Raw genomic sequence first — 576,716 nt, 5'->3', positions numbered from 1 at the left:
GAATCAGGTGTTTTTGTCCAGGGCTGCAAGAAAAATGTGTGCTGTTGGGGGAACGGGAAGACTGAAGTGGGTAAACATTGCTCTAGAGGTTCTATCCTGTTTTAGTAAGCTAGGAGGTGTGTGTAGGTGTCTCTGTCTGTGTGTTTTTGTGTGTGTCTTAGTCACTTATTTGACAAATCTATTTCCTGCCTGATACTCATGGGCTAATTTGAGCTAACCTGCTGACTGTAAGCACTTTAAAGGCCAAAGGAAATTACTCCTTTTTCTGTTGACAGTTATGTTATCACACCCCTAACCTAAACAGATGCACATCCGATATGTCATTACAACACCTTTGACACCATCTTGTAGTAATTAGTCATTCAAAAAGCACACCAGGACAGCACCACAGCAGCCATCAGCACAACCACCTGTAAATGGCAAGTAAGAAACCACTCACTCAGATAATCATTGGCTGCACCTGAAATGACACCCTATTCACTATATAGTGCCCATATGGCTTTGGTAAACAATAATGCACTATATAGGCAAGCGGGTTCCATTTCAGAAGCAGCCATTGTGTTAACCTGTCTAGGATGAGGGTGCCGCTAGCGGCACTCCCCCCCCACCCCCACTGAAAAACCAGTGCCGCGAAATTCAAAAAAAATATTTTTTTTAAATATTTAACTTTCACACATTAAAGTCCAATACAGCTAATGAAAGACACAGATCTTGTGAATCCAGCCAACATGTCCGATTTTTAAAATGTTTTACAGGGAAGACACAATATGTAAAGATCTATTACATCTATTACCTAAAAACACATTAGCATAATCCACCATCTTTTATTTGTCCACCAACACCAGTAGCTATCACCAATTCGGCTAAACTAAGATATTTATAGCCCCTAACCAAGAAAAAAACTCATCAGATGACAGTCTGATAACATATTTATGGTATGGGATAGGTTTTGTTAGAAAAAAGTGCATATTTCAGGTAGATGGCATAGGTTACAATTGCACCCACCGTCACAAATGGACTAGAATAACTACATAGAGCAACGTGTTTACCTACTTACTAATCATCAAACATTTCGTAAAAATACACAGCATACACTAATCGAAAGACACAGATCCTGTGAATACAGACAATATTTCAGATTTTCTAAGTGTCTTACAGCGAAAACACAATAAATCGTTATATTAGCATAGCACATAGCACATAGCACATAGCAGCCCAGCATTGATTCTAGCCAAAGTGAGCGATAACGTCAACATCGCCAAAGTATATTAATTTTTTCACTAACCTTCTCAGAATTCTTCAGATGACACTCCTGTAACATCATATTACACAATCCATATAGAGTTTGATCGAAAATGTTTATATTTAGCCACCAAAATCATGGTTAGACAATGTGAAATGTAGCCCAGCTGGTGAGAAAATGTCCGTGCGCCATATTAGACAGTGATCTACTCTTATACATAAATACTCATAAACGTGACTAAAAAATATAGGGTGGACAGGGATTGATAGACAATTTAATTCTTAATACAATCGCGGAATTACATTTTTTAAATTATCCTTACTTTTCAATACAGTTTGCGCCAAGCGAAGCTACGTCAAAAAACATGGCGTCCTAAGCCACTAACATTTTTCGACAGAAACACGATTTATCATAATAAAAATGTCCTACTTTGAGCTGTTCTTCCATCAGTATCTTGGGCAAAGGATCCTTTCTTGGGTCTAATCGTCTTTTGGTGGAAAGCTGTCCTCTTGCCATGTGGAAATGCCAACTGCGTTCGGGATGAACTGGAAGCGTGCCCAGCAATTCACAGCGTTTCAGGAATAAATGTCCCAAAATCGCACTAAACGGATATAAATTGCTATAAAACGCTTTAAGTTAACTACCTTATGATGTTTTTAACTCCCATAACGAGTAGAAACATGACCAGAGTAATATTACTCCCTCCACTAATGCTTGGAACAAGTGCGGGTCGATGTCCTCCAGGCGCATTACGCAGCAAGAAAAGACTTGCTAGCTACAGGGTTTTTTAATTTATAGTGCCTGTGAACGCGCAATCGACCCCATTCAAATCGTCATCACGTAAAGGCATCCAGGGGAAGACGTAAGCAGTGTCCGTATACTCATAGCAATAACAGTGCCCTTTTAACTGACTCCAGATCAGGGGCCAACATTTCTGAAATCTGACTCCATGTCAGGGAAATTGCTGTAGAATGGGTTCTGTTCCACTTAGAGACAAAATTTCAACTCCTATAGAAACTATAGACTGTTTTCTATCCAATAATAATAATAATATGCATATTGTACGATCAAGAATTTTGTGGGAAGCCGTTTCAAAAATTACACGATTAGCATAAATAGTGACAACAGCGCCCCAATCCTCAACAGGTTTTTAAGGGCATTTCCATCCAAAATAACCCATGAGCACCAACATGTAAAGATCATAGGAGCATGCCAAATTAGGTGTCAAATTAAAGAGTCTAGATTTTTTTGAAATTAAGTCATATCTACATTTTCCATTAAAAAAATTAGGAATAAGCAAAGGCGTTGATTTCTGGGCAAACAGATGGAAAGGAGTCTTAGGCAACATTGGAAAAAAAAACTGTCAATATCAACACTAGTTTTGGATAAATTATTTTCCTTCTGTAACATTGCCTTGTAATTCCTTTACCAAATACCAACATGCTGTATCTTTAACCTCCCTGGTACAAGTGGGACGCTAGCTTCAGAAATAGCATTGAAATTAATCACTTACCTTTGATGATCTTCATCTGGTGGCACTCCCATGTATGTTAGACAATAAATGTTTGTTTTGTTCGATAATGTCTCTCTTTATGACCAAAAACCTCCTTTTTGTTTGCGTGTTTTGTCCAGTAATCCGAATGCTTAAGGCAAGTGCACTAAGTCCAGACAAAGTTTTTAAAAAGTACAATAAAAGTTAGTTAAAACATGCCAAACGATGTTTAAAATCAATCCTCCGGTTGCTTTTGTCATAAATAATCAATATTTCAACCGGACAAAAGCTTCGTCAATAGGAATTGAGAAACAAGAAAGGCGTGTTCCCGATCATGCACATGGCTGATGAATGGAAATTTCCACTGGCCACTGATTGAAAGTGCTGTATGTCCCTCATTTTTCAGAGTAAAAGCCTGAAACAATGCCTAAAGACTGGCCACATGTAGAGGAAGCCATAGAGCTCGTGAACTGGGTCCTAAGTCTTTGTATGGTGGATAGGCTTTCAATGGATAAACAGCCTTTCAAAATAATAGTACTTCCTGGTTGGATTTTCCTCGGGTTTTCGCCTGCCATATCAGTTATGTTATACTCACAGACATTATTTGAACAGTTTTGGAAACTTTAGAGTGTTTTCTATCCAAATCTACTAATTATATGCATATCCTATCATCTGGGCCTGAGTACCAGGCAGTTTAATTTGGGCACGCTTTTCATCCATAATTCCGAATGCTGCCCCCTACCCTAGTGAAGTTTAAGATGTTTTTTAATTTCTCTCGCTCAAGAAAAGGGAGGATAATAAATGTTCACAGAAGTAACAAGTAAAGGTAGACCTACCAATTAGTTATAGTGCTTTTACTGATATCAAGTTACGAATTATTAAGTCATTAAAACTCAAAATTCTGTTACCAAATTGGTGACGAAATTACTGTAATTGAATTGGCTACAAATGGAAATCATAGTAGTCACAAACAGCTTTCGGGTAATCTGCTACTTTCCTCCCTTCCACTAACATACTGTTATGTTCAGCTCAGTTTTTTAAAAATTCTGTCATCTGGTGGTCAAGGCAAGAGTGTAAGAACAATGGACAACCCCTAACTCTCTCTGCCTCTCAATTCATTTCAATTCAAGGCGCTTTATCGGCATGGGAAACATATGTTTACATTGCCCAAGCAAGTGAAATGGATAAACAAAAGTGAAATCAACAATAAAAAGTGAACAGTAAACATTACACACAATTTCCAAAATAATAAAGACATTTGAAATGTGATATTATGTCTTTATACCGTGTTGTAACAATGTGCAAATAGTTAATGTAAAATATAGAAAATTAATAAACATAAATATGGGTGGTATTTACAAATTGTGTTGGTTCATCACTGGTTGCCTTTTTCTTGTGGCAACAGGTCACAAATATTGCTGCTGTGATTGCACACTGTGGTATTTCACCCAATAGATGTGGCAGTTTATCAAAATTGGATTTGTTTTCTAATGCTTTGTGGGTCTGTGTAATCTGAGGGGAAATATGGGTCTCCAATATGGTCATAGATTTAGCAGGAGGTTAGGAAGTGCAGCTCAGTTACCACCTCATTTTATGGCCAGTGTGCACATAGCCTGTTTACTCTTGAGAGCCAGGTCTGCCTATGGCGACTTTCTCAATAGCAAGGCTATGATCACTGAGTCTGTACACAGTCAAAGCGTTCCTTCATTTTGGTTCAGTCACAGTGGTCAGGTATTCTGCCACTGTGTACTCTCTTTATGGGCCAAATAGCATTCTAGTTTACTCTTTTTTTAAAATTATTTCCAATGTGTCAAGTTATTATATTTTTGTTATCTCATGATTTCATTGGGTCTAATTGTGCTGCTGTCCTGGGTCTGTGGGGTCTGTTTGTGTTTGTGAAGCACCAGGACCAGCTTGCTTAGGGGACTCTTCTCCAGGTTAATTTCTCTGTAGGTGATGGCTTTGTTATGGAAGGTTTGGGAATCGCTTCCTTTTAGGTGGTTGTAGAATTTAACAGCTATTTTCTGGATTTTGATAATAAGCGGGTAAAGGACTAATTCTGCATGCATTATTTGGTATTTTACATTGCACAAGGAAGATATTTTTGCAGAATATTTTTTCAGTCTCAATTTGCTGTTGGTACCATTTTGTGAATTCTTGGTTGACCCCTGACCTCACAACCATAAAGGGCAATGGGTTCTATAACTGATTCAAGTGTTTTAGCCAGATCCTACATTTTATGTTCCTTTTGATGGCATAGAAGGCCCTTCTTGCCTTGTGTCTCAGATTGTTCAAAGCTTTGTGGAAGTTACTAGTGGCGCTGATGTGTAGGATGAGGTATGTATAGTTGTGTGTGCTCTAGGGCAACAGCGTCTAGATGGAATTTGTATTTGTGGTCCAGGCAACTGGACCTTTTTTGGAACACCATTATTTTTGTCTTACTGAGATTTACTGTCAGGGCCCAGGTCTGACAGAATCTGTGCAGAAGATCTAGGTGCTGCTGTAGGCCCTCCTTCGTTAGGGACAGAAGCACCAGATCATCAGCAAACAGTAGACATGTGACTTCAGATTCTAGTAGGGTAAGGCCGGGTGATGCAGACTGTTCTAATGCCCTCGCCAATTTGATGATAGATTCAGTACAAGTTAAAGTTTGGACACAACTACTGATTCAAGGGTTTTTCTTTATTTTTACTATAATATAACAGTAGTGAAGATGTCAAAACTATGAAATAACACATGTTGAATCATGTAGTAACCAAAAGAGTGTTAAATCAAGAGATTCTTCAAAGTAGCCATCCTTTGCCTTGATGACAGCTTTGCACACTCTTGGCATTCTCTCAACCAGTTTCATGAAGTAGTCACCTGGAATGCATTTCAATTAACAGGTGTGCCTTGTTCAAAGTTAATTTGCGGAATTTCATTCCTTCTTTATGCGATTGAGCCAATCAGTTGTGTTGTGACAAGGTAGGGGTGGTAAACAGAAGATATCTCTATTTGGTAAAAGACCAAGTCCATATTATGACAAGAACAGCTCTAATAAGCAAAGAACAATGACAGTCCATCATTGCTTTAAGACATGAAAGTCAGTCAATCTGGAAAATGTCAAGAACTTTGAACATTTCTTGAAGTGCAGTCGCAAAAGTCATCAAGCACTTTGATGAAACTGGTTCTCATGAGGACCGCCACAGGAAAAGAAGACCCAGAGTTACCTCTGCTGCAGAGGATAAGTTTCTGATAATTGCCAGCCTCAGATTGCAGCCCAAATATATGGTTCACAGAGTTCAAGTAATAGGCACATCTCAACATCAACTCTTCAGAGGAGACTGTGTGAATCAGGCCTTCGGATTGCGGCAAAGATACCACTAATAAACGACACCAATAAGAAGAAGATACTTGCTTGGGCCAAGAAACATGAGCAATGGACATTAGACCAGTGGAAATCGGTCCTTTGGTCTGATGAGTCCTAATTTGAGATTTTTTGTTCCAACCGCTGTTTCTTTATGAGACGTAGAGTAAGTGAACAGATGAACGCTGCATGTGTAGTTCCCACCGTGAAGCATGGAGGAGGAGGTGTGATGGTGTGGGGGTGCTTTAGATGTGATGGTGTGGGGGTGCTTTTTTTTCCACTTCTGTCTGAATGACGTGCCCAAAGTAAACTGCTTTTAGCTCAGGCCCTGAAGCCAGGATATGCATATAATTGGTACCATTGGAAAGAAAACACTTTGAAGTTTGTAGAAATGTTGAAATAATGTAGGAGAATATAACACAATAGAGGAGAAAATCCAAAGAAAAACCAACCAGAATTTTGGGGGGAGAGACCATCCTCTTAGAAATTCAAGAGAAAGGTCATATTGAAAATTAGCTCAGGCTTCTAACTTCAAAAACGAATGAGAAATATCCGTTTTTGCAAAAGGACACAGTCTTGGAAACTTGTGTTTGCGTCCGCTATGAAGACATTACGCTAAAATCGGTTCCCTATTGAACATACTACTTTCCGTAAGAAATATTATAGTTTGATTACATGTTAGGGTATCTGATGAGTAAATAGAAACATATTTTGACTTGTTGAAAGAAAGTTTAGGGGTAGATTTTTGGATTCCATTCTCTGCCTGTTGAACTCTAACCAGAATAGGAAGAGGAGTGGGAGGCACCGGTGCACAACTTAGCAAGAGGACAAGTACATTAGAGTGTCTAGTTTGAGAAACAGAAGCCTCACAAGTCCTCAACTGGCAGCTTCATTAAATAGTACCCGCAAAACACCAGTCTCAACGTCAACAGTGAAGAGGCGACTCCGGGATGCTGGCCTTCTAGGTAGAGTTGCAAAGAAAAAGCCATATCTCAGACTGGCAAATAAAAAGAAAAGATTAAGATGGGCAAAAGAACACAGACACTGGACAGAGAAACTCTTCCTAGAAGGCCAGCATCCCAGAGTCACCTCTTCACTTTAGGTGGCTGGTTGTAACGTTGTAGCTTGCTGTTTAATAGCTACCAATATCTACAGCTAAAAAGAGAACAGGTTTTTACAGTCGAGGTACAACAGATCTCCAATTGTAAAACCTCTTCGCTATATTCCGGTTGAAACATATATGGTTGAATGTCACCGTGTAGCTAGTAAATGCTGCATCGTCAAATTCGTGCTGATGAGAGGAATCAATTGAAGCCATTGTGTCTGGTCAGTTCTTTCAGTTTGCCCAAAGGATTGTAGTCAGTGTCTGCCTCCTATTAAAAAAAAGCCCACTTTGGGGGAGGGACGTGGGCCAGAGCACGAAGCACACTTTCAGAGATTGGAAATGTGTCTGCTTGTGTATTTAGCAATAGGTGTACTGTAATATGAAATACAGAATTATTTTTGTTACCGAGCTGCCTTTAAACTACTGTCAAATTAACAGTAACCCTTTTACATTTTAACTGACACCCCATTCTTTCTGCAGAAATCTTTGAATCTTAATTTGTGTTTGGAAAACGTGGTCACACAAAAAACTGGGACATTTTACTGTAAATCTGCTACCAAACTTTGCATGTTCACAGTTCTTCCAGTAAATTTATTTTTGTCAAATGTTGTTTAAATTGTTCGAAGGAGTCTTTGTCGATAGAGTTAGTTATATGCTTTGTTAAACTTTGAAATAATTGTTTTTTTTTGGCATACATTTGAAAGTGGAAAATCTGAGTTACCATGGAATTGCCCTTATTATGATTTACATTTTTCATGCTGCTGCTTTATGCTACCTCAACCTCCAACAGGGAAATGTGAGGAATATCTATATATTTTTTTAAACATTAAAAGACAAGCCTACTGTATGCTGTGTGTTTTTGTATCAAGGGAGAAATGGATATGATATTTATGGTGTTCCTTGACTCATGAAGGTGGTAGGCCCCAGGCTGTGGATATGATATCTAAACATAGAATACATCCGTACCATAGGGTGTAGAAAGAAAACGTAGCGTCGTCTCCATTGGCAATTATTTCTAACTCTTTATTGTGCGATGTTAATCTCAAAGATGTCTGTTTGTCTACCATGTCCATCACCAACAATGCAATACTTTTACCCAGGTGGCGCTATTCTATCAAAATAATGTTGTGGTTAACAAGCTAGTTGACCTTGCTTGCTTCAGTTCATTTTACCTGTTTACCCCCTCCTATCAGCTTGTCAAATCTGCGGAGGATGCAGCGATCACAGCGTCTCCACATTCAACCTATTTCAGTCAGACAGCCAGGCCCTCCTTTAAGGTCTCTAAAGGACAGTCTGCATGCATACAGTGAAGTGCGTGGGCCGCATCCCAAATTGAACCCTATGTTCTATATAGTGCACTACCTTTGAACAGTTTGTATGACCAAAGTGAAGGTTACCATGGACAGCCGACAGTTCTCTTTCTCTGAAAATTGGCCGCAGATTAAATCCATTCACCACCACTTAGGCCTCAAGCACTTTGTAACCAGCAGCCCCAAAAGTAGTGCACTATATAGGGTGCCATGTTACTACAATAAAATACTCATACATGCTAATGAATGCAGAAGAATTAAGCAAAAGCTTAAGAAAATAGGCCTCATTAATAATTCATATACAACTTAATTGATAAATTATTATGGCAGACAATCTTAATCGGATTTAATCACCCTCTGTGTGTGGGGCTGGTATGTACTGTAACAATGGTATTTAGTGAAGTAGCACGTATCTGTAATGCAATGGTTTTTGTCGGGGTTTCGTCTCTTGATATTTTTCAATAATTCTGGCACATATATTTCACTGCTCATTTAATGATTTATTTTCATAATTTTGTGTCCTGGGTACAAATCTTTTTTTTCTTTACAATAATGTAATTTTTCAAGTACTTGAGCCTGCTTTTCGGGATAGTCCCAAAAGTGCAAACCTTGCCCATGTGGCAATTGGAAAGGCTCAATCAAACAGGGTTCAAAATAGGGATGATTGAGTGTCAACAGTCATAGCCACTGATTACCAGAGGTGGGACCAAGTCATTGTTTTACAAGTCACAAGTAAGTCTCAAGTGTTAGCACTCAAGTCCCAAGTCAAGACAGCCAAGTCCGAGTCAAGTCTCAAGTCAAGACCGTCAAGTATCAAGTCAAGTTTCAAGTCCTAAACTTTGAGTTTCGAGTCCTAAACAAGTCATAATGTGCTCTTCACCAAATGTAATACCATTTCATATTTTTAACAAGAGTAAGTTAGTATATTACATTTATGCAAATCATGAATGCTTTTAAAAATATCTATATATTTATTACTTTCCAAATAAATGTTATATTTCCATGGAAATACATGGGTAGCCATGAGAAAGACACCCCCCCCAATAATGATCGACTATAGAGGATCGCTATGGGGCGCAATCGGGCGATGTAGGCTTGTACACAATCGCCCACCCTTACACACACAGACACACAACACACACACACACTCTCTCTGTGTGGTTACAGTAGGCTAACGTATGTCAATGGTTTTAGGAACAGCAGTAACATCAGGCAGGATTTATGCTACCATCTGCCTAGCCAGTTGTAGCTCAATCTGGGTGCAATGATCACGTTCCCGCACTGACTGACTGTGTGGAGGCTCATTGATTTAACGTTACGTTAGCCTACACTAGTAAAGTAATAAAATATATAGCTGTCGGCTATATTAGCCACGACTTACCGTTCTTTGTGCAGCTTCAAATATCTTCCTGCATGTTTTGCAAGTTGCAATCTGTTTTTTGTTGATACAGCGTTGTCTTTACATCCGAAAATAAACATTTGGTGTATCATCTTTCCAAAGGCTCCATCTGAATTCACCCGCCAATGTTCCTCTGCACTGCCATGCACAATTTTTTCTCAGCTGGCACAATTTGATTGGCTGCTGTCCGGTTCAAACTGTAATCCGTTAAATGAAGAGTTGACGCGCTGCACACTTTTTTTAATAACATAATTTTTATATTTGGGCTTGGGGAGGGTATCAAGTCAGGTCGAGTTATAAGGCTCAAGTCCAAGTCAAGTCACGAGTCATTGGTGTTACGAGTCAAAGTCGAGTTGCAAGTCATCATATTTGTGACTCGAGTCTGACTGGAGTCCAAGTCATGTGACTCGAGTCCACACCTCTGCTTGGTACCCCCTTCAAGAGTGTTCCACCTGCACACACCATCCCCTCTCAACAAGCACTCAAAAAAAGAATGAGCTAAAAACAACCCAATTTGGATTATTTGGTTTCCCAGTGCTGGTTAAATAATGAACAGAACCCATGTTGGGTTATTTTGACCCAGACAGTTGGGTTGTGTGAATGACTTGGTTGTTGAGATTACCCAAACATGGGTCAATTTAACCATCAGTTAGGTATTTTTTACTCCCATGCTGGGTTGACCTACTGTAGCAGGTGGGTCTTTTTGAAAACAGCCCTTAGGTTAGGCGTGTCTTTCAGCTCGATCGAATTGGCCACCCAATGGAGTAAATGTCATTCCTGTTCATCAAGTTACATTTACATACTGTTAACAACATACTGTTTATATTTTTTAGTAGTAGTTATACAGTTTTTTTTTTTTTTACAATCACTAACATCTTTTTGTCCAATCTGTAGTCACATTTCCAAAACTCTAAACACAATTAGCACAACAGCTGTCTGTTGTGGACCATACCTTTAACACAATTCATGTTGTTTTCACAGAATATTCAGGCAATTAACACGTTTCTAAAATGCTTCAATTTTCTTTACATACAAGCCTACCCAATACCAAAATGATGGCTCTTTCTTGTCTTATTTACAATTGCTTGCACACAGCTTGCCAGAAATGACCTAATGTTCAAAACTTTAAATATAGCACAAAGCCTCTACTTCTGCATCAACAGCAGCTCAGAAGCTATATTGAAATAGCTGAGAAGCATTTTGGAATGAATAGATCATTGAGAAATAGCTGATTTACTGTAAGTTGCGTAAAATAGACCAACCACAGCTGATTCCTATCTCAATATCGACAGGTGTTGACAGGTGTTGAAGTTATTTCAATTACATGGACATACACAGTAAAAATGCTCTTTGGATTGATTTTGTTCAATGTGGATACAGAACAACACAGAGGAGCAGAGAGAAAAAATGTTTGGACAAAGGAAAGGAATAGTTGGACAAGGCAGAGGAGTAGCTGGACCAGAGAGAGGAATAGCTGGACCAGGCAGAGGAGTAGCGGTACCAGTTAGAGGAGTAGCGGTACCAGTTAGAGGAGTACTTGGACCAGGGAGAGGAGTAGCTGGACCAGGCAGAGGAGTAGTTGGACCAGGACAAGGGAGAAGGAGAGGTAGGGGGAGAGGAGTAAGAATGCATGGTGGTGTTCAAAGGAGAGTAAGAGCTGTTGTCACTGATTAAATAAGAGCCACCACCATAGACCATGTGATAAAACATGGTCTATCACTGAGAGAGGGTGGTGAAAGAGTCCAGCCTAATCCCAGAAGGTCAATAGTGGCTTCCATTGTCCGGAATTTTCAACAAACCAACTGGTAAGTAATGCATTTCACAAGGGCTTCTTCTATCATTACTGTTGCTATGTCCCAAAGCCACCAGTCCCAAAGCAAATACATATGTTGTATTTTTGTTCCTCTAAAGGACGCAATGTCTTCCTCCCGCTGGGGGAAGGGGAAAGCTCCTCATTGAAGACCAAGAGCATGCAATTGTAGGATTGGTCATTGCTGACAATGCAATAAAACCGAGAGAAATTCAGACCAGAATTGTAGAGGACAACCTGGTATTTCACAATGTGGAAAGCATCAGCCTGACTACCATTGGCTCGGACTCTGACCAAACACAGAGTTGGAATGAAAGAGTTGTACACAGTTCCTTTTGAAAGGAACAGTGAGCGGGTAAAGGAACTCCGGCACCAATACGTCCTGGTATGGTGACTATCCAATATATCTTGTTCTATAGTGAGTTTTACACTATGCTACTCTACATGTAAACATGGGTTACAGTACATACAGTAGGACATACTGAAAAGCAATGACACATACTGTGTTTGATTTCTTTCAGGGAGTCATGGAGTTGGAGGCTAATCAGACCACACATGGAATCATTTATGTAGATGAGGCAGGGTTTAACCTGGCAAAAACACGTTGGCGGGGAAGAAACATCATCGGAAAAAGGGACACCATTGATGTGCCGAGTCAGAGGGGAGAAAATATCACAATGTGTGCTGCAGTCTGGAGTGCTGCTTTGGTCCTGCAGAAATGCCAGATTGGTCCCTACAACAGTGAGCGCCTTCTTTTGTTTTGAGATGACCTCCACCAACAACTTGTGCCAGAAGCAGAAAGGGAACAGGTGGGAGGAAACAGGAGGACATTTGTGATTGCATGGGACAATTTAGCATTCCACCATTCACATACAATCACAAACTGGTTTGCAGCCCATCCTAGAATGGTTTCCCTTTTCCTCCCCCCCTCCGCACCTTTCCTCAACCCCATTGAGGATTTTTGAGGTGGTAAGTGTACGATCATCGGCCACATGACCAAATGTCTCTCCTGGATGCAATGGATGCAGAGACCTCTCAGCTGAAGACTGCCAGGGGTGGATAAGGCATGCCAAGCGTTTCTATCCAAGGTACATAGCGAGAGACGACATAAGATGTGATGTGGATGAGATTATGTGGCCAAATGCTGAAGATCGTATAGATTAGAACAGGACTGTGCATTTTTGTGTTTTTGCTCTTCTGTGCCTTTTTTTTACTGTAATTGTGTTTTATTTTTACACATTTGGAACCAAAGGCCATGTACAGTATGTTGGATTTTTTGTTGATTACTAGCAGCAATTTCATGTTTCTAATAAAGCCTTCACTGCAGCAAATCTGTCACTTACAATTTTTTTTCTACTACACATTCTATAAAGTAAAGATGACTCATTCACTTTTAGATAGTATGTTGCCAAAAATGCACACATTTGACACTCAACCAAAACATGTAGAGTGGATTACAGTAAAGGGAAACTGAATTAAGAAAAACAATGGATTTGCTATTGTTTATTGTCCGCAGGTAGAACTGAAACATGAAATGTAATGCAGTTTTTGTAATGTGTTACAGGTGTTACAATTTTTTAAATCATTGTGCTATGATTGACTATATGTTCCTCTTTGATAGAAAACATGTGCAATGTTTTGACAGAATGATTAGATATTGAGTCGGTTTTGCCTGGTTTTTACAGAGTTAGTATATGTAGAGAATTATTTTTGCATTTTGAAATGTAGAGTTTGTAATTTACTTCTTCGGGATCGGTCTCCCTTCCCTTCCAACGTAGGCTAATGCGATTAGCATGAGGTTGTAAGTAACAACAACATTTCTGAGGACTACATATTCCTAGGTGTCTGGTTAGACTGTAAACTCTTCTTCCAAACTCACATTCCAGACTCACGCAACAAAGCCTCCTTCACTCATGCTGCCAAACATACCCTCGTAAAACTGACTATCTTACCGATCCTTGACTTCGGCGATGTCATTTACAAAATAGCCTCCAACACTCTACTCAGCAAATTGGATGTAGACTATCACAGTGCCATCCGTTTTGTCACCAAAGCCCCATATACTACCCACCGCTGCGACCTGTATGCTATCGTTGGCTGGCCAAAACTTCATATTCGTTGCCAAACCCACTGGCTCCAGGTCATCTATAAGTCTATGCTAGGTAAAGCCTCTCCTTATCTCAGCTCACTGGTCACCATAGCAACACCCACCTGTAGCACGTGCTCCAGCAGGTATATTTCACTGGTCAACTCCCCAAAGCCAACTTCCTACCTTTTCTCTGCTGCCAATGACTGGAATGAATTGCAAAAATCACTGAGGCTGGAGACTTACATCTCTCTCACTAACTTTAAGCATCAGCTGTTAGAGCAGCTTACCGATCACTGCACCTGTACACAGCCCATGTTTAAATACCACACCCAACTACCTCATCCCCATATTGTTATTTATTTTTGCTTTTTTGCACCCCAGTATCTCTACTTGCACATCATCATCTGCACATCTATCACTCCAGTGTTAATGCTAAATTGTAATAATTTCACCACTATGGCCTATTTATTGCCTTACCTCCCTAATCTTACTACATTTGTACACACTGTACATAGATTTTTAGATTTTTCTATTGTGTTATTGACTGTACGTGTGTTTATCCCATGTGTAACTCTGTGTTGTTGTTTTTGTCGCACTGCTATGTTTTATCTTGGCCAGGTCGCAGTTGTAAATGAGAACTTGTTCTCAACTGGCCTACCTGGTTAAATAAAGGTGAAATAAAAATAAAATATATAAATAGACATATCTGATATTGTCAGAAAGCTTACATTCTTGTTAATCAAACTGCACTGTTCAATTTACAGTAGCTTTGCAGTTAAACAATGCCATGCTATTGTTTGAGGAGAGTGCACAATTTTTAAACATGACAAATTAGGCACATTTGGGCAGTCTTGATATACCATTTTGAACAGACATGCAATGGTTCATTGGATCAGTCTAAAACGTTGCACATACACTGCTGCCATCTAGTGGTCAAAATCTAAATTGCACCTGGGCTGGAAAAATACATTATGGCCTTTCTCTTACATTTCAAAGATGATGGTACAAATAAAAAAAACAAAAGAACGGTTGTTTTTTCTTTATTATCTTTTACTAGATCTATTGGGTTATATTCTCCTACATTCCTTTCACATTTCCACAAACGTCAAGATGTTTCCTTTTAAATGGTACCAATAATGTGCATATCCTTGCTTCAGGGCCTGAGCTACAGGCAGTTAGATTTGGGTATGTCATTTTAGGCGAAATTTTAAAAAAAGGGGTGGATCCTTAAGAGGTTTTAAGTATAGGTACACACTTGTTAGCAATTGTAAAAAAAAAAATACATTTTTTGATATTATTTTTTAGAATGGTTGTTGGTCAAATATCGTACACTATATAGGGAAAAGGGTGCCTTTTGGGCCACACACATTATTAGAGGTGACTATAGGGAGACAAGTGTGGCCTCAATAACTTAGCTGCTGTCTCTAGGTTAAATTTGTGTAATGTAATATGACCTAAGAAGATGCCATATTATGCTCCTTGAAGCATAGCTTTTCCCTTAAATTCATTATAAACACATAATAGCATACCGTAGGAAATTCATATTCTTGATGTTGTTCAGAGCTGGCAGATCTGAGGGTAGATAACAGGACAGAACCGATGTAAATTCTTCGGATTAGGATTCTTCTATGTATCTGTGTACACTTCTAAGAGGGTTCTCTAGTTAAAACGTAATAACTTTTTTCATTCTTAAATTAAATCAGAAAAGATTCAACACAATCTTATAAGGTGGAATAATACACTTCAAGCTGGGCTTAGTCTAATTAGAATTGTGAACATAAAATCAAAGACTTTGTTTCAAGATGTGACGCAATGGAATCCTCTGAAAAAACTTCCAATATGGTTTCTAAATTACAAGCTGTTAGTTCATGATAAAACCTTTATATTCATCATTATTTCACAGCTGGCATTTGGCTATTGTTCCTGATTGACCATGGAGCTCTTTCGCAGAGACCCTAACATGAAGATTGTGCTTGTATTTATGCACTGACACTTAAACCAATATCACTGAGTCAGTGTTCATTTTTATTAGTATTGGATGATCTGTAAAGCTTGATTAACTGTACGAACAGGAAATGCAGGTGAAACATGTCAACAATTTTGTACTAAATTGATTATTATCATAATGCCGTTGCTCATCTTTCAATTTACCAAACCATTTCTACAGTTAAAAGAAAGAGAGTGAATACATTACATATTGTCTTCTCAGGCTACTTAGTAGTCTGACACAATGGAAACAAGCAGATTAGAACCATCAAAGAGAGTAATGAGTTGCCATGCTGGTTTTAATAGTCCTCCCTTGTTTTGAGAAGATGATTGGATTTAAATATGTTTTAGTAGATGTGACTTCAAATGTCTCCATCTTTGTTTACTTGCAAGTGTATAATGAAGACTTGTATTGCAGATGTAAATGTGGGGATTCATGGTTCAATCAAATTATATTTGTACTATTATAGTAATATGACAGAACAGTATAACAAATGAAAGACATTCATATCTCTAAACTGCAATCAAATGTTGTAATAAATTGTTTTATGAATAAAGCATGCCAGTTAGTGTTTTTCCCAGAAGAAAGTACTTTACTTCTGAAATTGATCTTGTCTTATTTTGGAAGTGTTCATTAGAAAGCAGCTGATCGGGCTCTGTAGAGATGTTGACACTTTATATACACTGAGTGTACAAAACATTATGAACATTATGCTCTTTTCATAGACTGACCGGGTGAATCCAGGGGAAAGCTATGATCCCTTATTGATGTTACTTGTTGAGTCCACTTCCATCAGTGTAGATGAAGGGGAGGAGACAGGTTAAAGAATGATTTTTAAGCATGAAGACATGGATTGTGTATGTGTGCCATTCAGAGGGTAAATGGGCAAGACAAAATAATGAAGTGCCTTTGAACGTTGTATAGGGTTAGTTGCCAGGCACACCGGTTTGTGTCAAGAACTGAAACGCTGCTGGGTTTTTCACACTCAACAGTTTCCCGTGTGTATCAAGAGTGGCAACTCAATATTAGGAAGGTCTTTTTTTAGGTTTTGTACACTTTGTGTACGTCTATATCAATTACCAAGGTAATAGAGTAAGAACTGGTTAAATCCAAGTCTGACATGGTCAGTCAGTCAGTCACATTTTATACATAACGGTATGCTCCACAATTGCAATTTGGAGATCGGCTGCAGGACATTTTCAAAGAGGTTAGTTGTGCATTTCCACTAAATCAGCCTCCTTCCTGGCTATTTCCTGGATACACTGTAGTGACTGGAAGGTAAAAGTATAGTGTGTTTGATTTAACATTCATGTTGTTTCTTCTCCCTCAGAGCCATGCTGTTCAAGTACAGAGAAAAATATATTATTAATAGACCTAGAGGAACGCTACAAGTAGAAAACAACATGGGTTTTCATCTATCTTTACACCTGTGTTGTACAGTAGATGGGTCCTCTGAGGTAAGAATTATGGAATTTAATTTAGTACCCCGCTGAAAAGAAAACGGCATACACCAGCCTTCGTTGTGTTTTCGCTGGTGACCAGCCATCACTGTGTTTGGACACCAGTGACCACCATAAATTGATCACCAGCGTACCGGTCACTCGCAAAACCAGCATCTAGTCACATTATGCTCACTTGCAAAGTGATGTCTAATTCCTATTGGAATATCTGACAATTTGAACTTTTATTCACCTACAATCTGCATTCAGAATGACTGCCAGGGTTAGAAAAATGAGAGAACGAGATTACCTAAACCATCTAAACTCAAACAACTATTTTAGTAAAGGTGTAAGTCCAAGGCCGTGTCTACACTTGACAGTTCATGCAGCTTTAGTATTCTGATCACATAGTTTGCGTCATGCATCTCCATCTACATTTAAATGTGTTTACCGTGTCCACAGTGTGTCCGGATACCCTTTTCCCACACTATATTCAAGTGCCGGTATGCATTCTACAAACGTCGGAATAGGCAAAATATGATAATAACACAACAACAACTGCTGGCTGTAGCTAATTACTGTAGCGCCAAGTCTAGGTCCAAAAGGCTCCTTAACAGCTTCTACACCCAAGTTATAAGACTGCTGAACAATGAATCAAATGGCCACCCGGACTATCTACATTGACCCCCCCTTATTTTTACCCTGCTGCTACTCGCTGTTTATCATCTCTGCATTGTCACTTTACCCCTACCCACTTGTACAAATTACTGCAACTAACCTGTACCCCCGCACATTTACTCGATACCGGACCCCCTGTATATAGCCTCGTTAATGTTATGTAATTCTGCTGTGTTACTTTTAATGTTACTTTATTTTATTTAGTCCATTTTTTTTTCACTATTTATTGAACTGCACTGTTTCACGGTAAGGTCTACCTGTTGTATCCGGTGCACGTGACAAATAAACTTTATTTTATTTGAACTAGCCAGCTAATCTCTGTAGCCAGCAAGCTAGCAAGCAACGCTAAAGGGATTGCAAATGGGATAGCATAACTGTAGCCCCCCCCCAATGATTTATTATTCTAAATATTACCTAGCTGGCTAGCATTTATGAGCCCAGCAAATACAGGGGGGGGGGGGGCCAGGACCGAGTTTGGGAAACCCTGAACTAGACCACATGTGTCAACGGTCCGAGTGTTAACTTCTTTGGGCTGCAAGCCCGACGTCGGTACACTTATGACAACAGCCAGCTCAAGTGCAGGGCGCGAAATTCAAAATATATTTTTTAGAAATATTTAACTTTCACACATTAACAAGTCCAATACAGCCAATGAAAGATAAACATCTTGTGAATCCAGCCAACATGTCCGATTTTTAAAATGTTTTACAGCGAAAACACCACGTATATTTATGTTAGCTCACCACCAAATACAAAAAAGGACCGACATTTTTCACAGCACAGGTAGCATGCACAAAACCAACCTAACTAACCAAGAACCAACCAAACTAACCAATAAAGAACTTCATCAGATGACAGTCTTATAACATGTTATACAATAAATGTCACGCCCTGGCCTTAGTATTCTTTGTTTTCTTTATTATTTTAGTTAGGTCAGGGTGTGACATGGGTATTTATGTGGGGTTTGTAGTGTCCAGGGTGATTGTAAGGTTTAGGGGGTTTATTTAGAGTAGTTGGGTTTATGTTTAGTATAGTTGTCTAGCTGTGTCTATGTTGTGTGTAGTTGTCTAGGAAAGTCTATGGTTGCCTGAATGGGTTCCCAATTAGAGACAGCTGGTTTCTGTTGTCTCTGATTGGGAGCCATATTTAAGGTAGCCATAGGCTTTAGTTTGTTGTGAGGAATTGTCTATGGTGAACGTTTGTAGCCTGTATGTGTGCACTACGTTTATAGCTTCACGGTCGTTTGTTGTTTTGTTAGGTTGTAAGTGTTTTGTTTCGTTTTGCCTTCTTCTATAATAAAAGAAGATGGCTTATTTTCCACATGCTGCGTTTTGGTCCGTCTCTCCTCCACACGATCGTGACAATAAATCTATGTTTTGTTGGAAAAATGTGCATATTTGAGGTATAAATCAGTTTTACATTGCAGCTACCATCACAACTACCGTCAGAAATAGCACCCGAAGCCAGAGTAATTACAGACACCAACGTGAAATACCTAAATACTCATCATAAAACATTTCTGAAAAATACATGATGTACAGCAAATGAAAGACAAGCATTGTTACGAGTCCCGCCGAGGATGGTGCCTCTTCCCGTTTGGGCGGCGCTCGGCGGTCGTCGTCTCCGGTCTACTAGCTGCCACCGATCCCCTTTTCTGTTTTCCTTTTAGTTGGTCTAATTTGTTTCACCTGTTGTGTGTTTAGATTAGGGGTTATTTAAACCCAGTTTGCCCGCTCCCTTTTGTGCGGGCTTGTTTTTCTGTTTCGTGTTTGTGGTGTGTATTAGTGGATTTTTGTAATTCAATTTACTTTGGACATTTCTCTTTACGTGCCCAGTGTTTAGTGTGGCGTCACCGGTTTGTTTGGTGATTACTGTAAGGAAATAAATTCCACTCGTTGAAGAGATTCCTGCTCTCTGCACCTGACTCTTATTTCCACCACTGGAATTGATACAGAAGCCCGCACCCCATAATGGAGTCAGCAGAAGCAGCAACCACCCCTCTCCCATCGATGGAGGAGCGTGTCCATCATCACACCGCCGTTCTCCATCGGATAGGGACGGCAATGGACATGATGATGGAGAGGATGGAACGATGGGAGAGGAGTGGTATCCCGACTACAACCCCAGCTCCTTCCCAGACGGCGCAACCTTCTCCATCAACGTCAGCATCAGGTTCGGGTGCATTGCGTCTTGCGCTCCCAAGAGAGTACGATGGAGCGGTGGCTGGGTGCCAGGGGTTTTTGCTCCAGTTGGAGCTCTACTTGGCCACTGTTCGTCCGACTCCCTCTGGAGAGGAGAGTGTTAGCCTCCTCATCTCCTGTCTGACGGGTAGAGCCCTGGAATGGGCTAATGCGGTCTGGAACGGCCCAGACTCGGTTCGAGACAACTACCCAGAGTTCACTCGCCGCTTTCGGGCCCTTTCTGACCACCCTCAGGAGGGCCGAGCGGTGGGTGAGAGACTGTTCCACCTCAGACAGGAGACGAGGAGTTCGCAAGACTTCGCTTTGGAGTTCCGGACCTTGGCTGCTAGCGCGGGGTGGAATGACAGGGCCCTGATGGACCATTATCGATGTAGCCTTCGGGAGGACGTCCGTCGGGAGCTAGCTTGTCGAGACACTACGCTCTCTCTCTCGATGAGTTAATTGACATGTCTATACGACTGGACAACCTGCTAGCTGCCCGCGGGCGTTCAGAGGGGGTCCTGTCAGTTCCACCTCCCAGTCCTCCCGCTTCAACCCCGATGGAGTTGGGAGGGGCTGCATCTAGGGGGGCCAGAGGAGGTGGTTTCTCTTGCACCTATTGTGGCAGGAGAGGACACACTTCAGACCGGTGTTGGAGGAGCGCCTCTGGGAGTGGAGATGGCAGGCGGAATACTCCTCGATCACCCCAGGTGAGTAGGCACAAGACTCACCCAGAGCTTCCTGTCGGTCACATGTTTTTGGTTATTTTTTTCCCTGCGTTTTTCCCTTCTCTCCAGCATAAGGCGCTCGTAGACTCAGGCGCAGCTGGGAGTTTTATGGATCGCGGTCTAGCCCGTAAGTTGGGTATTCCGTTGGTGCAGATAGACCCTCCTTTCCCTGTGCACTCCTTAGATAGCCGACCGCTAGGGTCAGGGCTGATCAGGGAGGCCACGATTCTGCTGGACATGGTAACACAGGGGGATCATAGGGAGCAGATTAGTTTCTACCTTATTGATTCACCTGGGTTTCCAGTGGTGTTGGGGGTTCCTTGGCTAGCCATTCACAATCCCCTCATTTCCTGGAGACAGGGAGCTCTTCAGGGGTGGTCAGAGGAGTGTTCAGGTAGGTGTGTGGGAGTTTCCATCGGTGCCACCTCGGTGGAGAGTCCAGACCAGGTTTCCACTGTGCGCATTCCCCCAGAATATGCCGATTTGGCTATCGCTTTTAGTAAAAAGAAAGCGACTAAATTACCACCTCATCGACGGTGGGATTGCGTGATAAACCTCCAGGTGAACGCTGCACTTCCCAGGAGTCATGTGTACCCCTTGTCACAGGAGGAGACGTTGGCTATGGAGACATATGTCACGGAAGCTCTGAGACAGGGGTTCATTCGGCCCTCCATGTCACCCGTCTCCTCGAGTTTCTTTTTTGTGAGAAAGAAGGAGGGAGGTCTGCGTCCGTGCATTGATTATCGAGGTCTAAATTCAATCACAGTGGGATTTAGTTATCCGCTACCTCTCATCGCTACGGCGGTGGAATCATTCCACGGAGCATGTTTTTTCACAAAACTGGATCTTAGGAGCGCGTATAATCTGGTGCGTATTCGGGAGGGAGACGAGTGGAAAACAGCGTTTAGTACCACATCAGGCCACTATGAGTACCTCGTCATGCCGTATGGGTTAAAGAATGCTCCAGCCGTTTTCCAATCCTTTGTAGATGAGATTCTCAGGGACATGCACGGGCAGGGTGTGGTAGTGTATATTGATGACATCCTGATCTATTCTGCTACACGCGCCGCGCATGTTTCCCTTGTGCGCAGGGTCCTTGGGAGGCTGCTGGAGCATGACCTATACGTCAAGGCTGAGAAATGTGTGTTCTCCAAACAAGCCGTTTCCTTCCTGGGTTATCGCATTTCCACCTCAGGGGTGGTGATGGAGAGTGATCGCGTTAACGCCGTGCGTAATTGGCCGACTCCAACCACGGTAAAGGAGGTGCAGCGGTTTTTAGGGTTTGCCAATTACTACCGGAGGTTTATCCGGGGTTTTGGCCAAGTGGCGGCACCCATTACCTCACTGCTAAAGGGAGGGCCGGTGCGTCTACAGTGGTCGGCCGAGGCTGAGGGAGCTTTTAACCAGTTGAAGGCACGTTTCACTGAGGCTCCCGTGTTGGCGCATCCGGACCCTTCATTAGCGTTCATAGTGGAGGTGGATGCGTCCGAGGCTGGTGTTGGAGCCGTGCTATCACAGCGCTCGGGCACGCCACCGAAGCTCCGTCCCTGTGCTTTCTTTTCTAAGAAGTTGGGTCCGGCGGAGCGGAACTATGATGTGGGGGACAGGGAGTTACTAGCTATGGTAAAAGCCCTGAAGGTGTGGAGACACTGGCTTGAGGGGGCTAAGTACCCTTTTCTCATCTGGACTGACCATCGCAATCTGGAGTATATCCGAGAGGCGAGGAGATTGAATCCGCGTCAGGCGAGGTGGGCCATGTTCCTTACTCGTTTTAGATTTACGATCTCTTACCGAACAGGTTCCCTCAACACAAAGGCCGACGCGCTGTCTCGTCTCTATGACACGGATGACCGGCCCATCGATCCGACTCCCATCCTTCCCGCCTCTTGTCTGGTGGCTCCGGTGGTATGGGAGGTGGACGCGGACATCGAGCGGGCGTTGAGGGTAGAACCTGCGCCGTCCCAGTGTCCGACTGGCCGTAGGTACGTACAGCTTGGTGTTCGTGATCGATTGATTCGGTGGGCTCACTCAATACCTGCTTCGGGTCATCCGGGGGTGGAGAGGACAGTGCGTGGTCTTAGAGGGAAATACTGGTGGCCCACCTTGGCTAAGGACGTGAGACTCTATGTCTCCTCCTGCTCGGTATGCGCTCAGAGTAAGGCTCCTAGGCACCTACCGAGGGGGAAGTTACAACCCCTTCCGGTTCCACAACGGCCATGGTCTCATCTATCGGTAGATTTTTTGACGGATCTTCCTCCATCTCAGGGGAACACTACCATTTTGGTCGTTGTGGATCGGTTCTCTAAGTCCTGTCGTCTCCTCCCATTGCCTGGTCTCCCTACGGCCCTACAGACTGCGGAGGCTCTATTTACCCACGTCTTCCGGCATTATGGGGTGCCGGAGGATATCGTATCTGATCGAGGTCCCCAGTTCACGTCCCGGGTATGGAGGGCGTTTATGGAGCGTCTGGGGGTCTCGGTCAGCCTCACCTCTGGGTATCACCCCGAAAGTAATGGGCAGGTGGAGAGAGTGAACCAGGAGGTGGGTAGGTTTCTGAGGTCGTATTGCCAGGACCGGCCAGGAGAATGGGCGAGGTACGTCCCGTGGGCGGAGTTGGCCCAGAACTCACTCCGCCACTCATCTACGAACATGTCGCCCTTCGAGTGTGTACTGGGGTACCAGCCGGTCCTGGCTCCGTGGCACCAGAGCCAGACTGAAGCTCCTGCGGTGGAGGAATGGGTACAGCGCTCTAGAGAGACCTGGCGAGCGGTCCAGGACTCTCTCAAGCAGGCCAGTGAACGGCAGAAGAGGAGCGCTGACCGCCACCGCAGTGAGGCCCCTGTGTTTGCACCAGGGGACAGGGTCTGGCTCTCGGCCCGAAACCTGCCCCTCCGCCTGCCCTGCCGGAAGCTGGGGCCGCAGTGTGTGGGGCCATTTAAAGTCCTGAGGAGGATAAACGAGGTGTGTTATAGGTTACAACTTCCCTCTTACTATCGTATTAACCCCTCGTTTCATGTGTCTCTCCTCAGGCCGGTGGTAGCTGGTCCCCTGCAGGAAGGTGAGGTACCGGAGGTCCCTCCTCCCCCTCTCGACATCGAGGGGTCCCCGGCGTATAGGATAAGAGCCATTCTGGACTCAAGACGCCGGGTGAGGGGCCTGCAGTACCTCGTGGACTGGGAGGGGTACGGTCCGGAGGAGAGATGCTGGGTACCGGTGGGGGACATCTTAGATCCGTCCCTTTTGAGGGACTTTCACCGCCTCCATCCGGAGCGCCCTGCTCGTCGCCCTCTGGGTCGTCCTCGAGGCCGGAGTCGGCGCGCTGCGGGAGCCGCGCGTCGGGAGGGGGGTACTGTTACGAGTCCCGCCGAGGATGGTGCCTCTTCCCGTTCGGGCGGCGCTCGGCGGTCGTCGTCTCCGGTCTACTAGCTGCCACCGATCCCCTTTTCTGTTTTCCTTTTAGTTGGTCTAATTTGTTTCACCTGTTGTGTGTTTAGATTAGGGGTTATTTAAACCCAGTTTGCCCGCTCCCTTTTGTGCGGGCTTGTTTTTCTGTTTCGTGTTTGTGGTGTGTATTAGTGGATTTTTGTAATTCAATTTACTTTGGACATTTCTCTTTACGTGCCCAGTGTTTAGTGTGGCGTCACCGGTTTGTTTGGTGATTACTGTAAGGAAATAAATTCCACTCGTTGAAGAGATTCCTGCTCTCTGCACCTGACTCTTATTTCCACCACTGGAATTGTTACAAGCATCTTGTGAATCCAGACACTATTTCCGATTTCTTAAGTGTTTTACAGCGAAAACACAATACAGCATTATATTAGCTTACCACAATAGCCAGAAACACAAGCCATTTACCTGCAGCAAAAGTTAGCGATCGTAACAAACCAGCAAAATATATATAATGTTTGACTAACCTTGATAAGCTTCATCAGATGACAGTCCTATAACATCAGGTTATACATACACTTATGTTTTGTTCGAAAATGTGCATATTTAGAGCTGAAATCAGTGGTTATACATTGTGCTAACGTAGCATCTTTTTCCCAGAATGTGCGGATATTTTTATGGCACTCAACTATTCTGACCAAATAACTATACATAAACGTTACTAAAAAATACATGTTGTATAGGAAATGATAGATACACTAGTTCTTAATGCAATCGCCGTGTTAGAATTCTAAAAATAACTTCATTACGACATCCAGCTTGGTATAGCGAGAGAGTACCCAAAATCTGGGCACAAACGACTATTTCACATGTTCGACAGATATATGAAATACCATCATAAAATGGGTCCTACTTTTGATGATCTTTCATCAGAATGTTGTACAAGGGGTCCTTTGTCGGGAACAATCGTTGTTTGGATTTAGAATGTCCTCTTCTCCAGTCAATTAGCACGGAAAGCTAGCAAAGTAACCCAAAGCTCTCCTTCCTGAAAAAAGGCACACAACGCAACACGCCTAACGTCCCGAATAAATTTCAATAATCTAATAAAACTATATTGAAAAAACATACTTTACGATGATATTGTCACATGTATCAAATAAAATCAAAGCCGGAGATATTAGTCGTCTATAACGACAACTTTACAGAAGGCAATACCAGGTCACTTCTCGCGCGTTCCAGAAAACAGGAAATTGGGGTCACGTCATGCCAAGAGCTTTTATTCGACCTCAGATCATGTTATACATTCCATTTCTTCTCTCACTGCCTGTTGACATCTAGTGGAAGGCGTATGAAGTGCATGTATTCTAATAAATATCAAGCACATTTATAGGCAGGCCCTAGAACAGAGCATCGATTTCAGATTTTCCACTTCCTGTCAGGAAGTTTGCTGCAAAATTAGTTCTGTTTTACTCACAGATATAATTCAAACGGTTTTAGAAACTAGAGAGTGTTTTCTATCCAATAGTAATAATAATATGCATATTGTACGAGCAAGAATTGAGTACGAGGCCATTTGAAATTGGCACCTTTTATCCAGGCTACTCAATACTGCCCCTGCAGCCCAAACAGGTTAAATAATTTAAAAAAAATCTAAGTATCAGATTGGAATACTTTAGAAAATGTATATTATTTATATTTGAGTAGGTTCATATTAATTAATCAATCAAAGTACATGGGCCTGGTGTTGGATCATCTCTGGTTATTAGTGATGTTATGTTTGATACCAGAGCTCCGAGGCATGCGTCTAAATCGCTAAGCAACTTACCTTAAGCAGTGTGCCGATGCCTGTATCACTTTATCAGAAGCATGTGATCAATGACGTCTGAAACTTAGTTTCATCGATCAACAACCTGATTGGTTTGGCTTTGGTTTTGGAAGAGTGCGACGTAAGCTATAATAATGTATTTTTTTAATTATTTTGACGAGCAAGTCCCACTAGTTTACACTGTGTGGATGAAAGCCTTAAGTAACTAATCTATTTATTCGACACAATTGGCTGGAAAGCCTCAACACTTCAGGAAGCTTCGTTTCCACATCACTAATGGTTATTGACACTGGAGTCATTTTACATCGCTGAGTGTTAATTTAGCTCTTTAGAGTGTGCCTTTAACTAGAATCAACACTAGAAATGTCACATAAAAAAATCAAGACTAGACAACACTAATCAATTTGCTGTGTGCTATGAAAGGGACACATCTGCAGGCTTCCATAAATTTCCGGAACATTTGAAACTCTGAAGAACCGTAGATGCCACGTCAAGAACCCCACACTTAAATTCTAGGTTCTTTATCGGACAAGAGTTCTCCAAGGAATCTTTAGAAAGGGAGTCTTTCTATGAACAATAAACACCTCAACTTTTATTATTATTAGTAACTCCTCAACCCCACAAGGTCTTCCTGAAGTGGTAAAATGTTATTTTCAGGGTCCGTGAAAAATTGTAGTATATTGTCTACATCCCACACGGCACCTTATTACCTAGAGTGCACTACTTCTGACCAGAGGCCCATTTGGGTATCAGGCAAAATCCTACAGTATATCCAGGACAGGGGTGGGGTTGCTAAAGAATTCAGAAAATCATTAACAATAATAAACACGTTTGTCTTAATCTGGTTGTAATCTAAAATGTGCTAATACACAGCAGTTGTCTTAATCCGTAGCTTCAGGGCAATGCAACATCACATCATGCTGTTTTGAATGATATGGAAGTCTATCTAGTGCAATGGCTGGTCCTTAATCCTATTTTGCAATTAATTACACACCACTTCAGAAACCTGGCCCTGTTAGACCCAGACTGCGGGATGTTTGGAAAACCTGCACCTAAAATCCCACTACATTGTGTGATATCCCCAGAGGGAGTGCTTGGCAGTGTGATTGTTCGTATTTATACTCCTCATATTCATAGCGGAAAGTACATTAGCATATCTGTCTGGCTGTGCAGACATTAAACGCAGGTGAAGCACAACCAGGGTATTATCACATTTTGTTTATCACACAAAGGGAGGCACACGCGCACACTCTTCACGCACACTGTCTCTTCATTCGTCTGTCTCACATAGACACAAAACATCAAGTGGGTGCATGCCTAGCATACCCTTCTGAATCCCAAATGGCACCCTATTCCCTATATAGTGCACTACTTTTGACCAGAGCACCTTCTCCAGTGATAACAATGGTTCCAGTGTGTATATGGTCCCTCTCTTTTAGTCTTGATTTAACACTCTCAGTGTTGATTAAGTTTAACACTGGTTCCAGTATGGTCACACTCTTTTAGTGTTGATTTAACACTCTTAGTGTTGATTAAGTTTAACACTGGTTCCAGTATGGTCACACTCTTTCAGTGTTGATTTAACACTCTGTATTGATTTAACACTGGAGAATTTGCTGTGATATGGGCCCTGATCAAAAGTAGTGCACTGTATAGGGAACAGGGGGCCATTTGGGATTCATACACTCTTGTTGTAATTGCCTGGCTGCTTATATTGATTCCGACCCATACTTCATGTTTGTAGCGTCTCGTTAGCTCTTCTGTTGTATCATGTATTTCTCTTTATTTAGGTACTGTTGTTACTTTTGTTCCATTGTTGAATATGCATTCACTACTGAAAATGCTATTCTGTTGTCTTAAATCATTTGCATTTATGTGCACTGTCTTTCAAGAACTGTTGATAGATTCAATGGTTATGTAAGGATGTGAAAGATTATCATTGATTAGTGAAGCCTGACCTGTGTCTATAAATTCCTGTCTTTCATGTGATTAAGATTTTGGTTGCTTCTAGAGAATGAAGAAGTCTTAAGGATCTGCCCCTTTTTTTTTTAAATTTTCACCTAAAATGACATACCCACATCTAAGTGCTTGTAGCTCAGGCCCTGAAGCAAGGATATGCATATTCTTGGTACATTTTGAAAGGAAACACTTTGAAGATTGCGGAAATGTGAAAGGAATGTTGGAGAATATAACACAATAGATCTGATAAAAGATAATACAAAGAAAAAAACAACCGTTGTTTGTATTTTTTGTGTACTATCATCTTTGAAATGCAAGAGAAAGGCCATAATGTATTATTCCAGCCCAGGTGCAATTTAGATTTTGGCCACTAGATGGCATCAGTGTATGTGAAACGTTTAAACTGATCCAATGAACCATTGCATATCTGTTCAAAGTTTTGTCTCAAGACTGCCCAAATGTGCCTAATTTGTTTATTAATAACTTTTCATGTTCAAAATTGTGCACTCTCCTCAAACAATAGCATGGTATTCTTTCACTGTAATAGCTACTGTAAATTGGACGGTGCAGTTAGATGAACAAGAATTTAAGCTTTCTGACAAAATCAGATATGTCTATGTCCTGGGAAATGTTCTTGTTACTTACAACCTCATGCTAATCGCATTAGCCTATGTTAGCTCAACCGTCCCGTGAATGGGACATCAATCCCAAATAAGTTTTTAACATAGCGCCTGTGTGCTGCCCCTGTGTAGACTTAAGGTTAAGGGTGGTGGAATATTTTTTACTTTTAAACTCGGGCAAAACAGAGATGCTAGTTCTAGGTCCCAAGCAACAAAGAGATCTACTGTTGGATCTGACAATTAATCAGTGTGCATGTCCACTGCTTTTTCATGTCATCTGACCATAGCACTGGTTCCAATCGAAGTTCCAATGCTGTTTATCTCCAGGCGGTGCTATGGTCAATTGACATGAAAATAGACCTCTTTGGCTATGCACACCAGTGGTGGGTTTGGTGTCAAAAAACGAAAGCATACAATATACCTCAGCATTATTTATTCTATACTGTATCTTTATTAACGGTGCAAATAATTCTGGACCCCACTGTATATTTTGCTTTTGCTTTTTCAAAATGGATGCAACGTAGCTGCATGGGTGCGCACTCGTGCGAGAAGATTTCTGCTGTCCGACCAGCTGGGTACTCGTTAGGGATTGATGGAGCTGCCTACCTGTGTGCCGGGTGGGAAAACTTACTGTAGCTTAGCTGCTTTTGTCACTTTTCGATTGCGTGTGTGAAACCAAGATAGGTCTCGAGGAGGCCGGTGCACCAGTGGCCTGTTGTGTGCATGTGGGCCACTTATGGGACTTCAAGTCGACCACTCTCGTGGACTTCGGTGGTTTCAAGGAAATGTTAATTCAACTTTGTTAACAAAGAAGACTGTAAAGATGTAATGAAATTTTAATTTACACTGTTGGTATATTAGCTATTGAAATTTTCTGTCAGTGGTACATTTATAAAACATTTTTGTGCATATTCTATGATAGTCTGGGGTAATGTTAGCTGTATCAGGATTATTTGTATAAAATGTATCTAGGCAATATGCATATTCTGTTCAAGTATATTGCTTTTAAAAAGTACAGCGTTCCTTTTATGTTTGAGAAACAATCATGTTTTTTGTAAGAGGGGGACTTATGTAAGGATGTGAATTTGATGTTCATCTCATTGATAGTAATGCCTGTCTTGTGTCTATAAATTATTGTCTGTCACGTAAATGGATTGAGATGGTTCTTGCTTCTAGAGAATAAAGACACGTTTTACATAGCTCCTGTGTGCTGCCTCTGTGTCGTCTTAAGGTTTGGACACACCAATAGCGTTTTCCGGCCGAGAGTACTGAACTTAGCACCTCTGAACAGAGTGCCAGCCATAAACAGAGTGCAATAGAATTGCACAATAATGTCGGCAGTCAGACGCCCACCAGGGGTGGTCCCTATAACACAGCACGCCAAACAATTGGCAGACAAATGTCAGATCAACATTCAGTGTGGCGTGTGTGGTCCTTTAACTTCCCTATAGTTGACGTTCCACCCTCTGAACCCTCTAAACAGCCTACTACCACTCCACTTTGACATCCATGCACCAAAAGATAATTGCAGTAATATCATTATATAAAAAGGAATGACATTGTTTGAAAATAAACATTTGGAAACATCTCAAACATATTACCTTTAGCGATTTCTAAGGATGTAAGGGCTCTAACAACACGAGTTCTCTGAAGTCACAGCAGGAGCCAAATAACAGCTGACTGACTTGTCCTCTCCAACACGCCTCAAGGAAGAAAGGAGCAATTGCGTATTTCACTGAGTAAAGAAAATGATCTATTTTCACAACCAAACCACCTAAGGAGAGGATTATTAGACACTAGTATTCTAATTTAAAGTCGTGTAAAGCTGTACTTTCATAATTGAGAACAGTTCATATCTATCTGACAACAGACACTTCTTGTTCAACATAGTTAGGTGCTGTTTTATTTTGAACAACTTTAAGCTATTAGGTCAGCTAACAATAAATGCAATTGGTACACATGAAGCACTTGCTACAGATTTGACGTCAAAACATTCAACATTCACACATTTCAAATCTAATAATCTTTCTCTAACCAAATATTTAACAAAAACCCACACTCAGACTTATAGTAAATAGACACAAGGAAAAAACACAGTATTATACAGTATTATGCAATTCGTTGCAGTAGCACAGCTAGATTATTTATGGCGACAATAAAAGTTGGGGCGCAGCTAGCTAGCTAATTAACAGCAACATGTCTAAATACACAGGATGTGTGATCACATGCTGATTACCACATGGACAGCATAGCGAGATAGGATTTATCTTCTCCCACCTGCCGGCTCCTCACAGCATGATAGTTGTATGATGACGAGGACTCTCATTCAAAACAGCACACGAGCAGGTTTTAATCACACTATCACATCATTACATGTAACCAGCTCTAACGGTGTTTCTCTTTCATTTCGATCATAGTGCTCTTAGACCCGTGACATGTTACTTAGCAATCACCAGGCAAATATGGTGCATTAGGTTATGATGACAAGCCTCATGTTATTTAGCAGTTATCAGGGAATTTAAGGGGATTAATTGTACTGCATATGTGCAGGTGTTGTCTTTCCAATCTCTACTGATTCAGAACATGCCACACAACACCTTGGCATATTTACTTAGATTACAATGGATAATGTCATGAACCTCACATCATAGGGACCTAACAGGAAATATGAGGCAACATGTTTAATTCTTTCTCTCTCTCTCTCTCTACCTAAGTATGGTTCTCAATCAGAGACAACGATAGACAGCAGCCTCTGATTGAGAACCACTCCCGGCCAAACACACAGAAATAGAAAACATAGAACACCAAACATAGAATGCCCACCCCAACTCACGCCCTGACCAAACCAAAATAGAGACATAAAAAGGATCTCTAAGGTCAGGGCACGACACCTAACTCCCCCACTCTCTCTCTCTCCCCTTTTTCTCTCTTTACTCCCATTCCTCTCTCTGTTTGCCAGAGCTGAATGACCTCCTTGATCACGTGTCCCGCTCGTCCGCTCATTTCGATAGTGTCTCTCACCTGGCAGGTCACCGGCAGCACTAAGCAACATTTCCATTCCAGAGTTGTTGTAAACGTTGAAGTGTGATACGTTTATCAATTAGGCCTAGGTATGTGTCTAGTCGGGCTGGCGGGGGCCCTGCACCGGTGCAGGGCATTAGCGATGTAATTATGTTTTAGATGGATAATGGCTTATTTACAAAACCCAATGGTTCTCAGGGTCATGTTCTCTCCAGATAAAGCAATTTGCTTTGATAGACCCTCAGAAACCGCTTGTGCATGCAAATAGCGGCATTAATTAATATGTGACCGCTCTCCCTATCTCTCAGCATAGCATGGAGAGGCTATGAGAGGAGAGAGGAAATGTGATGGAGCAGCAGCCATACTCTCTCTTCAGACTGCTAGCTCTGCTGTTGTTTAATTTAGGTACTTGTCTGAGGGAATGGTAGTTGGTATACCTTTCAGAACCCCCCCGAACCCCCCCACCCCCAGTTGGCCTGTGGTTTTTAAATGGGCAGATTACATTGCAGATTGGAAATGGACCCATCGTGCTCACCGTCGGATGTTGTGTGTGTGCTAGCGGTGAATGTGTACAGAGTGAATGACATTGTCATGAATGTAGATGGTCCTCATCTTAATGACTCCCTGTTCCAAATGGCTTCCTGTTCCATATTTAGTGCACTACTTTTGACCAGGGTTCATAGGCCTCTGGTCAAAAGTAGTGCACTACTGTATATATGGAATAGGGTGGTGTACCCTCATTAATCCCACACAGCACAAAGAGTAGTATGACAGACAGATAACAGTTGCACACACCGAACCAGCAGTTTTATGACATTAAGTCCACACTAAGCTATTCTGCCAGTGTGAAATGAGTTGATAATATACTCAAATGCAAACAAGCCTTAATAAATTGTTTATGGTGTAGTAGTACTAAGCGGTTGTGCCACAGGTGTGAAAAAGAGCATTTAATGTTTACTTCTCTTAACTTTGGGAACATTGACAAAGGACTAACAAAAAAATGGACCATGCAACTTCATTCATTGTTTCTTTTTTGTCACAGTCTGCTGCTACAGTATTGACGTCAACATTATCTACAAACAAGAATTTAAATGTTTAAAACCTTACCCTTACTAAAGCCTGGGCGTCACATATGACATCATAGCATACACCCGTTTGTCTAGTAGTCTAGTGCAAATAGCTGGTTAACAAACACGCGGGCATGGACTCCATGGAGTAATCCAAATAATGATGCATTGCCGTCTGGCATTTCAGGAGATGTTGCATAAGCTCAATGTTTGACAAGCAGCATATGTCTAACGCTGTTCCTGCCCTTCTCCACTCCAATATAAAGTGCTCCTCCCAGCCCAGCCGGCATGCCGCTACCAGAAAATAAGTCAGCACTCTCCAAGGACTGTGTGCAGGTGGGCCAGACAGGAGTAGCTTTGCAGGAGGAAGAGATGGGGGGAGATATGGAGGGAGGGACTCAAAGAAAAATAGGAGTGTCAGGAGGTGCTTAGAGAGGACGAGAAAAACATTTAGGATACAGAGGAGGAGAGTAGTAGAGAAAAGAAGTAAGACAGATGTAGCTGGATGGGACAAAGAGCAGACCAGGAGGGGAAAGAACAGAGAAAGACAGATAGGTGTTAAGACAATGCACCGGGGAGGGAAGATGAGTGAATGAGGGATGGAGGGAGAAAGAAAGAAAGAAAACACAAAGACTGTGTTAAAGAAAAAAAGACTTGGCGAGAAACGGAGAGTAATTGTGAAGAGAGGGACAGATAAAAGGAAGGAGAAATAAAGCAGGGTCCCTAGCCAATGTACTGCATGGTGGAGAGGCATAGACTAGAAATAACTGGCCACTTTAAGGAATGGAACACAAGTCACTTTAATAATGTTTACATTTCTGGCATTATTCATCTCATATGTATATACTGTATTCCATACTATTCTACAGCATCTTAGTCACTTATTTTTTTTTTTACATATCTTGCATTACACATCTCATATGTATATACTGTTTTCTGTCCTATTCTACGGTATCTCATTCACTTAATAATGTTTACATATCTTGCATTACTCATCTCATATGTATATACTGTATTCTATACTATTCTACTGTATCTTAGTCATTCTGCTCTGACATCGCTCGTCCATATGTACAGTTGAAGTCGGAAGTTTACATAAACCTTAGCCAAATACATTTAAACTCAGTTTTTCACAATTCCTGACATTTAATCCAAGTAAAAATTCCCTGTCTTAGGTCAGTTAGGATCACCACTTTATTTTAAGACTGTGAAATGTCAGAATAAAGTAGAGAAAACTATTTATTTCAGCTTTTATTTCTTTCATCATATTCCCAGTGGGTCAGAAGTTTACATAACCTCAATTTGGTAGCATTGCCTTTAAATTGTTTAACTTGGGTCAAACGTTTCCGGTAGCCTTCCACAAGCTTCCCACAATAAGTTGGGTGAATTTTGGCCCATTCCTCCTGACAGAGCTGGTGTAACTGAGTCAGGTTTGTTGTGGGCCTCCTTGCTCGCACACAGTTTTTCAGTTCTGCCCACACATTTTCTATGGGATTGAGGTCAGGGCTTTGAGATGGCTACTCCAATACTTTGACTTTGATGTCCTTAAGTCATTTTGAAACAACTTTGAAAGTATGCTAGGAGTCATTGTCCATTTGGAAGACCCATTTGCGACCAAGCTTTAACTTCCTGACTTATGTCTTGAGATGTTGCTTCAATGTATCCATATAATTTACCTTTTTCTCATGAGGCCATCTCTTTTGTGAAGTGCACCATTCCCTCCTGCAGCAAAGCACCCCCACAACATGATCCTGCCACCCCCGTGCTTCATGGTTGGAATGGTGTTCTTCGGCTTGCAAGCTTCCCCCTTTTTCCTCCAAACATAACGATGGTCATTATGGCCAAATAGTTATATTTTTGTTTCATCAGACCAGAGGACATTTCTCCACAAAGTAAAATTTTTGTCCCCATGTGCAGTTGGAAACCGTAGTCTGGCTTTTTTTATGGCGGTTTTGGAGCAGTGGCTTCTTCCTTGCCGAGCGGCCTTTCAGGTTATGTCGATATAGGACTCGTTTGACTGTGGATATAGATACTTTTGTACCTGTTTAATCCAGCATCTTCAAAAGGTCGATTGCTGATGTTCTGGGATTGATTTGCACTTTTTGCACCAGAGTACGTTCATCTCGAGGAGACTGAAGTTGTTTATACTTGCGTACTATGGTTTGCACAGATGAACGTGGTACCTTCAGGCGTTTGGAAATTGCTCTCAAGGATGAACCAGACTTGTGGAGGTCTACAATTCTTGGCTGATTTCTTTTGATTTTCCCATGGTGTCAAGCAAAGAGGCACTGAGTTTGAAGGTAGACCTTGAAGTACATCCACAGGTACACCTCCAATCAGAAGCTTCTAAAGCCATGACATCATTTTCTGGAATGTTCTAAGCTGTTTAAAGGCACAGTCAAGTTAGTGTATGTAAACTTCTGACTCACTGGAATTGTGATACAGTGAATTATAAGTGAAATAATCTGTCTGTAAACAATTGTTGGAAAAGTTTCTTGCGTCATGCACAAAGTAGATGTCCTAACCGACTTGCCAAAACCATAGTTTGTTAAAACCTCTTGGCGCACAGATCCCTTTAGCGGGATCATTTTTGATAAACATCTGCTGAATTGCAGAGCGCCAAATTCAAAAATATTACTACAAATATTTAATTTCATGAAATCACAAGTGCAAATTACCAAAACACAGTTTAGCTTGTTGTTAATCCGCCTGTCGTGTCAGATTTTGAAAATATAGTTTACAGCGAAAGCAATCCAAGCGTTTGTGTGAGTTTATCGATCAGTAGACAAAACATTACAAACAGCTAGCAGCAATGTAGCTTGGTCACGAAAGTCAGAAAAGCAATAAAATGAATCGCTTACCTTTGATGATCTTCGGATGTTTGCACTCACGAGACTCCCAGTTACACAATAAATGTTCCTTTTGTTCGATAAAGATTATTTTTATATCCAAAAACCTCCCTTTGGTTGGCGTGTTATGTTCAGTAATCCACAGGCTCATTCAGGTCATGAAGGGCAGACGAAAATTCCAAATAGTATCCGTAAAGTTCGTAGAAACATGTCAAACGTTTTTTAGAATCAATCCTCAGGTTGTTTTTAACATAAATAATCGATTTCAACCGGACGGTAAACTATTCAATACAAGAGATGAAGAAAATGTCGAGCTACCACTTTCGCGCGCATGAACTAATCGAAGGACATCTGACAGTCCACTGACGCGATTTGATAAATCTCGCTCATTTTTCAGAATAAAAGCTTGAAACTATGTCTAAAGACTGTTCACACGCTGTGGAAGCCATTGGAAATCTGGTTGATATCACTTCATATGGAGGAAAGGCAGGCAATGGAACAGGGATTTTTCAAAATAAGAGGCACTTCCTGGTTTGATTTCCTCAGGTTTTTGCCTGCAAAATCAGTTCTGTTATACTTAATGACAATATTTTGACAGTTTTGGAAACTTTAGAGTGTTTTCTATCCTAATCTGCCAATTATATGCATATTCTAGCAACTGGGCCTGAGAAATAGTCCGTTTACTTTGGGAACGTTATTTTTCCAAACATAAAAATACTGCCCCCTAGCTTCATATTTGTGGAGTGGTTGACAAACAAGTTTTAATGACTCCAACCTAAGTGTATGTAAACTTCCGACTTCAACTGTATATAGTCTTAATTCATTCCTACTTAGATTTGTGTGTATTGGGTATCTGTTGTGTAATTTGTTAGATATTACTGCACTGTCAGAGCTAGAAGAACAAGCATTTCACTACACCCGCGACAAGATCTGCTAATCACGTGTATGTGACCAATAACATTGGATTTAAGAGGGATAGAGACAGATGCCAAGAGAGCGAGAAAGAGAGACCACAAATACTAATTTCATCTAGACAACGTTGCCCTAGAGCACCAAAAAAACTAAACATACCTCGGAATAAGCATCAACGCAACAGAACTTCCACAAAGCTGTGAACGATCTGAGAGACAGGGCTAGAAGGGCCTTCTAGGCCATCAAAAGGAAAATAAAATTCAACATACTAATTAGGATCTGGCTAGAAGTACTTGAATCAGTTATAGAACCCTTTGCCCTTTTTGGCTGTGAGGTCTGGGGTCCGCTCACCAACCAAGAATTCACAAAATGGGACAAACACAAAATAAAGTCTCTGCATGCTGATTTCTGCTAAAAATATCCTCTCTGTCAATGTAAAACACCAAATAATGCATACAGAGCAGAATTAGGTTGATACCCGCTAATTATCAAAATCCAGAAAAGAGGGGATATATTCTGCAACCACCTAAAAGGAAGTGATTCCCAATCAAATGCATCACCTACTGAGAGATGAACCTGGAGAAGAGTCCCAAGCAAGCTGGTCATGGGGCTCTGTTCACAAACAAAAACAGACCCCATAGAGCCCCAGGACAGCAACACAATTAGACACAAACAAATCAGTAGAAAACCAAAAGATAATTAATTGACACATTGGAAAGAATTGACAAAATAAATTAGAAAACTAGAATGCTATTTGGCCCTAAACAGAGACTACACAGTGGCAGAATATCTGACCACTGTGACTGACCCAAAATGAAGGAAAGCTTTGATTATGTACAGACTCAGTGAGCAAAGCCTTGCTATTAAGAAAGGCCGACGTAGGCAGACTTGGCTCTCAAGAGAAGGCAGGCTATGTGCACACGGCCCACAAAATGAGGTGGAAACAGAAATACGCTTCCTAACCTCCTGCCAAATGTATGACCATATTAGAGACACATATTTCCCTCAGATTACACAGACCCACAAAGAATTCGAAAACAAATACAATTTTGATAAACTCCCACACAGTGTGCCATCACAGCAGCACATTTGTGACCTATTGCCACAAGAAAAGGCAACCCGTGATGAAGAAACACCATTGTAAATACAACCCATATTTAGGTTTATTTATTTTCCCTTTTGTACTTTAACTTTTTGCACATCGTTACAACACTGTATATAGCCACAATAACACAATTGAAATGTCTTTATTCTTTTTGAACTTTTGTGAGTGTAATGTTTACTGTTCATTTTTTATTCTTTATTTCAATTTTGTTTATTATCTATTTCCCTTGCTTTGGCAATGTAAGCATGTATTTCCCATACCAATATAGCCCTTTAAATTGAACATGAAATTGAGAGAGACCGAATAAAACCTTGTCACTGAGAGCTTATGGTCCAGATGTCAGGGCACAAAAAGGTCTGTGCAGCCCATGATCACCAGCAGCTTGAGTATGGCTATTCAGGCCTCTCAGTGCCTCTCAGCCAGGCAGCCAGGTGGGCAGGGGACAGATATAATAAGATGGTCTATTGTGTTTGAGGGTACTGCAGAGAAACCGAGGAGGCTAGCGTCTAATAAAGCACCATGTTCACACAATCACCCCGTAAAAACATTGCAGCATGGCCCTCCGCCCGTTAGCCTCTACCACATGATAACTGTCTGCTCCGCTTTATACCATTTCATGTTCGACAGGAAATTGAACAGTCGTCTGAGATAATGGAGTGTGTGAACCTTTTGTCCTTTGATATAAATAACGATAACAGAGAAGGATAACACCTTGGATGATGGAATGTGTGGGTGTGTGTGTGTGTGAGTGCATGTCTCTGATACATTGATGAGGGTTTAGTAGTTTTGGATGTGAAATGGAACCTGATGTTAGCTCCTTTGTGAGCAAATTAAAAAGGCACTAAGGGGATTATGTGGAAAGCATAATGGCAGCATATTTGGTCCCTCCGCAAACCCTAATTCTAGTCTCAACCCTAACTCTAGTCTTAACCCTAACCCTAATCTCAACCCTAACCCTAACCCTGTGATGGCAGCCTGCCCAGTCTACATGTTAGCACCCTTCCGTTTGAAAGAGTTTCAAGAAAATAACCACCCAACACCCAGGCACGTCAACAACAAGTTGTGAAGAGGCGACTCCGGGATGCTGGCCGCCTAGGCAGAGTTGCAAAGAAAAATACACATCTCTGACTGGCCAATAAAAATAAAATATTAAGATGGGCAAAAAGAAACACAGACAATGGACATAGGAACTCTGCCTAGAAGGCCAGCATCCCGAAGTCGCCGCTTGTCACGTTCCTGACCTATTTTTGTTAGTTTGTTATGTGTTAGTTGGTCAGGACGTGAGTTTGGGTGGGCATTCTATGTTTTTTGTTTCTGTGTTGGTTTATTGGGTTGCCTGGTATGGCTCTTAATTAGAGGCAGGTGTTTGGCGTTCCTCTAATTAAGAGTCATATTTAGGTAGGCGTTGTCACAGTGTTCGTTGTGGGTGATTGTCTTCCGTGTCTGTGTCTGTACACCACGCGGGACTGTTTACGGTTTGTTCGGTTTGTGTGGCCTATGTTTCCTATTCGTGCGTTCTTCTTGTTTTATGTGAGTTCGTCGTCTAGGTCTGTCTACACCGTTTGTTGTTTTTGTTAGTTTAGTCAAGTTCGTGTTTTCGTTAATAAAATTATGTCATTTCACTACGCTGCGCCTTGGTTCCCTCAATACTCCTCCTCTTCAGATGAAGAGGAGGAGGACTGCCGTTACAGAATCACCCACCAATCCAGAACCAAGCAGCGGAATTTCGAGCAACGGGAGAGTATACAGGACTTGTGGAGTTGGGAGCAAGTATTTAACGGAGAAGGACCATGGGCTAAAGTGAATCACCGTCCATGGGAACAGCTGGAGGCAGTTCGGAGAGCGGAGGAAAAGAGAGAGAGGAATCGGAGTTATGAGGGGACGCGTCTTGCACGGAAGCCCAAAAAGCCCTTGAGTAACACCCAAAAATTTCTTGGGGCGGGGGATAGGAGGCAGTGGGCCAAGGGCAGGTAGGAGACCTGCGCCCACTTCCCAGGCTTACCGTGGAGCGCGGGAGTACGGGCAGGCGCCGTGTTACGCAGTAGAGCGCACGGTGTCTCCTGTACGAGTGCATAGCCCAGTGCGGGTTATTCCACCTCCCCGCACTGGTAGGGCTAGATTGGGCATTGAGCCAGGTGTCATGAGGCCGGCTCAACACGTCTGGTCTCCAGTGCGTCTCCTCGGGCCGGCATACATGGCACCTGCCTTACGCATGGTTTCCCCGGTTCGCCTACATAGGCCGGTGCGGGTTATTCCACCTCCCCGCACTGGTGGGGCGACCGGGAGCATTCAACCAGGTAAGGTTGGGCAGGCTCAATGCTCAAGAGAGCCAGTACGCCTGCACGGTCCGGTATTTCCGGCGCCACCTCCCCGCCCCAGCCTAGTACCTACAGTGCCTACACTACGCACTAGGCTACCAGTGCGTTTCCAGAGCCCTGTTCCTCCTCCACGCACTCTCCCTGTAGTGCGTGTATCCAGTTCGGTGCCTCCAGTTCCGGCACCACGCACTAAGCCTCCTGTGCGTCTTCAGAGCCCTGTACACACTGTTTCTTCTCCCAAGCACTCAGCCCGGTGCCACCAGTGCCGGTACCACGCACCAGGTATAGAGTAGGCTTTGAGAGTCCAGTGTGCCCTGTCCCTGCTCCCCGCACTAGCATGAAGGTGCGTGTCCTTAGCCCGGTGCCTCCAGTTCTGGCACCACGCACCAGGTCTACAGTGCGCCTTATCCGGCCAGAGCCATCCGTCTCCCCAGCGCCATCTGAGCCATCCGTCTCCCCAGCGCCATCTGAGCCATCCGTCTCCCCAGCGCCATCTGAGCCATCCGTCTCCCCAGCGCCATCTGAGCCATCCGTCTCCCCAGCGCCGTCTGAGCCATCCGTCTGCAATGAGCCTGCAAAGCCGCCCGTCTGCCATGAGCCTGCCAAGCCGCCCGTCTGCCATGAGCCTACAGAGCCGTCCGCCAGACAGGAGCCGCTAGAGCCGCCCGCCAGACAGGAGCCGCTAGAGCCGTCCGTCAGACAGGATCTGCCAGAGCCGCCAACCAGACAGGATCTGCCAGAGCCGCCAACCAGACAGGATCTGCCAGAGCCGCCAACCAGACAGGATCTGCCAGAGCCGCCAACCAGACAGGATCTGCCAGAGCCGCCAACCAGACAGGATCTGCCAGAGCCGCCAACCAGACAGGATCTGCCAGAGCCGCCAGCGAGCCATGAGCAGCCAGAGCCGTCAGAGAGCCATGAGCGTCGAGAGCCGTCAGCCTGCCATGAGCGTCGAGAGCCGTCAGCCTGCCATGAGCGTCGAGAGCCGTCAGCCTGCCATGAGCGTCGAGAGCCGTCAGCCTGCCATGAGCGTCGAGAGCCGTCAGCCAGCCATGAGCGCCGAGAGCCGTCAGCCAGCCATGAGCTTCGAGAGCCGTCAGCCTGCCATGAGCGTCCAGATTCGTCAGTCAGCCATGAGCTGCCCTTCAGCCAGAAACGGCTATATACCCAGAACTGCCCCTCAGTCCAGAGCTGTCTCTCTGTCCGGAGCTGCCCTTCAGTCCGGAGTTGCCCCTCTATCCTGATCTCCCTCTCTATCTTGAGCTACCTCTATATTCTGATCTATCCCTCTGTCTTGTGCTATCCCTCTGTCTTGATCTATCTCTCTGTCCCGGTGTTGTCCCTGTCAGTGATGTTACCAAGAGGATTTTGTGGGGGTAGAATGAGGGTGGACATTTTTAGGGGGAGATGGAGGCTAGGATTGATTATTGTGGGGTGGGGACCTCGCCCGGAGCCTGAGCCACCACCGTGGTCAGATGCCCACCCAGACCCTCCCCTAGACTTTGTGCTGGTGCGCCCAGAGTTCGCACCTTATGGGGGGGGGTTATGTCACGTTCCTGACCTATTTTTGTTAGTTTGTTATGTGTTAGTTGGTCAGGACGTGAGTTTGGGTGGGCATTCTATGTTTTCTGTTTCTGTGTTGGTTTATTGGGTTGCCTGGTATGGCTCTTAATTAGAGGCAGGTGTTTGGCGTTCCTCTAATTAAGAGTCATATTTAGGTAGGCGTTGTCACAGTGTTCGTTGTGGGTGATTGTCTTCCGTGTCTGTGTCTGTACACCACGCGGGACTGTTTACGGTTTGTTCGGTTTGTGTGGCCTATGTTTCCTATTCGTGCGTTCTTCTTGTTTTATGTGAGTTCGTCGTCTAGGTCTGTCTACACCGTTTGTTGTTTTTGTTAGTTTAGTCAAGTTCGTGTTTTCGTTAATAAAATTATGTCATTTCACTACGCTGCGCCTTGGTTCCCTCAATACTCCTCCTCTTCAGATGAAGAGGAGGAGGACTGCCGTTACACCGCTTCACTGTTGACGTTGAGACTGGTGTTTTGCGGGTACTATTTAATGAAGTTGCCAGTGTAGGACTTGTGAGGTGTCTGTTTCTCAAACTAGACACTAATGTACTTGTCGTCTTGCTCAGGTGTACACTGGGGCCTCCCACTCCTCTTTCTATTCTGGTTAGAGACAGTTTGCGCTGTTCTGTGAAGGGAGTAGTACGCCACGTTGTACGAGATCTTCAGTTTCTTGACAATTTCTCACATGGAATAACCTTCATTTCTCAGAACAGGAATAGACTGACGAGTTTCAGAAGAAAGTTATTTGTTTCTGGCCATTTTGAGTCTGTAATCGAGCTCACAAATGCTGATGCTCCAGATACTGAACTAGTCTAAAGAAGGCCAGTTTTATTGCTTCTTCAATCAGGACAACAGTTTTCAGCTGTGCTAAAATAATTTCAGAAGGGTTTTCTAATGGGCAATTAGCCTTTTAAAATGATAAACTTGGATTAGCTAACACGACATGCCATTGGAACACAGGAGTGATGGTTGCTGATAGTGGGCACCTGTCCGTGTATGTAGATATTCCATTAAAAATCAGCCGTTTCCAGCTACAATAGTCATTTACGTCATCAACAATGTATACACTGTATTTCTGATCAATTTTATGTAATTGAATGGACAAAAAAAACGTTTTTCTTTCAAAAACAAGGACATTTCTAAGTGACCCCAAAGTTTTGAACGGTAGTGTACATTTTACGGACACAGTATGTTTTACATTAGTTATCTTTTGTTTGTTTTTAGTCCCATCCTTCAGCTCCACTCAACGCCTCCCATCTATCTCTAAACACCATTCAGTTTTGATTTCTATTTGCCATATATTTTTCAACTGTGCTGTGATGTTTCACAAAAGTTCTCAACCTTTCAATTCTCCTAGTTTCTACAGATTGTAAATTAAAGGTACACAGCAGATGCCAGGGAGGAATAAGAGATAGAGATGTGGAGTGAGGCGTGGGGGAGTGGAGCGAGAGGAGAGTGGAGGGAAAGAGGAAGAGAGTGAAGGAGAGGAGATAGAAGAGGAAAGTGAAGCGGAGGGAGAGGAAGAAGCGGAGGGAGAGGAGGAGGAATAGATAGGGGAAGAAGGAGAGCACACCCTAGAGGAGGGCCTACTTGTCCATGGCATGTCAGCCCGAAGTCCCACCATTCACCCTTGTACCACAAAGCCTGGGCCTAAAGTGACAGTGGCAGGGGTTTTGGAGTTGGTTTTAAAAGCGGTAGGAACTGATATCTGTTCCAGTGCTTGTAATGGATTACAACAAGAATATGGGCGGGGTTGACCCTCTTGACCAACTGAGGAGCTATTACAGTGTTGGACGCACAGGCAGACCATGGTGGAAGTATGTGTTTTGGGGAAGCTCAACATTGCCATCATAAATGCATTCATTGTGTAGTTGATCCTGCAAAGCCTCTTCCCAAATACCACAGGCATTCGTCCCTAAAGGTGTTCAAAATGTAGCTTGCGCATTCACTTTGTGGTATGGCTACAGTGGCAGGAAGGAAACAAGAGTGTGGCACCAGCAAATGTGGAGTGAGTTGTAACTCCTGTCATGAACCGGCTCAAAGTGCGTAACAAAAAGGGAGATAACGTGGAGATAAAGAATAACAAAACATATTTATGAACTAAAGTAAAATAAATATAATTAACAATGGTGTGTGTGTAGTCAGTAATCAGTAGTGTAAGTGAGTGTAAGTGCAGAAATGTGATAATGAGGGGTGTTGAAAGGTGCCAACGCAAACAACCAAAAACAGGCACAAAAATGCCACAACCACAATCTGTGTCTGCATGGAGAGAGTCTCCCCAATGAATGGGGAAGAGGTGCATTTATCCTGGGACATTGAGAGGATATCTACATTTTGAAATAGTCTCTGAATAGTTAGCATTTTTACCCATGTTACAGAAGTAAGAATTGTTGTCACTAAAATAGCCTACTTTGTGTGGGTTTTGAAAAATGTTCTGAATATTGTCCTCTGGTCACATTTTTGCATTTCTTTAATATGTATATGTAATTAATATTTATAAGTATAATATATTATACTTGGTACATTTTGAGTGAGTAATTGTACTACAATTTAAATACTCTATTTGTTGTTGTTGTTGAGCGTTAATCATTTTTTTATGCTGAGTGTCTTTACACATGTCACGGTAGCCTTCCCTCTCTTCACTAAAAGAGGGGGTGAAACAGGGATCGGACCAACACGCAGCGTAGCCAGTGCTCAACATGTTTAATTAAACAAAAAACAGTGAACACTTACAACGAACAAAAAATAACAAAGTGTGGCAAACTGAAACAGTCCTATCTGGTGCAGACCACAAACACAGAGACAGGAAACAACCACCCACAATCTCCAACACAAAACAAGCCACCTACATATGATTCTCAATCAGGGACAACGATTGACAGCTGTCTCTGATTGAGAACCATATTAGGCTGGACACAGAAACAGACAAACTAGACACACAACATAGAATTCCCACCCAGCTCACGTCCTGACCAACACTAAACAAGCAAAACACATAAGAACAATGGTCAGGAAGTGACAACACAATGGAAGACAACATTTGTGTTATTCCTATTTACATGAATGTGCTGTCATATTAAAGAAGAGGTTGTGCTCTTTAAAACAAAGTTAACTTGTAATTGTCATTTGTTCGGTGTTTTTGAGCTACTGCATATCTGTTTGTTAGAATTGTGTGAGAAAATTAGCTAAGTACAACATCATTCTAGAATTCAATTGGTGTCTAAAGGGTTAAACCAGAATAAAAAACCCTGTATGTTTCTATATAACAGTTCTATAAATAAGCATAAAAAGGGTTCTAAATAGCCCCAAAAGGGTTGTAACTAGGGTTGAATGGCGGGAACCCGGTTACCAAGATTTACCGCCCAAAACCACTCCCTTTTCCCGGGCTAAATAACTGCGAGAAACTGGTAAATTATAGTAAATTATTATATGAATAGCATGGTGTGAAATGGAACTATTAAATTATATTGTATGTGATGTCTAAATCTGGCTTCAGCCTCTGGATGATGAATCAACACTCAGGGTGGGGACAAATAGCCCATGTCAGTACAGAGTGCACTTCACAATGCATGTACACTAGACCTATCATTTCATCATGGTAACTTTTTTTTCTTGTCACAGGTAGGCCTACATTTGCAGCCGCAAAGCCTATGCTACAGTAATAAAGACCGAATGCACGTCTAATTTACTCATCTCCATCTGGCTTTTGGGGTCACCTTGTTTTTTAATTGTAAAGATGGTAATTTTTTTTTACATTTCAGCTGCAGATTATTAAAACAGCCTATCACTTGAATATTGTTGATTTAAATCAAAGCATGCGCAAGCACTCTCTCACAGTCTTTATCTCCTGTTCGAGATTGATATAATTTAACTAGAATTACAGGTTCCATTTAGAACCTTATGAGCATGGTTTTTATAGAACCAAAAAGGGTTCCGCTATGGTTACAAGCCAAATAACACTTATTTGCACTATATAGAATTATTTGTTTTTAGTGTGTACTGTAACAATTTAATTTGACACGGTTGGTCGGGGTGAAAAACACAACACTAGATTGAATGATGCACTCAGTCCCCTGATTATTCTGTATCTGTGAATAGGGCACTGAATAGCTGTGAGTGGTAGCTTTCAGCCAGCCAGCTACTGAATGCAATTAGCAGTAATTGCAAGATGAATGATGAATGATGAAAATAACCATAAGAAGGACTTGGAAAATTTCTGATGTTTATTTTCTAAGTAATAGTCCCCTCAAGTGGTTTCTAGATAATGACTGAAAATACTGAGAAAACGTGTGGTCTCTCACAGCACAAACTGTGTAGATGTCTTAATTGAATGGTAATGCAGTACATACAGCATAACTATCTTAAAGTTTGTATGTTTGCAAGTTGCCTTTAGTGGTAAAATGGTCTCTCACAGATCAAAATGTATATATAGCATCTTTATTGTAATGCCAATACACAGTACATAAAATTTCAGAGTATCCTAAATATTCTATTTTAAAGATGCACTATGCAGAAATCTCTCCACCATTTCCTGGTTACTAATATTGTAATAGTTCACCTAATTTCAGTTTATGTGACAAAACAAGGAAGTATAGTGTAGAGAATTATTTTACCATCTAAATTGCTGTGAATGTTGTTTTCCATAACCAGATATATTGTATTTTCAGCTGTTTGAAGCTGGTGTACAAAACCAAGAGTAAAAGACGTAAAAACTAAACTTAAGAAAGGGAAGCATAGAAATAGCACACATAAAACAGATCAACAGCTTCTTAGACTTGTTTTCATTGAGCATGACAGATTTATAACACACATATATATGTGAATTTGGTTGGGTCGCCCAAAAAGAGTACATATTGCAGCTTTAAGGTTCACCCTGGCTACATGTCTACCATCTTGTTTGTTCAACAAATTATCTGTATAAGAAAGGGATGATAAGGTGGGGAAATGAAGGACAACGGATAGATAGTTCTCTCCTCCATGTAATTATCGCGGTACCATTAGGATATCTCTCAAAGCACAACCATAGGGCCTTTCTTCCCATGTGAAAATGCCAAGCGTGAAGTCTCAGAATTTTAAATGTTCCTCCTTCATAAGAAAGAGTGAGCCCTGAGGTATTTAAGTAGATAACTAATCTTTGAGGTTAGGGTCTATACCATCATGTTTAAATTCAGTAGAGAACAAGAGATATTTCTCTCTCTGAAGTCTACACTCTCCAAAAAAAAAGTTATTGATGGGTTCTTTGTCAGGGGTGAGGGTGATTTCAGGCAGAGTTCTTTACTGCTCAGGAAGTGTTTTTTTTACTGCTGTGATGGTTGTGAAGAACTATCCTGTTCTTTCCTTCTCCTCCACCATGTTTTCCTTTATGCCATGAAATGCTATACTGTAAAAAGTTCCTGTAATTTTACAGTACACTACAGGCTACTGGTTGCAAGTTACTGAATGTTGTGTATTTGTGCCAACTGTCGCTAGAAGTGTTGTACCAGTGGTTATGTTGTCGAAAGTTGAGCACCTATTGGAACACAATTCTGCAATCTTAGCAACAACAGAAAACATAAATTTCCCGATGATAATATGCCAGTAAATGACCAGAAAAAGCAGTAACCGCTCAACAGTGCAGCTTTTTTTTATTTTTTTATTTAACCTTTATTTAACCAGGTAGGCAAATTGAGAACACGTTCTCATTTACAATTGCGACCTGGCCAAGATAAAGCAAAGCAGTTCGACACATACAACAACACATAGTTACACATGGAGTAAAAACAAACATATAGTCAATAATACAGTGAAAAAGATAAAAAAATAAGTCTATATACAATGTGAGCAAGTGAGGTGAGATAAGGGAGGTGAAGGCAAACAGATATATGTATAAATAAATAAAAATATAAAAAGGCCATGGAGGCGAAGTGAGTACAACACAGCAAGTAAAATAAAAACTAAAAAAAACACTGGAATGGTTGGTTTGCATTGGAAGAAAGTGCAAAGTAGAGACAGAAATAATGGGGTGCAAAGGAGCAAAATAAATTAATAAATAAATACAGTAGGTAAAGAGGTAGTTGTTTGGGCTAAATTGTAGATGGGTTATGTACAGGTGCAGTAATCTATGAGCTGCTCTGACAGCTGGTGCTTAAAGCTAGTGAGGGAGATAGGTGTTTCCAGTTTCAGAGATTTTTGTAGTTCGTTCCAGTCATTGGCAGCAGAGAACTGGAAGAAGAGGCGTCCAAAGGAAGAATTGGTTTTGGGGGTGACTAGAGAGATATACCTGCTGGAGCGCGTGCTACGGGTAGGTGCTGCTATGGTGACCAGCGAGCTGAGATAAGGGGGGACTTTACCTAGCAGGGTCTTGTAGATGACCTGGAACCAATGGGTTTGGCGACGAGTATGAAGCGAGGGCCAGCCAACGAGAGTGTACAGGTCGCAGTGGTGGGTAGTATATGGGGCTTTGGTGACAAAACGGATGGCACTGTGATAGACTGCATCCAGAGTTTACAGTCTAACCAGACACCTAGGTATTTGTAGTTGTCCACATATTCTAAGTCAGAGCCGTCCAAAGTAGTGATGTTGGACAGGCGGGCAGGAGCAGGCAGCGATCGGTTGAAGAGCATGCATTTGGTTTTACTTGTATTTAAGAGCAGTTGGAGGCCACGGAAGGAGAGTTGTATGGCATTGAAGCTCGCCTGGAGGGTTGTTAACACAGTGTCAAAAGAAGGGCCAGAAGTATACAGAATAGTGTCGTCTGCGTAGAGGTGGATCAGAGAATCACCAGCAGCAAGAGCGACATCATTGATGTAAACAGAGAAGAGAGTCGGTCCAAGAATTGAACCCTGTGGCACCCCCATAGAGACTGCCAGAGGCCCGGACAACAGACCCTCCGATTTGACACACTGAACTCTATCAGAGAAGTAGTTGGTGAACCAGGCGAGGCAATCATTAGAGAAACCAAGGCTGTCGAGTCTGCCAATGAGGATGTGGTGATTGACAGAGTCAAAAGCCTTGGCCAGGTCAATGAATACGGCTGCACAGTATTGTTTCCTATCGATGGCGGTTACGATATCGTTTATGACCTTGAGCGTGGCTGAGGTGCACCCATAACCAGCTCTGAAACCAGATTGCATAGCGGAGAAGGTGTGGTGTGATTCGAAATGGTCGGTAATCTGTTTGTTGACTTGGCTTTCGAAGACCTTAGAAAGGCAGGGTAGGATAGATATAGGTCTGTAGCAGTTAGGGTCAAGGGTGTCCCCCCCTTTGAAGAGGGGGATAACCGCAGCTGCTTTCCAATCTTTGGGGATCTCAGACGACACGAAAGAGAGGTTGAAGAGGCTAGTAATAGGGGTGGCAACAATTTCAGCAGATAGTTTTAGAAAGAAAGGGTCCAGATTATCTAGCCCGGCTGATTTGTAAGGGTCCAGATTTTGCAGCTCATTAAGAACATCAGCTGACTGTATTTGGGAGAAAGAGAAATGGGGAAGGCTTGGGCGAGTAGCAGAGGGGAGGGCAGTGCTGTTGTCCCGGGTAGGGGTAGCCAGGTGGAAAGCATGGCCAGCCGTAGAAAAATGCTTATTGAAATTCTCAATTATAGTGGATTTGTCGGTGGTGACAGTGTTTCCTATCTTCAGGGCGGTTGGAAGCTGGGAGGAGGTGTTCTTATTCTCCATGGACTTTACGGTGTCCCAGAACTTTTTTGAATTTGTGTTGCAGGAAGCAAATTTCTGCTTGAAAACGCTAGCCTTGGCTGTTCTAACTGCCTGTGTATATTGGTTTCTGGCTTCCCTGAAAAGTTGCATATCACGGGGGCTGTTCGATGCTAATGCAGAACGCCATAGGATGTTTTTCTGTTGGTTAAGGGCAGTCAGGTCAGGAGAGAACCAAGGGCTATATCTGTTCCTGGTTCTAAATTTCTTGAATGGGGCATGCTTATTCAAGATGGTGAGGAAGGCATTTAAAAAAAATGACCAGGCATCCTCTACTGACGGGATGAGATCAATATCCTTCCAGGATACCCCGGCCAGGTCAATTAGGAAGGCCTGCTCGCTGAAGTGTTTCAGGGAGCGTTTGACAGTGATGAGTGGAGGTCGTTTGACCGCTGACCCATTACGGATGCAGGCAATGAGGCAGTGATCGCTGAGATCTTGGTTAAAAACAGCAGAGGTGTATTTGGAGGGCAAGTTTGTTAGGATGATATCTATGAGGGTACCCGTGTTTACGGAATTGGGGTGGTACCTGGTAGATTCATTAATAATTTGTGTGAGATTGAGGGCATCAAGCTTAGATTGTAGGGTGGCTGGGGTGTTGAGCATGTTCAAATTTAGGTCGCCTAGCAGCACGAGCTCTGAAGATAGATGGGGGGCAATCAGTTCACATATAGTGTCCAGAGCACAGCTGGGGGCAGAGGGTGGTCTATAGCAGGCGGCAACGGTGAGAGACTTGTTTTTAGAGAGGTGGATTTTTAAAAGTAGAAGTTCAAATTGTTTGGGAACAGACCTGGATAGTATAACAGAACTCTGCAGGCAGTCTTTGCAGTAGATTGCAACACCGCCCCCTTTGGCCGTTCTATCTTGTCTGAAAATATTGTAATTGGGGATAAAAATGTCTGAATTTTTGGTGGTCTTTCTAAGCCAGGATTCAGACACGGCTAAAACATCCGGGTTGGTAGAGTGTGCTAAAGCAGTGAACAAAACAAACTTAGGGAGGAGGCTCCTAATGTTAACATGCATGAAGCCAAGGCTATTACGGTTACAGAAGTCATCAAAAGAGAGCGCCTGGGGAATAGGAGTGGAGCCAGGTACTGCAGGGCCTGGATTCACCTCTACATCACCAGAGGAACAGAGGAGAAGTAGGATAATGGTACGGCTAAAAGCTATGAGAATTGGTCGCCTAGAGCTACCAGAGCAGAGAGTAAAAGGAAGTTTCTGGGGGCGATAAAATAGTTTAAAGGAATAATGTACAGACAAAGGTATGGTAGGATGTGAATACAGTGGAGGTAAACCTAGGTATTGAGTGATGATGAGAGAGATCTTGTCTCTAGAAACATCATTGAAACCAGGTGATGTCATCGCATATGTGGGTGGTGGAACTGCAGGGTTGGATATGGTATAGAGAGCAGGGCTAGAATCTCTACAGTGAAATAAGCCAATAAACACTAACCAGAACAGCAATGGACAAGGCATATTTACATTAAGGAGAGGCAAGCTTAATCGAGTGATAAATAAGGGTCCAGTGAGTAGAGGTTGGTTGGGGTCGTGGCGATCCAGACAGCTGGCCGGGTATATGGCTATCGGTAGCAGCATAGGATGGAGGTCTGTTTGTAGATACCTCGTGCGTTTCCGTCGGTAGGTTCCGTGTAGTGGGGTTTTGTTCAGATAGCAGCCGATAAGACAGCTAACGATTAGCGGGCCTCAGATGAGCATTCAGGTAACGCCGGGACGGAGGTGCCGGTTGGATAAATCCCTCGGGCAGATAACGTCGGCAGTCAGTCGTGAAGGCCCGGTGGGGTTCCGTATCTGCAGCAGCAACAAAGAAGCGGGTCCGGATGGTGATGGAACTCCTCAGCTGGCTAGCTCCAGCATGATTTGAGTTAGCTCCGGGGTCGACGTAAGCCAATAGTCACACGGTATGCAGCTAGCTAGCTGCGAAATCAAGGTGCAAGTGTCCAGAGGCTGCGGTTGGAATCCGGGGAAACTGAGAGAAAAAAAGTCCCGGAATGCTCCGGTCCGAGTCGCGTTGCACAAAAGTGCGGGTAGATTATCGAGCTAGAGGAATAGCTGATGACCGCAAAACGTGGGCAGCTGAAACACCAACGCTAGCCAGCAAACCGGCTAATTTCGGGGCAGCTACAGATTAGCTTCTGGCTAGCTATCGGAGTAGCTTCTGGATTAGCTTTCAGGCTAGCTTCTGAATTAGCCCCTGGCTATCTTCTACGATGGATTTTCAGATTGAGGTAAATAGTACTTATTGTAATTGGTGAAGCGGGTTGCAGGAAAGCTTTTGCAGGAAAGCTTTTGTAGTTGAGTTCTTGGATAATAAAATAAATAAAAGATATGTGAAGAAAAGGTGTAAATATATATATATACAGGACACGACACGACAACACGGAAAAATACGTCTGAACTGCTAAGCCACCTTGGTATTAGATTTTGATTGTCCCACGCTCTAAAAAAAGAGTATAGAGCTGAGCATAGACAAATGAGATGTTCAACTAATATCAACATAATAATAATAATAAAATCACTTAAACTTGTACAACACTTCCATTAACGGTTGGCACAAAGACAACATATTTTAGACCATGCCTCCAAATATGCTAATGAGCCCCTGCCAACACATTGATCCCACCTACATTTCAAAGTGTAGTAATGATGGTACCTTATATTTAATATATTGGTTCGAAAAAACAGTGTTCCTTGTTAGAGGGTTCTAAAAAATCGAAGGGTTCTACTTGGCACCCAAAAGGGTTCCCCCTATAGGGACAAATGACGGAATGTCTATTGGTTTTAACTTTTTAACAATTTCTATCATACCCACAGACCCGGTGGTGTAGAAAACCTGATATATCTAGCCATGATGGAGCTCTCATTTTGTGTGTCACAAGTGGCACCCTATTCCCTATATAGTACACTTCTTTTGATCAAGGCCCTTGTCAAAAAGTAGTGCACTATTAGGGAATAGGGTTCCATTTGGGCAGCAACTTCATCTGTCCAGAGGGGAATTCTTAGTTGCGTTTTTATCATTATCACATTATATCAAAATATAAAAAATATTCCAATGTTTAAAAACTCTCATGGAAGGAAGAAAAATATAAATTCACAATGATCCTTAAAGCATATTCTAATTTCCTCTCTCTCAGATATTAGAGGGATGAAAATCCAATTGAGCTGAGACTGTCTTTTAATATGGAGGTAAGGCTGACTTCGTCCCAAATGGCACTCTATTCCCTATTTTAGAGCACTACTTTTGACCAGGGCCCATAGTGCACTCGTCAAAAGCTGTGTACTATTAGTAGGGAATAGGGTGCCATTTGGGACGCAACCAGCCTTAGCTCCATATTAAAAGACTGTCGTTAATATACCTCAATTTGGAATAAGGGAAGGATCCAGTCAGCAGAACAGAAATATATTAGCTAGCTTCATATCCAGTCAAACTAAGAGAGAAAGAGCAGATTGCCAATTGGAGGCTGACAACTTACAGCGATATCACTGTTTTTTTGTTTATAATGCCCATAAATATAAATCTGTGGTGGAGGCATCTATAGTCAGCAGATTTAGACTACAGTAACTTGCATCATGTTTTGCAGCTCTTGAAAATTTGTATTTTTATAGTAGATGCAAGTTGAATGTTGTGGAACAGCTGTTCTGTTCATTAAAACATGGCCATGTAACATATTATGCCCTCTCAACATACCCGCCCTCTCAATTGAATGTTCAAGGTATGATGTTACATAATTCTTTCAGAGGTGCAGTAGGGGGTAAATGTAAAAGGTTAATGTAAAGGTACATTTATCTTTCTTCTTGTCCTTGACAGTTCCTATAATATTAGGGCCTAGATTCAATCAGATCAAGCGTTAACTGGCAATAGCAGACACCCCCAGAGCGGATGTTTGGAGGTGCCAGGGGATCATTGTCATGAAGCCACACCCGCCCTACTCGCATAAGTTCAGAATGAGAAAGTGTAGACCATATAGAAATATTTACGGTCAAATTGAAAAATCATTTGACTAAATCATGAGCATTTCTATCATCCTAATCATTCCAGTGTTTGAACTTGTAAACAAGGTTGCGTGGGATTTCTGTTAATGCGACTGTCATGGCAATATCTGCTTTAGGTGTAATGCTGGGAGCAATTTGTGGATTTGACAGCGCTAACGCAGTTCCACCTCCGACACCGCCAAAACAACCGCTATATGCGGATGTTGGCTCAAACGGATCTGATTGAATAGAGCCCTAAGTAACATTCCCATAAAAGTCATGATCCACCCCCACGATCAAAACATTCTATACACATTCAACAACCTCACTCTCAAAATGTTGATGCAACAGAAAGGATCATTGGATTTGACAAAAGTGGATTAAGGATGTGATTGTAGAAGAAGAAAAAGAAAGAGTGGAAAAAGCTGTAATTGGATATCTAGTGTGTGGATAAAACCGGGTCTCATTTGAGGTGTTTATTTATTTATGCTCTCCTTACTGATTAAGGGGGTTATCTACGGGACACACAGGTGCATCCAAAGTGGTGCTCTAATAATGTGGAAAATAACTTTTTTTGCAGAAAAAGCTTCTTTGTCGATTTGAATGCGTCACAGAACGATTTGAATAGCTCTGATTGGTGGGGGCTCTGATTGTGATTATCACTCTATCTTGTTCTGCATGCGGCATGAAACAGTCTATGTCCATCCCAAATGGATCCCTATTCCCTGTATAATGCACTACATTTGACCAGAGCCTGTCAAAAGTAGTGCACTATAAAGGGAATAGGGTGTCATTTAGGATACAGGCACTGTCTGAGGATGTAATAAGGTAATCAAAATGGGAAGATCATTATCTGCCAAGGTAATCAGAGAAACTTTGAAATTCAGAGAAAATAACTCAGCAGCCAGATAAATTACTTGAACAGCAGCGAACTGACAAGGGTATCAACATCTAGACCCATTTTAGAATTACGGTATTACTCATAGAAAACTAAACTTGTTCCACTATCTGCTGTCTAAACAAGAAGTGGTTTTCACACTAGAGTATGTGTGGAAGCATTACATGACCATAGCATTTTTATTGTTGATATTGATTGGACACCAGATGGAACATTTGTTGGATGCTTATCAGTATCATTGATAGATTGGTGAAATACAACAAAATTAGGCCTACATAAATGAATTATCCCAGAATATTAATGAATTATCCCAGAATATGAGGTGTTACCAAACTAATTTACACAGCTCAGGTGTATGCTATACTCAGCATGGGGGAAAAAATGATTGGGTTGGTTTTACGTTGGCAGAAAGTTACTTATTATTCAAGTGAATGATGTTAGAGTGGATATGTGGACGGGTTTGTCTTAAAACTGTTTGGCTCCTTATTGATTTGGTTTCTGACTAATTGTCTCTATCACATTTCCTTACACCTATTTAACCTTTATTCATATAGATCAACTTTTGCATCCCAAATGGCACCCTATTCCCTAAAGAGTACACTACATTTGAGCACAGCCCTACCCCCCGTAGTGCTGTGCTCAAATGTAGTGTACTCTTTAATAGGGTGCCATTTGGGAGGCATACAATATTTTCCAGTATTCTTCCAAACAAACCTACTCTTCTCTACCAATCTTATATAGTCATTCTAGTGGCCATCCTCACACAACTAGTGTTTTTACTGTGAGAAATCGTAGTTTTCTTTCCATAAAGAATTGGAGTCCAGGGTGAATCTGACTGGACATAAGGGTCAACACATTCTGAACAGAATTTAGATCCTTTGGTGTTTCCAATAAACACACAATGGTCGCAGGGGAACTCCAGAGCAAGTGTTAATAAAGTGCTCGGTAGCTGGGGTTTCATTTATTTCCTCTAAAGAATCATATTAAATAAACTCTCCTCTGAGATTTGGATACCCGGGCCTTGGTTTTTGCTAGCAGGCAATAGCAGTACAGGCAGAATAAAATGTTTCCCTTCTCAGTAAGAGGGAGCATGCAGAGATTCAAGAATCAAGAGTAGCTATATTATTTTAGTATTTGGTTCACATTCCAGTAATATTTTCCCAAAGACAAGGGAATGGAGGGAACGAGCAGTTAGAGCAGCATATACAGTTTATGCAGTACATGCATGATAATTAAAGTGATTCCACTCTAACGTTCTCTGGGGAGTCATCTAAGAGGAAGATACTCAAGGCCTGATATACTATTAGTGAGGATCCAACATCTAAGCTACTTATCAAACACTTTATAAAGCCACCTAGATGTTTCAGAAATCTTTCATACGCAATTCTAAAGGATCACAGAAGGGTTACGGAGTGTCTATGAAGTGTTTTTGAAGACTTTATGAATGCTCTATAAAGTTATTGTTGCTTCTTTAAAATGGGATGGAAATGTTGGTTATATTATGTAAATGAGCTAAAAAGCAAACTCAGGTCCTTTGCAGTGACATTTCCCATTAAAATTCCTCAAGACAAAACATCTCAGTTTCTGAGGTATTTTATGTAGACTAAAGACTTTACTAAAGCAGTTGAGGAGAATACTTTAGTTACCCACTTCGTGAATCTTTGAGGTTGTTCTATATGTAGCTATTCCAAGAACATCATTGTCCGTTGTTCCTTCATAATCTCTGCATATGTTTGCCTTTCATCTCTAGGGCTTCATTCATTCTGATTTAGAATGCAGCAAGGTGGTGTTTCTGTGTGGATATGTCGTCTACGTGCTTCTCCTAAATACATAAACGGCACAGGAAATGTGGACAGCATCGGCAAGAAACCTCCCTAAAGGCCAACACAAGCTTTTTATCTCCGCTTCGGTAAGAATAATAAGTCCCCATGTGCCATGAAAATGGTCACACATAATCACGAAACTTCAAACATTAATGATCACTGACAATTCTTACTATCACCTATAGGGCTTTAGTGTTCGTTGTCTCTCACTACAGGTATTCCCGAATCCTTTTGCTTGTCTTCAGCATGCTTAATGACACTACAGAGGCATAGCGGAATGCAAACTGGATTCAGTTGGATGATCTATAACACCAACAAAACAACCAATGGAATGGCCTCTCCCCAATGGAACACTTTACACTGTAAAGTGTGTACTCCTATATGCACTCCACTACAGAAAATGACTGAATATGAAGTTGCAATAATCGTAAAAACAAAAGACTGCAGTGCTACACTTTCCCCTACACTCCAAATCAGAAACTGTGATTGTTTGTTCTTATGCATATCATGGATGATGGATGAACAAATATCTTATATTCTTCTTCTCATAAAGTGTAGGCCCTAATTTAGTTGTTTTTTTTGCCACTCGACTTTGTCTCCCCAAAGAGCTCATTATCTCTTTAATTTCCAATTATTCTGAAAACAAATGACTACACCTGGTGTCCCATGGCCCCGCTCTCAATGGCATACCTGAGATAGTGTATTGTAGCATCCGCACTCCTGTCTGTCTGTCAGATGATCAAAGAATCCCGTAGACGCCTGTATACCATCTATGCAAAGTAAGCCTATATTGCATAGAATCTGAGGTAGAGTTCTTTTCCATCCCAAAAATTATTTAGAAGGTGGAATGTGAAATGCTTCCTCGTGGGATTTCATGCACAACTGCTAGTCATCAAGATGAGTTGTTGAGAATGATGCATTATGGGAAAATTTGTCGGATGGGGAACGGGGAGGATCATTTACTCTTGTTTAGGCGTTTACTCATGTTTAGATTGCTCCTCTCAGGAGACTTCGATTTAGAACTTGACTTTAACAAATCAAAACAAAGGGTAAACTGTTACAGATTACAGTTAGATAACTCGGGAAAAAAATACAGGATAGATTATACAGATAACAACTGAACAAAAATATGAGATGGTCAACAGGGTATGCATACAGTAAAGGTAAACGGGGTATGCATACAATAAAGTCAGGCCCAACAAAAAACATGGGTATTGGTATATATACTATATATATATGCGCAATATCGGAGTGCCAAGTCTGGGTCAAAAAGGTTCCTTAACAGCTTCTACCCTGAAGCCATAAGACTGCTGAACAATTACTCAAAATGCCACCCGGACTTTTTGTATTGAACCCCACTTTGTTTTTACACTGCTGCTACTAACTGTTTATGATCTATTTATTCATAATCACTTTACCCCTACTTACAGTACATGTCATTTTGTACTTTTTTTGTAAATATTTTCTTAACTCTATTTTTTTTAAACTGTATTGTTGGTTAAGGGCTTGTAAGTAAGCATTTCACGGTAAGGCTTGTATAAGACGCATGTAACAAATAACATTTGATTTGATTTGATACAAAAGTATGTGGACACCCCTTCAAATGAGTGGATTTGGCTATTTCAGCCACACCGGTTGCTGACAGGTGTATAAAATTGAGCACACAGATATGAAATCGCCATTGACAAACTTTGGCAGTGGAATGGCCTTAAGAAGAGCTCAGTGACCATCATAGGATGCCACCTTTCCAACAAATCAGTTCATCAAATTTCTGCCCTGCTAGAGTTGCTCCGGTCAACTGTAAGTGCTGTAATTGTGAAGTGTAAATGTCTAAGAGCAGAAACGACTCAGCCGTGAAGTGGTAGGTTGCACAAGCTCACAGAATGGTTTGTCCTTGGTTGCAACACTCACTACCAAGTTCCAAACTGCCTCTGGAAGGAATGTCAGCACAATAACTGTTTGTTGAGAGCTTCATGAAATGGGTTTCCATGGCTGAGCAGCTGCACACAAGCCTAAAATCACCATGTGCAATGCCAAGCGTCGGCTGGAGTGGTGTAAAGCTTGCCACTATTTGACTCTGGAGCAATGCAAATGCGTTCTCTGGATTGATGAATCATACTTCACCATCTGGCAGTCCGACAGGCAAATCTGGGTTTAGCGGATGCCAGGAGAACGCTACCTCCCCCAATGCATAGTTCCAACTGTAAAGTTTGGTGGAGGAGGAATAATGGTCTGGGGCTGTGTAAAGGAAATGTTACTTGTCTTTGGTGTCATAAACAATCCTTGGTTCCTGCCTGTGCCTGGTAGAGATAGGTCTTCCTATTGGGAATAATTGAGTCCTTGTTGAAGGAAATAGTCTTAGTAATTTGTAGAAGTACATTTTTCAATATAAGGACGAACAGAGGGATTGAGCATTGGGACTGATAATAAATTGCAGGCCGCTCACTCTTCAAGGCCTGCTCCACTGCTCCTGTGTAATCTGTTGTTTGGGTTAGAGATAAGATTCCTGTAGAACAATAGATACCTGCCAGTACACACTGAACTCAAAGAGGCTGTAAGAGAGACAGTGGGGAAATGAATAACTGAGGAATGAGTAATTGAATAAGACACGTTTTTGACAATTGTGACCTACCGGCTCAAATCAGTCTTGTGTAGCAAAATTTGAAATTTAGTTTTTTACATTGGACAAAAGTAGAGACTAGGAGCTACACAATGGTATATCATACACTACAGTTCAGGAACAATAGGAAAGTAATTATGCTTTGAAAGTTAAAAAACTTCTAAAACTCACTTTTGAGAAAATGGCCTTTGAATGTTTTGGCGCCTACTGAAGAGTTCTTCTTTGTCTACATCCATTCAGCATCGTCCACCACCTCTTAAGCTTTAGCCCCACCAATCTCTTTATGGGTTGATCTGAGTGTTCTGTACTAACAACAGCAGTCAAGCACCCAAGCTAACTTGCTAGCTACTTCCAGACAGAAATGAGAGAACAGCTCACTTAACATTTTATGCCCTAGCATGGCTGGTTAGGCTGTTATATTATCCAGAGCGTTAGTGACTGCAACTGTGCTGTCAGATTGTCTGTTCGTAAATTCTGAGTGTTTCACTCTTGGAGCATTCAATGCGCACACTGTAGGGTGGATCCGAACATCCTGACCTAATGGCAGTCAAGCACCCAAGCTAACTGGCTAACATTGGCTAGCTTGATAGCTACTTCCAAACACAAATGAGAGAACACCCAATTCTGACCATTTTACTCGCACTAGCAGACCTGATTAGGTTGTTTTCATGTATCCAGAGCGTTGGTGCCTATAACTGTGCTGCTGACATCAATTTATTTACGCTTTTTTGCTGACGTTTACTGACATTGGTCATATTCAACGGGTGTTGAGTGTTGGTAAATTCATCAGTTATTCTGCGCTCTGGCACAATCAGATGAGAGTAGATGGCCAGACTGAATTTACGAACGCACACTAAATGGTTACTTGCAAAGTGGAGTCTTTTAAGACATGTAGCTAGCTATGTAAACAATGAACCATAATCCCAACTCATGATGTTACTACACTGCATGAATATGCAGGTAGCTAACCAACCAGGTTCAATGTTAGCTAGCTAACATTAGGCTATACCTAGCCAAGCAAATTACTCTGAGATATGAATAATAAGATCATACACGTAACGTTAGCTAGCGAGCCAGCCACCTAACTTTAGCTAGCTAGTTAATAGTACACTTTAACGTGAAATGAAACCACTTTCAGTCAAAATTAGAAACGTGTAATGTCTGAAACTGTAGGTAGCCAGACTATTTTACCCATATACATCATTCACGTGTCTTGTCGGATGCCATAGTGGCCCTGAGTTTGAAGATGTAATCCAGAGACAGATGTTTTCTACATGATCTTAGCTATTATACTCGAATCTCACTGATTTCGTAACTCTGTCCTGCAGAAAGTGGACAGCTACACTTACTCTATGCAGTTTTACTACACGATACATTTAAATAAAAGCTGTGTTAGACAGGATTACCTAGACATAATGACCAGCTCAAATAGACATAAGCGTGCTATATCGCAGACCAATCCAAACTCATCTCTCGGCATATCCAGCCCACTCATTATCTCAGTCAATCATGGCTAGCGGGAAGATTGATTACTTTTTCTGTAGCTAAACTAACTAGGCTTGTAATTTAACAATTGTATTCATATTTATTAAAGATGCATACATGTTTGTTATTAAGGCACATGAAAGTTCACATGTTCGAGAAGGCATTTCTGGCAAAAAAACACATTTTGCTAAAAATAATTTACGACATATGCCTAGTTTACTGAAATGGGTCACAATTTATTTCTAAATTCTATAGTTTGGGTAGAACCAGTGATTTAAGTAAGAAGGTAATGTCATCTAAAACAATAATATTTTTCCATTATGTTGCACTGTGTACAGAATTGAAGTAGATCCAAGTAAACATTTTTAGTACTGAATATTGAGCTGATAAGCCAGTACCAACCTTTTGAAGGTTCTAGCAGATTTGTTAAGCAACAGGTTTTATATTTTGACTAAGTTTATGTCCCAGGGACAGTTTGTACAGAATTGTGTGTCAATGCAAGAGGTGAAAATGAAAATGATTACAAGATAGGCTCTTTGGGATTGTTTACTTTAGAATGTGCCTATTCAGCTTGAAGGGACACTGTATCATCTGATGTGTCTGAAGTATAATTTTGTATACCACTGATGGAATGTCCACTTCCAAGGTTTACATGTTTATCAATGATTCTGTATCTCTCCATTTGAAAGGCTTCCTAAGGCAAGTGCCTTGGGAGAGCAGATAAGGGTACCCCGGATCCAGCTGTTAAGGGAGCCTGGCAATTTTGTTTGTTTTTAACTTCTTATGGCTGGTGGGCAGTATTGAGTAGCTTGGCTGAATAAGGTGCCCATAGTAAACTGCCTGCTACTCAGGCCCAGAAGCTAGCAGATTTGGATAGAAAACACTCTGAAGTTTCTAAAACTGTTTGAATGATGTCTGTGAGTACAACTTAACTCACTTGAGGTAGTCACCTCATACAAGTACTTGAGAGTAGGGCTAGACGGTACACTGTCCTTCTCTCAGCACATATCAAAGCTGCAGGCTAATGTTACATCTAGACTTGGTTTCCTCTATCATAATTGCTCCTCTTTCACCACAGCTACCAAACTAACTCTGATTCAGATGACCATGCTAGATTATGAAGAAATAATTTATAGATCGGCAGGTAAGGTTGCTCTTGAGCGGCTAGCTGGGGATATTTCCCTCACTAACTTTAAACATCAGCTATCTGAGCAGCGAACCGATCGCTGCAGCAGCTGTACATAGTCCATCTGTAAATAGCCCACCCAATCTACCTACCTCATCCCCATATTGTTTTTATTTACTTTTCTGCTCTTTTGCACATCAGTATTTCTACTTGCACATCATCATCTGCTCATCTATCACTCCAGTGTTAATTTGCTAAACTGTAATTACTTCGCTACTATGGCCTATTTATTGCCTTACCTCCTCACGCCATTTGTACACACTGTATATAGACTTTCTTTTTTTTCTATTGTGTTATTGACTTTATACTTGTTCATTCCATGTGTAACTCTGTGCTGTTGTTTGTGTCGCACTGCTTTGCTTTATCTTGGCCAGGTCGCAGTTGTAAATGAGAACTTGTTCTCAACTAGCTTACCTGGTTAAATAAAGGTGAAATAAAAATAAATAAATACATTATTTACCATTCGGCCATCAGATTTGCCACCAATTGTCCTGATAGGACACATCAGTGCACGCTATACTCTTCTCTAAACTGGTAATCTCTGTATACCCGTTGCAAGACCCACTGGTTGATGCTTATTTATAAAACCCTCTTAGGCCTCACTCCCCCCTATCTGAGATAACTCCTGAAGCCCTCCTCCTCCACATACATCACCCGTTCTGCCAGTCACATTCTGTTAAAGGTCCCCAAAGCACACACATCCCTGGGTCGCTCGTCTTTTCAGTTCGCTGCAGCTAGCGACTGGAATGAGCTGCAAAAAACACTCAAACTGGACAGTTATCTCAATCTCTTCATTCAAAGACTCAATCATGGACACTCTTACTGACAGTTGTGGCTGCTTTGCGTGATGTATTGTTGTCTTTACCTTCTTGCCCTTTGTGCTGTTGTCTATGCCCAATAATGTTTGAACCCTGTTTTGTGCTGCTACCATGTTGTGCTGCTGCCATGTTGCGTTGCTACCATGTTGTGTTGCTACCATGCTGTGTTGTCATGAGTTGCTGCCATGCTATGTTGTTGTCTTAGGTATCTCTTTATGTAGTGTTGTGTTGTGTCTCTTGTCGTGATGTGTGTTTTGTCCTATTTTTTATTTTTTTAATCCCTCATCCCCGCAGGAGGCCTTTTGCCTTTTGGTAGGCCGTCATTGTAAGTAACAATTTGTTATTAACTGACTTGCCTCATTAAATAAAGGTTAAATAAATAAAAATACATTTGTAGGCCTGATGTGGCCTGTAAAACGGGTGTTATAACTAGACCCTCAACGAAAGGCTTAGTGATATACTGTACATTGAGTATACCAAACATTACGAACACCTACAAGGTGTCGAAGGTGCTCCACAGGGATGCTGGCCCATGTTGACTCCAATACTTCCCACAGATGTGTCAAGTTGGCTGGATATCCTTTGGGTGGTGGACCATTCTTGATACACACAGGAAACTTTTGAGTGTGAAAACCCCAGAAGCGTAGCAATTCTTGACACAAACCAGTGACTTGGCACCTACCCCGTTCAAAGGCACTTCTCTTGCCCATTCACCTTCTGAATGGTACACACACACAATCCAAGTCTCAATTGTCTCAAGGCTTAAAAATCCTTGTTTCACCTGTCTCCTCCCCTTCATCTACACTGATTGAAGTGTATTTAACAAGTGACATCAATAAGGTATCATAGCTTTCACCTGGATTCAATTGTCTATGTCATGGAAAGAGCACGGTTTCTTAATGTTTGGTATACTCTGTGTTTATAATGTATTGTCATAAATCATTTAATTGTAAAGCTAATAAGGCTGATGGAACCGCTCATAGAGGGTTCCCAGAAAAACCTGTAGATGATAAAATGGTTCTTGTTAGAACTCTTCATAGAGAGTTATAGGCAGTACCCTTCATAGAGGGTTCTAGGTCGAACCATTTACAGGGAGTTCTACGAAGAACCCTACAGTACATAGAGGGTTTTAGGTAGAACCCTCTGCAAAAGATTCAACCTATGTCCAAAAAAGGGTACCCCTATGGGGCCACATTTTCTACATAGCACTTTTGTGTAGGGTTCTTGTAGTGTAGGCATAGCCTTTTATTTTGGAAATAGAAGTCTCTGGTAGGAAGTGGTGAATGACAGTTGTAGTTGTAATTACATTGCTTTTACATTTTCATTACTGCATCCCTAATATGGTAATGATCAACAACGTCCTGGTAGAAATTAATAAACTGGTTGCTATTTATTCAACTGACTCAACCACATGACTCCCATCAGGGGGTGTGTTTCACAGGAAAATTATATTTACCATCCCTTCATTGGGTTTTTCATTTTGAGTCCCGGTTATGAGGTCTCAGATGAATAATTTACTCTTTAAAATATGTCTGCTTCTCAAATGGCATCCTATGGGACCTCGTCAAAGGTAGTGCACTAAATAGGGAACAGGGTGCATTTTGGGATCCTTCCTGGGAATGGTGCAGTGGCTGAAACCAAAATGAGTCACTCGGGCTTCGTCGCAAATGGCACCCTTAACACAGAATAGGTATTGGTTGAAGCTCAATGTTGAATACAAATCTCTCTACCATCATATCTAAGCCAATTTGACACCAATCTCAATGAAAATGTGCAAATCAACTCGATTGGAAGTACACAACACACTCCTCGCCTTTGCCATGAGCTGTCCCGTCGTTACCGAGAACCACATACCGTTAGTAATTGATTTTTAAGAGTATTTCCATACCGTTAGTAATTGATTTTTAAGAGTATTTCTTGCGTTGACCTATCTCAAATTCTAGTCGTCAGATTAAAACGAGACTATGGTGTCCATAAAATGACCGTCAAATAAGGCTGAAGTCATCATGTGTAAACTGCTGATCTAGACACGTGTGTGCAATCGGAGCACAAACGCATATGCGCAAATAAACTAGCAAATGTCTTGGCAGCAATGATAGCCAATTAACTTTAGCTAGCTAAGTAATGTTAACCTTAGCCAACATAAGATTGTAACATTGGCTAACGTGTATGGCAAGTTCATGTACCACAATAGACCATACTTTCTAACACAAAACATAACTAGTTAGTTACGTTTAAAGTTTAAAACCACTAAACTTTGGGAAACTGCCACTCTACTAAGTTAATTTGCATTACACAGACCAATCTATGGTAAAAATGAAGTAGCCAGATTTCAGACAGGAGAAAAGCTGCAGTTAGCTACGCCACATTTACTCAAAGAACAACCAAGACCACACAAACCATAGCCGAGAAAACAAATCATTTTTTTTAAGAAACAGTAAGCTAGTTATGAAGCACATATAGTAAATGTATTCAAAAATGCACATGTGAACCAAACCTCTGTTTATCAGACTTGACTGACAGCATCACGGTTTCAAACATCACGGTTTCAAACGGTTTCAACTCTTTCTCCTGCTGTCTTGTCATTCTTATAAGTCCAATTCGTACTGACGGATCAATAGTGTCACGTTACTTTTCAGTATCTTCACAGAAAAAAATGTCAGGGCAGGTGCTTTTTGTGATTTGCCTTGTTTCTGAGAAACTTATCCCAGCTGTGATTCACTTTCTTATTGCTCATTGTGCAGTATCAGGCCATGACCTACATCACTATACTGAGGGCGTGTCTGTTTCTTTAGGTGTTTTTGGAGCTTAATAATGTCTTTAACGTGCCCTGATACTGTACAACGAGCATTGAGGAAGTGAATCGTGGCTGGGATAAGTTTCAAAAAAATGTGTTTGGACCCTTCCATAACATGCAATTTCCATCAAAAATAGAGATTTACTTCAGAAATAGGAAAATTGTCCTTTAAGACAAAAAAAGTAAGTGGTTGGTCGGGGTGGAAGGATGGGCGTATAACGAGAATGTCTAGCAACCCAAAAGTTGAGTGTACGATGGACAACTGTATCATGGACAACTTTAGAATTTTAGCTACTTATGACTTTTTAGCTACTTTGCAAATACTTAGCATGTTACTTAAACATTCCCCTAACTCTAACTTTAATAACATTTAACATAACTCCTAACCCTAATCCTAATCTCTAGCCTAAGTAACGTTAGCCTCCTAGCTAACTTCAGTGTTAGACACCTAACTAATGTTAGTTACAACAAATTGGAATTGGTAACATATCATACGTATTGTAAATTCCTAACATAGTTTACAAATTGAAATTTGGAACATATCATACGAAATGCAAATCGTAACTCATTTATAACATATCATGTGAAATGGATGATGACATCCACAAATGAATACATACCATACGAATTGCAATTTGTAACATATCATACGAATTGTAATTCATAATATATCATTCTAAATGGAGTATTTCAGTTTTACATACAGAATAATACGAATTGCTATGAGAACAGGTTGCCGCCTGCAGCAGCGCCCAGTCAAAAGAAAAGGAAATGCTTTTTAATTACTTAATTCAATTTGTCAGTTTTAAACGAATTGACTGTTTTAGACTATTGTATTTTAACCAAGCAAGAGAAAAAAACATGACGTCATTCCTGAGTGAATGAACAAAATGTGACCCGTTTCAGGAAACTAGGCGTATGTCCCGGTCACTACTTCACACGAGAGCCATTTGAACTTATTCTTTTTTTACAGCATTCTTCACGCTAGCCATGATTAGCTAAGATAAGGAGTGGACTGGACATGCCGAGAGATGAGTTCAGATTGGTCTGCCATATAACACGCTTCTGTCTATTTGATCTAGTTAGAATGTGTAGGTAATCCTCTCTAACGCCTTTAAAAAAAAATCTATCTCGTAGTAAAATGTCAAGTTAAAGTGTACTGTTAGCTAGCTAATGTTACGTGTATGCTCTCCACTTTCTGGAGGACAAAGATTTGAAATCAGTGGAATTCGAGATGGAGAAAACACCCGTCTCCGGATTACATCTTCAAACTAAGGGCAACCATGGCATCCTACAGGAGATGCATCCATTCATGAATGATGTATATGGGTAAGATAGTCTAGCGAGCTACATTTTCAGATATTACATGTTTCTAATTTTGAGAAAGTAGATTCATTTCAAATTAAATAGTACTGTTAGCTAGCTAGCTAACGTTAGCTGACTGGCTCGCTAGCTAATGTTACGTGTATGATCTTATTATTTGTATCTCAGACCCATTTGCTTAATTAGTTATAGACTAATATTAGCTAGTTAACATTGAACCTGGTTGGGGATTCATGCAGGGTAGTAACGTCATGAGTTGGGATTATGTTCATTGTAACTAATTCACTTTTGTACATCACGCTGGTCGGTACAATTGACCTCATTTTAGCGCCCAAAAAATGTAATACTTCCAGATCAACTGTAATATCAATACCATTGTAAAGCACACTTTCTCCCCTTCCAACTAAATTAATGACGAGACCTTCATGATACCCATCTCTGCATGATTCAAGAAGGCAATGAGCTCTGTCGGCTCTTTTTAAAAATGGCGGGTGGGGAAGCGTAACCTATTGCGTGATAGTGAAAGGGAGAGATATGTTGCGTGGGGAAACTGCTTTTTTCACCCGATCTGTCCAACTTATCATCTTATCACCTCTAAAATGTAAATAAAACACTATAAAGAGTTTATATAATGTGTCATTACATACCTATTTGAAAGTTTGTGTCAAATTTGAATCAGGTTTTTAGGGCGGTGCTAACATTATCTTCAAGAGTAAACAGCGGCTGTCGCGGCTTTTGAGAGTCATGATGGCTTGCAGTGATGATGGAAAAAATGACTAGGTATCCATCCCCCTTACCCTGTCCCTGTCCCTTTCTTATTTTTAAACGGTGAGAGAAGCGCTACACCTGGTGGAGAGAGGCTGTAAGACACAGAATGAGTCTTGTAAGACACAGAATGAGTTATGCGTGCTGTACGTTACGTCATAACACGTCACAATTTAACATACAGCGTCAGAGGGGACAGTTTTTTCAACTTTTCTCCAATACTATTGCCATGTCAATTAACTCTTGAATAGAAACGTAGTTCACACCCCAGATTTTGATGTCAACACGGTCGCTACAGTTCCATTAGTTTTCATTGCAGCCTCGTTTGAATGTCGCGGTTGTGCAAATCTGTACGGAATGGGGTTAGTCACCGTTACCTAGCTAGCTAGCTACATGTCTTAACAAAAGACTCTCGTCTGAGTGTGCCAGAGAGCAGAATAACTGATGAATTTACGAAGAATATGGTCGCTGTCAGTAATTGGCGGCAAAAAAGCGTAATTAAATTGTTGCCAGCAGCACAATTATTATTATTTGACCCTGCTGGTCATCTATGATGTTCTAAATGAATGTAACACAATACAATAGCCTTTTAGACAGTTTTGTGATGTATTGGTGTACTTTTCACAGAGATTTCTTTTTAGTAACATGCAGTGTCCATCGTACACTTGGCCATGTTCTGTTATAATCTCCATCCGGCACAGCCAGAAGAGGACTGGCCACCCTTCATAGCCTGGTTCCTCTCTAGGTTTCTTCCTAGGTTCTGGCCTTTCTAGGGAGTTTTTCCTAGCCACCTTGCTTCTACACCTGCATTGCTTGCTGTTTGGAGTTTTAGGCTGGGTTTCTGTACAGCACTTTGAGATATTAGCTGATGTAAAAATGGCTTTATAAATCAATTTGATTACAGTCACAAACACACTGGATAACATGAAAACAGCCTAACAAGCTCTGCTAGGGTGAGTAAAATGGTCAGAGTGTTGTGTACCTGGAAGTAGCTATCAAGCTAGCCAATGTTAGCCAGTTAGCTTGACTGCTTGACTGCCGTTGTGAGGTCAGAATGCTCGGTTCAACTCTACTCCTTGGCCAAAGCGTTCAGTGTGCACTTGAACGCGCCTAGAGCAAAACATGCTGAATTGATGAACGGACAATCTGACAGCACAGTTGCAGTCACTAACTCTCTGGATAACATAAAAAAAGCCTAACCAGCTATGCTAGGGCGAGTAATGTTCAGTGAGCGGTTCTCTCATTTGTGTCTGGAAATAGCTAGCAAGAAATATACAAACAGGAGTACATAAACCTAACAGACAGGGCTATTACATATTCAGATACATTTTCATTTGTCAAAAAGTTTTATGGTACGTAAATATTGTGAAGAGGGGTTTGTTCTCCATCCACTTCATTTCATTGATAAAGAATCTGCCATGAAAAATAAACAAATTAACACTGAAAGTTAAATCAGTGTCCATATAATTTGGATCAAAATAAAACATAATATTAGAGAATTTCAAATTAACATTAATAGCAGTTTATTTTAATATAAAATCTATCCTACTCCAAAATCTTCTGACATAAGAACAGTCCCAATATAAACGGTCAAGAGTCTCTTGGTCACAACCACAAAATACACATTTGTTATCATTAGTTATTTTGAATCTGTGTATAATAAAGGTCTTTACACGGGTGCTTGACTGCTGTTGTTTGTACAGAAGGCTCGGATCAACCCTTAAAGAGATGGGTGGGGCAAAGGCTTAGGAGTGTGTAAACGAGGCTGAATACAAAGAAGACAAAGAAGGGCTCTCCAGAAGTAGTACCAAAACATTCAATGTCCATTTTCTCAAAAGAAAGTTTTTAAGTTGATCAACTTTCAAAGCAAAATCTATTTCCCATTGTTCCTCAACTGTAGTGTATGATATACCATTTTGTAGCTCTGAGACTCTACTTTTATCCAATGTAAAAAAACAATTTGAAAGTTTGCTACTTAAAACTTCTTAGAGATAAGGGACAGTATTCGGAAGTTTGGATGACTGAGGTGCCCAAAGTAAACTGTCTGTTACTCAGGCCCAGAAGCTAGGATATGCATATGCATGGTGGTATTGGAAAAAAACACTCTAAAGTTTCTAAAACTGTTAGAATAATGTCTGTGAGTATAACAGAACTGATTTGGCAGGCAAAACTCAGAGAACAATCCATCCAGGATTTTTTGTTGTTGTTGAGGTCATTGGATTTCCAATGCTTTTCTATGGGGAAGCCGAATTATTAGGACCCAGATTAGGACCCAGTTCCTATGGTTTCCACTAGATGTCAACAGTCTTTAGAAATTGTTCTATGTTTTTTTGTTGTTGAAAAATGAAGAAGTAGTTGTATTCTTTCTAAATGTCACTCAGGTGGACTCTTGTGGAGTCTTTCGGTGAATGAGAGCGCGCTCCGTGTTGTTTTTCTCCGGTATTAAAAACAGTTTATTCCGTCTGAAATTGTATCGATTATTTACATTTTAGGGTACCTGAGGTTGGATTAGAAACGTTTGAAATGTTTGGACCAAGTCTACAGGTAACTTATTAGATCCTTTGTAGGCATGTTGGGCGAGTTGGAACCAGTGTATTTCTGAATGAAACGCGCCAAATAAACATACATTTCTGGGATATAAAGAAGGACTCTTTCAAACAAAACGACCATTCATTGTGTAACGGAGACCTTTGGGATTGCAAAAAGATGAAGATCTTCAAAGATAAGCGATTTATTTTAACGGCATTTCTGACTTTCGTGATGCATCTGTTTGGTTGGAAAATGTTTTTCATGCTTTTGTATTCGTGGTGCTGTCCTCAGATAATTGCATGGTATGCTTTTGCCGTAGAGCCTTTTTGAAATCTGACAAAGCGGCTGGATTAACAAGAAGTTAATCTTTAAGCCAATGTATAAGACTTGTATTTTTTATGAACGTTTCTTATGACTATTTCTGTATTTTGAAATTGGCGCTCTGCAATTTCACCGGATGTTGTCGAGGTGGGTCGCTAGCGGAACGCCTGCGCCAGAAAGGATAAGACCGATATGAGCCAGTCGGTCACATATGTGACTCACCACCTGGATTTGGTCTTATGTAGAAACATTTGAACTTGTTTTTTTACATTGGATAAAAGTAGAGACTCTGAGCTACAAAATGGTATATAATACACTGCATTTTGGAGAAACAATTTGGAAAGTATTTATACTTTGAAAGTTGATACACTTGTAAACTCACTTTTGAGAAAAGGCCTTTGAATGTTTTGGTACCTACTAGAGAGCTCTCCTTTGTCTACACCCCTTCAGCATTGTCCACACCCTCTTAAACCAGCCCCACCCATCTCTTTAACTTCTTTTGGCTGCAGCCCGACACCGGTACACTTATGACAACATCCAGCTCAAGTGCAGGGTGCGAAATTCAAAATTATATATTTTTTTAATATTTAACTTTCACACATTAACAAGTCCAAGACACCAGATGAAAGGTGCACATCTTGTGAATCAAGCCAACATGTCCGATTTTTAAAATGTTTTACAGGGAAGACACAATATGTAAATCTATTAGCTAATCACGTTAGCAAAAGACACCAATATTCTTACTCCATCAGTTTATGACTCCATCAGTTGCTATCACAAATTCGGCCAAATAAAGATAAAAATAGCCACTAACCAAGAAACAACCTCATCAGATGACAGTCTGATAACATATTTATTGTATAGAATATGTTTTTTTATTTTATTTGCATATTTCAGGTATAATTCATAGTTTACATTTCAGCTACAATCAGAAATTGCACCGAAAGCAGCCATAATATTTACAGACACCAACGTCAAATACCTAATTACTCATCATAAAACATTTCTGAAAAATACATAGTGTACAGCAATTGAAAGACAGGCATCTTGTGATTCTAGACAATATTTCCGATATATTAAATGTTTTACAGCGCAAACAAAATGTAGCGTGATATTAGCATAGCCACAATAGCCAGAAACACTTGGGCGCCCACGACCAGTCAACATGCACGACATATTAGAAATAGCATCATAAAATGTTTCTTACTTTTGGTGGTCTTCCGTCAGAATGTTGGATAAGGTGTCCTTTGTCCAGAATAGTCGTTGTTTTGATCTGGAACGGCAAATATCCCTCTTCATATAGCATGGGCACTTGCCAAGTGACACGGATTACTCCAACGTCAACAAAGTTAGAAAACGGAACACGGCAAAACTCCCGAAAAAGTTTCAATAATCTGATTAAACTATATTGAAAAAACATACGTTACGATGATATGGTGACATGTATCAAATCAAATCTAAGACGGAGATGTTCGTCTTTCATAACGACAGCTAAACAGAAGCCATATCCGTGTCCTCTTTCGCACGCTCCAGAAACATGAAATGGACGGTCACGTCAAACAAAGACCTTTTATTCCACCTCTGACCAAGATAGACACAAAAATTTCTTCTCTCACCGCATCTTGACAACCAGGGGAAGGCGTAGGAAGTGTTTGTAGACTCCTACGCAACACGCCCATGTATAGGCATGAGGTTGAACAGAGCATAGATTTCTGACATTTCACTTCCTGGTCAGGAAAAGTGCTGCAGAAGGATTTCTGTTTCACTCAGAGAAATAATTCAAACGTTTTTAGAAACTAGAGAGTGTTTTCTATCCAATTGTAATAATAATATGCATATTGTACAAGCAAGAATTGAGTACGACGCCGTTTGAAATGGGCACATATTATCTGGCTATTCAATACCTCTGCAGCCATAACAGGTTGCACATGCACATTTGTAGCCTGCTGGAGGTCATTTTGCAGGGTGCTGGCAGTGCACCTCCTTGCACAAAGGCGGAGGTAGCGGTCCTGCTGCTGGGTTGTTGCCCTCCTACGGCCTCCTCCACGTCTCCTGATGTACTGGCCTGTCTCCTGGTAGCGCCTCCATGCTCTGGACACTACGCTGACAGACACAGCAACCCTTTTTTCCACAGCTCGCATTGATGTGCCATCCTGGATGAACTGCACTACCTGACCCACTTGTGTGGGTTGTAGACTCCGTCTCATGCTACCACTAGAGTGAGAGCACCGCCAGCATTCAAAAGTGACCAAAACATCAGCCAGGAAGCATAGGAACTGAGAAGTGGTCTGTGGTCACCACCTGCAGAATCACTCCTTTTTTGGGGGTGTCTTGCTAATTGCCTATAATTTCCACCTTTTGTCTATTCCATTTGCACAACAGCATGTGAAATTTATTGTCAATCAGTGTTGCTTCCTAAGTGGACAGTTTGATTTCACAGAATTGTGATTGACTTGGAGTTACATTGTGTTGTTTAAGTGTTCCCTTTATTTTTTTGAGCAGTGTAGTTTAATCAGATCATTGACTTTTTTTCGGGAGTTTTGCCTTGTTCCGTTCTCTTCCGTTTGTTGACATGGAGAGATTTGCGCCACTTGGCAAGTGTGCTTGCTAAATCGAGAGGGAAAAAGGCCGTTCTAAATCCAAACAACGATTGTTCTGGACAAAGGACCCCTTGTACAACATTCTGATGAAAGATCAGCAAAAGTAGGACCCATTTTATGATGCTATTTCATATATCTGTCGAACATGTTGTGCTAGTCGTTTGCGCCTAGCTTTTGGGTACTCTCTCGCTATACCTAAGCTGGATGTCGTAATGAAGTTATTTTTAGAATTCTAACACGGCGATTGCATTAAGAACTAGTGTATCTATCATTTCCTATACAACATGTATTTTTTAGTTATGTTTATGAATAGCTATTTGGTCAGAATATGTATGTCAGAAAAAGTGTCCGAAAAATATCCGGACGTTGTGGGAAAAATATGCTACATTAGCCCAATGTATAACCACTGATTTCAGCTCTAAATATGCACATTTTTGAACAAAACATAAGTGTATGTATAACCTGATGTTATAGGACTGTCATCTGATGAAGCTTATCAAGGTTAGTCAAAAATTATATATCTTTTGCTGGTTTGTTACGATCGCTAACCTTTGCTACTGGGGAATGGCTTGTGTTTCTGGCTATTGTGGTAAGCTAATATAGCGCTATATTGTGTTTTCGCTGTAAAACACTTAAGAAATCGGAAATATTGGCTGGAATCACAAGATGCCTGTCTTTCATTTGCTGTACACTATGTATTTTTCATAAATGTTTTATGATGAGTATTTAGGTATTTGACGTTGGTGTCTGTAATTATTATGGCTGCTTTCGGTGCAATTTCTGATTGTAGCTGCAATGTAAACTATAATTTATACCTGAAATATGCACATTTTTCGAACAAAACATAGATTTATTGAATAACATGTTATAAGACTGTCATCTGATGAAGTTGTTTGTTGGTTAGTTTGGTTGGTTCTTGGTTAGTTAGGTTGGCTTTGTGCATGCTACCTGTGCTGTGAAAAATGTCTGTCCTTTTTTGTATTTGGTGGTGAGCTAACATAAATATACGTGCTGTTTTCACTGTAAAACATTTAAAGAATCGGACATGTTGGCTGGATTCACAAGATGTGTACCTTTCATTTGCTGTAATGGACTTGTTAATGTGTGAAAGTTAAATATTTCTAAAAAATATATTTTGAATTTCGCGCCCTGCACTTGAAGTGGCTGTTGTCATATTGTGGCCGGCCTCGGGCTTGCAGTCAGAAGAAGTTAATCAAACTGGAACTGTGAGCACTGCCAAGAGTACAGTTAATGTACTGCCACGAGTAAATGTACCGTTCGAACTACAACTGATGAACACTTGCCAAATAGAAAAAAGGAAGTAAATAGATGTGTTATACTGTTAACCACCGCTACCTCAGCTGAGCGTAGTTTTCCGTCGGAGTAATCCTCTCAAGGTTCAATGTTTGTTTTATTGTTCACATTACTACTTCTGTTATCTAATTTGTGTTCTTTATTTTTTTAATGCAGGAGTTCATTTTCAACTCACTCAATATTGTTAATCTGAATGCTAGGGGTTTGAGAGATCTTACAAAAAGGAACGCCTTATTTCTATATTGTAAATGCAGTAACGCGAATGTTGTCCTTCTTCAGAAAACTTATTTGGGTGAAAGTGATTTGAAATTTTGGAAATCACAATGGGGAGACATGGCCTTTTTCAATAATGTATCAAATCATTCTGCTGGTGTTTTGACACTTATTCACAAGTTTAAAGGTGACATTCTAGAATCCACATCTTCACCGGATGGGAGATGGATCATAGGAACTGTTAAACTTGACAATGCTATTTTCATCATTTGTAATGTATATGGACATAACTCACATACCTCCAAATAAGACCCTTTTTACCCAATTTACCAGAAAAGTACAGGATTTAAGCAACAAATACTCAGAGGCTTTTCTAATTATTTCAGGGGATTTAAATGAAACACCTAATGCATTGGTTGATCGTTTTCCTCCTAGAATGATTCAAAGCCTTCAAAATAGCAATACAATCACTACATTATGCAAGGATCTCTGTGTTGATGATGCCTGGCGTTATTTCTATCCGGATTCAAAGGGTTATACCTGGACCAACAAAACTATGGCACGTAAATCTAGATTAGATTTATTCCTAATTTTCCCCATTTTGTTACAATTTGTTATAGATGTATAGATGTAGATCATCAGTCGGCTCCCTTTTCTGATCATCACTTGATTTCCCTGAATACAAAAAAATCTAAAGGTACTAGAGGATATTGGAAATTAAACAACACTCTTCTTAAAGATCCTACTCTCATCGGAAACATCAAATCGTTAGCCAAAGATATTTTTGCAAGAAAAGACTTCGGTCATGGAAGTAGATGGGAGTTTTTCAAATATAAAGTCAGAGTGGTAGCCATTAACCGTGCCAAAGAGCTGATGCACTTAAAGAACCTTAGAGAAAAAGAGTTGATGAGCAAGCTTGACAGTTTTCTAAAGAAAGATAATCTATCTGAAGAAGAAGAGTCTGTATTTAAGTCTTTACAACTAGAATTAGCTTTACACGGATCTGGCAAAGGGTGCCTTTGTAAGGTCAAGAGCAAAATGGATTAAAGAGGGGGAAAGAAACACTAGTTACTTTTTTGCACTTGAAAAGAGATACTACAAAAGAAAATCTAACTGCACTCAAAATGAATGATGCTTTATGCAAAGATCCCATTACAATATCATAATTTGTCAATTCCTTTTATGAAAACATTTACAGCTCTCAATTTCACGAAGATGGTTGTGAAAGCCACATCTGCCACATTCGGAATTATGTCCCTGTAGTTGAAGGATGATTTCCACTCAATTTGCGATTCACTTGTGTCAATTGAAGAAATTAGAGAGGCTCTGAATTCAATGAAAAAAGGGAAATCACCTTTCCCTGATTGCCTCTCAGTTGAATTCTATAGACAGTTTTGGGAGTTACTAAAAGATCACATTTTTTTATGTGTTTCAAGATTGCATTAAAAGTGGGGAAATGGTCTCCACTATGAAACAGGACCTTATTTCATTGATTCTGAAGCCCGATAAAGACCATTCTCTCATTGACCATTGGAGACCAATTACTTTATTAAATATTGATTACAAATTGATTGCTTTGGTTTATGCCAAAAGATTAAAGAAAGAAATAGATACCATTATAAATGAAACTCAAACAGGATTTATGAAGGGCTGTCACATAAGCTCTAATATTATTTTAGTCTTATAGATGATTCAGATGCAATTGACTCAGATGTGGTTGTCTTATTTTTGTACTTCTGTGAAGCCTTTGACACAATTGAACATGAATTTATTTTTAGGTCACTTAAACTTTTTGGATTCTGTGAAAATGTTATCAAAGTCATTCGTATGTTTTACAAAGATATAAATAGTTGTGTGTTACTAAACCTGAATACTTCCAAAAGATTCAGTATCAACAGAAGTGTACGACAAGGATGCCCAATTTTGCCATTTTTATTCATTGTGGTTGTGGAACTTCTATCTCTAGATATTCTGAATAATGCAAATTTATATGGCTTAACCATTTTTAACAAAGAAATCAAAATTTCCCAACTGGCTGATGATACTACTATTTTCTTAAGAGACAAAGACCAGGTCGCCCATGCACTTAATGCTATAACTGCCTTTTCTATTGCATCAGGATTAAAACTGAATGTTTCTAAATGTGAAATCTTATGTTTATTTGACTTAGAGGATAAAGAAATAGAAAATCTTCCTGTAAAGGACTGTGTTAAATATTAAGGAATACATCTGTCAAAAAAACACTTAGTCAGACAACATATGAATTTCTCTCCTAAAATTAAGAAAACCCAAAATGTATTTAATAATTGGCTACAAAGAGATCTTTCTATACTCGGAAGAGTACTTCTGTCCAAGGCAGAGGATTTTGTGTACTCCTCATTATCTTTATTTGTAAATCCTTCTATTTCATCAATAAGATCAATAAGATATTTCTTGACTTCATCTGGAAAAATAAGTCTCACAAACTAAAAAGTCAGTCCTTTCTAATAAAAGAGCTGAAGGCGGTCTGGAAGTGTTGGATTTTGTTGACATAAATAACACTTGCAAGATCAACTGGTTGAAAATATGTTTGATCAATACTGATTCAATATGGTATTTCATTCCAAATAATGTGTTCAATAAATTGGGAGGTCTTCAATTTTTACTGAAATGTAATTGTATTCCTGAAAAATTACCTGCTAAATTGGCTAGGTTTCACTAACTACTTTTAATGGCCTGGAAAATATTTTTCCTGCACAATTTTTCCCCACATTAAGCTCTTTTGTGGAATAATTCAGACATAACTGTAAGGAATAAGTCATTGTTCTACCTCAGCTGACATGAGAGAAATATTGACTTTGTTCTTGATGTTTTTGACAATAGGGGTACATATGAACAATTTTTAACATTGAAAGAGTTTCCAATACCTTTCAGAGAGTTTATTTCTGTGATCAAAGCCGTTCCCAGTGGTCTAACTACACTAATGAAAACTCATCTTTGCTTTGGTAATGATCACAAAACTTATCCAGACTTCGGATTGAAAGGCGTGGGCTTACTTGAGAAATCCTGTAATAAATATATAAGACAAATTCTCCATTCACAAAACCAACTTACACTGAGAGGAACATTTTTCTGGAACATGCTTATTCCTGACATTGTCTGGAAAAAGGCATGGTTAAAGGCTTACACCTATTGTATATCAAACAATGTTAATGAAGTGCACTTTAAAATTGTACATACGATATATCCATGTAATTCTATGTTATCCACATTTTTGACTATTGATGATATCTGTGTTTTCTGTGAAAAACAAGGTGAGAATCTGTCTCACTTGTTCTTTGAATGTAAATTTGTGTCAGAATTTTGGGAGACCCTTGCAAAATACTTATTTACCATTATGAACACTACCCATGTTTTTGACATGAAGGGTATAATATGTTACTATTGCAATGATAACAAGACCATTGACATGATTGTGCATTTTTTATTTTTGTTGCCAAATACTTTATACATAAACAACATTTTTAAAATTCTATAACAAATTTACACATATTTTTGATTGAATTTAGCGATCTTATTTAAACATTAACCCTAGTGAATAACAACAAAACAGCAAAAACCATCAAGCGCTATGATAAAACTGGCTCTCATGAGGACCGCCACAGGAATGGAAGACCCAGAGTTATCTATGCTGCAGAGGATAATTTCATTAGAGTTACCAGACTCAGAAATTGCAGCCCAAATAAATGCTTCACAGAGTTCAAGTAACAGACACATCTCAACATCAACTGTTCAGAGGAGACTGTGTGAATCAGGCCTTCGTGGTCGAATTGCTGCAAAGAAACCACAACTAAAGACAACTATAAGAAGAAGAGACTTGCTTGGGCCAAGAAACATGAGTAATGTACATTAGACTGGTGCAATTTTATCCTTTTCGTTCCAACCACTTTGTCTTTGTGAGACGCGGTGTGGGTGAACGGATGATCTCCACAAATGTATTTCCCACCGTAAAGCATGGAGGAGGAGATGTTATGGTGTGGGGCTTCTTTACTGGTGACACTGTCTGTGATTTACATTTACATTTACATTTAAGTCATTTAGCAGACGCTCTTATCCAGAGCGATTTATTTAGAATTCAAGGCATACTTAACTAGCATGGCTACCACAGCATTCTGCAGCGATTCGCCATCCCATCTGGTTTGGGCTTAGTGGGACTATCATTTGTTTTTCAACAGGACAATGACCCAACACACCTACAGGCTGTGTTAGGGCTATTTTACCAAGAAGGAGAGTGATGGAGTGCTGCATCAGATGACCTGGCCTCCATAATCTCCCGACCTCAACCAAACTGAGATGGTTTGGGATGAGTCGGACCGCAGGGTGAAGGAAAAGTAACCAACAAGTGCTCAGCATATGTGGGAACTCCTTCAAGACTGTTGGAAAAGCATTCCAGGTAAAGCTGGTTGAGAAAATGCCAAGAGTGTGCAAAGCTGTCATCAAGGCAAAGACATAAAAAAGGCTCTCTAAGGTCAGGGCGTGACAACCAGATCTTATTTAGGGGCTTCATAGCAAAGGGGGTGAACACATATGCACACACCACTTTTCTGTAAAAAATGTTTTTTAATTCTTTTAACACATACACATACGTATACACTGTAGGTCAAAAGTTTTAGAACACCAACTCATTCTAGGGTTTTTCTTTATTTTTACTTTTTTATACATTGTAGAATAATAGTGAAGGCATCACAACTATGAAATGACACATATGGAATCATGTGGAATCACGAATCACATTGGAAGAATCTCAAATAGAAAATATATTTTGATTTGTTTAACACTTGTTTGGTTACCACATGATTCCATATGTGTCATTTCATAGTTTTGATGCCTTCACTACCGAGAACATCATCCCCACAGCATGGTGGTGGCAGCATAATTCTGTGGGGATGTTTTTCATCGGCAGGGACTGGGAAACTGGTCAGAATTGAAGGAATGATGGATGGCGCTAAATACAGGGAAATTCTTGAGGGAAACATGTGTCAGTCTTCCAGAGATTTGAGACTGGTACGGAGGTTCACCTTCCAGCAGGACAATGACCCTAAGCATAGTGTTAAAGCAACACTCAAGTGGTTTAAGGGGAAACATTTTAATGTCTTGGAATGGCCTAGTCAAACCCAGACCTCAATCCAATTGAGAATCTGTGGTATGGCCTAAAGATTGCTGTACACCATCGGAACCCATCCAACTTGAAGGACCTGGAGCAGTTTTGCCTTGAAGAATGGGCAAAAATCCCAGTGGCTAGATGTACCAAGCTTATAGAGACATATGCCAAGAGCCTTGCAGCTGTAATTGCTGCAAAAGGTGGCTCTACAAAGTATTGACTTTGGGGGGGGGGGGGGGGGGGGGTATTAATGCACGCTTAAGTTGTCTGTCTTTTTGTCTTATTTCTTGTTTGTTTCACAATAAAAAAATATTTAGCATCTTCAAAGTAGTAGACGTGTTGTGTAAATCAAATTATACAACCCCCCCAAAAAATCTATTTTAATTCCAGGTTGTAAGGCAACAAAATAGGAACAAGGTGGTGAATACCTTTGCAAGCCATTGTGTATATATATGTATATATATCACCAGTGAAAAGTTTGGCTTGATATAGAGTACCAGTCAAAAGTGTGGACACACTTATTTATTTACACCCTCCTATTTGGCGCAGTCTCCTCCTTGCACATCTCGACAGCAAACACGTCTCTGTTGTTAGGCAGGAACTTAGGTGGTTTGTGTGTATTATAACTGTTCCTTGTCACTTCATCTGACCTGCCCTCAGCTCTAGTTCCTTAGTCTTCACTCCTACCTACTCCACGGCTGTCCTACCTTATCAGTGACTGAAACCAGACTGTTGTCCTTTGCCCTCATCCATAGAATACATGAAATTTAACACTAACATGTTCTGCAGAATGTAAACTTTTTGCACACCCCTTTCTCACTCAGTAACTTTCAATATACACTGCTCAAAAAAATAAAGGGAACACTTAAAACTTCTTCTCAATAGGGGGTGCTATTTGCACTTTGTAATAATTTCGTTTCCAAATTAAACTGCCTCGTACTCAATTCTTGCTTGTACAATATGCATATTATTATTACTATTGGATAGAAAACACTCTCTAGTTTCTAAAAACGTTTGAATTATATCTGTGAGTGAAACAGAACTCGAGTTAGAGCATTTTTCCTATGAGGATGTGAGAATGCAGAAATCTGCTTGCTGTTCTGAGATCGGTTTATAAATCTGCCTGTCTTCTATTGGTTGAGATGCACTGCATACGTCTTCCCCTGGGTGTCAGTGAATAGTGAGAGATGAAATGGGGTTGCTAGGCAGAACTGAGAGCTTATAAAAGACCTCGGAACAAAGTGTCCGGCCTTTTTTCACTTCGCTCTGACGCAGGGAGGACATCTGGCTGTGGCTCTAGAACGCTCCGGTTATAGGCCTTAGATATATCCGGTCATGTTTTTATTCGTTATAGGTGTTAAAGACATCATAAGGTAGTTAATTTAAACCGACTTATAGCAGTTTATAGCAGTTTATTGCGATTTTCTGGAATTTCTTTGTCACACGCTATCACGAGTTGGACACCTCTCCTGCACATAGCTAGCGTTAGCTGCTATTTCTACAGGAGAAGAGGACATCTTTCAACCAAAAGACGATTGTTCTGTAGAAAGGACACCTTGCCCAAGATTCTGATGGAAGCTCATCAAATAGTAAAAAGTCTTTATGCTGTTAATTCGTATTTATGTTGACAAATGTTAAACAATAATTCCGCCATGAATTTCGGTGCGGTCTCGCTTTAGCGCACGCTGTATGCGCAGTAACGTTAATTTAAAAAATCTAACACAGCGGTTGTCAGGACCCGGTGCGAGAAAGTCACTAATAATCGTCAGAACCCAGAAGATGAGGCAGACACAGCAGTACTAGAGATGGTGGTTTAATTAAAGAACAAAATCTTCAGGCAAAGAATCTAAATCCACAATGTGTCACACCCTGGCCTTAGTTATCTTTGTTTCTTTTATTATGTTTGTTAGGTCAGGGTGTGACATGGGGAAGGTTTGTGTTTGGGTGGTTATATGGTTAAGGGGTTGTTGGGTTTTGTGTGTGTGGTTTTGTGTTGAGTGAGTATGTCTAGGTATGTCTATGGTTTAGTGAGGGTTTCTAGGTATGTCTATGGTTGCCTGAGTGGTTTCTCAATCAGAGACAGGTGTCTTTCATTTGTCTCTGATTGGGAGCCATATTTTAGGCGGCCATAGGCATCATGTGTTTGTTGGGTCATTGATTTTGTCATTGTCTTAGTCTGTGTCTTGGTCTGTTTCAAGTTTGCATGTTTTGCATTTAGTCGGTTTTGGTTTCACGGTCTTCGATTTGTTGTTTTGCTTCGTTCGGTCATCTCCTTAATAAAGAGAAGATGCATTATTTACACGCTGCGCCTTGGTCCTATCTCTCTCCCATGGACGATCGTGACAGAATGACCCAACCAATTTGGACCAAGCAGCGTGAAAGGAGGGAACCAGAGCCAGTGGTTCAGAGATTGGAGGTGAGCAATGGGATTAATACAGAGACTGTTAAGGACTTAATGAGGAGTTTGGAGGAGAGTGAAAAGAGGGACCTGCTGTGTTGGTGCGTGAGGCACGACATCCACCCGACAGAGCGTGTGCGGGAGGTGATGTTACCTGAGTCAGTTCTTCATGCTCGTCCTGAGTTGCGTGCTAACCGTCTGGGAATGACAGTCCCACGAACCAGGCCTCCTGTGTGCATTCCTAGTCCTAAACCTTCTGTAACACCTTCCTGCCCCAGCCCGGTACCACCAGTTCCGGCACCACGCCCCAGGATTCCAGGGTGTCTCCAGAGCCCTGTTCGCATTGTTGCTTCTCCCCGCACTCGCCCTGAGGTGCGTGTCCTCATTCCGGTACCACCTGTGCCGGTACCACGCACTAGGCCTATAGTGCGCTTTGAGAGCCCAGTGTGTCCTGTTGCTGCTCCCCGCACTAGCCCTGAGATGTGTGGCCCCAGCCCGGTACCACCAGTTCCGGCACCACGCACTAGGCCTAATGTGCGTATCCAGGGTCCAGTATGCCCTGTTCCTTCTCCCCGCACTAGCCTTCAGGTGCGTGTCCCTAGCCCGGTACCACCAGTTCCGGCACCACGCACCAGACCTATAGTGCGTCTCAGCCGGCCAGAGCTGCCAGTCTGCCCCGAGCCGTCAGAGCTGCCAGTCTGCCCCGAGCCGTCAGAGCTGCCAGTCTGCCCCGAGGCGTCAGAGCTGGCAGTCTGCCCCGAGCCGTCAGAGCTGCCAGTCTGCCCCGAGCCGTCAGAGCTGCCAGTCTGCCCCGAGCCGTCAGAGCTGCCAGTCTGCCCCGAGCCGTCAGAGCTGCCAGTCTGCCCCGAGCCGTCAGAGCTGCCAGTCTGCCCCGAGTCGTCAGAGCTGCCAGTCTACCCAGCGCCATCTGAGCCATCCGTCTGCCACGAGCCATTAGAGTCGCCCGCCAGCCATGATCAGCCAGAGTCGCCCGCCAGCCATGATCAGCCAGAGTCGCCCGCCAGCCATGATCGGCTGAATCCGCCATTCAGCCAGGATCTACCAGAGACACCGAAGCGGAGATCGACTATGGTGGAGTGGGGGCCACGTCCTGCACCCGAGCCGCCGCCATATTAAGGCCTACCCCGGATCCTTCCCTAGACTTTGTGTTGGTGCGCCCGGTGTTCGCACCTTAAGGGGGGGGTTATGTCACACCCTGGCCTTAGTTATCTTTGTTTCTTTTATTATGTTTGTTAGGTCAGGGTGTGACATGGGGAAGGTTTGTGTTTGGGTGGTTATATGGTTAAGGGGTTGTTGGGTTTTGTGTGTGTGGTTTTGTGTTGAGTGAGTGTCTAGGTATGTCTATGGTTTAGTGAGGGTTTCTAGGTATGTCTATGGTTGCCTGAGTGGTTTCTCAATCAGAGACAGGTGTCTTTCATTTGTCTCTGATTGGGAGCCATATTTTAGGCGGCCATAGGCATCATGTGTTTGTTGGGTCATTGATTTTGTCATTGTCTTAGTCTGTGTCTTGGTCTGTTTCAAGTTTGCATGTTTTGCATTTAGTCGGTTTTGGTTTCACGGTCTTCGATTTGTTGTTTTGCTTCGTTCGGTCATCTCCTTAATAAAGAGAAGATGCATTATTTACACGCTGCGCCTTGGTCCTATCTCTCTCCCATGGACGATCGTGACACAATGTCCAAACATAAAGCCAAGAAGCACAAAATGGATATCCATAGGAGGGAAAAAACAAACCTCAAAAGACTACTCAAAAATACACAAGAACTAAACCAGAGAACCTCTGGAAAATCCAATAAGAGAATCATATGTTCAGAACAAGACTTGGGCTGGAGCTGGGTGCTAACATACAAACACTGAGCAAGGAACTGAGGAACACACAGGGTTTAAATACTAACAAGGGAACGACACACAGGTGCAAACAATAATTAGAGCAAGGAAAAACAAAAGGTACAAAAAAGGTGCAATGGGGACATCTAGTGACCAAAACCTGAACAGTCCTGGCCAAAACCTGACAGCGGTTGCATTAAGAACTAATGTATCTTTCATTTGCTGTCCAACCTGTAATTTTTAGTCAACTTTATGAATAGTTAATCGATTAGATCAGGTGCCTCTCCAAAATGGCGCCGGACAGATTGCTTGAAGTTTGGCCACTACTCACATTGTATAACCACGATTTGTGCCGCTACATATGCACATTTTTCGAACAAACCCTATATGCATTGTGTAATATGATTTTACAGGACTGTCATCTGAAGAAGTTTATGAAGGTTAGTCAAAAATTATATATCTTTTTCTTGCTTGTTACGATCGCTAACCTTTGCTGCTGGTAAATGGTGTTGTGTTTCTGGCTATTGTGGTAAGCTAATATAATGCTATATTGTGTTTTCGCTGTAAAACACTTAACCTGTCTAGGATCAGCGTGGCGCTAGCGGCACACCCCCCCCCCCCCCACTGAAAAACCAGTGCCGCGAAATTCAAAAAAAATATTTTTTTAAAATATTTAACTTTCACACATTAAAGTCCAATACAGCTAATGAAAGACACAGATCTTGTGAATCCAGTCAACATTTCCGATTTTTAAAATGTTTTACAGGGAAGACACAATATGTAAAGATGTACATCTATTACCTAAAAACACATTAGCATAATCCACCATCTTTTATTTGTCCACCAACACCAGTAGCCATCACCAATTCGGCTAAACTAAGATATTTATAGCCCCTAACCAACAAAAAAACTCATTAGATGACAGTCTGATAACATATTTATGGTATGGCATAGGTTTTGTTAGAAAAAAGTGCATATTTCAGGTAGATGGCATAGTTTACAATTGCACCCACCATCACAAATGGACTAGAATAATTACAATGAGCAACGTGTTTACCTAACTACTAATCATCAAACATTTCGTAAAAATACACAGCATACACGAATCGAAAGACACAGATCCTGTGAATACAGACAATATTTCAGATTTTCTAAGTGTCTTACAGCGAAAACACAATAAATCGTTATATTAGCTTAGCACATAGCAATTAGCAGCCCAGCATTGATTCTAGCCAAAGTGAGCGATAAAAGTCAACATCGCCAAAAGATATTAATTTTTTCACTAACCTTCTCAGAATTCTTCCGATGACACTCCTGTAACATCACATTACAACATGCATATACAGTTTGATCGAAAAATTTTATATTTAGCCACCAAAATCATGGTTAGACAATGTGAAATGTAGACAAGCTGGTAAAGAAAAAGTCCTTGGGCCACTTAGACAGTGATCTACTCTTATACATAAATACTCATAAACGTGACTAAAAAATATAGGGTGGACAGGGATTGATAGACAATTTAATTCTTAATACAATTGCGTTATTACATTTTTTAATTTATCCTTACTTTTCAATACAGTTTGCGCCAAGCGAAGCTACGTCAAAAAACATGGCGTCCTAAGCCACTAAAATGTTTCGACAGAAACACGATTTATCATAATAAAAATGTCCTACCTTGAGCTGTTCTTCCATCAGTATCTTGGGCAAAGGATCCTTTCTTGGGAGAAATCGTCTTTTGGTGGAAAGCTGTCCTCTTGCCATGTGGAAATGTCAACTGCGTTCGGGATGAACTGAAAAGCGTGCCCAACTTTTCACATCGTTGCAAAAATAAATGTCCCAAAATTGCACTAAACGGATATAAATTGCTATAAAACGCTTTAAATTAACTACCTTATGATGTTTTTAACTCCTATAACGAGTGAAAAGATGACCGGAGAAATATAACAGGCTAAACTAACGCTTGGAACAGGTGCGCGCCGGTGTCCTCTAGGCTCATGACGCAGCTCCCAAAGAATGACTAGCTTCAGGGTTTTTTCATTTGTAGGGCCTGTGAACGCGCAATCGACCCCGTTGGAATCGTCATCACGTAAAGGCATCCAGGGGAAGACGTAAGAAGTGTCCGTATAGTCATAGCAACGACAGTGCCCTTTTAACTGACTTCAGAAGAGTGGCCAACATTTCTCAAATCTGACTCCATGTCAGGGAAATTGCTGTAGAATGGGCTCTGTTCCACTTAGAGACAAAATTTCAACTCCTATAGAAACTATAGACTGTTTTCTATCCAATAATAATAATAATATGCATATTGTACGATCAAGGATTTTGTGGGAAGCCGTTTAAAAAATTAGCCAAATTAGCATAAATAGTCTAAACAGCGCCCCCATCCCCAACAGGTTAAAAAATCTGAAATATTGGCTGGATTCACAAGATGTTTGTCTTTCATTTGCTGTACGCTGTGTATTTTTCAGAAATGTTTTATGATGAGTATTTAGGTAATTCACGTTGCTCTCTGTAGTTATTCTAGTCGCTTTGGTGAGAGTTGTGATGGTGGCTGCAATGGTAAACTATGATTTATACCTGAAATATGCACATTTTTCTAACAAAACATATGCTATACAATAAATATGTTATCAGACTGTCATCTGATGAAGTTGTTTCTTGGTTAGTGGCTATTTATATCTTTATTTGGTCGAATTTGTGATAGCTACTGATGCAGTAAAAAAATGGTGGAGTAAAAAAAGTGGTGTCTTTTGCTAACGTGGTTAGCTAATAGATTTACATATTGTGTCTTCCCTGTAAAACATTTTAAAGATCAGAAATGATGGCTGGATTCACAAGATGTGTATCTTTCATCTGGTGTCTTGGACTTGTGATTTAATGATATTTAGATGCTAGTATTTACTTGTGACGCTATGCTAGGCTATGCTAGTCAGCTTTTTTACTGATGGGGGTGCTCCCGGATCCGGGTTTGGGAAGAAAATAGAGGTTAAACAACACAATGTAACTCCAAGTCAACCACACTTCTGTGAAATCAAACTGTCCACTTAGGAAGCAACACTGATTGACAATAAATTTCACATGCTGTTGTGCAAATGGAATAGACAAAAGGTGGAAATTATAGGCAATTAGCAAGACACCCCCAATAAAAGGAGTGATTCTGCAGGTGGGGACCACAGACCACTTCTCAGTTCCTATGCTTCCTAGCTGATGTTTTGGTCACTTTTGAATGCTGGCGGTGCTCTCACTCTAGTGGTAGCATGAGACGGAGTCTACAACCCACACAAGTTGCTCAGGTAGTGCAGTTCATCCAGGATGGCACATCAATGCGAGCTGTGGCAAGAAGGTTTGCTGTGTCTGTCAGCGTAGTGTCCAGAGCATGGAGGCGCTACCAGGAGACAGGCCAGTACATCAGGAGACATGGAGGAGGCCGTAGGAGGGCAACAACCCAGCAGCAGGACCGCTACCTCCGCCTTTGTGCAAGGAGGTGCACTGCCAGCGCCCTGCAAAATGACCTCCAGCAGGCCATAAATGTGCATGTGTCTGCTCAAGCGGTCAGAAACAGACTCCATGAGGGTGGTATGAGGGCCCGACGTCCACAGGTGGGGGTTGTGCTTACAGCCATACACCATGCAGGACGTTTGGCATTTGCCAGAGAACACCAAGATTGTCAAATTCGCCAATGGCGCCCTGTGCTCTTCACAGATGAAAGCAGGTTCACACTGAGCACATGAGCACATGTGACAGACGTGACAGAGTCTGGAGATGCCGTGGAGAACGTTCTGCTGCCTGCAACATCCTCCAGCATGACCGGTTTGGCGAAGAGTCAGTCATGGTGTGGGGTGGCATTTCTTTGTGGGGCCGCACAGCCCTCCATGTGCTCGCCAGAGGTAGCCTGACTGCCAATAGGTACCGAGATGAGATCCTCAGACCCCTTGTGAGACCATATGCTGACACATGCACATTTGTGGCCTGCTGGAGGTAATTTTGCATGGCTCTGGCAGTGCACCTCCTTGCACAAAGGCGGAGGTAGCGGTCCTGCTGCTGGGTTGTTGCCCTCCTACGGCCTCCTCCACGTCTCCTGATGTACTGGCCTGTCTCCTGGTAGCGCCTCCATGCTTTGGACACTACGCTGACAGACACAGCAAACCTTTTTGCCACAGCTCGCATTGATGTGCCATCCTGGATGAACTGCACTACCTGAGCCACTTGTGTGGGTTGTAGACTCCGTCTCATGCTACCACTAGAGTGAGAGCACCGCCAGCATTCTAAAGTGACCAAAACATCAGCTAGGAAGCATAGGAACTGAGAAGTGGTCTGTGGTCACCACCTGCAGAATCACTCCTTTTTTGGGGGTGTCTTGCTAATTGCCTATAATTTCCACCTTTTGTCTATTCCATTTGCACAACAGCATGTGAAATTTATTGTCAATCAGTGTTGCTTCCTAAGTGGACAGTTTGATTTCACAGAAGTGTGATTGACTTGGAGTTACATTGTGTTGTTTAAGTGTTCCCTTTATTTTTTTGAGCAGTATACCTGGTTCTCATCCACCCACCATTGACCCCAACATGTATATACATTATACATGTAAAGCAATCAATTTCTAGTATAGCAAAAATTTCAAGCTAGAATCCAAAAGAGGCAGGCAAGTGACATTGAGTGTGGTGGTGTGTACTACTGTGTGTGTCTTGAACCCTAAGCAACCTGCCTACACATAGTTTGAAGTACAATAGCAACATAGATACTGTAGTTGATCAAAGCTTTGTGCTGGAAAACCTTGGTAGAGCATTGGTGGAATAGGCATTATGGTGCTTATGTGAATTTCCTTTCTTTTTCCTCTTCAGACCAATGCTTATTCTCAATTAAAACTTTGTTTTTTGTTTAATAGGGCTCTGGTCAAAAGTATAGCACTATGTAGGGAATAGGGTGCGATTTGGAATGCACCCTTAAAGCAGCATACAGTCAGTAATGTCGGTGAGAGTTCAGAGCTGTGAGAGCCCAAATTTACAGCAAGGGGTATTTCTAGTTTATCCATCTAGCTGACAGAGGCATTCTGAGCCTCTCCTCTCTCACAGTCATTTATTTTTTGGGGCGTTTCTTTGGAGATTATTGTCATAGTGGATGCGCTCTAGTCAAAGGGTGTACATGCTGATTTTCTTGTTGTATAGAAACCAATTCCATTTGTAGATGGATATAAATATTTCATGAAGAGTAGACGTATATGAACGGTGTGTGTGTGCGTGCTTGTGCATGCATCCGTGCATATTCTTGTCTATAGTTCCAAGGCCTTTGACTAAGCCAAGATGTCTGTATGGTTCTTTAACATTGAATGGCAACACATGATGTAGAATTAGAATCAAGGAATGTGTCATTCTATTTCAATGTGACACAACCCCTGGTCAATAAGAGACTTTCCCACTTTCTTCTTGAAGTGAAATGTCAGCATAAAAAACTGTTCATAACTCAGGACTTTTCCCACTGCAAAAACACAACGTCTACTTCTTTGCGTTTCAACACAACAACTCCCCTCTAATGATAGTGGATTGACTTTTGAAGAGGGGCTTAGTTCTTTGATGTTTTTAATTCCATTTCACCTTCAGACACTTTGAAGACTCATGAAAAATTCAGAGTATGCAAAGATAGGCCCTCCTTCAATCATATTTACAGTATACCCTCCGTCCGTGATGCCTGGCAGGCTGTGTGCAGTCCTCTGGGGAGCCTCTGACCTCAAATGCCATGAAAGGCCTCTCAGTACTGACTCTTAAGGCCAAGTGTTACGCAACCACCGTACTCCGTGAGGACATGCACACACGTGTACACTCGAAGGCAGGTAGGTGCCCCCACACACACAGTACATAAAAACACACACTCACACACACACACACACACACACACACACACACACACACACACACACACACACACACACACACACACACACACACACACACACACACACACACACACACACACACACACACACACACACACACACACAACAACTTTAATCAAATATACAGACAATGCTCTGGAATGTGTGAAATGGCCCTCTTTTCCCTATATAGTACACTACTTTTGACCATGGCCCTATATAGTGAACAGACCTTTTGAACAACGTAGCAACGCCCACTTCCACTCAACTTCCTACCCGATACATAGCTTCCTGTCCCAATTGCGTCCTGTCAGCCTGATTTTAGCCATACTAGCCTCGAAGTCGCTCGTTTTATCATTATCTCAGTATAGTAATATAATCATATTTCAATTTTTTTTATTATTCTTGTTGAAAATTCTGTTTATCCATTCAGTTCGGGATTTTTGTAATTCGATTATTGTGTTCTGTGTCTTTTTGTGTCTCTTAGCTAGCGAGCTATTAACGCACTAACTAGTAAGGTGGCTATCAATTAGCCAACGCCCCCTCCCTTACCAACACTTTTACACAAGGTGCTTGCAAGAGCTGCCAAAGATAGCAGTGACGGATGTACATTGTCTGGCCAAGACAAGTAGCAAAGCACCGACCCCCAAGTTGGAAAAAGTATTCAAACTTTGTCTCCAGTTACCTTTGAACTATGAAGGTAAGTATAGCCAAGTTGTTTGGTAGGCCGTAGGCCATCATTGTAAATAAGAATTTGTTCTTAATGAATTGCCTAGTTAAATAAAATAAAAAAGTTGCCTATCAGACCAGACGTTTACTCAAAGCAATAACGTAGTTTAAAGCATGCCTTTTACAGTAGCTAGCTAACATTATGATTGCTCATTCTTTTTATTCCAAATAGTTTCGAACAGGGACAAAGTGACAGTGTCACGCTCGTCGTTAGGTGGAAGAGAGGAGGACCAAGGCGCAGCGTGGTAAATGTTCACGATGCTGAATTTTAATGATGATCCAACAAACAGAACACTGACAAAATACAAAACAATAAACGACGTGAACAAACGAACGAAAACAGTACCGTGTGGCGAACAAACACAGACACGGCAACAATCACCCACAAACAAACAGTAAAAACAGGCAACCTTAATATGGTTCCCAATCAGAGACAATGACAAACACCTGCCTCTGATTGAGAACCATATTAGGCCAAACAATAAACCCAACATAGAAACACATAACATAGAATGCCCACCCAGCTCACGTCCTGACCAACTAAACAAAGACTGAACAAAGGAAATAAGGTCAGGAACGTGACAGACAGGAGAGGTCAGCATAAGGGCTTGCTGCTACAGGTCCATGAGGAAAAATTTGAAACCACAACGTTTGAGTGTAAGGTGTAATTTCAGCTGTTTGTGACACACTACATGCCGTTTACACAGTCAGAGATGAAGCCTAGTCTTAGACTAAGAAGTTCCTTTCAATGGAGGTCCGCATTAAGAGGCATTGCTTAGTCTAGGACTAGGCTTAACCCATGTCTATGAAACCGTTCTTAGTGTAGGAATTGTTCAATCGTCTTCCTTGCTGTTTATGTAAACTCTGTTATGTTGGACGCATTAGATTACATTTCAACAAGGGCATATACTCTTAATAGAAAAGTTTAAACCCGTATTGCTCTAATGAATTTAGTGGCTATTTCATGTTGCGCCAGTCACTTCTGTTTGCTGGTCATGACACATGTTGAGTGATTTTATAGTCTAATCATTTTCTTTTTATATCCCTACGTAGGTTGTACTGAAGCTCTCTGAGCCAGTAACAATGATACATCATCACTGTTCATGTGTTGCTGCCACTGCATTATGCAACCACACAGTTGCATTACTATTAAAGTCTGCACACTATTCACAGATGGGAACACCAGTCGTCCCACCTGTGCACAGCTGCACAGAGGCCAAGCAGCAGTGGCATAAGCCAAGGACAGTGCTATGTTTTAATAGCTATACCACATATCAACATCAAATGATTATAATCACATCAGAATGCTAATAAATGATTTAATGAAAACTTAAATTGTCTCATGATTAGATTTAGAATAGTGCCCTTATCTTTTTACAGGGACTGCAACCTGGGCCCATAGGCAAAATGACCATCACCAAGCCCACCAAAAAGCGCATGGCAGGAGGGATTAGGTGAGTATTCCCTAATAGCCAGAATAGTAGGTAGTAGCTGGTCATGTGCTATTACACTTTGACTGTATAAAATGATTTAATTTCAGGTGGTTTCAAGTACATTGTTTCTGACCACAGCGGCTGCTTTGCAGAAGTACACTCTACAGCGCCCTTGGACCGCTCCCTGACCTCTCAGTTCTCCAGATAGAAGAGACATACAAGAACTTTGACCCTCTATCCAAGCCATTGATCTGCAGCATGGGGATGTCTGCTGAAAAGCTTTTAGTCGACTCCCACTTTGGAAAGGAACAGGTGGGGAGCCTCCTGTCTTACCAGCAGCCTCCAATCACAACGCGACACATAGTTCACCATAAGGAGACACCACCATTCCCTTCACTGCTCCCGGATGACTACAGACTGGAGAGCAACTTTCAAGGCTGCACATTTGTGCTCAGTGACGAAGACCAGCTTCACGTAGTCTCTTCAGGTGAGAGAATTCATAGAGACCCAGTGGTGTTCTCACTAATTAGAGACAAGGGTGACTGGTACTATTTATGTGTACATGCAAAAGTTCTTAGGCAGGAAAGACTAAATAACTAAATAAAGGGACAGGCTCCTTTATCTTTCAATTAATGAAAGAGAAACAAACCAACAAATCTGTCTGTGCAATTAGTTACTAAATCATTTAAATGAATTCAGTAACATTTTACTGTTCTCTTGTGACTAAATAAAAACCCTATCACATTTAGTTTGGAGTATAAGCAGAGGTGTTTATTATCTATGAATGGATTACAGGGTGTTAGACAATGTGGATGGTCACAGCAAAAAAAGGAAAGATGCATTGCAGTAGTAGCTCATTGCTCCTTGGCCCATGCCTTCACAAGAGGCCCACACTGGTCGTTTTGTGAGAAGGCAAGACAGGACGCAATCGAGACAGGAAGCTATGTATCGGGTAGGATGTTGAGCGGAAGTGGGCTTTGATATGTTGTGCAAAAGGTCTACAGGGTACAATTTGGGACACAGCCTCAACCTTCTCCTTGTCATAGAAATCTGGTGTAACATAAATCTATGATGTGCAGAGATTTACTCACTACTGACACTAAAATGTTATAAAGTGCCATTGTCCATGTTATGTTACCTCTGCAGACAAACACAATTCAAAGCACAATGGCTCTACAAACCTTGTCGTATAACAATCGATTAAATATGATATTAAGATTGTTTCTCAACTGCAAGCTGTAATTGATGGGAGATGAGTTATGCCAGTCATGTTTGAAAGATGTCCCCTCATATAAACTACAAGACTGTTCTTTTCTTTACTAGATTTATCCTCTGCACTGTATTTTAGGCTTGAGTGTAAAGATCCCACACACGCACACACACAGACGGTGGTGGCTGGAGGAAATTAGACGTTTCGAAATGTGTTGATTGCACAACTATATCAATTAGAGCTGGCAAGTGATTTCCTGGCAAGTGACACTTGAAACCATTGACATGGACATTATCTGGGGCACAGGGAAGCACACACATAAACACATACACAAAGACACACATCATTTACAAGCAGACGCAAACACACACACGCACGCACACACTCCTACATATGTTAATGGGAGATTGTGATACTCTCTGCTCCAAACTAACGTCCAGTAACTCAAAGCTTTCTAATCTAACCATGTCCCAATGTTTTAACACCAACTTGACTCACATCGGGGGATTATTGTTTTCTCCTGTTGGGGGAACTGTGGGGGAGGGTCTCGGATGGTTGAGGGTCAGCTCTAAGGGAACTGTGGGGAGGATCTTGTAGGGCTGGTGACCTGTCAGTTGGGAGCTTTGGCCGGTGGCTGATCGGTCGCTTGTTCGGGTCCCCGTTTTTGACCTTGTGGTAGATCTGTCGACGTGCCCTTGAGAAGGGCGTTGACCCTGGTTTCTTCTGTGGGTCGCTCTGGGTGGGAGTCTGCTAGAGGAAAATGTAATATAAATGTTGAGGGGCTTCACTGCAAGTAGATTGTATGTTTTAATATTCAATAAAAACGTGACTCACGTGTCTTTAATACTGTATCTGTGAATTTAAGGAGAAAAGACAGATAATTGAGAGGAGAAGGAGAGATACAGTAGCAAGTGAAAGAGAGAGAGAGAGCAAGTGAGAGAGATAGCTTCAGAAAGGGAGTGAGAATGCAAGATAGAGAGAGAGAGAAGAGACTGTAGAGAGATAGCAATGGAGAGAAAGTAAGGGAGGGATCAAAAGACAGAGAAAGAGAGCATGAGAGAGAGGGAGAGAGAGGGGATATGAAGAGATAAAGAGTGAATCTGTAATATTCATCAGTCTCCCATCCCTTCATCCAGTCCCTGTCAGTTGTCTTAGTAGCAGCCATCCCTTATGGAAAAAAACAAGTTATGCACAAGTTATGCACATTTATTACACATGGAGTTTTACATGTGGATTTTCACGTGATCACATAACGTTTCACAAGCAAAATCATGTGTTTAAAAAAAAAAATCTCTTCATATCTCCTCTCTCCTCTTTTCAAGAGATTTCACCTGCAAACAGAAATGAGTCGTTAGCAGTTTTGTAGTACATAAATCCGGTCTCTAGACCACATATTGAGTGTCTCTGTCTTATCTCAGTGTCAGATACATTTGTACTGGGTCTTGACTCAGTCTCGGACAGTGAAGACCAGCCAAGACCAGCCAAGATCAGCGGAGTAAAAAACAATTAATTATCAGCTTCCATTCAGTCAACGCATAAAACCGCTTCGCCAGGCTAAATACACAGTATATACTCCTTTCTTGAAGCACTAATACACTATCTTAACAGCCTTTATATCTATTATAAACATGTTTGGCTAACCTATAGGTCTTAAGTGACAGGTTTGTAATTCTATTTAACTAGGCAAGTCGGTTAAAACCTGTTAAGGCTAGGGGGTGCTGTTGTCACTATTTATGGAAATTTTTGGGAAATTTTTTATTTTTGAAACGGCTTCCTACAAAATTCTTGATCTTCCAATATGCATATTACTATTATTATTGGATAGAAAACAGTCTATAGTTTCTATAGGCGTTGAAATTTTGTCTCTAAGTGGAACAGAACTCATTCTACAGCAATTTCCCTGACATGGAGTCAGATTTCAGAAATTTTGGCCCCTGTTCTGGAGTCAGTTTTAAGGCCACTGTTATTCCTATGAGTATACGGACACTGCTTACGTCTTCCCCTGGATGCCTTTACGTGATGTCGATTTGAATGGTGTCGATTGCGCAATCACAGGCACTATAAATGCAAAAACCCTGTAGGTAGGAACTCTTTTCTTGGTGCGTCATGCGCGCGGTAGCCACCGACCCGCACTTGTTCCAAGCATTAGTGTAGGGAGTAATATTTCTCCGGTCATGTTTCTACTCGTTATAGGAGTTAAAAACATCATAAGGTATTTAATTTAAAGCGTTTTATAGCAATTTATATCCGTTTAGTGCGATTTTGGGACATTTATTTCTGAGACATTGTGAATCTCTGGGCACGCTTCCAATTCATGCCGAACGCAGTTGGCATTTCCACATGGCAAGAGGACAGCTTTCCACCAAAAGACGATTAGACCCAAGAAAGGATGCTTTGCCCAAGATTCTGATGGAAGAACAGCTCAAAGTAGGAACAATTTATTATGATAAATCGTGTTTCTGTCGAAAAATGTTAGTGGCTTAGGACGCCATTTTTTTTGACTTAGCTTCGCTTTGCGCAAACTGTATTGAAAAGTAAGGATAATTTAAAAAATGTCATTCCGCGATTGTATTAAGAATTAAATTGTCTATCAATCGTTGTCCACCCTATATTTTTTAGTCACGTTTATGAGTATTTATGTATACAACTAGATCACTGTCTAATATGGCGCACGAACATTTTCTGACCAGCTGGGCTACTTTTCTCATTGTCTAACCATGATTTTGGTGGCTAAATATGCACATTTTCGAACAAACTGTATATGTATGTTGTAATGTGATGTTACAGGAGTGTCATCTGAAGAATTGTGAGAAGGTTAGTGAAAAAATTAATATATTTTGGCGATGTTTACGTTATCGCTCTCTTTGGCTAGAATCAATGCTGGGGTAATGTTTGCACATGTGCTATGCTAATATAACGATTTATTGTGTTTTCGCTGTAAGACACTTAGAAAATCTGGAATATTGTCTGTATTCACAGGATCTGTGTCTTTCGATTAGTGTATGCTGTGTATTTTTACAAAATGTTTGATGATTAGTAGTTAGGTAAACACGTTGCTCATTGTAATTATTCTAGTCCATTTGTGACGGTGGGTGCAATTGTAAACTATGCCATCTACCTGAAATATGCAAATTTTTCTAACAAAACCTATCCTGTACCATAAATATGTTATCAGACTGTCATCTGATGAGTTTCTGTCTTGGTTAGGGGCTATCAATATCTTAGTTTAGCCGAATTGGTGATAGCTACTGTTGTTGGTGGACAAAGTAAAGATGGTGGATTATGCTAATGTGTTTTTAGCTAATAGATTTACATCTTTACATATTGTGTATTCCCTGTAAAACATTTTAAAAATCGGACATGTTGGCTGGATTCACAAGATCTGTGTCTTTCATTAGCTGTATTGGACTTTAATGTGTGAAAGTTAAATATTTAAAAAAAATATTTTTTTTGAATTTCGCGGCTCTGCCTTTTCAGTGGGGGTGGGGGGGGTGTGCCGCTAGCGGAATGTGTGTCCTTGAAAGGTTAACTTCACTAGGGTAGGGGGCAGCATTGGGAATATTGGATGAAAAGCGTGCCAAAATTAAACTGCCTGCTACTGCCTGCTCAGGCAAAAACCTGAGAAAAAATCCAACCAGGAAGTGGGAAATCTGAGGTTTGTAGTTTTTTAGCTCTTTGCCTATCAAATACACAGTGTCTATGGGGTCATATTGCACTTCCTAAGGCTTCCAGTAGATGTCAACAGTCGTTAGAACCTTGTTTGAGGCTTCTACTGTGAAGTGGGGGCGAATGAGAGGGGATTGAATCAGAGGTCTGTCAGAGATGCATGAGCTGACCACGCGCATTCACGTGATAGTTGCAATCCATTGCAATTCTACAGACAAAGGAAATCTCCGGTTACAACATTATTGAAGATTTATGTTAAAAACATCCTGAAGATTGATTCTATACATCGTTTGACATGTTTCTACGGACTGTAAACGAACTTTTCGACTTTATTTGCACCTAGTGATCGCGCCTCATGATTTTTGATTACTGGGCTGAACGCGTTAAAACAAAAAGGAGGTATTTGGACATAAATGATAGACATTATCGAACAAAACAAACATTTATTGTGGAACTGAGATTCCTGGGAGTGCATTCTGATGAAGATCATCAAAGGTAAGTGAATATTTATAATGCTATTTCTGACTTCTGTTGACTACACAACATGGCGGATATCTGTTTGGGTTGTTTTGGTTTCTGAGCGCTGTACTCAGATTATTGCATGATGTGCTTTTTCCGTAATTTTTTGATTTAAATCTGACACAGCGGTTGCATTAAGGAGAAGTGGATCTAAAATGCCATGCATAACAGTTGTATCTTTTAGCAATGTTTATTATGAGTATTTCTGTAAATTGATGTGGCTCTGCAAAATCACAGGATGTTTTGGAACTACTGAACATAATGCGCCAATGTAAACTGAGATTTTTGGATATAAATATGAACTTTATCGAACAAAACATACATGTATTGTGTAACATGAAGTCCTATGAGTGCCATCTGATGAAGATCATCAAAGGTTAGTGATTAAGTTTATCTCTATTTCTGCTTTTTGTGACTCCTCTCTTTGGCTGGAAATGGCTGTATGTGTTTTTGTGACTAGGCTCTGACCTAACATAATCATATGGTGTGCTTTCGCTGTAAAGCCTTTTTGAAATCGGACACGATTGATAGATTTACAAGAAGTTATTAAGATTTAATTTGGTTTATTGCACTTGTGAATGTATGAAAGTTACATATTTCCCAAAAATAGTTTTGAATTTCGCGCTCTGCCTTTTCAGCGGATGTTGGCTAGGGGTTCCACTAACGGAACCCCTAGCCCTAACAGGATGTTTACTCTGTTTTAGCTATACAGCGTACCACTAACTTTAAAACCCCCATACCATTTCATTACTTCCCTTATAAAAAAAACACGTGAAATAGCTGAAATTTTCACACGTGAAAACAAAAGAGACGTGAGGTCAGTTGTTCACATCTGAAACCATATATTCACATGTATTACATTTAGAGTTCACATGTTAACACCACCTTTTTACATGTGAGGAAAATAACACATTTCACCTTACATGGGAAATTTGAAGTTTTACATGTGAAATTTGTGTCCCGCTTTAAATTACTTTCAGCTTCTAAAGGCTTCATAAAGCCTTCATAATGCCTTCATAAGTACTACATAAGTGTTACAAAACAACTATAACTGTATGTCATGCTTTATTAAGGGTTCATAAATATGGCATAGCTGTGTGACATAACACACTGTGTCAAGTAGGTTATAAACATGTGCTTTATGAAGGGTGACATGTTGTGCTGAAGTATGGCATATGCTCTAAAGTGATGTCAAATTAGTCACATTACACCCAATCTCGTTCCCAGACACTTCTGCCCAAATGCACAAAAGATCTGATGGACCAATGCATCATACTTGGCCTTCAGCAGTTAGGTGTCGTGACTTTACTTTCGCATTAATATGATGACTGTTATTTATCTAATCAACTAACTATGTTTAATTGTTACCTGATTCAATGAATCATGTAACAATTAACTCATTAGGAATTGGGGCACCACGAGAGTGGTTCTTTAAAGAGTTACCATCTCCCAAATCAAACTCTAAAGGTCTTTATTAATTACATCTGTAAACAGTCAACTTATTAATCATAACCTCGTATCATATCATCATTCTAAAAAGTCGTAACCTCCTTGTATCTGCAAAAACCCGAGCCTTACTGTAACGGGTGACGCTCTCCTCATCCTCGGACGAGGTGAGGAGAGAGGGATCTGAAGACCAAAACGCAGCTTGTGGGAAATAAGCCATCTTTATTATAACAACGATAAAGATGGCAACACGAAACGAAACAAACACTTTCAAAACTACAAAATAACAAAACGACGTTGACGAGACCTGAACATAAACTTACATACCTAAACATAAACTTACGTACAGGAAACAGACAACATCGAAACGAAAACGAAACAAACAAACGCTACAGTCCCATGTGGTACGAACATAACATACGGACACAGGAGACAATCACCCACAAACAAACAGTGAGAATGCCCTACCTAAATATGACTCTTGATTAGAGGAAAACGCAAACCACCTGCCTCTAATCAAGAGCCATACCAGGCAAACCAAAACCAACATAGAAACAGAAAACATAGAATGCCCACCCAACCTCACGTCCTGACCAACTAACACACATAACAACTAACATAAATAGGTCAGGAACGTGACAGTACCCCCCCCACAAGGTGCGAACTCCGGACGCACCAGCACAAAGTCTAGGGGAGGGTCTGGGTGGGCATCTAACCACGGTGGTGGCTCAGGCTCCGGGCGCGGTTCCCACCCCACCATAATCCATCCTAACTTCCTCCCTCCAAGAATGTCCACCCTCTTTTTTCCCCCACACAATTCTCTTAATAATATACCTAATAAGGATAACACCGGGACAGAGAGATAAATCAAGATAGAGGGATAGATAAGAATATAGAGGTAGATGAAGATAGAGAGGGAGATCAGGATAGAGGGGCAACTCCGGACTGAAAGGCAGCTCCGGACAGAGAGACAGCTCTGGACTGATGGGCAGTTCTGGGTATTTAGCCTTTTCAGGCTGAAGGGCAGCTCATGGCTGACTGACGAATCTCGACGCTCATGGCTGGCTGACGGCTCTCGACGCTCATGGCAGGCTGACGGCTCTCGACGCTCATGGCAGGCTGACGGCTCTCGACGCTCATGGCAGGCTGACGGCTCTCTACGCTCATGGCAGGCTGACGGCTCTCGACGCTCATGGCAGGCTGACGGCTCTCGACGCTCATGGCGCTCTGACGGCTCTGGCTGCTCATGGCGCTCTGACGGCTCTGGCTGCTCATGGCTCTCTGACGGCTCTGGCTGCTCATGGCTCTCTGACGGCTCTGGCTGCTCATGGCTCGCTGGCGGCTCTGGCAGATCCTGTCTGGTTGGCGGCTCTGGCAGATCCTGTCTGGTTGGCGGCTCTGGCAGATCCTGTCTGGTTGGCGGCTCTGGCAGATCCTGTCTGGTTGGCGGCTCTGGCAGATCCTGTCTGGTTGGCGGCTCTGGCAGATCCTGTCTGGCTGACGGCTCTAGCGGCTCCTGTCTGGCTGATGGCTCTAGCGGCTCCTGTCTGGCTGACGGCTCTGTAGGCTCCTGTCTGGCTGACGGCTCTGTAGGCTCATGGCAGACGGGCGGCTTTGCAGGCTCATGGCAGACGGGCGGCTTTGCAGGCTCCTGGCAGACGGATGGCTCAGACGGCGCTGGGGAGACGGATGGCTCAGATGGCGCTGGGGAGACGGATGGCTCAGATGGCGCTGGGGAGACGGATGGCTCAGATGGCGCTGGTGAGACGGATGGCTCTGGCCGGATATGGCGCACTGTAGACCTGGTGCGTGGTGCCGGAACTGGAGGCACCGTGCTAATGATAAGCACCTTCCTACTAGTGCGGGGAGCAGGGACAGGGCACACTGTATTCTCAAAGCCTACTCTATCCCTGATGCGTGGTACCGGCACTGTTGACACCGGGCTGAGGACAAGCACATCAGGATTAGTAGGGGGAGAAGATACAGTATGTTCAGGGCTCTGGAGACGCACAGGTGGCTTAGTGCGTGGTGCCCGAACTGGAGGCACCGGGCTAGATACACGCACTACAGGGAGAGTGCGTGGAGGAGGAACAGGGCTCAGGATACGCACTGGTAGCCTAGTGCGTAGTGTATACACTGTAGGTACTAGGCTGGGGCGGGGAGGTGGTGCCGGAAATACCGGACCGTGGAGGCGTACTGGCACTCTTGAGCATTGAGCTTGCCCAACCTTACCTGGTTGAATACCCCCGGTTGCCCGACCAGTGCGGGGAGGTGGAATAACCCGCACCGGGCTATGTAGGCGAACCGGGGAAACCATGCGTAAGGCAGGTGCCATGTATGCCGGCCTGAGGAGACGCACTGGAGACCAGACGCGTTGAGCCGGCCTCATGACACCTGGCTCAATACCCAATCTAGCCCTCCCAGTGCGGGGAGGTGGAATAACCCGCACTGGGCTATGCACTCGTACAGGAGACACCGTGCGCTCTACTGCGTAACACGGCGCCTGCCCGTACTCCCGCTCTCCACGGTAAGCCTGGGAAGTGGGCGCAGGTCTCCTACCTGCCCTTGGCCCACTATCTCCTAGCCCCCCCCCAAGAAATTTTTGGGAATTACTCACGGGCTTTTTTGGCTTCCGTGCCAGACGCGTTCCCTCATAGCTCCGGTTCCTCTCCCCGGTAGCCTCTGCTCTCCTCCGTGCCTCCAGCTCAGCTTTGGGACGGCGATTTTCTCCTGCCTTAGCCCAGGGACCTTCTCCATTCATTATTTGCTCCCATGTCCAGAAATCCTTTCTCTCCTGTCCCTTACTCCGTTTAGTTTCCCTTTGCCGCTTGGTCTTAGCGTGGTGGGTGATTCTGTAACGGGTGACGCTCTCCTCATCCTCGGACGAGGTGAGGAGAGAGGGATCTGAAGACCAAAACGCAGCTTGTGGGAAATAAGCCATCTTTATTATAACAACGATAAAGATGGCAACACGAAACGAAACAAACACTTTCAAAACTACAAAATAACCAAACGACGTTGACGAGACCTGAACATAAACTTACATAACTAAACATAAACTTACGTACAGGAAACAGACGACATCGAAACGAAAACGAAACAAACAAACGCTACAGTCCCATGTGGTACGAACATAACATACGGACACAGGAGACAATCACCCACAAACAAACAGTGAGAATGCCCTACCTAAATATGACTCTTGATTAGAGGAAAACGCAAACCACCTGCCTCTAATCAAGAGCCATACCAGGCAAACCAAAACCAACATAGAAACAGAAAACATAGAATGCCCACCCAACCTCACGTCCTGACCAACTAACACACATAACAACTAACATAAATAGGTCAGGAACGTGACACTTACTTATGATTCAGTACTACACAAATTGGTTTAATTATTTATTTACTAGCTAACTAAATGGTAACACAGGATAAACATACACACTTAATACATTAAAAACAGTTCCCTAGTGGACTGACAACAACATGGCTGCTTCTTACAAAAGACATGGAGACGGCGAGAGAGAGGGACAGAGACACTTAAAGTTGGTATATTTTAGAAACTACTTTCACTTATAGTACACCTATACTTTTCATATGTACTGTCTCCCGCTTGGAGTAAGAAATGATGAATGTATTTACGTGAAAATGCTTTGGTTCACCGTGTCTCTTCCCCGGAACCTTGCCTTGGAAAGGGGGGGTTGGGCCTTTTCACGGCACGCTTGTAAGGCTCTGATAGTCCAAAAGGTGTTTCTCTGTTCTCCTCTGCAGTATCCGGTATCCGGTGACTTGAACAGAACTACAAGTTTGTTCTCCTTCCATTCGCTCTGGAAGATGCTTCTTTGAAGACCGGCTTGCCAGCCGTGTCAATGGTTCCCAGTGGGGTGATGAGAGTTGCGGAATACCATGGTTTGAAAAGAGTAGTAGAATGGTTCCACTTAAATTCGCTTTTCTAGATACTATAATTAGGACAGCTAATCAGCCCTACCAGCGATTGTCCGGGAGTTGACTTTATCGTCTCTACCTTGCGTTGAGATTCAGAGTTCAAACCACTTTAAACGTGAGCTGCAGCTCTAAGTCTCTCTGGTCTGATATGTTAAATCTTAACCCATCATTTTATACAGTTAATTCAAAATGGGCAGTTAGATCAGGCTGACACGCTCTCTGATCTGACCTCACTCAAGGGGGCAGTGACTACTTACTATGCACAGTTGAAGAAACAATGTCCTCTTATAGTTTCGAAAATCACATCCCTCTCTTAACAAAAACACTTTAAACATTTTTCATATAGCATGCACAACGCAGAGGATGGAAACTTTGTACATGTATTATGTATACTTTCCAAGTTACAGTATTTCCTTTATAACATTTTGAATGAAATCACAAAATAACAACCAAAACTACATTAGTGTTATTTTAGGTCGCCTCAGACTATTCCCCACGTTCTGTGTCAGTAATGCTGTTCCAGTAGTTGCTTTTGAACATGTTAGAGTTTAGGCGGAAAAAGTCTTCTTAAAACAAAGGACATTCCTTGGGTGAATTTGGAGAGGGATGTCTGAATGTTCTGGCCTTGATTTACAACAGGGCATGAGGTGTTAACCCCCACCAGTTCCCTCCACGCCCCTCTGCGGGTGAGATGGGGTCTGGTTGAAGTTATTTATTGCGAAGCTGATCTGATATATTTGGATCGTCACAGGACAGTCAAATTTGAAGAAGATGCATTGTGGAAATGGTCAGGGTTTAGCCATAATTATGACATTTTGACTGTGTTAAGTAATGACAATGACAAATACATTACTCAGTAAGCTCACTCCTACAGAATTCTATGTTCACTCCCACTAAGGCCAAATTTGAATGGTTGATATCCCAGGCTTCTATGTGCAGTGTTTGCAATAGCCTGGGGACATCACACCAAGAAACACTTACCTTGATGAAAGCCTCCAACCTAAAGAAATTGAAAGTGTCTTTCTTCTGAAACCAAGTTACATGTTGCTCAGTCAGTACACAAACACGGACACAACAAAAATGTGCCATACCGTGAGATGCTGGACCCATACAGGTCTTTGACACAATTACCCACTCAAAATGTTGGCACCGTTGTAACAGGTTGTTATCAAGCCCTAGTTTCCAACGGTAGTATCCTGTTGGACAATTTAAAATCATGTTGATTCTGACTCACACACACAAACGCAAGCTTTGCAGGTCCATCAAGCAATTTAAATACCTCTAACACCCTACATTTACCTGTGGATCCATGTAGTGTCCTGTAATTCATGTAGCGTCCTTTAATACTTTGAAGTGAGACACCTTTGGTCATTCATAATACATCCATATAGACTGTATCGCATGGCGTTGTACTTAATATAAAGTGAGACCCCTTTGGTCATTTATAACACATACATAAATGCCTTATATCATATGACGCTGTTCTTACAAGGTCAGCCACCTTTGGTCATTCATAACACATACACTACATGACGAAAAGTATGTGGACACCTGCTCATCGATCGTCTCATTCTAAAATCATGGGCATTAATGTGAAGTTGATCCCCCTTTGCTGCTATAACAGCCTCCCTTGTTCTGGGTAGGCTTTCCGCTAGATGTTGGAACATTGCTGCAGGGACTTGCTTCCATTCAGACACTAGAGCATTAATGAGGTTGAGCACTGATGCGGGGCGATTAGGCCTGGCTCACAGTCTGCGTTCCAGTTCATCCCAAAGGTGTTCAATGGGGTTGATGTCAGGGCTCTGTGCAGGCCAGTCAAGTTCTTCCACACCAAAAAGTAGTTAAGATTAAAAATAGTTAAGATTTTAGATTTACCTTCACTGGAACTAAGGGACCTAGCCCAAACCATGAAAAACAGCCCCAGACCATTATTCCTCCTCCACCAACATTTACCTTTGGCACTATGTATTGGGGCAGGTAGCGTTATCCTGGCATCTCCCAAGCCCAGATTCATCTGTCGGACTACCAGATGGTGAAGCGCGATTCATCACTCCAGAGAACCCAGTGTTTCCACTGCTTCGGAGTCCAATGGCGGCAAGCTTTACATCGCTCCATCCGATGTTTGGCATGGCACATGGTGATCTTAGGCTTGTGTGCGGCTGCTCGGCCATGGAAACCCATTTCATGAAGCTCCCGACGAACAGTTCTTGTGCTAACGTTGCTTCTAGAGGCAGTTTGGAACTCGGTATTGAGTGCTGCAACTGAGGACGGTCGATTTTTACACGCATTCGGAAAGTATTCAGACCACTTGACTTTTTCCACATTTTGTTACAGTACAGCCTTCTAAAATTGATTAAATAGTTTTTTCCCCCCTCATCAATCTACACACGATACCCAAGCTCTGTCAGGTTGGATGGGAAGCGTCGCTGCACAGCTATTTTCAGGTTCAAGTCCGGGCTCTAGCTGGCCACTCAAGGACATTCAGAGACTTGTCCAGAAGCCACTCCTGTGTTATCTTGGCTGTGAGCTGAGGGTAATCGTCCTGTTGGAAGGTGATTCTTCGCCACAGTCTGTGGTCCTGAGTGATCCGGAGCAGGTTTTCATCAAGGATCTCTGTACGTTGCTCCATTCGTCTTTCCCTTGACCCTGACTAGTCTCCCAATCTCTAGCACTGAAAAATATCCACATAGCATGATGCTCCCACCACCATGCTTCACCGTAGTGATGGTGCCAGGTTTCTTACAGACATTACACTGGCATTCAGGCCAAAGAGTTCAATCTTGGATTGGATCAGACTGGAGAATCTTGTTTCTCATGGTCTGAGAGTCCTTTAGTTGCCTTTTGGTTAACTCCAAGCAGGCTGTCATGTGCCTTTCACTAAGGAGTGGCTTTTGTCTGGCCACCATAAAGGCATGATTGGTGGAGTGCTGCAGAGATGGTTGTCCTTCTGGAAGGTTCTCTAGAGCTTTGTCAGAGTGACTATCGGGTTCATGATCACCTCCCTGACCAAGGCACCTTCTCCCCGATTGCTCCATTTGGCCAGGCGGCTAGCTGTAGAAAAGGTCTTGGTGTTTCCAAACCATTTAAGAATGATGCAGGCCACGGTGTTCTTAGGGACCTTTAATGCTGCAGACATTTTTTTGGTACACTTCCCCAGATCTGTGCCTCAACACAATCCTGCCTCGGAGCTCTACATACAATTCCTTCGACCTCATGGCTTAGTTTTTGCTCCGACATGCATTGTCAACTGTGGGACCTTTTATAGACAGTTGTGTGCCTTTCCAAACCATGTCCAATCAATTGAATTTACCACTGGTGGACTCCAATCAAGTTGTAGGAACATCTCAAGGATGATCAATGGAAACAGGATGCACCTGAGCTCAATTTCGAGTCTCATAGCAAAGGGTCTGAATACTTATGTAAATAAGGTGTTTCAGTTTGCAACAAATGGGTATTGTGTGTAGATTGACAAGGAAAATGTTTTATTTATGCCATTTTAGAATAAGGCTGTAATGTAACAAAATGTGGAAAATTTAAGGGGTCTGAATACTTTACGAATTTACTGTCTAAGAAAGATCACATGTATTTACATGTATTTATCAATTTTTGTCACTAAACAGTCTCCATATACATTCCCTTCGGAAAGTAATCAGACCCATTAACTTGTTCCACATTTTGTTACGTTACAGCCTTATTCTAAAATGGATTAAATAACAAAACATTTTTTTACACACAATATCCCATAATGACTAAGCGAAAACAGGTTGTTTGAATTTGACATTTTTTCAAAATAAAAAGCAGAAATACCTTATTTTCATGATAGTCTCATCTTTCCATAGAGGGTTCATAATATACTGAACAAAAATATAAACGCAACATTTTCATGAGCTGAAATAAAAGATCACAGAAATGTTCCATACCGAAAGTTGATTTCTCTCAAATGTTGTGCACAAATGTGTTTACATCACTGTTAGTGACCATTTCTACTTTGTCAAGAAACTCCATTCACCTGACAGGTGTGGCATATCATAAAGCTGATTAAACAGTATTACACAGGTGCACCTTGTGCTGGGGACAATAAAAAAAACTCTAAATATGCTGTTTTGTCACACAACACAATCCCACAGATGTCTCAAGTTTTGAGGGAGCGTACAATATGCATGCTGACTGCAGGAATGTCCACCAGAGCTGTTGCCAGATAATTGAATGTTAATTTCTCTATCATAAGCTGCTTCCAATGTCATTTTAAAGAATTTGTCAGTACGTCCAATCTGCCTCACAACTGCGGACCAGTTTGGAACCAAGCCAGCCCAGGACCACCTCATCCGGCTTCTTCACCTGCAGAATTATCTGACACCAGCCACCCGGACAGCTGATGAAACTGAGGAGTATTTCTGTCTATAATAAAACCCCTTTGTTGGGAAAAAACATTTCTGATTGGCTGAGCCTGGCTCCCAAGTGGGTGGGCCTTTGTCCTCCCCCGCCCTGACCAGTCATGTAAAATCTATAGATTTGGCCCTAATTAATTAATTTAATTTGACTGATTTCTATATGGTTGGTTCAATATAACTTTTTGTGCATTAAATATGTAAAGCTTTGCGTAAACTCGGTTCTACACAAAAAATGAAAGGTTCTTAAATGGTTCATCCTCATCTCATAAGGTTCCTTGTAGAACTCTTGCCAGATAAATAAACTTTTGTTATACTGTATGTGGGGTTCTTAAGGTGGTATTTACGGATCTTCAGAATTCTAAAAGGTTCTTGAAATATATGGAAGGCTGCAGATGTATCTCTTTCATAGCACACAGCAAATTTGCCAGTGTTCAATAGTGTTTATTATTCAGTGTAACATTTGAAGTGTTGATTCAAGTAGGACTGTCCCCAACAAAAAAAAATCTTGGTCAAACGAAAGTTGTCTGTTCTTATTTTAAACGTGTATTTTTCCATATATACTGATAAAAATAAATATGCTATCAATAACATTGGCTACGCATGGCCTGTCTGCAACGAACTTGAAACATTGTATCAACTATTAACTTGGGCCCTCATTATTCTTGACGCTCCGAGTTTCCCAAACCAGTGAGCTCAGGACAGACATAGCTGAGTGGACATTTTTCCCTTTCACGCTGAGTGGTTATCGCAAAGGTTAGAGCTGGAAAGATTTTTCAAATACATCAAGGAACTATTGTAACAACATACTTTGTTTGCTTGCAGTTTGAAGTGAAAAAAACTTACTTTGAGAAGCTTCACAAGACATTAGTAGTGTTGCATCAAGCCAATCAAAAATACTATCAGATCTCCAAATGTGCAGGCCAGGTAGCCTACATGCCTACTTCTACAGTAGACACACCCTACGTGTTTTAATAAAATCAACTATATGCATTGAGCATGTCTGATGCTTTAAGCTTACTGTTAGATTAAATAAGACACAAATGAGTCAAGAGGGAGCCAGAGATTTTGATAACAAGAAGAAAAAACCTTAGCCTGACACAACCATTCTCCTCCCGCTCCTGCTGGCTTTCACAGATTCTGCCATTACTCTACTGAAGTTGCGGGTAAAAAGCTACACAAGGAGTCAGCAACCTTTCTCATGTGGAATGCCAATTTATCTTACAATTTCTACCGATCTGCGTGCCAGTTATGGTTTTCATATGCGTATTTTCATTTAATGTATTAGAACGTCTTCGTATCTCAAAATCTTTGTCTTCATATCTCAAAATCACTGTCAAGTGGTTAATCAAAATTCTATCAAAATCAAAATCAAGGCCTCCCGGGTGGCGCAGTGGTCTAGGGCACTGCATCGCAGTGCTAACTGCGCCACCAGAGTCTCTGGCTGCGACCGAGAGGTCCGTGGGGCGACGCACAATTGGGCTAGCGTCGTCCGGCTTAGGGAGGGTTTGGCCGGTAGGGATATCCTTGTCTCATCGCGCTCCAGCGACTCCTGTGGCGGGCCGGGCGTAGTGCGCGCTAACCAAGGGGGCCAGGTGCACGGTGTTTCCTCCGACACATTGGTGCGGCTGGCTTCCGGGTTGGAGGCGCGCTGTGTTAAAGAAGCAGTGCGGCTTGGTTGGGTTGTGCTTCGGAGGACGCATGGCTTTCGACCTTCGTCTCTCCCGAGCCCGTATGGGAGTTGTAGCGATGAGACAAGATAGTAATTACTAGCGATTGGATACCACGAAAATTGGGGAGAAAAGGGGAGAGAAAAAAAAAAATAAAAAATTATAAAATAATCAAAATCATACAAACCTAAAAAGTCACCCCCTTGCCATTGCCGAATATGTAAAAATAGCTTTCATAAAGCAAACAAATAAAAATATTGCAGCCTGCAGGTAGAAAATATCCTGATAAAAATAAATAAGCCATACATCACATTGACTAAGCATGGCCTGTCTGAAACGAACTTGAAACATTGTATCAACTATTAACTTGGGCCCTCATTATTCTGGGCGCTCAGAGTTTCCCACGCCAGTGAGCTCAGGCCAGACATAGCTGTAGGCTATTTGCTCAAGAGAGCTCACCAGAGCTGTGTACCGGCACCTCAAATTTTCTACTGCTTGAGCTCCTGTTCCTTTTATAGAATATTAGCTCAAAAGTATTGTGGAGCACCTGCACTTAAATATACATACTACCAGCACCCAAAATGAGTACCGGAACCTACAGTTGAAGTCATAAGTTTACAAACACTTAGGTTGGAGTCATTAAAACTCGTTTTTCAAACCACTCCACAAATGTATTGTTAAACAAACTATAGTTTTGGCAAGTCAGTTAGGACAACTACTTTGTGCATGACACAAGTCATTTTTCCAACAATTGTTTGCAGGTAGATGGTTTCACTTATACTTCACTGTATCACAATTCCAGTGGGTCAGAAGTTTACATACACTAAGTTGACTTTACCTTTAAACAGCATGGACAATTCCAGAAAATTATGTCATGGCTTTAGAAGCTTCTGATAGGCTAATTGACATCATTTGAGTCAATTGGAGGTGTACCTGTGGATGTATTTTAAGGCCTACCTTCAAACTCAGTGCCTCTGCTTGACATCATGGGTAAATCAAAAGAAATCAGCCGAGACCTCAGAAAATAAATTGTAGACCTCCACAAGTCTGGTTCATCCTTGGGAGCAATTTCCAAATGCTTGAAGGTACCACGTTCATGTGTACAAACAATAGTACGCAAGTATAAACACCATGGGACCACGCAGCCGTCATACTGCTCAGGACGGAGACGCATTCTGTCTCCTAGCAATAAACGTACTTTGGTGCGAAAAGTGCAAATCAATCCCAAAACAACAGCAAAGGACCTTGTGAAGATGCTTGAGGAAACAGGTACAATAGTATCTATATCCACAGTAAAACGAGTCCTGCCGCTCAGCAAGGAAGGAGCCAGACTGCTCCAAAACTACCATAATAAAGCCAGACTACGGTTTGCAACTGCACATGGGGACAAGATCGTACTTTTTGGAGAAATATCCTCTGGTCTGGTGAAACAAAAATAAAACTCTTTGGCCATAATGACCAATTTAAAGGCAATGCTACCAAATACAAATTGAGGGTATGTAAACTTCTGACCCACTGGGAATGTGATGAAAGAAATAAAAGCTCAAATAAATCATTCTCTATACTATTATTCTGACATTTAATTTTCTTAAAATAAAGTGGTGAACCTCCTTTTTACTAGGACTAAATGTCATGAATTGTGAAAAGCTGAGTTTAAATGTATTTGGCTAAGGTGTATGTAGACTTCCGACTTCAACTGCATGTGTAATCAGGTACGCGTCCTTACTCAACATTGACAGGAGCGCTCCAAACAAAAGACAATGACAAACATTGTAGATGATAAATGATAGGATTTAAGGGTAAATGTACTATTGGTGATATATATAATGGGGAATTGATATACACTAACAATAAAATGCAAACAATTCACACAATGAAGTTATGAAACAATGAATGTGCACAAATTGGTGGAAGAGAGCGCATTCTGGAGAGACAAGTGTATTGTACATGTGGACGCTGCATGGTCAATCCAACGTCTGCATTGGCCATGCAGCATTTATGGTGGTACGGCCTCTGCAGAAGTCAGGACATTCATACTTCTTGCGCTTCGCAGAGCAGTGCAGAGCTGTTGTCAAAGAAGTTGTCAAGGAAGTGAGTTTGTGTTTACACAGGATGTACCACCCCCAACTACCATTCATGTCAATATGGAGCTGTACAGAGCCCTCTGCATTGTTACAACATTTAGGAGGCCATGGTGATGCGCTACTGGGCTCGATTTGGTCTCTGCATGCCTCTAGAGGCTGAGCAATTGCATCACAGCCTACATATGGAGCCTCTGACCACATGTTCGTATCAAGCATAAATTGGCTTTTAGTCTAGGCCTGCGCAATGGATTAGTTCACTGAGATGGGGGCATATGTGACTGACTGGCTCAAATCGGTCTTATGCAGCAACATTTTAAATTGTGTTTTTTCCATTGGATAAAAGTAGAGACTCAGAGCTACAAAATGGTATATCATACACTACAGTTGAGAAACAATGGGAAAGTAATTTTGCTTTGAAATTTGATCAACTTGTAAACTCACTTTTGAGAAAATGGCCTTGGAATGTTTTGGCTTTGTTTGCACCCATTCAACATTGTTCTCACCCTCTAAAGCTTTAGCCCCACCCATCTCTTTAAGGGTTGGTTCGAGTGTTCTGTACTAACAACAGCAGTAATGCACCTCAACTAACTTTCTAACTACTTCCAGACACAAACGAGAGAAGAGCTCACTTAACATTACTCACCCTAGCAGAGCTGGTTAGGCTGTTATGTTATCCAGAGCGTTGGTGACTGCAACTGTGATGTCAGATTGTCCATTTGTAAATTCAGAGCGTTTCGCTCTCTGGGTGTTCAGAGCGCACACTGGGGTTGATCCGAACGTTCTGACCTCACAACGGCAGTCATCCGTTCATACGTTGTGCAGACCACACCACCCTCTGGAGAGCCTTGCGGTTGAGGGCAGCGCAGTTGTCGTACCAGGCTGTGATACAGCCCGACAGGATGCTCTCGATTTTGCATCTGTAAAAGTTTGTCAGGGTTTTGGGTGACAAGCTAAATTTCTTCAGTCTCCTGAGGTTGAAGAGGAGCTGTTGCGACTTTTTCACTACACTGTCTGTGTGGGTGAACCATTTGTGATGTGTACACCCAGGAACTTAAAAACTTTCCACCTTCTCCACTGCTGTCCCTTCGATGTGGATAGGGGGTGCTCCCTCTGCTGTCACCTGAAGTCCACAATCATCTCCTTTGTTTTGTTGACGTTGAGTGAGAGGTTGATTTCCTGACACCACACTCTGAGTGCCCTTACCACCTCCCTGTAGGCTGTCTCGTCATTGTTGGTGATAAAGGCCCACTACTGTTGTGTTGTCTGCAAACTTGATGATAGAATTGGAGGCGTTCATGCCAATGCAGTCGTGGGTGAGCAGGGAGTACAGGAGAGGGCTGAGCACACACCCTTGAGGAGCGCCAGTGTTGAAGGTCAGCGAAGTGGAGGTGTTGTTTCCTACCTTCACCACCTGGGGGTGTCACGTCAAAGTCCAGGACCCAGTTGCGCAGGGGCGGGGTTGAAACCCAGGGCCTCCAGCTTAATGATGAGCTTGGAGGGTACTATGGCGTTAAATGCGGAGCTATAGTCAATGAACAGAATTCTTACAAAGGTATTATTTTTGCCCAGATGGGATAGGGCAGTGTGCAGTGTGATGGCAATTGCATCTGTGGACCTGTTGGGGTGGTATGCAAACTTAAGTGGGTATGCTGACAAAAGTAAGTGCTACGGGGCAGTAGTCATTTAGTTTAGTTATCTTTGCCTTCTTGGGTACAGGAACAATGGTAGTTGAAGCATGTGGGGACAACAAATTGGGATAGGGAGCGATTGAATATGTCCATTAACACACCAGTCAGCTGGTCTGCACATGCTCTGAGGACACGGCTAGGGATGCCGTCTGAGCCAGCAGCCTTAAAAGTTTTACTCACGTCAGCCACGGAGAACGAGAGGGGGGGAGCGCAGTCTTTGTTAGCGAGCAGCGACGGTGGCACTGTATTATCCTCAAAGCGGGCAAAGAAGGTTTTTAGTTTGTCTGGAAGCGTGACATCGGTGTCAGTGATGTGGCTGTTTTCGTTTTTGTAGTCCGTGATTTCCTGTAGACCCTGCCACACATTTTGTGTCTGAGCCGTTGAATTGTGACTGCACCTTGTCCCTGTACCAGCATTTCGCTTGTTTGATTGCCTTGAGGAGGAAATAACTACACTGTTTAAATTCAGCCATATTTCCAGACCTTTTTTCATGGTTAAATGTGGTGGATCGCGATTTCAGTTTTGCACGAATGCCGCCATCCATCCACGGTTTCTGGTTAGGGTAGGTTTTAATAGTCACAGTTGGTTACAGCATCTCCAATTCACTTCTTAATAAACACACTCACAGAGTCAGCGTATAGGTCAATGTTGTTCTCTGAGGCTGACTGGAACATATTCCAGTCCGCGTGATCAGAACAATCTTGAAGCGTGGCTTCCGATTGGTCAGACCAGTGTTGAATAGTTCTCCTCACCAACACATCCTGTTTGAATTTCCGCCTATAAGACGGAAAGAGCAATATGGCGTCGTGGTTGGATTTGCCGAAAGGAGGGCGGGGGAGGGCTTTGTATGCATCGCGGAAGTTAGAGTAGCAGTGATCGAGAGTATTAGCCCTGCGAGTCATACAATTAATATGCTGACAGAATTTAGGTTGCCTTGTTCTCAAATTTTCTTTGCTAAAATCCCCAGCTACAATAAACGCAGCCTCCGGAGATATGGTTTCTGGTTTACACAGAGTCCAGTGAAGTTCCTTGAGGGTCGTCTTGGTGTTCGCTTGAGGGGGAATGTACACAGCTGTGACTATAAATGATGAGAACTCTCTTGGTAGGTAAAATGGCCAGAATTTGATTCTAAAGAATTCTAGGTCATTTGAGCAGAAGGACTTGAGTTCCTGTATGTTGTTATGATTGCACAATGAATCGTTGTTCATAAAGCATACACCCCCGCCCTTCCTCTTCCCAGAGAGATGTTTATCTTTGTTGGCACGATGCATGAAGAAGCCTGGTGGCTGAACCAATTCCAACAACATATCCCGAGAGAGCCATGTTTCCGTGAAACAGAGACTGTTACAATCTCTGATGTCTCTATGGAAGGAAACACTTGCTCAAATTTTGTCTACCTTGTTGTCAAGAGACTGGACATTGGCGAGTGTATACTCAGGAGTGGTCAGCGGTGTGCACATCTACGGAGCCTGACCAGAAGGCTGCTCTGTCTGCCCCTTCTGCGGCGCCATTGTTTTGGGTCGGCTTCTGGGATCAGATCCATTGTCCTGGGTGGTGGTCCGAACAGAGGATCCACTTCTGGAAAGTCGTATTCCTGGTCGTAATGTTGGTAAGTTGACGTTGCTCTTATGTCCAATAGTTCTTCCCGGCTGCACGTAGTAAGACTTAAGATTTCCTGGGGTAACAATGTAAGAAATAATACATAAAAAAATCTAAATACTGCATAGTTTCCTAAGAACGTGAAGCAATCATCTCTGTTGGAGCCATTTTTGTACCTAGACATATTGATTAACTCAAATAGACAGAAGTGTGCCATATGGCAGACCAATCCAAACTCATCTCTCGTCATGTCCAGCCCATTCATTATCTCAGACAATTACGGCTAGAGGGAAGGTTGCTTCCTTATTCTGTGGCTAAACCAACTGGACTCGTAATTTAACAATTTTCTTCGTATTTACAGATAGCATTCAAGTTTGTTATGAAGGCACATGAAAGGTTACATGTTCGAGAGGACTTTTCTGCCAAAAAAACTGATTTTGATTTAAAAAAAAGTTTACGATAAAACTGCTCTCCTGTGAAGTAGTGACCCGTGACATACACCTAGTTTCCTGAAATGGGTCACACATATACATATATACAGTATATCACAAAAGTGAATACACCCCTCACATTTTTGTAAATACTTGAGTATATCTTTTCATGTGACACCACTGAAGAAAATGCACTTTGCTACAATGTAAAGTAGTGAGTCTACAGCTTGTATAACAGTGTACATTTGCTGTCCCCTCAAAATAACTCAACACACAGCCATTCATGTCTAAACCGCTGGCAACAAAAGTGAGTACACCCCTAAGTGAAAATGTCAATTTTCCTCCCCGGTGTCATGTGACTCGTTAGTGTTACAAGGTCTCAGGTGTGAATGGGGAGAAGGTGTGTTAAATTTGGTGTCATCACTCTCACACTCCCTCATACTGACTGGTCACTGGAAGTTCAACATGGCACCTCATGGCAAAGAACTCTCTGAGGATCTGAAAAAAAGAATTGTTGCTCTACATAAAGATGGCCTGGGATATAAGAAGATTGCCAAGACCCTGAAACTGAGCTGCAGCACGGTGGCTAAGACCATACAGCGGTTTAACTGGACAGGTTCCACTCAGAACAGGCCTCGCCTTGGTCGACTAAAGAAGTTGAGTGCACGTTCTCAGCGTCATATCCAGAAGTTGTCTTTGGGATATAGACGTATGAGTGCTGCCAGCATTGCTGCAGAGGTTGAAGAGGTGCGAGGTCAGCCTGTCAGTGCTCAGACCATACGCCGTAAACTGCATCAAATTGGTCTGCATGGCTGTCGTCCCAGAAGGAAGCCTCTTCTAAAGATGATGCACAAGAAAGCCCGCAAACAGTTTGCTGAAGACAAGCAGACTAAGGACATGGATTACTGGAACCATGTCCTGTGGTCTGATGAGACCAAGATAAACTTATTTGGTTCAGATGGTGTCAAGCGTGTGTGGCGGCAACCAGGTGAGGAGTAAAAAGACAAGTGTGTCTTGCATACAGTCAAGCATGGTGGTGGGAGTGTCATGGTCTGGGGCTGCATGAGTGCTGCCGGCACTGGGGAGCTACAGTTCATTGAGGGAACCATGAATGCCAACATGTACTGTGACATACTGAAGCAGAGCATGATCCCCTCCCTTCGGAGACTTGGTCGCAGGGCAGTATTCCAACATGATAACAACCCCAAACACACCTCCAAGACGACCACTACCTTGCTAAAGAAGCTGAGGGTAAAGGTGATGGACTGGCCAAGCATGTCTCCAGACCTAAACCCTATTGAGCATCTGTGGGGCATCCTCAAATGGAAGGTGGAGGAGTGCAAGGTCTCTAACATCCACCAGCTCCGTGATGTCGTCATGGGGGAGTGGAAGAGGACTCCAGTGGCAACCTGTGAAGCTCTGGTGAACTCCATGCCCAAGAGGGTTAAGGCAGTGCTGGAAAATGATGGTGGCCACACAAAATATTGACACTTTGGACATTTTCACTTAGGGGTGTACTCACTTTTGTTGCCAGCGGTTTAGACATTAATGGCTGTGTGAGTTATTTTGAGGAGACAGCAAATTTACACTGTTATACAAGTGTATGTTGTACACTCACTACTTTACATTGTAGCAAAGTTTCATTTCTTCAGTGTTGTCACATGAAAAGATATACTCAAATATTTACAAAAATGTGAGGGGTGTACTCACTTTTGTGATATAATGTTTATATATAAAAAGAGAGAGAGATGTTACTGGTCAATTAAAACAATTTTGGTCAACCAAACAATTGAGCAGTCGAGTAATTGGGGTCAGCCCTCGATTCAAGAGTTAAATTAACATTCAATGGTGTAAAAGAACCGCAGTACTCGTGTTAATAACCAGAGTTAAACCAAAACTACGCCCATCATTACCATATATCACAGCATGCTCTACTGCAGGTTGATATTTAGAACTGTTTGTTTCAATATCTAGGTTTTTACATGTATATTGATTGATTAATTAATCTTATACTACTCAAATATAAATAACATACTTTTTTAATTTTATTATTCCAATGTGTTACTGGGACTTATTGAACCCCTTACTGAAATGATTGTTCCAGTTTAGTTGTTTAGGGTAGTCTCATATCCTGGTCTTCCCAACCCTGGCAGTCATTGTGAATGCAGGTTACGGCTATATTACATTTCCAAATGTTGACCATCCCCTTTCCAATAGGAATTACTTACCACTTTACAATTCAGCATAATGTGACTTACTGGCCTGATGTGGCCTGTCAACCATGAGTTTTAGGCCACTATATTAGGGTAAAAACAGGCCCTTTAAAAGCAGGCCTTATGAAATATGAATTGGCTTCATGAATACAATTAAATGTCAATATATCCATTTAGAACTTCACTTGTTAAAGGCAACAGGAAAGAATATTGATTAGTCAACAAGCATTTCTCTGGCACTAGCAAACAGATTTATGGGTGGTACTGGTAACTTTAAAATGCACTCGAAAGGCACCCTGGGAAATATGCAAAATAGGCTTAAAACCCTACAGCAGGGCTATTAAATTCTGGTTCTGGAAACATTTCTGTTTTTTGATTTTTGTATGATACTTCAAAGAACTATCCATAAAATGGTTCCCCTATGGCGTCGCTCTCAATAACCTTATTTGGTTCCAACTTGCACCTTTAAATTTAAGAGTGTAAGATAACCGTTACTCTGTGGATCTTCAGAAAAAAAGTTGACACTCCGTTTCACATATATCCACTCATATGGAATTCAGGACTTTATTGAGCAATAAAAAATATACACCAGGGAAAATATTTTCCTTTTTCCGTTAATCCTTAATATTTTTCCATCCACGAAATCTTATTAAGTTCTTCTGCATATTAGACCCATGATCCAAAAGGAAAACTGAAAAAAGGGGCAGTCAGTTATTCAACAGTAAAAGTAGATCAGCTGGAATGAGTTCAAAAGCATTTCTGTTTCATTGTTTTAAAATTATTTGAGGAGGAGGATTGAGAGAGAGGTTTAGTTTAACAGACGTTGTGACAGACGTTGAGAGTCTAGGTCGCCACTGTCACTGCAACCGCTACATCCAATTCTGCCACATCCATATCCTCCCCGTAGAGTTCTGCCAGTTTCTGAAATTCGGGCCCCCAGTCATCCAGGTAGTTATAATCCTGTTCTGAGTGTGTTCCTGGGGAGTCCAGAGAGCTGATGGAGCCTGTGGGCGACCCTTGACCCTCGTAGGCATAGGTCTGGAGGGAGTCATAGGGAGGCCCACCAGTGTCCATGTCTGCCTCCACCAGTCTCTGTTTAATAAACTTCTGCACATTCACCTGGTCCAGCTCTGGGGAACTGTGGCAGCCCTGCGCCGGCCCGCCATATCGTCGGGCCACCTCCGGCCGGACGTCCCGTCGGAACTTGAGCTCTTCAGCGGCGGCGGGGTTCCGCAGGGCAATAATGTCGAAAGCCTCAGTGTCCTCTTCGCCGCCGCCCTCGTCGTCGTAGGTTACCACGTTCTCACGCACGTCCTCCTCTGAGATGATGAGGGGCTCCTTCTTGCTCCGCCGCAGGGTGATGAACAGAACCACGATCACTGGAGGAAGACAAGGACAGATGCTGTGTCAACAACAACAACAATTAAATAAACAATGCCATCAAAAAAACAGTGAACAGAATCACAATCGCTGTAAGAAGAGAGAAATTAACAGAGATATCATGTCAATAACAACAACAAAATGGTGATGAACAGAGCCACGATCGCTGCAGAAGAGAGTGACAAAGCAGAGACATCATGTCAACAGCAACAACAATAATGGAAACAACATCCACAAAATGGTGGTTTTACAATGCCATTCCAGAGAGTGATGAACAGAACGCTGATTGATAAAATTAGAAAATGAGACACGTAGAGAAGCCATGTCAACAACAACAATAATGGCTGTAATGGAACATCAACAAAATGGTTGGTTTAACAATACCCCGTCATTATTGTAGCAGTTGCATTTCAGTATGATGTCCAAGCCTGGTCGCATGCTAATTCCATGCTCTGCATGTGGTGTTGGTATGTAAACAGCTGACAAAATGAAAGCTCTGGCTGTGTCCCAAATGGCATTCTACTCCCTATACAGGTATATAGAGTACCATTTGGAATATAGGCCCTGAAACATTCCTTCTTTTTATTATAATACATATTCATTCCTGATGATACACAGAAGCTAGCAGAGCTGTAAATCAGTGTTTCACATTAGCCGTCATCAGTATTAGCTGTGAGGATGCTCTGAATGCAAGCTGCTAGGATGCTGATGAGAATCTCCTCATTATAGGCTGAGTTCCAAATGGCACCCTATTCTCTAATAGTTTACCACTTTTGTTTAGGACCCATTCCTTATTTTTTGCACATTACATATTTTAATGTATTATGAAATTGGCATCGTGAAATCATTGTCAAAACCACAAGAGATACTGTTGTATGTAGGTCTAGAGTATTTATGTATTGATCATAGCAAAGCTTGGCTCTCTCACTCCTCCCAGGCTTTTGGGAAGGTGGAGAATGAGCTTGTTGTAGCAGATATAAGCAATGTCCCCACCCTCTCTGGCAGCTTTCATAGTTGGGATAAGTTCTTTGCACCTCTGGCGCACAGCTGCAGAGAAGTCCTCGTTGAGGAAGATGTTGGTTCCTCTCAACTTCTTGGCTCTCTCCAGAACAGCCATAAATTGTCCTTGAACCTTATGAATTTGACTACTATCAGCCTGGGTCTGTCACCTGGGCTGGTTACAGGTTTTCCAAATCTGTGGGCGCACTCCACCTCAATCTTCCTATGATCCATCTGCAGCTTTTCGGTGCTAATTTTTCTCACCTTCTCTTCAGACTCCTTCCAGGTCTCATGAGGAGACTCTGGTATGCCATCCACAACAATGTTATTCCTCCTGGATTGCCACTTTACATTGTCTGTTTCCTCAGTTTTCTAATAATGATTCATAGACAGTGGTGGGAAAAGTACCCAATTGCCGTACATGAGTAAAAGTAAAGATAAATTAATAGAAAATGACTCAAGTAAAAGTCACCCGGTAAAATACTACTTGAGTAAAAGTCTAAAAGTATTTGGTTTTAAATATACTTAAATATCAAAAGTAAATGTAAAACATTCCTTATATTAAGCAAACCAGACGACACCATTTTCACGTTTATCTTAATTTACAGATAGCCAGTGGCACATTCCAACACACAGATATAATTTACAAACAAAACATTTGTGTTTAGTGTGTCCAAAGGATCAGAGGCAACAGAGATGACCAGGGATGTTCTCTTGATAACTGTGTGATTTGGACCACTTTCCTGTCTTGCTAAGCATTCAAAATGTAATTGTCACAACTTCCACCAAAGGTAGTTCCTCTCCCTGTTCGGGCGGCGCTCGGCGGTCGGCATCGCCGGCCTACTAGCCATTACCGATCCTTTTTTCCTTTTCTGTTAGTTTTGTCTTTTGGTTCTTTCACACCTGGTTTTATTTGCCTTAATTTCTGTGTGTATAATTACCTCTGTTACCTGCCTAGGTTTGTGCGGGATTATTGGTATGACGTTGCTCGTTAAGGTTGTGCCTGTTTTGTTTTCACGGATTTATACTGAGTGTTTATACATTTAGGAGCGTTGTTTTTTTTCCTCCTTTCGAGAGTAACGGGTTTCTCTGTTGTCGAGGGCGTTTATTTTAGGTATTGTACCTTACCTGTATGTTTATGGACTTGCCCATTAAAATACGCATCTCGGACATCTCTGCTCTCCTGCACCTGACTCCTTCACCTACCTCTAAACGCAATCTTGTCACAGTAATGAGTACTTTTGGTGTCAGGGAAAATGTATAGAGTAAATAGTACATTCTTTTCTTAAGAAATTTAGTCAAGTAAAAATAAAAGTTGCCAAAATTATAAATAGTAAAGTACAGATACCTCAAATAACTACTTAAGTAGATACTTTAAAGTATTTTTACTTAAGTACTTTACACCACTGTTCACAGACAGTGCTGATGACATCTCGCGTGGACTTAGTTTGTTGTCATCTTGCTGCAAGTCTCTTTCGGGACATCCACCTCTCCCTGGGAGAACTGCAAACTGTTCTTAAGGTCTCTTAAGGTCTACTCTTTTGTTAGTTGATTTCCCCATTATTTGGAAAAAGCTCTTGAAGCCATTTTCCTGTTTCTGTAACAGATGCTTGTAGGCATATTTTTATCGATTTAAAAGATCCTGCACCTGTGATAGCAAAACACTGTCATCTCTATTACTCCAAACTTTCTTAACTTTGGGCGGCATGATGGTGGCAACGTAGGCTAACACTGATACTCGACGGAATTCTATCCAGCACAGCTCGCAGGGCCGATGGAAACAGCAACAAATAGCAGTGATTTAAACAGCCACAAGCCCGGGACTATCCCATCCACAAGGGCGAACGGTATTGCGGGATGTGTTCAAACTGTCAAGGAAACCTGTCTAGCTTGATAACTAGCAGCTAGGCTAGCTGTTTTGCCAAATAGCAGCTCTTCAGACTTTACGGTTTGGCAGTGTGCGGGGACAGACAGTGGCGGTCCCAGCAACTGAGGATAACCACGTTGCAGGATCCACATTAAACAGGTAAGCTATTAAACAACATTTTCTTTTCCGCGTTCAGCATCCACAAAGTGTCATCAGACTAGATAATTTGTTGTAAGTGCTGAGAATATTGACATTACACTCCTATTCTTATGGGTAAAAATAAAAGCATGCATGAATCCTCTTTAGTCACACCAAGTCAACAGATATTTTAGAGACCTCATGAGCTGTCCTAACCAGTTTAGAGTTACCAGAAGGTATTTTGATAATTGCAGCAAATAAGGGGTTCCTGCGCTACATGCAATTGCTTTGGAGTTGGTAAAATGATCAATCTATAGGATCAATGCATAAATAATCTAAACCTGCAACAGCATCTCTTGCGCAGTATCTCTGAAGCGACACATGCTAAAGTGTTCACAACTTGCAGTGCCTCGTCATGATTGGTTATTCCCCAGTTTGCAACAATGTCAATGAGAGTCATCACCATCTTTCCTTTGCGGTACCTCACTGTCATGATTACCAGCTGAGAAGCTTTTATGAATTGATTTTACTCTGAGCTCAGAGTTTGTCTGGGCAGTGTCTTAACATCATACTCTAAACTGGGATTTATTTTGCCTTAAATCAGGTTAACAGGATTCCTAAAACCCTTTCTGAGATGCTTTGTGGAAACTGGCACAGGTCTCTCATCCGTTCTAGCAAGACGCATGCAGTAGTACACACCACCACAATCAGTCACTTGCCTGCACTCCACGAACCCAAAGGCTCTTTTTAGAGCCACCTAATAAATGTAAATAACTGTGTGTGTGTGTGTGCCTGTCAAACTATAAATGAGAAAATGTAGAGCCCTAGGTGGTAACGCTAACCATTACGCTACAAACCCAGTCGTAAACATGTTAACTTGACAGTCTATTTAAATGGACAGTCTGGTGATGATAGGAAGCATTTGTTCCAAAACGTTTTTGTTCATTCACTCAGTGCTGATTGTATGCTTGTTTATCTTGCTTGGTTAAAAGACAAGCATCTTAAACAGTTGATTTGTTGAAAACAGACAAATTTGATCATGTAGCTCAGTGGTTCCCACCCTTTTTCGGTTAGTGTAACACTAACTGAATTTAAGACTGCCCGGAGTACCCCTGAAGTACCCCCTCATGTGCATTTTACCAGTAAGTCTATGGTCTCATGAGTCTTCTCAAGTACCCCCTTGTGGTTAGGCCAAGTACACCCCCCCTTGTGGTTAGGTCCTAGTACCCCTGGTTGGGAACCACTGACGCAGCTAAACAAGTTAGCAAGCATTGCATTTTATTTTGACTACGCACAGTTCATACAAGCAAGCAATAATGGTGTTGTTGTTTTAACACCTATGTAACCTTTTTTTGTAAAACAACCACACAGCTTACACAACCTATGGTGGCCCGATGCCATCACTACCACACCAGCAGTGACAACAGTGACACATCAAGGGATAAGATTGTGAAAGGCTTGTGATGCTGAGTTGTTGAGCAACCGAGTTGCTGTGCCCGGTTTTAGAACTCTTGACATTCAGATGAAAAAGATATTAGCATTGTCAGAAATGCTATAAAAAAAGTTGCACATAGTTGTTTTTTATTGGGCACATGAGAGCAATAAACTATTAATTTAATAAAAACTGTTACACCTACCAACTTGTAACTTCTGAAACATGACAAATCCAACGGTCACTTTATGGGGGCTGTAGTCATGTTGCTATCCGATGCCTAGATTTTGAGCTAGGTCGAGGCAGAATTTTTTTCCTAATGCTCACGACCCTGTTAAAAATCGGGTTCTTAAATGTTTTTTTCCTAACCTCTTAAGTTGACAGCCCACGAAATCGGGCACTAGAATAACTTACAAAAATATTTGTAGATGTTTACATCACAAATTTACTTGATATCTCACCGTTTTATAAATCTGAAGACAGCCATCTAGACCTTCCTAGGACCATGTCAACGTCCTCTGTCGAATAAACGTGTCTTGCCTCCAGCTGCTGGTCGGCTACATCATTATATCCATTTATATCACTTCACTGCAATGTTACGTCAAAGGGGCAGAAAAACATGTATCCAGGTCGTCTGCTTCACGGCACAGACATGGCAAAGCAATCGCTGAACGTGTCTTGAGCAGGCAGATCGAAATACATAACTTTCATAGCTCTAAGATAAAGTATGCAACCTACACACTTCCTTAAACCTAAAATAATTAAATAAGTCATTTTGTGTGGAAGTCAAACATTTGTTTTACGTCAGACACATTGCATATGCTCAGAACAACAAAATCAAGCCCTTTACATAGCCATTCTCCCTTGTCTGTTTGACTATCAATAATGTCCTGGTATGTTTGGTAAAGAAGGTGAAATATTTTGAGTAGATGTTCTCAAAACAGATTTTAATGATCTGTGGACATATTACAAAGTATGAAAAGGGTTATTCATTCACAACGTTTTTTTATTATTATACCATCATATTTGTAAATGTTTTGTGTACTAGATCATATGGGTTGGAAAATGTATTTTTTGTTCTTGACATAAATAAACAGAACTTTACGCCAATCATTATCATATTTCCCAGCATGCTCATTGCAGGTAGACTTTTGGAATGGTTTGTTTCAATATCTGTTTTTGTGTGTACATTGATTAAAGGTCGACTGCACTTACTCATTTGGCCTTGTTTTGAATTTTGCTCACTAAGAAATGCTAGCGGCCAAGACTTTACCCAAACGAGTTGTCTGGGGGCTTTGGTTTGATGTGGGTGTGTTATGTTTGTGTATCGTACCCCGGCAGGTACTGTTGTTAGTACCTCTTCAGTTACCATGGCAACAACATAGCCCTTTCCTCCAAACAGTAATTTCCTTAAAATAGTCAGAATCAATCTAAGATCAATCAAGAAATCTGTAAATCATTTATACATTTTTGCTAAGGAGGTCTTAGTTGTTCAATTTTACATCTAGCTAAGGTGTTTGATGCAGTATTTCTCAAATAAATCATGAAAGAAACGAGTCGAGAAAGTCTTGCTGCGCACTAATGACATGATTTTGTCACCAAATCTATATTATATTTTTGGGAGGTAAATTCATATAAATTAATAGTTAGCGCATATCCAGCCGTGGGCTCCCAATTTTTTATAAAGGTACACAAATACAAAGCATTAACCACCATAATCATAACACAGAGACAAACATTCTGTGGGCCGGAAAGCAAAGAAAGTAAAACATATATACATATGCCGCCACCACCATGCGTCACCGTAGTGATGGTGTCAGGTTTCCTCAAGATGTGACGCTTGGCATTCAGGCCAAATAGTTCAATCTTGGTTTCATCAGACCAGAGAATCTTGTTTCTCATGGTCTGAAAGTCTTTTGGCAAGTCTTTTGAAAGTCTTTTGGCAAACTCCAAGCAGGCTGTCGTGCCTTTTACTGAGGAGTGGCTTGCGTCTGGCCACTCCACCATAAAGTCCTGATTGGTGGAGTGCTGCAGAGATGGTTGCCCTTCTGGAAGGTTCTCCCATCTCCACAGAGGAACTCTGGAGCTCTGTCAGAGCGACCATCGGGTTCTTGGTCACCTCCTTGACCAAGGCCCTTCTCCCCGATTGCTCAGTTTGGCTGGGTGTCCAGCTATAGGAAGAGTCTTGGAGGTTCCAAACTTCTTCCATTTAAGAATGATGGAGGCCACTGTGTTCTTAAGGACCTTCAATGCTGCGGAAATGTTTTGGTGCACTTTCCCAGATCTGTGCCTCGACACAATCCTGTCTCTGAGCTCTGATGGCTTTGACCTGATGACTTTTTTTTGCTCTGACATGCACTGTCAACTGTGGGACCTTATATAGACAGGTTTATACCTTTCCAAATAATGTCCAATCAATTGAATTTACCACAGCTGGACTACAATCAAGTTGTAGAAACATCTCAAGGATGAACAATGGAAACAGGATGCACCTGAGCTCAATTTCGAGTCTTATATTAAAGGGTCTGAATACTTACAGTGGGGAGAACAAGTATTTGATACTCTGCCGATTTTGCAGGTTTTCCTACTTACAAAGCATGTAGAGGTCTGTCATTTTTATCATAGGTACACTTCAACTGTGAGAGACGGAATCTAAAAAAATCAAAAATCACAGAAAATCACATTGTATGATTTTTAAGCAAATTAATTTGCATGTTATTGCATGACATAAGTATTTGATACATCAGAAAAGCAGAACTTAATATTTGGTACAGAAACCTTTGTTTGCAATTACAGAGATCATACGTTTCCTGTAGTTCTTGACCAGGTTTGCACAAACTGCAGCAGGGATTTTGGCCCACTCCTCCATACAGACCTTCTTCAGGTTTCGGGGCTGTCGCTGGGCAATACGGACTTTCAGCTCCCTCCAAAGATTCTCTATTAGGTTCAGGTCTGGAGACTGGCTAGGCCACTCTAGGACCTTGAGATGCTTCTTACGGAGCCACTCCGTAGTTGCCCTGGCTGTTTGTTTCGGGTCATTGTCATGCTGGAAGACCCAGCCACGACCCATCTTCAATGCTCTTACTGAGGGAAGGAGGTTCTTGGCAAAGATCTTGCAATACATGGCCCCATCCATCCTCCCCTCAATACGGTGCAGTCGTCCTGTCCCCTTTGCAGAAAAGCATCCCCAAAGAATGATGTTTCCACCTCCATGCTTCACGGTTGGGATGGTGTTCTTGGGGTTGTACTCATCCTTCTTCTTCCTCCAAACACGGCGAGTGGAGTTTAGACCAAAAAGCTCTATTTTTGTCTCATCAGACCACATGACCTTCTCCCATTCCTCCTCTGGATCATCCAGATGGTCATTGGCAAACTTCAGATGGGCCTGGACATGCGCTGGCTTGAGCAGGGGGACCGTGCGTGCGCTGCAGGATTTTAAACCGTAGTGTGTTACTAATGGTTTTCTTTGAGACTGTGGTCCCAGCTCTCTTCAGGTCATTGACCAGGTCCTGCTGTGTAGTTCTGGGCTGATCCCTCACCTTCCTCATGATCATTGATGCCCCACGAGGTGAGATCTTGCATGGAGCCCCAGACCGAGGGTGATTGACTGTCATCTTGAACTTCTACCATTTTCTAATAATTGCGCCAACAGTTGTTGCCTTCTCACCAAGCTGCTTGCCTATTGTCCTGTAGACCATCACAGCCTTGTGCAGGTCTACAATTTTATCCCTGATGTCCTTACACAGCTCTCTGGTCTTGGTCATTGTGGAGAGGTTGGAGTCTGTTTGATTGAGTGTGTGAACAGGTCTTTTATTCAGGTAACGAGTTCAAACCGGTGCAGTTAATACAGGTAATGAGTGGAGAACAGGAGGGTTTCTTAAAGAAAAACGAACAGGTCTGTGAGAGCCGGAGTTTTCACTGGTTGGTAGGTGATCAAATACTTATGTCATGCAATAAATTCAAATGAATTACTTAAAAATCATACAATGTGATTTTCTTGATTTTTGTTTCCGATTCCGTCTCTCACAGTTGAAGTGTACCTATGATAAAAATTACAGACCTCTACATGCTTTGTAAGTAGGAAAACCTGCAAAATCAGCAGTGTATCAAATACTTGTTCTCCCCACTGTATATAAATAAGGTCTTTCTGTATTTTTTGTTGTTGTTGCAAGACTGTCTAAAAACCTTTTTCTGTTTTGTCATTATGGGGTGTATTATAGATTGATGAGGGAATGTTTTAATTTAATACATTTTAGAATAAGGATGTAACGTAACAAAATGTGTAAAAGGTCAAGGGGTCTGAATACACTCCGAATGCACTGTATTTTATATGCCGACCATCGCTAAGGGAATCGCTGGCATCCTAAATAGTTTTGTAAATCTTTTTTAATTAATTGAATGTATTTTCACCTGGAAAAATTAGGCTACAGCAGTGACAACATTTTATCATCATGTCAATGTATTATTACCACTGGACATGTAGCCTACAGATGCCTGCCTCATTCCCAAGCAAGAAAGATTTTTCGCAATCATCAAACGCAGTGAGTATTATGGCTTGGATAGGTTTAAGCCCGGTCGAGCGGAGGAGAGTGAGAACAGGGTAGTGGACAAAGTCATGTAAGCAACAAAGTGGGGTAGTTTGTGTGGATGATCAGAATGAATGGTGTGTGCATATGATCAGCTACATGTGCAGAGACCGTGGCATGAGTGAGGAGAGGTTGTAGATATAATGGGTTATCGTAAACTATGGAGCTAGACAGGATTATCTAGGTTTATGCTTTGGCGTCATCTACAGGCTGAATGTTACATTGGATGGACCAATTAATAATCTCTTTCAAAAACGTTTTGATACTCACACGTTTCAGTCCACAATACGTCTGTTTTGAAGGCGGTGACAAATTGAAAAGCTAGTAATGGCGCGAGATTAACAATATTTATTCACATTACCCGCGTATTTGGCACCAACATGGCACGAGCCAATCTGTCTCGAGCAAAGTGATAGCTACCAATTTAGTTACATCGTGTGGTTTTAGTCTAACCGGGTGACATGCGTGAGGTTTAAACGTTTATATGCTACAGTTTTGATTGTAACCATACATTTTTTTTATCTCTGAAATAGCTACAGTAAAACTTGTCAACTTGAACAGATCATGTTTCGTTATTGTGGCCTGCTGGAGGTCATTTTGCAGGGCTCTGGCAGTGCTCCTCCTGCTCAAAGGCGGAGGTAGCGGTCCTGCTGCTGGGTTGTTGCCCTCCTACGGCCTCCTCCACGTCTCCTGATGTACTGGCCTGTCTCCTGGTAGTGCCTCCATGCTCTGGACACTACGCTGACAGACACAGCAAACCTTCTTGCCACAGCTCGCATTGATGTGCCATCCTGGATGAGCTGCACTACCTGAGCCACTTGTGTGGGTTGTAGACTCCGTCTCATGCTACCACTAGAGTGAAAGCACCGCCAGCATTAAAAAGTGACCAAAACATCAGCCAGGAAGCAAAGGAACTGAGAAGTGGACTGTGGTCACCACCTGCAGAACCACTCCTTTATTGGGGGTATCTTGCTAATTGCCTATAATTTCCACCTTTTGTCTATTCCATTTGCGTAACAGCATGTGCAATTTATTGTCAATCAGTGTTGCTTCCTAAGTGGACAGTTTGATTTCACAGACGTGTGATTGACTTGGAGTTACATTGTGTTGTTTAAGTGTTCCCTTTATTTTTTGAGCAGTGTATATTCAATGTGTTGTCTTGTTTGGTTGTGGGGACAATTTTCTGGCCTGGGTTAAAGTGTTGTATGCTGGGGCTTCATGTATGGTCAAGGTCGGGTGAGTGCTCAGTAGGCCAGTCCGGGCAGGGCAGGGCATTCACCAGGGATGCCCTGTGTCAGGGCCGCTATACACTCTTGTTATTCAGTCCTTTCTGTGCCTGTTACACAGGAGACTACAGGGAGTGTGTGAGCCAGACACAGGGTTGGCGACAGGCATAGCAGTGTCAGCATATACTGATGATGTCTCAGTGTTGGTTAAGGATGAGCAGGAAATAGTTTGAGGGTGTACGAGGGGGCAAGAGTGAGGCTCTGTTATGTGGGGCATGGAGGGACAGGGCACCTCCACAGCTTCGAAGGGGGTTGCAGTGGGCTGTGAGGGTCTCAAGATGCTTGGGGTGTCTGGGCTCAGGGGGGTGGGTTAGGAAGAACTGGGAAGGAGTGTCACAAGCAGTGCTGTCAAGGTTGACGAAGTGGAGGTGGCTCCTATCCAAGTGTCATACAGAGGGAGGGTGCTGATCATCAACAACTTGGCAGCATCCTCCCTATGGCATAAATTGTCCGTTCTCAATGCCCCCGATGGTCTGCTTGCGGAGCTGCAGCGCAAGTTAGTGGAATTTTGTCTAGTCGGGGCATCACTGGCTGAGGGCGATGGTTCTGTACCTGGAGGGGGGACAAGGCCTGGTGGACCTGGAGAGCAGGGTGGAAGGGATCCGACTCAAAGCTGCAGAGATACTGTGCTCTGTTGAGAAGGTACTCTACCAGCATGTGCTCTATTGAGGAGGGCTGGCGGTTTGGGGCTAGATCTGCAGCTTTTCCTCATGCGGCCGGAGACACATAGCAGTGGTCTCTGATTTTTGTGCTGCAGTACTGAGGGCCTGGCAACTGCTGAGACCCACACGAGAGGGGGGGTGTGGTGCCTAGGCTATGGGTGTGGGAGGAGCCCATGTTCCACAACCCACTTATCCCTTTGAGGTCCACCCTTTCAGCCAACCTGCACAGATGTATAATGGCAGCAAGCATCAAGAGACTAGCAGACCTACGGCTGCGGAAACCCCCCCAAGAGTTGGCACAGCAGGCGGAACTGACGGGGGCATCAGATCCCGTGTTATTATTCAAATGTATGGTCTCTGCGTGTCTTAGGTTTAAGTTCGAGATTTACAAAATGATCAACAGTGTGGAGATGTCTCCAGAGGTATGGGGGCTCAGGGGGGGCTGTCTGTATAGCTGGAGAGGAGGGGCTGGATGTACGGTTGTAATGTGGTGCTGAAGGGTGTATTGTAATGTTGTGTACTGTGTAATGTGATTGTGTGGAGGTTATGGTGTCACACGATGCGTTTTTTGGGGGGGGTGTTTGTTTGTGGTGTTTTTAGTATAATGAGGATGGCTCATTAAAGTAAGACCTTCATTCAGTCATTCAGTATCTCTCTTGGCATAAAACAGCTTTGTATCACACTAACACTCCCTTCCCCACCTTATCTCAATATTCCTGCACCAGACGATAAGTCCTGTGTTTAGGTATCTAGAACTCACTCACTCACTCACTCACTCACTCACTCACTCACTCACTCACTCACTCACTCACTCACTCACTCACTCACTCACTCACTCACTCACCCACTGACCCCCTTACCCACTCACCCACTCACTCACCCACTCACTCATTCACTCACTCATTCACTCACTCACTCACTCACTCACTCACTCACTCACTCACTCACTCACTCACTCACTCACTCACTCACTCACTCTGCAGTCTCTCACTTATGTGTTTGCTTCAAACCGTAATGATGGCATTTAGTTGCTGGGTGCCTCAGTCTCTGACAGAGCCGTGGTGAGACTGATATGAATATTCATCACCTTCACGCACCGATGTCCACAGACAATCAAGGGAGATGGGGTGAGTGGGTGATGGCGGATTCTGTTCATTATACACAGTCTCTTCATTGTCCTACCGCTGTTCTGTTTGCTCTGGAGAGGCACTTTGTTGGTATTTGGCAGTGGGGGCAGTGCCGTTTCCCCTTTGCTGAAATTCATATGAATTCTGTGGCACATGAATTCTCTGTGATCTCTGGTTATAAAGCATTTATTATACAACACATTAATTTAACCTAAATAGTGTGTTTATCCTGACTCTATGGAAATAGAAAGCATCAGAAAATCTCTGGACAGGTCTAACACAGCTCTATCCCCCTTCTGTGCCATGCTCTCTAAAGTCTCGTATCCCTTCCTTTACCTCCTACTATTCTCCTCTTAGTCCATTTTTCTTCTTTCATCCATCTCCCCATCTGGCCCAATCTCACTAACTCTCTGTTATCCACTTCTACATTATCCTGACCTTGTCCCTATCCTCCCTCTTTCTAAAACCCACTTGTGTCCTTCCTTACCCTTCCATTCATCTCTCTCCCTATCTCCTCCTCTACCCTTGGTCTGTCATCCCTCCTTCTGTGAGGTCTCCACTTCTCCTCCTGCTGCTCTCCTCCTTACACTTCACCATGTCTCCAGGCGTTTTTAACGCCCATACCCTTCAACCACCTTGCCCCTCAGACAATATGCCCCCGGGGTGTTCCACAAACGTGCCCTAAAGTGTGATGCCATCCAGGCCTGCACCCATACCCTCCATCATCCCCACCAATATGCGCCTAAGGTGTGAGGCCCGCCATGTGGCCCATAACCTCCTCCATACCCTTAGGCTTGATGTTACCCAGACCCAGGCAACACCTACCCAGCAAGATGACGATGCACAGCAGGATGGCGATCAGGGCCCCCGTGCTGAGGCCTGCCGAGGAGAGGAGGCCCCTCTCATCCTGGCACGTCTGCACCCTCCCGTTCCACTGACATGGGCACACCTGCAGGGTCAGTGTGCTGGTGCCGCTCAGTGCCGGCTCCCCACCATCCCACACCACGATGGGCAGCTCATACAACTCCTGGACCAGTCGGCTGAACCGCCTCCGGCGTGCAATGATACTGGCCGTGTTGTCTGGAACGAGAGAGAGACAGAGAGAGAGAGAGAGAGACAGAGACAGAGACAGAGAGAGAGAGAGCAGAGAGAGAGAGAGAGAGAGAGAGAGAGAGAGAGAGAGAGAAAATACACTCATTAGGACAAATTAGAGGGGAGGACTCATTCAGGACGACTAGCTACCCAGGCGCACGTCCCATTAGGTGGGATTCTGTCCAGAGTGCTCCATTCAAACCCACTTCCACAGATGGATTTTTAATGGAGATAGCGAGCAAATGTACTTTCACTTTGAAATAGAACATTCTTCTATTCCACAAGTCTAACGATATACACACACATACTTCTTGTCTCTCTCACGCTGGAAAATGTCTCTTTCTCTGTGTCTGTTAACTCTGTTTGTTGTTTTACTTTTTTGTTCCTGTTATAGTTCATATCCGAGTCATTACAATAAACCACGAAATAAGAAGTTCACCTTGAAAATCCACGAGGCCACTCTACTAATAAAGTTGAGACAGGAAGGAAAGAGAAATGAAAGAAAGATGGAAACAGGGAAATGAAAGGAGATATTCCAGTGAAGGTTGTGAGAGGCACTGGCTCCTCTCTCTTCACTGTGAAAACACTTCCTCCATAAAGACGTCACTGTAGTATAAAGTAGTAGCTACCAAACTAGTGTTCCTAGACCTCCACCACCTCACACTCTAATCTCTACTCCATCTATGGAATAATTATAATGATTGACAGTCGGAATGACAACACGTACTTCAAGCTTTATTAACTCAGACTCGCCGTATCACATTATCAGCAAGACAGGAGGGGGCGGAAGAGAGAGAGACAGAGAGAGAGAGAGAGAGAGACAAAGACAGAGTGAGAGCTGTAAGATAAAGAAAAGAAAGAGAGAGTGAGTGATGTTTGGTATTCACGATCATAGCTTGCATTTCTGAAGCCCAGATCCATGATAATATAGACTACATGAGAGCCTCCTGGTGTGCAGGGACAAATAAAAGGGTTCTATGTGGCACATGACATAATGTCTATTGGTTCTAATCTTTTAACAATCTGTATCATACAGTGGTGTAGGAGGAAATTCAGGCAGCTGGCAAAAGAGAATATGAGATTTTTTAAATTGTTTATTGCAATATAAGTGTTTTGCATGTACACTGATTGATTATTTAATCAATTAATTGATCTTATGCGACACAAAGATAAATAACATATCTAAAGTAATCCAATCTGTTAGGTGGGTTTATTGCACCTATTACTGAAAGGGTTGTTCCAGTTTAGATGCTTTAGGTAGTCTCATTAAATAATCCTTTTCACCCTGGTAGTCATTCTGAATGCAGATTTTGTGGATTGACTCTGGCTGGATTCCAATGGGAATGAAAATCCTTTTGTCAACATAATGTCACTTGATGCTATTTTTGCTTTAGCTTACGCTGGTCACAAGTGACCGAAACACAGCGAAGGCTGGTCACCAGTGAAAACATAACGATCTGCCAGCATAACCAGCTAGACCAGGCCTGGGAAGAGGCCGGCCCGGGGGCCGTATGCGGCCTGCGACCTGATTCAATACGGCCTGCAGAATCAAGTTTTGCAAATTAAAAGAAAAAATGTTGATTTCCCTCAACTGCAAGATAAAGAATGGTTGGCTAATTTTGCCTTCACTGTGGACATCAATGGCCCTCAAGAATGAAGTGAATTCCAAACTACAAGGCAAGGGTCTTTTTTCACATCAGATGTACAGCCTTGTCAAAGCCTTCAATGGAAAATGTATCCTCCTGACCCTTCAAGTAGAAGCCAACAATCTCACCTACCTTCTGACACTACTAGTCTGTTCCCTATCAGATGACCAGCGGGAGAAATATACATCGCTGCTGCGTGCTTTGACCGGTGAGTTTTCTCGTCGTTTTGAGGATTTCAAAGTGTTGGAAAATGACATGCTGTTGGTTTCCTCAACCTTCAATATGGATAATGCTCCCACTGACCTGCAACTTGAGCTTATCGATCTTCAGTCTGATGCAGTGATTGGAGAACCATTCAAAACAATGTCACTGACGAGGTTCTATGCATCTCTTGATGAACAAAACTTTCCAAAGATTAGGAGTCATGCTCAGAAGATGTTTGTACTGTTTGGGTCAACATATGTATGTGAACAGACATGTTCAGTGATGAAATATAACAAGTCAAGGCACAGATCATCTCTTACTGACTCTCACATCTCAGCAATCCTGTGGATAGCGACGTCAGAAACTATACCTGACTTTACTGCTCTAGTCAATACCCATCAGAGACTTCACTCCTCACACTGATTGAGTAGTTTAAATGTAATGTTGAGCTCTCTCTCTCTTTCTTGTGTTTTTGTGCATACCTGTTAACAAGAGTTCTGTCCGTGGTGCTGAATGCACAATGTACTTTTCCCTCCGTGTCGTTCATTGAATGTTTAATAATGAAAATACCTACCAAAAGGAAAACATGGATGGGGTGTATTTCTGTGCATGTTAAAACAGTAAATTAAGTAGTATATCTGGACGTGATTTACAGTAGATATATCGGTCAACACAGTAATACCGATGATGTATATTCCTGTAATATGATTCTGGCCCGCGATGGCAAATATATAATCGAATGTGGCCCTCCATGGAAAATAATTGACCAGGCCTGAGCTAGACCATGCTGTTCAGACCAGTTTGACCAGCTAGACCATACTGGTCTGCACCATAACCAGATAGATCATGCTGGTCAGACCAGCTTGGTTGTCTTACCAGAGGCGACTGTTCTATCCTACTGATACAGTGTATAACCTGCCAGCTGTATGTTATTCATGTCATCGTTCAGCCACGACTCGTGAAACACAGTCGTGGCTGAACAGTTTTTAATGTCCCTGTAATAAAAACACAGTCGTGGCTGTATTACAGTTTTTAATGTCCCGTTGGTAGGATATACGTGCTTGTAGTTCGTCCACTTTATTATCCAGCGATTGTACATTGGCCAATAGTACGCTTGGCAAAGGCAGATTAGCCACTCGTCGCCGGATCCTCACAAGGCACCCCGATCTCCTTCCGCGAAACCTCTGTCTCTTTCTGCTGCAAATGACGGGGATGAGGGCCTTTTCGGGTGTCTGGAGTAAATCCCTCTCGTCCGACTCATTAAAGAAAAAGCATTCGTCCAGTTCAAGGTGAGTAATCGCTGTTCTGATATCCAGAAGCTCTTTTCGATCATAAGAGACGGTAGCAGCAACATTATGTGCAAAATAAATGACAAACAATGCGAAAAAACTATCAAAATAGCACGGTTGGTTAAGAGCCCATTAAACATCAGCCATCCCCACTGGCGTAATTTTGACTAAAGGCAATATTCCCGCATTAGTGGAGACCGCATTCATGGTGAAAGCTGCAGATGTCCGCTCAATAGGAAATTACCCTTCTTCAAAGATACAGATTGAATAGAGCCCTAAGTATTTCAATGTCTAGCTGGCTCAGATAATATGTTATGCCATGTTACGTCACTGGTTGTCTTGTAATGCATGTTATAACACATTTCATCAAATGCCTGCCTCATGCAAATAGATGCTTTTTAAATGTCGGCTTTTTCATATCAATATCTTAGTGTCTTACTCAAGTTAGCAAAGCAAGCACATTTTGGAGTTAAGAATTATCGTGAACACTGGATTCTTATAGTACTCTTTGGCACAAATACTCCAAAAGCTAAACCAGACGATCGTGTCTCAAATGTTGGATAGAAATAGAGCACCAACGGTAAAATGTTGTATGAATGATGCATAAGCTAATTAAAATTCCCAAATATGAATGGCTTGACAGGGCTGTTTTCTACCGAGCTGGTTAGCTTGGAATAACAAAAGGTCCTGTGTATGAAAGGCCTTCACAAATCTATTGATCTATTCAAATTACTGGGTCGTTTAGAAAACATAGCCTTCTAGATAATTCACAGCAAAGAAAAGCAAATGTCACCGCAGTGATGTGGCACAGAAAACTCAGATCATAGAGGGATGTAATGTTGAGTAATTGTAAATCTCCATCGGGAAAGGCAATGTCTGTTCATCTGTTTTTTATGTAGATAATGTACCAAAATGTGGGATACGCTGCACTTAACCAGCATTATTTGAGACGAGCCCCAGATTCCACAACTCACGATTGCATTGTGTGCATCAGCTGTTGTCGTACATACCTCTTTCCCATAGACATTGTTAATGAAACACTGCAGCATAAATTACGCCATGGCTTTTTGATTTGAAAGAATGAAATAATAACTACTCATTCTGAGAAGAACAGAGAATAGCACACGATGGAATTCAGGTTTTATAATAGCTTTAGAGATTCAGCAAAGATGGGGTTGCAAGCAGACAGGAGAAAAGGGCCTCTGAAGTATCCATAATGCTTTAAGGGCTGTTTTAAAACACAGAAATGGGCAGTCAGCTGAAACCAGAGACGACATAACCCCCTTAACAATAGCACCATTCAGAACATATCACTTAGCCAGTGTGTTTTCTTTAACCTAGCTTTTATGGCTAAAAGTGTAAAAGTGTTTGCAGCAGCAATAACTCAATGATAGGGCATAGGATTTGTCCGAAATGGCACTCTATTCCTTCCCTAAATGGCACTCTAATCCTTATATAGTGCCCAATGGGCCCTGGTTAAAAGTAGTGCACTATAAAGTGAACCGGGTGCCATTTGGGATGCAAACCCAAGATGTTGTGTCTATGAGGACCATTTTGAACATAACAGGGCGAATGGGGGTGGAGAGAGGGATGAGGTGTTGAGGGAGGGGGGAGAAGGGGTTGTCTGTCTGAGGGTGTGTGTGAGGGATTCTCTTAAATTTCACGACAACAGATAGGAAGTATTAGGCGCTGGCAGACAGACATCCACTCCCAACCTCTGTAGTAGTGCAAGAGCCTGCTGTAAGAGGCAAGAGCTTACTCTACACGGGGGGAAAAAGGATCCTTAAAAGGGTTCTTCCTCAGCTCTTAAGGTTCCTTGGAGAACTCTTGCCCGATAAAGAACCTTTGAGTTAATTGTGGGTTTCTTGACGTGGCATCTACGGTTATTCTGAACTCTGAAAGGTTCTTGAAATATATGGAAGCCTGCAGATACTATATGTCCCTTTCATAGCACACAGCAAATTAGCCCGTGTTAACTAGTGTATATTTTTGTGTAACTTTTCTTGTGTTGACTCAAGAGTAAAATTAAAACCATAAAGAGTTAAATTAACACTCAGTGGCGTAACATACCCCGTGTTGGTGTTAATAACCAGCATTGAACCAAACCATATTTCCCAGCATGATCTATTGCAGGTCGATTTTTTTGAATTGTTTGTTTCAATATCTGTGTTTTTGCATGTACATTGATTGGTTCATTAATATTGTTCTACTCAAATATAAATAACATACATTTTTCGAAACTATTCTAATATGTTACCTGAATTTATTGCACCCGTTACCAAAATGGTTGTTCCAGTTAAACATTTTAATATAGTCTTTAATATAGTCTCATTTTAATATAGACTTTCTGAAATAATTCTGAATGCAGTTTGCAGGTGAATATTTCCAAATGTTGGATATCCCCACTCAGGCTAGATTCTATAAGGAGTTAATCATCACTTTTAGATCAAGCAAAATGTGACTTTTAGGCCTGATGTGGCATGTACTGAGTTTCAGGCCACTATATTAGCATAAAACTAGGACGTCAAAAGAAGGCCTTACGAAATATGTATTGTCTTAAATCATACATTTGAATGATATTTTACTTAGGAACTGACTCAGTGAAAACCACAGGAAAGGTACGAATGCAACAACAATGTCTCTGTCACTAGCAAATACAGTCATGGCTGGTACTGGAAACTCACATGCACATAACCCTGGAAAATATGCAACTAAACCCTACAGCAGGGCTATTCAATTCCGATCCTGGAGAGCCAAAACATTCCTTGTCTGGGATTTTTCTATGGTTCTTCAAAGAACCATCACATTTATGGTTCGCCAGAGACCCTAACATGGTTCCCATATGGCATCGCTCTCAAGAACCTTATTTGGTTCCAACTTGCACCTTTATTTTTAAGAGTGTATCAAATACAGTACAGAGTCAACAGTACGTGCACGGTGGGTTCTATGACTCACACACTGACTAGCTGCTAACACTGGGAGTACAGTACAGACTAAAAATAACCTTGGTAATAGATTGTGACATGAGACCCCTTTTGAAACCCGAAGAAAATATATCTTAATTAAAATAAAGTAAAATGCTATTTGCCACATGCTATGTAAACTATAGGTGTAAACGAACAGTGAAATGCTTACTTTAGGCTATTTTTACAGCAATGCAGTTCAATATAAAAACACAAAAAAATGAAATAGTGACATTTCAGTACGACTAAACAAGAAACATGCTTTGTTAATGGATAAAAAGAAGTAAAAGGGTAAAATGGCCACGTGAAGAGACCGAGAGTGGGAGTCTCTATTGCAGACGAATGGGAATAGGAACTATTGATGAGTTTTTGAGGAAGGAACTCACACTAACAGAAAGTGAATCCAAGACAGTACTCCTAATTACGTTGGAACCGTTCATCAAGGGTTATAGGAAGAACCCTTCAACGATAAAAGGGTTATCGTTAGAACTGTTCATAGAGTGATCAGGTTAATCAAATGGCTACCAGGACTATTTGCATTGTCCCGCCCCCCAAACCCCTCTTTTACGCTGCTGCTACTCTCTGTTTATCATATATGCATAGTCACTTTAACTATACAGGCATGTACATACTACCTCAATTAGCCCGACTAACCGGTTTCCCCGCACATTGGCTACCCGAACAATCTGAATTGTGTCCCGCCACCCACCAACCCCCCCTTTTACGCTACTGCTACTCTCTGTTTATCATATATGCATAGTCACTTTAACCATACCTACATGTACATACTACCTCAATTAACCTGACTTACCAGTGCCTGTACAGTGCCTTGCAAAAGTACTCACCCCCTTGGCGTTTTTCCTATTTTGTTGCATACAACCTGTAATTTAAATTGATTTTTATTTGGACATCATGTAATGGACATACACAAAATATTCCAAATTGGTGAAGTGAAAAAAAAAAAAATGACTTGTTTCAAAAATGTAAAAAAATTATTTACGGAAAAGTGGTGCGTGCATATGTATTCACCCCTTTGCTATGAAGCCCCTAAATAAGATCTGGTGCAACGAATTACCTTCAGAAGTCACATAATTCATTAAATAAAGTCGACGTAGATTGTGTGCAATCTTAACCTGTTCTGAAAGGCCCCAGAGTCTGCAACACCACTATGCAAGGGGCACCACCAAGCAAAAGGCACCATGAAAACCAAGGAGCTCTCCAAAAATGTCAGGGAGAAAGTTGTGGAGAAGTACAGATCAGGGTTGGGTTATAAAAAAATATCCGAAACTTTGAACATCCCACAGAGTACCATTAAATCCATTATTAAAAACTGGAAAGAATATGGCACCACAGCAAACCTGCCAAGAGAGGGCCGCCCACCAAAACTCACAAACCAGGCAAGGAGGGCATTAATCAGAGAGGCAACAAAGAGACCAAAGATAACCCTGAAGGAGCTGCAATGCTTCATATCAGAGATTGGAGTATCTCTCCATAGGACCACTTTAAGCCGTACACTCCACAGAGCTGGGTTTTACGGAAGAGTGGCCATAAAAAACCCATTGCTTAAAATAAAAAATAAGCAAACACGTTTGGTGTTCGCCAAAAGGCATGTGGGAGACTCCCCAAACATATGGAAGAAAGTACTCTGGTCAGATGAAACTAAAATTTAGCCTTTGGCAATCAAGGGAAACCCTATCTCTGGCACAAAAACAACACCTCCCATCACACCGAGAACCCCATCCCCACAGTGAAGCATGGTGGTGGCAGCATCATGCTTTGGGGATGTTTTTCATCGGCAGGGACTGGGAAGCTGGTCAGAATTGAAGGAATGATGGAGGTGCTAAATACAGGGAAATTCTTGTGGGAAACCCGTTTCAGTCTTCCAGAGATTTGAGACTGGGACGGAGATTCAACTTCCAGCAGGACAATGACCCTAAGCATAGTGTTAAAGCAACACTCAAGTGGTTTAAGGGGAAACATTTAAATGTCTTGGAATGACCTAGTCAAAGCCTAGACCTCCATCCAATTGGGAATATGTGGTATGACTTAAAGATTGCTGTACACCAGCAGGAACCCATCAAACTTGAAGGAGCTGGAGCAGTTTTGCCTTGAAGAATGGGCAAAAATCCCAGTGGCTAGATGTGCCAAGCTTATGCAGAAATACCCCAAGAGACTTGCTGTTAGGGCTGTCGCTCTCCTCATCCTCAGACGAGGAGAGGAGAGAAGGATCATCAGACCAAAATGCAGCTTCAGGGAAATAAGCCATCTTTATTATGAATACGACGATGGCAACACGAAACACAAAACACTTTCAAATTTACAAAACAAGAAAACGACGTTGACGAAACCTGAACATAAACTTACATAACTACACGTAAACTCACGGACAGGAAACAGACGACATCGAAACGAAAACGAACAGCCAAACAGTCCCGTATGGTACATACATCGACACGACACAGGAGACAATCACCCACAAACAAACAGTGAGAACGCCCTACCTAAATATGACTCTTAATTAGAGGAAAACGCAAACTACCTGCCTCTAATCAAGAGCCATACCAGGCAACCCAAAACCAACATAGAAACAGATAACATAGACTGCCCACCCAAAACTAACGCCCTGACCAATTACACATACAAAAACAACATAAAACTGGTCAGGACCGTTACACTTGCAGCTGTAATTGCTGCAAAAGGTGGCTCTACAAAGTATTGACTTTGGGGGGGTGAAAAGTTATGCACGCTCATGTTTAGTTAAATATTTTGCATCTTCAAAGTGGTAGGCATGTTGCGTAAATCAAATAATACAAACCCCCAATAAATCTATTTTAATTCCAGGTTGTAAGGCAACAAAATAGGAAAAATGCCAAAGGGCGTGAATACTTTTGCAAGGCACTGTATATAGCCTCGCTACTGTTATAGCCTTGCTACTGTATATGGCCTCACTACTGTTATTTTTCAATGTCTTTTTCTGTTGTTTTTTATTTCTTTACTAATCTATTGTTCACCTAATACCTATTCTTTTCTTAAGAATTGCATTGTTGGGTAGAACCCTAATTTTTATAAGAGTGTATTAGTATAATTTAATCAAATCAAGCCACAATCGACAAAGGTAAGATATAGGCACATTTGATAAATCCTGAGAAATTCTTCAGAGATAGGTACACACAAGTCACAGACTATCTAAAATTGGATGAAGCATGATGTCAAGTTGGACAGACAATTCAAGGGCAAACCCAGTTGCATGCACACTATTGTGCATCATTTTTAAGTTCACACATAAACACATTTCGACCACTGTTTTCAATTATGTGCAACTGCAGCCTGCAATTTGGAGCATTCCTGCATATAGTATATAGAAATGAGATGAGTAATTTAGGATATGTAGACATCATTAAAGTGGCATTGTTTAAAGTGATTAGTGATACCTATATTAAATCCATTTGTTAAATGTATTAAAGTGGCCAGAGATTTGAGTCTGTACGTTGGCAGCAGCCACTCTATGTTAGTGATGGCTGTTTAACAGTCTGATGGCCTTGAGATAGAAGCTGTTTTTCAGTCTCTCGGTCCCAGCTTTGATGCACCTGTACTGACCTCGCCTTATGGATAATAACGGGGTGAACAGGCAGTGGCTCGGGTGGTTGTTGTCCTTGATGATCTTTTCGGCCTTCCTGTGACATTGGGTGGTGTAGGTGTCCTGGAGGGCAGGTAGTTTGCCCCCGGTGATGCGTTGTGCAGATCGCACTACCCTCTGGAGAGCCTTACGGTTGTGGGTGGAGCAGTTGCCGTACCAGGCGGTGATACAGCCCAACAGGATGCTCTTGATTGTGCATCTGTAAAAGTTTGTGAGTGTTTTAGGTGACAAGCCAACTGTCTTCAGCCTCCTGAGGTTGAAGAGGTGCTGTTGCGCCTTCTTCACCACGCTGTCTGTGTGGGTGGAACATTTCAGTTTGTCCGTGATTTGTACTTCGAGGAACTTAAAACTTTCCATCTTCTCCACTACTGTCCTGTCGATGTGGATGGGGGGATGCTCCCTCTGCTGTTCCCCGAAGTCCACGATCATCTCCTTTGTTTCGTTGACGTTGAGTGAGTGGTTCCTTTCCTGACACCACACTCTGAGGGCCCTCACCTCCTCCCTGTAGGCAAACTCGTCGTTGTTGGTAATCAAGCCTACCACTGTAGTGTCGTCTGCAAACTTGATGATTGAGTTGAAAGCGTGCTTGGCCACGCAGTCATGGGTGAACAGGGAGTACAGGAGAGGGCTGAGAACGCAATCTGGTGGGGCCCTAGTGTTGAGGGTCAGCAGGATGGAGATGTTTTTTCCTACTCTCACCACCTGGGGGCGGCCCGTCAGAAAGTCCAGGACCCGGTTGCACAGGGCGGGGTCAAGACCAAGGGTCTCGAGCTTAATGACACATTTGGAGGGTACTATGGTGTTAAATGCAGTGCTGTATTCAATGGACAGCATTCTTACATAGGTATTCCTCTTGTTCAGATGGGATAGGACAGTGTGCAGTGTGATGGCAATTGCGTGGGTCAAATTGCAAATTGGAGTGGGTCTAGGGTATCAGGTAGGATGGAGAGGATATGATTCTTGACTAGTCTCTCAAAGTACTTCATGGTGACAGAAGTGAGTGCTACGGAGCGATAGTCATTTAGTTCAGTTACCTTAGCTTTCTTGGGAACAGGAACAATGGTGGCTATCTTGAAGCATGTGGGCACAGCAGACTGGGATAGGGATTGATTGAATATGTCCGTAAACACACCAGCCAGCTGGTCTGCGCATGCTCCGTCTGGGCCGGCAGCCTTGCGAGGGTTAACACTTTTAAACATTTTACTCACGTTGGCCACGGTGAAGGAGAACCCACAGGCTTTGGTAGCGGGCTGTGTCAATGACACTGTATTGTCCTCAAAACGAGCAAAGTTGTTTAATTTGTCTGGGAGCAACACGTCGATGTCCGCTCAGGGGCTGGTTTTCTTTTTGTAATCCGTAATTGACTGTAGACCCTGTCACATACGTCTCGTGTTTGAGCCGTTGAATTGCGACTCTACTTTGTCTCTATACTGACGTTTTGCTTGTTTGACTGCCCTGCGGAGGGAGTAGCTACACTGTTTGTATTCTGTCATGTTTCCAGTCGCCTTGCCATGATTAAAAGCGATGGTTGGCGCTTTCAGTTTTGCACGAATGCTGCCATCAATCCATGGTTTCTGGTTAGGGAAGGTTTTAATAGTCACCGTGGGTACAACATCAACGATGCACTTTTAAATAAACTCACTCACCGAATTAGCGTATACGTCAATGTTATCGTCTGAGGCTTCCCAGAACACATTCCAGTCCACGTGATCGAAAAAATCTTGAAGCGTGGAATCCGATTTGTCAGACCAGCGCTGGATAGACCTGAGCATGGGCGTTTGATGTTATAGTTTCTGTCTATAGGCTGGGAGCAACAACATTGGGTCATGGTCAGATTTGCCAAAGGGGGGAGGGCTTTGTATGCATCAAGGAAGTTGAGCAGCAATGGTCCAGAATGCTACCAGCTCGTGTCGCGCCTTCGATATGCTGATCGAATTTAGGAAGCCTTGTTCTCAGAATAGCTTTGTCCAGTTTACAGAGTCCAGTGAAGTTCTTTCAGGGCCGTCGAGGTATCTACTTGGGGGTGGATATACACGGCTGTGACTATAATCGAAGATAACTCTCTTGGTAGATAATGCTTTCGGCATTTGAGTGTAAGGAATTCTAGGTCATGTGAACAGGTGAACAAAAGGGCTAGAGTTCCTAGTGTTAGCAAACTGGCTATCTTACAAGTTAGGGACACAATGTGCTAGCTAGAGCTAGCACACGGTGTTGCTCCCACCTGCTGTGTACCAGCCTAGCTAAGCTAGCACATTTGCTACCGCCTGACAAACACCTGCCCTCGCCGTCGGGAAACAGTGCACAACAGGCGGGGATGAAGGACACTGTCTAACTGTGTACAGCTAGCTAGCGACAGTTGTTGATGCCACCCCCTTCTTCTGTGGGGTTTATCGCCGGCTGGCATCCAACTTTATTGTGCATTAACGCCACCTACTGTACTGGAGCGCCCCGCCTTCTGCTTGTCCTAGCTTAAAAATTGACCAATAGAAAATGAATAGGGGTTCCTGCAGATGCAGGAATGCCCACATAAAGGAACGCCCTGAATTGCAGGCCGTAATTGCACCCGTGTCACTTTTTTTTTACCTCAACACTAAACACTCCAGACCAGTCAGTACTTTTGGTTGTTGACCTAACCACCTCCATGGAAGGTATAGGTTGAGAGGAAGTGAAGAGGGTCTGCAAGTGCCACTTGGATAAACACGGTAAATCCAGTCTCTGGGCTGGGTTTATAAAGGGAAGGTGGACAGAGGAGGCTGATTGTACAGAGCTAAGGTAAGGTCTACATCCTAAATGGCACCCTATTCCCTTTATGGCGAACTACTCTGACCCAGACCCATGGGGCTTTGGTTAACAGTAGTGCACTTTATAGTAGAATAGGGTGCCATCTGGGACACATTCCTCGTCTCTGGTCTGTATTGGTGGTGTGGACCTAAGGTACTATAAAGGCTCAACAGCCTTATCTCCTATTATCGCATTGATTTTCTTTAGCTTTTTTCCCCGTCCTCTTTCTTCCTCGGGGATCCATCCAGAGATCTGTGAACTCTCATCTCCCAGGGCTACCTACCTATGGGGTCTATCGTCCGCAGAAGAGAGTGTAAAAGCCTCATGATTGCAACACAGAAACCAACCTGTGGGTCTTAGCTAGCCTAAGATAAGTAGCCTATCTATCCCCCTGACACTCACCCCTGACTGCCAGTTGCCATGGTAACTATTCACTGCTCACTCGGCCTCTGCCTTGGTACACAATACAATAAGGCAAGTGGTAGAGCAGTACCGCGAGAGAGGCACGGACTAAAGCAATGAGAGAGAGAGGCACGGACTAAAGCAAGTAATCTGTCTGACAACAGGTCCCAAACATTCTATTCCAACCCCTTTATGCACTCTAATGTTTTGAGGAAATCACATAATATGAGCCCTCATTGAAATGTCGTTTCCTGAAATGTCAACAGTGCCTAACTGTGATGTGTTTGACAATCAAGCTATGTATATTTACAAGTAGCAGGTATCTAAAGAGATCTGGTATTGAGTGGTTGAATGTGAAACCTTGGGTGGAGGTTTAGCCAAAGGGCAGAGCTAGAGAAAACTCATAAGAAATGCACACAGACTATATTGAACGCAATAAATACCTTCATTGTCCTTGAGGGTGAAGTTGGGGTTGACAGGGATTCCGCTCAGCAAAGAGAAGGAGAATCGCTGGCCGTTTGCAAAGTCATCCTTATCCACTGCAGCGATAGTCTGAATCACCTGTTGTTTATCAGGAAAGAACAACATCAATAGCTAACTAATAATGAGTCATGACCGGTCTTCATATTAAAAACAGTGCAAACCAAAATGTATGCACATTTTATGGTCGGCTGCTTACAAGATGTTGGATCTTAATTTGACCTTTATTGTCACATCAAAAATAATCCTGCAGTAACAGGATTTGAACGTTTGTTCCATAATTTTGCTTGATCAGTGGTTAAGCTGGCCAAAAGTAGGCTACATGAAAAGTGCAATACTGTTAATATAACTGTGTTGGTGTGGGTTTTCAGTGAATTTATGTAAATCACAAAGCAGTAAAGTGCAGTAAACTTCTCAGTAACAAAAGAGTGATCAAATGAAGATCCTACATCTGTATGTTCATGCTTAGCTAACAAGTGAACACCCAGAAGTCAGTCCTCGATACTCAAAATGATGTGAACCACAGTTTAAAACATTTGCAGCAGATTTATAATTCATAATTTTGTTTAGTTATTCTGATCACATGCATCAGACATATCAATCTGACCTATACATCATGCATAATCATCTACTTAACAAATACCCGTACTATGTCTGAAATGCCACCTTTTGCATTACATTTGACCAGAGTCAATAGAGAGCTGGTCAAAAGTAGTGTACTGTATAGGGTGGCATTTCAGATGCCGCCCCTGTCTTATCAAAACACTTCTCTTTGGCAACCATCTGTTGTCCTCACGTACATTTCTTTTTGTGATGGAAGCCGAATTGTTGAGGGCCTATAAATTCTCGAACGTCCTGCTCCAGCCTCCCAGCCAGTGGGAGTTAGCATCAAAGGCCTGACGAATGCTCTCATAAATGACAACTTCTGCACTGTTGTCAGCTTGTTACCCTTAATTGGTAAGAGACTGAGAACCAGGCCAAGGAAAGGCACCCCAGGAGAAGGCTGACCTGACAGACCCTGCCACTGTGGGTAATGTTTTGATGTATACACATGTTTTGAGGTGCACAAAACTGCTACCGCTTTGACTGCCAACCTATTTAACTGCCGACATGTAAGGCATACAGAAACTTACATTGGAATTCGAGGACAAGTGCTTCTCAGCTGTTTAAGAGCACGTATTAAAGGGCAATCAGCAGTTGCTACATCCATTTTTAGGACTAAAATGAATTAATGATATGTACCCATTGATTCTTAAAGAATGTATTAATACCTCATGAGCTTAGTTCAACTGTCGTACCTCATCAGAATGTTTGTAAACAAAGTAAATGTCAACAAACACTATATAGCCTCAAAACTATATTTTTGATATCAAGGATGGTCAGTCCTTGCATCCATAGCTCTGTCTATGAATTTGAGTGTAGTTGGGTTGTTCCACGAAAAGAGTGTATTTTGTGTCCCTTTGATATTTTAAGTAGAAATTGAGCCCCAATATAGAATTTGTAAAAGCCTATTATGTATAGAAATGAAAGTGGCCTTTAATATAGACCACATAGAGAATTCAATAAATCGGATTTGTATATGAATAAAGACTAGCTAGTGCCAAAATTCAGCATTTTGAAATGTCCATCGCTGCACCTTCTGTGACTTTTAGGAAGATTTAACACACTCAACCACAAAATATCTCCAAGTTTTCCCCATTATTGTAAAGTCCTACACTGTAAACATTTTCCTGTGAAACGTGTTTAGTGATTCCTTTACGTCTGTCCATCATTTTAAATGTCCCAAACTGTCATTCTGATTCCCATGCAAAATAGCTTTTTTTAATGCAACTGTTTGGTTATTGTATTAGCGTCAATATAGACAAAACGTTGGCTGAATAATTTAGCTAGCTAGCCCAAATTAAGTTGACAGCACTGCTTATCAAGCTAGCCAGTTCACCTTGGAGAATTTCAGTTACAACTTTACAGGGTGTAGTCAGGGTACTTGTCATGAAATATGTATACTGACAATCAGATGATTTTGATATACTGTAGCGGGACTATCGATGATGTCAAGAAGATTGTATAACTTTTCCGTTTGGCATGTCTCTTGATGTAATGACTGCTTCAGAGTTTTGGACAACTCTTCCCTAGCTAGCCAGTTACTAGCTAACACCAGACACAAATGAAGCAGAAATCTAGAAGTATATTTGCCTTGAATGCCTCTAATTATATTTTAGCACTAGTAGACTAGCTACCTAGCTATGTAAACCACACCCCTCTGCGAACACGCCTGCTGCGATGTTTGTTACAAGGCGGTACTGTCACGTTCCTGACCTTATTTCCTCTGTTTAGTCTTTGTTTAGTTGGTCAGGACGTGAGCTGGGTGGGCATTCGATGTTTTGTGTTTCTATGTTGGGTTTGTTGTTTGGCCTAATATGGTTCTCAATCAGAGGCAGGTGTTTGTCATTGTCTCTGATTGGGAACCATATTAAGGTAGCCTGTTTTCACTGTTTGTTTGTGGGTGATTGTTCATGCGTTTTATGTTCTCTAGTTCAGGACTGTAGCTTCGTTGGTTTTCGTCTGTTTATTGTTTTGTTCATTATAGAAAAGGTATTCTAATAAATATGGATACATACCACGCTGCGCTTTGGTCCGATCCCTGCTACACTCAGCCGTTACAGGTATTTATTTAAATTAGGTAGACAATACCATTGGTGCATTAACATAAGGCTTTTTGTGATGTCAAAAAAAAATACCTTAATAATCCTGCCTCTATCCTGAATCCAATTGTTTGATATGGGGGAGAAGACCAGTAACTTCATGATCAAACTTTATCAATGTGAGAAGCAACAATAATTTTTCATACTTTGGCAGTTCTACTTACATTTTAATCTTAATTGTATCCAATGATTTTGACTGTTCGGGACCTTTAAGGTCAATTCTGTTACATGAACTGAAGTCTTGTTTTAAAATGGTGAAACTAAATATTAACACTTTATTTGGATAGTCTACAGACTATCAGCAACATTTCAACTAACTATCTACTAACCATAACCCTAGCCCTAACTCTAACCTTAATTGTAGCCGTAACCAATACATATTGAACATCTAGTAGTCAAATCATAGTGTAAAAGCAGGTGAACTGGTTCTACTCCTTTGACCATTTTCTGGTGTTTGTGTTGGAAAACTGAGCGGGTCGAGCATAACACGGCAACCCTGTTTTTTTTAAGCTTGCATTCAATTTCCCCTCCCTGTTGCACACAACACGCTTTCATTCCCCGTCACAAGGAGATTTATGGCTGATTTAAGATGTTACGGACAACCCTGGTACTTTATTTGGCACTTAATAGGCAATTACTATAGTCTTTTTTATTTAACATCTTGAGATGGATTTTTTTTTAATGAAGTTGAATATCTGCTCTTTATGACAGAATGTTAAAATTAGGTGAAATACATTTAAAAACATTTTGTATAACAAGTTACACTTCTCAAAAGGCACTGAATGATAAAATGAGCCCAGTTACATTTCTCCAGCCCCATCCCACGGCTTTTTACAGAAAGTGATTTGTCATTGAGTACGGTTACATGCACACAATAATGCGATTATTCTGGATAGATATAATAGAATAGTCTGATTAAAACGTTTACATGCTTTGCAAGAAGAACAATTTCCCTAATAATACTGTTTACATGGACACATCTGAAATCAGGCTACCTGATGGCACTCTGATATGTAGAAATTTTCAAAATCTCAATAAACAATCTACCACATCAACCATGTTATTTTTGGGAAGTATATTTGATTCTGAGTTCTGACCTATAAAGTGTGTATGTGAAAACTATGCCTAAAATGCATACATTCAATTGTTCTGAACTCACTTCACTCGCGTTAACGAGGGAGGCTTGCGGTACTGGCGCTGGCACATACGCAGATCAAATACACAGCTGGAACGCCGATTTAAGGTGTTTACATGTTCTAATAATTAGAAAGATTTCTCAGAAAACCAGATGTTTAATCAGCGTATGCTTACTCCCGATTTTGACCTTATGCCAATTAAGATAAACAGAGTACTGTAAGATGTTTACATGACTGTTGCATAATCTGCCTACTGCCATAATTGGTTTAATATTGAGGTTTTACTCTGCATCTACAGTAAACATACTCATTGTTTCTACTGCTGATTGCCGCTTTAAGTGTATTTTTTTTAAAATCCGCTGCTACTTAAATATGGACAACTTAAACTTTGTGAACCACACCTATCCACCTTGACAAGGTTTTGCCAATTTGGCAGTTAATTTTCCGTTAAATCTCTTTTTTAGATAATAATCTTTAAGTTATAAACAGCTTTAAAAGCCGTGTTTTATATTTTGTTATTCAGTGTTCCTTTAATGAGTAGCACTATCATTCAAACTCAAACTTTCTGAACCCCACCCAATTTAAAAAAAATAAAAGATACTTATTTTCTTTAACTTAACTTTTTGTTGCCATGGTGACACGATTAAACGCACTATTAAAAATGTATTAGCTGCACCTTATCACCGCCCCCTCCACTCATGTGTACGTGCATGATGCTCACCTGTCCTGGCCTCGAGCTCTCACAAACAACGACCTCCTCGTCTGTTTTAATTTCAGGAGGGTTGTCGTTCACATCCAACACCTGCACCGTGACTGGGACGTGGCTGAGGAGGCTGGGGTTGTCTGGATAAAACATCAACACAAACACTCATAAATAATATTAAAACACACAAGTGAGAATAGGTAGAGAAGTTAGGCAGGTCTGAATCATTTTCCTGCACCACAGTAATGAAAATGAGCTTTGTGATTTCCATAAATTCACCAAAAAATGCACCAACACAGTTATATTAACAATATTCCACTTTTCATGTAGCCTAAATTTGACCAGCTAATAGCCTAACTACGATCAAGCAACAATAATGAGAAAAACTTTAAAGTCCTGTTGCTGCAGGATTATTTTGCTGCGACAACACAGGCCAAATTAAGATCCTACATCTATATGACAGAGGTGGGCAAATTTTGGGGCTCAAGGGCCACCTCAGGATTTTGAAATTTAAGCAAGGGCTGTACAGATATTTTTTTTAACGATTTATTTGTTGAAATCAATATGTGGGCCAGAAAAAGGGTAGTTATTTGAAAATATATAGGTCTGTTGCAATTTATAAATACTTTCTATCTAGTTTTAGAAGTTCAGGAGTGGGTTCAAGTTTTTATTAAAACATTAAATAAACTCCCCTCAAAAAATATAGAACTTTCCGTCCTTAGTTTTCCCACCTCAGATATATAGCATACATCTTTGAACAAATACATTCATAAGGATGTAGAAGAATCACAAGGATATCATATTTTTTAAGCATCTTGGAGTAGGAGTGTTGGACAGCAAATTCTCCAGTGTTAAATAAAATACAATGAACACGGTGTTAAATCAAAAACGCTGTCTCCCATGTTGGTTACGAGGCGGTACTTACTTAAATTAGGTAAGACAATAACGTTACCATTGGTCTATTCAAATTAGAGTTGAGGTGATGTCACCTTGTCCCCTTAATAATGAATCCAAGTGTTTGACATGGGGTAGGGGACCAGTAACTTTATGATCAAACTTTATCAATATCGAAGCAACAGTATTTTTTTTAATACTTTGATCTTGATAGTTTGATATTGTTCAATCCAGTTACCACCCAAAAACATATTTAACACAATACAATACATATTTCAGAAGGCCTTATTTTGCGGGGCCTAGTTTGAACCTAAAACATGGGCCTGAAACTCATTAACATTGTTTTGAAAAATAAACAGCATTATCATATTTATCCACCATGCTCTATTGCAGTGGAGCAATGCAGAGATGCTTCTCCTTCTGGAAGGTTCTCCCATCTCACAGAAGATCTCTTGAGCTCTGTCAGAGAGACAATCGGGTTTTTGGTTATCTCCCTGACCAAGGCCCTTCTCCTATTGCTTAGTTTTGTCAGGCGACCAACTCTAGGAATCTTGGTGGTTCCAAACTTATTCCATTTAAGAAGGATAGAGGTCACTGTGTTCTTGGGGACCATCAATGCTGCAGAAATGTTTGGTACCCTTCCCCAGATCTGTGCCTCGACACAATGCTGTATCGTCGCTCTATAGACAATTCCTTCGACCTCATGGCTTGGTTTTTGCTCTGACATGCACTGTCAACTGTGGGACCTTATATAGACAGGTGTGTGCCTTTACAAATCATTTCCAAATCAATTGAATTTACCACAGGTGGACTCCAATCAAGTTGTAGAAACATCTCAAGGAAGATGGAAACAGGATGCACCTGAGCTCAATTTCGAGTCTCATAGCAAAGGGTCTGAATACTTCTGTATAATAATAATGTATTTCAAAAAAAAAAATTATACATTTGCAAAATTTGTAAAAACCTGTTTTCGTTTTGTCATTTGGGGATATTGTGTGTAGATTGATGAGATAAATCATTTTTTAATACATTTTAGATTAAGGCTGTAACTTAACAAAATATGGAAAAAGTCAAAGGATCAAAATAATTTCTGAATGCACTGTAGATATCTAAACAAACAAGTCTAAACTTGCAATACGATAGTGATGTTCGTGGTTTTGGTTCAAAGTGATGTGTATGAGTTGCAGGCCACTGTATTAGGGTAAAACTAGGCCCTCAAAATAAGGCCTTATGAAATACATATGGTATTGTGTTATACAGTGCCTTCAAAAAGTATTCAGACCCCTTGACTTATTCCACATTTTGCTGTGTTACAGCCTGAATTCAAACTGGATTAATTTGATGTTTTCTCTCTCACCCATCTACACACAATACCCCATAATGACAAAGTCAAAACATGTTTCTAGATATTTTAGCAAATGTATTGAAAATGAAACACAGAAATATCTCACTTACATAAGTATTCACACCCCTTTGCTATGTCACTCGAAACAGAGCTCAGGTGCATACAATTTATTTTGAGCATCCTTGATCTGTAAACACAACTTGATTAAAATCCACTTGTGGCCAAATAAATTGTTTGGATATGATTTAGAAAAAAACACACCTTTCTATATAATATTCAACAGTTGACAGTGCATGTCCGAGAAGAAACTATACCATGAAGTCAAGGATATGGCTGTAGCTCTCCGATATATAATTGTGATGAGGCATATATCTTGGGAAGGATATAAAACTATTTCTAGTGTTGGAAGTTACCAAGAGCATAGTGGTCTCCATCATTTGGAAATTGAAAAAGTATGGAACTACCTCAACTCTGCCTAGAGCTAGCCGTCCGATCAAAATGAGCAAATGGGAAAGAAAGGTGTTGGTCAGGGAGGTGACCAAGAAGCCAATGGCCACTCTGACAGAACTACAGCATTCTTTGGCTGAGATGGGAGAACCTGCCAGAAGGACAACAGTCTCTATACCAATCTGGGTTTTATGGGAGAGTGGCCAGATGGAAGCCACATCTGATAAAAAGGCACAAGACCATACTCCTGGAGTTTACAAAAAGGTATGTGAAAGACTTTGAGAGGCAAAATAATGTGTGCTCTGATGAGCCAAAAATGTAACTCTTTGGCCTGAATGCAAAGTGCTATGTCTGAAGAAAACCCGGCACATCTCATCACCCGTCTAACACCATCCCTACCGCAAATCATGGTAGTGGCAGCATCATGCTATGAGGACACTTTTCAGCGGCAGGGACTGGAAGACTGCTAAGGATAGATGGAAGAATGAATGAAGCCAAATACAGAAAAATCCTTGATAAAAACCTGCTTCAGAGTGCTAACAACCTTAGATTGGGGGTAAAGATGTAGGTTCCAACAGGACAATGACCCAAAGCATACAGCAAAACAATGCTGGAATGGCTTCAGAACAAGAATGTGAAAGTCCATGAAAGCCCAGACTTGAATCCCATTGATAATCTGTGGAAAGACTTGAAGATTTCTTCACTGACACCCCTCTAATTTAACAGAGCTTGAGAAAATCTGCAAGGATGAATGGGAGAAAATGGCCAAATCCGGATTTCTAATCTGACACAGACATACCCAAATGACTCAAAGCCTAAGGTGCTTCTACAAAGTATTGATTAGGGAGTGTGAATACTTATGTAAAGGAAATATTTCTGTGTTTAATTTTCAATAAATGTGAAAAAATTCTTAAAGCATGTTTTTACATTGTGATTATGCGTTATTGTGTGTAGATGGGTGAGGAAAAAGGTCACTAATTAGTAAGGAACTCCCCACACCTGGTTGTCTAAGGCTTAATTGAAAGGAAAAAACAAAAACCTGCAAACACTAGGCTGTCCATGGAATGAGTTTGTCACCCCCTGCACTTAGCAGTGTGTTAATTTAACGCTTCCGATGTGAATATGGGTCCACAGACTCCACACTTCCAGTGTTGATTTAAGACTCAGTGTTATTTATTTATCTGTATGATCTAAGATCAGGTTACCCCCCTGTTCACATTGGCTAATCGTATTCATTAAGATCTTAACTGTAAAACTGATCCAATATCAGCACTCATACTCTGAGGCGCTTTATGAATACAGGTCCTTAAGTAAAGATAACACAAACTGATAAATTGGTTTCCAATACATCTTACTTTGCACACCAAGGACATATTGTTTCCTTAAAATTGACTTGTATCACACTGTTTCTACATTAGATTTTCTAATAAAACAAAAAACTAAACTATTCAGCATGAATTATTCTAGAAGTAGGAGAAGATGATAAGTCATGAAGCAATATGTTTCTTAACTTGGAAGCCAAAGAAACATAAAAAACAATATATTTTAGTATGTTTTAGTTCATTTAGCATGTTGTGGGTGATGGATCATTTGGTCCCCACACTTGCACAGACGATTATTCAGCATATCAGAGTAAGGGCCCAGTCTACTAAACCATGTGCAGGTGTCCATTCATATGTATATGGACCATTCTCTCTGGCTGATGAATAACAGCTCTGATTTCGCTGATGCATTCAAGGGAAAATTCATGCATTTATGCAAGTACTGTATACTGAACAAAAACATAAACTAAAAATGTAATGTGTCGGTCCCATGTTTCATGAGCTGAAATAAAAAATTGCAGACATTTTTCAAACGCACAAAAAGCTTATTTATAATTTCTTTACACCCCTGTTAGTGAGCTCTTCCCCTTTGCCAAGATAATCCATCCACTTGACAGGTGTGGTATCAAGAAACTGATTAAAAAGCATGATCAATACACAGGTGCACCTTGTGCTGGGGACAATAAAAGGCCAATCTAAAATGTACAGTTTTGTCACACAACACAATAGCAAACCTGACTCAGTTACACCAGCTCTGTCAGGAGGAATGGGCCAAAATTCACCTTATTTTTTTCCTTATGTTTCATTTTTTTCATTTCACCTTTATTTAACCAGGTAGGCTAGTTGAGAACAAGTTCTCATTTACAACTGCGACCTGGCCAAGATAAAGCAAAGCACTGCGTCACAAACAACAACACAGAGTTACACATGGGATAAACAAACGTACAGTCAATAATACAATAGAAAAAGTCTTATGGTGGGAAGCTTGTGGAAGGCTACCTGAAACATTTGACCCAAGTTAAACAATTTAAAGGCAAATGCTACCAAATACTAATTGAGTGTAAGTAAACTTCTGACCCACTGGGAATGTGAAGAAATAAATAAAAGCTGAAATAAATCATTCTCTCTACTATTATTCTGACATTTCACATTCTTAAAATAAAGTGGTGATGCTAACTGACCTAAGACAGGGAATTTTTACTAGGATTAAATGTCAGGAGTTTTGTAATCTTGTATGTAATCTTCCGACTTCAACTTTACACATATTTAGCAGGTGTTATTGTGGGTGTAGTGAAAAGCTTGTGTTCCTAGCTCCAACAGCACAGTAATATCTAACAATTCACAACAATACACACAAATCTAAAAGTAAAATAATGGAATTAAGAAATATATAAATATTAAATATTAGGACGACTAATGTCGGAGTGGCATTGACTAAAATACAGGAGAATAGAATATATAATATACAAATAAAATGAGTAAAGCAGTATGTTAACAGCAGTACGTAAAGTGATTAGCGTTCCATTATTAAAGTGACCAGTGATTCCATGATGATGTATATAGGGCAGCAGCCTCTAAGGTGAAGGGTTGAGTAACCGGGTGGTAGACGGTTAGTGATGGCTATTTAACAATCTGATGGCCTTGAGATAGAAGCTCTTTTTCAGTCCCAGCTTTGATGCACCTGTACTGACCTCGTCTTCTGGATGATAGTGTGGTGAACAGGCTGTGGCTCGGGTGGTTGGTGTCCTTGATTATCTTTTTAGCCTTTCTGTGACATCGGGTGCTATAGGTGTCCTGGAAGGTAGGCAGTGTGCCCCCGGTGATGCGTTGGTCAGACCTCACCACCCTCTGAAGAGCCTTGCGGTTGCAGGCGGTGCAGTTACCATACCGCCAGGATGCTCTCATCTGTAAAAGTTTGTGAGGGTTTTTGGGTCCAAGCCAAATGTCTTCAGCCTCCTGAGGTTGCTGTTGCACCTTCTTCACCACACTGTCTGTGAGGGTCGACCATTTCAGATCGTCAGTGATGTGTACGCCGAGGAACTTGAAGCGTTTCACCTTCTCCACTGCGGTCCCGTCAATGTGGATAGGGGTGGGATCCATCTGCCTTTTCCTGAAGTCCACAATCAGCTCCTTTGTTTTGTTAATGTTGAGGGAGAGGTTATTTTCCTAGTGCCACTCCTCCAGGGCCCTCAACTCCTCCCTGTAGGCTGTCTCGTCATTGTTGGTATTCAAGCCTACTACAGTTGTGTCGTCTGCAAACTTGATAATTGAGTTGGAGGCGTGTGTGACCACACAGTCATGGATGAACAGAGAGTACAGGAGGGAGCTGAGTACGCACTCTCGTGGAGCCCCTGTGTTGAGGATCAGTGAAGTGGAGGTGTTGTTTCCTACCTTAACCACCTGTCGTCGGCTCGCCAGGACCCAGTGGCGCAGGGCGAGGTTCAGACCCATAGCCCCGAGCTTGATGATGAGCTTGGAGGGTAATATGGTGTTGAAGGCTGAGCTATAGTCAATGAACAGCATTCTTACCTAGGTATTCCTCTTGTCCAGGTGGGATAGGGCAGTGTTCAGTGCAATTGTATTGTCTGTGAATCTATTTATCTATTGCCAGGTAAGGTGGAGGTGATACAACCCTTAACTAGCCTATCAAAGCACTTCATGAGGACAGAAGTGAGTGCTGCGAGGCGAAGGTAATTTAATTCAGTTACCTTTGCTGTCCTGGGTACAGGAACAATGGTGGACATCTTGAAGCAAGTGGGGACAGCAGACTGGGATAGGGAGAGATTGAATATGTCCTTAAGCACTCCAGCCAGCTGGTCTGCGCATGCTCTGAGGATACGGCTAGGGACACCGTCTGGCCAGCCAGCCTTGCGAGGGTTAACACACTTGAACGTCTTACTCACATCGGCCATGTAGAAGGAGAGCCCACAGGACTTGGGAGCGGGCCGCATTAATGGCACTGTGTTATCCTTAAAGCAGGCGAAGAAGGTGTTTAGCTTGTCTGGGAGCAAGACGTCGGTGTCCACGACGTGACTGGTTTTCCCTCTGTTATCCGTGATTGTCTGTAGACCCTGCCACATATGTCGCGATTCTGAGCCTTTGAATTGCGACTCTCTGTACTGAGGTTTTGCCTGTTTGATCGCCTTAAAACATTCCATGTTGTGTTCATATTTTTATTCAGTATACATGTAATGTATATTAGATCATCAATTTACTGAAACAGCATATTGAAATCATTCGAGGTGATACAAGGGAACACTTGTGTGTATTTTGTTATTGCTCTGCGTCATGTTGAGATGATAATTTTCCATCTGCAATAGTGACACATTATCTCTTAAATATATGATACTACAGTATATCGTATGACAATACACATACTATGAGCTTACAATCTGGAGAAAAAGCTGTAAAGCATGGTATATTCTCCACTTTATGCCAGTTTCCCAGACAGAGATTAGGCCTAGCCCAAGACTAAAAAGCACTTTCAATGCACGGAAATAAACGATTGAGAGTACATAAGGGAAACAGACCAATGGAACGCAGACGTGGGGTATAGAACGAGGACACCATCATTGACACCCATTCAAAAAAATCTGCTCTAACAAAGTGGATATTTGTCAAATCCATCATGATTTACAATATGTGTTCTAACAGGCCCACAATGTGGATACAAAAATCAGATTTGGATATATTTGGCTATTTTCACTGCAGAATGTAGAAGTTGTCATTTTTGGCGTTAGAAAAAATATCTGGTGATTGCTAACTACCGTTTGAATAAGCTGGTAGCATAACACTAACAAATGGCTTTAAATTTACTGTAAAACTTTTACATTTAGCTGCTGTAATCTATACTACAGTACAGTCCTGTAAAGAGCAGTGCATTATGGGGCCTCAATGGCATTCCGCTACACTGCTGCAAAATTACAGCAAATACAGTAAAGTACAATGTTGTTGGAAGCAAAATAATCTCTGGCTCATTAACACATTTTCAGCACCCATTAGTGAGAATGCTGTACCCCACAGACTATATTTAGTGGATTTCAGCACCATCCTACTTAATCCAGTACCATAATGTATTTTTGGACTCAAGAAATCTTTTCTTTCCAATCTACAGGAATTTACTGATTTGGTACCACACAACAGCCTTTTGTGGATGCATGGTACTGTTGTTAAAGTTCTCTAATTAACACATTTTGGAGATGTGCCTTATAAGACGCAATACTTATTGCACCTGTTAGAGTACTGCACCAATATAATTGATTTGTGGTAGTAGTTCCCTAGAAATTAAATGTGTATAGGGAACAGATCAGAGTGCTAGCATGTCGCAAACCCTTAATTGGGGAGTTTTTAGCCTTGTACATTTGACCTGTTTGCCCTGTAGTCACTGTAGTCACTGCCTTTGTTTGTTTAGGCCTAGGGGAGTGCAAGTGATATAAAGTGATATAAAAAGTAATATAAAAACATCAACTATTTTGGAGTACGCTGTAAGATATAATTCCATATTCACTTTTAGCAATTGCTGTAGATTAATTAAAATGTAATTTAACAATAAAGTGCTGTTATGCTATATATTTACTGCAGCACCCTTGAGTCAATCTAAGTAACATAATTAAAAAATCCCCATCAAAATCCGTCAGTTTAAGCTAGAGATATTTTTTGCAAGTGCTGCGTCTCAATCCACTGCATCTGCTTATGTCGGCCTTCCATCTCTGCGGTAGTTGGCCTTCCATCTCTGCGGTAGTTGGCCGAGCTACAGCAGTGTTTGTCAGACCATGAGACACCCCGAAAATCAGTCTTCTCACGACGTCTGTAGTGTCCGAATGGTTTGGCATGCAAACTATTATGACAGACGTTTTTTTCTCTACGACCCCCACAAGGATCACGGGACTCGTCTGAAATCAGTAATGCTGATGTGCCAATTTCTGTCTGTAGCGTCCAAACTGTTTGAGCAACAGACTAACATATATTATGGGACTCGTGACTTGTCTGAAGGTAATACATACAAACTAATGGAAGTATGTAGGTAGTTAAATATGTGGGTTAAATATGTATCCAAAAACACAGTTACATCTTCAGCTTTTATGTATCTTAGATATAGGACAGACACATCAAAACCTTATTCCTTATGATTTATTTTTTGACTGTGTTCTTTTGCTATTTATGAATGTGTTATTCAATGCATTTCTATGGGTGATAGTAGTAAAGATCAAATTCTATATTTTTTCAAATAGGCGACATGAATTGTAGTTCAGGCCGGTGAAATAAAGTAATGATGGACTGTCTTTTCTATTTGCTTATTTGAGCTGTTCTTGCCATAATATGGACTTGGTCTTTTACCAAATAGGGCTATCTTCTGTATACCACCCTTATCTTGTCACAACACAACTGATTGGCTCAAATGCCAATTAAGAATTCGGAAGCATTATGAAGGAAAGAAATATCACAAATTCCCTTTTAACAAGGCACACTTTTTAATTGAAATACATTCCAGGTGACAACCTCATCCTTCATAATGCTTCCATCATTCCAGGTGACAACCTCAACCTTTTTGCCACAGTTCGCATTGATGTGCCATCCTGGATGAACTGCACTACCTGAGCCACTTGTGTGGGTTGTAGACTCCGTCTCATGCTACCACTAGAGTGAGAGCACCGCCAGCATTCAAAAGTGACCAAAACATCAGCCAGGAAGCATAGGAACTGAGAAGTGGTCTGTGGTCACCACCTGCAGAATCACTCCTGTTTTGGGGGGTGTCTTACTAATTGCCTATAATTTCCACCTTTTGTCTATTCCATTTGCACAACAGCATGTGAAATTTATTGTCAATCAGTGTTGCTTCCTAAGTGGACAGTTTGATTTCACAGAAGTGTGATTGACTTGGAGTTACATTGTGTTGTTTAAGTGTTCCCTTTATTTTTTTGAGCAGTGTACAATATAGAAAATAGTAAAAAATAAAGTAAAAGTAGGTGTGTCCAAACTTTTAACTGGTACTATATTTAAACAATATCCTAAATGAAGGCTAATTTTGGTGGCTGGCAATTAGGAGCTTCTGTATGTATTCTGCATGGGGGGGGGGGTTGTGTGTGGCTTTTCCATTGTATTGGTCAAACTCTTACCTGCTCTATGCTTTTAAATTCAGGACTAGGCTCAATCTGTGTCTGGGAAAAAGGCCCATTTTAGAGAAATCAGTCTTGATATAGAAACATATTATTCACAATTTTGATGGGAAAAGTTTAAACATGCCCATTGTACCTTTTGCATACGAAAGGGAGGCAAAGAGATAAAGACAAATTTGTATGCAGCCTCCGCATCAGTTGGTGAGGGATTGCCTAGTTGTGATTACAAATTAGCCTCATAGGAATTCCTGAAGTCGTCGGGGCCCGAATTGATTTAATTAATTTACAACATAATATTAAGAATACAAAGAACAGTGGAACATTGACTAATTTGATAATTGATTATTTAATAGGAAACATAGCTAAGGACACAAATGTCTGACTGTCCCATTTAAACCAATGCTTTAAATATGCAAATATTTGATTGATTGTATGTATGACTTAGTTTTTTTGCATTTTCTTACCAAACGTTTTTACATTTCTAAATCATAATATCAGTCTATACTGTATATGATGTGCACATTTACTGTATAAGTTCCACAATGTCCTAGCAATAGAAAGACAAAATAACCTAAACTTGAAGCATTTAGATGTGGGTGTGAGAATATTTTTTGGGGTTAGTTATTGGTTAGATTTGGCATGTGCTAGTTGAGGTCATTAGCTAGGTTTCTATCCAATTGGTGACAGATTTTCAAGTGAATATTCAAAAATGTGCATAAAACAATATGCACATTTTCCCACTAGAGATGTGCTTCCATCACATTGACTTAAGAGGATAATAATAAGCTGTGGGTGATGAGGTAGTGCACATAAAATGTTAAAATCAAATTGAACTCTACTGATGGTTTTGGCACGTGCGCTCCAGCCAACAGTGGGCAGATACAGTACTAAAGCTGCGAGCTGTTGGCGAAAGTGCATTTATAAACTGATGAGATTATTATGGATAAATGGCAGCCAAACATCAATGTTCATGTCACCAGAAAAAGTCATTTGATATTTATTGGAAAGGAGCATCAAGTGCATCACCGTGCACTTTCATTACCCTGTGAAGTTCATCATAACTTTCAGGGCCTTCAGAAAGTATTTATAGCCCTGGACTTATTCCAAATGTTGTTGTCTTACAGTCAACGTACAAAATGGCTTACAAACTGTAGATTCTCAACCACCTACACACAATACACCATCATGACAAATTGAAAACAAGTTTTTAGAAATGTTTGCACATTTATTGAGACTGAAATAAAGAATTATCTCATTTACGTAACTATTTACACCCCTGTATCAATACTTTGTAGAAGCACCTTTGGCAGTGATTGCAGCTTTGAGTCTTTCTGGGTAAGCCTGTAAGAGCTTTACTTACCTGGATTGTGCAACATTTACCCATTAGTCTTTTCAAAATGCTTCAAGCTCTGTCAAATTGGTTGTTGGCCATTGCTAGACAACCATTTTCAGATCTTGCCATAGATTTTCAACTGGATTTAAAGTCAAATCTGTAATTTGCCCACTCACTGTCTTGTTGGTAAGCAACTCCAGTGTAAATTTGGCCTTGTGTTTTATGTTATTGTCCTGCTGAAAGGTGAATTTATCTCCCAGTGTCTGTTGGAAAGCAGATTGTTTTCTTCTATCACAGCCATTAAACTTTGTAACTGTTTTATAGTCTCAATTAGCCTCTTGGTGAAATCCCTGAGACATTTCCTTCCTATCCAACAACTGAGTCAGGAAGGACACCTGTATTTCTATAGTGACTGGATGTATTGATGCACCATCCAAAGTGTAATAAATAACTTCACCATGCTCAAAAGATTTTTAAATGTCTGCTTTTTTCTACCGATAGGTACCCTTCCATGCAAGGCATTGGAAAACCTCTCTGGTTTTTGTGGTTGAATCTGTGTTTAAACCCATTGAGGCTGGTACGAAGGCGGGCAGGATTTTTTTTAAGAGAGTGGAATATAATAAGAGTACATATGGATTGCTGCAGAAGAATATTGAACATGACGAGAGTGAGGATGAATTAACTGCGTTGGCAAAGTTTCTGCCTCGTCCTGATGGTGATGAATGTGTTTTTTTGCCCAGTCGGAGTGACATTTTTGGAGAGAATGGATCCTTGCCTTCTGGCTGATCCATATGTGGTGTCAGGTTGAGTGGAAAAGAGGTCCGGGAATGTTTGGTCGATGAAAGGGACTCAAAGTGGAATCATGTAGATGTTTTGCATTTCTGCCATCCAGAGGGAGTGTGTGCTCCACACCACGTGACTGGGGACAAGAACTGTGACTTGCTTTCCTCTCCAGAGCAGGGCACAGTTGAAAGGAATGATAACTGGAGAGGTGTTAAATGTTGAGGAGGGTCAACCGAAGTTGAAGATTCCTGGTGTCTGTGATGCCCTCTGTTTGGTGCAACGCAGACACAGTGGAGAGTGTGGTTAAACAGAGGAGACACTGTATGTACTACTGAGTTTTGATGCAGAGTTTTAACCAGATAAAGTCAAGAAAGGATGTCAAATCAAATCAAAATTCTAATGTTATTTGGTGTTCTGAATGATAGTGTCCCCTCCTCCCAGCCTGCTGGCCTGGTGCAGGATCAGATAGGACCAAAGTAGTGGAATAGTGATGAGTTTTTAATGGGTGTAGGGTTAGTTGGTAGGGCAATGTTTTCACAAAGTGTAATGAATTCATACTACAGAATAGTAGGCTGATAGACTGCCAATACAGTAGGTGGCGGCATTCACCTAAACTCAGCAAAAAAAGAAACGTCCTCTCACTGTCAACAGCGTTTATTTTCAGCAAATGTAACATGTGTAAATATTTGTATGAACATAACAAGATTCAACAACTGAGACATAAACTGAACAAGTTCCACACTCATGTGACTAACAGAAATTGAATAATGTGTCCCTGAACAAAGGGGGATCAAAATCAAAAGTAACATTCACTATCTGGTGAGGCCACCAGCTGTATTAAGTACTGCAATGCTTCTCCTCTTCATGGACTGTACCAGATATGCCAGTTCTTGCAGTGAGATGTTACCCCACTCTTCCACCAAGACACCTGCAAGTTGCCAGACATTTCTGGAGGGAATGGCCCTAGCCTTCACCCTCCGATCCAACAGGTCCCAGACGTGCTCAATGGGATTGAGATCCGGGCTCTTCGCTGGCCATGGCAGGACACTGACATTCCTGTCTTGCAGGAAATCACGCAGAGAACGAGCAGTATGGCTGGTAGCATTGTCATGCTGGAGTGTCATGTCAGGATGAGGATGCAGGAAAGATACCACATGAGGGAGGAGGATGTCTTCCCTGTCACGCACAGCATTGAGATTGTCTGCAATGACAACAAGCTCAGTCCGATGATTCTGTGACACACTGCCCCAGACCATGACGGACCCTCCACCACCAAATCGATCCCCGCTCCAGAGTACAGGCCTTGGTGTAACGCTCTTTCCTTCGACAATTAACGCAAATCCGACCATCACCCCTGGTGAGACAAAACCACGACTCGTAAGTGAAGGGCACTATTTGCCAGTCCTGTCTGGTCCAGCGATGGTGGGTTTGTGCCCATAGGTGACGTTGTTGCCGGTGATGTCTGGTGAGGACCTGCCTTACAACAGGCCACAAAGCCCTCAGTCCAGCCTCTCAGCCTATTGCGGACAGTCTGAGCACTGATGGAGGGATTGTGAGATCCTGGTGTAACTCGGACAGTTGTTGTTGCCATCCTGTACTTGTCCCGCAGGTGTGATGTTCGGATGTACCGATCCTGTGCAGGTGTTGTTACACGTGGTCTGCCACTACGAGGACGATCAGCTGTCCGTCCTGTCTCCCTGTAGCGCTGTCTTAGACGTATCACAGTACGGACATTGCAATTTATTGCCCTGGCCACATCTGCAGTCCTCATTCCTGATGAGCAGGGACCCTGGGCATTTTTCTTTTGGTGTTTTTCAGAGTCAGTAGAAAGGCCTCTTTCGTGTCCTACGTTTTCATAACTGTTTTCATAATCTCAAGTATGCACGATTATTTGTTGCGGCAAACTTCCCGCAAGTTTGGCAAATTTACTATAAACTATATAGTGTGCCACAAAATGTTGCCAGAAGATTGAAAATGTTTGCCACTATTGGTGAATTTGCAGCAAAACATTGACAAAAATAATAGTTATTGCCACTAGAGGCAAACAGAGTGCCAGAGGTTTTTGTCTGGCAAACAATTCTCTCAAGATTCTATTTGAATCTGTGGCAAACTTGTGACAACAATACTTCTTGCCAGTAATGGCAAACAGTTTACCAGAAGCCATTTCTGGTGAACACATGAGTTCCAAGAACAGTAACCGTTGACAATCAGTCAGGGGGAGAAGAAAAATCTGTTGGAAAATGTAAACCAAGCTAGCTAAAATACCCACCAGAGTTGTCCGGTGAGTGTAACGTATTAAACTTCCTAATAAACTTGCAAATTGTGTATGCCAATTAAGGCCTGGTTAGCAATGTCATATTTTGTGGGATAGTTTGAAACACATCAGTTTCAATCTGTCAGCACCAATGACTGTCTACCCTAGTTTCTCTGGAAACACAAATGATTTAAAAAAAATCCCAGTAATCATTTTCTGTACACTAATGTTTTTGTTTTGTGGTTTGTTAATGTTTCAGTGCATGCGTTACAATGCAAGTGGAACTAACTATATTTCTGAGAATAGTGAAGGGCATTGATGGCCAAAATGTCATGATTTTAATTATAATTTGACAAATAAAGCATCAATATTTTAATTATGAGCGAGCTTTCCCCTATTCCTTCTAATTGACCAATAACTTAAATAATAATGGTTTAATTGTTCAATCTGAGACGGAGTACAGTACATTGCCTTTGTCAATCATCTGCTTTACCAGCAGTGAGCCTGAAGTTTTTAATTATGTGGATGGGATATAAACAAATTGAAAGCTGTTTAAAACTTCTCTAGGGTAGGGGGCAGCATTCGGGAATTTTGGATGAAATGCATGCCCAAATTAAACTGCCTGATTCTCGGGCCCAGAAGATATGTTATGCATATATCTGGTAGATTTGGATAGAAAACACTCTAACGTTTCCAAAACTGTTCAAATAGTGTCTGTGAGTATAACAGAACTGATTTGGCAGGCGAAAAGCTGAGAAAAATCCATTCAGGAAGAATTTTTTATTTTTTTTAGTTTTCTATTCAATGCCATTTGTAAGGGCTGTCGCTCTCCTCATCCTCGGACGAGGTGAGGAGAGAAGGATCATCAGACCAAAATGCAGCTTCAGGGAAATAAGCCATCTTTATTATAAATACGACGATGGCAACACGAAACACAAAACACTTTCAAATTTACAAAACAAGAAAACGACGTTGACGAAACCTGAACATAAACTTACATAACTACACGTAAACTCACGGACAGGAAACAGACGACATCGAAACGAAAACGAACAGCCAAACAGTCCCGAATGGTACATACATCGACACGACACAGGAGACAATCACCCACAAACAAACAGTGAGAACGCCCTACCTAAATATGACTCTTAATTAGAGGAAAACGCAAACCACCTGCCTCTAATTAAGAGCCATACCAGGCAACCCAAAACCAACATAGAAACAGATAACATAGACTGCCCACCCAAAACTAACGCCCTGACCAATTACACATACAAAACCAACATAAAACTGGTCAGGACCGTTACACCATTACAGTATCCATTGACTTAGGACTCAAGTTGCAGTTTCTATGCCTTCCACTAGATGTCAACAGTCTTTAGAAATTGTTTCAGGCTTGTATTCTGAAAATGAGGAAGTAAGAGCAGTCGGAATGAGTGGACCCTAAAGTGTCACAAAGCTTTTTCATGCGCGAGACCGAGAGAGTGCCTTTCTTGTTTACCTTTTAAATTGACGACGTTATTGTCCGCTTGAAATATTATCGAATATTTAGGCTAAAACCAACCTGAGGATTGAATATAAACATCGTTTGACATGCTTCTATGAACTTAACGGATACAATTAGGATTTTTTTGTCTTCCTGTTTTGACTGCGTTTGAGCCTGTGGATTACTGAAAAAAACATGCAAAGAAAACTGAGGTTTTTGGATATAAAGAGACTTTATCGAACAAAAGGAACATTTATTGAGTAAATTAATGTCTGCTGAGTGCAACCATATGAAGATCATCAAAGGTAAGGGATTAATTGTATCTCTATTTCTGACTTGTGTAACTGTTCTACTTGGCTGGTTACGGTTTGTAATGATTTGTCTAGTGGGCTATGTTCTCAAATAATCGTAAGGTATGCTTTCGCCGTAAAGCATTTTTAAAAATCTGACACCGTGGTTGGATTCACAAGAAGTTCATCTTTAAACCTATGTAAAATATGTTTTGTTTTCTGAATTTTTATAATGAGTATTTCTGTATTTGAATTTGGCGCCCAGCAGTTTCACTGGCTGTTGAAGAGGTGGGACGCTGACGTCTCACGTACCCAAGAGAGGTTAAAGTAATTTTTTCAACACTTGAGGAGAAATCTTGCAACTCTTCATGACTCATGCATAATAATATACTTTTAAAAGCCAAAATGGTATGTGAATGGTAATTTCTTTTCATTAAATGCGCTATGAATAGACTGTTAAAAGCTTTTCCAAAACAACATCTCTATAGTTGTGCTTTTCATAAAAGAACAGCATTTTGGAAACGGTAACATAAATGACACATTAGACAACCAGAATGTAATTGCTTTATAATAGGTTATAAAACACAATCATTAATGGATCATGTAGGGCAGCGTCCCAAATGGCAGCCTATTCCTTATTTAGTGGACTACTTTTGACCATAGCCCTATGGAATAGTGTGCCATTTGGGTCACACCCTGTGACTCATCAGCCCCACAGCAGTGATGTCAACAACTTCATAAGTCATTTATCACTCAATCACCTCCTTAAAACCACAACTAATCCCCTCATTTCAAATTCAACAGTGACATACACACCAATTCATATTGAATCATCTCCAAATCTGATGCAACCATCTAGGCATATACCTCAATACCATTAGTACATCATTATGTTTGTGTGAAGGCTAAAGGAAAGTTTAATAGCTTTGATGAGGTCAGAACAAGAAAATATGAATTGATTGACCCTTCAAACCTCACCTCCCAAACCTCTATACGGTAGATTTTATATTTAAAGTTTGAGGCTTCCCCTACCCTTTAGACACACGCACAGACACACACATACAGACACACACCCTGCTGCAGTAGGAATGGAAACCCTGGGTACCTACCAACCTCCGAGGCCGTCACAGTAATGTTGTGCCACGGCATGTCTTCCCGGTCCAGACTCTGGGTAGTCTTTATAACGCCGCTGTCCATGTCAATGTTAAAATACTTATCTCCGTGTTCACTGAGGTTGATGAAATACCTATTTTGAGAAAGGAGGAGGTAGAGGATAGTTTAAAAACACATTAATACCGTTTCTGCACAGTCTCATAAAAATGTCATGCAGACCTGTGGAAATGGGAAATGCATCACGATGCAAAAACAAATTACCCTTGAAGGGTTGATGTCAAATGTAGCCCTGTGTGCTGTGGAGTCTACGGTCCACAGTTTACAGTACAGTGGGGTGCATCCCAAATTGCACCCTATTCCCTATTTAGTGCGCTACTTTTGACTAGGGCCCATAGGACTAGGGCTCACTACAAGATCAGGACCCATAGGACTGCGTCAATCTAAGTATCATAATAAAAAACATCCCCATCAAAATATGTCAGTTTAAGCTACAGATTTCAGTTTTTATTTGCATGGGCTGTGTCTCAATCTGCTTATGTCCGCCTTCCGCATCTGCGGTTGAAGATGGCCGAGCTACATCAGTGCAGTGATGTAAAGTACTTAACCCTTGTGTAGTCTTAACATTCTGTATACTCCCCACGTCCTAAGGGTAAAAAATGACCCGCCTTCACTAAACCTCTAAAATAAAGCAGCTTAATTGAATTTTAAACCCCAAATCTATTTTGCATGAAGAAACAACCTGTCATTCAACACAAACTTTGTGAATATCTGAGTTTTCCCTCTTCACATTGCAGAAAGACTGCATTTAATCAGTGGACACCACTCGTTTTTATTACAACACACCTGTAATAATTGTTTTATTTACTAAAGTAGAGGTTTATTATTATTATTGCTAAAGATACTGCATAGGTGTAAACATACATTTTTTTTAGCAAGAGATAGCTCTTGTATAGCCTAAGAAAGTTGAAGAAATGTGAAGAAAGTAGTTTTGAATGCATTTTATTGGAAGAAAGCAATAACAGTCTTGAACTTTTTTGGCAACATAGTGATATATTCTTATATTCTGTACAATGAAGAATTCAACTACAAAATACTAGTCTTCTTCCATTTTTTTGAACCATTGCCACCACCCACAAGGTGTATAAACAAGGTGTATAAACAACAACGGTTTGTTCCAATGGTGGAACAAACTCCCTCACGACGCCAGGTCAGCGGAGTCAATCACCACCTTCTGGAGACACCTGAAACCCCACCTCTTTAAGGAATACCTAGGATAGGATAAAGTAATCCTTCTAACCCCCCCCCCCCTTAAAAGATTTGATGCACTATTGTAAAGTGGTTGTCCCACTGGATTTCATAAGGTGAATGCACCAATTTGTAAGTCGCTCTGGATAAGAGCGTCTGCTAAATGACTTAAATGTTAAATGTAAATGTAAAGAACAATAAATAAGAATAAATAAGATAATAGACCAAAACAAAAATGTGAAGAACATAAATCAATCAACTTTAATTAGCACATGTAGGACAGTATGCAAGTGTGTGTTCATGGACTTTGCAGATGTATTTCTCACATGTGCAGGACATAGTATTTGTTTTACAGTCCTTCTTTGGGGGAAAATTGGCATATCCTCCTCTTGCCTGCCACAACTGCAGCCTCAGGTGGATCAGGACAAGATTCAACAGCTTTCACAAGTGCTGCAGAGGCTGCTGTGCGGGGGCTGCACTCCCTTCTTTGAATGTGTGGGGTGTGCCTTTTCCAGCTGCCCCAGGAACACCCTCCTCTTGTACAGGTTATCAGGCATCCAGGTAGGGTAGATCTTGTTCCATATTACGAAGGCATTGTATGAGGACAAATTAATGATGTTATGGAAGATGACCAGGGACCAGCGGGCAGTCATTCTCCTGCAGCTGTAAGTTCCAGTCACCTTGTCCAGGTTGTCCACACCTCCTTTGTTGTGGTTGTAGTCGAGGATGACGGCTGGCTTCCTGTCCTCATGATCACTGATCTCAGCCATTTTGTGCGGTGTGCTCAGGAGCGCCACATTCTTGTTCCTCTTCGGGAGGTAAGAAACTAGAGTGGTAATGGGGGTGAAGGCAAACTTTGTTGAGAAGGAGTCTCTCCCCCTTGTTGCGAGGAGTGCAGAGGGAGTTGATGCTTGTTCTTTCTAACTCTGCCAACCGTGGTGATCTTCCTCTTCAGGAGCTGCTGGCTGAGTTTGATCAGTAGCGCACATAATCTAAAATTCTCATTGTATGTGTGTGTGTCTTTGTGGTTTTTGTGGTGTATAAATGATTTTATAACTGCCGGGTCAAAAATGACCCTAAGACAATCTTTGTACCCTGGTGGTGTACAGCTTTTATGGAAATATGAACAAAGGCAATGTTTCACTTTTTCTAATGTTGTGGTCACTCAAATTTCAAGTTGAAAAATGATCATGTAGGGGGTTTTCTCTGTGTAAGGTTCTGTATTTATTTTCTTCGTCAACCTTGTGTTCTGTTTCATTGTGTTCTTGAACGTAGCCCTGTTTCATTGTGTTATTGAACGTAGCCCTGTCTTTCAGTTGTGTTCATTGATTTCACCAGTGTTAGTTACTCATCTGGTCTCATCAGCTCCTTATTTAGTTCAGTTCATTCTGTTTGTGCCTTTGTGAGGTATTGCCAATTTTTACTCTACTAAGCCTTTTCCTAGCTCGTTTGTGAGAACCAGTTATAGCCTTCAGTCCTAGTTTGATTCACCTGCCTGTTTGCCTACCTGTGTATGACCATTGCCTGCCCTTGACCACGATTCCTGCGTTTTGCGAAGGCAAAATAAACACCTGCCGCACGCTGTGCGTGGATATACACCTTTTTCTCCCTGAGTATTCCCTACAGAATACCTCACACAAAACCGGAATGGATTTAGAGGAGCTACAGCGGCGCATAACACAGCAAGAGAAGCGCATGGAGGAAATCTGCCATCTTCTCCGCCAGCCTATCCCTATTCCTCCGGTGCCAGGTATCGTAACCCATAGCCCTCCTTCATTCATACCCATGCATGGAAAATATGAGGTATCACCTGGGAAATGTCAGGGTTTTCTGATGCAATGCAGCAAATACATTGAGCACAACCCCACTAACTTCGCCACCGACAAGAGCAGAGTGGATGTTGTTGTGTCTCTACTCACAGGCAAAGCCCTGGATTGGGCCACTGCCACATAGACTGCCAACAGCACAGAACTCGGATCCAAGACCCATTTCCACACCCTCTTCAAAGAGGTATTCGATCACTATCCTTCCGGTCGTCCTATAGGACACCTCCTCATAGAACTTCAACAAGGACGCAATTCAGCTGCCGAGTATGCCCTCGAGTTCGGCACCATGGCTGGAGGGAGTGGATGGAGTGAGGCTGCTTCACTTACCGTCTACCGAAGAGTGCTCAATAGGGAACTTCAGGCGGAGCTGGTCTGTAGAGGTGACCTTCAGGATTTAAATCAATACATTCATATGTCCATCTCCATCGACCACCTCATCGCCGACCGCCGAAGAAGTCTGCCACCCAGGAACCTGAAACCTTCTCTTTCCATGATTCTGTCATCCCGTCCGAGTCTTCCGGAGCCCATGCAGTTGGGCCATGCTCCTCTCCCGTGTATCGAATGTCAAAGGCGGATCCAAGAAGGGCTTGGATCCGATAATTTACTCATTCATTGCCCTGTTCGCCCCCAGCGGAGAGATGAGAAGGGTCCCTCCGCTGCCATGCAGGTAGGCGTGTCCTTATTTCTAAATATCTCCCAGAAGCAATTCGCCATCCCAGTATTGATAACCGTGAAGAAGGTTACTAAGTACGTAGAGGGCTTGATAGATTCGGGAGCAGCAGGTAATTTTATCACCAGCTAGTACAAGAGCTTGACAATGATCTAACACCTGTCACCCCTCCCTTAAGGATTAACACCCTGGACGGGCAACCATTGGGCACGGGCTTCATTACGCAACTGACACAGAGCGTCACCCTCCAGATTGGAGTCTTCCACACCGAAACTCTTCAACTCATGGAACTCTCCTCTCCCAAACAGCCACTCATACGCAGACACCCCTGGTTTTGTCGTCACGACCCTGCCATCTCGTGGCAACAAGGTGAACTACTGTCCTGGTCTTCTACCTGCGTCACCAGTTGTCTCAGCCCTACCCTGCAGAGCCACTACCATTGAGGACTCTGCCTCTGCAGTGCCACCCACCATACCATCTGAATACGACCAGTACAGCAATGTCGTCAGCCAAATCAAGGCCTCCACTCTGCCACCACATCGCCCAGGGGACTGTGCTATTGACTTACGCCCTGGAGTGTCCCCACCGAAGGACCGTGTTTACCACCTATCTATCCCGGAAGATGAGGCAATGGAGAAATACATTGATGAATCACTAAAACAGTTTAATTTGTCTTTCTTCTTCCCCAGGTTCTTCTTTGTTGGTAAAAAGGACAGTGGTCTCCGTCCATGTATTGATTACCGTTCCCTGAATGACATCACGGTAAAGAACCATTTCCCTCTTCCTCTGATCCCAGCGACCCTTGAACAAGTGGGCCGCCCCAACATCTATACAAAAGTCGACCTGTGAAGTGCATATAACCTTATCCGTAAAGGTGACAAATGGAAGATGGCCTTTATTACACCACACAGGGGCACTACGAATACCTGGTCATGCCCTACGGCCTTCCTAATGCCCCCGCCGTCTTCCAATCCTTCATGAACAAGGTTTTCCAGGATATAATCAACTGCTTTCTCATTGTCTACATTGATGACATCCTGATTTACTCCCACTCCCTGAAGGAACACATACAGCATTTGCAAAAGGTTCTTCAACGGTTCCTTGACCATAACCTTTACGTGAAGACTGAAAAGAGCACCTTCCATGTAACCTCGGTAAACTTCCTCGGTTTTGTACTGACACCTGGAGGGGTCAGCATGGATGAGAACAAAGTCACCGAGAACAAAGTCACCAAACCCACCACCGTTTAGGAACGCCAACATTTCATTGGGTTCTCCAACTACTATCGCCGGTTCATTCGGAACTTCAATTCTACTGCCGCTCCCCTCACCAGCCAAAAGACCCGGACCCTTCAATGGACTGATAGCACCCTGACTGCTTTCAACAACTTGAAACGCCTCTTCACCTCAGCTCCTGTCCTTCGTCAACCTGATCCGACCCTTCCTTTCACCCTGGAGGTGGATGCCTTCGAAGTGGGAGTAGAAGCCATACTCTCTCTGAATATATCAGAGGGGCCAAGAAGATAAACTCCAGACAAGCCCGCTGGGCTCTCTTCACACGTTTCCATTTTTATGTTACTTACATACCTGGAAAGAAAAATATAAAAGCTGATGCTCTCTCCCGCCAGTTTGACCTTCTGTCCAGTAACTCAGACCCTACACCCATTCTTCCATCCTCATGCATTATGGGACCGGTACAGTGGGAGGTTCACTCTTCCATACAAGAAGCCCTAAACTCAGACCCGGCTCCTCCTGAGACACCAGCTGGGAAGAATTACATACCAGCAGCTGTTAGCCCCAACTGATGCAATGGTGACACACGTCCTTGGGGTCAGGACATCCGGGCATTACATGAACCACCAAACTTCTAGCCCGTAAGTTGTGGTGGTACTGTAATGTTCTGTATTTATTTTCTTAGTCAATATTGTGTTCTGTTTCGTTGTGTTCTTGTACGTAGCCCTGTTTCATTGTGTTCTTGAACGTAGCCCTGTATCTTTGTGTTCTTGAACGTAGCCCTGTCTTTCAGTTGTGTTCATTGATTTCACCTGTGTTAGTTACTCACCTGGTCTCATCAGCTCCTTATTTACTTCAGTTCATTCTGTTTGTGCCTTTGTGAGGTATTGTTCATTTTAACTACTAAGCCTTTTCCTAGCTCGTTTGTGAGAACCAGTTAGAGCCTTCAGTCCTTGTTTTGATTCACCTGCCTGTTTTCCTACCTGTGTATGACCATTGCCTGCCTGTGACCACGATTCCTGCCTTCTGTGAAGGCGAAATAAACACCTGCCATGGTCTGCGCGTGAATCTACACTTTTCTTCTCCCAGAGTATTCATTGCACTCGGTTTTGACCCTTAAGACATCACAAGGGTTAAGTATACTTTAAAGTACTATTACATTTTTGGGGGGGTATCTGTACTGTACTATTTATTTTATTTTATTTTTGCTCCACTACAATCCTAAAATTAATTGTAGTTTTTCCTCCATACATTCTCCCTGACTGCCAAAAGTAGTCATTAGATTTTGAACGCATAGAAGGACAGGAAAATGGTCCAATTCACCCACTTATCAAGAGAAAATCCCTGGTCATCTCTACTGACTCTGATCTGGCAGACTCACTAAACACAAATGCTTTGTTATAAATTATTTCTGAGTGTTGGAGTGTGCCCCTGACTATCCATATTGAAAAAATAATAATTAAATCATGCCATCTGGTTTGTTAATATAAGAAATTTGAAATTATGTATACTTTTACTTTTGATACTTAGTAAGTATATTTAAAACGAAATACTTTTACTCAAGTATTATTTTACTGGGTGCCTTCCACTTTTTTACTTGAGTCATGTTATATTAAGGTATTTTTACTCAATATGACAATTGGCAACTTTTTCAACCACTACGGTGGTGTTTGTTAGACCTTGAGACATCCCGGAATATTGTTTTTTTCATGAAAACGTCTGTCGCGTCCGAATGGTTTGGCCTACAAACTAATATGGCCACTCTAAGCTCTCTGTTTTGCTCTACAACCCCCATGGATCTCCTTCGAAGGTAACACATACAAATGTATGGAGGTAGTTTTGTTGCAACACAAATCAGGGGTTAAATGTGTATCCAAAAAACAAACATTTCCTGAGCTTTCTTACATCTCCTCGATACAGGACAGACACTTCAAAACCATATTCATTATGATTTTTTTTTACTGTATTTTACTGCCATTTATGAATGTTATTCAAACCATTTCTATCGGGCAAAAGTAGTTTTACATTTGACATTTTATTAATTTAGCAGACACTCTTATCCAGAGCGACTTACAGTAGTGAGTGCATACATTTTCATACCTTTTTCGTAGTAAAGGCCAAATTCAATATTTTATCAAATTATATATATATTTGTATATTTATAATTAAAGGGGTCCTAAAATGTAAAATCAGATAGCTATATAATGCATGTTAAGACCATTTTAAAACAATTCCATATGTTAGCCTATATTCAGCTTGTTTCCTTAAGATTTGAACACTGAATGTGTGGTTGGTAATGTATCTTTTAATGAACCATTTGCACGTCTAATTTAGTCTTGGTTCTTAGAACTAATATACATTGGCATGGAAAAAAAGCACTAATAGCAAGATGGAGAGAGGGGAAAGACAATAAAGCAAAGGATTGCATTCATTTGCTATAATTAATTAATTCTCGTAAGCGTAGCTTGCTTACAATTGTAGAAGGCACACTCGGCAGAAATGCTGTCATGGTTTATTAAACGCTCATGTTTACAAGTGCACAAAGACTGAAAGAGAGATTTTAACAGCAAGGTTCAAGCGTTTGGTGATTACATGGGAGGAATCCAAAACAGAATGGGCGTTTGCATGATCATGTGATTCCATAAAAAGTCTAAATAGTGAAATGTTTTTAAGTGTGATATTTTGACAGCACAAAAATGCCTAAACACAACCTCATATCATATCAGTTGCTTGGTGTGGTGGGTTTTGCATCAGTCTATAAGGTAACTGAATACGATGGCAAAAGTTACACTCTCCTGGTAAACTGAAATCCTCCAACAAAGTGTGCCTGCCAACTATTCACATGTCAGTGTCCTGAGTTGGAGGACATTCGTTAATGACCTATACTCCTTATAGGGGTCAAGTAAGTCCAGAATTGGACAGGTTACTTTATAAATGTAATCTTTACAGGTTCTAATTAACTGTCCAAAATTGTAATCAGTAACGTAACTTTTGGATTACCAAAACTCAGTAAATCAATCTGATTACTTTCAGTTACTTTCGGAATGCTTTCCCCTTAAAGAGATTCTCCAGTACTTCTGTATACTTTTTTGCCAGTAGTTCTGAAAGTAGCACTCACGAGACAAAAGTGGTCCCCGAAAATTGCCTACTACCTTCAATTTGCACCACGTCATTTCTCTCTCTCTCTCTCCCTTTCATTGCAATATAGATCCATTTTTTATGGTTCTTTATATAACCTTTATGGAGAATGGTTCTATAAAGAATGATTATTTGTAGATCCTTTCAAAGAACCATACAGGTTTTTAATATTATGGGAAGCCATATTGTATTCTTAAAATTCCATAGGTGTTATTATTGGGTTAGGTGACAAGTTTAATCAAGTGAGCTTCCTCTGGAACAGCTGCAGTTCCCTGAGGAGAGAATTGAAAACCATTGATTGATTTAGTCTACCGTTCTCAATTGTTCTCAATTGATTGAAAGTCTTTTACAAGACACTGTCACTGGCCATAGTATAGAATGGCATAAAACAACACGTTAGATGAACTGGAATGACACTCAGTCACGGTTGCCCAAAAAGAGCCGCCCCAAAATATTCTAATGAGCTGCCTCCCCTACATTTGAATTATGACTAAACGAGCAAAGAACCCTTTGGTGAACTGTAAAGAACCATCAAAGAAGTCAAAGGTTAATTTTAGTCATTATGATTCCACATAGAACCATCACCCTTCCCGAAGAACCCTTGAGGAACCCTCATATTTCAGTGTGTACAGTTAGTTTTTTTGTAATCAGATAACTCTCCAACCCTGATTCATACATAAGGCTTTATTAAAAATATATTAGTACTATTACAGAAGACCATTTACAGTGCACTCCGAGTGTGACACAGGTTATTGTTAACTGTTATGGAGTTGCTAGAGAACTCTCAGCGTGGAGGTGTCAGATCAGACAGCACCTTGGTCCTCAGAGGGACTTGAAGATGTTGCTGTGATGATTATGACTCACCACCTTGTTCGGCAATTAAAATGTGTCAATAACAAATGGACCTGAAACGATCTTTAAAAAAATCGAACTACTGGCCTTATTTCTTCGTATCTTGAGGGAACATAAATGATACATGAGGCAAAAGCAGCATCAGCGATCAGAGAGAGAGACTGCTATCTGTCCCCAACAGCAAACCGTCAACCACCAACTCAAGGAATATTATTTTGTGGCATTTTTATTTTTCTCAGTTCAAATGGATTTTTTTCAAACCTTTCCCATTGTCTCTTCCATTCTGGTGGTGAACAGTGAGACAGAGAGCTCTACGAATTAGACGAGGGGGGAGGGGGGTATCCCACCAGGACCCTTTCATATGTAGATTTCCTTTTGTTTAACACAAATCCCTTTCAAATCTCTTAAACTGCTGATTCACAATAAGAATCTTGTTTAAAAAATGTCAGACTCCGTCAGCTTCTCTATCACTCCTTGAAAATGTATTATAGATACATCTTTCTTCATAAAGGGTCTGGCTAGCCAGCCTGTCTTTTGCAGACCTGACGGAAAGAGATATGGCCACAATAACATGTGAAGGGACTGCGGTTCAGTGCCTAATACAGTTGAGGAATTCCCATATGTACAGAGTGGTGTTTCACCAAACCAAGATCTTATATCATGTAATAGGGAGTATTAGATTGCAATCTATTGGGGTATGGATAATATACTGTATCTGATATGAGGTTATGACGCAATTCCCTCTTCATTTCTTGGAATGTGAAAATGAATACAAGGTTTGTATAGACTGAATGGCCCAGAGCTTTTAGACATGATAACTGGAGCCCATGCCGTGCAAACTAGGAAAGCTGATTCCTATTAGGACATTTGAAGGGTTGTACGTTTTTTTAAATCAGGTTAATATGACCATATCTTTGCACGTGAGCAAACATGCATATTATGTGTTGTCTAGTAGAGCCCATTTGCTGCTTTTACATTTATACTCATAACAACAAAATATTTGCCTGACCAGACTGGAGAATCATGTTTGAACACAAAACATGGAGTGGACACATGATTAGCCTAGTTCTGGATCCTGTACTACCCAGGCTTAGGGATGAGGTGATGCAGACAGAGAATACATTGTCTCCAAGCTCTTACCTGACAGGACTGTTTTTGCTGTCCGGATCCCGGGCTGTTACAGCCCCCACCTCTGTACCAATATGAGCGTTTTCATAAACATCCATGATGTAATAATCCATAGAGAATACAGGGGGCTCGTCCACATCTCCCACCGTGATCTTTAGGGTGGCAGTGTCTTTGAAAGGACCAAGGTAGGAAAAACGAGGTTCCACGTGGGTATTCACTCCTTCAATGTGAAGGGTGTAGGTCCTCTTCCTCTCATAGTTCAGTGGCTGTATGTCCAGGAAAAAGGCACCAGGAAAACATGCAGAATTAGGAACATACTTCATTCCACTTGTGTACCATGTAATTACAATGCAAGTAGCCTACTAAAGTACTATATTACAACATGTTAACCCAATGCGTCTCACAGCAATGCCAGCATGTTTTAAACATTGTGTGTTTGAGATGTCTACAGACTTCTGGGTTGTACCATTGGGTTAGTCCTATGTCTTCTGTATCAATAGATATCAACCATTCGTATGTGTGATTCATGGGGGCTGAGCGGTGTTTGTGAGACCGAATGGTTTGAGGTTTAAACTATTAGCTCTATCGATGAAAAGCTGAGATGCTCACGAACACGCACATGGAACATTTGCTCTATGACGCTCACAAGCTATAGAAGTGTTGTTACAAGGTAAGTGGTTCTTCTACAAAGAAGATCACTAGAAATCCCATGACATATTGTCAATAATACTGTAATAAGCTCACATGGTTGCTGTCACAAACTCCACACAATTGTCACTGACTAGTTGCATATTAATTTCACAGCGAGCAAACAATTTCTGTGCAGCATTCATATGAATTCATTTTTATCAGGTTTTTGCTCTGGCAAAACATTTTTATTGACATTTGTAAAATGGAATGGAAAAACACTTAAGTGTGAGGCCAAATACAGGGGCTGGACATGCAGATAAATGAAAGGCAGAACAATTAAAAGCCAATCTTTGCTGGGGAGAGATAGGGTTAATACAGCTGTTCCCAAACTAGGGTACGCAACCCCAAGTTTCCAAGACCACAGTGTTCTCCATCATTGGGAAATGGAAAAAGTATGGAACTACCCAGACTCTGCATAGAGCTGGCTGTCCTACCAAACTGAGCAAACGGGAAAGGAGGACGTTGGTCAGAAAGGTGCCCAAGAACCCAATCACTAGTGACAGAAATACGGAGTTCCTTTGCTGAGATGGGAGAACCTGCCAGAAGGACAACAAACTACAGCAGCGGTTCCCAAACTAGGGTTCGCAATCCCATGTGGGTTCGTGTAATGTGAAAATGGAGTAGCTGGAGAATTTTTCCAAAACAATAAATAATAATCATAATCATAATAAATATATACATATATAAATATATACATACATATATACACATACATATATCCTACCAGCAAGACATTAGAAACTGTAATATCTTATGTTTCACCAAGTCGTGGCTGAAAGATGACATGAATAACATACAGCTGGCTTGTTATATACTGTACTGGCAGGATAGAACAGTAGCCTCTGGAAGACAAGGGGTGGCGGTCTATGTATATTTGTAAACAACAGCTGTTGCACGGTATCTAAGGAATGCTCAAGGTTAAATGAGTCAGATTTGTAGGCTTCCTTGCTTGCAGACAATTTTTCAGTTCTGTTCTACACCCCCGTGCTTCATGGTTGGGATGGTGTTTTCGGCTTGCAAGCCTCCCTTTTTTTCCTCCAAACATAACGATGGTCATTATGGCAAAACAGTTCTGTTTTTGTTTCATCAGACCAGAGGACTTGTCTCCAAAAAGTAACAACTTTGTCCCCATGTCCAGTTGCAGACCGTAGTCTGGCTTTTTTATGGCGGTTATGGAGCAGTGGCTTCTTCCTTGCTGAGCGCCTTTTCAGCTTAGGTCGATATAGGACTCGTTTTACTGCGGATATACAGTGGGGAGAACAAGTATTTGATACACTGCCGATTTTGCAGGTTTTCCTACTTACAAAGCATGTAAAGGTCTGTAATTTTTATCATAGGTACACTTCAACTGTGAGAGACGGAATCTAAAACAAAAATCCAGAAAATCACATTGTATGATTTTTAAGTAATTCATTTGCATTTAATTGCATGACAACAACGATGAGACAGCCTATAGGGAGGAGGTCAGAGACCTGACCGTGTGGTTCAAGGACAACAACTTCTTCCTCAATTTGATCAAGACAAAGGAGATGATTGTGGACTACAGGAAAAGGAAGATCGAGAACGCCCCCATTCTCATCGACGGGGGGCGTGTAGTGAAGCAGGTTGAGAGCTTCAAGTTCCTTGGCGTCCACATCACCAACAAACTATGGTCCAAGCACACCAAGACAGTTGTGAAGAGGGCACAACAAAACCTATTCCCCCTTAGGAGACTGGAAATATTTGGCATGGTCCTCAGATCCTCAAAATGTTCTACAGCTGCACCATCGAGAGCATGCTGACGGGTTGCATCAGTGCCTGGTATGGCAACTGCTCGCCCTCTGACCGCAAGGCACTACAGAGGGCAGTGCGTACGGCCCAGTACATCACCAAGCTTCTTGCCATCCAGGACCTCTACACCAGGCGGTGTCAGAGGAAGGCCCTAAAAATTGTCAAAGACTCCAGCCACCCTAGTCATAGACTGTTCTCTCTGCTATCGCATGGCAAGTGGTACCGGAGCACCAAGTCTAGGTCCAAGAGGCGTCTAAACAGCTTCTACCTCTAATCCATAAGACTCCTGAACATCTAATCAAATGGCTACACAGACTATTTGCATTTCCCCCCTCTTTTACACTGCTGCGACTCTCTGTTATTATCTATGCATAGTCACTTTAACCTGTTTGGGCTGCAGGGGCAGTATTGAGTAGCCGGATAAAAGGTGCCCATTTCAAACGGCCTCGTACTCAATTCTTGCTCGTACAATATGCATATTATTATTACTATTGGATGGAAAACACTCTCTAGTTTCTAAAACCGTTTGAATTATATCTGTGAGTAAAACAGAACTCATTTTGCAGCAAACTTCCTGACAGGAAGTGGAAAATCTGAAATCGATGCTCTGTTCTACGGCCTGCCTATTAATGTCCTTGATATTTATTAGAATACATGCACTTCATACGTCTTCCACTAGATGTCTACAGGCAGTGAGAGAAGAAATGGAGTGTGTAACTTGATCTGGGGTCGAATAATAGCTCTCGGCATGACGTGTCACCAGTTTCCTGTTTTCTGGAGAGCGCATGAAGGGACCTGGATTTGCCTTCTGATAAGCAGTCGTTATGGACGACTAATATCTCCGGCTTTGATTTTATTTGATACATGTGACAATATCATCGTAAAGTATGTTTTTTCAATATAGTTTTATTAGATTATTGAAATTTATTCGGGACGTTAGGCGTGTTGCGTTGTGTGCCTTTGTTCAGGAAGGAGAGCTTAGCGCCACTTTGCTAGCTTTCCGTGCTAATTGACTGGAGAAGAGGACATTCTAAATCCAAACAACGATTGTTCCCGACAAAGGACCCCTTGTACAACATTCTGATGAAAGATCATCAAAAGTAGGACCCATTTTATGATGCTATTTCATATATCTGTCGAACATGTGAAATAGTCATTTGCGCCCAGATTTTGGGTACTCTCTCGCTATCCCTAAGCTGGATGTCGTAATGAAGTTATTTTTAGAATTCTAACACGGCGATTGCATTAAGAACTAGTGTATCTATCATTTCCTATACAACATGGATTTGTTAGTAACGTTTATGTATAGTTATTTGGTCAGAATAGTCGAGTGCCATAAAAATATCCGCACATTCTGGGAAAAAGATGCTACGTTAGCACAATGTATAACCACTGATTTCAGCTCTAAATATGCACATTTTCGAACAAAACATAAGTGTATGTATAACCTGATGTTATAGGACTGTCATCTGATGAAGCTTATCAAGGTTAGTCAAAAATTATATATCTTTTGCTGGTTTATTCGCTATCGCTAACGTGCCTATTGCTATCGCTAACTTTTGCCTTGATGAATGAATGCAGTAGTGTGGTAGGCTATTGTAGTAAGCTAATATAATGCTATAGTGTGTTTTCGCTGTAAAACACTTAAAAAATCGGAAATATTGGCTGGATTCACAAGATGTTTGTCTTTAATTTGCTATACACCATCGATTTTTCAGAAATATTTTATGATAATTATTTAGGTATTTGACGTTGGTGTCTGTAATTACTCTGGCTGCTTCGGTCCTATTTGTGACGGTAGCTGTGATGGTAGCTGCAATGTAAAACTGATTTATACCTCAAATATGCACATTTTTCGAACAAAACATAGATTTATTGTATAACATGTTATAAGACTGTCATCTGATGAAGTTGTTTCTTGGTTAGTTTGGTTGGTTCTTGGTTAGTTAGGTTGGTTTTGTGCATGCTACCTGTGCTGTGAAAAATGTGTGTCCTTTTTTGTATTTGGTGGTGAGCTAACATAAATATATGTGGTGTTTTCGCTGTAAAACATTTTAAAAATCGGACATGTTGGCTGGATTCACAAGATGTTTATCTTTCATATGCTGTATTGGACTTGTTAATGTGTGAAAGTTAAATATTTCTAAAAAATATATTTTGAATTTTGCGCCCTGCACTTGAAGTGGCTGTTGTCATATTGTGCCCGGCTTCGGGCTTGCAGCCAGAAGAAGTTAATAACTCTACCTACATGTAGATACTACCTCAATTACGTCAACTAACCAGTACCCCCGCACATTGACTCTGTACCGGTGCCCCCTGTATATAGCCTCGCTATTGTTATTTTAATGCTGCGCTTTATTTATTTGTTACTTTTATTTCATTTTTTTTGTATTTTTCATAAAACTGTACTGTTTGTTAAACTTCTTAAGGCTAGGGGGCACTATTTTCACATCCGGATGAAAAGTGTGCCCAAAGTAAACTGCCTGCTTCTCAGGCCCAGAAGCTAGGATATGCATATTATTAGTAGATTTTGATAGAAAACACTCTGAGGTTTCTAAAACTGTTTGAATGATGCCTGTGAGTATAACATAACTTATTTGGAAGGCGAAACCCTGAGGACAAACCATCCAGGGGAAAAGAATTTGAGGTCACTCTCTTTTAAATGGGATTTCAATGGAAATCTAGAATTCTAAGGCAGTTGCTTGCAGTTCCTATCGCTTCCACTAGATGGTAACAGTCTTTAGAAATTGGTTGATGTTTTTCCTTTGAGAAATGAAGAAGTAGGGCTGTCCAGAACGAGGGTCGAGTGAAGTGTACTGTTATGGTTGAGTCGCGCGACTTGAAAGCACGCGTTCAATAAATTGAACACAGTTTATTCCATCTTAAATGTTATTGATTATTTATGTTTAAAAATACCTAAAGTTGATTTAGGAAAGTTGTTTGAAATGTTAGGATCAAGTTTACAGGTAACTAATTAGTGTAACGGTCGTTGTATGAAGAAGGTGTGAACCAAAGCGCAGCGTGGGAAGTGTTCATGATTATTTATTTAAAAAACTGAACACTGAGACAAAATAACAAAATGTAACAACACGAAACAGTTCTGTCTGGTGAAGACACAAAAACGGAAAACAACCACCCACAAAAACCATGTTGGAAAAAGCTACCTAAGTATGGTTCTCAATCAGAGACAACGATAGACAGCTGCCTCTGATTGAGAACCACACCCGGCCAAACAACAAAGAAATACAAAACTTAGAAAATGAACATAGAATGCCCACCCAAATCACACCCTGACCAAACCAAAATAGAGACATAAAAAGCTCTCTACTGTCAGGGCGTGACAATTAGATAATGTGTAGTCATGTTGCGGGAGTTGGAACCGGTGTATTTTCTGAATCATACGCGCCAAATAAATGGACATTTTGGATATATAACGACATAATTTATCGAACAAAAGGACCATTGTGATGTTTAAAGGACATATTGGAGTGCCAACAGAAGAAGATCTTCAAAGGTAAGGCATGTTATTTCTGACTTTGTGTTGTCAAAACCCAAACAGGAAGTACCTGTGCTAAGAACTATTCAATGCTGGTCTGACCAATCGGAATTCACGCCTCAAGATTGTTTTGATCATGCGGACTAGGATATGTTTTGATAACGTTCTCTATCCACCGGATGTGTACCAAACTCACTAAAAGTGGCAGTAATAAAGCCTCTCTTGAAAAGCCAAACCTTGACCCAGAAAATATAAAAAACTATCGGCCTATATCGAATCTTCCATTCCTCTCGATTTAAAAAAAAAAAGCTGTTGAGCAGCAACTCACTGCCTTCCTGAAGACAAACAATGTATACGAAATGCTTCAGTCTGGTTTTAGACCCCATCATAGCACTGAGACTGCACTTGTGAAGGTGGTAAATTACCTTTTAATGGCGTCAGACGGAGGCTCTGCATCTGTCCTCGTGCTCCTAGACCTTAGTGCTGCTTTTGATACCATTGATCACCACATTCTTTTGGAGAGATTGGAAACCCAAGTTGGTCTACACGGACAAGTTCTGGCCTGGTTTAGATCTTATATGTCGGAAAGATATCAATTTGTCTCTGTGAATGGTTTATCCTCAGACAAATCAACTGTAAATTTCAGTGTTCCTCAAGGTTCCGTTTTAGGACCCCTATTGTTTTCAATATATATTTACCTATTGGGGATGTAATTCGAAAACATAATGTAACTTTCACTACTTTGCGGATGACACACAGCTGTACATTTCAATGAAACATGGCGAAGCCCCAAAATTGCCCTCGCTAGAAGCCTGTGTTTCAGACATAAGGAAGTGGTTGGCTGCAAACTTTTTACTTTTAAACTCGGACAAAACAGAGGTGCTTGTTCTAGGTCCCAAGAAACAAAGAGATCTTTTGTTGAATCTGACAATTAATCTTGATGGTTGTACAGTCGTCTCAAATAAAACTATGAAGGACCTCGGTGTTACTCTGGACCCTGATCTCTCTTTTGATAAACATATCAAGACTGTTTCAAGGACAGCTTTTTCCATCTACGTAACATTGCGAAAATCAAACATTTTCTGTCCAAAAATGATGCAGAAAAATTAATCCATGCTTTTGTTACTTCTAGGTTAGACTACTGCAATGCTCTACTTTACGGCTACCGGGATAACGCACTAAATAAACTTCAGTTTGTGCTAAATACGGCTGCTAGAATCCTGACTAGAACCAAAAAAAGTTGGTCATATTTCTCCAGTGCTAGCCTCCCTACACTGGCTTACTGTTTAGGCAAGGGCTGATTTCAAGGTTTTACTGCTAACCTATAAAGCATTACATGGGCTTGCTCCTACTGTCACGACTTCAACCGAGGCAGGCTCTCCTTCCCGTTCGGGTGGCGCTCGGCGGTCGTCGTCACCGGCCTACTAGCTGCCACTGACTCTTTTTCCTCCCCCTCCTTATGTGTTTATTTGTATCACCTGGGTTTAGGTAATTGGTAATTAGTGTGGCTTTATTAGTCAGCCAGCCCGTACGCTTCTTTGTGCGGGATTGTTCATTTGTACTTTTGGATTCGGGAGTGGATGTATGCATTGTGGACTGGGTTTTGTCTTCCGTGTTTGGACGTTTGTTTATGACACCCAGTAAGTCCGTATTGGACATTGGTATGCCGGTTGTGCATTAAAAAGAAAGCACCGTATTGAAGCTCTGTTTTTCCTGCGTCTGACTTCACACCCCCCGACACCCAGAGCGTTACACCTACCTATCTTTACGATTTGGTCCTGCCGTACATACGTACACGTACTTTACGGTCACAAGACGCAGGCCTCCTAATTGTCCCTAGAATTTCTATGCAAACAGCTGGAGGCAGGGCTTTCTCCTATAGAGCTCCATTTTTATGGAATGGTCTGCCTACCCATGTGAGAAACGCAGACTCGGTCTCAACTTTTAAGTCTTTACTGAAGACTCATCTCTTCAGTAGGTCATATGATTGAGTGTAATCTGGCCCAGGAGTGTGAAGGTGAACGGAAAAGCTCTGGAGCAACGAACCGCCCTTGCTGTCTCTGCCTGGCCGGTTCCCCTCTCTCCACTGGAATTCTCTGCTTCTAACCCCCCTAAGCTTCTGACGTGGTCTTCCTGTCTGGGTTGGCAAGCCCCCGTGTTCTCAGTCAACTTACCTGGTAAAATAACGGTAAAATAAAAAAAATTCAAAATCACTAGTCACTTTAAAAATGTTGACATATTTTGCATTACTCATCTCATATGTATACAATGTATTTTATTATATTCTACTGTATCGTAGTCTATGCCGCTCTGACATTGCTCATCCATATATTTAGATATTCTTAGTTCCATACTTAGATTTGTGTGTATTGGGTATATGTTGTGAAATTGCTAGATATTACTTGTTAGATATTACTGCACGGTCGGAGATAGAAGCACAAGCATTTCGCTAAACCCGCAATAACATGTGCTAAACACGTGTATGTGACCGATAAAATGTTATTTTATTTTGTTTTAATTTGGAGATATGTGATCAGAGAATAACAATGTTCTATTTCACACCAAGGCTTGGTGGTTATCGGGGGGGAGATCTGTTGTCATTCACAATGGATGTGAAAAAACGGACTTGGTGTCGGACTTGTGTGTCCTTGACTATGTAACAGACATATTTGGGAAACTGAAACAAATCTTGCAGTCGAAAATACAAAAAACATTCTACAGGTGAGTTTCCAAATCAGTGGATTCAGAGGAAATAATAATGATTGGATAGTCTTTCAAAAGCGAACCATGCCTCCTTCCCACGGCTGTGCATGTTTATTGACAGAAAACAGTAGCATTAAGTGTCCCACACAACTGATGACTTCTCACATCCAACGCTCAGAGGAGCAGTTTGGGACCTACTTCCCAATTCGATTGACTGTGATCCTGGCGAAATCGTGAAGAGGGCACGACAAAGCCTATTCCCCCGCAGGAAACTAAAAAGATTTGGCATGGGTCCTGAGATCCTCAAAAGGTTCTACTGCTGTAACATCGAGAGCATCCTGACCGGTTGCGTCACTGCCTGGTACAGCAATTGCTCGGCCTCCGACCGCAAGGCACTTCAGAGGGTAGTGCGTATGGCCCAGTACATCACTGGCCATCCAGGACCTCTACATCAGGTGGTGCCAGAGGAAGGCCCTAAAACTGATCAAAGACCCCAGCCACCCCAGTCATAGACTGTTCTCTCTACTACCACATGGCAAGCGGTACCGCTTTTTGTCCTAGACTTGGCTTCTCAACAGTTTTTACCCCCAAGCCATAAGACTCCTGAACAGGTAACCAAATGGTTACCCTGACTATTTGCATTGTGCCCCCCCCCCCCCCCCCCCCCAACCCCTCTTTTACGCTGCTGCTACTCTCTGTTTATCTTATATGTATAGTCACTTAAGTTATACGTTCATGTACGTACTACCTCAATTGGCCCGACCAACCAGTGCTCCCGCACATTGGCTAACCGGGCTATCTGCATTGTGTCCTACCACCCGCCAACCCCTCTTTTTACGCTACTGCTACTCTCTGTTCATCATATATGCATAGTCACTTTAACCATACCTACATGTACATACTATCTCAATAAGCCTGACTAACCGGTGTCTGTATATAGCCTTGCTACTCTTATTTTCAAATGTATTTTTACTGTTGTTTTATTTCTTTACTTACACACACACACACACACACACACACACACACACACACACACACACACACACACACACACACACACACACACACACACACACACACACACACACACACACACACACACACACACACACACACACACACACACGCGCGCCTTTTTTTCGCACTATTGGTTAGAGCCTGTTAGTAAGCATTTCACTGTAACGTCTACACCTGTTGTATTTGGCGCACGTGACAAATAAACTTTGATTTGATTTGAATCGAACAGCTGATCGAATGCATTCAAATGATGTGCGACTGTCGACCACGCCCCCTGACTTTGAGAAGTTCTGACGTAACAGGCATCAAGCACACCGATCTCATTAGTGGTGGTGAGACAAGATACTGTACATTATGTCAGACTCATTTGCAAATTGACTGTCATAGCCCAACATTAAAAGTACGTGATGGTGAGTTGAGAAAACAATCAGAAATACTGTTCATGTTTTTCAATTGACTGTTATAGCCCCAAATAAAAAAGTTAACATTGGCTATTAATTACATAATTGTTTTCACGTGGTTGGGGTCGCGCCAATTTTCAGACATCAAAATGGGGCCGTAGGCCCAAAAAAGTTTGGGAACCCCTGAATTAATACAATGTTTTTACTAAAATAATAACAGTGTTATTACACAGGAATAGAGAGCAATACCATTGTTTTCCTAAAGTTTGCATTTGCAAAATATGTCACATGGATTTTTACAATGGTGGAAACTCTCTCCAACCAATGCTTACAACAATCGTATGCTTTTAAATCCACGACGGGGAGTGTGCAAGTACACACTTCTGGAAAAGAGTGCCTTAAAGCACAACTTTGTCATGTACCTTCATGAAGTTGATTATTCCCTCCCTGGTGTCCCTGTCACTGTTTCATTCATTCATTCATTCATTAATTTACTCTGTCATGTACCTTCTTGAGATTGATTATTTCTTCCCTACAGTGCCTGTCATTGTTCATTCATTCATTTATTCTTTAATGAATGAATGAATTGATTCATTCACTCTGTGTACCTTCTTGAGGCTGATGATTCCCTCTCTGGTGTCTCTGTCTGTGGCGATGGAGAACACGGCCGCTCCTTCTGAGTTGATGATGCTGTACTTGATCGCTGCGTTTACGCCAAGGTCCTCATCATTGGCTTTAATCTTCCCTACTGGCTTGCCCACCTGGGCTGACTCAGGGACGTACAACTGGTAATTTTCTGTGGATCATGAACATAACAATACAGATATTGTTTGCATCTCAAATGGCACCATATTCCTTAGAGTGTACTAAATAGGGATTATGGTGGCATTTGGGACAAAGGCTAAGAAACAGCTTAGCATCACTAGTTGGTGCCATATTTTGGGCTGATTTTCCAAATAATGATGTATTTTACCTGTGTCACCCTGAATTGACTTCGCAGAATGGAATTGTTACTAAATGCCTTTTGATATCAAGTCAGATTGCTTGAATCAACGTTTAGAGCTTTCAATGTGTCTGAGGGCACTTGAATAGAATTCACTTTGACTTGGACTCTAAAAGAGATCTGATTATTGAACATAACAACTGCATTCTCCGTTTAACAACTTCTTAATTGTACAGTATTGATGTTCAGTGTTCTTACATATTTATTCAGCCAGCATGGCATTTGATGAGATAGATTTTGAGATCAAATGTCATATCAATATATGATTATTATTACATAGGATAGATAAAAAAATATATATAAAATCAGGATTCACAACTGGTAAGGTTTTACTCAATGCTATTCTCATCTAACTAATGTATGTTGAACATCTGTTAATTATTAAAGATTGACCTCCTGACAGTCAATTAAAGTTGTTAAGTTTTTCTGTATTTAAGCTCAATCCATTTGAGTGAGGAGGAGTGTATTTTGATTCTTTAATAGATATATGAGAAATCTCCATTTGTAATTGGCCTGCTAAAAATACTCTCAAATTGACAATATGCCAGTCACGTGACATATCTGAGAAGCACTGCTGTTTTATTAAACAAAGGAATTAGTATTTAGCAGAAATAGACAGTCAATTTCTTAGATACTGTTAAGCCATTTTTAAAATCACGTTCCAAGTGATATGGAGTAACTGGGCAACGTTCAGTAAATGGTGTGAAACGTTGCTGATATAAACTCCACAAATAAAACTGACGTGATTCCTTATTCCACATGTCAGAGAGGCATCTTTGTTCTCTTTGAACGCTCTACAACGTTTGCCTGCTGAAAACAACCCTGGTGTCTATACAGTACTCACTTTGCGGGAACTTGGGTGGGTTGTCGTTGACGTCGGTGAGGGTGATGTTGATAGTGGTGGATCCAGAGAGTCCTCCAACTGATCCTGCCATGTCTTTGGCTTGAACGACTACAGCATAGTGTTCCCTCGCCTCCCGGTCCATGCTGGCTAAGGCAGTCCTGATGACTCCTGGACAGGGGGAGAAGAATATAAATAATAGAAGAGTACCAATGTTACTACACTCTTAAAAATAAAGGTGCAAGTTAGAAACAAATAAGGTTCTTGAGAACGATTCCATAGGGGAACCATTTTAGGGTCTCTGAAGAACCATAAATGGGATGGTTCTTTGAATAACCACACAAAAATCACAAACCAGAAATGTTTCAGCCCTTGAGGATCTGAATTGAATAGCCTTGGTATAGGTTTTAACCCATTCAAATGAATTTTAGAGTTAGCAGTACAACCCATGACAGTGTTTCCTGGTGATGGAGACATGGTTGTTGTATTCTTTGAGCCTTCACCAAGTGAGGTCCGAGGTGAATATGTTGTCATTAAAATGTCATTATTTAAGACAATACAAGACCTGTGTGGCTCAGTTGTTAGAGCATGGAGCTTCCATCGCCAGGGTTGTGGGTTTGATTCTCACGGGGGACCAGAATGAAAATGTATGAACTCACTACTGGCGTTTGTTCTAGATAAGAGTGTCTACTAAATTACAATGTATTTTTGTACATATTTCATAAGGCCTTCTTTTGAGGGTCTAGTTTTACCCTAATACAGTGAGCTGAAACTCATAGTTTACAGGCCTCATCAGGCCTGGAAGTCACATTATGCTGGCTTGAAAAGTGATGTGCAATTTCTATTGGAATTCAGACAGAATGGGGATTTCCACCATTTTGAATTTGTATTCACCCGCAACCTGTATTCAGAATGACTGCCAGGGTTGGGAAGACTTAGATATGAGACTACCTTAACACATTCACATCCTTGTACTATACAGTGCCTTCAGAAAGTATTCAGACCCCAAGACTTTTTCCACATTTTCTTAAGTTACAGCCTTCTAAAGTGTATTCAATAAAACGTCCTCAGCAATCTACACACAATACCCATAATGACAAAGCAAAAAAAAATGGAAATACCTTACTTACATGAGTATTCAGACCCTTTGCTATGAGACTCGAAATTGAGCTCAGGTCCATCCTGTTTCCATTGATCATCCTTGATGTTTCTAAAACTTGATTGGAGTCCACCTGTGGTAAATTCAATTGATTGGACATGATTTGGAAATTCACACACCTGCCTACATAACGCCCTACAGTTGACAGTGCATGTCAGAGCAAAAACCAAGCCATGAGGTCGAAGAAATTCACTGTAGAGCTGCTAGACAGGATTGTGTCGAGACACAGACCTGGAGAAGAGTACCAAAAAATATCTGCAGCATTGAAGGTCCCCAAGAACACATTGGCCTCCATCATTCTTAAATGGAAGAAGTTTGGAACCACCAAGATTCTTCCTAGAGCTTGTCGCCCGGCCAAACTGATCAATCAGAGGAGAAGGGCCTTGGCCAGGGAGGTCACCAAGAACCCGATTGTCGCTCTGACAGAGCTCCAGAGTACCTCTGTGGAGATCGGAAAACCTTCCAGAAGGACAACCACCTCTGCAGCACTCCACCAATCAGGCTTTTATGGTAGATTGGCCAGACGGAAGCCACTCCTCAGTAAAAGGCACATGACAGCCCGCTTGGAGTTTGCCAAAAGGCCCCTAAAGACTCTCAGACCTTGAGAAACAAGATTCTTTGGTCCAATGAAACCAAGATTGAACTCTTTGGCCTTAATGCCAAGCATCACGTCTGGGGGAAACCAGGCATCATCCCTACGGTGAAGCTTGGTGGTGGGGGTGCAACAACGCTCCTCGTCCAACTTGACAGAGCTTGAGGGGATCTGCAGAGTAGAATGAAACTCCCCAAATACAGGTATACCAAGCTTTTAACGTCATACCCAAGAAGACTCGAGGCTGTTATTGCTGCCAAAGGTGCTTCAACAAAAGTCAAGGTCTGAATACTTATGTAATATGATATTTCAGTTTTTTTATATTTATTAAATTAGAAAAAATTCTAAAAACCTGTTTTTACTTTGTCATTATGGGGTATTGTGTGTTTATTGATGAGGGGAAAAAAACGAATTAATATTTTTTAGAATAACATAGCGTGGAAAAAGTCAAAGGGTCTGAATCATTTCCCGAAGGCACTATATTTAGTGCAATATCAAAATGCGCCATTGAACAAATTCGGTTTTGGTGTGAATGAAATTTGGTACCAGCAGTGTCTAGACTTCCTTCCTTGTGCCGTCCTTGGCCAGCTCTCCTGCTATCTCTCTCAGAATGACCTTCTTGATCCAAATCAGTCAGGTTTCAAGACTAGTCATTCAACTGAGACTGCTCTTCTCTGTGTCACGGAGGCGCTCCGCACTGCTAAAGCTAACTCTCTCTCCTCTGCTCTCATCCTTCTAGACCTATCGGCTGCCTTTGATACTGTGAACCATCAGATCCTCCTCTCCACCCTCTCCGAGCTGGGCATCTCCGGCGCGGCCCACGCTTGGATTGCGTCCTACCTGACAGGTCGCTCCTACCAGGTGGCGTGGCGAGAATCTGTCTCCGCACCACGTGCTCTCACCACTGGTGTCCCCCAGGGCTCTGTTCTAGGCCCTCTCCTATTCTCGCTATACACCAAGTCACTTGGCTCTGTCATATCCTCACATGGTCTCTCCTATCATTGCTATGCAGACGACACACAATTAATCTTCTCCTTTCCCCCCTCTGATAACCAGGTGGTGAATCGCATCTCTGCATGTCTGGCAGACATATCAGTGTGGATGACGGATCACCACCTCAAGCTGAACCTCGGCAAGACGAAGCTGCTCTTCCTCCCGGGGAAGGACTGCCCGTTCCATGATCTCGCCATCACGGTTGACAACTCCATTGTGTCCTCCTCCCAGAGTGCTAAGAACCTTGGCGTGATCCTGGACAACACCCTGTCGTTCTCAACTAACATCAAGGCGGTGACCCGTTCCTGTAGGTTCATGCTCTACAACATTCGCAGAGTACGACCCTGCCTCACGCAGGAAGCGGCGCAGGTCCTAATCCAGGCACTTGTCATCTCCCGTCTGGATTACTGCAACTCGCTGTTGGCTGGGCTCCCTGCCTGTGCCATTAAACCCCTACAACTCATCCAGAACGCCGCAGCCCGTCTGGTGTTCAACTTTCCCAAGTTCTCTCACGTCATCCCGCTCCTCCGCTCTCTCCACTGGCTTCCAGTTGAAGCTCGCATCCGCTACAAGACCATGGTGCTTGCCTATGGAGCTGTGAGGGGAACGGCACCTCCGTACCTTCAGGCTCTGATCAGGCCCTACACCCAAACAAGGGCACTGCGTTCATCCACCTCTGGCCTGCTCGCCTCCCTACCTCTGAGGAAGTACAGTTCCCGCTCAGCCCAGTCAAAACTGTTCGCTGCTCTGGCACCCCAATGGTGGAACAAACTCCCTCACGACGCCAGGTCAGCGGAGTCAATCACCACCTTCCGGAGACACCTGAAACCCCACCTCTTTAAGGAATACCTAGGATAGGATAAAGTAATCCTTCTAACCCCCCCCCCCCCCCCTTAAAAGAGTTAGATGCACTATTGTAAAGTGGTTGTTCCACTGGATATCATAAGGTGAATGCACCAATTTGTAAGTCGCTCTGGATAAGAGCGTCTGCTAAATGACTTAAATGTAAATGTAAATGTAGACTTGGCCACATTGACATTTTAAGATTGACACAGAAAGTATGATAGATAATAACAATCAAAGTTGTGATTTTGATAAAATGTTGAAATATCATTAAAATGATTTCAACATATGTATTTTGAAATACATTTCAGAATTAAGTAGTTTAACGTCATATAACATTGTTATTTGCCTTGTTCTAAGCTCAATTATGCCAAATGTATGATTCATCTGGTTGTTGTTTTTGAAGTGTTTAGTACTACATATGTACAAACACACCACAAACACACGCGGGTGTGCGTTGATTTCTGTGATATGTGTGTACACACACGTGTGCTTGTGAGAGTGGGAGAGAAAGATGGAGAATGCAGTAGCAGGCCTCTCTTGCAATTAACATATTAGATTTGCTTATGCTGTATACAAATCAAATCATATTTTATTGACCACATACACATATTTAGTAGATGTTATTGCGAGTGTAGGGAAATGCTTGTGTTCCTAGGTCCAACAGCGCAGTAGTATCTAACAATTCACAACAATAAAGACAAATCTAATAGTAAAATAATGGAAATGTTTAAATATTTGAACTAGCATTGTCGGAGTGGCAATGACAAAAATACAGTAGAATACAGGATATACATATGAAATGAATAAAGCAGTATGTAAACATTATTAAAGTGACTAGTGTTCCATTATGAAAGTGGCCAGTGATTCCAAGTCTATGTATATAGGGCAGCATCCTCTAAGGTGCTGGGTTACGTAACCGGGTGGAAGCCAGCTAGTTAAGGCCTCGAGATAGAAGCTGTTTTTCAGTCTCTTGGTCCCAGCTTTTAATGCACCTGTACTGACATTGCCTTTTGGATGATAGCGGGATGAAAAGGCCGTGGCTCGGGTGGTTGATGTCTTTGATGATCTTTTGTCCTTCCTGTGACATCGGGTGCTGTAGGTGTCCCGAGGAGAGTTAGTTTGCCCCCGGTGATGCGTTGGGCAGACCGCACCACTCTCTGGCAAGCCCTGTGGTTGCAGGAGGTGCAGTTGCCGTACCAGGCAATGATACAGCCCAACAGGATGCTCTCAATTGTGCATCTGTAAAAGTTTTAGGGGTCAAGACACATTTCTTCAGTCTCCTGGGGATGAAGAGGCGCTGTTGCACATTCTTCACCACACTGTCTGTGTGGGTGGACCATTTCCGATCATCAGTGAAGTGTACGCCGAGGAACTTGAAGCTTTCCGCCTTCTCCACTGCAGTCCTGTCGATGTCGATAGGGGCGTGCTCCCTATGCTGTTTCCTGAAGTCCACGAACAGTTCCTGTTTTGTTGATGTTATTATCCTGGCACCACTCTAACAGGGCCCTCACCTCCCCTCTGTAGGCTGTCTCGTCATTGTTGGTAATCAGTCTCCAAACTTGATGATTAAGTTGGAGGCGTGAGTGGCCACACAGTCATGGGTGAACAGGAGGGGGCTGAGCATGCACCCTACCGGACACCATTCTTTCTTCCGAAGAATCCCGGAAGTCCCCAACGCCTGCATTTCCGAGAGAATCTGAAGTCACCCAAGTTCCCTCGGGAATCATCGGGGACTGGCGACTCGTCTCCTCCAGAGCCCATGCGGCTGGGCAGGGCTAGATTGTCTCGTAATGAACATTTACACAGGCTTTTCTCCAACAGTTGCCTGAATTGTGGTAATGTAGGACATTATATGTCCACCTGTCCAGTAAAAGACCAGGCTCATCAGTAGGTACGAGTATGCCGGTGGGCCATACTGGAAGTCTCCAAACTCTTATTACTCGTACTCCTCACCATGCTATCCTGCTGTGAGATGAACGGTCAAAATCTCTCCCGGTGCTCATTGACTCTGGGGCTGACAAGAGCTTCATGGATGCTACCCTGGTATCTGAGCTGGGTGTCTCCACACAACCCCTATTTATTCCCATGGACACCAGAGCATTGGATGGACACTCAATTGGCAGGGTCACTCACAGTACGATTCTCAGCGGCAAGCTCCTGCTGGCCTCTTTCAACCACTTCCTGTTCCTCACCACCCCAGGTCCTATATGTCGCTGGATTTTTTCACTGGTCTCCTCCCATCAAATGGAAACACCACCCTCCTTACGGTTGTGGATAGGTTTTCCAAAGCCACACTTTTCATTACCCTTTTCAAGTTGCCCTCAGCCAAGGAGACGGCCCAGCTTAGGGTGCAGCACATCTTCCGGATCCATGGACTTCCGGTCGACATGGTCTCCGATTGTGGTCCTCAGTACTCGTCCAGTTTCTGGAAGGTATTCTGCACCTTGATTGTGTCGTTGGCCAGCCTGTCCTCCAGGTTTCATCCCCAAACCAGCAGCCAGTCGGACCTGGAGACGACTCATCGCTGCCTCGTCTCTGCCAACGCCACCACCTGGAGCCAGCAACTCGGCCACTGGTCTCTCGCCCTTCGAGTTTTCCTTGGATTACCAGCCCCCGCTCTTCCCTGAGCAAGAGGAAGAAGTCAGCATACCCTCGGCCCAGATGGTCATCCGCGCTGTCGGCGTACCTAGAAGAGAGCTCAATCCGCTCTTCTTAAGGCTACCTCTAGGTATCGGCAACAGGTGGACCACTACTGGACCCCGGCTCCTGCTATCGTCTCGGGCAGAGGGTATGACTCTCCACTCGGGATCTGCCCCTCAGGGTGGAGTCCCATAAACTTTTCCCCTGCTTTATCAGCCATTTCCCCATCTCTAAAATCCTTAGCTCCACTGCTGTTCGTCTTCTGTTGCCCTGCACCCTCCATATACCTCCCACTTTCCATGTCTCTAAGATTAAACATCTGTCTCACAGCCCTTTGTCTCCTGTTTTCAATTTGTCTGTTACCAGTTCGCCTTGTTTTGTCAGGTCTTACCAGCGTGTTTCCCATTTCTCCAGTTCTCTAGTTCTTGTTTTCTCGTCTTCCCGGTTCCGAACTTTCTGCCTGCCCTGAGCCTGCCTGCCATTCTGTCCCTTTTTGACTCTGCCTTGGATTTCGGACCTCGGACTGCCCTCGACCTGCCCTTTTGCCGGCCCCCTTGTTATAATAAATATTCTGAGAACCGAACCATGTGCCTCCATCTCAATCATATCCTGAGTCGTGATACAAACATTTAAGAAAGTTATTTTTGCAGAGTACTGTATGAATACCAATGTTACTACTGTACTATACAGCTAAGGCCATAAAGTACAGTAATAAGGCCATCCTGGACAGGAGGAGAACATGTTGTTACCAATGTATACCAATGTAACTAATGTATTGTTTGACTATGCAGTCCTGGTGATTTCTGGACAGGGGGAGTTAAATAGAAGAATACCTATGTTAATATTTTACTGTTTGGAGACCCTTTATTGGATTTTTGACATGCATGTGTTATTTCTATTGTTAAGTGGGGAGAAGTGACGATGGAAGCAACATATCTGCACTGTAATGGAAAACTGTAAATTATACAGTAAGTTATTTAATTATTAACAGTTCCACTGCAGCACACTGTACGTGTTGGTGCATTGTGGGAAAATGTTGTGTCCGGGGAAATAATGTCTGTATTTCTAACGATACTGTAATTCTACCCCACAGAATACACTACCGTACTGTATTTATGGAGCGCTAAAAACCTTTTGAGCACTAGTGGATGCATGGTGGTATTGTTTCTGGCTCATTAACACATTTGAAGGTGTTTTTTAAGATGCTATATTTTTGACATTGTGAGTGAGACTGCTGTACCAATTTAACTCCAATGTGGTTATAGTGCCCCAAAAACTTAAGATGTATAGGGGACAGAAAGGCACAGCAAGTCTCTATGGTGGCAGCAAGTCTCAAACCTTAAACGATATATCAGACTCTGGACTCTTCATTAACCACACCAAGCATGGGGAAGATTTTCTAGGGTTGTGTCCTTCTATCTACCCTATTTTCTCTGTCTTGTATTTTCAGACTTGGGGACAGTGCTAGTAACAATGTCTTGAACGAGGCTGGTGCTGTTCCCCTAGTTCACAGACCACCCCGATACCTGAAGGACTGGGGAGAAGGAAAGGTAACAGTGGCTTGACTGTGGCCTGACCTGACTCCCGAGTCCACAGACCACCCCAGACCACCTCTCAGAACCACCTAACACAAACAACCTGCTGAGGCCCTCATTCAAATCTGCAATGAAATTATCAGACCTGGACCCCCCAATAACCTATCATGACCCTGACAACACACTCCAAACAGAAGGACTTTCCTCAGACGGCTGCTCATGGTTGCCTCCCCACTAGGGAATCCACCTATAGACAGCACAAGGTACGTACAGAGAACTGCCCCCACGGAAGTAATCGTACTGAACACACCCACCAACTGTTTGTGAGTTCTCCGTGGCCCGATGGGTCTGGGCCCTGTTTGCTCTCTCTGTCTTCAAGCATCCGGCATCCAGCTTTGCCGCTGCATCGCTCCTCCTCCAACACCAACCCAGGCTGATGGACATGCCCTACACCAACCCCAACCCCCTGCTCTCTCTTCATCCCTTTCCCCCTTCCTCCCTCTACATGTATAACTCTCACAGAACCAGACCAGAACCAGGAACCATTAATCACCACACCTGAAGAGGCACGGAGGAAGGACAAAAGCTCTAGACCTACACCCGGAGTGAGCAAGCCACAGGGGAGAATCATCACTGACTTCCCGGGATTTGTGCTTCCAGGTGTGTCTGTTCTCTCTGATTGTCCTTCCTCCACTCTGCAGATGCAACACCAGTCCCATTTCCAGCAACAGACCCAGTCAAAACACAAGAAGAGGCACGGAGAAGGGACCAAACAACAAACATTCACCTGGAGCGAGCAAACCATAGTGCCACACTTGACCTCTGGGTCTAGGGCTCCCTTGTGTGTCTGCTTGCTCCTCAGGTTGTCCTTCCTCCCCTCCACAGATCCCGACCCAGCACTAGCCCCAGCCCCAGTTCCTGGTTCATGTTTCTCCCTGCACCAGACCCAGGTAGCCCAGGTAGCCGCACGATTTCCAGTCTTGGTACCAACACAAACCCAGGTTTTTCCGGTCCCAGCCCCAAGACCAGCACCGACCAACCACAACTGCCACCTCCATCCAGCAACTGACTGCCCAGACTCCACCCCTTTCCCAACAAAGGCACAAACACAATCTCAACCACTCCACCAGACCAACCATTACTGACTACGTAAGTGATGGACTGAATATTGTTACCAGTTATTATTTGTTATTTTTTTATTCATTTGTTGCTGTTGTTGTTGCTGTTTGTTTTGTTTTGATTTGATTAACTTAAATTGGATAGATAGCTTATTGTTTGAATTGTTTATTATTTAAAATGTGAACTAAATTGTATTTGAAATGTAAACTTTTTGTGAATTTAGGAAAAAAATAAAAAAATTGACCTTAAAAGGTTGACATTTTGCCATGTCCTTTTGGTCTGTTTTGCCCTGCAGTTGCATTTGGAAACCTTTGTCAAAGGTCATGAACAGTGAAAGTCATGTTTTTTATGAAATGAGATGATATTTGGTTGAAACCAGATAGAAGTATGATGACCAAAGTATGAAATATGACTGTTGCTTCTACATTGATAAAGTTTGATCATAAAGTTAATGGTCCCCTACCCCGTGTCAAACACTTGGATTCAGGAGGCATGGTTATTACGGGGATAGGGTGACATCTCTTATCTAATTTAAATAAGTACCTCCTTGTAACCAACATCGGAGAAGGCATGTTTGCGGAGGGCCATGGTATATATAGCTAGATACCCACTCTACTGGTGCCAAAAATTTGACTGTAGGGTGTCAGCAAATATAATCAACCATTTACACTATTCATCTATGGCAAAGATACTTATGTTTCCCTTTTCATCTGTGTCTGGTGCTAGCTAGTTACTAGCTAGCTAGGGCTTGAGCCAGCATGGAACAAAAGGGGGGGAGGATCCTTCAAAACTCTGACACAGTTGTCATGTCAACACATCCGTCAGTGCTGCTGTGAAATGCATCACAAAAGACGTCAAATGAGAGATGTATAAAAAAAAATAATTACATCCTTGATGCTATTTTAATGATTGAGGGGCTTTGTGTATCACCGCATTTGCTTGAGATGATTTGATGGCAACACTGCTCACTGCATCCAAGTTGCTTGACATAGGCGTTACAAAGAACTATCAGTCAAAGTGAGCTCATGAATATATGCTCCCCGCCCAATCAACCTGTCTTTTCAAACTTCCTTGTAGTTTGCCATGAGAGAAACATTTATTTCTGTAAAATGTTAAGCATCTCTATCCCAAAAATATTATAGGTGATATTTTGGTCACTCAAAAGGCTATTTTACAGGGGAATCAGATTGACTGTTCGGGACCTTTAAGGCCTCTAGAAGTGTAAGTGATATAAAACCCAAATAAAACACAAGTGGTGTCATTTATGTAAACACTTTCCCTAGCAGCCAACCTGCTTGCACCAATCCCTTGTAATTATAGTAAAATACTGTGAAATACAAACCCCTCCCCTCAATGAATTTCATCCATCCATCCATCCATCCATTCCAATTATAGTAGCATTTACTTTCTAGAATATAATACAGTCAATTGTACAGTGTTGTATTGTGTGTCATTACACGGTACTTGCTTTGATAATGTACTTATATTACAGTAGGTCTATTGTAATAAAAATAAATATTTGCCACGATCTGCCTGTAAGCTACTGTCAAATTCACGGCAACCCCTTTATACATGGTGGCAAAAGAGCCTGACCATAGGCTCTTAACATTACAGTAACTGATAATACAATTTTAGGAAATAGATTCTGAAGGGAGAAAGTTATGGTGTGGAAGTCATTGAGTTAATATGCCATTACTGTCTAGGATGGAATTTGGATTCTCACAAGAGCCTTGTTAAAAATAATCATACCGTTTGACAGTTTAAGATGCATTCATAATAATAGGCTGCTCCAATATCCTTACGATCTTGATTATTATTTCATTGCTTCTCCACTTTTCATTATATTTCAAATGACTATGCAACCTTTGTCGGAGAGAGAATGCAACCTTCCTGAAATAACCCATTCAATCTTGTTTATCACTATGATAACGCAGGAATTAGCACCATGATCTTTTTATTTTGTATTATTTCACCTTTATTTAACTAGGCAAGTCAGTTAAGAACAGATTCTTATTTACAATGACGGCCAAACCCGGACGACACTGGTCCAATTGTGCGCTGCCCTATGGGACTCCCAATCACTTCCGGTTGTGATACAGCCCCCCGAGTGGTGCAGTAGGTTACTCGGGTTAAACATAGGTATCCTGCATCAAAGCATTGCACACTACAGTAAATATAGTATAAAAGTAGAAAGGTAAGTTGATGTCACTACGAATAAAAAATGTGTTCTCAATGTAATGTTGGAGCTGCTGTACTATATTTAATTTTTCACAGATTGAAAAGAGTACACAATCTGCTAAACAAACTTCCATTTTAGTCCATTTCCAGACGTGATTTACAGGAGCATTTTGGGATAAGTGCCTTGCTCAAGAGCACATCAACAGATGTTCTACCTAGTCAGCAAATGGATTTTAACCAGCAACCTTTCAGTTACTGGTCCAATGCTCTTTGGCTACCTGCCGGCTAGGCTACCTGCCATCCAGATTAGTGTGTGTGTGTGTGTGTGTGTGTGTGCATATTTCAAGTTATATTAGTCATATGTATGGGATATGTATGATATACTGTACATCGTCCAACGAAATGCTTACTTGCAGGTTCCTTCTCCAAAATGCAACAACAATAACAAATAATAAGACAAGAATACGAACATAAAGTAAATGGCAGCAGAATATAATTATACATTTTAGCATAAGAATAATACAGGAAGGCACAATTTATAGTCCAATATTTACAAGTGCATTGGGGACGGGGGGAAAGTGTATGAATTGAGCAGTATGATAGTCTGGTAGCAGCAGTTGTGATGTGTGTAGCATGAATGTACAGTGTGTGTGTGTGTGTGTGTGTGTGTGTGTGTGTGTGTGTGTGTGTGTGTGTGTGTGTGTGTGTGTGTGTGTGTGTGTGTGTGTGTGTGTGTGTGTGTGTGTGTGTGTGTGTGTGTGTGTGTGTGTGTGTGTGTGTGTGTGTGTGTGTGTGTGTGCATGTTTGCTAAGGTGTGTAAAATCAGAGCAAATGGCCAGTCCAGTTCAAGTCTTCAGCAGTCTGATGGCTTGTAGATACCACCAGGCTCAGAGACAGTTTCTATAAGACCTCATGCTCCGATACCGTCTGCCCGATGGTAAGGGAAAGAACAGCTCAAGGCTGGGGTGTGTGGGGTCCTTTATGATGCTTCGTGCCTTGCTCAGGCACCGTTGAGTAAATTCCCTGGAGAGGTGGGAGCACGATCCCAGGGGTGTATTTGGCTGTCTTCACCACCCGCTGGAGGGCCTTGCAGTCATGGATGGAGCAACTCCCATACCAGGCCGTGATGCAACTGGTCAAAACGCTCTCGATTCTGCAGCGGTAGTATTTGTAGAGGACCCGGGGCTGCATGCCAAATTTCTTCAACCATCTTAGGAAGTAGAGACGCGGTTGCGCCCTCTTGACAAGAGTAATGGTGGTGGTGTTGGTCCAGGACAAGTCCTCAGTCAGTGGATGCTGAGGAACTTCTAAATTATGACACTCTCTACTGCAGTCCCGTTGATGTGGATCGGGGCATGTTCCCTCCTCTGCTTCCTGAAGTTAACAATCAACTCCTTTGTTTTGCTGACATCGAGGGAGAGGTTGCCATCACAACACCACAATGCCAGTTCATTTACTTCCTCCCTATGATCTGACTCGTCGTTTTTGGTTATCAGGCCTACAACCGTGGTGTCGTCAGCAAACTTGATGATGAAGTTGGTGTCGTGCAAAGCCACACAGACTTGTGAGGACGGAGGACACACCCCAGGAGGCCCCTGTGTTAAGAGTCAGTGTGGAGGAGGTGTGGTCTTTTCCGTTTGCCAATCCTCACAGCCTGTGGTCTGCCCGTCAGGAAGTCCAGGATCCAGTTACAGAGGTTGATGTCCAGACCCAGGGCTCTGAGCTTGGTATCAAGCTTGGAGGGAATAATAGTGTTGAATGCAGAACTGAAGTCAATGAACAGAATTCTCACATAGGTGTTCCTCTTGTCCAGATGTGTTAAGGCTGTGTGAACAGCAATGGAAATGGCATATTCCATTGATTTGTTGGAGCGGTAGGCAATTTGGAGTGGTTCCAGTGTACATGGCATGCTGGCCTTGATGTGGGGCATGACCAGCCTCTTGAAGCACTTCATGATGATCGAGTTAAGCGTGAAGGGGGATAGTCATTTGGGCATGTACAGATGAAATCACACACTGTATGTGTATGTGTATGTGTATGTGTATGTGTGTGTGTGTGGGGTGGGGTTAAAGTGGCCCACTGTCTCGCCCCGCTGTACACTGAAACCAGATCAAGGAACTTGATTTACCATGTGTTTCCTGTTACCTCCGTTTTCATTCTCAGTCTCTTTCTCTCTCTTGTTTTTCTGTTTCTCTCCCAGAGGTAAAACCCTAGAGCAACTGGTGAACTTGTGTTCTTGTGAACCTGTGTGTGAACTCTGTAACAGCGATCTACAGAACACAGCAGGGTCTCGCCTGTGATATAAAATCATTGATCAAGAAACAAAATGGTTGCTACTGAAGAGGAGTGTGTCCTAGGTTATTTGAAATCACAGCTATCAGTAACAAGGTTATAGAAAAGATAAGCAGTCATGTGTGATTTCATCAGTACAAGGCCCCTTGAATAATGTGTCAATATGGAATTCAGTGACTGAGTTTGCAGGATTAGGGTTGTTTACTTTTAACAACATCAGGAACGTTCTAGGAGACAATCTGTAAATTCTTGGAGTAAAAGTGCACTTTGTGCACTTTCATTTTTTCTTACTCAACCCCTTTTCTATGTACTTCTTCCTTGAGGGTAAAAAAATACTTGCTTACTTGGTAAGGTAGTCTCTGCATGTGTAAAAATCCTCAAAGTAACAAACAAACAAAACAAATGTTTACGTCTGGAAAGAGCACATAACTAGTTACAATCTTCTCAGTTTCAAGCCCACCATTGCCATAAATCAAAAGACATTAATGTGGAGAAGAAATGGGAAGCCGAAAGGCACCCACACATCAGACAGAGTTGCAATATTATGTGCATATCTAATGTAAGTATTTGCAATATGGTTTTACTATTTCTGAGCAAAATGTGTCTATTTGATTTTGGTAGGACAGAGACATTGTAGCAATTTATTCATGACTTATCCATGACCACTCCTACCTGTTCGAATATAAATAATGAAATGTTAATGAAAAATAGGCTGTTGCTTTCCAATACCAGTCCTGCTGGACATTGTTGATCTATAAAAAAAAGTATCCTCTTGTACTCTGATCGCATTCTAAGAGCAAAGCCATCTTAATATTCTAACTGTTTCAATGTTTCAAAAGAAATGTGTTTTCATTACAATCCTGCCAGATATTGTTAATCTATAGATACACCTTATTCCCTGTATCCTTATTCTATTGTATTCTTAGAATCCACTGATCATCCGCTGATCAGATTTTAAGAGGGAAGCCATATTTAGATTTTATCATGCACCATCAAACCAAGTTTGGACAAAAGAGGCCCTACTAATGTTTATTTTCTTACAGCAATTCATTCTTTCCTCTCTTTTCAAGAAGATGTTACAGGCAGAAAATTATCCAACCCACTTGCCTCGGGCAGAATAATCACTAGAAGTGGGTCAAGGAGCAATGCAGCCAACATTTTTACCATCCAATGGATATGGGAGGTTAGGTTAAATATTGGCCCAAATGGCACCCTATTCCGTTTAGTGCACTACTTTTAAACATTTTGTAAAAAATGCCGACAGCAAGTCTACCAGACATAACGAAAAAGACATTACAGACAAAAAGTTAACCATTAAGAACAAGTGTATCTTTAATTCTATTTAAAACATGTATCTTTCATCAAAGTTTATGATGAGTAATTCTGTTATTTGATGTGGCTTTGCCATTTCTCCTGATAATTTGGGGGCATTTCTGAACATGGCGCCAATGTAAACTGAGGTTTTTGGATATAAATATGAACTTTATTGAACAAAACATATACGTATGTATTGTGTAACATGAAGTCCTATGAGTGTCATCTGATGAAGATCATCAAAGGTTAGTGATTCATTTTATCTCTATTTCTGCTTTTTGTGACTCCTGTCTTTGGCTGGAAAAATGACTGTGTTTTTCTGTGATTTTGCGGTGACCTAACATAATCGTTTGTGGTGCTTTCGCTGTAAAGCCTTTTTGAAATCGGACACTGTGGTGGGATTAACAAGAAGTGTATATTTAAAATGGTGTGAAATACTTGCATGTTTGAGGAATTTTAATGATGAGATTTCTGTTGTTTGAATTTGGCGCCCTGCACTTTCACTGGCTGTTGTCATATTAATCCCGTTAACGGGATTGCAGCCAGAAGAAGTTTTAACATGTACATTACAAACATATACAGTATACAATTAATTCGCCTCCCGGTCAATGTTGGCTAAGGCAGTCCTGATGACTCCTGGACAGGGGGAGAAGAATATAAATAATAGAAGAGTACCAATGTTACTACACTCTTAAAAATAAAGGTGCAAGTTAGAAACAAATATGTTTCTTGAGAACGATTCCATAGGGGAACCATTTTAGGGTCTCTGAAGAACCATAAATGGGATGGTTCTTTGAATAACCACACAAAAATCTTTCAGCCCTTCAGGATCTGAACTAAATAGCCTTGATGTTGGGTTTTAACCCATTCAAATGAATTTTAGAGTTAGCAGTACAACCCATGACAGTGTTTCCTGGTGATGGAGACATGGTTGTTGTATTCTTTGAGCCTTCACCAAGTGAGGTCCGAGGTGAATATGTTGTCATTAAAATGTAATTATTTAAGACAATACAAGACCTGTGTGGTTCAGTTGGTAGAGCATGGAGCTTCCAACGCCAGGGTTGGGGGTTTGATTCCAGTATGAAAATGTATGCACTCACTACTGTCATTTGTTCTAGATAAGAGTGTACTAAATTACAATATATTTTTGTACATATTTCATAAGGCCTTCTTTTGAGGGTCTAGTTTTACGCTAATACAGTGAGCTGAAACTCAGAGTTTACAGGCCTCATTAGGCCTGCAAGTCACATTATGCTGGCTTGCAAAGTGATGTGTAATTTCTGTTGGAATCAAGACAGAATGGGGATATCCATCATTTTGAATTTGTATTCACCCGCAACCTGTATTCAGAATGACTGCCAGGGTTGGGACGACTAAAACATGAGACTACCTTAACAAATTCACATCCTTGTACTATATAGTGCCTTCAGAAAGTATTCAGACCCTAAGACTTTTTCCACATTTTCTTAAGTTCCAGCCTTCTAAAATGGATTCAATAAAAAAAATGTTCTCAGCAATCTACACACAATACCCATAATAACAAAGCAAAAACAAAAAATGGATATACCTTACTTACGTAAGTATTCAGACCCTTTGCTATGAGAGTCGAAAATGAGCTCAGGTCCTTCCTGTTTCCATTGATCGTCCTTGAGATGTTTCTAAAACTTGATTGGAGTCCAATTAAGTCCAAGTAAGTTCAATTGATTGGACATGATTTGGAAAGTCATACACCTGACTACATAATGCCCTACAGTTGAATGCATGTTTAGAGCAAAAATCAAGCCATGAGGTCGAAGGAATTGTCCGTAGAGCTCTGAAACAGGATTGTGTCGAGGCACAGATCTTGGGAAGGGTACCAAAACATTTCTGCAGCACTGAAGCATCACTAACTTTAAACATCAGCTGTCAGAGCAGCTTACTGATCACTGCACTTGTACACAGCCCATCTGTAAATAGCACACCCAACTACCACATCCCCATATTGTTATTATTATATGATTTTTTTGCTCTTTTGCACCCCAGTATCTCTACTTGCACATCATCATCTGCACATCTATTCACTCCAGTGTTAATGCTAAATTGTGATTATTTCGCCACTATTGCCTATTTATTGCCTTATCTCCCTAATCTTACTACATTTGCACAACTTGTACATAGCTTTTTTCTATTGTGTTAGTGACTGTATGTTTGTTTATCCCATGTGTAACTCTGTGTTGTTGTTTTTGTTGCACTGCTTTGCTTTATCTTGGCCAGGTCGCAGTTGTAAATGAGAACTTGTTCTCGACTGGCCTGCCTGGTTATTTAAAGGTGAAATAAAAAGAAAAGAAGATCCCCAAGAACTCAGTGGCCTCCATCACTCTTAAATGGAAGAAGTTTGGAACCATCAAGACTTCCTAGAGCTTGCCTTACTTCCAACAGGACAACGACCCTAAGAACAGATCAAGACAACGCAGGAGTGGCTTCGGGACAAGTCTCTGAATGTCCTTGAGTGGCCCAGCCAGAGCCCGGACTTGAACCCGATCAAACATCTCTGGAGAGACCTGAAAATAGATGCTTGAGCTTGAGAGTATCTGCAGAGAAGAATAGGAGAAACTCCCCAAATACAGGTATGCCAAGCTTGTATTTTTGTATTTTACATTTATTTAACTAGGCAAGTCAGTTAAGAACAAATTTTTATATTCAATGACGGCCTAGGAACAGTGGGTTAACTGCCTTGTTCAGGGGCAGAATGACAGACCTGTACCTTGTCAGCTAGCGTCATACCCAAGATTCTGATTCTGTAATTGCTGCCAAAGGTGCTTCAACGAAGTACTGAGTAAAGGGTCTGAATACTTATGTAAATATGATATTTCAGAATGTTGTTTTTAATATATTATTAAAATGTAGATTTTTTTTTTTTTCCTTTGTCATTATGGGGTATTGTAGGTAGATCAATTTTGCAACGTAACAAATTTCACAGGGTCTGAATACTTTCTGAAGCCACTGTATATGTATATATATATATATATATATATATATATATATATATATATATACAGTTGAAGTCGGAATTTTACATACACTTAGGTTGGAGCCGTTAAAACTCGTTTTTTAACCACTCCACACATTTCTTGTTAACAAACTATAGTTTTGGCAAGTCGATTAGGACATCTACTTTGTGCATGACACAAGTCATTTTTCCAACAATTGTTTAGACATATTATTTCACTTATAACTCACTGTATCACAATTCCAGTGGGTCAGAAGTTTACATACACTAAACTGTGCCTTTAAACAGCTTGGAAAATTCCATAAAATTATGTCATGGCTTTAGAAGCTTCTGATAGACATCATTTGAGTCAATTGGAGGCGTACCTGTGGATGTATTTCAAGGCCTACCTTCAAACTCAGTGCCTCTTTGCTTGACATCATGGGAAAAACAAAAGAAATCAGCCAAGACCTCAGAAAGAAAATTGTAGACCTCCACAAGTCTGGTTCATCCTTGGGAGCAATTTCCAAACCCCTGAAGGTACCATGTTCATCTGTACAAACTATAGTACGCAAGTATAAACACCATGGGACCACGCAGCCGTCATACCGCTCAGGAAGGAGACGCGTTCTGTCTCTTAGAGATGAACGTACTTTGGTGCGAAAAGTGCAACTCAATCCCAGAACAACAGCAAACTTCCGACTTCAACTGTACTAAACTTGGTTCCGATCGGTCCAGCGGTTCAGGAGGAGACATTTAACTTCTTGCGACTACAGGGGTGCTGTTTTCTCATTAGCATAATTGCATTACAGATTAAACGGCTTCCTACTAAATTCTTGCTCGTACAATATGCATATTATTACTATTATTGGATAGAAAAAACTCTCTAGTTTCTATAGACGTTGGAATTTTGTCTCTGAGTGGAACAGAACTCATTCTACAGCAATTTCCCTGACATGGAGTCAGATTTCACACATTTTGGCCCCTGATCTGGAGTCAGTTTAAAGGACACTGTGAACGCTATCAGGATACGGACACTGCTTACGTCTTCCCCTGGATGCCTTTACGTGATGACGATTTGAATGGTATCGATTGCGCAATCACAGCCCCTATAAAACAAAAACACGTGTAGGTAGGAACTCTTTTCCAGATGCGTCGGGCGCGCGGTGAACACAGACCTGCTCTTTTTCCAAGCATTAGTGTAGCCAGTTATATTTCTCCGGTCATGTTTCTACTCGTTATAGGAGTTAAAAACATCATAAGGTAGTTAATTTAAACCGTTTTATAGCAATTTATATCCGTTTAGTGCGATTTTGGGACATTTATTTCTGAGACACTGTGAATCTCTGGGCACGGTTCCAGTTCATGCCGAACGCAATGGGCATTTCTACATGGCAAGAGGACAGCTTTCGACCAAAAGACGATTAGACTCAAGAAAGGATTCTTTGCCCAAGATACTGATGGAAGAACAGCTCAAAGTAGGAACAATTTATTATGATAAATCGTGTTTGTCGAGAAATGTTAATCGCTTATGACGCCATTTTGTTTGACGTAGCTTCGCTTGGCGCAAACTGTATTGAAAAGTAAGGATAATTTAAAAAATGTAAATCAGCGATTGTATTAAGAATTAAATTGTCTATCAATCGCTGTCCACCCTATATTTTTTAGTCACGTTTATGAGTATTTATGTATACGACTAGATCACTGTCTAATATGGCGCACGACATTGTCTGACCAGCTGGGCAACTTTTGTCATTGTCTAACCATGATTTTGGTGGCTAAATATTCACATTTTCGAACAAACTGTATATGTATGTTGAAATGTGATGTTACAGGAGTGTCATCTGAAGAATTTTGAGAAGGTTAGTGAAAAAAATAATATATTTTGGCGATGTTTACGTTATCGCTCTCTTTGGCTAGAATCAATGCTCTGGTAACGTTTGCATATGTGGTATGCTAATATAACGATTTATTGTGTTTTCGCTGTAAGACACTTAGAAAATCTGAAATATAGTCTGTATTCACAGGATCTGTGTCTTTCGATTAGTGTATGCTGTGTATTTTTACGAAATGTTTGATGATTAGTAATTAGGTAAACACGTTGCTCACGTTGCTTGTGACGGTGGGTGCAATTGTAAACTATGATATCTACCTGAAATATGCACATTTTTCTAACAAAACCTATCCTATACCATAAATATGTTATCAGACTGTCATCTGATGAGGTTTTTTCTTGGTTAGTGGCTATCAATATCTTAGTTTAGCCGAATTGGTTATAGCACCTGATGGAGTAAGAAACTGATGGAGTTAGAAAAGTGGTGTCTTTTGCTAACGTGGTTAGCTAATAGATTTACATATTTTGTCTTCCCTGTAAAACATTTTAAAAATCTGAAATGGTGGCTTTATTCACAAGATCTGTATCTTTCATTAGGTGTCTTGGACTTGTGATTTAATGATATTTAGATGCTACTATTTAATTGTGACGCTATGCTAGGCTATGCTACTCAGTGTGGGGGTGGGGTGGGGGGTGATCCCGGACCCGGGGTAGATACTCGTGAAAGGTTAAAGTAGTCAATATCATAAACATTTGTCCAAAATATATCAAATGCATTTTGCATGATTTGGTTGATTTTGAGTTCTTATATTTGCCAACTGTGGTATGGAGTTGGTAGAGCATGGCGCTTGCAACGGCGTTTGCATGACACTTGCAGTTCTAAGGTTGTGGGTTTGATTCCCACGGGGGACCAGTATGAAAAAATTAACGTTTGAAAATGAATGCACTTACTACTAAGTTACTTTTGATAAAAGCGTCTGCTAAATTACTAAAATGTAAATGAGTACAGAAGTGTGGCTTTAGAAGCTTCTGATAGGCTAATTTACATAAATTGAGTCAATTGGAGGTGTACCTTTGGATGTATTTCAAGACCTACCTTCAAACTCAGTGCCTCTTTGCTTGACATCATGGGAAAATCAAAAGAAATCAGCCAAGACCTCAGGAAGAAAATTGTAGACCTCCACAAGTCTGGTTCATCCTTGGGAACAATTTCCAATTTCCACGTTAATCTGTGCAAACAATAGTACGCAAGTATAAACACCATGGGACCATGCAGCCGTCATACCGCTCAGGAAGGAGACACATTCTGTTTCCAAGAGATGAACGTACTTTGGTTTGAAAAGTGCAAATCAATCCCAGAACAACAGCAAAGGACCTTGGCCATAATGACCACTGTTAAGTTTGGAGGAAAAAAGGGGAAAGCTTGCAAGCTGAAGAACACCATCCCAACCGTGAAGCACGGATGTGGCAGCATCATGTTGTGGGGGTGCTTTGCTGCAGGAGGGACTGTTTCACGTCACAAAATAGATGGCATCATGAGGATGGAAAATATGTGGATATTTATTTTATTTTATTAGCCAAGTCAGTTAAGAACAAATTCTTATTTTCAATGACGGCCTAGGACGGGTGGGTGAACTGCCTTATTCAAGGGCAGAACGACAGATTTTCACCTTGTCAGCTCGGGGATTCAATCTTGCCACCTTGCGGATACTAGTGCAATGCTCTAGCCACTAGGCTACGCTGAAGCAACATCTCAAGACATCAGTCAGGAAGTTAAAGCTTGGTCACAAATGGGTTCTCCAAATGGACAATGACCCCAAGCATACTTCCAAAGTTGTGGCAAATTGGCTTCAGGACAACAAAGTCAAGGTATTGGAGTGGCCATTACAAATCCCTGACCTCAATCCTATAGAAAATTTGTGGGCATAACTGAAAAAGTGTGCGCGAGCAAGGAGGCCTACAAACCTGACTCAGTTACACCAGCTCTGTCAGGAGGAATGGGCCAAAATTCGCCAAACCTATTGTGGGAAGCTTGTGGAAGGCTACCCGAAACGTTTGACCCAAATTAAACAATTTAAAGTCAATGCTACCAAATACTAACTGAGTGTATGTAAACTTCTGACCCACTGGGAATGTGATGAAAGAAATGAAAGCTGAAATAAATCATTCTCTCAACTATTATTCTGACATTTCACATTCTTAAAATAAAACAGGGAATTTTTACTAGGATTAAATGTCAGGAATTGTGAAAAACTGAGTTTAAATGTATTTGGCAAAGGCACATGTAAACGTCCGACTTCAACTGTATATATATATATACACATAGTATAAAAAATACAATAGACACACATTTACACACACATAAAAATAAGTACCAATTCAACTGAAGAATAATAATGTGTGGGTGTGTGTCATAGTGTGTGCTTGTGATTGTGCATTCATCAGTTACACATACTTGGGCCCTGGTCAAAAGTAATGCACTATATAGGGGATAGGTTGCCACTTGGGAGGCAGCCTCATCTGTCACCCAGGAGAACGGATCAAGTAGTCCAGTTGTCTGTGCTCTCTGATCTCCACACTACCGTAGCATTCCATTTCAAAGAAAAGAGATAGACGGCTTTAAGCACACAATAGATAAGAGGATGCTGTGCTGGCGGGCCAGTAGCTTTGACTACCAGGGGCAGAATGCAGAAAGAATTTATTGTCACAATGGGTAGGCCTTGTGTATGCCAAAGTATAAAGTCAGAGCCATTTTTCTGTATTTATTGCACAGGCTACCCTTGGTGGCATAACACACATTCAATACGTTGATAGCCCATCTTGTGAACTGTTCTAGATCATCTGGAAATAACGTAACCTTTCAAAATGTACAGCATGCATAGCTGGGTAAGCAAACTAGATAGGAAGGGAATGAATGTTTGATTTCACCTTAGCCCAGTACTTGTGCATGAAATAACCTTAACCTTTACTGTTCATTCCTCTTTAAAAGTACCTCATGTTCTTATCCCTTACAGAAAAACCACATGAATTTGACATGTGATCTTATGTTAATCTCATAACATGTAACATGTAAAAGCAACATGTGATGACATGAAACGACACGTGAAAAATTTGAGCATGTGAAATAAAAGTGGTATCTTGGGGATGGAAACTTCAACACGTGACACCATTTTAATGTTTTTCACATGTAAAATTGCAATTCCACATATGGGATTTTTATTTATTTATAAGGGATGTAATAAAATGGTATGGGGGTTTTAATAAATCTTCTTAGATGTAAAGTCCCCTGTTTATCGGACCTGCGTGGTTCTGGTACCTGTTCCAACCGACATCAGTTATAAATCGACCATAGATCAAAATGGCTTGCATTGAGTGGTAGCCCTGATTCTCACGGACACAGTAGTATATTTTCGATGAAATCTGAAACCACCTGAAGCTGGGATGTCCCTCCTACCATTTCATTCGCTCTTTCGACTGTCCATCAATCCCTGGCTGAACCCTATATCACAGCTACTGACAAAGAACATGCATGCAATCCTTACATCGTAGCACAGCAGGGGAGAATGGTTTCATCACTGTAGCAAATTCAGAGATCGATATATAGCTGTGAATATAAAATAATTCATTGATTTTTAAGCTCTGTGATACGTTCACAGCAATGGGGGCAGATGTTTTGATCAAGCAATTATTCTCTAACACTAAACATACAAATATGTATTTTACAGTTATAAGGACGGTGAAATGTTATTATTATACTACATTTAGAAAGCATATGTAATTTCAACCGTTACTCATACAGTTTTGTTGAATAGGAAATACATCATCAAATACTTGCATATTTCTATCATGTTTGTGCTGTGTAATTGAGCTTGTGTCCTCAAAAATGACTACACCGCAGCAATTTATAAAACATTTTACCAAAATGGTTCGATTTTAACTTGGAGTATGCAGCATCGCTTAGGGGGAATACTTACGTTACATTTCCGATTACATTTAGTTACATTTAACTGTTAAGGTAAGTGGTACGCTGTTCAGCAAAAATAGTGTAAACATCTTTAATCAGTATGATTACATTTGACATGATCACCTCTCTCTCTGTCTCTCTGTCTCTCTGTCTCTGAGGACCTGGGTCCTTGGACCATGCCTCAGGACTACCTGGCCTGATGACTCCTTACTGTCCCCAGTCCACCTGGTCGTGTTGCTGCTCCAGTTTCAACTGTTCTTGCTGTGGCTATGGTAGCCTGACCTGTTCACCGGTCGTGCTACCCTGTCCCAGACCTGCTGTTTTCAACTCTCTAGAGACAGCAGGTGCGGTACAGATACTCTGAATGATCAGCTATGAAAAGCCAACTGACATTTACTCCTGAGGTACTGACTTGTTGCACCCTCGACAACCACTGTGATTATTATTATCTGATCCTGCTGGTCATCTATGAACATTTGAACACCTTGGCCACGTTCTGTTATAATCTCCACCTGGCACTGCCAGAAGAAGAAGACTGGCCACCCCTCATAGCCTGGTTCCTCTCTAGGTTTCTTCCTAGGTTCCGGCCTTTCTATGGAGTTTTTCCTAGCCACCGTGCTTCTACACCTGCATTGCTTGCTGTTTGGGGTTTTAGGCTGGGTTTCTGTACAGCACTTTGTGACATCAGCTGATGTAAGAAGGGCTTTATAAATACATTTGATTGACATGCATTGGTGGCTCTGTATAGGCAATTTAGGTTCCAAGATATTAACTGGAACCAGGTTATTACTTAACCTGGGGTCCTTAAGAAACAGAAAATCTTGGCAAATGGCCACGCTTTCCCTTAAACCAATACAAAGACGGACGATTTGATTTGACCTTTACGGTGGCTTTTTCATGATTTACTCATTCACTGAATATTGTTTAGAAGTAGTGAGCACAGCTCCACAATGAACTATGAAATGTCTCTTGGCTCTGGATATTCTGCACTTTTCCATCCAGCTAGTGTGTCTGAAATTAATCGTCAGCCTCCTCCCAATGACGGTCGGAAATCTGTCAGGAAGACAGAAAAATGGACGAAACTCACTAGACATACCACTTCTACAACAACAACAGCAACAATTAAAGCTGCAAGAAGCATTGCCGGGGTTCAAGCTGTGGTCCACTATGCCACCATCAGGACAAATTGGACACATTTCCCTAGGGTGTGACACTTCTGTACTCATGATCAAAAGTAACTTAGTAGTAAGTGCATTCATTTTCAAACTTTTATTTTTTCATACTGGTCCCCCGTGGGAATCGAACCCACAACCTTAGAACTGCAAGTGTCATGCAAACGCCGTTGCAAGCGCCATGCTCTACCAACTCCATACCACAATTGGCAAATATTAGAACTCAAAATCAACCAAATCATGCAAAATGCTTTTGATATATTTTGGACAAATGTTTATGATATTGACTACTTTAAATGTCTCCTCCTGAACCGCTGGACCGATCGGAACCAAGTTTAGTACGGTTGAAGTCGGAAGTTTGCTGTTGTTCTGTGACTGAGTTGCACGTTTCGCACCAAAGTACGTTCATCTCTAAGAGACAGAACGAGTCTCCTTCCTGAGCGGTATGACGGCTGCGTGGTCCCATGGTGTTTATACTTGCGTACTATAGTTTGTACAGATGAACGTGGTACCTTCAGGGGTTTGGAAATTGCTCCCAAGGATGAACCAGACTTGCGGAGGTCTACAATTTTCTTTCTGATGTCTTGGCTGATTTCTTTTGATTTTCCCATGATGTCAAGCAAAGAGGCACTGAGTTTGAAGGTAGGCCTTGAAATACATCCACAGGTACTCCTCCAATTGACTCAAATTATGTCTATCAGAAGCTTCTAAAGCCATGACATCATTTTATGGAATTTTCCAAGCTGTTTAAAGGCACAGTCAACTTAGTGTATGTAAACTTCTGACCCACTGGAATTGTGATACAGTGAATTATAAGTGAAATAATCTGTCTGTAAACAATTGTTGGAAAAATTACTTGTCACGCACAAAGTAGATGTCCTAACCGACTTGCCAAAACCATAGTTCGTTAATAACAAGACATTTGTGGAGTGGTTGGTTGAAAAACTAGTTTTAAGGGCTCCAACCTAAGTGTACGTAAACGTCCGACTTCTGTAGCATCTATGGATGCACGTCTTTAAAATGCATAATTTTCCAAGATTCTAGTTAAAACAACATGAATCAATGAGCTTGCATGAACGTTTTGTCCTGTCCATCAGCGCCGCCATGCGGCCAAACTCAACCATACTCTACAGGTTAGCTAGCCTCACCTCCCTGAGTGTGTGTGCCAAATTTCATCACTAAGTCAAACAGATCAAGAGATATAAACATGTGCCTGTTATAGCGGCAGGTAGCCTAGTGGTTAGAGTGTTGGACTAGTAACCGAAAGTTTGCAAGATTGAATTCCCGAGCTGACAAAGTAAAAATCTGTCGTTCTGCCCCTGTACAAGGCAGTTAACCCACTGTTCCGAGGCCATCACTGATAATAAGAATATGTTCGTAACTGACTTGCCTAGTTAAAATAATCGAGCACTGTGTGTTTGATCGAAATGTGCTTACATATGTTGAGGCTTGACAGTGTTTGTAACATGTGTACCCATTTTTCTCACAATACGAAGGTCCTTGTCTGATTTGCATGCATTTATGTACGAGACCACGCCCATGTGAATGCTCATTGATCAATAGCGGCCATGTTGTTTTGTCACAAGTCTGGAAAATATTGCATTGCGAGACCTTGGTCCATAAATGCCACATGTCAAGTTTCATGCTCATCAGTCAAATCGGTACTAGAGTAGCATTTTAAGTAATTTTCACAAAATTCTAAATTGTTAATGGTTTCAACAGGGAAATCTGTTCCTTGTGAGGAGAGGGACCTATGAACTACATTTCATGACTCTAGGTCACACGTGGTGAGAGCTGATCTTTCAAAATATGCCTTTTCATTCGCTTGTTATAGCTCTACCATGTGGCCAATTGGCATGGTATTGCATGAGAGGGTGTGGCCCTTGGGCCTTTACCATGTTGCTAAGTTGCACAGTCATGGGCCTTTTCATCTCACAGGAATTAGATTTTTTTCACCAAAACTACAGAAATAGGAACAATAAAAATAACAATAATGAACTGGAACAAATACAATAGGGTTTCACAAGCTTTACTGCTTGAACCCCTATCCATTACTGCTAGCACTAAACCTTAGATATACAATCTTAAAAGGATGCTTAAATAGGCTTATGGAAGAATCATACACCATAATGTTTCTAGAACACATGCATTCAATAGATGTGTAACTATACTGCGAGAGACAAATGCGACAGTTCTGAATATTTCACTAAAATACATACTCTGGATGTGATTCCCTGGATATTCAGGGGGATATCCTACCAAACACAACAAAGACAAAGTGCATATACTTCCTCCAAAATGTGGTACTATAACAAAAACACACCACCCTGAAAGGTGCCTTGACAGTTTGACATAAGAATGATCCTTGAATCGCCTCCTCTACCGATTTCCTTTAGCTTACATCCATCCCTGATAGTCTGGGCTAGGTCTCAATGGAACAAGCCCGTTAATTTAGAAAATAATTGAAAAGGAGCTGTCTTGCTTGAACCCAGGGCTATTTGAGTGAGTGAGATGGTTAGCCTTTACTTCAACCCCCACCAGTCTATTAGAGTTGATACCATCACAATATACACCTCTATGTCTGGCTGGAAACTTCTAAAGGAGGACAATCTCCAGGGTGAACAGAAAGGATTATGGGGAGATTACCAAAGCTTTTCTCCTGCTCTCGCCTGCTTCAGGGGCCCTTGATGTTGTGGTCCACAGTGCAATCCTTTGTATGTCTTTTGTTTTTGTGATCCTAAGATCCTTCAGACAAACTAATTGCCTAAAGTGCCATACTGCGAGAAAAACAAATAATATTTTTGTTGTGGTTTAACAAATAAAAACAATTATCAGATGGAACAAACTGTGGACATTGATCTTTGAATTGACAAATCTGCATGGATCTTCAAGAGTCTTGGAGAACAGGAACCTTTTAAATGATGAGACAAGACAGGACTTCTCACTCCTAATTTTCTTGTTACATCTTCATGGTTTATTCAAGCCTTCAAATTAGCCATCTTAATTATTTTGAACAATAACATATTTGAACGTTTTGTTATGCATCTACCCACATGCCTTCAAACTTCCGCTAAACCAAAAATGTAAAGACATAACATAAAGGATACAGTGATTTAAAGAAAAACTACATTGTAGTTATAACTCAATTCAATTCAATTCCAGACAAAAGGCTAACCAGGAGATATAACGCATTGAGTGTACTACACAATTTTCTTTCTTTATGAAGCATTCATGTACATTACACAAATTCCAATTTGGTCTCAGTATATATACACCTGTTCTGAAAGGCCCCAAAGTCTGCAACATCACTAAGCAAGGGTCACCACCAAGCAAGTGACACCATGAAGACCAATGAGCTCTCTAAACAGGTCAGGGACCAAGTTGTGGAGAAGTACAGATCAGGGTTGGGTTATAAAAAATATCCCAAACTTTGAACATCTCACGAAGCACCATTAAATCCATTATATATTTTTTTAAAGAATATGGCACCACAACAAACCTGCCAAGAGAGGGCCACCCACCAAAACTCACGGACCAGGCAAGGAGGGCATACATTAGAGAGGCAACAAAGAGACCAAAGATAACCCTGAAGGAGCTGCAAAGGTCCACAGCGGAGTTTGGGGAATTTGTCCATTGGACCACTTTAAGCTGTACGCTCCACAGAGCTGGGCTTTACAGAAGTGGCCAGAAAAAAGCCATTGAATAAAGAAAAACATTTGCAAACACGTTTGGTGTTCGCCAAAAGGCGTGTAGGAGACTCCCCAAACATATGGAAGAAGGTACTCTGGTCAGATGAGACTCAAATGTAGCTTTTTGGCCATCAAGGAAAAGGTTATGTCTGGTGCAAATCCAAAACCTCTCATCACCCCAAGAACACCATCCCAACAGTGAATCATGGTGGTGGCAGCATCATGCTGGGGGGATGTTTTTCATCGGCAGGGACTGGGAAACTGGTCAGAATTGAAGGAATGATGGATGGCGCTAAATACAGGGAAATTCTTGAGGGAAACCTGTTTCAGTCTTCCAGAGAATTGAGACTGAGACGGAGGTTCACCTTCCAGCAGGACAATGACCCTAAGCATACTGCTAAAGCAACACTCGAGTGGTTTAAAGGGAAACATTTAAATGTCTTGAAATGGGCTAGTCAAAGCCCAGACCTCAATCCAATTGAGAATCTGTGGTAGGGATTTTCTGTACAAAATCTTATTGAGAGAGGTTACCTACATTTTCAAATAGTGTCTGAATAGTTCTTTGCATTTTTACATTGTTACAGAAGAAAGAATCCTTGTCAATCACGTGACTCGTTTCAGGAAACAACGCGTATGTCAAGCTCTCATACTTCACAGGAGAGGCATTTGAACATAAAAAATGTTTTTTTTTCAAATGCGTTTTTTTGGTAGAAATGCCTTCTGGAACATGTAAACTTTAATGTGCCTTAATAACAAACTTGTATGCCATCTGTAAATATGAATAAAATTTTGAAATTACGAGCATAGTTGGTTTAGCCACGGAATAAGATAAGAACATTCCCACTAGCCATGATTGGCTGAGAGAATGGATGGGCTGGACATGCCGAAAGATGAGTTCGGATTGGTCTCCCGCGAAGCACGCTTATGTCTAAAACATGAGGTGCTCAGTATGTGTAGGTAATCCTTTCCAACTATGCTTTTTTAAGAACTGCAAATGTGTTGCTAATGCACTTTTGAAATCAGTGAAATTCCCAGTGAAAGAAGAGCATGATAGCTCAGGAGGTTAATTGCAAATACAGTTCCTTGCAAAAGTATTCATCACCCATAGCATTTTTCCTATTTTGTTGCATTACAACCTGTAATTTAAATGGATTTTTATTTGGATTTCATGTAATGGATATACACAAAATAGTCCAAATTGGTGAAATGAAATGAAAAAAACGACTTGTTTCAAAAGATTCCAGAAAAAGAAAAACGGAAAGTGGTGCGTGCATATGTATTCACCCCTTTTGCTATGAAGCCCCTAAATAAGATCTGGTGCAACCAATTACCTTCAGAAGTCACACAATTAGTTAAATAAAGTCCACATGAGTGCAATCAAGTGTCACATGAGCTCAGTATATATATACCTGTTCTGAAAGTCCCCAGATTCTGCAACACCACTGTTACATTCCCCAGGTTCTGTGTTGTGGTTTGTGTATTTGTATGTATTTCAGGAAATGGCTTCCTGGAATCCCCCAAGCAGCTGATTGGTCGACTCCATGGCTAATTGGAGCTGACCCCGCCCCCTCGTCAGGATACAGCTGTATCCCATTAGACTCCTTCTCCAGCTATAAAAGCCAGTGTTCTGTTGTTCAGAAGATGATTGCTGAGAGAAGAGAGATGAGGGTGATATCCTGTGTTGGTTGTTGTTAGGAGAGAGATGATCAGTGTGTCCTGTGTTGGTTGAGTGAGAGAGCTGATTGGTTGTGTCTGTTGTGTGTCAATAGGACGCAGTGGTTTGATTATTGAAATTGTTTTGTTATTCTGTTGTTGTTCCCAGTGGGGGAGGGGAAGGCACCTAGGGAGTGCTTAAGCAAGAGACCTGCGGGCATACATAACCCGTAGTAGTTTACTGTCTATGAACACTAGGTAAGACCTGGGCGGACCACCCCCTGTATTTTGGTTAGTGCACCAGGTGGTGCTAGTTAGGTAAGTAGTGGGTAGGCAGGTAAGGTAGGAGAGTGGGCTTTGATATGAACTTTCTTTGCTTTGTTTCTGTCCAGGCCTTTTTCCCCAAATTACCGTGTGACGGAATACATTCCCTGTAAACGGTAATTCTCTGCCTTTTGTCATCCTTACTTGCACCTACAGTCCCATACCTCTTTCACTCCACGGGGAGTTGAGTTGTAGTAGGGTGTTGCGTTCCCTCTTCCTAGAGGCGTACGTAACAACTACTAAGCAAGGGGCAGCACCAAGCAAGTGGCACCATGAAGACCAAGGAGCTCTCCAAACAGGTCAGGGACAAAGTTCTGGAGAAGTACAGATCAGGTCTGGGTTATAAAAAATATTAGAAACTTGGAACATCCCACAGAGCACCATTAAATCCATTCTCAAAAACTTATGGACCAGGCGAGGCAACAGAGAGGCACAAAGAGACCAAAGATAACCCAGAAGGAGCTGCAAAGCTCCAATGTGGAGATTGGAGTATCTGTCCACTTTAAGCCGTACACTCCACAGAGCTGGGCTTTACGGAAGAGTGTCCAGAAAAAAAACCTTGCTTAAAGAAAATAATAAGCAAAGACGTTTGGTGTTCGCCAAAAGGCATGTGTAAGACTCCCCAAACATATGGGAGAAGGTACTCTGGTCAGATGAGACTAAAATGTAGCTTTTTGGGCATCAAGGACAAGACTGTCTGGCAAACCCAACACCTCACATCAGCCCGAGAACACCATCCCCACAGTGAAGCTTGGTGGTGGCAGCATCAGGCTGTGGGGATGTTTTTCATTGGCAGGGACTGGGAAACTGGTTAGAATTGAAGGAATGATAGATGGTGCTAAATATAAGGAAATTCTTGAGGGAAACCTGTTTCAGTCTTCCAGAGATTTGAGACTGGGACGGAGGTTCACCTAACAGCAGGACAATGACCCTAAACATACTGCTAAAGCAACACTAGAGTGGTTTAAGGGTGTAAATATTTAAATGTCTTGGAATGGCCTAGTCAAAGCCCAGACCTCAATCTAATAAGAATCTGTGGTATGATTTAAAGATTACTGTACATCAGCGAAACCCATCCAACTTGAAGGAGCTGGAGCAGTTTTGCCTTGAAGAATGGGCAAAAATCCCAGTGGCTAGATGTGCCAAGCTTATAGAGACATACCCCAAGAGACTTACAGCTGTAATTGCTGCAAAAGGTGGCTCTACAAAGTATTTACTATGGGGGGTGAATAGTTATGCATGCTCAAGTTTTCAGTTTTTTGTCTAATTTCTTAATTAAATAAACATAAATAAATAAATAAAACATATTTTGCATCTTCAAAGTGGTAGGTATGTTGCGTAAATCAAATGATAAACCCCCCAAAAAATCTATTTTATTTCCAGGTTGTAAGGCAACGAAATAGGAAAAATGTATAAACTGTAATGTAATGTAAACCTGTATACGTAGGGAGTCAAAGAGAACAAACAAAAGGCTGTCTCTTGTCTCTGGATTACACGCGCAACCATGGCATCCGTGACATAGAGGGATACGCGTATATCCATGTATACAGGTAAACATATATATACGTTTCTAATTTGGTTAGAAAGTCATTTTCATTGCAAGTTAAAGCGTACTGTTAGCTAGCTAATGTTAGCTGGCTGCCTCGCTTGCTAATGTTACATGTATAATCTGTGTAGTAATGTTATTTGTATCTCAGAGCCATTTGCATTGCTAGTTTTAGCCTAACGTTAGTTAGCTGGCTAACATTGAACCTAGTTGGTTAGCTTGAGCTACCTGTAGATTCATGCAAGGTAGTAACGTTATGAGTTGGGATTATGGTTAATTGTTTAGCAAGCTAGTAACCATTTCACACAACCGCAAGGCTCTCCAGGGGGTGGTGTGGTCTGCCCAACGCATTACCAGGGGCAAACTTTACACCCTCCGGGACACCTACAACACCCGAAGCCATAGCAAGGCCAAAAAGGACATCATCCACCCGAGCCACTGCCTGTTCACCCTGCTACCATCCAGAAGGCGAGGTCATTACAGATGCATCAAAGCTGGGACCGAGAGACTGAAAAACAGCTTCTATCTCAAGACAACCAGACTGCTAAACTGCCATTACTAGCACATCAGAAGCAGCTGCCTATAGAAATAGATTAGGAATAACTGGCCACTTTTAGAAATGGATCACTAGCCACTTCAATAATGTTTCCGTATCTAGCATTACTCATCTCATATGTATAAACTGCACTCCACACTATGTTATGGTATCTTAGTTACTTTTAAATTGTGTTAACATATTGCATCACCCATTTCATATGTATATATTGTATTGTATTCTATACTACACCACTGACTGTTAAACAGCCATATCCAGCACATCAGAGGCTGCTGCCTATAGACATAGATTAGGAATCACTGGCCACTTTAAGGAAATGAAACACTAGCCACTTTAATAATGTCTCCGTATCTTGCATTACTCATCTCATATGTACAACCTGTACTCTATACTATTCTACGGTATCTTAGTCACTTTAATTGTGTGTAAATATTGCATCACACATCTCAGATGTATATAATGTACTCTATACTATGCCACTGTATCTTAGTCCAATGTCGCTCTGACATATACTGTATGTATATGCATTCTTAATCCATTCCTTACTTAGATTTACGTGTATTTTGGGTATATGTTGTGAAACTGTTAGATATTACTTGTTAGACATTACTGCACTGTCGAAGCTGGGAGCACAAGAATTCCGCTACAGCCGCAATAACATCTGCTAAACATATGTATGTGACCAATAAAATTGATTTGATTTGTATCCTGTGAATGTGATGAATAAACGTTGATTTCATTTCATATAGTGTGTGTTTACCAGAGATGGTCATGTGAAGAAAAACATGACCTGCACCAAAGTCAAATTAGGATATTACGTTAGATCTACGAGACAGGGTCTAAGTTCTAAAATGATCTTGTAGAATGCCCTGCTTTTATTTTGTCACAATCACAAACGTAAGCTATTTTCTGTAATTAGCTCACCATTAAATTGTCAATAATGATCTTGTTGTGAGTTTATTTTCCTGTAAAAACAAATACAAATTAGCTAAAGTTAACCTGTCTAGGCTGAGGGTGCCGCTAGCGGCACTCCCCCCCCACCCCCACTGAAAAGGCAGAGCCGCGAAATTCAAAAAAAATATTTTTTTTAAATATTTAACTTTCACACATTAAAGTCCAATACAGCTAATGAAAGACACAGATCTTGTGAATCCAGCCAACATGTCCGATTTTTAAAATGTTTTACAGGGAAGACACAATATGTAAAGATGTAAATCTATTACCTAAAAACCCATTAGCATAATCCACCATCTTTTATTTGTCCACCAACACCAGTAGCTATCACCAATTCGGCTAAACTAAGATATTTATAGCCCCTAACCAAGAAAAAAACTCATCAGATGACAGTCTGATAACATATTTATGGTATGGGATAGGTTTTGTTAGAAAAATGTGCATATTTCAGGTAGATGGCATAGGTTACAATTGCACCCACCGTCACAAATGGACTAGAATAACTACATAGAGCAACGTGTTTACCTACTTACCAATCATCAAACATTTCGTAAAAATACACAGCATACACTAATCGAAAGACACAGATCCTGTGAATACAGACAATATTTCAGATTTTCTAAGTGTCTTACAGCGAAAACACAATAAATCGTTATATTAGCATAGCACATAGCACATAGCAGCCCAGCATTGATTCTAGCCAAAGTGAGCGATAACGTCAACATCGCCAAAATATATTAATTTTTTCACTAACCTTCTCAGAATTCTTCAGATGACACTCCTGTAACATCATATTACACAATCCATATAGAGTTTGATCGAAAATGTGCATATTTAGCCACCAAAATCATGGTTAGACAATGTGAAATGTAGCCCAGCTGGTGAGAAAATGTCCGTGCGCCATATTAGACAGTGATCTACTCTTATACATAAATACTCATAAACGTGACTAAAAAATATAGGGTGGACAGGGATTGATAGACAATTTAATTCTTAATACAATCGCGGAATTACATTTTTTAAATTATTCTTACTTTTCAATACAGTTTGCGCCAAGCGAAGCTACGTCAAAAAACATGGCGTCCTAAGCCACTAACATTTTTCGACAGACACGATTTATCATAATAAAAATGTCCTACTTTGAGCTGTTCTTCCATCAGTATCTTGGGCAAAGGATCCTTTCTTGGGTCTAATCGTCTTTTGGTGGAAAGCTGTCCTCTTGCCATGTGGAAATGCCAACTGCGTTCGGGATGAACTGGAAGCGTGCCCAGCAATTCGCAGCGTTTCAAGAAATAAATGTCCCAAAATCGCACTAAACGGATATAAATTGCTATAAAACGCTTTAAATTAACTACCTTATGATGTTTTTAACTCCTATAACGAGTAGAAACATGACCAGAGTAATATTACTCCCTCCACTAATGCTTGGAACAAGTGCGGGTCGATGTCCTCCAGGCGCATAACGCAGCAAGAAAAGAGTTCCTAGCTACAGGGTTTTTTAATTTGTAGTGCCTGTGAACGCGCAATCGACCCCATTCAAATCGTCATCACGTAAAGGCATCCAGGGGAAGACGTAAGCAGTGTCCGTATACTCATAGCAATAACTGTGGCCTTTTAACTGACTCCAGATCAGGGGCCAACATTTCTGAAATCTGACTCCATGTCAGGGAAATTGCTGTAGAATGGGTTCTGTTCCACTTAGAGACAAAATTTAAACTCCTATAGAAACTATAGACTGTTTTCTATCCAATAATAATAATAATATGCATATTGTACGATCAAGAATTTTGTGGGAAGCCGTTTCAAAAATTACACGATTAGCATAAATAGTGACAACAGCGCCCCCAGCCTCAACAGGTTAAGACCTTGTCAGCTATGTGATATAAAGCTACCAGCTTGGCACACCTGTATTTGGTGAGTTTCTCCCATTCTTCTCTGCAGATCCTCTCAAGCTCTGTCAGGTTGGATGGGATTCGCTGCACAGCTATTTTCAGCTCTCTCCAGAGATGTTTGATTGGGTTCAGGTTCTGGCTGGGCCACTCAAGGACATTCAGAGACTTATCCCAAAGCCACTCCTGCGTTGTCTCTGCTGTGTGCTTAGGGTCGTTGTCCTGTTGGAAGGTGAACCTTTGCCCCAGTCTGAGCTCCTGAGCTCTCTGGAGCAGGTTTTCATCAAGGATCTCTCTGTACCTTGCTCTGTTCATCTTTCCCTCAATCCTGACTAGTCTCCCAGTCCCTGCCACTGAAAAACATACCCACAGCAGGATGCTGCCACCACCATGCTTCTCTGTAGGGATGGTGCCAGGTTCCCTCTAGATGTGACTCTTGGCATTCAGGCCAAAAATGTCAATCTTAGTTTCATCAGACCAGAGAATTTTGTTTCTCATGGTCTAAGAGTCCTTTTGGTGTCTTTTGGAAAACTCCAAGCGGGCTGTCGTGCCTTTTACAGAGGAGTGGCTTCCAACTGGCCACTCTACCATAAAGGCCTGATTGGTGGAGTGCTGCAGAGATGGTTGTCCTTCTGGAAAGTTCCCCCATCTCCATAGAGGTACTCTGTAGCTCTGTCAGAGTGACCATCGGGTTCTTGGTCACCTCCCTGACCAAGGCCCTTCTCCCCCGATTGCTTCGTTTGGCCGGGCGGACAGATTTAGGAAAAATCTTGGTGGTTCCAAAATGTTTCCATTTAAGAATGCTGGAGGCCACTGTGTTCTTGGGGCCTTTCAGTGCTGCATACATTTTTTGCTACCCTTCCCCAGATCTGTGCCTCGACACAATTCTGTCTTGGAGCTCTACGGACAATTCCTTCGACCTCATGGCTTGTCAACTGTGGAACCTTATATAGACTGGTGTGTGCCTTTCCAAATCATGTCCAATCAATTGAATTTACCACAGGTGGACTCCAATCAGGTTGTAGAAACATCTCAAAGATGATCAATGGAAACAGGATGCACCTGAGCTCAATAGCACAGGTTCTGAATACTTATGTAAATAAGGTATATATTTTTTTTATTTTGAATACATTTGTAAGGTAATGTGTGTATATACAAAGGAACGTAATACATTTTAGAATACGCCTGTAATATAACAAAATGTGGAAAAATTCCAGTGGTCCGATTGCACTGTACTCTCCTTTTTGGATGTGCAACATGGACAGTCTACAGCCTTTCACATAAAGTGCCTCGGAGGAATTTTGAAAGTGACCTGACAGGACCGTACTCCATACTCAGAGATCCTGCAGATAACCAAATGCAGGATCATTGAGGCGTCCATCACACACCACCAACTTAGATGGCTCAGCTATGCCATACGAATACCAGAGGATTGCCTGCTGCGAAAGATGCTATATGGACAGCTACAACGGGAAATGCCTTTGTGTGCTCTGTCTGTGGAAGACAATGTGCATCCCACATTATACAATCATCAGCGAACCCACAAGTAAGTAAGCTTAACTATCTGCTGGCTAGCTATATTAATGAATAATGGGGAAACGCTAGCTAGCTTTACCACTCTATGTTAGTACGTTTTACTAACTTGCTTGCTCCTGGGTAGGTACATGATCATTACAAGTATACCTTATGTAAATAAATTGTTCTTGCATTACACTTGATTCGATTAGCCTTTGACCCATGTCATAACATAGAAATAAACAAATGTAAAATGACAGGTAGTTAATGACAGGGTGTGCCTTGTTACAATTGTTGTTACCAGGTCCTAGCCTATTAATCAACCATGGTATTTCATCCGGATTCGATGGTAGTGGCACCTTGTACTTACATGTAAGGTCAGATTTTGGTTTAAGTTATTAACATGGTGATTCACAAGTGACTTTCAAACATGTAATTACAAAGCAGATACATAGTAGAAAAATAAAATGTGTAATAACATCAGTAATTACACATGTGGAATAAGCTTCTGCAAATGGATGTGCAATTACACATTTCTTGTTCCAATTGTGTAATAACTGATAGAACTACAACCTTATTACCATGTACTTACATAGTAACATCTATATAACTATTAAGTTGTTACTACAGTTATTACTGTGTAGTTACATAGTAATAGGGGTAACTTAGTCAAGTTTTCGAGTTACGGGAAGAGATGGAGCTACCCGCACCCTGTAGAAAAAGAGCAATAAATCAAAAATGTACGATTAAAGCAAAAATAGTGATGGTTAATTGTGTGAACAAGACATATTCCCTTCCATCTAGCAGTGAGGGTTAGACAGTTTTGTGTTAACTACAAGGTAAATCACTTGACTGGTATAGGCTAGGTGACCGAGTGACAAAGTGACCGTGTTTAATTTGATCCAACAAGGTGCAGAACCTAATCCATGCTCTGAGAAAACCACCCAATCTGTGTCAGCTCCTTCAATTGAATCCCAGATCAGCTGAGAAATTAACCTACTTAAAATGCAGTGGGAACCGGGGGGTAGAAGGGTGGGTTCACCATCAGCCTCAGAAACTCAGCAGTTTGCCATTTGGGACACAGCCAGAGACTAAGCCAGTGAGCTGACTACACGCCTTAGTTAGCTCCCAGGGTAACTGTACTAATGATTGGAGAAGACGGGAGATATGACCCGGCTATTAAAAAGGAGAAATTATTTTTTGTCTTTCTGTTCTGCTAATATAACATGTAATGCTAAAAAAGATCCCGCTTGCATTTTGAGCAGTTCAAAACTCACTCACTGTGCTAATCAAGTGAATCCATTTAACTTTTTATGACATGCCGTTGATTGATATGGTAATGGTTGGCCTACTTTTCTACGAGTCAGGATTGGTTTTTCCTACTATGTGTAAACTATCATTGTACTTTTCACAAGATTTTCACCTGCAACAGAGCAATGTGACCTAAGGCACTCATACTCTTTGTAAATATTCAATCTATCATGCAATGTCTTATGAGAGTCGAGGATTATTCACATGAGGAGACGCCATGCCTGCAAAGAATGTTGTCATCATTAATGAAGTATGCAGTGACACACACAGAGATATACACTAACATTCAAAAGTTTGGGGTCACTTAGAAATGTCCTTGTTTTCATGAAAACACACATGAACTGAGTTGCAATATGAATAGGAAATATAGACATTGATTAGATTATAAATAATGATTTTTAATTGAAATAATAATTGTGTCCTTCAAACATTGGGGTAATGTTGAGGTAATCTGAAGAAATTTCATCATATGCTTCCTGAAGCACCCCCACAATTTGATTGGCTTGATGGGCACTTCTTACGTACCATAAGGTCAAGATCCCATAACAACTTTATAAGGTTGAGATCCGGTGACTGTGCTGGCCACTCCAGTATAGACATAATACCAGCTGACTGCTTCTTCCCTAAATAGTTCTTGCATAGTTTGGAGCTGTGCTTTGGGTCAATGTCCAGTTGTAGGAGGAAATTGGCTCCAATTAAGCGCCGTCCACTTGGTATGGCATGGCGTTGCAAAATTGAGTGATAGCCTTCCTTCTTCTAGATCCCTTTTACCCTGTACAAATCTTACACTTTACCACCGCCAAAGAACCCACAGACCAGCACATTGGCTCCACCATGCTAAAAAAACTTCTTATGGCTGCAATCCCGTTAACGGGATGATATGACAACAGCCAGTGAAAGTGCAGGGCGCCAAATTCAAACAGAAATCTCATAATTAAAATTCCTCAAACATACATGTATTTTATACCATTTTAAAGGTAATCTTGTTGTTAATCCCACCAAAGTGTCCGATTTCAAATAGGCTTTTCAGCGAAAGCACCACAAACGATTATGTTAGGTCACCACTAACTCACAGAAAAATTCAGCCATTTTTCCAGCCAAAGAGAGGAGTCACAAAAAGCACAAATAGAGATAAAATTAATCACTAACCTTTGATGATCTTCATCAGATGACACTCATAGGACTTAATCGAACAAGACATATATGTATTGTGTAACATGAAGTTCATATTTATATCCAAAAACCTCCGTTTACATTGGCGCCATGTTCAGAAAGGCCTCCAAAATATCCGGAGAAATTGCAGAGAGCCACGTCAAATAACAGAAATACTCATCATAAACTTTGATGAAAGATACATGTTTTACATATAATTAAAGATACACTTGTTCTTAATGCAACCGCTGTGTCAGATTTCAAAAAGCTTTACAGCGAAACACAATATTCAATAATCTGAAAACAGCGTTCAGGCACAAAAGCAAGCCATACAGTTACCCGGCAAATTGTGCAGTCAACAAAACTCATAAAAAGCATTATAAATCTTCACTTACCTTTGCTGATCTTCGTCGGAATGCACTCCCAGGACTCCCACTTCCACAAGAAATGTTCGTTTTTTTTGATTATGTCCAAATAGCTATTTTTGTAGCGTGTTTGGTAAACAAATCCAACGTCTGTGAAGCGCGTTCACTAAAACCTGACGAAATGTCCAAAAGTTCCGTAACAGTCCGTAGAAACAATCAATCAATCTTTAGAATATTTTTTACATAAATCTTGAATAACGTTCCAGCCGGAGAATTACATTGACTTCAGATGAGCGATGGAACAGAGCTTCCTCTCATGTGAACGCACATGGTCAAAGAATGGTCAGGTCATGGCAGACCTGACTAATTTCTCTCTCATTCGGCCCCCCTTCACAGTAGAGGTATCAGACAAGGTTCTACAAACTCATCCATATCTCGCTGTGATTTCAATGGGATCTTGGTTGAAAATCGACCAGCCTCAGAATTTCCACTTCCTGTTTGGATTTTTTCTCAGGTTTTTGTCTGCCATATGAGTTCTGTTACACTCACAGACATAATTCAAACAGTTTTAGAAACTTCAGAGTGTTTTCTATCCAATGCTAATAATAATATGCATATACTAGCAACTATGACTGAGGAGCAGGCCATTTACTCTGGGCACCTCTGTGCACCTTTCATCCAAGCTACTCAATACTGCCCCTGCAGCCATAAGAAGTTAACAGATGGATGAAACTCAAACAGGATGTACCAGTGACGAAAACCTGAACCAAACGGCTGGCACAGATGGCATCCTAGCCGCATCCTCAGAGCATGCGCAGACCAGCTGGCTGTTGTGTTTACGGACATATTCAATCTCTCTCTATCCCAGTCTGCTGTCCCCACATGCTTCAATATGGCCACCATTGTTCCTGTACCCAAGAAAGCAAAGGTAACTGAACTAAATTACTATCGCCCCATGTCACTCACTTCTGGCATCATGAAGTGCTTTGAGAGACTAGTCAAGGATCACTGTCACCTGTCACCCTAGACACACTTCAAATTGCTTACCGCCCCAATAGATCCACAGGCGATGCAATCACAATCGACCTGCACACTGCCCTATCCCATCTGGACAAGAGGATTACCTATGTAAGAATGCTGTTCATTGACTATAGCTCAGCATTCAACATCATAGTACCCTCCAAGCTCATCATTAAGCTCGAGCAGATTGTCTGTTGGTAAATTCAGAGTGTTTCACTCTCAGAGTGTTCAGAGAGCACACTGGAATTTCTGGCCGAGGAGTAGGGTTGATCTGAGCGTTCTGACCTAACAACAGCAGTCAAAAACTCAGGCTAACCGGCTAAAATTGGCTAGATTGCGTGGTACTTCCAGACACAAATGAGGGAACAGCTCAATCTGATCATTTATCTCGCACTAGCAGAGCTGGTTAGGCTGTTTTTATGTTATCCAGAGTGTTGGTGACTACAAGTGTGCTGTTGGCAATTTTATTACGCTTTTTTTGCTAACGTTTACTGACACTGGCCATATTCAACAGGTGTTGAGCATTCATAAATTCGTCAGTTATTCTGCACTCTGGCACATTCACACGAGTGCTCTAAAATCAGAGTAGATAGCCAGAGCGAATTTACCACCTTCGTCTATCGACAGTTGTCACAGTGAGATCATGAACATTCTATTGAAATGGTTACTTGCATAGTGGATAGAGTCTTTTTTTTAAACTTGTAACTAGCTAGCTAAACAATGAACCATAATCCCAACATATAATGTCACTACCCTGCATGAATCTGCAGGTAGCTAACTAACCAGGTTCAATGTTAGCTAACTAGCTAACATTAGGCTATAACTAGCACTGCAAATGGCTCTGAGATACAAATAATATTACTACACAGATCATACACGTAACGTTAGCTAGCGAACCAGTCAGCAAACGTTAGCTATCTAGCTAACAGTACGCTTTAACTTGCAATGAAAACGACTTTGACCAAATTAGAAACGAGTAATATCTGAAAATGTAGCTTGCTAGACTATCTTATGGATGCTTCTCCCTCCCTGTCACGGATGCCATGGTTGCCTTAGTTTGAAGATGTAATCCGGAGACTTGTGCCTTCTGTGTGTTCTCTTTTCGACTCTTTTCTGCATATTTGCAATCAAACGGCAGAATTTTCTCCATCTGTTTAGCTATCATACTATAATTCCACTGTGCATTCCACTGATTTCAAAACTCGGTTCTCCAGAAAGTGAAGAACCACACCTTTGCAGTTCTACGTGATATCTTTCAAAAAAGCTGCGTTAGAAAGGATTACCAACACATACTGACCCTCTCATGTTATATACAGAAGACATGCTACATGGCAGACCAATCCGAACTCATCTCTCGGCATGTCAAGCCCACCCATTATCTCAGGAAATCATGGCTAGCAGGAAGGTTAAACCATTTGTATTTACAGATGGCGTACAAGTTTGTTATTAAGGCACATAAAAATGCACATGTTCCAGAAGACATTTCTGCCAGAAAATGCATTTAGATTTTTTTTTAAAGTTTAAATTCAAATGGCTCTCCTGTGAAGTAGTGACGTGCGACATATGCCTGGTTTGCTGAAACGAGTAACATATTTCCCTCAGATTACACAGACTCCCATATCTATTGGGTGAAATTCCACAGTGTGCCATCACAGCAGCAAGATGTTTGACCTGTTGCCACAATAAAAATACAACACATTTATGTTTATTTATTTCCCTTTTGTACTTTAAGTATTTGCACATCATTATAACACTGTACATAGCCATAATAAGGCATTTGAAATGTGTCTATTCCTTTGAAACTTGAGGGTAATGTTTACTGTTTATTTTTGATTGTTAATGATCTATTTCACTTGCTTTGGTAATGTAAACATATCTTTCCCATGCCAATAAAGAGAGAAGTACAGCGGTTTCTAATTGTGGGGTCTGCTGAGAAAATCTGCACTGTATCTTATGAAACAATTTAGGAACTTACAAAAATAAGGCATGTTTCAATGTGAACATCTCCACATGGTCAATCTTCCATATAGACCTACAGTTGAAGTCGGAAGTTTACATACACTTAGGTTGGAGTCATTAAAACTCATTTTTCAACCACTCCACAAATTTCTTGTTAACAAACTATAGTTTTGGCAAGTCGGTTAGGACATCTACTTTGTGCATATGACACAAGTCATTTTTCCAACAATTGTTTACAGACAGATTATTTCACTTATAATTCATTGTATCACAATTCCAGTGGGTCAGAAGTTTACATACACTAAGTTGACTGTGCCTTTAAACAGCTTGGAAAATTCCAGAAAATGATGTCATAGCTTTATAAGCTTCTGATAGGCTAATTTACATAATTTGAGTCATTTGGAGGTGTACCTGTGGATGTATTTCAAGGCCTACCTTCAAACTCAGTGCTTTTTTGCTTGACATCATGGGATAATCAAAAGAAATCAGCAAAGACCTCAGTCTGGTTCATCCTTGGGAGCAATTTCCAAACGCCTAAAGGTACCACGTTCATCTGTACAAACAATAGTACGTAAGTATAAACACCATGGGACCACGCAGCCGTCATATTGCTCAGGAAGGAGACACGTTCTGTCTCCTAGAGATGAACGTACTTTGGTGCGAAAAGTGCAAATCAATCCCAGAACAACAGCAAAGGACCTTGTGAAGATGCTGGAGGTAACAGGTGCAAAAGTATCTATATCCACAGTAAAACGAGTCCTAAATCGAGATAACCTGAAAGGCCGCTCTGCAAGGAAGAAGCCACTGCTCCATAACCGCCATAAAAAAAGCCAGACTACAGATTGCAACTGCACATGGGAACAAAGATCGTACTTTTTGGAGAAATGTCCTCTGGTCTGACGAAACAAAAATAGAACTGTTTGGCCATAATGACCATCATTATGCTGGAGGAAAAAAGGGGAGGCTTGCAAGCTGAAGAACACCATCCCAACCGTGAAGCACAGGGGTGGCAGTATTATGTTGTGGGGGTGCTTTGCTGGAGGAGGGACTGGTGCACTTCACAAAAAAGATGGCATAATGAGGTAGGAACATTATGTGGATATATTGAAGCAACATCTCAAAACATCAGTCAGGAAGTTAAAGCTTGGTCGCAAATGGATCTTCCAAAGTTGTGGTAAAATGGCTTTAAGGACATCAAAGTCAAGGTATTGGAGTGGCCATCACAAAGCCCTGACCTCAATCCTATTGAAAATTTGTGGGCAGAACTGAAAAAGCGTGTGCGAGCAAGGAGGCCTACAAACCTGACTCAGTTACACAAGCTCTGTCAGGAGGAATGGGCAAAAGTTCACCCAACTTATTGTGGGGAGCTTGTGGAAGGCTCCCTTAAACGTTTGACCCAAGTTAAACAATTTAAAGGCAATGTTACCAAATACTAATTGAGTGTATGTAAACTTCTGACCCACTGGGAATGTGATGAAAGAAATGAAATCTGAAATAAATCATTCTCTCTACTATTATTCTGACATTTCAAATTCTTAAAATAAAGTGGTAATCATAACTGACCTAAGACAGGGAATTTGTACTAGGATTAAATGTCAGGAATTGTGAAAAACTGAGTTTAAATGTATTTGGCTGAGTTGTATGTAAACTTCCGACTTCAACTGTACATTAAAATGCAATATAAATACAAAACAATAGAGTTTAATTGTCACATTCTGACCTTAGTTCCTTTTTTATGTCTTTATTTTAGTTTGGTCAGGGCATGAGTTGGGGTGGGCATTCTATGTTGCTTTTCTATGTTTTGTTCTGTATTTATATTTCTATGTGTTTGGCCTAGTATGGTTCTCAATCAGAGGCAGGTGTCAGTCGTTGTCTCTGATTGGGAGCCATATTTAGGTAGCCTGTTTTCTATTGTGTTTTGTGGGTGATTGTTTTCCATTTTAGTGTTTTCATCATTCGGGACTGTTTCGGTTTTCATTTTGATTCTCTTGTTCTTTTTGTATTTTGTATTCATTCTCATTAAAAGTTATTATGGATACGTACCACGCTGCATTTTGGTCCTCCTCTCCTTCCACCAACGAAAGCCGTTACATTAATACGTTTTCCTTTGCATCTGTGGTTTTCCGTTTTCTCGATCGCCCAGTTTATAGTTTTCCCATTTAAATACTGAATCATTTCCCCACAATGACAAAGCGAAAACAGGTTTTAAGAAATGTTTGCAAATAAAAAAAACAAAAATACCTTATTTACATAAGCATTCAGACCCTTTGCTATGAGACTCAAAATTGAGCTCGGATGCATATTTTTCCATTGCCGATCCTTCAGAGGATTGATTGGAGTCCACCTGTTGTAAATTCAAATGATTGGACATGATTTGGAAAGGCAAACACCTGTCTACATAAGCTCCCACAGTTGACAGTGCATGTCAGAGCAAAAACCATCCATGAGGTCGAAGGAATTGTCAGTGGAGCTCTAAGACAACGCAGAAGATGGCTCGGGACTCTGAATGTCAGGACTCTGAAAGTCTCTGAATGCCCTTGAGTGGTCCAGCCAGAGCCCAGACTTGAATTTGATCAAACATCTCTGGAGATACCTGAAAATGGCTGTGTTTCGACGCTCCCTATCCAACCTGACAGTGCTTGAGAGGATCTGCAGAGAAGAAACGGGAAAACTCCCCAAATACAGGTGTGCCAAGCTTGTAGCATTATACCCAAGAAGAGTCGAGGTTGGAATCGCTGCCAAAGGTGCCTCATCAAAGTACTGAGTAAGGGTCTCAATTCTTAGAAGTTTGCAAACATTTCTAAAAAAACGTTTTGGGGTATTGTGTGAAGATTGATGAGGGGACCAAAGAAATGTAATCAATTTTAGAAAAAAGCTGTAATGTAATAAAATGTGGGGAAAACGTGGCACAGATGGCATCCTAGCCGCATCCTCAGAACATGCGCAGACCAGCTGGCTGTTGTGTTTACGGACATATTCAATCTCTCTCTATCCCAGTCTGCTGTCCCCACATGCTTCAATATGGCCACCATTGTTCCTGTACCCAAGAAAGCAAAGGTAACTGAACTAAATTACTATCGCCCCATCTAAATTACTATCGCCCCACTATCGCCCCATCTGAAGGATGATCAATGGAAACAGGATGCACCTGAGCTCAATTTGGAGTCTCATAGCAAAGGGTCTGAATACTTATGTAAACAATGTATGTGGCATTTATTTTTATTACATTTACAAAAATTACTAAAAACTTGTTTTGGCTTTGTCCTTATGGGGTATTGTGTGTAGATGGATGAGAAAAAAAATATTTGTAAATTCATTTTAGAATAAGGCTGTAACGTAACAAAATGTGGAAAAAAGGAAGCGGTCTGAATACTTTCTGATTGTGCTGTACATCTGCACGCTGTTGGCTAGAGCGCACATATAGCCTACATTATTAGATTAATATGGACAAAAGAGCAAGATACGTTTTATTTGCAGCCAAGCATTGATGATCATGTCACCAAAATAAGACCCTCGATATTCATTGGAAATGATCATCAAGCATATCACTTTGCACTTTCACCAACCTTTGAAGTTCATCATAGGTTTTCATCTGTAACCTAATAACTTCTACTTCCTCCCAATCCCGGATCCGGGAGCACCCCCATCAGTAAAAAAGCTGACTAGCATAACCTAGCATAGCGTCACAAGTAAATACTAGCATCTAAATATCATTAAATCACAAGTCCAAGACACCAGATGAAAGATACACATCTTGTGAATCCAGCCATCATTTCTGATTTTTAAAATGTTTTACAGGGAAGACACAATATGTAAATCTATTAGCTAACCACGTTAGCAAAAGACACAACTTTTTTTACTCCACCATTTTTTTCCTGCATAGGTAGCTATCACAAATTCGACCAAATAAAGATATAAATAGCCACTAACCAAGAAACAACTTCATCAGATGACAGTCTGATAACATATTTATTGTATAGCATATGTTTTGTTAGAAAAATGTGCATATTTCAGGTATAAATCATAGTTTACCATTGCAGCCACCATCACAACTCTCACCAAAGCGACTAGAATAACTACAGAGAGCAACGTGAATTACCTAAATACTCATCATAAAACATTTCTGAAAAATACACAGCGTACAGCAAATGAAAGACAAAGATCTTGTGAATCCAGCCAATATTTCCGATTTTTTTAAGTGTTTTACAGCGAAAACACAATATAGCATTATATTAGCTTACTACAATAGCCAACCACACAACAGCATTGATTCAAGCCAAAAATAGCGATAACTTATAAACCAGCAAAAGATATTAATTTTTTCACTAACCTTCTCAAACTTCTTCAGATGACAGTCCTATAACATCATATTACACAATACATATAGAGTTTGTTCGAAAATGTGCATATTTAGCGGCACAAATCGTGGTTATACAATATGAATAGTAGCCAAAATGCAAACAAAATGTCGGGAGAAATCTTGGGAGAGGCACCTATTCTAATCGATAACTAATCATAAACTTGACTAAAAAATACAGGTTGGACAGCAAATGAAAGATACATTAGTTCTTAATGCAATCGCTCTGTTAGATTTTTTAAATTAACGTTACTACAACATACAGCGTGTGTTAAAGCGAGACCGCACCTAGATTATTGGCAGAATATGTGTTCTACATTTTTCAACAGAACAACGATTTAACATCATATATAGTTCTTACTTTTTGATGAACTCCCATCAGAATCTTGGGCAAGGTGTCCTTAGTCCAAAAGAATCGTTGCTTGGTTGTAGATTGTCCTCTTCAACGTTCGAATTAGCAGTAAACATTAGCCATGTGGCAAAGACGTGTCCGACTCACTAAAACGCAGGACAAATAAATATCAGAAAATCGCAATATACCGATATAAACTGATATAACTCGGTTTAATATAACAACATTATGATGTCTTTAACACCTATATCAAATAAAAACAGAGCCGGATATATCTAAGGCCTATAACCGGAGCGTTCTAGAACCACAGCCAGAGCTCCTTTCTGCGTCAGGGCGAAGAGGACAAAGGGAGTACACCACGTTGCCAGGCCATTTATAACCTCTCAGTTCTGCCTAGCAACTCCATTTCAATTCTCACTATTCGCTGACACCCAGCGGAAGACGTATGCAGTGCATTTCAACCAATAGAAGACAGGCAGATTTATAAACAGATCTCAGAACAGCAAGCAGATTTCAGCATTCTCACATCCTCATAGGAAAATTGCTCTAAGTCCAGTTCTGTTCTACTCACAGATATAATTCAAACGGTTTTAGAAACTAGAGAGTGTTTTCTATCCAATAGTAATAATAATATGCATATTGTACGAGCAAGAATTGAGTACGAGGCAGTTTAATTTGGGAACGAAATTATTACAAAGTGCAAACAGCACCCCCTATTGAGAAGAAGATAAACTGCACGCTTTCCCAGGGAGTCGTAGTGGGAGGACCACACATCGTTTGACTCCAAGGTCACTTCAATATGATGGTTATTATATCAATATATTTTTATATCAATATTTGAAAACGCTTCAACTGACATTTCTCGCATAATTCATTGTACCAACACAAAAATATCCAACCTTGTCTTGCGGATTTTGTTTTGGTTTGACATTTGGAAAGTTTACAGAAAAATCAGGATTGTCATTACATTTTTTATCCGATGTACTTTATTTCCCATAAAAAGGTTGGATGGAGAGCCTCTCGATTAGTGCAGGGTTCTAAGGCACTGCATCGCAGTGCTGGAGGCATCACTACTGAGCTGGGTTTGATCCCAGGCTGTATTATAACCGGCCGTGATCGGGAGTCCCATAGGGTGGCGAACAATTGGCCCAGCGTCATCCGGGTTTGGCCACGGGAGGTTTATTTGGCTCATCGCGTTCTAGTGACTCCTTGTGGCGGGCCGGATGCCTGCAGGCTGACTTGGTCATCAGTTGAACAGTGTTTCCTCTGACACATTGGTGCTACCTGGTTAAGAGATGGTGTTCAGAAGCGTGGTTTGGCTGGTCCTGTTTCGGGGGGACGCATGACTCAACCTTCACCTCCCAAGCCTGTTGGAGAGTTGCAGCGATGAGACAAGATCGAAATTGGGGAGAAAAAGGGGGTCATTTTTTTTTAAAGGTTGGATGGAAACCTGGATACTACCAAAGTGTTGGCTTGGTGGCCCATACAATGATCTCCATTGATCAAAACATAAAGAGTTTAATGTTCAATATAATGTGTCATAGTTCATTATTGTTGTCAAGCCAGTCTTTGTGATAAAGTTCCATACCACTTTCTCAGACTTAAGTTATACATAAAAATGCAGATTGTCAAATGAATCTCAGAAACAGACTTCAGTGGGTGAAACAAGGACACTGTTTAAAACTTCTTGTCAATAGGGGGGCGCTGTTTTCCCTTTGGAAAAAATCGTGCCCAATTTAAACGGCCTCGTACTCTATTCTAGATCATACAATAAGCATATTATTATTACTATTGGATAGAAAACACTCTCAAGTTTCTAAAACTGTTTGAATTATACCTGTGAGTAAAACAGAACTCATTTGGCAGCAAACTTCCATACAGGAAGTGAAAAATCTGAAAACGAGGCTCTGTTTCAGGGCCTGCCTATTCAATTGCCTTATATTTATCGATATGCATGCACTTCATACGCCTTCCACTAGATGTCAACAGGCAGTGGAAGGTGGAATGGGGTGTCTAGCTTGATCTGAGGTCGAACAAGAGCTTTTGGAGTGACAGGTCAGCCATTTTGTCAGTTTTCCAAGGCGCGCGAAGGACCTCGACATTGTCTTCTGATAAGCGTTCGGTATACACGGCGAATATCTCCACCTCTGATTTTATTTGATACATATTAGAAAAACATCATAAAGTAGGTTTTTTCAACCGAGTTGTATCAGTTTATTCAACGTTTATTGGGACTTTTGGAGTTTTCCGTTCTTTGCCCCAGGAGAGGATGGGAATGTTAGTAACCTTGGCTAGCATTGTGGCGCGAATTCGAAAGAAGAAATGGACATTCTAAAACCAAACAACGATTTATTCTGGACCAAGGACTCCTTGTACAACATTCTGATGGAAGCCAGCAAAAGTAAGAAAACATTTATGATGTTATTTCGTATTTCTGTGTGAAATGTTGACTCCTATTCTCTGCCGTTTTGGTGAGCGCTGTCTCACAATAACGCAAGCTGTATGTTATGGTAAAGTTATTTTAAAAAATCTAACACAGCGGTTGCATTAAGAACCAGTGTATCTTTCATTTGCCATACAACAAGTATTTTTATGTAAAGTTTATGATGAGTTCTTTGGTCAGATTAGGTGAGTGTCCAAAATATCTCCGGACATTCTGGGAAAATGTTGCTACATATTCACAATGTATAACCACGATTGCAGCGCTAAATATGCACATTTTCGAACAAAACATAAGTGTATTGTATAACATGATGTTATAAGACTGTCATCTGATGAAGTTGTCCAAAGGTTAGTGATTAATTTTATATCTTTTGCTGGTTTTTGCGAATGCTACCTTTGCGGTGAATAAATGCGTTTGTGTGTTTGGCTATTGTGGTAAGCTAATATAATTCTACATTGTGTTTTCGCTGTAAAACACTTAAAAAATCGGAAATATTGGCTGGATTCACAAGACGTTTATCTTTCATTTGCTGTACACCATGTATTTTTCATAAATGTTTTATGATGAGTATTTATGTATTTCACGTTGCTCTCTGTAATTATTCTGGCTGCTTTGGTGCTATTTGTGATGGTAGCTGCAATGTAAAACTATGATTTATACCTCAAATATGCACATTTTTCGAACAAAACATAAATGTATTGTATAACATGTTATAAGACTGTCATCTGATGAAGTTGTTTCTTGGTTAGTGACTAATTATATCTCTATTTTGTCGGTTTTGTGAAAGCTACCTATGCGGTGGAAACATGGTGAAAATATGCGGTTGTGTGTTTGGCTATTGTGGTTAGCTAATAGAAATACATATTGTGTTTTCGCTGTAAAACATTTTAAAAATCAGAAATGATGGCTGGATTCACAAGATGTTTATCTTTCATTTGCTGTATTGGACTTGTGATTTCATGAAAATTATATTATATGATATCCCTGTCCCGTTAGGCTAGGCTATGCTAGTCAGCTTTTTTGATGAGGAGGATCCCGGATCCGGGATGGGTATCACTGAAAGGTGATACCCATCCCACGAGAGCACCAGCTGTTCATGGCTCACATCAACAGCATTCTCCCAGACACCCTAGACCCACTCCAATTCGCATACTTCGCAAGAACTCATAAACACTTCTTAGAATCCAAGATTCCAATACAATCTTTTCAGCCATGCAGTCTATCAAATTGTAATTTAACATCCAGAATTCCAAACTATAGTTATCATCAGAGTGTGGGGTATTTGGTGACAGGTTTGCACATAGTAGCCTGAAGCGTGAATGGTCATGATTAGAGGTGACAGTGTAAATTGCTGACTGACCCCTGTGTGCTTGTTGAAGGCTAAGAGCATATAGGTTGCAGGCAGGTGCATCACCATGGAAACAAGCACTTCAGGTATACTTTAAGAAAGCATGTTGACATCTGTCTGTACCTTTGGCAAAAATGTATTGGCAACAAGAAAAAAAAACATTTTATGTTAATTGCTGCTTGATGTTTTAGGTATAATTCCAGGCAGTATTTTACACAAGTAATGAAGGAACCAAATAATATTTTGAGTGCAATAAGAAGTTGACACATTGGCTCCTGTTTATTTCTGGGAGATGTTGTTGAGTTTATTACATTGTTGTTACGCAGGCCTGCAGCAAGAGTAGTTTAGATTCAAGTAACACTATACTTATTAGATACCATTTTTATGTCTCTGCAGCCTCGAGTCTTCTTGGGTATGAATTTACCACAGGTGGACTCCAATCAAGTTGTAGAAACATCTCAAGGTTGATCAATGGAAACAGGATGCCCCTAAGCTCAATTTCAAGGCTCACAGGAAAGGGTCTCAATACTTATGTAAAATAAGGTATTTCTGATTTTTATTTTGTAATACATTTGCAAAAACTTCTAAAAACCTGTTTTCGCTAGAATAGATTGATGAGGGAAACTAATTATTTAATCCAATTTAGAATAAGGCTGTAATTTAACAAAATGTGGAAAAATCAAGAGGTCTGAATATTTCCGAATGCAATGCATATACTGAACAAAAAGTTAAAACGCAACATGCAACAATTTCAAAGATTTTACTGAGTTACAGTTCATATGAGGAAACCAGTCAATTGAAATAAATTCATTAGGCAATAATCTGTGGATTTAAAATGACTGGGAATACAGATTTGCACCGGTTGCACCGGTCGAAAATGTTTATATTTAGCCACCAAAATCATGGTTAGACAATGTGAAATGTAGCCAAGCTGGTGAGAAAATGTCCGTGCGCCACTTAGACAGTGATCTACTCTTATACATAAATACTCATAAACGTGACTAAAAAATATAGGGTGGACAGGGATTGATAGACAATTTAATTCTTAATACCTTAATACCTTATTACTTATCCTTATTTTTCAATACAGTTTGCGCCAAGCGAAGCTACGTCAAAAAACATGGCGTCCTAAGCCACTAACATTTTTCGACAGAAACACGATTTATCATAATAAAAATGTCCTACTTTGAGCTGTTCTTCCATCAGTATCTTGGGCAAAGGATCCTTTCTTGGGAGTAATCGTCTTTTGGTGTAAAGCTGTCCTCTTGCCATGTGGAAATGCCAACTGCGTTCGGGATGAACTGGAAGCGTGCCCAGCAATTCACAGCGTTTCAGAAATAAATGTCCCAAAATCGCACTAAACGGATATAAATTGCTATAAAACGCTTTAAATTAACTACCTTATGATGTTTTTAACTCCCATAACGAGTAGAAACATGACCCGAGTAATATTACTCCCTCCACTAATGCTTGGAACAGGTGCGGGTCGGTGTCCTCTAGGCGCATGACGCACCAAGAAAAGAGTGACTAGCCTCAGGGTTTTTTAATTTGTAGTGCCTGTGAACGCGCAATCGACCCCATTCAAATCGTCATCACGTAAAGGCATCCAGGGGAAGACGTAAGCAGTGTCCGTATACTCATAGCAATAACAGTGCCCTTTTAACTGACTCCAGATCAGGGGCCAAAATTTCTGAAATCTGACTCCATGTCAGGGAAATTGCTGTAGAATGGGCTCTGTTCCACTTAGAGACAAAATTTCAACTCCTATAGAAACTATAGACTGTTTTCTATCCAATAATAATAATAATATGCATATTGTACGATCAAGGATTTTGTGGGAAGCCGTTTCAAAAATTACACGATTAGCATAAATAGTCACAACAGCGCCCCCATCCTCAACAGGTTAACTGCACCTCAGATTGCAGCCCAAATATATGCTTCACAGAGTTCAAATATCAGACACATCTCAACATCAACTGTTCAGAGGAAACAGCATGAATCAGGCATTCATGGTCAAATTCCTGCAAACAAAACACTGCTAAAAGGACACCAATAAGAAGAAGAGACTTGCTTAGTCCAAGAAACATGAGCAATGGACAATAGACCGGTGGAAATCTATCCTTTGGTATGATGAGTCCACATTTTAGATTTTTGGTTCCAACCACCGTGTCTTTGTGAGATGCAGAGTAGGTGAACGGAAGATCTCTGCGTGTCTGGTTCCCACGATGAAGCATGGAGGAGGTGGTGTGATGGTGTGGGGGTGCTTTGCTGGTGACACTGTGTGTGATTTATTTACAATTCAAACTACACCTAACCAGCATTCTGCAGTGATACGCCATCCCATCTGGTTTGCGCTTAGTGGGACTATCATTTGATTTTCAACCCCTTACAATGACCAAACACACCTCCAGGCTGTGTAAAGGCTATTTGACCAAGAAGGAGAGTGAAGGAGGGCTGAATTAGATGATCTGGCCTCCACAATCATCCAACCTCAACCCAATTGAGATGGTTTCTACAATGTAGAAAATAGTAAAAATAAAAACCCTTCAATGAGTAGGTGTGTCCAAACGTTTAACTGGTACTGTATATATATATATATAGAGAGAGAAATATATATAGATATATGCACACAGAGCCTTTGGAAAGTATTCAGACCTCTTGACTTGTTCCACATTTTGTTACAGCCTTATTCTACATTTGATCAATTTTATCTGCACACAATACCCCATAATGACAAAGCAAAACCAGGTTTTTAGAAATACCTGCTAATTTATTAAACATTAAATATTGCATTTACATAGTATTCAGACACTTTGTACTCAGTACAAAGTCCTCAGTGCTTTGTTAAAGCACCTTTGGCAGCGAGTACAGCCTCGAGTCTTCTTGTGTCACGCTACAACTACAAGCTTGGTACACTTGCATTTGGGAGTTTCTCCCATTCTTCTCTGCAGATCCTCTCAAACATTGCCAGGCTGAATGCGGAGCGTCGCTGCACAGTTATTTTCAGGTCTCTCCAGAGATGTTCGATCGGGTTCAAGTACGGGCTTACGTCTGGCCACTCTACCATAACTGCCTTATTGGTGGAGTGCTGCAGAGATGTTGTCCTTCTGGAAATTTGGATCTTTGTCAGAGTGACCATCGTGTTCTTGTTCACCTCCGGAGAGGTGCCTTTACAAATCATGTCCAATCCATTGAGTTGACCACTGGTGGACTCCAATCAAGTTGTAGAAACATCATGGATAATCAATGGAAACAGGATGCACCTGAGGTCAATTTCAAGTCGCATAAGTTTTACCAAACCAGAGAAGAAAAAAATCCTGGGACACCGTTACGCCGCACACAGAGATGCATACAAAGCTCTCCCCCGCCATCCATTTGGCAAATCTGACCATCATTATATCATCCTGATTCCTGCTTACAAGCAAAAACTAAAGCAGGAAGTACCAGTGACTTGCTCAATACGGAGGTGGTCAGATGACGTGGACGCTATGCTACAGGACATTTTTGCTAGCACAGACTGGAATATGTTCCGGGATTCATCCAACTGCATTGAGGAGTACACCACCTCAGTCATCGGCTTCATCAATAAGTGCATTGACGACGTCGTCCCCACAGTGACTGTACGTACATATCCCAACCAGAAGCCATGGAATACAGGCAACATCTGCATCGAGCTAAAGGCTAGAGCAGGAGCGGGAAACTACTCCGGACGCTTATAAGAAATCCCGCTATGCCCTCAGACGAACAATCAAACAAGCAAAGCATCAATACAGGATTAAGATTGAATCCTACTACACCGGCTCTGATGCTCATCGGTTGTGGCAGGGCTTGAAAACCATTACGGCCTACAAAGGGAAACCCAGACGCGAGATGCACCAGTGATGCAAGCCTACTAGATGAGCTAAATGCCTTTTATGCTCTCAAAACCTCTACAGCTGCACCATCGAGAGCATCCTGACTGGTTGCATCACCGCCTGGTATGGCAACTGCTCGGGATTTGACAGTAAGGCGCTACAGAGGGTAGTGCGAACGGCCCAGTATATCACTGAGGTCAAGCTTCCTGCCATCCAGGACCTATATAATAGGCGGTGTCAGAGGAAAGTCCATATAATTGTCTGAGACTCCAGTCCAGTTATAGACTGTTTTCTCTGCTACCGCACGGCAAGCGGTACCGGAGTACCAAGTCTAGGACCAAAAGGCTGTTCAACAGCTTCTAACCCCAAGCCATAAGACTGCTGAACAATTAATACAATTGCCACCACCGGACCATTTACTCGTTATTGTTATTCTTATTGCGTTACTTTTTTATTATTACTTTTTATTTTAGTCTACTTAAATATTTTCTTAACTCTTCCTGAACTGCACTGCTGTTTAAGGGCTTGTAAGTAAGCATTTCACGGTAACGTCTACACTTGTTGTATTCGGGGCATGTGACAAATAATTTGATTCGATTTGAAGGTGGTTGTTTGTTTTTTTATATACAAAAAACTTGTTTTTGCTTTGTCATTGTGTATTTCATACATTACAGAATAAAGCTTTTAATGTAACAAAATGTAGAAAAATGAAGTAGTCTGAATACTTTTTTTTTTAAGGTAGCCTTGCATCTTACAATTACACATCAGAAATACACCAGAAAATGTACATACAGAAATATAAAAAGAATAAACACACTCATGAAAAACAATCACACTACAATCACACTAATGTCCTCAATCAACAGTCTGAACTGAACCAATACATCCATATGAAGGAAACTCTGAAGATTTTTCCATACATGTCGTGCAAAGAAACTTAAAGCAGATTTTCCTAAGTCTGTCGCAACATACATCATTTCCAGAGTTAGCCATCGCTGTGATCGGGAATGGTAACTCGTGCTTCTATGGGTAAGTAAAGACGTCAGGTAATGTGGGAGTTTTAGCAAAAGGGCTTTATAAATGAATAAAATGCAGTGCTTCGACCTACGTGAGCCATCCTACTTTCTGACAGAGAAAGCAGTAATAAGTGCAAACCCTGTCATTCGTGATAAAACAAAGTGCACTATGGTAAACTGCTTCTAACGGCTATAATGAAGTGGCAGCTGCATTCATGTAGGTGATGTTGCCATAGTCTAGGAAAGGAATAAATGTCAACTGAATGATCTGCATTCTAATATTTACTGAAAGGCATGACCTATTTCTAGAGAAGAAGCCCAACTTCTTAGTTAACTCATAAATATGCTTTTTAAAAAGACAGCTTATCACCTATCCAAATGCTCAGATATTTGTAAGCAGGGACATAAACGAACAATGTTGGGACCATCCAAGGCACATATGCTTAAATCATTATAACAATTTTTAGTGTGCTCTAGAAAACAACATATACTTTGTTTTACCTGCATTCAATACGAATTTAAGATCAATAAAGGTTTTCTGTAAAGCAATAAAAGAATACTATATTTCAGATAGAACCTGGTCAACAGTGGGGGCAAAATAATACAGAGTATCGTCCGCATACAGGTTACAATTCTTTTACAGACAAACCATTATTGTTAATGTATACAATAAAAAGTCCTGCACTCAGAACCGACTCCTGCCAGTCACCTTTCATTATAATCAGAAAACTTGATGTAACACCATCAGTAGTCACTCACACACTCACACACACACACACACACACACACACACACACACACACACACACACACACACACACACACACACACACACACACACACACACACACACACACACACACACACACACACACACACACACACACACACACACACACACACACACACACACACACACACACACACACACACACACACACACACACACACACACACACACACACACACACACACACACACACACACACACACACACACACACACACACACACACACACACACACACACACACACACACACACACACACACACACACCATAATCCTTTCAGATACTACAAATTGTATAGGAAACTCATTCCGATACCCTCTGTGCTATAGCCCTTATTAGACTCCCGTTGTAGTTTTGATGTATTTTATTTATTGTCACGCACTGGAAAGGTACATTGAAATGTGTTCTTTTACAGGGTCAGCCATAGTACAGCACACATGGACCAAATTAGGGTTAAGTTCCTTGCTCAAGGGCACATCAACAGATTTTTCACCCTGTTGGTTCAGGTATTTGAACCAGCTACCTTTCGGTTACTAAAAGGAGTTACTAGTTACTAAAACAGCAGACAGAGACAGGATTGTATTAGCATGCATGGCTAACACTGCTATGGAGTGTAGAGAGCAGCTGCTGGCTACACCTTCAATCACATCCCCCACACACACACATCCATGCACCTTCCTCCATGCCTCATGCCCATGCTGAATAATAATGCAGCCAAGATGCAGTCAGCCCGAGAAAAACAACCCATCGGATATATGACCAAGAGCATACTGCTGCATATGGGTAAAAACGACCATTACATACTGTATGCTTGGTGCAGAATAACAATGAACCATTTTACACTCAATAATATCAACTGCATTTACAGAGGTTTCAACATCCAGTTATTGATTAGGCAACGGGGAGATGTTAATTTTGTTGGGACATTCGGTAGGCTGCAATGCTCTAATGCAACATGTTTTATCATATACATTTTTATGGAGAGACTTTCCCAAGAGACCTATCTGAACTAGTCTTCAATTCATCTTTCATTCATCTCGGTCATTAAAGCATTGCTTCTATGTGAATAGTTCATGCTACGAGACACATGTATGCTACACACCATTGCCATCTTACACAGACACAGAAGTATTGTGTGCACTTGCACTTTGCCATCCGCATTAAATATTTTATAGAATCATGTAAGGCCATCTAAAGCAAAATATGCATTTTTGAAAACAGTGAAACAGTTTTAAACCTTTCTTTTTAATTTTATTTTAAAGGCTGACTGTAGCTCAGAGAGAGAGAGTGCATCTAATACAAATGACCTTAGAGGAGATTGTTAGTGATGGCCTAAAGAGTAAATAGGGAGCTGAACAATACCTTAAAGCAGTGGTCACCAACCTGAGCAGCTAACCGATCGCTGCAGCTGTACATAGTCCATCTGTAAATAGCCCACCCAATCTACCTACCTCATCCCCATATTGTTTTTATTTACTTTGCTGCTCTTTTGCACACCAGTATCACTACTTACACACCATCATCTGCTGCTCATCATCATCTGCCCATCTATCACTCCAGTGTTAATCTGCTAAATTGTAATTACTTTGCTAGTATGGCCTATTTATTGCCTTACCTCCTTATGCCATTTGCACACACTGTATATACTGTATACTTTCTTTTTTTCTATTGTGTTATTGACCGTATGTTTGTTTATTCCATGTGTAACTCTGTGTTGTTGTTTGTGTCGCACTGCTTTGCTTTATCTTGGCCAGGTTGCAGTTGTAAATGAGAACTTGTTCTCAACGGGCCTACCTGGTTAAATAAAGGTGAAATAAATAAATAATCAATGAAAACCTTTTTTGAGTCAAGATCACTTTCACAGTCAAAAAGCAAGCCAAGATCTACCACTCCGATAAAAAAACACATTACTTAAAAAACGTAACATTAACCTAATAAAACAGTTCTTTAGGAATGAGGTTTGTGCTGTCGTGTCTTTGGCTATGCCGGATTAAGTGATGTGACATGCTATTCTATAAAATAATTTCTCTGTTATTAATATTACCTGATAAAGCTAATCATGTAAATGTAATTAACTAGAAAGTCGGGGCACCACGAAATAATGTTTATAGAGCTGTTATCTACCGAATAAACTCTTAAAGACGTAGTAATCTTTTACATCAGTAGCAGTCAATATTTAATCGTCACTTTATTCAGTCTCATCTGAAAGTTGTAAATTCTTGGTTATCTTCACAAACCCTGGCTAACAAGTTGAATCAGCAATGCAAAATGTGGTTTAATTATTTATTTACTAAATACCTAAATAATCACACAGAATTACATATACACAGAATGTATCATACATTGATTACAATATATGTCATAAAGGAAAACGTCCCCAGCGGACGGAACAGATATGACGGCTGGTTACACAAGGAAAGGGGGTTGGGTTTGAGTAAAAGAGTGGGAAGACTGAGGATCAAAAAGGTTTTGTGTCTCTATCTGTCACGCCCTGACTAGTTTGCTTTGTATGTTTCTATATTTTGTTGGGTCAGGGTGTGATCTGAGTGGGCATTCTGTGTTGTATGTCTAGTTTGTCTATTTCTATGTGTTTGGCCTGATATGGTTCTCAATCAGAGGCAGGTGTTAGTCGTTGTGTCTGATTGGGAACCATATTTAGGTAGCCTGTTTTGTATTGTGGGTTGTGGGTGATTGTTCCGCTTTCTGTGTTTGTTCACCATACGGGACTGTTTCGTGTTCGTTCGTTTATTCGTTTTTTTGTTTGTTTCAAGTATTCTAATTAAAATGGATACTTACCACGCTGCATTTTGGTCCTCCAATCCTTCTTACTACTCCTCCTCAGATGAGGAGGACGACGAACGTGACACTATCGGGCAGTAGGCAGCTATGTTATCGTAAATACAGTATCTTATGCAGTCTAAATAACCGCCCATTTGAAAAAGGATAATGCAATACATATTTTCTCTGAGCTGCGATTCGGTAGATTCGTCGTACATAGAAGGCGGGGTGGTCCAGCATGGATTTCTGGTCCTCTGAAGAATGTCTAGTGGTGAACTGGAGCGTGGTAGAATGGATACTCTGTCCGTCCTCTCCTAGGCCACGTCTACAGTTTCTGCGCTAAAGCAACGGCTAGGAGGTGTCACTTTAGTGAATAAGAGTTCAATGTTTATACCAAGTTAGCATAATTTAAGCTCATATATTCTGGCTGGTATAGTCGAAATTCATCCTTTCGGCATGTGGATCGTCTTCACGTTGAAATTCACATCTTCACGTTGAAATTCAATGCTAATTTCGTTAGGTTCTTGTCGTTCAACCAGAGCTCACGCTGAGGTTGGCTTAGTTCTGTAGGTGACCTTGTCCTTTTTAACGTGGGGACTGCAACTGGATAGAAAACACTCTAAAGTTTCCAAAATTGTTCAAATAATGTCTGTGAGTATAACAGAACTGAAATGGCAGGCGAAAGCCTGAGGAAAATCCATCCAGGAAGTGCTATTATTTTGAAATGGGTGTTTTTCCATTGAAAGCCTATCCACCATTTAAAGGGATAGGACCCATATTCCGTTCCATATGGCTTCCACTAGCTGTGAACAGGCTTTAGACAATGTTTCAGGGCTTTATTCTGAAAACTGAGGGAGAATGAGCAGTTTCAATGAGAGGCCAGTGGAATATCCCCAACCTGTTTGGTGCGCAATCCTGAGAGTGCGCCTGGATTAACAACAAGTTAAGCTTTATTTTGATGTATTGCACTTGTGATTTCATTAAGTTAAATATTTATAGTAATTTAATTTGAATTTGGCGCTCTGCAATTTCACCGGAAGTTGTCAAGGTGGGACGCTAGCGTTGTACCCTACAGCCTTATTCTAAAATGGAGAAAATAATTATTTTCCCTCATCAATCTACACACAATAGCCAATAATGACAAAGCAAAAACAATTTTTACAAATGTTTTTACATATATTACAAATAACAAACGGAAATATCACATTTGCATAAGTATTCAGACCCTTTACTCAGCACCTTTGTCAGCGATTACATCCTTGAGTCTTTTTGGGTATGACACTACAAGCTTGGCACACCTGTATTTGGGGAGTTTCTCCCATTCTTCACTGCAGATCCTCTCAAGATCTATCAGGTTGGATGGGGAGCATCGATGCACAGCTATTTTCAGGTCTCTCCAGAGATGTTTGATCGGGTTCAAGTTCGGGCTCTGGTTGGGCCACAGGACATTCATAAACTCCCGGAGCCACTCTTGCGTTTTCTTGGCTGTGTGCTTAGGGTCATTGTCTTGTTGGAAGGTGAACCTTCACCCCAGTCTAGGTTCTGAGTGCACTGGAGCTTGTTTTCAACAAGGATCTCTCTGTACTTTGCGCTGTTCATCTTTCCCTCGATCCTGACTAGTCTCCCACTCTCTGCCGCTGAAGAACATCCCCACAGCATTATGCTGTCACCACCATGCTTCATCATAGGGATGGTGCCAGTTTTTCTCCAGACGTGACGTTTGGCATTCAGGCGAAAGACTTCAATCTTGGTCTTATCAGACCAGAGAATCTTGTTTCTCCTTTAAGTGCCTTTTATCAAACTCCAAGCAGGCGGTCATGTGCCTTTTACTGAGGACTGACTTCCGTCTGGCGAAGTACTGCAGAGATGATTGTCCTTCTAGAAGGTTCTCCTATCTCCACAGAGGAACTCTAGAGCTCTGTTCGAGTGACCATCGGGTTCTTGGTCACCTCCCTGACCAAGGTCCTTCTCCCCCTATATCTCAGTTTGGCCAAAAGGCCGGCTCTAGGAAGAGTTGGTGTTTCCAAACTTCTTCCATTTAAAAATTATGGAAGCCACTGTGTTCTTGGGGACCTTCAATGCTGCAGACATTTTTTGTTACCCTTCCCCAGATATGTGCCTTGACACAATCCTGTCTCCTAGTTCTACGGACAATTCTTTCGACGTCGTAGCTTGGTTTTTGTTCTGACATGCACTGTCAACTATAGGAACTTTATATAGACAGGTGTGTGCTTTTCCCAATCATGTCCAATCAATAGAATTAACCACAGATGGACTCCAAGTTGTAGAAACATCTCAAGGATGTTCAATGGAAACAGGATGCATCTGAGCTCAATTTCGAGTCTCAGAGAAAATGGTCTGAATACTTATGTAAATAAGGTATTTCTGTTTTTTATTTTTAATAGATATGCTAAAATCGTTTTTCGCTTTGTCATTATGGGATATTGTGTGTAGATTGATGAGGATTTTTTTTTTAATCCATTTTAGAATAAGGCTGTAACGTAACAAAATGTGGAACATAGAAGGGGTCTGAATACTTTCTGAATGCACTGTAGATATTGGTGTAGTACTCGCGAGCTACAGTGAAGCATAAATTGAAATATTTAGCTTTTTAATTTTACTAGACTAATGGTACCTTCGTCTGATATTCATGGGGTTTCAAGACAACTGGGCTACTCAGACAAAATTATGTCAGTGAACACCAGGTCGGAGAGCCGGAGCTCTAGAAAGATGTTTTCGAGTTGGATGACCATTCAAAACAAATTTCCCCAGCCGGATAAAAAAAAATCAGAGTTCCCATTTGTCTTGAATGCACTGAAATCGGAAGTCCGAGATTTCCGAGTTCCTAATTGGTTTGAACAAGGTATTAAGCTTCAGTGGGGGGAGGGCGAGAGCAGCAACGGGTTCGCCTCTCACGGTCCCTGCTTACTACTTCCATTCCTTCGGTGAGACTGAACAGAGAGAAGGGCCACAGTCTTGCACCTAATGGCCAAACTCGAGTCGCACCGCATCTGCCTCAGGAAAAAATGTATGTTGTTACTATGACCAGAGGAAGTGAAATATTCCTCAATATTAAAAGACACGACAAGCTGCTAATAATAATAAAAACGCAAGGCTATCAATACACTTCGCTAATTCATTGCAGCTGTAGCGCGAGTGGAAGTAGAGAGAAATGCTAGTTTTATGTTTAGTAATAAGGTTGAATTAAACTTAGACATGAACTCACTCATAAAAACAGCAGCTCTTTGCTGTATTCATTGACAGTCTCTCTCTAGTTATGGTTGTAAAAGTTATGAAATCTCACATAGGCTAGCGTCAAACTTTTCTGTGGCCGGGGACGTGGAACCTGTAGGTAGGCAGAGGGATTTCAAATCAAATTGTATTTGTCACATGTTCCGAATACAACAGGTGTAGAACTTACCGTGAAATGCTTACTTACAAGCCCTCAACCAACAACGCAGTTGTTAAGAAAATATAAGTTAAGAAAATATTTACTAAATAAACTAAAGTAAAAAATGTAATAAAAATTAACAATAAAATGACACATCAATAACAAGGCTATATACAGGGGATACCGGTACCGAGTCAATATGCGGGAGTACAGGTTAGTCGAGGTCATTTGCACATGTAGGTAGGGGTAAAGTGACTATGAATAGATAATAAACAGTGAGTAGCAGCAGTCTAAAAACAAAGAAGGGGGGGGGGTGTCAATGTATATAGTCCGGGTGGCCATTTGATTAATTGTTCAGCAGTCTAATAGCTTGGGGGTAGAAGCTGTTAAGGAGCCTTTGGACCTAGACTTGGCATTCCGATACCGTTTGCCGTGTGGTAGCAGAGAGATCAGTCTATGACTTGGGTAACTGGAGTCTTTGACAATTGTTGGGCTTTCCTCTGGCATTGCCTAGTATATAGGTCCTGGATGGCAGGAAGCTTGGCCCCAGTGATGTATTGGGCCGTACGCACTACCCTCTGAAGCACCTTACAGTCAGATGCCAATTAGTTGCCATACCAGGCGGTGATGCAACCGGTCAGTACGCTCTCGATGATCCAGCTGTAGAACTTTTTGAGGATCAGGTGACCCATGCCAAATCTTTTCAGTCTCCTGAGAGGGAAAAGGTTTTGTTGTGCCCTCTTCACGACTGTCTTTGTGTTTTTGAACCATGATAGTTTGTTGGTGATGTTGACACCAAGGAACTTGAAACTCTTGACCCGTTCCACTACACGCCCAGTCAATGTTAAATGTGGGCTGTTCAGCCCTCCTTTCCTATAGTCCACGATCATCTCCTTTGTCTTGCTCACAATGAGGGAGAGGTTGCTGTCCTGGCACCACACTGCCAGGTCTCTGACCTCCTCCCATAGGCTGACTAATCATTGTCGTTGACTGTTCTGTCATCAACAAAATTAATGATGGTGTTGGAGTCATGCTTGGCAATGCAGTCGTGGGTGAACAGGGACTACAGGAGGGGACTAAGCATGCACCACTGAGGGGCCCCTGTGTTGAGGATCAGTGTGGCAGACGTGTTGTTGCCTACCTTTACCACCTGGGGGGCGGCCCGTCAGGATGTCCAATATTCAGTTTCAGAGGGAGGTGTTTAGTACCAGGGTGCTTAGCTTAGTGATGAGCTTTGTGGGCACTATGGTGTTGAACACTGAGGTGTAGTCAATGAACAGCATTCTCACATAGGTGTTCCTTTTATCCAGTTGGGAAAGGGCAATATGGAGTGCGATTGAGATTGCGTCATCTGTGGATCTGTTGGGGCGGTATGCAAATTGGAGTGGGTCTAGGGTTTCCGGTATAATGGTGTTGATGTAAGCCATGGCCTTCAAAGCAATTCAAAGCTACCGACGTGCTATGGGGCAGTAGACATTTAGGCAGGTTACCTTCGCATTCTAGGGCACAGGAACTATGGTGGTCTGCTTGAAACGTGGGTATTACAGACTCGGTCAGGGTGAGCTTGAAAATGTCAGTGAAGACACTTGACAGTTGGTCCACGCATGCTCTGAGGACACACTCTGGTAGTCCGTCTGGCCCCACTGCCTTGTGAATGATGACCTGTTTAAAGGTCTTGCTCACATCGGCTACGAAGATCGTGGTCACACAGTCTTCCCGGAACAGCTGGTGCTCTATCCGATTGTCTATGCGATTGGACAGCACAGTAGGCGCACTCGATTTAGCCAAAGATCTCCTGTTCCGCCGGGTAGGCAAAGTTTGTATTTTCATACAAATTAAATGGTCTACCTGGTGCACAGGGCTTCTGAACCAAGTGCACCTACCGCCAACAGCACAACACACAAAAACAGAGCCCAAGCATTTATGCTTTTGTTGTTGGCTTTTCTACAGAAATGTTTGATGATCGACTAGGATGATCGACCTGTTGGTGACCACTGCAATAAAGAATGTGGAGGTTGTATAGAGCCCCACAATGGAGGTGTCATAATAGCTATAAAACCCAGCGGTCAAACAGGGAAATGGTTCTAATCCTTTTTCCACCATTAATTTTTCCCATAAGGAATTTTCGAAACACTTAAAATAAGTGCTGTGTTTCGTGAAGTGGTGTAAAGTACTTAAATAAAAAATACTTTAAAGTACTACTTAAGTAGTTTTTGCGGTGTCTGTACTTACTTTACTATTTATATTTTTGACAACTTTGACTTTTACTCCACTACATTCCTAAAGAAAATTATGTATTTTTTACTCTTTACATTTTCCCTGACACCCAAAAGTACTTGTTACATTTTGAATGCTTAGCAGGACAGGAAAATTGTCTAATTCACGCACTTATCAAGAGAATATCCCTGCTCATCCCTACTGCCTCACTAAACACAAATGCTTAGTTTCTAAATGATGTCTGAGTGTTGAAGTGTGCCCCTGGCTATCCGTAAATAAAAAAAATATTACAAAATCGTGCCATCTGGGTTGCTTAATGTAAGGAATTTTAAATGATTTAAACTTTTACTTTTGATACTTGAGTATATTTAAAACCAAATATTTTTAGACTTATAATTGGGTACTTTTTACACCACTGGATTTCGTGTACGCTTACACTGGCGTGACATTTTGATAACCATATAAATCTCTCTAGGACAAGGTGACTTTTATTAATATATTCAGCTATATTTACTCTCAGAATCGAAAATGCTATTTAGCATCAAAGTAGACATCATGCAGGACTACAAATCCCTGTAAACTCCTGCACGTAATCTCCAGCTGACAACTTTGCTAACAGGTATTGCGTCAATCTAAAACTTGCACAATATAGTCCACAGAACTGTCAATAAAAAAAAGGCAATTTATTTATTAAGAGATTCTTACCTTTACCTCGATTCGGTAGTCTCGTCCCAATCATCATGTAGTTCTTTATATGCTTTCTGAGTATTATGACTTATACTGTGGTACTCTATAGCTGTAGTTTGCTTACATCTCAGAGATAGCTACTATCATTACCGGTACTGTATGTCATTTGACCAAGGTGCCATTGTGGAGAGATTTCCGTGGAGATATTTCCGAAGTATTAATAAAAAAATCACTGCATATCCGACGATAGTATACTATGTATAAATATTTTACGTTGATTCTATTTCATGACAGTAATTAAAACCAGCACTGCATTCACTCAAAGTAAGTTGATAATGTGTACAATATTGTGTCTTACCAGTTTTGGGATCAATAGAGAAATATGGCTGTCCTTGGAGAATACTGTAGACAACTCGGGCACTATTTCCATACGTTGGGTCATCAGCGTCCGAAGCAGTAACTTGATATACAGAAGTACCTGAAAATATAATGAAAAAACATTATCAGAATCAAGCTTTCTTATCGATATGTGATACTTATGAGTATGTGTGTCTTCATGAGTGCCTTTTAATTCATACAGGATTGGTTTTGAAATTGGGTGACTTCATATATTTAATTGAAGAATTAATAGTTTCAGGACACAGAGAATTGTTACCTTTGGGATTTGTTTAATTCTCAAACCCTCAAAGTAAGACTAGACACGCCTACTCATTCAAGGGTTTTTCTTTATTTTGACTTTTCTACATTGTAGAATAATAGGGAATACATCAAATTATGAAATAACACATATGGAATCATGTAGTAACCAAAATATTGTTACTGAGAATATTGAGATTCTTCAAAGTAGCCACCCTTTGCCTTGATGACAGCTTGCACACGCTTGGCATTCTCTGAACCAGCTTCAGAAGGTAGTCATCTGAAATGCATTTCAATTAACAGTTGTGCTTTGTTTAAAGCTAATTTGTGGAATTTCTTTGCTAATGCATTTGAGCCAATCAGTTGTGACAAGTGTTTTTAGTTGCTGCTTTATTTAACTAGGCAAGTCAGTCAAGACCACATTTGTATTTACAAGTATGGCCTACTCCAGACCAATTGTGCACTGCCCTATGCAACTCCCAATGAAAGCCGGTTGTGAAACAGCCTGGAATTGAACCAGGGTCTATAGGGACACCTCTAGCACTGAGATTCAGTCTCTTAGACCGCTGCACCACTCGGGAGCCCAAGGCAGGGGCGGTATACAGAAGATAGCCCTATTTGGTCCATATTATAGCAAGAACAGCTGAAATAAGCAAAGATAAATGACAGTCCATCATTACTTTAAGATATGAAGGTCAGTCAATGCTGAAAATTTCAAGAACTTTTAACATTTCTTCAAGTGCAGTCGCAAAAACCATCAAACACTGTGATGAAACTACTCTAGCTCTCATGAGGACCACCACAGGAAAGGAAGACACAGAGTTACCTCTGCTGCAAAGGATAAGTTAATTCGAGTTAACTGCACCTCAGATTGCAGCCCAAATAAATGCTTCACAGAGTTCAAGTGGCAGACACATCTCAATATCAACTTTTCAGAAGAGACTGTGTGAATCAGGCCTTCAAGGTCAAATTTCTGCAAAGAAACCACTACTATAGGACACTAATAAGAAGAAGAGACTTGCTTGGGCCAAAAAACACAGAGTAATGGACATTAGACCGGTGGAAGTCTGTCCTTTGGTCTGATGAGTCCAAATGTAAGATTTCTGGTTCCAACCGTTGTGTCTTTGTGAGACGGAGAGTAGGTGAACAGATGATCTCCGCATGTGTGGGTCCCACTGTGAAGCATGGAGGAGAAGTTGTGATGAGGTGGGTGTGCTTTGATGGTGACACTGTCAGTGATTTATTTAGATTTCAAGGCACAATTAACCAGCATGGCTACCACAGCATTCTGCAGCGATACGCCATCCCATCTGGTTTGCGCTTAGTGGGACTATCATTTGTGGCTATTTGACAGAGAAGGAGAGTAATGGAGTGCTGCATGACCTGGCCTCCACAATCGTCCGACCTCAACCCTTTTGAGATGGTTTGGGGTGAATTGGAAAAGCATCCAACAAGTGCTCAGCATATGTGGGAACTCCTTCAAGACTGTTGGAAAAGCATTCCTCATGAAGCTGGTAGAGTGAATGCCAAGAGTGTGCAAAGCTGTCATCAAGGCAAAGGGTGGCTACTTTGAAGATTTTCAAATATAATATATATATTAACTTCTTATGGCTGCAAGGGGCAGTATTGAGTAGCCAGTTAAATCGTGCCCATTTCAAACGGCCTCGTACGCAATTCTTGCTCGTACAAAATGCATATTATTATTACTATTGGATAGAAAACAGTCTCTAGTTTCTAAAACCGTTTGAATTATTTCTCTGAGTGAAACAGAACTCATTCTGCAGCACATTTCCTGACCAGGAAGTGGAATGTCAGAAATCGATGCTCTGTTCAACTTCCTGCCTATACATGGGCATGATACGTAAGAGTCTACGTACACTTCATACACCTTCCCCTGGTTGTCAAGAGGCGGTGAGAGAAGAAATTTCGTGTTTATCTTGGTCTGAGGTGGAATTAAAGCTCTTTATATGACGTGACCGGCCATTTCCTGTTTCTGGAGCGCGTGAAAGGGGACATGGATTTGCCTTCTGTTTAGCTGTCGTTATGGACGACTAACGTCTCCGGCTCGAATTTTTTTTGATACATGTGACCATATCATCGTAATGTATGTTTTTTCAATATAGTTTAATCTGAAGGTTGGGACTAATAACAAGATAAACAATGTAGGGCATACGGGATCTGTGAAATGTGTATAGGTGCGGAGCTATTGTGAAATAGCACAGTTACAAGTGGAAATCAAACTGGATGGACAACAGAAATAGAGGAAGGCCTAAGAACAAACAAGAGAGAACTATTATAAAGTAGACTGTGTCTGTAAAATGTGTATAAGATGTATAAATTGAAGGTAAAAACATAAATGTTTATCAGTTTACTCCAATTGGGGGATCGGTGGTAGGGTTTGCAGGGAATAATAATAAAGGTATACTCTTTAAAAAAAAGTATGTATGTCTATGTAGGTATGTGTATGTATATATGTGTATATGTATGCATACGTGAATAGATATATATATTTACCCCAAAAAAGGGATTGGAAATGATGCAGACAATTACATTGGAAGCAACATTCTTTCCGCAATATTAAGCTGATCCACCCCCCCCAAAAAAAATAATAATAAATAAATAAAATATAGTTTAACCTGTCTTGGATCAGCGTGCCGCTCGCGGCACTCCCCCCCCCCCCCCACTGAAAAACCAGTGCCGCGAAATTCAAAAAAAATATATTTTTTAAATATTTAACTTTCACACATTAAAGTCCAATACAGCTAATGAAAGACACAGATCTTGTGAATCCAGTCAACATGTCCGATTTTTAAAATGTTTTACAGGGAAGACACAATATGTAAAGATGTACATCTATTACCTAAAAACACATTAGCATAATCCACCATCTTTTATTTGTCCACCAACACCAGTAGCCATCACCAATTCGGCTAAACTAAGATATTTATAGCCCCTAACCAACAAAAAAACTCATCAGATGACAGTCTGATAACATATTTATGGTATGGGATAGGTTTTGTTAGAAAAAAGTGCATATTTCAGGTAGATGGCATAGGTTACAATTGCACCCACCGTCACAAATGGAATAGAAAAACTACATTGAGCAACGTGTTTACCTACTTACTAATCATCAAACATTTCGTAAAAATACACAGCATACACGAATCGAAAGACACAGATCCTGTGAATACAGACAATATTTCAGATTTTCTAAGTGTCTTACAGCGAAAACACAATAAATCGTTATATTAGCATAGCACATAGCACATAGCAGCCCAGCATTGATTCTAGCCAAAGTGAGCGATAACGTCAACATCGCCAAAAATATATTAATTTTTTCACTAACCTTCTCAGAATTCTTCAGATGACACTCCTGTAACATCATATTACACATTCCATATAGAGTTTGATCGAAAACGTTTATATTTAGCCACCAAAATCATGGTTAGACAATGTGAAATGTAGCTCAGCTGGTCAGAAAATGTCCTTGCGCCACTTAGACAGTGATCTACTCTTATACATAAATACTCATAAACGTGACTAAAAAATATAGGGTGGACAGGGATTGATAGACAATTTAATTCTTAATACAATTGCGGAATTACATTTTTTAATTTATCCTTACTTTTCAATACAGTTTGCGCCAAGCGAAGCTACGTCAAAAAACATGGAGTCCTAAACAACTAAAATGTTTCGACAGAAAAACGATTTATCATAATAAAAATGTCCTACTTTGAGCTGTTCTTCCATCAGTATCTTGGGCAAAGGATCCTTTCTTGGGAGTAATCGTCTTTTGGTGGAAAGCTGTCCTCTTGCCATGTGGAAATGCCAACTGCGTTCGGGATGAACTGAAAAGCGTGCCCAGCTATTCACATCGTTTCAAAAATAAATGTCCCAAAATCGCACTAAACGGATATAAATTGCTATAAAACGCTTTAAATTAACTACCTTATGATGTTTTTAACTCCTATAACGAGTGAAAAGATGACCGGAGAAATATAACAGGCTAAACTAACGCTTGGAACAGGAGCGGGTCGGAGTCCTCCACGCGCGTTACGCACCAGGAAAAGACTTGCTAGCCTCAGGGTTATTTTATTTGTAGTGCCTGTGAACGCGCAAATCGACCCCATTGGAATCGTCATCACGTAAAGGCATCCAGGGGAAGACGTAAGAAGTGTCCGTATAGTCATAGCAATAACAGTGCCCTTTTAACTGACTTCAGAACAGTGGCCAACATTTCCGAAATCTGACTCCATGTCAGGGAAATTGCTGTAGAATGGGCTCTGTTCCACTTAGAGACAAAATTTCAACTCCTATAGAAACTATAGACTGTTTTCTATCCAATAATAATAATAATATGCATATTGTACGATCAAGGATTTTGTGGGAAGCCGTTTCAAAAATTACCCAATTAGCATAAATAGTCTCAACAGCGCCCCCATCCCCAACAGGTTAATCAGATTATTGAAACTTTATTCGGGAGTTTTGCCATGTTCCGTCCTCTGACTGTGTTTACGTTGGAGAAATTTATGCCACTCGGCTAGTGCCAATGCTAATTGAAGAGGAACATTTGCCATTCTGAATCGAAACAACGACTCATCTGGACAGAGGACACGTTCTTCAACATTCTGATGAAAGATCAGCAAAAGTAAGACCCATTTTATGATGTTATTTCATATATCTGTCGTGCATGTGAATTGGCCGTGGGCGCACAATTATTTCTGTCTATTGTAGCTACGCTAAAATAGCGATACATTTTGTTTGCGCTGTAAAACATTTAATAAATCGGAAATATTGTTTGGAATCACAAGATGCCTGTCTTTCAATTGCTGCAGACTATGTATTTTTCAGAAATGTTTTATGATGAGTAATTAGCTATTTGACGTTGGTGTCTGTAAATATTCTGGCTGCTTTCGGTGCAATTTCTGATTGTAGCTGCAATGTAAACTATGACTTATACATGAAATATGCAAATTTTTCTAACAAAACATATGCTATACAATAAATATGTTATCAGACTGTCATCTGATGAATTTGTTTCTTGGTTAGTGGCTATTTATATCTTTATTTGGTCGAATTTGTGATAGCACCTGATGGAGTAAGAAACTGATGGAGTTAGAAAAAGTTGTGTCTTTTGCTAACGTGGTTAGCTAATAGATTTACATATTTTGTCTTCCCTGTAAAACATTTTAAAAATCGGACATGTTGGCTTGATTCACAAGATGTGCACCTTTCATCTGGTGTCTTGGACTTGTTAATGTGTGAAAGTTAAATATATAAAAAAAATAGATTTTGAATTTCGCACAGTGCACTTTGAGCTGGATGTTGTCATAAGTGTACCGACGTCGGGCTGCACCCCAAACAGGTTAAAAAAATATGTATATATGTATTTATTTGTTTAACACTTTTTGGTTACTACATGATTCCAAATGTGTCCTTTCATACCTAGTTTTGATGTCTTCGCTATAATTTTACAATGTAGAAAATAGTAAAAATAAAGAAAAACCCTTGAATGAGTAGGTGTGTGCAAACCTTTGACTGGTACTGTATGATACTATCATCGTTTGAAATGTCCAGTTAGTTATTCGCATTCAGGAGTCTCAAGCTGTTCAATAAAATTTGTTTCCAGTAAAGATAGGCTACTACTACTTGCCCAACAGAAGGATTATATAGCTTTTGTGATCCATGTTTTTTGGTTTAGCTCAGATGGTGGATAATTTTCTTCTCTTAAAAAGGTCCCGTACAGTCAAAATCATGTAATTTTATGGTATTTGGATGAAACCAGATCAAAATGTGATGACTAAAATCTTAAATATGACTATTTCTTCCACATTTATAAAGTTTATCACAAAGTTACAAGTCCCCTCCCTCATGTCAAATACTTTGATTCAGGAGGTGGGATTATTAAAGGCATTTTGTGACCTTTTGTGACATTTAATTTTATTCTCTTTGCTAATTTCAATAAGTACTGCCTTGTAAACAACATTGCAGGAGTCTCCGGATATTGGCATAGTTTACATAGCTCGTTAGCTATTTGACTGTAGCGTGTCAGCAAATATATACTGAACAAAAATATAGATGCAACAATGGAAATTGTTGGTCCCATGTTTCATTAGATTAAATAAACTATCCCAGAAATGTTCCATATGCACAAAAAGCTAATTTCTCTAAAATGCTGAACAGAAATGTGCTTACATCCGTATTAGTGAGCATTTCTCCTTTGTCAAGATAATCCATCCACCTGACAGGTGTGGTATATCAAGAATGTGATTGAACAGCATGATCATTACACAATAATAGGCCACTCTAAAATGTGCAGTTTTGTCACACAACACAATGCCACAGATGTCTCAAGTTGAGGGAGCATGCAATTGGCAAGCTGACTGCAAGAATGTCCATCAGAGTTGTTGCCAGATAATTAAATGTTCACTTCTCTACCATGAGCTGCCTCCAACGTCATTGTAGAGAATTTGGCAGCAACGTCCAACTGGCCTCAAAAAGGCAGAACCACGTGTAACCATGCCCAAGACCTCCACATCCGGCTTTTTTACCAGCAAAATTGTCTGAGATCAGCCACCTGGACAGCTGATGAAAATAGTCTGTAATAAAGCACTTTTGTAGGGAAAAACATATTTTGATTGGCTGGTCCTGGCTCCCCAGTGTGTGAGCCTGGCTCCCAGAGGGTGGCTGCGCCCCTGCCCATTCGTGAAATCCAAAGATTAGGGCCTAATACATTTATTTAAATTGATTTATATTTTTGTTCAGTATAATCACAGGTTTCCCCTATTAATCTAAGGCAAAGATACGTATAGGTTTCTGCTTTCATCTGTGTTTGGTGTTAGCAAGTCACTGGCTAGCTAGGTATTCAGCCAGCATGGAACAAAAGCGGGGGAAGGGTTGCCCAAAATTCTGACTCAGTTGTCATGTCATTACATCATGAGACATGGCAGACAGAATATTCATACAAGAATGTTGGAAGACAACTGCAGAAAAACCCCCACCAAAGAATTAGTTTCATACAAAATATTTGATATCATTGATAGTAATGATATATCATATATGAAGTGTACCCAGACTTCACCCTGTCTAGTTTCAACTCTAATAGTCCAAGGGGAACTAGCTAGCTCGATAAAACAGTGCTGACAATTCATAAATCATTTCTGAAACCATAATGTGATGTGTGACAGTATTGGATGTTGCATGCAATGTTCAATGTTGTATGAGTTGCTTTGCGTAATGCTGAGCATTTCAAAAATATTATTGGTGATGTTTTGGTCATTCAAAAGGTTATTTTACATGGGAATCAGAATGACTGTTCGAGACCTTTAGAACCCATGTCACATACATCGTCTTATTGTGATGCTGCATTCATAACCAAGTGGGAACAAGTGGGAAGTGATTACATACAACTGGGAAATATTTAATGGCCCTCCAAATGGTAATTGCTGGTGGGAACTCGTTCAGCATCCTGGGCTCCCACTTCTCTCACGCTCGACAACAGCATTTTTGGCATTTAACTGCAACAAAGCATTCTTTTTAAAAAGCGATCTATTAATATATATTTTTTAACACTATAATTTGTGTACAAGCTTGATAGCTGTACTTTCAGTTTATGCAGCATGATGACCATTCACCAATGAGTGTTTCTCAATGAGTTCAAAGCACGTGAACACATCCAACTTGTATTTACGACTTTCACAACTAGTAAATTCCCACCTCCTACTTGATTACGAGTGCAGCATTACCTATGGCTTGTCCCTGCTCAATTTCATTACCTCCCATTGGTTTCAATCCATCTATCTACACTGTCTGCTGTTTACTTATTGCAGGGACCACAAACCGTTTAATGCAGTTTTGAGAGCTCAAGATGACCATCTGAAATAGGATTACAACAGACCTGGGTATTTAAAAAATAAAAAATAATCTGTGAAAGTCACAGCAAAAAGAGAGAGACTGTCCACCTTCAGCCAATTCAGCATTACTACCACATATTTTGTTTCTGTTTGAAAAAATTCCAGGTCATGGGGTAGTTTATCGAATGAGCACAGTGTTTTATGAAAAGTTTAACAAAAGCAGTAAGTGCTAAGGGGATACTTCCTGAAGCTTTTATATTGATGATTGTCTCAGAAGACAGAAAGGGTAATCCTAGAGCAACAGACAGGTAGAAACTGAAATTTAAATCCCCCTGTTAAACAGCATCTTGAAAAATGAGTTTTCATGTAATATGGATTGAAGAAATGTAAAACCACTTCATCGTAGACAAAATTACTTTCTTCTTGCCAGCTCCCATGGGGTAGCATTGATTTGTATTTTATGACAGGTGACAGCACCTATTGGGATACCCATTTCTCACTTGCCAAGGGTTTAGATTGAGGAAGGGGGTAGAGGATTGAAATGTGTGTTCCATCTTTTATATTGAGGCCTTGAATTCCTTTTAATATCTACACGTTCTAGAACAGAACAAATATAATTTGAGTTACTCAAAATGATTGTCACCATTCCACATTTACCAGATGAAAACACCCTTAATCTTTTAACTTGTATTTTACACCAATTAAACAACAAGATTCTAGCCAGCTGAGGGTAGACGTATACAAAAGAGAGAGAGAAAGAAAAATGTATAAATGCACACCTCCTGTCCATTTAAAAATGTTCAAGCAGGAGTGTCTGCCAGAGATCAGAGTCGATTAGATGAGTAGAAAATTGATACCCCTTTCATCTAAGCCTCCGAATATTTTTTTTTGCAGTACAATTCTGAGAAGTGAAATGGTAATGTTGGAGTACCCTTGCACATGCCCAGCTAATCAATTTAGACAGCAAAAAGGAACACCACAGGCAATTAGCCGCCACACTCCCAGACAGCCCGTTCCTGGGCAAGGAGAGAGCAGGTATTGACAAACTCAGGAGAATTAGAGCTGTGAAGTGTGAGGACAGTTGATTGTTACAGCCGATTTGATGCCACAGACGCCAGCAGGCCGAAGAGGATTAGCTTTAATGGACACAAGCAAAAGGGAGGGAGAGAAAATGGGTAATTATTTTACCCATCGCAGTCCTTGATTCTTCCCATTGGGTCATCAATGTTGATTGATTCTACATGTTGTAGGGACTAGCTACCTGGCTGGTTGGCAACATTTTTCCAGGAAACAGGGAAACTTTTGAAACCTGTGGATTTTCCCGAACTGAGGCAAATCATAAGATGTCTAAGCGACACATTGGACAATATGGAAGCTCTCAAACCAGGAGCCAATTACATTAACATAGCGGTTTGTTAATGAGCCACCAACACATTCAGCCAATATTTGGCTTGTGACCTGCCAATTCCTACAGCCACTACATCAAATATTCCTGTCAGCTTGTATCATACATTTACATTGAGATTACGAAGCATTTATTGTCCAGTATGTAACAGGGCCTCATAGAGGATTACAAACATGGATGCATGGGGTTTGTAGAAAGATGTTTAGCAACACAGTTCTAAGGCATGCATGTCTGCTCATAAAAAATGCATAAATACATCAAGGATCATTATCATGACACAAGGAAAGACCCAGATGCAGACACAGGAGGCAGATGGTTGGAGTCTTTATTAATCCAAAAGGCAAGAGAATGGTCGTGGACAGGCAAAAGGACAAAACCAGATCAGAGTCCAGGAGGTACAGAGTGGCAGACAGGCTCGTGGTCAAGGCAGGCAGAAAGGCCAGGCAGGCGGGTACAGAGTCCAGAAACAGGCAAGTGTCAAAACCGGGAGGACTAGAAAAAGGAGAATAGCAAAAAGCAGGAGAATGGGAAAACCGCTGGTTGACTTGGAAAAAATACAAACAAACTGGGACAGAGAGACAGGAAACACAGGGATAAATACACTGAGGAAAATAAGCGACACCTGGAGGGGGTGGAGACAATAACGTCGGCAGTTGAAACAGATCAGGGAGTGACAGTCATATTGACTGTTTATGGAAAAGGCCTCTACAGGGCCAATTGGGTTAACAGCGGTCAATATATTTTGGAGAGATCCACACTGTATATCAAGTTTTTTAAAACTCAAATACTTCTAGTAAGTTGAACTCAAAGTCAATTACAATGTATTATTACTTTAAATGTTTATGTGGTACCCTACTCAAATCTATATGAGATGTCACATCAACAATTGTTTTGAAAGTTACGATAAAAAAATGATATTTTTTCTGGTAGGTAATGCTTGTAGGTAAAGCCGTCGAAATCACTAAGCAGTGTACTTCGAAGCAGTGTGCCGATGCATGTATCACTTTATCAGAAGTACTTCATTAATGACGTCCAAAGCTTTGTTTGATCACATGCTTTTTCAAACCGTGTGTTGCAAAATGCGAGATCCCACTGATTTTGCCATGGTTCCGGTGCTTTTTTAGAGTCCAAGCTGTTTCAAACACCGACCTCTACTGGTCACCGTACTTACAAATATGTGAAGGTAGTGATGGGGAAACCAAGCTTCCTGAAGCACTAAGGTTTTCCAGCATATTGTGTCAAAAATAGGCTTTGATAAACACAGTGTACACTAGTGGCACCTGATGGTCAAAATACTTTAGAGCAGCCAAATTATTATAGAGGACGTCCCACACCCCGTAGCACATGTGCAGCGTAGCCTTTGTCTTCTACCAAAACAATATCAAACCAATCCGGTGGTTGTTCAACAAAAAGAAGATTCCGACTTCATTGATCACGGGCTTCTGATCCAGGCATTGGTACATTGCTTTGAAGTACACTACTTAGTGATTTCAATGCATGTCTCAGAGCTCCAGCATCAAACGTAATGTCACTACTTGCAGGTAGGGTTGCAAAATTCTGGTACATTTCCCAGGTTTTCCAGATATCCAAGTTGAATGGATCCTGGAAATCCTTTAACCAGGAATGTTGCAACCCTACTTGCAGGCCCGATGTGGCCTGTAAACCATAAGTTTCAGGCCCCTGCATTAGGGTAAAGCAAGGTCTCAAAATACATCCTTCTGACATATGTAATGTATTATATAATTATGATGATAAGATTTGCTTAGGAACTCACTTGGTGAAGGCCACAGGACTGAATATGAACGAATTCAACAACTATGTCTCTGTCACTAACAAACACAGTCATGGGTGATAACTACAATTCACTCAAAAATGGAATTCACACTGGGAATTCATTTATTTTGGAGGCATGGCTTAGTGGGGGCGTAACTCAACATTTTCAAGCTGATACAACTCAAATTTGGACCCCATTTATGGTCACAGTGACTCTATTGGTTTGAGTAATGACTACAAATCACGATAAGTAACTGTACTCAGATATATTACGTGCAACAGGTTTCCTCAAAAGTTTTGAGTCATGACATCACATTGGGGTTTACAGTGCAGATCTACACAGTACACTGAGTGAATTGGCAAAGCTGTTCAAGTCCACTGAAGGTCCTGGCCCTTTTCGCTAGACCACCCCAGGCCACCACTTTGTCATTTTTCAAAAGCACCTAAGAAGCTCCGTGGACAGAAAGGAGGATAGCGGCTCAAAGAACACAAAAAGTGGCATTGATAGAGCAATCATCACCAACTTTGAAATATCTGACCAAGAGTTTAAAAGATGATGATAGAAGCATGCCACCATTCTGGGCAAAACACAACACTTTTTGGACCCAAGTCTGATGTGTTTCAGCAAAACATTTTAGAGCCATTTGGCTGCCAGGCAGAGAGAAATCCATTGCACTGAAAAAACGCTAAAAAAACAGCTTTTGTTTGTCCATAGCTAAAACGGAGAGACAACATAGATGCTGCCACATGATACGGGCATATCAGGAGGAGGCAACTGGACTCTTTCTCTCCTTGATGGAGAGGCTTCCAGAGGCTTGCAGAGTCTTGAGGGAGGGATGGAGGGATGACGGAGAGCACTATTGAGTGCTTCATAAAGACCTTCCTTTCCCTACCCAGGGGAACCATCAGAGAGAGAGAGAGAGCGAGAGAGCGAGAGAGAGGGAGAGAGAAAGTAAGTAAATATAAACAAAGAAAGAAAGAAAGAAAGAAAGAAAGAAAGAAAGAAAGAAAGAAAGAAAGAAAGAAGGGAGGGAGAGAAGACTCCACTGCCACACGAAAAGATGAAAATGGAAATGAAAAGAGAGGAAACAACTGAGAACATGGAACATGTTGCATGTTTTTATCATCCTGTTGTTGTACGTGTACAGTATACAACTATGTATGGGCTTTTAACAATGGATTTAGTAGTGGGACAGGGTCAGAGTGGTTTTAATAGTCGGGTTAAAGCTTTTAGAATGTATTAAACACCGAGGTCTTGTGCCAGATGTTTTCGATTCGCAATCTATTTCTTAAGATTCCAATGATTTAAATAATAACATGTTGTAAATAAGAATGTGAATGTAAGATATGTTATGGGTAAAATGCATTCCTAGATAAAGGACACACTCCAACAAAGCCAAAATGGCCACCACGTCTTTTATCTAGTATTTGCATACTGCAAAGTCAAGTTAACTTATCGGAAGCAGGTAGCAAATTACAGGGCTGTCCTTACCCACTTGAGACATCTCAGGCACAGCAGCTACAAAGGGACCATCTGGAAATTTGGGGGCATTGTCATTGATGTCCTGGACTTTGATGATGAATTCCGACTTTGGTTCCAGGGGCTTTTCGGTGTTGCGGTCGAAGGCTTGTGCGTGGAGGACGTAGTGTGCTTTCCTTTCCCGGTCCAGGCTCTCAGTCGCATGAATATCTCCTGTCACCTCGTTGATGATGAATATACTCCCAGCACCTTCCCCGCTCAGAATGTACCTTACGGAGCCATCCCCTTTGTCTGAGTTGGAATGAAGCTGTAAGAGAGACCAGAGACAACATATCAGAGCTCTACTACATTGCATAACCATAATTATTAGATAAGTTACCCCTTTAAGTTATAGCAATTTTAAAACTTAAATATTTAATAAGTGCTAAATGCCAGTCCAAAAACGACAAAATATGGAGATATTCTCTAGAAAATCATAGGGAGCCTATTAGTTGTGAGTGGGCTGGTAAAGTAATACATCAGACAAACCTGTGAGTCTTAGATTATTCAATGTAACAATGTCATAGACAAAGCTTTAGCCTGGGATTTCTAAACATGTGTTTGCCAGTGTTTCCCTGTGCAAGCAGATTGCTTTTACACGTGTACAGAAAGGCGTGCCTGGGGAAGACGAAAGCGGTGAATGTGTCTTTAGTCCAAATTCCAGTGAGGCAGCCTGGTTGACTAGTCGTAAATATGTGCTGTTCGGACAGGATCCACTCTCCTTCTCCCTGTGGCACGTCTCCCTCAACAATGCATTTAGTTTGTGTGCTCTTGTCAAGATAATCATTTTACTAGAATGACTGTACAAGTGACAGCGACGAAGATTGTATTATTTTCAAGTGGAGCTCTCTGATGATTATTAGGCTATGTGTGACCATACAATTCTACTGAATCTACGAACTGAAACTATGCTGCTGCAGAAAAAATAAAAGGGTTTCTATTTGAAACTTTATTCTAAACGTTTTATTTCCATGCTCCACCTATGTTGGTAAAGAAGCTGTGTTATTATAGATTGTTGATAAGAAAAAAGGTGGCGTAGATTGGCTACTTACTCAGTGCTACACTTACTAACTCTTAATTCTCAGTAAGAGAGCAAAAAATGGGAGAGAAAACCAAGCTGTTTGTTCAGGCATAATTGATAACTTGGGAATTGCCACTCTCATGCCAATTATTCTGCTCAGAACTTCACAACAAATACTAACAACAAATCTCATATTACTCACCTGCTTAACCAAATCCCAATTACCTGACAGTTTCAGTTAGAACTTAAAAGCAAAAACATAAAATATGTTTGCTTTACAGGGTCAGTTATAGTATTACAGCAAATGAGGGTTAACTTCTTTGGGACATGGGGGCAGTATTGAGTAGCTTGGATAAAAAGGTGCCCAGAGTAAACTGCCTGCTACTCTGTCCAAAAAGCTATAATATGCATATAATTATTGTATTTGGATAGAAAACACTCTGAAGTTTCTAAAACTGTTTGAATGCTGTCTGTGAGTATAACAGAACTCATATGGCAGGCAAAAACCTGAGAAAAAATCCAAACAGGAAGTGGGAAATCTGAGGTTGTAGGTTTTCAAGTCTTTGCCTATCCAAGATACAGTGGAAATGGGGTCATTTTGCACTTCCTAAGGCTTCCACTAGATGTCAACATTCTTTAGAACCTTGTTTGATGCTTCTACTATAAAGGAGGGGGGAATGAGAGAGGCTTGAGTCAGAGGTCTGGCAGAGTGCCACGAGCTGGTCACGCGCATTCACATGAGAGGTAGCTTGCGTCCATTGCATTTCTGAAGACAAAGGAATTCTCTGGTTGGAACATTATTGAAGATTTATGATAAAAACATCCTAAAGATTGATTCTATACTTAGTTTGACATGTTTCTACGAACTGTAACATGACTTTAGTCTGAAATTTCGCCTGGACCTGCCAACGCGTCATCAGTTTGGATTGTGTACTAAACGCGTGAACAAAAGGAGGTGTTTAGACATAAATGATGGACTTTATCGAACAAATCAAACATTTATTGTGGAACTGGTATTCCTGGGAGTGCATTCAGATGAAGATCATCAAAGGTAAGTGAATATTTATAATGCTATATCTGACTTTGGCTTGTTTGGGCTCTGAGCGCTGTACTCAGATGGTGTGGTTTTTCGGTAAAGCTTTTTTGAAATTCGACACAGCGGTTGCATTAAGGAGAAGTTTAGATAAAGTTCCATGCATAACACATGTATTTTCAACAACATTTATGATGAGTATTTCTGTAAATTGATGTGGCTCTCTGCAAAATCACCGGATGTTTTGGAAGCAAAATATTACTGAATGTAACGCGCCAATGTAAACTGAGATATTTGGATATAACTATGAACTTTATCGAACAAAACATACATGTATTGTGTAACATGAAGTCCTATGAGTGTCATCTGATGAAGATCATGAAAGGTTAGTGATTCATTTTATCTTTATTTATGCTTTTTGTGACTCCTCTGTTTGGCTGGAAAAATGGCTGTGTTTTTCTGTGGCTATGTACTGACCTAACATAATCGGTTGGTGTGCTTTTGTCGTAAAGCCTTTTTGAAATCTGACAGGTTGGCTGGATTCACAACAAGTGTAGCTTTAATTTGGTGTATTGCATGTGTGATTTCATGAAAGTAAAATTTTTATAGTAATTTATTTGAGTTTGGCTCTCTGCATTTTCACTGGATGTTGGCCATGTGAAACCAATACCAAACGCTAGCGTCCCACATATCACAGGGAAGTTTTAAGTGCCTTGCTCAAGGACACATCAGATTTTTCCACTTTGTAGATAAAGGTATTCAAACCTGTGATATTTCGGTTAATGGCCCAACTCCTTAACCACTAGGCTACCTGCCGCCCAACATTACATAGTATTCACCTGCTTTAACAAATCAGGACATTATAACTGTACAACAAATGCAGTATAACCATCCATACTGTTTTCATTCATTTGAATGAAGATAACAGAACTTTAAAAAATATATATAAGGTACTAAGTAATAGGTAACTTATTTAAAATGTATACAGTGGTCTAACAAAGCCTGATGAGTTCAACCCTCCATTTACATTCTCACCTTCTACATGAATTCATGTGTCAAACATCAAGGGGCTAGCCACAACAGGCAATTTTGACTTCACAGCAATAATGCTTCATGATAGCGGCACCATTTTCATATTGCATTGCATATGTATCTACCCAACCATTATTGAGCATATACAGAAGTCCTGAAGCCCAAGGCAAAAAAATAAATAACACAATTTGACTCTTGGAACTTAGTATCTCATTTCAATTACTTATTATCTCGTTCAAACGACTTAATTGTTATTTTTTTTTATAAGGTGTCATTTTGTTATGCAGTGCCAGTTGTGCTTGTCAGACCGTTGATGCAGCCATTCATTCACTGATTCCATCCATTGATATGATTATTCATTGGCAGTTTTTGATAGGGCTGCGTTTGAATGCAAAAGCATGCGTGGGCCAACATGATCTCACAGTTTTACCAATTTGACTTCAGATTCTGACATGTATCCATGTTTCTCCAAACGTAACATTTCAAAGTGTTTTTGACACCCTTCCAATCAGCACCTTCCTTCATTATTAATTCCAGATGCTTAAATTAAAGGGGCAATCAGCAGTTGAAACAATAAGAAAGTGCTATGGATGCAAGGAGTGACAATCCATAAATATTATATACTGAACAAAAATCTAAATGCAACATGTAAAGTGTTTGTCCCATATTTGATGAGCAGAAATAAAAAATCACAGAAATGTTCGATACTCAAATTTTGTGCACACATTTGTTTAAATATCTGTTAGTGAGCATCTCTCCTTTGCCAAGGTAATCCATCTACCTGACAGGTGTGGCATATCAAGAAGCTGATTAAACAGCATGATCATTACATAGGTGGTGGGGACAATAAAAGGCCACTCTAAAATGTGCAGTTTTGTGACAGATGTCTCAAGTTTTGAGGAAGCGTGCAATTGGCATGCTGACTGCAGGAATGTCAATCAGAGCTGTTGTCAGAGAATTGAATGTTAATTTCTGTACCATAAGCCACCTCCAATATTGTTTTAGAGAATTTGGCAGTATGTCCAATCGACCTCACAACCCCTGCCCATGTGTAACCACCCCAGTCCAGGACCTCTACATCCAGCTTCTTCACCTGCAGGATCTTCTGAGACCAGCCAACCAGACAGCTGATTAAACTGTGGGTTTGCACAACCAAAGAATTTCTGTACAAACTGTCAGAAACCGTCTCAGTGAAGCTCATCAGGGTTCCCGTCGCCGTCACAAGGGTGTTGACCTGAATGCAGTTCGGAAAATGTCACCTTTGATGGCCACTGGCACGCTGGACAAGTGTGCTCTTCACGGATGAATCCCGGTTTCAACTGTACTGAACAGTGTACTGGACAGTGTGTATAGTGTCGTGTGGGTGAGCGATTTGCTGATGTCAAAGTTGTAAACAGACTGCCCCATGGTGGTGGTGGGGTTATGGTATGGGCAGGCATAAACTACTGACAATGAACGCAATTGCATTTTATCGATGACAAGTTGACTGCACAGAGATACCGTGATGAGATCCTGGGGCCATTTGTCGTGCCATTCATCTGCCGCCTTCACCTCATGTTTGAGCATGATAATTCACAGCCCCATGTCGCAAGGATCTGTACACAATTCCTGGAAGCTGAAAATGTCCCAGTTCTTCCATGGCCTGCATACTCACCAGATATGTCAACCATTGAGCCTGTTTGTAACGGCTGTCTAATGCCTCCTCCTCGGAAGAGGAGGAGGAGTAAGGGTCGGAAACAAAATGCAGCGTTGAATGTAGACATAATGAATTTATTAAAGAAAGACAATACACGAAAACTCTTACACAAACTACAAAACAACAAACAACGTAGACAGACCTGAACTTGAGAACTTACATATAGAAGAACGCACAAACAGGAAAGACTAGCCAAACGAACGAACAAACGAAACAGTCCCGTGTGGTGCAACAGACACAGACACAGACACAGGAACAATCACCCACAAACAAACAGTGAGAACAGCCTACCTTAATATGGTTCTCAATCAGAGGAAACGTCAAACACCTGTCCCTAATTGAGAACCATATCAGGCAACACATTTAACCCAACATAGAAACACATAACATAGACTACCCACCCAGCTCACGTCCTGACCAACTAAACAAAGTAAAACAAACGCAAATAAGGTCAGGAACGTGACACTGTTTGGGATGCTCGGGATCGATGTGTATGACAGCGTATTCCAGTTCCCACCAATATCCAGGAAACATTGAAGAGGACTGGGACAACATTCCACAGGTCACAATCAACAGCCTGATCAACTCTATGTGAAGGACATGTGTCGAGCCGCATGAGGCAAATTGTGGACACCAGATACTGTTCTGATGTGGTATGACAGTTAAGATAAGCTTGTGAGGCATTTATACGTTATATTCTTTAATAATCAATTTGTACATATTATTTTATAAGTCAAAAAAAGTATGTAGCAACTCCAGGTTACCATTTTAAGGGTTAAGGTTTTGGATAGGGTAAAAAAAAAAAAATAATACTATTGGGATTGCAACCTTTGGAATGATGATGCTGAGCAGTAGGGGCAAACCTGAGGTCAAATAACACTGACAACATTTTACATTTGGAGCAATTTGGATAAGTGGCAGAATCGGAAGTCAAATTGGTAAAACCGTCTGATATTGTTGGCCCACTTACATACTCGGGCATTCATAAGCAGCTCTATCAAAGAACTGTCAATGAATAATCATATCAATGGATGGAATTAGTGAATGAATGGCTGCAGCAATGGTCTCAAAAGCACAACTGGCGCTGCATAAAAATGAGGCCTATCATTTGAACCGATAATAAGACATTCAAACGACTAAATAACTTGTTTGGACGACTTAGTATCTCATTTGAACGACTTATTCTCAATGTGTTTTTCAGAGATCAGTAGGCAAGCGAAATAAAAAAGGTGCGTAAACAGCATTTACAGTGTTATCCCTCCACTAACTACACCACTGAAGGTAGCCATTATGAAGCATATGAGGTAGCCATTACTGAATTTATGAGGTAGCCATTATTGATGAGGTAAACTCCCTCTGAGTGAGCATGTGAGGTAGACTCCCAGTAAGTGACAGACAAGGAGTACTGCATTAAGTCAGCAAGGCTTGTTGGTGGTGATATACTCTATTTACAAAGAACTCTAGTAGTCCTGCAGGACAGCACCCAAGGGGTGGATTGGAGTCACGCTCTAGTTGTCAGCTGATTTGCACTGGCAATAACAGGCTATTGAGTTCCGATCACAATGATTATCTCAATTAGACAAATACAAAACAGCAGGGGACATAAAAAAAGACTTAATCGCTGGTGTCCTTCTGCATGTCAGGAATTACCCCTCCCCTACACACATCTGACCCCATCTCCCCTTGTTCCCCTCTGTATTTCACAACATTAGGTTGAGCAGTGCGAAAGGTACCGGGTCCAAATCTAATCAAAACGGTGCCTAGCAAATGAATCCCTAATTAAAAAGCTGCTGGCTGATTGCAAGGCTTGCCACTTGATGGGAGCAAACTGTCCATCCTCTGGTAAACATCAGAGCCTCTAATTAGGTAGGGAGTCAAAGTTCCCATTGAGTTTTTACTCTCCTAATCAGGAATCAGGATTAAGTTAACGACAACCCACCAACCATACAAAAGCACACAATGAAACAGGCGGTTTACACTTCCCATGGGTGATGGAGACTGCAGGAAAGAACCTGGCGTAATAGAGTAATAGTAATATTATAGATGTATTGTTTTTTTTATTGATTGATTTGATTTATTGATTTTTAAATGTGCATTATACATGTGAGTGTCATGATCAGGGTGTGTGGTGTTTGGAGAAATCAGGAAGTAGGGAGGAAATAAACAACACCTCACTACAGGAGAAGAAACCACTTACATGTCGGAAGGAGGCACTCTGCAAGTACAAGCACATACATTTAATTTAGCCTGCGGTCAGAGTGCTAATTTGGCCATTGACTTGTTTGGCAAGAGCTAATATATCACAGTCGCTTAAGAGTGTGAGCCACTGAGCATATGGTGACTGGTCCCTTTCCAAAGCCGGGAGATAAAAGTGATAACAGGTTACGGGTCAGTATCCCAACATCAAACACTATAGGGGAAGACACAGTGTGTTAGGCCACATGGGAACAACAAGACTGACACAGAAGTCATAAAACCAAATCAGATGGGCAATACCGATCAGCATCAAAGGTTGAACCTGTTAGCTAGACCAATCTATGGTGTTACAGACAGCTTCATTTGGGGCTATGGCTACAACTCCATGTGGAGTGCACTTCTGATACTTGTAATGCATTTGATTCCAGCAGTGTCAGGAAAAGCCTGATTGACATAAAAGCCATAACATCATTATCGATGGCCAATATTGATAGGCTAAACCTACTAGGAAGACCACTCAATGCTCTAACAGACATAATCCTTTGTAAATGGCTACATCTCTATGCAGTGTGCCTTCTAATGCATTCAATACCAGTACAGTCAGGGATCATTGATTTATAGTTCATTAAAGATGATCACTCAGAAATGTTCATGACTCCCCGCCTTTTGGATGTAATTAGTGTTAATTTTGTTAATACAGTAGTACATCAACGGTGCTGTCCGAAAAGAGCTGAACATACATCACCACTGTCTGTGTGTATGGGTGTGAACGTGTGTGTGTGTGTGTGCGTGTGTGTGTGGGAATAATGAAGGCCATATGAAAAACAACTGCAATGTCCTGAGGAGGGGATGGAAAGATGTGTAGGGAACTGTCTGTCAGTTAGTGGTGAGTGTCCACATACAAATAAGTAGAAATCCTCTCTAATACTGAGCTGCTTCCTCCTCTCTCTCCTCAAAGCAGGCAAAACATCGCTAGGCGAGTCGTGTCTTGATTGGTCAATGAGGGAGAGACAGCTATTTTTGTCTTTATTATTTTAACCAATAAGACATACAGTGCATTTCGGAAAGTATTCTTCCACATTTTGCTACGTTACATCCTTACTCTAAAATTGATTAAATATTTTTTTTCTCATCAGTCTACACACAATACTCCATAATGACAAAGTGAAAACAGGTTTTTAGAAATACCTATTTTAAATTAGTATTCAGGAGTTTGCTATGAGACTCGGAATTGAGCTCTGGTGCATCCTGTTTCCATAGATCGTCCTTGAGATGTTTCTACAACTTGATTGGAATCCACCTGGGGTAAATTAATTTGATTGGACATGATTTGGAAATACAGTCACCTGTCTATAACAGGTCCCACAGTTGACAGTACATGTCAGAGCAAAAACAAAGCCATGAGGTCGAAGGAATTGTCCGTAGAGCTCCGAGACAGGATTGTGTCAAGGCACAGATCTGAGGAACGGTACCAAATCTGCAGCATTGAAGGACCCCAAGAACACAGTGGACTCCAGCATTCTTAAATGGAAGAAGTTTGTAACCACCAAGACTCTTCCTAGACCTGGCCGGGAGGTGACCAAGAACCCGATGGTCACTCTGAAAGAGATCTAGAGTTTGTCTGTGGAGATGGGAGAACCTTCCAGAAGGACAACCATCTCTGCAGCACTCCACCAATCAGGCCTTCATTGTAGTGGCCAGACGGAAGCCACTCCTCAGTAAAAGGAACATGACAGCCCGCTTGGAGTTTGCCAAAAAGGCACCTTAAGGACTCTCAGACCATGAGAAACAAGATTCTCTGGTCTGATGAAACAAAGATTGAACTATTTGGCCTGAATGCCAAGCGTCACGTCTGGAGGTAACCTGGCACCATCCCTACGATGAAGCATGGTAGTGGCAGCATCATGTTGTGGGGATGTTTTTCAGCGGCAGGGACTGGGAGACTAGTCAGGACCGGGCGCATGATGAATGGAGCAAAGTACAGAGAGATCCTTGATAAAAACCTGCTCCAGAGCACTCAGGACCTCAGACTGTTGCGAAGGTTCACCTTCCAACAGGACAATAACCCTAAGCACACAGCCAAGACAATGCAGGAGTGACTTCGGGACAAGTCTCTGAACGTCCTTGAGTGGCCCAGCCAGAACCCGGACTTGAACCCGATCGAACATCTCTGGAGAGATCTGAAAATAGCTATGCAGCGATGCTCCCCATCCAACCTGACAGAGCATGAGAGGATCTGCAGAGAAGAAGGGGAGAAACTCTCCAAATACAGGTGTGCCAAGCTTGTAGCATCAACACTGCCAAAGGTGCTTCAACAAAGTACTCAGTAAAGGGTTTGAATATTTATGTAAATATAATTTTTCAGTTTTGTATTTGTTATAAATTTGCAAACATTTCTAAGAAACTGTTTTTGCTTTGTCATTACGGGATATTTGTCACGACTTCTGCCGAAGTCGTTGCCTCTCCTTGTCCGGCGGTGTTCGGCGGTCGACTTCACCGGCCTTCTAGCCATCGTCGATCCATTTTTCATTTTCCATTGGTTTTGTCTTGTCTTCCCACACACCTGTTGTCAATCCCATTCATTACCTGTTGTGTATTTAACCCTCTGTTTCCCTTCATGTGTTTGTCAGAGATTGTTTTATGTCAAGTGTTGTTTTATTGGTGTATAGGTGCGCAACGGGTCCTCGTACCCATTTTTATTTGATGTATGTATATTTCTCGTGTTTGGAGCATGTCATGGACATTTATTAAAAATCTCCATCTACACTTCGTTTACTCTCCTGCGCCTGACTTCCCTGCCACCTATGCACACGACGCTGACAGACACATGAAGGGAAACAGAGGGTTAAATACACAACAGGTAATGAATGGGATTGACAACAGGTGTGTGGGAAGACAAGACAAAACCAATGGAAAATGAAAAATGGATCGATGATGGCTAGAAGGCCGGTGAAGTCGACCGCCGAACACCGCCCGGACAAGGAGAGGCAACGACTTCGGTAGAAGTCGTGACAATATTGATGAGTAAAAAAAAAGGTTTAATCAATTTTAGAATTAGGCTGTAACGTAACAAAATGTGGAAAAGGTCAAGGGGTCTGAATACTTTCTGAATGCACTCTAAGTTACTTCCAAAATGGCAACCTATTCCATATACAGTACAGTGCTCTTTTATGACAGCTGCTACTGCTACTACTGTTACTGCTACTACTGCTACTACTGTTACTGCTACCGCTGCTACTGCTACTGCTACTACAGTGCTCTGGTCAAATGTAGTGCTCTATATTAGTATATAAGTAAATAGGAAGCCATATGAGACATACGGTACTGAAAAGTTGAGCCCTCTCCTCCACTGTGCTACAGAGTGGAGGATGCAGGGATTGTGTTTCTCTCTCTCTCTCTCTATGGTGAGTTCAATAAGGCCTAGCCAAAAGGATGACTGTCTGGCGCATGGCTGGTGCATGGTGGCTGTCTGCAGGGAATGCATTAGGACATTGAGTGTTAAAGGGATCAAAATTGTCAGGGGCAACACAGTCACTGGCAGGAACATTCAGATCCCCAGACAATCCCTTTAATAAACAAAGTCTAGATAGATTTGATCACTTGGCCAGTGTGCAGCCTGATAATGGAGGGGTACACAGAGACAAAGCTGTGGACATAATATTTTTTACTTGCTATGACTCTGATATGTCCATGTTCATCGACCTTAGCTTATGGCACTGACTGTAAGTCGCTCTGGATAAGAGCATCTGCTAAATGACCAAAATGTAAATGTAAAAATGAACAGTTGCAAAGCACACTGTAGGGTATTATTATTATTATTATTATTTTATTTTATTTCACCTTTATTTAACCAGGTAGGCTAGTTGAGAACAAGTTCTCATTTGCAACTGCGGCCTGGCCAAGATAAAGCATAGCAGTGTGAACAGACAACAACACAGAGTTACACATGGAGTAAACAATAAACAAGTCAATAACATGGTAGAAAAAAAGAGAATCTATATACAATGTGTGCAAAAGGCATGAGGAGGTAGGCAATAAATCGAATAATTACAATTTGGCAGATTAACACTGGAGTGATAAATCATCAGATGATCATGTGCAAGAAGAGATACTGGTGTGCAAAAGAGCAGAAAAGTAAATAAATAAAAGCAGTATGGGGGGTGAGGTAGGTAAATTGGGTGGGTAGTTTACAGATGGACTATGTACAGCTGCAGCGATCGGTTAGCTGCTCGGATAGCAGATTTTTAAAGTTGTTGAAGGAGATAAAAGTCTCCAACTTCAGAGATTTTTGCAATTCGTTCCAGTCGCAGGCAGCAGAGAACTGGAAGGAAAGGCGTCCAAATGAGGTTTTGGCTTTAGGGATGATCAGTGAGATACACCTGCTGGAGCGCGTGCTACGGGTGGGTGTAGCCATCGTGACCAGTGAACTGAGATAAGGCGGCACTTTACCTAGCATAGCCTTGTAGATGACCTGGAGCCAGTGGGTCTGACGACGAACATGTAGCGAGGGCCAGCCGACTAGGGCATACAGGTCGCAGTGGTGGGTCGTATAAGGTGCTTTAGTAACAAAACGGATGGCACTGTGATAAACTGCATCCAGTTTGCTGAGTAGAGTATTGGAAGCTATTTTGTAGATGACATCGCCGAAGTCGAGGATCGGTAGGAAAGTCAGTTTTACTAGGGTAAGTTTGGCGGCGTGAGTGAAGGAGGCTTTGTTGCGGAATAGAAAGCCGACTCTAGATTTGATTTTGGATTGGAGATGTTTGATATGAGTCTGGAAGGAGAGTTTGCAGTCTAGCCAGACACCTAGGTACTTATAGATGTCCACATATTCTAGGTCGGAACCGTCCAGGGTGGTGATGCTAGTCGGGCGTGCGGGTGCAGGCAGCAAACGGTTGAAAAGCATGCATTTGGTTTTACTAGCGTTTAAGAGCAGTTGGAGGCCACGGAAGGAGTGTTGTATGGCATTGAAGCTCGTTTGGAGGTTAGATAGCACAGTGTCCAGGGAAGGGCCGGAAGTATACAGAATGGTGTCGTCTGCGTAGAGGTGGATCAGGGAATCGCCCGCAGCAAGAGCAACATCATTGATGTATACAGAGAAAAGAGTCGGCCCGAGAATTGAACCCTGTGGTACCCCCATAGAGACTGCCAGAGGACCGGACAACATGCCCTCCGATTTGACACACTGAACTCTGTCTGCAAAGTAGTTGGTGAACCAGGCAAGGCAGTCATTAGAAAAACCGAGGCTATTGAGTCTGCCGATAAGAATATGGTGATTGACAGAGTCGAAAGCCTTGGCCAGGTCGATGAAGACGGCTGCACAGTAATGTCTTTTATCGATGGCGGTTATGATATCGTTTAGTACCTTGAGCGTGGCTGAGGTGCACCCGTGACCGGCTCGGAAACCGGATTGCACAGCGGAGAAGGTACGGTGGGATTCGAGATGGTCAGTGATCTGTTTGTTGACTTGGCTTTCGAAGACCTTAGATAGGCAGGGCAGGATGGATATAGGTCTGTAACAGTTTGGGTCCAGGGTGTCTCCCCCTTTGACCGCGGCAGCTTTCCAATCCTTGGGGATCTCAGATGATACGAAGGAGAGGTTGAACAGGCTGGTAATAGGGGGTGCGACAATGGCGGCGGACAGTTTCAGAAATAGGGGGTCCAGATTGTCAAGCCCAGCTGATTTGTATGGGTCCAGGTTTTCCAGCTCTTTCAGAACATCTGCTATCTGGATATGGGTAAAGGAGACGCTGGGGAGGCTTGGGTGAGTAGCAGCGGGGGGGGCAGGGCGGTTGGCCAAGGTTGGAGTCGCCAGGAGGAAGGCATGGCCAGCCATTGAGAAATGTTTGTTGAAGTTTTCGATTATCACGGACTTATCAGTGGTGACCGTGTTACCTAGCCTCAGTGCAGTGGGCAGCTGGGAGGAGGTGCTCTTGTTTTCCATGGACTTTACAGTATCCCAGAACTTTTTGGAGTTAGAGCTACAGGATGCAAATTTCTGCTTGAAAAAGCTGGCCTTTGCTTTCCTGACTGACTGCGTGTATTGGTTCCTGACTTCCCTGAACAGTTGCATATCGCGGGGGCTCTTCGATGCTATTGCAGTTCGCCACAGGATGTTTTTGTGCAGGTCGAGGGCAGTCAGGTCTGGAGTGAACCAAGGGCTATATCTGTTCTTGGTTCTGCATTTTTTGAACGGAGCATGCTTGTCTAATATGGTGAGGAAGTAACTTTTAAAGAATGACCAGGCATCCTCAACTGACGGGATGAGGTCAATATCCTTCCAGGGTACCCGGGCCAGGTCGATTAGAAAGGCCTGCTCGCAGAAGTGTTTTAGGGAGCGTTTGACAGTGATGAGGGGTGGTCGTTTGGCCGCGGACCCGTGGCGGATACAGGTAATGAGGCAGTGATCGCTGAGATCTTGATTGAAGACAGCAGAGGTGTATTTATTTTATTTTTATTTTATTTATTTTTATGTGTGCCACCCTCTAACTATTTGTATTTTGATCAAATGTGGCCTTGTTTGGGGGCGGAGCTCATTAAAATAATACCCAGCAGTGTGTCTTCATTTTTCACATTTACATTCTGGTCAATTAGCAGATGCTCTTATCCAGAGCGACTTACACTCAGTGCAATAAGCTAAGGTCGATGAACAAGAACATATCATTTAATTTGTTACAATTACCGTCATACGATTACAGTAATGCACTGTACTGTTGTTTTATGGTAACTTACAGGCAGCCAGTTGCTTGTCAGTGATTAAAAAAACAATGGTAAAAAATATTACAGTAACAGTATTGGATGCCGTAAAACACGGAACGCTAACACGCTGTACCTTTTTTTACGGTAATTATAGACAACTCTCTGACTGTAAGTTACCGTAAAATAACAGGACATTTTTACAGTGTAGTGCACTATATAGGGCATAGGGTGCTATTTGAGACACAGACATACATTAGCATGTACATCTACTTGTTGGGGTGTGTGATTATCTCAACTGATTATCTTGTTGTTTGTGTCTGTATGTGCACTTGGAGTGTTTGTATTTGACCATTACGATTTATATGCTGTCACATTTGCCAGCTGTGCTACGCCGCAGGAACCAAACAAGTGTTGGTGTCAACTGTCTTGCTAGGAAGCTGCCTAGATTCATCTAAGAGTTAGCATCTCTGAAAACATAGAAAAGTGCTGATGGGGAGTTGGAGAAATTAAGGATATGTGTCTTTAGGGATGCGCTCTCTGTCTTTCCACAAATAGGCAAGGAGGAGAGGGGAAGCGGTATGAGAAAAAGGGGTTGGCTCTTCAGCGCCAGGCCTCACATTTGCAATTAGCGAGGAGGGTTTGTTTTTTATTAAATTTCAGCCCTTATTCTTCGCTCAAGAGGACTTAATCACATTTTATGTGGGTGCGCTTGATTATTGCTTGATTATTGCTGCATTTCGTCCGTGCTTCCCCCAATCATATCCTCATAGCACTCTCTTGACAATTGATTTGTCACAGTCTTGGGCACCTTGGTGATGATGGAACACACAGCTAATGACGTGAATTGGGACATTGTGATGGGGTCATGACAAAGATGTGCTGCTTGTCTCTGATGCACATCATCTTCCCTAATGGCTGTCCTCTATTTTGACTTCTACTGCTGCTGGGGGAAATAAAATGAAACCCGGCACTCCATATGCACAAAAAGCTTATTTCTCTCAAATGTTGTGCACAAATTTGTTTACATCCCTGTTAGTGAGCATTTATCCTTTGCCAAGATAATCCATCCACATGCCAGGTGTGTAATATCAATAAACTGATTAAACAGCATGATAATTACACAGATGCACCTTGTGCTGGGGACAATAAGAAGGCCATAAGCGGGCTCTAACGTCGTTTTAGAGAATTTGCCAGTACCTCCAACTGGCCAAGTGTATGGTATCATGGGGGCGAGCGGTTTGCTGATGTCAACGTTGTCTTTACACAATTCCTGGCAACTGAAAATGTCCCAGTTCTTTCATGGCCTGCATACTCACCAGATTTGTCACCCATTAAGCATGTTAGGATGTTAGGATATTTGTCGCGCTGTATGAGGTAAATGGTGGTCACACTAGATACTGACTGGTTTTCTGATCCACACCCCTAACCCCACACCCCTAACTTTTAAGGTATCAGTGACCAACAGATGCATATCTGTCATGTGAAATCCATAGATTAGGGTCTAATTAATTCATTTAAATTGACTGATTTCCTTATATGAACTGTAACTAAAATCTTTGAAATTGTTGCATATTGAATTTATATTTTTGTTCAGTACAATTGATGTTCACAGTAGAGGTCTGTGCGGGACTGATTTTTATACCACACCTGCCTGCTGCTGCTGACTTACAAGAACTAGTCCTGAACCCTCAATGTTATTTTAGGTGTATGTATGTGATGCAGCTCACTTTGCAGCCCCATGCCAGCAATTTTGACACCCTAGTCAAGTTCAAAATGTGAAATAATTGCCTAAGAAATAGGTTAAAATACCAGAGATTCTCACATGGCTATTGGTACAGATATATATATATATATTGAATGAGTAGGTTTGGACAAACCTACTCATTCAAGGGTTTTTATTTTTACTCTTTTCTACATTGTAGAATAATAGTGAAGACATCAAAACTATGAAATAACACATATGGAATCATGTTGTAACCAAAAACGTGTTTAACAAATCAAAATGTATTTCATTTTTGAGATTCTTCAAAGTAGCCACCCTTTGCATTGATGACAGCTTTGCTCACTTTTGTTTTTCTCTCAACCAGATTCATGAGGTAGTCACCTGGAATGCATTTACATTAACAGGTGTGCCTTGTTAAAAGTGCATTTGTGGAATTTCTTTCCTTCTTAATTAATTCGTTTGAGCCAATCAGTTGTGTTGTGACATGGTAGGGATGGTATAAAGAATATAGCCCTATTTGGTAAAAGACCAAGTCCATAATATGGCAAGAACTTAAACCTGTCTAGGATCAGCGTGGCGCTAGCGGCACCCCCCCCCCCCCCCCCCACTGAAAAACCAGTGCCGCGAAATTCAAAAAAAATATTTTTTTTAAATATTTAACTTTCACACATTAAAGTCCAATACAGCTAATGAAAGACACAGATCTTGTGAATCCAGTCAACATTTCCGATTTTTAAAATGTTTTACAGGGAAGACACAATATGTAAAGATGTACATCTATTACCTAAAAACACATTAGCATAATCCACCATCTTTTATTTGTCCACCAACACCAGTAGCCATCACCAATTCGGCTAAACTAAGATATTTATAGCCCCTAACCAACAAAAAAACTCATTAGATGACAGTCTGATAACATATTTATGGTATGGGATAGGTTTTGTTAGAAAAAAGTGCATATTTCAGGTAGATGGCATAGGTTACAATTGCACCCACCATCACAAATGGACTAGAATAATTACAATGAGCAACGTGTTTACCTAACTACTAATCATCAAACATTTCGTAAAAATACACAGCATACACGAATCGAAAGACACAGATCCTGTGAATACAGACAATATTTCAGATTTTCTAAGTGTCTTACAGCGAAAACACAATAAATCGTTATATTAGCTTAGCACATAGCAATTAGCAGCCCAGCATTGATTCTAGCCAAAGTGAGCGATAAAAGTCAACATCGCCAAAAGATATTAATTTTTTCACTAACCTTCTCAGAATTCTTCCGATGACACTCCTGTAACATCATATTACACATTCCATATAGAGTTTGATCGCAAATGTTTATATTTAGCCACCAAAATCATGGTTAGACAATGTGAAATGTAGACAAGCTGGTAAAGAAAATGTCCTTGCGCCACTTAGACAGTGATCTACTCTTATACATAAATACTCATAAACGTGACTAAAAAATATAGGGTGGACAGGGATTGATAGACAATTTAATTCTTAATACAATTGCGTTATTACATTTTTTAATTTATCCTTACTTTTCAATACAGTTTGCGCCTAGCGAAGCTACGTCATAAAACATGGCGTTCTAAGCCACTAAAATGTTTCGACAGAAACACGATTTATCATAATAAAAATGTCCTACCTTGAGCTGTTCTTCCATCAGTATCTTGGGCAAAGGATCCTTTCTTGGGAGAAATCGTCTTTTGGTGGAAAGCTGTCCTCTTGCCATGTGGAAATGTCAACTGCGTTCGGGATGAACTGAAAAGCGTGCCCAACTTTTCACATCGTTGCAAAAATAAATGTCCCAAAATCGCACTAAACGGATATAAATTGCTATAAAACGCTTTAAATTAACTACCTTATGATGTTTTTAACTCCTATAACGAGTGAAAAGATGACCGGAGAAATATAACAGGCTAAACTAACGCTTGGAACAGGAGCGGGTCGGTGACCAGCACGCGCGTTACGCACCAAGGAAAGAATGACTAGCTTCAGGGTTTTTTCATTTGTAGGGCCTGTGAACGTGCAATCGACCCCGTTGGAATCGTCATCACGTAAAGGCATCCAGGGGAAGACGTAAGAAGTGTCCGTATAGTCATAGCAACGACAGTGCCCTTTTAACTGCCTTCAGAAGAGTGGCCAACATTTCTCAAATCTGACTCCATGTCAGGGAAATTGCTGTAGAATGGGCTCTGTTCCACTTAGAGACAAAATTTCAACTCCTATGGAAACTATAGACTGTTTTCTATCCAATAATAATAATAATATGCATATTGTACGATCAAGGATTTTGTGGGAAGCCGTTTAAAAAATTAGCCACATTAGCATAAATAGTCTAAACAGCGCCCCCATCCCCAACAGGTTAAATAAACAAAGTGAAACAACAGTCCATAATTACTTTAAGACATGAGGTCAGTCAATCCAGAAAATCTTCAAGTGCTGTCTCAAAAACCATCAAGTGCTATAATGAAACAGGCTCTCACGAGGACTGCCACAGAAAAGGAAGACCCAGAGTTACCTCTGCTGCAGAATAAAAGTTAATTACAGTTACCAGCCTCAAAAACTGCAGCCCAAATAAATGCTTCACAGAGTCCAAGTAGCAGACACATCTCAACATCAACTATTCTGAGGACACGAATCGCATGAATCGGGCCTCATAGTCTAATCGCTGCAAATAAACCACTACTAAAGCAGAGACTTGCTTGGGCCAAGAAACAACGAGCAATGGACATTAGACCGGTGGAAATCTGTCCTTTGGTCTGATGAGTCCAAATGTGCGATTGTTGGTTCCAACCGCAGTGTCTTTGTGAGACGCAGAGTAAGTGAACGGATTATCTCTGCATGTGTGGTTCCCACCGTGAAGCATGGAGGATAAGGTGTGGGGGTGCTTTGCTGGTGACACTGTCTGTAATTTTTTAGAATGCAAGGCACACTTAACCAGCATGGCTACCACAGGATTCTGCAGCGATACGCCATCAAATCTGGTTTGTGCTTAGCGGGACTGTCATTTGTTTTTCAACATGACAATGACCCAACACCTTCAGGCTGTGTAAGAGCTATTTGAACAAGAAGGAGGGTGATGGAGTGCTGCATCAGATGACCTGGCCTTCATCATCACCCGACCTCAACCCAATTGAGATGGTTTGAGCCAACGAGTGCTTAGCATATGTGGGAACTCCTTCAATACTGTTGGAAAAGCGTTACAGATGAAGCTGGTTGAGAGAATTCCAAGAGTGTGCCAGGCTGTCATCTAGGCAAAAGTGTATATATACAGTATATATACACTGCTCCAAAAAATAAAGGGAACACTTAAACAACACAATGTAACTCCAAGTCAATCACACTTCTGTGAAATCAAACTGTCCACTTAGGAAGCAACACTGATTGACAATAAATTTCACATGCTGTTGTGCAAATGGAATAGACAAAAGGTGGAAATTATAGGCAATTAGCAAGACACCCCCCAAAACAGGAGTGATTCTGCAGGTGGTGACCACAGACCACTTCTCAGTTCCTATGCTTCCTGGCTGATGTTTTGGTCACTTTTGAATGCTGGTGGTGCTCTCACTCTAGTGGTAGCATGAGACGGAGTCTACAACCCACACAAGTGGATCAGGTAGTGCAGTTCATCCAGGATGGCACATCAATGCGAACTGTGGCAAAAAGGTTTGCTGTGTCTGTCAGCGTAGTGTCCAGAGCATGCAGGCGCTACCAGGAGACAGGCCAGTACATCAGGAGACGTGGAGGGGGCCGTAGGAGGGCAACAACCCAGCAGCAGGACCGCTACATCCGCCTTTGTGCAAGGAGGTGCACTGCCAGCGCCCTGCAAAATGACCTCCAGCAGGCCACAAATGTGCCTGCTGAAAATAAAAATCTACCTGCAGTATGCTGAGAAATATGATAACTATGGGTGTGGTTTTGATGAGACGTTTCACTCTCCACAGATTCAAACTGACACGATCACACACACTTATAAAGGTCCCAAACAGTTATTCTGATTCCAATGTAAAATTCCCTTTTGTGTGAGTAAAACATCACTGGTAAAAAAAACAGTGTCCCATACATTTTTATATACAGTACCAGTCAAGTTTGGACACATCTACTCATTCAAGGGTTTTTCTTTATTTTTACTATTTTATACATTGTAGATTAATAGTGAAGACATCAAAACTATAAAGGAACACATATGGAATCATGTAGTAACCAAAAAAGTGTTAAATAAATCAAAACATATTTAAATAGATGGCTTCATGAGAAGGAAAATTATGTGGATATATTGAAGCAACATCTCAAGACATCAGTCAGGAAGTTAAAGCTTGGTCACAAATGGGTCTTCTAAATGGACAATAAGCAAACTAAAAAGCAAACTTCCAAATTTGTGGCAAAATGGCTTAAGGACAACAAAGTCAAGGTATTGGAGTGACCATCACAAAGCCCCGACCTCAACCCTATAAAGAATTTGTGGGCAGAACTAAAAAAGCGTGTGCGAGCAAGGAGGCCTACAAACCTGACTCAGTTACACCAGCTCTGTCAGGAGGAATGGGCCAAAATTCACCCAACTTATCGTGGGAAGCTTGTGGAAGGCTACACAAAACGTTTGACCAAAGTTAAACAATTTAAAGGCAATGCTACCAAATACTAATTGAGTGTATGTAAACTTCTGACCCACTGGGAATGTGATGAAAGAAACAAAAGCTGAAATAAATAATTCTCTCTATTATTCTGACATTTCACATTCTTAAAATAAAGTGGTGGTCCTAACTGACCTAAGACATAGAATCTTTACTAGGATTAAATGTCAGGACTTATGAAACGCTGAGTTTATTTGTATTTGGCTAAGGTGTATGTAAACTTCTGACTTCAACTGTACACACTGCCGTTCAAAAGTTTGGGGTCACTTAGAAATATCTTTGTTTTTGAAAGAAAAGCACATTTGTTATCCGTTAAAATAACATCAAATTGATCAGAAATACAGTGTAGACATCGTTAATGTTGTAAATGACTAGTGTAGCTGGATACGGCTGATTTTTTATGGAATATCTACATAGGCGTACAGAGGCCCATTATCAGCAACCATCACTCCTGTGTTCCAATGGCACGTTGTGTTAGCTAATCCAAGTTTATCATTTTAAAAGGCTAATTGATCATTAGAAAATCCATTTGCAATTAAGTTAGCACAGCTGAAAACTTGTGTTGCACAATTTGCTTTTCTTTAAAAAACAAGGACATTTCTAAGTGACCCCAAACTTTTGAATGGTAGCGTATATATAAGTAATGGTGTGTATAGACAGTATTGACAGTATATTAATAGAAAATGTATGTACAGTGATGTGCCATGACTAGAATACAGTACATACATATAACGTTGTTCAACAGTATGTAAACATTATTAAAGTTACCTATGTTCAATGACTATGTACAGTATGTAGGGAATGCATTTCAGGCCAGGGTTCTGCGAGGAGGCCAGCTAGTGGTGATTGTTTAACAGTCTGATGGCCTGGATATAGAAGCTGTTTATCAGTCTCTCGGTACCAGCTCTCTGTCCCAGCTGGGTGAACAGGCCGTGGCTCGGGTGGTTGAGGTTCTTATTTATCTTCTTGGCCTTCCTGTGACTCTGGCGGCTGTAGACGTACTTGAGGGCAGGCAGTTTTTGTATTTTTTAAGGATCCCCATTAGCTGCTGTCACTCTTCCTGGGGTCCAGCAACATTAAGGCAGCTATACAAAATGATAAATATTACATGACATTACATTCCATAACACTTTTCACAACACATTAAGTGTGTGCCCTCAGGCCATAGTCTACTACCACATACACTGTATCTACTATTCAAAATCCATGTGTACGTGTGTGTAGAGTGCGTGTCTTATGTGTACATGTAAGCGTTTGTCTGTGCCTAAGTGTGTGTGTCTTCCCAGTCCCGACTGTTCCATTAGGTGTTTTTTTATCTGTTTTTAAAATCAAATTTTACTGGTTATTTATCAGTTACTTGATTTGGAATAGAGTTCCATGTAGTCATGGCTCTATGTAGTCTGTTCTGGACTTGGGGATTGTGAAGAGACCTCTGGTGGCATGTCTTGTGGGGTATGCATGGGTGTCCGAGTGCTAGTAGTTTAAACAGAAAGCTCGGTGCATTCAGCATGTCAATACTTCTTACAAAAACAAGTAGTGATGAAGTCAATCTCTCCTCTACTTTGAGCCATGAGAGATTGGCATGCGTATTATGAATGTTAGCACTCCGTGTACATTTAAGGGCCAGCTGTGCTGCCCTTTTCTCTTTTCTCAGCCAATTCCATACCAGGCAGTGATACAGCCCGACAGGATGCTCTCAATGGTGCATCTGTAGAATTTCATAAGGGGCTTAGGGGTCAAACCAATTTTTTTTCAGCCTCCTGAGGTTGAAGAGGCGCTGTTGCGCTTTTTTCAACACACCGTCTGTGTGAAGGGACCATTTCAGGTCGTCAGTCCTGTGCACGATGAGGAACTTGAAGCTTTTGAACGTCTCCACTTCGGCTCCTTTGTTTTGTTGACATTGAGGGAGAAGTTATTCCTAGCACCACTCAGCCAGGACTCTCACCTCCTCCCTGTAGGCTGTCTCGTCATTGAAGGTAATCAGGCCTACCAATGTTGTGGCCAGAAAACTTGAGTTGGAGACATGGGTGGCCACGCAGTCATGAGCGAAAAGGGAGTACAGGAGGGGGCTGAGCACGCTCCCCTGTGAGGCCCCCGTTTCGAGGATCAGCATGGCGGAGGTGTTGTTGCCTACCTTCACCACTTTGGGTCGGCCCGTCAGCAAGTCCAGGACCCAGTTGCACAGGGAGGGGTTCAGACCCAGGGCCCTAAGCTTAGTGATGAGCTTGGAGGGCACTATGGTGTTGAATGCTTAACAGCATCTGCTAAATGTCGAAAATGAATAGGGCAGCGCAATTGCGATTGATTCCTCTGTGGATTTGTTTGGGCGGTATGTGAATTGTAGTGTGTTGGGGTTCGTTTCCTTGTTCCTTGTCAATCATTGGCTCATTGGTGAAATTAGCATTATGGAAATATCTTTAATTAAATCATTCAAAACCTTTATTATTGCAATTGCAGACAGAAGTTGGCACCAGGAACATAGCACGCATGTTTCCGAGTAAGTTCTGCATCAAAGAAAAGGTCCCAAGTTATTTTATCAAACCCGAAGTCCAGCCCTAGTGATGTCACTGCCTACGGCCTTATCTTTTACTCATGAGACGAAAACCGTGCCTACTCAACACTAAAACTCTTGTTTATATAGCTATCTAAAAGCTTAGCAGTAAATGTCCAAGTTGATTTATAGTGGAATGTCTGACTAATCTCTTATCTCTTACACTTCCCTGCAGAGTTCTGTCTTCACAGTCACACATTTCTCAGAGGGGTCTCTTTATAAGAGGCAAAGAGACCAGAAAACAACTGTGGAACAATACTAAACCTCTATAATGAATATATATTGTGTAGTCTAGGACCCTATAAATGTAAGGAGGGAGGGGTCTTATAATGTAAGGAGGGTGGGGTCGTATAACCCCTCCCCTTCTATTAATACAACATAAGCAAAATCTATTATTATAATACATCAAACATTTGGTACAGCCCCTATCATGACCCCTAGGTGAACTCCCTTCAAGTGGGTCTAGGTTGTAAGGAAGAGGTGCTATGATCCTTGACTAGTCTCTCAAAGCACTTCATGATGACAGAAGTGAGTGCTACGTGGCAATAGTAATTTAGTTCAGTTACCTTCGCTTTCTTGGGTACAGGAACAATGGTGGTGATCTTGAAGCGAGTGGGGACAAAAGACTGGGATACAATAGATAACGAATAGCCTACAAAACAGAAACACAACTGTTTTGAAATAATCTTACAACCTTAATTTGATAGGATCCTGACAATTTTGCAGGCAGAAAAAAAAAGAAGATTTTTATTTCCAGTCAATGTCGGAGCCTAAACTATAGCCTATCATATTTAGGAAGTTAAATTCCATGGGAAGACAACTGCACATGCTCCTCCACCCATGCAGGTAGCCTAGAGGCTATTTAATTGACTCCACGCATAGACACATTTGATCTTGCACGATCAACACAAGAGAGCAGAGGTAGTCCACTGAACATGAAGCAGAGTTATCCTTCTAGAGTTTGTGAATGGTGCGAAAGGTGCTTTTAAAACCCATTACAGTCCTGTCTTAGCAAGGGGTTCAGGGGGGCGTGCTCAACTAAGCTATATGGAATTGTTTAAGGTCATATCAAGGATCATTTAGCTATTTGATTTAAAATTTGAAGACCCTTTAAAGTATATATTTTTTCATGAATATAAAAAAAAATAATGTTTTACTAAAATGTGGCCTTACTGTTATTTGCCATACAAACGCATTGAATAATAGATTCACTAAATCGAACAAAAGACAGTACCCCCCAAAAAATCTGAAGGAAGTTTGTTCTAAAGTAACTGTCCTATATCTGATAGATCTTTGAAAGATCCTGATTTTTTTAACATGTATTGAACCCCTTTTTTTTTGCACTAAACAGTCTCCATATATACTGTACCTCCATTCATTTTTTCAACTGGCACCAGGGAACATTCAGACATTATTGTGGGGCGTCCAAGAGCAAAACAGAGAACACCACCGTGTCCGTGAGAGTCTCATAGTAGTTTGTAGATGCATCCAGTGCAAAACCCCAGATATCTCTATCTTATTAAACTGACATATTTTTATGAGGATGTATTTATTATGCTGTACAAAAATAGTGTACTATATGAGGAATAGAGTGCCGTTTGGGATGCAAACAGATTGTTCTAGAAGGTTCCTGATCTGACCTGAACATAGACGGGACAGGAGCCCCAGACTGACAGGAGGTGCACTGAAAGGCTGAGAAAAATCAATACACACGTATGGATGCATGACACACACACACGCAGGTGGTGTTTCAGGGATCTGGGAAGTGGTTTACACTTGTGAGTGAACATAACCTGTAACTGGGTTTAGAGTTTTGTAAAAAACATCTCTTGGAGGATTGTCTTTTTTTTCTGTATTACAAACGGTGAATGACGCGAGTTGTGACAGTGTATTTTATTCTGTTCTAAATTACCACTCAATGGGTAATGAGCATTCAGAACCCAGCAAGCGCTCAGCTCAGCTCCTTTGCAAAGCATGGGCGCAAAAAAGCAATTTAACTAAAACCCTTGCTTCACTTTTTTCCACTGTAGCATTAAATATAAGCCAGTTGCCTGATTCTGTCACAGCACAAACCATTTATAGCGGTATGAATAAAACATTTAGGCACCTTTTCTTAGAGGTTGGCATTTTGCTCTACAAATTAAAGGTCCCGAACAGTCATTCTGATTCCCTTGTTAAACAGACTTTTGACGGACTAAACTATCACCCATAATTTTTGTTTTGGATAGTAATGCTCAAAATGTGTTTTTTCATCGCTAGCTACCTGGAAGTTTGAAAAGACAGGCTGAGTAGGCTGGGAGTTTATATTCATGAGCTCGCCTTGACTGACTGCTCTTTAAAATGCCTATGTCAAGCAACTTAGATGCAGTGTTGCAGTACAATCATCTTGAACCAATTTGGTGATACACAAACCGACTCAAACGACATTGAAATTGCATCAATGATGTCCCCAAAAAATGTATAGTTCTCCCGTTTGCCATGTTGTTGATGATGCGGTTCAGAGCAGCACTGACGGATGTGTTGACTTGACAACTAACTACGTGCCATTAACTAGCTAACACCAGACGCAGATAAAAAGGGAAACATATACTGTAGGTATCTTTGCCATAGATGAATAGGGTAAACTTTTAATTATATTTTCTGACACCCTACAGTACAATTTTGGCACCAGTAGAGCAGCTATTTAGCTATATAAACCACGCCCTTCTGCAAACACACCTTCTCCGATGTTGGTTACAAGGTGGTACTTATTTAAATTAGGTAAGAGAATATCATGTTACCATTGGTGTATTAAAATGAGAGCGTTATGGTGATCTCACCCTATCTCTTAATAATCTTGCCTCCTTAATCCAAGTGTTTGACACAGAGGGGACCAGTTACTTTATGATGAAAGTTTATCAATGTAGAAGCACCAGTCATTTTTTAAAATTTGGTCATCATACTTTGATCTGGTTTCATGCAAGTTCATTAAAAATAAATATTTGGACTGTTCATTACCTTTACGGCTGTAATATGTAACTTTCTAGGCCACCCAAACAAATTCACATAGAAATGTTTCTTATAGATATGTAATTCTCATTCTCCAGTCTTCATTAAAAGCAAGTCTAAGAAGCGGTAGATCTGTTCTATGTGCGCTATTTCTATGCTTCCGGTTATTTAAGTTTAGTTTTGCAACTTTTACATCCGGTTTTGTACACCAGCTTCAAACAGCTGACAATACAATATATTTCATTTTATAGAAAATATATTTCACAGCGGTTTAGATGGTACAATGATTATCTACACTGTACTTGCTTGTTTTGTCACATAAACTGAAATAAGGCGGAGCGATTTCTGCATAGTGCATCTTTAAATACATTCCTCCTGAAAGTAACCTGAATGAAAACCCAACTGATGTTTAAATTAACCCATATCAGTTCAAAGGCGTGGCCTATTGGTGGCGTGGCTTTCGGATAGTTATTGCTGGCTAACCATGAGAGTGAATGTTATTCATGTTCATAATTTTGAGTTTGTACACTGCAAATAAAATGTCAAGTCAATAGTTTTGCACATTGCTTTACATGAGGTATTGTCGCTACCGTCTTACCTTTTGTGCTTTTATCTGTGCGAAATAATGTTTGTACTGTGTTGTCATGTGTTTCTGCAATGCTATGTTGTTGTCTTAAGTCTCTCTTTATGTAGTTTTGTGTTGTTTCTCTTGTCGTGTATTTTCATTCAATTTATTTTAATTCCCAGCCCCTGTCCCCACAGGAGGCCTTTTGGTAAGCCATCATTGTAAATAAGAATTTGTTCTTAACTAACTTGCCTAGTTTAATAAATACAATGAATAAAACATTACATAGTTCTATATACATTTCACGTCATTTGAATATTATTTAAGTGGTAACAATTGCAAAATGCATAGGCACTTAAGGACCTCATACTCTTATGTAAACTTTATTAATTGTCCAACATCAGTACCCAACATGTGTGAACAATAGAACGGAACAGGTTAACCGGAATGACATTTACTCTCACGGGTGGCCAAAACTAACTAGCGGAAAGCCACACCCCTACTAAGCCATGCCTACAGTCTTCTGATCTGACCTGGTGGTTCATAGCTCAATAACCCAACATCAATTTAAAGAAAACAATGGGTTGTATGTGACCCAACTGGATAGGGGAAAATAACCCAACATGTGTTCTGCCTAATACTTACGCAAATTGGGTTGTTTTAATCCAGCATTTTTTGGGGTGTAGAGAGAGTAGGAGCATATGGGCGTGGAAATGCAATTGAAGGCTTGTTTTAGAATGGGCATTGTCATACAGCAGAATAGCATACTACTACTAGCTAGTGTAACAACATCAGGGCACCGTGTGGCTTTCCCTGAGTGACATGAACACATCCAAACCTCCCACTGGGCCTGTGGGTGTCTTCCTGTCTGCGTCTCAAATAGCACACTATTTGTTTTATAGTTCAGTATATAAGAAAATGGTGTCATTTGAGACGCAGCCGCCCATCTCTACTGTACATATCTGCACAAGGCCTGTACCCTACCTTGTATTTCTCTCTCTCTCACTTACACAGACCTGTAATTTCCCAAATGCATGGGTCCCCAGAGAAGTGTCACTGGGGATTATACTACACACCACAAGTGGATTAGGAACACAGTTTGACAGACTGGCTTCCACACTCACTCATTCAAATTCTGAAGAAATTCTGTAATGTGTGCATAGATGGATCCCACTACCACGTGTGTGTGTGTGCGTGTGCACGTATGTTCATAGGCTGTTCACTCTGCTACCATACAGCAATTGGTAGTGGAGCATTGGCTCTCGGACCAACAAGCTTCGAGACAGCTTGTACCCCAAGCCAGAACACTGCTAAATAGTTAATTAAATGGTAACCTGGACTATCTGCATTGACCCTATCTTGCACTGACTCTATGCACACCCCTTACGAAAAAAAAACAAATGTGAAATTTCCATGTGGTTTCGGAACACTTCACATGTGATGATAAATCACATAACGATTCACAGGTGATGCCCTGCAAACAAAAATCTATCGTAAGAATGTCAAGAAGTCTTCTCAAATATTTAACTTACATGATCACATTTTGTATGTTCATTTATACAGTAATTATTCATTTTAATCATTATTATGTCCTCAGCAGGGATTTGAACTCACAACCTCTTGGTTCACAGCATTCTGATCTTCCTGCTATGCCACCATGGCTGTGTAAATAACAGGTTTTACTTTGAAGTGTAGGAATCCAAGAAAATCTCAGCTATGTTAAAAATACTCTCAAGAGAAACCATTATATTTTTCATAGTGATTCAGTGTAACATTAAAACAAAATAATATGCCCCACCAACATTAAACAACTATACAGTAAGCACTCAAATTGCTGAAATAGTCAATTAAATCAATGATGAGAGAATAGTCAGATTAACTGATAACTAAAACAGCAGTGCAGATGGCTTTTGCTAAATTCAGAGATGTATTATAGGCAATGAATCTGTAAGGGACTTATTCATATTAAAACAACCAAACTATTTTATTACTTCCCTTACAGACAAAAAACAATGTGACATGTGAAATAGATGTTTACGGTAGACATTCACGTGACAATCTAATTTGCACTTTCACATGTCTAAAATGTTCAAATTCTGAGACGATGTAGTTTCATGGTATCACATATTAAAATGTTGCATCCCCATGTGTTCACAGTTATGTCATATGAGATTACATTTTACTTGTGCTCAAATGTTTTCAAATGTGTAGTGTCATATTATCATAACTTCACATAAGGGACTATATACAGTGCATTCTGAAAGTATTCAGGACCCTTCACTATTTCTACATTTTGTTACAGCCTTATTCCGAAATGGATTAAATCAAACATTTTCCTCAACAATCTACACACATTACCCCATAATGATGAAGTGAAAACAGGTTTTAAGAAATGTTTGCAAAAAAAATGAAATACCTTATTTACGTAAGTATTCAGACCCTTTGCTATGAGACACGAAATTGAGCTCAAGTGCATCCTGTTTCCATTGATCATCCTTGAGATGTTTCTACAACTTGATTTGAGTTTAAATGTGGTATATTCAATTGATTGGACAAGATTTGGAAAGGCACAAACCTGTCTATATGAGGTCCACAGCTGACAGTGCATGTTAGAGCAAAAACCAAACCATGAGGTCGAAGGAATTGTCCGTGGAGCTCTAAGACAGGATTGTGTCGAGACACAGATCTGGGGAAAGGTACAAAAAAATGTCTGCAGCATTGAAAGTCACCAAAAACACAGTGGACTCCATCATTCTTAAATGGAAGAAATTTGGAACCACCAAGACTCTGCCTAGTGCTGAGCAATCGGGGGAGAAGGGTCTTGTTCAGGGAGGTCACCAAGACCCACGATGGTCACTCTGAAAGAGATCCAGAGTTCCTCTGTGGAGATGGGAGAAACTTCCAGAAGGACAACCATCTCTGCAGCACTCCACCAATCAGGCCTTTATGGTAGAATGGCCGGACAGAAGCCACTCCTCAGTAAAAGGCACATGACAGCACGCTTGGAGTTAGTCAAAAGGCACCTAAAGGACTCTCAGAGCATGATAAACAAGATTCTCTGGTCTGATGAAACCAAGATTGAACTGTTTGCCCTGAACGCCAAGCATCACGTTTGGAGGAAACATGGCACCATCCCTACGGTGATGCATGGTGATGGCAGCATCATGCTGTGGGGATGTTTTTCAGTGGCAGGGAATGGGAGACTAGTCAGGATCAAGGGAAAGATGAACAGAGAAAAGTACAGAGAGATCCTTGATTAAAACCTGCTCCAGAGCGCTCAGGACCTAGACTGGGTGGAAGGTTCACCTTCCAACAGGACAATGACCCTAAGCACACAGCCAAGACAACGCAGGAGTGACTTCGGGATAAGTCTCTGAATGTCCTTGAGTGGCCCAGCCAGAGCCCGGACTTGAACCCGATCGAACATCTCTGGAGAGACCTGAAAATAGTTGTACAGCGACGCTCCCCATCCAACGTGGCAGAGCTTGAGAGGATCTACAGAGAAGAATGGGAGAAACTCGCCAAATACAGATGTGCCAAGCTTGTAGCATCAAAACCAAGAAGACTCAAGGCTTTAATCACTGCCAAAGGTAAAGTGTTTGAATACTTATTTAAATGTGATATATCTAAAAGCCTGTTTTTGCTTAGTCATTATGAGTTATTGTGTGTAGATTGATGGGGGAAAAAACTATTTAATACATTTTAGAATAAGGCTGTAATGTAACAAAATGTGGAAAAAGTGAAGGGCTCTGAATGCTTTCCCAATGCACTGTACACACACTACATTGACAATCACACAAAACCCACACACATATCGACACACACAGACGTATGCACACCAACATGCACATATACATAAGCACACACACACATTTTGTTGTGTTACAGCCTGAATATATATTTTTTGTCACTGGCCTACACACAATACCTCATAATGTCAAAGTGGAATAGTGTTTTTAGAAATGTTTACAAATTAATAAAAAATGTAAAGCTGAAATGTCGAGTCAATAAGTATTCAACCCCTTTGTTATGTCAAGCCTAAATAAGTTCAGGAGTAAAAATGTGCTTAACAAGTCACATAATAAGTTGCATTGACTCGCATTGAGTGAAATAGTCTTTAACATGATTTTTGAATGTCTACCTCTTCTCTTTACCCCACACATACAATTATCTGTAAGGTCCCTCAGTCGAGCAGTGAATTTCAAACACAGATTCAGCCACAAAGACCAGGGAGGTTTTCCAATGCTTTGCTAAGAAGGGCACTTATTGGTAGATGGGTAAAAAAAACATTGAATATCCCTTTGAGCACAGTGAAGATATTAATTACACTTTGGATGGTGTATCAATAGACCCAGTCATTACAAGATACAGGCGTCCTTCCTAACTCAGTTTTCGGAGAGTAAGGAAACTGCTCAATGATTTCATCATGAGGCCAATGGCGACTTTAAAACAGTTACAGAGTTTAATGGCTGTGATAGAAGAAAACTGAGAATGGATCAACAACATTGTAGTTACTCCACAATTCTAACTTAAATGACAGAGAGAAAATAATAAAGAATACAAATATTCCAAAACATACATCCTGTTGTCACTAAAGTAAATCTGCAAAACATGTGGCAAAGAAATGTACTTTATGTCCTGAATACAAAGTGTTATGTGTGGAGCAAGTCCAAAACAACACCACTGACTACCACTCTTCATATTTTCAAGCATGGTGGTGGCTGCATCATTTTATGGCTATGCCTGTCGTCGACAAGGACTAGGGAGGTTTTTTTTATAAAAAGAAAGGAATAGAGCTAAGCACAGGCAAAATCCTAGAGGAAAACCTGGTTCAGTCTGCTTTCCAACAGACACTGGGAGACAAATTCATATTTCAGCAGGACAATAAAATTAAACACAAGGCCAAATATACACAGGAGTTGCTTACCAAGATGACATTGAATGTTCATGAGTGGACTAGTTACAGTTTTGACTTAAATAGACTTGAAAATCTAGCAATGATCAACAACCAACTTGACAGAGCTTGAAGAATTTTAAAGAGAATAATGTGCAAATATTGTACAATCCAGGTGAGCACAGCTCTTAGAGACTTACCCAGAAATACTCACAGCTGTAATCACTGCCAAAAATGATTCTAATATGTATTGACTCAGGGGTGTGAATACTTATCTATATTTATTATTTCTGTATTTCATTTTCAAAACATTTTCAACAATTTCTAAAATCATATTTTCACTTTGTCATTATGGGGTATGTATGGGTGAGAGAAAAACATATACTATTTAATCTATTTTGAATTCAAGCTATAACAACAAAATGTTGAGTAAGTCAAGGGCTATGAATACTTTCTGAAGCCACTACACACACACTTTCACACTCATCATATGCTTCTGCTAATCTGTACTTCATTCTTGCTATTATCTATCTATTATCTATCCTGATGCCTAATCACTTTACGCTGCCTTTATGTACATATCTACTTCAAATACCTCGTACCCCTCCACACTGATCTGGTACTTGTACTTCCTGTATATAGCTTAATTCTTGTGCATATTATTCCTCTTGTGTTACTATTTTAAATGTGTATTGTTTATTGCATCATCGGGAAGGCTCGTAAGCAAGCATTTCACAGTAAAGTCTACACTCGTTGTATTTGGCGCATCTGACTAATACAATTTGATTTGTGACTATGTGTGTGTGGCTAAGAGATACACATGAGCGCCCACAGAGTTATTCTGAATCCTCGCCATGTGGTCGGGTTGGGTTGCATTATGTTTCTCCCATTTTTACTAAACCAGTGAATGAAATGCAGTGCAATTAGTGTTCTGCTGTATGAATAATATTACTTCACCTGCTCGTATTGGACTGTACTGTATACACCGTGTATACCAAACATTAGGAACACCTTCCTAATATTGAGTTGCAACCCACCTGTAACGTTCCTGACCTGTTTTATGTTGTTTTTGTATGTGTTTATGGTCAGGGCGTGTGTTTTGGGTGGGCAGTCTATGTTTTCTGTTTCTATGTTGGTTTTGGGTTGCCTGGTATGGCTCTTAATTAGAGGCAGGTGTTTTGCGTTTTCCTCTAAGTAAGAGTCATATTTAGGTAGGGTGTTCTCACTGTTTGTTTGTGGGTGATTGTCTTCCGTATCTGTGTTATGTTTGCACCATACGGGACTGTTTGGATGTTCGTTTCGTTTTGATGTAGTCTGTTCCTGTCCGTGAGTTTTACGTTAGTTATGTAAGTTCATGTTCAGGTTTTTCGTCTACGTCGTTTTTTTGTTTTGTAATTTTGAAAGTGTTGTGTTTTCGTGTTGCCATCGTCGTGTTCAAATAAAGGATGGCTTATTTCCCGAATGCTGCATTTTGGTCTACTGATCCTTCTCTCCTCTCCTCGTCCGAGGATGAGGAGAACGACAGCCCTTACAGAATCACCCACCACGCTAGGACCAAGCGGCAAGGGAAAACTCAACGGAGTAAGGGACAGGAAAAGAAGGAGCAATGGACATGGGACGATATATTGGACGGAAAGGATTGCTACACATGGGAGGAGATCCTGGCTGGTAGGGATCGCCTCCCATGGGAACAGCTGGAGGCACTGAGGAGAGCAGAGGCTACCGGAGAGAGGAACCGGAGTTATGAGGGAACGTGTCTGGCACGGAAGCCCAAAAAGCCCGTAAGTAACACCCAAAAATTTCTTGGGGGGGGACTAAGAGGTAGTGGGCCAAGGGCAGGTAGGAGACCTGCGCCCACTTCCCAGGCTTACCGTGGAGAGCGGGAGTACGGGCAGGCGCCGTGTTACGCAGTAGAGCGCACAGTGTCTCCTGTACGAGTGCATAGCCCAGTGCGGGTTATTCCACCTCCCCGCACTGGCAGGGCTAGATTGGGTATTGAGCCAGGTGTCATGAGGCCGGCTCAACGCGTCTGGTCTCCAGTGCGTCTCCTCGGGCCGGCATACATGGCACCTGCCTTACGCATGGTTTCCCCGGTTCGCCTACATAGGCCGGTGCGGGTTATTCCACCTCCCCGCACTGGTCGGGTGACCGGGAGCATTCAACCAGGTAGGGTTGGGCAGGCTCAATGCTCAAGATTGCCAGTATGCCTCCACGGTCCGGTATTTCCGGCGCCACCTCCCCGCCCCAGCCTAGTACCTACAGTGCCTACACTACGCACTAGGCTACCAGTGCGTCTCCTGAGCCCTGTTCCTCCTCCACGCACTCTCTCTGTAGTGCGTGTATCCAGTTCGGTGCCTCCAGTTCCGGCACCACGCACTAAGCCTCCTGTGCGTCTCCAGAGCCCTGTACACACTGTATCTTCTCCCCCTACTAATCCTGATGTGCTTGTCCTCAGCCCGGTGTCACCAGTGCCGGTACCTCGCATCAGGTATAGAGTGGGCTTTGAGAGTACAGTGTGCCCTGTCCCTGCGCCCCGCACTAGTAGGAAGGTGCTTATCCTTAGCCCGGTGCCTCCAGTTCCGGCACCACGCACCAGGTCTACAGTGCGCCTTATCCGGCCAGAGCCATCCGTCTCCCCAGCGCCATCTGAGCCATCCGTCTCCCCAGCGCCATCTGAGCCATCCGTCTCCCCAGCGCCATCTGAGCCATCCGTCTCCCCAGCGCCATCTGAGCCATCCGTCTGCCATGAGCCTGCAAAGCCGCCCGTCTGCCATGAGCCTGCAAAGCCGCCCGTCTGCCATGAGCCTACAGAGCCGTCCGCCAGACAGGAGCCGCTAGAGCCGCCCGCCAGATAGGAGCCGCTAGAGCCGCCCGCCAGACAGGATCTGCCAGAGCCGCCAACCAGACAGGATCTGCCAGAGCCGCCAACCAGACAGGATCTGCCAGAGCCGCCAACCAGACAGGATCTGCCAGAGCCGCCAACCAGACAGGATCTGCCAGAGCCGCCAGCGAGCCATGAGCGTCGAGAGCCGTCAGCCTGCCATGAGCGTCGAGAGCCGTCAGCCTGCCATGAGCGTCGAGAGCCGTCAGCCTGCCACGAGCGTCGAGAGCCGTCAGCCTGCCACGAGCGTCGAGAGCCGTCAGCCTGCCACGAGCGTCGAGAGCCGTCAGCCTGCCATGAGCGTCGAGAGCCGTCAGCCTGCCATGAGCGTCGAGAGCCGTCAGCCTGCCATGAGCGTCGAGAGCCGTCAGCCAGCCATGAGCGTCGAGAGCCGTCAGCCAGCCATGAGCGTCGAGAGCCGTTCAGTCAGGATCTGCCTGAGTATATCAGCCGGGACCTGCCCCTTGTCCCGGTGCTGCCCCTTGTCCCGGTGCTGCCCCTTGTCCCGGTGCTGCCCCTTGTCCCGGTGCTGCCCCTTGTCCCGGTGCTGCCCCTTATCCCGGTGCTGCCCCTTATCCCGGTGCTGGTCCTTATCCCGGTGCTGCCCCTTATCCCGGTGCTGCCCCTTATCCTGGTGCTGCCCCTTGTCCCGGTGCTGCCCCTTGTCCCGGTGCTACCCCTTGTCCCGGTGCTGCCCCTTGTCCCGGTGCTGCCCCTTCTCCCGGTGCTGGCCGTTCATTTAGGGGATGTTAGTTTTAGGGTGGTCATTGGGAGGGGAAGACAGAAGCGGGGAGTGACTATGGTGGTGTGGGGACAGCGTCCAGAGCCTGAGCCACCACCGTGGTCAACTGCCCACCCAGACCCTCCCCTGGACTTTGTGCTGGTGCGCCCGGCGTTCGCACCTTGAGGGGGGGGGTTCTGTAACGTTCCTGACCTGTTTTATGTTGTTTTTGTATGTGTTTATGGTCAGGGCGTGTGTTTTGGGTGGGCAGTCTATGTTTTCTGTTTCTATGTTGGTTTTGGGTTGCCTGGTATGGCTCTTAATTAGAGGCAGGTGTTTTGCGTTTTCCTCTAATTAAGAGTCATATTTAGGTAGGGTGTTCTCACTGTTTGTTTGTGGGTGATTGTCTTCCGTATCTGTGTTATGTTTTTACCATACGGGACTGTTTGGATGTTCGTTTCGTTTTGATGTAGTCTGTTCCTGTCCGTGAGTTTTACGTTAGTTATGGAAGTTCATGTTCAGGTTTTTCGTCTACGTCGTTCTTTTGTTTTGTAATTTTGAAAGTGTTGTGTTTTCGTGTTGCCATCGTCGTGTTCAAATAAAGGATGGCTTATTTCCCGAATGCTGCATTTTGGTCTACTGATCCTTCTCTCCTCTCCTCGTCCGAGGATGAGGAGAACGACAGCCCTTACACCACCCTTCCCTTTTGCCCTCAGAACAGCCTCAATTCGTCGGGGCATGAACTCTTCAAGGTGTCGAAGGCGTTCCACAGGGCTGGATGTCATTTGGGTGGTGGAGCATTCTCGATACACACGGGAAACTGTTGAGTGTGAAAAATCCAGCAGCGTTGCAGTTCTTGACACAAACCGGTGCACGTATCACCTACTACTATACCCTGTTCAAAGGCACTTAAATCTTTTGTCTTGCCCATTCACCCTCTGAATGGTACACATGCACAATCCATGTCTCAATTGTCTCAAGGCTTAAACATCCTTCATAAACCGGTCTCCTCCCCTTCACCTACACGGATTGAAGTGGATTTAACAAGTGACATCAATAAGGGATCATAGCTTTCACCTGGATTCATCTGGTCAATCTATGTCATGGAATAAGCAGGTGTTCTTAATGTTTTATATTCTCAGTGTATAATGTCCTAATAGTTGGTTGCACTGGTGATAAGATGTTACACTTCATTAAAAACAACATTGTACAGTATGTATTCTAATGATTTTCAACAGTATTTATTTTAAGCAATCTAAAACACACAAAAAAAACAGCATGGGCACGGTTTGACATTAAAAACAAACCTACCAATTTCTTCAGGGGAAACCTCCTCCCGCTCCTCCATTACTGCTTGCTAGTGTCTGCAATTTTTGTCAAGCGCAGTGATGAGAACAATATAGTGTTTGAATGTGAAAGATTAATCCTCCTCTCTTGGCTTAATTAAGGGTCATTCAGTCTCTTGGCCACATTAAGACATGGCACAGCAATCCCGCAGCCTCATAATTAAATGTTGCCCAGTTTCTCTCCAGCCATCAAGGCACTTCATCATCTCTCTTCATCCAAATGTGGTGTGTCAAATGAATTCCTTAAAGTACAGTATAATATACTGTACATAAGTCCAGTGTTCAAGATGTTTTATGAATTATTACTTCAAATTAATTACAAAATGAATTAAATAGATATCCTTCACAAAAAAATTGAATTAACTAGTTTTTCTTTGTGCCGCTTCTTGACCTGTTACGACAGACCAGAATGGTTTGGGCTCATTCAATAAGACGCTCACAAACACTTGGATATTAACTGGGGGCACGGGGGCAGACTCCCGGCTGCACCAACTCAAATTCTATGGATGGATTGAATCAGGATTCAATTCAAACAATTCAGGATTTGTAAATTATTGATGGAACTACTATGGCACTTTACTATTACAGCAACAAATGCAGGCTGATTATTTCACAAGTGTGAGTTGTTTTTGTCCTATGTTCCTGATATTTTTGTTGTTAGCTACTTAACTAGCTAGTTAGCTAGTCATGAAGCTAGCTACTACCTCTACCTACATCAGTCAACAACAGCCAACTAGGTTTCTTCTTGACATAAAATGTTTAGCAACAAACTACAGGATTTAAATTAGAATGGTGAGATGGTTGTTGTGTGGAGGATCTGCTTTGACTTGCTTTCTTGTTGGCTCGCCACCTAGCTAATGATAGCTCATGATAGCATGCTAATGTTAGCTAACTGCTTCTAAAGAGCCTCTTACAAACCACAAATCTTACAAACCACATACTTTCAAATAGAAGTGACTGGCAAGACAGTTGTTGCATAGGCTTTGTCCTTTTGCTAAAAACAGCTGTGGATAGCTTGGCTTGCTAGCTAGTTTGCGCTTGTGCAGTGAGCTAGTTTCTCCCCTAGTCTCGAAATAGATTGTTCTCCCCAACGGAGAATTAGGAAAAAAGGAAAAAGCTGCTGGACAAATCACATAATGATGTCATTATCCAAGCAAAGTTGTTTGAGATGGGGTTTTTGAAGTGTTTTTTTTTCTCCAAAATGTATATGCTTTGGCCACAAATACTGTATGAATATAGGATGAGTCAACAACATTATTTGACTATGAGTTAACAGAATATTAACTTTTAGAAGTGAGATTTTCACTGGACATAGACTTTAATAATGTGTACGTTTGTTCTACGGGTCCCGAACAGGGTAAGGATTACCTATTTTTGTTTGTTTTCATCACCAGGCATGCGTCCGAAAGGGCATCCTATTGCCTATAGAATGCACTACCTTTGACCAGGGCCCTGTTGAAAAGTTGTCCACTATGAAGGGAATCAGGTGTCATTTGGGGGACACACCATCACAACTCCCTCTACTGTAGAATATGAGGAATGGAGAGACTTGGCCAATATAAACTCAGCATGATAGAGACAGCAAGCCAATCAGAGTCTTCAAATGATAAGCAGCAGCTGTATTAAATGTTAATATAATCCATGAAAGTAATTATTCTCTCATGTAATTAGTGGCAACTGATACACTGCCATTATACAATGTTGCCGTTTCAATAAGGATGTTCTCTACGCTAATATCCTTGTACTACTCCAGTTAGTCAGCTGTAATAATACAGACAGAACCACAGAAAAATGTTGAGAGAATGTTTTGGTGGCACCTTGGGAGTTTTGTGGTGCACTCATGCATTTTATAACCTTAGCATCAGCATGTTTCATCAATAAATAACACCTATAAGGATTCGTTTTTTCCTGCTCTGTCAAAACCACTACCCAGGCAGCCTTCTGTAGCACACTGTTGTCATCACGGTGATTAAAACAAGCTTAGTGGTGATGGTGAGTAATAACATTAAGAAGGATAGAGGGATTTAGTGTTGTCTTTCCACCCCTCTATGTTGTCTCTCTGGACTGCTTTCTTTTTTGTATGTATTTTTCTATTCCACATCATGCTCCCTCCTATGTATTGAAATACAGACATATGCGGATGCAGTCAGAGGGAGAGGAGTGATCTGCCTCCCTCGTTCTTTCTGAGTGCGGTCGAAGGGATTAGCTTCTGCCCGAGTGCCTAGAATAATGATCACTGCAGCGGAGAAACACATTTCCACATTTCAGGAGATAAGGGGGGCAGGCAATCTGCAAGCAGAGGACTTATTAACCAGTTTCCTGTGGCCCTTTGTGTAACTAACAGGAAAGTCATCACAGCGCCCGCAGACCATACTTGCTGGGTTGATCTTGTCCTCCGAGCACGAGGATAGAACCACCAGTCATCTCTAGTCCCTGCCTCTCAGTCTTTGTGACACCCATCTGTCTGTGACAGTCTGAGCCCATAGCTGGTATGACATGGAGCTCTGACCAGAGGTTGAGCCACAGGTCTCAGAGTGGTGTGGCAGAATAAAGTCTGGGGCCTGTAGGTTTGATATGGGCCATGATGGGACCAGAGTTTTTCTAATCAGGTCACGTTTTAAAAGATCTGATGGAAAAATTCCTGGCCTTGGGAACGATGAAAACCTTGTCAATCTGCAGCAACAGTGCACTTGGTCATATGAATTATATTTTAAATAAGGACTAGGGGGGTTTCCTATACACATAAACAGAGAAAGCAACATGATTGGACAATAAAACTCACAGGGCTGACCCTGCTTTATGCAGGTTTGTAATCATGTAGTCCTGCCCTATGCATCTGTAGGCCTAATATAACATTAACTCACAGTCTATGTTAGCTATTGTGTTTATTGATTAATTTCAGTTAATGATTTTCTATCAAAAAAGTCTGTTGTCTAGTCAGCCCAAGTAAGAAATATAAACCAAATTTGATCCTAATCACATTTTCTTACAAACTAATGGACTACAAATGCACAATGTTACTCCTTTGTTACACTGGCCAGAGGGACAGGGCGCATAGTAGGCTAGATTATGCAGGTACTTTTGTTAGTAGCCTACAGTTGATCAGACAAAAAAATGGTCTCGTTTCCATGCAATGAAACATGTCGGATCGCTAATGCTTAGGTGTATATACTGCTACGAAGCAAATCGGTCAAAAAAACAGCCCTTTGCCCCTCTTTTTTTGCCAATATATTTGATTAAATTAAATAAAAGGTGATTTAAAAGTGCTGTGGCAAATGCTGCCTCGCCACACGTTTTCAAGCGCCCCTGGCTCAGACTTACTGCTACAAAAGGCCCACAGTCACAGTAGATATCGTGTACATAAATAAGCGACTTTATTCCGTTATCCTTGATAGTTTTTTTTATGTAGGCTATATGTATTTTATAAACTGTCTAATAAATTCAATTCAATCCACACTAACTATGTAATCAAGAGCCATTCCAACATGGACTCAGGGGTCGACATTACGTAATATATGAAAATCCAGGACATTCAAAATAGTATGATAAGGTCGGAAGTTTACATACACCTTAGCCAAATACATTTAAACTCAATTCTTCACAATTCCTGACATTTAATCCTAGTAAAAATACACTGTTTTAGGTCAGTTAGGATCACCACTTTATTTTAAGAATGTTTAATGTCAGAATTACAGTAGTGAGAATGATTTATTTCAGCTTTTATTTCTTTCATCACATTCCCAGTGGGTCAGAAGTTTACACACACTCAATTAGTATTTGGTAGCATTGCCTTTAAATTGTTTAACTTGGGTCAAACGTTTAAGGGTAGCCTTCCACAAGCTTCCCACAATAAGTTGGGTGCCTTTTGGCCCATTTCTCCTGACAGAGCTGGTGTAACTGAGTCAGGTTTGTAGGCCTACTTGCTCGCACATGCTTTTTCATTTCTGCCCACAAAATATCAATAGGATTGAGGTCAGGGCTTTGTGTTGGCCACTCCAATACCTTGACTTTGTTGTCCTTAAGCCATTTTTCCACAACTTTGGAACTATGCTTGGGGTCATTGTCCATTTGGAAGACCCATTTGTGACCAAGCTTTAACTTCCTGACTGATGTCTTGAGATGTTGCTTCAATATATCAACATCATTTTCCTTCTCATGATTCCATCTATTTTGTGAAGTGCACCAGTCCCTCCTGCAGCAAAGCACCCCTGCAACATGAGGCTGCCACCGTCGTGCTTCACGGTTGGGATGGTGCTCTTCGGCTTGCAAGCTTCCCCCTTTTTCCTCCAAACATAACGATGGTCATTATGGCCAAACAGTTCTATTTTTGTTTCATCAATCCAGAAGACATGTCTCCAAAAAGTACAATCTTTGTCCCCATGTGCAGTTGCAAACCGTAGTCTGGCATTTTTATGGCGGTTTTGGAGGAGTGACTTCTCCCTTGCTGAGCGGCCTTTCAGGTTATGTTGATATAGGACTCGTTTTACTGTGGATATAGATACTTTTGTACCCGTTTCCTCCAGCATCTTCACAAGGTCCTTTGCTGTTGTTCTGGGATTGATTTGCACTTTTCATACCAAAGTACGTTCATCACTAGGAGACAGAACGCCTTTCCTTCCTGAGCGGAATGACGGCTGCGTGGTCCCATGGTGTTTATACTTGCGTACTATTGTTTGTACAGACAAACGTGGTACCTTCAGGCATTTGGAAATTGCTCCCAAGATGAACCAGATATGTGGAGGTCTATAATATTTTGATTGATTGGCTTTGAAATACATCCACAGGTACACCTCCAATTGACTCAAATTATGTCAAAATAGCCTATCAGAAGCTTCTAAAGCCATGACATAATTTTCTGGAATTTTCCAAGCTGTTTAAATGCACAGTCAACTTAGTGTATGTAAACTTCTGACCCACTGGTATTGTGATACAGTGAAATATTCTGTCTAAACAACTGTTGGAAAAATTACTTGCCATGTACAAAGTAGATGTCCTAAACAACTTGCCAAACTATAGTTTGTTAACCCCGTTCCGCTAGCGAAACCCCTCGCCAACAGCCAATGAAATTGCAGGGTGTCAAATACAAATCAACAGAAATCTCATAAATCAAATTTCTCAAACATACAAGTACTAGGCACCATTTTAAAGATGTAATTCTTGTTAATCCAGCCACAGTGTCTGATTTCAAAAATGCTTTACAGCGAAAGCTCCACAAACGATTATGTTAGGTCACCACCAAGTCACAGAAAAACCCATCCATTTTTCCAGCCAAAGAAAGGAGTCACAAAAAGCACACATGGAGATAAAATTTATCACTAACCTTTGATGATCTTCATCAGATGACACTCATAGGACTTCATGTTACACAATACATGTATGTTTTGTTCGATAAAGTGCATATTTATATCAGAAAATCTCATTTTACATCGGCATGTTATGTTCAGTAGTTCCAAAACATGGGGTGATTTTGCAGAGAGCCATATCAATTCACAGAAATACTGATTATAAATGTTGATGAAAAAAAGGAAAAAGCATACCATGCAATAATCTGAGCACGGAGCTCAGAGCCCAAACCAGCTAAAATAAATATCCGCCATGTTGGAGTCAACATAAGTCAGAAATAGCATTATAAATATTCACTTACCTTTGATGATCTTTGTCAGAATGCACTCCCAGGAATCCCAGTTCCACAATAAATGTTTGATTTGTTCCATAAAGTCCATAATTTATGTCCAAATTCCTCCTTTTGTTAGGGCGTTAGTAAACAAATCGAAACTCGGCGGAAATATCAGATGAGAATTCCAAAATTGTATATATCTGGTTGTAGAAACAAATCAAACAATGTATAGAATCAATCTTTAGGATGTTTTTATCATAAATGTTCAATAATGTCCCAACCGGAGAATTCCATTGTCTGTAGAACACAATGGAACGAGAGCTACCTCTGGCTGCTGGCAGACCTCTGACTCATTCCCCTCTCATTCAGCCCCCCTTCATAGTAGAAGCATCAAACAACGTTCTAAAAACAGTTGACATCTAGTGGAAACCTTAGGAAGTGCAACATAACCAATATCCCACTGTATATTCAATAGGGTTGAGTTTAAAAACTACAAACCTCAGATTTCCCACTTCCTGTTTGGATTTTTTCTCAGGTTTATGCCTGCCATATGAGTTATTTTATACTCATAGACATCATTCAAACCGTTTTAGAAACTTCAGAGTGTTTTCTATCCAATACTACTAATAATATGCATATACTAGCATCTGGGTCTGAGTAGGAGGCAGTTTACTCTGGGCACGCTTTTCATCCAAAGTGAAAATGCTGCCCCCTATCCATAAGAAGTTTTAACAAGAAATTTGTGGAGTGGTTGAAAAACAAGTTTTAATGACTCCAGCCTAAGTGCATGTAAACTTCCGACTTCAACTGTATGTTCTGTTTGGTATGGTAATTATTCATTTGTGGATGTCCATCATCCATTTCGTTTGATATGTTATGCTCGATATGCTCACTTCAAGGCAAGCAACACTGAACCATGCGTGAAAGTACCAGCTGTTCCGGATGACTGTATGATCACGCATTCCGTAGCCGATGTAGTAAGACCTTTAAACAGGAATAACATTCACAAGGCCGCAGGGCTAGTTGGATTACCAGGGTGTGTACTCAGAGCATGAGATGTCCAGCTGGAAAGGGTCTTCACTGACATTTTCAACCTCACTGTGGCCCAGTCTGTAAAACCTACATGTTTCAAACAAACCACCATAGTTCCTGTGCCTAAGAACACCAAGGTGACCGGTCTAAAATATTACCACTCTGTATCACTCACATCTGTATCCATGTAATCCTTTGAAAAGCTGGTCATATCAACACCATTATTCCAGAAACCCGGGATCCACTCCAATTTGCATACCTCCCCAACAGATCCACAGATGAAGCAATCTCCATTGCACTTCACACTGCCCTTTCCCACCTGGACAAAAGGAACACCTATGTGAGAATGCTGTTCATTGACTACAGATCAGCTCAGTCCCCTCCTGTACTCCCTTTTCACCCAAAACTGCAAGCCCGCACACAACTCTAACAAAATCATTAGGTTTGGTGACAACATGACTGTGGTAGCCTGATCACCAACGACGATGAGACTATTGGGAGGAGGTCAGAGACCTGGCAGTGTGGTGTTAGGACAACAAATTCTCCCTCAATGTGGGAAAGACAAAGGAGAATATCGAATGCACCCCCATTCACATCGACGGGGCTGTAGTGGAGCGGGTTGAGAGCTTCAAGTTCCTCAGTGTGCACATCACTAAGAACCTATCATGGTCCAAAGTGCACGACAACGTCTCTTCCTCCTCAGGAGGCTGAAAAGATTTGTCATGGGCTTTCAGATCCTCAAAAAGTTATACAGATGCACCATTGAGAGCATCTTGACTGGCTGTATCACTGCTTGGTATGGCAACTGCTCGGCATTTGACCACAAGGCACTACAGAGGGTAGTGCGTACAGCACAGTACATCACTGGGGCCGAACTCCGTTTCATCCAGGAACTCTATACAAGGCGGTGTCAAAGGAACGCACCAACATTTTTTAAAGACTCCAGCCACCCAAGGCATAGACTGTTCTCTCTGCTACCACATGGCTAGCGATACCGGAGCACCAAGCCTGGGACCAAAAGGCACCTGAACAGGTTCCACTCCCAAGCCGTATGACTGCTGAACAGTTAATCAAATGGCTACCAGGACAATTTACATGACCCCCTTTATGATATGCATGATATGATACGAATTCCAATTTGTTTTGGCTAACGTTAGGTAGGTGGCTCGGTTGCTAACGTTAGCTAGACTAGGAGTTTAGGTTAAGGTTAGGGGAAGGGTTAGCTAATATGCTAAGTACTTGCAAAGTAGCTAAAAAGTAGTAAGTTGTTGCAAATTCTTAATTAGCTAAAATGCTAAAGTTGTCCCCAATGAGAACATTTGGATTGCTAGATGTTAGCATTATATGTCTACCCTTCCAACCCGACCAACCACCCTCCTTTCGTTTTTTTTTGCCATAAGTATCCTTATGTAACCATACCAAACTTAAGAAATTATACTAATTTGAGGGTCCTGGATTTTCATTTAGTGTGTTCCGTCTAGTTTAGCCTGGCCAATTACAGGCCACCTGTGGTACATCCCTTGGGGGAAAAAACATGAATTTCTCATAATCTTATGTGAGGTTAATATGATAACGTGACAATTTAGTTATAATTTAATCCGATTATTCTCTCATCATTGATTTAATTGACTTATTTCAGCAATTTCAGGGTTTTCTGTATAGTTGTCTAATGTTGGCGAGGCATATTATTCTGGTTTAATGTTACTCCTGAATCACTATGATAAATATAATAGTTTTTGTTGAGTGTATTCTTAACGAAGCTGAGATGTATTGTACATTGAAGTCCAAAGTGTAGAAATAATGGTGAAAATCTATTATTGGCACAGACATGGTGGCGTAGCAGGAAGATCGGAATATCGTCAATCAAGAGTTTGTGAGTTAAAATCTCAGGTGAGGGCATGTTGAATAATAATTACTGCGTAAATTAATATACACAACGTAATCAAGTGTGTCAAATATGTAATTTGAAAACACTGACTGCGTGACATTCTTATGACAAAGTTTTGTTTGCAGGGCATCACCTGTGAAATTTCATGTGTCATATCACATGTGAAGTGAACCAAAACCACATTGGTTTCACATTTTGTGCACAACGTGGACATTTCACTTTTTTGTAAGGGTTGGTTTGATTTTGTACTATGCTTAATTCAAACAAAGAACAAGCTATTTTCACAATTGAATGTCGCATGCCTTAAAGCCGAACGTGACAGACTAAGATGATCTAAAGGGAGCTTGTTGATTAATCCTCCATAAAACACAAGACATTATCATGAGAAGAACTTGGACAGTGTAGACCTCTTTTCTCTACAAAATATACCCACGTGAGATTTGTAGTGCATCCCAAATGTCACCCTATTCCCTACATAGTGCACCACTTTTGACCAGAGCCCTATTGGCCCTGGTCAAAATGATTGAGCTATGTATGGAGTAGGGTGCAATTTGGAACACAGCCTTGGCTTCTACATCATTAGACAGAACAAAAGCACCTGGAATACCAACAAGGCAAGTCACATTAATAATCAAAGCTGTACCTGCCACAATGCATTTCCAACACACAAGACCGCTGCGCAGAAAAACAGTATTTGTCAAAAAAGGCTCCCTTTTCCATAAGTGGTGCACTACTTTTGACCATGGCTCATAGGGCTCTGGTCAATGGTAATGCATTATGTAGGGCATAAGGTGCCATTTAGGACACAATTCAGAGCCAAGGAGTCAAATATCCTTGTAATGAAAAAGTGGTTGTTTACAAGCATCTAAATTCAAGCCATGAAGTACTGTGAAGTAAGATAAAACAATACCTTTCCCACATATTGAGCATCTGGTCCAATGTGTTCTTCTAAAACAAAGAATTGGTTCCAGATCCAGCCGCGTTTAGGTCTGTGGTGCACTTCCGTCTCGCCATTGGCCAGTTTGGTCTGGTTCTTTGTGTTGGGCACTTTGGATGTTGGGACATGATGGCTAACCCCATAGCACTTCTGGAGAAAGCAGAGGCAGACCAGTACGGGACAGAGACAGAAGATCTTGGATATCCTCATGGTGTTTCCTCAGTATGTTTGTAAGTATATCCCAGTGTTTTTTGTGCTACGTGTGAAAGTCCTCCCACCACCGCCGTCGCCACCACCACCGGCCACGTCTGCAGCCTCACGTGGCTCGCAGTCTCAACAGAAGGACGAGGGTGGCACTAAATCCAAACTGGGGTAGGCCCTGTCCGGGTTACGGTAGATCCTCTAAGGCTCATGGCCTAGCCGTCTGTTGAGTAGAATCAAGGCAAGCTTCATTTACATTATGGAACAGCCAGGGTCTGGAGAAAAACACGGATGGATTATGGCTTTTGTTTAGTTTTACCAGAAACTGGAGTTGATTATGGCGACCATTTTGTGTTTCCTGGAAGAGAAAAAGAGAGAGAGAGAGAAGGATGTATTACATTTTTTTTTGTTTTCACTTACTTAATCTCCTAAAAATGTATAGGAGCTGGCCATAATAATACTTGACACAGAGGGCAAGCATTTTAAAAATATGTCTTTGAATACAGAAAAGATGCCACTATCAGATCCTTACAATTAGTTCGGAGAACACGAAACACATTTCTGGTACATTTAGGACTGTTACCGTGACCTTATTTGTTATTTAAGTGTATAGATGACATGTAGGTATATTTATTTTTCCCATGCCCCTGTTCCGTGACAGGTGCATGATATTGGTCCATTCTAAATCAAAACTAATTTCACTCATATTATTTAGGATATGTAAAGATAACATTACATTAAGAATAGTCTGATGAGTGACAATATTAGCCTATCACTTGTGAACGATGTATTATCACTTGTGAATGATGCTCAGCATGTGCTGTAAGGCAAGGAATAGCCTTTTTTTTGCAACTTTTTCAAATCATAGTTGCACACCTCATATAGCCTAACCAAAAGCCAAATACTGTAGCTTCTTGAAATTAAGGACAACAATCTGCTTTAATCGACCGCTAAACCTACTGCCATGCTATAACTATAACCTACTGCCAAGTGCGCATTGCTGCGCTTATGTGAGGAAATAGCCTAATAGTTCATTAACATTTTAAGGTAAATGTTCTGATATGTTGCATCAACCTCATTGCTTTTGAAAGGTTTTGGATGCGAGTGGTTGTATTAATTTGGGGTCTATCGCATCCCACAACTGTCCCAGCGTATGTTTGGAAATGTATTTCTTGCACAGAAGGACAAGTTGAGTGGGTCAACTTTTGTACTGTGGGGGATAGTAGATTTACATAGGCCAGTGCTTTTGCTTTTCATTAGGCCTACTCATTTTGATGGCTGAAAAGTAGGTTAAATGTGAACAGTTCTAACATCTTCAATATGCACCCGGAAATTTGATGAGGGACGCAAGCAGTTGCATCCCCGACATGTCGGTCTTCACTTGTAGATTAATTCTTAGCTGTGAGAAGGACCAGATCATGTGACAGGCATTGGCTAATAAGAATTGAGACACAGAGCGCCATGTAAGTGAGAGGTGCTTCTGCTCACAGCAGCCGGGAGAAGGGAATTATAATTCTTATATTCAACCCAATGGCACAACGGCCATTTTGGTCGCAAAAGGCTTGGATTTTTGTGGGGGCATTACGGTCACACAAGGGGCATTGGCCAATAAGAATTGAGATATCATAGAGCGCCATGTAAGTGAGAGGTGCTTCGGAGCACAGCAGCCGGGAATTATAATTATTATATTAAGCCCAATGGCACACGTTTGTATGACAACTAACGTTGCATAAATAACTCTAAATTAATTATATAGGAGGACCTGTTTCTTTGTTATTTACTCAAAACTGAATATTTCCTTGGAAATCTTTCAGAGAAAATATACTTTCTATTTTATTCAGCTATGTTCAATTGTATTCTACATACTATAAAATAATACTAAAATAATTCCACAGAACTCTAAGCAAATGTTGTCTGCTAAATTAACTAGTGTAGCCCACAACCATATCAGGGCCTAACATAAGGACAACTCAGAGTATTCTATTCTGTTCTTCCGAAATAGACTACATTTTCTTCATATCATGTTTCTTTAGACCTGTCTAAAATAAATAAAAGGCTATGCGTGGAAGCCAGGTGAGGCTAAACGTGTTTATGTTAATCACCGGTCAATTATCAGGAGACCAGCAGTTATCTGCTTGACAATCACCGGCTGACAAAATTTCATGACCACCACAGCCCTAGGTGACTTGTTCAATTATTCAAAGGTTGTATGTGCCGGTGAAGTCACAGAAATGGTTTGCATCCCAAATAGAACTCTATTCCTTTTAGTGCACTACTTTTGACCAGACCTCTATGGACCCTGGTAAAAGTAGTATACTATATAGGGAATAGAGTGCCATTTGGGATGCTGGCATGGTGTTTTTTAAGTAGTAGTGCCCAATGAGTTAGCATCCATCTTTAAAGCCAGTATGGGGCTATAACTGTAGTGCAGGGGTAGGCAACTCTGTTCCTGGTGTGCCACAGGTACTGCAGGATTTTGTTCCAACTAGGCACCACACCTAATTGATCAGTTCAGTGAATGCCTCTAGGTCAGTTAAAAACATGAAGTGCTTGCGGCACTCCAGGATCACGGTTGCCTACCCCTGCTGTAGAGACTCACATAGATGAGTTGGTGTTTTGTTAAAAAATTATTATTTATTTTTCAGTGCTGGGCCATTGTATGAAAGGATTAGTTGGTGCCTTGGCAATCTGAATTATAACCAGGGCAGCAAGAAATACATTTGCGGTGATAACGACAGATATTAAGCTACTCAAATGCATGACATTTGGAGAGTGTGTTTCGGTAGGCAATGGAAAATGAAAGCGGAAAACAGTTCTAGTAAATGGGTTTCTTCGGAAAACTAAATTGCATATTGAAGGCAAAATTTAAGTGCTAAAAATACAACTATTTATAATGCCCATATTCTTTTTCTTCCCCTGTAATTTTGCACTTGATTATATTCAAGTCAGCAAAAGTGCATATTTAAAAAGAAAGCAACTTTTGTTGAAATAATAATTAACTGCTTATTCCCGGATATGGTTATGGTCAATTTGAGTACCACAGAAAATTCTCCAGTGTAAAAAGACAAACAAATGAACACCGAAAGTGTTGAGTCTGTAGACTCTTATAGAGACCGGAACAGTGTTAAATTAACACACTGCTTAGTGTAAAGCCTTATTCAAATATTTCCCAGAGTGCCTGGCCTATTGAGTAAATTGTAGTATTACCACCCATGATTTAATTTGTTAGAGACAGAGACATGCACGTTGCTTCCATCTTTTATTAGTCATGTGGACCTCACAAAGTGAGATAAGTGAATATGTTATAATTTTAAAAAAGTATGTACACAATACCATAAGTATTTCATGAGGCCTTATTTTGAGGGCCTAGTTTTACCCTAATACAGTTGCCTGTGAATAAACATCTATGGGTGAAGTTAAAGGTAAGGGATAGGTTTGGGATAGGGGGAAAACGGATTTTTTTTTAACGAGTGCCTATAGCACTGGGATTGAACCCACAGTACTGTGGCATAATCAATCACTGCATCGAGGTACGTTTTCTGACCCATATCTCGCGCCGGCTCAACGGCATCTTAAAGTTACCATGATTGCGTTCTGACCCCAGTGCAGATCAGTGTAAGCAGACGTAAAGGTAAGGTCGGTATCTTCTGGCAACCTGTATCCCTATGCTAGATTTGTGTAAGCTACCTGTATTCAGTGGTGTAAAGTACTTAAGTAAAAATACTTTAAAGTATTACTAAAGTAGTTTTGGCGTATCTGTACATTACTTTACTATTTATATTTTGACAGCTTTTACTTTTGCTCCACTACATTCCTAAAGAAAATATACTTTTTACTCAAATACATTTTCCCTGACGCCAAAAAGTACTCGTTAAATGTTGAATGCATTCTCTCAGAATTATGGTCCAATTCACGCACCTACACTACATGACCAAAGTATGTGGACACCTGCTCATCAAACATCTCATTCCAAAATCATGGGCATAAATATGGAGTTGGTTCCACCTTTCCTACTATAACAGCCTCCAATCTTTTGGGAAGGCTTTCCACTAGATGTTGGAACATTGCTACGGGGACTTGCATCCATTCAGTCACAAGAGCATTAGTGAGGTCGGGTATTGATGTTGGGCGATTAGGCCTGGCTCGCAGTCGGCATTCCAATTCATCCCAAAAGTGTTCGATGGGGTTGAGGGAGGTCAGGGTTCTGTGCAAGCCAGTCAAGTTCTTCAACACCAATCTCGACAAACGATTTCTGTATGGACCTCGCTTTGTGCACGGGGGCATTGTCATGCTGAAGCAGGAAAGGGCCTTCCCCAAACTGTTGCCACAAAGTTAAAAGCACAGAATCGTTTAGAATGTAATTGTATGCTGTAGCATTAAGATTTCCCCTTCACTGGAACTAAGGGGTCCATCCCGAACCATGAAAAACAGCCCTAGACCTTAATTTCTGTAAGCTTGTGTGGCCTACCACTTTGCGGCTGAGCCTCTGTTGCGCAGACGTTTCCACTTCACAATAACAACACTTAAGGTTTACTGGGGAAGCTCTAGCAAAGCAGAAATTTGACGAACTGACTTGCTGGAAAGGTGGCTTCCTATGAAGGTGCCATGTTGAAAGGTAAGTAAGTCCATTCTACTGCCAATGTTTGTATATGGAGATTGCATGACTGTGTGCTCGATTTTTGGCTGAAATAACCGAATCCAGTAATTTGAAGGGGTTTGTTCAAATATTTCAGCATATATGATGTATCAACATAACACGTTGCCATCCCTACTGCCTCTGATCTGGTGGATTCACTATACACAAATATTGTGTTTGTAAATGTGTTGAGTGTGCCCGTCTGTTCGTAATTTTTTTAAATAAAAATGATATCATGCCGTCTGGTTTGTTTAATATAAGGAATTTGATGTATAGCATTTACTTTTACTGAAGTATGACAATTGATTGCTTTTCCCACCACTGTACTTAAAACCAGATACTTTTAGACTTTTACCCAAGTAGTATTTTACAGGGTGATTTTTACTTGAGTGATTTTCTATTAATGTGTCTTTATATTACTCAATTACTTTTTCCCAGCACTGCCTCTATCCCTATGCTAGACTTGTGTGAGCAACCTGTATCCCTATGCTAGACCAAGTAAGCCTATTCTATTATCAGTGCTTTCTGGCTGGCACCTCCTGTGTCGCTCTTTAATCAGTGCTAATTGTGTGGTAATCATGCTGAAAGGTGGTAAAACAGTGATGTCAGACAGTCAGTAAATAAGCAGCAGCTGGCATAGTCAGTGAAAGGCACCATATCCCACTATCCAACTGATATGGTGGAAAAGTCATCTCAGAAGGTATATACACATATAGTACATATGATTGGGGCATCCAAGTGGCGCAGTGGTCATAAGTCACCGCATCTCAGTGCTAGAGGCATCACTATAGACAACTTGGTTCAAATCCAGACTGTATCACAACTGGCCGGGATTGGGCGGTGCACAATTGGCCCAGCGTCATCTGAGTTTGGCTGGTGTAGGCTGCCATTGTCAATAAGAATTTGGTATTAACTGACTTACCTAGTTGAAGGTTCAATTTAAAGAAGTGTTCAAACACAGATGTTTATCCCTCTATGATAAATGATGAGGTGAATGGTTAATTACAACAGAAAGAGGAAAAGAGAGAGAGAGTTAAGGATGAGAGACAGAGCGAGAGCTCTGTAGTGAGAGATCGAGGGAGCCCTTGCCTGCTGTTTATGGCTAATGTTTTGGCCGCCTGCTGAGTGCAAACCCACTGCATTCGTTTCACAGCATCAGCTTTCTGCTGATGTCAACCACCAGATAGCAGAGGAGCGAGCGGGTCAAACACATATCACTGCAACAAACAGGGCCAGGGACTGAGAGGAAGTAATAATACAGTATAATAACACAAATAATAGAAATCTTGACTTTACACCTCTCCTAAATTGAATGAGGGTGGGTGGCATAGCAAAACGGGGAAGGGAAGGAGAATTTTGAGAGGCATTGTAATGCCATTGTGAAATTCCATGCCTACCAAATGAGCTTAATGTTTACTTGAAAACGTGTATCAATTTGTTGCCAAACTAATCTGCATTTGTATGTCACAATATACAAATTGGATGCAAACCAAATCCCACAGTTGAGCCCTAACTGAAATTATATCTTGAACAGAACACAAGTTTTTTTTAATGAATATTCATATACATTTCACACTAATTCGAGACCGTTTTTGGCAACAGAATGAATGATATTTTCTGGTCCTCAGAGTGCATATTTGATGGAGCTAACAGCTGAGCACCTGCAAATCACGACAGTTTTGGTTTCATTACACAATCAAGAGAAAGCTTGACAGAAAACACCTCTACATCATCTAATAATTATGACCTGTTTTGTGTGTTCTTTTTCTTTTCCCCTGCTGTCAAACTGAAATCTGCTTAACCACCTTCACAACCTCCATGAAGAGATTCAGGATAGGAGATAATTTTGTTTTCACGCTACAGACAGAAAAATTGGCTTCCTGAGTTCTGTTGTAACTGAGGTTGGAGCTTTACAAATTAGGAAATGTGTGGTTGTCAAACAGACTCCGAACATCCAAATCATGCTTTATATATAAAGCAAATTTCAGACATGGAATACAACACAATGTGCTTTACAGGAAAACATTTAAATAAAAAACAATGCTGAAATATTTATTACAAAACAAACAAAACAACTAAACTAAAAAGTACACTAATGAAAAACAAAGCAAAAAATATGTGTTTCAAGATCTATTTTAAAATACGGTACCAGTCAAAAGTTTGAACACAGCTACTCATTCAATGGTTTCTTTATTTGGACTATTTTCTACATAATAGTGTAGAATAATAGTGAAGACATCAAAACTATGAAATAACAAATATGGAATCATGTAGTAACCAAAAAAAGTGTAAAACAAATAAAAATATATTTTAGATTTTAGATTCTTCAAAGTAGCCACTCTTTGCCTTGATGACAGCTTTGTACACTCTTGTCTACCCAGGCCCATCCATGTGTACGCCCTTGATGCAAACAATGCATGATGACAACACTTCGGACTGCATTTTTTCAATACCTGGTTTGCATACACATTGTTGCCTTAGTTAGCATTTACTGGTAGATATCATCAATTGAAAAGTCTTTCCTATCCTACCGGCTACCGACGTCATTATTCTGTGAGCTGCTCTATCCCAAAACCAGTTGAGAGCTGCACGCACCTGCTGCCTGCAGATAATATTCTGCTTAAACTAGGCTGTGTGCGGCGCTCATGTGAATATACTTCACGTGCTTTGCAATTTTATAGGCTACTTTGTGCATGATTTCTCTGTTGTACCTGAGTATACCCTCCACTACACCACTGGCTCTTTGTGTTTTACAAAAAGTGCACTCTCCTATTTGAGTGCGCTGGTATTACAGTTGCTGTCATTTCAGAATCAAGAACCTGTCACACACTGAAGGCCTATATGTTCGCCACTGAGCAAACATGTCTATAATAGATAAGGTTGTTAAGATACTAACGTTTCAAGAAAGGAGTGTATATATTTGGCCTGGGGAAGCGGTTTTATGCCCTGACTGAATGGGAGCCAATAATTATGAGTTTCCTCTGCTGGTCTCGGGAAGAAATTACCAGTCCTCACTGTCTGAGACCAGTCAGGAACGAGTACAAATGTACCTGACACCGAGAGAAGATCGAGACACTTAATATGTGGTCTTGAGTACTACAACACTGGCCACAGGACCCTACTGGGTACACAACTTAAAAGCATGTCTGACTTGTATTGGGGTGCACAATCGTGGATTGATTTAAAAACCTATAGAAGAAGCTTAAAATTAATTCTAAAACTCACAGGCAGCCAGTGCGGAGACCTTAAAACTGGTGTAATGTGTGGTCAGTCTGATCTTGGTCACTGACCGTTCTGCAGCACTCTGTATGTTTCGCAGTTGACCAATGGCTTTCATTGGTAGACCAGGCAGGAGAGCATTACAGTAGTCAAGCCTGCTTGTACTAAAAGTGTTGATGAGTCTCTGTATCAGCCTGAGAGAGACACGGCGACACCATGGCATGTTCTCGAGGTGGTAAAAAGCTATTTTGGTCACATTCCTAATGTGTGATTCAAAACTTAGTTCAGAATTTAAAATAAAACATCAGGTAAAAAACCTAGGTGTTATCTTGATTGTCCATGAATTAAAATGTGCGGCTAGATTCTCTCTGTGCTTTGTCTCCAACAATAAGTACCTCGGTATTGTCTTGATTTAGCTGGAGGAAGTCGTGGGCCATCCAAGTATTTAAACCACTAATTCAGTGTAATAATTTATCCATGGAGCTAAAATCCTCTGGTGACACAGAAATGTAAAGTTGTGTATCGTCTGCATGAAAATCAATGCTGCGCTTTCAGATAACGCTGCCAAGGGGTAACATATATAAACTGAACAGTCCTGGACCCAAAGTCAAACCTTGTGGAATGGTACATGTGATTTGTATTTTCTCTGAGTTATGTTAATAGGTCCTAAACTGGATAAATAGGCCAACCCACCTCTCCAGTCTGTCCAGGAGAACATAATGGTCAACAGAGTCGAATGCAGCACTTAAATCTAAGGACAGAGAGCTGTTTGGCATCTATGTTGGTTCTACGATCATTTACCACTTTAACTAAGGCTGTCTGTGGGCTGAACACGAAAACAAGATTGGAATTTTTCAAAAATACAGAATTATAAAAAAAAATCAGTTTGAACACCAATTTCTCCAGAATTTTTTTAAAGAATGGAAGGTTGTGGATGGGCCGAAAATTGCCAAGAGCTGAAGAATCTAGATTACTTTCGTCAGAAGGGGTTTCACCATAAGTTTTTAGTGCAGTGGGGAAAGTGTCTGTGAACAGGGAGTGATTAACAACAGCTTGCACTTCTTCAGATCTGCAATTATAAACTGTTGAAGAAGGTGCTGGAGATAGTATTGAGAAGGCAGGTAGAAGGCTTAAATTGTGATATCACTTTCCTGAGCATGTATGTGTCAACCAGAGAAAATAAATCCATAGTGCCTTTGTGTGGTAGGCTAGGGGACATGTCATCAAACTTCTCATCAGGTCTTGCTTGACTGATACCCAGCCTAATGTTAGTTCTTATATTTAACAGTCTGGCCTTGAGATAGAAGCGGATTTTCAGTCTCTCGGTCCCAGCTTTGATGCACCTGTACTGACCTCGCCTTCTGGATGATAGCGGGGTGAACAGGCAGTGACTCGGCTGGTTGTTGTCCTTGTTGATCCTTTTGGCCTTCCTGTGACACCGGGTGGTGTCGGTGTCCTGGAGGGCAGGTAGTCAGCCCACGGTGATGCGTTGGGCAGACCGCACCACCCTCTGGAGAGCCCTGCGGTTGTGGGGAGTGCAGTTGCCGTGCTTCACAATAGGGATGGTGCCAGGTTCCCTCCAGATGTGACACTTGGCATTCAAGCCAAAGAGTTCAATCTTTATTTCACCAGACCAGAGAATCTTGTTTCTCATGGTCGGAGAGTCTTTAGGTGCCTTTTGGCAAACTCCAAGAAAGATTTGATGTGGCTTTACCTGAGGAGTGGCTTCAGTCTGGTCACTACCATAAAGACCTCATTAATGGAGTGCTGCAAATCAAATCAAATGTATTTATATAGCCCTTCTTACATCAGCTGATATCTCAAAGTGCTGTACAGAAACCCAGCCTAAAACCCCAAACAGCAAGCAATGCAGGTGTAGAAGCACGGTGGCTAGGAAAAACTCCCTAGAAAGGCCAAAACCTAGGAAGAAACCTAGAGAGGAACCAGGCTATGAGGGGTGGCCAGGTGGCTGTGCCGGGTGGAGATTATAACAGAACATGGCCAAGATGTTCAAATGTTCATAAATAACCAGCATGGTCAAATAATAATAATCACAGTAGTTGTCGAGGGTGCAGCAAGTCAGCACCTCAGGAGTAAATGTTAGTTGGCTTTTCATAGCCAATCATTAAGACTATCTCTACCGCTCCTGCTGTCTCTAGAGAGTTGAAAACAGCAGGTCTGGGACAGGTAGCACTTCCGGTGAACAGGTCAGGAAGGATACCCTTCTGGAAGGTTCTCCCATCTCCACAGAGAAACTCTGGAGCTCTCTCAGAATGACCATCAGGTTCTGGTCACCTCCCTGACCAAGGCCCTTCTTCACCGATTGCTCAGTTTGGCCGGGCAGCCAACTCTAGGCAGAGTCTTGGTGGTTCCAAACTTCTTCCATTTAAGAATGATGGAGGCCACTGTGTTGTTGGGGACCTTCAATGCTACAAACATTTTTTGTACCCTTCGCAAGATCTGTGCCTTGACATAATCCTGTCTCGGCGCTTGGTTTTTGCTCTGACATGCACTGTCAACTGTGGGACCTTATATAGACAGGTGTGTGCCTTTCCAAATCATATCCAATCAATTGAATTTACCACAAGTGGATTCCAAACAAGTTTTAGAAACATCTCAAGGATGATCAATGAAAACAGGATGCACCTGAGCTCAATTTCGAGTCAAAGGGTCTGAATATTTATGTAAATAAGGTATTTCTGTTTGGTATTTTCAAAAAATTTGCAAAAATTCTAAAAACCTGTTTTCGCTTTGTCATTATGTGTAGATTGATGAGGCAAAAAATGTATTTAATCAATTTTAGAATAAGGTTGAAACAACAAAATGTGGAAAAAATTAAGGGGTCTGAATACTTTAAGAATGCGTACAATGCTTTCCTATCATCTATGTAAATCTAGTAAATCTAAGATTTGGACGAGACTGACTTTGTGACAAAAAAAATCCTATTTACACTGTGTAGTCAAATGTAACACTAGAATAAATGTTTGACTCATATTGATGCCACAGGCTGTTTTTAAAACGAGAAGTTGTTTTTTTAGGGGCAGTCACTTTTTAAACACAGATTAGACTGCAAGGTAATTAGGTAACTACTCCCACTGAGACGTGGGTCGGGCTGCATGGCACTCATCACCTACCACCACCTCTCCCAAAGTCAACAAGACTCGGCCCAGTACTGTCTCTGTATACGTCCTCATCTGTATACGTCCTCATCTGCATCCCAAATGGCAACCTTTTCATTATATTCTGCACTATATTTGACCAGGGCCCTGCTAAACATGAGTGCTCTATATTGTGAATAGGGTGCCATCCCACCATTCCCCCGCTCTCCAAAATGCCATGTGTTCTAACCTCAAATCAACATTGATAACCTGCTCTATTAAATCTGTGCCGTAGGTGTCACTTTTCTTGTTGGTGGTAAATTAGAAACATTCCTGCACTTTTCAAAACCCTATATGTCATTTGGCCTGTATGTCCCAAACAGCACCCTATTCCCTATGGACTCTGGTCAAAATAGTGCACTCTCTAGGGAATAGGGTGAGATTCTGGACACTATTTTTCTCTGAAAGCACTTTTGGAGTGCCAGGCCATTGCAATAAGGAATCTGCTGGCCACTGCAGGGAAATATACAGCATTTTTCTTTCAACTCCCATTATAATCATCTCTCTCTCTCACTGTCTTTCTGGTCACTGTTGCTTGACATAGGCAGGTAGCCTAGTGGATAGAGATTTGGGCCAGTAACAGAACGTTTTCTGGATCGAATCTCCGAGCTGAGAAGGTTAAATATTATAATATATATTTTTTTAAATAGGCGTTTTCAAATAACCGCCAGTTAAGGTGAGCTCCCCGCTTACTCAGCCTACTAGCTCCTCGCCCATTCAGTTTGTCTTTTTCAGACATCATGTTAGTTTTACATGAGAGAAAAAGTATTTACACTGTACAAAAATATTAACATAACCATTTCAAAGATTTTACTGAGTTACAGTTCATATATGGAAATCAGTCGATTGAAGAAAAAAAAACATCTCTAATCTATGGATTTCACATGACTGAGAATACAGATATATATATATATATATATGTTGGTCACAGAAAACCAGACAATATCTGGTGTGACCACCATTTTCCTCATGCAGTGCGACATCTTTTCATATAGAGTTGATCATGATTGTGGCCTGTGGAATGTTATGCCACTCCTCTTCAATGGTCGTGCGAGATGCTGGATATTGGAGGGAATTGTAATACACGTCGATCAGTGGAGGCTCCTCAGAGGAGGAAAGGAAGGACTATCCTCCCCAGTGAATTTCAGAAAAATGTTGATATTTTTTTAAATTATCCTTTTTAGATAAAAACAAAATACATTTACATTGATTAAAACACACTGTTTTGCAATGACGGTCTACAGTATCCTCAACAGCACTCTGTAGGGTAGCACCATGGTGTAGCCGGAGGACAGCTAGCCTGTTGAGGACAGAGGGCGCTGTTTTCACTTTGGGGGAAAATCGTGCCAAATTTAAACGGCCTCGTACTCAATTCTTGCTCGTAAAATATGCATATTACTATTACTATTGGATAGAAAACACTCTCTAGTTTCTAAAACCGTTTGAATTATATCTGTGAGTAAAACAGAACTCCTTTTGCAGCAAACTTCCTGACAGGAAGTGGAAAATCTGAAATCGATGCACTCTTCTAGGGGCTGCCTATTAAAGTCCTTATTATTTATTAGTTTAGATGCACTTCATCTTCCACTAGATGTCGACAAGCAGTGAGAGAAGAAATTGAGTGTGTAACTTGATCTGGACTCGAATTATAGCTCTTGGCATGACGTGTCACCAGTTTCCTGTTTTCTGGAGAGCGCGAGGAGGGACCTGGATTTGCCTTCTCATAAGCTGCCGTTATGGACGACTAATATCTCCGGCTTTGATTTTATTTGATACATGTGACAATATCATCGTAAAGTATGTATTTTCTATATATTTTAATCAGATTATTAAACATTTTTCGGGAGTTTTGCCGTGTTCCGTTCTCTTCCGTTTGTTGACATGGAGAGATTCGCGCCACTTGGCAAGTGTGCTTGCTAAATCGAGAGGGAAAAAGGCCGTTCTAAATCCAAACAACGATTGTTCCCGACAAAGGACCCGTTGTGCAACATTCTGATGAAAGATCAGCAAAAGTAGGACCCAATTTATGATGCTATTTCATATATCTGTCTTACATGTGAACTAGTCGTTGGCGCCCAGCTTTTGGGTACTCTCTCGCTATACCTAAGCTGGATGTCGTAATGAAGTTATTTTTAGAATTCTAACACGGCGATTGCATTAAGAACTAGTGTATCAATCATTTCCTATACAACATGTATTTTTTAGTTATGTTTATGAATAGTCATTTGGTCAGAATATGTGTGTCAGAAAAAGTGTCAGAAAAATATCCGGACGTTGTGGGAAAAATATGCTAAGTTAGCACAATGTATAACCACTGATTTCAGCTCTAAATATGCACATTTTCGAACAAAACATAAGTGTATGTATAACCTGATGTTTAGGACTGTCATCTGAGGAAGCTTATCAAGGTTAGTCAAAAATTATATATCTTTTGCTGGTTTGTCACGATCGCTAACTTTTACTACTGGGGAATGGCTTGTGTTTCTGGCTATTGTGGTAAGCTAATATAACGCTATTTTGTGTTTTCGCTGTAAAACACTTAAGAAATCGGAAATATTGGCTGGATTCACAAGATGCTTGTCTTTCATTTGCTGTACACTATGTATTTTTCAGAAATGTTTTATGATGAGTATTTAGGTATTTCACGTTGGTGTCTGTAATTATTCTTTCTGCTTTTGGTGCAATTTCTGATTGTAGCTGCAATGTAAACTATGATTTATACCTGAAATATGCACATTTTTCGAACAAAACATAGATTTATTGAATAACATGTTATACGACTGTCATCTGATGAAGTTGTTTGTTGGTTAGTTTGGTTGGTTCTTGGTTAGTCAGGTTGGCTTTGTGCATGCTACCTGTGCTGTGAAAAATGTCTGTCCTTTTTTGTATTTGGTGGTGAGCTAACATAAATATACGTGCTGTTTTCGCTGTAAAACATTTTAAAAATCGGACATGTTGGCTGGATTCACAAGATGTGTACCTTTCATTTGCTGTATTGGACTTGTTAATGTGTGAAAGTTAAATATTTCTAAAAAATATATTTTGAATTTCGCGCCCTGCACTTGAAGTGGCTGTTGTCATAAGTGTACCGACGCCGGGCTGCAGCCCTAAGAAGTTAACAAAAATGTGGGTGAGTGGAAGTGTTGTACCAGTTTAACTGTTCTATGGTTGTTATTTTAAGTGTTTCCCCTGCCAGTTTTATAGTCTTTGTAAATGCTCACATGAGGTCATCAGACAATAAGGCGTTGAGAATAATTATGTGATTCATGTGACCCTACACTAAGCAACACTGTCTTGTCAAAATGCTTACAATTTTGTAATTTAGCAGATGCTTTTATCTAGAGTGACTTACAGGAGCAATTACGGTGCTTAATGGCACATCGATGGATTTGTTACCTATTCGGCTCGGGGATTCAAACCAGCGACACTTTGGTTACTGACCCAACGCTCTTAACCGCTAGGCTACCAGCCGCCCAGTAAAAATTCTATATGAGGTGTTATTGCATAACATTAAAAGTGTTAATTCCCTAACACTGACAAAGTGCAACAGTATCAGCACCAAACACAGTGGTAATTTAACAGTAAAAAGTGTGGCCCATATGCAGTACATACTGCCCCATTGTTTCATTTAACACCGTGAGTAACCACATTTCCATCCACAGTTTTTATGCAAGTAGTCATACTGTATCAAAAAAAATCATGACAACTATGATGGAAACAGGAAGTTTTGGTAAAATTGTATAAATGCCGACAGCTCATTAGTTAGTTCGAAATGGTGGGTTCTTTTTGTGTAGGTAAATGTATTATGTGAGAAATGACATTGGAAATGCTTTTATGCGCAAATATTGATATAATAACCATCATATCAAAGTCAACTTGGAGTCACGTAATTATATGTAGTGTGGTCCTCTCACTACAACTCGGAAAACCATGCAGTTTATTAGGCTAGATGAAATAAGTTGTGATCATCTTCACAGGGTGCTCCTTTCCAATAAATTTTGATGACTGCCGTTTGACAAATAAGAATATTCTCGCTTTAATCCATAATAATATCATCATCATGTACACTAGCCTCCCCGCACAGACTTCCCGCACTGCTGGAGTGCAGGTGCCAACACCAGAGTAGGCACACTCACTGTCATCACGCACTGATTTTTATCGACAACAAGTCAGTCTGGTGGACACTGTTGGGAAAATATGCATATTTTCTTTATGCAGGTTTTAGAATATTCTCAAGAATATCTGTTACCAATTGGATGGAAACCTAAATAGTGTTGATTCAACATTGGATTATTTGCTGTGTACATGCAACCCTGGGAATCATTTGTGTCTGGAATGGTTGCATTTGGTGTAAAGCTATGGAAGTTTGGCAGCCCCCCATTTTACACATGCTAAATAAACAGAGTACTTAGAATACCAGATATGTGTTCCAAATGGCACCCTTTTCCCTATATAGTGTATAGAGTGCCATTTGGGTGTTACTGAGAAGGAGCCCCCTTTCCCTCTGCTCTCCTCTCCTCAAAGGAGATCTGGATCTGTCTGCATTAGCATTTCATACAGAGACACTGACTGTCCTCCTGTTGCCAGGTGGATTCCCTCGTGAGAGGAGGTGGTAGAGAAAGGTGTTAGTTTTCACATAGCCCCTCGTCAAGCAGAGAGAAAGAGTGAGACACCGATAGAGATGGATAGACAGAGAGAGAGATGAAGAGAGAGAAAGAGAGAGGAGAAAGACAAATATACTGCTTCATGTCAGTCGGACTGATGAAGGCCAGTGCAGTAGCGAAGTGCTAGGTGACAAGAGAAAGGAGTGGGGGGGGGGGGGGTGAGGTGGAAAAAGGAGAATGTGGGGGAAGCAGTGAGACAGGACGAAGGAGAGAGTGTGGAAGTATTGTGGTGGGTGGGGGGAGTGGGTGAGGCAGGCGGGTGGGTGGTTGTGGTGAGGTGAGTGGGTAATGTGTGGACAGCGCCCTGTGGCTTCTCTCTCATCTAAGTTCTGTAAATCGATGGAGACGCCCTGTCCATCTCTCTCTCTCTCTCTCTCTCTCTCTCTCTCTCTCTCTCNCGTGAAGGGCACAGAGTCTGACATGCAGGCCGCTCGGCACACTGTTTTATTATCAGTGAGACACATCAGGCCTCCTCTCTCTCTGCACTCAACACACCACTGACTGACTGATACCCTTGTACTTGATGGATGACTCAAGGTCACTAATTAGTAAAGAACTCGCCTCACCTGCTTGTCTAGGTCTTAATTGAAAGGAAAAACCAAAAACCTGTAGACACTAGGCCCTCCATGCAATGAGTTTGACACCCCTGGACAAGAACAAAAGTAAATTTTGTGCGTAGCAAATGACACCCTATTGCCTACAGTGAATGACTTTTGATCAGGGCCCATGAGAGACAGGGTGCCATTTGGGTAATGACCTAGTACAGCAGCACTACACAGTATATGCAAAAGTATGTGGACACCCCTTCAAATTAGTGGATTTGGCTATTTCAACCACATCCGTTGCTGATGGGGGTATAAAAATCGAGCACACATCCATGCAATGTCCATAGAAAAACATTGGCAGTAGACTGGTCTTACTGAAGGGCTCAGTGACTTTCAACGTGGCACCGCCATAGGATGCCAACTTTCCAACAAGTCAGTTTGTAAAATTTCTGCCCTTCTAGAGCTGCCCCGGTCAACTGTAAGTGCTGTTATTGTGAAGTGGAAACGTCTAGGAACAACAATGGCTTAGCCCGCGAAGTGGTAGGCCACACAAGCTCACAGAACGAGACCGCTGAATGCTGAAGCGGGTAGGACGTAAAAAACGTACATTCTCGGTTGCAACACTTTTACCGAGTTCCAAACTCCCCCTGGAAGCAAGAACTGTTCGTCGGGAGCTTTATGAAATGCGGTTCCATGGTCAAGCAGCCGCACACAAGCCAAAGATCACCATGGGCGATGCCAAGCGTCAGCTGGAGTGGTGTAAAGATCACTGCCATTGGACTCTGGAGCATTGTAAACAGGTTCTCTAGAGTGATAAATCATGCTTCACCATCTGGCAGTCCGACGGATGAATCTGGGTTTGGCGGATGCCAGGAGAATACCACCTGCCCCAATACATAGTGCCAACAGTAAAGTTTGGAGGAGGAGGAATAATGGTCTGGGGATGTTTTTCATGGTTCCGCTAGTCCTCTTAGTTCCAGTGAAAGAAAATCTCAACGCTACAGCATACATTGACATTCTAGACGATTCTGGGCTTCCAACTTTGTGGCAACCGTTTGGGGAAGGCCTTTTCTTGTTTCAGCATGAGGGGGCCTGCACAGACTGGCCTGCACAGAGCCCTGACCTCAACCCCATCAAACAACTTAGGAATGAATAGGAATGTCGGGTCTTTTCGCCCAACATCAGTGCCCAACCTCACTAATGGCTGAATGGAAGCAAGTCCCGGCAGCAATGTTTCAACATGTAGTTGAAAGCCTTCCCAGAAGAGTGGAGGCTGTTATAGCAGGAACAGGGGGACCAACTCCGTATTAATGCCCATGATTTGGAATGAGATATGCGACAAGCAGGTGTCCACATTCTTTTGGTCATTAAGTGTATTTCCCCCCAGTGTTTGGATGGAATCTAAAATCTCTGCTTGCTCATTTATGGGAGTCCGTAGTTTATATAACAATCAATCTGAAGTTGAAAAATAGTGTCTGGAGCTGTACTATAATTGAAAGTTTACCCATATCTTAACACTGTCTAGACTGAATATTATTGACTGTTTCTATTGAACCCCTGCAATAAAGGGATGGAGGAAATTGTGGTTTAGATAGAACAAAACCAAGTAAATACTTCCTAGGTGTTCTCCAAGCCTTGAGTATGGATTGTAAGTCCCATTTAAATCCCACCTTCGCCCTTTAAAGTGGCAAGGAGGTCTAGCTACAGAGATGTAGCGATTTTAGCACATGGCAACAGTGCAGCTCCCCTTGCGGATCTCAAACTCACACTCAGCCCATAGGCAGAGCTGATAACCAAGTCTAAACTATAACTGCTTTGAAGAGAAAGAGTAGGACCAGGAGGCAGCCCTTAGGTTCCCGTCAGTAGCTCCAGTAGGGATATTACATAATCACTATTCCTCTTAACAACTCTTTTAAAAAAGAAGGGAAAAAATGTAATATCTCCTAGGAAACACACTCAAATGAAGGAGGAGAAAATCCTATCAATCCCAAAATGTGAAATATTAACGCAACATATTGCCAATCATCCATTTATTTTGCATTCTTTACTCAAGTTTTATAATGTAGACCTTTACTGAAAATATTATTATAAAAAAAAAAATTGGGGGGGGGAAATGATTTATACATCATGGTCTGTTCACAAGGATGTTTTTTTTGTAAGGTCCCCAAAAGTATGTCATTTTCTCTGCGGCCACAAATATGGAGTTTTGTAACTGACCCTCTAATGCCATTTTCATACCCCTTGGAATAAGTAGAGATCACAGGTCCTTTGCAAATGGAGGCTATTTTCTCTTATATATTTTTTATTTATTTATTTCAGGAAGATAGTTCTTTGATTGCCCAGGTGATGGATCTCTGTAAAAGTTGTAAAATAAATCCTTGGCTAAGTTTCAATGCAAATCTATAGGCCTACACATACTATTTCTGTGGGTTTGGCGACTAATATATAGCGAGGGCCAGCTAACGAGAGCATACAGGTCGCAGTGGTGGGTAGTATATGGGGCTTTGGTGACAAAACAGTTGGCACTGTGATAGACTACATCCAATTTGCTGAGTAGAGTGTTGGAGGCTATTTTGCAAATGACATCGCCGAAGTCAAGGGTAGGATAGCCGGTTTTACGAGGGTATGTTTGGCAGCATGAGTGAAGGAGGCTTTGTTGTGAAATAGGAAGCCGATTCTAGATTTAATTTAGGATTGGAGGTGCTTAATGTGAGTCTGGAAAGAGAGTTTACAGTCTAACCAGACACCTAGGTATTTACAGTTGTCCACATATTCTAAATCAGAACAGTCCAGAGTAGTGATGCTAGTCGGGAGGGTGGGTGCGGCAGCGATCGGTTGAAGAGCATGCATTTAGTTTTACTAGCATTTAAGAGCAGTTGGAGCCAACGGAAGAAGAGTTGTATGGCATTGAAGCTTGTTTGGAGGTTTGTTAACACAGTGTCCAAAGAAAGGCCAGATGTATACAGAATGGTGTCGTCTGCGTAGAGGTGGATCAGAGAATCACCAGCAGCAAGAGCGACATCATTGATATATACAGAGACAAGAGTCGGCCCGAGAATTGAACCCTGTGCCTCGCCATAGAGACTGCCAGAGGTCAGGACAACATGATCTCCAATTTGACACACTGAATTCTATCTGAGAAGTAGTTGGTGAACCAGGCGAGGCAGCCATTTGAGAAATCAAGGCTATTGAGTCTGCCGATAAGAATGCGGTGATTGACAGAGTCGAAAGCCTTGGCCAGGTCGATGAAGACGGCTGCACAGTATTGTCTTTTACGTTGGTATGTTCATTTTCAAATATACATTTACATTTTGGTCTGTTAGCAGACACTCTTATCTGGATTGACTTGCTCAAATAAGGTAGAAAAACATATCACAGTCATAGCAAGTAAAACGTTTCTGTAACCGTGACTGAGCATGTTGTTGGTGTTCGTGCCGGCTACTTGCCGATGTATTTTTGTATTATAAAATACAAAAATATATTTTAATTAAATACATTACAAAATAATGTGTTGTTTATTTTGATACATTGATCTTTATGGTATTTTGTAATTCTTGCCCATCCCTGCTTTTGACAATTTTAAAGAGTAGCTTTTTGGCACTCCTATTATTTTCCCTGCCTCTAGGCTCTTTTCAATCTGTATTGCTGAAGCATTACAGATTGTGTGCAAGAAATGTAAGGGTATTTTCAGATTGACCTGACATATGCAGCTTTTACCGTGAATTCAGTCTCCTTGACTGCGGGCATATAGTCTTTTATTGTCAATTGTGCTAAAAAGCTGAACTTCCGCGATACGGATTGAATAGAGCCCTAGGTTTAACCATGTTTTGAGGCTGTACAGTGTGTGTTTACATTTACTCCGTTTATAAACATTGTAATAAAACAAGCTTATATTTTGGGTTCGGATGGGGTATGACAGCTCATGAGACATTTATATGTTATATTCATCAAGAATCAACGGGTACATATCATTCATTTTGAAATCCAAATATGTATGGAGCAACTGCTGATTGCCCCTTTAATAAATACACCAAAACATAATCAGCCTTCATCACAGGGTTATCACTGACCTCTGGCATGCTGATTAAAATCATTAGGATGCCATTTGTTAGACTGTGACTGAAGGTGATCTGGAAATGGAAAAACATAATGATTTCACTGCCCCAGTTGTGTTTCCTATGGAGAGACAAAAGGATGGAGAAAAATGAAGAAATTATGTAAGAAATCAATTTGCCAGCTCTTGCTGACTGACCATGCATTGTTCAGAAACAACCTTTTGAAATCATTATTATTACATGAGAAACTGAAGTTAGACAACCCACAGCAGAACATACTTATCTCAGTTTTACCACAAGTCCCTCCGACACAGATATAGAATGAAATGGGGAGGAGAAACTCCATATCCTCTCTTCTTGTTAAATCTGTGTTTTGAAACTCACTCATTCACAAAGTAAGAACCCGCTAAACCAGTAGATGTACAGTACATATCACAGCTGGAGAACAATAACAATATGCGTGTTCTAAGACTGTATGTTTGTAGGCTAAATGTGTCTATATCTTTGATATTCTATTCAGGCTACATTTTGACTGCCTGCTCTGTGTCTCATCAGTGCTTGATGTTTAATTCCTTTATTTTGATGTATAACTAGTATCATATTGACAGATATCGAATTTCAAATTGACATGTCGTACAGTAAGATGGGCTTACGATGCTACAAAGCATTGATTATTATGATAAGCAAGAAACCAATTCATTTGCTTATGGTTTCAAACAAGCCTGATAAATGCTTTGCTAACATTATACATTCCGAAGAGACAAACAAACAATGAACACCAATATTTAGCAACATACATCATCTTCAAGTTCTACTGCGCAACACGTAAGAGGAAAGAACATGCTCACTCACACTGGAGACACTATTAGCGTAACTGTACCCAATTTATGGATTACATTTTTTTCCCTCATCAATCTACACACAATACCCCATAATGACAAAGCAAAAAATGTTTTTAGAAATGTTTGCAAATTTATCACAAAAAAAACAGAAATGCCTTATTTATAAAAGTATTTGCTGTGAGACTCGAAATTGAGCTCAGGTGCATCCTATTTCCATTGACCATACTTGAGTTGAGATCAACTTGAGTTGTTTTGACAACTTGATTGGAGTCCACCTGTGGTAAATTCAATTGATTGGATATGATTTGGAAAGGCACACACCTGTCGACAGAAGGTCCCACAGTTGACAGTGCATGCCAGAGCATAAACCAAGTCATGAGGTTGAGGGATTGTCTGTAGAGCGCCGATACAGGATTGGTCGAGGCACAGATCTGGGAAAGTGTACCAACACATTTCTGCAGCATTTAAGGACCACAAGAAAACACAATGGCCTCCATCAATCTTAAATGGAAGAAGTTTGGAACCACTAAGACTCTTCCTAGAGATGGCTGCCCGGATAAACTGAGCAATCGGGGGAGAATGGCCTTGGTCAGAGAGGTGACCAAGATTCTGAGTACCTCTGTGGAGATGGGAGAACTTTCCAGAAGGACAAGCATCTCTACAACACTGGTAGAGTGACCAGACGGAAGCCCCTCCTCCGTAAAAGGCACATAACAGCCCTCTTGGAGTTTCCCAAAAGGCACAAAGAGGACTCTCAGACCATGAGAAACAAGATTCTCTGGTCTGATGAAACTAAGATTGAACTGTTTGCCCTGAATGCCAAGCGGCACGTCTGGAGGAAACCTGGCACCATCCCTACGATGAAGCATAGTTGGTGGCAGCATTATGCTGTGGCTGATGTTTTTCAGCGGAAGGGACTGGGAGACTAGTTAGGTTTGAGAGAAAAATGAATGGAGGAAAGTACAGAGATATCCTTGATGAAAACCTGCTCCAGAAAACTTAGGACCTAAGACTGGGTTGAAGGTTCACCTTCCAACAGGACAATGACCTAAAACACACAGCCAAGACAACGCAGGAGTAGCTTCAGGACAAGTCTCTGAATGTCCTTGAGTGGCCCAGCCAGAGCCCGGACTTGAACCCGATTGTTCTCTGGTGAGACCTGAAAATAGCTGTGCTGCGATGCTCCCCATCCAACCTGACAGAACTTGAGAGGATCTGCAGAGAAGAATGAGATAAACTTCCCAAGCTTGTAGCGTCATACCCAAGACTCAAGGCTGTAATCACTGTCAAAGGTGCTTCAACAAAGTACTGAGTAAAGGGTCTTAATACTTTTGTAAATGTTATATTTCCATTTTATAATTTTAATACACTTGCAAAAAAAGCTAAAAACATGTTTTTGCTTTGTCATTGTGGGGTATTATGTATAGATTGTAGAGGGGGGAAACTATGTAATCCATTTTAGAACGAGGCTGTAACGTAACAAAATGTGGTAAAAGTAAAGGGGTCTGAATAATTTCCGAATGCACTGTATACTTTAAATTCTACAGACCCTACTGAGTATTCATATATATATATATATATGTGTACCAGTCAAAAGTCGACACACCTACTCATTCAACATTTTCTTTATTTTTACTATTTTCTACATTGTAAAATAGACATCAAACCTACTAAATAACACATATTGAATTATGTAGTGACCCAAAAAAGTGTTAAACAAATCCAAATATATTTTTTATTCTTCAAAGTAGCCACCCTTTGCCTAGATGACAGCTTTGCACACTCTTGGCATTCTCTACCAGGTTCATGAGGAATGCTTTTCCAACAGTCTTGAAGGAGTTCCCACATATGCTGAGCACTTGTTGGCTGCTTTTCCTTCACTCTGAGGTCCAACCTATCCCAAACTATCTCAATTGGGTGGAGGTCGGGTGATTGTGGATGCCAGGTCATCTGATGCCACTGTCCTTGGTCAAATAGCCCTTAAACAGCCTGTTTTGGTCATTGTCCTGTTGAAAAACAAATGATAGTCCAACTAAGCGCAAACCAGATGGGATAGCATATCGCTGCGGAATGCTGTACCAATACGTGGATGTGATCATTCTACAGTGGTCCCTGTAGCGTACGCTCAAACCGGTGTGATTAGAATGCGTATTTAGAATGTCCAGTTTCGAATGATGCAACAGTCAGCATTTGAGCTGGCCACACAGTTTTTCAGAAACATTTTGCACAAACAAAGTTATGTTCAGAATGTGAGCAGTTTATTTTAGATGCAATGGTAAGACATTCACAGAAGTAGCTACAGCATAACACAATCATCCAAACTGGAAAGATGTAGGCTACATTTGTCCTAGCGCTAACTGAGGAAAGCTTGACATAACACATGCAGTCATATTTTTATAACTCTCGGCTGACAGAAACTACAATATGAATTAGCTAATAGCAATCACTGTTTATAATTAATCACAGCTCGGGTGAGCTCACCATTGATCGAAATAATTGAGTAAAACACTTTCTAGAAATCGAAAGTAATCCAACGATGGGTAGTTTGTGCGCCCAGCCATGCTCGTTTTTTTCGCATTAACCAAAGATAATAAGAAGAGACAATATTAGTTTGGTCTGTTTATAGTATGCATGTTGAAGGGTGTGTGTCGTCTATGATCATCCACTTCCCTTCATTCCCTTTTGGAAGTTTACCCGAAAGATGAGTGAAGCATTCCTCCACCTCATTATAACATCTTCGGTCTGGTAGATTACGTGACACCCAGAATGCATTGTATAATGTCAACAAACATGGCGCCACACATAGCTGGCAAATAGCTTAGCTCATTATAATCTGTACAACCTTCAAAAAGTATTTTACACACATCATAGGTGCCCATTATATGCAATAATCAGAATACATTATTTGTCACCAGTAATTGAAAACGTGAATAAAACTGTACATATATTATGCTCCATACATACATATATACCTACATACTGTATGCGCCTACAGTAGAAACGACAATACGATATGCAGAAAATAAGGAACTTACTTTGATATGAACACACACATGTCCAAAGTTATTATGTGTAAAGAAAACAACAACGAAGGCAAAGCGAGCGCCAGCAAGAAAATGTTACAATTCTTGCAAGACTGCGCAAATATATGCATACTTGATCTGCGCAAACATGAGTGAAGTGCGGTGGGTTCTCCCGGAAGAGAGAAGTTTATCCAGCTCTGCAAAGACTCAAACATAAATTTTCCGCAACGCTGAAATGGACTACTTCTATATGAATAATTGCGGAGGCAGAACACACCTCAAATCAATTTGTTGTTAGAAAATACTTTGAAATTGACAAGTTGAAACACAGCCTATAGATAATTAGCAGGCAGCGCGTGACTGCAGCCCGGCGTCGGTACACTTATGACAACAGCCACTTCAAGTGCAGGGCGCGAAATTCAAAATATATTTTTTTTAAATATTTAACTTTCACACATTAACAAGTCCAATACAGCATATGAAAGGTACACATCTTGTGAATCCAGCCAACGTGTCCGATTTTTTAAATGTTTTACAGGGAACACACAATATGTAAATCTATTAGCTCACCACGTTAGCAAAAGACACCACTTTTTTTACTCCACCAGTTTTTTACTCTATCAGTAGCTATCACAAATTCAACAAAATAAAGATATAAATAGCCACTAACCAAGAAACAACTTCATCAGATGACAGTCTGATAACATATTTATTGTATGGCATATGTTTTGTTAGAAAAATGTGCATATTTCAGGTATAAATCATAGTTTACATTGCAGCTACAATCAGAAATTGCACCGAAAGCAGCCATAATAATTACAGGCACCAAGGTCAAATACCTAATTACTCATCATAAAACATTTCTGAAAAATACATAGTGTACAGCAAATGAAAGACAGGCATCTTGTGATTCCAGCCAATATTTCCTATTTATTAAGTGTTTTACAGCGAAAAAAAAATGTCGCGTTATATTAGCTTACCACAATAGCCAGAAACACTTGGGCGCCGACGACAGATATATGAAATAGCATCATAAAATGTTTCTTACTTTTGCTGATCTTCCATCAGAATGTTGGACAAGGTGTCCGTTGTCCAGAACAATCGTTGTTTGGATTTAGAACGGCAACTTTCCCTCTTCATTTAGCACGCACACTAGCCAAGTGGCACGGCGCTCTCCATGTCAACAAACGGAAGAGAACAGAACACGGCAAAACTCCCGAAAAATGTTCAATAATCTGATGAAACTATATTGAAAAAACATACTTTACGATGATATGGTGACATGTATCAAATAAAATCAAAGCCGGATATAGTAGTCGCCTATAACGGCAGCTAATCAAAAGGCAATCCCACTGTCCACCTCGCGCTCTTCAGAGTACCGAAAATGGGGGACACGTCATTCCAAGATGATGTGTTCCATCTCAGACCAAGATAATCACCTCATTTCTTTTCTCACAGCCTCTTGACACCCAGGGGAAGGTGTATGACGTGCATGTATACTAATAGGTCTCGTGCCCATTTATAGGCAGGAAGAAGAACAGAGCATCGATTTCAGACTTTCCACTTCCTGGTCAGGAAGTGTGCTGCAGAATGAGTTCTGTTTCACTCAGAGAAATAATTCAAACGGTTTTAGAAACTAGATAGTGTTTTCTATCCAATAGTAATAATAATATGCATATTGTACGAGCAAGAATTGAGTACAAGGCCGTTTGAAATAGGCACCTTTTATCTGGCTACTCAATACTGCCCCTTGCAGCCCAAACAGGTTAATCTTGGCGCACCGATCCCTTTAGCGGGATCATTTTCGTCAAAGTCTGCTGAATTGCAGAGCGCCAAATTCAAATTAAATTACTAAAAATATTGAATTTTCATGAAATTACAAGTGCAATATACCAAAACACAGCTTAGTTTATTGTTAATCCACCTGGCGTGTCAGATTTAGAAAAAAAGCTTTACAGCAAAAGCAAACCACGTGTTTGTGAGGATAGCGCTCAGTAGACAAAACATTACAAACAGCTACCAGCAAAGTAGATTGTTTTTCTGACTTTGGTGACCAATCAAATTAATCGCTTACCTTTGATGATCTTCGGATGTTTGCACTCATGAGACTCCCAGTTACACAATAAATGTTTGTTTTGTTCGATAAAGATTATTTTTATATCCAAAAACCTCCATTATTGTTGGCGCATTTTGTTGAGTAATCCACAGGCTCATGCAGGTCACGACGTGCAGACAAAAATTCCAAATAGTATCCGTAAAGTTCGTAGAAACATGTCAAACGTTTTTTATAATCAACCCTCAGGTTGTTTTTCAAATAAATAATCGATAATATTTCAACCGGACGGTAAACTTTTCAATACAAGAGAGAACGAATAGGTCTCGTTCCTGTGTCGCGCGCATGAACAAATCTAAGGACATCTGGCTGTCCACTGACGCGAGGTGATCATTCTCGCTAATTTTTCAGAATAAAAGCTTGAAACTATGTCTAAAGACTGTTCACACCCTGTGGAAGCCATGGGGAAAGGAATCTGGTTGATATCCCTTTAAATGGAGGATAGGCTTGCAATGGAACAGAGTAGTTTCAGAAAAACAGCACTTCCTGGTTGGATTTTCCTCAGGTTTTCGCCTGCAATATCAGTTCTGTTATACTCACAGGCAATATTTTGACAGTTTTGGAAACTTTAGAGTGTTTTCTATTCTAATTTGCCAAATATATGCATATTCTAGCATCTGGGCCTGAGAAATAGGCAGTTTACTTCGGGAACATTATTTATCCAAATATCAAAATACTGCCCCCTAGCTTCAAGAGGTTATTAACTGTCCTGTTGCGTAATAATCACATTTTGGAACAGTGAGTGCATTCTGACATCACGTGCATAAAACACTTGGCAGATAAACTTGGCAAAAAAGAAATGTCCCTTTTTCAGGACATGTCCCGTTTTCAGGACTGTCTTTCAAAGATAATTCATAAAACTCCAAATAACTTCACAGATCTTCATTGTAAAGGGTTTAAACACAGATTCCCATGCTTGTTCAATGAAACATAAACAATGAATGAACATGCACCTGTGGAATGGTCGTTAAGACACTAACAGCTTACAGACGGTAGGCAATTAAGGTCACAGTTATGAAAACTTAGGACAATAAAGAGGCCTTTCTACTGACTATGAAAAACATCAAAAGAAAGATGCCCAGGGTCCCTGCTCATCTGTGTGAGATGGAGGGTCCGTCATGGTCTGGGGCGGTGTGTCACAGCATAATCGGACTGAGCTTGTTGTCATTGCAGACAATCTCAACGCTGTGCAGTACAGTGAAGACATCCTCCTCCCTCATGTGGTACCCTTCCTGCAGGCTCATCCTGACATGACCATCCAGCATGACAATGCCACCAGCCATACTGCTCGTTCTGTACGTGATTACCTGCAAGACAGGAATGTCAGTGTTCTGCCATGGCCAGCGAAGAGCCCGGATCTCAATACATTGAGCACGTTTGGGACCTGTTGATTCAGAGAGTGAGGGCTAGGGCCATTCCCCCCAGAAATGTCCGGGAACTTGCAGGTGCCTTGGTGGAAGAGTGGGGTAACATCTCACAGCAAGAACTGGCAAATCTGGTGCAGTCCATTAGGAGGAGATGCACTGCAGTACTTAATGCAGCTCGTGGCCACACCAGATACTAACTGTTACTTTTGATTTTGACCCTCCCTTTGTTCAGGGACACATTATTCCATTTATGTTAGTCACATGTCAGTTTATGTCTCAGTTGTTGAATCTTGTTATGTTCAAACAAATGTTTACACATGTTAAGTTTGCTGAAAATAAACGCAGTTGACATTGAGAGGATGTTTCTTTTTCTGCTGATTTTATTTGGAACTCACATGCCAAATGGTTAAGTGTGCTTTGAATTCTAAATAAATCAGTGTCAGTAGCAAAGATCCCACCCACCATCATACCTCTTCCTCCATGCTTCACGGTGGGAACCATATACGCAGAGATAATCCGTTCACGTATTTTGCGTCGCACTTAAATACTGCGGTTGGAACCAAAAATCTCATGTTCCCCACGTTGGCGGTAAACGCTGCACAAGTCGGCTTAATCGGAAATTACCTTTACATTTCTATTGCGCAAACTGTAGCTCTTTAGTGATACAGAATGAATAGAACATTGAGGAAGGGAAAAAAATCGGAGTGCCAAAAAGTTACTTTAAAAAATTGTCCTAGAGTCACAAGCAGGTTTGACTTTTTGATGTCTATATAGTATCCGAAAGAATCAGAAAGAGATTCTGTAGTTTCTAAATCACCCCATCCTTGCCAAACATCTCATAAATGTACCCCATGAGCTCTATTTCAAATAACATGCACTCTCCGCGTACATTGGCAACACTCAAAGCACAGTCACATATTTAAAATCCAAATATGCCATTCTGTTCTTTTGAAATGCATTTTCAGAAATTCTTAATGTTCCTTAATACCTTAATGAAATAATAATGAATGATCTTTGTGATGGTGTTTAATTAATGGATTTTAACACTTAAAATTGTGATGTTTTAGTGATTTTTTGTGTGTACGTACTGTTACATAAACTAATAAGAAAGCTATTGTTTTAATTGAAATACATTTTCTTTGGTATTCTAATGTTACCTTCATAAACAGAAATCAAATGATTAGTCTTCCAATAGCATATATGAATTGTAATTATTAGACTGTTAGAATGTTGACGTTCAAAAGACGCGGCATTGGCCCGATGGGGGTCCAACAAGGCTTTTCTAGTGTTAAGTGCCACGACATATTATTTGAAACCTTGGGTTGAGTGGTTTTTAAAATCTATTTCTAACCTAGATATAGCCTAGGACATGTCTTATCTGGCAAGGTTGGAGAGGTTGGTGAGTGTTAGCGACAAGGACAAAGTACAAACCGTTCTTTCTTCACTGTCGTACAAGTATTGTGCACTTATTTTATTAATTTATCATCCAACACAGCCATTTCTCAACATACCAACCCTCCAAAAACATGATGCCTTATGTTTATGCGTAATCTTTCACTCTCCAATTAAACTGTTATATTCAATTTGTCTGTAGCCAAAGCTGTATGCTTTCAATAGCATTCTACAAACACTGTCTGCGTTATGCATCAATAAGATCTGTTGTTTGAACTGACATCACGTCAAGCAACAAAGGCTGGAATGATGGCCTCTGAAAACACTGTATGGGTACGAAATGGCAAACTATTCCCTTTATAGTGCACTACCCATAGGGCTCCTGTCAATTAATGCACTATAGGGATGGGGTGCCATTTGAGGCACAAACACTGCTTGGAAACGATGGTGGAAATGGTTGCCTGATTCATTGTTTTTAATGACACTTTGATGAGGCTGTTTGAATAGTAAATACTTGTGTTTCCATTGTTTGACTCATTTCCTCAAATAGCTAGGGAGGGATTGAATTTGCCATAGGAAGTGCTCCAGTGATGACTGATTCAGTTTGGCTGAAGTGACTACTATGAGTCACATACGATCCGTATCAGGCCAGTATTACAGGATTGATCCTGGTCAACATCCACAAGCTATCGAGAGGTTACTGTAAAATGTCTCATGAGGAGAGACGAAGGATGGACTCCAGGTTCTGTCCAGACACTTTCAAATGCCACTTAGGTGTGATATTTTAGGGGATGTCAGTTGAGTCTTCCTCAACGGGCATACTTTAACTATGTATTCAGATAAGGCATTATTAAAAACAATCAAAATATATTCCAAAAGTATGGACCAGGTGCTATAATATCAATCTATACAAACACTATGGCTGGTATGGCCTCTAATGCAATACAGTATCAGAGAAAAGCTTTGGATTGTGCTTCAGTCTTTATAATAATTTAATAATAATAATTTATTGGATTTTTATAGTGCTTTTTTCACCTAGGTGCTCAAAGCCCTTTAGGGGGAAACTCACCTCATCCACCAACATAGTGTAGTACCCACTTGGGTGACGCACGGCAACCATTCGTGGCATTAGGTTTCAGTTATGCCTCTAGAGAAATCAAGCTTGAGCCACTAAAAGACATACTGGTAACTGCAGACACCAGTTCATTGCCCGGTCTACACCAATGACAATCACATTGAAGCCAAGGTCTGTGCTTCAAACAAATAATTAAAGACATGCTCTGGTTCTTTAGCGACTAAGAAAGTTTTTTTTAAACCTCCCGCTTTGGGCTGGATGTGTCAATGTGTAGTTCATACATGCATAATCTGTTATCAGAATTACTGTCTTACCTCAATTAGCCACAAAATCCCTAGTTTGAAAGCAACTGTTTTCTTGCCGCTGTGCTGCGCCATTTTCCCAACATTTCTCCCCACGTGGGCGAGCCCCCTAGCAATTTGAGTTCTAGCCAAAGAGGCCTGCCCAGCATTATCCAATGAGGTTGCAAGGCTGTCCCAATGGCTCAGTGGACACAGCAGAGAAAAAGAGTAAGAGCAATGACGTGGTGGATATATGTGACGTGGTATACAATTTTCGGGAACCACTTATAACTACTGGCTAAAACGTATACACAAATATCGGAGAATCTCATTAAACAGAGCCACTGATCTAGGCTGAATGAAGAGATAGGGATAATTCTGCCTTCACATCAGACTTTCATCCATGTTCCGTGTTCTTATTTTCTGAAGAAAAAGTCTAGATCCCCTGAAGCTAGTTTAGAGACATCATGAGAAGTCATGATGTGATTGCTATTATCCCTTATGGGTTGTCTTCTGGACACAGATTAAACCTATTGTACTGGATTAAGAATAATGCTCAATGGAGATTCTTCATTTAAAGTGTTTTGTAGACAAGCACTAGGCTTAATCTGTGTCCAGGACACTGGCAATGGATGTCCAGGTTGCATCAAGGCATATATTGGTTGATTCCTGATGGGAGCCACTACAGAATACTCCTAAAGCCATGCTAACTGCACCAGTCAAAATTCTCACCAAAGTTGACGGCAATTAAAAGCGGTTGATTGAAAGTCAGCCCAGGTAATGCAGTGAAATGTCTCCACAATAGCGGTCTGGATCTCTCTAGTCAGAACAGAAAATATATTCACTTCCTAATACAAAAAATGATGGCAATAGTCTGACTTGTATATGGTACAGCAGTTTGACATACTGTACAGTATATGCATTATTATGCTGGGCAAGGATTTTATGTTCAAAAGCTGTTGTCAAAGCACAAGAGAACCTACAACGATACAAAAACAACAACAACAGTGCTTCCATACATTCCCTCACACTCCAACCATTTTACCGTCACCCCTCCCTCTGCTGAGCACACCTTCCTAGACAGAGATTACAATCACAATATCAACAGTGCAAAACTGAGCAGAGTCTGACGAGGTACAACTACCTAACATACACTGGGGGGGAAAAAAGGTTCTTAAATGGTTCTTCCTCAGCTCGTAAGGTTCTTTGGAGAACTCTAGCCTGATAAAGAACCTTTGAGTTATGTGTGAGGTTCTTCACGTGGCATCTACAGTTCTTCAGAATTCTAAAAGGTTCTTGAAATGTATGGAAGCCTGCAGATGTGTCAATTTCAAAGCACACAGCAAATTGGTCAGTGTTAACTAGTGTTCATTTTTAATGTAACATTTCTAGTGTAGATTCAAGAGTTAAATTAACACAAACGAGTTGAATTAACACTCAATTGTGTAACTGTAAAAGAACCCCAGTGTTGGTGTTAATAACCAGAGTTTAACCACGCCCATCATTATCATATTTCCCAGCATGCTCTATTACAGGTAGATTTTTTTGAATTGCTTCTTTCAATATTTATTTTTTTACTTGTACATTAATTGATTATTCCATTTGATGTTGCTCAAATATGAATAACATACACTTTTCTAAAACTATTCCAATCTGTTACCTGGACTTATTGCACCCGTTACAGAAATAGTTGTTCCAGTTTAGCTGTTTAGGGTAGTCTCACATAGTAGGCTTCTCAACCTTGGCAGTCAATTTGAATGTAGGTTGAGTGTGGAGAAAAATTCCAAACGTTGGATTTCCCCACTCTGGCTGGATTCCAATAGGAATTACACATCACTTTGTAAACCAGCATAATGTAATTTGCAGGCCTGATGTGTCTTATAAACTATGAGCCCTACAGCAGGTCTAATCAATTCCGGACCTGGAGAGGTGAGGCATTTCTGGTATTAGATTTTTTTGTATGGTTCTTCAAAGAACCACCACATTTATGGTTCTTAAGAGACCCTAAAATGGTTCCTTTATGGCATTGCTCTCAAGAACCTTATTTGGTTCCAACTTGCACCTTTTATTTATAAGAGTTGTGTTTCTAAAGCATTCCAACATAAGGGCATGTCTGCCTCTCTTTTTAAATTATATTTCAGAGTGGGAGATGGAATCTGATACGGAGAAAGACCTCTGCTAATAAAAGGATAAGAAATCAATGAGTGAAGTCCCGTTTCCTGCAGCGCATTTATATTTGTGTCTGAAGCTACAGCTACAGTGGTGCTGCTCATGCATCAGCTATCCTAACTCACACCCCTACAGCAGCTGTAGCAGCGGCAGAAGCAGCAGTCCATAACTCCAGCGAGGGAGAGAGAGGGAGGCTTACAACGTACACACCACAGGAGACAGAGGTAGAGCCAACGAGCTGCAAGTGCACTCATTAGCACCGAAAAATAACCTGAGATAAACCCCCTCGCTCCGTTTCTTTGTCTCTCTCACACATACACATACACAGAGAGAGAGAGAGAGACATTCAAACACTCATGCACATATTCTGTAGAAACAGCTCAAAGCACAAATGGTACTTTAATTTTTCCATACCTGGTGGGACTTCCTTTGACAGGCATGACAGCTGACAGTTCGTGAGGATGAGTGAGAAGGACTTTCTGTGCTTGCCTCACCATTTTCTCTCTTTCTCTCGCTCCCTCTTTCCCTTTTTCTCTACCACCGTCTGTCTCTCTGGGGCAGTGCTTAGTGCTCGGCTAGCGGAGAGCCCACTTTCTTTCTCTCTCTCTCCCTCTTTCTCTCACTGTGGGTGTGAGCAGAGGATTGAAGGAGTGTGTGTGTGAATGGTATAAGCCATCGTCCAATCCAGCCTGACTACTGCTCTATGGCTGCAGCAGCTCCAGGAGGAGGAGATCTCTGATTGGTCGGTTTAGAGCTGAGTGCATGTCTGTCAGGCTTGCACCACCCTCTTTGTCTTTCACCCTACCCTCCTATTTCCCTCTCTCTCGGTCTCTCCTATCCCTCTGTCTTTCTCTCTTTATATGTTAACCTTCATATTCATCCACATATTTCTCTCTATTTCTCCATCCCTCAGTCATACTTGTCTCCCTGTTTTCTTGCTCTCCTTCTCATGCAAGTGCGCACACACACACACGCACACACACACACACACACACACACACACACACACACACACACACACACACACACACACACACACACACACACACACACACACACACACACACACACACTCCCTCTCTCAGGTACCCTAGGGCTTTTACTCTCTCTGGCTCCAAAGGGAAACTTAATGAATAATAAACAGAGGAGTGAAAGGGAAGAGTTGTGGGTGGAGGTAGAGGAGGGTTGGAGATGGGCAGTTGGAGAGAGGAGAGATAGAGGTCCATCAGGACCATGGTACATTGGAGAGCTGTAGAGAGGGCTACTTTGAGGTGTTCACCCATCAAGTAGACAAGAAGAGAGGAAGGGAATAGAAGACGTGGCAAAGTGGAAGAGGACAGGGGATAGAGGGATGAGGTGGAGGGGTGGAGGTGTCTAAATAAAGAGGGCGCTTGGTGAAGAGACAGATTACACTCCAGAGACAAGGAGGGAGGCTTGGGTTGAGAATAGAGGCAAGGGGAGAAAATGGATGTTGAAAGACCGGTTGGACTCACTAGAAGACGTCACAGGAACAGCCTCTCCTTAACAATGTGGTCCCTCTCCTTCATCTATCATCCAGACCCAGTTCTCTCAGACAGACCAGAAGTGTTTCTCATTTACTAAAGAGTTTAACCTGTTGAGGACAGAGGGCGCTGTTTTCACTTTGGGGGAAAATCGTGCCCAATTTAAACGGCCTCGTACTCAATTATTGCTCGTACAATATGCATATTATTATTACTATTGGATAGAAAACACTCTCTAGTTTCTAAAACCGTTTGAATTATATCTGAGAGTAAAACAGAACTCATTTTGCAGCAAACTTCCTGACAGGAAGTGGAAAATCTGAAATCGATGCTCTGTTCTAGGGCCTGCCTATAAATGGGCTTCATATATATCAGTATACATGCACTTCATACGTCTTCCACTAGATGTCGACAGGCAGTGAGAGAAGAAATGGAGTGTATAACTTGATCTGGGGTCGAAAAGCTCTCGGCATGACGTGTCACCAGTTTCCTGTTTTCTGGAGAGCGCGTGAATTGGTTTTGCCTTCTGTAAAACTGTCGTTATGGACGACTAATATCTCCGGCTTTGATTTTATTTGATACATGTGACAATATCATCGTAAAGTATGTTTTTTTCAATATAGTTTTATTAGATTATTGAAATTTATTCGGGACGTTAGGCGTGTTGCTTGTGTGCCTTTGTTAAGGAAGGAGAGCTTCGCGCCACTTTGCTGGCTTTCCGCGCTAATTGACTGGAGAAGAGGACATTCTAAAACCAAACAACGATTGTTCCCGACAAAGGACCCCTTGTACAACATTCTGATGAAAGATCATCAAAAGTAGGACCCATTTTATGATGCTATTTCATATATCTGTCCAACATGTGAAATAGTCGTTTGCGCCCAGATTTTGGGTACTCTCTCGCTATAACGTAAGCTGCATGTCGTAATGAAGTTATTTTTAGAATTCTAACACGGCGATTGCATTAAGAACTAGTGTATCTATAATTTCCTATACAATATGTATTTTCTAGTAACGTTTATGAATAGTTATTTGGTCAGAATAGTTGAGTGCCATAAAAATATCTGCACATTCTGGGAAAAAGATGCTACGTTAGCACAATGTATAACCACTGATTTCAGCTCTAAATACGCACATTTTCAAACAAAACATAAGTGTATGTATAACCTGATGTTATAGGACTGTCATCTGATGAAGGTTTATGAAGGTTAGTGAAAATTAATATCTTTTGCTGGTTTATTCCCTATCCCTAACGTGCCTATTGCTATCGCTAACGTGCCTCGATGAATGAATACGGTATTGTGGTAGGCTATTGTAGTAAGCTAATATAATGCTATAGTGTGTTTTCGCTGTAAAACACTTAAAAAATCGGAAATATTGGCTGGATTCACAAGATGTTTGTCTTTCATTTGCTGTACACCATCGATTTTTCAGAAATGTTTTATGATGAGTATTTAGGTATTTGACGTTGGTGTCTGTAATTACTCTGGCTGCTTCGATTCTATTTCTGACGGTAGCTGTGATGGTAGCTGCAATGTAAAACTGATTTATACCTCAAATATGCACATTTTTCGAACAAAACATAGATTTATTGTATAACATGTTATAAGACTGTCATCTGAGGAAGTTGTTTCTTGGTTAGTTTGGTTGGTTCTTGGTTAGTTAGGTTGGCTTTGTGCATGCTACCTGTGCTGTGAAAAATGTGTGTCCTTTTTTGTATTTGGTGGTGAGCTAACATAAATATATGTGGTGTTTTCGCTGTAAAACATTTAAAAAAATCAGACATGTTGACTGGATTCACAAGATGTGTATCTTTCATTTGCTGTATTGGACTTGTTAATGTGTGAAAGTTAAATATTTCTAAAAAATATCTTTTGAATTTCGCGCTCTGCGCTCCTTTTCAGTGGAATGTGGGAGGAGTTCCGCTAGCGGAACGCCAGTGCCAGACAGGTTAATCTGCATACTACTAGCTAAACATTTCTGAAACGTAGGATATATGTTTGAAAAAAAACAGTACATAAAAGTTTTTCAAAACTATTTTTAGATTAACCACCTTACAGAGTATATTAAATGGTTTGGTTGTTTTGGAGGATTTCGGCAATATTTGACTCCGATCCATTCTGCATTCATATGATACACGCATCTAATGACTGGGTGGGCTATAATATAAACTAAATTGAGGTTATTGATGGTTTATTGATGTGGGTCAGTAAGCCACCTAGTTGCAGTCATACATGAATGTTAATGGACTAGGCGTCCCGCTAGCGGGACAACTTCCGGTGAAACTGGAGGCCGCGCAATTCAAATAAATAATCATACAAATGATGGATATTGAACATTTAGGTACATATAAGTGTCTCATGTCAGTGGAAAGCTTAAATTATTGTTAATCTAACTACACTGTCCGATTTACAATAGCTATTTCAGCGAAAACATGCCATGCGATTGTTTGAGGACAGGCCCCACATCAAAATATTTTTCCACCGGCACAGGTTTGATAAATTCACAAATAGCGGTTAAATATTCACTTACATTTTGAAAATCTTCCTCTATTTTGTCATCCAAAGGGTCCCAGCTATAACATGTAGTGTCGTTTTGTTAGATAAAATCCTTCTTTATATCCCAAAAAGTCAGTATAGTTGGCGCCATCGATTTGAGTAATCAACTAGTTCAACATGCAGAGAAAGGAATCGAAAATCTACCCCTAAACTTTGTTTTAACAAGTCAAAATACTCCTCAGATACCCTAAAAGGTAATCAAACTATAATATTTCTTACGGAAAGATGTATGTTCAATAGGAAACCGATTTTAGCAGGTGTGTCCTGTCTAGTGGCTCGCGCAAATACAAATTTCCAAGACTGTCCCTGTCCTAAAACTGATATTTCTTATTCGTTTTAGAAGTTACAAGCCTGAAACCATGAACAGACTGCTGACACCCTGTGGAAGCCATAGGAATTGCATCCAGGGAGTATGACCTTATACTTCCCATTCTAAGAGGATGGTCTCTCTCACAAAAAAATCCCAGAATTTTCTACTACCATATCTATTGTGTTATATTCTCCTACACTATTTTAACATTTCTATGTGTTAAGTGTTTTCTTTCCAATGGCGTTTTCTTTCCAATGGTACCAATTATATGCATTTCCGGGCTCCAGGGCCTGAGCAACATTCAGTTTACTTTGGGCACGTCATTCAGGCGGAAATTGAGAAAAAGGGGCCTAACCCTAAAGAAGGTCCTGGGATGAGAGCTGTGGACTTAACAATATGGTCCATGGGTCTTTGAGGGTTACTTGTGTATTGATCTAAGATTCCTTTCGCACCGTGATGGACATTCACCAGATGGATATTTGTTTTTTTATTTCACCTTTATTTATCCAGGTAGGCCAGTTGAGAACAAGTTCTCATTTACAACTGCGACCTGGCCAAGATAAAGCAAAGCAGTGAGACAAAAACAACACAGAGTTACACATAAACAAATGTACAATCAATAACACAATAGAAACAGTGTGTGCAAATGTAGAAGAGTAGGGAGGTAAGGCAGATGATGATGTGCAAGTACAGATACTGGGGTGCAAGAGGATAAGTAACAATATGGGGATGAGGTAGTTGGGTGTGCTATTTACAGATTGCCTGTGTACAGGTACAGTGATCGGTAGGCTACTCTGACAGCTGATGCTTAAAGTTAGAGAGGGAGATTTTTGCAATTTGTTCCAGTCATTGGCAGCAGAGAAATGGAAGGAAATGCGGCCAAAGAAAGTGTTGGCTTTGGGGATAACCAGTGAAATATACCTGCTGGAGCACATACTACGGGTGGGTGTTGTTATGGTGACCAGTGAGCTGAGATAAGGCAGGGCTAACCTAGCATAGACTTATACATGACCTGGAGCCAGTGGGTTTGGCGACGAATATGTAGCGATGGCCAGCTAACGAGAGCATACAGGTCGCATTGGTGGGTAGTATATGGGGCTTTTCGTGACAAAACGGATGGCACTGTGATAGACTACATCCAGTTTGCTGAGTAGAGTGTTGGAGGCTCTTTTGTAAATGGCATCGCCAAAGTCAAGGATCGGTAGGATAGTCAGTTTTACGAGGGTATGTTTGGCAGCATGAGTGAAGGAGGCTTTGTTGCGAAATAGGAAGCCGATTCTAGATTTAATTTTGGATGGAGATGCTTAATGTGAGTCTGGAAGGAGAGTTTACAGTCTAACCATACACCTAGGTATTTGTATTTCTTAAATGATAGCTCTCTAAATATGCTCACCAACCGTGCTAATTGTAGGAGAAAACATTACAGATGAGAAACATCAAATTACAGTGTCATTCCGAAACCGTTGACACTGTAATGAGTAATGACTGGCCACCATGTTAGCATTTAACCACTTAGCATTTCCTTACAAACACCACACCAGTATTTAAACGTGGCCATTTTGTTTTTAAAATAAATCGAATTACAAACTCTCACTTTGTTCAAATCAAGGGCATCCGCCTCACTGCCTGTTCATTGGGCTTTAAGAGGTTAATCCCTGACCATTGACTTCAAAGCTGGTCTGCCATTTTGTTAGCTCAAACACTGATTGAGCGAGTGTGACCATGGATTCATGGATTCATGTAGTGTGAGATGGTTGTGTGTTGCTGTGGTTGGTCCCCTCCATAAGAAACACTTGTGTCAATTAATCACAGCTAAGCAGAACAGAGAGATTATGCAGTCAACTGAATCTCATTTCAAGCTGATGGTTTGTGGTTTAGGTGGGTGTGTGCGTGGGACATGCTGGGGACACAGACAAATGGCCAACTCTGTGGGCTCCAGCATCAGTGGAGCTATAGGGAGACACATTACCGGGCTGGAATAAAGAATGTGTCTTCCTCCCATAACTCGTCTAATTTATGTGGTGCTGGACAACTATCAAGGTTACATTGCATTTTTTTCCATTAAAAAACGATACACCATTGTTTCACTGCAGCAATGGAGGAAATACAGTAAATACTTTTACCCTTGGGCAACTTATCCAACAAATGAGAAGAAATAGCTACCAGACTATTCTACAGAAATACAGTGCATTCGTAAACTATTCAGACTCATTCACTGTTTCCACATTTTGTTACATTACAGCCTTATTCTAAAATGGATGAGATTTTTTTTCCCTTCATCAATCTACACACAATACCCCATAATGACAAAGCAAAAACATGTTTTCTATTTTTTTTGTGCAAATAATATAATATCACATAAGTATTCAGACCCTTTACTCAGTACATTCTTGAAGAACCTTTGGCAGCGATTACAGCCTTGAGTCTTCTTGGATATGACGCTACAAGCTTGGCACGACAGTATTTGGGGCGTTTCTCCCATTCTTCACTGCAGATTCCCTCAAGCTCTGTCAGGATGGATGGGGAGCGTCGCTGCACAGCTATTTTCAGGTCTCTCCAGAGATGTTTGATCGGGTTCAAGTCTGGGCACTGACTGGGCCACTCAAGGACATTGAGACTTCTCCCAAAGCCACTCCTGTGTTGTCTTTGCTGTGTGCTTAGGGTCGTTGTCCTGTTGGAGGCTGAACTGTCACTCCAAGTCTTAGGTCCTGAGAGCTCTGGAGCAGGTTTTCATCAAGGATCTCTCTGTATTTTGTTCTGTTCATCTTTCCCTCTATCCTGATGAGTCTCCCAGTCCCTGCCGCTGAAAAACATCCCCAAAGCATGATGCTGCCACCACCATGCTTCATTGTAGGGATGGTGCCAGGTTTCCTCCAGATGTGACGCTTGGCAGTAAGGCGCATCTTGTTTCTCGTGGTCTGAGAGTCCTTTAGGTGCCTTTTGTAAAACTCCCAAGTGACCTTTCATGTGCCTTTTACTGAAGAGTGGCTTCTGTCTGGCCACTCTACCATGAAGGCCTGCTTGGTGGAGTGCTGCAGAGATGTTTGTCCTTCTGGTATGTTCTCCCACCTCCACAGAGGAACTCTGTCAAAGTGACCATCAGGATCTTGGTCACCTCCCTGACCAAGGCCCTTCTCCCCCGATTGCTCAGTTTGGCTAGGCGGCCAGCTTTAGGAAGAGTCTTGGTGGTTCCAAACTTCTTCCATTCAAGAACAATGGCCACTGTGTTCTTGGGAACCTTCAAAGCTGCAGAAATGTTTTGGTACCTTTCCCCAGATCTGTGCCCGGAGGAGCTCTATGGACAATTCCTTCGACCTCAGGGCTTTGTTTTTGCTATGACATGCACTGTCAACTGTGGGACCGTATATAGTGTCATGACTGTCCTGTGAGTATCACAATGGATCAGATCAGCTTGGCAATGGCTGACAACAAACAGACATTCTCTCACCCGCAGAGGGGAGCAGGAAACTGGTGTGGGGTTTTTGACACCTCCACACCCGGTCGTAAATTAAGCATTAGAGGACTCTCTCCAAACCCTCCGGTAGGTGGGTCCCTTTGTCTCCAGAGACTTTTGCCAGGCCAAAACTCTAATGTCCAAAAAGTGGATAATTGTACAATAATTCTAACATAAAGAATGTGGGGAGTGGTCATTGGGGAGATGTAGAAAACGAATGTCATATTGTTTTTCATTTTGTGATGTCATTAAAAACTGAATGGACAAAATACTGTAACTTGGAAAGGATACCGTATTCATCTGTCACGTTTCCATCTAATACGTTGTGCATATATTAAATATGAGAATTATTTTTGTTAAGATAGGAATGTGATTTTAGGAGTCATAAGAGATAACTTCTAAGGGTGCGGAGCCGTCCCCTTTGAGCATAGTGCATAAAACGCCTTGGTAACGAATGTAACATTAGACCAGGAGACTTGAGGCAGAGAGCTACACGTTTGAAATGTTGAACCTCAACACAAGGTGAGGAAAATTACTTTACCTACCCGTCCAGGAAATCACTAGTCTGCAGCTGCATGTGTAAAGTGGTTCAAACTCTGATTATCCACACGAGGTGGAGATAACTCCCCTCTCAGACAATCACTGTTACAGCTAAGAAGAAGTTCTGAGGAAACACCCTATGGAGTCCGGACAACTAAGAAAATGGACATTGTGACCTCTGGTGGACAATCAGAGCATGTACAAGTGTGCAGCGTAAAGGCCCAACCAAACCCTTTTCAAAAAGGCTTGGTTCTGACAGAGAAAAACGACAAACGAAGGCATTTCACACCTAAATACATTCATGATTTCTTACTCTAAACAGGTGACGGTTCATGTGCAAAGTATATGATTAATGGGAGAAAAGTTATAGAACGTGTCCACAATAAGTGTCCCTTTTTCACTATCTCTCTCTTCTCCCCACCCCTATTCATTCGTTGTGTATAAGCCGCCATATTTTGTCAGTCCACTAGGGACCATGACGCATGTAGTATGTGTGTGTGTGTGTTTATTCTGTGTTATTATTTAGTTAGCTAGTAAATAAATCATTAAATACATTTGTATAGTACTGAAAAATTAACAAGGCTGGGGTTTTTGCAGATCCAAGAAGGTTATGACTGTTCAGAATGATGAAATGATAAGAGGTTATGATAAAAATTTTGACTGTTTTATGGATGTTATCGAGTTTAATTCGGGAGATGGTAACTATTTAAACAACTTCTTCTGTGGTGCCCCAAATCCTATTGAGATAATTGTTACATGATTGATTTAAAATCGGGTAACAATTATACATAGTTAGTAGATTAAAATAAATAGTCATCAGATTAATGAAAGTAAAGTCACAATAATAGACAGACGTGTGCCCTTCCAAATAATGTCCAATCAATTGAAATTCTTACTGGTGGACTTCAATAAAGTTGTAGAAACATCTCAAAGATGTTCAATGGAAACAGGATGCAACTGAGCTCAATTTTGAGTCTCATAGCAAAGGGTCTGAATACTTATTTAAATAAGGTATGTCAGTTTTTTTATACATTTGCAAAAATGTATAAAAACCTGTTTTCACTTTGTCATTCTGGTCTATTGTGTGTGGAATGATGAGGGAAAAATCAATTTAATATATTTTAGAATAAGGCTGTAACGTTACAAAATGTGGAACAAGGGAAGGGGTCTGAATACTTTCCAAATGCACTGTATATATACACTGAACAAAAATATAAACGCTACATGTAAAGTGTTGGTCCCATGTTTCATAAGCTGTAATAAAAATCCCAGAAATGTTCCATACACACAAAAATAATATTTTTTTCAAAAATGTGTTTACATCCTTATTAGTGAGCATTTCTGTTTTGGCTAGATAATCCATCACCTGACAGGTGTGGCATATGAATAAACTGATTAAACAGCATGATCATTACACAGGTGCACCTTGTGCTAGTGACAATAAAAGGGCACTTTAAAATGAGCAGTTTTGTTTCACAACACAATGCCACAGATATCTCAAGTTTTGAGAGATCGTGAAATTGTCATGCTGTCTGCAGGAATGTCCATCAAAGCTGTTGCTAAAGAATTGATGTTCATTTCTCTACTCTAAGCTGCCCCCAACATCATTTTAGAGAATTTGGCAATGCGTCTTACCGGCATCACAACCACAGACCACATGTAACCACGCCAGCCCAGGACCACCACATCCGGCTTCTTCACCTGCGGGATCATCTGAGGGGGGTGCTGAGGAGTATTTGATGGAGGCCATTGTGTTCTTGGGAACCTTCAATACTGAAGAAATGTTTTGGTACCTTTCCCCAGATCTGTGCCCACGCAATCCTGTCTCGGAGCTCTACGGACAATTCCTTCGACCTCATGGCTTGGTTTTTGCTCTGACATGCACTGTCAACTGTGGGACCTTTATATAGACAGGTGTGTGCTTTTCCAACTCATGTCCAATCAATTGAATTTACCACAGGTGGACTCAAATACAGTTGTAGAAACAACTCAAAGATGATCAATGGAAACAGGATGGATCTGAGCTCAATTTCGAGTCTCATAGCAAAGGGTCTGAATACTTGTGTAAATAATGTACCTTTTTTTAAATATATAAATTAGGAACATTTCTAAAAACCTGTTTTAGCTTTCTCATTATGGGATATTGTGTGTAAATGGCTGAGGGTTTTTATTTATTTAATCCATTTTGGAATAAGGCTGTAACGCAGCAAAATTGGGAAAAGGTCAAGGGGTCGGAATACTTCCCAAAGGCACTGTATATACAAAAGTATGTGGACACCCCTTCATATTAGTAGATTTGGCTATTTCAGCCACACCCGTTGCTGACAGGTTTATAAAATCGTTTACACAGCCATGCAATCTCAAAAGAAAATTGCCAGTAGACTGGACTTACTGAAGAGCTCAGTGACTTTCAACATGGTACCGTCGTAGGATGCCACCTTTCCAACAAGTTAGTTCATCAAATTCCTGCCCTGCTAAAGCTTCCCTGGTCAACTGTAAGTGGAAATGTCAAGGATCAAAAATGGCTCAGCTGCGAAGTGGTAGGCCACATAAGCTCACAAAACGGGACCACCGAGTGCTGAAGCGCGTAGCAATGTAAAAATTGTCTGTCCTCGGTTGCAACACTCACTACCGAGTTCCAAACTGCCTCTGAAAAGCAATGTCAGCACAATAACTCTTTGTCGGGAGCTTCATGAAATGGGTTTCCATGGCTGAGCAGCTGCACACAAGCCTAAGATCACCATGCACAATGCCAAGTGTCGGCTGGAGTGGTGTCAAGCTCGCCGCCATTGGACTCTGCAGTGATGAATCACACCTCACCATCAGGTTGTCCAATGGACAAATTGTAGTATTCATAAAGGCATGAAATCAGAAGGCAATGCAGGAAGAAGGCAATGGAGGTTGACATGCTCAGAGTGTAGATTTATCATACAAAATATACAAGTAGATTTACCAAATATGCATGGGCAATAGCCCAAAAGAAATACCCTCTGTATCAGCCTTAACCTGTCACAGGTAGAGGGCAAGACTCTACAGCCTGGTTCCCCCTAAGAAACCAAATAGAATCTGTCTAAAAGGAGCTCAAAGAGTTAGGCCTACATAATATAAGCACTTGCCCCCATACAATTACCCAATTGGCAATTACAACCAACAGTTTCCCCTGTGTATCGACAATGGTCCACCACCCCAAAGGACATCCAACCAACTTGACAACTGTAGGACGCATTGGAGACAACATGGGCCAGCATCCCTGGCGTGTTGCAACGCAATATTAGGAAGCTGTTTCTAATGTTTGGTATACTCAGTGTATAATGCCCAACTAGGACTAAATGAGACACTTTTAAAGTTGATTTTATTTTTTTAAATAGTCAGCATGTGTAATCTCCGACAGTAGAGGGGTCTGGGTTGCTGCGTGTTCAGCTCACATACCCAACTGCTGCGGAGTGAGTGTCAGTACTGGTGAATTTCATGGTGAAATTGATTTAACCCTTTGATGTGTTGATGTGTACGATCACATATTTGTGAACCATCGCAACTATTTGATTGGAATAGTAGCAAAATAATTTATGATGCAACAAATGCATCTAAACAGCATTGTTGTCTGAAGAGCATCTAATCAATGTGTTGATCTGATAGGAAGTAAAGGTCGTCATAACTTTATTGCTCAATTCGACCTTTTATTTGTAAAAGACAAATGTAAACTTCATCATCCAAGCGTCACACATCTACGACCAAACTCATTCCATGAACCAGTCTAAATAACAGATTGCGCTGACAAAAAAACTAAACTTAAGTTAACAACCTACTGTAACAGCTAGACTTGCTTACTATGTACAACATATCTGGTGAGAACAAGAGAGAAATGTAATATTGCTTAGAAAAGAGATGTGTGTCGGCTAAGCTAACAGCACCTAAACTCTTTAGGATAGCAGCAATGTTTGTTTAAGACAAGTGAAAACTCCCTAATCCCAGAATCCCACTATAAAATGCAAATAAACAAAGGCAAAGATAGCTGCGCCCATTGCCTGAAAAATATATACTTAGTTTGGACACTTTTCAGCATATTGCAAATCTTCAATGTACTTAATACAGTGTATACAACAATCCGAGTATACGACTTGACAAGTCGTTTACAGTTTATGGCAAATCACAAAGGAAATAAAATGTTGTTTTCACCCCCACAGATCATCGTCAGATTGGAAAAATTGCTTTGAACGGTCATCCTCTTTCTAGAGCTCCAACTTTCCAACATGAACATCATTGACGTCATGATTTGACCATGATTTGAATTCCCAATTGTCTTGAATGCTCCATAAGTCTGTCGAGTAAACTATCCCTTCACCTCGTTTTGTTATAACATCTTTGGTCTGACAGACGCCTACACGATAACCAGAATGCATTGTATGACGTCAACTAACATGGCACAACAGAACGCTGGCAAATAGCTTCGCATTAGCTCATCATAAATCAGTACAACCTTCAAAAAAGTATTTTACACACATTACAATCTATGCAAGAATCGGAATGCACGATCTGAAAATGTGAATTAAACAGTAAATACATTACGCTCCATACATATGGCATGCTATAGTAGGAACGACAACACGCAATACAGAAAATAAGGCACTTTCTTTGATAGGATTGCACACATGTTCAAAGTTATTATTTATAAGGAAAACCACAATGAAGGGAATGCGAGTGCGATCCAGAAAATGTGCCAGGGAGAAAAAGTTTGTGCAAGGACTTTTCTGGCTAGAGATTTGCAAATGTCTGAATACTTGAAACACTGGGGAGGTGCTTGGGCTCTCGTTAAAAAAGTTTATCCGGCTAAGTAAAGCTTAAAACAGTAAAGCCTCAACGTGAAATGGGCTACTTCTTATGTGAATTATTGAGGAAGTGGAACACACCTCAATTTAAACTGTTGTAGAAATGAATTAGAAATTGACAAGTTGAAAGATAGCTAATGTATAATTAGCAGGCAGCATGGGTTAACTGTCCTGTTGTGTAATGTAAAGGGTTGCGTCAATCTAATCTGGTATCAGGATAAAATGTGATTCAGAGTCACCGAATATACTTTAAGTATTTTTATTTAACATAAACTCAGAATGGTAAATGCTATTTTCGTATATGCGGGTTCACTGTATCACCACGCAGGGTAAAGCAGGGAACTGACTGAAATAGTACAGACATCTTCTTTTATACTGTGACAGATGTAGTTCCAACTTTAGACTTGGCCTGTCGCAGTAGAGACTTAGCGTGGTTTAAACTTGCTAGCCTATCGGTGGTGCCCAAGCTGGTCCCAGCCTCACAGCACACAGGATCCAGATATCCGCAAGTGTTTGTTGTGAAGTTTGAGCTGAGTTGTCGGTGACTACACTGCTCAGTTCCTGTTTTCTTGTTATTCAGCAGTCACGCTATGTTTTGTGATTAACATGTCCTATTTCTATAAGGCCTATATTTTTGTTAAAAAGAAAACAAAGCCATCCTTCACAGTAACAATCACGTTTTGGAACAGCGAGTGCATTCTGACATCTTGTGCATAAAAATACTAAAGCTGGGCGACTGTTAGAGATATTTGGAACTCACATGTGAAAAAGGTTAACTTGTAAATAATGAGTTTATTTTCCCGTCGTAATGACTGACAACTGTATGCAGACATGTCGATAGACCTAGTATAAACCAGCCTTTAGTCTTGAAATATTTTATTGTTTAGACATGGCTTCACGTTTAAGGAGACGGGTGGGGAAAAGGCTTACGAGGGTGTGAACGATGCTGAATGAGTGTAGACAAAGAAGAGCTTTCTAGTAGGTGTACCAAAACATTCAAGTGCCATTTTCTCAAAAGTGGGGACACAAGTTTATCAAATTTCAAAGCAGAATAAATTGCCCTATTGTTCCTCAATTGTAGTGTATGATATACCATGTTTTAGCTCTGTGTCTCTACTTTTATTCAATTTAAAAAACACCATTTCAAATTTTGCCTCAGCCGGTAGCAAAAAATATTCTATTTTTTTATTGACGTTATTGGCTTTACAGGCTTCAGATGAGTCCCAAGAAGCTTGTGGGAGTTGTAGAGCAAAACAGATAATATCTTCGTGTTCGTGAGAGTCTCATCTTTCATAGAGGGGTCATAACAGTTGGCCACACTGTTCGGACACTGCAAACGATTTTGTAAGGAGACCGATTTTCGGGATATCTCATAGTCTGTGAGAAGACCAATTTTCGGGATGTCTCACGGTCTGACAAACACCGCTCTAGCTCTGTCACTTTTTACCGCAGATGCAGAAGTGCGACATAGGCGGAATCTGTAGATTGAGACACATCCAATGCAAAAAACCCTGATATTTCTAGCTTAAACTGACAGATTTATATGGGGATTTTTTTATTTTGCAAATTGGATTTCCGCCGGGGGACGGACATCGACCTTAGGGGGTTAAACTGCGCAGTAGTTATTGTACCCCCGGGGAAACACTAAAGATGTTCTACATTTATATTTTCATTCAATGCAATGTTTCACATTATCGCCTCTCAAACAATAATGTGTAGTGCATATATATATCAATACGATGCAGTATGTCACTTTGTTTTTGTTATTCGACATTTGTGACAGTCTGTTTTCAGTCTTATGTTCCAAAATTTGAAATTGTGTTTTTTACCTTGGATAAAAGTACAGACTTAGAGCTTCAAAATGGTATATCATACACTGTAGTTGGAGGAAACATGGGGAAGTAGTGCTGCTTTAGAAGTTGATAAACATATAATTCAATTTGGAAGAAAAAAGGCATTCAAACATTTTGCTGTGATTTTCACACTTGCTCTACTTTCATCCTTGGGAAACATATTTAGAAAAGGATTACTTTCCAAAAAATTGCCAAAATTGATTCTCTGAACATTATCTCACCAAGTTATCCCATTAGGAAAACCATTTACTGTATTAATTTGCCTATTGTTGTATAATAAAGATAACCTTTCACATTGAACAGTTACAGTGCTGCTCTTTGTTTACGCCCATTTCGCATCGTTCACACCTTCTAAAGCCTTAGATGCACCCATCCACATTGGAACACATGTAAATGTGGCCAAGTGCTAAAGAGGTATTGCTTAAAAAAAAAAAAATATTTCAACAATAAAGTACTTTATTAACTTCCAGTGCTAAAGGTAGTTGCCTACAATTAGGAAAATTTAAAACACACAAACACATGAAGGTTTAACAAAAAAAATATATATCTAGACCTAGGCCAATATTAAAACATCCTTTGAGTAACTTTGGTTCAGGTCATGTGTTGATATGAACAAATAAATCTACAGTAGCCTGAGAGCATATTGCTGTCCTACCCTTTGGAGCAGAACATGTAATGGCCATGGCCTTTTCATTGTAAAAGTGCTGATTTTCTCCAAAATATATGTTTGCCAGGTTGTGTCCCGTCCGGGGGATGCTTTCACATCTCTGGGAGGAAGGAGTCAACATTGCACAGTAGCTGAAACATGGTTCCATCTGAGTGAAAGCTCCTTGGCCACAGCAACACCAGGCTACAGACAAATAAAGCTGTAAAGGAGGAAAGTAGACAAAAATAGACAAGACATTAAAACCTTGCATATGAGCAATAGCATTCATTGACTCCTAAGTCCAAGCAATAAGGTCAAAGTAAAGACAAAATACCTGAAGTGTTGCTTGTTCACCCTCGATCATCTCTTTGCACTGATCGGGGATGCAAACTGGTGAGGGCCAAAAAATATGACACTTCTTTTTGCACTGAAACATGAAAAAAATAACCTGCTAGGGGAAAATGCTGGTTAACTAATTTACCAAGAAAGAATATGATCTACATGATCAGTCTCTGCGTATAAAATAAAAAGTGGCTAATGTGAACCTAACTCACAGCAAAAAAATCTAAAGAATACTGTTATTTGTTGCCTAGATTTTACTGTAAAAGACTCTCAAATTGAGAAAAAACAACACACTAATATTGCAGTTAGCCATGACAGCCTTTATAATAGAACACTTGCGAGCACACACATTAACATATTACACTTGGGGAAAAAAACATCTTAAAGTAGAAATAGAATGAACAGGCATTCTATTTTTGCTCTTTTATAGTGGCCACTATAGTAGACATCGATCAAGTGCACAAGACTACATGTGTGCAAAAATAACATTCACTGAGTAAACATTTTTATATAATGTCCCCTCACTCACACACAAGTGTTACTGTCAAGTTCAACACATCAAAAACAATATTTGGGCGACACTGCACATTATTACATTGTACACTTTCTGCCTGTGGACGTCTGTTCTACAATGTGCCAGCAGAGCATGATACCCTTTGTTGGCATAACTCATCTCTTTCAGACCTGGCAATCTCCCTTTTTATCCACTGTATTGAAAAAGTATGAAAGAGGGAAAGTGTGTAGTGTTCCTTTCACCTCTATAGTGGCATCCAGCTTAAGCCAGGCCCAGCTCCAGCTACACTTGATCCCTGAATCCACTTGTTTAACAAGCAATGCCTAATTTTCACCTTATTTTCTCATTCCGAAAATGAACCACATCCTGTAGAGGGAGAACATTAGTTAACAGATAGTGGTTAGTTCGTTAGCTAGTAAACATTTCACACAGATTGCCAGGTTCCAGTAAGCAACTAACGTTAACATGTTATAACTTGAAGAACGGCAAGGAGTCGTATACCAGTTAATACCATAGGGAATTGGTTAGGGTACTAATGTTAGCTCATCTGATGTTGTAACGTTAGCTAGCCCAAGTTAGCTCTCTGACTTTATTAGCAAGCATATTATCACACCATAAACTCAATTATTTGATCAGATAAGTTGGCTAATGTTGCTCAACATTTCTCTGGCTAGCTTACGGAGAATTCGATCCAGCTAGCAAGATACTTAACAATGCTAACAATACTTGTTCCACCACACTTTCTTCCTCACCTCAAACTTTCCAAATGCCAGTTGTTTTTCGGTTACAGCTCATGAAGTATGGTTCATCACCTTCTTACCCCCGTCTCCGTGGTCAGGCTTCTCACCTAACGTTACCTCTTCGTTATTGTTCAGGGGACGTGCTGCGGTAACTCGCAAGCTGCCTTTCCAGAGCGCGCGCTGATGCTGTAACTAGCTAGTTGGTTGTCTCTTCTTTATTCTGTAGCATGCTGCATTGCATTACGTTGTTATGTGAACGAATGGCTGAGCCTTGGATACAGCCAATATTGCTCCAAACGCGCATCACTCGTTCGCTTACAGCCAGTAGTGATCCAAAGCCTACCACCATCCCTTTCAAAACTTTTCTCATCGGATGTACACGAATCACGTAGGTCACCTATTTTGGATTCAAAACGGCAGATTTTGTCAACAGGCGACTAGCTTGCATCCCTGACTGATGGCGGAAAGCAGGTTTATGCGGAAAGACAAATTCCATAAAAATAGGTTAAAATATTAATTAATTAGTGTCCTATAGTTTGTTATTGCCTGTTCACTGCTACAGCTGTACTAAAATGCTCTGTACACACACTTAACCTGCTTCCAGCCCAACAATGGCAATGCAGACACAGGATACAACCTCGAAATTCTATAATCCAGTAGCTAGCTAGCTATTTAGCTATCATTTCATTGGGGTTAGCTAGCTAGCAAACGAAGCATGTGTCCCTATAATGTAACATGGGGTTTGATTAGCAGTTAAACATGAAAAAGTTTATCATCATGTCATGCATGCCTTAGCACATCAGCAATCAACATTAACAGCAGAATGCAAATGGCCAGCTAAGCGAGCTGTCTTAACGTTGCTTGGTTCCACAACAAGCCATCTGTAAACAATGAATGTCTCGTTGTGGGACAATGCAAACTATAACGGTACCTGTATGCAACTGTCTAACTAGCTAGCTATATAGCTAACAACAGCTAGAAATAAAAAATACTTTCTGATACATTTGAGGCAATAACATACAGTTGAAGTCGGAAGTTTACATACACTTAGGATGGGGTCATTAAAACACGTTCTTCAACCACACCACAAGTGTCTTGTTAACAAACTATAGTTTTGGCAAGTCGGTTAGGACATCTACTTTGTGCATGATATAAGTAATTTTACAACAATTGTTAACAGACATATTATTTCACTTACAATTCAGTGTATCACAATTCCAGTGGGTCAGAAGTTTACATACACTAAGTTGACTGTGCCTTTAAACAGCTTGGAAGATTCCAGAAAATGATGTCATGGCTTTAGAAGCTTCTGATAGGCTAATTGACATAATTTGAGTCAATTGGAAGTGTACCTGTGGATGTATTTCAAGGCCTACCTTCAAACTCAGTGCCTCTTTGCTTAACTTCTTGCCACTAGGGGCGTGCCATTTCAACATAGTACAAAGTCGTTCCCAAATTAAACTGCCTCGTACTCAATTCTTGCTCATACAATATGCATATTATTATTACTATTGGATAGAAAACACTCTCTAGTTTCTAAAAACGTTTGAATTATGTCTGTGCGTGAAACAGAACTGGACTTTCCCTATTTGAGAATGCAGTTGAGAATGCAGATTTTTCCAACCTGTTCTCAGACCTGTGTATTAGTCTGCCTGTCTTCTATTGGTTGAGATGCACTGCATACATCTTCCTCTGGGTGTCAGCGAATAGAGGGCCTTGAAATGGAGTCTCTAGGCAGAGCTGAAAGTCTATAAATTGATTGGAAATGAGGTGTATCGTTCTTTTCCCCTTCGCTCTGACGCACTGAGGACCTTGGCACGTTCTTCTGGAAACATCGGTTATAGATCTTAGACATTTCCGTCTGTGTTTTTATTCGATATAGGCTTTAAAGACATCATAATCTTGTTATTTTAAACCGATTTATATCAGTTTATGTCAGTATATTGCGATTTTCGGGTATTTCATTTTCTGGCGTTGTAGGAAGTTGGGTATCTCTCTCTCGCATGCCATTGTTTACTGCTAATTGCAACGTGGAAGATGACTTTCTCCAACCCAGCAACGATTCTTTTGGACAAAGGACACCTTGCCCAAGATTCTGATGGAAGCTCAGCTAATAGTAAGAACTATTTATGCTGATAATTCATTGTTCTGTTGAAAAAAGTAAAATGCATAAGACGCCATTACTTGCAGTGTAGCCTTGCGTTATCGCACCCTGTATTGCGCAGTAACGTTAATTTTAAAAATGTAATTCAGCGATTGCATTAAGAACTAATTTGTCTTTCAATTGCTGTCCAACCTGTATTTTTTTAGTCAAGTTTATGAATAGTTTTCGATAAGAATAGGTGCCTTTCCAAGATGGCGCCGGACAGATTGCTTGAGTATTTGGACACTATTCTCATTGTATAAGCACGATTTGTGCCGCTAAATATGCACATTTTCGAACAAACTCTATATGCATTGTGTAATATGATGTTACAGGACTGTCATCTGAAGAATTCTGAGAAGGTTAGTGAAAAAAATAATATATATTGGTGGTTTATACGTTATTGCTCTTTTTGCCTTGAATCAATGCTGGGGTGATTTTTGCTATTGTGGTAAGCTAATATAACGCTATATTGTGTTTTAGCTGTAAAACACTTAGAAAATCTGAAATATTGGCTGGATTCACACAATCTGTGTCTTTCATCTGCTGTACGCTGTGTATTTTTAAGAAATGTTTTATGATGAGTAATTAGCTAATACACGATGGTCTCTGTAGTTATTCTAGTCGCTTTGGCGAGAGTTGTAATGGTGGCTGCAATGGTAAACTATGATTTATACCTGAAATATGCACATTTTTCTAACAAAACATATGCTATACAATAAATATGTTATCAGACTGTCATCTGATGAGGTTGTTTCTTTGTTAGTGGCTATTTATATCTTTATTTGGTCGAATTTGTGATAGCTACTGATGGAGTAAAAAAATGGTGGAGTAAAGAAGTGGTGTCTTTTGCTAACGTGGTTAGCTAATAGATTTACATATTGTGTCTTCCCTGTAAAACATTTTAAAAATCAGAAATGATGGCTTGATTCACAAGATGTGTATCTTTCATTTGGTGTCTTGGACTTATTATATGATATCCCTGTGGCTTTAGGCTAGGCTATGCTAGTCAGATTTTTTGATGGGGGTGCTCCCGGATCCGGGTTTGTGAGGCGTTAGAGGTTAACATCATGGGAAAATCAAAAGAAATAAGCCAAGACCCCAGAAAAAATTTGTAAATCTCCACAAGTCTGGTTCATCCTTGGGAGAAATTTCCAAAGCCTGAAGGTACCACATTCATCTCTACATACAATAGTATGCAAGTATAAACGCCATGGGAGCACACTAGCCGTCATACTGCTCAGGAAGGAGACTCATTCTGTCTCCTAGAGATGAATGTACCTTGGTGCGTACCTTGGTGTGAAAAGCGAAAATCAATCCCAGAACAACAGCAAATGACTTTGTGAAGATGCTGGAGGAAACAGGTACAAAACTATCTATATCCAGAGTAACTCACGAGTCCTATATCGACATAAACTGAAAGACCGATCAGTAAGGAGGAAGCCACTGCTCCAAAACCGCCATAGAAAAGCCAGACTCCGGTTTGCAACTACACAAGGGGACAAAGATCGTACTTTTTGTAGAAATGTCCTTTGGTCTGATGAAACAAAAGTATAATTTTCTGGCCATAATGACCATCGTTGTGTTTGGAGGAAAAAGGGGGAGACTTGCAAGCCGAAGAACACCATCACAACCATGAAGCATTATATTGTGTGGGTGCTTTGCTGCAAGAGGGACTGGTGCACTTCACAAAATAGATGGCATCATGAGGTAGGAAAATGTGGATATATTGAAGCAACAGCTCAAGACATCAGTCAGGAAGTTAAAACTTGGTTGCAAGTGGGTCTTCCAAATGGACAATGACCCCAAGCATACTTCCAAAGTTGTGGCAAAATGGCTTAAGGATAACAAAGTCAAAGTATTGGAGTGGCCATCACAAAGCCCTGACCTCAATCCCATAGAAAATGTGTGGGCAGACAACTGAAAAAGCACATGCAAGTAAGGAGGCCTACAAACCTGACTCAGTTACACCAGCTCTGTCAGGAGGAATGGGGTAAAATTCAAACTTATTGTGGGAAGTTTGTGGAAGGCTACCAGAAACGTTTGACCCAAGTTAAACAATTTAAAGGCAATCCTACCAAATACTAATTGAGTGTATGCAAACTTCTGACCCACTGGGAATGTGATGAAATAAATAAATCCTTCTCTCTCCTATTATTCTGACATTTCACATTCTTAAAATAAAGGGGTGATCCTGACCTAAGACAGGGAATGTTTACTAGGATTAAATGTCAGGAATTGTGAAAAACTGAGTTTAAATGTATTTGGCTAAAGTGTATGGTAACTTCCGACTTCAACTATAATGTACATGTAGCTATCTTGGAATTTTAAATATAGACTCTTACCGGTGTATGGATTATAATGATTCACGGCAGAGTGGAAACCTTTCAAAATAATCCGTCCCATGCCACTCGTCTTCAACCAGTCCAGACTGCTTTAGCCACAGAAGACAGAGCTGTCTTCAGAACAACACTGGTATTGAAAGCTGTAGCTACACTTTGCATGTTGTCCATGATGAAAATATGAGTAAATCCAACAGATCTTTAAAATATCTGCGGTAGCAGTGAGCAGGATGTATCATTTGACAGAGAAGCCTTTAGTGACAGAATGGACTCTCTTTCTTGTGAATTTCCCACCCCCCTCGTTGTCTCAACCAATCATGACTAGGCAAGATTCTATATTTTCTCCATGTCTAAACAGCTTTGTGATTTCACATTTTATTTATATTTACAGAGTGCATACACGTTTGTTATTAAGGCACATGTTTATTATATTAAGTTCACACTTTGATTTAAAAAAAAGTACATTCAATTGCCTCTCCTGTGAAATAGTGATGGGGAAATGAAGCTTCCTGAAGCATTGAGCATTTCCAACCAATTGTGTCAAAAATATGTTCATGACGTGAGGCTTTGATCAACACATTGTACACTAGTGGCACCTTCTGATCAAAATAATTTGAAAAAGGCCAAATTATTACAGATGACATCGTGCGCAGGGCAGCCTTTTTTGTCTTCTACCGAAACCAATACCAACCCAATTAGGTAGTTGTTCGACAAAACTAAGTGTCAGATATCATTGATCACATGCTTCTGATAAAGTGATACAAGCTTCGGCAAACTGCTTCGAAGTAAACTCTGCTTAGTGATTTTGACGCATACCTCAGACCTCCGGTATGAATTGTAACGTCACTAGTGTGAAGAAGTGACATGCGACTTAAGCCCAGCTTTCTATAATGGGTCACATTTGAGAAAATCGATGCTGCTGTGCCAGTGAACACCGTTTGAACACTGAGCCATTCACTGCACCGGGTGGCTGTGTAATGAGTGGGTTGCTTTTTGAAAATAGGATTCCGGACTGTCTACAGCCATAAAGTTTTGAATCTAGAAGAAGCCTGAGAAACGGAAATAGGCAAGAAGGAGTCAACCTGAATTGGGAAGAAGAATGTTGAGTTGTCCTGAAAAGCAAGGTAAGTTAACGTTACTGAGTGAGTGTCAAGCTAGCTACAGTAGTAGTTGGTTAGCTAGATAGCTAACAAGTTGTGTTTTACAGCCAGACTGTCAGTTTTACGCATAGCTAGCTAGTTAATTAACTAAACTGCAATTAACGTAAGCCATTATTATCTAGCTACCTATGGTAGCAATATCTGTCAGATGTAAAGCAAGAAGGATCATGGCATATTTTAGAATAAATGCATGTTGATAAGCTACCTCACATTAGCTGGATCCCATCAGCTAGTTCACGTAAACTCACCCCATTCCGTACAAATGTGCGTAACCGTGACATTCAAACGAGGCTACAATGAAAACGAATGGGACTGTGTTGTCATCAAAATCCGGGGTGTAAACTACGTTTCAATTCAGCATTGATTGACATTGTAATGGACTAACAGTATTGGAGAAAATATAAAAAAACTGGCCCCTTTGACGCTGTACGTTACATCGTCATTTGCAACTCATTTTGTGCCGTACAGCCTCTTTCCACCAGGGGTAGCCCTTCTCTCGCAGATTAAAATCATGCTTAACCATATACACTTGTAAGAAAACTTCATTATTCATGATTTTTGTCTAAATTAACCTCTAACGAGCCTCTACCCCGGATCCGGGAGCACCCCCCACCCCCCCCCACACTGATTAGCATCGCTAGCATAGCGTCACAATTAAATAGTAGCATCTAAATATCATTAAATCACAAGTCCAAGCCACCTAATGAAAGATACAGATCTTGTGAATAAAGCCACCATTTCAGATTTTTAAAATGTTTTACAGGGAAGACACAATATGTAAATCTATTAGCTAAACACGTTAGCAAAAATCACAATTTTTCTTTGTCCACCATTTTCTCTCAACACCAGTAGCTATCACCAATTCGGCTAAACTAAGATATTGATAGCCACTAACCAAGAAAAAACCTCATCAGATGACAGTCTGATAACATATTTATGGTATAGGATAGGTTTTGTTAGAAAAATGTGCATATTTCAGGTATAAATCATAGTTTGCCATTGCAGCCAGCATCACAAATCTCACCAAAGCTCCTAGAATTACTACAGACAGCAACGTGTATTACCAATTTACTCATCATAAAACATTTCTTAAAAATACACAGCACATAGCAATGGACAGACACAGATCTTGTGAATTCAGACAACATTTCAGATTTTCTAAGTGTTTTACAGCGAAAACACAATAAATCGTTATATTAGCATACCACATACGCAAACGTTACCCGAGCACTGATTCTAGCCAAAGAGAGCGATATCGTATCATCGCCAAAATATATTAATTTTTTCACTAACCTTCTCAGAATTCTTCAGATGACACTCCTGTAACAACATACATATACAGTTTGTTCGAAAATGTGCATATTTAGCCATAAAAAAACGTGGTTATACAATGAAAATAGTAGCAAAACAAGCCTGGAAATGTCGGTCGCCATCTTTGAGTGATCTAGTTTAATCAATAGCTAATCATATACTTGACAGGAATCGAAAGACAAATTAGTTCTTAATGCAATCGCTGATTTACATTTTTTAAATTATCCTTACTTTTCAATACAGGTTGCGCCAAGCGAAGCTATACAAAACAAAATGGCGGCGTAAGCGTTTAACATTTTTCGACAGAAACACGATTTATCATCATAAATTGTTCTTACTGTGAGCTGTTCTTCCATCAGAATCTTGGGCAAAGAATCCTTTCTTGGGTCTAATCTTCTTTTGGTCGAAAGATGTCCACTTGTCCGTCGAAATGCCCACTAACGTACGACCGGGACCCCGAAATGTGCCCAGCGCGTCAAAGTGCACAACAAAGCAATGCCTCAAAATCGCACTAAAAGGATATAAATTGCTATACCACGGTTCAAATTAACTACCTTATGATGCTGTTAACACCTATAACGGGTAAAAACATGACCGGAGAAATATTACTGGCTAAACTAAGCTTGGAAGGAGGCGAGTCCGATGTCCTTCGCGCGCAAGGCGCAGGCAGCAAAGGGAAGCTACTTCCGCTTTAAGTTTAATCCACCTGAAAGGACGGAACAAATAGTACAACAAATCTTGTGGTTAAATTCAAATATAGTAATTGATAAAAAAACTGTATTTATCGAAGAAATGTTTAAAAAAGGTATAATTTTTGTGAATGATATCATAAATAGGACTGGTGGAGTAATGTCACACATGCAGCTAACACAGACATATGGAAATGTCTGCTCTACCCAAAATTACAACCAATTAATTGCAGCATTACCACAAAAATGGAAGAGGCAGGTGGAAGGGGATAAAAGTAAGGAACTTGTATGTCGGCCTTATATTAAAGAACATAAATGGTTAAAGAAAAGTGTGATAAATAAAAACATATACCAATTTCATTTAAGGACCAAAAAACTTACAGCTGTGCCATATAAATTGCAAAATAGTTGGGAAGAGATTTTCGATGTACCCATTCCATGGCACATGGTTTATGAATTGATACGCAAAACAACGCCAGATTCAAAACTTCTAATTTTTCAATTTAAATTATTGTACAAAATTCTTGCAACTAATAGAATGTTATATATATGGGGGATACAATCTTCCCAGCTCTGTAGATTCTACTGTGAGGAGGCAGAGTCATTAGACAATTTATTTTGGTATTGTCCGCATGTAGCTCGTTTTTGGTCACAGGTCCAGGAATGGTTGAAGAATTGCAACATTTGCGTAGAACTAACGCTACAGATAGCAATACTGGGGGATTTGAAAAGCCATAGTCAATCAATCAATAGTATAATAATTATTTTAGCAAAAATGTTTATTTTTAATTTACAATCCGTGGAAGCTATGAGAATAGGAAGATTCAAATCTTTTGTGAAGCATCACAGCACAGTTGAAAAATATATGGCAAATAAAAATCCGAAATGGATGATGTTGGAAGATAGATGGGAAAGGTTGAGTGGAGCTGAAGGGTGGGACTAATAACAAGATAAACAATGTAGGGCATACGGGATCAGTGAAATGTGTATAGGTGCGGAGCTATTGTGAAATAGCACAGTTACAAGTGGAAATCAAACTGGATGGACAACAGAAATAGAGGAAGGACTAAGAACAAACAAGAGAGAACTATTATAAAGTAGACTGTGTCTGTAAAATGTGTATAAGATGTATAAATTGAAGGTAAAAACAGAAATGTTTATCAGTTTACTCCAATTGGGGGATCGGTGGTAGGGTTTGCGGGGAATAATAATAAAGGTATACTCTTTAAAAAAAGTATGTATGTCTATGTAGGTATGTGTATGTATATATGTGTATATGTATGCATACGTGAATGGATATATATATATTTACCCCCAAAAATATGGGGGATTGGAAATGATGCAGACAATTACATTGGAAGCAACATTCTTTCCGCAATATTAAGCTGATCCACCCCCCAGAAAAGAAAAAGAAGAAAAAAAAAAAAAAAAAACTACCTTATGATGCTGTTAACACCTATAACGGGTAAAAACATGACCGGAGAAATATTACTGGCTAAACTAACGCTTGGAAGGAGGCGAGTCCGATGTCCTTCGCGCGCAAGGCGCAGGCAGCAAAGGGAAGCTACTTCCGCTATTTGGTGTCTTATAGAGAAACTGATTGCGCAATCGACACCATTCAAAGCGTCATCACGCACTGACATCCAGGTGAAGACGTAAGCAGTGTCTGTTTCTCCATAGCATTTACAGTGAGCTTTAAACTGACTCCAGATCAGTGGCCAAAATGTTTGAAATCTGACTCCCTATCATGAAAAGTGCTGTAGATTGAGTTCTGTTTCACTCAGAGACAAAATTCCAACGGCTATAGAAACTAGAGAGTGTTTTCTATCCAATAATAGTAATAATATGCATATTGTACGAGCAAGAATTGAGTAGGAAGCCGTTTAATCTGTAATGCAAATTATGCTAATGAGAAAACAGCACCCCCTATAGTCGCAAGAAGTTAATATAACTATTGCTAATATTAAACCAATATTTCATGACTAGGGTGCCAATTGCATTTGTTTGGACGTCATTACTGCGAGCCATCATGACACACAAAAGCCGGTACAGCTGCAGTTCACTTGAGGCTAACGTTAGCGCAGCCCTAAATCACTCTTCAAATTCGACACAAACCTTCAAACTTCCTTTATGTTTTATTTAATTTTTTAAAGTTAATTAGTTGGACAAATCGGGTGAAAAAACCTGTTTCTTTACACAACATATTTCCCCCTTTCAAGATCACTTCGTAGCCTTCACTCCCCACCCGACATTTTTTAAAAGATCCGACGAAGCTCAGTGTCTTGTTGAATTATGCAGAGATGGGCATCATGAAGGTCTCATCATTAATTTTGTTAGAAAGGGGAGAAATTGTGCTTTACATTGGTATTGATATTACAGTTGATCCTGGAGTATTATGTTTTGTGGGCGCAAAAATAAGGTCAATTGTACGGACCAAGGCGATGTACAAAAGTGAGTGAGTTTACGTTAGCTATAGCCTACAGATGTAAATAGGAAGTGTAGCCTACTTAAGCAGCAGAGTTGATACTTCAATAAGGTTGTCACGTAGCTCGTTTGAAATGTAGTGTGCACTTAGTCCAGCGCAAATCCTATCAACTGCTTGCTGAATTTGTTTGAATAATTTTTCTCCATACATCGCTTGATATATTAAACTTTTGCCATAGCCAGTTGGCAAGCATGCTAAAAGGTATCCTTTGCCAGTGATTTTTTTTAGCATAACTGTGGCAGTGTCTTAAACGATGGGATGGACGCTGCTAAGATTCAACATGGCTGTGTTGAAAACATCCCTAATCTGCTTTGTGCGTGTCCACGCAGGTGAAATTAGCGGCGGAAGGGAGGGATTTGGCCGAGAGTTTCTTTTTGTGAGGGAGGAGACTTCACTTCCTTCACACTTCAGTCACCACAATTGTTAACGTTATTCCCCCCAGAAGTTACACGGAAGTGACAACTTTTGCAATTATTTTACTTCTACGTAACCAAAATGAATGGCAAAGATATTTATATGTCTCTGGTGTTAGCTAGTAACTGACTAGCTAGGTCTTCAGCCAGCATGGAACAAAAGGTTGGGAAGGGTCGTTCAAAACTCTGAAGCGGTTGTCATGTCAACACATCAGTCAGTGCTGCTGTAAACTGCAGCACAAGAGACATGCCAAATGGGAGATGTATATATATATAAAAAAAAATGTGATATTATTGATCCGTTGTTTGAGTTGCTTTGTGTTCACAAAATCTCCCTGTGAAATTTACTACAACACGGCATCAATTGATTTGTTCTGACCAGCATGATAGGCCTACCTCTGTTTTTTTAAGCCAAAGGAAAGGAATAGGTTATCCCGCTCAGGGTCAATAACAAGAGAAAAACAACATAAAAAGCACTGCCACCACTGTGTTAATTGAGAATAAAATGAATTTGATTATTTAGGCATTAAACACCAATATAGTATATTAAATAGAGAAATTAGTTCAACTCTCCATATAATGATCACTAAGAGCTGGGTGGTCTTATTTTGGTTAAATTGCTTTGGTGCTATTCTGAGTGATTGGAAATACCAGGAGATTGATAGGGAGAGAAGAAAGACATGCAGTTACATCTCAAATTGCACCCTTATCCCTGTATAGTGCACTACTTTTGACCAGGTCCCGGTCAAAAGTAGTGCACGTTAAAGGGAATAGGGTGCCTTTTTGGATGCAACAACAGTCAAGTCAAGTGTGATGAGTCTTAATAGACTGACTGCAATTCCAATGAAGGATGGAACACTGGTTTTAATGTAAACAAGAGATAGAAGTGGGTCAAGGAAGAAATATGAAACTCATGCAAGTATGGAAATAATCACATTTCTCTTATAAAAAATAATATTTTGTTTACTACTAATGTTTTTGTCAAAAAAACAAAACATAGCTTGTTAATTATCAGAACTGGATTACTCCATCTAAAATGGAATGTGGAATGATTGAACATAATCCAATATCCTGAAATATTAAACTTGCTGGTTTCATTAATACATTTTAAAGGCCATTTTAAGATATTGATGGGTAATGATTGGTTCAGTTTTGCAATCTACTAATTCAGTTCACATGTAGCACAAGAGTCTGAAATTGTGCAATACAGGACATTCCCTTTGTTATAAAGGAGGTTCCATTCATCTTCTGCATTGACCTTGAATTTTTTTCTATTGTGCAATAATCAGTCAGGCTCACACGTTCTCATTCTACCTTAAGGCTTTACACAGCAGGACACCATTATTCCCTCTCATTAATGCTACGCTAACCTTGATCAGAGTTACTCTAGCCTATATGCTGAGGAATAACAATTAATGTCGTTTTTTCTCTTGCCTCTTTTTTCCTTTCTTTCCTTCCATTTGTTAACATCCAATCAAGGGAGATTTGCAAATCTGCCACTTCTGAATTCATTTTTTTTATTACAAAAAGTGAATCTGGATGTATTTCATAGACTGAGCCAAATTGAAAACCTTAACGTTACATCCGCCTTTAAACATATAGCGAATAGGCTGTAATCTTAATAATGGACATGTTATGAGCCAATCAGAAATAACTAAAAAAGTGGTTTATAGGGAAGGGTTTCACAGTAGAGCATTAGGATATGAGAGATTTATGGTCATTGGCAGCCATCAGGGAGTCAATACTAGACTTTTGGAGCCACTGGGAGATGTGAGTGGTCTTGTATGTGTTCAGATCAATACTCGACATCTAATACCGGAACAATCACATAAGGGCGATTCTGCAACTACATAATTGTCTGTGTCCCAGGGGTAGATTAAAAAGAAAATAAAAAAAATCCATAAATATATATATACTTTCAATTTTTTTGGTAACACTTTATTGGGATAGTCCATCTGTAGATGCTCTATAGATTATCGGTAACATTTCAACTATCTATCTACTAACCCTAGCTCTAACCCCAAACTTAACCTTTATCCTAACCTTAACACTTACCGTAACCGTAACATTAGCAAGCATTTGCTTATCAACAGATATACAGAACAAAAATATAAACGCAACATGCAACAATTTCAAAAATGTTACTTAGTTAAAGTTGATAAAAGGAAGTCAGTCAATTTAAATACATTCATTAGGCCCGAATCTATGAATTTCACATGATTGGGAATACAGATATGCATCTGTTGGTCACAGATACCTTAAAAAAAGGTAGAAGCGTGGATCAGTAAACTAGTCAGTATCTGGTGTGACCACCATTTGCCTCATGCAGCGCGACACATCTCCTTCGCATAAAGTTGATCAGGCTGTTAATTGTGGCCTGTGGCATGTTGTCAAACTCCTCTTCAAGAGTGACCATTTCCTGTCCCCCAGCACAAGGTGCACCTGTGTAATTATCATGCTGTTTAATCAGCTTCTTGATATGCCACACCTATCAGGTGGATGGATTATTTTGACAAAGGAGAAATGCTCACTAAAAGGGATGGAAACAAATTTGTGCAAAACATTTGAGAGAAATAAGCTTTTTGTGCATATGGAACATTTCTGGGATATTTCTTTTCAGCTCATGAAACATTAGACCAACACTTTAGATGTTGCGTTTATAGTTTTGTTCAGTGTAGTTTGTTGATAGTATGACCATCTGTAGATGCTCTGACGCCTCACAAGTTCTCAACTGGCTGCTTCATTAAATAGTACCCGCAAAACACCAGTCTCAACAGCAAAGAGGCGACTACGGGATGCTGGCCTTCTAGGCAGAGTTGCAAAGAAAAAGCTGTATCTCAGACTGGCCAATAAAAAGAAAAGATGAACATGGCCAAAAGAACACAGACACTGGACAGAGGAACTCTGCCTAGAAGGCCAGCATCCCGAAGTCGCCTCTTCACGGTTGACATTGAGACTGGTGTTATGCGGGTACTATTTAATGAAGCTGCCAATTGAGGACTTCTGAGGCATCTGTTTCTCAAACCAGACACTCTAATGTACTTGTCCTCTTGCTCAGTTGTACACCAGGACCTCCCACTCCTCTGTCTATTCTGGAGAGAGACAGTTAGCACTGTTCTGTGAAGGGAGCATTGTACGAGATGGAATAGCCTTCATTTCTCAGAACAAGAACAGACTGACGAGTTTCAGCAGAAAATTATTTGTTTCTGGCCATTTTGAGCTTGTAATTTAACCCACAAATGCTGATGCTCCAGATACTCAACTAGTCTAAAGAAGGCTAGTTTTATTGCTTCTTTAATCAGACAACAGTTTTCAGCTGTGCTCACATAATTGCAAAAGGGTTTTCTAATGATCAATTAGCCTTTTAAAATGATAAACTTAGATTAGCTAACACAATGTGCCATTGGAACACAGGAGTGATGGTTGCTGATAATGGCCTCTATACGCCTATGTAGATATTCCATAAAAGATCTGCCGTTGTTAGCTACAATAGTCATTTACAACATTAACAATGTCTACACTGTATTTCTGATCAATTTGATGTTATTTCAATTTTTTTTTTTTAAAAGTACTTTTCTTTCAAAAACAAGGACATTTCTAAGTGACCCCAAACTTTTGAACGGCAGTGTACGCTGAGCACTTGTTGGCTGCTTTTCCTTCACTCTGCGGTCCAACTCATCCCAAACCATCTCAATTGTATTGAGGTCGGGTGATTGTGGAGGCCAGGTCATCTGATGCAGCACTCCATCACTCTCCTTCTTGGTCAAATAGCCCTTACACAGCATGGAGGTATGTTGGGTCATTGTCCTTTTGAAAAACAAATGATAGTCCCACTAAGTGCAAACCAGATGAGATGGCGTATTGCTGCAGAATGCTGTGATAGCCATGCTGGTTACGTGTGCCTTGAATTCTAAATAAATCACTGACAGTCACCTGCACACCACCTCCTCCATTCTTCACGGTGGGAAACACATGCGGAGATCATCTATTCACCTACCAAATATCTCACATTTGGACTCATCCTTACCAAAGGACAGATGTCCACCGGTCTAATGTCCATTGCTCTTGTTTCTTGGCCCAAGCAAGTCTCTGCTTCTTTTTGGTGTCCTTTAGTATGGGTTCTTTGAAGGCCTGATTCACGCAGTCTCCTCTGAACAGTTGATGTTGAGATGTGGCTGTTACTTGAACTCTGTGAAGCATTTATTTGGTCTGAAATTTCTGAGGCTGTTAACTCTAACTTCTCCTCTGCAGCAGAGGTAACTGGGTTTTTCTTTCCTGTGGCGGTCCTCATGAGAGCCAGTTTCATAGCGCTTGATGGTTTTTGCATCTGCACTTGAAGAAACTTTAACTTTAAGTTTTGAAATTTTCCAGATTGACTGACCTTCATATCTTCAAGTAATGATGGACTGTCATTTCTCTTTGCTTATTTGAGCTGTTCTTGCCATAATATGGAATTGGTCTTTTACTAAATATGGCTATCTTCTGTATACCACCCTTACCTTGTCACAACACAACTGATTGGCTCAAACACATTAAGAAGGAAAGAAATTCCACAAATGAACTTTTAACAAGGCACACCTGTTAATTGAAATGCATTCCAGGTGAGAGAACACCAAGCGTGTGCAAAGCTGTCATCACGGCAAAGGGTGTTTTTTTTAAGGATATTAAATATAGTATATTTTGATTTATTTAACACTTTAGTGGTTACTACAGGAATCCATATGTGTTATTTCATAGGTTTGATCTCTTCACTATTATTCTACAATGTAGAAAATAGTAAAAATAAAGAAAAACCCTTGAATGAGTAGGTGTATTCAAACTTTGACTGGTACTGTAGATGATGAGTACCTTAGTCAGAAAATCCCAGGAGTGGTCAATGCACATCACCTGACCAGTATGGTAAATGGAACCAATGAGAAAAGCCTGTTGACATTACTGTTGTTTGAGGATACTACCTGAATATGTGAAGCTTGGAAATGTGAGATATGCGGTGAAAGCATTTGTGTCCAAACCATTACAGCGTGGAAATTGTAAAACATTTGCTCACGTGTCAAATGTTTGCAGACGGGAGAAGTATGATATTGAAGAATCTGTGAATGGAAAATGTTTGTAACATACTCCGGACTTCCTTGAGTGCCCTGTTAGGGTGAAGGAAGTTGAGGTGTCAAGGATCAGGGCTGTGCAGCAGATCTCCTGTGAAGAGAGTGAAGGGGCAAGAGGCAACAGTGTGGATACATTGCAATCTGTTGCTAGGGTTAAGTCAATCAGGTGATCTGGATACTCTCATTTTGAAGAAGGTGGATTTTGTGTTATAGTCACAGTGATTAATTGTACAGCACAAGTGTCTAAGAAGTCCAAGAAGCTGCATTATATTTTTTATTTATTTTACCGTTAATTTACCAGGTAAGTTGACTGAGAACACGTTCTCATTTGCAGCAACGACCTGGGGAATAGTTACAGGGGAGATGAGGGGGATGAATGAGCCAATTGTAAACTGGGGATTATTAGGTGACCATGATGGTTTGAGGGCCAGATTGGGAATTTAGCCAGGACACCGGGGTTAACACCCCTACTCTTACGATGAGTGCCATGGGATCTTTAATGACCTCAGAGAGTCAGGACACCCGTTTAACGTCCCATCCGAAAGACGGCACCCTACACAGGGCAGTGTCCCCAATCACTGCCCTGGGGCATTGGGATATTTTATTAGACCAGAGGAAAGAGTGCCTCCTACTGGCCCTCCAATACCACTTCCAGCAGCATCTGGTCTCCCATCCAGGGACTGACCAGGACCAACCCTGCTTAGCTTCAGAAGCAAGCCAGTAGTGGTATGCAGGGTGGTATGCAGGGTGGTATGGTATGCAGGGTGGTATGCATACCAAAACTTAACAGCAGAAACACTAAGTGCTCTTGTCGCTAGGAAATGTCCCGCCCTCACAGAAGGCTTCTGAGCATGTGTTGGGACCTGATTTAAAATGAGTTTTTACAGAAAAGCAGGTTGATTTTGTTTACTTAATGTAATATTTTTGATAGTTTGTGTGATATTTTATTTATTTTTACCCAAATGTTTTCCTTTTTTGGGATCCTTATTATCCACCCGCACTGTTGGTGGCGGAATGCACAATTAATTGTTGCGAATGCCATTATACCATAGAAGAATAAGAAGTAATTTGTTGTAAGCTATGGCTACTTCGGGAAAATGAATCCATCATCACCAGAAAAGGTAAAGAATTTATTCTGTAATGGCTATGAAAATATGTCTTGTGTGTATAAATGCGATATTGTCTACTTGAGATTTTCTTTATTACAGTATTGACATGTAAGCTACAGAAGCAACCTACAACCATCTATTCCATCTTAAATAAACTGCGCTCTGAATCCGATGGTCAGAGCTAAATACTTGAAATAGCTTATCTGTTGACGACTGTGAAGAGGGTACAATATACGAGAGATGGAACGAATGGTATCCTTGTTGTAGGCCTATGCTACCTCATGAGTATGACACCATCACAGAAAAGGTGAGGAATTTATTATGTAATGTAATAGAATAGATTTTCTCTCTTTTCACTAACGGCAAATTATTGATTATTGTTATGAATAAGTGTGTCCATCGTATCCCTTGTTTGCACAAAATAGTAATCTACTTGTCCTTGAGATGCAATCCTTCAATCACTAGAAACTGTGCGTACGCATTGTCTAAAGTTTGCAGGAAGGTGAGCACATTTTCACATCAAGTTCCGTTTTTATAAATACCAACTTATGCGTGAAAACTGGTGCACACTTGTTTTGGGGTCTATTTTGTACTTACGCACGATTTATAAATGAGACCTCAGAACAGGTCCCACTCTAACCACTGCAGGTTACATGCAATAACACTACTGGTCCCAATCAACAGTGATGACTATCACACATGACAGTCAGAGAGCGATGGGTTTCATTTAGATCAGGGGTGTCAAACTCATTCCAAGGAGGGGTGTCTGTGGCTTTTTATTTTTTCCTGCCAATTAAGATCTACACAACCAAGTGAGGGGAGTTCCTTCCTAATTGGTGACCTTAATCCATCACTCAAGTACAAGGGTGGAGCAAAAACCCACAGACACTCAGACTTCCATGGAATGAGTTTGACGTGTGTGATTTACATCGTTGAGATAGACAGGGTCTGCGTCCAAAATGGCACCCTATTACATTTATTGTGCATTGCTTATGACCATGGCCATGGCTCGCTGGTCAAAAGTTGTATACTATATAACAGAGGTGGGACCAAGTCATTGTATTACAAGTCACAAGTAAGTCTTAGCACTCAAGCCTCAAGTCAAGACTGACAAGTCTCAACTGCCTAGCCAGTTGTAGCTCAATCTTGGATGCAATGATTACGTTCGCGCACTGACTGACTGTGTGGAGGATCATTGATTTAACGTTACGTAAACCTACATGCTACACTAGCAAAGTTATAAATTTAATAACGTTAGCTGTCAGCTATGTTAGCCATGACTTACCGTTCTTTGTGCAGCTTCAAATGTCGAACGAAGTTGGAAGTTGTTGCGCCTCCGTCTGTCATTTTCTTCCCGCATGTTTTTTTTACAGCGTAGTCTTTATATCTGAAAATAATAATTTGGGGTATCATCTTTCCAAGTGCTCCATCTGAATTCACCCGCCGACGTTCCTCTGCACTACCACACGCAACTTTTTCCCAGCTGGCACAATTTGATTAGCTGCTGTCCAAATTAAACTGTAATCCCTCCTTGGGGAGGGTATCAAGTCAGTTCGAGTCAAAAGGCCCAAGTCCAAGTTAAGTCACGAGTCATTGGTGTTAAAGTCGAGTCTGACTCGGGTTCAAGCCGAGTTCAAGTCATGTGACTCGAGTCCACACCTCTGCTATATAATGAATAGGGTTGAGATGCAATCAGGGATAATTGAAAAATAAAAAAAGGATCTTGCTATCAGATTTTTTCAGCATGGATGGACGATTAAAGGAAAGGATTGTGCTGTTTATGTCACTCTGCCAAAGTACACATCAGGAACTCGATTGAACCGCCCAAGGATAGTTGCCATGGTATTCAAGCTACTTGAGGAATGGTGCTGTTGGGTAACTTTGCAGGATGCACAAAGCTTGTAGGACATGCTTTTATTTGTCACATCATGACAAACATATATCTCTGTGGAATCCCACTGTTGCTAACCTGGGTACCAGTCTGTTTAGCTAACATTCCACTCCTCGTCATTGCTTGGCTAGTGAGTTACATCATATTCGGATTCTCAGAATATCTCTTTAACCTCAAAACAAAAGCTGAATAAGCATCATGATCAATTGTAGATCAATGTTTCCCTCCATCAATATTGACTGTGAAAATGTGCAATTCATCACATTCAATTATAATACAAATGGTATGTTTGTTTATTGTTATCATGCAATGATGGAATGGCTGCCAGTGACTCACTGTGCCCTTTGAATCTTTACGGCAATCAATACTGGGTCCATGTGGTTTGACTGCAGATTAAATCTAAGTGATGGGGGCATTGAGGAACACTAACCACAATGCCATTGAATCATCCGTAATAAAAGCTTAATGCGAGACTGGATGTCTGATGACGTCTCAAACCTATGATAGATCCTGTCTGGAGCATTTAGTCCATACCTTTCAACATGTAGGTTTATCATCTGTCGTTTTCTTAACAGCTACCTGAGATAAATGGGTTCAGAATCGATTTGAAACAAACTGACATATAATACTTTGATACAGATTTCACACTGTTTTTTAGGCCGATTATTTGCTGATTATTCTCCCTCTGCCTTGTAGTTTGAACACTTACATGGTATTTTCTCTGAATGGCACAGCAACAGTTTCATTGGTATTGAAACTTTACACGAAACTCAACCAACCCACTATGAAATGGTCATTGATTCTGTAGAGGGGGTTATTGAATAACCTCTATACTCCCATCTTCTGTTATTATCTGATCCAATATAACAACACTTTAGTCATCCATTTTCTTCCACAAAAACAAGCAGTTTCTGTACACCTTATTTTACAACATCTTCAAAACAGCTGGTCTGTTGAATGAATGAATTAGTTAATTAATTACCGTGCAGTGCACATACCTACAGTTCCGTATACTATAAGAATACTATTTCCTACACCACCAACATAATTAACTCAATATAGGGAATATAAGAAATGAACATGCAATAGTTTTGGCATCAGATTGGAATTGTAAATATACAGTGTTAGGATTATGAAATCGAAGGGTCCAATTAGAATAAGTTCCTGTTACCACTACAGTCCCAGCCAGCAGTCCCGGTCAGATTCTGTCTCTGTCTACCAAATCTACATGAACATTGAAGGTTATAAAGAGCTAGTTATTGGCTAGTTATTCAGACGATGTTCATCACAAGACATTACTGTAATTGCAAGCATCACACTAAAGAATAGCCACTCTAGTCATGGTTTTCCAAGTACATTTAACTAGTTCAATAGCATTCGATGACACATTTTATGACAAATATTCACTAGCAATGGTTCAATGACTGAGAAGACTTTAGCCAGAAGCTTTAAGGGAATTGCAGACCCGCCATCTGTGCTGTTGCCATTCACTCAAGGAAGAGGTGACCTTTAGGGACACCTGTGTAGCTCATCTGTCCCAGAGGGTGACAGTCCACAGGCAGTAACATGGACTATCTGATCAGAATAGACACTGGACACAGAAGGACTTGATATACTGACACAATGAAGACAAACTCTCTCTGCCTCTTTCTCTCTCTTTCATTTACTCAGTGACAGTGCTCTCCAGCACATAAGAACCCCCTCCCACCCCACCCCCCTCTCCAGAAAATACCTACACATCCTTCAGCTTTCATTGTTTACTCTTGGCTGGCAGTGTTGACCTCTGATACATATGCAACCTTGGAGTGCTGAACTTGTCCATCACGTTAACACTCTTTGAGGCTATTATAGAGGCTGAAAAGGAACCCCTGAGATCTTGTTCTGTGGGAAAGTACTTCAATGAAATTGAATTACTCGTTTTACACAACATACAAACATCATATAACCACTCTTGGCCCTGGATTCGGAGCTGCTGTATTCACCAGAAGTAGGTCTATGTATATCTGCACTTGATCACATAATCAAATAGATGTACATGAAGTATCTTTGTGATAATTCTTTTTGTGTGAATGAAAAAGGATAACATCAACAACATTCAGGTCTGTCATTTGGTTGAGGCAACACTATACTTGCAAGGCCATGGACCATGGATGCCTGAGAGAGCAGGAGTATTCTCCTCTTTGCCTGTTTCAAGTTTACTGCAGCTCTGTACACACACAAACCCCAAAGTACACAAAGAAACAGTATCTATTCTTTTCCGATGAAGCTTGCTTCATAATCTGGGAGTGAGACGAGGCACCCTCTTCACTGCGAAGTGAGACGGATCACAAATGTTTTGAGCTGCTCTATCGGCATGTGGGTCTTCGCTTCAGTTCTCTCTCCCACACAAAGTGTTTCTGTTCCGATGGCGTTCATTATGTTCTCCTACCCTCCACCACAGCTAGAAAGGAAATGGCTCAGGGTTCTACAGCAGCTAAGATTTAAGCGTAAAATTCACATGTCCTGGATCTGTTTATTTAACAGTAGCGACATGAATAGGGAATAACTTATTTTACCACACACAGATGCACACAGACAACAGACACACACACAAACTAGGCTTGTCTAATGAGAGGCAATGTTTGGAAAAAGATGGAAATTACTCAATGTATATTTTAAAGTGTTATACTGTACCTCCAGTAGCTATTTAAAAACACAATATTTAATGCTCTTTAGGAATAATATATAGCCTCCAGAATTTTTTTCACATTTTTTTCACATTTTTGCATTTTGAATATCTTATCTTGTTCTGCTTTGCATGCCAATGATTTCTTGAGCAGTTTAAATTGGGAGAGACAAAGCAGGGATTAGCGAATCGTGAGGTACAGTGCAGTGTATCAGCAGGTAACCCAGGTTGTGTCTCACTGTCCCAGAGGTCAGGCCTGTCAACATTTGCTTCTAAATTCAGCCGACAGTAGGCCCCGTACAGTAGGCCTCTGTCTGCGTCCCCAAATGGGCCCTGGTCAATGTCTGGGGAATACTAACGGATAAGCCTTTTCACCTTGTTACCAGTCAAGAACCGTTTCTACTTTCAACTCAGAACAACTCAGAATTTGGTCCAGTTGGTTAACAAGTGGATAGTTTGGCCTCCATTTCAACTCTTACTCACTCTTTTTCTCTGAAAAATAAATCTGAACATAAGTGCCTTACTCACAACATTTCATAATGTTTAATCAATGCTATAGTTTATGGGGTCAAATGCTGGCTTTATAGCTCTGGAGGACGCCTGCATGGCAAACATGATGTCTCAGTAATCTTATAAAACATTGATTCTTGGAAAGCAAGTGTCAGGCGCCAGCCACTCCTCTCTGAAGAGCAAATAGAGAAAACACAATTTATCTACAGGGTCACAGCAGTTAGACACACATCTTTACCCTGTGTGCTTTGACTCAGGTCAGACACTCTGGGTTAAGTACACTGTAAACCCTAACCCATTTTTAACTCAATACTTCTAGTAAGTTGAACTCAAAGTCAAAAGTTTATGTGGCACTGACTCAAAACTAAATGAGAAGTCACATCAACTAAATATGTTTAAATTTTGATAATACAGTGATCCCTCGCCACTTCGCGGTTCACTTATCGCGGATTCGCTATTTCGCGGATTTTCATAATGCATTATTTTATTTTTTTTGGTGCATTGTGCTCTGCATTCTGATTCGCTAAAAACTCACTCCCGCTTCTTGTATCAAAACATGCTACGAATTGTGCTATCATTTTGTCGTCTCGTGCAGTTATGTGTACGTACATAAAACAGCTTGGCAAATTTACATTAAGTTGGCCAAATTATCTTGTAATTTCGAACATCTCCTAAACCCATAATGTCGACGAAACGCTCTGAAGAGCAGTGAAACGGCCTACACGTGAGTCACTGTATTTGTATACATGTAATAGTTGCTAATTGTAAAAAAAAAAAAGTTTTCTATTTCGCGGATTTCACTTATCGCGGGTCATTTTCGGAACGTAACCCCCGCGATAAACGAGGGATTACTGTAAATGTTTTTATCCTCCATCATGCTCTACTACAGACTGATTTAAAATAATAATAATATCTGTGTTTTTGCATGTACACAACTGTTCAAAAGTTTGGGTTCACTTAGAAATGTCCTTGTTTTTGAAAGAAAAGCACATTTTTTTCCATTAAAATAATGTTTTTGAAAGAAAAGCACATTTTTTTTGTCCATTAAAATAATGTTTTTGAAAGAAAAGCACATTCTTTGTCCATTAAAATAATGTTTTTGAAAGAAAAGAAAAACATTTGTCCATTAAAATAATGGCATTCTAGGCAGAGTTCCTCTGTCCAGTGTCTGTGTTCTTTTTTTTGTTCAGTGTAGTTTGTTGATAGTATGACCATCTGTAGATGCTCTACAGATGGAAAATCTTACGCCTCTGCTTCATTAATTAGTACCCGCAAATCACCAGTCTCAACGTCAACAGCGAAGAGGCGACTCCGGGATGCTGGCCTTCTAAACAGTTTTGATTCACAGTCACGTGAATGAGTTTCAGGCCCCTGTAGGGTAAATCTAGGCCCTCAAAATAAGACCTTATGAAACTGAAGGGTAAATCTAGGCCCTCAAAATAAGACCTTATGAAACACGTATGGTACTTTGTTATAATTCATATGTTTTTAATGATAACATATTGACCTAAGATCTCACTTGGTGAAGTCCATAGGACCAAAAATGGATGTATGCAACCATGTCTCTGTCACTAACAAACACAGTCATGGGTGGTAACTTTTACTCAGTGTTAATTTAATTTAATACTAGTTCCAGTGTGTATATGGTCCCACTCTTTCAGTGTTGATTTAACATTGAAGAATTAGCTGTGCAGGAAGCCAGCTAGCCGAGTGAATGGTAATTTGAGGTTGTCCTTTATCTCCCAGGTTGGCTCCGTCCGAAATAGCACCATATCCCGTATTTAGTGCAATACTTTTGACCAAGTTCCATGAGCGGCTGGTCAAAAGTAGTGCACTATACAGGCAACAGGAGGCCATTTGGGACGGACCCTTAATATAACCACTCAAATAAATCCTTTCCCCTTTCAGTCACATCTCACACCGACCATATTGGCCTGTCCTCCACAGCTTCCCCTATTAGAGCCAGGTAAGATTGGATCCCTTTGGAAGGAAAGGATAAGTAAGGACAGGGTGTTATGTCCTAATCTGATATAACATTAACAACATTTTAGGATGACTCCGGTAACACTTTACATTAGGTAAGTTGCCCACCTCAGGCTGTAATTATTCCAGTAACAACATGTACCATTCAGAATTAACATTAGGTTTACTTCATGACATATAAGCATTTGCCAGGTTCCCTCATTAAAACAGTTAATGGTTTCACCCTGTGAACAATTGTCTATAACCTCCCGAGTTAGAGCTTTAGGCCTAGCCATATCAGAAAGCACTCTATCACAGTCTATCCAAACACTACGGTGAACGAGAAGCCTTTGAATCCACCATGCTAATTGAGCCTTAGCGATTGGAGGGCGGCATCTTAATCTCTTACCTCATTGAGCGCTATAATGTGGAAGTATTCTCATTCAAGGCAGGGACAGGAAAGCAGCCAGACAGTGTTGAGTTCGGAGTTCCAGCAAATGGTGACAATAAATCACACGCGGGTGGTGGTCGACGGTGACTTGTCGTCTGAGTGGAAATGCTACAAGAGAAAACGCTTAGAAACAACCACTTTTACCGTAGGTTGCTGTTAATTCTCTGAGTAATCCCTCTTTATCATTTTAGGGAAATAAATCACGTGAAGGGATTGCCTTGGTATAAATGACTTCCAACACGTCTGTTCAATAGGGACCATTTGTACCTTGCCACTTTAAATCTGCAAGGACAAGAAGCGACAATCTAAGCAACACTTTGTGATATAAAATGCTATGGTTACTTTTAAGACAGATAACCGGATATAATACAAGGTGGGTTTTGACATTGAAAAAGACATGACCAACGTCTTAGTTCAGGATCAACCAAAACCTCTGGCTTTCTTGGTGTCAAACTGAAATTTTGCACTTTCATTAACTATACACACTTACATTATTTACTCATATTGATTTTACAACTTACTTAAACAACCCTTTTCTAACCAGGCAAGTCAATTATGATCACATTCCTATTTATATTGACGGAACATAAAGTATAGTACATCTCTAATTAGAGTTTAGGTATGTCACTCTTTGCAGTTAAGTTTCAGGTTTGAGAAGAATCACACTGTGACACCCTCAGGCTCTTATGCAGTTGGACACAGAGTGGTGTCTAGAATTATTGGATTAAAGCAAAAAAGACAGTACAAAATAAATAACAAGTAATGAGCTATATTGTATGCTCATTTGTTTTGTGTTAAGTTATATTATTTTATACTAATACAATTGCTTAGAGCAAGAAATGTTGTTAAACAAGTACTAAATATATATATCTTTTTAAATCAGGTCAAAATTATTGGATCCCCTTGCGAGGAAAACGACTGAGTCTTTTTCGAAAATGTTTTATGAGATTGGAGAACATGTTGGGAAGGATCTTAGACCAGTTCTCCATACAGAACCTTTCCACATCCTTGATATCCTTTGTTTGTACTTATGGACTGCCCTCTTCAATTCAAACTACAGGTTTTCGATGGGGTTCAAGTACAGTGCATTTGGAAGGTGTTCAGGTCCCTTAATTTTTTCCCACATTTGTTACATTACAGCCTTATTCTAAAATGGGGGAAAATGATTTAATCTCTCATCAATCTACACACAATACCCCATAATGACAAAACAAAAAGTATTGTTTTTAAATGTTTGAACATTTACGTAAATACGTAAATATCACATTTACATATGTATTCAGACCCTTTACTCTCCACTATGTTGAAGCACTGTTGGCAATGATTACAGTCTTGAGTCTTCTTGGGTATGACACTACAAGCTTGACACACCTGTATTTGGGGAGTTTCCCCCATTCCTCTCAAGCTCTGTCAGGTTGGATGGGAGTGTCGCTGCACAGCTATTTTCAGGTCTCTCCATAGATGTTCGATCAGGCTCAAGTCCGGGCAATGGCTGGGCCACTCAAGGGCATTCAGAGACTTGTCCAGAAGAAAGTCCTGCGTTGTCTTGGCTGTGTTCTTAGGGTAGTTGTCGTGTTGGAAAGTGAACCTTTGCTCCAGTCTGAGCTCCAGAGCGCTCTGGAGCAGGTTTTCATCAAGGATCTCTCTGTACTTTGCTCCATTCATTTTTCCCTTGATCCTATCTCCCAGTTCCCAAAAAACATCCCCACAGAATGATGCTGCCACTACCATGCTTCACCGTAGAGATGGTGACTCGTTTCCTCCAGACGTGACGCTTGGCATTCAGGCCAAAGAGTTCAATCTTGGTTTCATCAGATAAGATAATCTTGTTTCTCATGGTCTGAGAGTCCTTTAGATGCCCTTTGGCAAACTCCAAGTGGGCTGTCATGTGCCTTTTACTGTGGAGTGACTTCCGTCCGGCCACTCTACCATAAAGCCTGATTGGTGGAATGCTGCAGAGATGGTTATCCTTCTGGAAGGTTCTCCTATCTCCACAGAGGAACTCTGTAGCTCTGTCAAAGTGAACATCAGGTTCTTGTTCACTTTCCTTTCCAAGATCCTTCTCACCCGATTGCACAGTTTGGCCGGGCAGCCAGCTCTAGGAAGAGTCTTGTTGGTTCTAAACTTCTTCCATTTAAGAATGATGGAGGCCACTGTTTCCTTGGGGTCCTTCAATGCTGCAGACATTTTTTGGTACCCTTCCCCAGATCTGTACCTCGATACGATTCTGTCTGGGCGCGCCACTGAAAATCCCCTTGACTTCATGGCTTTGTTTTTGTTCTGACATGCGTTGTCAACTGTGGGACCTTATATAGAATGGTGTGTGCCTTTCCAAATCATGTCCAATCGATTGAATTTACCAGAGGGGGACTCCAATCAAGTTTTAGAAACGTCTCAAGGATGATCAATGGAAACAGGATGCACCTGAGCTCAATTTCGAGTCTCATAGGAAAGGGTCTGAATACTTATGTACATTAGGTATTTCTGTTTTAGTTTTTTATGAATCTGCAAAGCATTCTAAAAACCTGTTTTCACTTTGTCATTATGGGGTATTGTGTGTAGATTGATGAGGAAAACATTTTGTTTGATCAATTTTAGAATAAGGATGTAACGTAACAAAATGTTGAAAAAGTGAAGGGGTCTGAATACTTCTGAATGCACTGTACGTAGACTTGTTGGCCATTGCAAAATGTTGATTTTGTTGTCAATTAACACTTTCTTTGTGTAATTTGATGTGGGTTGGGTTTATTGTTTTACTGGAAGTTATGTTAATTCATAGGTTATTTTCAAGAGGTGTGGCCCATTGGGGGTGTGGATTTCAGATAGGTATTTTTGGTCACCCCTGAGAGTAAATGTCATTCGTGTTCATCATGTTACATTTCTACATTGCAACTTCAAATTCCCCTTCAATAATTTTGCTCATAACATATTTGAATAAACAATTAATAACATTATTTAAATATCATGACGTTGTAGATATCCCAACATGGGCGGCAGGGTAGCCTAGTGGTTAGAGCGTTGGACTAGTAACCGAAAGGTTGCAAGTTCAAATCCCCGAGCTGACAAGGTACAAATCTGTCGTTCTGCCCCTGAACAGGCAGTTAACCCACTGTTCCTAGGCCGTCATTGAAAATAAGAATTTGTTCTTAACTGACTTGCCTAGTTAAATAAAGGTAAAATAAATAAAATACGCATAGGCACTTGTGTAAGCCTCATTAAGCTACAAAAGCGTCAACGCTCAACCTTAACATGTGTTGACAATTTTCTGATCTGACCTGGTGGCTCATAGCTTAATAACCCATCATCAACAACCCAACTTAAAGAAAACAGTAGGTTGTTTGTCACCTAACTTTCTGGGTCAAAATAACCCAACATGTGTTCTGTTCAATATGTACCCAAATTGGGTTGTTTTTAACACAGTATTTATGTGCATTTTACATTTACTGTACATTTCGCTGCATTTGATGATAACGAAATCTTAAAATACTCTGGAGACATTCAGTAGCATGATATGATTATTCATGTGAAATTTGGGGTAGGTGTAACAAAAGACAAATACATTATACGTGTTTGAGTGAGAGGACTAACTGGTGTCTCCAAGTGGCCACACACCTCTCCAAAGTGTGCACAGTTCCTAAGTCATTTCAATGCAATGTCAGGTGGACATCACTTGAAATCGTGTTCTATTGCCGACATGAATAGCTAAGTTATAAAATATGATTTTACAGTACTAGGCTTTCACAATGAAATTCAGGGAAAAGTATCATAATTTTGGTGCACATAGAAAGGAAATTGTCTTCACAATACACAAACATAGGCTCATTCTGTTTAGAATAACCCAGGGTATGACGACATGTAATCTTGTAACTGTACATCAAACATAGTGATCATAAACGTTTACGGTGAGCATGGTTACATGCACACAATAATGGGATTATTGTGGATAGTCAGGTTAATATAATAGTTTGTTTAAAATGTTTATATGCTTTGCAATAGAATGATTTCCCTAATAATCCTGTTTACATGGACACATCTGAAATCAGGCTACTGATGGGACTTTTGATGAATGCAGTATATCGCCAATCCAAATAAACGTTCCACAGTGGCCATGTTCTGACATATAAAGATTGTATGTGAAAACTATTTATAAAATGCATCATCTCAGTTAATCTCCGAGCTCACTTCACTCATGCATAAGAAGGAGGCTTGCTCAACCTGGTGCTGGCACATGCGCAGATCAACCACACAGCTGGAACACCAATTTATCTGTTTTCATGTCCTAATAATTTGAAAGATTGCTGAGAGAACCCGGTGTTTTAATGGGCATATGCTTACTTCGATTATGACCTCACGCCGATTAAGATAAGCAGAGTAAGGTGTTTACATGACAAATGCCATACTCGGCCTTCTGCCATAATCAGTTTAATATTGAATTATTAGTGTGCACTATATATAACATGAGTTTTATGAAATGGAAATGTGAAGTGCACATTTGTACTGTATGGCATGGTTCTTTGACGTCAAAGCAGTATTTATTATAATCCTCAACTTCTCATCTTTCAAAATACATATGTCACGGATCCCTCCGGAACTTTCATTACGCACACCTGTCCCCTATTCCCAATGATTAGTACTTGTATAGGTCTGCCCCTTGGTTCCCATTGGGCTGTCGATTATTGTTACAATGTCCGTTGGTGTGTGTGAGTACCTGTGCTGTGTGTTTTGGCTTTTGTGCCATTGTGGATTGCGCAGATGATTACGTGTCTCGTCCCGTGTGTTAATCATTGTGCGCCATTGTTATTTATTCGAGGTACTTTTGTTTGGGTTTCAACCCTGTGTTTTGTTATGTGTTTGTTTGGGTTTCATCCCCTTACCTTTACACGGCACGCCGTAATTTGGGCTTAATAAAAAAAACTATCACGCATTCCTGCGTCTGTCTCCCGATCCTTCATACCAGCGTGACAACATAGTCTTAATTTACAGCATTTCTCTCACTTAGGCAACAAAAAATTGGCAAAAGTTGCCCAATTAGCGGGACTGATGGGGGCAATTTCTTGTTGTGCATGAGGTGCTCAATTTCAGAACGGCCGAGAATGTTGAAAATGTTATTCCTGTTTGGGCCGGCTACATGCAAATGTGTTTTAGTATTTTAAAACACAAAATACATGTATTTTGAAATGTATTTAATTAAAATACAAGTATTTGTAGTTTGTTTTGATGCATTGATCTTTATGTTATTGTATTGTATTTAATCATTTTTGCCCATCCCTGTCAGTGCCCAAGTCTCCCATTGTCAACATGTATACAGGTACAGTACAAGTGTAAAGGGCTATGTGAAAAAGTAACTGCCGGCTTAATGCTGAAGATGTGTCAGATAGATGAGAACATGCTTCACATAGGGTACCCCTTACGGAAAAACCACATGATTTCACATGTGACATTTTCACATGATCACACAACCTTTCACATGTGGATTCAAATTTTTACATGAGATTTCACAGGTGATACCCTCCAAACAAGAAACACAAAGTGCTTTTAATCAAGGGTTGGCAACAAAATTTTTATTCAATCGTTTTGTTCTGACCAGAATCATACTGTTTTTTAAACCTCTGAAATCCATCTTTATTTTATTTAGCTCGACATTAAATTACTTCACCAGTCAGTGCGGATACAGACGTTTTTTTTTCATTGGACAGAGTGTAGGGTGCAAGATGCAACCAACATTTTTGCGAGTAGGGAGAGCGCGAGATAGGGTGGAGGAGGAGGCTTGGCTTGAAGCGCTGGGCATCTTGTTATGACATGCATAATCTGAATTAGGGCCACAGAATTATACCTACGGAGGAGCAGCTTCTATGAAGGAACTTTGAATGTCTTTGAACTTCCGAGAGTTGGTTTAATGTTGGGCCAGGGGTAGCTAGCCAACATGTCTGTGTCAGTTACGGATTTCACCGGTATTCAGGCCAAGTAAATCTCAGCTTTGTTGAGAATACACTCAAGAAAAACGATTATATTTATGATAGTGATTCAGTAGTATCATTAAAAGAGAATAATATGCCTCACCAACATTAGACAACTATACAGAAAACCCTCAAATTGCTGAAATGAGTCAATTAAATTGTCAGAATAACTGATAGTAGTGCAGAGATGTATTATATGTAATGGATGTTTAGGGGAATGCTACAAACTTTGTGGTGCAGCAGAAAGATCAGTGTATGTCTAATCCAGAGGTTCTGAGTTCAAATCCCAGGTACTGTCATATTTTAGCTGAACAGCGATAACACATAGAATTACACATATGAAAACGTGATCAGATGTGAAGTGTTCTAAAAACATGTGTTTTCACATGTGGAATGTCACGTGAAGTGTTCGAAAAACACATTTTCACAAATAAAATGTCACATGGGAAGTGTTCCTGAAACACGTTTTTACATGTAAAACGTCACATATGAAGTGGTCCAAAAATACATGCTTTTGCCTAGTTAAATAAAGGTTAAATAAAATTAAAATAAATACAAATATATTTTTCATATGAAAAATCACGTCAAGTGTTCCAAAAACTTGATTTTGATTTTACTTGATTTCACATGAAATGTCATGTTTCATGTGTGAAATCATGTGATTTTCCACATATGTAATGATTTGGTTCAACATGTTATAATAGCCATTGCTGTTAATTTAGAGGTACATTCTACAGTCATTATATGGTATTTTTCTACAGTAATAGGATACTGTTTTAGTGTTTCGCTATAAATTTACTGTTACTCGCAATGCACTTGGGTACTTTTTTGCAATATCATTTAAAAGTATAGGATACTTTAGATGCGCTTATGGCACAAACTGTTATTTAAAAATCCTGTAATTTTACAGGAAGTTACCGGCTACTGAGCTACGGTAAAAATAGTGGAAATAACTTTTGATGTATTTCTACAGCTGAACTGTATTGTGTCAGTAAATACACAACAATGAACTGTATTCAGGAAGTACAAAGACATTTCAATTCTAATTCAATTATTTTCATTACCAGAAAATGTGCTTTATTTTCTAATTTGACTGGAATTTATGTATATGGATAGACCTCAACGTTGGTTAGCAAACTTGGGATACAAACACAGCAACCAGCATTTTCAGCTTTGCCACCAGGTCTGAGACCATGACAGAGATTGGCCACAGATTTATTGGTAAGAATACATTTCTGCACTTCACTAAAAGGGGCCAGATTAACATTTCCTGTATGTTACTGGCAAAAATTGGCCAGTAACATACTGCATTCAAAAGTTTCTGACCGTTTGAGCAGACACATGCACATTTGTGGCTTGCTGGAGGTCATTTTGCAGGGCTCTGGCAGTGCACCTCCTTGCACAAAGGCGGTGGTAGCGGTCCTGCTGCTGGGTTGTTGCCCTCCTACGGCCTCCTCCACGTCTCCTGATGTACTGGCCTGTCTCCTGGTAGCGCCTCCATGCTCTGGACACTACGCTGACAGACACAACAAACCTTTTTGCCACAGCTCACATTGATGTGCCATCCTGGATGAACTGCACTACTTGAGCCACTTGTGTGGGTTGTAGACTCCGTCTCATGCTACCACTAGAGTGAAAGCACCGCCAGCATTCAAAAGTGACCAAAACATCAGCCAGGAAGCATAGGAACTGAGAAGTGGTGTGTGGTCACCACCTGCAGAACCATTCCTTTTTTGGGGGTGTCTTAGTAATTGCCTATAATTTCCACCTTTTGTCTATTCCATTTGCACAACAGCATGTGAAATTTATTGTCTATCAGTGTTGCTTCCTAAGTGGACAGTTTGATTTCACAGAAGTGTGATTGACTTGAAGTTAGTTACATTGTGTTGTTTAAGTGTTCCCTTTATTTTTTTGAGCAGTGTATATATATGTATAACTGTGATCTTGCGGAGGTAAATGTCAAATATTAGCCATGTATGCTGTCTATATTACTTGTAATTGATTTAAGTTAACATCTATGTAAATTGTTGTGGCTGTATTGTTTTAAAAACCTAATAATATTGTGGGTGCATCAGACCCGTGAACATTGGATGAATAACAAAAACATGAACACCACACGGGTTAAATGATCCATAGTATGACCATCTTAAAACAATTCCATGTCAGTTTAGCAAATCCCCAAACCCAATGTTTTTATTATCTAAAGAATTCATGCTGAATACCAATTGTGTGCACAGTACACGGTTTTACAGTAATCGAAATCAGAATACAGCAGCATACTATTATTTTGTAGAAATTCCATCTATTCTATATATTCACTTTTTTTACTGCAACCTTTGGTAAGAATACATTCCTGCACGTTGCCTATCTCAATTACATCCACAGACCTGTTGGCAAAGCAGGAACTTTATGTAGCAAGCAAACAAGAGGAAACAACCACATGTTCCCTTCCCACATGTGTTTAAGTGCCAAATAGATAACATACTGTCTTTTAATACCTGAATTTAGCTTTAAAAATACAGCAACTGCTTACAGGTTTACCGTATTTTCATTGCAACTGGAATAAAACCTCCATGGGACCATGACTGTTTAAAATGAATTAATGACAATTATTCAAAATTAGATTTGACATCTGGCTTTTCACATGTGCTCAAATGTTGTCACGTGTAGATTCATGGTATCACATGTTGATATATTGCATCCCCATGTTGTCACATTTATATCAAATGACATCGTGTTTTCACCTGCTCACACGAGATAACATGTTCACATGTGAAATGCATGTGTTTTTTCTGTAATGGACACACTAATCTTTTGAACTACAACTGGTTTGATAGTTACCCTTAAACATGTTCAGCTATCCTGAGGGAATTTTGTACTCAACTCAGCAAAAAAAGAAACGTCCTCTCACTGTCAAATGCGTTTATTTTCAGCAAACTTAACATGTGTAAATTTTTGTTTGAACATAACAAGATTCAACAACTGACACATAAACTGAACAAGTTCCACAAACATGTGACTAACAGAAATGGAATAATGTGTCCCTGAACAAAGGAGGGGGAACAAAAGTAACAGTCACTATCTGGTGTGGCCACCAGCTGCATTAAGTACTGCAGTGCATCTCCTTCTCATGGACTGCACCAGATTTGCCAGTTCTTGCTGTGAGATGTTACTCACTCTTCCACCAAGGCACATGCAAGTCCCCGGACATTTCTGGGGGGAATGGCCCTAGCGATCACCCTCCGATCCAACAGGTCCCAGACGTGCTTAATGGGATTGAGATCCGGGCTCTTCACTGGCCATGGCAGAACACTGACATTCCTGCCTTGCAGGAAATCACGCACAGAACGAGCAGTACGACTGGTGGCATTGTCACGCTGGAAGGTCATGTCAGGATGAGCCTGCAGGAAGGGTACCACATGAGGGAGGAGGATGTCTTCCCTGTAACGCACAGCGTTGAGATTGCCTGCAATGACAACAAGCTCAGTCCGATGATGCTGTGACACACCGCCCCAGAGCATGAAAGACCCTCCACCTCCAAATCGATCCCGCTCCAGAGTACAGGCCTCGGTGTAATGCTCATTCCTTCGACTATAAACGCGAATCCGACCATCACCCATGGTGTGAAAATAACATGACTTGTCAGTGAACAGCACATTTTACCAGTCCTGTCTGGTCCAGCGACGGTGGGTTTGTGCCCATAGGCGACATTGTTGCCTGTGATGTCTGGTGAGGACCTGCCTTACAACAGGCCTACAAGTCCTCAGTCTAGCCTCTCTCAGCCTATTGCGGACAGTCTGAGCCCTGATGGAGGGATTGTGCGTTCCTGGTGTAACTTTGGCAGTTGTTGTTGCCATCCTGTACCTGTCCCGCAGGTGTGATGTTCGGTTGTACCGATCCTGTGCAGGTGTTGTTACACGTGTTCTGCCACTGCGAGGACGATCAGCTGTCCGTCCTGTCTCCCTGTAGTGCTGTCTTAGGCGTCTCACAGTACGGACATTGCAATTTATTGCCCTGGCCACATCGGCAGTCCTCATGCCTCCTTGCAAGGCACGTTCACGCAGATGAGCAGGGACACTGGGCATCTTTCTTTTTTTTGTGTTTTTCAGAGTCAGTAGAAAGGCCTCTTTAGTGTCCTAAGTTTTCATAACTGTAACCTTAATTGCCTACCGTCTGTAAGCTGTTAGTGTCTTAACTACCGTTCCACAGGTGCATGTTCATTCATTGTTTGTGGTACATTGAACAAGAATGGGAAACAGTGTTTACCCCGTTTACAATGAAGCTCTGAAGTTATTTAGATTTTTCTGAATTGTCTTTGAAAGACAGGGTCCTGAAAAAGCAACATTTATTTTTTTGCTGAGTTTAGACACACTACAGAACACAAAACGCTCACACAAGAATGTGTTACTTTGTCTTATCTTAAATGAAAAAGTAGCACTTTTGTTATCTGAGACCATTTACACATCTAAATGAGTACAGTCTTTGTTAGGCCTCAGAATTATGCCATACTGGGATGAGTGATATTAATTATGTGTCTAGTTCTATGGATGCTAATACTGTGTTTTCAGCATAGATAACACCTAAACAAAAATGACTGTTCATACAGCATTAGCAAGTCACTTCAAATATACCGTGTCCATATTGGGACAGTCTAAGATAACTCCTTGACTGTGAGGCTCCCTGACTGTGAGGGTGTCCTAATAGGGATTCATTATAATTTAGTCTTCTGGCTGATTGTACTGTCACATCCCTGGGTGTGGTGGATTTACTTCTTATTTATGGTTGCTTTGTTACAATAAGTGTGTAAGATGTGCAACTGAAAAACTCAAGAGTACACCATCTTGGGCGTCATAACCAGAACTGCCTGACCAGATGCAGTCCAACATCTTCATGCATTGTACAAGATTGATACATTACATCCCAGTGATTAATTGGAAGGTAGCTAGTCTCTGCAGCCACCTGGTAGTTGCACCTTCCATGCCAAATAACAACCGATTGCACTGCACACTGCCCATACCCATCTGGAAAAAAGGAATGCATATGTGAGGATGCTGTTCATCGACTACAGCACGGCCTTCAGTACCATAGTGCTAAAAGCACATTACAAAGCTCACAGCCCTGGGTCTGAACTGATCCCTATGCAAATTGTTCCTGGACTTCCTGACGGGCACCTACAAGTTGTGAACATCACCTCCTTGACACTGATTCTCAACACGGGGACCCCACGAGGGTGCATACTCAGAGTCCTCCTGTATTTCCTGTATACCCACTACTACGTGGCCTCACACAGTTCCAACTCCATCATCAAGTTCGCTGACGACATGTCAACAACGAGACAGCCTACAAAGAGGAGGTAGGCACTCTGACGGCATGGTGCCATCCTCATCAACGGGGCCAAAGTGTAGATGGTCAATAACTTCAAATTCCTCTGTGTACACATCTCAGAGAAGCTGAAATGGTCTAACCACATGGACACCGTGGTGAAAAAGGCACAACAGCGACTTTTTAACATCAGGATGCTGAAGAAATGTGTCCTGTCCCTGAGGGCCCTCATAGTATTCTACAGGAGCACCATTGAGAGCATACTGTTGGCTGCATCACAGCCTGGTACGGCAACTCCACTGCTGTGGACCGCAAGGCGCTTCAGAGGGTGATACGTGCTGGGTGTATTCTGCTTGTCCTACAGGACACCTACTACAACATCAGGTGTCGCAGGAAGGCCAAGAAGATCATCAGGGACACCCAGCCACCCAAGCCATGCCTTGTTCTTCCCACTTCAATCGTTCAGATGCGGGCAGTAATGGAGCATCATTTCAGAAATTGGAAGACTGGCCAATAGTTTCTACCCTCAGACCATCAGGCTGCTGAATAGCCACCACTAGTCAGATACCAGCCCCCCCACCCCCGTGCTACTCCAGTGGTCTTCCAGTGGAATGGCCTGGGGGAGATAAGGCAGCCATACAATGAGAATGTCCACCTGGCAGTAGGATATTCTGTGTCACCGGGTCCCAGGGTGGCTGAAGGGTCTAAGCCGCTGTCCCAGCCAGCACACCTCCAGGCAATGGACTATCTATGGGGCCCTGGCAGGTACAGACAGTCTGCCTTCTGGGCAACGCAAGGACGCCTGTCTGCCTGTTCATTGTGCTTCCCCTTTGTGTCCCAATTGGCTCCCTATATCCTTTATAGTACTTAGGGCTCCTGTCAAAAGTAATGCACTATACAGAGAATAAGGGCGCCATTTGGGATGCAGAGCTAAGCAGTACTAGATTAAGGGTAAATGTGATTCAACTCTATTGTTTTGGGAGAAAAAAACACTAAACAGGTGCTAGAAGCCAATGTTCCCATAATAATACTGCCCTTTTTTGAACTTTGTACATTTGTACCTATAGGCCTCAGAGTATCTCTGAGAGTGTGTATACACATTTAGTCAACAAAGTGTACTTTGTGTACTATTATCTAATTTTCTCTTTTTTTTTTACAGGAAATGACTCTTATTGCCAGAATCCTCTGCAGTCTTCTTTGCAGTCCCCATGCCAGATGGGAGATAAGTAGCGTATGATTCTCTGCCCAGAAAATAAAAATGGACATCTGTGAACAACAAATGATGAACCTGTCATCTAGGGCTCTAGTCAATCCGTATCACGGAAGTTCAGCGTTACAGCGTGATAATGTTTTAATGGCAATGTTCCCGTGTTAGCGGAGAGTGCATTCATGGTAAACGGTGGATATGCCGGCACAATCAAAAATTACCTTTACATTTCTATCGCACAATCTGTAACGTGATACAGATTGAATAGAGCCCTGGTACAGCACATAGAAACACTCTTATTTTCACAGGGCTGCAAAGTGTTCACGTATAGACAATACTCCAGGCATCTGTCACAATACATGACTCTAAGATCATTTCAAATGACTCTAAGAACTCTATGGCCATCAATTTCACGAAGAAAACGTTCTGGCTCCCTCCAGCCCAGCCGGCTCCTTGGGGAAACATATTTAGAGTTCATACAGAGCACATATAGACCTATACGTTCCGTCTAATTGTATTTCCCTGTTAAAGTGATGATTCCATGCAAAGGTGAGTGATGGTGTTTGGCCACATAGCTGGCCGTTACCTTGTTTTCATGTTCGGTGATGACTTCCGCATGGTAATCACATGAAATGTCATCTTCTGTGAGAGGTGGACAGTCAATGAACCAGAGTGTATGACCACAACTGCAGGCCTTTGAGGCTCTTGCTGTGACAACGCAGCTGTACAAAATGAAGGAATGCATTTACAGTGTTTATCATATAAACCAGATGTTCATGTTAAGTATGATAATATAGCATTGCAAAGCACACACACGCACACAATTTCACACACACACAATCTCACACACACTTAGATAGACATTTTGTCTGAGTGGATATCAAAGTCATTACTGATGAAAGTGCTCTTTCTCATTTAGCACACAGCCTACAATACGTGGCACAGGTATTCATTTGAGTCAGTTCTCGTCTTCTTTCCCAGTAGGACCTGTAGGATTTAGACCTCAGCTCGTATCCAGTGACCTTTGCGAAATCTGACCATATGGCCCACAGTGACACAAGGAGTGAATTAATCTGGATTTATGACCTTACACATATGGTAAAAGCCCAGGACATCTGCTCTAATGAATTTGGGATAGGAGCTCGATATCTTAACACAATGAGGAACCTTGCGTTAAGCTACTACTTCGTGCATAGGGGATATCTCATGGCATTACCGATACAGGCTTCCTATAGATCAGTTGATCCGATATACTGTGCAGTACGCCTCCCATCTGTCTCCCGCAGGTTTCATTAAAGGGCAAGGAACGATGATGGGTGCAGTATTTTGACTCAAACAAATAAGGTAAGCTTTCAAACCCACACAGGGCTGTTGATTTAATTGCTCTCAACCATGAACTATTCTGTGAGGATCCATGGGTATTTTCAGCCTGGCATTGCATTGGCTTGATCATCAGCCAGGTATGAATAAATGAGAATCCTGCCAAGTCCTGAATATTCTTATTACTAAAATGTTTTAATTTTCAATCACCTTGGCTGCGTAAGGTAGCTACACTGTAAAAAATAAAGCTGCATGCTGGAACCAAATAAGGTTCTTGAGAGCGATGTCATAGGGCAGGGGTGTCAAATTCATTCCATGGAGGACCTAATGTCCTCTGGTTTTTGTTTTTCCTTTCCAGTAAGAACTAGACAAGTAAGACCTAGACAACCAGGTGAGGGGAGTTCCTTACTAAGAAGTGACCTTAATTCATCAATTGAAGTACAACAGAGGAGCAAAAACCTGCAAAAACTCGGCCCTCCGTGGGAACGAGTTTGACTAGTGCTGTAACGGCTGTCGTCCTCCTCTTCTGACGAGAAGAACACTATAAAATACAAAAACAATAAACGTGAAACGAACGAAACCGAAACAGTACCGTGTGGCAACAAACACTCACACGGAAACAAACACCCACAAACCAAAAGTGAAACCCAGGCTACCTAAGTATGATTCTCAATCAGGGACAACGATTGACAGCTGCCTCTGATTGAGAACCATACCAGGCCGAACTCAAAACCCCAACATAGAAAAACACACATAGACTGCCCACCCCAACTTACGCCCTGACCATACTAAATAAAGACAAAACAAAGGAAATAAAGGTCAGAACGTGACAGGTGCCATAGGGAAACCATTTTAGGGTTTCTGAAGAACCATACAAAAATCATATTGATGCCACAGGTTCCGACAGAGATCATTGCGGAGCAGTCTGCCTTTTTCATGCTGTGGGCGGGAGCGGGCGGTGGTCTTTCTGCATTGTATGCGTTTGACTTGGCCTACTTATTGCATTAAAAGCTTGTCTTGTCGCACATTAATCACATACTTCCAGCATTCTACCTCCCGTCTCCTAGTTGGGGTGCGAGATCAAGTGTACCTGTATGTGTGGTCTTAATGAAATAGAGTATAGGCTGTCTATGCATGGGCGGAGAATGACGTGGCAGTTATCTTTCCAAGGAAGTTAACTTAAATGATTAGTTCACTACAGTGTCTGTAAATAAAAATTGATAATGGAAAGAAATGGTGAGAACTCAACCAAGGCGAGTTGAGGTGCAAATATTTTTTTCTTTATATAATCGAAAAGGAAAATGTGCCTACGGGCGCATACCACATTGAGCGAGCGTTGCGCCTTTTCCTTTCCAATAAAAATGTATTGCCCATTTACTTGTCTCTGCCTGCAAATTGTCCCGCTCCTAAACGGTAGACTATATACTATATGCAAGCGTAGCTCAAGAAAAAATGCAACTGTCCGCTTTCTCACTAACTCTGCTCTCAAACTACATTACATTTGGAAAATATTCAGACCCCTTGACTTTTTCCACAATTTGTTGTGTTACAGCCTTGTTCTAAAATGGATTATTAAATTAGTTTTTTTCCTCATCAATCTACACACAATACCCCATAATGACAAAGCGAAAACATTTTTTTATTTTATTATTTGCACATTTATTGGACATGATTTGGAAAGGCACACATCTGTCTATGTAAGGTCCCACAGTTGACAGTGCATGTCAAAGCAAAAACCAAGCCATGAGGTCGAAGACCTGAGACAGCATTGTGTCGAGTCACAGATCTGGGGAAGGGTACCAAAACATTTCAGCAGCATCGAAGGTCCCAAGAACACAGTGGCCTCCATCATTCTTTAATGGAAGAAGTTTGGAATCCACCAAGAATCTTCCTAGAGCTGGCCGCCCGGCCAAACTGAGCAATCGGGGGAGAAGGGCCTTGGTCAGAGAGGTGACCAAGAACCCGATGGTAACTCTAACAGAGCTCCAGAGTTCCTATGTGGAGAACCTTCCAGAAGGACAACCATCTCTGCAGCATTCCACCAATCAGGCCTTTATGGTAGAGTGGTCAGACGGAAGCCACTCCGCAGTAAAAGGCACATGACAGCCCGCTTGGAGTTTGCCAAAAGGCACCTAAAGGGCTCTCAGACCATGAGAAACAAGATGGTCTGTTCTGATTAAACCAAGATTTAATCTGGCCTGAATGCCAAGCGTCACGTCCCTACGGTGAAGCATGGTGGTGGCAGCATCATGCCCTGGGGATGTTTTTCAGCGTCAGGGACTGGAAAACCAGTCAGAATTGAGGGAAAGATGGATGGAGCAAAGTACAAAGAGATCCTTGATAAAAACCTGATCCAGAGCGCTCAGGAGCTCAGACAGAGGCGAAGGTTCAACTTCCAACAAGCAATGACACTAAGCACACAGCTTCAGAAGAAGTCTTTGGATGTCCTTGAGTGGCCCAACCATTGCCCGGACTTGAACCTGATCGAATATCCCTGAAAATAGCTGTGCAGTGACGCTCCCCATCCAACAGCACAGAGCTTGAGAAGAATGGGAGAAACTCCCCAAATACAGGTGTTCCAAGCTTGTAGCGTCATAACCAAGAAGTCTCAAGGCTGTAATTGCTGCCAAAGGTGTTTCACCAAAGTACTGAGTAAAGGGTCTGAATACTTACGTAAATGTGATATTTCAATTTTTTTTAAATACTTAAAAAAAAAATCTAAAAACATGTTTTTGATTTGTCATTATGAGGTATTATGTTTACATTGATGACGGAAAAAAACTGTTTAATCAATTTTAGAATAAGGCTGTAACTTAAGAACATGTGGAAAAAGTCAAGGGGTCTGAATACTTTCCGAATGCAATGTATAATGACAGAAGAGAAGCTACATGTATCTAATTATAGACAAGTAGAATTACAATTTGTTCTAGCAGAAACATATCTAAATCAGGCCAAACAAAATCCTGTTCCTCCTGTCAAAAAATAAATCTACCCTCTCTGACTGTAGCCTACACGTCATTTTATATATTAGCGGGTTAGGGTCGGGTGCAGGCCTCAGATTTGGACTTTATCACATATAGTCAGGCGGTTGCGGATGGGTTATTAGCAATTGCGGGCTGGTGTGGGTAAACAAACAACTGACCTGCACACCACTACTGTTTAGGGAATATGGTCCCATTTGAGATGCATTCCTAGCTTTCCACACATCGAAGGCACGCAATAGAATCTTCCAGAAATGATGATGTAAATATTGCTTAAGATATTAACCATACGAAGGGAGAGTGTTATGAATATTTAATTTAACTTCTCTGAGATGGGTGGCAGAATTTTCATGTCCGGATGAAAAGCGTGTCCAAAGTAAACTGCCTGCTACTCAGGCCCAGAAGCTACGATATGCATATTATTAGTAGAGTTGGATAGAAAACACTCTGAAATTTCTAAAACTGTTTGAATCATGTCTGTGAGTATAACAGAACTTATTTGGCAGGCGAAACCATCTTTTCACCGTCTTTTCAATGGGTTTTTATTGGGAATCCAGATTTCTAAGGGACATTCTTGCAGTTCCTATCGCTTCCACTGGATGTCAACAGTCTTTAAAATTGGTTGAGGTTTTTCCTTTGAGAAATTAAGAAGTAGCACTGTTCAGAATGAGGCTGAGGGAAGTGTACTCTTTGTTAGAGGCGCGTGACCTGAAAGCTAACTACACTTTGTTTTCCTCCGGTATTGAACACAGATCATCCCGTCTTAAGGTTTATCGATTATTTGCATTAAAAAACACCTAAAGTTGTATTACAAAAGTTGTGTGAAATGTTTGGACAAAGCTTACAGGTAACTTATGAGATATTTTGTAGTCACGTTGCGCAAGTTGGAACCGGTGTTTTTCTGGATCAAACGCTCCAAATAAATGAACATTTTGGATATATATCGACGGAATTAATCGAACAAAAAGGACCATTTGTGATGTTTATGGGACATATTAGAGTGCCAACAGAAGAAGCTCGTCAAAGGTAAGGCATGAATTATATCTTCATTTCTGCATTTTGTGTCGCGCCTGGAGGGCTGAAATAGGATTGTTTGTGTTTTGTTTACTGGGGTGCTGTCCTCAGATAATAGCATTGTTTGCTTTCGCCATAAAGCCTTTTTGAAATCTGACATGTTGGCTAGATTCACAACAAGTGTAGCTTTAATTTGGTGTATTGCATGTGTGATTTCATGAAAGTTAAATTTTTATAGTAATTTATTTGAATTTGGCTTTCTGCATTTTCACTGGATATTGGCCGGTGGGACGCCTCCCACATATCCCGGAGAGGTTAACCTTTTAGGGATAGGGGGCAGCATTTTCACTTTGGATGAATAGTGTGCCCAAATTGAACTGCCTCCTACTCTGTCCAAGATGCTAATATATGCATATTATTATTACTATTGGATAGAAAACACTCTGAAGTTTCTAAAACTGTTTGAATTATGTCTGTGAGTATAAGAGAACTCATATGGCAGGCAAACTTCCAAACAGGAAGTGGAAATTCTGAGGCTGGTGTCTTTTCTACTCATCACCTATTCAAATCCCAGGAAGATATGGACTTGTTTGCACTTCCTACGCCTTCCACTAGATGTCAACAGTCGGTAGAATGTTGAATGAAGTTTATACTGTGATGTGGGACCGGATGGGAGGTGTTTCAGTCAGTGGTCTGGCAGATTGCCAGTTCCTGGTCACACGCATTCCACATGATATCGCCTTGCGTTCCATAACTTTTACAGACACGAAGGAATGCTCCGGTTGGAACGTTATTGGATATATATGATAGCAACATCCTGAAGATTGATTATCTACTTAGTTTGACACGTTTATTCGACCAGTGATATAACTTTTTTAAGTTTTCGTCCGACGTTATGCGTCACTTGCACGAGCGTTTGGATATGTGTACTAAACCCGCTAGCAAAAGTAGCTATTTGGACATAAATAATTGACATTATCGAACAAAACAACAATTTATTGTCGAACTAGGATTCCTGGGAATGCGTTCTGATGAAGATAATCAAAGGTAAGAGAATATATATGATGTAATTTCGTATTTCTGTTGACTCCAACATGGCGGAGAAATGTTATGGTGGTGATCTAACATAATCATATGTTGTGTTTTCGCTGTAAAGCATTTTTGAAATCGGACACAATGGGTAGATTAACAAGATGTTTATCTTTAATTTGCTGTATTGGACTTGTTAATGTGTGAAAGTTACATATTTCAAAAAAAATGTTTTGAATTTCCCGCGCTGCCTTTTCAGCGGAATTTTGTGGGGGGGTTCCGCTAGCGGAACTTGTGTCCTAGAAAGGTTAAAGGTCCCAAAAAGTCAAAATCAGGTTTTTCATGACATTTGATGATATTTGGATGAAACCAGATCAAAGCAGGACAACCAAAGTATGGAAAATTACTGTTGCTTCTACATTACAGTCCTGTATCGGGTCGGATGTGCACGGTTCCCCACGGTTGACCCACAAACAAATCAACTGGCCTGCGTTTCGGTTTGCGGTTCAGAACAATTAAATCAATATACAGTTGAAGTCGGAAGTTTACATATACTTAGGTTGGAGTCATTAAAATTTGTTTTTCAACCACTCCACAAATGTCTTGTTAACAAAATATAGTTTGTGCAGCTTGTGCATGACACAATTAATTTTTCCAACAATTGTTAACAGACAGCTCAGCAAGAAATAAGCCACTGCAGACTCCGGTTTTCAACTGCACATGGACAAAGATTGTACTTTTTGGAGGAATGTCCTCATGTCTGATGAAACAAGAAATAGATCTGTTTGGCCATAATGACCATTGTTATGTTTGGAGGAAAATGGGGGAGGCTTGCAAGCCGACGAACACTCGTGAAGCACGGGGGTGGCAGCATCATGTTGTGGGGGTGCTTTGCTGCAGGAGGGACTGGTGCACTTCACAATCTAGATGTCTTCATGAGGAAGGAAATTGATGTGGATATATTGAAGCAATATCTCAAGACATCAGTTAGGAAGTTAAAGCTTGGTCGCAAATGGGTCTCCCAATTGGACAATGACCCAAGCATACTTCAAAAGTTGTGGCAAAATGGCTTAAGGAGAACAATGTCAAGGAATTGGAATGGCCATCGCAAAGCCCTGACCTCAATCCTATAGAAAATGTGTGGGCAGAACTGAAAAAGCATGTGCGAGCTAGGAGGCCTACAACAAACCTGACTTAGTTACACCAGCTCTGTCAGGAGGAATGAGCCAAAATTCATCCAACTTATTGTGGGAAGCTTCTGGAGGCATTACTTAAAGGCAATCCTACCAAATACTAATTGAGTGTATGTAAATTTCTGACCCACTGGGAATGCGATGAAAGCAATAAAAGCTGAAATAAATAATTCTCTCTACTATTATTCTGACATTTCACATTCTTAAAATAAAGTGGTGATCCTAACTGACCTAAAACAGGGATTTGTACTCTGGTTAAATGTCAGGAATTGTGAAAAACTGAGTTTAAATGTATTTGGCAAAGGTGTATGTAAACTGTGCATGTTTTTATTATTTATTCTGTTGCAAATTCCAGTCTGTGAGGGGTGAGGCAGACATAATGTATTTTAGGCTACCAGGCAGTGGATCAGGGAACTGTCCATTATTTGTGTGGTGCTGAAACGTAAGCTTCATCCCCCCAATGGATTGAAAAGGCGCAACTCTTGCTCAGCATTAAAAATTAATTGTTTTATTTAAGCAAGGTTAAAAGATCAACATTTCAGCCTTAAATGGCCTTCATCAGAATAATCACACATAGGGATTATTATCCACCTGGTGAGAATACGTTGCTAAATTTTGCATGATTCCCCTACTTTCCCTGGCTAGCCTAGCCTAACGAACTGGATAAATAAAAAGAAAAGGTTATGAAATACACCATTGTGGAAACAGGTGCTGTGCGAGTGAAATCCTTGGTTTGGAAGGATTTTGGAATCAATGTGGATGACGACAACAACCCGGTAGAATGATACACTGCCTGCGAAAAGTGCAAGCAAGTATTTGTTTATGATATTCAGTTTATTATCAGTTAATCATTACGTTAATGCAGGATTTTGTTCATTAACACAAAGGATGGGCTTTGATGGGGCCACACATAAATCTGACCTCCTTATGGCCCTTCTTTTGACACTGTGTTAACAACCCTCCAGGCGAGCTTCAATGCCATACAACTCTCCTTCCGTGGCCTCCAATTGCTCTTAAATACAAGTAAAACTAAATGGATGCTCTTCTTTTTTTTTTTTTTTTTTTTTATCCCCTTTTTCTCCCCAATTTTCGTGGTATCCAATTGCTAGTAATTACTATCTTGTCTCATCGCTACAACTCCCGTACGGGCTCGGGAGAGACGAAGGTCGAAAGTCATGCGTCCTCCGAAGCACAACCCAACCAAGCCGCACTGCTTCTTTAACACAGCGCGCCTCCAACCCGGAAGCCAGCCGCACCAATGTGTCGGAGGAAACACCGTGCACCTGGCCCCCTTGGCTAGCACGCACTGCGCCCAGCCCGCCACAGGAGTCGCTGGAGCGCGATGAGACAAGCTAATCCCTACCGGCCAAACCCTCCCTTACCCGGACGACGCTAGCCCAATTGTGCGTCGCCCCACGGACCTCCCGGTACGCGGCCGGCTGCGACAGAGCCTGGGGGCGAACCCAGAGACTCTGGTGGCGCAGTTAGCACTGCGATGCAGTGCTCTAGACCACTGCGCCACCCGGGAGGCCCTAAATGGATGCTCTTCAACCGATCGCTGCCTGCACCTGCCCGCCTGTCCAACATCACTACTCTGGACGGCTCTGACTTAGAATATGTGGACAACTACAAATACCTAGGTGTCTGGTTAGATTGTAAACTCTCCTTCCAGACTCACATTAAGCATCTCCAATCCAAAGTTAAATCTAGAATCGGCTTCCTATTCCGCAACAAAGCATTCTTCACTCATGCTGCCAAACATACCCTTGTAAAACTGACCACCCTACCAATCCTCGACTTCGGTGATGTCATTTACAAAATAGCCTCCAAAACCCTACTCAATAAATTGGATGCAGTCTATCACAGTGCCATCCGTTTTGTCACCAAAGCCCCATATACTACCCACCACTGCGACCTGTACGCTCTCGTTGGCTGGCCCTCGCTTCACACTCGTCGCCAAACCCACTGGCTCCAGGTCATCTACAAGACCCTGCTAGGTAAAGTCCCCCCTTATCTCAGCTCGCTGGTCACCATAGCAACGCCCACCCGTAGCACGCGCTCCAGCAGGTATATCTCTCTGGTCACCCCCAAAACCAATTCTTCCTTTGGCCGCCTCTCCTTCCAGTTCTCTGCTGCCAATGACTGGAACGAACTACAAAAATCTCTGAAACTGGAAACACTTATCTCCCTCACTAGCTTTAAGCACCAGCTGTCAGAGCAGCTCATAGATTACTGCACCTGTACATAGCCCATCTATAATTTAGCCCAAACAACTACCTCTTTACCTACTGTATTTATTTATTTTGCTCCTTTGCACCCCATTATTTCTATCTCTACTTTGCACCTTCTTCCACTGCAAATCAACCATTCCAGTGTTTTTTTTACTTGCTATATTGTATTTACTTCGCCACCATGGCCTTTTTTATATTTGTATTTAATAATATATTTTATTTGCCTTCACCTCCCTTATCTCACCTCACTTGCTCACATTGTATATAGACTTATTTTTCACTGTATTATTGACTGTATGTTTGTTCTACTCCATGTGTAACTATGTGCTGTTGTATGTGTCGAACTGCTTTGCATTATCTTGGCCAGGTCGCAATTGTAAATGAGAACGTGTTCTCAATTTGCCTACCTGGTTAAATAAAGGTGAAATAAAAAAAATAAAAAATATGACCCCCCCTGCATATTCTACTATTCTACATGGCACCTTGTGTATTCTACTATTCTAACTAGCGACAGTAAGTTGAGACCCCGTCTGAGTCCCCTCCCCCCCAAAAATGTGGCTTTTGTTTTTTGGTGTAAATTGATCCATGAGCCCTTCCCAGATTTAGACCAAAGGCTTTGCAGGCCATATCAAGTTTAATCCGGTGCAACTGGTAAAAGTTTGAATTGGCCTACAGCGTAGTAAATACATCTATTTTTGCAGGCTATATTCGATTCTGGGAATAGTTTTTTTCAATTCAACTATTTGATGATCTAAACAATATTGAATGTTAGGGTCTTGTTTTGTTATGTCGGCCACGGGCTTTCATTAGGTAAGAAGGCTAATTAGAAGCCCCTTATTTTCTGAGCAATTTTAGTTGTCAATGTGCCATCTCTCATTGTATTCATGGCATTGGGTTACTTTTATCCAAAATGTTGAATAGATACACAGACAACTTAATTCATGCAAGGAGGGGAATAATAGTCTCCTACTCCAGTCATAAAAACAATTAAATAAATAAAATGTTATTTGGTGTGTCACAGATCGGCTCTCTGAACAATTCTATGCAGGTGGCTCGGACTGCGGAGAAAACTCTGTCCTGATGTCGGGTATCAGGTGAGGCTCAGAATTGTTGAGGCTGACGTAGGACGGGTGCAGCTCCAAAAAACTGACCCATGCAGGACTATATTCTTCATTGATTAAGTTTGATCATAGAATTACTGGTCCCCTCCCCCATGTCAAACACTTGATGTCAAACATTTTGATACTGGAGGTGGGATTATTAAGAGCTATTTGTGACATCACTAAAAGCCACATTTTAATACACTAATGGTAACGTCTTATTCTCTTACCTAATTTAAGTACTCCCTTGTAACCAATATTGCAAAAGGTGTGTATGCAGAGGGGCATGGTTTACATACTGTAACTTTATTCATGGTAACTTAATGGAAGCTTAAAGGTAGTGTAAAAAAAGGTACAGTATGTTACCATAAATTCCAAAGAAACTTTGGTTTAATAGTACATTACTGTAAGGAAAGCAAGTTACCGTAAAAACAGCTTTTTTATAGTGTAGGTATCTAGTCTACTGCTGCCGAAATTTAACTGCGGTATGCCAGTGTGTATTCATCAAAGGCAAAGATACGTAGAGGTTTACACTTTCATCTGTGTTTAGTTTTAGCTAGTAACAGGCTAGCTAGGTCTTCAGCCAGCATGGAACCAAAGCGGGGACCAAAGGGTTGCACAAAACTCAGACGCAATTGTCATGTCATTACTTTATTAGGAGACATGCCAAATGGAATATTTATACGAAGGCAAACCACAGATGACATTGCAGTCCAGCCACCTTTTTCGGTTTTGTTCCTACTGGTAGCTAATGTATCAATGTACAATGGGCTCGGTTTGGAAATGGCGAGTAGTGTGGATGAAATGGAGCGAAAGGAGAAAGGGTTGGTAAAGCAACAGCTGTGCTGGAAAAATATGGGTGGCAGTTCTGATGATATCGAGCGGGAGGCTGACGGTCAAGGACCTGAATGGTCTGTCGTGGAAAGACATAGAAAGAAGAGAGATCATAATACAGAAGGCAGTGGAGCGTCTATAAAAGAAAGCATAAAGAGGGCCAAGGTAGGAAGCAAGAGTAAGAATGTGTCGGAGTGGAAAGTGGTGATGGTTGATGGTGTTTGATGAGACCACAGGGCCTCATTTACACCCTATCTGATTAACCAATGCCGTAGAGAAAGAGATAGGTGAAGTCAAACTAGCGTGGTTCATTGGAAAAGGTAGATTGCTAATATTTTGTGGTAGCCAGGCTGAGCAAGGGAAGATTCTGAGAATGGAAAAGCTTAATGGGAAGAAGCCAATTACCTGGTGCTTATGCTAGGTTGAAGGGAGTTATCACTGGGGACCCAATATCTATGTCCATAGATGATATTAAAGAAAATGTGAAGGGATCTAGAGTGATTGAGGCCAAAAGGTTGATCAGTAGGAAAGAGGGGCAGGGAAGTGAAAGATTATCAGTACTGCTGAGGTTTGAGAAGGTTCTCCCTTGAAAAGTACAGATAGGATTTCTTAGTTTCAATCTCAGAGAATTTGTCCCATCCCCATTGCAGTGTTTTAAAAGCCAAATAAGGGGACATTTAGCTACTCAGTGTAAAGGAAAGAAAATATGTACCAACTGTGTGGAGAGGAACATGATTACGGTGAATGTGGGAGCAATGTGAAGGTTAAGTTTTGTAATAGGGGACATAGTGCAGCATTTGATGGATGCCAGGTGCAGAGAGATGCTAGTGAGGCTCAGAGATATAGAATCAGTCATGATGTATCATATGCAGAGGCTGTAAAACAGATTGGTGGAACTGCAGTGTGGACTGATGGAGCTTCCATGTCTGCTCCTGTGCTAAGTGGACCTTCTGTCGGGGCTGGTGCTTCTGCTGGTCCTGGCATGGTTTCGAGACCTGTTAGGAAATCTTGGGATCATGAATGTGCTGTGTCAAAGGACATTTTGATCGTGAATAAAGTTAACTTCATAGCTTTCATTGGTAAGGTTATCAACACAACTCTTGTTGTGGAAAGCAGAAATTACAGGTTGAAGGCTATAGTGGATACGTCAAAATAGTTATTGAGGATAACAGACGTTACTGTCGAAAGGGTTGTTGACTTGCTGAATAATCCTAATGGTGGATTGTTTCAGCACGATACAGGTTACGTTTAATGGATTGGGGGGCTTGGGAGGAATTTTTTTGGGGGTGGGGGTGGTAGAAGTTAGTAGGAATTTTTATTTTATTTTATTAGTAGTACAGAATTAGGCAGACCTTGATTGATCACACACTCCAGCACAGTAGAAGGCAGCAGGCACCTTAAAAATGTTTGTTTATGGGACCGCCATTATATCATGGAAGAAAAAGAAATTCATACAAATTCTTTTTTTTTATGAAAAGTACCCATACCCCACCCTGTAAGATGAACTAGTTAGATACCTTAATAAATAGTGCTGACAATTCCGCTGGGCTTGCTTGTTAATTTATACAGGAAATATTTTGTCTATATTTGTAGTGGTACAATAACCAAACAGTTGGGAAAAAAATAAATTGTGAAACCATGACCTGATATGACAGGATTTGATGTTGGATGCAGTTTCAATGTTGTTTGAGTTGCTTTGTGTATCAGTAAATTTGCTTGAGATAATCTCACTCCAACACAACTCACTTCGTCCATGTTGCTTGACATAGGCTTTTTCAAAAGAAGAATGAGCGCCTACTATCTCCCTGCCCACACAGTCTGTCTTTTCAGACTTCCTGGTAGTTTGACACGAGAGAAACAATATTATGGGTGAAGTTTTTCTGTGACTAAAACAATCTCCCTTCACATAATATTATGTAATGTTTATGTCTACTTTAACAAGCTTACAGTACATTCGTGTCACTACCTTTGAATCTTGTTTAACGTTGTCCCATGTAGGTAGACATGTTAGGTGATGATTATCTGAATGTGAAGCTATTGCTCTGTAGTTGTGCTGTTTAATTCTGGTGTTTCAATTTGATATGACAACCACACAGCATAATCCCTGCATGGAGAATGACACACAGCCAACACAAATCATGTCAACATTGTCTAGGAAACTGGAACTGAATCCACTGAACTGATCCCACATATTTACAAGATGAAAAACAGGGAAATGTTGAATTGACAGTCAGTACAGTTGTTTTATGTTGTGTTTTGGAAAATGCAAAGACTAGTTACATTTGAAGTCGGAAGTTCACATACACCTTAGCCAAGTACATTTAAACTCAGTTTTTCACAATTCCTGACATTTAATCCTAGTAAAAATTCCCTATCTTAGGTCACTTAGGATCAGCACTTTATTTTAAGAATGTGAAATGTCAGAATAATAATAGAGAGAATGATTGATTTCAGCTTTTATTGCTTTCATCACATTCCCAGTGGGTCAGAAGTTTACATAGACTCAATTAGTATTTGGCGCCATTGCCTTTAAATTGTTTAACTTGGGTCAAACATTTCAGGTAGCCTTCCACAAGCTTCCCACAAGTTGGGGGATTTTTGGCACATTCCTCCTGACAGAGCTGGTGTAACTGAGTCAGGTTTGTAGGCCTCCTTGCTCGCACACGCTTTTTCAGTTCTGCCCACAAATCTTCTATAGGATTGAGGTCAGGGCTTTGTGATGGCCTCTCCAATACCTTGATATTGTTCTCCTTAAGCCATTTTGACACAACTTTGGAAGTATGCTTGGGGTCATTGTCCATTTGGAAGACCCATTTGCGACCAAGCTTTAACTTCCTAACTGATGTCTTGAGATATTGCTTCAATATATCCACATCATTTTCCTTCCACATGATGCCATCTATTTTGTGAAGTGCACCAGTCCCTCCTGCAGCAAAGCACCCCCACAACATGATGCTGCCACCCCCTTGCTTCATGGTTGGGATAGTATTCTTCGGCTTGCAAGCCTCCCCCTTTATCCTCCAAACATAACAATGGTCATTATGGCCAAACAGTTCTATTTTTGTTTCATCAGACCAGAGGACATTCCTCCAAAAAGTACGATCTTTGTCCCCATGTGCAGTTGCAAACCAGAGTCTGGCTTTTTTATGGCGGTTTTTGAGCAGTGGCTTCTTCCTTGCTGAGAGGCCTTTCAGGTTATGTCGATATAGGACTTGTTTTACTGTGGATATAGATACTTTTGTACCTGATTCCTCCAGCCTCTTCACAAGGTCCTTTTCTGTTGTTCTGGGATTGATTTACACTTTTCGCACCAAAGTACGTTCATCTCTAGGAGACAGAACGCGTCTCCTTCCTGAGCGGTATGACGGCTGCGTGGTCCCATGGTGTTTATACTTGCGTACTATATTGTTTGTAGAGATGAAGGTGATGCCTTCAGGCGTTTGGAAATTGCTCCCAAGGATGATCCAGACATGTGGAGGACAACAATTTTTTTTTCTGAGGTCTTGGCTGATTATTTAGATTTTCCCATGATGTCAAGCAAAGAGGCACTGAGTTTGAAGGTAGGCCTTGAAATACATCCACAGGTACACCTCCAATTGACTCAAATTATGTCAATTAGCCTATCAGAAGCTTCTAAAGCCATGACAATTTTCTGGAATTTTCCAAGCTGTTTAATGGTAGAGTCAACTTAGTGTATTTAAACTTCTGACCCACTGAAATTGTGATACAGTGAATTATAGGTGAAATAATCTGTCTGTAAACAATTGTTGGAAACATTTGTGTCATGTACAAAGTAGATGTCCTAACCGACTTGCCAAAACAATAATTTGTTAACAAGAAATTTGTGGAGTGGTTGAAAAACGAGTTTTAATGACTCCAACCTAAGTGTATGTAAACTTCTGACTTCAACTGTATGTTATTGTCTCAGCTGTATCAAAAAGTATTTTTTATTTCTAGCTATTGTTAGATAAATAGCTAGCTCTTATGAGAGATGCTGATCTGACAGTAACATCCTAAGTAATGGGAGTACAGTAAAATGGTATGCAATTAAATACTGTACAGTACAAACCACAGAAACAATACCCAAATCTCTCCCACTACTTTTTCTCTATTTTTGTCAATTGAATAGGTTTGTGTGCCAAATGGTGCTCTATTCCTTTTCCAAAAGTTTAGCACCATATAGGGAATAGGATGCCATTTTAGATGCAATTACTGTAGATCAAAGCACCTCCAGGTGAACCCCTGTCCAGGGTAAAGGCTGCCTGTAAACAACTTCTAAGATAATGGCGTATCCTGAAAATGGCATAGTGGGGACAGAAAATGCTAAATAAATAAAGCCAACTTTTGATAAGATCCATGAAAATGTTTTCAGCAAATAAGAAAGCACTTTTTGGAATAAGTAAAAGCTTTATGCTTGCCCATTTGTAGTTAATGCACAGCAAACTTATTTTTCTTCACTTCTGTTTTATTGCTCATTCTTTTCTGTGCCACATAGTTCTGAGATTAGATGAGTAGCTAGGGGTTAAAGGTGACTATGGAATACCAGGTACTTTCTTTCTAAATGTTCACTATAGCAATTGCCCACTGCCAGTGAAAATTATCAGCTTCTAATTTATAGTAGGAACATTATTATCCAATACTTTCACACGAAATGTACACATGCACACATACCCTATCAGATGTCAAATGTATCCGACTCTACAACGAGAAGAGTTGTTAGGAGTTGTTAGGAGTTACCACACATCCATGTTAGGAGGCACCATACATCCATATTATTGGCTGCATTTGTCTTTGGCAACACATCCCTGTGAAGAAGTGTAAATTAATAGGGCCTGGTCGGGTCTAAAATGACACCTTCACCCTGAAAAGTCGAGTAGGGGTGTCAGGTTGTGAATCTTGACCTATAAAACCCCTTTCTCCATCAATTCTCCTCAACCTTCTCCAGTCACTAATGCTTTATGTGGCTCCACTATGGGAACAACAAACTTTAGAAAGGAGTGACTGTGTTGAATGTATTTGTTAGATACCCCGCCCCTAATCACTTCATCAACGGATAAGGCAGGCAGCACGGAAATCGACCATAAAGCATTTGGATATATCTTTCCCTTGCCATCTCTAGTTTATACTATACTGCATTTCAATAGCTTGGAGAGATGTACATATATCCATGGTGGTAGTAATTCACCATTTCCAGATACTGTGAGATTTAGAAATATGATTTTCCATATGTTGGGTTGTTCAGTTACACTACCGGTCAAAAGTTTGGGGTCACCTAGAAATGTCCTTGTTTTTGAAAGAAAATATAATTTTTGGTCCATTAAAATAACATCAAATTGATCAGAAATACAGGGTCGACATTGTTAATGTTGTAAATGACTATTGTAGCTGGAAACTGCAGATTTTTTATGGAATATCTACATAGGTGTACAGAGGCCCATTATCAGCAACCATCACTCCTGTGTTCCAATGACACGTTGTGTTAGCTAATCCAAGTTTATCATTTTAAAAGGATAATTGATCATTAGAAAAAACGTTTACAATTATGTTAGCACAGCTGAAAACTGTTGTACTGATTAAAGAAGCAATAAAACTGGCCTTCTTTAGACTAGTTGAGTATCTGGAGCATCAGCATTTGTGGGTTTGATTACAGACTCAAAATGGACAGAAACAAAGAACTTTCTTCTGATTCTCGTAAGTCTATTCTTGTTCTGAGAAATGAAGGCTATTCCATGCGAGAAATTGCCAAGAAACTGAAGATCTTGTACAACTCTGTGTACTACTCCCTTCACAGAACAGTGCTAACTGGCTCTAAACAGAATAGAAAGAGGAGTGGGAGGCCCAAGGCACAACTGGGCAAGAGGAAAGGTACATTAGAGTGTCTAGTTTGAGAAACAGACGCCTCACAAGTCCTCAACTGGCAGCTTCGTTAAATAGTACCCGCAAAACACCAGTCTCAACATCAACAGTGAAGAGGCGACTCCGGGATGCTGGTCTTCTAGGCAGAGTTGCAAAGAAAAAGCCATATCTCAGACTGGTCAATAAAAAAAAAGAGATTAAGATGGGCAAAAGAACACAGACACTGGACAGAGGAAGATTGTAAAAAAGTGTTATGGACAGACGAATCTAAGTTTGATGTGTTCGGATCACAAAGAAGAACATTCGTGAGACGCAGAAAGAATGAAAAGATGCTGGAGGAGTGCTTGACGCCATCTGTCAAGTATGGTGGAGGCAATGTGATGGTCCGGGGGTGCTTTGGTGGTGGTAAAGTGGGAGATGTGTACAGGGTAAAAGGGATCTTGAAGAAGGAAGGCTATCACTCCATGCCATACCCTGTGGACAGCGCTTAATTGGAGCCAATTTCCTCCTACAACATGACAATGACCCAAAGCACAAACTATGCAATAACTATTTAGGGAAGAAGCAGTCAGCTGGTATTCTGTCTATAATGGAGTGGCCAGCGTAGTCACCAGATCTCAACCCTATTGAGCTGTTGTGGGTGCAGCTTGACTGTATGGTGCGTAAAAAGTGCCCATCAAGCCGATCCAATTGATGGGAGGTGCTTCAGGAAGCATGGGATGGAATCTCTTCAGATTACTTCAACAAACTGACAACTAGAATGCTCAAGGTCTGCAAGGCTGTAATTGCTGCAAATGGAGGATTCTTTAACGAAAGCAAAGTTTGAAGGACACAACTATTATTTAAATTAAAAATCATTATTTATAACCTTGTCAATGTCTTGACTATTTTTCCTAATTCATTTTGCAACTCAATTCATATGTGTGTTCTTGGAAAACATGGACTTTAAGTGACCCCAAACTTTTGAACGGTAGTGTAGCTTTATTTAGCCATCTGGGTGTATCCATTCAGAAATGCTTACCCCTCTTGCAATTAAAAACCTCGATAGGGTAACTCATTATAACCTTATTTTGTCTGACCATACTAGATCAGGCCCCTGCACATCTTTGCCAAGACTTATTTTTTATTTTATTCCTCTTTTAACAAAGTCGAATTAACAGTTGATGAAGATCCATTGGAAAGCAATGTAGCTGACTATAACACAAGTGCAAAGTCCATTTGTTTTAATTGGTGATAAATGTACTTGTGGAGACAATTGTAATTGCATCACTTACTGTGAGCCTGTTCACTCCTAACCTTGTGCCTTAATTGATCTCTAGACAGACACTAAAACTAGACCTGCGTCCATAGGACCTGGTCAAAAGCAGTACACTATGTAGGGATTAGGGTGCATTTTCAAATGCAGCCCATCTGTTCAACCAATGGGTGTCATTAACCCCCAAAGGTTGAGAGTAGACTAAACAGCATTACAAATATCAATGACAACCAAATTTAAATATCTTTGCATTGTTCGGATCTCTTGGCATTCATTATGTTTATCTTGCATATTCTTATCTAAAACATTGACAAAATAGAGAGAACACGTGGCCCATCAGTATCAACTGCTTGTCTTTGACTCATCTGCACCTATGGGAATTGCATGCTACAGATGTAGGATCTTAATTTGAGCCAGTTTGCTACAGCGGGACAATAATCCAGAAGCAACAGGAAATGTGAATTATTATGTCGATTTTAATGAATGTAGTAAGACAGAATGAGGGTTTGCGCTCAGGCTAGAATGAAAGGCGTCCAGTACATGTTTGAAAAAATATACACTTTATATACAAAATTATGTGGAAAGCCCTTAAAATTAGTGGATTATTTCAGCCACACCCGTTACTGACAGGTTTATAAAATTGAGCACAAAGCCATGCAATCTCTATAGAGAAACATTGGCAGTAGAATGGCCTTACTGAAGAGCTCAGTGACTTTCAACGTAGCACCGTCATAGAATGCCACCTTTCCTTGTTGGAAATCCACTCATTTGAAGAGGAGTCCACATACTTTTGGCCATGTAGTGTCCCTGGAGAAATCTTACTTGCAATTTGTAAACAAAGCTGTTGTACTTATAATTTGTAAAACTTCTTTGGCTCACTTTGAAGTGATCCAAATGACAAATTCATATTTTATATACACATGTCAATATTTATTAAAACAGATTTTTTTTAAAAATTGAACAACATTCATATAGGATTTCACTTGGTGAAGGCCATAGGGTTGAAATTAAATTAATGCTATATCCATGTCTCTGTCACTAGCAAACACAATCATGGTGGTGCTCGTAACAAAAAAAAATCACTCTAAAAGTACCCTGGGAAATATGCAAATAAGGCTTAAAACCCTACAGCAGGGCTATTGAATTCCGGTCCTGGAGGGCCAAATTATGCCTGGTTTTGGAATCTTGTATGGTTCTTCAACAAACCATCCCATTGATGTTTTTTTCAGAGAACTTAAAATATGGCATCGCTCTCAATAACCTTATTTGCTTCCAACTTGCACCTTTATTTTTAAGAGTGTACAGAAGCTACAGCAATATGAAGTTCCCTTATTTAAATGTTTTCACACATAGCTTTTCCCTTTCCCTCATCTTCTGATTTAATATAGTCCTACATATGCATCTGCAGCAGAAACTGAATAGAATACTTCATTTCTTTATATTGTGGGAGATGGAACAGTTCAATCTTGCTCCTGGGGAGTTGGCTGGTCCATACCACTCTTATCACCACTGATTTATAAACTTCAATGTAATTTAAAGAAAGTAATTTTCCTCCCCACTGTGCCTCAGATAGCCATGCAGTTGAGCGCAATCTCTGGATTCACAATTGCCTATACACAAGTGATTGGCCCTGCCAAGGAAAATAAAAACACATTTTATTTTCCTACCAGCCATTTACCTTTAACCTCTAGTTTATTTGCACAACCAATCACACTTTGAGAAAGTAATGTCTTCCTTATTCATTTGCAAATTTACTGATCATGTGATGCTATCAAATAAAAACATATGACTAGAAAACAAAGTCACGTTTGCAATATTGGATCACTCACATTTATTTCATTTATATTTATTTAACGCGGCAAGTAGTTAAGAACAATTTCTTATTTACAATGACGGCCTACCAAAAGCCAAAAAGCCTCCTGCGGGGATGATGTCTGGGATAAAAATAAATAATTAAATTATAATAATATAGCACATAACACACATCACGACACTACATAAAGAGAGACCTAAGACAACAATATAGCAAGGCAGAAACCCATGACAACACAGCATGGCAGCAAAACAACATGGCAGCAGCACAACATGGTAGCAGCACAAAACATGGTACAAATATTATTGGGCACAGACAACAGCACATAGGGCAAGAAGGTAGAGACAACAATACATCACGTGAAGCAGCCACAACTGTCAGTAAGAGTGTCCATGACTGAGTCTTTGAATGAAGAGATTGAGATAAAACTGTCCAGGTTGAATGTTTGTTGCAGCCTGTTCCAGTCAATAGCGGCAACAAACTGAAAAGACGAGCGATGTGTGTGCTTTGGGTACCTTTAACAGAATGTGACTGGCAGAATGAGTGTTGTATGTGGAGTATGAGGGCTGCAGTAGATATCTTAGATAGGGGGAGTGAGGCCTAAGAAGGTTTTATAAATAACCATCAACCAGTGGGGGTCTTGCGACTGGCATACAGAGATGAACAGTTTATAGAGGAGTATAGGAGTGCAGTGATGTGTCCTGTTAGGAGCATTGGTGGCAAATCTGATGGCTGAATGGTAAAGAACATTTAGCCACTCGAGAGCACCCTTACCTGCCGTTCTATAAATTACATCTCCGTAATCTAGCATGGGTAGGATGGTTATCAGGGTTAGTTTGGCAGCTGGGGTGAAAAAGGAGCGATTACGATAGAGGAAACCAAGTCTAGATTTAACTTTAGCCTGCAGCTTTGATATGTGCTGAGAGAAAGACAGTGTACAATCTAGCCATGCTCCCAAGTACTTGTATGAGGTGACTACCTCAAGCTCTAAACCCTCAGAGGTAGTAATCACACCTGTGGGGAGAGGGACATTCTTCTTACCAAACCACAAGACCTTTGTTTTGGAGGTGTTCAGAACAAGGTTAAGGGTAGAGAACATTTTTGGGACACTAAGAAAGCTTTGTTGTAGAGTGTTTAAAACTTCTTGACACTAGGGGGGCGCCATTTCGACTTTGTAAAAATGAGTTCCCAAATTAAACTGCCTCGTACTCAATTCTTGCTCGTACAATATGCATATTATTATTACTATTGGATAGAAAACACTCTCTAGTTTCTAAAACCGTTTGAATTATTTCTCTGAGTGAAACAGAACTCAATCTGCAGCACATTTCCTGTCAGGGAGTGAGATTTCAGAAATCGAGGTCCCTGTTCTGAGGTCAGTTTATAAGTCCCCATGTAAGCCATCGGGCTACATGCACTGCATACACCTTCCTCTAGATGTCAGTAAGCGGTGAGAATTTGAATGGAGTCGATTGCGCAATCTTGGGCCCTATATAAGACCGTGGAACGGAAGTACCGTCCTTTTCAACGGTGCGCCTGGCGCATCAGGGACATCACTATGGCCTCCTGCAAAGCTTTCGTTTTAGCAGTTCTGTATCTCCGGTCATGTTTTTATTCGTTATAGTTGTTAAAGACATCATAAGGTAGTTAATTTAAACCGATTTATAGCAGTTTATATCAGTTTATTGCGATTTTCCTGGATTTCTTTGTCATGCGCTTTCACGAGTTGGACACCTCTCCAGTGGGTGGCTAAAGTTAGCGGCTATTTCGACAGGACAAGAGGACATCTTTCAACCAAAAGACGATTGTTCTGGAGAAAGGACACCTTGCCCAAGATTCTGATGGAAGCTCAGCAAATAGTAAGCAGTCTTTAAGCTGTTAATTCGTACTTATGTTGACAAATGTCAAATAATAATTCCGCCATGAATTATGGTGCGGTCTCGCTTTAGCGCACGCTGTATGCTTGAAGTAGCGTTAATTTAAAAAATGTAACCCAGCGATTGCATTAAGAACTAATTTGTCTTTCAATTGCTGTCCAACCTGTATTTTTTTAGTAAAGTTTATGAATAGTTTTTGATTAGAATAGGTGCCTTTCCAAGATGTTGCCGGACTGATTTCTTGAAGTTTTGGCCACTAATCACATTGTATAACCACGAATTGTGCCGCTAAATATGCACATTTTCGAACAAACTCTATATGCATTGTGTAATATGATGTTACAGGACTGTCATCTGAAGAATTCTGAGAAGGTTAGTGAAAAAATTAATATATTTTGGTGGTTTATACGTTATCGCTATTTTTGCCTTGAATCAATGCTGTTGTGATGTTTGCTATTGTGGTAAGCTAATATAACGCTATATTGTGTTTTAGCTGTAAAACACTTAGAAAATCTGAAATATTGGCTAGATTCACAAGATCTGTGTCTTTCATCTGCTGTACGCTGTGTATTTTTAAGAATTTTTTTATGATGAGTAATTAGCCAATACACAATGGTCTCTGTAGTTATTCTAGTCGCTTTGGTGAGAGTTGTGATGGTGGCTGCAATGGTAAACTATGATTTATACCTGAAATATGCACATTTTTCTAACAAAACATATGCTATACAATAAATATGTTATCAGACTGTCATGTGATGAAGTTGTTTCTTGGTTAGTGGCTATTTATATCTTTATTTGGTCGAATTTGTGATAGCTACTGATGGAGTAAAAAAAATGGTGCAGTAAAGAAGTGGTGTCTTTTGCTAACGTGGTTAGCTAATAGATTTACATATTGTGTCTTCCCTGTAAAACATTTTAAAAATCAGAAATGATGGCTTGATTCACAAGATGTGTATCTTTCATTTGGTGTCTTGGACTTGTGATTTCATGAACATTTTATTATATGATATCCCTGTGGCTTTAGGCTAGGCTATGCTAGTCAGCTTTTTTGATGGGGGGCTCCCGGATCCGGGTTTGTGAGGCATTAGAGGTTAACACAAGATCCGGGGAGGGGCCAATTGAGTATAAGACTGTATCATTTGCATATAAATGGAGGAGAGAGCTTCCTACTGCCTGAGCAATGTTGTTGATGTAAATTGAGAAGAGCGTGGTGCCTAGCATCGAGCCTTGTGGTACTCCCTTGGTGACTGGTGTGGCTGAGACAGCAGATGTTTTGACTTTCTACATTGCACTCTTTGAGAGAGGTAGTTAGCAAACCAGGCCAAAGATCCCTCAGAGACACCAATACTCATTACCCGGCCCACAAGAATGGAATGGTCTACCTTATCAAAATATTTGGCCAAGTCAATAAAAATAGCAGCACAACATTGCTTAGAATCAAGGACAATGGTGACATCATTGAGGACCTTTAAGGTTGCAGTGACATATCCATAACCTGAGCGGAAACCAGATAGCATACCAGAGAGAATAGCCAGTCAGTTGATTATTGACAAGTTTTTCCAACACTTTTGATAAACAGGGCAAAATAGAAATATGCCTATAACAGTTAGGATCAGCTTGATCTCCCCCTTTAAAAAAGGATGAACCGTGGCTGACTTCCAAGCAGTGGGGACCTCGCCAGAAAGGAGACACAGGTTAAAAAGGTCAGAGATAGGCTTGGTGATGATAGGGGCAGCAAACTTAAAGAACAAAGGGTCTAAACCATCTGACCCAGATGTTTTTTGGGGGTCAAGTTTTTAAGGAGCTCCTTTAGCACCTCGGACTCAGTGACTGCCGGCAGGGATAAACTTTGTAGCGGGGCAGGGGAAAAAGAGGGAGAAGCGTCGGGGCTAGTCGCATTAGAATGGGTGGGAGATGAGGAAATGTTGGACAGGCAGGGAGGCATGGCTGAGTCAAATAGGAATCCTTACTTAATGAAGTGGTGATTAAAGAGCTCAGCCATGTGCCTCTTGTCAGTAACAACCACATCACCAACATTAAGGGACATGGGCAGCTGTGAGGAGGAGGGTTTATTCTCCAGGTCTTTAACCGTTTCCAGAACTTCTTGGGGTTAGACCCAGAGAGAACTGCTCCTTAAAGTAACTAACTTTGGCCTACCGGATAGCCCGAGTGCACTTATTTCTCATTTCTGGCTTTAAAATTGATGGAACATTAGAGAAAATAGGTGCAATCGCCTCTCTCACAAAAGCGTATTTAATTGCTTTTTAAGTTAAACATTTCACCACAGCCCTAATCAGAATGCAAGGCAATTAATATGTACCTAGGGTGGATGACATCGAAAGTCCTCTGTGAATAAAAAAGTTTCATCGGATCACATTAAACAAAAACAGCTCTCAACCAAGCAAAAATGTTACACCACTAGTTGCCTCTAAGTCAAATGAACGATTCGGAGTAATTATTTTCCTTCTTATTTAGCATTAGCATTGCGCTACTCTTACAGGAGTCGCATATAAGAGGACTTACAGATTGGATTACTTGAATAAATCCAAAAGCCTCTTAGCTCCAGGACCTGCGGCAATGCGCGTGAAATTCTTTATAAAAAAATACTATTTATTTGTATACATGTTGGTTCTGCTACTATGATCTTAGTGCGAGAAGAACTACACATGAGACTAGGGGGTTGTTATGTTCAGACTTACGTACACCCCACTGATGGATTTTCTCCCTCATCCCTCTCAACACAGCGAGGAGAAGCATCATGCATCTAACCCATGAAATATTATCTTTAAAGTGGATTTAAATAAAGAGATCTCCTCTCCAAGGTTTTGAAACATATTTCCTCTCTCCCAGTCATCCTAATTGCATCACTCATTTTATCCCCTGTTATCCTCCCACTTCTATTAATTACATTTGCTTTTAAGACTGTTAAACCAAATCTAGTGTATTTGGACCGTGGCAGTCTCTCATATTATAACATAGCCGCACTCTTGAACACATTTGTTGTGCGTAAATAATGACAGAATCTACAAGTGTTGCTGATGGAACAAAAACAATATGTTTAATTGATAAGGATAACTCATAAACAACATATAAACATTAACGTTTTAGCTTGATGGTCTATCATTGGCATATTAAGGAAGTGCAATTAACTCACAATGAAGCCAAGTAATTACAATTAAAGGAAGGAATGAAGGAAACAACCCAAAAAAACATTTTCAATCGAAGATAAACATTCACCACAGTTGACATCTCATCTGGACGTTAGAATTACTCAGTGCCTGCTGTTGTGAATGAGCCGAGTTAATTTGACTTGATGACTCCTCCAGTCTCCAGAGAGAACTCTGGTAACACTGAGACAAGGAAGATCAAGAAGAAGCGGGGAAAAAGACAGGGAGAGGCCTCAACCACAGGCAGCTGGGGAACAGAAAAACCCAGTCAAAGGCAGAGAGGAAATGACGATAGAACGTATGCAGATGTTGCTCTGCCGCAGAGGCCGAGGTTCATCTCATATGGTGACACCACCGTCAGATCACGGCCCTGGGATGGAGTTGATAGAGTTGCTTGAGGGCACATGGGCCATGAAGTTGATGGCACCACGGATTGTTGTCACCTATGAAGGAACCAATGTGTTACCTGCCTCTGTGTAGACATCACGTGTAAAGGAGACAATGTGTTAAGTAACTTTTCTTAAATGTCAAGTGTAAGCGGGAGGATCTCTTGTGTGGCTGTAGTCAAAAGAGGCATGGGCTTGGGCAAAAAGGGGTTATAAAAAGCAATGTAAAAGATAGGGAAAGTGAAAAGATTCTGGTGAAGACAGAACAAGAGCCAGTTGATGTATTAGAAGTTAGAAGACTTTGAGGGGTAAGATAAGAACTTAACTTAATTACTATTGTTAGAAGCTAGTGCACTGTAATTTCTATATAAAAAAACATTAAAATGCGAAACTGTGGAACCAAAAGAGAAGTGTTACTGGTTTTCAGGTTAAATTATTTGTTGAATAAAGAGCTAAAGAAGAAGAGTAGAATTGTAATAACTATGGTCTGGCCACGAGCTTGAGCAGAAAACCACAGTGGCGATTGAGGGTAAATGTGTAAAAGGCACACAAAAGGAGTATTGAGTATCTATAGTTCTGTAACACCCTAATCTGTTTCACATGTCTTTGTGACAGCCCCTCCAGGTGTCGCCCATCTTCCCCAGTGTATTTATACCTGTGTTCTCTATCCGTCTGTTGCCAGTTCGCTTTGTTCGTCAAGCCTACCAGCGTTTTTCTAGTTTTCCCGGTTTTGACCATTCTGCCTGCCCTGAGCCTGCCTGCTGTCCTGTACCTTGTCCCACCACACTGGATTACGGACCTCTGCCTGCCCTTGACCTGTCGTTTTGCCTGCCCCTGTTCTAGTAATAAACTTTTGTTACTTCGACACTGTCTGCATCTGGGTCCTCCCTAAAACGTGATAAGTTTGTCCTTACTCAGACAAAGTGCTGAACCTTGGCTTTCAGCTAAGAATGAATTTCATGAAATTAGTCTTGGCTGAAACCCTATGCCCGGGACTTAGCGAGTGTGACTCACCCATGAGAGTGTTGTCTGGTCAACTAGAAATGGAGGACCAGCCACAAGAAGGAGTGTCTTAGACTATGCTGCACTTATACAAATAGTATAATCCCGTGGCTGAACGTATCCTTCGTGAACACGTAGTAAGAGCTGGTCCATGCTAAAATAGTGCAGAGCAGACTATACATTAATATTGGTTGCTCATTAGTGTTGTACACAAAAATAGCCCCCTCTGACATGTGATATATTTTGTCATAAACTGCCCGTGAAGTGTTAACAGTAGGAACGAGTGAGCTAACCTCTGTTTCAAGCAGAGATAGACCAAGAGGGGTGTCCTGGATTTATAAAGTGGATCCCAGTGCTCCACTGCTAACTCAGTTCAGGGTAGGAAGACAGGACGGCTCGCTCACCGGGAAAGAGGCTCATACCGCGGGATAATCCAGATCTACAACGCCGGTGGGAGTTTAACCACCCTGTGTGGTCAAGAGAAGATGCATAGGCAAAGACTACCCACACGTGAGTAAACCTAGTAGGACCATCTGGGATGCGTTCCGTAGTAGTCACCTTGACACTGTGGAGGCAGCAACGCTGACGGGAAACATCAAACATGGCAAGTGAGAAATGGGAAAGTTAGTGTTGTGGTATGTCCAATGAGACCTGATGCTGGGGGAAGAGTGGCTGAATGGATGGTAGACAGCCAGCAGCCTGTATCGATTCAATGCTGTTCTCTGAGCACTGTGTCTGTCTGTGTGCCCTGTACACAGAACCAAAAGACAAGGGACAACATATCTAAAAGGGGACAAAGAAAACCTTGCCTTTCTGTCTGATCATCTTTTATTGCATCAAAACACCTAGCTACAAATCGCCCCTTTTGATTCGAGGAAGACTCACACTTATTGATTTTCTTCTTCTTTCTTATTGTCACATGATGACTTAATTCCATGTCAGAGGGCCCGGCTCAGCAAAGAAACCTTGAACATCAGTGCCTCGTTTCCCAGTTGCAACAGAACTTAGGCATTATGATGATCGTTCCAAACTTTTTAAGAGTGGTTCCCAAACAAACACGTAGAGAGAACATTCGCTAAGTGCCTCATTAGACCATGTGTTGATACTGATAGGATCAAAAGAATAGCAGTGCTGCTCTCGTATCAGCTTTTTCCATTCAAATCTTACCTTCACATTAGAATTATTCCACAATACTGGTGACAGATCAGCTCATAGAAATATATTACCACCTATGGCTGTAAATAGGCTATTGAGGCAGCGTATTATGCTGACTCAATAATAAAGCACTACATCAAAGATGGGGCGCATCATTGTTGTCACACATCATGAAACACATTGAGGCAAAAATTACAGACAGTGGCCTAATTGCAAAAGATAAGAGTAAACATACATCTAACGATGATCTTATTGCTATGCAGGCTCTGAGAAATGAGGCCCAGGCACGTTGGTGGTTGCCTCTTCTGTGAAGCACAGCTGCAATGCAGCAGTGAAAGCAAAAGGGGCATCCTTATTTACATCAGTTGCCTGGGCCTTTCTGTGGTGCTCGCCTAGCTAGCGCTGTGTGATCATGTGTGGTGGCTTAGAGGCTGGGGCCCTTCCACTGAGCTGAAGGCTTATTGACATGGAGCACACAGTGCCACTGCGACTGCCACCACTGTGGCCCTGCTGATCTACTGTCACTGCTGCAGAAACACAGATGACAATGTTTAAGGGCACAGCCGGGTAGGGAGAAGGTGGAGAGAGGGGTAGAGACAGGGAGAGGGGGAGGGAACTGATAGAGGGAGATGGGGAAAGAGTGAGAGAGTGAGTGAAATAGAGACAGAGATAGAGGGGAAAATGATTGAGAGAGCGAGATGGGGATAGAGAGAGGGGACTGCCTGTCTCCAGAGGAAAATATATTTGAGTAATTTCCTCTAGCTTGGAACAAGAAAAAGGGAATCTATTTGCTTAATGCAAATACCTAAAAAAATAATACATGTAACACTCTGCTCCCTACTTTTGTCCCATAGCTTGGCTATTTGTCAGCTGTGGTTACACATTGTGGAACACGTATAAAAGGAGACAGGGAAAAGGTAAAGGAGGGGGATTATCAAGGGCAGGCCAATAGGGTGACTTGAGTTCCATGTTGAGAGGAGGTCGCTATATAACACCAGGCCGGGTATCGCAGTTTTCCTTTGTCTATTTGACTATTAGCTACAATAATGCATATATCTATTCACTATTAGGGACAAAGCAAATGGATGATGATTAAGGGTTGCCTCTTTAGCAAAATAATTCATATAAATTGTATAGTCAAATGATGCAATTAAAATCTTACAATGTGCTTGTGAAAGCTGTTCTGTAGTCTACCATGAAAGTGTACAAAATATTGAAGATTTGCACATGCAACATATTAAAGTACTTATTTACTGGGCCAAGTTGCCGCAACCGGCCTTTGATACATTTTATCAGGGCAACTCTCAACCACCTGCTTGCTCTACCTGTATCTACCCCTTCGACTTCACAACCTCAGCCTCAACTTGTCTTACCGTGTCAGCTGTCAACCTAGACTAGACCCCATTTCGACTAGACCAATGGCCGTGTGGGGGTGGGCTGATTTCTTCCCCGAAGACATCTATATCGGTCCGCTAATACTAGTAAAGGCACAGTGCTAGTAAAGGCACAGTGCATTACTTTTGTGAACATTTTTAAACTAAATGTATTTTTACCAGCATTTGTAACTTATGTCTGTTAATTATCTGTACCAAACAGTCATTCTGAATATAAAAGTACTTGCTTGATATATGTTTTTCAGTTTCTTGAAATACTTTGCTAATGCAACTTATTTCTATGAAATGGTGAAATGGTCTATTCATTACTTTTCTATTTTAGTAGACATTTGTAACAGTCCTGACCTATTTATGTTAGTTTTTATGTGTTTATGGTCAGGGCATGTGTTTTGGGTGGGCAGTCTATGTTACCTGTTTCTATGTTGGTTTCGGTTTGCCTGGTATGGCTCTTGATTAGAGGCAGGTGGTTTGCATTTTCCTCTAATCAAGAGTCATATTTAGGTAGGGCATTATCACTGTGTGTTTGTGGGTGATTGTCTCCTGTGTCTGTGTTATGTCTTACACCATAGGGATTGTTTCGGTTGTTCGTTTCGTTTCGGTTTATGTAGTCTGTTCCTGTGTCAGCGTGCTTCGTGTATATGTAAGTTCGTTTGTTCAGGTCTGTCTACATCGTTTTGTTATTTTGTTAGTTATATCCAGTATAGTTCGTTTTCGTCTTTGTCTATTTTGTTTATTTAATAAATCATTATGTGTTCAAACTTCGCTGCGCCTTGGTTCCCTCAATACTCCTCCTTTTCCGAAAATGGAGAGGAGGAGGAACGCCTTAACAACATTCTTTTTCAAAGAAACTTACAGTAGTGCATACATTTTCATAAGCGCCATGTGCTACCAACTGAGCCACGTCATCACATCTCATCATCACAAACCCCTTGATGTCTCAATGTACTCAATTACTGTATTATGCATTGTTTTTCTTCATGGTGATGGAAAGTCTACAGGTACAAACCTAGATGACCAGTCTATGTACAATACAGTAACGTACATTTACATCAAATCAAATTTTATTGGTTCCATACACGTGTTTAGCAGATGTTATTGCGGGCGTAGCGAAATGCTTGTGTTTCTAGCTCCAACAGTGCAGTAATACCTAACAATTTCACAATACACACAAATCTAAAGTAAAGGAATTAAATTCAGATTATATACTGCAATAAATACTGAATATAATATGTACTATTTAATTTGATTTGGATGTCTTGTGTCTTAGCCAATAACATTGCACCTTTAGATGTAAATGTTTGAGGACAGGGTTTTGTTCTTTTTGGATCCCATTAGAATGACAATCGCAGAGAAAAGGACAAGGCAACAACTCTTACAATTGCAACTATTGAATCCTGCAAGACAGTGGTCTTAATTATACAACTACATTTTCTGCCAAGTGGAGATGCTGAAATGTCAATATCTGTCCACTAATACTAGTCAAGGCCCAGTTCACTACTTTGTGAAAAAAATGTTTGTCCTGCACAACCACATGCAACAATGTCATAAACATGCAATGGCATTACCACCTCCATGAGAATCCATGTACAGCCATAAGCAATCTTCCATTTTCCTTTTTGATATAGTCCTTACTTGCCAATAATGAAAGAATTTTATGAATCAGAATGTTATTTATAAGGATCATATTTTAATATAAATTATTATAATGTCAACAATAAAGAAAGAAAGAGTGATAGCAAGCATTAATGTACAGTCAGGCAGGTGTGTCTGTAGTGTAGTTTTTTATTGTTTTGTGACCACATTTTGTATTCATTTTGTAATTTTTTTGTTGGGGGTTACAGGTACAATATACAAGGAAAATATACACAAAGAAGTGATCCTCCACACCCAACCTCCCATACCGTTCCCCCAAGCAGGTGCCCAGGTGCCATCTCACCGGAAGAACAGGCAAATCTGGTGCAGTCCATGAGGAGGAGATGCACTGCAGTACTTAATGCAGCTGGTGGCCACACCAGATAGTGACTGTTACTTTTGATTTTACCCCCCCCCCCCCCCCCTTTGTTCAGGGACACATTATTCCATTTCTGTTAGTCACATGTCTGTGGAACTTATTCAGTTTATGGTCTCAGTTGTTGAATCTTGTTATATTCATACAAATATTTACACATATCAAGTTTGCTGAAAATAAACGCAGTTGACAGAGAGAGGACGTTTCTTTTTTGCCCTGTTTATTAATTGTGACAATAGATATTCTGCCAATTAAAGCAACAGGGATGTTAGTCCATCTACTGGGGTCAGATTTGATCATTCTGTAAAAGTTTCTGGCAGTGGTTTTATCTGAAGATGGAAATATATCTACTCTCAAATATTTTAAATGTGAAATGATTGGGAGTCCATAAGTAGAGGTGGAGTCATCAATCAGCGTTTTCATAGGCAGTAGGGCTGATTTGGATAGATTAATTTTATAACTTGATGTGAAGCTGAATTTATCTATGATCGTCAATGCGTTTGGGAGAGATTGATATACATTTTCTGGATATAGTAAAATATTGTCCGCGTGTAATGAGATGAAGTGATCAGTATATTATAGAGAAGTTGGTGTTATTTCCTTCGAAATGATTCTGAACGGAGCAGAGCAGATATTGCAGGTTATAACTATGGCCGCACATAGCATTTGAATGATATTAATGAATTGGAGCCTAATCAAGAGGATAAACAGCCCAAGGAGCTGTTGTTTCTGATGAAGCATTTAAGATACTGTATATAATAGTCGACGGAGATTATCCGAGGGTAAAGTCTTTTCTTGTCAATATGGGGGCGCTGTTTTCACTTTAAAAATTAGTTCCCAAATTAAACTGCCTCATACTCAATTCTTGCTCGTACAATATGCATATTATTATTACTATTGGATAGAAACACTCTCTAGTTTCTAAAACCGTTTGAATTATATCTGTGAGTAAAACTGAACTCAAGTTGGAGCAAACTTCCTGTCAGGAAGTGAGAAATCTGAAATCAGGCACTCTATTCCAGGGTCAGTTTATTAATTTGCATGTATTCTATTGGTCGACATGCACTGCATACGCCTTCCCCTCGATGTCAGTAAGCACTGAGAATTGGAATGGAGTTGCTAGGCAGATCTGAGGCCATATAAAGGGTCTTGGAACGTGGGGTGCACTCTTTTCAACGTTCGCCATGACGCGAGACAGACCTCAGAATGGCATTCTGGAAAGCTCTCGTTATAGGCCTTAGATATATCCGGCTCTGATTTTATTCGATATAGGTGTTAACCTGTTGAGGATGGGGGCGCTGTTGTGACTATTTATGCTAATCGTGTAATTTTTGATACGGCTTCCCACAAAATCCTTGATCGTACAATATGCATATTATTATTATTATTGGATAGAAAACAGTCTATAGTTTCTATAGGAGTTGAAATTTTGTCTCTAAGTGGAACAGAGCCCATTCTACAGCAATTTCCCTGACATGGAGTCAGATTTCAGAAATGTTGGCCACTGTTCTGGAGTCAGTTAAAAGGGCACTGTTATTGCTATGACTATACGGACACTGCTTACGTCTTCCCCTGGATGCCTTTACGTGATGACGATTTCAATGGGGTCGATTGCGCGTTCACAGGCACTATAAATTGAAAAACCCTGTAGCTAGCAAGTCTTTTCTTGGTGCGTAACGCGCGTGGAGGACACCGACCCGCTCCTGTTCCAAGCCTTAGTTTAGCCTGTTATATTTCTCCGGTCATCTTTTTACTCGTTATAGGAGTTAAAAACATCATAAGGTAGTTAATTTAAAGCGTTTTATAGCAATTTATATCCGTTTAGTGCGATTTTGGGACATTTATTTTTGAAACGCTGTGAATAGCTGGGCACGCTTTTCAGTTCATCCCGAACGCAGTTGGAATTTCCACATGGCAAGAGGACAGCTTTCCACCAAAAGACGATTACTCCCAAGAAAGGATCCTTTGCCCAAGATACTGATGGAAGAACAGATCAAAGTAGGACATTTTTCTTATGATAAATCGTGTTTCTGTCGAAAAATGTTAGTGGCTTAGGACGCCATGTTTTTTGACGTAGCTTCGCTTGGCGCAAACTGTATTGAAAAGTAAGGATAATTTAAAAAATGTAATTCCGCAATTGTATTAAGAATTAAATTGTCTATCAATCCCTGTCCACCCTATATTTTTTAGTCACGTTTATGAGTATTTATGTATAAGAGTAGATCACTGTCTAAGTGGCGCAAGGACATTTTCTGACCAGCTGAGCTACATTTCACATTGTCTAACCATGATTTTGGTGGCTAAATATAAACATTTTCGATCAAACTCTATATGGATTGTGTAATATGATGTTACAGGAGTGTCATCTGAAGAATTCTGAGAAGGTTAGTGAAAAAATTAATATATTTTTGGCGATGTTGACGTTATCGCCCACTTTGGCTAGAATCAATGCTGGGCTGCTATGTGCTATGTGCTATGCTAATATAACGATTTATTGTGTTTTCGCTGTAAGACACTTAGAAAATCTGAAATATTGTCTGTATTCACAGGATCTGTGTCTTTCGATTAGTGTATGCTGTGTATTTTTACGAAATGTTTGATGATTAGTAGTTAGGTAAACACGTTGCTCATTGTAATTATTCTAGTCCATTTGTGACGGTGGGTGCAATTGTAACCTATGCCATCTACCTGAAATATGCACTTTTTTCTAACAAAACCTATCCCATACCATAAATATGTTATCAGACTGTCATATGATGAGTTTTTTTGTTAGTTAGGGGCTATAAATATCTTAGTTTAGCCGAATTGGTGATAGCTACTGGTGTTGGTGGACAAATAAAAGATGGTGGATTATGCTAATGTGTTTTTAGGTAATAGATGTACATCTTTACATATTGTGTCTTCCCTGTAAAACATTTTAAAAATCGGACATGTTGACTGGATTCACAAGATCTGTGTCTTTCATTAGCTGTATTGGACTTTAATGTGTGAAAGTTAAATATTTAAAAAAAAAATTTTTTTTGAATTTCGCGGCACTGGTTTTTCAGTGGGGGGGGGGGGGGGGGGGTGTGCCGCTAGCGGCACGCTCATCCTGGACAGGTTAAAAACGTCATAATGTAGTTATTTTAAACCGAGTTATATCATTTTATATCAGTATATTGCGATTTTCGGAATTTTCTTTGTGCTGCGTAATGAAGAGTTGGACACGTCTGGGCCACATAGCTAATGTTTGCTTCTAATTCCTAAGCTGAAGACTACATTCTACAGCCGGAGCAACGATTATTCTGGACAAAGGACAACTTGCCCAAGATTCTGATGGAAGCTCATCAAAAAGTAAGAACTATTTATGATGTTAATTCGTTGTTCTGTTGAAAAATGTAAAACTACTATTCCGCATTAATTTCGGTGCGGTCTCGCTTTAACGCACGCTGTATGTCGTAGTAACGTTAATTTTAAAAATCTAACACAGCGGTTGCATTAAGAACTAATGTATCTTTCATTTGCTGTCCAACCTGTATTTTTTAGTCAAGTTTATGATTAGTTATTGATTAGATTAGGTGCCTCTCCCAAGATTTCTCCCGACATTTTCTTTGCAGCTTGGCTACTATTCTCATTGTATAACCATGATTTGTGCCGCTAAATATGCACATTTTCGAACAAACAATATATGTATTGTGTAATATGATGTTATAGGACTGTCATCTGATGAAGTTTTGAGAAGGTTAGTGAAAAATGTAATATCTTTTGCTGGTTTATTCGCTATCGCTAACGTGCATGAATCAAAGCTGCTGTGTGGTTGGCTATTGTAGTAAGCTAATATAATGCTAAATTGTGTTTTCGCTGTAAAACATTTAAAGAATCTGAAATATTGGCTGGATTCACAAGATCTTTGTCTTTCATTTGCTGTACGCTGTGTATTTTTCATAAATGTTTAATGATGAGTATTTAGGTAATTCACATTGCTCTCTGTAGTTATTCTAGTTGCTTTGGTGAGAGTTGTGATGGTGGCTGCAATGTAAAACTATGATTTATACCTGAAATATGCACATTTTTCAAACAAAACATATGCTATACAATAAATATGTTATCAGACTGTCATCTGATGAAGTTGTTTCTTGGTTAGTGACTGTTTATATCTTTATTTGGTCGAATTTGTGATAGCTACCTATGCAGGAAAAAAATGGTGGGAAAAAAAAGTTGTGTCTTTTGCTATGGTGGTTAGCTAATAGAAATACATATTGTGTCTTCCCTGTAAAACATTTTAAAAATCAGAAATGATGGCTGGATTCACAAGATGTGTATCTTTCATTTGGTGTCTAGGACTTGTGATTTCATGAACATTTTATTATAAGATATCCCTGTGGCTTTAGGCTAGGCTATGCTAGTCAGCTTTTTTGATGGGGGGGATCCCGGATCCGTGTTTGTGACTCTTTAGAGGTTATTAACAAACCTGCTTTGGTCCATGTGGACCAATTTGTTAAGTAAGTGTCGAAATGGGATTACAACATTTTGAAAAATTGTTTAATATCTGTGTTTATCAAAGATAGGGGGAAATAGTGAGAACTCTGGGTGGCATCCTTATCTTTTTTTTAATAAAAGCAAAATTAGTGCTGTATTCATATAAATTAACCTTTGTGAATGGTTGTGTTAATAATTTCAAGCAATAGTGGATCTAATTTATTCCAAATTCAAAAGATTTCAGGGGGAATATCATCCAATCTAGGTGATTTGCCTTTATTCATGCTATCCCATGCCCTTTTGAGTTCATTGAGAGAGATTTAGGCTCCCAGCGAGTCTGTAATGTGTTTTGACTGATATGATGACCGTGCATTTCTGCCTGTCAGTGACTATATTTCCCATTAGGTTTCCCAGTTCTCTATTCCACTTGATTTAATTCAATATGAATCTGACCTCAGGGAAGAACACTAGGTCCTTGAGGAGAAAGCTGTCGGATGAAGTGTGGGTTTGCAACACAAATGGCACTTTTCCTATATAGTTTACTACTTTTGACAAGGTTTCTGGTTGTCAAAAGTAGTCCACTATATAGGAAATAAATAGGGTGCCAGGGATGCAGGGGGACGCAGATCTTGTCTTTACGCTCTCTACACAATCACAGAAATGGATCCATAGAAAATACAGCTGCACACACTAATGCATGCTCGCATGCACACACACACAGTTCTCAGAAGAACAAACAAAACACTTACAGAATTCTGCCTGAAGAAGAACAGGCATGCATACAAGCACATAAATGCAGTGCGAACTTAATTTAGGAAATTAAAGAGCACATTTCATTAAACAATTATTTTTTCATCAAAAAATAATGTTTTAGGCTTAGTTAGAGTGAAACACGTCAATTCTGGTCTTAATTTTGACAGTTTGTTGCAAAAGTGATAATTCTACCTCTTCCCAGTCAAACGTTTGGACACACCTACTCATTCAAGGGTTTTTCTTTATTTTTACTATTTTCTACATTGCAGAATAATAGTGAAGACACCAAAATTATGAAATAACACTTATGGAATCGTGTAATCAACAAAAAAGTATTAAACAAATCCAAATATATTTCATATTTGAGATTCTTCAATGTATCTACCCTTTGCCTTGATGACAGCTATGCACACTCTTGGCATTCTCTCAACCAGCTTCATGAGGTAGTCACCTTTAATGCATTTCAATTCACAGGTGTGCCTTGTTAAAAATGTATTTGTGGAATGTCTTTCCTTCTTAATGTGTTTGAGCCAATCAGTTGTGTTGTGATGTATGGTATGGTGGTATACAGAAGATAGCCCGATTTAGTAAAAGACTAAGTCCATATTATGGCAAGAAAAAATCAAATAAGGAAAGAGAAAAGACAGTCTTTCATTATTTTAAGACATCAAGGTCAGTCAATCCCGGAACAGTTCAAGAACTTTCAAAGTTTCTTCAAGTGCAGTTGCAAAAACCATCAAGCGCTATGATGAAACTGGCTCTCATGAGGACCACCACAGGAAAGGAAGACCCAGAGTTACCTCTGCTGCAGAGGATACGTTCATTAGAGTTACCAGCCTCAGAAATTGCAGCTCAAATAAATGCTTCAGTTTAGGTAACAGACACATCTCAACATCAACTGTTCAGAGGAGACTGCGGGAATCAGGCCTTCATGGTCAAATTGCTGCAAAGAAACCACTACTAAAGGACACCAATAATAAGAAGAGACTTGCTTGGCCCAAGAAACACGAGCAATGGACATTAGACCGGTGGAAATCTGTCCTTTGGTCTGATGAGTCCAAATTTGCACATCATTCTGCAGCAATACGCCATCCTATCTGGTTTGTGCTCAGTGGGACTATCATTTGTTTTTCAACAGAACAATGACCCAACACACCTCCAGGCTGTGTAAGGGCTATTTGACCAAGAAGGAGAGTGATGGAGTGCTGCATCAGATGACCTGGCCTCCACAATCACCCGACCTGTAACGGCGGTCCTCCTCCTCTTCTACCGAAAAGGAGGAGTAGTGATCGAACCAAGGCGCAGTGGAGTTTAACCTGTCTAGGATCAGCGTGGCGCTAGCGGCACCCCCCCCCCCCCCCCCACTGAAAAACCAGTGCCGCGAAATTCAAAAAAGATATTTTTTTTAAATATTTAACTTTCACACATTAAAGTCCAATACAGCTAATGAAAGACACAGATCTTGTGAATCCAGTCAACATTTCCGATTTTTAAAATGTTTTACAGGGAAGACACAATATGTAAAGATGTACATCTATTACCTAAAAACACATTAGCATAATCCACCATCTTTTATTTGTCCACCAACACCAGTAGCCATCACCAATTCGGCTAAACTAAGATATTTATAGCCCCTAACCAACAAAAAAACTCATTAGATGACAGTCTGATAACATATTTATGGTATGGGAAAGGTTTTGTTAGAAAAAAGTGCATATTTCAGGTAGATGGCATAGGTTACAATTGCACCCACCGTCACAAATGGAATAGAAAAACTACTTAGAGCAACGTGTTTACCTACTTACTAATCATCAAACATTTCGTAAAAATACACAGCATACACGAATCGAAAGACACAGATCCTGTGAATACAGACAATATTTCAGATTTTCTAAGTGTCTTACAGCGAAAACACAATAAATCGTTATATTAGCTTAGCACATAGCAATTAGCAGCCCAGCATTGATTCTAGCCAAAGTGAGCGATAAAAGTCAACATCGCCAAAAGATATTAATTTTTTCACTAACCTTCTCAGAATTCTTCCGATGACACTCCTGTAACATCACATTACAACATGCATATACAGTTTGATCGAAAATGTTTATATTTAGCCACCAAAATCATGGTTAGACAATGTGAAATGTAGACAAGCTGGTAAAGAAAAAGTCCTTGCGCCACTTAGACAGTGATCTACTCTTATACATAAATACTCATAAACGTGACTAAAAAATATAGGGTGGACAGGGATTGATAGACAATTTAATTCTTAATACAATTGCGTTATTACATTTTTTAATTTATCCTTACTTTTCAATACAGTTTGCGCCAAGCGAAGCTACGTCAAAAAACATGGCGTCCTAAGCCACTAAAATGTTTCGACAGAAACACGATTTATCATAATAAAAATGTCCTACCTTGAGCTGTTCTTCCATCAGTATCTTGGGCAAAGGATCCTTTCTTGGGAGGAATCGTCTTTTGGTGGAAAGCTGTCCTCTTGCCATGTGAAAATGCCAACTGCGTTCGGGATGAACTGAAAGCGTGCCCACCTATTCACAGCGTTAAAGAAATAAATGTCCCAAAATCGCACTAAACGGATATAAATTGCTATAAAACGCTTTAAATTAACTACCTTATGATGTTTTTAACTCCTATAACGAGTGAAAAGATGACCGGAGAAATATAACAGGCTAAACTAAGCTTGGAACAGGAGCGGGTCGGTGTCCAGCACGCGCGTTACGCACCAAGGAAAGACTTGCTAGCTACAGGGTTTTTTCATTTATAGGGCCTGTGAACGCGCAATCGACCCCATTGGAATCGTCATCACGTAAAGGCATCCAGGGGAAGACGTAAGAAGTGTCCGTATAGTCATAGCAATGACAGTGCCCTTTTAACTGACTTCAGAAGAGTGGCCAACATTTCTCAAATCTGACTCCATGTCAGGGAAATTGCTGTAGAATGGGCTCTGTTCCACTTAGAGACAAAATTTCAACTCCTATAGAAACTATAGACTGTTTTCTATCCAATAATAATAATAATATGCATATTGTACGATCAAGGATTTTGTGGGAAGCCGTTTCAAAAATTAGCCAAATTAGCATAAATAGTCTAAACAGCGCCCCCATCCCCAACAGGTTAAAGACATAATTTATTTAACAAAACACGAAAGTGACTAAACTAACAAAAACAACAAACGGTGAAGACAGACCTAGACGACGTACTTACATAAAACAAGAAAACGCACGAATAGGAACATAGGCTACACAAAACGAACAAACCGTAAACAGTCCCGCGTGGTGTACAGACACAGACACGGAAGACAATCACCCACAACGAACACTGTGACAACGCCTACCTAAATATGACTCTTAATTAGAGGAACGCCAAACACCTGCCTCTAATTAAGAGCCATACCAGGCAACCCAAAACCAACACAGAAACAGAAAACATAGAATGCCCACCCAACCTCACGTCCTGACCAACTAACACACATAACAACTAACATAAATAGGTCAGGAACGTGACATAACCCCCCCCATAAGGTGCGAACTCCGGGCGCACCAGCACAAAGTCTAGGGGAGGGTCTGGGTGGGCATCTGACCACGGTGGTGGCTCAGGCTCCGGGCGAGGTCCCCACACCACCATAGTCAATCCCAACCTCCATCTACCCCTAAAAATGTCCACCCATATCTTACCCCCACAAAATCCTCTTTGTAACATCCATGACAGGGACAGCACCGGGGAAAGAGGGATAAATCAAGACAGAGGGATAGATAAGAATAAAGAGGTAGATCAAGATAGAGAGTGAGATCATAATAGAGGGGCAACTCCGGACTGAAAGGCAGCTCCGGACAGAGAGACAGCTCTGGACTGAGGGGCAGTACTGGGTATATAGCCATTTCTGGCTGAAGGGCAGCTCCTGGCTGACTGACGAATCTGGACGCTCATGGCAGGCTGACGGCTCTCGACGCTCATGGCCGGCTGACGGCTCTCGACGCTCATGGCCGGCTGACGGCTCTCGACGCTCATGGCTGGCTGACGGCTCTCGACGCTCATGGCAGGCTGACGGCTCTCGACGCTCATGGCAGGCTGACGGCTCTCGACGCTCATGGCAGGCTGACAGCTCTGGACGCTCATGGCTCTCTGACGGCTCTGGCCGCTCATGGCTCGCTGGCGGCTCTGGCAGATCCTGTCTGGTTGGCGGCTCTGGCAGATCCTGTCTGGTTGGCGGCTCTGGCAGATCCTGTCTGGTTGGCGGCTCTGGCAGATCCTGTCTGGTTGGCGGCTCTGGCAGATCCTGTCTGACGGACGGCTCTAGCGGCTCCTGTCTGGCGAGCGGCTCTAGCGGCTCCTGTCTGGCGGGCGGCTCTAGCGGCTCCTGTCTGGCGGACGGCTCTGTAGGCTCATGGCAGACGGGCGGCTTTGCAGGCTCATGGCAGACGGGCGGCTTTGCAGGCTCATTGCAGACGGATGGCTCAGACGGCGCTGGGGAGACGGATGGCTCAGATGGCGCTGGGGAGACGGATGGCTCAGATGGCGCTGGGGAGACGGATGGCTCAGATGGCGCTGGGGAGACGGATGGCTCAGATGGCGCTGGGGAGACGGATGGCTCTGGCCGGATAAGGCACACTGTAGACCTGGTGCGTGGTGCCGGAACTGGAGGCACCGGGCTAAGGACACGCACCTTCATACTAGTGCGGGAGCAGGGACAGGGCACACTGGACTCTCAAAGCACACTCTATACCTGGTGCGTGGTACCGGCACTGGTGGCACCGGGCTGAGGACAAGCACATCAGGATTAGTAGGGGGAGAAGAAACAGTGTGTACAGGGCTCTGGAGACGCACAGGAGGCTTAGTGCGTGGTGCCGGAACTGGAGGCACCGAACTGGATACACGCACTACAGGGAGAGTGCGTGGAGGAGGAACAGGGCTCAGGAGACGCACTGGTAGCCTAGTGCGTAGTGTAGGCACTGTAGGTACTAGGCTGGGGCGGGGAGGTGGCGCCGGAAATACCGGACCGTGCAGGCGAACTGGCTCTCTTGAGCATTGAGCCTGCCCAACCTTACCTGGTTGAATGCTCCCGGTTGCCCGACCAGTGCGGGGAGGTGGAATAACCGGCACCGGGCTATGTAGGCGAACCGGGGAAACCATGCGTAAGGCAGGTGCCATGTATGCCGGCCCGAGAAGACGCACTGGAGACCAGACGCGTTGAGCCGGCCTCATGACACCTGGCTCAATACCCAATCAAGCCCTACCAGTGCGGGGAGGTGGAATAACCCGCACTGGGCTATGCACTCGTACAGGAGACACCGTGTGCTCTACTGCGTAACACGGCCCCTGCCCGTACTCCCGCTCTCCACGGTAAGCCTGGGAAGTGGGCGCAGGTCTCCCACCTGCCCTTGGCCCACCACCTCTTAGCCCCCCCCCAAGAAATTTTTGGGTGTTACTCACGGGCTTTTTGGGCTTCCGTGCAAGACGCGTTCCCTCATAACTCCGGTTCCTCTCTCCGGTAGCCTCTGCTCTCCTCAGTGCCTCCAGCTGTTCCCATGGTAGGCGATCCCTACCAGCCAGGATCTTTCCCATGTGTAGCAACCTTTCCCGTCCAATATATCGTCCCAAGTCCATTCCTCCTTCTTTTCCTGTCCCTTACTCCGTTTACTCCGCTGCTTGGTTCTGGAGATTTGGTGGGTGATTCTGTAACGGCGGTCCTCCTCCTCTTCTACCGAAAAGGAGGAGTAGTGATCGAACCAAGGCGCAGTGGAGTTTAAAGACATAATTTATTTAACAAAACACGAAAGTGACTAAACTAACAAAAACAACAAACGGTGAAGACAGACCTAGACGACGTACTTACATAAAACAAGAAAACGCACGAATAGGAACATAGGCTACACAAAACGAACAAACCGTAAACAGTCCCGCGTGGTGTACAGACACAGACACGGAAGACAATCACCCACAACGAACACTGTGACAACGCCTACCTAAATATGACTCTTAATTAGAGGAACGCCAAACACCTGCCTCTAATTAAGAGCCATACCAGGCAACCCAAAACCAACACAGAAACAGAAAACATAGAATGCCCACCCAACCTCACGTCCTGACCAACTAACACACATAACAAACTAACATAAATAGGTCAGGAACGTGACACGACCTCCACCCAATTGAGATAGGTTGGGATGAGTTGGACCGCAGAGTGAAGGAAAAGCAGCCAACAAGTGCTCAGCATATGTGGGAACTCCTTTAAGACTGTTGGAAAAGCATTCCAGGTGAAGCTGGTTGAGAGAATGCCAAGCGTGTGCAAAGCTGTCATCAAGGCAAAGAGTGGCTACTTTGAAGAATCTAAACTATATTTTAATTTGTTTAACACTTTTTTGGTTACTAGATGATTCCATATGTGTTATTTCATAGTTTTGAAATCTTCACTATTATTCTACAATGTAGAAAATAGTAAAAATAAAGAAAAATCGTGGAATGAGTAGGTGTGTCCAAACATATCATATGTTTGATGTGTTTGATATCGTGTCATTTATTCCATTCCAGCCATTATAATGAGCCTGTTCTCCTATAGCTCCTTCTACCAGCCTCCTCTGCTTCACACCCTTTGAAGATGAATGGTCTTGATAGAAAAGGCTATGACGGCCTCCCGAGTAGCGCAGTGGTCTAAGGCGAACAATCGGCCCAGCGTCGTCCGGTTTAGGGGAGGGTTGGCTGGCAGGGATATTCCTGTTCCATTGTGCACTAGCGACTCTTGTGGTTGGCTGGGCGTAATGCATGCTGACATGGTTGCCAGGTGTACAGTTTTTCCTCCGACATATTGGTGTGGCTGGCTTCTGGGTTAAGCTGGCGTTGTGTCAAGAAGCAGTGCGGCTTGCCTGGGTTGTGTTTCGGAGGACGCACGGCTCATGACCTTCGCCTCTCCCGAGTCCGTGCGGGAGTTGCAGCGATGGGACAAGATTGTAACTACCAATTGTATATGATGAAATTGGGTAGAAAAAGGGGGGAAAAAATAGGGCTATGACAGAAAATCATCATAGTATCCTGAAAAAAGTAACAAAAAAATACAACCATACAGTGTTTCCAAAGAGATGATTGATTTAGCCACGTTGTCTTATTCGAGGAGTGGTGCAGTTCAGCCCTGTTTGGCATGGACGCAACACAATTCCCTTCAAATGTATGGTGTACTATACACATTCATCCTTTATGAATCAAAGGAAGTCGTGAGTCGCAGCCTGACTTTCTTTCGTCTTTGCCAATAAATAAATAACTACATGAGGATGAATGAACAATGCTACCATCTGTTGTAGTCAAACTTAACAGCCATAAAGTTGATTTCTCAGTTCAACGTAGTAGCTGTATATTGGAGTACACATAAAGAAAAATCCTGGAATGAGTAGGTGTGAGTAGCACAGTGGTCTAAGGTAATGCATATTCGAGTTATCGGTTTCTTGCGTTTTTTAGCATTGATTGTGACTATGTCCTTAGTCATCTCACTTTCTCCTCTTGTAAACATAAATAAACTTCTAGATGATAATATCTTTTTTTTTATTCGCACCCTAACTGGGTATGATCACACATGTCAATCAGTGGAGTAGTGGAGGGTACACACACTTAAACGCCTTGAACACGTAAAATGTATTGACCATAAAGGAAGTGTTACTTAATTTGCCATAACCTATCAGCTTTTACCCACCTTATTTTCTACCACTACATCACCGATTGTTTTTATTTATACATCTCTACATACAGAATGTATCATGTAGTGTAGCCTGTAGTTCTTAGCTTAGTGACCATAATGTGCATACCACATTGGTGTAAACTCTGCTTCTACATATGTGGTCTGTATAACCTGTTTAATGCCTGTATGTTCTGTTTATTGTGGCAGCACCGTTTCACAAATTCCTGTACATGTAAATGTATTTAGCAAATAAAGGTGACTCTGATTCCGATTCTAATTATGCATTTTCACCGGTTGACTGATCTCAATCGCATGTACGCTGTAAAGCACTGATTCTGAATCATTACGATAATTTAAGGCTTTGATATATCTTTGTCTGTTTTACAACGTTCTATAGCCTATCCCCAATCACTCAGCCCTTTGATGTTTGACACAATCACATGGCGGCAAAATGCCACATTCATCCAAAGAGGAGAGCCATTTACAAACCCTGCGTTGAATAAATAACTACTGTGTTGTCTGCAACAACAAAACTAAACGTGAACAGACTGTTCTTTTGCATTTATGTGGTTTTATAATTGCGATGACAACCTGCTATGTAAAGTTTGCTATGCAAATGTTACAGAACACTCCTCTATCCCCATACAACCCTATCAAATGAGAGCTACATTAAATTAAGTGACTTGCAAAATTGAATAAACCGAGACTGCACATTTGGCCACTTAAAACCACAGGTGCCCCTGGCCTGTTTGTATTTGCCAGGCATTACTTCTAAATAGGGCTTCTAAAATTAGCTTTATTGTGTGCAATTTCGATTAGTTTGCAAAACTATGCTTGATCACTCATTCCTACTCCAAGACAGCTATTGGCTCAGCATTTTTGCTTAGGGTATGTCCCTAGCATCTAGACTAGAGGAACAAAACGTAGCACCCCAAATGACACCCTATTCCCTTTATAGTGCACTACATAGGAAAAGGGTGCCATTTGAGCCTAACTTTTCCACAACACAGAAATACATTGTAGCACACCAATTTCCCCTTTGATCTATTCATGAGACACAGAGTCAGTATCACACGGTTAAGGATCATCAACTGTCTTTGTGTTTTGTTGGCCTTGCAATTCCTGTACAAGCAGGAAGAAAATTGGTTACACATTTAGTCATTTTCTGCTTCCCTGAGAACTCAATGGAATTCGGGTTCTTCCACACACAATGGAACAGTTATCTACACCAAACAAACTACATCACACACTTTATCACACCCTACACTGCTTTCACCTCCAAGGTCTTGCCATTGTTTGCTAATTCATGAAATCAATGCTCACGCGTCAATAATTCAGTCTTCAGCCACACGCACCTACAGTATACAGGGTGGATTTGTTTGCATGGAAAGAAGGTGCTCAGTTTTGGTTGTCAGACCATGTCACTCACACTGTGAGACATGACCCCTCCAACTTAACCACACACAGACACAGACAGACAGACAGACATGCACGCACTCACACACACCATCCCTTTTATCCAAACTATGTGAACAGAGCAGAGACCAGACACAATAAATCAGCTTTGTGCACTGTAGGCTACACTTGTGGCGTGCAAACAGTCCCCATCTGTGTGCTTGTCATTTATTAGACAGCTCACCTTGTTGTTTGGCACCGTAGACCCTCCTCACATAGATCAATGGAGGCGTCTGCCCTTGGTCTCCCACGGTCAGTCCTCTTCCATCTCCTATGCTCTGGAAGGGAAAAGAACAGAGAATAGCATTTGGTTTGGTTTTGACATTTGAAACCATCTATAATGCAGTAGAGTACCATCGTGAGACACATTGCCACAACACAACCCATTCCACAACAACAACAACAACAAGATACAAGCTTAAAACACAAGGAGGATCAATGCACTCTTCATATTGTTTTTAAAATGCTTTATTATGGTGGAATGTTTAATAAAACAAAATAATAAAAACTTGTTTTGACAAGTTGTCAGCAATTACAATAATAGAAGCTAGAAGCTACCTCAAGGTTTCTCAGAACTCAGCACAAGTCTTCCGTTCTCAAAACATATGGAGGTAAAAGCAGTACACTGCCACAGTTGATTATTTGTGACAACATCAATTTGCATCTCATTATATTTATGAAACAGACATCTGGCAGAATTAGAAGTCATTCAAACTTTCCGTTTCTCAGCCCACACATATTTACATCGCTCTGGTTAAATAACTTTTTCACAAATACTCTACTCTAAAGTAACCTGATTAAATTAAAACTAATCAAACATACCCCTAATGGATACTGTACAAGGAAGCCAATTCCATCTTCTACAGCTCAAACAGTGTGTCACGGCCGTTGTAAGGAGGAGACCAAGGTGCAGTGTGGTATGCGTACGTTCTTCTTTATTTAAGAATGAACACTGAACAAAACTAACAAACCGTGACGCTAATATGAGTAGTGCAGTACAGGCAACTAAACATAGAACAAGAACCCACAAACACCAAAGGGAAAATGGCTACCTAAATATGATCCCCAATCAGAGACAACGATAAACAGCTGTCCCTGATTGGGAACCATATCAGGCCACCATACACATACAAATCACCTAGACCTACAAAAACCCTAGACATACAAAAAAAAACTAGACAATACAAAAACTAACGTACCCACCCTAGTCACACCCTGACCTAACCAAAATATAAAGAAAACAGAGATATCTCAGATCCGGGCGTGACACAGTGTAAATTATCACTACTTTATTGGACTGCATTATTCTACTGTACAGTATATGTAGGGTTAAATATATATTCCTAGGAATAGGAAATCTAAAAATACCTATATTGCTCAGGTCATATCCTGGTAAAAGCAACCTTGCAGTAAATTCATTGATTTTGTGAATTTCCATGTAATATGTACAACACTTTACTGTACATTATCCCATGTAAAATGTACAATCCTTTTACTGTTCATGCATGAATCATGCAGCCAAAGACTTAAAGGTCCAATGCAACCATTTATATCTCAATATCTCAATATACCGTGATTGTTTTGAATGAAAGCGGTCTTAAAGCAAAGAGTAATTTCTCAAGCAACTATTCTACTGGAAAAACAAAACTAGCTGTTATTGACATAGAGGTTTGGAACTCTTTCTTTTTGGTCTATTTACTCATTTAAACCAGGCAGGGCAAAACTCCACGTAACCAAAACAACCTGATATTGAAGGCGGTATTTTTAAACAGCTCTTACCCTAAAAAGCATATCGTAATTTTCACAATTTCACAGTATTATTCCAACTTCGTAGTGTTGATATATATATATAGAACACAGGAAAATCATTTGTTTACTGCTCCGTGCCTTTAAACACACACTTGCATACAAATACCCTTATGAGTTACTTTTAACATACTACATAAATGTGTTTAATTAAAAACTCTTCGCTTTGTAGATCAACTGTGTCCTCTACCCTTCCCCCCACTGGCAGTCACTTCATTGGCCGGTGAACGCCCATATAAAAGTCCCTCTCTTCTGTGTTTTCAATTTGGGTAAAAATCAAGATGAATATTTGGCAGTGGATATTATACAGAAGTAACAGATGGGAAACTGGAGATTTATTTTCATGGTTGAGGAGGTGGAGTACGAGTGGTGGTGGTGGCCGTCTGGAAGCTATGTGACTATGATTTCAAAGGAGTGGCATTAATCTGTCTCCTGTCTCTTTTTGGTTCAAAGAACAAGTTCAAGGTGGAAGAAAAACAAGACAAAAGTCAAAGCAGAGAGATTGAGAAGGGACAAAATAAGCTTAGGGAGGAGAGGGTAAAGAAAAGGGGTGGATTAAAAGTTGAAAAAATGCAACAACATACCTCACAGTTGTATAAGAACACTCACAGTACATGTAAGGAGAAGTTATGGAGGGAGGAATAGGTTGAATAGTAACACAACTATACAACAGACTGACCAAAACTGGTCAATCCCTGGTCTAAAAAGGCTGTGATTTAAAATGAACAAAACATTAAATAAGTAAGTCCATTAATGACACTATAAATTACTTCACAAACAGCAATCGGTGTTTCTAACCTTTTAACGAGTCTCTAATTCCCTTTAATTGACTGGTTTGTGTAATAATCAGGCTCCAGATGATGAAAGGCAGGTGAGTCCCTTTCATGTTTCTTTCATGAACTGATGATCTAGTTAGGCAGAGAGAGAAGTCACAGACATCTATAAGGGCACAAGGCGAGACCCAGATTCAGCCACGGAAGGCAGATTGTTTAAGTCTCTGATATTTATTAGAATCCAAGGGGTAGGCAAGAGAATGGTCATGGACAGGCAAAAGATCAACACCAGGTCAAAGTCCAGGAGGTACAGAGTGGCAGGCAGGCTCGAGGTCAGGTAGGCAAGTTCAGACAGGCAAGGGTCAAAACCAGGAGGACTAACAAAACCGAGAGAAGGTGGGGAAGCAGGAGACCAGGGAGGAAAACCACACTGGTTGACTTGACAAACTGGCAACAGACAAACAGGGAACACAGGACTAAGTACCCAGGGACTAATGAGGAAAACGGGTGACACCTGGAGGTGGGTGGAGACAATCGCAAAGAAAGGTGAAACAGATCAGGGCGTGACAACATCACTCAGTCAGAAAACACCTTCCTTATGGCTTCATCCAGGCATTTGACTCGTAAGCCACAAAATATACAGTATTAGCACACAGTGTATGTGAAACTAAACAAAATCATATATTTTCAGATATCAGAGCTTGTTATGGTCTGTACAAGTGGCAGAAGACACAAAAAGTACCATGTTGGTTTTATTTGAAGTCGATACGAAATGTAAAAACAACTATTTAATTCTTACTCTGGATATCAACAATGAAGCATTTGAAACAGTGTTGTGGCATATCTACAATATTCGGTTAGGGCCGACTCTATCCGCAGCCAGTTAGAAAGATATCTGAGGAGTACGGAGAAGAGGAGGGTGTAGTGTGCCTTGTCACTTTCACTTAGCTTTGCCTCCTCTCTCCCTCCACAATGTTTTGAGACACCTGAGTGAGACATTCAAATTCCTCGTGTATCATGTGGCAGAACCTTGAGGTCTGCATTGACAATGATGGATGCAGCTGTCAGGCAGACTGACGTTCGGGTCTTAACAACATTACATACAAAATGTTTTTGCTGCTTTTCAAGGCTAATGCTGCACACCAGTGAGATGAGGAAACTGTCAGTGCCAAGAGACTCTTGCAGTGGCAAGACACTGTACCTGCATCACACACCGTGCATCCCAAAAGGCACCATATTTAATGAATTAACCAGGGCCCAAAATGCAGTTCTGATTCAATAGGTGCTATGATCTCAGTATTGTTCTTCTCTTATACAATATGTTCTTGGATTGTGTTATGGGTACATGTTCATGAGTCCAGGCATGACATATCATTGAACACTATGGAAGAGTAGACAGAGATCTGATTGTCACATTTTGCATTATCCTGCGTGTGACGGAAGACACACTCTGTTAAGCAGCGGGGAGAAGTTAAACTTGCTCACTACTCAATTTCATTAAACAAGATAAGGTCACGAGCCGGGGAAGAGGGATCTGTTTTAAAGGGCCCGGAGTCAGAACGTTGCTGGCTCTGCCGCTCGCTAAAAGGCTGTTAACCTTGTTGTTGATCCTGACAGACAGTGTGCCTGCGAGCCGCGTGTGTGTGTGTGTCAAGTTTTATTGTCACGTGCACAAGTACAGTGAAATGCCTTTCTTGCAGGCTCTTTCCCAACAATCCAGTATTCCATATTGGATCTATCATATAAAGTAGAAGAAAAAACCCATGAGATATAGAAATAAAAAGGAACACGAGAAAGTAAGTAAGCTATATACAGGGTCAGTGCCGATACCATATTTACAATGTGCAGGGATACTGGAGTAGTAGGGTAGATACAGTGTGTATAGGGGTAAGGTTACTAGGCATCAGGATATGATAAACAGAGTAGCAGCAGCATATATGATGATTGTATGTGAGTGTGTGTGCTTGTGTGTAGAGTCAGTATGAATGTGTGTCTGTGCGTGTGTTTGTTTGTTGGAGTGTCAGTGTGAGTGTGCATAAAGTGCACACAAATACAATAAAAGGGTCAATGCAGATAGTCTGTGCAGCCATTTTGTTAGCTATTTAGCAGTCTTGTGACTTGGGAATAGAAGCTGTTCCGGAGCCTGTTTGTGTAAGACGTGTTGCTCCGGTACGGCTTGACATGCAGAAACAGAGAGAAAGGTCTATGGCTTGGGTGGCTGAGGTCTTTAACAATTTTCCAGACCTTCCTTTCACACCTGTTCTGGATGGCGGCGAGCGCGGCTGGGCTGTCCACATATCCCTCTGTAGCACCATGTGATAGAGGGCGGTGCACTTGCCATAGCAAGCAGTGATGCTGCCAGTCAATATGCTCTCAATGATGCAGCTGTAGATCTTTTCTAGGATCTGAGGGCCCATACCAAATCTTTTCAACCTCCTGAGCAGGAAGAGGAGCTGTGTTGACCATTTTAAGTCCTTAGTGATTTGGACACTGAGGAACTTAAAGCTCTCGACACGCTCCACTACAGCTCCGTCGATATGTGTATGTCTGTGTGTGTGTGCGCATGTGTGTGTTTCATGAGTTGTCTTGCCCACTCTGCCCCGCCACTGTACTGTAGCACTGAACTGACTTGCTGCTGGTTAGCCAAGATAGGGCAATAAGAAATGGGTCCCTGCTGTGCGTGCATAATGGCATCGGTATGACACTTTATTACAATGCTATTAATTAATGTTCTATTGCTCTGTTATGATCAGTGTCTCCATGTCCCCTAGGGGCACATGGGTCCATAATCTAGAGTGTGTCCCAAATGGCACCATATTCTCTATTTAGTGCACTACTGGGCCCTGGTCAAAAGTAATGCACTATATAGGGCAAAGCGTGCCATTTGGGACACAGTTCTAGACTACAGTATGATAGCCAGCCACATGCTGCTGCTTCTGATGTAAGAGGTCTGGTCTGGCTCTGCACTGGGCTACTAATGCAGGTGGTTACATGGGGTTGTGTGTTAGGTCATTCGTTTAACATGGCATAATGGCATTGAAGGCTGTGTCAGGTCTGCTTTGGGAGAACACAACACACAGTAGGCAGGCAGCAGATACTTATCTGCTTATAGCAGCAACCAAAAGCAGTTAACACTTAAAGAGCGGTATCTGTTATATTAAAATGGAGATATGGAGAAAAAGCTTGGTGATTAATTAAGGCTGGGCTGTTTTAAGATCATTCGCAATCCCAAATGCCACTCTATTTCCTATTTGGTGCTTCTGTTCAAATTCCTATGGGCCCTGCTCCCAAGTTGTGCACTGTAAATGGAATAGCATGCCATTTGGGACAGACACAGGGACTGAGAGACTCCCACACCATACATTACCAACCCTCTCTTTCTGTATGGTTAATTTGTTTGGAGAATGTACTATTTGAATGCTCCTATTACTGCTGGGTCATGTAAGTGGGATTAATAACCATATTACTCACGTAGGACAAGCAATAAGTGATGGCCTGACCTTCTCTTAACCTGTACTCTACAATGAGAATGGATGTTCATTGAATGTAGGGGGCTCCAATATAACCACTTGAGTTTACTTTGAGCATTTTCTAAAAAGTATGCAGGCTATGGTTGTTATAAAAACTCTCAGGCGTTTTCCACCAAGAATTCAATGGATTCTATTATTTTATCATTGCAGTATTTTCCATAGTATCTGTCTGTGTATAATATGCTATGTGAACAGAATGTACCAGCCTCAAATAGAATATGTACTCTGTTCAGCTTTCCTAGACAGAATTGTGCCCAAGGCAAAACTAATGTTGTGATTTGGCAGTTTAATCAACTACAGGTGTATAAACTAGAACCCTTAAAGTAATGATGAGTAAGTGATGATTTTCCTAATTAACATGCTGGCATTTGAAAATGTTTCTTCCCTGCCTCGTCTCCAATATTCCACTTTCCTTATCCCCTTCCTCTTCTACCTTTTTGTTTATGGCTACCTCTGCTACTTTCTTCTCTCCTTTGGCAGTGGCTATCTTTTACCCATGAGACGGGCTGTCACTTACCATATCCATCTTCTCCTTCTCTCCTCCCAATAGCTCTTTCAACTCAGTGCCATTCTTTTCCGTCACTGTAATCTCGCTTTTTGGCTCCGCCATTTTGTTTTGACCTCCAGCAGTGTGTGTATTTGGTGGGGGTGGGGGGGGTGCGTGGGTGTCTGGGTGTGTTCCTTCCTGCAGTTGGTTCAAGGCAGAGGAGGAGGGAGGACAGAAAATAATTACATTAGCTTTCTCCCCTTCTCCCCCTCCTACTCCTCCTCCGACACGTCCTCTTCCTCTGCTTGCCAACGCTGGGGATCATTGCCATATCAATATTTTAGGCTGACATTGACATTGGGGCATGGCTCGGAGCAGGGAAGCAGAACAGGGAATATCAAAAGATTACTCTAGAAAAAAATCGTAACTCATCGAAGGATTCAGTCACTGACTTTAAACGGTGAAACAGAGAGAAAGAAAGTTGCAGCTCAGACAGGGATGGTAAATTCCAGTTTGTTTGCCAGCTGCCAGTTGAAAGTGTTGATATTGCTAGAAAGAGAACATCAGCCAAGGACATCTTAAGTATACTATATCTAATGAAAGTTTAAGGAGCATTTGATAGTTACACAGATCAAAGCTTTATGTTTGGTCTGTAACGTTAAAGTATTCACACACAAGACAATTTGTGTTATCACTGGTAGGTTCTGACTAACAGACTAAACTCACGGACAACTAGTAAAAGCTCAAACCAAGTTTATTCACCAACTGAGTCAAACAGCTGCAAAGACAAAGACATGTTTACACAAGCACATATATGTATACCCTCCGACTAGGAGTCACCTTCTTGCACATCTAGACAGCCAACACATCTCTGTAGCTAGTCAGGAACTTAATTAGTTCCTCTCACGGGTGTAGACATGGCCCCACCTCCTGTTAGAACTTTTGTGGGCATGTAAGTATATGTGTGTGTGTGTCATAGGAGTGTTCCTTCTCACTTCATCTGACCTGACCTCGGGCCGAATTCCTCACTCCTCCTTAATCCATGGCTGTCCTACCCTATCAGTGACTGAAACCAGAGTGTTGCCCTTTGCCTCTGTCCATAGGATCCATGAGATTTAACAATTACATGTTTGATCGAATTTAAACTTCCTGCCCCCCCTCATTGTCTCACTCAGTAACTTTCCATACTCCTAGTTCATATCCACCCACCATTGACCCCAACATATTGTATATAGTACCAGTAAAAAGTTTGGATACACCTACTCATTCAAAGATTTTTCTTTATTTATACTGTATTCTACATTGTAGAATCTAGTGAAGACATCAAAACTATGAAATAACACATATGGAATCAAAAGTGTTAAACAAATCCAAATTAATTTTAGATTTTAGATTATTCAAAATAGCCAAGCTTTGCCTTGATGACAGCTTTGCACACTCTTGGCATTCTCTCAGTCAGCTTCACCTGGAATGCTTTTCCAACAGTCTTGAAGGAGTTCCGACATATGCTGAGCACTTGTTGGCTGCTTTTCCTTCAGACTGCGGTCCAACTCAACCCAAACCATCTCAATTGGGTTGAGGTGGGTGATTGTGGAGGTTATGTCATCTGATGCACTCCATCACTCTCCTTCTTGGTCAAATAGCCCTTACACAGCCTGGAGGTGTGTTGGGTTATTGTCTTGTTGAGAAACAAACGAGTCGCACTGAGCACAAACCAGATGGGATGGCATATCGCTGCAGAATGCTGTGTTGCCATGCTGGTTAAGTGTGCCTTGAATTCTAAATAAATCACAGAAAGTGTCACCAGCAAAGCACCCCCACACCAGCACACCTCCTCCTCCATGCTTCACGGTGGGAATCACACATGCAGAGATCATCCGTTCACCTACTCTGCATCTCACAAAGACACGGCGGTTGAAACCAAAAATCGCAAATTTGGACTCATCAGTCCAAAGGACATATTTCCACTGGTCTAATGTCAATTGCTATTCTTTCTTGGCCCAAACAAGTCTCTTCTTATTATTGTTGTCCTTTAGTAATGGTTTCTTTCCAGCAATTCGACCATGAAGGCCTGATTCACACATTCTCCTCTGAACAGTTGATGTTGAGATGTGTCTGTTACTTGAACTCTGTGAAGCATTTATTTGGGCTGCAATTTCTGAGGTGCGGTTAACTCTAATGAACTTATCCTCTGCAGCAGAGGTAACTCTGGGTCTTCCTTTCCTGTGGCGGTCCTCATGAGAGCCAGTTTCATCATAGCGCTTGATGGTTTTTGCGACTGCAGTTGAAGAAACTTTCAAAGTTCTTGAAATGTTCCAGATTGACTGACCTTCATGTCTTAAAGTAATGATGGACTGTTGTTTCTCTGTGCTTATTTGAGTTGTTCTTGCCATAATATGGACTTGGTCTTTTACCAAATAGGGCTATCTTCTGTATACCAACCCTACCTTGTCACAACACAACTGATTGGCTTAAACACATTAAGAAGGAAAGAAATTCCACAAATTAACATTTAACATGGCACACCTGTGAATTGAAATACATTCCATGTGCCTACCTCATGAAGCTGGTTGAGAGAATGCCAAGTGTGCATTGCTGTCATCAAGGCAATGGGTGGCTACATTGAAGAATCTCAAATATAAAATATATTTCGATTTTTTTGAACACTTTTTAGTTTACTACATGATTCCATATGTGTTATTTCATAGTTTTGTTGTCTTCACTATTATTCTGCAATGTAGAAAATAGTAAAAATAAAGAAAAACCCTTGAATGAGTAGGTGTGTCCAAACTTTTGACTGGTACTGTATATTCATTATACATGTAAAGTAATCAATAAGCTCTAGTATGGTAACATGAATACGTTTATTTCAAGCTAGAAGACAAAATCACTTTACCCAAATTCACCAATCAGATCTCTTGGCTAGAACTAGCGACTTTGTAATGTGGTATGACAATAGGACTCTGGTTGGAATAGTTGCAATGTTTTGTTTTATTTTATGGGGATAATATCTATAAATTGTGTCATGTGCTCCACTATGTCAGTCTCTAAGGGCAGCTAGATTTCACAGTGCCTTATGCAAGTTGTCAGTTCACATTTCTAATCGTCAAAATTTATCACAGTCCATATACGCCATGAATATTATCTCCTTGTCACACAACCAACATTTCATTCTTTGGAATATTTGTTTGTCATTTACTGCCTTAAACTTCCAAATCACAGAGAGTTAGACATTGAATAACAATGTCATATTCTTTGCCGGGAGATATGGAGAGATTGAATTTGAAAACAAGCGGACTATACAATACACACAGCATTTACAACCCTTTCCCCCTTGAGGTTCTAGTATTCTTTAACATACTGAGGATGTAATGCTGTAATGTAAATTCATTCAGAAGTCTTTCACTGTGCATCGCGAGACAGGAGTGAAAAAACGTCACGGATAAACGCTGGGGTCAGAGTCTACGGTAAGACTTCATATTGCTTGCCTGTGGGAAATAGAGAGACTGACAAAGTGACTCTCAATCATCATATGCTGAGCTTCAATATCTCCCAGTCCCAAATGGGTTAAATTAGCAAACACAGGGATGTTTAATACAGTTTGCTAGCTCATTTCGCTGCTAGCCTCTCTCATCTTCATTCATGTGTGTGCTGTGAAGAAGAAGAGATCTCTATTGAGTCTGATTTCCCTGCAGCATCATATACTGTACACACTATATCCATAATACATGGAATTGATGGATGTTATCATGTTGTTATGAAGATATGCTTGCGTTGGCATCAGTCAAGAAAACGTATATATGTCTATATTACTGGCATGGTACTGTAAAAGGTCTGCTGGATACTGTGGGCCTCTCCCAAATGGCACAGTATTCCCTATATAGTGCACTGCTTTTGACCAGGCTGTGTTCAAAAGTGAGCCTGGTCAAAAGTAGTACACTGTATAAAGAAAAGTGTGATATTTGGGATGTACCCTGTCTGATGTCTAAAGGAGAATTATTCATAAGGATAGAGAAGAATAAATAATCAGCCATTACTCTTTGATTTAATGTTACCTCCGCTATAACACAAATACATTAAACTGTCTTCGACCATACACAATGTCCATGCTGTTATTCTTGGTCTTTATCTCGATCACTAAATATGTTTTCATTAATTTGGCACATCATTCAATTATTTAAACAAAATCACATTCCTTAGTTGGGATTAAACTTATCCCTTATCTACAAATCCACACAAAAGGAATGTCCATTGCACTTTGAGTGAGAACTGTGGATATTAAAGGTCCAATACAGCCATTTTCAATATCAAACCATTTCTGGCTAACAATTAACTATCTTATTGTGATTGTTTTCAATTAAAATGGTAAAAAATTAACAAAATAGCTTCTTAGCAAAGAGCAATTTCTCAAGCAAGAAATTAGCTAAAAGTCTGGAAATGGTCTGACTGGGAGGGGGAAACTGAAAACTAGCTGTTATCGGCAGAGCGGTTTGGAACTCTTTCTTATAGGACTATTATCTAATTTACCGCCTGGTGATGTGGTCAGGCTGGCCAAAACTCAACCCCACCAAAATAGGCAGAAAATTCTCCAGAGTGGCGCTGCGGTCTAAGGCACTGCATCGCAGGGCTAGCGGCATCACTACAGACCCTGGTTTGATCCCGGGCTGTATCACAACTGGCCGTGATCAGGAGTCTCATAGGGCGGCGCACAATTGGCCCAGCGTCGTCCGGGTTAGGGGAGGGTTTGGCCACGGTAAGCCATCATTGTAAATAAGAATGTGTTCTTAACTGACTTGCCTAGTTAAATAAAGGTTAAATCAAATAAAAAATAAAACAATTCAGGCTGTCACGTTCCTGACCTATTTTTATGTTATTTTGATTATGTTTAGTTGGTCAGGGCGTGAGTTGGGGTGGGCATTGTATGTTGTGTGTGTTTGGTTAGTCCATGGGTGTTGTATGTGTATGGGATAGTGTTTGTTAGGTTGTCTAGTTATGTCTATGGCTGCCTAGATTGGGTCTCAATCAGAGACAGCTGTCATTCATTTGTCTCTGATTGGGAGCCAGATTTAAGGTAGCCATAGGCAGTAGGCTTTTGTGGGTGTTTGTTCCTGTGTCCTCACAGGACAGTTGAAGGTTAGTCTCATTTTGTTGTTTTGTAGTTTTGTAGTGTCTTGTTTGCTGTGTTTATTAAAACATGGCTTATTTCCCTCAATCCGCATCTTGGTCCTATCCATGCTCCTCCTCGTTTGAGGAGGAGAACAACAATGACTGCCTTTACACAGGCAGTCTTTTCAAACGGCTCTTACTCTAAAAGGGCATTATCATCATGTTCACAATTTCACAGTATTGCTCCAACCTCAGTTTGAATATATACAGTATATCAAACACAGGAAAATCTCATTTTTGACTGCACTGGGCCTATTCAGTTTAATATTTTGTCCATGGACTCTGTTCACATGAGCATTTTGTTGTTTGGTCCAGTGTAGGAAACACTGGAGGTCACGAGAGTGAACTCTGCTTCCCCAATGGCGATCCAGATTGTCTATTAGTGGGACAAGTTCCCGAAATTGTGAAAATCGATGCCATTGTAGCACCCCACATGAAAAAAAAAATACTATGGCATAAATACTATAGCATTCACTGTAGTGTTTTTGCGGACCATACTGTAGTATTCACTGTAGCGTTTACTGTAGTATACTCTAGTATTTACAGTTACCTACAGTATAAATACTGTAGTAAAAGAAAATAGTAGTAGAGTATATACTATTGTAATTAATGTAGTGTACTGTGGTATTTACCAAGGTTATTATAGTAAACTAAAACGAAATAAAAAACAAATCATGAAAACACTTTTCGTAAACTTAAAATAATTTAACAAACCCGTTTGAAAAACTAAAACTATACTGAAACTATTCTTTTTTGACTGCAAAGCGAACTGAAATAAAAACCAGCATGAATTGTAACGGCTTTCGTGGGTGGGAGGAGAGGGGGACCAAAATGCAGCGTGGTACGTATCCATAATAACTTTTAATGAGAATGAATACAAAATACAAAAAGAACAAGAGAATCAAAATGAAAACCGAAACAGTCCCGAATGGTGAAAACAACTACCCACAACCCATAGTGGGAAAACAGGCTACCTAAGTATGATTCTCAATCAGAGACAACAATCGACACCTGCCTCTGAGAACCATACTAGGCCAAACACATAGAAATATAACGCATAGAACAAAACATAGAAAAACAACATAGAATGCCAACCCGAACTCACGCCTTGACCAAACTAAAATAAAGATAAAAAAGGAACTTAGGTCAGAACGTGACATGAACTATGTTCCGTTTTAGTAATTTTCTAAATTAATGGGGTTTTCAAGCATTTGGGGGGATTTCAAGCTACTGAATCTGGTGGGTAAATGCAGCCAGGAGATGAATGTTTAAAAAGTCCTAGTTTGTGCATCATTATCACTAGCTATCCCTAGCTCACAGGGGGAAAAATGGCTAGGTAGCTAACTTGATTCTTCCTAAATGTAATACTAAAGGTAAAAATAATTAGATTGGAGTGTCCTTACACCTTATTTTTTGCACCAGTCTCGGTTATATTCATTTTAAAACCAAGTCACATTGAAATGGACTATAATTTAAACATAACCATATATCTCGGGAGCCCAAAGACATAAAACCATGTGTTCTCATTTCAACATTTGACCACAGCGGGGCCAACATGCACAACTGTCCTGACACACTTTGTCTAACCGTTAATAATCACTGCGTGTGCAATACGGTTTTGGACATTCATCAACCCAAAATGATTTTACAAATACAAAAAAATGCACTTCCTGTGCACCGTTTTAACACAGATTCCAACGGAGGTGTTTTGCGTTGCGCTTCCTGAGCTAATGGAGACCTGGGAGGGGGAAAAAACGACCTTTCGGCTCAAAGCTGTGTTGCACAAAAAAACCTCATTCGAAATCTGTGAGAAATTTGAGATTTACATGATTATCAAAATGTCACTCCAAGGAAAGCCTACATGAAACACAGATCTTATTTTAAGTGTTTCTAAAATCCCCTATGGGAAAAATGAATGGTGGAAAAACGATTGGAACCATATTATCAACGCACAAGGCGAGACCCAAATGCAGACACAGGAGGCAGATGGTTGGAATCGTACAATGTTTATTAATTAATTAAGTTTACAATTGGCTCATTCATCCCCCTCCTCTCCCCTGTAACTATTCCCCAGGTCGTTGCTGCAAATGAGAACGTGTTCTCAGTCAACTTACCTGGTAAAATAACGGTAAAATTAAAAATTTAAAATAAAATCCAAAAGGCAAGAGAATGGTCGTGGACAGGCAAAAAGGTCAAAACCAGATCAGAGTCCAGGAGGTACAGAGTGGCAGACAGGCTCGTGGTCAAGGCAGGCAGAATGGTCAGGCAGGCGGGTACAAAGTCCAGAAACAGGCATGGGTCAAAACCAGGAGACTAGAAAGAAGGAGAATGCAAAAAGCAGGAGAACGGGAAAACCGCTGGTTGACTTGGAAACATACAGGACGAACTGGCACAGAGAGACAGGAAACACAGGGATAAATACACTGGGGAAAATAAGCGACACCTGGAGGGGGTGGAGACAATCACAAGGACAGGCGGAACAGATCAGGGCGTGACACACATCCCTGTTTGACCGCGAGGTTTTATGGGTATTATGACACCTCCACTGTGGGGCTCTATGTAGCATGTGAAGTGCTAACCTATGCTATGACCTTACCCATCACCTTATGTATTATTAATACCCCCCAGTTGCAAGAAGTGACATCCCACTGGTTCCTAAGCCTCCCCTGCATGCTTCCTGTCACTAACACTAAAACTGAAACTAAATCATATAAAAACTAAATATACATACTTTTATACAACTTAAATACAAACATCTAGCGAATAAGGTCTGAAAACTAACTTAACCTGTACTGCTCTGGCGTTCCGCCAGCGGAACTCCTCCCACATTCCACTGAAAAGGCAGAGCGCGAAATTCAAAATATATATTTTTGAAATATTTAACTTTCACACATTAACAAGTCCAATACAGCAAATGAAAGGTACACATCTTGTGAATCCAGCCAACATGTCCAATTTTTTAAATGTTTTACAGCGAAAACAGCACGTATATTTATGTTAGCTCACCACCAAATACAAAAAAGGACCGACATTTTTCACAGCACAGGTAGCATGCACAAAGCCAACCTAACTAACCAAGAACCAACCAAACTAACCAACAAACAACTTCATCAGATGACAGTCTTATAACATGTTATTCAATAAATCTATGTTTTGTTCAAAAATGTGCATATTTCAGGTATAAATCATAGTTTACATTGCAGCTACAATCAGAAATTGCAACGAAAGCAGCCATAATAATTACAGACACCAACGTCAAATACCTAAATACTCATCATAAAACATTTCTGAAAAATACATAATGTACAGCAAATGAAAGACAGGCATCTTGTGATTCCAGACAATATTTCCGATTTCTTAAGTGTTTTACAGCGAAAACACAATATAGCGTTATATTAGCTTACCACAATAGCCAGAAACACAAGCCATTTCCCAGCAGCAAAAGTTAGCGATCGTAACAAACCAGCAAAAGATATATAATTTTTGACTAACCTTGATATGCTTCATCAGATGACAGTCCTATAACATCAGGTTATACATACACTTATGTTTTGTTCGAAAATGTGCATATTTAGAGCTGAAATCAGTGGTTATACATTGTGCTAACGTAGCTACTTTTTCCCACAACGTCCGGATATTTTTCTGACACTTTTTCTGACACACATATTCTGACCAAATAGCTATTCATAAACATAACAAAAAAATACATGTTGTATAGGAAATGATATACACTAGTTCTTAATGCAATCGCCGTGTTAGAATTCTAAAAATAACTTCATTACGACATACAGCTTAGGTATGGCGAGAGAGTACCCAAAAGCTGGGCGCAAACTACTAGTTCACATGTTCGACAGATATATGAAATAGCATCATAAAATGGGTCCTACTTTTGCTGATCTTTCATCAGAATGTTGTACAAGGGGTCCTTTGTCGGGAACAATCATTGTTTGGATTTAGAACGGCCTTTTTCCCTCTCGATTTAGCAAGCACACTTCCCAAGTGGCGCGAATCTCTCCATGTCAACAAACGGAAGAGAACGGAACACGGCAAAACTCCCGAAAAATTTCAATAATCTAATAAAACTATATTGAAAAAACATACTTTACGATGATATTGTCACATGTATCAAATAAAATCAAAGCCGGAGATAGTCGTCGCCTATAACGACAGCTTTTCAAAAGGCAATCCCCGGTTCCTTCTTGCGCCTTCCTGAAAACAGGAAATGGGTGACACGTCATTCCAAGAGGATTTATTCCATCTCAGACCAAGATAAACACTCCATTTCTTCTCTCACTGCCTCTTGACATCCAGGGGAAGTTGTATGACGTGCATGTATACTAATACGTATCATGCCCATTTATAGGCAGGACCTAGAACAGAGCATCGATTTCAGGTTTTCCACTTCCTGGTCAGGAAGTTTGTGCCAAATGAGTTCTGTTTTACTCACAGATATAATTCAAACGGTTTTAGAAACTAGAGAGTGTTTTCTATCCAATAGTAATAATAAAATGCATATTGTACCATCAAGAATTGAGTACGAGGCCGTTTAAATTGGGCACGATTTTCCTCCAAAGTGAAAACAGCGCCCTCTGTCCTCAACAGGTTTTAAACTAAACTGAATTCAAAATAAACATTCCAAAATTAATAGATATAAAAACTAATATCAAAACAACTATAATAACCTTGGTATTTACTGTAATATTTTTGCAGACTGTACTATACTGTAGTGTTTATTGAGTGCTTTTGCAGACTGTATTGTACAGCAGTATTTACTGTAGTAATTTGATTTGATTTAGTGTTTACTATATTGTACATTTGTTTTATTATCTTTGACATTGAAGTGGAAGCTTCCTCCTTGAGGAAATCTACTGGAGAAATACTAAAAGAGCAAATATTCCATAACATGTAATGTAGGTAGGGAAGGAGGTCTGAATGGACAGTTTAGAGCTTCTGCTCTTTTCCATAAGCTGTAGGAAACACAATATATGATCTTTCCTTGGCATGTAGGTTTCTCACTTATGAGTGGCACAAATTGTGATATGGGGGAGGGGAATGGGTGGGGTATATGCAAATTCAATACTGTAGTATTTACTTAGTTAAAAACGTATTGTGTCTTTGTGGACTGTAATGTTTTTGTGTCCATTAATATAGTATTTACTACCGTGTTTTTTCCCCGGATAACACTGTAGTATACTGTACATTGTAATATTCTATAACATTCTATAGTTCGTACTGCACATGATCAAAGGATACTACAGTGTGTAGTATAGTATTCTACAGCAGAATACTGTACTATTCTATATTCTATTCTATACTATTCTATATCAACAACAACACATAAGAGGAGGCTGTAGCCACTGACTGCATCCCAAATGGCACCCTATTCCCTATAGTGTGCACTACCAGGGGGCTCTGGCCAAAAGTAGTGCACTATGTAAAGAATAGGGTGTTATTTGGGATGCAGTCAGTGGCTTAAGACTCCTTTTCTTATATCAGGCAGTGGGTTCGATGAGGTGGTCACAGAGATCACTGTGCAAGGCCTGACCACTTCACGCTCTACAAACCACCTCTGCTATTCATTTACTAAAAGTTCCTATAAATATAATTTATTTGTTCACAGAAAAGACCGATGTGAGTCTGATTTTCAAGACCTTCAACTGCACCACATCTGCCAGAACAGACCCACCATCTGCCTTCCACAATATGACAAACCTGGGAAAAAATACGAACACACACGTAAGCAGGCACACATGCAAATGCACACACATAACTGCAATGCAAACCACACTAGCTTATGTGAAGGGTGCATTTAATATGTACCATACCTGCCATGAGTCTCTCTTGGACCACACCTGACCCACAAATTAAAACGTCACTTTAAATCTATCTATCTTAAATCTAACCACAGATTTGTGGGTGCCAGTTTATATCCGCAGCTAACCAGGGTTAGCAGACACAGCTTCCACTATACTGTAGCCCTGAGGCCTGGACATTGACAGTCGTCGTGGGTAGCCAGCCATGTCTGCGTCAGGATTTAAAGATCACTCAAAGTTCAGGCCTTGTTTATACCCACCCAGAGTCTATGTGTCTCCCCTCAGCTTTACAGATTTACTGTGTGTTTTCCTACAAACTGCAACCGCTCTTGTCGATGTCTCACGAGGGTACAACGCAAATCCCACAGATGTTTTCCCTCATTTCCATTAGGAAAGGGAATAATGCGATGCCTTGGAATGGTTCATTTTCAAAGGCTGCTGAACAAACAACAATACAATAATATCCTTATCCTTAATCTTTCTTAGAAGCGTATAGGACATTATTGGATTTTCAAAGTTGGGTCTTTGGTGATATTTTCAAAGTGACTAAATAGTGAATAGTGTCATGACTGCATGAATGCACACCATAACACCATGTTTCTGTGGTGAGCATGTCATTTTGCTTCAAGGGACCTGTCCCACCTTTTGATTTATTGAGCGCTTGGGGCAAAGGTTCTATCTGAAAAAGATGATTGGCTTAAAATTCAAAACCCTCATTGGTTTGAATGGTGTCAGCTATTTTTAGCGTGTATTCTTTTGAACTTAACAACATGAATTTAGAGTACTATATAGGCAGAGAAGATTGAACAGAACAAGGCTATGTCAATGACTCAATTTTGAGCAAAGAAATATGCAGCTAGAACCTAGTCCTAAACTCTAGTTATGTCAAGGGACTTGGGGTCTCAGAGGGCATTGCTATGGATGAGGAACTATTATAAGCATCACAATCTCTACATTTAGCACACAAGCCATACAGGTGATTTTTTTTAAACGCATACAGCATTGTGATAAAGAGCACTAAAACACTAAAACAGATGATGAATATGAAATGAAAAATGCACATGAATGATACAGGTGATTTTCCTAAAGTCATAGTGCATTATGACAAAGAGCACAGATAACAGATTATGAATATTGATTCAAGATGTGTTGGTTAATTAAAGAGCAGATGTCTTATTTTGTCTATGTTCCACTATATATGACATATTTTCTTCCCCAGTTGTGTGAAGAGGCATATCTCAGAGTGATCATGAAATAATTATATATTTTCATTTCTTCTGGTAAGTTTATGACATCCATCTACCAAAGTAGTCACTAATTGGCTCCTATAAGACTAGATGAGCATATGTACAGTATATATACAAATGTAAATATGCTGACCAAAAATATAAACACAACATGTACAGTGTTGGTCTCATGTTTCAGGAGCTGAAAGAAAAGATCCCAGAAATGTTCTATATGCAAAAAAAAGCTTATTTCAAATTTGTTTACATCCCTATTAGTGAGCATTTCTCCTTTGCCAAGATAATCCAGTTACCTGAGAGGTGTGGCATATCAAGAAGCTGAATAAACAGCATGATCGTTAAAGAGGTGCAAATTGTGCTGGGGACAATAAAAGGACACTCTATAATGTGCAGTTTTGTCACAACACAATGCCACAGATGTCTCAAGTTTTGAAGGAGTGTGCAATTGGCATGCTGACTGCACAATTGTCCACCAGAGCTGTTGCCAGATAATTGAATGTTAATTTGTCTACCATAAGCTGCCTTCAACTTCATTTTAGAACATTTGGCAGTACATCCAACCAGACTCCGTCTTCTTCACATGCATCTGAGGGGGGCTGGGGGTGGTGCCACGTCTAACTACGCTAGCCTAGGACGTTCACATCCGGCTTCTTCACCTGTGGGATCGTCTGAGACCGGCCACCAAGACAGCTGATGAAACTGAGGAGTATTTCTGTCTGTATAAGAGCCCTAGGCCTGACACCCCGGTGGGTGGGCCTGGCTCCCAAGTGAATGGGTCTATGCCCTCCCAGGCCCACCCATGGCTGCTCCCCTGCACAGTCATTTGAAATCCATAAATTAGGGCCTAATGTATTTATCTAAATTAACTGATTTCCTCATAGGAACTATAATTCAGTAAGATCAATTAAATTGTTGCATGATGCGTTTATAATTTGTGCAGTATACATAGACTACATGAAAATGTAAGTGTTCTCTGAGGCGTATATGTGCAAAGTGACTTATTTACCATATTATTTACCATTTCTATAGCCTGATGTAGGGGAGCTATTACACATAATATAGTAGTATTATGACAGTCTGTCTTCTATCCAGGGCGATCAACATCAAAAATAAGACACCCACCAACACAGTAAACATGACAGAACTGACATATGTGGTCTCGGTAGTAAGTCACAACGCTGAAAGCATTTTGGGAATGCAGGAAGTCACTTGAGGTGGTGTTACCCTTATGGAAAAACCACATCATTTCACATGTTTGAAATCACATGATTTCACATGTGAAATGCCCACCTGTGTTGCATATGTACATTTTTATATAACTTCACGTGTGGTGATATTTTACATGACGTGTCACATGTAGATTTTCACAAGTGATCACATTACCTTTCACATGTGAAATTCATGTGGTTTTTCTTTAATGATAGTGGCAATGAGGAATTGTCATTCCGTTATGCCACTGAGGATAATCAACTCCATAACGTATAATCATATTCTTAGAACCTAAAATCTTGCTGAAGGGATTTTCAAGGATGGGTCAGACCACAATAGAAGTAGAAGTGTATCAATTGGGTCTATCAGGAGAAACTGCAATCATGAATAATGCATTTATACTCTGTAAGAAAAATGATCTATTATTCGACAGGCCTTATTTAGAATCTCATATTTCAAGGATTATGTAATCAAATGCATCAAATTGAAGATTGGTCTGACCACACACATCTATATTAATGATAATCTGAATCTTATTTGATCTTAATCTTTATTGCCTGACATTTACAGTAAAGCTCATTGTACGAGACCCACTTGTATTTCCTTTCCAGGCACTTCTGAACTCTCTCTCTCTCTCTCTCTCTCTCTCGAGATGGTATTGGATGCTTAAAATTTTTGAAAGGTTGAATTTACAGAACAATACTACATTTGCGCTGTTGCACTCTGACAAAACACATAGATGATACTTAATCTTCTCAACAATTCGGAACAGTGTTCCAGTCTGGATTATAGGAAAAAGTATTGATTCTGCTGAGAAAATCAGTCAACTAGTCCTCTTAGTTAAAGAAGATCTCAAGCTGACACTGGGGTGTGGATCTCTAGAAATGCAACAGATGTGAATTCAACCGAATACAATTTCTAACCCAGTGACTGGGAGGGGGTGGTCAAACAATGGCTGCATCTCAAATGTCACACTATTTCCTGTATCACATTATTTCCTGTATGGTGCAAAACCTTTGACCAGGGCTCTGATCGAAACATTTTTTGTGCATGAGGGAATATGTTGCAATTTGCAACACACACAATGTGAGCCTCACATGTATCGATTTTGATGAAATATCAGAGTTCCATGCATATTACAATCTTGTGTTTCCTTCTGTAATTCTTTCAATATTACAATATGTCCTCTTGTCCCCGTTAGCAGTGCAGCTAATTTCCCCATGCCTTTTTAATTGAGGATATCATCGTGCCAGGGATTAGGGATGTGGATATCTGGGATATTAGACCATGGGCATGTGCAGACTGAGAATAGTGAGAGAGTAAATGATGCCTGCCGACAGTTGGAAAATGCCAAATTTCTGCCTGGCAAAAGAGACATGGTTCTCTTCACATCCAGGGGGACATTCCTTGGAATCAATCCCCCCATCTTAAATGGCAGCCACTCCGCCATCTGTGAATTGGCGGAAGGATTTTGTTTTTGTAATTAATTGTTTTTCAATCAGCAGGCCCCCCCTCTGCAGGGCCACATGAAAATGGACTCTGATTTCTGTATGTTTACATTCTGATCTAATGCTACCTTACGGCACTTCCTCAGTATAGCTATTGTAGATGGTACATTTACACATATGTATTGCGGAGATACTTCACACTGTAGGAATGCAATATAATCATGTACAGCTGTAATGGCTTATTGAAATCCAATCTCACCAAAGTATTTTGAGAGAAATACTGTCATTTTGGACATTTGCATGCAATTTAGTGTAAAAAGATGAACCTTGTGTATATGAGTTCTTCTCAATAAAATATATCCTGTGTCCACTACCATCCAGTGGTCATAATCTAGGGGGACTGGTAATGTATGCTTTACCATATCCAAGGCCTGCTTTGATTTCATCCATACTTCCAAATCAGACAAATCATAGAAATACCATTACACATGAGGAAATGAATGCCAGATATACAGTTCAACCACTCATTTCTGAGCCTGCCTGGAGAGTAGACCTCGACATTAAAAAGAGGGTCCACAAGATATTACTATGGCAATGCAGTGGCTGGAGGCATGTAGCCAACAATTGATCTGCAAATTGAAATGCTGTCACCATGACTCCACTGAGATAAAGAAACGTGTGCAAAAAAGAAAGGAGAAATCTATTAAACATTTGTACCCTTACGGAGTAAAGTTGTAACATGTTTATTCTGGAGGAGGTCTTTGGAGTGAAACATACTTTGAGAGACATTTTCCATGGTGAGTTTACCCTGGATGCTGCCCAGGATGCTGATTTACCCTGTATGTACAGTTTTTGGTGTATATAGGAATTTCGATTTTAATTCAAAGATGTGTTATTGTGAACACATATTTGGGAATACACTGCTATTGCAGTGAAGTAAAAAAAAAAAAAAGAAAAAAAAAAAAAAACTTAGCTGTTAAATTATTAACATTTTTTAGATATTGCTATCATTCAAACAGATTATTTCTCCAACTTGTCTCAAGAGCCAGATTGATTGATTGCCATGTTGAGATACCTGAAACAGATATGTATAATAGACTCATTATACACTTCAATTTGAGAAATACACATTTTCACTGTCATGTTTTTAGAACGCAAGTGTTACAACCAACTCTCTATGTCCATTTGCTGTGCATACTGTAGAGCAGGTATTCCCAAACATTGCGCGTACATAACCCTTACTCTCAATTTGAAAAATAATCCACGGGAGTTTTTTGAGTGAGAATTAAGACGACTTCGAATAGTAAGACGTATAAAAGCAGCAGATGCCATTAATAAGAAGGGGCTAGAAGAGTCTTATATGGTGAGCTACCGAGTGACTAGGACAGGCAAGCCCCATACTATTGTGGAGGACTTAAATCTTCCTGCTGCCGTGGATATGGCTGTGACCATGCTGGGGAAAAGGCCTACAAAACTATACAGACAATGTCTTCATCAAACAACACTGTTTCACGATGCATCAGTGACATGGCTGGAGATGTTTTGAAACAATTACTGCTTCGCATACAAGCCAGTGAATTCTATGCGTTACAGCTGGATGAGTCAACAGACGTGGCGGGCTTGGCACAGCTCCTGGTATATGTCCGTTACGTTTATGGGGGGTCAATTAAGGAAGACATCTTCTTCTGCAAACCACGGGAAACTAGGACAACAGGAGAGGATATGATTAAAGTACTGGACAGCTTTGTGACATTCAAATGGACTTTGGTGGTAAATGTGTGTTGGTATCTGTAATGATGTTACAAAAGCCATGACAGGGAGACATAGTGGAGTGGTACAAGCTGTTGCTCCCAACGCCACTTGAGTACACTGCAGCCGAGAGGCTCTTGCTGACAAAGGAATGCCTGACAGCTTGAAAGACGTTTTGGACACTACAGTGAAAATGGTTAACTTTGTTAAAGCAAGGCCCCTGAACTCTCGTGTATTTTATGCACTATGCAATGATATAGGCAATGACCATGTAACACTTTTACAACATACAGCAGTGCTGGTTATCAAGGGGCAAAGTATTGACACGTTTTTTGAAATGAGAGAAGAGCTTAAAGTTTTCTTTACTGACCATCATTTTCACTTGTCTGACCGCCTGCATGATGATGAGTTTCTCACACGACTGGCCTATCTGGGTGATGTTTTTTCTCACATAAAAGATTTGAATATAGGATTACAGGGACTTTCCGCAAAGTGTGGGACAAAATTGAGGCTTTGATTAAGAAGTTGGAGCTCTTCTCTGTCTGCATTAACAAGGACAACAAATAGGTATTTCCATCATTCTATGATTTGTTGTGTGCAAATGAACTCAAGCTTATGGACAATGTCAAGTCTGATATAGCGAAGCACCTGAGTGAGTTGGATACGCAATTACGTAGGTACTTTCCCGAAACGGATGACACAAACAACTGGATTCATTATCCCTTACATGCCCTGCCTCCAGTCCACTTACCAATATCTGAACAAGGAGAGCCTCATCGAAATTGCAACAAGCGGTTCTGTGAAAATTGAATTTAATCAGAAGCATTTCTGGATTGGACTGCGCTCAGAGTATGGTGCCTTGGCAAATCGCGCTGTTAAGACACTGATGCCCTTTGCAACCACGTACCTATGTGAGAGTGGATTCTCGGCCCTCACTAGCATGAAAACTAAATACAGGCACAGACTGTGTGTGGAAAATAATTTAAGACTGAGACTATCTCCAATACAAGCCAATATTGCAGAGTTTTGTGCATCCTTTCAAGCACAACCTTTTCATTAACCTGTGGGGAGTTATTCACAATTTTCGATTAACAAATAAGGTTTTATATGTAAGATGGTAAAAAAATTATTGATTATGATTATATTATTATTTGTGCCCTGGTCCTATAAGAGCTCTTTGTCACTTCTCACGAGCCAGGTTGTGACAAAAACTCACAATCATTCTTATGTTTAATAAATGTATCTTCTAGTGTGTGTGTGTGGCAGCCTTACAATGATGGCAAAAAAACTGTATTTGTGAGTGCGCTGACCCTGGTGCTAGAAGGGGTACGCAGCTGGAGGTTGAATGTTTGAAGGGGTACGGGACTATAAAAAGTTTGGGAACCACTGCTGTAGAGAAACCCTTTGAAGTTCCACTCAAGTGTGCTTTTTAATACTGGTTCTACCCAATTTCTGCCTTATTGCAGAGTGTTTGCATCATTATCGAACATTGTAGAAAGTTGTGTCAGATAACTGCCGACAGACAGTTTTTAAAAAAATATTTAGGCTGCGACCCTTTAAAAACATTATTATAAAAAAGATAAAAATTAATTTTGTCATTGCTCTCTCTCCATTCTGGATCGTCACACTAGGCCGATAAGCTTCAATGAACACTGAAACACAAAGTAGTTAAGATGATGGTCTTTTGTGTTCAACCTCAAATGCTCCCGGAACAGTTATCCCGAAATGATGATTTTAACAAAACATGATAACAGGTTTTTATTTGTACGCTATGCCACATTGTAATTTTAGTTTCAACTAATTATTATTAAGCAACTGTTTCCAAAACCTTTTTTAGTTTACTAAACTTTTCTGTCAATATTTTGTTTGCCCAAACTTAGCTCCAACTTTAGAAAGTTTAGGCAAAAATTCAGTGAACTTAAAATGATGTGTTTGTCAACTTATTCATTCAACTAGAAATTATTATTTTGGCTCCCGAGTGGCGCAGCGGTCTAAAGCACTGCATCTCAGTGCAAGAGGCATCACTGCAGTCCCTGCTTTGAATGCAGAATGCATCACATCCGGCCGTGATTGGGAGTCCCATAGGGCGGCGCACAATTGGCCCAGCATCGTCCGGGGTAGGCCGTCATTGTAAATAAGAATTTGTTCTTAACTGACTTGCCTGGGTAAATAAATAAGTTATTTTCGGGAATTTTCACACAAAACAAGGGTTAGGATCAAGTTACACACATGGTGGTTTAGTTTTCAACTTACATATTTGACACACATGATAACATTGTGCATTTATACAGTAATTAACATTCAACATGTCCTCACCAGGGTTTGAGCTTACAACCTTTTGGTTTAGGGCATTCCAATCTTCCTGCTATGGCACCATGTCAAGTATCAATGAATCTGACTATTCTCTCATTATTGATTTGATTTACTTATTTTAGGATTTTCTGTATAGTTGTTGAATGTTTGTGGGGCCTATTACTATTTTTTTTTTTTTTTTTTTTACATTACTCCTTAAACACCTCATCACTATGAAAAAGAAAATAGTTTTAGCTGAGTGTACTTTTAACAAAGTGTAGCAATGAAGATGAGCCTAAATTAATGACACAGACATGGTGGTGTAAAGGGAAGATTGGTATGCCAGGAACAAGAGATTGTCAGTTCAAATCCTAATAGTTAAAGTACTCTATAAATGAGCATGCTTAATGTCAAATATGTAAGATTAAAAGCACCATGTGTGTATCTAGTTCCACAGCCATTTTTAGTAGTGAAATAATACTTTTTTATTGAATAAACATACGAGACAAGTTGAGCAAACACATTATTTTAAGTTCACTGAATTTTTCTCCAGTTGGAGCTAAGTTTGAGCCAACAAAACATTTTAAGTTCAGGTAACACTGATGGAAAAGTTGAGTAAACTAAAAAAGGCTATGGAACTAGTTACTTAACAATAATTACTTGAAACAGCAAAAAACTCAAATTACAGTGTTGCATAGTGCACAAATAAAACCCCATTGGTTCCTGTTATCATGTTTTGTTAATCAGTGCAGTGCAGGAATAACACAGTTGGACTGTTTTCAGGTAGATAACTAGCTTAGCTGATAAACAGGTTGAGAAAGGAATCAACGTTAAGTTGACGCTAACCACAATCCCAATAGATATACCTATCTTGGAATTGCTCATAGCATACTTACCAAGGGCAAACCAATATACTGGTCCCTGTAGGCAAATATTTCCATGTGGCCCATTCTCTCGTGTGATAATTACCTATGTTAATTAACAACGTAAGTTAGAAAAATCACAGGCGGCAAAACACAGTGTAAAATAATGAAATCAGTGTAATGAAGCATCCCATTTGGAGCCAATTAACAATTTAAGGCGATTGTTATACATGAGTCCTCTATGATTACATGTCCAATCAAAGTTCAGATGTCCCAAATTCTCCCAAAAAATGTAGCTAAACATTTCATTAGACATTTAAGGGTATAATTACCTATCATCATTCATTACATAAGTACAACCACGTATGTGTAATTGTACGGCAGCTTGAATGGTTTGTATAATGACACTGGTCAGAGATGATCTGGACAAGTCATTTGTTTATCCACTTTTCTCACAATTTTTTTTATTTGACCATTGACTACTTTTTGTCCAATGCACTACACCCGACACAAACACATGTATGAGGGATTTCACTTTCCCACACAAAACATTCAATGTCATTACTTCCCCTGGATGATTTAACCTTTCTCTCCCCATCTTTTGATGAAGGGTTAGCTCTTGATCGAGTTAATAAGAAATTACTTACCCGAGTCAAAACCTGTCATCCTCACTCAATTCAGCTGTTAGTCTATTTTACTCGTCCATACCCTCTGGCGAGTAGCATTAAGAGCACCTTGGAGCTGTGGTTTTTGGCAAGATGAAGGATTCATTAAAGTTCAACCGGACCTCGAGGGAAATCAACAGTGGGAAAGTCCAACGAGCATTAACCCTAATCCAAACTGCTCCGAGATGAGTAATACAATCGGTAGTGCTTTATGAGTAATAAAACGGTAAATATTTTGCCTGTTTAGAGACTTTAATGGCAATCGTTAGGCCCAGATATATATTCAAATAGACATTGGCTTCTTGCCTTTTGTTATCGTGTACATCTGAATCCCTGGAAATGTTGTTTAATCAAAGGGTTTATGTATTGGACTTGGTGATCTACAACATTGGGACATGACAAATAGAGAGTGGAATAGCCCTTCCCAAAATTATTTTAATTTAACAAATCCATCACCAACTGGCCGAGACATACTGTAGATTTGAATCTAGTTGAAAACCAGCACAGCTGTAAGATCATGACACTCACTCATTAGCATTTTCATTATGGAAACATCCTAAAAAAACGAGGGTGCTCATAAGTAAGAAATACCCACCCCATTTTAACTATATTTCCATTAGGCCAAAGAACTCCACAATATACAATATCCACAAAGTGCCCCTTTTTACACCACACATGTTACAATAAAACCATGACAGTGAAAAAATGTACAGCATTGTTGGATTCATCATGTTAAGTATGATTACAGCCAGAGGTGTCATGCCCATAGGGCGCACAAGGGCACGCCACCTCAGATTTGTCCTGTTTTTTTATTTTTCAGATGTTAAATTAATTACAAAATGTTTGTTTTAAGCCCACGTTTAATCATCAATATTTATAAAAAGAATTACAGAAAACACTGCCAGCCTGCTGTGCGGCAAATGGCAGTGTGTTAGCCAACACACACAATCACTGGAGCAAGTGTAACAGTCCTGACCTGTTTTCTGTTGTTTTTGTATGTGTTTATGGTCAGGGCGTGTGTTTTGGGTGGGCAGTCTATGTTTTCTGTTTCTATGTTGGTTTTGGGTTGCCTGGTATGGCTCTTAATTAGAGGCAGGTGGTTTGCGTTTTCCTCTAATTAAGAGTCATATTTAGGTAGGGTGTTCTCACTTTTTGTTGGTGGGTGATTGTCTTCCGTATCTGTGTTATGTCTTGCACCATACGGGACTGTTCGGTTGTTCGTTTCGTTTCGATGTAGTCTGTTCCTGTCCGTGAGTTTTACGTTTTAGTTAAGTAAGTTCATGTTCAGGTTTGTTCGTCTACATCGTTTTCTTGTTTTGTAATTTTGAAAGTGTTTTGTTTTTCGTGTTGCCATCGTCGTTTATAATAAAGATATGGCTTATTTCCCGAATGCTGCATTTTGGTCTGATGATCCTTCTCTCCTCTCCTCGTCCGAGGAAGAGGAGAACGACAGCCCTTACAGCCAGCTTGTGCACTGTATCATATTTGTATCATATTGTATGTATCATGTATCATATTAATTAATCACGAATGGCACTTACAGGATCGAAAGTTTAAACATGTTGTAGGCTAAATGTTGATGACAAGTTTCGGTTCCAACAGGTCATTGCTGTACAGTAAATGTCATCTTGGTTGTCAAAAAGGTATCAGATAAAGTATTCACACGCTTTAAAAAATGCTGGGTGAAAAACAGCCCAGCACTGGGTAAATAGTGGACAGAACTCACGTTGGGTTATTTTGACCCAACCAGTTGGGTCAGTTAGAGTGGTTGTTTTCTTTGAAGATTGGAGGGGTGGCTTAGTAGGGGACTGGCTTCAAAGACAGCTCTTTTTGGCCACCCCTGAGACTGAATGTCATTCTTGTTCATCTGTAAAGTTGTATTGACATCAAATGGTTTCCAGCCATTTGTGTTGAAAAATTTGTGAACCTGCTGATCAAAATAATTTAGAGTAGCAAAATTATTAAAAAACTTCATCCCACACCCCATAGTGTGTGTGTTGCATAGCCTTTTTTTGTCTTCAACCAATACCAAACCAATCAGGTGGTTATTGATCACGTACTTCTGGTAAAGTGATACAGGCATCGAAATACACTGCTTAGCAATTTCAATGCCTCGGTGCGCCGGTATCAAACGATGCATAAAATAAAAAAAGACAGCTGCTGCATCATCCCAGCATGAAAGTGAATAAAAACCCAACTGATTGTTAGGTTATTTTCAAGAGGTTTAGGCCTATTGTCGGCGTGGCTGTCATAAAGTTCATTTTGAGAGTATATGTCAATCCTATTCATCATGTTAAGTTTGAACGTGGACATTTATAAAGATTTATTTTTATTTTTGCATAATGTATATTTGTATATACATTTTATAATATTATTATTGAAATATTATAACAAAGTTGAACTCTGCCAACATTGGAATTTTTACAGGCACTTTAGGTACTCCTACTCCTCATATTTTTATATACATTTTATAATATTATTATTTAAATAGTATAACAAAGTGGTAACTCTGACAACATTGGGATATGCATAGGCACTTCAGGAACTCCTACTCTTGTGTAAGCCTCAAAAAGCTACAAAACTGTCAGTGCTTAACCTTGCCATGTGATGACTATAGAGTACCACAGTATGAGTCATGGTATCCATAAAACCACCTAGTGGTCAAACAAGGGGGAATGGTTCCAATTGTTTTTTCCACCATTCATTCGGTTGAGGGGATTTTAGACATAAGGGTTGTGTTTGGCGTAGGCTTACCCTGGCATGATGTTTTGACAACAGTGTAAATTTCTCTCAGAAAAGGTTACTTTATCAATATATTCACCTGTATTTACCCCCCGAAATGAAATGCTAATTAGCTGCTAATGAGCTACAAATGCCATGATGATCTGGACAAGACAGCCGAATTGAGTCAAAGGTAAGGTCATGCAATAAAATGCCAATGATTTACTTAAAAATCATACAATGTGATTTTCTGGATTTTTGTTTTAGATTCCGTCTCACAGTTGAAGTGTACCTATGATAAAAATTACAGATCTCTACATACTTTGTAAGTAGGAAAACCTGAAAAATCGGCAGTGTATCAAATACTTGTTCTCCCCACTGTATATCCTACCCTGCCTTTTTAAGGTCTTCGAAAGCCAAGTTAACAAACAAATCACCGACCATTTCGAATCCCACCGTACCTTCTCCGCTATGCAATCCGAGCTGGTCATGGGTGTACCTCAGCCACGTTCAAGGTCCTAAACAATATCATAACTGCAATCGATAAGAGACAATACTGTGTAGCCGGATTCATCGACCTGGCCATGGCTTTCGACTTTGTCAATCACCACATTATTATCGGTAGACTCAACAGCCTTGGTTTCTCAAATGACTGCCTCGCCTGGTTCACCAACTACTTCTCTGATAGAGTTCATGGTGTCAAATCGGAGGGCCTGTTGTCCTGACTTCTGGCAGTCTCTATGGGGGTGCCACAAAGTTCAATTCTCGGGCCGACTCTCTTCTCTGTATACATCAATGATGTCGCTCATGCTGCTGGGGATTCTCTGATCCACCTCTACGCAGACGACACCATTCTGTATACTTCTGGCCCTTCTTTGGACACTGTGCTAACTAACCTCCAGACGAGCTTCAATGCCATACAACTCTACTTCCGTGGCCTCCAACTGCTCTTGAATGCAAGTAAAACTAAATGCACGCTCTTCAACAGATCGCAGCCTGCACCTGCCCGCCCATCCATCATCACTACTCTGGACGGTTCTGACTTAGAATATGTGGACAACTACAAATACCTAGGCGTCTGGTTAGACTGTAAACTCTCCTTCCAGACCCACATTAAGCATCTCCAATCCAAAATTAAATCTAGAATCGGCTTCCTATTTCACAACAAAGTGTCCTCAACTCATGCTGCCAAACATACCCTCGTAAAACTGACTATCCTACCGATCCTCGACTTCGGCAATGTCATTTACAAAATAGCCTCAAACACTCTACTCAACAAATTGGATGCCGTCTATCACAGTGCCATCCGTTTTGTCACCAAAGCCCCATATACTACCCACCATTGCTACCTGTATGCTCTCGTTGGCTGGCCCACGCTTCATACTCGTCGCCAAACCCACTGGCTCCAGGTCATCTACAAGTCTTTGCTAGGTAAAGCCCCACCTTATCTCAGTTAACTGGTCAACATAACAGCACCCACTCGTAGCACGCGCTCCAGCAGGTATATTTCACGGGTCACCCCCAAAGCCAATTCCCCCTTTGGCCGCCTTTCCTCCCAGTTCTCTACTGCAATGACTGGAATGAACTACAAAAATCACTGAAGCTGGAGACTTATCTCGGTCACTAACTTCAAGCACCAGTTGTCAGAGCAGCTCACAGATCATTGCACCTGTACATAGCTCATCTATAAATAGCGCATCCAACTACCTCATCCCCATACTGTATTTTTTTTATTTATTTTGCTCCTTTGCACTCCAGTATCTCTACTTGCACATTCATCTTCTGCACATCTACCACTCCAGTGTTTAATGGCTATATCGTAATTACCTCGCCACTATGGCCTATTTGTTTTGCCTTACCTCCCTTATCTTACCTCATTTGCAAAAACTGTATATATACTTGTTTTTTTTCTACTGTATTATTGACTGTATGTTTGTTTATTCCATGTATAATTCTGTGCTGTTGTATGTGTCTAACTGCTTTGCTTTATCTTGGCCAGGTCGCAGTTGTAAATGAGAACTCGTTCTCAACTAGCCTACCTGGTTAACCTGTTGAGGATGGGGGCGCTGTTGAGACTATTTATGCTAATCGGGTAATTTTTGAAACGGCTTCCCACAAAATCCTTGATCGTACAATATGCATATTATTATTATTATTGGATAGAAAACAGTCTATAGTTTCTATAGGAGTTGAAATTTTGTCTCTAAGTGGAACAGAGCCCATTCTACAGCAATTTCCCTGACATGGAGTCAGATTTCAGAAATGTTGGCCACTGTTCTGGAGTCAGTTAAAAGGGCACTGTTATTGCTATGACTATACAGACACTGCTTACGTCTTCCCCTGGATGCCTTTACGTGATGACGATTTCAATGGGGTCGATTGCGCGTTCACAGGCACTACAAATGAAAAAACCCTGAGGCTAGTCATTCTTTTGGAGCTGCGTCATGCGCCTAGAGGACACCGGCCCGCATCTGTTCCAAGCATTAGTGAAGGGGGTAATATTACTCGGGTCATGTTTCTACTCGTTATGGGAGTTAAAAACATCATAAGGTAGTTAATTTAAAGCGTTTTATAGCAATTTATATCCGTTTAGTGCGATTTTGGGACATTTATTTCTTTAACGCTGTGAATAGCTGGGCACGCTTTCAGTTCATCCCGAACGCAGTTGGCATTTCCACATGGCAAGAGGACAGCTTTCCACCAAAAGACGATTACTCCCAAGAAAGGATCCTTTGCCCAAGATACTGATGGAAGAACAGCTCAAAGTAGGACATTTTTATTATGATAAATCGTGTTTCTGTCGAAACATTTTAGTGGCTTAGGACGCCATGTTTTTTGACGTAGCTTCGCTTGGCGCAAACTGTATTGAAAAGTAAGGTTAAATTAAAAAATGTAATTCCGCAATTGTATTAAGAATTAAATTGTCTATCAATCCCTGTCCACCCTATATTTTTTAGTCACGTTTATGAGTATTTATGTATAAGAGTAGATCACTGTCTAAGTGGCGCAAGGACATTTTCTGACCAGCTGAGCTACATTTCACATTGTCTAACCATGATTTTGGTGGCTAAATATAAACATTTTCGATCAAACTCTATATGGATTGTGTAATATGATGTTACAGGAGTGTCATCTGAAGAATTCTGAGAAGGTTAGTGAAAAAATTAATATATTTTTGGCGATGTTGACGTTATCGCCCACTTTGGCTAGAATCAATGCTGGGCTGCTATGTGCTATGTGCTATGCTAATATAACGATTTATTGTGTTTTCGCTGTAAGACACTTAGAAAATCTGAAATATTGTCTGTATTCACAGGATCTGTGTCTTTCGATTCGTGTATGCTGTGTATTTTTATGAAATGTTTGATGATTAGTAAGTAGGTAAACACGTTGCTCAATGTAGTTTTTCTAGTCCATTTGTGACGGTGGGTGCAATTGTAACCTATGCCATCTACCTGAAATATGCACTTTTTTCTAACAAAACCTATCCCATACCATAAATATGTTATCAGACTGTCATCTGATGAGTTTTTTTGTTGGTTAGGGGCTATAAATATCTTAGTTTAGCCGAATTGGTGACGGCTACTGGTGTTGGTGGACAAATAAAAGATGGTGGATTATGCTAATGTGTTTTTAGGTAATAGATGTACATCTTTACATATTGTGTCTTCCCTGTAAAACATTTTAAAAATCGGACATGTTGACTGGATTCACAAGATCTGTGTCTTTCATTAGCTGTATTGGACTTTAATGTGTGAAAGTTAAATATTTAAAAAAAATATTTTTTTTGAATTTCGCGGCACTGGTTTTTCAGTGGGGGGGGGGGGGGGGGGGTGTGCCGCTAGCGGCACCCTCATCCTAGACAGGTTAATTATCTTCATCAGAATGCAATGCCAGGAATCTTATTTCCACAATAAATCCTAGACGGGTTAACTAAAGGTGAAATTTAAATAAAAATGTTTTAAAAAATCCTGCTATGCCCTCCGAACCATCAAACACGCAAAGTGTCAATACAGGACTAAGATTGAATCCTACTACACCGGCTCTGATGCTCGTCTGATGTGGCAGGGCTTGCAAACTATTATGGACTGCAAAGGGAAGCAACACCGTGAGCTGTCCGGTGGCACGAGCCTACGAGATAAGCTAAATTACTTGTATGTGCGCTTCGAGGCAAGCTACACTGAAGCACGCATGAGAGCACCAGCTGTTCCGGACGACTGTGTGATCACACTCCCTGTAGCCGATGTGAGTACGACCTTTTGACAGGTCAACATTCACAAGGCTGCATGGCCAGACAGATTACCAGGATGTGTACTCCGAGCATGCGCTGACCAACTGGCAAGTGTCTTCACTGACATTTTCAACCTGTCCCCTGACCAACATTTTTTAAGCAGACCACCATAGTCCCTGTGCCTAAGAACATCAAGGTAACCTGCCTAAATGACTCCCGTTCCATAGCACTCACATCTGTAGTCATGAAGTGCTTTGAAAGGCTGGTCATGGCTCACATCAACACCATTATCACAGACATCTTAGACCCACTCCAATTCACATACCACCCCAACAGGCCCACAGATGACGCAATCTGTATTGCACTCCACACTGCCCTTTCCCACTTGGACAAAAGGAACACCTACATGAGAATGATATTTATTGACCTCAGCTCAGTGTTCAACACCATAGTGCCCTCAAAGCTCGCCACTAAGCTAAGGACCCTTGGACTAAACACCTCCCTCTGCAACTGAATCCTGGACTTCCTAATGGGTTGCCCCCAAGTGGTAAGGGTAGGTAACAACACATCTGCCATGCTGATCCGCAACACGGAGGCCCCTAAGAGGTGCGTCCTCAGTCCCCTCCTTTACTCCCTGTTCACCTATGACTGCATGGTCAAGCACGACTCTAACACCATCATTAAGTTTGTCGACGACACAACAGTGGTAGGCCTGATCACCGACAATGATGCCAGTCGGTGTAGGAGGAAGGCCCTAAAAATGTTCTAAGACTCCAGTCACCCTAGTCATAGACTGTTCTCTCAGCTACCACACGACAAGCAGTACCGGAGCGCCACATCTAGGTCCAAAAGGCTTCGTAACAGCTTCTACCCCCAAACCCTTAGACTCCTGAACAGCTAACCAAATGACTACCCAGACTATTTGCATTGACCCTCCCACCCAATTTTTTACGCAGCTGCTACTCTCTATTATCTATGCATAGTCACTTTACCTCTACCTATGTATTACTTCAATTACCTTGACTAACCACCTCATATTGACTCTGCACTGGTACGCCTTGTATATAGCCTCGTTACTGTTATTTTATTGTTGCTCTTAAATCATTTTTTATTTTTCCATTTTTATTTTAATGAATGTATTGTTTACTTCAGTTTATTTGGTAAACATTTTCTTTACATTTATTTTTTCTTAAAACTGTATAGTTGGTTAAGGGCTTGTAAGTAATCATTTCACTGTAAGGTCTACACCTGTTGTATCCGGAGCATGTGACAAATACAATTTGAATTGATTTGATAGCAAAGGTGTCCACTAGAGATGACTCTAATTAGCATTTTTGGAATCTGAATCGAAATAGAGCTGAATATATTGATAGTGCTGTAGTCGCCTCCACGAAACACAGCCCTTATTTTACTTTTTTAGAAAATCCCCTATGGGAAAAATGAATTGTGGAAAAACGATTGGAACATTTGCGTTTGATCGCTAGGTTTTTATGGGTATTATGACACCTCCACTGTTGGGCTCTGTACAACACAACATGAACGGGAATCACATTTACTCTCAATGGTGGCCAAAAATAACTATTTGAAAGCCACACCCCTACTAAACAATAGCGCCAGTCCTCTGATCTGACCCGGTGGGTCACAGCTTAAGGTTCCTTGGAGATCTCTTGTCCGATAAATAACCTTTGAGTTAAGGGTGGGGTTCTTGACATGACATCAATGGGTCTTCAGAATTCTAAAAGGTTTTTGAAATGTATGGAAACCTGCAGAAGTTTCCTTTTCACAGCACACATCGAATTGGCCAGTGTTAACTAGTGTCAATTTTTCAGTGTAACTTTTCTTGTGTTGATTCAAGAGTTCAATTAACACTGTAAAGAGTTCAATAAACACTCAGTGGTGTAAAAAAACAACGACATTGGTGTTAATAACCAGTGGTTAACCAAAACCACATCCATCATCATATTTCCCAGCATCCTCTATTACATGTTGATTTTTAGAATTGTTTCAATATCTAGGTTTTGCGTGTACATTGATTGATTAATCTTATCCTACTCAAATATATATACAAAATTCTAAACTATTCTACTCTGTTATTTGGAGTTATTGCACCAGTCACTGAAATGGAGGTTCCAGTTTAGATTTTTAAAGGTTGAGAGAGCAGTCATTCGTATTCCAATGTAAACTTGCTTTTTGAGTGACTAAAATGTCACCCATCATATTTTGGGAGGAATAGAAATGCTTCTCCTTGAAATGCCTATGTCAAGAAAACTTTGATGCGGTGAGCAGTGTTGCAAAAAAATGATTCTCAACCCATTTTGTTGATACACAAAGCAACAAAAACAGCATTGAAATTGTTTCCATCCACAGTGTGTATGCGAGTAAAGTCATACCATGTAAAAAAAGAAAAGCTGTGATATAAACAGGAAGTTCATGTACAATTTTATAAATGCATACAAATCATTTGTTCATTCGACATGGTGGGATCTTTTTGTGTCAGTAAAATGAATTATGCGAGCAATAACGGTGGAAATGCCTTTCTGTGCAAATATTGCTATAATAATCATCATGTCAAAAGTAAACTTGGAGTCACACGATGATATGGTGTGTGGTCCTCCCAGTACGACTTTGGAAACCAGTTTATTAGGCTACAGATTGAATAACATGCTGAAATGCACAGGGAGGTGAAAGTTCTTGGTGATCTTGACGCTCTTTCCAATAAATATTGAGGGTCTTATTCTGGTGACATGATGATCAATACTTGACTGCTGTTTGACAAATAAAAATAATTTCGCTCTTATCGGCAAAATATCATCACGTAGACGAGCCTGTCCACACTGTGTCTGCTAGCTGCTGGCTAGAGGGCATGCATCAAGACCAAAATAGGCACATTTGCTATTTAAAAACTATCAGGAGAGTTCAAAATGCGATGGAAACGCTTTGAACTTTAGATTTTTATTCAGTACATGAAAACTTAAGAGAAAAATGAAAAGTTGTGTGCACTATGTCACCATGCAGAGCCATTTATCCGCAACAATTACATTTGATGGAAACATCTCTGGTGGGAAAATGTGCATATTGTTTTTATGCAGAATTTTGATTATTTGCAGTAAAATCTGTAGCCAATTGGCTGGAAACCTAGCTAATGATGTGAAAAAATGTATACATCTCCCTTTTGGCACGTCTCTTGTGAGGCGGTTCACAGCAGCACTGGCGGACGTTTTGAGAAGACTTGACAACTGCGTCAGAGTTATGCACGACCCACCCCCCTCTTTTGTTCCATGTTGGATGAAGACCTAGCTAGCCAGTAAACAGCTAACACTGGACACAGATGAAAGGAGAGACATAGACAGTGCATTTGGGAATTATTCAGACCCCTTTCCACATTTTGTTAGGTTACAGCCTTATTCTAAAATGGATGAAATTGTTTTTTCCCCTCTTTAATACTACACACACAATACCCCATAATGACAAAGTAAAAATAGTTTTTAGAATATTTTGCAAATGTATAAATAGAAAAACTTCAGATTTACATAAGCAGTCAGACCCTTTTCTCAGTACTTTCTTGAAGCAACTTTGGCAGCAATTACAGCCTCAAGTCTTCTTGAGTATGACGCTACAAATTTGGCACACCTGTATTCGGGGAGTTTCTCCTATTCTTCTCTACAGATCCTCTCAAGCTCTGTCAGGTTGGATGGGGAGTGTAGCTGCACAGCTATTTTCAGGTCTCTCCAGAGATGTTCGATGGGGTTCAAGTTCGGGCTCTGGCTGGGCCACTCAAGGACATTCAGAGACTTGTCTCAAAACCACTCCTGCACTGTCTTGGCTGTGTGCTTAGGGTCGTTGTCCGTTTGGAAGGTGAACCTTCAACCCAGTCTGAGGTCCTGAGGTCTCTGGAGCAGGTTTTCATCAAGGATCTCTCTGTACTTTTCTCTGTTATTCTTTCCCTTGACCCTGACTAGTCTCCCAGTCCCTGCCGCTGAAAAAAATCCCTACAGCATGATGCTGCCACCACCATGCTTCACCGTAGAGATGGTGCCAGGTTTCCCTCCAGACGTGACGCTTGGCATTCACGCCAAAGAGTTCAATCTTGGTTTCATCAGACAAGAGAATCTTGTTCAAGCGGGCTGGCGTGCCTTTTGCAGAGGAGTGGCTTCTGTCTTGCCACTCTACCAAGTCCTATTGGTGGAGTGCTGCAGAGATGGTTGTCCTCTGGAAGGTTCTCCCATCTCCACAGAGGAACTCCGGAGCTCTGTCAGAGTGACCATCGGGTTCTTGGTCACCTACTGTATCTGACCATGGCCCTTCACCCCCGAATGCTCAGTTCGGCCAGCTCTAGGAAGAGTCTTGGTGGTTGCAAACTTCTTCCATATAAGAATGATGGAGGCTACTGTGTTCCTGGAGACCTTCAATGATGCAGAGTTTTTTTGTACCTTTCCCCAAATCTGTGCCTCGACACAATCCTGTCTCGAAGCTCTACAGACAATTTCTTGGACCTCATGGCTTGTTTTTGCTCTGACGTGAACTGTCAACTGTGGGCCTTTCCAAATCTTGTCCAATCAATTTAATTTACCACAGGTGGACTCCAATGAAGTTGTAGAAACAGCTCAAGGATGATCAATGGAAACAGGATGCACCTGAGCTCAATTTCAAGTCTCATAATATTATGTAAATAAGATATTTCTGCTTTTCATTTTTAATGAATTAGCAAATATTTCTAAAGACCTGTTTTCGCTTTGTCGTTATGGGGTATTGTGTGTAGATGGTGTGTTGTGTGTTGATGGTCACAGATACCTTTAAAAGGTAGGGGCATGGATCAGAAATCAGTCAGTCAGTATCTGGTGTGATCACCATTTGTCTCATGCAGCACGACACATCTCATACATACAGACTTGATCAGGCTGTTGATTGTGGCCAGTGGAATGTTGTCCCACTCCTCTTCAATGGCTGTGCAATTTTACTGGCTATTGATGGTAAATGGAACACGCTCTCATACACGTCGATCCAGAGCATCCCAAACATGCTCAATGGGTGACATGTTTGGTGAGTATGCAGTAATTGGGACATTTTCAGCTTCCAGGAATTTTGTAGAGATCCATGCGACATGGGGCCATGCATTATCATGCTGAAACATGAGGTGATGGCGGCGGATACATGGCACGACAATGGGCCTCAGGATCTCGTCACGGTATCTCTGTATATTCATATTGCCATCGGTAAAATGCAATTGTGTCCGTTGTCCGTAGCTTATGCCTGCCCATACCATAACCTCACTGCCACCATGGGGCACTCTTTTCACAACGTTTACATCAGCAAACCGCTCGCCCGCAAGATTCCATGTGCACTGTCTGCCATCTGCCTGGTAAAGGTGAAACCAGGATTCATCCGTGAAAAGCACACTTCTCCAGCGTATCAGTCGCCATCGAATGTGAGCATTTGCCCACTGAAGTTGATTATGACGCCAAACTGCAATAATGTCAAGATCCTGGTAAAGACAACAAGCACGCAGATGAGCTTCGCAGAGACGGTTTCTGACAGTTTCGCAGAAATTGTTTGGTTGTGCAAACCCACAGTTTCATCAGCTGTCCGGGTGGCTGGTCTCAGACGATCCCACAGGTGAAGAAGCCGGATGTGAAGGTCCTGGGCTAGCGAAGTTACATGTGGTCTCCGGTTGTGAAGCCGGTTGGAAGTACTGCCAAATTCTCTAAAACAAAGTTGGAGGCAGCTTATGGTAGAGAAATGAACATTAAATGATCTGGCAACAGCTCTGGTGGACATTCCTGCAGTCAGCATTCCAAATGCAACTCCCTCAGAACTTGAGACATCTGTGGTATTGTGTTATGTGACAGAACTGCACATTTTACAGTGGCCTTTCATTGTCCCAAGCACAACGTGCATCTATGTAATGATCACGCTGTTTAATCAGTTTCTTGATATGCCACACCTGTCAGGTGGATGGATTATCTTGGCAAAGGAGAAATGCTCACTAACAGGAATGTGAACACATTTATGGATCAAATTTGAGAGAAATAAGCTTTTAGTGTGTATGCAACATTTTTGGGATGTTTTACTTCAGCTCTTGAAACATGGGACAAACACTTTACATGTTGTGTTTATATTTCGTTTCTGTATATTATCATCCTATTTCGCCTTTGTTTTAATTCAATGAATCATGATTTTAATTGTTTTAATTTGGTGGAAATGACACCACTTTCAAACTACTTAGCGGACTACACTCCACGGTGAACTTCCTTCACAATAGAGTGGATTTTAGTTTGGCTATAACTACTCAGTTGAGAGTGTTTATTGTGTATGTAATATGTTGTATTTATTTAATTTTGTATATTAAAGTGAGCATTTATTTTTGCAAATGATCCCTAGGTCTCAATGTAATTTTCCCTTGTTAAATAAATGAAGAGAAAGCCTATTGTGAAAAAGTGTGTCGTCAAACTGTCAAAAACAAGCCACAGTTTTGAATGAATCATTTTGAAACATTCTTCAATTATTAACCCATGTACCCTCAATCCAACATGGAACAAATGCATTATAGATTTTGCCCAATATGCTAACGGGCCTCACCATATGTCTTGGCTAACACTTCAACTGATTTCTCTCTCCCTCCCTATGAATATGGACAATCTTAATTATATCAGTCCACAGATGAGCCACAAGTCACTGTTACGTAACCCTGATAATAATTTAATACTTATTTTGGGATGGTAGGGACAGACCATAATCTATATATTTGAGTCTACTGTTAACCATTTGGGACTATCTGACTGGGCCTACTACATTTTGTTAAATTGTTATACCCTACTAGCAGCTACTGTGCTTTCTCTCAAAAATCCACATACTCATTCAAGGAACCTCTACGGGATTGGTGTCCCCCCACGGGATGGTTGAGCTAACGTAGGCTAATGTGATTAGCATGGTTGTAAGTAACAAAACAGTTTTCCAGGACATAGACATATTTGATATTGTCAGAAAGCTTAAACTGCACAGTTCAATTTAAAGCAGCTATTACAAATAAAGAATAACATGCTATTGTTTGAGGAGAGTGCACAATTATAAACTTGAAAATGTATTAATAAACCAATTAGGCACAATTAGGCTTGAAACAACATTTTGAACAGATATGCAATGAGATACAATCGAGAGCATCCGGTCGGGCTGTATCACCACCTGGTACGGCAACTGCTCCGCCCACAATCGTAAGGCTCTCCAGAGGGTAGTGAGGTCTGCACAACGCATCACCGGGGGCAAACTACCTGCCCTCCAGGACACCTACACCACCCGATTTCACAGGAAGGCCATAAAGATCAGCAAGGACAACAACCACCCGAGCCACTGCCTGTTCACCCCGCTATCATCCAGAAGGCGAGGTCAGTACAGGTGCATCAAAGCAGGGACCGAGAGACTGAAAAACAGCTTCTATCTCAAGTCCATCAGACTGTTAAACAGCCACCACTAAATGTGGCCGCTGCCAACATACTGACTCAACTCCAGCCACTTTAATAATGGGAATTGATGGAAATTATGTAAAAATTTATCACTAGCCACTTTAAACAATGCCACCTAATATAATGTTTACATACCCTACATTACTCATCTCATATGTATATGTATATACTGTACTCTATATCATCTACTGCATCTTGCCATCTTTACGTAATACATGTATCACTAGCCACTTTAAACTATGCCACTTTATGTTTACATACCCTACATTACTCATCTCATATGTATAGACTGTACACTATACCATCTACTGCATCTTGCCTATGCTGTTCTTTACCATCACTCTTCATATATCTTTATGTACATATTCTTTATCCCTTTACACTTGTGTGTATAAGGTAGTAGTTGTGGAATTGTTAGGTTAGATTACTTGTTGGTTATTACTGCATTGTCGGAACTAGAAGCACAAGCATTTCGCTACACTCGCATTAACATCTGCTAACCATGTGTATGTGACACATTTGATTTGATTTGATTTGTTGAATCAGTCCAAAACTTTGCACATGCACTGTTGCCATCTAGTTGCCAGAATCTAAATTGCACCTGGGCTGGAATAATACATTATGACCTTTCTCTTGCATTTCAAAGATGATGGTACACCAAAACAAAACAAACACGTTTTTTCTTTGTATTATCTTTTACCAGATCTAATGTGTTATATTATCCTACATTAATTTCACATTTCCACAAGCTTCAAAGAGTTTCCTTTCAATTGTTATCAAGAATATGCATATCCTTGCTTCAGGTCCTGAGCTACAGGCAGTGACATTTTGGCATGTCATTTTAGGCGAAAGTTGAAAAAAAGGGTCTGATTTTTAAGGAAAGATCATATGTCCATAAAAAATTTGTCCATAACATTTTTTACGCCTGCTTGAACGTCAATAGCTCAGATACACATGAAAATATGAAATGACCCCATGATATATAGAACATCGGCACAACAATGATATAACATTAAAACTGGGTGAGTGTGACTAAACAACGTTTGCAGAGGAAATGTATATTGGCAAACATGAATTGCTATGCAATTAACTGCTTGGTGGGTCTTGTGTTTACCTACACTGTAAAACATTTCCTGTCATTTTTACAGTAAATTGCTGGCAGCACAGAAGCCAGTACAATTACTGTAGATTTACTGCAACATAAATTTACAGCATACTACTGGAACACATGACTAGAGTACCATGCTGTATTTCTAGAATTTACAGTGTTTTACTGGAAGCACAGTGGTTAGTAAACTTTTGCAATTTTACAGTGCAAGTACTGTACCTAGTGCAAAGTACAGTCAGTCTTTTTGTTACATGTATTTGATTTCTCAGGACCCTGGTTTAAACAGTGTTTTCCATGCTTGTTCAATGAACCATAAACCATTCATGGACATGCACCTGTGGAATGGTCATTAAGACACTAACAGCTTACAGACGGTAGGCAGTTAAGGTCACAATTATAAAAACTTAGGACACTAAAGAGGCCTTTCTACTGACTCTGAAAAACACCAAAAGAAAGATACCCAGGGTCCCTGCTCATCTGCGTGAATGTGCCTTAGGCATGCTGCAAGGATGCATGAGGACTGCAGACGTGGCCAGGGCAATAAATTGCAATGTCCGTACTGTGAGACGCCGAAGACAGCGCTACAGGGAGACAGGATGGACAGCTGATCGTCCTCACAGTGACACCCGACATGTAACAACACTTGCACAGGATCGGTACATCCAAACATCACACCGAGTATCACACCGAGGCTTGTACTCTGGAGCGGGATTGATTTGGAGGTGGAGGGTTGGTCATGGTCTGGGGCCGTGTGTCACAGCACCATCGGACTGAGCTTGTCATTGCAGGCAATCTCAACGCTGTGTGTTTACAGGGAAGACATCCCCCTCCCTCATGTGGGACCCTTCCTGTATGCTCATCCAGCATGACAACTGCTCGTTCTGTGTGTGATTTCCTGCAAGACAGGAATGTCAGTGTTCTGCCATGGCCAGCAAAAAGCCCGGATCTCAATCCCATTGAGCACGTCTGGGACCTGTTGGATCGGAAGGTTAGGGCCATTCCCCCTAGAAATGACCGGGAACTTGCAGGTGCCTTGGTGGAAGATGGTGGTAACATCTCCCAGCAAGAACTGGCAAATCTGGTGCAGTCCATGTGGAGGAGATGCACTGCAGTCCTTAATGCAGCTGATGGCAACACCAGATACTGACTGTTACTTTTTGATTTTGACCCCCCCATTTGTTCAGTGACACATTATTTCATTTCTGTTAGTCATATGTCTGCGGAACCTGCTCAGTTTATGTCTTAGTTGTTGAATCTTATGTTCATACAAATATTTACACGTTAAGTTTGCTGAAAATAAACGCAGTTGAAAGTGCGTTTAGGTATTTCAATACTTTCAATACCTATTTTGTAATTTGTACTTCACTGGCCTCAACTACAATTTTTTAGCATATTTTGTACAGTTTAATTAGAATGCATGCATTTTGTATTTTCTAATTCAAATATGTACTTGCAAGTAACCCGCTTAACTACAACATTCTCGGTAACGGTAAAATAATATTTTTGCTCTGCTATAACTGTCGTATATTTTTGTTTAACTTTGTTTAATACACTGACTGTAAGTCGCTCTGGATAAGAGCATCTGCTAAATTAACAACATGTACAATACCATTCAAAAGTTTGAGGTCACTTAGAAATGTCCTTTTTTATCAAAGAAATTCTTTTTTTTTTTACATTAAAATAAGATCAAATTGATCAGAAACACAGTCTAGACATTGGTAATGTTGTAAATGACTATTGTAGCTGGAAACAGCAGATTTTTTTATGGAATATCTACATAGGCAGAGGCCCATTATCAGCAACCATCACTCCTGTGTTCAAAAGGCACATTGTGTTAGCTAATCCAAGTTATCATTTTAAAATGCTAATTGATCAATAGAAAACCCTTTTGCAATTACGTTAGCACAGTTGAAAACTGTTGTACTGATTAAAGAAGCAATAAAACTATCAAGGCACAAGGCGAGACCCAAATGCAGACACAGGAGGCAGATGGTTGGAGTTTTACAATGTTTATTATTCCAAAGGGGTAGTTAAGAGAATGGTCGTGGACAGTCAAAAATGTCAAAACCAGATCAGAGTCCAGGATGTACAGAGTGGCAGACAGGCTTGTGTTCAAGGCAGGCAGAATGGTCAGGTAGGCGGGTACAAAGTCCAGAAACAGGCATGGGTCATAACCGGGAGGACTAGAATAAGGAGAATGCAAAAAGCAGGAGAACGGGAAACCACTGGCTGACTTGAAAACATACAAGACAAACTGGCACAGAGTGACAGGAAACACAGGGATAAATACACTGGGGCAAACAAGCGACACCTGGAGGGGGTGGAGACAATAACGAAGACAGGTGAAACAGAATTCAGGCGCCAGTTTTTGTCACACCCTGATCAAAGAGTGCCCTGTTATCGTGAAGGAGAATGAGATGGCAAGGGTAAGGAATGTCCAGCGTGTCTGTCCTATCTGGTGGCGGTGGGAAAATTGGAAGGAGCGAGTGGCGGGGAAGAAGCAATGGTAGTAGAGCCACCACGACCAGTGAAGGTTTCTCATCAACCAAGGGATAGTGAAATGATACATGTTAAAAAGATGAACTTTGTATTATTTATTGCAATGGTCATAAACTGTACAGCACAAGCGGAGAAGTCTAAGAAAATTGGAATCATTGTGAATGCCGCTGAACATTTTTGGGCTCTTCATGAATTTACTGCCGAGGCGGTGCAAGAAATCATGTCGGCGAATGTAGCCCCATCACAGGCCCCTGAGTGTAGGGATGTGTTTTGGAGTGGACTGTGATTAAAGAAGTATGATGGTTTAAAAAAGAAATCCAAATTATTTAACGTTTTTTTATTTTGTATGATGTCGTTTTACCCCTTTCCCGGAATGTATTTTTAAAAAATAGTTTATTATTCAATAACAATCTGGTGGCGGTAATGCCCAATTAACATTGGATGCCAACCGCCTTTAATTAAGCGCCATCGAAGCAGAAGAATCCTGTATTTGTAAAAATATACCTTTTGGATGCATCTTTTGCCCATCTCTGGCTAGTGCAAAGTATGTTACTGTAAAATCCACAGTAACTTGTCACCAGCTACCTGCAAGTTACTGTAAAATGCAGAGCAATGACATAGTACAATACTGTAAAATGACCTACAACTGTATACTGTAAGAAAGTAAATGCTACTGTAATCGTTACCTACCATTTTTTTTCAATTAGTTTATTTCTTTGTTACAGATATAAATAATTATAAAGGTTATATCTTGCTGGGTTTCCCTTTACATTAAGTTGCTTGCTCCTGGGTAGGTACATGATAATTACAAGTATATCCTATGTAACTTCATTGTTCTTACATTACACTTGATTAGGTATAGCCTTTGAGCCAGTCATAAGATAGAAATAAACTAATGTAAAATGACAGGTAGTTAATGACAGGGTGTGCCTTGTTACAATTGTTGTCACCCGGTCCTACCCTATTTATCAACCCTGGTATTAGATGTGAATTTGATAGTAGTGGGCACCTTGTATTTACATGTAACAAGGTCAAATTATGGTTAGAGTTATTAACATGGTAATTCACAGGTGATTTCAAATGTGAAATCACAAAACATTGTTACATAGTGGAACATGAAAATGTGTATTAACATCTGTAATTACACATATAGAATAACATTCAGCAACATTCCAATTGTGTAATAACTGCTAGCGCTACACTCTCATTACCATGTAAGTACATAGTAACACCTATGTAACTACTATGTTGCTACTACAGTTATTACTGTGTAGTTACATAGTAAAAGGGACAACTTAATGTAAAGCGTCACCTAATTAGTTCGTCGGTGCATAACAACAATAAATATGCAAACACTGATTGAATATCTCAATTCCAGTTAATTCATGCGTAAATGTGCAATGTGTGATGAGCATTTTAGGAGTCTTACAATACAGACAGCACAATCGTTATTCTCCATTTGGAATGAAGCAGCCAAGCAGATGCCACTCACACATTAACGTTTCTTCAATTAATTTAAAAGTAAACAATCTCTTGGTTCTCCGTTGACACCAGGTTAGATATAGGCCTAAAAACTTGTGAATTTGCCGTCGGTGGGCTTCATTAGCATGCTCTATACGTATCAGTAAGTCACTGAGGATAGTAGGAAATACAACTTTAATGATATTTATACACAGCAGCCCACAATACCCATTATGTGCCCTTTATTTTATTTTATTCCATGGCAACAAGGCGTTTAAGTACAATAACACAGCGATGGATCCTAAGCCTCCACTATTCTATGTGGAGTTTCATTTCGTGAATTAACAAAACTGTGTGCTTAGTAATTAGGAGGCACTAGTGTGTTTGGCCCGAGGGCTGGAGTAAAGAAAGCATTCCCACTGGTGATGTGTTATGCATGGGATTCTCTTATGTACAGTGTAGGTTAGCATGGTGTGTGATGTTGGCTAGCCCCTCCAGAGATGAAAACAAATACTTTGCAAAACCCTCCAGACTCTTAACTATATAGACTTTGTTACATTTCTGAACAAAGCTGAAACATTTAATATATATATATATATATATATATAAACATTTATACAAAGGCAATTAATTAATAATTGTACAAATACTATCAGTTTAGAGGCTTTTCATTGAGATACACTGTGCTTGCAGATGCAGACCAAGGCACACACTAAACTGCTCTATGATTCTATGCACCTGGTTTTGTCTTGGACTTGTCAATCTGCAGTCCAAGAACAGGAGCATGGTATCCCCCCATAAAAATAGTTTTCAAGGAACAGAAAATTATCTTAGAACCATATTTCAACACACATCTCTTTTACGCTTTTGGTAAATGTTGACAAACAGAGGTTGCACTTCTCCCGACAACATGGCATACTGTCATGCATCAATAGCTTGTCTTTTTGTGTAAAAATAGCTGTGTTGAGCTTTTTAGGCACTGTGAACAAGCAGCTACTACGAGCAAACTGCCAGGCACATCCAATATTGTTGTTTATATTTCCTGGATGACACATAGAAAGAAATAGAAAGAAACTTTTATCCAAATACCCTCTCATAAAAAAAACATACATGCACAAACACACCAACACAGCCATGGGATCTCAAATTCCTCACTTCTTTGTCTTATTACTTGTGTAGCTCTAACTGAAGACATTTCAAGTAAACAACTCTGGACAAACAAAATATGGGCTTTTTAAGCAGCTCGAGGAAGTTAAATGTGTTTTTTTTCATAAGCAATTCATCTCAGCTGACGACAGTGAGAGGATGCACCCTCCACCACTACCACCACCCTTACTGTTGACAGGGAGAATAAACATTTGAAACAGTCCCCTAAACGGTTGCTATGTCCTGTTACTGTATAAAGCATGACTAATTCTAAGTGGCAACAACAAGCAAGTCGATGCGGCTCCAAAATAAGTCATCAAGCTGAATGTCAAAGGGAGACGTAACCTTTTAAGAGGGCTAACCTTTAAGGCAAAGTGGCAAGATGGAGAGTAATTTAGTAGTGCAGGGGGCTAGAACTGGATCCTAATAAGTGTTGGTATGTGTGATAGCAATTAACTGTGGGCTAATGATTAGAGTATAATCGAGGAGCTCCCCATTATTACAGACATGCACACACATACACATATAGTATGGGGTCAGACAAATAAACTTTGTCAACCTTGTGCCTTGGTTGATTAATTAAGTGGATTAAGTGGTTAGTGCATGACTGTTATCCATTGGGGAGACACTTGGATGAACCCACACCACTCTGGATTCAGATCATGTGCTGTAATTTGGATGTGTTTGAGATACATAAAATACAGTACTTTAAAGTGCCTAAGATTGGCTATTCAATTGAGATAATTTGGTCTGAGAAAGGATCATTGAATGATAGATACAGGAATGAGGATATATAATAAGAACGGAAAGCAAGTCTCAGTTGTATACCAAATACATTTGAATACCAAAGTGGACTCAGTGAAGTGTTTGTAAAGGTGAGATTTGCAAACTCTCACTCTCGCTCTCACTCTCACACACTCTTTCACTCACACACCTTGCAGACATTTTTATTTATGATTGGAATTTAATTCTCTCCTAACCTTAAAATACCTTAAATATGGGATCGGCAGTAGGTGAAACAGCGCCACTGTCCATCCCACCGCCTTTGTTATTGTTTTTGTTTTTTTACTAAGCGGAGGTGAGGAGCGTCACGCAACTTGGTAAAAAAAATGCGGTACATACTGTATTCTGATTTTCTATCGCGCATGTAATGATGTCCGAGTTAATTGTTTGCAGTAACTTTTTTGTTGTAATATCTCACACGGAAGTGGAAGTGTCACCATTAAGGATTCCAGCTTTAAATAAAATGTGAATCCAACTGAGTCTACAACACATCAGGAACACCTTACCAATATTGAGTTGCACCCCCTTTTAAGTGGTGGACCATTCTTGATACATGCGGGAAACTGTTGAGCGTGAAAAAGCAGCAGCATTGCAGTTCTTGACACAATCAAAATGGTGCGACTGGCACATTAGTGCAAAATTAGTGCACTATAACCCTGGTCAAAATGTGTGCACAATAAAGGGTGCCATTTGGGAGATAGCAATGTCTTTAAGGGCTGCTGTCTGCAGCATTGGGGGCATGATGAAGCATCTTGCCCCGGGTTTAAGTGATAAAAGTGGAAGTGCTGGGCCATAAAACCACTTTTTCTGAGTAGGTAATCATAACCATTAATCATACTGGCACACTTCTCTTTCCCATTGGCCACAAAGAATAGGTCATGGCTAAAGACAGTACCTCAGACATCGGCCATGACTTCTGGTCCCTCCCCCTACTCAAGGCTGCTTTAGATTTTGATCCATAGTAAAGATTCTGTGAAATTACTACCTGAGAACCTGTGCAGCTTGCAGAAAATAAAATGGCTCGTAATGAGAAATCACCACATTTCAAAATGGATGAAAGCAATAAGGCCAATTAGATGCTGTCCTGTTGAACTACAACAGACAACCCAGACAATCCTAGAAAAATATTATATTACCATTAATGAGACAATCCTGACCTCCCAGCTCAGACATGCAAAGCCCAAAATGTTTGAGATGTATCATGCCAATTCAGGCTCTTTAAAGTCATCTTCATTCCTTTGGTTGCCCTCTCAATTTTGGTGTTCACACAAATGTATCTAATCCCTGGCCAGCTTTTTTGGACTGACTCAACGGAGAACTGAATATGACAAAATGAGGTCACACAGATAGCTGCTGCCACTGCTGCTACTGCTGCTGCTGCTTATGCTCAGGGACAGACTGGGACCAGTAATCGGCCTGGGTATTTCTAACACACAGGCTTTTTTTCCCCATTTGCAAAACCCACAATTTCAACAAACCCACTGGGGTAAAGATGGACAAGCCCATCTGGCATTTGCCTGAACTGCCCTATTGCTACTCCATTTCTGCTGCTTTTACTGCTTGGTAAACTGCGCTGTGCTCGTTGTGGGTATCATAATGTTGGTGGCAACTGGCTGCTGCCCTGCATAGTGTCTGATTGTTATCAGGGTGATAGATAGCTGACAAAAGAGAGTGAGATACTGTAAAACTACCACCGGACCTTTGATTGAATGGCTAGATGCTACCAGGGACTTGTGGCATGGTGTTCCTTGGCACTTGTCTCATGATGACAAGTACACTTTGTTTTGTCACAATGTGTCTGACAGTAATATAGAAATATTCTGTTTTATAGATGAAATGTAATGTATCTATATCTGTCATGTGCAAAGTGTTACCAAGGCCTCCTGCTGTGATCAAGGCCCAGTGGAATTAGCATAGATTGAAAATATCACAGGTCTTCTTGATAAAACTAAAACTACCATATAAAATTGAAATCATTGAATGCATCTTTCATGAAGTCGGGAGAAGAAAAGCTTAAAAAGTGATGACATGCCATGCTAGTGATGATACATGTGTCTGTTGACATCATCCCCACACCCCCAGCGGTGCACTGGAACCAAAAATCTACCCTGTTTTACTATATCTGATTAATAATGTTAGTTCATAAGAAAGAGGTCATGTAGCATGGACAAGGGGTAATTAAAAATGATAACCATTGTGGAAGAAAGGAATGTATGTGTGTACCGAAAGTAAGCAAAGAAACTCCTTAAACCTGTTGAGGACAGAGGGCGCTGTTTTCACTTTGGGGGAAAATCGTGCCCAATTTAAACGGCCTCGTACTCAATTCTTGCTCGTACAATATGCATATTATTATTACTATTGGATAGAAAACACTCTCTAGTTTCTAAAACCATTTGCATTATATCTGTGAGTAAAACAGAACTCCTTTTGCAGCAAACTTCCTGACAGGAAGTGGAAAATCTGAAATCGATGCTAGGGGCTGCCTATTAAAGTCCTTGATGTTTATTAGTTTAGATGCACTTCATACGTCTACCACTAGATGTCGACAAGCAGTGAGAGAAGAAATTGATTGTGTAACTTGATCTGGCCTCGAATTATAGCTCTTGGCATGACGTGTCACCAGTTTCCTGTTTTCTGGAGAGCGCGAGCAGGGACCTGGATTTGCCTTCTGATAAGCTGCCGTTATGAACGACTAATATCTCCGGCTTTGATTTTATTTGATACATGTGACAATATCATCGGAAAGTATGTTTTTCAATATAGTTTAATCAGATTATTGAATTTTTTTCGGGAGTTTTGCCGTGTTCCGTTCTCTTCCGTTTGTTGACATGGAGAGATTCGCGCCACTTGGCAAGTGTGCTTGCTAAATCGAGAGGGAAAAAGGCCGTTCTAAATCCAAACAACGATTGTTCCCGACAAAGGACCCCTTGTACAACATTCTGATGAAAAATCATCAAAAGTAGGACCCATTTTATGATGCTATTTCATATATCTGTCGAACATGTGAACTAGTCGTTTGCGCCCAGCTTTTGGGTACTCTCTCGCTATACCTAAGCTGGATGTCGTAATGAAGTTATTTTTAGAATTCTAACACGGCGATTGCATTAAGAACTAGTGTATCAATCATTTCCTATACAACATGTATTTTTTAGTTATGTTTATGAATAGTCATTTGGTCAGAATATGTGTGTCAGAAAAAGTGTCAGAAAAATATCCGGACGTTGTGGGAAAAAGATGCTACGTTAGCACAATGTATAACCACTGATTTCAGCTCTAAATATGCACATTTTCGAACAAAACATAAGTGTATGTATAACCTGATGTTAACCTGATGTTATAGGACTGTCATCTGATGAAGCTTATCAACGTTAGTCAAAAATTATATATCTTTTGCTGGTTTGTTACGATCGCTAACATTTGCTACTGGGGAATGGCTTGTGTTTCTGGCTATTGTGGTAAGCTAATATAAAGCTATATTGTGTTTTCGCTGTAAAACACTTAAGAAATCGGAAATATTGGCTGGAATCACAAGATGCCTGTCTTTCATTTGCTGTACACCATGTATTTTTCAGAAATGGTTTATGATGAGTATTTAGGTATTTGACGTTGGTGTCTGTAATTATTATGGCTGCTTTCGGTGCAATTTCTGATTGTAGCTGCAATGTAAACTATGATTTATACCTGAAATATGCACATTTTTCGAACAAAACATAGATTTATTGAATAACATGTTATAAGACTGTCATCTGATGAAGTTGTTTCTTGGTTAGTTTGGTTGGTTCTTGGTTAGTTAGGTTGGCTTTGTGCATGCTACCTGTGCTGTGAAAAATGTCTGTCCTTTTTTGTATTTGGTGGTGAGCTAACATAAATATACGTGCTGTTTTCGCTGTAAAACATTTAAAAAATCGGACATGTTGGCTGGATTCACAAGATGTGTACCTTTCATTTGCTGTACTGGTATTGTTAATGTGTGAAAGTTAAATATTTCAAAAATATATATTTTGAATTACGCGCTCTGCCTTTTCAGTGGAATGTGGGAGGAGTTCCGCTGGCGGAACGCCAGAGCCAGACAGGTTAACCTATGTTTGAAACGACCCAGCTATAACTCTGTGGAGATAAAATAAGACAGTGAGAGCCCCTCCAAGTTTTTCGTATCTAGGGGGGGACCGGAACTGTCAGCTAAGTGGTAATAAACTGTGGTGAGACTTCAGGAGATAATCCAGATATAGTGTGTAATGTATGTGCGTTTGTGTGTTGGAATGGACTTTTGAAGCAGCTTTGTCCTTGTCGGAGAGGAGGAGGGACATTTAGGATGCTTTGACGCTATGTGTGATATATAAACTAATGTACATGGTATTTTGAGTAGAGCTCTCGAGAATAAACGCTATTGATTAATTTGGTGGCTGGTCTTAATCTATTTTATGCAAATAAGAACCTTACAAATTCTTAGAAACGTACAGAGTGTTTGCTTTTTTATAAATAAATTGGTTAACGAACACATAGGAATATAATTCCTCTAACAGCATCTGACATTTTCCTGAAATGCCATATGGCCAGTCCGCGCCTGCTTACCACCCACCCAACTTCCTCCTTTCATAATTGAGGTAATTGAGGTAGCCTGTGTCATAGAAACATAATCGTTTTCAGTGAATGTACATTACCATTCAATGTTTTGGGGTCACTGAGAATTGTCTTTGTTTTTCATGAAAACATACAAGAAATTAGTTAAAAATGAATAGGAAATATAGAGAAGACGTTGACAAGGTTATAAATAACCATTTTTTTATTCAAATAATAATTGTGTCCTTTAAACTTTGCTTTCGTCAAAGAATCCTCCATTTGCAGCAATTACAGCCTTGCAGACCTTTGGCATTATAGCTGTCAATTTGTTGAGGTAATCTGAAGAGATTTCACCCCATGCTTCCTGAAGCACCTCCATAAATTGGATTGGCTTGATGGGCACTTCTTACGTACCATACGGTCAAGCAGTTCCCACAACAGCTCAATAGGGTTGAGATCTGGTGACTACGCTGGCCGCTCTATTATAGACAGAATACCAGCTGACTGCTTCTTCCCTAAATAGTTCTAGCATAGTTTGGAACTGTGCTTTGGGTCGTTGTCCTTTTGTAGGAGGAAATAGGCTCCAAATAAGTGCTGTCCAGAGGGTATGGCATGGCGTTGCAAAATGGAATGATAGCCTTCCTTCTTCAAGATCCCTTTTACCCTCTACAAATCTCCCACTTTACCACCACCAAAGCACCCCCAGACCATCACATTGCCTCCACCATACTTGACAGATGGCATCAAGCACTTTTCCAGCATCTGTTCATGTTTTCTGCGTATCACGAATGTTCTTCTTTGTGATCCGAACACCTCAAACTTAGATTTGTCTGTCCATAACACTTTTTCCAATCTTCCTCTGTCCAATGTCTGTGTTCGTTTGCCCATCTTAATATTTTATTTGTATTGGCCATTCTGAGATATGGCTTTTTCTTTGCAACGCTGCCTAGAAGGCCAGCATCCCGGAGTCGCCTCTTCACTGTTGACGTTGAGACTATTTTTTTGCGGGTACTATTTAATGAAGCTGCCAGTTGAGGACTTGTGAAGCGTCTGTTTCTCAAACTAGACACTATAATGTATTTGTCCTCTTGCTTAGTTGTGCACCGGGGCCGCCCACTCCTCTTTCTATTCTGGTTAGAGACAGTTTGCGCTGTTCTGTGAAGGGAGTAGTACACAGCGCTGTACGAGATCTTCAGTTTCTTGGCAATTTCTCGCATGGAATAGCCTTCATTTCTCAGAACAAGAATAGACTGATGAGTTTCAGAAGAAAGTTATTTGTTTCTGGCCATTTTAAGCCTGTAATCGAACCCACAAATGCTGATGCTCCAGATACTCAACTAGTCTAAAAAAGGCCTGTTTTATTGCTTCTTTAATCAGACAACAGTTTTCAGCTGTGCTAACATAATTGCAAAAGGGTTTTCTAATCATCAATTAGCCTTTTAAAATTATAAACATGGATTAGCTAACACAACGTGCCTTTGGAACACAGGAGTGATGGTTGCTGATAATGGGCCTCTGTACGCCTATGTAGATATTCCATTTAAAAAAAAACAGCAGTTTACAGCTACAATAGTCATTTACAACATTAACAATGTTGACACTTTCTGATCAATTTGATGTTATTTTAAATGGACAAAAAATGTGCTTTTCTTTGAAAAACATGGACATTTCTAAGTGACCCCAAAGTTTTGAACAGTAGTGTATATGAAGTGTAATTCAGCCTTGCAACTTCTTTACAGAAATTGTGTGAAATCCAAATGGAAATAGAGCTGAAAACCGTTTATGTTACACTGAACAAAAATATCAATGCAACAATCAAAAATGACAAAGATTTTCTTGAGATACAGTTCACATAACGAAATCAATGAATCTGTTGGTCACAGAAATAAAGAAAGTAGGGCCGTGGATCAGAAAATCTGTCAGTATCTAGTCTGACCAGTGCAATACATCTCCTCGGATAGAGTTGATCAGGCTGTTGATTGTGGCCTCTGGAATGTTGTCCCACACGCTGTCGTACACATCGATCCAGACCATCCCAAACATGCTCAATAGGTGACATGTCTGCTGACTATGCAGGCCACGGAAGAACTTGGACATTTTCAGCTTCCAAGATTTGTGTAGACCGTGCATTCAGAAAGTATTCAGACCCCTTCATTTTCCCACATTTTGTTACGTTACAGCCTTATTCTAAAATGGATTCATGAACATTTTTTTTTCTTCATAAGTCAACACACAATACCCCATAATGACGAAGTGAAAACAGGTTTTTAGACATTTTTGTATTCAGTATTCAGACCCTCTGCTATGAGACTCAAAATTGAGCTCAGGTGCACGTTTGGAACCACCAAGACTCTTCCTAGAGTTGGCCGCCCGGCCAAACTGAGCAATCGGGGGAGAAGGGCCTTGGTCAGAGAGGTGACCAAGAACCCGATGGTCACTCTGACAAAGCTCCAGAGTTCCTCTGTGGAGATAGGAGAAGGACAACCATCTCTGCAGCACTCCACCAATCAGACCTTTATGGTAGAGTGGCCAGACGGAAGCCAGTCCTCAGTAAATGGCGCATGACAGCCCCTTTGGAGTTTGCCAAAAGGCACTTAAAGACTCTCAGACCATGAGAAACAAGATTATCTGGTCTGATGAAACCAAGATTGAACTCTTTGGCCTGAATTCCTGAATTCCAAACGTCACTTCTGGAGGAATCCTAGCACAATCCCTACGATGAAGCATGGTGGTGGCAGCATCATGCTGTGGGGATGTTTTTCAACGGCAGGGAGACTCGTCAAGTTTGAGGGAAAGATGAACAGAGAAATGTACAGAGAGACCCTTAATGAAAACCTGCTCCAGAGTGCTCAGGACTTCAGACTGGGGTGAACGTTCACCGTCCAACAGGACAACAACCCTAAGCACACAGCCAAGTCAAATCAAGAGTGGCTTCGGGACAAGTCTCTGAATGTCCTTGAGGCGCCCCACCTAGAGCCCGGACTTGAAACCAATCGAAGATCTCTGGAGAGACCTGAAAATAGCTGTGCAGCGATGCTCCCAATCCAACCTGACAGAGCTTGAGAGGATCTGCAGAAAAGAATGGGAGAAACTCTCTAAATACAGGTGTGCCAAGGAGACTCAAAGATGTAATCGCTGTCAAAGGTGCTTCAAAAAAGTACTGAGTAAAGTGTCTGAATGCTTATGTAAATGTGATATTTAAATTTGAAATGATTTATACATTTGCAAAAATTCTAAAAACCTGATTTTGCTTTGTCATTATAGGGTACTGTGTGTAGATTGATGAGGGGAAAAAACTATTTAATACATTTTAGATTAAGGCTGTAACCTAACAAAATGTGGAAAAATTCAAGGGGTCTGAATACTTTCCGAATGCACTGTAGATCCTTGTGACATGGGGCCTTGCAAAACTACCATGCTGAAACATGAGATTATGGTGGCGGATGAATGGCACGACAATGGATCGTGGATCTCGTCACGGTATCTCTGTGCATTCAAATTGTCATCAATAAATTGCAATTGTGTTCAATTTTCTGTAGCTTATGCCTGCCTACACCATAAATCAAATTGTCATCAATAAAATGCAATTGTGTTCAATTTTCTGTAGCTTATGCCTGCCTACACCATAAACCAACAGCCAACATGGGGCTCTCTGTTCACAATGTTGACATCGGCAAACTGTTCTGCCCGGTACAGTTGAAACCGAGATTCATCCCTGAAGAGCTCACTTCTCCAGTGTTGAGGATGATGGGCACACAGATGAGCTTCCCTGAGACGGTTTCGGAAAGTTTGAGCAGAAATTCTTCGGTTGTGTAAACCCAGAGATCATCAGCTGTCTTGTGTGGGAAAACTGCACATTTTAGAGTGGCCTTTTATTTCCACCAGCACAATTTGCACCTGTGTAATGATCATGTTGTTTATTCAGCTTCTTGATATGGCACACCTGTCAGGTGACTGGATTATCTTGGCAAACAAGAAATACTCACTCACAAGGTGGTAAACAAATTTGTGAACAACATTTTAGAGAAATACGCTTTTTGAGTATATGGAACATTTCTGGGATATTGTATTTAAACTAAAAAAACATGGGACCAACAATTTACATGTTGTGTTTATATTTGTGTTCGGTGTACTTACGAGTGTTAGAAGCGTTTTGAATTTTACCAGCACCTCAAAAGACCGATGGAAGTCTGGGAACAGTGCTTTTAGTCAGTCAGAAATCCCTCCACTGGTGGAAATACAGTGCCACCTTAGGATGCGTTTTAAATTACACCCTAAAATCCATTTAAAAACCTTCATAACAGCTCTGCAGCCAGCTGGTGCCAAAATGTCACCCCCCCCCCCCCAAAGAGATCGCTCATGCGGAACATCCCTGTGCTAGAACGTCGCTGAGTCCATGGCGTACCTTCCTGTAAAATCTGTATGAGAATCATCGCACTAATGGTTTACAGTGACAATACCAAGTATTAACTGTGAAGAAGAGAGAGAGAGAGAGAGAGAGAGAGAGATACTCCTTAATATCACACAGAGGGTAAATTCCTTTCTAAATAAGTTATTTTGCTATTAGTAATTGGTAATATCGTGACACCATTAGGTTCTAATCATAGATTAGTATGGGCTGATTTAAAGGAAAGAAGGTATGGTGGTAGGCATTTGGATTTGTCCCCTGGGCCTGGTGATCAAGGTTAACACACCCCAAGCATTGAATCTGTGAAGATCAATAAAGGCCAAAGCTAGCCAATATACCAGCATTGTCATTCACACACATCTTGAAAGGAAATATTTGAACAATAAGCTGGTGAAGACCTCCACAAAAAAAATGACACATTGATACCTCGCATATAAAAATGGACAGCTTAGAATATCCTTTTGAACATGTACTCTGACATTTACGAACATCCAAGTAAAACATCCCACTGTAATTGGAATGTAGAGCGTTCACACAATGTCTCCTTATTGCCTTCCAATAGCAAGTAGCAGCTGTGTAATCTAACACGCCTGCTTGGGGCATTTTAATCAACAGTTGTGATTCATAATGCTGCTTGTACCATACTGGTTAAAACCCTGTATCAGTGATGCTGTTTTCAAAAGAAACACAATACCTTGCTCTTGTTAAAGCTTTTAGAATTAGTTTGCCCCTTCTTTCCATCAGTACAATACAAATGATAATGGTCAATATGACAGCAATGTTTGACATCATGTGTTACTTATGACATTCCAAATACTTTTACTCAATTATTCCAATATGCCAAATATTTCCATTAGACATATATTTGGATATGACTCTGGACAGTGATTTTATTTTGACATCCTTGTATCTTTTACCTATTTAATAAATAATTATTCCAGTGAGACAATTTTTTTTTAAAGAATTGTAACATCTAAACAATATCAGTGAGAACCTAGTCTTTGAAATCCAGCTTTGTTGACAATGCTGTCTCAGACTTTGGCTTCAATGCACCTAGCACTTCATTGGGTAACACATCAGGGGACTGTCTAGCTGACATATCACAGCTCTGTTTCTAGAAAAATAGTATACAGTATACAGGCACACACACAAATACACACTCGAGAACACACCGTTTCTAGAAAAAAAGTATCCCTCTCTCTTCCGCATATTAAGTCTGCTACCATCCGAAAAAAGGCATTCCCAGGGTCACTGACACTCATAACAGTGAGTGAACAACAAAATAGCAGAATACATTTACTCAATTAGCCTCCGCATAATCAGTCAGGTATGAGTGTGTACCCAGTGTTGAGAGTGTAGCCTATAATAAAATAATATCTGGTGATTTGTCAACTAAATCTCCAACATACAGTATACATGGACAAACACTAAGTACACAGCAAAATACACACTCAAAAACATACAGTATAAATGTTTACAGTATGTGGGCCCAGTTCTGCCTATTCACAGAGCTATGATATAGGGGTTATTCGCAGAGGAGGTAAAGGCTATATCTCTAACTAGCAGAAGTGGCACTGTCCTGTTTCCTTTGAGCACCACCAAGAAACAAGAGAGGGAATACACGCTATGTTAGGTTTGTCTTCTCCCTCTGCGAGTAGATGAAGCCTCACAATAGTCAGGGAGGGGAAAGGGGGGTGGGGAGTGTGTGTGTGTGTGTGGGGGGGGGGGGTTATGACTTTAAAGCAGACTAGGCATAGCAGCACAGTATCTAATCTTACACAATGCTTCAGGGTGGCGACCAAGCACATACAACAAAAGTCATTTTTCCCACAAAAAAATACTTTAATTACAACTCGCAAATTGCGATCACCTTTTTTCTTTCCGTTTCTTTTCCAGCACACATTCTCTCTTTTCTCAACTGGCTCGAGAATACACACACTGTACATACAAGATCAAACCAGCCAGACTTTTACGTGATTCAAACAGTAAAATAATGATTACATTTCCAACACAATCCAAAGCTCATTAAGCACATTTACTCTTACCGTTGTACTTTAAGCTGAGACTCCGGAGCTCTGGCTTGATGAATTATTACCTCAGGAAGGCTGTGCTGGAACTGGAGTGTAACCTACAACAGCATCAGTAGCTGCAGCGTACAGCATCAGCAGTAAGAATAAGAAGAAGGCAAAGAGGATAACAGGAGTAGGAGGAAGGCGTGAACACTGAATTATGGATGTAGAGAGAGGGAATCCTGTCCTGTCCACTCTCACTCCCCAGATCGCATGGCGTGAATCAGCTCTTGCATGAATCAAACGGCTCAGTCAACTCAGGTCCTTGCACTGAGAGATGAGAGGAACAGAGGGAGCTCAGCCAGCAGCTGGATGGGGAAGGAGGAGGGAGGGAGGTTAAGGAAGAACAGATCAGTAGAGAAGAAGAGAGGAGCAGTGGAGAGTACGTGGACAAATTCCTGCTCAGCCAAACACTCATCTCCTTGCATCACACTCCTCCGCTGCTTGCTGCCTTTCTCTATCACTTGCTCTCTCTTTCTCTCTATCATTCTCTCTTTGTCAATCTGTGTTTTTTCTCCTGATGCCTTGCTTACTCACTTCCAGTTCAGAGTACACATACTCATTCCTCGTTTGTATAATCAATCTAGACTGACGGGAGATAATAATCCTCTTTTTTTTAACCAGACAATCATTAGCAAGAATGCGGTACTGTAGCCTGTATCCCGGGGAACGCTTCACTAGTAATGCAAACAACAGTGGTTTTACCTGCTGTATGATTTAGAATTTAGGCAAATGAAGAAGAACAAATTGCAGAAGAATGATTACTCACTTGCACATTAATTCTGGAGGTGAAAGTGGCAAAAATCACACAGATCGACAGATGCTAAAAGGTATGTTAACAGTTTGTCACAAAAGATTACCCTCAGTGCAGACAAACGAAATTGTCTCTAAATTGCGGTATAATTAAAGGATCTCTTTTGTCATGATTAAATCAAATCCCCTCACAGCAAAATAGTTCCAGTTTTCAGAATAAACTTTGTGTTACTCCTGTCTGGACAGACATGACTAAAGATCAATAACTTCTAAAATAGCTTTGGACTAAGTTTTATCACAAGCACTTAGAGTCGGGAAGGCCACAATTTGGGCAGCATGTACACCACATACAAAACAATATGTTGCATTGTGGCCATAGACATACACTGAGTGTAAGAAATATTAGGAACACATTCCTAATATTAAGTTGCACCCCATTTTCCCTCAGAACAGCCTAAATGTGTTTGAGCATGGACTCTACAAGGTGTCGCAAGTGTTGCACAGGGATGCTGTGTCAGGTTGACTCCAATGTTTCCCACAGTTGTGTCAAGTTGGCTGGATGTCCTTTGGGTGGTGGACAATTCTTGATACACACGTGAAAATGTTGAGCATGAAAAACCCAGCAGTGGTGCAGTTCTTGACACATTCAAACGAGTAGTCCTCGTACCTACTACCATACCCCGTTCATAGGCGCTTAATGGGGAATTTCACCCTGGGGGAATCTGGACTTGTTTTCATCATGTCAGAGGCATTTCTAGGACAGTAAGATGTTTCACACATAGTTGCCCAGGAGGCAGGTCTGAGCTTCGTGAGCTGAATTATACACCTATGACAGCTTCCGGTGTATTGGGGGGGACTAGATCTACATTTACATGTTGTTGCAAAGGCTCTATGTTATACTGATCGCACTATGCATTTTGGTGGATGTAGATATGCTTGTCCTTGTTCAATAGAGCCTTTGGTTGTCTTTCAGCGATGTTCCTATTGGCGGATTCACTGCTAAATATATGAGCAGAGTCATTTTTTCTGTCTCAGAAAGACTACTTGTGTTGTGTTGGTGCATCCTGTTTCCACTGATCATCCTTCAGAGGTTTCTACAAGTTTATTGGAGTCCACCTGTGGTAAATTCAATTGATTGGAAATGATTTGGAAAAGCACAAACCTGTCTATATAAGGTCCCACAGTTTACAGTCCATGTCAGAGCAAAAACCAAGCCATGAGGTCAAAGGAATTGTCTGTAGAGCTCCGAGACAGGATTGTGTCGAGGAACAGATCTGGGTGTCGAGGAACAGATCATTGAAGGTCCCCAAGAACTTAGTGGCCTTCATCATTCTTAAATGGAAGAAGTTTGTAACCACCAATACACTTCCTAGAGCTGGTCGCCTGGTTAAACTGAGCAATCGGGGGAGAAGGGCCTTGGTCAGGGAGGTCACCAAGAGCCCAATGGTGACTCTGACAGAGCTCCAGAGTTCCTCTGTGGAGATGGGAAAACCTTCCAGAAGGACAACCATCTCTGCAGCACTCCACCCATCAGGCCTTTATGGTAAAAAGGCCAGACAGAATCAACTCCTCGGTAAAAGGCCGAGGAGTTGTGGCCTGCTGGAGGTCATTTTGCAAGGCTCTGGCAGTGCACCTCCTTGCACTAAGGCGGAGGTACCGGTCCTGCTGCTGGGTTGTTGCCCTCCTACGGCCTCCTGCACGTCTCCTGATGTACTGGCCTGTCTCCTGGTAGCGCCTGCATGCTCTGGACACTACGCTGACAGACACAGCAAACCTTTTTGCCACAGTTCGCATTGATGTGCCATCCTGGATGAACTGCACTACCTGAGCCACTTGTGTGGGTTGTAGACTCCGTCTCATGCTACCACTAGAGTGAGAGCACCGCCAGCATTCAAAAGTAACCAAAACATCAGCCAGGAAGCATAGGAACTGAGAAGTGGTCTGTCGTCACCACCTGCAGAATCACTCCTGTTTTGGGGGGTGTCTTGCTAATTGCCTATAATTTCCACCATTTTTCTATTCCATTTGCACAACATTATGTGAAATGTATTCTCAATCAGTGTTGCTTCCTAAGTGGACAGTTTGATTTCACAGAAGTGTGATTGACTTGGAGTTACATTGTGTTGTTTAAGTGCGCCCTTTATTTTTTTGAGCAGTGTATATTTCACCTTTAAAAAATAAATAAATTATGGTATTGGGATGAGGTAGTTGGATGGGCTATTTACAGATGGGATATGTACAGATGCAGTGATCTGTGAGCTGCTCTGACAGCTGGTGCTTAATGTTAGTGAAGGAGATATGGGTCTCCAGCTTCAGTGATTTATGCAATTCGTTCCAGTCATTGGCAGCAGAGAACTGGAAGGAAAGGGAGCCAAAGTAGGAATTGGCTTTGGGGGTGCAGTGAAGTGTATCTGCTGGATCGCGTGCTACGAGTGGGTGCTGCAATGGTGACCAGTGAGCTGAGATAAGCCGGGGCTTTACATAGCAAAGACTTATAGATGACCTGGAGCCAGTGGGTTTGTCTACGAATATGAACCGAGGGCCAGCCAATGAGAGCATACATGTCACAGTGGTGGGTAGTATATGGGGCTTTGGTGACAAAACGGATGGCACGGACAGCACTGTGACTGCATCCAATTTGCTGAGTAGAGTGTTTGAGGCTATTTTGTAAATGACATCGCCGAAATCAAGGATTGGCAGGACAGTCAGTTTACGAGGGTATGTTTGGCAGCATGAGTGAAGGATGCTTTGTTGCGATATAGGAAGTCGATTCTAGATTTAATGTTGGATTGGAGATGCTTAATGTGAGTCTGGAAGGAGAGTTTAGAGTCTACCCAGACACCTAGGTATTTGTAGTTGTCCACATATCCTAAGTCAGAACTGTCCAGAGTAGTGATGCGGGCAGCGATCGGTTGAAAGTATACAGAAGAGGTGGATCAGAGAATCAGCAGCACTAAGAGCGACATCATTGATGTGTACAGAGAAGAGAGTCGGCCCGAGAATTGAACCCTGTGGCACCCCCATAGAGACTGCCAGAGGTCCCGACAACAGGCCCTCCAATTTGACACACTGAACTCTGTCTGAGAAGTAGTTGGTGAACCAGGCGAGGCAGCCATTTGAGAAACCAAGACTGTTGAGTCTGCCGATAATAATGTGGTGATTGACAAAGTCGAAAGCCTTGGCCAGGTCAATGAATACAGCTGCACAGTATTGTCTCTTATCGATTGCGGTTATGATATCATTTTTTTATTTTTTTATATTTTATTTCACCTTTATTTAACCAGGTAGGCAAATTGAGAACACGTTCTCATTTACAATTGCGACCTGGCCAAGATAAAGCAAAGCAGTTCGACACATACAACACATAGTTACACATGGAGTAAAACAAACATACAGTCAATAATACAGTGAAAAATAAGTCTATATACAATATGAGCAAGTGAGGTGAGATAAGGGAGGTGAAGGCAAACAAAATATATATATAAATAAATAAAATTATAAAAAGGCCATGGTGGTGAAGTAAATACAATATAGCAAGTAAAAAAACACTGGAATGGTTGGTTTGCAGTGGAAGAAGGTGCAAAGTAGAGATAGAAATAATGGGGTGCAAAGGAGCAAAATAAATAAATACAGTAGGTAAAGAGGTAGTTGTTTGGGCTAAATTATAGATGGGCTATGTACAGGTGCAGTAATCTATGAGCTGCTCTGACAGCTGGTGCTTAAAGCTAGTGAGGGAGATAAGTGTTTCCAGTTTCAGAGATTTTTGTAGTTCGTTCCAGTCATTGGCAGCAGAGAACTGGAAGGAGAGGCGGCCAAAGGAAGAATTGGTTTTGGGGGTGACCAGAGAGATATACCTGCTGGAGCGCGTGCTACGGGTGGGCGTTGCTATGGTGACCAGCGAGCTGAGATAAGGGGGACTTTACCTAGCAGGGTCTTGTAGATGACCTGGAGCCAGTGGGTTTGGCGGCGAGGGCCAGCCAACGAGAGCGTACAGGTCGCAGTGGTGGGTAGTATATGGGGCTTTGGTGACAAAACGGATGGCACTGTGATGGACTGCATCCAATTTATTGAGTAGGGTTTTGGAGGCTATTTTGTAATTGACATCACCGAAGTCGAGGATTGGTAGGATGGTCAGTTTTACAAGGGTATGTTTGGCAGCATGAGTGAAGGATGCTTTGTTGCGGAATAGGACGCCGATTCTAGATTTAACTTTGGATTGGAGATGCTTGATGTGAGTCTGGAAGGAGAGTTTACAGTCTAACCAGACACCTAGGTATTTGTAGTTGTCCACATATTCTAAGTCAGAGCCGTCCAAAGTAGTGATGTTGGACAGGCGGGCAGGTGCAGGCAGCGATCGGTTGAAGAGCATGCATTTAGTTTTACTTGTATTTAAGAGCAATTGGAGGCCACGGAAGGAGAGTTGTATGGCATTGAAGCTCGCCTGGAGGGTTGTTAACCTGTCTAGGATCAGCGTGGCGCTAGCGGCACACCCCCCCCCCCCCCCCCACTGAAAAACCAGTGCCGCGAAATTCAAAAAAAATATTTTTTTTAAATATTTAACTTTCACACATTAAAGTCCAATACAGCTAATGAAAGACACAGATCTTGTGAATCCAGTCAACATGTCCGATTTTTAAAATGTTTTACAGGGAAGACACAATATGTAAAGATGTACATCTATTACCTAAAAACACATTAGCATAATCCACCATCTTTTATTTGTCCACCAACACCAGTAGCCATCACCAATTCGGCTAAACTAAGATATTTATAGCCCCTAACCAACAAAAAAACTCATCAGATGACAGTCTGATAACATATTTATGGTATGGGATAGGTTTTGTTAGAAAAAAGTGCATATTTCAGGTAGATGGCATAGGTTACAATTGCACCCACCGTCACAAATGGAATAGAAAAACTACTTATAGCAACGTGTTTACCTACTTACTAATCATCAAACATTTCGTAAAAATACACAGCATACACGAATCGAAAGACACAGATCCTGTGAATACAGACAATATTTCTTACAAGTGTCTTACAGCGAAAACACAATAAATCGTTATATTAGCATAGCACATAGCACATAGCAGCCCAGCATTGATTCTAGCCAAAGTGAGCGATAACGTCAACATCGCCAAAAATATATTAATTTTTTCACTAACCTTCTCAGAATTCTTCAGATGACACTCCTGTAACATCATATTACACAATGCATATAGAGTTTGATCGAAAACGTTTATATTTAGCCACCAAAATCATGGTTAGACAATGTGAAATGTAACTCAGCTGGTCAGAATATGTCCTTGCGCCACTTAGACAGTGATCTACTCTTATACATAAATACTCATAAACGTGACTAAAAAATATAGGGTGGACAGGGATTGATAGACAATTTAATTCTTAATACAATTGCGGAATTACATTTTTTAATTTATCCTTACTTTTCAATACAGTTTGCGCCAAGCGAAGCTACGTCAAAAAACATGGCGTCCTAAGCCACTAAAATGTTTCGACAGAAACACGATTTATCATAATAAAAATGTCCTACCTTGAGCTGTTCTTCCATCAGTATCTTGGGCAAAGGATCCTTTCTTGGGAGTAAGCGTCTTTTGGTGGAAAGCTGTCCTCTTGCCATGTGGAAATGCCAACTGCGTTCGGGATGAACTGAAAAGCGTGCCCAACTATTCACATCGTTTCAAAAATAAATGTCCCAAAATCGCACTAAACGGATATAAATTGCTATAAAACGCTTTAAATTAACTACCTTATGATGTTTTTAACTCCTATAACGAGTGAAAAGATGACCGGAGAAATATAACAGGCTAAACTAACGCTTGGAACAGGTGCGGGCCGGTGTCCTCTAGGCGCATGACGCAGCTCCAAAAGAATGACTAGCCTCAGGGTTTTTTCATTTGTAGTGCCTGTGAACGCGCAATCGACCCCATTGGAATCGTCATCACGTAAAGGCATCCAGGGGAAGACGTAAGAAGTGTCCGTATAGTCATAGCAATGACAGTGCCCTTTTAACTGACTTCAGAACAGTGGCCAACATTTCTCAAATCTGACTCCATGTCAGGGAAATTGCTGTAGAATGGGCTCTGTTCCACTTAGAGACAAAATTTCAACTCCTATAGAAACTATAGACTGTTTTCTATCCAATAATAATAATAATATGCATATTGTACGATCAAGGATTTTGTGGGAAGCCGTTTCAAAAATTACCCAATTAGCATAAATAGTCTAAACAGCGCCCCCATCCCCAACAGGTTAACACAGTGTCAAAAGAAGGGCCAGAAGTATACAGAATAGTGTCGTCTGCGTAGAGGTGGATGTTACGTTCCCCAGTTTCTGTGTTCTGTTTTGTATTTGAGTGTGTGTATCAGGAGATGGCTTCCTGAAGTACTCCCCAACCAGCTGATTGGTCAACCCCAGGCTAATTGGTGATTGGAGCTGACCCCGCCCCCTCGTCAAGAAGCAGCTGACTCTAATCACCATTGCCACCTGAAGATAAAAGCCAGTGTTCTGCCAGATAAAAGCCAGTTGTTCCTACACCGTTCCGACAGCAGGTGCTGTCACTCGCCCATGACCAGGCGTGGTCTGGACATTTGGGGATCACAAAGACTTATAACCGGGTCCTTCGTCATTTTTTCTGGACAGGTTTGAAGTCTGATGTGGTCCAATTTTGTAAAACATGTCACGTATGTCAACTCACTGGGAAAGCGAATCAAACAGTTCCTAGAGCACCGCTCTACCCGATTCCTGTGGTGGGGGAACCGTTTGAAAGAGTGATAGTTGATTGTGTAGGTCCATTGCCGAAAACCAGGTCAGGTAACCAGTTCCTACTAACAATAATGTGCAGTGCTACTCGATACCCAGAGGCTATTCCTCTCCGTACTATTACGGCTAAGACTGTGGTGAAGGCACTGGTGAAGTTCTTCTCTACGTTTGGACTCCCTAAAGCAGGGGTGTCAAACTCATTCCACGGAGGGCCTAGTGTCTGCAGGTTTTTGTTTTTTCCTTTCAATAAAGCCCTAGACAACCAGGTGTGGGGAGTTCCTAACTAATTAGTGATGTTAATTCATCAATCAAGTATAAGGGAGGAGCGAAAACCCGCAGACACTCGGCCCCCCGTGGAATGAGTTTGACACCTGTGCCCTAAAGTAATCCAAACTGATCAGGGATCCAACTTTATGTCCAAAATGTTTTCAAATGTGTTAAAGACATTGTGTATTTCCCATCAGGTCTCAAGTCCGTATCATCCAGAGAGTCAAGGGGCTCTCGAACGCTGGCATCAGACGCTGAAGGCAATGCTTCGCAAGTATTGTATGGATACCAGTACCGATTGGGATGAGGGGGTGCCCTTTGTCCTATTTGCTATTAGGGAAACGATACAAGAGTCCTTAGGGTTCAGCCCTGCTGACCTTGTGTTTGGACATACCCCAAGGGGTCCGCTGAAAGTGTTGAAGGAGCATATCTTATCTCCTACACCCAGTAGCGCCCCTAAAAATGTGTTGGATTATGTCAGTAAGATGCGGGAGAGACTGCACGCCGCATGTGCGTTGGCCCAAAAGTCTCTTTACTCTTCGCAAAAACGCATGAAGGTGCATTATGACAAAAAGGCTGTTGGCCGTTCTTTTGCACCAGGGGATCAAGTTTTAGTTTTGTTGCCAATTCCTGGCTCATCTCTGTCAGCACGTTTTTCTGGAACATATCTGGTGGAAAAGAAACTCAATGACACAAACTATGTGATAAAGACCCCAGATCGAAGGCGTTCTTCCCGTGTGTGTCATGTTAACATGCTAAAAGAATATTATGTACGTGACTCTCCAGACAGCTCCTCAAGTAAGCCGGTCCAGCCCGCCGACTCCAGTGTGGCTGCGGTGGTGCTGAAGCCTGGCTGGGACCTAGAGGAGGATAAGGAGGATGGGTTGGAGTTACGCCATACGTTACAGCAGTGTGAACGCCTATGTAATTCAGAGATGCTGAAGAAGTTACCCTCTCAAATGGAACATTTGGATAGCGATCAAACTAAGGACCTTATCCTATTGATAAACAGTTTTCTCAGTGTGTTGCAGGATGTTCCAAGTCGCACGTCCATCTTGGAACATGACGTGGATGTGGGCAACGCTGCTCCTATACGTCAGCATCCGTACCGGGTTAATGCAAAGAAAAGGGAGGTAATGAAAAGTGAGGTAGCTTATTTATTACAGAATGACATGGCAAAACCCAGTAACAGCTCCTGGAGTTCCCCATGTATTCTTGTTCCTAAGCCTGACTGTACGCCCGCTTATGTACGGACTATTGTCGTGTAAATGCAGTTACAAAGTCTGATTCTTTTCCTCTACCTCGATTAGATGACTGCATTGATAGAATTGGCTCTGCTGCTTACGTTAGTAAGTTAGATTTGTTAAAAGGTTATTGGCAGGTGCCTCTGACCTCTAGAGCTTCTGACATATCGGCTTTTGTTACGCCTGATAACTTTGTACAATACACTGTGATGCCCTTTGGCATGTGTAATGCACCTGCTACTTTTCAGCGTCTAGTTAACATTGTGTTTGCAGATGTGCCAAATTGTACTGCATACCTTGATGATGTGGTGATCCATTCGTCTTCTTGGTCTGATCATCTCTCCACTTTGAAAAGTGTGTTTCAGCGGTTGGAGAATGCTTCTTTAACCCTCAATTTGGCCAAGTGTGAGTTTGGGAAGGCTACGGTGACTTACTTAGGGAAACAAGTAGGACGAGGTCAAGTGCGCCCAGTAACTGGCAAGGTGGAGGCAATTGTTGCTTTTCCTGCTCCCACGACTCGACGCCAGTTGCGCAGATTCCTAGGGATGGTAGGGTACTATCGTACATTCTGTAAGAATTTCTCGACGGTAGTAGCTCCCCTTTCATCTCTGCTTAGTCCCAAGGTACCATTTAGGTGGTCCAAGGACTGTAACCATGCTTTTGAGTCCGCTAAAGCGCTACTTTGTAGTGCCCCAGTGCTTGCCTCCCCCAACTTTGACAAACCTTTTAAGTTGGAGGTTGACGCTAGTATAGTGGGGGTGGGTGCGGTTCTCTTACAGGAAGATGAAGACGGAGTGGATCGGCCCGTCAGTTTCTTCTCCCGTAAGTTCAACTCGTGTCAGTCAAGGTACTCCACAATTGAACAAGAGACGCTAGCTTTATTGCTAGCCTTACAGTTCTTTGAGGTATATGTGGGATCCAGTGCCTTGCCTGTAATGGTCTTCACGGACCATAATCCTTTAGTGTTCTTAAAGCAAATGTACAATCAGAACCGCCACCTTATGCGGTGGGCTCTGATTGTACAAGGATATAATGTACAGATAGCCTATATGAAGGGCTCAGCGAATGTGGTTGCTGACGCTCTATCACGGGTTTACTAACTGGGGAAGCGTTGGTTTTTGTTATTAAAAACTGTATGTTTGCAATTTTTGTGGTGGGCGTGTTACGTTCCCCAGTTTCTGTGTTCTGTTTTGTATTTGAGTGTGTGTTTCAGGAGATGGCTTCGTGAAGTACTCCCTAACCAGCTGATTGGTCAACCCCAGGCTAATTGGTGATTGGAGCTGACCCCGCCCCCTCGTCAAGAAGCAGCTGACTCTAATCACCATTGCCACCTGAAGATAAAAGCCAGTGTTCTGCCCAAGAGAGAAGAGAGAGGAGAGATTTGGAGATCAGAGAGAGAATTGAATATTTTGGAAAGATCGAGAGAAATTAGATTGTGATATAGTGTTGGTTGTGTATCAGAAAGTGTGGGGGGAAGGAGAAGGCACTTTGGGAGTGCTTAGGCAAGAGGCCCGAGGGCATACATATACCCGTAGTATATTTACTGTCTAGGCACACTAGGTAAGACCTGGGCGGACCACCCCCTGTATTTTGGTTAGGGCACCAGGCGGTGTTAAGTTAGGTAAGTTAAGTGGGTAGGCAGGTTAGATAGGAGAGGGGGAACTTTGAAATTTACTTTCTTTGCTTTGGCTCCGTCCAGCCCCTTTTCCCCATATTACCGTGTAAGAAAATAAATTCTAGTAAACGGTAAATTCTGCTTTTGTGTCATCCTTACTCGCACCTACAGTCCATACCTCTTGCACTTCAGAGAGTTGAGTTGTAGCAGGGAGTTGCGTTCCCTCTTCTCAGAGGCGTGCGTAACAGTGGATCAGAGACTCACCAGCAGCAAGAGCGACATCATTGATGTATACAGAGAAGAGAGTCGGTCCAAGAATTGAACCCTGTGGCACCCCCATAGAGACTGCCGGAGGTCCGGACAACAGACCCTCCGATTTGACACACTGAACTCGATCAGAGAAGTAGTTGGTGAACCAGGCGAGGCAATCATTAGAGAAACCAAGGCTGTCGAGTCTGCCGATGAGGATGTGGTGATTGACAGAGTCAAAAGCCTTGGCCAGGTCAATGAATATGGCTGCACAGTACTGTTTCCTATCGATAGCGGTTAAGATATCGTTTATGACCTTGAGCGTGGCTGAGGTGCACCCATGACCAGCTCTGAAACCAGATTGCATAGCGGAGAAGGTATGGTGGGATTCGAGATGGTCGGTAATCTGTTTGTTGACTTGGCTTTCGAAGACCTTAGAAAGGATAGATATAGGATAGATATAGGTCTGTAGCTGTTTGGGTCAAGAGTGTCCCCCCCTTTGAAGAGGGGGATAACCGCAGCTGCTTTCCAATCTTTGGGAATCTCAGACGACACGAAAGAGAGGTTGAAAAGGCTGGTAATAGGGGTGGCAACAATTTCAGCAGATAGTTTTAGAAAGAAAGGGTCCAGATTATCTAGCCCGGCTGATTTGTAAGGGTCCAGATTTTGCAGCTCTTTCAGAACATCAGCTGACTGTATTTGGGAGAAGGAGAAATGGGGTGCCTTGGGCAGGTTGCTGTGGGCGGGGTGCAGGGCTCTTGACCTGGGTATGGGTGGCCAGGTGGAAAGCATGGCCAGCCGTAGAAAAATGCTTATTGAAATTCTCAATTATCGTGGATTTATCGGTGGTGACAGTGTTTTTGAGCCTCAGTGCAGTGGGCAGCTGGGAGGAGGTGCTTTTATTCTCCATGGACTTTACAGTGTCCCAGAACATTTTGGAGTTTGTGCTGCAGGATGCAATTTTCTGTTTGAAAAAGCTAGCCTTAGCTTTCCTAACTGCCCGTGTATACTGGTTCCTGACTTCCCTGAAACGTTGCATATTGCGGGGGCTAATTGATGCTAATGTCGTACGCAACATGATGTTTTGTGCTGGTCAAGGGCAGTCAGGTCTGGAGTGAACCACGGGCTATATCTGTTCCTGGTTCACATTTTTTTGAAAAAAGAATGCTTATTTAAGATTGTGAGAAAAAGCACTTTTAAAGAATAACCAGACATCTTCAACTGACGGAATGGGGTCAATATCCTTCCAGGATACACGGGCCAGGTCGATTAAAAAGGCCTGCTCGCTGAAGTGTTTTAGGGAGCGTCTGACAGTGATGAGTGGTGGTCGTTTGACCGCAGACCCATTACGGACACAAGCAATGAGGCTGAGACCCTGGTTGAAGACAGCAGAGGTGTATTTGGAGGGCAGGTTGGTTAGGATGATATCTATTAGGGTGCCTATGTTTACGGATTTGGGGTTGTACCTGGCAGGTTCATTGATCATTTGTGTGAGATTGAGGGCCATACCATACCATGTGAACCAGTGTACGTATTCCTACCTACCTGACGGTGTTGTGTCTTATCCATTGTCTCTGTCTGAGATCAATTCAGTTATGTGGTATGTACAAGTCACAGGCGGCTGGGGGCACAGGTACAGTTCCTTGCAAAAGTATTCATCTACCTTGGCGTCTTAAAATTTTTGTTGCAATACAACCTGTAATTTAAATAGATTTTTATTTGGATTTCATGTAATTGACATACACAAAATAGTCCAACTTGGTGAAGTGAAATTGAAAAAAATACTTTTTCCAAATAATAAAACATAAATAAAAAACTGAAAAGTGGTGCTTACATATGTATTCACCCCTTTGCTATGCAGCCCCTAAATAAGATGTGGTGTAACCAATTACCTTCAGAAGTCACATAACTACTTTAATAAAGTCCACCTGTGTGCAATCTAAGTGTCACATGATCTTTCTCATGATCTCAGTATATATGCACCTGTTCTGAAAGGCCCCAGAGTATGCAGCTCCACTAAGCAAGAGTCATCACCAAGCAAGTGACCCCATGAAGACCAAGGAGCTCTCCAAACAGGTCAGGGACAAAGTTGTGGAGAAGTACAGATCAGGGTTGGGTTATAAAAAAATATCAGAAACTTTGAACATCCCACGGAGCACCATTAAATCCATGGAAATAATATGGCACCACAACAAACCTGCCAAGAGAGGGCCGTCCAGCAAAACTCACAGACCAGGCAAGGATGGCATTAATCAGAGAGGTAACAAAGAGACCAAAGATAACCCTGAAGGAGCTGCAAAGATCCACGTATCTGTCCATAGGACCACATTAAGCCGTACACTCCACAAAGCTGGGCTTTATGGAAGAGGGTCCAGAAAAAAGCCATTGCTTAAAGAAAAAAATAAGCAAACACATTTGGTGTTTGCCAAAAGGCATGTGGGAAACTCCCCAAACAAATAGAAGAAGATACTCTTTTCAGATGAGACTAAAATTGAGCTGTTTGGCCATCAAGGCTGGCGCAAACCCATCACTGTCTGGCGCAAACCCATCACCTCATCACCCCGAGAATACCATCCTTACAGTGAAGCATGGTGGTGGCAGCATCATGTTGGGATGTTTTTCAACGGCAGGGACTGGGAATCTGGTCAGAATGATGGATGGCGCTAAATACAGGGAAAATCTTGAGGGTAACCTGTTTCGGTCTTCCAGAGATTTGAGACTGGGATGGAGGTTCACCTTCCAGCAGGACAATGACCCTAAGCATACTGATAAAGTAACACTTGAGTGGTTTAAAGGAAACATGTAAATGTCTTGGAATGTCCTAGTCAAAGCCCAGACCTCAATTCAATTGAGAATCTGTGGTATGACTTAAAGATTACTGTACACCAGCAGGTACCCATCCAACTTGAAAGAGCTGGAGCAGTTTGCCTTGAAGAATGGGCAAAAATCCCAGTGGCTAGATGTGCCAAGCTTATGGAGACATACCGCAAGAGACTTGCAGCTGTATTTGCTGCAAAATATGGCTCTACAAAGTATTTACTTTGGGGTGGTGAATAGTTATGCACACTCAAGTGTTTCGTTTTTTTGTGTTATTTTCACAAATATATCTGGCGACTGTGCAAAGGTTGACGGTTATGCCATATTTCCTTCTACGAAACATTGTTGTAAATTTAATATCTGTTCCTTTGCAGATGTATGTATGTTCAACTAGTCTACCCTAATGTTATGCTGGCACAGTTCAACTCTTGTTCAAACTACAATAGTGTGTACTTTATTACTATTTTTTTGTCTTACAGACAATACTTTGTTGCCTGGACTTCTTCCTGGAGTGTATTCTAGATACAGAAACATAATTCCTTTGCCTGCGTGTGTCATTGTAGCAGAACTGTATCCTGTGAACTGTATCACTCTCAAAGGATTAGACATTATGCTGGATTTCAAGCAGACTACTGATGAGGAGCTGAATGGCAGTTTGATCATGACAATACTGTTCCCACAGCTTTACAAGTATTCCCTGAACTTTACTACACTGATCATATTGTATTTTCTTTGTGAATGGCAATTTCATAATGACCTCTTAGCTACAGATTGTTACACCAAAAGTCATATAACCAAAGAGTATTGGTATGCATTACTGGGAGTTACAGGATAGGTACCATTTGGTGTAGCACAGAGAAGAGTAACCAACCTCAGCGATTCCTTCTTCATCCTCGATTTGGGGAAGCAGGAGTCTCATAAAATGACTGTGTCCAGTTGTAGGGGATCAGTTTGAATTTAGAAAGTGCTCCATTTTTAAAGTAAACACTTTTTTTGCTCCATGAAGTAGTCCAACACTGTGTACGCTGCCATCTTGTCTATTTCTCATTGATTAAGACAGGTTTCTGTCATCATGACATGCAGCACTTTGGGGTGGACACACATCTGGCTCGATCAATGACAGAACACTTGAAATAGACAAGATGTAGGAAAAAATCTTTGGGTAAATCACATTACCTGGTGTAACAATATGTACCTACAGTTCTTTGCACTTGTGTGTCTCTACAACACAGAACTGTACTACATTGTTCAGAAATAAAATGTGTATGTTAATTTTACCATTTAACATTACTGTTGAATACCGAGTTCTCTTGAGTTAACATTAAAGTGTACACACCCATGTAACATTAAATAGTGTACTCCCCTGTATTTTAGATTTTGACAAAATAATCATTCTTTGGATATCTGAATGTCTAGGATCTGTTTGATGCTACAGAGCCATGTACAGCTTATATACACATATTATGTGAATCCATTTCGAAGAGTGATAGAAAATATCCATATTTATTTTATGGTGGTTTTACATCAAGGCTCTCCAACCCTGTTTCTGGAGGTTTTCACTCCAAGCCTAATCTAGCACACCTGATTCTAATAAATAGCTGGTTGATAAGCTGAACCAGGTTATTAACAACTGGGTTTGGAGCGAAAACCCACAGGAGCATACCTCTCCGGGAACAGGGTTGGAGACCCCTGTTTTACATGGTGTAATGCTGAGCCACACTAGCTGTGTTTACACAAGCTGCCCAATACTGATCTTTTTCCCGCTAATTGGTCTTAATTCACCTGAGATATTTTTCAGAACTGATCTGATTGTGAAAAAAATATCAGTATTGGGTTCCTTCTGTAAATGCAGCCATAGTCCTTTGCCAGTCTACCGAAGCCAAATAATGGTGTTCGACATGGTGAGCTAGGGAAGCTGAGATTATTTGTGCTTATGGTGAATGGTCTTTTGCTGTCTGCCAAATGCCAAGTGTGCAAAGCTGTCATCAAGGCAAGTGTGGCACATTTGAAGAACCTCAAATATAAAATATATTTTGATTACTACAAGATTCCAGAAATGCTATTTCATAGTTTTGATGTCTTCACTATTATTCTACAATGTAGAAAATAGTAAAAATAAAGAAAGACCCTGGAGTGAGTAGGTGTGTCCAAACTTTTGACTGGTACTGTGTGTGTGTGTGTGTGTGTGTGTGTGTGTGTGTGTGTGTATATATACACTGCTCAAAAAAATAAAGGGAACACTTAAACAACACAATGTAACTCCAAGTCAATCACACTTCTGTGAAATCAAAATGTCCACTTAGGAAGCAACACTGATTGACAATAAATTGCACATGCTGTTGTGCAAATGGAATAGACAAAAGGTGAAAATTATAGGCAATTAGCAAGGCACCGTCAATAAAGGAGTGATTCTGCAGGTGGTGACCACAGACCACTTCTCAGTTCCTATGCTTCCTGGCTGATGTTTTGGTCACTTTTGAATGCTGGCGGATCTCTCACTCTAGTGGTAGCATGAGACGGAGTCTACAACCCACACAAGTGGCTCAGGTAGTGCAGCTCATCCAGGATGGCACATCAATGCGAGCTGTGGTAAGAAGGTTTGCTGTGTCTGTCAGCGTAGTGTCCAGAGCATGGCGGCGCTACCAGGAGACAGGCCAGTACATCAGGAGACGTGGAGGAGGCCGTAGGAGGGCAACAACCCAGCAGCAGGACCGCTACCTCCGCCTTTGAGCAAGGAGGTGCACTGCCAGCGCCCTGCAAAATTACCTCCAGCAGGCCACTTTGAGGGAGCCATAGGTGATGGTAAAGCCTTCATCATGGCGATTGAGTATTTCACTGTTAGGGATAGGCGTCCCTCTAGCGGGACACCAGCCGACAACATCCGGTGAAATTGGAGGGCGCACAATTCATAAAAATAATCATAATATTAAACATTCATGAACATACTAGTACCTTATAGCATTTAAAATATTTAATTATTGTTAATCTAACTGCGTTGACTGATTTACAAAAGGCTTTACGGCAAAGCATACCATGCGATTGTCTGATGACAGCGCCCCACATCAACATATTTTTCAACCAGCACAGGCTTCATAAAATCATAAATAGCAATTAACCTTTTCTCAATAGGGGGTGCTGTTTTCACTTTTTAATAATTTCGTTCCCAAATTAAACTGCCTCGTACTCAATTCTTGCTCGTACAATATGCATATTATTATTACTATTGGATAGAAAACACTCTCTAGTTTCTAAAACCGTGTGAATTATATCTGTGAGTAAAACAGAACTGGAGTTAGAGCAATTTTCCTATGAGGATGTGAGAATGCTGAAATCTGCTGGCTGTTCTGAGGTCGGTTTGTAAATCTGCCTCTCTTCTATTGGTTGAGATGCACTGTATACGCCTTCCCCTGGATGTCAGCGAATAGTGAGAATTGAAATGGTGTTGCTAGGCAGATCTGAGAGCTTATAAATGGGCTGGGAACGTGAGGACCGTCCTTTGTTCTCCTCGCCAGGACGCAGAAAGGCGCTCTGGCTGTCGTTCTAGAACGCTCCCGTTATAGCCCTTAGATATATCCGGCTCTGTTTTTATTCGATATAGGTGTTGACGACATCATAAAGTTGTTATATTAAACCGAGTTATATCAGTTTATATCAGTATATTGCGATTTTACGATATTTATTTGTGCTGCCTTCTAGGGACTTGGGCACGTCTCGCCCACATGGCTACTGTTTACTGCTAATTCGCACGTTGAAGAGGACAATCTACAACCGACCAACGATTCTTTTGGACAAAGGACACCTTGCCCAAGATTCTGATGGGAGTTCATCAAAAAGTAAGAACTATATATGATGTTAATTCGTTCTGTTGAAAAATGTAAAACTCATATTCCGCCATTAATCTCGGTGCGGTCTTGCTTTAACGCACGCTGTATGTTGTAGTAACGTTAATTTTAAAAATCTAACACAGCGATTGCATTAAGAACTAATGTATCTTTCATTTGCTGTCCAACCTGTATTTTTTAGTCAAGTTTAGGATTAGTTACTGATTAGACTAGGTGCCTCTCCCAAGATTTCCCCCGACATTTTCTTTGCAGCTTGGCTACTATTCTCATTGTATAACGACGATTTGTGCCGCTAAATATGCACATTTTTGAACAAACTCTATATGCATTGTGTAATATGATGTTATAGGACTGTCATCTGATGAAGTTTTGAGAAGGTTAGTCAAAAATGTAATATATTTTGCTGGTTTATTCGCTATCGCTAACGTGCATGAATCAATGCTGCTGTGTGGTTGGCTATTGTAGTAAGCTAATATAATGCTGTATTGTGTTTTCGCTGTAAAACACTTAAAAAATCTGAAATATTGTCTAGATTCACAAGATCTTTGTCTTTAATTTGCTGTACGCTGTGTAGTTTCAGAAATGTTTTATGATGCGTATTTAGGTAATACACGATGGTCTCTGTAGTTATTCTGGTTGCTTTGGTGAGAGTTGTGATGGTGGCTGCAATGGTAAACTATGATTTATACCTGAAATATGCACATTTTTCTAACAAAACATATGCTATACAATAAATATGTTATCAGACTGTCATCTGATTAAGTTGTTTCTTGGTTAGTGGCTATTTATATCTTTATTTGGTTCGAAATTGTGATAGCTACCTATGCAGGAAAATAATGGTGGGAAAAAAAAGTTGTGTCTTTTGCTATCGTGGTTAGCTAATAGATTTACATATTGTGTCTTCCATGTAAAACATTTTAAAAATCAGAAATGATGGCTGGATTCACAAGATGTGTATCTTTCATTTGGTGTCTTGGACTTGTGATTTAATGATATTTAGATGCTAGTATTTACTTGTGACGCTATGCTAGGCTATGCTAGTCAGCTTTTTTACTGATGGGGGTGCTCCCGGATCCGGGATTGTGTGCAAGTAGAAGATAATGGTATTAATTCTTCCGAGCAGAGAAATTGGGAGAGTTCTCCAAAATTGTATGTTTGCCTTGAGTTTTTGCATCAGAGAGGGGAAATTATCTTTAAATAGCGAGAGTATTGTTTGGTAACTACAATTCCTAGGTAGGTACATTTTTCTGAAGATAACTTAACTGGAAGATGTTCTAGCCAAGAGGTGTTTTTCAACCATATGGGCAATTATTTGCTCTTGTTCCAATTTATTCTGTATCCTGAGAAGGTACCAAACAAATTAATCACATCGATAATAGCTGGGATACTAGCTTGGGGTTCTGTTACATAGAGGAGAATGTCATCTGCGTACAGGGAAATCATATTTAGAGTATCTTTAGTATTTTAGCCGTGTGATGCTGCATGAGATCTGATCGCCTGAGCGAGAGGTTCAATAATTAGGGCGAAGAGCATAGGCGACAGCGCACAACCCTGCCTTGTCCCTCTAAAGGTTAAATCGGGGCGACAATGATTGGTTAGTGAGTATTCTCGCACAGGGGTTCCTATATAAAAGCTGAATCCAATTTATAAACCCATCTCCAATATTACATTTCTGTAGGACCTTGAATAGATAGGACCTCTCAACTTGGTCAAAGGCCTTTTCGGCTTCAAGCGATATAACAGCAAGGTACACCTGAGGTAACTTCTGAGAATACTTCATGTTGAAGAGGTGCCTGAGATTGAAGAATGAGTTTCTGTTAGGGATAAAGCCAGTCTGGTCCGATTGGACCAATTTGCCAATTAAAGTGCCAAGCCTGTTAGCCAGAGTTTTTGCTAAAATCGTTTGGTCTGTATTAAAGAGAGATATTGGTCTGTATGACCCTACCTCTTCCGGATCTTTACTCTTCTTATGTATAACTGTAATGAACGCCTCATCCAAAGTAGGTGGGATAGCTCCATCATCATTGGCCTGAACCAACATTTTGTGCAGGTAGGGAGAGAGCATGTTGTTGAATGTTTTATAGAATTCACCAGGGTACCCATCTGGGCCCAGGGTCTTGCCACTCATTAGAGATGTAATTGTTTCTCAAATTTCTTCAAGAGATAATTTCTTATTCAGGAAGTTGGAATCTTCCTGGTTCAGGCAGGAAGATTACAGTCCTCCAAAACGTTTTGCATAATTAACTTCTTTGGTATAGGGGGCAGCATTATCACTTTTGGATGAATTTCGTGCCCATAGGGAACTGCCTTCTACTCTGTCCCACATGCTTATTATTTTTTTTTATTATTATTATTTTTTATTACTATTGGTTAGAAAACACACTGACGTTTCTAAAACTCTTTGAATGATGTCTGTGAGTATAACATAACTCATATGGCAGGCAAAAACCTGACACCTGAAATCACAATCAGTACTCCCTCTAGTGTGATATTGCTTAACTGACGTACGTTCATCAAGTTATCTAGTTACATTAGGGAGGCCTAAGAATACCAAAAAATAAGGCGTAAAAGACGGTCCAAATCTTTGAGTCTTCTAACAACACCATGAATGAAGATGGAATGGATGACACATATCCGGGCATGGATCATATATCAACCACAGTATTAAAAGGTCATGTTAATTTGTTTTTACCCGTCTACCTTTCTGCTTAGCAAGCTAATGTTAGCTAACGTTAATTTGGATTGGGAAATTGGCAAACCAAGTTAGTGTGCTAATTTTAACTAGGTAACGTTGACTGTTAGCAGTTAATAACTACACGAATGGCCATTCGTTGAAAACACTTGACATTTGGTTGGATTGATAGTGCTTTATGACAAATCAAGAAACTGAAGTAGCTATTGGCTACCGACAGTAAGCTAGCTAACGTTAGTTAGGTAGGTATAGCAACCAAGGTTATTTATTAGGCGTGTGGGGAAACCTTAGTAAGCTACTGTAGCTAGCTAGCTAACTTAAATTCAAGAGTTTAGTAGTAGGAACAATTGTTCTAAAAATAGTCAGCTAGCTAGCTACGTAACATAAATATACAGTTGATGAAATAGACAGGTGGAAAACCTGTTTCCTCAGGGCTCTCAACCTCTGGCATTTCAAACCTTCACCTCCTAATGTTGGCAGTAACCATAGAATGCACATTATACATGCGTACTGTACACACAAGTTTACTCCAAATACTATACTGCTCACAACTTTCACAAATTTGTGTGATGTTAAAAAAGATTCTGCTAATGTCCTCTATCATGTAAATGACAAAAAATTGCATGAAAAGCATTTATTTAAGGAAAACATTTCCCCAGACCCTGCAAACAAATGTTCATTGTGTGGAAATCCTAAAAATACCCTTACTCAACTGTAGATGTATACAATATTGTATTATAAAGGGGATTTTTTTTTCTCACGCCACCCCCACCCCCACTCCCCTCGCCAACTTAAAACATTTTCCCGCGGCTATGTGTGTGCATCATTATATTGGCGACGCTGATGAGCATTTGTCTCCCCCAAAGCGTGCCCTTGGCTTTCTGATTGAGCTTCACACCTGTGTTCTTCACCCCTGTTATGTTTATGCCTTGTTGAACCCTTCTATACCTCTCTCTCCTCGCGTGCACGGCTGTGAAGTCTCCACTTCTCCGTCAAGTCAAACTGTCAGGGAACGAATGAAGCGACAGCAGCAGCTCCTCTCCCTAAGCCTCAACCCAGCCATGTGTCTGTAATCACTACCCTAGCCGTGTTGCTGATTGGTGCTGCTGTGTCGGGCCTGTGGTAAGTGAATGACCCTCCAGGATACACCCGTCTGCTGTTGATCAATTGGCCCATTTAATCCTCCTGCAGAATGGATAACAAGCAACACAGCACAGGCAGTAGGTAGGTAGGGCTGCAACACATTCACCCAAATGGCACCTTATTCCCTTTATGGTGTACTACTGTACTCCCTTAAAGAAAACACATGTGCATTACACATGTGATAACATGTCAAAGCAACATGTGATAACATACATCTACACATGTGAAAACATTTGAGCACATGTGAAAACAGGATCTCATGTGAAATACATTTCAACATGAAAATGCAAAATTTCAACATGTGATACCATGAAACTACTTGTGACAACATTTGACATTGTTTCACATGTAAGAAAATGCATTCCCACATGTGTGAGAGAGTTTCACATGGTGTTAATATGTCAAAATGTGGTGTCAACATGTGAACTCTAAATGTAATACATGTGAACATATCGTTTCACATGTGAACAACTGACCTCGTGTGTCTCTTTTTTTTCCACGTGAAAAATTCAAGTCAACATGTGAAAACAGCTATTTCACTTTATTTTTTATTGTAAGGGAAGTAATTAAATGGTATGTAGGTTTTAAGGTAAGTGCTACCCTTCTCAGCTAAAATAGTGTAAACATCTTTAATCAATGTGATTACATTTGATATCAGTGCTAACTTTTCAATATGACCCTACCTTGAACTCACAACCTCAGGGTAAGCTTATCTTTCTGCTGCACCACAAAGTCTGTAGGATTCAGAGAAGTTCCCTACAGATGAATTACCTATACTTCATCTCTGCACTATTTTCTGTATAAATAAACATACACAATGTAATCATGTATGTCAAAGTGTGTCAGATATGTAAATTGAAAACATGTAAGTTGAAAACACTTTTCGTCATTGTGTGACAAAAAAATACATGTGAAACTTCATGTGAAATATCAGACGTGTAGTGTTACAAAATTACATGGTTTCACATGTGAAATTACATTTGTACATGTGAAATCATATAATTTTCCGTAAGGGCTACTACAAAGTATGGCATTATACAGGGAATAGGGTGCCATTGGGATGCACTCGTCTTCTCACTTTACAAAGCGTTTAAACAGCTTTGAGGTTTGTTTTGGTATGGTTTTACCACAGGAGGCTGTTGAGGGGAGGATGCTAAAAAAAATTGGCTGGAATGGAGTGAATGGAATGGTATCAAACACAAGGAAACCATGTTTTTGATGTGTCAATACCATCCCAGTGGGCACACCACCATTTCAATGTGGGTAACATTTGGTTGAGATGTAGATGAATGAGAATTCAGTATTTTTTCACCCATTCAAAAAGAGAGCCAGACGTTCTTTGAATTCCCAAATGAATCTTCACTATGCATTTAAACCATCGAAAAGCAAAACCAAATTACAAAGGAAGAACAATGTCAGATAGGTTTTATCTATAAAACAACTTAATGTGTTCTTACTGTGCTTAATCTAATAACACAACCAAATGACCTGGATTGCAGTTGAGATTACATTACAAGTCCATAGTGTAAGTGATCAATGCTGTCCATGGATGTTATACTACTTTTAAGGTGGAATAAATACTGTTACTATAGTTTTTTTATGGTTATCCTTAACATCTCTGTATTACGAAGTAATATTGAATTGCGTTTGATTGTCAACACAACCAAATAACCACATTTGAATGAGATGCATCTTTTGTACCACTGATTTAGTCTGGCTTTAATTCCAGGGCAACACTTAATTTGGATAGTCCATCTAGATTCTCTACAGACTACCAGTAACATTTCAAATAACTACTAACCCTAACCATAGCCCTAACCCAACCTTAACCCTTATCTTAACCCTTACCCTAACCTTAATCTTAATCCTTACCCTATCAAGCAGTTGCTTATCAACAGATACCGTGCTTTCAGAAAGTACTCATACCCCTTGACTTATTCCACATTTTGTTGTGTTACAGCCCGAATAAAAAATTGATGAAAAAATATATAATTCACACCCATCTACACACAATACCCCATGATGACAAAGACTAAATATGTTATTAGAAATATTAGAACATTTATTGAAAATGTATTTATTAAATACAGAAGTATTCACACCCCTGACTCTGTGAGACTTTCCGGGTATGTTTCTAAGAGCTTTGCACACCTGGATTGTATAAAATGATCAAAGCTCTGTTAAGTTTGTTGTTGGTCATTGCTAGACAGCCGTTTTCAATTCTATCCATATGTTTGCATGCTGATTGAAGTTAAAATTAGAACTAGGTCACTGAGGAACATTCAATGTAGTCTTGGTAAGCAACTCCAGTGTATATTTGGCCTTGTGTTTAAGGTCCTGCTTGTCCCGCTGAAAGGTGAATTTGTCTCCCAGTGTCTCTTGGAAAGCAGACTGAACCAGGTTTTCCACTAGGATTTTTCCTTTGCTTTGCTCCATTTTTTATCCTGGAAACTCCCCAGTCCTTAATGATTAGAAGAATACCCATAACATGATGCAGCCATTACTATTCTTGAAAATATAGAGAGTGGTACTCAGTAATGTGTTGTATTACCTGTGCTTAGCCCTATTGCATTTATTTTTATCCAAAATGAAACACAAGTGTACCCATAATACGCACAGCAACAGTTGGGAACAGTCCGGTAGTGTACACTCATTTTCCTCTGAGCATACATCATCATTGTGTGCAGCTGAACACATCTAGAAACACTCGGTTTGTTATTTTTCACTAAAACAATACCAACATTCATTAAATATAAATACCAAACTTGTTTTTGCGTGGATTCCGCAATGAGGTTAGTTTTTAACAGCTAGGACTGCTGTTTCTTGTCCCGGAATCCCGAATCCTTAAGGATCGGAACTTTTCTTTCAATTTTCACCTAAAATGACATAACCAAATCTATCTGCCTGTAGCTCACAACCTGAAGCAAGGATATACATTTTATTGATACCATTTGAAAGAAAACACTTTGAAGTTTGTTTAAATGTGAAATTAATATATTGGAATATAACACATTAGATCTGGTAAAAGATAATAACAATTTAAAAACATATTTTCTTGTACCATCATCTTTGAAATGCAAGAGAAAGTTCATAATGCACTAATCCAGGTTAGGCACAATTTAGATATTGGCCACTAGATGGCAGCAGTGTATGTGCAAAGTTTTAGACTGATTCAATGAACCATTGTATTTCTGTTCAAAATCTTGTATCAAGACTTACCAAATGTTCCTAATTTGTTTTATTAATAGATTTTCAAGTTCATAACTGTGCACTATCCTCAAACAATAGCATGGTATTATTTCACTGTAATAGCTACTGTTAATTGGAAAATGCAGTTAGACTAACAATAATTTAAGCTTTCTGCCCATATCAGATATGTCCTGGGAAATGTACAACCTCATGCTAATCACATTAGCCTACGTTAGCTCAACCGTTCCGCAGGGGGGGGCACCAATCCGGTAGAGGGTTGAAGCATGCTTGACAGAGCCCCTAGGCTACTAGCCATCAAGCTAACGAAGTTAGTCCCAGATGAGTTTTGCAATGCAGCCTGCTTTGTCTGGAGAAATAAATAAACGGTTCCTGCTGCTCTATTAGCTGTATCTACTACGCTTTGTTTCGGGACAAACCAGATCACTCAGAGTTCCAAAGTGCCAATTGTTTGCTTACCGAGGATTAAAGGCTTGAGGTGGCTTCTTTGATCACGCAGGTCACCAGCCTACATAGGAAACTAGGGAAAACGCATAGTGGAATGTTTACCTTTTTTACGCCGTTGGCTGGACGGCTTTCATGCTTGATGGGTGCTTCTCCGCCTTGTCGTTTGTTGCTATCCGACTGGCCGGTGTTGCCCGGAGCTCCCTCTGATAGTGGAGTCGAAGGAGCACAGCAAGAAGAACATGGCAATCAACAATGGTCCCATCTCACCAACCGTGGAAGCCGAAGACAGTGCCCCCCGCAATGCAGTCTACACTCCCAACGAGAGGCCCAGAGCGCATGAAGTACAACTAATAGATTCGCCGTCCTGGAGCCTGATCTTCCTGCACCTTGGTCACTGGCGGTTGGCCACCCCCAGTTGACTTTGGCAACCTTCCTCCATGCTCTGGATTGAGAAGGGCTTCTCCATCTGTCGGCCTGCACCAGGCACTGGGAGAAAAAGGCTCAAGTTATCCTTCATCTCGCCAGTCCATAAATGGTTCTCTGAATCCTGTGAAGAGTGGCAGTGGGCGGATTTCCTTGTGTTTCTCGCCAGTCGGGATTTTGGGCAGCTCCATGGTAAGAAATGTGACCGTTCCTTGTGCAAAAACAATGTCCTATCCCAGAGCTTCTGTAAATGACGTTACTAAGCTGCACCTGAATGTACTACGTCAGGACATGGAAATCTATTATATCGTAGCTTGGGGGTTTTAATGACATTAGGAAGGGGCAGCTCAGTTGAAAGTGGATTTTAAAGAGCTGATTGACTCGCTGCTAGACACTAATAAAAGACCCATCATATCTGGCCCTGTGCCCTCACTGGATTGTGGCACTGAACGTTTTAGCAGAATAATTTATCTTCCTAACTGGCTACATTGCAGCTCAATCAATGGGTGTAACTTTTGTTGACAATTTCAATACCTTTTGAAAACAAAACACATTCCGTAAGTTGGATGGGATCCACCAAAATCATTTGGGTTCCTGGATCCTTTCACAGCATTGTAAGGCTGCGTTGAGAAACAATGACTTATCAATGACCCAAGCCCAGCTCAGTTAATCCCTACCATTGTGATGCTGAGTTGTCATAATGCTTCAGAAAATGTACATTATACCAGGGGCATTTGTAGACACAATGTGTGTAACCTCATGTATGTCCATCTAACTGCCCTGAATGCCTCTGCTGTTCCTACAGCTATTATATGCAGTAATCATGTACCGATGAACCAAATGTATACTGTTGCACTGAGGCTGTGTGCCCTTGTAGGAAGTCCACTATGTGCAGCTCACCCTGCACTAACATAAATAACATGAGCATATTATCTACTTCTGCTAAGCTTCCCAATAATGCAATGAAAACAAGTAAGCATCCCAGAAGAGTGCTCTAAACAGCCCATGTTAACATATGTAGCTTAAGAAACAAGGTTAACTTCTTGCAACTATAGGGGGTGCTGTTTCGCATTAGCATAATTTGCTCCACACATTAAACGGCTTCCTACTCAATTCTTGCTCGTACAATATGCATATTATTATAATTATTGGATAGAAAACACTCTCTAGTTTCTATAGCCGTTGGAATTTTGTCTGTGGGTGACCCAGAACTCTTTCTACAGCGAAATCCATGACAGGTACTGCGAAGGTCTGAGAGCGAAGGTCTGAGAGCGAAGGTCTGAGAGCGAAGGTCTGAGAGCGAAGGTCTGAGAGCGAAGGTCTGAGAGCGAAGGTCTGAGAGCGAAGGTCTGAGAGCGAAGGTCTGAGAGCGAAGGTCTGAGAGCGAAGGTCTGAGAGCGAAGGTCTGAGAGCGAAGCTCTGGTCTCAGATCAGTTTAAAGGTCTGTGTGTATCCTATGGAATGACATGAACTGCACCCGCCTTCCCCTGGATGTCAGTAACTGCACCCGCCTTCCCCTGGATGTCATTTTTCGGAATTTCCTCAGTATTGCGTCTTAAGGATTTGGACACGTTGGGGCAAAATAGCTATTGTTAGCTATTGTTAGCTGCTATATCAGAAGTTGAATGCAACGTTTTACAACCAAGCAACGATTCTTTTGGACAAAGGACCACCATGCCAAGATTCTGATGGAAGCTCGTCGAAAAGTAAGAGCTATTTATGATGTTATTCCATTTTTATGTGGAAAAATGTAAACTCAATAATGGTGAATAGTGACGCCGTTATTGCGGCACTAGTCTGGCTGTAACGCACACTGTATGTCTAGTAACGTTAATTTTAAAAATCTAAATCTAACTATGCATTAATAACTAATGCATCTTTCATTTCATGTCCAACCTGTATTTTTTTTGTCAAGTTTATGAATAGTTTTCGATAAAAATAGTTGTATTTTAAAGATGGTGCCGGGCAGATTGCTTGAGTAGTTGGACAGTATTTCCATTGTGTAAGCACGATTTGTGCCGCTAAATATGCACATTTTCGAACAAACTCTATATGTATGTTGTAATATGATGTTACAGGAGTGTCATCTGAAGAATTCTGAGAAGGTTAGTGAAAAAATCTATAAATTTTGGCGATGATAACGATATTGCTCTCTTTGGCTTGAATCAATGGTCGGGTAACGTTTGCATATGTGGTATGCTAATATAACGATTTATTGTGTTTTCGCCGTAAAACACTTAGAAAATCTCAAATGTTGTCTGAATTCACAAGATCTGTGTCTTTCCATTGCTATGTGCTGTGTATTTTTCAGAAATGTTTTATGATGAGTAAATTGGTAATACAAGTTGCTCTCTGTAGTAATTCTAGGAGCTTTGGTGAGATTTGTGATGGTGGCTGCAATGGCAAACTATGATTTATACCTAAAATATGCACATTTTTCTAACAAAACCTATCCTATACCATAAATATGTTATCAGACTATCATCTGATGAGGTTTTTTCTTGGTTAGTGGCTATCAATATCTTAGTTTAGCCGAATTGGTGATAGCTACTGGTGGAGAGAGAAAATGGTGGACAAAGAAAAGTGGTGTCTTTTGCTAACGTGGTTAGCTAATATATTTACATATTTTGTCTTCCCTGTAAAACATTTAAAAAATCTGAAATGGTGGCTTTATTCACAGGATCTGAATCTTTCATTAGGTGTCTTGGACTTGTGATTTAACCTGTTAGGCGGGCTGTCCCGACGTCGGTACAAATATGACAACATCCAGCTCATGTGCAGGGCGCGAAATTCAAAAGCTATTTTTTTTAAATATTTAACTTTCACACATTAACAAGTCCAATACAGCATTTGAAAGATAAACATCTTGTCAATCCAGCCAACATGTCCGATTTTTTAAATGTTTTACAGAGAAAACACCACATATATTTATGTTAGCTCACCACCAAATACAAAAGTGGACAGACACGTATGATTATGATTATGATGTATGAATTATGATTCAAGTAGCATGCACAAGCAAACTGAAATAACCTAAAACCAACCTAAAGAACCTAGAAAAAACTACCTCAGATGACAGTCCTATAACATGTTACACAATAAATCTATGTTTTGTTCATAAAATGTGCATATTTCAGCTATAAATCAGTTTTACATTACTGCTCCCATCATTGCTACAGCATAGCTACAGTCTGAAATCAGACGGGAGTAGCCAGAGAAAATACAGACACCAACGTCAACTACTAATTACACCTCATAAAACATTTCAGAAAAACATATGGTGGATAGCTAATGAAAGACAAATATCTTTCCAATATTTCCGATTTTTGAAGTGTTTTACAGCGAAAACACAATATATCGTTATATTAGCTTACAACATTAGCTAGCATACGGCAGCATTGATTCTAGTCAAGCGCTAGCATAGCACAGTTCGACAGATATATGAAAAAGCATCCCAAATTGGGTCCTTATCTTTGTTGATATTCCATCAGAATGTTGTAACGGGGTCCATTGTCCAGTACAGTCTTTAGTTGGGTTCCAGAACGAAATATTTCCCTCTTTGGTTAGCAAGCACAACGGCCGTGCGGCGCTAATCTGTCTTTCTTCAAAAAATTCTTCCGTCGCATCACATCTAAAGTCCAGAATAAATTGCAATAATATAATTAAAGTATATTGAAAAAACATACTTTAGGATGATTTTGTGACATGTATCAAATAATATCGTAGGCAGAGGTCATATTCACCTTAAACGAGCGTCTTCCATGAGCCGAGTCCAGGTTCTGCCTCCCGCCCGGAAAAAAAATTAAACTGCGCAGGTCTCACAAGAAGATGTGGTATTCAGTACCTGGAAGAGATATTCGACTCCTTTCAACTCTCACTTCCGCATTACACCCAGATGAAGGCGTGTGACGTGTTTCTACGACCTAAGTGACATGACCTTGTATAGACAAGGTCTTAAAGAGAGACATAGCAGTTTGGAAATCTCAATTCTGGATAGGAAATGGGCTGTAAAAATAGTTCTGTTCAACTTAGAGAAATAATTCAAACGTTTTTAGAAACTATAGACTGTTTTCTATCCAATAATAGTAAATATATGCATATTGGAAGATCAAAAAATTCTTAAGAGGCCGTTTGAAAATGTGCGCATATTTTCCAGTTTTTTCAATATTCACCCTGCAGCCTGAAGAAGTTAATGATATTTAGATGCTACTATTTAATTGTGACGCTATGCTAGCGATGCTAATCAGTGTGGGGGTGAGGGTGGGGGGTGCTCCCGGACCCGGGGTAGAGGCCCGTGAAAGGTTAATGAAATCAATCATTTGTTAGTAACAGATTAAATTTATATTCTGACTATCTAAACTATCTATACAGACTATACAGTGGTAGCAATACAAGTTTACCACATTTACAGAAAAGCCAATGGTGGAGGTGTTGCTGTTTATATTCAGAACCACATTCCTGTAAAGCTTAGAGAGGATCTCATGTTAAATACAAGTTAATCTGCCTCACCTACAGTCCATTCTTGTGGAAAGCTGCTATAGACCACCAAGTCCTAACAGTCAGTATCAGGATAACATGTGTGAAAGGCTTGATAATCTATGTGATATCAACATACGTATATTTTCTGGGTGATTTAAATATTGACTGGCTTTCATCAAGCTGCCCACTTAAGAAAAAGCTTCAATCTTTAGTCAGTGACTGCAATCTGGTTCAGGTTATCAGTCAACATACCAGGTCAGTAACAAACAGCACAGTAATGAGATCATCAACATCTATTGATCACATCTTTACTAATGCTGCAGAAATTTGATTTAAAGTAGTATCCAGATCCATCAGATGTAGTGATCACAATATATTAGCCATATCATGGAAGGCCAAAGTTCCAAAGGCTGGGCCTAATATTCTGTATAAGAGGTCATACTATACGTTTTGTAGTGATTCCTATGTTGCTGATGTAAATAATATTTGTTGTTCTGTGGTGTGTAGTGAGGAGCAAACAGATGCATGCTGCACTTGACACATTTATAAAATAGCTTACTCCAGTTACTAATAAGCAAACACCCATTCAGAAAATTACTGTAAAAACTGTTACAGCCCCTTGGAGTGATGAGGAATTGAAAAATTGTATCGTTGAGAGGGATGAGGCAAAAGGAATGGCAAATAAGTCTGGCTGCACAACCAATTGGCAAATGTATTACAAATTGAGAAATCATGCGGCTAAATAGAATAAAGTGAAGAAGAAACTACACTATGAAACAAATATAAATTACATAAAGAATGATAGTATAAATCATTCTTGGAGCACATTAAATGAAATGTTGGGAAAAAAGGCAAACTCAGCTCCATCATTCATTGAATCAAATGGTTCATTCATCACAAAACCGACTGATATTGCCAACTACTTTAATTATTTTTTCATTGGCAAGATTAGCAAACTTAGGCATGCCATGCCATTCAAGTATATCTGACCAAATTATGAAAGACAAGCATTGTAATTTTTTATTCTGTAAAGTGAGTGTGGAAGAGTTGAAAAAAGTATTGTTGTCGTCTCTCACATGGGTAGGCATTCCATTCCATAAAAATGGAGATCTATAGGAGAAAGCCCTGCCTCCAGCTGTTTGCTTAGAGATTCTAGGGACAATTAGGAGGCCTGCGTCTTGTGAACGTAGCGTACGTGTATGTATGGCAGGACCAACTCGGAAAGATAGGTAGGAGTAAGCCCATGTAACGCTTTGTAGGTTAACAGTAAAACCTTGAAATCAACCCTTGCCTTAATCACATAATCACATTTTTGGGTTCTAGTCAGGATTCTAGCAGCCGTATTTAGCAATAACGGAAGTTTATTTAGTGCTTTATCCGGGTAGCCGGAAAGTAGAGCATTGCAGTAGTCTAACCTAGAAGTAACAAAAGCATGGATTAATTTTTCTGCATCATTTTTGGACAGAAAATGCATTTTTGCAATGTTACGTTGAAGGAAAAAAGCTGTCCTTGAAACAGTCTTGATATGTTCGTCAAAAAAGAGATCAGGGTCCAGAGAAACGCCGAGGTCCTTCACAGTTTTATTTGAGACGACTTTACAACCACCACTAGTCATTCAAAAATAATTACACACTATTATTACACACAGAGTGAGTCCATGCAACTTATGTGACTTGTTAAGCACATTTTTACTCCTGAACTTATTTAGGTTTGCCATAACAAAGGGGTTAAATACTTATTGACTCAAGACATTTCAGCTTTCATTTTTATTTCATTTGTAAAAATTTCTAAAAATATTAAACCACTTTGACATTATGAGGTTTTGTGTGTAGGCCAGTGACACAAAATATAAATGTAATACATTTTAAATGCAGGCTGTAACGCAACAAACTGTGGAGGAAGTCAAGAGTGTGAATATTTTCTGAAGGTACTGTAGTTTGTTGATAGAATGACAACCTGTAGAGCGTCTATATATGGACTATCCGAACTATCCAAATAAAGTGGGACTACAAAAGTATAATTGATATGTTGGATTCACGTCTCCATCTCAACCATTGGGGGTGGGGTTGAGCTGGAGAAATGAATCCAGCATATCAGTAATTAATTTGTAGACAAACTGTAATTAAAGCCAGTGGCACAGATGGGAGCAGAAGATACACCTGGTGATTTTTGGTTGCGTTGACAACCAAACACAATTCCATATCCAATTTGTCTACAAGTTAATAATAATTGATATGTTGGATTCACATCTCCATCTCAAACAAAAATCGAAGTTAAAGAATAGGAGTAAATCCAATCAAACTTTAAGTACACGTTAAATAAAGATTGATTTGAATTAGTCCTATTCTTTAACTTAGATTTTTGGTTGAGATGAAGACGTGAATACAATGTTAATTATCAACTTGAAGATTACATTTGAAAGAAACCAAAACTTTAAACCTTCGTCTTATTGTAACGGTCGTTTTCCTCCTCGTCTGAGGAGGAACATGGATCGGACCAAAATGCAGCGTGGTTTGAATACATACTTATAGTTTATTAAACGAAGACGGAAAAACACTTAAACTACGAAACAATAAATGACGTGAACAGACCTGAACTAGAGAACATATAAAAATGAACGCACGAACAGGAACAAACGAACGAACGAAACGTAACAGTACCGTGTGGCGAACAAACACAGACACAGCAACAATCACCCACAAACAAACAGTGAGAACAGCCTACCTTAATATGGTTCTCAATCAGAGGAAACGTAAAACACCTGCCCCTGATTGAGAACCATATGAGGCTAATTGAAAAATGAACCCAACATAGAAACACATAACATAGAATGCCCACCCAGCTCACTTCCTGACCAACTAAACAAAGACAAAACAAAGGAAATAATGTCAGGAACGTGACACCTATATATATATATATATATATATATATATATATAGTCTATGTTTTGTTTAATCCTGTGTTGAAACAATAGCTGTTGATGACTTTGCAAATGTTATATAGGTCTAAATAGTTCCATTGATGAAATATGACTTACTATAAAAGTATGGTTACTTTTCATTTGCTCTGTTAAACTTACCCTTTGGAATGACTTCGATAGCAACATTAAGCATATTTTGTTATTAAGAGATCTCTCAATATCGTTCTCAAGATAGCACAGTAGTCAGAGACACAAAGCTAAACAGAGCTGGGCTTTGTTAAAATCCTGGACGAGGACCAAATTGACTGCTGTAGATAGATCAACTCTCCAGTAGGAGGTGCTACCCAGAGTATTGTTTTTTGATAGTGGATATAACACTGTTTCAAAGGTATAAATTCAACATATGTTGCCCAATTTTCAAGGCAAAACTGCTCCAGCTCCTTCAAGTTCTGCCAGTCTCATTCTGTTAAATGTCCCCAAAGCACACACACCCTTGGGTTGCTTGTCTTTTCAGTTCGCTGCAGCTAGCGACTGGAACGAGCTGCAACAAACACTCAAATTGGACAGTTTTATCTCAATCTCTTCATTCAAAGACTCAATCATGGGCACTCTTACTGACAGTTGTGGCTGCTTTGCGTGATGTATTGTTGTCTCTACCCTCTTGCTCTTTGTGCTATTGGATATGCCCAATAATGTTTGTACCCTGTTTTGTGCTGCTACCATGTTGTGTTGCTACCATGTTGTTGTCATGTTGTGTTGCTTCCATGCTTTGTTGTCATGTGTTGCTGTCATGCTATGTTGTTGTCTTAGGTCTCTCTTTGTGTAGTGTTGTGGTGTCTCTCTTGTCGTGATGTGTGTTTTGTCCTATATTTTTATTTTGTTTATTTTAATCCCAGCCCCCGCCCCCGCAGGAGGCCTTTTGGTAGGCTATCATTGCAGAAAATAATTTGTTCTTAACTGATTTGCCTATTTAACAAAGGTTAAATAAAAATATAAAGCAAGTCAGCCATATCAGCTGTGGTTTTAAAAAGTCAGTAAATTAGGCTGAATTAACTGTTTTGCTGCCAGATGAGGTGCAGCGGTGGGAAGGATTCACTCCATGGTGCTGAAAGGAAAGCGCTACTGTCGGGACAGCTTTATGTAGGCCCTAACAGTTTGGTGGCACTGTTTGTCACCATTGTAGTGCAATTAATGTATTTTTTTGTGTTGTGTTGTGGTTTTGCTGGCATGCATCTAAAAAAAAATACAAAATCTGTTTGCCCCACCAAGATTGACAAATCGCCACTGAGGACGTCCCCATGTCAGTGATGGAATGCAGGGCTTTTTACACTGACAGTAATGGAGTAAAGACACGTTGAAGTTTACCTCTGAGTATGGTTGATTCAATTCAGTATAATATCCTAACTTAGCTTAAGTTGTAAGTGTAGGATTGACTGCTACAGCGAGCCTGCGTCGCTAGGTCCACGCTGGACCAGGTAGGGTTGATGGCGTTTGAGCTGTTTGTGAATGGTAAAGGATTTATACTGTCTGGTGACGTTGTTGGAGTTGTTATTTTGCATTTTATTGGGATCCCCATTAGCTGTTGCAAAAGCAGCAGCTACCTTCCTGGGGTCCACACAAATCATGAAACATAATACAGAATGACATAATACAGAACATCAATAGACAAGAACAGCTCAAGGACAGAACTACATACATTTTTGTTTAAAGGCACACGCAGCCTACATATCAATGCATACACACAAACTATCTAGGTCAAATAGGGGAGAGGCCTTGTGCTTCAAGGTGTTGCTTTCTGTTTTTGAAACCAGATGGGCTGTTTTTTGAGCAATATGGCCTCTATATAAAACCGTACGCCTTCTTGAATTTGTTCTGGATTTGGGGACTGTGAAAAGACCCATGGTGGCATGTCTGGTGGGATAAATGTGTGTGTCAGAGCTGTGTGTAAGTTGACTATGCAAACAATTTCGGGATTTTCAACACATCAATGTTCTTTATGAAAAAGAAGTGATGCAGTCAGTCTCTCCTCAACTCTTAGCCAAGAGAGACTGGCATGCATAGTATTTAAATCAGCCCTCTGATTACAATTAAGAGCAAAACGTGCCGCTCTGTTCTGGGCCAGCTGCAGCTTGACTAGGTCTTTCCTTGCGGCACAGTTACAGAACAAGAGAGGATAACTTTTCTTCTACATCATGCCGGGACAGATGTGCAGGATATTTTCTCCACATTCGCAGACACCGGAGAACCAACAGACTACATTAGGGCTGTGACTGTGTTAAATGCATATTTCGTGCCACAGGTGAACACAGCGTTTGTGAGACAGACAGTTTATCAACTGACAGACAACTCGTGAGTCAGTTTAGCAATTTGTTACTTATTTTAGACAAGCAGCTAAAGACCTGACTTTGCTGGAGATAAGAACAATCAGATTAGAGATGCCATACTGAGCAGGTCTAATACAGAATATGTGCGGCAAAAACTATTGGAGGAGTGCTCTGGGCTAACATTAGCGCACTCAAGCTAGCCGCACAATCTGAAAGAATTGAAGTGCAAATGTCTGCCATGCAGATGAGTATGGATGTTCTGGGTAATGTAACCATGCATCGTGTTTTCAAAACGGTGCGGAAACATCACAAAAGGGGGCAGAGACAGAATGCAGAAGGAAAAGACAAATCAGAGGTGTGTTATCTTTGTGGAAATGCAGATCATTTTGCAAAGGACCCTGCTTGTCCAGCACGCGGCCACACCTGCAAGAAATATTACGGAAAGAACACATTTGATAAAATGTGCAAGATCAAAGTTCCGCTATATATACAAACGTGTGTGGACACCCTTCAAATTAGTGGATTTGGCTATTTAAGCCACACAAGTTGCTGACAGGTGTAAAAAAATCTATATTAATGCCCATGATTTTGGAATGACATGTTCAACGAGCAGGAGTCCACATACTTTTGGTGATATAGTATATTACAAGAGTGAATGTATTGAGAAGTAGTCCTCAAAGTAAACTACATGAATGAATGAATGAATGAATGAATGAATGAATGACATGTTATTTTTGTGTCAAATAGGCAATTGACAACCCATCTCTTATGGGATTAATTGACACAAAGAAACATTACAATAATCCACTATGGCAATATAATGATAATACCTTTTTTTTCTCGGTGTTCTCTGCATTGCGCATCGCATAAAGAGTGAAAAATATATATATAATAAATAAGGTAAACATCTATCCAAAATAGTAAATAACCCTAGAGCAGTAAAATAATACACATACATACATACATACATACATACATACATACATACAGTTAAAGTTGGATGTGTACATACACCTTAGCCAAATACATTTAAACTCAGTTTTTCACAATTCCTGACATTTAATCCTAGTACAAATTCCCTGTTTTAGGTCAGTTAGGATCACTACTTTATTTTAAGAATGTGAAATGTCAGAATAATAGTAGAGAGAATGATTTAATTCAGCTTGTATTTATTTCATCATGTTCCCAGTGGGTCAGAAGTTTACATACACTCAATAATAATATGTCTGTAAACAAGTGTTGGAAAAATGTCTTGTGTCAAGCCCAAAGTAGATGCCCTAACCGACTTGCCAAAACTATAGTTTGTTAATAAGAAATTTGTGGAGTGGTTGAAAAATGAGTTTTAATGACTACAACCTAAGTGTATGTAAACTTCCGACTTGAACTGTACATACATACATACCATATACAGATAAATAAATACAGAAAAAAAGGGGGAAAAAGAAACAGAAGTCACTTGAACCCAGTCTGGCACAAAGATAAGATTTATATGGGAGAAAAGCCTATACACAATCTATATACACATGTATCTCTCACATACGAATTCACCCTTAATCAAACAAAAGGTTCTCCATTTGGGTTTATGATTAATCTCCTCCACTCATTTTTTTCATATTTCATCAACAGTTGTTTTTTAATCATATCTATGTCTATCTTAATTTGGTTTTCGTACATGTTCACAGTCAGACTCTTGAAAAAGGTTGGACATTTCAGTTGCCCAGGCTCCCCTTATGGATAGATCCCATCGAACAACTTTACTAGCTATTCTGGCATTTGGCATTTTCAACAGTCTATTCCAAAGTCTCACCATACATGCCTTCCATCTCACCTCACAAAGTTCCCAGCCCATATCCCCAGTTATTGCAAGTATACGTGATATGAGTAATGTAAGATATGTAAACATAATTAAAGTGGCAATATTTAAAGTGGCATTGTTTAAGGTGACTAGTGATCAATTTATTAAAGTGTCCAGTGATTGGCTCTCAATGTAGGCAGCAGCCTCTCTGAGTTAGTGATTGCTGTTTAGCAGTCTGATGGCCCTGAGATAGAAATTGTTTCTCAATCTCTCGATGCCAGCTTTGATGCACCTGTACTGACCTCGCCTTCTGGATGATAGCGGGGTGAACAGGCAGTGGCTCTGGTGGTTGTTGTCCTTGATGATCTTTTTGGCCTTCCTGTGACGGGTGCTGTAGGTATCATGGAGGGCAGGTAGTTTGCCCCCCAGTGATGTGATGTGCAGACTGCACCACCTTCTGGAGAGCCTTGCGGTTGAGGGCGGTGCAGTTGCCGTACCAGGCTGTGATACAGCCTGACAGGATGCTCTTGATTGTGCATCTGTAAAAGTTTTCCAGGGTTTTGGGTGACAAGCCACATTTCTTCAGCCTCCTGAGGTTGAAGAGGCACTGATGAGCCTTCGTCACCACACTGTCTGTGTGGGTGGACCATTTCAGTTTGTCTGTGATGTGTATGCCCAGGATCTTAAAACTTTCCACCTTCTCCACTGCTGTCCCTTCGATGTGGATTGGGGGGTGCTCCCTCTGCTGTTTCCTGAAGTCCACGATCATCTCTTTTGTTTTCTTGACGTTGTGTGAGAGGTTGTTTTCCTGACACCACACTCAGAGTTCCCTCACCTCCTCCCTCTAGGCTGTCTCGTCATTGTTGGTGATCAAGCCCACTACTGTTGTGTCGTCTGCAAACTTGATGATTGAGTTAGAGGCGTGCATGGCCATAAAGTCATGGGTGAACAGGGAGTACAGGAGAGGGCTAAGCACACACCCTTGTGGGGCCCCAGTGTTGAGGGTCAGCGAAGGGGAGATGTTGTTTCCTACTTTCCCCACCCGGCCCGTCAGGAAGTTCAGGACGTAGTTGAACAGGTAGGGGTTGAGACCCAGGGCCTCCAGCTTGATGAGCTTGGAGGGTACGATGGTGTTGAATGCTGAGCTGTAGTCAATGAACAGCATTCTTACATAGGTATTATTTTTGTCCAAATGGGATAGGGCAGTGTGCAGTGTGATGGAGATTGCATCATCTGTGGACCTGCTGGGGCAGTATGCAAACTGAAGTGTGTCTAGGGTGGCCGGTAAGTTGGCGGTCATATGATCCTTGACTACCCTCTCGTCTCACCCCATGATGACAGAAGTGAGTGCTACGGGGCAGTAGTAATTCAGTTCAGTTACCTTTGCCTTCTTTGGTACAGGAACATTGGTAGCCATCTTGAAGCATATGGGGACAACAGACTGGGATAGGGAATGATTAAATATGTCCGTAAACACGCCAGCCAGCTGGTCTGCACATGCTTTGAGGACACGGCTACGGATGCCGTCTCGGCCAGCAGCCTTGCGAGGGTTAACAAGTTTAAATGTTTTACTCACAACCAGCCACTGAGGAGGAGAAGGGGGGGCCTTTAAGGAATTTTAGGTTGGGTGAGCAGAAGGATTTTAGTTCCTGTATGTTGTTATGATTACACCATGAGTTGTTAATCATAAAACATACACTCCCACCCTTCCTCTTCCCAGAGAGTTTTTTCTCTGTCAGCGCAATGTATGGAGAAGCCCGGTGGCTGAACTGATTCCAACAACATCTCCCGAGAGAGTTACAATCTCTGATGTCTCTCTGGAAGGCAACCCTTGCTCGAATTTTGTCCACCATGTCAAGAGACTGGACATTGGCGAGTAATATACTCGGGAGCGGACTGCCCGTTTACGAAGCCTGACCAGAAGACCGCTCCGTCTGCCCCTTCTGCGTCGCCGTTGATTTAGGTCAGCTGCTAGGATTAGATCCATTGTCCTGGGTGGTGGTCCGAAGAGAGGATCTGCTTCGGGAAAGTCGTATTCCTGGTCGTAATGTTGGTAAGTTGATATCCAATAGTTCTTCCCGGCTGTATGTAATAAGACTTAAGATTTCCTGGGGTAACAATGCAAGAAATAAAACATTTAAAAAACGAAATACTGCATAGTTTCCTAAGAACGCAAAGCGAGGTGACCATCTCTGTCGGTGCCATCTCTGTCGGCTGAAATAGTAGAATCCACTCATTTGAAGGGGTGTCCACATAATTTTGTATATATTTAAAAAAATATATATATTTAACCTTTATTTAACTAGGCAAGTAAGATAAGAAAATATTATTATTTACAATGACAGCATAAACCCTCTAACCCGGATGACGCTGGGCCAATTTTGCGCCACCCTATGGGACTCCTGATCACAGCCGGTTGTGATATAGCCCGGGATTGAACCCGGGTCTGTAGTGACTCCTTTAACACTGCGATGCAGTGCCTTAGATCACTGTGCCACTTACGATCAATAAACCATACTCAATATAGTGATTCATTTAACTTGTTAGATGTTAAATCCCCTATTTAGGCTGACATTCTGGTGTACATAGCACTCATTCCGAGAGCCCCATCTGTCTGCTTTCCGCTATCACTCTGTCAGAGATGACTTGAAGTGTCAGGTTTCACACCCAATATTTGCATAGGGAGTGATGTGTCACCATTTTATAGCCTATCCAGAAAAATAATTGACTCCCTCTCCCTCTGTGCGAATGAGCCAGAAAAAAAGAAGTGAAGAGAGGGGTTTACTCCACCCCAAATCTGTCCATGTTAAGCAGATCATTCATTATTAAGCAAGTAAGCAGTTTTTGTATGTGGGGCAATGAGTGTCGAAATGAGTCATTATTAAAAATGAATTTCTATTTTGATATGTGATGCTTATTTGGTCTAATATAAGCTTTGTAACGATTAGGTTGTTAGGAATCTACTGATATAAGTGTGATGCACGTGATATCCCGGCAACTTTGAGAAAAAAACACTTTATATTGGAGTTGTCCCTAATTAAAAACTGAGACGGACTGTGCATTTTCATGAGGCTAGCATAGCATATCACTCTCCATTGAATACATGCGGTTGACATCAAATATTTTTCTAACTTTTCAAATAACAAGAAGTAATTACCAATCCAAAGAGAGGAATACGCAGGAGCTTGACAGCCCGCCGTTCCACTCTGTGGACAACGAATACCGTTGTTAGGGCGAAGACACAAGCAAATCATCATTACATGCAGTATCTCTGAAGGAGGCCAGACTGGGACACCGCATATGAAAGGGGACAGCCTTGTGAAATCCAGGAGTCATGGTTTCATCCCGGTATGATATTCTCAGCCCGATTTAGAGCACTCAACATTAAACAATAATTATGTAGAATTTAAACATGACCACATTCTCTTGGTTATTGAGGGACACAATCACTTTGTACATAAAGCTGAAGTTGTAATGAGTCTGTAGACATTTGAATGTTGTCTCTGTGTCGCTCAAAGGAGGCTAGGTAGAAAATTATCTGTCACCAGTTATACGAAATGGGGCCACATTTGTACTGTCACTAAATATGATGATATTTATTTTTTAAATTATAAAATAGGCAGCAGGACTAGCTTATGGCCATCTCATAAAAAAAGTACTACTTTTGGGTATGTCTAGGTGGAAATCTACATTTTGCCAGAACATTCAAGACTAAAAAAATTATATATATAATTGCCTTAACTCATTGACACATATTGTTGAGTGGTCCCTGCAGTGTACCATTGCAAATATGTGATTGGAACAGTAGCAACAGAATATATGATGCAACAAAGCATCTAAACAATCTGAAAAACATCCAAACGATGTTTTGTACTTGTAACGGTATTACTTTTCCACTTCATCCGAAAGGGAGGAGCAGGGATTGAACCAAAATGCAGTGTCGTGATATGACATGATTTATTAAAGTAAAGACGAAAAAACACGAAAACACTTTAACAAACTACAAAACAACAAACGACGTAGACTCACCTGAACATAAGAACTTACATGACACGAAGAACGCATGAAACAGGAACAAACTACATAAACCGAACGAATGAACAAACAAACCGAAACAGTCCCCTGTGGCGCAACGTACATAGACACAGACACAGGAGACAACCACCCACAACAAACAATGTGAAAACACCTACCTTAATATGGCTCTCAATCAGAGGAAATGAAAACCACCTGCCTCTAATTGAGAGCCATATCAGGTCACCCTTTAACCAACATAGAAACACATAACATAGACTACCCACCCAAACTCACGCCCTGACCGTCAAACACATACAAAATAACAGAAAACCGGTCAGGAACGTGACATAACCCCCCCCCTCAAGGTGCGTACTCCGAACGCACCACCAAAAGTCTAGGGGAGGGTCTGGGTGGGCGTCTGACCACGGTGGTGGCTCAGGCTCTGGGCGAGGTCCCCACCATTATCAATCCCAGCTTACGTCTCCCCCTCTGAATGACCAACCTCCTATTCCACCCACTTAATTTAAATGGTACCGTCGAGATAAGGGGCAGCACCGGGATAAGGGGCAGCACCGGGATAGAGAGATAGCTCAAGACATAGAGGTAGGTCAGGATAGAGAGGTAGCTCAGGATAGAGGGGCAACTCCGAACTGAAGGGCAGCTCCGGACAGAGAGACAGCTCTGGACTGAGGGGCAGTTCTGGATTAATGACAGCTCTGGACTGAGGGGCAGTTCTGGATTAATGACAGCTCTGGACTGAGGGGCAGTTCTGGATTAATGACAGCTCTGGACTGAGGGGCAGTTCTGGATTAATGACAGCTCTGGACTGAGGGGCAGTTCTGGATTAATGACAGCTCCGGACTGAGGGGCTGCTCATGGCTGGCTGACGGCTCTGGACGCTCATGGCTGGCTGACGGCTCTGGACGCTCATGGCTGGCTGACGGCTCTGGACGCTCATGGCTGGCTGACGGCTCTGGACGCTCATGGCTGGCTGACGGCTCTGGACGCTCATGGCTGGCTGACGGCTCTGGACGCTCATGGCTCGCTGACGGCTCTGGACGCTCATGGCTCGCTGGCGGCTCTGGACGCTCATGGCTCGCTGGCGGCTCTGGACGCTCATGGCTCGCTGGCGGCTCTGGCAGATCCTGTCTGGTTGGCGGCTCTGGCAGCTCTTGTCTGGTTGGCGGCTCTGGCAGATCCTGTCTGGTTGGCGGCTCTGGCAGATCATGTCTGGTTGGCGGCTCTGGCAGATCCTGTCTGGTTGGCGGCTCTGGCAGATCCTGACTGACGAATGGCTCTAGCGGCTCCTGACTGACTAACGGCTCTAACGGCTCGGGACAGACGGGCGGCTCTAACGGCTCGGGACAGACGGATGGCTCAGACGGCGCTGGGCATACGGATGGCTCAGATGGCGCTGGGGAGACGGATGGCTCAGATGGCGCTGGGGAGACGGATGGCTCTGGCCGGATGAAGCGCACTGTAGGCCTGGTGCGTGGTGCCGGAACTGGAGGCACCGGGCTAAGGACACGCACCTTCAGGCTAGTGCAGGGAGCAGGGACAGGGCACACTGACCTCTCGAAGGCACTATAGGCCTGGTGGGTGGTACCGGCACTGGTTGCACCGGGCTAAGGGCACGCACCTCAGGGCGAGTGCGGGGAGAAGGAACAGTGCGTACAGGGCTCTGGAGACGCACAGGTGGCTTAGTGCGTGGTGCCGGAACTGGAGGCACTGGGCTGGATACACGTACCATAGGGAGAGTGCGTGGAGGAGGAACAGGGCTCTGGAAACGCACTGGAAGCCTGGTGCGTGGTGTAGGCACTGGCGGTACTAGGCTAGGGCGGGAAGGTGGCGCCGGAAATACCGGACCGTGCAGGCGTACTGGCTCCCTTGAGCATTGAGCCAGCCCAACCTTACCTGGTTGAATACTCCCCGTCGCCCGACCGGTGCGGGGAGGTGGAATAACCCGCACCGGGCTATGTAGGCGAACCGGGGACGCCATGCGTAAGGCTGGTGCCATGTAAGCCGGCCCGAGGAGACGCACTGGTGGCCAGATATGTAGAGCCGGCTTCATGGCACTTGGCTCAATGCTCAATCTAGCCCTACCAGTACGGGGAGGTGGAATAACCCGCACCGGGCAATCCACACGTACAGGAGACACCGTGCGCTCTACTGCGTAACACGGTGTCTGCCCGTACTCCCGCTCTGCCCGTACTACCTCTTATCCCCCCCCCCCCCAAGAAATTTTTGGGGTTTCTTCACGGGCTTCCGTACTAGCCGCGTACCTTCACATCTCCGGTTCCTCTCTCCGGTTGTCTCCGCTCTCCTCACTGCCTCCAGCTGTTCCCATGGGAGGCGATCCCTTCCAGCCAGGATCTCCTCCCATGTGTAGCAACCCTTGCCGTTTAACACGTCTTCCCATGTCCATTCCTGTTTAGTATTCCACTCCTCGAACTCCCGCTGCTTGGTTCTGGTGTGGTGGGTGGTTCTGTAACGGTATTCCTCTTCCTCTTCATCCGAAGAGGAGGAGCAGGGATTGAACCAAAATACAGTGTCGTGATATGACATGATTTATTAAAGTAAATACGAAAAAACACGAAAACACTTTAACAAACTACAAAACAACGTAGACGCACCTGAAAAAAAAGAACTTAAATGACACGAAGAAAGCATGAAACAGGAACAGACTACATAAACCGAACGAACGAACAAACAAACAAACCGAAACAGTCCCGTGTGGCGCAACGTACATAGACACAGACACAGGAGACAACCACCCACAACAAACAATGTGAAAACACCTACCTTAATATGGCTCTCAATCAGAGGAAATGAAAACCACCTGCCTCTAATTGAGAGCCATATCAGGTCACCCTTTAACCAACATAGAAACACATAACATAGACTACCCACCCAAACTCACGCCCTGACCGTCAAACACATACAAAATAACAGAAAACCGGTCAGGAACGTGACAGTACTAATTGGAAATCAAGGTCTTCACAACTTTATTCCTCAATTTCACCTTTTATTGTAAAAGATAAATGTGAACTTCATCATCCATGCATCACATGGAACACATCCATAGCCAAACTCCATAAACCAGTCTAAATAACAGGTTGCGCTGACAAAAAACAAAACATAAGTTAACGACCTACTGTAACAGCTAGACTTGCTTATAATGTACCACATCTCTGGTGAGATCAAGGGACAAATGTAATATTGTTTAGAAAAGAGATGTGTGTCAGCTAAGCTAACAGCAGCTAAACTCTTTATGAAGGTAGCCATATTTCCTTAATCCCAGAATGCCATTCACTATAACACGCAAATAAAAAAAGTCAAAGATAGCTGCACCCATTGTCCCACTTTTCAGTTTTACAAATCTTTGATGTACTTGTTACAGTGTATACAAGAACCAAAGCACATGACTTGACAAGTCGTGTATAGTTTTTGACAAATCACAAAGCTAATTAAAATGTTCTCACCTCACAGATCATCACCCCAAATTCAAGCCTACTGCCTAGCCTAACTGTAGAGTGAAAGCTTAACATGGTTGCCATTTTTGGTTGAAACCATTTTAGGGTGGTTTGTGGGGGATTTCAAGTTCTTGGGGGGTAGAAATGGGGGAAGGTATCGTGGGTGTCACGCGGGACTAGGTGGGTGAAAGAATCAGACGCAGAGAGAGAGCCGCTTGGAAAAAATATTCCTTTTTGCTATTTCACAACAATTGATAAGCCCGAACATCCAGGGCGCAGAGAAACACTTGCCAAAACCCAAAACACACACACGCAACCAAAAGACAATCCCGCACAAAACAAGGGCGGGTCAAACTCCTAAATATAGGGAAGCTCATTACGAAACCAAAACCCACAGGTGCAACTAATAAAACAAAACAAACAGACAAACGAAATTAGGGATCGGTGGAGGCTAGTAGGACGGTGACGACGACCGCCGAGCACCGCCCGAACAGGCAGGGGAGCCAACTTCGGCGGAAGTCGTGACAGTGGGGGGATATAATGCAGGAAATATTACTACGATGGGGGATTTATCAATAAATCAGGAGCAAACAGAAAGTTTATAAGCTAAATAAAAATGAAACCCCTGGAAAGGGGCTCTGAGCTGGCAACGCGGAGTAACGATAGTAACAATCTACAGTTGAAGTCGGAAGTTTACATACACTTAGGTTGGAGTCATTAAAACTCATTTTCAACCACTCCACAAATTTCTTGTTAACGAACTATAGTTTTGGCAAGTCGGTTAGGACATCTACTTTGTGCTTGACAAAGTAATTTTTCCAAAAATTGTTTACAGACAGATTATTTCACTGTATCACAATTCCAGTGGGTCAGAAGTTTACATACATTAAGTTGACTGTGCCTTTAAACAGCTTGGAAAATTCCGGAAAAGATTTCATGGCTTCAGAAGTTTCTGATAGTCTAATTGACATCATGGGAAAATCAAAAGAAACCAGCCAAGACCTCAGAAAAAAAAAACTGTAAACCTTCACAAGTTTGGTTCATCCTTGAGAGCAATTTCCAAATGCCTAAAGGTAACACGTTCATCTGTACAAACAATAGTATGCAAGTATAAACACCATGGAACCACGCAGCCATCATACCGTTTAGGAAGGAGACACGTTCTGTCCCCTAGAGATGAACATACTTTGGTGCTAAAAGTGCAAATCAATCCCAGAACAACAGCAAAGGACCCTGTGAAGATGCTGGAGGAAACAGGTACAAAATTATCTATATTCACAGTAAAACGAGTCCTATATCGACATAACCTGAACAGCCGCTCAGCAAGGAAGAAACCACTGCTCCAAAAACTCCATAAAAAATCCAGACTACGGTTTGCTTATGGACAAAGATCGTACTTTTTGGAGAAATGTCCTCTGGTCTGATAAAACAAAAATATAACTTTTGGGCCATAAAGACCATCGTTATGTTTAGAGGAAAAAGGGGGAGGCTTGCTAGCTGAAGAACACCATCCCAACCGTGAATCACAGGGGTGGCACCATCATGTGGTGGGGTGCTTTGCTGCAGGAGGGACTGGTGCACTTCACAAAATATATGGCGTCATGAGGCAGGAAAACTATGTGGATATATTGAAGCAACATCTCAAGACATGAGTCAGGAAGTTAAAGCTTGGTCACAAATGGGTTTTCCAAATGGACAATGACCCCAAGCATACTTCCAAAGTTGTGGCAAAATGGCTTAAGGACAACAACGTCAAGGTATTGGAGTGGCCATCAAAGCCCTGAGCTCAATCCTATAGAACATTTGTGGGCAGAACTGAAAAAGCGTGTGCGAGCAAGGAGGCCTACAAACCAGCTCTGTCAGGATGAATGGGCCAAAATTCACCCAACTTATTGTGGGAAGCTTGTGGAAGGCAACCCAAAACGTTTGACCCAAGTTAAACAATTGAAAGGCAATGCTACCAAATACAAATTGAGTGTATGTAAACTTCTGACCCACTGGGAATGTGATGAAAGAAATAAAAGCTGAAATAAATCAATCTCTCTACTATTATTCTGACATTTCATTCTTAAAATAAAGTGGTGATGCTAACTGACCGAAGACAGGTAATGTTTACTAGGATTAAATGTCAGGTATTGTGAAAAACTGAGTTTAAATGTATTTGGCTAAGGTGTATGTAAACTTCCGTCGAGTGAACCATCCCTTCACCTCGTAGCAAATTAGGTCTGACAGACGTTTACGTGACAACCAGAATGCATTGTATAATGTCAACAAACATGGCGTCACACAAAGCTGGCAATTAGCTTAGCATTAGTTCATCATAATCAATACAACCTTCAAAAAAGTATTTTACATAAATCATATGTGGCCATTACAATCTATGCAATAATCAGAATGCATGATGTCACCAGTACTTGAAACATGTAAATACATTTTGCTCCTGCATACGTACCTGCATGCATACATATGGTGTTCTAAAGTAGAACAACAACGAGGTATACAGAAACTAAAATGAGAACGTAATAAGGCACTTATTTTTTTCACTTACTTAAGTTGTTATTCATAAGGAAAACAATGAAGGCAATGCGGGCGCCAGCGGGAAAATATGTCAGGGGGAAAACATTTTTGCAAGTTTTTTTCTGAGTGGAGATGCACAAATGTCTGCATACTTGATCTGGCGAACCACATGGTAGTCCTTTGGCTCTCGAAGAGAGAAGTTTGTCCAGCTCAAACATAAATTGTCCGAAACAGTTGTATGGGCTACTTCTATGTGAATTAATGAGGGGGCTGAAAACACCTCAATTTAAACTCTTGTTAGAAAATAAAACTTGTTAGAAAATAAATAGAAATTGACAATTTGCAACATAGCCTATAGATAATTAGCAGGCACTGTGCCTTGGTTTGAGGGCAGCGTGGGTTAAGTGCCTTGTTGTGTAACAATCAAGATTCGTAAGAGTGTGCATTCTGACATCATGCGCATAAAAAAACTTGACCATTTGAGATATTTGAAAATTCCACCCAAAAACTATTTGGGGATTTGTTTCATAAGTCCATTATTGATATAGTCCCAAAATGTTTTGCATGTCAGCGATCACATTTTCAAGATATACTTTACTTTCAAAATACCGAAATAAAGCTTGTATGATGCGTTTTTTATCATATGATGCAAAATGCATGGTACTGGCTGTATTTTGAAAGTTACATATTTTGAAAACCTGATTGCTGACATGCAAAACATTTTGGGACTATATCACCATGGCCCAATCAAACAAATACCAGATGATTTTGGGTGGAGTTACAGCGTTGCCCATTACTGTTATTCAAGGGCTACCCACATAGCTTCAACATGGCTATACACACCACCGTGATGAGCTTTCCTTCCCCACAAAATTCCAACACCAGCAAAGTGTTTTCTTGTAATTGAATCAAATCGGGGGATGGGGGGAACAGAACTATATATGAATTTAAAAACAGTGACTCGAACTTGAGAAAATTCAGTAGAGGTGAGAAGTATCAGATAAACTGAATCCCTATGCCATGGGTAATGGCTTCATTCTTTTCTTCTGGGGTTTTAATGGGGGGACTTTTTTCCTATCCTATTTTCTGTTCTTCTTTGGTGATATATGGAGTAGCCTGCTCCAAGCAGAATTGGAAATCTTGCAGGCGTCTTTGAAACTCTGCAAGCCTTTGAAATATTTTGCTAAGGTCTTTGAAACGTCACAGTTCTGTGTTTTTTGGCCTAAAGATTCCGCTGACATAAATATTTCGAAACCTGATATATGTAGCTGGCCAAAATATTTTGCACACTAAATATTTGGCCCGTCTTTGAAATATTTTGCATCTTTTTAAATACATTAGGCCTTAATCTATCGATTTCACCTGACTGGAAATACAAATATGAATGTTGGTCACAGATTCCTTAAAAAAAGGTAGGGACATGGATCAGAAAACCAGTCAGTATCTTGTGTGACCACCATTTGCCTCATGCAGCGTGACAGATATCCTTCACATAGAGCTGATCAGGCTCTTGATTGTGGCCTGAGGAACGTTGTCCCACTCCTCTTCAATGGATGTGGGAAGTTGCTGGATATCGGTGGGAACTGGAACACGGTGTCGATCCAGAGCATCCCAAACGTGCTCAATGTATGACATGTCTGGAGAGTATGCAGTCCATGGAAGAACTGGGACATTTTCAGCTTCCAGGAATTGTGTACAGATCCTTGCCACATGGGGCCATGCATTATCATGCTGAAACATGAGGTAATAGCACAACAATGGGCCTTAGGATCTTGTCACAGTACTGAATCTCTGTGCATTCAAATTGCCATTGATAAAATGCAATTGTGTTTGTTGTCTGTAACTTATGCCGGACCATACCATAGCCCCACCACCACACACCATACATGCTGTCTGCCTTCTGCTCAGTACAGTTGAAACTGGGATTAATTCATGAAAAGGACACTTCTACAGGGTGCCAGTGGCCATTGAAGGTGAGCATTTGGCACTGACGTCAGATACGATGTTGAACTGCAGTCCCATCATGATTTGGAGTGGCCTTTTGTTTCCAGCACAAGGTGCACCTGTGTAATGATCATGCTGTTTAATCAGTTTCTTGATATGCCACACCTGTCAGATGGATGGATTATCTTTGGAAAGGAGAAATGCAATTTTTTATTCTGAGAAAAAAAAAATTGTGTGCAAGGAACATTTTGGGGGGGGGGTTTGCTCATGAAACAAGGGACCAACACTTTGTTGCTTTTATATTTTTGTTCAGTGTATTTCGCAGGAAGAAATATTTCCTTGGCTGAAATATTGTTGACCAGAATATTTCGCAGGCCTTCAAACTTTGCAGGTCGAAATAATTCTCAAGCTAAAATATTTCGCAGTCTTTTACCAAATTTCACATGCCTTTGGAAATATTTTACAGCTTTTTGCCAGACTTAAAAGGCTTTTCAAATAATTTGCAGCATTTTTACTGGTTTGATTTGCCACTTAGGGACACCGTAATAATATCACCACAAAGATTTCTCAACCAACCAACCAACCACTTTCCCTGTGGTGGTGTAACGCGCTTCCTCTTTCTCTTCATCCGAAGAGGAGTAGCAAGGATTAGACCAAAATGCAGCGTTGGAGTCATATCAGGTCAGCCATATCAGGTCATATCAGCCATATCAGGTCACCCTTAAACAAACATAGAAACACATAACATAGACTACCCACCCAAACTCACGCCCTGACCGTCAAACACATACAAAATAACAGAAAACCGGTCAGGAACGTGACATAACCCCCCCCCCCTCAAGGTGCGTACTCCGAACGCACCACCAAAAGTCTAGGGGAGGGTCTGGGTGGGCGTCTGACCACGGTGGTGGCTCAGGCTCTGGGCGAGGTCCCCACCCCACCATAGTCAATCCCAGCTTATGTCTCCCCCTCTGAATGACCACCCTCCTATTCCACCCACTTAATTTCAAGGGTACCGTCGATATAAGGGGCAGCACCGGGATAAGGTAGCTCAGGACAGAGAGGTAGGTCAGGATAGAGAGGTAGGTAGGATAGAGGGGCAACTCCGGACTGAAGGGCAGCTCCGGACAGAGAGACAGCTCTGGACTGAGGGGCAGTTCTGGATGGCTGGCTCTGGCGGATCCTGGCTGGACGGCTCTGGTGGATCCTGGCTGGCTGGCTCTGGCGGATCATGGCTGGCTGACGGCTCTGGCTGGTCATGGCTGGCTGACGGCTCTGGCTGGTCATGGCTGGCTGACGGCTCTGGCTGGTCATGGCTGGCTGACGGCTCTGGCTGGTCATGGCTGGCTGACGGCTCTGGCTGGTCATGGCTGGCTGACGGCTCTGGCTGGTCATGGCTCGCTGACGGCTCTGGCTGGTCATGGCTCGCTGACGGCTCTGGACGGTCATGGCTCGCTGGCGGCTCTGGCAGATCCTGTCTGGTTGGCGGCTCTGGCAGATCCTGTCTGGTTGGCGGCTCTGGCAGATCCTGTCTGGTTGGCGGCTCTGGCAGATCCTGTCTGGTTGGCGGCTCTGGCAGATCCTGTCTGGTTGGCGGCTCTGGCAGATCCTGTCTGGTTGGCGGCTCTGGCAGATCGTGACTGACAAATGGCTCTAGCGGCTCCTGACTGACTAACGGCTCTGACAGCTCGGGACAGACGGGCGGATCTAATGGCTCGGGACAGACGGATGGCTCAGACGGCGCTGGGCAGACGGATGGCTCAGATGGCGCTGGGGAGACGGATGGCTCAGATGGCGCTGGGGAGACGGATGGCTCAGATGGCGCTGGGGAGACGGATGGCTCAGATGGCGCTGGGGAGACGGGTGGCTCAGATGGCGCTGGGGAGGTGGGTGGCTCAGATGGCGCTGGGGAGACGGGTGGCTCAGATGGCGCTGGGGAGACGGGTGGCTCAGATGGCGCTGGGGAGACGGATGGCTCAGATGGCGCTGGGGACACGGATGGCTCTGGCCGGATGAGGCGCTCTGTAGGCCTGGTGCGTGGTGCCGGAACTGGAGGCACCGTGCTAAGGACACGCACCTTCAGGCTAGTGCGGTGAGCAGGGACAGGGCACACTGACCTCTCGAAGCGCACTATAGGCCTGGTGCGTGGTACCGGCACTGGTGGTACCGGGCTAAGGGCACGCACCTCAGGGCGAGTGCGGGGAGAAGGAACAGTGCGTACAGGGCTCTGGAGACGCACAGGTGGCTTAGTGCGTGGTGCCGGAACTGGAGGCACTGGGCTGGAGACACGCACCATAGGGAGAGTGCGTGGAGGAGGAACAGGGCTCTGAAAACACACTGGAAGCCTGGTGCGTGGTGTAGGCACTGGTGGTACTAGGCTGGGGCGGGAAGGTGGCGCCGGAAAGTGTAGGCGTACTGGCTCCCTTGAGCACTGACCCTGCCCAACCTTACCTGGTTGTATGCTCCCCGTCGCCTGACCAGTGCGGGGAGGTGGAATAACCCGCACCGGGCTATGTAGGCGAACCGGGGACACCATGTGTAAGGCTGGTGCCATGTAAGCCGGCCCGAGGAGACGTACTGGTGGCCAGATATATAGGGCCGGCTTCATGACATCCGGCTCAACGCTCAATCTAGCCCTACCAGTGCGGGGAGGTGAAATAACCCGCACCGGGCTATGAACACGTACAGGAGACACCGTGCGCTCTACTGCGTAACACGGTGTCTGCCCGTACTCTCCCTCTCCACGGTTAGCCTGGGAAGTGGGCGCAGGTCTCCTACCTGCCCTTGGCCCACTACCTCTTAGCCCCTCTCCCAAGAAATGTTTGGGTAGTACTCACAGGCTTTTCGGGCTTCCGTAACGCTGGTTCCTCTCTCCGGTTTCCTCCGCTCTCCGAGCTGCCTCCAGCTGTTCCCATGGGCGGCGATTCACTCCAACTTTAGCCCATGGTCCTTTTCCTTCCATGATTTCCTCCCAAGACCAGAAATCCTGCTTCGTGCGCTGTCTCTATCTCCCGTTACACCGCTGCTTGATCTTTTGTTGGTGGGTGGTTCTGTAACGCGCTTCCTCTTTCTCTTCATCCAAAGAGGAGTAGCAAGGATTAGACCAAAATGCAGTGTTGGAGTTATACCTATTATTTATTACAAGGAACCAGACGAAGACGGAAAACTCTTGAACAAATACCAAAACAACAAACGAAGTAGACAGACATGGACTACGAACTTACACGTAACAAAGCACGAACGAACAAGTACTGACTACAAACGAAAACGAACTCACGATACAGTCCCGTATGGTGCAACAAACACTGACACAGGAAACAACCACCCACAAACAAACAATGTGAAACCACCTACCTTAATATGAGGACACGTCCCGTGTGGCGCAACGTACATAGACACAGACACAGGAGACAACCACCCACAACAAACAATGTGAAAACACCTACCTTAATATGGCTCTCAATCAGAGGAAATGAAAACCACCTGCCTCTAATTGAGAGCCATATCAGGTCACCCTTTAACCAACATAGAAACACATAACATAGACTACCCACCCAAACTCACGCCCTGACCGTCAAACACATACAAAATAACAGAAAACCGGTCAGGAACGTGACAGGTGGGGAATGTACTGTAATGATAATCAGTGCACATTTTATTTTCTACCTGGTCTCACAGTTTAATTATTTCCCTACTGAGCTGACTTTCATATCTCCTGCAGGAACTGGAACTGCCGAATCACAACTCAATAATTAATTTGGATCATTATGCTGAGCAATGTGATTCCCTATTAGAGAATAAAAAATAAAAAAGGATATGACATGTATGTTAAGTTATTCCACTTGTACCTTTCTAAATGATGTCAAGGTCATCACGTTTCTGCATTGGCTTTAACCATTATAAGGGCTCACACAACATGCTTTGTCAGGTAATAAAGTGTTGTACCTGTTGACATGAAAGTGTTACGGCTTTGTATCCAATATTAATCTAAACCGCCGACTCCGTAGTTATTTCTGTGTCGTGTTGTAACAACCGCAATATTTGTGTACCATTTGTTCCCTGCCAGGCAATGTTCTGGAACATTACTCAAGCCACATAACACTCATTTCTAAGTTCTATTTAATGAAAGGTAATAAGACCCAAATTTGTCTTACTTTAAGCTATTTATTGCATTTGCCTGCCCCTGAATGCTTGATTCTCTTAAACATTTTCCTCTTTCTCTCTAATTACTTTCTGCACATTTCAGAAAATTAGAGAACTGGGACACTGACTGTGTGTGTGTTTGTGTGTGTTCCTGCCTGTGTGTGTGTGTGTGTGTGTGTGTCTGTTCTACACAAACAACCTGAGTGAACCCGAGCCAGCAGTAAAATGGCAGAGCATAGAACAGATGGAATGTGTCCCCAATGGCACCCTTATCCCTCAATGTAGTGCACTACTTTTGACCAGGGCCCTTAGGGTTGTGGTCAAAATAAGTGCACTACATAGGGAATAGCGTGCTATTTGGGACGAATTTGCACACTTTCTCTACCAGCTCCTCCATCATCCCATCTCCCAATCACGCTCTATGATTTAGGCCAATCAGTACCGTTTCGGCCTGCATCTCTGCTTTCCCCACTCCAGCATCAGTGACCCATTCCCTCTGTATTAGTCCTGCACTCAAAACACAACTCTACCTTCAGAATCGTCCAACATGTTATCCCGCCTAATTGAGGTTTTATTAAAGTCTGCTACTTACAGTGGCTTGCAAAAGTATTCATCCCCCTTGGCGTTTTTCTTATTTTGTTGCATTACAAACTGTAATTTAAATTTAATTTAATTTGGATTTCATGTAATAGACATACACCAAATAGTCCAAATTGGTGAAGTGAAATTAAAAAAAGTACATGTTAAACATGTATTCACCCCCTTTGCTATGAAACCCCTAAATAAGATCCGGTGCAACCAATTACCTTCAGAAGTCACATAATTAGTTAAATAAAGTCCACATGTGTGCAATCTAAGTGTCACATGATCTCTCCCATTATCTCAGTGTATATATATATGCCTCTTCTGAAAGGCCCCAGAGTCTGCAACACCACTAAGCAAGCGTAGTGGCACCACCAAGCAAGCGTAGTGGCACCACCAAGCAAGCGTAGTGGCACCACCAAGTAAGCGTAGTGGCACCACCAAGCATGCGGCACCACTAAGCAAGCGGCACCATGAAGTCCAAGGCACTCTCCAAACAGGTCAGGGAAAAGGTTGTAGAGAGGTACAGATCAGTGTTGGGTCATAAAAAAATATCTGAAACTTTGAACATCCCACGGAGCACCATTAAATCCATTATTAAAAATGGAAAGAAAATGGCACCACAACAAACCTGCCAAGAGAGGGCCGCCCACCAAAACTCACAGACCAGGCAAGGAGGGCATTAATGAGAGAGGCAACAAAGAGACCAAAGATGACCCTGAAGGAGCTGCAAAACTACACAGTGGAGATTGGAGTTGTCACGCCCTGACCATAGAGAGCTGTTTATTCTCTATGTTGGTTAGGTCGTGGTGTGATTTAGGGTGGGTTATCTAGGGGAATTGTATGTCTATGTTGGCCTGGTGTTGTTCCCAATCAGAGGCAGCTGTTTATCGTTGTCTCTGATTGGGAATCATATTTAGGTAGCCATTTCCCCATTGTGCTTTGTGGGATCTTGTCTAGGAGCTTGCCAGTGAGCATTATATCAGCGTCACGTTTCACTTTAACGCGGACACTCCAAGGAGCTTTGCTTTACGGAAGAGTGGCAAAAAAAAGCTATTGCTTCAAGAAAAAAATAAGCAAACATGTTTGGTGGTCGCCTAAAGGAGACTCCCTAAACATATGGAAGAAGGAACTCTGGTCAGCTGAGACTAAAATTGATGTTTTTTCCATCAAGGAAAATGCTGTCTGGCGCAAACCCAACACTTCACACTTCACTTCACAGAAAACCATCCCCACAGTGAAGCATGGTGGTGGCAGCATCATGCTGTGGGGATGTTGTGCATCGGCAGGGACTTTGAATCTGGTCAGAATTGAAGGAATGGTGGGTGGAGCTAAATACAAGGAAATTCTTGAGGTAAACCTGTTTCAGTCTTCCAGAGATTTGTGACTGGGACGGAGATTCAGCTTCCAGCAGGACAATGACCCTGAGCATACTGCTAAAGCAACACTCGAGTGGTTTAAGGGGAAACATCTAAATGTCTTGGAATGGCCTAGTCAAAGGCCAGACCCCAATCCAATTGAGAATCTGTGGTATGACTTAAAGATTGCTGTACACCAGCAGAACCCATCCATCTTGAAGGAGCTGGAGCAATTTTGCCTTGAAGAATGGTTAAAAATCCCAGTGGCTAGAGGTGCCAAGCTTATAAAAACAAGCCCCAAGAGACTTGCATCTAAAATTGCTGCAAAAGGTGGCTCTACAAAGTATTGACTTGAGGGGGATGAATAGTTATGCACGCCCGCTATGTTTTTTTGTCTTATTTCTTGTTTGTTTCACAAGAAAAAATATTTTGCATCTTCAAAGTGGTAGGCATGTTGTGTAAATCAAATGATACAAACCCCCAAAAAATCTATTTAAATTCCAGGTTGTAAGGCAACAAAATAGTAAAAAAAGGGGGGTGAACACTTTCGCAATCCACTGTACCTATAGCTGAATCATGTCAAGACTGCATCAAACATGAACATTGTGTGCTGGCGTATGTGTATGTCTGCCTGTGCCTGCGTATACGTTGCTGTGTGCTGCTTCTGTATATGTATGAGGCACAGAGACAAACATTTTACATGGACTGAGTAGCAATATTGGTAGCAAATATTTAATTTGTGTTTTTATTGATTTCAGAATTATAAATACAACAATTATCTTCAATGATTTTGACTAACAATAGGCCTTAATTGTTTCTCTGTGGCAATAATAATAATGATATACATTATTAAATGAATAATACATACAGTTGAAGTCGGAAGTTTGCATACACCTTAACCAAATATATTTAAACTCAGTTTCACAATTCCTGACATTTAATCCTCTTTAGGATCACCACTTTATTTTAAGAATGTGAAATGTCAGAATAATAGTAGAGAGAATGATTTTTTCCTGCTTTTATTTCTTTCATCACATTCCCAGTGGGTCAGAAGTTTACATTCACTCAATTAGTATTTGGTAGAATTGCCTTTAAATTGTTTTCTATGCGTGTCCTTCCTGAGCGGTATGATAGCTGCGTGGTACGTTGGTGTTTATAGTTGCGTACTATTGTTTGTACAGATGAACCTGGTACCTTCAGGAGTTTGTAAATTGCTTCCAAACAAATGTGTTTCTGAAGTCTTGGCTGATTAATTTTGATGATCCCATAATGTCAAGCAAAGAGGTACTGAGCTTGAAGGTAGGCCTTGAAATGCATCCACAGGTACACCTCCAATCGGCTCAAATTATGTCAATTAAATTAATTAGCCTATCAGAAGCTTCTAAAGCAATGACATCATTTTCTGGAATTTTTCAAGCTGTTTAATGGCATAGTCAACTTAGTGTATGTTAACCTCTGACCCACTGGAATTGTGATACAGTGAATTATAAGGGAATTAACTTGTCTGTAAACAATTGTTTAAACAAATTACTTGTCATGCACAAAGTAAATGTCCTAACCGACTTGCCAAAATTATAGTTTGTTAACAAGAAATTTGTGGAGTGGTTGAAAAACGAGTTTTAATGACTCCAACCTTAGTGTATGTAAGACTCAAACTTCAATTGTATATTAGTTTCTGTAAGTGCTCTGTGCATCTGCAATTCTCGGGCAGACTCGCTTCTCCGTTTACATCAATGATGTAGCTCTTGCTGCTGGTGATTCTCTGATCCACCTATACGCAGACGACACTATTCTGTATACTTCTGGCCCTTCTTTGGACACTGTGTTAACTAACCTCCAGACGAGCTTCAATACCATACAACTCTCCTTCCGTGGCCTCCAACTACTCTTAAATGCAAGTAAAACTAAATGCATGCTCTTCAACCGATCCCTGCCCGCCCGTCCAGCATCACTACTCTGGACGGTTCTGACTTAGGTATTTGTAGTTGTCCACATATTCTAAGTGTCTGGCTACACTGTAAACTCTCCTTCCAGACATAGACTCACATAAATCTAGAAATGGCTTCCTATTTCGCAACAAAGCATCCTTCACTCATGCTGCCAAACATACCCTTGTAAGACTGGCCATCCAACCGATCCTCGACTTTGGCGATGTCATTTACAAAATAGTCTCCAACACTACTCAACAAATTGTATGCAGTCTATCACAGTGCCATCCATTTTGTCACCAAAGCCCCATATACTACCCACCACTGCAATCTGTACCCTCTCGTTGGCTGGCCCTCGTATCATACTCGTCACCAAACCCACTGGCTCCAGGTCATCTTCAAGTCTCTGCTAGTTAAAGCCCCGCCTTATATCAGCTCACTGGTCACCATAGCAGCACCCACTCGTAGCACGTGCTCCAGCAGGTATATCTCACTGGTCACCCCCAAAGCCAATTCCCCATTTGGCCACCTTTCCTTCCAGTTCTCTGCTGCCAATGACTGGAACGAACTGCAAAAATCACTAAAGCTGGAGACTCTTATCTCCCTCACTAGCTTTAGGCACCAGCTGTCAGATCAGCTCATAGATCACTGCACCTGTGTAAATAGCCCATCCAACTACCTCATCCCCATACTGTATGTATTTAATTATATTGCTCCTTACTTGCACATTCAGCTTCTGCACATCTATCACTCCAGTGTTTATTTGTTAAATTGTAATTACTTCACCACCATGGCCTATTTATTGCCTTATCTCCCTTATCTTACCTCATTTGCACACACTGTATATAGAATTGTTCTACCTTATTATTGACTGTGTTTGTTTATTCCATGTGTAACTGTTGTTGTATGTGTCGAACTGCTTTGCTCTATCTTGGCCAGGTCGCAGTTGTAAATGAGAACTTGTTCTCAACTAGCCTACCTGGTTAAATAAAGGTGAAATTATATAAATAAAATAAATCATGGTAAGCACAAATGTCTCATGCTAAGAGCATATCCTTTTGGTAAAAGGCTCTGCATGGTCAATCCGGGATCTGCAGTGGCCTTACAGAATTTACTGTGATGCGGCCTCAGCCTCATTCCTACTTGTGCAATGCAGAGCAGAGCAGAGCTGTTATGAAGGAAGTTCTCAAGGAAGTGAGGTTGTGTTTATACAGGACCTCCTGCCCCATTTACTGTCAACCAATCATGTTAATCCGGAGCTGTATGGAGACCTCCTCATTGTAACAACATTTGGGAGGTACATGGCGATGCGGTACGGAGCACGATTTGGTTTCTGCAAGCTTCCAGAGGCGCCGTAAATGTGTCACATGCTCCAGATTGCATCACTGGAGCAAGCATAAATTGGCTTTAATAAGCTTAACATTTTAAATACTGTAGTATTTCTTCACATTAGAAGCACAGCAATGTGAACAAGGCATTGGGCTATGCGCGAACGTTCATACCATAATGCAATTAGCTGGAAAACGCCATTGTCAAAAGCCCACCACACATGTGAGCAGTTTCATGACACCGAGATTAAAATATCCATTAGAAATTTAGAAAGAGGGGAGATATAAAGACAACTTGTCTGAGTTGCTAATATGATTAGGATTGTGCCTTTTGCTACTGGACATTGAAAGAAATTACATTTGAAAAACAACATGAAATGAGAGAAATAGGCTACTGGTTTCAATGACATTATAAAATAATTGCCTGCACGCATGGTTGGATTTTGGCTAGGCTACTTTGAAGCAAGGTAAGACATGCCACATAATATGTAATCTGTCACACCCTGATCTGTTTCAACTGTCTTTGTGCTCGTCTCCACCCCCCTCCAGGTGTCATCCCACCCCACTCCAGCTGTCACCCATCTTCCCCATTATCCTCTGCGTATTTATACCCGTGTTCTCTGTTTGTCTGTTGCCAGTTCGTTCTGTTCGTGAAACCTACCAGTGTTTGTTCCCCTGCTCCTGCCTGTTTCTTGGTCCTGTTTTCTAGTACTTCTCCGTTTTGACCATTCTGCCCACCCTGAGCCTGCCTGCCGTTCTGTACCTTACCCCACCTTACTGGATTATTGACCACTGCCTGCCCCGACCCTGAGACTGCCTTCCGTTCTGGAACCTTTGCACCTTCTCTGGATTATTGACCCCTGCTTGCCTTTGACCTATCGTTTGCCTGACCCTGTATTAGAAATGAACTTTTGTTCCTTCGATACTGTCTGCATCTGTGTCATACCTGAAACCTGATATAATATAACGTTCAGGTTTCAAACAATTAAGTATATGTTTTCAAAATGCAAAAAAAATGCAAAATGCAAAAAAAAGCCTGCCTAGTTGCCGGCAAACGGGAAGCACGCTTCGATTACCAGTTAATAAAAATAGTAAATATTTTGAATCGTGGGCCATTATTTTTAACCCGCGATTGCATTTAGAATTGTTGTGCAGTTTCACTAAAGCAGCAATAGTTGTTTGATGAGCGTTAGCAACAGCTCTCGTGGTAGTCGACTGGATTTCCATCAATGAAAATGCAAATTAATTACTTAAAAATCATTCAATGTAATTTTCTGGATTTTTAGATTCCGTCTCTCACAGTTGAAGTGTACCTATAATAAAAATGACAGACCTCTAATGCTTTGTAAGTAGGAAAACCTGCAAAATCGGCAGTGTATCCAATACTTGTTCTCCCCACTGTATATATTTTCTAAATCGGCCAAAAGTCGGCTATTATCGTCTGACAGAAACCCTGGTGTATGTGTTTGTGCAACTGACATAGACATGATGTGCTCCTACTCTCCTGAGCCTGTAGTTTGGGTGGCCGTGGCACGCTCCTCCCTGGGATATTTAGTGATTGATGGCTAGGCCATTAGTCACCAGACTGCACGGTCAGGCTGGGGAGACGGGGGAAGACAGCGGGAGACAGGGCTCAGTAATGGCTGTCCACCTTGTATCAGCGTACACACACATACGTGTAGATACACATTTGTTATACAATCCTTGTGAGGACCAAACAGTTGATTCTCATTTAAAATCCTATTTTCCCTAACCCCTAACCTTAGCTCCAAACCCTAACCCATAACGCTAATCCTACACTTAAAAACAAAGGTGCAAGTTGAAACCAAATAAGGTTATTGAGGGTGATGCCATAGGGGAACCATTTTAGGGTCTCAGAATAACCATACATGGGTTGCTTCTTTGAAAAACCATCCCATTCATTTCCAGTGGTGGAAAGGAATAGCCCTGCTGTAGGTTTTTAAGCCTAATTTGCATGTTTCTCAGGGTGCCTTTCGGGGGAATTTTAGAGTTACCAGTACTACCCATAACTGTGTTTGCTAGTGACAGAGACATCATTGTTGCATTAATTCATTTCAGTCAAGTGGATTGGATTGGTTGAGATAAATATTTCAGTCGCATAATATTAGTTAATCATTCAATGTACATGTAAAAACATATAAATTGAAAGAAGCAATTCTAAAATGTCAACCTCCAATAGAGCATGCTTGGAAATCTGATAATGATGGGTAGGGTTTTGGTTCAACTCTTGTTACTAACTAATTTAAGTATTTACAGTGTTCATTTATCTCTTGAATGAACACTAGTTAACACTGGCCAATTTGCTGTGTGCTATGCAAGGGATACATCTGCAGGCTTTTATACACACACACGAATGTATGCAAGCAAGCACAGACACATGCCCCAGTGTACTGCATGAAGTCATTATGGACTACTGTTTAAGGATCAGCCTTTTGTTGGTTTTCTGTATGAGTCCAGATATCCAACTATTATATTCCCTCTGTGCCTCTGCCTGAATAAAGTGAAAGATTGGGAGGGATGCTCTATCAACAAGATCTCGCGGTTTGACCTCAATATTCAACGTTTGTCCAGGGAGGGGGGGTCATAAATGTCGAATTTTGATGGTTACATTTAGGCATTCAAAATGGTAAATGCAAGGGTTAAGGTTTGTTATAGGGTTAAACATCATGCTTAACTTAGGGATAGCCCCTTTTTTTCATTGTCGCCTTTAAATGACATACCCAAATCTAACTGCCTGTAGCTCAGGCCCTGAAGCAAGGATATGCATATTCTTAGTACTATTTGAAAGGAAACACTTTGAAGTTTGTGGAAATGTGAATTGAATGTAGGAGAATATAACACAATAGATCTGGTGGAAGATCCATTTTCTTTTTTTTCTATCACCATCTTTAAAATGCAACAGAAAGGTCCCACTTCCAGCCATCATTCTGGAAGTGGGACAGTGTATGTGCAAAGTTTCAGACGAATAACTTGAAGTATGAGCGAACTACATGACATTTAGTGTGAAGTCACCCAGGTACATTTGGGCAAATCGTGAAGGAGACATTTGCATTCATATAACATTTTTCTGCAAGAATATCATCAAATCTGTATACTTGAACTTTGATTTAGTTTTACAGTATTAGTAGCCATATAAGTTCAACATCTGCAAAATAACCAGTTTCCAGTTTTCAACTCTGAATATTCTTATTTTTGTCCAAAGGGAAAAGGCATGTTGTCACAAACGGTTAGCAGCTACATTTTGCGACAGATTCAGGCTTTACTCCCGTAAAGCGCAGCTCATTGGCTATCTAGCTAGCTTTGTTTGACCCCGATTGGTGCTTATTTGACAAAGTTAGAGTCGATCAAGTGAAGACCGCCCGCGTCATCTGCGTGCCATGAAGGCGTCGCTCTCTGACCAACTTTGGTGTCCTATAGGATACACTACACCCCTAATGATATAGTGTAGTCTGGTTACATTCTAGGATCTCTGAGGAATATATACGAACGTGATTTGGCTGGTTGAAACAACGTTTAGGGTTAGATTTTCAGATTCCTTTCTTTGCAAATTAGGTTAGGGTTAACAATCGACCGTGCTTGCTATATGGACCTTTTTAGGATATGAACAAGGATTTTATCTAACAAAATAACACTTCATGTTATCGCTGGGACCCTTTGGATGATAAATCAGAGCAAGATTTCTGAATGTAAGTACACATTTCACATTTAGAGGTGAATTTATCAAACCTATCGCTGTGAAAATTGTTTTGATGTTAGGAGCTCTCCTCAAACAATAGCATGGCATTTTGTAAATTGGACAGTGGTGTTATATTAACAAGAATTTAAGCTTTCATCTGATAAAAGACCCTTATATGTACCGACATTTGTTGATTCTCTAAAATCTACGATCGTGACACAAGGCGCTGCATGATTTACAACTGTCCCGTTGACGGGGCACCAATCCCTAAGAAGTTTTAAGCCTAATTGATGGTGAAAACGCTCACCATTGCCCCTAGTGGCTGGTTTTGAAGACATCTCTTGACATCCTGTGGACCTGGACGAACTTTTCAACATCGACTTGAATCTTGAATGACCTGCCTGGCTCTATACTCACACAGCTTGCCAGTCTCCGTGTGTCGTCCCACTCAGTTGCTAATTGCATTTATAGAATATATATGATATAAATTCGTTTGAGGACTGCTTGATGTGCACAAGTGGAGAGGGATGAACCCTCAACCTGTGTGGTATGTTGTGTACCATAACAGAATACAATGATTTGTTTTTAAGGAGAACTGTCATCAATTTTGATATTATCTTACGAATAAATGTGATAATTGCTGGATGTAACGTTCCAGGCACTCAGACAGTGCAAGACGAAAAGTAGCCAGTACTATAAAGCCCATGGATTAGAGGAAACCATGTCTGGCAGGATGATCAAGACCCTTCAAAGACTCCGTAGATAGCAATCAACTGGGTTTAGTAACACAGTCACACGCATGCATACCTGCACACACACACATGCTGTGTGGCAATATAAAAGTGAAAGGACATGTTTTCTAAAAACCAGCTCAGCAGGGTTGGGTGACATTTTGACACCAGAATATTTATTCTAGCTTCCAGCCGAGCAGGCACCATGCTATCTAGTGAGAAGATTTCAACAGTACTGATTTCAGCAGTACAGATGTATGAGTGCAGATGTATGAGCTAGACTTTAATTGAAAAAGACATGAGGAGAAAGCCTATTGTTACTCAGGGGCACTGTGTTGCTGGGAGGTTAGCAGACACAATAGAAAGACATGACACACACAACCCAAACACATATCTTATTTAGCTCACCGTCTGTAACATGGGCTGTATCAGGCAGGCACAGCTACACCCTTACAGACATTTTTTGGATCTAATGTGAATGTATTGTGATAACATGTAAAAGCAACATGTGATAACATAAAACTACACATGTAAAAGAAAATTGTGAAAGAAATCTGACAACATGGGCATGCAAAATGTCAACAGTGTTTTTCACATGTGAGAATGCAAATTTGATTGTCACATGTGAAACTGAAAATTTCACATCTGAATCTGCAATTTACATGTGAGGTGAAAACATGTTGTTCTCCTCACATGTGAAAAGGTGGTGTTAACATGTGAACTCTAAATGTAATACATGCACACATGTTTTTTTGTAAGGAAATTAAATGATAGTGGGGGTGGGGGGGGTTAAAGTAAGTGACATGCTGTCCAGCTAATATAGTGTAAAAAATGTATTTAATCAATGACAATATGATTACATTTGACATGTTCACTTAGTACTAACTTTTCAGCATGACCACTCTTTGCATTTGAATCCACGACCTCTGGAACACTGATCGATCTTCTACTCCGCAAAGTCTGTAGCATTCATCTACACATTTTTTTTTAACCTATAATACATCTTTGCACTTCGTGAAAGAGTGCCATCTGCATTGCTATTTTAGTTATCAGTTAATCTGTCTATTCTGTTCATTGATTTAATTTACTTGTTTCAGCAATTTCAGGGGTTTTCTGTATAGTTGTCTAAATTATTCTGTTTTAATGTTACTCCTGAATCACTAAAATAAATATAGTTTTTCTTGAGTGTATTTAAAAAAAGCTGAGATTTATTACAGGTGTTATTACAGGTGTACATATTTATTACAGGAATACAGGTGAAATCAGTCATTGACACCGACATGGTGGCGTAGTAGGAAGAATTGTATGCAGCCAAGAGCATTTATTTCACCCTCTTTCTAATTCATGCCAGAAAATGGCCGATTTGATTAACATCAATTCCAAATGTACAAATGAATAAAAAAGCTTTATGACAAATAGAGTTCATACTTTCTCTATTCATCCATTGACCATTGAGTTCATGGAACTCTAAGCAAGCTGCTCTCAAAGGTTGATCATGACAATTCTTGTTTGTAGGGCTCAAGCAGTCCGCTACGATCATGTGTGTCCGAAATGGCACCCCATTCATTATATATTGCACTACTTGGCCCATAAGGCTCTGGTCAAAAGTAGTGCGCTGTATATGGAATGGGGTGCCATTTGGGACACATTGAGTGCCTCTGAAGCTGCTAGCATTTAGCCATCATAGAAAGGGTTCCAATCATTTTGTAACTAATGTAACACAATAGGGAGAAGTATTTCGGGGTTGGGAGGGTTGGGGGAGCTGGGAGGTTTGGGAGGGGAGAGATGATGAAGGTCGGTTAGTTGGTGGTGTCATACACTGCAGAAAATGAATCCCTCTGAATGTGTGCAGTTTTTACTCTGTCACAATAATCCAGTGCAGTTTCGTATCCGATTCAAAGTGCCATGGGCTGCCCCCAGAATATAGATCCCTTCGGATCATATTAGAGGGTCATGTTGGGTATTGCCACCAGTAATTGCACACTAATGTTGTGAATAATGTTTTGGTTCAGATCAAGGGGATATACAGAGTGGCCAAGGGGACACAACACATTGGACCCAATTCTTGGCCCGATTTTGACAAAATAATAAAATAAAAATGTTGGATTTAAAGAGTCTTTCATAATCACACACACACACAAATCTCATGACAGATGTTTCTCTTCTGACAGATTCTTCAGTCCACATTTCTGTCTAATTAGTACAGCACAGCTAACCTAGGTTGTGTCCCAAATGGCAACCTATCTACATATTGCACTACTTTGACCAGAGACTATGTGCCCTGGTCAAAAGTAGTGCACTATACTGTATAGGGAATAGGGTGCCATTTGAGACGGAGCCCTATTTCAACCCTCCTCCTGAATCTGAATGGCACCAGACCCTTGACAATGAATCATGTCAATTAAATAAATAATATTCAGAGAATATTTGCATTGCATCCGATGAAAATGTTCCTTGCAAATGTGTGTCAGCAATGATAAAGCATTAAATACAACCTTCTGCAATAGGCATCTGCACTTACCTCCCTATAGGCTCTGGTCAAAAGTAGTGCACTATAAATAAAATACATGCCATTTGGGATGCGTACATTGTGAGGTACAGCCATTAGGTTAATACTGTATATCATCATACTGTATATCATCATGCCCTCATTTCCAAGCTGTCTGATCAGCACATTTGCAGGTTAACACTGCATTTCATAACCACACGACTACTCACATGGATTTTTTAGTCAAATGATCCACATTCCTTTGCACATTCAATGTTCCAAGGTGGCTGACTACTGTACCCCTCTATCTCACTCATAATGCATATGCGATGTTGACATATGTTTCTCCACAGTTTACAGTGTCTGCCAATAGAAATCTAGAGATACATTTTGGCGATCATGCATTTGTAATGTTGACCTTATCTAGGAGGACTGTGTGGAGACCAAAGTGATGCACTATATTGGAGAGATCTCTATGACTCAGTCAATCTGGACACAATGTTCTCTTTAGAGGATGTTGGTAGCTTTGGCTAGGTGTAAATAAGGTCAGCCTACACCCTTGTGATAAAAACATTAAATTGTATCTACCATATTTATTCAGGAGTTCATTCTTAGATTGCATGAATACCAAAGAGTAGCCTATGTCTCATGTGTTGTAGTCCAGACAAATATTGTTGGGTATTTGTGATCCAGTTAGCAAAGGTGACTGTTGGATTTTTTTCTCTATTAAACAGAGTTGAGAAATAGAAGAGACAGTGAGGAGAGGAGGAGATGCACTTCAGTATTCAGACTAGGTAGTCCTGATTGTGTTTGCTGGTCTCTTTCCCTTACAGGGCTTCATCCCAAATACCACACTTTTCCCTACACTGTGCATTACTTTTGACTAGGGCCTTATAGATACTGGTCAAATGTAAATGTAGGGAATAGGATGCCATTTGAGACGCAGCCCAGGAGTGATTGATTTACATGGCAAACTCTGTATTCAGAGCGTGTCTCTCTTTCAGCAGACAGATTTATGGGTGCACAAACGTGCTCAGAGGTCAAAAAACAACAACGCTGAATTTCGAGAAGCCATGATATTCAGATGCAGATTGTTATGTAGGCTATAGGACGTACAGTAATTGCATAACGTCAAACACACCGTAACAGCATGATGTACTTTCATTCATTACAGCTGAGAGATGTCAGTGGTGGGTGGAACAGATTTCCACATTTTGTTTAAAACAGGTGTGGTCGCTTTACTCTCATTTAAAACTGAAATATGATTTTATCATTTGGTGTTTTAACCCACATAAAATATGAACACATAAAATATAAACCTACCTGTCCTTCAACCAAGCAAGAGATAATTGCAACACAGCTTTGGGTACTTCAAAATGGCAACACCGAAAAGGCCATGCAATGTCTTCGAGACAACCTTGCAGCTTAGCACTACCATTCACCAGTATGAGAAGGCAAGAACTATAGAACAAATTAAAAACAAAAAATCATGTTTTAGGTGAGAATAGGCATTTGTCTGAAGCCGATCAGTAAAGGTAATTCACATGAGCACCACAATGCCTATTCCACCCATGCTTTGCAGGGCATAGCTTTGACCTACTTCAGTAGCTATGTAGGTATTGTAGTTCAAACAATGTGTATGCAGGTTGCTTAGGATTCAAAACTTTTCAAACAACCTAATTTATACTCAGAGTGATAATGGACTTAACAATGTCCTGCTAAGATAAAGTACACCGGTGTGTACTGTATATATAAACTCAGCAAAAAAAGAAATATCCTTTTTTCAGGAACCTGTCTTTCAAAGATAATTTGTAAAAATCCAAATAACTTCACAACTCTTCATTGTAAATGGTTTAAACACTGTTTCCCATGCACGTCCGGATGAAAAGCGTGTCCAAAGTAAACTACCTGCTACTCAGGCCCAGAACCTAAGATATGCATATTATTAGTAGATTTGGATAGAAAACACTCCGATGTTTCTACAAATGTTTGAATCGTGTCTGTGAGTGTAACAGAACATATATGGCAGGCGAATTCCCGAGGACAAACCATTCCGATTTTCTTTTTTTTGAGGTCACTCTCTTTTCAATGGGCGTTCATTGGGAATCCAGATTTCTAAGGGACCTTCTTGCAGTTCCTATCGCTTCCACTGGATGTCAACAGTCTTTAGAAATTGGTTGAGGATTTTCCTTTGAGAAATGAAGAAGTAACACTGTTCAGAATGAGAGTAGAGGGAAGTGTACTCTTTGTTAGAGGCGCGTTACAGAGGCTCGCTACACTTTGTTTTCCTCCGGTATTGAACACAGATCATCCCGTCTTCAATTTTATCAATTATTTAAGTTAAAAAGTACCTAAAGTTGTATTACAAACGTAGTTTGAAATGTTTGGACAAAGCTCACAGGTAACTTTTGAGATATTTTGTAGTCACGTTGCGAAAGTGGGAACCGGTTGTCACGTTCCTGACCTATTTCTATTAGTTTGTTGTATGTGTTAGTTGGTCAGGACGTGAGTTTGGGTGGGCATTCTATGTTTTCTGTTTCTATGTTGGTTTAAGGGTTGCCTGGTATGGCTCTTAATTAGAGGCAGGTGTTTGGCGTTTTCCTCTAATTGAGAGTCATATTTAGGTAGGTTGTTTCACAGTGTTCGTTGTGGGTGGTTGTCTCCTGTGTCAGTGTTTGTCGCACCATACGGGACTGTTCGGTTTGTTTTTGTACATCGTCATTTTGTGTAGTCTATTTTCCCTGTTCGTGCGTTCTTCGTGTTTAATGTAAGTTCGTCGTCCAGGTCTGTCTACTCCGTTTGTTGTTTTGTTAGTTTATAGTGAAGTTCGTGTTTTCGTCTTTTCTTTAAATAAATTATGTATTCACAACCCGCTGCGCCTTGGTTCAATCACTACTCCTCCTCTTCGGTTGTAGAGGAGGAGGAGAACCGTTACAGAACCACCCACCTTATAACCAGAACCAAGCAGCGGTGTAATCGGAGGAAGGGACAGCGCAAGAAGGAGGAATGGACTTGGGAGGATGTATTAGACGGTAAAGGTTGCTACACATGGGAGGAGATCCTGGCTGGAAGGGATCGCCTCCCATGGGAACAGCTGGAGGCACTGAGAAGAGCAGAGGAAACCGGAGAAGGGAACCGGCGTTATGAGGGGACGCGTGAGTACTACCCAAACATTTCTTGGGGGAGGGGCTAAGAGGTAGTGGGCCAAGGGCAGGTAGGAGACCTGCGCCCACTTCCCAGGCTAACCGTGGAGAGCGGGAGTACGGGCAGACGCCGTGTTATGCAGTAGAGCGCACGGTGTCTCCTGTACGTGTGCATAGCCCAGTGCGGGTTATTCCACCTCCCCGCACTGGTAGGGATAGATTGAGCATTGAGCCAAGTGCCATGAAGCCGGCTCTACATATCTGGCCACCAGTACGTCTCCTTGGGCCGGCTTACATGGCACCAGCCTTACGCATGGTGTCCCCGGTTCGCCTACATAGCCCGGTGCGGGTTATTCCACCTCCCCGCACTGGTCGGGCGAAGGGGAGCATTCAGCCAGGTAAGGTTGGGCAGGCTCAGTGTTCAAGGGAGCCAATACGCCTGCACGGTCCGGTATTTACGGCGCTACCTCTCCGCCCCAGCCCAGTACCACCAGTGCCTACACCACGCACCAGGCTTCCAGTGCGTTTCCAGAGCCCTGTTTCTCCTCCACGCACTCTCTCTATGGTGCGTGTCTCCAGTCCGGTGCCTCCAGTTCCGGCACCACGCACTAAGCCACCTGTGCGTGTCCAGAGCCCTGTACACACTGTTCCTTCTCCCCGTACTCGTCCTGATGTGCGTGCTCTCAGCCCGGTGCCACCTGTGCCGGTACCACGCACCAGGCAAATAGTACGCTTTGAGAGTTCAGTGTGCCCTGTCCCTGCTCCCCGCACTAGGCTTGAAGTGCGTGTCTCCAGTCCGGTGCCTCCAGTTCCGGCACCACGCACCAGGCCTACAGTGCGTCTCAGGCGGCCAGAGTCTGCCGTCTGCCCAACGGCGCCTGAACTGTCCGTCTGCCAAGCGCCGCATGAACTGCTCGTCTGTATTGAGCCTTCAAAGCCGCCCGTCTGCCATGAGCCTGCAAAGCCGCCCGTCTGCCATGAGCCTACAGAGCCTTCCGCCAGACTGGAGCCGCTAGAGCCTTCCGCCAGACTGGAGCCGCTAGAGCCTTCCGCCAAACAGGAGCCGCTAGAGCCTTCCACCAGACAGGAGCAGCCAAAGCCTTCCGCTAGACAGGATCAGTCTGAGCCATCCATCTCCGCAGCGCAATCTGAGCCATCCGTCTCCGCAGCGCCATCTGAGCCATCCGTCTCCCCAGCGCCGTCTGAGACATCCGTCTCCCCAGCGCCGTCTGAGCCATCCGTCTCCCCAGCGCCGTCTGAGCCATCCGTCTCCCCAGCGCCGTCTGAGCCATCCGTCTGTCCCGAGCCATTTGAGCCGCCAGGCTGTCCCGAGCCGCTAGAGCCATTCGTCAGTCAGGATCTGCCAGAGCCGCCAACCAGACAGGATCTGCCAGAGCCGCCAGCGAGCCATGAGCGTCCAGAGCCGTCAGCCAGCCATGAGCGTCCAGAGCCGTCAGCCAGCCATGAGCGTCCAGAGCCGTCAGCCAGCCATGAGCGTCCAGAGCCGTCAGCCAGCCATGAGCGTCCAGAGCCGTCAGCCAGCCATGAGCGTCCAGAGCCGTCAGCCAGCCATGAGCGTCCAGAGACGTCAGCCAGCCATGAGCGTCCGGAGCCGTCAGCCAGCCATGAGCGTCCGGAGCCGTCAGCCAGCCATGAGCGTCCGGAGCCGTCAGCCAGCCATGAGCGTCCGGAGCCGTCAGCCAGCCATGAGCGTCCGGAGCCGTCAGCCAGTCATGAGCTGTCCCTCAGACCAGAGCGGCTATTTATCCAGAGCTGCCCCTCAGTCCAGAGCTGTCTCTCTGTCCGGAGTTGCCTTTCATTCCGGAGCTGCCCCTCTATCCTGAGCTACCTCTCTATCCTGCGCTACCTCTCTATCCTGAGCTATCCCTCTATCCCGGTGCTGCCCCTTGTCTCGATGTTACCCAAAAGATTAAGTGGGTGTAATATGAGGGTGGTCATTTGTAGGGGGAGATGTAAGCTGGGATTGACTATGGTGGGGTGGGGACCTCGCCCTGAGCCTGAGCCACCACCGTGGTCAGATGCCCACCCAGACCCTCCCCTAGACTTTGTGCTGGTGCGCCCGGAGTTCGCACCTTAAGGGGGCGGTTATGTCACGTTCCTGACCTATTTCTGTTAGTTTGTTGTATGTGTTAGTTGGTCAGGACGTGAGTTTGGGTGGGCATTCTATGTTTTCTGTTTCTATGTTGGTTTAAGGGTTGCCTGGTATGGCTCTTAATTAGAGGCAGGTGTTTGGCGTTTTCCTCTAATTGAGAGTCATATTTAGGTAGGTTGTTTCACTGTGTTCGTTGTGGGTGGTTGTCTCCTGTGTCAGTGTTTGTCGCACCATACGGGACTGTTCGGTTTGTTTTTGTACATCGTCATTTTGTGTAGTCTATTTTCCCTGTTCGTGCGTTCTTCGTGTTTAATGTAAGTTCGTCGTCCAGGTCTGTCTACTCCGTTTGTTGTTTTGTTAGTTTATAGTGAAGTTCGTGTTTTCGTCTTTTCTTTAAATAAATTATGTATTCACAACCCGCTGCGCCTTGGTTCAATCACTACTCCTCCTCTTCGGTTGTAGAGGAGGAGGAGAACCGTTACACCGGTGTTTTTCCGGATCAAACGCGCCAAATAAATGGACATTTTGGATATATATCGACGGAATTAATCGAAAACAAGGACCATTTGTGATGTTTATAGAACATATTGGAGTGCCAACAGAAGCTAGTCAAAGGTAAGGCATGAATTATATCTTTATTTCTGCGTTTTGTGTCGCGCCTGGAGGGTTGAAATATGATGGTCTGTGTTTGTTTGCTTGGTTGCTATCCTCAGATAATAGCATCGTTTGCTTTCGCCGTAAAGCATTTGGAAATCTGACACGTTGGCTGGATTCACAACAAGTGTAGCTTTAATTTGGTATATTGTATGTGTGATTTCATCAAAGTTGAATTTTTATTGTAATTAATTTGAATTTGGCGCTCTGCATTTTCACTGGATGTTGGCCAGTTGGGACGCTAGCGTCCCACATATCCCAGAGAGGTTAATGAACATGCACCTGTGGAACGGTCATTAAGACACTAACAGCTTACAGACGCTATGCAGTTAAGGTTACAGTTATGAAAATTTAGGACACTAAAGAGGCCTTTCTGCTGACTCTGAAAAACACCAAAAGAAAGATGCCCAGGGACTCTGCTCCTATGCGTGAACGTGCCTTAGGAATGCTGCAAGGAGGCATGAGGACTGCAGATGTGGCCAGGGCAATACATTTCAATGTCTGTACTGTGAGACACCTAAAACAGCGCTACAGGGAGACAGGACCGACAGCTGATTGTCCTCGCAGTGGCAGACCACGTGTAACAACACCTGCACAGGATCGGTACATCCGAACATCACACCTGCGGGGCAAGTACAGGATGGCAACAACAACTGCCCGAGTTACACCCGGAACGCACAATCCCTACATCAGTGCTCAGACTGTCCGCAATAGGCTGAGAGAGGCTGGACTGAGGGCTTGTAGGCCTGCTGTAAACAGGTCCTCACCAGACAGCACCGGCAGCAACGTCACCCATGGGCACAAACCCACCGTCGCTGGACCAGACAGGACTGTCAAAAAGTGCTCTTCACTGACGAGTCGCGGTTTTGTCTCACCAGGGGTGATGGTCGGATTCGCGTTTATCGTCGAAAAATGAGTATTACAACGAGGCCCGTACTCTGGAGCGAGATCGATTTCGAGGTGGAGGGTCCGTCATGGTCTGGGGCGGTGTGACA

General features: G+C 41.2%; 1 protein-coding gene across 2 annotated transcripts; it reads right to left on the bottom strand.

Annotated features, from left to right (window-relative positions):
• Positions 1-116,611: 116,611 nt before the first annotated feature.
• On the bottom strand, positions 116,612-505,037 carry LOC129822824 (cadherin-18-like). Of its 2 annotated transcripts, XM_055881258.1 has the most exons (13): positions 504,585-505,037; positions 445,305-445,398; positions 312,388-312,973; positions 266,922-267,216; positions 254,121-254,240; positions 187,993-188,160; positions 186,754-186,941; positions 176,081-176,334; positions 165,974-166,110; positions 148,613-148,734; positions 144,017-144,134; positions 130,385-130,639; positions 116,612-117,461 (listed from the first exon to the last, which is right to left on the bottom strand). In XM_055881258.1, exons 3-13 carry the CDS (start codon positions 312,622-312,624, stop codon positions 116,926-116,928), a joined length of 2,430 nt encoding a protein of 809 aa, XP_055737233.1. In that variant the 5' UTR covers positions 312,625-312,973; positions 445,305-445,398; positions 504,585-505,037; the 3' UTR covers positions 116,612-116,925. The 2 variants fall into 2 exon arrangements, with proteins under 2 accessions (XP_055737233.1, XP_055737232.1); XM_055881257.1 differs by lacking the exons at positions 445,305-445,398; positions 504,585-505,037 and adding an exon at positions 345,569-345,797.
• Positions 505,038-576,716: the final 71,679 nt, after the last annotated feature.

This window comes from Salvelinus fontinalis, chromosome 25 (genome assembly GCF_029448725.1).
Source record: "Salvelinus fontinalis isolate EN_2023a chromosome 25, ASM2944872v1, whole genome shotgun sequence".
Taxonomy (NCBI): domain Eukaryota; kingdom Metazoa; phylum Chordata; class Actinopteri; order Salmoniformes; family Salmonidae; genus Salvelinus; species Salvelinus fontinalis.
The sequence above is the reverse complement of the archived record's forward strand: the minus strand, read 5'-3'. Positions and strand labels throughout refer to the sequence as shown.

Bases quoted from the DNA above. Each gene is read 5' to 3' on its own strand.
- LOC129822824 (XM_055881258.1), bottom strand. From the start codon at position 312,624: ATGAGGATATCCAAGATCTTCTGTCTCTGTCCCGTACTGGTCTGCCTC. The intron at 166,111-176,080 runs GTAAGAGCTTGG...TTCTCAAAATAG, and splicing joins AGCAAAAACAGTCCTGTCAG to GTATTTCATCAACCTCAGTG. The intron at 148,735-165,973 runs GTAGGTACCCAG...TGTTTTATCCAG, and splicing joins TGTGACGGCCTCGGAGGTTG to ACAACCCCAGCCTCCTCAGC.